Raw genomic sequence first — 576,716 nt, forward strand, 5'->3', positions numbered from 1 at the left:
ATGTAATAAATGAATGAATGAATGTGTCAAAAAAGTACAGAATATAATATAATAATAGGTAACAGTATATAATATTCACATGTACAGGGGTTGGACACCTGTTTTTAGACCACAATAATTTGTCCCGACGGACAGTTCTGGTGGAAACAGGAGAGTTGAGGTGCACATTGAATTCTGCCGTGATTTAGGCAGCCGTGGTTTTATGTTTTTTGGATACAATCCGTGTTAGTACCCGAACATCCCTTTCAGACAGCTTCCTCTTACAGCGTCCACAGTTAATCCTGTTGGATGTGGTTGGTCATTCTTGGTGGTATGCTGACATTACCCTGGATACCGTGGCTCTTGATACATCACAAAGACTTGCTGTCTTGGTCACAGATGCGCCAGCAAGATGTGCATCAACAATTTGTCCTCTTTTGAACTCTGGTATGTCACCCATAATGTTGTGCATTGCAATATTTTCAGCAGAACTGTGCTCTTACACTGCTAATTGAACCTTCACACTCTGCTCTTACTGGTGCAATGTGCAATTAATGAAGATTGGTCACCAGGCTGCTCCAATTTAGCCACAAAACCTCCTACACTAAAATGACAGGTGTTTCCGTTTCATTGTCCAACCCCTATATATATATATATATATATATATATATATATATATATATATATATATATATATATATATACAAACATTTAAAGGACTTAAGTCATATTACTTATTCATTTTTAAGGCACATTTCCTCTGAAAAGATAAAAATAGAATACTAGGCCTAATCTCTGTCTGGGAAATCGACCCATTATCTTTAAGAATTGAAGCCGTTTCTGTTACTGTGCCTTTAAACAGCCTTTGAACCTCATTCAAAATTGTACTTTGGGTGTGGCTAAAGTGTGTTAGGTTAGCGCTTTTGCAGGTTTATTTCCTTAAATGCACTGGGAAATGAACAATTTGAAATGAATAATTTTCCAATTTTCACCCAGTACTTAGGAATTACTTATCTTGCAATACTAACAAGTTATGTAAGAGTAAAACTTAGCATGTGCTTCATATAAGTCACACTAATTCCTATTTCCTAATCGTGCAAAGTAATGGGGTAAAAGGGAGGGGGGCACATTATGGTTCATGCTAATGCTAAATAAAACAGTAAAAAAAAACAAAAACAAGTGAATCTCTTTAGCTCTTACCTGTGATGATCCTGGATGCAGAAGTGCAGACTCCGTTAGCATCGTCGCTAACAGGCTGTGGGGGTGGAGGGACGCTGGGCCTGGGCCGTGGTCTGGGTAAGGGCCGGGGGCGGGGCAGAGAGCCGGAGTGGAAGGAGGAGTGTTGGGTGTTCTGGAGGCTGTCGTGCGGGGGCGTGTCTGGTGGGGTGGGGGTTCTGGGCGGGGACGGATCAGGCTCTGGCGTGCTCTGGGGAGGAGGCTGTGGTGGTGGGTGGTTGGGGGCCTGGATGGGAATCTGGTTGTTGGACTGGCGGCGGGGTATGACTACAGGCTGAGGGGTGCTAGCCATAGGGCTAGGGGCTGGGGCATAGGGGTTAGACACAGATTTAGGGGTCTGGGCTGTGGGGGGAGAGGGGTTGGGGGTTATTTTGGGTGGGGCAGGGGCCTGCTTCTTTGTACCTACAATATGGGGTTAAAACACATTGTTGAACAACAGCAATGGTTACAGTTATTATTACAATCTACTATGAGTACTAGTTGTTGTATTTTTAGTATTATTTATGTGCAAATGCAGGAAAAAATAATGAACTTCTACCTTACATTACCATTAAAACATGGCCTGGTTGTTTTATAAGGACATTTTTATTTCTGCTCTAATATGGATGCACTGAAATATTTTTCTTTTGTCCGAAATCCAAACTGAACAAATTTGGCAAATACTTTCAATATTCTACCCATTTTTTTAACTACTGAGTAAATTAAATGGCCTAAATGTATTTTTGTCTTGCTTTTAAAACACTTTCAACATCCTACCTTGTTGCGCTGTCAGCCCTGACACTGTGCTGACTCTGCACTTGTCACTAAAGACTCCATTACCCAGAATTCACCCACATCTTCCCTCACTCCACAGATCATGTGACTATGGTGTTCCCGCTCTCCAAGATACTGATTGTTTCCACCTGTTCTCCTCTGTATAAATATCCCTCAATTTGCGTTGCTCTTTGCTGAGTATTGAATCTAGTTTTCTTACCTCTTCTACAACATGTTTCTTTGTATTTGCCTTTTTGTTATTGACCTTTTTGTTTTGTTTCACCATTTATCGTATTTTGCCTGGCCCAGTTTATTGATGAAATAGTTACCGACTAATACTATTAGGACTGCAACTAATGATTATTTTGGTATTTGACTCTAAACAAAATAATCTGTCGATTATTTTTCAGACTAGTCAATTAGTTAAGGATTATTTCTTCTGTTCCTAGCATTCTCTATTGCTTCAAAATGATAGAAACAGCAAAACCTGTTATTTAAATGTCATTTAAATGTACAGAAGATATTTAAATGTGAAATGTTTTGACTTTTTAGTGAGTAAATATGATGTCTTTGTTTAAAAATGTGTTTGGGCACTTTTGGTGACCAATCTGAATGTATTTTTCTGTCCCCAGCACTTGTTAAGTGCATTGCAGTTACAAACAAATGATTAGTCAACACTGAAATTGTAGTTGAAATGTTAATACTGGACATATATTTGATTATGCCAACTAATCGTTGCAGCCCTGAATAATTTACTGTTTAATTAAGCTGAACAATTTAAAAGTTAAACAATGGAGAGTGTTGTAACAAAAGTTACAAAGACGTGAGCTGTGAGGAACTTTGAACTCTTACCTCTGCGCACCATATGTGGACTGGGACCCTTGGAAGAAGGGAACGGGCTCTCAACCATCAGCTGTGTAGGTGTTCCAACAGGACCTCTAGGCCCGTTCCTCAGGGACGGGGGTGTGGACGCTGGCTCTCGAGCAACATTACTGCTGGACAAAGCGTTAGATTCGCCATTAAAAACAGAGGAAACTGCATCTGTCAGTGTATTAATGCATGAAACGCAAAGTATGCAATACATTTGGCTTATCATGCTATAAAAGCAAGATGCATTTTAATGTGAGGGATTATATTTTACTATTTAAACAAGAGCCAGGAAAGTGCAGGCAAAAAATCAATGCATCACTGACAAACAAAAACAAATGGACAAAACAACATGCCATGCGTTTCTCGGGTCTTCTGCAAAGAATGTATGTCATTTTTTTGTTAGAATTTAAAGCATTTCAGATGGTTAGAAAAGTCACAGTTAGTCTCCAGACAACAGCGAGGACGGCGAGGTCAGTGATTCAGAGATGACTCAGAGAGGAAACACCAGGAAGAATGGACGGAAGGTGGAAACTGCTGGCTGTGAGGAGCCATGGCGAGAGCGTGATCAGTCTGAGCAGCTGACTAAGAAGCTTCCGGACTCGGGATGGCATCTGAAAGGCATTGATGCTGCTCCATAACATCTAACCTGACAAGCTTCACCTCAGACCTCTGAAGCCGTAAGGTAAATCTTGAGATTCTATAGATTTTACTTACTTGTAGATGTATAGATGATTTATTGATGATTTAGGACAAGGGTCACCAACCCTGCTCCTGGACAGCTTGGTCTATTATGCTTCATTCAACTCCATTGTATTTTATTATGATTTTTTATTATCCTGTATTTTTATCTACAGGAGCAGGGTTGGTAATCGAGACAGATTTAGATTTAAAAACAGCGTATTCAGATTGGATTGCATGTGTTTTTTCCATCATTTGTTTAAGATGGGTGGCTTATTAGATATGAGTCACGAAATGCCACTGTTGGCTATTCACATAGCATAGATTAAATTTAGACAGCTGAAGCCTATTTAGTAACTGTTAAATGTCAGTTTAATGAATGTAAAGCTGATAAAGCGTATAGACGAAAGACTGTATAATTGAAAGGAGGCTTTAGTACACTGTTGGAAGCCTCTAGCTTGCTTCCAAAATGAGATACTATGGTTGGGCATGGAGCTGGAACCCAGCTGGTCCCATAAATACTAATATTAACCCGATTAATATGGTGACTCTGCAAATTTATTTAATTTTAACTGGGAATCTCTTGCTGTGTGTGGTTGAGTATTATGCTGCTGAAAAAAAAAAATAATGCCAGTTGAAAGCCCTGCCATGGAAAGTTAGTCAACATATCTGTCCTTGGGAAATTCTGCACATACCTTTGAGGTGTTAGTGTCCCTCGTATCACAACTAGGGGTCTGCATATGACTGAATGTCATGTGCAATGGCTTGGACTCTGACCATCATAAACAGACCCTAAACAGAACCTGCATTCATCACTAAAGATGATACAGTTCAAGTCCATAGAAGTCTATAGAAGCTGGCTGATGGACGGCCTAGATGGTGGGCAATCTGTCAAAACTTCAAATCTTCCAGCTCATCTAAGTCTAATGATATGCCACCTCTAAAAAAGTTTATCAAGTGGGCAAAATGTCTTTGAGTGCGTAGTAGATGCATGTCTAACAGTCGTTGATCTCTCACCAGGAGGTACACTACCCAAATGTAGCCTCGAAGAGGCTTTTTATAGCTGCATTTTAAATTTTTGCAGCAATCTGGGGTGTGTTATTTTACTTTTTGTATGTAGGTTGTACAGTTATAATGACTGCTTTAGTAAAGGCTTCAGATCAGCTTGCACTAATAATCTCAAGACCTGGCAAGAGTCGTAAAGAGTGCGTTAGCTACTGTAGATGCAGTCGGTAAATTAGAGTACACATCCCTGTCTTAGCTAGTGATGGTGTGTCTTTGGTATCGTGAGGATGCAAAAAGCACACAGAATGCATGTACTAATTCTCTTAATTAATTATGGGTGTGTTCTGGGACCAATCAGTGTGCCGTTTGTCATTTCCTTTAAGAGCCAGGTGAGCTCTGATTTTGGCACGTTCGTATCTTAAGATCTTGGTGCTTTAGCGCGTCCCAGCAGAGGATTCTGACCTGCGTGTTCACTCTGTGAAGAAACACCAGCAGTTCATTTAAGTAAAAAGCAATGTAATTTTATTCCTTATTCTGTAGATGTAAAGGTTGAATTTGCACATGGTGCTCCTTCATGGCTAGTATAGGATTGGGCGGCTGAATTGGGCGGCTGACTGTTGACTGTTGTCAGGGTTTAAATCTGTCAGTGGGTCACCAGTTTCTTTTTCTCGCCACCAACATAAAACAAACACACCAGATATTTACCTGAACACACCTCACTTCCAGACCAACACACCCATCAGTGTAGATATATTCCTAAACTCTGATACTATTTTAATGGTGCGGATTCTAAGGCATAAAAATAGACTGATGACAGGCTGTAAGATAGCAATGAGCATCGCAAATTAATCAGTCTTAAATCAGTTTTAAGAAATAATTCAGAGTGTTTCTGCCTTACAAACAAAAGCTTAGGTCAGGGGAGTCCAAACTACAGCCCACGGGCCATTTTTAAAGTATTTTAGAAATAAAATGAAAGTTGATCTGCTATTAAGCAGGTTTTTTATAAAGCGAGATTCAAAGTTTGAATGCTAGGTGTCGCTCACATAAACCCAATTTAAAACGCTCTTCATCTTTTTCCTTCCTTCACTATGCCTACATTAATGTTCATAAAAAAAATGGACAGCAAATTCAGAAGATTTCAGGCATGAACTGAATTCAGAGGGAAGTGTGTTTAATATGTGTTTAATTTGCAGGAATCAGTTGCCATAATGAAGAAGTATAATTATATTAATATATGTTATGAAACAAAGCATCAATTTGAAAAAAATCTTAGTTTACACAACACTGTCAAAGATAGATAAAGTAAAATGGTGTGTAAATGATAGTAATCAAGAAAATGTACAATTTAGAGAGCCTGTGACTGCACATACAGGGGTTGAACAATGAAACTGAAACACCTGCTTTTAGACCACAATATTTTATTGTCCGACGGACAGTTCTGGTGGAAACGGGAGAGTTGAGGTGCACATTGAATTCTGCCGTGATTTGTTCAGCCGTGGTTTTATGTTTTTTGGATACAATCAGTGTTAGCACCCGAACATCCCTTTCAGACAGCTTCCTCTTACAGAGTCCACAGTTAATCCTGTTGGATGTGGTGTGTCCTTCTTGGTGGTATGATGACATTACCCTGGATACCGTGGCTCTTGATACATCACAAAGACATGCTGTCTCGGTCACAGATTCGCCAGCAAGACGTGCACCAACAATTTGTCCTCTTTTGAACTCTGAACCTTCACACTCTGCTCTTACTGGTGCAATGTGCAATTAATGAAAATTGGCCACCAGGCTGGTCAAATTTAACCATGAAACCTCCCACACTAAAATGACAGGTGTTTCAGTTTCCTTGTCCAACCCCTGTATACCCTGTATTTATTTCTCCTTCTGGCTCACAACAAGAATCGTTTGGACACCCCTGGCCTGGGTGATCATAATCATTGGAGAGAGTTGTGCTAAAAGATTTAACATTAACGTTTCAGTGTGTAATCATCTCACAGCTGAAGGTGGGCGGGGCAGAGCATTGAGAGAATGAGCTCCTGATTGCTGATTGGCAGCTGCAGCATTGCGGTGGAGAAGGGGGAGGGGGTCTTGTTTGATTTGATTACGTTTTTGGAGGCGGTCCTTACCTGCTATCTTCAGCAGATTGCTGCTGGCCTAAAGGCTGCTGGGTCTGAGCCAGTATAGCTCCGGCCAGGCCAGCCTCCGAGCCCCCTACCGGTGACTGAGGGGGGGCCTCCCCCGCCTCCACCGGGGGTAGAGGGGGCTGGAAGGAAGGGGAAGAGTGCTGCTTTCTATATAGAGTGGCGCCTCTACGAGGGGCGAGCTCCGGCTGTTTGCTAGCGGGGCTATGGGGGGGAGAGGGGAGAGAGGGTGAAACACTCACACCTGACAGAGCTCCACCTACGGTGATAGAGCACCATTAGAACCCACAGAATAAAGAGAGAGAGAGAGAGAGACCACCACACACACACTAACACACACACACACAGTCACACACACTCCAACATTTATGCACAGTAACCACACCAGAGTAACCAGAAACGCAATCGAACCCCACATGGAGACGCCATTAGTCATTTCTACAGTGTGTTACCAGGAACTCGCTTAAAGCACCAGGTCTTGGCTCTGCTGTTTTGTCCATCAAACAACCTAATACAGTCCATAATAACACACAAGTGACTTCTTTCATTCACAACTGTTACCAATTAATCCATAGTAGTCGCTAAATATTAAGTCTTAAGATGAATAACTCAATAATAAATGTGCAATAAATGAGGTTAAAAACATATACATGACCAAAGCATAACCAGATGTTCCACCAGAAGTGAATCCAGATGTTATGACTGGCAGGCTCACTTACACACTGTTGGAGGTATCTGCTAGTAACTAGCACCCTGTAAAAGCCTTGAGGAACTGGATGTACACTCTTAATAAAGAAGGTGCCTCAAACAGATTCCACAGAAAATCCACTTTTGCGTCCAAAAAGAACCATGAGTTCATTATTATTTGTTTTTCATAAGTTTACATAACTGGTTGTTATGCACTGAATATTTGGCAACACATTATTAACAAATTATTCAGCTGAAAAACACTTTTAGTGTTCAGACAATTTACTGAAAAGCCAGCTACAGTGCCAGTGCTATGGAACGGAAAGTGCACGATCAGCCGACAATCAACAAATACCTGAGGTAACTTAGCTTTAGCATTTGTTTGTTTACTTAAAGACCAGCTGCCTTTCTCTATGTTAAATTCACTCACAAGATTTGAATAGCACTACAGGAGTAAATGTATGACTATAACTGCACTGCTGAAGTATATCTATAAATATAGATTAGAATAGCATTGCTAAAGTAAACATATGTCTAGAACTGCAATGCTGAGATACATTTATGAGTGGAATAGAACTGGTGAGGTACATGTATGATTAGACTTCAATGCTGAAGTAGATTTATCATTAGAATACCAATTCTGAGGTAAATGTATGACTAAATTGCACTGCTGAGGTGATTCTATGAATAAAACTGCACTGTTGAAGTAATTGCATGATTAGAATGGCACGGCTGAAGTAAATTAATGATTATAACTTTACTGTTGATGTATATTTATGATTAGAATACCAATGCTGAGGTAAATGAAAGACTCAAATTGCATTTCTGAACTAAGCATATTGATTAGAATAGCAATATTTAGGCTATTTTATTTATTTACTGAAAAAATGACTAAAACCTGCAAAAGAAAATGTATTTGATGTTTATGCTTGCGCAGAATGTTTAATTTAATTTAGTTTTGTTTCTTTTTTGGCCTTTTTCGATACATCTCTGAATTACATTTACGATTATATTTACGTTTCACAGTGGGAACCGAAAGCCAGCGAACTACAGTGGACTACAGACACTGGTGAAGGAGATCCATGACTGTTTTTGGAAGCAAAAGTGTTTTTTTTACATCATCACCCAAGAAACCATTTGAGGCAACTTTGTTTTACGAGTATATGGGAACGCAGCTTGTTTTTACTACAATTTATATGAATAAATCACACAAGCTCCTTTTAAACTTCTACCAAAGGGCCACATGACTGAGAGAAGACCTTTCAGCTTTTGAACCTTTGAACTGTCATTCAGTGGACAGGAGATGAGTGGCAGAGGGTGTGGTTTGATGCTAGTCATACCTCACACATTCCTGAGAGTCCTGGCTACAACAAGAGCTTCTCAAACTTGCCCTCGTCTTTACAGTTAATCAATAACTTTACTGAGTTATGTCACACGCAGCAGCTTTATCATATCTATAGGAGATGTAATCAAGTTATTGAAGGGGCATTTGGCCTAGGTAAAGCCCTGGATATGCTATGTGTCTTTTCCCCCGATTTTTTTAGCCCTGACTCTGAGTCAGTCAGAGTGGACAGTTGGAATGAGAATGGAATAATATATGTGAGCGATGGAGCTTCAGTTTCAGACCAGACAGAGCATTTAAAGCATGCTCATCTTTTTTTAAAACTCAACTCTAGTTGAGCGTAATCTGGTAGAGTGTAGTGTATATTGGTAAGTGACTAGTGTCTGAAATGGTCTCATCAATAGCCAATAGAAGCTAAGCACAACAAAATCAAGGAAAATAGTTGTTACTTTATTTACAGTATTTATTTACTGAAGTTGGCTTGTTATTAGGCAGCTTCTTAATTTTATTTTAGGTTCCACCTTAATAAGAAACAGCAGCTACACTCTGGTGCTAGTACACATTTCGTACTGCTGAGCTGTTTAAGGTGAAACGAAAATAATAACAATAATAATAATAATAATAATAGTTGGCTTTTTATTAGGCAGCTTCTTAATTATATATTAGGTTCCACTACGGGTGTGTCATATCTTACCGTACGTGATAATATCGCCAACATCAATACCTTGAAATATCTTGACATATCACTCACCTCTAATTATCAAATCAGGGAACTACTTTTTTGCTGTTTTTAGCAAAAGAAAAGTTTACACAGTTCTGATTTCCCATTATATATCTGCTAGAGAAAAAAAAAAAATTGTGTAGTGTACCCAAGGCTTAAGTCATATCTGAATCTGAACGACTCTGTGACCCATAACAACCATAAACACCACATAATGTCACTCGTTTTACCATTTTAGACCAGGAAAGCAAACAAAAAGTTTATTGATTGAATGAATGAAGCATACACAAAACTGATTACAGGTGGGGGAAGGGATCATGCGGCAGTAACTACACGGCCTCTTGTGGCACAGCTGGACTGTCTGCTTTGACTGTGACAGACTCACTGGCCACTACATAGAGAGCAGACACAGCTGTGGCCTTGGAGTCTTGTCTGTGAAGGCGAGGATGGGTTGGGTACCTGTCTCTACGGGGGCTCTCAGGCTCTAGCCCTCCCTGGCTGCCTGGGCGCCTTCTGTCGATCGTGTGCGGCTCGGGCTCGGGGGTCCCTGGGTAGCTGAGCTGGTGCATAGGGGCGGTCGGCAAGGCGAACATGCCGGACACGTTGAACTCCACATCTGATAAATGAAGCAAAAAGAAAACAGATAGTTTAGATTAATTCAAAGACATTTGCTTTCATTTTATAGAGTTTTACAAATGACTATACTGGGGTAGAGCTGCAATGATTAGTCGACACAATCGACAAGGCCTAATATAAAAATTTCTTGAAACAGAATTTTATTGTCGACCCGTCAATAATGTGTGATGGAGAGGACTATTCCCTGTGGTTCCCTATCTGTCTCTATCTATCTGTAAACACACCAGATAAGGGACAAGACATCACCCATACTGACTGTACATTACCTCATTAGACTTAGATCCAGCTGCAGCCAGGGTTGCCAGGTCCAGCAAAAAAAAAAATCCTGCCCAAAATTATGTCTAAAACCTGCCCATTAGAAGCTTAAACTAGCCCAATATCTAAGGTTGCCACATACATTCACAACATAGTACATATTTGTTTTGAATTCAATTTGTTTTGCAATAAAGTTTTTTTGGTGGCCAAGTTAAAAAAAAAACAAAAAAAAAAGACCAATCATTTTTAGAATTTTTTTTACCAGTGACTATCAAATAAATCCAGTTTGGTGGGAAAACCGTGAACCTGGCAACTCAGGTTACAGAAGCAATTCAAGAGTGCAATTCAAAAGGAAATATTAATACTAAAATTAAAGTAAATACTTAAGCAATAATACAAGAGAGGGAGTGCTATAACAACATGTAAAACACCTCTCTGCCAATCACACTGCAGGATCAGAACTAACAGTGTGATAATAATAATTAATAACAAATAATATAGAAATAATAAGCACATTTAATGGCAATTTACATGAATAAAAAAATATATATTCAGAAAATTGCAGAAAACATAATTGAGCAAATGTTAAAAAATATAATAGAATAATAACAGTTGGCTTTATATTAGGCAGATTCTTAATTAAACTTTATGTTCCATCTTAAAATGGCTGAACAGCTACACTCTAGTGCTAGTACATGTCTCGTACTGCTGAAGTGTTGAAGGTGTAATGAAAATAACAATAATAGTTGGCTTCCTATTAGGCAGCATCTTAATTACATTTTATGCCCCTCCAAATTCATATTGTGTGTCAATATTTACAAGTCAATTGAAGCCATTTAAGTAGAATTTCCTAAAAAAAAAATTACATCACCCTGCATGTGTGAATGTCTCCTATAACATGCTTTATAATTTTATATGAATTTTATATCAACTATCAAAGGTGCAAAATCTGTCTAGGTTTAGCTGTAAATATGCAGTAAACATGCATTGGATTAGAAGCCTCGCTAATAAGAAACACAAATGGGCGGAATGATAAAAAAAATAAAATCGTGATTAATCGACTAATTGAAAAAATTATTGTTGTCGTTGGTTGAGGTGCTATAATGTACACAGCCTTACCATCTGGAAAGAACCAATCTGCGTGCTGGATGATTGGTTCAATGATGGTCACCACATGGACAGAGGTAGCAGCTGCCATTTCAGCAAGGGTTCTAGAAACACAATAAAAACAGCATAATTATTAAATTAGTTAATGTTACAACATCTGAAGTAATTCGCTGCGAGTTAGTACAGTAGGGGTGTTATCGAAATCGATCAAAATTATGTCATGGTCTCGAGCATCGAAGTCAAAAAGATGATCGACGATCCCTGACTGTTCCTGTATTTTTTTTATTTTTTTTTTTATGTTGCACATTGCTGTTTTAATAGTTTAATAATTTAACTGTTGCTACAAAAAAAGCCACTGGATGGCATTACATATATATATTAATTAAATTATTTAAATGTGACCATTAGTGCCTAATGTGGTGTATTACAGATCACTTGTATCACTTTGCATCACTTATATCAAGCCCACCTTTTGAAATAAGATATTGTAAATTTGATGAATCAAACCAATGACTGATCTAAAACTGGCATAGGCCTCTCTGCTGTAAAAAAAAGAAAAAAGAAAATCGAGAATCGAATCAAATTGTCACCCTAAAACCGGAAATAAAATCGAATCGAGGATTTAGAGAATCGTGACACCCCTATAGTACAGTATATTAAACACTGGAACTCACCCTTCAGTCTTGGCCCACAGCAGGTTGGGTCCCAGTACAATGGCGATGTTGCTGGGAGTCATCTTATTCACCTCACTCTCCTGAGCTAGCTTAGCAAGAAACTTTACTAAATACCTGAAAAGAAGAAATTAAATCATCTGCTTAATTCTTTTTTTTTTTTTTTACTGAAAACATGTTCTCTATAAAGAGTAATGAAACTGAATGCGACTTTATGTACCTCAAATTAGCCTTGTTTGCTTTTGGCAAACTGTCACATATCACCCACAGAGCCTGCAGTCGTTTATCTGAGTCAGAAATGCTGCGTAAAGGTGACAGACACAGAAAATAAGAAACTGAAGAACGAGAAGAGCTTTCAGTAACGAAACAAGCGCGTCTAAACATGTCTGAACATGTGCTTTCTATATTTTTTCACCAATGTTTCTCTCCATTTCCGCTAAAACCCTCATTCTTCATTTTCTGTGTGCACAGAGCATTTATTTATACTGCCATGTATCATTTACTTTGAAGCCTGGATCCACTCATCATACAGCTGGAAGGTCATCAGAGGCTCGGGCAGCTCCCGCAGGTAAGACTTCAGGGCTCCTGAGCATGGGAAAAACAATGAAAAACACATCGATGGAACACAGTGAGTGTTTTGACAGGGCAAGACTGAACCACGCTCCAGCGTCGCAGCAATACGGCGAGCATCAGTTACAGGCATGAAATCAGGTTAGGCTGGTTTCGAGAGGAAAATACTGATGTCTGTAAATAATAAATGGACGAACCAAAAATGTGACACTGACAGTTCAGGCTTCACTCCTGAATTCAGCTTTTGCAACATGAAATCATGAAAAGTTGAGACTAGGGATGCACTGAATATTTGCACCGAAAAAAAAAGAAATGCTGATGCTAAAATATATATTATTATTAGTGTTTGGCTAAATTAGTAAAAATAATAATTAATACTGAACAAGTTAGTTTTCTCTAACTTAGGAACAGAGGACTTTTACATGGCAGCCCCAAACCCCACTCCCTCCCCAAGACCCCAGCAGCACTCAGAGCATGGAGTGAATTACATAGCCAACAAAAGCCTGATCCGGATGGGATTAGTTTCTCAAGGGATCCTGGGGTCTGTGATTTTATTCCCATACGGAACAAACATGTAAGTGTTTTTCTTAAACGTTCTCTGAGAAAATTACAAGCTGAATTACCTACTGTTTTTCGCTGAACTCTGTGGTTGTAAGGTAATTTTAGTCTCATCCGGACTCACATTTCCACGGAGATCCATGTAAACACAACAGCGAGTGGAAATGGAGAAGCTACTGAACGCGATGTCATGTGACCGAGAAAGCCAAAAAAAAAAAAAAAAAACAACAAAAAAAAAACCTCACTGGTCCTCTTTTTTTTCCAATTGCAGTCTGGATGCAAGAGTGTTATTACCGAGGTAAAAGTGTGAAATATTTTTCACAGACGCCCCCCTGAGAAACTAATCCCATCTGGATAGTGCTTAAGAGACAAAAAGGGCATGTTTAGACTCTGAAATACTCTAACTTAGACTTAGCATTGGTTTGTTTAACCAAAGACGGTATGCCTTCCTATTTGTGAATTTAACTCACATGACTTGCGTAGCACTTCTGTGCTACATTTATGAGTTGAATATAAAAAATTTGTGAAAAGTAAATTAGTAATAAGTAAATTCCTTCTTCCCCTCCTTTCCTCCTCTATACCGCCATTTCACTTTAGCCTCCTTTAATTTTTATTTATTTTTTTATTTTTTTACCTTGAACTTCAATGTCTTCTATTACAAAATGTACATCATTATTGTAAGTTGCTTTGGACAAAGGCTTCTGCCAAATGTAATGTAAAACGAAATGTAATGTAATGTAATGAAAATTCATCATTAGAATAACACAACTGACGAACATTGTGTCTTGTTTTCTCCTCTATTAATGTACACAAAGAGAAATTGTATAATAAATTAATTTACTGAAAATATTTTAAATAAACCAATTGAAACATTGTCATTTTATGATTTATTACATTGCTAAAAATGTAATATATGAATATTATTTTTTTTCTTTGTTTGTTTAATACTGACAGGTTTCTGACTGTCCCAGTTTTGAGTTCAATGACAAAATCGTGCCCAAAATGTCTTTTTCATCTTTCAATCAATATAAACAAAATACAAACAAAAACAACATTATACTCAAATATATCTGTTTTTGCTTCTGCTTACGGACACAAATGAGGTATTGATTGAAAGCGTAGAATCTGCACTTTTTGTCTGGATTGATTTATACACAAACATTTTAAAAAGCCACAAGTGTGAAATAATACATCTAATATTAAATTATACCATGCTTTTGTTCTCTACAGCAAAGCGACTCAAATTCATGCTCAGATATCAGCAGATAGAGAGAGGTGACCTTGACACTGTAGGAAATGCTGCTTTAACTGTGCAATGCACACACACACACACACACACACTCTCCAGAGCAAAGAGCATGTATAACCCGAGGGCATCACATGCTTCTCTGGTTTCCTCTTTGAGCAGAAGAAGGAGCTCTGGGTGAGTGAAAACGAAACGTACCGGCTACAGCGTGAGGGTCGGAGTAGAACTCCTCCAACTGGGAAGTGGAACAGTCCAGAGCCGCCTTCAGCTTCTTTAGCTTAGAGGCTCCTGCAGCGATACGGAACAACCCCTACAAAACAAACAAACACACAAACACACACACAAAAACACAGGTTAATATCAGTATAACCTGGCTTTTGTGTTTGCAGCACTATTATTTAAACTTCATACAATCACTGTGTAACAATAAAACAATAAAGACCTTAAATAATGCAAAGAAAACAAGTTCAGATTTTCATAGTTTCATAAGTTTTAAGAGTTCAAAAATCAATATTTGGTGGAATAACCCTGTTTTGTAATCACAGTTTTATGCATTTTGGCATGTTTTCCTCCACCAGTCTTTCACACTGCTTTTGGATAACCTTATGCCACTCCTGGTGCAAAAAAAATTGCTTGGACTGATAGCTTGTGATCATCCATCTTCCTTTTGATTATATTCCAGAGGATTTCAGTAAAATAAAAGAAACTCATCATTTTAAGTGGTCTCCAATTCTCCAATACATTTTAATACAAGATTTAGGGCCCTATCTTACACCATGTGCAAGGCATATCATGATGCTCATTGCTATATTACACCTCGCCAACAGTCTATTTTCATGCCTTGCGTCTGGATCGTTAAGCAGCGCTGATGGGCGTTGTGGTCTGGAAGTAAGGTGTATTTATGAAAACACAGATGAGCCACTGACTGATTAGAACCCTGACAACAGTCAGATGTTCATTGCTATCTTGGCTACGCAGGTGCACCATGTGTGCTTAACACTTGTACACCCACCTCTTGTTACATACACACACACAAGGACACATATCGCTACATCGCTAATTAAGTGGTTAAGTAAGGCAATAATAATAATAATAATAATAATAATAATAATAATAAATGCCCCCTTGAATAATGCAATTATTTTCATAATTTGAATACAAGTATTTAAATGGAAAATAAAATTAAACAGTGTGAAATATGAAAATGTGATGAATTTAAACATAGATGGAACATTCACAGTGATAATAAAAGGTCCAGGGAGGAAATAGCTGTCTCGTTTCAGTACTATAATTAGACACAGTGGTCTGGGTGCAAACACAGAAAGGAGAAGTAAACTTTACATTAACATCAATACTGGGAGTCACACTTCCACTGTCTTACAGCCTGGAGCCAAAAAAAAAAAAAAAAGAAGAAAAAAAAAAGCGTTTCTCAGTTCCAGACATGCTTTGATCTACAGCTCTGGGAAAAAAACAAGAGACCACTTCAGTTTCTGAACCAGTTTCTTTGTTTTTGCTGTTTATAGGTATGTGTTTGAGTAAAATTAACTGAATTGTTCAGCTTTATAAGGTAGAGTCACCTGGAATTAATAAGCTTTCAGTTAACAGCTGCGCTGAACTCATCAAGAGTTAATTACTTGAATGTGTTTGAGAGCATCAGTTGTGTGTAAGTGTATACAGGTATACAGTGAATAGCTCTAATTTGAGTAATGCTCTAATCCATATTATTGCAAGAACTATTTAACTAAGCAGAGAAAAAAAATTTTTTAGAAATGAAGGTCAGTCAATTCCTATCAAAAGTTTAGCTGCAAAGACCCTCAAAACGTTATGAATGATGAAACTGGTTCTCATCAGGACTGCTCCAGGAAAGGAAGAGCAGCAGTAACCTTTTTAATACAATGTTTCTATGTGCACCTTCATAGTCTTAATGACTTTATGATGCATTTGCACTGCTCTGACGAATCAACGCACAGAAATTTATCCCATTCCTTCACAATGGGAAGTGTCAGCTCCTTCAGTGCAGTCATGCGGTGCATCGTGGGTCCTGCGCATTGAGTCCGAGGGGATGTGAAGCAATGAAAAGTTGAGCTGAGGTAAAATTATGGAAATGAGTACATCTAACGTGATGCGTCTATCCAATTTTAGTTCCGTTTTCAAGTGTTCCAAAAAAGCATGGAAGAAAAGCTAATCATTGCTAACCAATCCCTGCCGATTTACAAGGACTGGAGAAAGCCTGGAGAAAGGCTGCCGAGATTGTCAGGGTCTCTGGTGGGTTTTAAAATATTAATATATCATTCAACTGAAAAAGTTTGCTTTTGTTAGCCTATATGCTGCTCACTAGACAGTGTTATGAAGCTCAATCAAACATTTACATTTATAAATATATATATTCAATTACAGGAAATAGAGCTTGTATAAAACCCTTTCCCATTTATTAAAACAATCTAATTGGACAACACAGGCAACGCCTTTATAATGTCCACATGCAACCGGTTGGAGGGGGCAATGTGTTCATGTGCATTAATGCTTCAGTGCAGTGTGAATGCAGCGCTAGTATTAAATTGCAATGTAGGAAAAATGTATCCGACTGTATGTTTTAAGAGTGTACCTCCTCTTTCATGCCAGTCTCCAGCAGCATCATCACACACGCCTCTATGGGCAGAGCGATTTCTCTGTTAGTGCGTTTCAAATGCTCCTCTAAAGCTGTGCCAAACGCCGGCTTCTCCGTCCACGTATCTGTACAACACAGAGAGAGAGAGAGAGAGAGAAAGAGAGAGAAAGAGAGAGAGAATGTGAGTGAGTTCAAACCACCCTTTATTAACAATATTAGTAAAAACAGACCATCAGATAGAAAATAAGGCAGGTTGTTTTATGCTAAAAGGTCATTAAAACGAGTTTGCCGTTCAAAAATCCCTCCATAATCACACATTTTCATAACCAACATGATTATTCATTGAATCATAAAACATAAAATCAACCCTTACTCTGGCCTGTTTTAACCGTTTAAAAAGTAAAAGAACATCAGCCTTGGCCTGAGTCAATCTCTTTTTTTCTGCTAAAATACAGAAGGAGAGAGAGAGAGTCAATTAATTTAAATTTAAATTATTATATAACAGTGTATTTGCACTTTCTGTATGGCTGACATCAATTATACTCACTTTATGCACATCAACTGGTGTTCACTCTCTATTGTTTAACTGCACTACCTCCATTCTACATTACACACACACTAAAGACTGTACTTATACACTTTACATTCATTTTTTTTATTGTATTTATATGTATCGTTATATTTTATCCTTTTGTAACTTTGTGTATTATACATATCTGCTGCTGGATGTGTAGAACGTGTAGAAAGGTAGAACGAAAGAAAGAAAGAAAGAAAGAAGGAAGGAAAGAAAGTAAGTAAGTAAGTAAGCATCTATCTATCTATCTATCTATCTATCTATCCATCCATCCATCCATCCATCCATCTATCCATCCATCCATCCATCCATCCATCCATCCATCCATCCATCCATCCATCCATCCATCCATCCATCCATCCATCCATCCATCACAATGATAATTAATGTCTAAATAACCTTAGCCAATTAATGCTTTGGCAATACAGTAATTAACTATGGTCATGTCAATAAAGCTTCTTTGAACTGAATTGAATTGCGAAAGACAGAGAAACAGAGAGAGAGAGAGAGAGAGAGAGAGAGAGAGAGAGAGAGAGAGAGAGAGAGAGAGAGAGAGAGAGAGAGAGAGAGAGAGAGAGAGAGAGAGATACAGAGAGAGACAGAGGGAGAACATGGTTAGGGTGTGTTTTACAGTCTACCAGCTCAGGTTGTTGTAGGATTTGAATTATGACAGGAAGCTGTCAGAAATCATAAGCAGACCTCTGTATCCATAAAGATACACCAGGCTTCCCAGCGCGAGCTGATTTATGCTCAGTATCGGACACACATACCACACAGAGCACATCTGAGCAGAACCCGATCGGCCGGCCGTTCAGCAGGTCTGGAGTGATTGACGACGGTGACTAATCCTGCTGGCACTGATCCTGCAGCTCTCTCCACTGTTTAACTCTCACTCATAGTAACTCAAGCTGAACTGAGCTTCAGGAGCAGATGGGCCAGCAGTGCTTCTGCTTTACAGCAGGAGAGAGAGCTGCCAAGATACCCACCAACTCTTCCCAAACCACATCACTGATCATTAACCTTTTAATCATCACAGTTAACAGAACTGGCACACGCTGGATTTTCCTCGTGGGAATGAAAACTATAGTAAATAAATGTATTTTCTTTTAAAGCTACACATTTAAGCACTGGGAGACAGATTAAAGAATAAAACAATTGATTGAAGGACCAATATGTATAATATTTTCTGTGCCAACTCATAAAATGATCAGGACATTCACTAGATATTAAGAAATCAGCTGGGTGGGTATCAAGAAAGTATTTGAGATAAAGTAAAGTGTAAAGTGATAGAATTACAAGCAAATTTTCTATGGCAATTTAAATGATGATGCATATTTTAAACTTCTAAGACCCATTTGGAATTAGTAAGACCTAAGTAAAAAAAACTAAACTTTGTCTTTGTACAGGAAGTCAGTTTTGCAAGAAACAATGTTGTCATATTGTCACAGTAGTTTATTTTAACATTTAAAAATGTATAAAAATATTCTTGCCATATTCTTGTTAAAAAGGACCCAATTACTCCAAAAACAATATTTTAGCTTTCCACAGTAAAACAAAATAAATGTATTTCAAACACAAAATTCAAGAACAATTTTTATCTGGCCCATGTTTCTGTCTGGACTGGCTGTAGAAACGTTTGACTGGAATTCTGGCCATTTTATTTTAAAGGAGGGGAAATTAATTGCATTTTTCATATACCGCCATACCACTAGAGGCACTTCAGAGCCCTGTGTAGAAAAGCTCTGCCCAAGAAGCAGAGACAATTCGCTAACTAATGCTAGCCATTTAGCATAACAAGCTAACACACTGGAGTAATGGTAGCTCAGCTTTGTGAATAAAATAAAAAAATATATATATCGTGATATACCATAAAACCATCAGAATCATAAAAAAAATACTATAAAGCGCACTAAGAATCCTTTAATTTCCTCATAAATCGTCAGTGTGCCTTATAATCTGGTGCGCCTTATGTATGAATGTAGCAGAATTAACATAAGCTAACCATGCTAAGTGCTAGCCTTTTCGCTGTTCAGAGGTGAGTATTATAGGCCTGTAGCCTGCTGCTAACCTAGGGTAGCACTGCTGGAGATGTATTAGCTAGCACTGCTGGAGATGTATTAGCATTGGCTGCGTGTTACAGCATTAAAACAAGCTACGTGGGACGAACCGCTAGCTAATATCACCCTGGCTTAACAACGCACTTAGCATTCTTCTGTGTAACGCTCTTGACCAGAATTTACTAGCGCTAACTGTGGCTTGTGCTATCGGTTAGCCGCTAATGCTAATGCTGCTGCACCCAGCCTTAGTAGAAATCTGGAAATCTAAGCTTACTGTTAATAAATGGAAGGGCTCTACTCACCCAAACAAACAGTTTTCAGAAGAGATATCTGAATAGATTAATATCCAGCACATTTAAAAAGATTTTTTTACAGTTTAGTTTACTTAGCTTAGCTTTACTTAACAGTTATCCCCACACTACCTGCTAAATTAGAAGAGAAACATGGCGACACCCCTGTTCCTTATAAGTATCACATAATGTGCCTTTTGTGCAAAAATAGACCAGAAAATAGACGGTCATTTATAGTGCACATTATAATATTTATAGTGTGAAAAATACAGTAAATGTTTAAACAACAAAAAAAAAAGTATCATGGTGCAGAGAAGCAGAAATGTAACGTCCCCATATCAGGATGCAGGATCTCAAGAGGTTAATTTCTTCTACTACTATGATTTACATCAAAATCAAGAGCCTGACTGACTCTTGACTGAAAAAGACAGTACATGTCTTACCTTGCTTTGATCTGATGCTGGGCAGAAGACTTTCAATGGAAGCCAGAGATCTTTTGTGGTATTCAGCTTGAGCCTCTAACAACTGACAACAGGTAAAAGAAATAAACAAAAAAACATATAAAAGATCAGCAGACTAACAATTAACACAAGCAAATTCTCACATAGCTCATGTTTTACATGGGAAATGTTTGTGTTCAAGCTCCATTAAACCTTTGGATCTGTAGAGAGTGGAGGAAGAACTCACCACGACATAATAACAAGCATACTCTCCTTCCTTGGAGGAGAAAGCGTACATGTCAGCAGCCAGCTGATCCTGAGGAGAACAGATGATTTTACACTTAGCAGGACATTAGGCAAGGCAAGGCAAGGCAACTTTATTTATATAGCACCTTTCATACACTGTGGCAATTCAAAGTGCTTTACAATTAACATTTCTAAAAATTAAAAAACAAATTAAAAATAAAGGGCAAAAAATAAGCAATTAATAACAAAAAATAAAATAAAATCAAATTAGGTTATAAAATAAAAATGAAATAAATTGCTTTAATTAAAAGCACGAGAAAAAAGTAGAGTTTTTAACCTGGATTTGAACAGTTCTACATTTGGGGTATTTCTAAGACTTTCTGGAAGTCTGTTCCAGTTATATGCAGCATAATAACTAAAAGCAGCTTCTCCATGTTTAGACTGGACTCTGGGTTCAACTAAGTGACCCTTGGCCATAGATCTAAGAGATCTAGTGGGTCTATATTCTCTAAACAGATCTGTAATGTATTCGGGGCAAGAGCTGTTCAGTGATTTATAGACTATCAGCAGCACTTTAAAATCTATTCTGTAAATAACTGGAAGCCAGTGTAGAGATTTTAGGACTGGAGTGATGTGCTCTGTTCTCTTAGTCCTAGTTAAAATTCTAGCAGCAGCATTCTGAATGTGCTGTAGCTGTTTAATACACTTTTTAGGAAGTCCAGTTAAAAGGCCATTACAATAATCCACTCTACTTGAAATAAACGCATGCATCAGCTTCTCTAGATCCTGCTGAGACACCAAACACCTGACTCTAGCTATATTTTTAAGATGATAAAAATATATTATGTTATATATTAAATATATTATGGTGTATAATTATAAATTATACACCATAATACTCCAGCTGTAACATGCATCAACACAACAAAATCCAGCATTTCAGAATGCAGGCCATTTAGGTTAGGAAATTAGTGTACTCTATTTATAGATCGATAGATTAAATATTGAAGTACGGGCTCTGAGTAGTACCAAACAACTGTCCCTTGCTTACAGTCAAGCATGGTGGTGGTAGCACCATGGTCTCAGATTGTATAAGTGCTTCTGGCACTGAGGAGGTGAATTCTGAAGCAAAGAATGATCCCCTACATTCAGCAAAAGCACCACATTGCACTTTTCTGACCCTAAACACACCTCCAAGATGACATCCTACTTACAGATGAAGCTAAAGGTAGAGGAGATGCACTGGCCAAGCATGTCTCCAGACCTAATCCCTATTGAGCATCCTCATATGGAAGGTGAAGGAGAGCGTGGTCTCTAACATTCAACAGCTCTTTGATTTCATTATGGAGGAGTGTAAGAAGATTCCAGTGGCTACTGACTCTTGCGCTGTCTCTCCCTCTTTCTCATTCGCACGGTCTCTAATTCTCTCTCACTTGCTCTCACTCACTCACTCGCGCTGTCCCTTCCTCTCTCTTCCTCGCTCTCTCTCTCTCGCCAACATGCTATCTCACTCATGCTGTCTTTCTCTCACTCGCGCTGTCTTTCTCTCACTCGCGCTGTCTTTCTCTCACTCTCTCACAGTCTCTCCATCTCTCTCACTTGCACTGTCTCTTCCTCTCTCTCTCACTTACTCTCGTGCTGCCTCTTGCTAACTCATGCTGTCTCTCGCTCTCTCTCACTCGCTTTCTCTCGCCAACACGCTATCTCCTCCTCTCTCTCTCACTCGCTCAATCTTTCTCTCACGCCCGCTGTCTTTCTCTCACTTGCTTTCACATTGTCTCTGTCTCTCTCGCAGTCTCTCAATCTCTCTCCCTCGCTTTCTCACTCACTAATTTGCACTGTCTCTTCCTCTCTCTGACTCACACTCGCGCTGCCTCTACCTAACTCATGCTGTCTCTCCCCCTCTCTCACTCGCTCTTTCTCGCTAACACGCTATCTCCTTTCTCTCTCACTTGCTTGGTCTTTCACTCACTCGTGCTGTCTTTCTCTCACTTGCTTTCACTTTGTCTTTCTCTCTCTCACGCAGTCTCTCCATCTTTCTCTCTCTTGCACGCGATCTCTCTCTCTCTTACCTCTCACTCACTAACTCATGCTGTCTCTCCCTCTCTCTCCCTCTCTCTCACTCGCTAACACGCTATCTCCTCCTCTCTCTCACTCACTTGCACTGTCTTTCTCTCACTCACGCTGTCTTTCTCTCACTCACTCTGTCTTTCTCCCACTTGCTTTCACTTTGTCTCTCTCTTTCTCGCGCAGTCTCTCCATCTCTTTCCCTTTCCCTTTCGCGCACGGTCTCTCCATCGGTCTCTCCATCTCTTTTTCTCTCTCTCTCTCTCTCTCTCTCTCTCTCACCGTCTCTCTCTCTCACACTGTCATTCTCTCAATCACTCACAATAGCTATTAGGTCTCTCATGGTGACAGTATGAAAAGGAGCATGAGAATTACTTATGTCGGCTGTTAAATAAATTTGTTGTGTAAGAATAATTAATGTTTTCTGTATTTTTTGGTCACAATTAAGAAAAAGGTACCGTTATTGTATTGTAAAGTATTGTATCGGTACCGGTATCAAACATTTTAAGACGATACACAGCCCTACACATCGATCACGTTCCCAATATTATTTTTTAAGCATACATTTCTGAACAAGCTCATTAACCAGCTTTATAATATAATAACACAGTAGTCTCACAGTATTGAATCACACTGCACTGCTAATACACAGTATATGTTCTGTATATGTTCTCGTTCTATGGAAAAATTACAATAACATCTCTGTCCACTCCAGACCTGTACCTGCTTCCCTGATTATCAGTAATCCCAAGAATGTGCAGCTCCTAAAGCTTATGGTCATCAGGAGGTCCTGGAGCGAGACCCTCCCTCACACATGAGATAAATGAAGAGCACCAGCACCACATACCTTACATATCTCTACTTTATTATGGGCTTCATCCATCTCCTCCTTCAGCGAGTCGGCTTTAGCAGACATTGCCGGGTTGTTAGTGGCAGTGAGGATCGCTTTGGTGGCCTGAAGGTATCTGGATCAGATACAGGGATAGATAAGATTAGAAAAATGATGTATATACACATGATGTAATACATCATAATATAATATAACGTAATGTTACATAAATTAAAGTAGAAGCATTTTTAGGTCCATACACTGCAAGAGACAACATTTTAGCAGGTAAAAAATATTTTTGTCTCACTAAGCATTGTGTAAGATTATGCTTATTTTAGGAATAATTATCTTATTTATTCTTACTTAGACCTTATTGACTGTAAATAAGCACCTAAATTCCAAATTTTGTCCAAATTTAAGATATTAAATCAAGTATTTTCACTTGATTCTTCTATTTGAATGATCATTAATAATAATTATAAGTGTTAATCCTGTAAATAATCATTTCTGTTGGTGTAATTGTATATATGTAATCTAATATGTAATCTTTCTTTTAATTATTTGTTATTAATTATTATTATTATTGTTTGTTTTCTGTTTTATGCTTTGGCAATAGTGTTGACTTTTACATTCATGCCAATAAAGCACTGTTGAATTGAAAAATTGATTCAAGTCTTACTTTAAGGATTTTTTATTGCTTATTTTAATCAAGGTAAGATTACAGAGTTAAATCTTTTTCATTACCACCCACTTGCACTGTCCACTTTAGTGGTAAACTCTAATAAGGGTGTACGCCGACCAGTGTTCAATCTCACTCACAAGATAACACCTCAGGTGTGGGCATAGCCCTGCTGTTACGACTTCTGGAGTATCAGTAAATTTAGCACAAAACTGCAAATATCTGTCTGTGCACCCACCTTGCTCTTGCAGAATCATAATCCAGCACAAGCTTAGCTAGCTGCTTCCTCTGCTTCAAGATATTAGGAATATCCACCTGTTAACAGAAATATATATTAGACACATACAAGACAGCTGTGGTGGTGTGTCAATCGATTAACAGATTAATCACAACAATATTCTGTGAATAACTGTGATTAAACACACTCGTTCTTCTTAATCTTAATCTAAAGTTTTTACAGTGGATATTTAAATGTATATAAAATAATGAATGTAAGAAATGTAAAATGCAGTTATATTATTATTATTATTATTATTATTATTATTATATTATTATTATAAATACTAGTATATACTTTTATGTTTGAGGGGAGATAAAGCCAACATAGGGCACTGGAACAAAGAATGCATGATAAATTAGATAGAGGAAACTGTTTTTACTTTATTGTAAAGTGTTTTTATGGTCCGATCAGTTGACGAGTTTGTTTACTGGTTTGGATTCACACAGGCACAAACCTAAACGCAACAAAATGCGAACCAATATTCCACGCAAGCACACTGTCTCCTCTGATTGGTCAGAGCTGTCAGGCGCTTCAGCGCGTATATCTGTGCAGTGTGATGCTGCTTTAATACAGAACGCTGAACATTTGCAAATGCACTTTGTTAAACACAGTTTTTTTAACAGGATATGCAGCTCATATGTGAGCAGTGAACACTGCACATTACAACAGGTGAAAACAGCATGGAGCAGCAGAGACAGCGTTTGTTCATAGATTAAACTGTGTCTATCAGCTTAGCTTAATTAAAAAGAAGTATATTTGATAGCAGATGCGAACCGCTCCAGAAAAAAATCAACACGTTGGCCGCCGGGGGCAGGGCAACACTTTAACGTTGACAGTCCTAATACATATGGTATGTAGAAATGTGAGGCTAATATGGTATTCATAGTGTTTCTAGCTTTCTTTAAAACTTTAAAACCATAGAAACAGCTGAAATGGGATTTAAATGCACTTTAAATTCCCTGCAGACATTTAAATATGTAATGTTCTGATATTTAGTGAGTGAATTGGTAATCTGTTGTCGAGTGACCGAGTTGAGTGTGAACTGAGTTAGTGAACAGCCCTTACTCCTCCCATATTGCATTTCTGTCACTGAAATTTTTGATTATGTTAGCTAATTGTTGCAGCCCTACTGCCCTTACACTGAATATGATGCAACTAATGATTATTTTGGTAGTCGACTAATCTGATGATTATGTTTTCGATTAGTTGATTAGTCAGCGATTATTTCCACTATGTCCTCCATCTTTAAAAACAATAAAAATCTGTTGTGTTTGAGCACGAACAGTAATCGGTTGTGTTTGTGCACTTTTGGAATTCAGTTCACACTGTGTGAGTGAGCCATTTACCCAGCTCCCATTGTGTTTCTGTCCCCAGCACTTTGTGTAATGCAGAACTGTTACACATTAACAATTAATCGAAAATGAAATTTGTACTCTACAAATTTAAATAATCAACATTGTCGATTATATCGACTAATTGTTGCAGCCCTAAATATGATATAAGCATAATACATTTTATACTAAATTTTAATTTTTCTTTGCAGGAAGAAACAAACTCTTGAACGCAAGTGCGGAAGAATAAAGTTAATAAAGTTAGACAAGTTAGATAAGTTCAAAAACAAGAAATCCAGTCCCGCTCTCTGTGATACAGTGTTAGTCCAGCAGTTTGAAGCTGCTGTTGGCTGTGCTCACCTCTGCTAGTTGATTGATTGGATCCAGGATGTCTCTCTCCAGCTGGACCTCGTGTTGGCTCTGTTCATACGCAAGCTTATTTTCAGCTTCTCCACAAACCTCCATTATCTTCCTGCACACACATACATACATACAAATACACTGCTGATTAGACTACAGATAAAATGCCTTTAGAATGTGGAACATTTCTGGTTTCCACTCCCTTCAAATACAGGAAAATCCCACTCAGCCCAAGAATTCCCATCCCCGCTCATCTGGAACACTCCTTCCTACAGAGAGTATTTATTATAGAGAATAGGTTTACTTATCCTAAACCCAGTGCAAAGTGCATTGTGGTGCTTATTGCTATCTTATACCCCACCAACAGTCCATTTTCACTCCAACCTGCATCGCATTAATAGCAACGGTGCTCGTGAATATATCTACGCCGATAGGTGTGGAGTGTTCAGGTAAATTTCTGGGGTATTGCTATCTTGGCAATGGAAAACAGGTGCACTACTGACTGAATACATCCTAGACAACAGCAATACTAAAGTCATCAAAAATTGATTCAAATGGTCTTATCAATATATTGTATAATAAATTGATAACTTAATTATCGTAATTCAAACCGACATCCGAGAATGGATTTGCTGCATTCTGCAAGTGTTCGTTAAGACAAAGCTAGACTACTTCCTACTAAAATATATGTATTTTATTGATATTATTAACACTCTAAATATGTGTTTAGTATTTCTTCATAATCCTAATCTACGGAGATTTAATCACAAATGTTACATTTATTACAAAAATACTTATCTATTGTCAACTGTATCAACATTTCCAGAAAATAAATAAATACAACAACAACAAAAAAAAAAAAATCAGGACTTTCTCAGAATTTCTTCCCTACTGATAAAATAAAACTTTTTTTTAAATATATATTTTATTAAAAACATATTTTTTGGATAGGGTCAAAAATGTCACTGCCATCTATAAACATTCTTTACTGTCTGTCATACACCCTCATTCCTCTTCTGAATCCACCAACATCATTTCCCATAATCCATCTCCACCAACTGCCAACAGCCCACCAATCGAGAAGAGTTTCCCCATTCCTCCTCACCAGAGTACTATTTACAGTCACCTGTTTACAGTCACTTGTGTTTTGACAAATACTGTTTTAGGTTCACGGTTTGCAAAATTTGCAAACTTTGCAAAGTATTGCCAACCATTTCCTGTCTCAGACTGAGCTTGTGTCTGTGCTAACTTGTGTATGATCTCTCCTTTGTTGTCTTGCTTCATTAGAGCAATGCTCAAAAATCTGGTAGAAAGTCTTCCCTGAATAGTTTAGACCAGTGTTTCTCGGGTGCCGTCTGGCTTCATCGGGGGTGCTGTCAAAATATTGCGCCTCACGTGCATATTTCCTTTCCAGAGTCAGCTCGTGTCGGGGTGTGTCCCAATTCACAGGCAGCATACTCTGGAGGATGCGACCCACAGAGGCGGTGTATTACTGCGCAGCTGTGACGCAATCTGTCTTCGAATACAACCTCTGAAGGATGCCCCTAAATTGGGACACACTGTAAAGTTTTTGTCCCCCACGCGATGCACGCGCTATTTTATTTCATATTCCGCCAGCAACACCCCTCGTTCTCACCTGAGGTACTGCGCCAGCAACCCCCCACCACCCCCCACCGGTTCTCACCTGAAGTACTGCGCCAGGTCCCCCCCCCCCGTTCTCACCTGAAGTACTGCGCCAGGACCCCACCCCCCCCACCCCGTTCTCACCTGAAGTACTACACCAGCACACCCCCCCCCCCCCCTTGGGGTGCCTTGACATCTCGCATATATTTAAAGGGTGCCGTGATAGAAAAAAGGTTGAGAAACGCTGGTTTAGACCATATTAATGCTTTTTTGAAGATTCCAGATTATGTATTGCACTTCTCTTCTGTTTCTTCACTACAGCTACTAATGTTTGCAGAAGTTTAATGACTCTGCGTTCTGTTTTGAGTGTTTCTGTTTTCAGCCTTTTCCACACTGTAAAGCAATACACTGCCTGTCTACACAGGTGAGCTCACAGCAGTCGAGCTGATTATGTGGGTATCTGATTATAACAGCTGTATGAAAATAAAAAGCATATTGAGCTGTTGCAATAGCTGTTATATAATCTAATAATCTGTGATGGAAATAAATGAGACAGGCAATGGTTTAATCAGGTCTGGTAAGTAAAACAAACTGCATTAGTGTTGGCATGTTTGTAACTGTGATGTTAGGCTATGTTCCCTCTTCTAGACGGAACTGTAGAACTGCCAGACACTTCAGTTTCTCACTTTCCTCTCAAAGTGCTACCCAGCAGTTCCTGAAACTCATTACCACAGTCTGAATTATAGAGGTGAAGTGTAAACCTGTCTTTATTTGGATTAGAAGAGTGTATTCCTCATCTAATCCACATTGTATGAGTATATTCCTGCATTTATTTGACCAAAAAAAGTAATCTAAACTAGATAAGGAGAACTAAAAAAATGTGACAAAAATATTAGAATTTCTCACTTATTTATGGAAGAAAATATACTGCATATCTGGGAGCTTTTAATCAAAAGGATGATAATCCTTGAAATCCTTGTAAGGAGCAGTAAAGGCAGCATTATAAAGGAGTTTCAGTTTAGTTCTCCAGCAGTATTAGCATTAGCTGCTAACCCTGCAAAGTGCTTACTCTTTGGGCGTCCAGAGGTTAGTATTATCAGTCTGTACCCTACTGCTAACCTTGGCTAGCACTGCTGTAGCAGCATTGGCATTAGTCGTTAACCACAGTGCTAGCTCTTTTGCTGTTCAGAGGTGAGCATATTAGACTGTTGTCTGCGTGTTTACTGTACTAAAACCAGCTACATGGGACGGACCGCAAGGTAATATCCCCCTGGCATAAAGTCAGCAAAATCGTAAAACAAATGTCAGGACATCTGTCTGTGAGCTAAATCTCAAAAGAATGTGGGTCATGCAGCAAGACAACGACCCAAAGCACAAAAGTTGTTCTAACAAAGAACAGTTAAAATGAATTACACAATCTCCTGTAGTGAAGAAGGACTGAGTGAGTGGTAAACTCACCCTATCATAGACTCTTCTCCTAACTGGTTCCATCCTTCCAGCATGGCCTGAGAGAGGCCTGACAGAGGCATCTTTTTCTGAAAGAAAACAGAAACAAACGTAAACCATTTCGTTTTTGAATCAGGTTTATCTGATTTTGCTATTTATAGGTAACGTGTAAAGTAAAATTAACATTGTTGTTTTATTCTATAAACTACGGACAACATTTGTCCCATAATCCAAATAAAAATATTTTTAGAGCATTTATTTGCAGAAAATGAGAAATGGTTGAAATAACAAAAAGACGCAGAGCTTTCAGACCTCAAATAATGCAAAAGTTTGCAATATTTAGTGGAATAACCCTGGTTTTTAATCACAGTTTTTATACATCTTGGCATGTTCTCTCCCACCAGTCTTGCACATTGCTTTTGGATAACTTTATGCCACTGCTGGTGCAAAAATTCAAGCAGTTCAGCTTGGTTTGATGGCTTGTGATCATCTATCTCCTTCTTGATTATATTCCAGAGGTTTTCAATTTGGTAAAATCAAAGAAACTCATAATTTTTTTCCAGAGCTGTGCATAAATGGTTTAAACTAGATCAGAAAAATTAGATCAAAACCAAAAGAAGTAAACTACAGTAAACATTACAGAAAATGAAATAATTTTATTTAGCTAATTAGCTAATTTATTTATGTATTTGATTATTTTTTTTTACTTTTCTACTTTGTTAGAATACTATAGAATACTAGTATACTTTTTTCTTTTTTAATTTTTCTTCTAATATTAAAATATTATTTTTATTATTTTGTTTCTTCTTTTTCTTCTTCTTCTTCTTATTATTACTATTATTATAATTATTATTATTTTCACCCATTTGTGTTTAGAACATTTTCATTTGAATAATTTAAATTAACTTTAGTTTTCAGAGATAAAATTAAGTTCTTTTGATCAATTAATTGACTGCTAAAATAAAAAAACAGAATTTAGAGTTTAGAGTGTGTATATATCTTTAAATTAAGTGATTTCACTGCAGCGTTTTAAATTAAACTGGGATCAGCAGCACATCGTACCTGTGTCCAATAAGAGTCTTACTAGATTATTTATATAAAACACAAAGATTAGATCTGATCCACACTATAGTATTCTTATCTAAGTGTAAATATGTTTATCTGTATATTTATTGTAATTAATTTAACTTAAAAATGTAATTACTATTAATAAATAATATGCTATTTAAGCTTGAGCTAGTTCAGATTTTATTATTCTTTTTTTCTTATCCTTGTATATCTTTTCTTCAGACACATGCTTTTATAAGGGTGTAAATATGAGTGTGTGGCTGTTACACAGCTGTGTGTGTGTTTTCTGTTGGTTTTTGTTTATGCAGAAAACCCTGTGTGGGAACTACCCAACTGCCACTTCCTCCAGTCTGGAACAGGGCTGGTTAAAAGTGAAACTACCCTGGAATTGCTCTGTTTAACTGACTGCAGATAGCAGTTAAACAGCACATTCAAATGTGTGCGAGCTTTTGAGATACTGACAAAAACTGAAGATTGTTCAGTCTGATAATGTGATGTGGGTTTTTATACACCATCATACACCATTTCTGATATATTAAGTTCCCTGTTGTTCTGAAGCACACTTCTCTATTTATCTTTATTATTTTTATTTATTTATTTATTTTTAATAATTTTATTTTTAATTGTTCCCATTTTCTTCCCAATTTAGCACCGCCAATTACCCAACCCACTCATTAGGACTCCCCCTATTACTAGTAACGCCCCAGCACACCAAGAGGGTGAAGACTAACACATGCCTCCTCCGATACACATGAAGTCAGTCACCGCTTCTTTTCGAGCTGCTGTGGATGCAGCATTGCCAAGCAGCCAGCGCGCTTGGAGGAAAGCGCAGCGACTCGCCTCTGACACATCAGCTCACAGACGCCCTGTGCTGCAGACACCACCCTAGGAGTGATGTGGGGAGAGAGCGCCATCTACCCACCCGGAGGGAGCAGAGCCAATTTTGCTCCCTCTAAGCACCGGCAGCTTGATGACAAAGCTGCATGAGCGGGAGTTCGAACCTTGTCTTTTTATTTTAATCCCTTATTACTCTCATTCACTCCCATTAATTTCTATACATGCCCAAGCCATAGAGTTTCTGTGTCCTGACAGCCACCATACTTCTTGTAGTCTATCAGGGCCAGCAATTTAGATCTAAACCAGAGCCATACTGAGCCACACTCATCTATTATATTTTTTTTATTCCTTTGATTTTTCTTTTTATCTCTTATTTATATGCATTATGGCCAAGATGAATACAATACTAAGAAGACTGGAACTCGCTGCAAAAAAAACATTAAAATTGGATCATTTTTATTTCTAAGTCAGCTTTTACAAAATTTTTCAATGAGAAATCTTGTTGTCGTCATGGTCAATTGCACTTGTGTTTTAGTATTTTTTATGTATTTTATTTTATTTGTATTAAGTCTTTTTGCCTCTTGACAAGCTGCCATTGTAAATAAGAAGGATAAGAAGAATTTTAAAGATAGCTAAGTCTTCACTAATCCCATGTAAAATGACTCCATTTGGAACAACCCATATGAAAAAAAAAAAACAGTACTTAATTTTTTTTCAGAATGGCAAGAGAAATGAGCAGATTTCTTGAATTTCAGCCACTGAGGTCCATCATACAGGCAAGATTTAATTCAAATAATCTAAAATTAGAAATCCCTGTATTGATAAAAAGAAGGTGTTATTAATGACTTGCCTGTTTAAATAAAGAATAAATAAATAAATAAAAAATATGCGTTGCTTACTTATGTAATCTTGCCAGGGCTCTTATATTTCCTTAAATTCCTGAGAATTTCTTAATTTTGATCAAGCTTTAATTTTTTTTGTGGGTATTATTTGTCTTTATATCTGAAATTTTATATATTTCAAGCCTCTATTTCATGATTTTGTCCATGTTTACCGCATTGAAAAACAAAAATCATATGGTCCTACATTGCATGTAACTATGATGTAACATTGCAATGGCAATGCTCAAACCAAACATTGTGCAGCCCTAATGCATGTTGTGCAACCAGCCAGCAAAGGTGCTAGACCTGTGGTTATCTTACCTTAAAGAGACACTGCACTGTCTACGCTTACCAGAGGTGGAAAAAGTACTGATAAATTGTAATTAAGTAAAAGTATCTTTACTTTGCTAAAATTCAAAGTAAAAAAAAAAAAACTCAAGTAAAAGTAAAAGTACCCATCTAAAAATCTACTCGAGTAAAAGTAAAAAAGTACTCAATTTAAAATTTACTTTGAGTAAAAGTTACAAAGTAAAAGTATTGTTTTTTAAAAACAAGTGGCCTAGGTTTCTATGATCCATTTTTTTTCTTTACTGTTAAAAGAGTTATGGTCATATAGGTGACAATAAACTGTATTTTTATAGTTTTACAGTTCATTATTATTTTGAAACTTTTTCTTTGCTTTAACTGCTATTTACATGTTTTTTTAACATTCAAGCAGACTGTTTAATGTTCCCAATAAAAACTTAAGGAACTATAATCAAAAACATGAAAGCATACAAAAAGAATGTTGGTAATAAACACTGCATGGAAAAGTTCAGCTGCGCTGCCATGGAGAAAAAAACAATTTTTTTTATTCAAACAATTTGGTTTTTTTTCCCCAGCATTTCTTGTTTTACTCAGTAACGGGGAGTTTTTCAAAGTAGCGAAGTAAATTACTTGTGTCAAAATGAACTTGAGTAAAAGTAAAATTACCTAATTTAAAAACTACTTTTTTTAAATGACAAAATTACTCATAAAATCTACTCAGTTAAAGTAAATTTGAGTAAATGTAATTCGTTATTTTCCACCTCTGACGCTTACATACAGTCACTGGTACCAATCAATCCTAAGATTTACTCTGACTGGATTATTAGCTATTAACTACTATGTAACTGTTCAATCTACGTGAAAGATGTCATGTGACTTATGTTTACTCACATGTCTCTTGTCCACTTCTGTCCCCACATGACCCTGCAGACAGGAGATCATCTTCTTGTGCACATTATGTGAGATCAACCGCACCGTTTCCAAGCGGCGCTCAATCTGTAAAAGAGAACATGCAGTTTAACTGTTATAAAGCCCTGCTAACGGCTAGCATAGCGACAGAAGACACACTACCGGCATACAAAATATACAGTCCCAAAATTTTGTCACAAAAAGGGAATATCAATTTCATGTCAGAGTGACAATCTGACATGAAATTTTTGTTGCATTCCCATGATTCAGATGGATATCCAATCCACGATATAAACAATTTAAGTAAAGTAAAATATAGTAATTTTACAAAATTTACAAAACGATAAATTAGTTTTATTTTTTTCAGAGAAATATAAAATCTAAACCTATAGATGCAGAAAAAGGGCCACCTGCATCAGGAAGGACCCCACTCACCCAGCAAACCCACTTTTTGTCCCGCTCCCCTTAAGCAGGAGGCTGCGGAGCATCAAGTGCTAAACAACCAGACTGAGAAAAAAAAATAAATACACTCAATAAACACACTCCTAAACCTTGTGGAAAGCCTTTTCAGAAGAGTTGAAGCAGTCATAGCTGCAAGGGGAGAACTGATATTATATTAAACCCTATGAATTCAGAATGTGATGTCACTCAAGTTCATATGTGTGCATATAGGCAGAAAAATTAATACTTTTTGGCAATATCGTATAGTGATTTTTTTTTATTTCTTACACAACCTATCTAGTAATTCTGTGGTAATTACAGTTTCACACAAAAAAGTTGGCTATGTTAGACTTAGTACGTTAGATCCAGTAGAAAACCAATAAAGTAAACTTCAGACTCTAAGCACGTCTTGGTTCACTGATTGAGAAAAGGGGAAAATGTGTCATTTTGATTTGTAGCCACACTTTTGCTCATACTCTCAGATGTCTCTGAGCTCACAGTGGTCCCAGACTGGCCTCAGGCCTTCCCCCTCTGCCAAGTGGGCTGCTGATGGAGCTGATCTCTAGAGCACACAGCTGCCAGGAGGCTTCAGTCATGGTCCTGCTCCTGCTGTATGTGTCTGAACCTGAAGCTGCTGCAGCAGCAGCAGCAGCGAGTAGCCGGCAGTAAGACTGGTGCACACATACATACGCTTGGAACAGGAAGAAGGAAATGCTTGCCAAGATTATGCATGCACACATAAGAAAATCTCATACACCCATATGCTCAGTATCGGCTGTACAGTTCCAGGCAGCACACAGTGGAACTGAAACTGAAGAATCAGGCCATTCTTTTAGTTCTGCTTTCAGTTAAGAATCTGCTGCTGCTGCTGCTGTTGAGGGACAGAAAATTACCAGATTTTTATACAAGAAAGAGAAAGAAGATAATAATGCAAATGCCCAGCTGGGGGGGAGGGGCTTTCAGTTCTATAGTGGTCTATAACAAAGCTAAAGAACAGAAAACCACAGAAGTGTTTCAATCTGTCCAAGTGTGCCAAACATTAATAATCTTTGTTAAAACCAAAAAATACAACCCGAATCCAAAAAAAGTTGGGATGCTGTATAAAATAAACACAGAATAACTTGCAATTAATGACAAGTAATCATAAGCAATGACAAATAAGTGAAATTTATATCTTTTATTTTAATGTATTTTGTTCCTGTTAACCATTGCATGAACTGTAAAGCCTAAATGTATTCTTGTCTTAGATTTGAACTAAAAACACACAAAACATCACAAAAACTACTATTTTTAATATTCTTTGGACACTGAACACCAAACAGTGTTGCGGCTACAAATAAATCCAGCTGGCACACAACTGATCTTCAATGTTGAAACAACACTGAAACAACATTTAATGGTAAATGGTTGTGCAAAGGTTGACATTTTGACTTCGAATGTCCTCAACCTTCTGCCTTTTGAATTAGCAGTTTACATTTTATCACCATACAAGTTCAAAAAACGCTTGGATGGAGGGATAAAAAAGTGGTTTTACTTCCATGTGCAGTAATTGCTTTTTAATTTAACACTAATTCCTCACCATACCTGGGGGAACGTTCATGTTCTATTTGTTTTACTGTTCTGTATTTGATCTCAGATTGGTAGTGTTGGGTAACATTCTTTGTCTGTCTGTCTGTCTGTATGTCTATTTTTCTTTATACTCAGCTTTACTACAGTGATGTAAGTTTATTGTTAACATTCTGTTAAATACAGGGTTTTCTAGTTTTAGCTACCTGTAGTAATAAAAGCTTTTTGTTTGTTGTTGTACAGTTCCTACTAATCAGAGATGTGTATTCAGAGAGAGAGAGAGAGAGAATAAAAAAATCTTAATTTTACACCATGGCATACAGTTTTTTTTCTCTCTTCTTTACAATTTCGAGCATCTCGAATATGAACTATGGTATATTAAAGGTGGAACGTACAATGTTAAAACAATGTTGCCTTATCAACTTTAATTAACTTTTCAAAATCATCTAGTTCATCTTAACATTGGATTAAGTCTCAGTTTCAGCCTTAGACTGTGTATAGCTGGACAGAGCATCGTCCCTCAAAAGTGAAGCCACCGCAGGTCAAGCGCCCCCTGAAGTTCGGTTGCAGAAAGCTGTGTAACCCCACCCATCCCCATAGGTTTCAATGGCAAAACAGACAACTTTCACCCTCCACGTTTTTTTTCTAATATACTGTAATTCTACCTCCTTTATTTAAATGCAACAGCTACAATGCAACATGGAAGAAGATTTTGGCCTCATTTTCATTGAATGAATGGGAACGGCGACACGGCGTCCATCTTTTTTTACAGTCTCTGGTTTTAGCAGTGAAGAGTAGATTTAGAAGTCTAACAGATGAAGTGCAGTAATAATGTCATTCATTCATTCATCGTAAATACCACTTTATCTATCAAGAGTCGCGGGGGGGAACACAGGGAGAACTCCTTACAGAAAGACCCGGGTCACCCCAGTAATAATGTAATTGCTAAAATGACAAAATAAAAAAAGCAGCTTCTCTGTGTCATTCAGTACTGATCCTGGACTCCTAAACAATAGCATGTTCTAAAACTATTGACCAGGAGCATATTCTGCAGTGGTGGTCGATTACCCAAACTAGCGATGCATCGAAATAGAATTATTTGAAAGAAATCAAAAAACAGAATATGTCCTTGTTCAGTATAAATTCTGAAATACATTTCACTTATTCAAGTGAACACAGAACACATTTTCTTGCCATTTTGGGCAGAATATTTTCAGTTGAACTTGAACCAGAGAAAACACTATAATTTCATTTTTACGTGAGAAATGTTACAATACAAGCACTTTCTATAGTTTTAAACCGCCGAACTGATCTTTACAACCGTGAAGACTCGCCCGGCGGTACACTATTCAGAGGACGCGCTAAACCTCCGCCCCACTGTGCAGCTGGAGTTGTCCTGACTGCGTAAGTTTATAGGGCCATTATCGGCCTGTCTTTCTTCTCGGCGCAGCAGCAGTGACTCAGAGCAGAGAGAGAGTGAGCAGGCAGTTAAACTTCGACCCTTGGACACAGAACGCATGAGTGGAGCTGGAGCGCAGTGTACGAGGCTTTGGCTGCGCGGCTGACGCTGGCAGACGCTCTTACTTTCCCTTTTGTTGGGGAAGAAAGGCTGGCAGGGATCTGTTCTTCTCGAGCCACAGCTGACATGTTAGAACCTGAGTGCTATTGAAACCGGTTGGGTTTGGGGTTTGGAGTGATGGACTGATTGCTTGTTTCAGTGTCAGTCTTGCGGTTTGGGTAAATATGCCTGTGGATGACATCACTGCAGGAAGAAAAAGAGGGAATGGTAGAAACATTACAAACTATAGCAGTAATTTTCTCAACAGTTCTTAAGTATTTGGGAAGGTTTTTGGTTCATATAAGGTCATTGTACGGTATAATTCAGTTGGCTTTCAACTGATTCATTTGTTGCCGCTCTACTTTTTATAAAACACGAGTTTGGCGTGTGCAAGTTTGGCACGCCGGCATTCATGGTCATCATGGTTAAAGATCGATATAAACTTTTTATACGTTTTTATAAATGAATATTGATTTTTTTTTACATGAATATTTATTTTAATTGAAAAATCGATTTTTATAAACCAACTCCTACTATATACTAGAGGTGTGCTGAGATCTTGTACCATGAGATCTTGTGAGATTAAAGTGGCATGATCAGGAAACCAAAACCACACGCTTATCAGTGCTAGTTCATGCAGGAATCTCCAATGCTCCTCACTCAGATATTAACAAAACACCAGCCTCCACCTGTTCTTATAAGCCCTCCCCTTACATGCCCTTCTCTGCTTCCAGGGGTTTCATTTCCCGTCCTTCCTCCCCACCACCTCTAGTTTGGTACTGGCACCTGCCCGGCGTTGGCTCCACCCCTGCCTCCTGTTCCCAACACACATTCCACTTTTCCGCGGAGGCAACTCTTAGAGATTCAGTCATAGGTTGCCATGTGCACTAAAAACCCTCAGTTTAATACAGAGCCCTAACTTAGGGATACTGACAACATTTTAAAGGTCTAAAGAGACTCATGTGAGATCATACAGGAGAGAAGTTGTTGTGTTTATAGTAAAACTAGATGCAGTACTTGCATTCTGTTCTGTATGTTACTGCATATGATAAATCACAATTAGAATAAAACTTGATCGATGCAATACAAGATTATTTATAAAATATTTAAAAAATTACCTACAGTTCTACATTTTGAGAGTTTAATTCAAGTAAAATATTTTCAAAACTTTGAAATAAAAAAAATATACATATATACATGGTTAAAATCTTGTCTTGTCTCTTTCTCGTGAACCCAATTTTGTGTCTGGTCTCGTCTTGTCTCAAAAAAAATTGAGTCTCGTCACACAACTACTATATATTAATCCTAATATTACAAGGTTGGCAGGTTAGTACACACCATATTTACAAAACACATACAAATTAGGCAAAATAAGCTGCACAATATCATTTATTCTACTCTTATCTTTGACCCATAGGGTGCACTTTTAATATCACTGCATACTGCATGTATCATTGACTGTTGGTAAAATATGATGGTGAAAATTCCTGCATTTTTTTTAAAATATAGCAAAAAAAAATGTTTGCCAATATTGTGCAGCCCTATTACAAGTCCAATTTTTTATCAACAGGAAGTGATGAAGCATTGCTGTCCCAACATAGGAACTTAGGTCATTCTCTTTCCACAATGTCTTCTGAACACGACCAGCCCTGTAGCCAGAGCATTAACATAAATACACCTACAGTGAAAAACAAGGCTAGAATGAAATTGATCAACCACGCAGACCAGACACACTAAGTACTAGACATTTCCGGCCATGTGGATCTATACAGATCTATTATTGGATATTTTACACTGAGTCATATACACACTCTAGAGGAATGGAGGGGTCATAAAAAAAAACCAAACCAAGAGAGGAGAGATTGCTGAGCAAAGTTCAGCTACAGTGATACTGAGGGATAATGGCCAGCAGTGTTAGTAGTACTGAGAGAGAGAAGGGTGTGGACACTGAGCAGATAAAGGCCTGGACTATTTATTGGTACCAGAGAGAAAAACACCCCAGACTGTGAGCACATAATTATTCATTCATTTAAAAAAAAAAAAAAAAAAAAAAACTGGATGAAACACATCCTTATAACTACATGTGTACCAGTATAAGTAAAAAGTTTGGACACACCTTCTCACCTTCTCATTCAATGTCTTTCTTTAGTTTTTCCTACATTGTAAACGAACATTAAAGTGATCCAGACTATAAAGGAACACATAAGGAATCATGTAGTAACTTAAAAGTGTTAAACAAAGCAAAATACTCTTTGAAGAAGCATTTAGGTGCTCTTATCTGGGGTGCTGTTGCAGAAACTTGCCATTTCTGAGGCTGATAACTCTGATAAACTTGTCCTGTGCAACAGAGGAAACTCTTGCTCTTTCTTTCCTGGGACGATCCTGATGAGTGCCAGTTTCATCATTATGTTTTTGATGGTCTCTGCGACTGCAAATGAAGATACTTCCAAAGTTCTTGAAATTTCTTTCTTTATTTAGTTGACTAAAGTAGTTCTTCCCATATGTGCCCAAACTGTACTGTATATGTGAGAACTGACTTCTGTATTAAATGTGCACCATATTAAAAGATGCATTATGTGACACCAGAAAGGATCAAGGGTGTCGCCATGTTTTCCATCTAATTCAGCAGGTTTCGCCACTGAGTGGTGGTGGGAGGTAATTAACTAAGTTAAGTAAAGCTAAGCTAAGTAAACTAAAAATACAACTGTAATTCTTAAAAAAAGAAAGGTTTTATTCAGGTGGGTAAAGCGCTTCTGTATATTTACAGTAAGGTTAGATTTCAGATTTCAATTAAGGCTGGGTGCAACAGTATTAGCATTAGCTATGATTAGCAAATGCCACTCTCTGATATACAGAGAAAAGCTTACATTTAGTGCGATTAGAGGCTAATGCTAATCTTACTGGAGAACTAAACTGAAACTCCTGTATAAAGCTGTACTTCAGTAGAGTGGTTTTACTGCTCCTTAAAACCTGACCGGTAAAATTCATACATAAGGTGCACTGACAATTTTGGGGAAAATTAAATTATTTTAAGTGCGCTTTATACTGTGAAAAAAGTATGGTATATCTGTTTCTGTGACAGCAAAAAAAAAAAAAAAGTCATACAGACCTAAAGTGGGAAGTGGACAGAACAGAATTTGGCCACCATGCCAACAAATCAATAAACAAAAAAGGGAAGAGAACTCACCTGCAGAAGGTCATCGCTAAGAACTTCTGTTTTTTCCGCTCTGAGAATAGAAAAGAGAATTAACAGTTAGATTAATATGAATATGAAGTACTAATATGGATCATAATGCATTCTAATGAGTCCATTCTTATTTTAAAAAGAAAGATCTGTAAAAATGCTTTTCTGGACACTGTTCAGACCTGCTTGTGTATTCCAAGGTCTCATTCAAACTTAATAACTAACTTTAGTGACCAATAAACCGTGGAAATGCAAAAAACACAAATAACTTTTCCAAAGAAAAACTGTGTTTTAGTGGTGTAACTAGAAATGTAGCAAAATGTACCATAAGCAAACTTTATAGTTAATTCTATTTTATTTACAGCTCAAGTAGCTGATTTTATAACTACATTTACTACAGGCAAAATTACATGGAAAATCCTAAAACAATCACTTTTTGTATTATTATTGGGCAAAGATAAATGAATGAATTTGGCAATAAGAACTAAAAACTAAAGTAATATATGTGTACTTAAATGTGACAAACTGACCAAGAAACCATCTGTCTTTTTAATTTGAATAAAATTAAGTACAATGAATCATGCACATAAATGATGACGTGTTGACTAATGATAGCTTGGAGCCAACAACAGACACAACTGCTGCTGAAAATAAGTTCTGCAAAAACAAGAGTGAGAAAGAGAGAGAGAGAGAGAAAGAGTGAGGGTGAGAAAGAGAATGAGAAAAAGAGAGAGAAATTGAGAATTGGAGAGAGAGAGAGTGAGAGAAAGTGAGCATGAAAAAGAGAGTAAGAGACTGAGAGAGGGTGACTGAGAAAGAGACTAGAAAGTGTGAGAAAGAGTGAGAGACAAAAAGAGAGAGTTTGAGAGTGTAAGAGAGCGAGAGTTATACATACAATATTACCAGTGGTTTTGCCCAAAAACTAGGGGTGGGCAATATTATATCGTATACAATATATAGTGACACAGAAATATCATGATATTAAAAATCCATATCGTGATAATAGGGCTGTTCTGTCTTAAAAGTAGTCAATTATTTACTGTGAAGCTATAAGTGTATTTATTGTATAATTATTTTAGTTTGCAGTTTATATGCATGCACTTAATATTCTGCAATATTATTTGCTGCATGATATTATTTTATGCTATATTATTTATTTTCCCACACTATGATTATACAGTTATACTATAATACTATATTCCTGAAATGAATGAATTATTTTAGTTTTCCTATATCGCCAAGTATATCGTTATCGCAAAAATACCCTTAAATATCGTGATATTATTTTAGAGCCATATCGCCCACCCCTACCAAACACTTAAAAAAAACATTTCAAACCTATACAAATAGAGTACAAAATTTATTGTACTGTACAAGTGTACAATAAGGGCACCTTTAAAAAAAAAAAAGAAACTCTAGATCTCCAGATAAAATCTATTTGCTGGTATAGCAGTTTGAGTGCTCACCTGGGGCAGGTGTGAGACACATCAACCAAAATAAAGGTAATAATTTGGCCCATTGCCAATTCCATGTTCTACCAATACAGCATCATTATTCTTCATGTATTTCAGAATGCACTGTCCTGACTCCTGACGCAATATTCAAATCATACCTCCCACATAATCGCTCCGAACCTCACACAGCACTTCTGTTATATTTATTATGCAAATCGACTGTAAGCGGCCTGACAGACCACAACATTAACACACAACAATTCCCAGATAAACGCTGCAGAAGACGCACTCCTGTCAGGAAAAATGCATTTCCTGCTTCCAGCATTCCACACTGTTTGTTATGGCAACAGGCAGAAAAGGGGTGGGCATCTTCCACTCGCTTCTCATCAGTACGGAGGGATGAACGAGAGGATGAGGCGGAAAACTATCATAAAGCATATCTGAGCTTCGTGTGGAGAAGAATGTGCTGCATCAAAGAGAGAGAGAAAGAGAGAGTAAGAATGAGAGAAAGCGTGAAAGAAAGAGAGTGAGAGACAGAGAGAGAGGGTGAGAGTGAGAGAGAAAAGAGAGCGTGTAAGTAAGAGTGTAAGACAGAGTGTAAGAGAGACTGAAAGACAGAGAAAGAGTGTGTATGAGAGTGAGAGAGTGATAGAAAGAGAGAGAAATTGAGAGTGAGAGAGAGTGAGACAGAGAGAGTGTACATAAGAGTGAGAGAAAGAAAGTGTGAGAAAGAGTGAGAGAGACAGTGAGTGTTAGAAAGAGAAAGTGGGAGAAAGAAAGAGAGTGTGAGACAGAGAGAGAGGGTGAGAGTAAGAGAAAGAAGAGAGTGTGAGAGAAAGAGTGAAAGAGAAAATGTAAGAGAGACTATGAGACAGAGAGAGAAAGAGTGCAAATGAGAGTGAGAGACAAAAAGACAGAGAGAGGGTGAGACAGTGAGAGAGTGTGCGAGAAAGAGAGAGAGAAACAGAAAGAGAGAGAGAGAGAGAGCTTTATTTAGCACCGATAAACAGATTATTTGAATTTCAGCAGCTGAGCTTTTTGATGAGTCAGTCTATTTCCTTCCTTTTAGATAAAGAAATATAAATATAAATAAAAATGATATATTCAGCGAGAAACACACTCTTCTATACTCTAGTCTACAAGTCATGCAGTATTCGGTAGTCCCTGTAATGCCCATATTTGACGTTCCAGATATTGATTTCAGTTCGATTTCAAATGAAAATCAACGCTAACACACTCTACTACTGCTACTGAGTCTGATAGCATTGTGGTTCCAACCCTGCCAAGGCCAGCTGTTAGCATTGCAGCTAATCTGCTCCAACCCTGCAGAGAACAGCTGCTGTTTCTGTTAGCAACGCAGCTTCAACCTTGCTGAACCTTGCTGAATCTGTCTGCAATACATCTCACATTATCTTTTCCTACCAGGCCACCCCTTGCCAATATCAGCCCTAAGAGAAAGTTAGCCAGGCTAAGCTAGCTCTGCTAACATTACTATCCTAGCCCTGTACAGCTAACCCATTCCAACACTGGAAAGCATGGTGGCTACATCCCTCCTGTGTTATAAACACAGCAAATACCACCCAACCTAGCGGAATACACAGCAGAATAATAATCAAACCATTTTAAAGAACCTTTAACTTATTAAGAACATACAGACCTAAAACCACTATTTTAGTAAAAACAATAATGAGCATTTTTACAGGTTAAATCCATATATTGTAGCATAATCCCCGCCTATTTATCTCATATCTCATAGAACTACATGCCCTATACCAGAGGTCAACAATTAAGTTGTGAAGTGTAATGGAATTGTAAAGTGTAATGGGAGTGCTACAGACTAGTAGCTCTCCAGCCCTGAAGGTTGTTAAACCCAATTGAAGAACAGTAGATCTCAACGCAGGTAAACCCAAGAAAAAAGGGAAAAATAAATAAATAATTACACCGCTCTTCACATGGGATCGAACTTGTGTCGTCAGGGTCGCGGTCCAATACACTACCACTGCCCTGGCTAGTGAATTGGGACACAACCGGTAAAAAACGCCCTTATAAGGAGATCGGGAGCCCAAGAACAGGAGAAAAAACGAGAACAGGTGGAAAATAAAGTCATGCCGAGCGCCACAGAAGGAGACAGGGGAGGAATGTAAACAAAAGCTCGCCAGCGAAGCATTTCATTTAACTTTTTTTTTTTTTTAATTATCGTTCATTATAGTTTATATATGTTTGTGTCTTTCTTTTCTGTATGGCCCGTTACATTATAGCGGTTGGTGCACACACTTACTTCACTGCTGCAAGAGCCGTGGCCATTTATATCTGACATCCTCTTCACCACAAGAAAAACACACACAGCGTACAAAGAGCAGATCGTTATTCTGAGCTCCTCCTCAGTGTGAGAAAGCGTGCACGAGTTTAAATCCAGCTCAGTTTTACATCTCCCTCACTACCAATCAATTCACACCATCAGCTCGAGCTCCGCCAGATGCACAGGCTCCCAGTTCCACCAGCTCCTGCTGTGCTGGGTTACTGGAGCTGTGTATCTCGCCCAGCTGTAATGGCCAGCAGTAGATCGTGTGTGTGTGTGATAGTGTGCTGAGCGGTGTAATAATGCTGAGGCAGCAATAATATACAGTTTGAAATACTGTAGTTCAAATGCAGCATGCTAGTCCTGCTTAATCCTTAACTTCTCCATTGGGTCTCTACTTCTGCGCAGGTTCCACTGTAGCCCAGATCAGTGAGGGTAAAAATACTACATACTGCCCTACGAGAAAAATGAAATAAGGCCTGCTTTTGTAAAAAGGAAGTATACTTAAGAGCATTAAAAGTATGTTCAAATTAGGTAAAGAATACCAAAAGTAGATATTCAATTTAATATACTTTGTGAAAACACACATTAAATATACTTTCTCTGTATATTTCTGTATTTTTATCAAACGTATTCGTAAACGATATGCTTTAAAAGAAATTAAATGTGTTGATAAAAATATATGTTTTAAATACTGCTTGAAGTGCACTTTAGTATAGATTTTTTTAGCAGCAACTTTGTGCATCAATATGCAAATTAGTACATTTACAACATGTATATTAAAAATGATCTTAAAAATAACAGAAGTTACATGAAAAAGCACTCAAAAGCACAAACTAATACTTTTATGTTGTATATAAATATAGCTTAATTACAATTAAAATACACTTATTACATTACAAAATATTACATTTAGTATGTATTTAAGCACATATTGATTTAAGATTTTTGAAAGTATGTAATTTTCAGATTTGTAACAGAAGTCAATGACCCAGATTTTCATGATACTAATAATAATGCTCTCCATTTATCCAGAATTGAAGTAAAATAAATGATACTGGACAGATATAATCGCTGGTAGATATATAATTGGAAATGAGAAGTGTGAATTTTTCTTTTGCTAAAAAGAGCAAAAAAACTAGTACCCTGATGTGATAATTAGGGGTGGGTGATATGGCACGATATTTCAGGGTATAACATTGTTTACAATATTTAAAAATGTTGGCGATATTATTGTGCACGATACGATATATATGATATGATATATTTCACACACCTTATTGTGATGCATTAAATCGCAACTCCTGTATTGTAATACAAATTGTCAATAAGAGCTGAAAAAGGTAGTAAACTTACACTAAGCATGATACGCTTGCTGAACTTTTGATTTATGTGAGTAGAGTGTACAAATTAACTTTAAAAACTTTAAAAAAACAGCTAATATGAAACACTGTGTTGTGTGTAAAATACTGACATTTTATTTAAATAACTGCAAAAATTTGAATGCTTGACCACTACAAAAAAAGCACTACTTTTGCTTGAAATGCTGCTCCAGGTACATCGTTATCTTTTTTTTTTTTTTTTTAAATAACCCTGTATTGGCTTTAAAACAATCATAACATATCAATTTATACCTGTGCCACAGTTTTTCCAATCATATTTATTGATGCTGGACTGTAGTGCTTGGCGGTATATCGGTTCATTAGGTATACTGCAGGGGGAAATTGAACCAGTATGTGTTTCTCTCATACCGCCATACCACTAGAGGTGCTGTGGAGCGCTGTGAGGAACGGCACCGTCAAAGAAGAACCCACAGCCGTGTGGAGTTAAACGCTGGTGTAGCTCCGTCCTTCAGAGAAATCAGAGCAGCTCATGCTTCTGTTTCTCACTGTATGAGTGTTTTTATCTCAGTAAAATACAGCAGTAACTACAGCTCTTTTAAATATATTAATACTGTAGCTTGAAGGATGATTTGAATGTATTTTTTGACTGGAGAAAGAAGGGAATTGTAGCTGATTTAAATACTGTAATTCCACTAATGGCTTCAGGAATAACATATAGTAAATGTATATTAAATTTGTATGTCTTGCTTGTGCAATAGAGCTTTTGAGAAAAATCTCTTTGTATACTTAAACATTGAGTATTTTATGTCCATTTATAGTGTTTATGGAACTATTAAAATATTTAAAATATTTTGTAAAGGAAGCCGTTAAAGTTAAAGTTGTTGTCATATCTTATTTTAAGGTCTATTGTTTATATTCTTCAGCTGTTTTTTCTGCTAATGCTCTATACTAATCACAGCCTTAATTTAAAGCCTATTTTTTATATTATATTTACTCCTAACAGTAGAGTAACTCACAAACCCAGTCATGCAAAAAATAAATACAAAAAATACAAATATTATGCATATACCGTGAAACTCCCATTGAATCATTTTTGGCCATACCGCCCAGCACTACTGGACTGTGTTCTGTGCCTATAGCTAAAGCTTCCTGAAGGCAATGATTTCATGTATAGGAATCAAGACACAAACCACAAAGACTGAAATGAAATCGATAGCAGAGCATGTCAACAATATCCTGTTACACAGGCCGACAGCAGCATGGCTTCAGGAGAGAGAGAGGGGTCATTTTTAGATTCCCATCAATATTAAATTAGCATTGATTTGGTGTACAGAAAATGGATGGCAGGCTTTGCGTATAGGCACTCTGAAAAATCCCGAAAGCACAGGCAGCGCATGTTCCTGTTGAACGAGGCTGCTTACATGCGATACATATGAGTATGATTAAGCCCAATCAGTCCAGTCAGATCCATCAGGCCTGAAGTGCTTTCTGCAATACTTTCCCATGACAACATCAGGAGCTTAGCCAGTCCAGGCAAGCCAGACTTAAGAACATGACGATAAATGGACTTAAGAGGACGGATAATGGTTTAGTGGTCTGTATTCGGAATCTTCTATGTACTATATTTTGTGGAGAAGTCATTTTCTTGATTTTGGCCAAAAGTAACCAAAGTAATGTTGATCTAGGATAGATTCCTTTTTTCCAAATCCTGATTTGATTAAGAGCTGGAGAACCTGGAGAGCTGAAGGTCTTCTTGGATAAGCTGTAGCAGCAAAAATACCATATCTACCCTTTAAAAATACCTTAGCAACCACTCGAGAAACCACGTTGATACTAGAGGTGTGTAATATTGTATCATATGTAATATTATCGCAAACATTTTTGAATATGGTGAACAATATTATACCCTGAAATATTGTGCCATATCACCCACCCCTAATTATCACATCAGGGTACTACTTTTTATTGTTTTTTTTTTTTACTTGTTTTTAGCAAAAGATTAATTTACACTGTTCTCATTTCCCACTATATATATATATATATATATATATATATATATATATATATATATATATATATATATATATCTACTAGAGATATATTATATCTGTCTGGTATCATTTTTTTTTTACTTTAATCCTGGATATATGGAGATATTTGGAGTGCATTATTAATATCATGATATCCTGGGTAGGATAATGAGAATCTGGATTCTGTTACAATTCTGATAAAATTCTTGTATTTTTTAATATCTCAGTTAGAGGTGTGCCATATCATATTGTATGTAATAATAAAATTACCTTTTCACTTTGTTGCAGTAGTGTATTGTTTAATTTTTTATCTTATTCAGTATTTGTCATATCGCCAAGAGTATCGTTATCACAAAAATACCATGAAATATTGTGATATTATTTTGGGGCCATTTCGCCCACCCCTACTTGATACCAAGACAAACATCTAAGAACGTCTTAACACCACAACACCTCAGCAACCATGTGAAATCTATTTGCGACTGCCATAGCAACCACATGGTACAATGCATAGAGAAAATATCAATACTGACTTGGTTTTGCAATACTGTATTGATGTCCAATTATTGGTTTAAATGTAAAGATTGGTATTAGTCTTAGACAGTGGTTCATTTAGTGTCATGCTTAAGCCCTGCCCACTCAATACCAGTGTTGTTTTCTGTAATTAGAACCCTTTGTTCTGATTGTATAAAAAGTAAACCTTTCTTTTACTCAGATTTTTATTTGAAATTTGATTTAAAACAACTGCTATATAACGCAATATTATAGCACAGTAAGTTCTGACCAGGCAGTGCGATTGGCTGAGAGGCGTTCTTTGAGTGCCATTATCAGCCTGTAACCGAACTCTTCATGTATTACTCCGCTACATACAGGTAACCTAGCAACGATGCAGCGCTTACAAGCCAAACAGTGCAGCTACAAACAGAGCAGCAATGGAACTATGATCATATTTTTTCATCCTCTTTAACTCAAAATCTTTCAATAAACAGCAATCATGAGACTGTGAGCACCAAGAACACCTCAGCAACCACCTGGTGTACCTTAGTATAATAACCACCGGGCTGGTACAACCTTAGAATCTGACAGAAAATACCTAAGCAACAATTTTAGCATTCATCTGGCACACCGTACCTTGGTATACTTTCCATGAATTTCTTACTATTGATTATTTTGTTATTTTTATTGTTCAATTCAATTAGTCAGTAAGTAAAAACATATCTTTATTATCTTTAAAATTAACAAAACAGCTGAACGTAATCCTTTTTTAAATTCCTTTTGGGCATTAAAATGTGGAAAGTTTTGTAATATTTAGTGAGTAATTATGTATTCTGTTGTGTTTGGGCACTTTTGGAGACACTGACTGAATTGAGTGTAAACTGTGTGACTGAGCCTGTTTGTAAATGAGCCCAAAGTAATCAAAGTAATGCTGATCTAAGTCTTAATTTCCTCAGAGAAAGTGAATCCTGGAGGACTGGTCCTCTTGGATCAGCTGCAGGAGCATGATGGTCAGGGTGAATGGGATGCAGTGCTGCAGCTCTTGCATTCAGTTGGTGGGTTAATTGAGCTCACCAGCGTTCTCCGCCTCTTTTTGTTCTCTGTTTCTGGAAAAGCCTGGCTGATTAATGGGAAGCCGCTGCTAGGAAATGCTGTGGTCATCAGTGTGTTGGAAAAGGGCACAGCCAGCGACACACTCTGCTGCTCTGGATGGATGTGTTGGATTGAGGTACATAACCTTTCTGTCAATACGCCACAACTTCACACTTCTATCACTGCTGTCTAGGCCAGGTTAATGGTTCAGAATTAGACATGTGCTGGTTTGAGGAGGCTCACGCCTTTCAGAGACAGTCCTGCGCTCGTCAGCACTGGATTAACTTTTTAGCTCATGTCTGGAGAACTATGGTCTCATACAATTCAGTTCTAAAATGAAGCATCCTGTATATTCAGGGCTCCCTTGGAGTGTGTTATATTTAAGTTCTGTCTTGCGGTAATTTGGACAAACTGTTTCTTATATTAATCTAAAAACACCTGAATTACCATTAAAATTAGCAACTTGCAACCGCCTCCTTAAAAACCTTGAACTCCTCAGCAAGCATTTGAAATATCTCAGCAACTGCCTTAGCAAGAATCAAGTTTACTATAGCAACTGTCAGAGCAGACACCAAAAATACCTTACCAATCATGCGAAATACCATATTCTTCATACTTAAAATCCTTTAATTATCCCAAAAATCGAAAGTGCACCTTATAATCCAGTGCGCCTTATGTATGAATTCTACTACTACTTGTAAAAAACAGTAAAGCATCTCCGCTGAAGTACAGCATTATACAGGGGTTTCAGTGAAGTGTCCCCAGCACAGAGGCTGGAGCAGCATTAGCATTAGCCGCTAACCGCAGCTCTAGCTCATTTGCCGCTCAGAGGTGAGTATATTGGACTGTAGCCTGCGTGTTTACCATGTTAAAACAAGCTACGTGGGATTAACAGCTAGCTGATAACGCCCTGGGTTAACCGAACACTCAGGGTTTCTCAGTCTAGCACTTTCAGGTGGCATTTATTAGCACTAAACACTACTAACCATGGCCTGTGTTGCTACATGATATTTTTTTTAAGAATTACAGTTTTGTTGGCGCTTCCCCATTAGAAGGGAAACATGGCGACACCCTTGTTCCTTACTATGGTCGCTTACAATGCACCTAATAAGGTACCCTAGAAACCACCATAGTAAGCAGGTGAATACAGAATTCAAAACAGTCAATATGACTAAGTTTATTTGTGACCTCCTGGATGAGTTGTCCATGCCCTTTGGGAATAAATCTGGCCGGCCTCTCCTGGGAAAGATTAGAAGTGTTCCATGTTTTCTCCTCATGTTTTCATTTCATTTTCTCCTCATGTTTTCATTTCATTTTCTCCTCATGTTTTTTTTTATTTGTGAATAATAGCTCTCACTGATGTCCGTTGGAGTCCCAAAGCCTTAGAAATGACTCTAACCTTTTCCAGATTGACAGATGTCAATGATTTTTTTTCTGATCTGTTTCTGAATTTCTCCAGTGTTATTTATTAAATCTTTTAGATGCGTCATGTCATCAGACAGGTTCTAAGTAATTGATTTATTAATTCTACAGGTCTGGTAGAAATCAGGCCTGGTTGTGGTTAGTAGTGAAACTTTTTCATTCCAAAAAGTGTGATAATTTTTTTTTCCTTAATAGATGAATTAATCATAAAAAAAGAGCTTTTTACAATTACTCAGTTTATATTTGTCTAATATTAAAGTTTGTTTAATAATCTGAAAAATGCAAGTATGACAAAATTGCCAAAATTAAAAGAAATCTGGGACAAATGTTTTCACGCCACTGTAACTGCACAAAAACCTTTACAAAACCTAGACAAAATCTTTACACGCAAGTTATTTACTCCAGCCGTCTATTTAAATAAGGGATTTGTGATTTTTGAGCTTTCAGGACTCCCACATTCTCTTTTCTTAAGCGCAGTAAATTCCTGCGCAGCGTTTGCTCTGTAGCATCTCCAAAACTAATTGAAGCCATAACTCATGCGGCTGTATCGAGACGTGGCACAGCACTCCAGCCTGGGAAGCTGCTACAGGAGCTGACCCTGAGCCACGGGGCCTGTGTTCTGCATTACGTTCTCTGATTTACTGTATCAAAGACATGATGAGTCTACCAGCAGCCCCTCCAAAACCACACATATATTAGTGCAGACGTTTTACAGGCGTTCTGCAGGAGGGTAAAAGTCCTCTGTACTGGTTGTTAGAGTGTAGTTACAGCTCTGAACAACAATCACTTAATGAGCTTTTTACACCAGCTATGTTTATTCTGGTCACCGATGTCTTCCCTTTATTTGGGTATGATCTATGTTCTATATCCTAGTCAAGCATTATGACAAACATTATGATCTTGTTTCTACACTCTTGATTTATTAATTGAGCATATACTGTAGGAGCACTTTATAGTTCTATACAGTACCAGCCAAAAAATTATGCACGCTTATCTTTTTAGGATTTTTCCTAAATTGTTTTTTCCTAAATTCCTACATTGTAAATTTATTTTTGAAGACTATATTAAAGCTATAGAGAAACAGATCTAAAATTATTAAAACCAGAATATGTTTTATACTTTAGATTCTTCTAAGCAGCACATTTATCTTTAAGGACAGATCTGCACACTCTTAGTATTTTAATCTCAGTGTTCTCAACGTCTTGAAGGAAGGAGTTCCTGGAGGTGCTGAACAATAGTGGCTGCTTTTCCTTCATGGTCAAATCACCATCTCATCTTTGCTATGTAATTTCCTTAACTGCTTAATTTAATAGTCCACAATGTAGAAAATACATTAAATATAGAAATAAAGAAAAACGCTGAATTAGAAGGTGTGTAATAACTTTTGCCAGTACTGTAGTTAAAGACATTTACAGAACAGTTGCAAGGTAAGTGAGTCCAAATGCAGGCTGCTCTCATTTTCTGGCTGTGTTATATGTTTACAGTGTTTAATAGTGATATAAAGTATCACAAATGACAAGATTCAGGTTCTGAATCTGATAACAGTTTATTTAGTCACAGACTAGATCAAATTCCATATCAGCAAAAACAGAAAAGAGGAGACAAATGTGAGCCTGGGCAAAAAAAGTGGCTACCTGGATTTAAGTAAGTAAATGATGTGGGGTTGATGCTGCAGTTGGTCTGCAGGTCTAGGTTCAGCAACAGTATGTGCTGAAAGAATGAGGTCAGCTGACTACCTGAATATACTGAATATAGACCAGGTTATTCCATCAATGGATTTTTTTCTTCCCTGATGACACGGACATATTCCAAGATGACAATGCCAGGATTCATGGGGCTGTAATTGTAAAAGAGTGATTCAGGGAGCATGAGATCATCATTTTCACATATGAATTGTTCACCACAGAGTCCAGATCTTAACCTCATTGAGAATCTTTGGGATGTGCTGGAGAAGAGCTGCTTTGTGCAGCGGTCAGACTCTACCATCATCAATGCTGCTGCAAGATCTTGGTGAAAAATTTATTAATGCAACACTGGATTGAAAAAAATCATGTGACATTGCAGAAGCTTATTGAAACAATGTTACAGTGAATTTGTGCCGCAATTAAAGCTAAAGCCAGTCTGTTTTTTGTGGTAACTTTTTTTTTGGCCAGGCAGTAGTCCGTTTGTCTGCCCTAACTCCTCGATTTTGTCAGTGTCTTTTATAAGTTTCTACTGATGCTCACCCAAATTACATTTTGTCCCACTTTAACAAGTGTTATATATGTTTTTATTGTTATGAATAAAGAGAAGTATCCCACAAACCCCACTGATCCAATCCCCATCCCCCACAATGCTCCCCCGACCGTGTTTCCTTATTCAGGGAACCACCGCTGTTTATAAAAGGACTATCTTTATTGTATTTTTATGTTCTTCATACTTAATTAACAGTATATAAAAATCGAATCCTGTAGTAAAGCTGCCCTGCAGGATTAATTAAGCTAAACTCAATTAATTATCCTCGTTAACAAAACAGCATGCACACTGTAAACGGTTAAAATTAATATACAGAATGAAAAGGACTCCCCTGTGGTGGAAAAATCAATAACTACAACATTTTACAAGTTTATTACAGCATGTATAAGCTATTAAAGTGTGCATTAATAGAGAGAATAACCAACTGCTTCCTGAGTTGTGGTGTTCTATGCTAAATTGGACTCATTAGTTCATTTCCACTCTTGGTGGAATTTATTTGGGAAGGTGCGAGTACAGTAATCGCACTTGGATGCAGACCAAAACAACTACACTCAGACCCTTGAGAGGATGTGGAACTCTGGAGTGCTTCACTAATGGTGAGAACATGCACTCAGCAGGTAGCCAGGTTTAATCTGGTATATTGTATATTATTGTCCTGACTCCTGACCTTTATGGAAGAGCGACCTTATGAAGTCCAAAGAGTCACAATTTTTCAGGCACTGTTCAAAGTCCCCCAACTGTTATAGCAGAAAACCTTAGTAAAATCACTCTTTTTACAGCATTAACAAGCTCAAAGTAGCTCCACACTTCATTGGTAGAATTCTGAGAGAATTTTGAAAGTGCACAGGTAGTTTATTTAACAAGACTGTTTGACGTCTTGAAATTAAAATCACGCTAAGTCAACTGATGATGAGCACAAATGAATAGGTAGGATTGAGGCACAGATTGCAAAATAAATTCTGTGGAAATTCATAAGTATTATAAAGACATTTCAGCAGCTCAAATTCATGCATTTCCACAGAATTAATTTTGCAATCGTGGGAATATGGGGAATGTTTCTGGAAGAAAACTGTACAACAAAAGCAAGATGAACAACCTCATGAGGGGCAATCTGAGGGGTTGGCATTACCATCATAGTACCTTGACATACAGTAAATATCACTGAGGATCAGTTGAAAACGATTGGCCAAGTATCTTACAGATCTTTGAGAAGTTTGTAAAGAATAATAGTAACAACAGAGCAAACACAAACTAAAATATTAAAAACGTAACATGCTTATTTTCCTTCAGGTCTTTTTACTTTTATGATATTTTTTTAAAACTGTAAATGATGAGAAAAGAAATCTCTTATCATGATCGTTATCTTAACACTAGTGCTGGGAGACTAATTTAATTACTTTAAAAGATTGAGTTACTGTTTTAAAAGCGATTTTCAAAATTGGGATAATGGAAATTGCACACCTTTACATATATGAGCTGCCAGAGGGAATCTCACTGAATAGACATTTGCTTTTGTCAGAAACCTGTAAAAAAGAGTAACTAGGGTAGGGCGATATGGTCCTAAAATAATATCACGATATTCCATGGTATTTTTGTGATAACTATACTTTTGGAGAAATTTTGGACAAATTACTGAATAGTTTATTTTTTCAGGAACACACTACTGCAACAAAATGACCATTAAATTGTATTATTGCATACGATATGATATGACACACCAGAAAGTCATGATACTAATAATAATGCACTCAAAATATATCCATATATCCAGGATTAAAGTAAAATGAATATTGGACAGATATAATCTCTAGAATATAGAGATAGTCTCTAGTCTCAGATATAGTCTCTAGAAGATATATAATGGGAAATTAGAACAGTGTGGATCATTATTTTGCTAAAAACAGCAACAAAAAAAAAAAGTAGTACCCTGATGTGATAATTTGGAGTGGCATGATATTTCAGGGTTTAGTATGGTTCATGATATTCAAAAATGTTGGCGATATTATTGTGTACGATATGACATGGCACACCCCTTGTGAGAATTGTTCATATAATTAACTTTTTTTTTTTTACAATATTGCCTAGCTCTATTATATACCTTCTGAAAATCAGGTCATCACCAGTGGAGCAAAAATTTGTGCATGCTCATATATCATTTTACTTACTGCCCACCCAATATTAATAGATAATGGCCTGTAGGACAAACACCCCCGGCTTTGTACATCCCTTTTCCTTCCTTTTACCACAGGTAAGCATGTGTTTATCAGACCAGCTCTTCAGAAACAGTCGCAAGAGACTTCAGCCATGTTCCTTCATGATATTTATGGTAGTCTGATTCAGGGATTTCCTTAATCCACCCAAACAAGCCTCTGTCGTGGGAAATACCAACCAAACAAATGCGCCGACTCTGCACCGCACACACAGCACTGACCCCGATCACCTCACCTTCCTGTTTATATAGAGCTCTGTTACATAAATGTTGCCTGCATGCTATTCTTCTGCTAATCTATATCCCATAACCAGGACCAGGATGCTTCTAAGAAGATCCCTGGAATGTCAGGAATAGGACAAGTAGGTGCATGAGAACATTTCAACAGCTCCACCAACTTAAAAAAAAAAAAATCCAAACCTGATGGGACTCTTCCAGCAAGTCCAACCTTGCAGGAACCACATGACGTTCCTGTCAAAACCCAAGGCATGCTCTAGACTGCTGTAGGTCCTGACTCATGCGCAAGAGACCAAAGCAGGCTCTTCCACATTTTTCCAAATTATTTACCAAGCCTGCCAAAACGTCCCCGGCTGTTTTAGAGAGCTACACGGCTTCAGCCATGAGTTAAAGTGAAAAAAGGTCCATACCCTAGCCTGGGGAAGCCCCTGTGGAGCACTCGAAAGGGGCCAAAGCGAGGGGCTCGGATAGCATAGCACATAAAGCGTTGAGCTGGGTTAGGGGGCACTCGGTGGCAGGGGAAACAGGAAATACACAGATGATGTTTCCATCTATAAACATCAGGGTGTTGCAGATAAGGCCATTCACATTACAATGTACAACATAACACAGGCTTTGGCTTTGTTATATAAGAGGTGTTTATATAGGAGTGTCTAATATCTCAATATTTTTTTGCTGAATAGCGATTATGATATAGGCTATATCTTAATATTTTTTCATCCCATAAGATAAAAACAGATAGACACCTCTAAGACAAAACTACCAAATTTTATACAGGCAGTTTTATTAACATTCAACTGTAGATGAACATGACATAGTATTCTAGAGATCATCAAAAACATCAATTGGCTTTGTATCTGTATTGGTAGAGAAAGCCGAAATGTATTGATATAAACAATATTGTCTCATCTTATATCTCGTATAAAAATATATCGATAATTCTTAAAAACGATTTTTTAATATATATAATGCCCAGACCATCTTCTTATATATCTACACTATATGTCCACTAAATGATCCTGGACATGAATTTTTATTTTTGTTACAAACTAAACTAAAAGTTGTACCCTGATGAGCCATATGGCCCTAAAATAATAATGATATCATGATATTTCAGGGTATTTTTGCGATAACATTTTTCTTGGCGATGTGACAAAACACTGAATTAAAAAAAAAATAATTTCAAAAATGCACTGCTGTCACAAAACAAATATAAAATCTTAGTTGTTGATATAAAAAAAGTATTATCTATTATTATCACCCCTAATCTAGACATGACAAAAGTCATGGGACAGGAATTAGAGACCCATGACTTCTGTCCTGTTCTATGAAAGCTGCAAAGAATGCTGCACTGACGTGTAGAACATGAATATGGTGCATGTGACTTATGCTAGAGTCACTTGTCTGTTCGCATGGACAACTCTAGCCAGATGCTGCCAGTCACGATTCTTTAGCACCTACTACCCACTGTGGGTGGTTACATCTTCTAGGCATATTATTCTACAGCCTTGCACATTTAGTGTTTTCTCTGACCTTTATTTCTTAAAGTACATTTTTTTTCTTTACTTACTTGAGCAGTTCCTGCCATAATATGGATTAGAACATTACTCAAATAGAGCTATAGAGCTAGAGCTAAACTAGAGTAATTAAACTCAAGACAAGTTCAGCACAGCTGTTAACTAAAAGAAATTTGAGGTGACTACCTGAAAAAGTGCCAAGATCCAAGCAAGAGGTGCTACTTTAAGGAACGTTAAAAAATAAAACATACGCTGGTTTGTTTAACACCATTTTGTTTACTAAATAAGTGTTATTCCTTTATTGTGTTGGTATGTATGCAGATGGTGTAACATACTTACTAGTTACACTGTACAGGTCTGGACTAAAAAAACTTAAAAACGATGATTTTATATTTGATTTTACCAAATTGAAAACCTCTGGAATATAATCAAGAGGAAGATGGATGATCACAAGCAATCAAATCAAGCTGAACGTCTTGAATTGTTTGCACCAGGAGTGGCAAAAGCTATCCAAAAGCAGTGTGCAAGACTGGTGAAGGAGAACATGCCAAGATGCATGAAAACTGTGATTAAAAGGTCAGGGTTATTCCATTAAATATTGATTTCTGAACTCTTAAAACTTTATCAATATGAACTTGTTCATGCGTCTTTTTTGTTACTTCAGACATTTCTCATTATCTGCAAATACATGCTTTAAATGACAATGTTCTTATTTGGAATTTGGGAGAAATGTTGTCTGTAGTCTGTAGAATAAAACAACAATGTTTTTATTAAAACATATACCTATAAACATCAAAATCACAGAAACTGATTCAGAAACTGAAGCGGTCTCTTCATTTTTTTTCCAGAGCTGTATTCAGTAGGCCTGCATTTCAATGCAACTGTAGCTATTTGTATTTGAGACCACACCTCATCTTTTGGCTATATACACTTATTTATTACTCCACATACTTCCACACACACATTCACACACTTCCACACTAAACTACTGACTTTGCTTTACACAACAAAGAGAGATACACAAACTTTACACGGGTTTAAGATACAAAAACACTCATAAACCCAAAACACACACCATACTGACACTCTTTACTTTAACTTCCCTCAGAAGAACATTAATATTACTGTATGTACAGGCCAGCTGGAGCTCCCAGCAGTTCCCCGGCCCCAGCACTCACCTCCCCACCGTCTGGTTGGCGAGCTGTTTCATCCGGTTGAACTGCTTCTTCATCTCGGCGCTTTTTCTCCAGCTGTCCCACTCTGAGAAGTTTCCAGGCCCGCGCAGTAAACTCCCTCATGCCGCTGCCATCGCGGCCCGCCGGCCCGTGTCGAGCTTCCAGTCCCCGCTGCTGCTGCTCTGCAGCTCCGCGCTCATTCCCCGGAGCCGCTCCCGGACCTGAACACGGGGCGGTACAGCGGTTCTGCTTAAGTTGTGCTGTGGTTCTGCTGTGCGGCTGGGCTCACAGCTCCTCCATTCCTCTCCGGACTCAGAACACAGTCAAACTCAGAGCTGGAAGTAGGAAGTGCTGCTGCTGTTTCTGCGGCTGCTGCTCTGGAACAGTGTTACTGGGTGAAGTGGGCAGGGCCTCAACAACACCTACACCTACAGGAACACTGACTCATTAACTTCACACTATATATATTAAAAAGTTACTTTATTTAAGTCAGGGGTGTCCAAACTTTTTTTGTTGGGGGCCAGAAGGAGAAATATATTTGAAGTCACGGGCCAAAACAAATAATAAAATATATAACTTTAATTAATACTTTTTTCCTGATTATTTCATTTACACACCATTTTACTTGACTTACTATCTTTATCTTTGACAGTGTTGTGTAAACTAAGATTTTTCAAATTGATGTTTAATTTCATGATGTCTCTTAATATTAAACTACTTAATTACGGCAACTTTTAGACTCTTTGCCCCGTTTTTTCTGCGCTAAAACTGCGCAACCTCTCCGCTTTTAGACTCTTTTGCCCCGTTTTTCTGCGCTAGAAATGCGCACCCTCTCCGCTTTTAGACTCTTTGGCCCGTTTCTGACACCTAGCGTTCAAACTTTGAATCTCACATTATAGAAACCTGCTTAACAGCCGCAATTGGCCCGCGGGCCGTAGTTTGGACACTGATTCAAGTAATTCAGTTCATAATGTGAAACTCATACATTATCTAAATGTATTACACACAGAGTGATCTATTTTAAGCGTTTATTTCCTTTATTGTTGATGATTATGGCTTCCAGCCAATGAAAACCCAAAAATCAGTGTCTGAAAACTATTTGGCACTTGTGCCAAGTCCTGCTGGGAAATGAAATCCGCATTTCCGTAATAGTTGTCAGCAGAAGGAAGAAAAAAAAAACTGTAAGATTTTTTTTGCTTCTGACTTGATAAAACACAGTGGATCAATACCAGCAGATATCAGACATGTCTCTCCAAACCATCACTGATCATCAGTAAATTTTACATTTCATTTGTAAATCAAGGGAAATACAGAGTCTGGAGGAAGAGTAGAGAGACAAACAGTCCAAACTGCTGCTTGAGGTCTAGTGTGAAGTTTCCACAATCAGTGATGGTTTGGAGAGACATGACATCTATATATATATAACACTGTACAATGCAGGAAATTTACTGTAGCTACTTACCATTTACAACAACATAGTGTGTTCTTTAATTACATTGTATCTGCATTTTGGTCTACTAAGATAATTCTAAAATCTACAGTAAAATACTGGCAGCTGTGGTTGCCATGAAATAAATTAATCTTAAAATTGCACAGTTGCAATGTATAAGACATTACTGTATTATTTTTAGGAACGTAAATTTCATATTCAAACATAAAAGTTATTGTCAGAAATGCCAATAATGGAACAATGTGCCCCACTGTATTAAAAAAATTGTAAATAGACCAGAATTGTGGGATGCCAAAAAAAAAAAACGTTAAAAAGCACAATGATATATTCACAAAAAAAAAGTATTTCATAGGTAAAGCTGTTAAAATACAGGGAATTTTATTTGTGAATTTTTTTTTAAATAAAAAAAATAATAAAATTCTGTAATTTTATGTTTGTTTGTTTTTTCTCCAGAGAACCAAATGTCAGGAAAACACTATAAAAATACTGCAAAATGAACCACCCCAGAATTCGCTGAACTCTTTGCAAAAGTTAAAGCAACTGGGAAACTGTTTGAGATCTATCATGTCAGCTTATACACAGATCATACAGGTATATATAAAATCAGCCCGGTCAGCTTAAGCTGGTCAAGCTAGTTAAGCAAGTTGACCAGTTTAGTTCATTTGTTTGGTTTAGCTGATCTACCATCCTGACAAAGAGGTGGTTGCCCAACATGACTTACCTGACTGCCCTGATAATAAAACCAGTAAAAAAAAAACATTAGCTGGAAGCTGGTCATGGCCGATGGACATGCCGATTGAAAAGTTCCATTCTCAAGCTCTGTGGTTCCAAGGAATGTTAAATACCTGCACAACTTGCATCTGCACAGATAATAATTCATGCCACCTTGCCATGAGCACACTGGCCGGTGTGGTTCAGCCTCACTCACATGATAACACTTCACAACTTCACAACACGAGTTCAAAAAATTCACCCCTAAGGGGAATGCTGCTAATCATCAGCTGAAGCTAAAATAAACCAGACCTACTTTTTCATATTATTTGATGTCATCTGCTACTTGAACCCACTCTAGGCATGCAGGCAATTATGTTTTTCACACCCAAATAATGTGGTGTACGTCCCATCGGGATGCATGAAGGATTCAACCCTTCATGGAACATAATGAGTCACTGTCTGGACTTCATCATGGCCTTTTTTTCTTCTTCAACATGCTTATTCTCACGTCTCTGAACTGTAAACACAAGCCATAACCTTTTTACTTCATTTCATTTTATTTAATTCAACTTTAGCCTCATTAATCTAATTTCTAGTTCAGTAATAGATAAAGGAAATCGTACATCATAAGACATTAGTGCAAAGACAATTGACAAAACACAATAGACATAAGAAAATAAATACGAAAGACAAGATTAAGGCACAGTTTTGTAGCAAATACGTAGTTTTATCATGTGTGTTAATAGAAAACTTCAGCATAGTGAGATGTAGCATGTATTAAAAAATCAGGTTCAGTGTTTGCAACTAGCATCACATAATGTAAACATAGGGAACATGCTGAATAAACGTCCTAGTGGCCAACATATATACTAAAACCGTATTTTACAAACTATAAAGCACACTTAAAATCCTTTATTTTTCTCAGAAATCGACAGTGAGCCTTATAATCTGGTGCGCCTTATGTATGAATTCTACCAGTCAGGCATTAAGGAGCAGTAAAGCCACTGCACTGAAGTACAGCTTTATAAGGGTGAATTTTCAATGAAGTTTCTCCAGCACTAAGGCTGGGTGCAGCAGCATTAGCATTAGTAGCTAACCGCAGCGCTAGTTCTTTCGCCGTTTAGATGTGAGTATATTGGACTGAAGTCCTTGTGTTCGCTGTGTTAAAAAAAAGCTACGTGGGACGAACCGATAGCTGATAGCACACTGGGATACCGAGGTTAGCGACTAATGCTAATGCTGCTGCACCCAGCCTTAGTGCTGGAGAAGCTTCAATGAAAACTCACCCTTAGACAAAATATTGGAAATCTAAGCTTACTGTAAATAAACAGAAGTGATTTTCTCACCCAAATAAATGCTTTTCAGAAGAAAAAATTGTGTAGATTTGCTAGCACTCATTTTAATTTAAAAGAATACGTTTTTTTATAATAGTTACAGTTTTGTTTCCTTAGGTGCTGCCCCATTAGAAGGGAAACGTGGCAACACTCTTGCTTATTTCGATGGAGGCATCCTTACTAGTGTCGCTTAAAATGCACCTTATAATCGGTGAGCCTTATAATCCGGAAAATACAACAATTGTTTTGCAGTTTTTATTCCACATATAGCTGTGAAGTGACCCCGATGACCTTTTCCGAAGTTGAGTGTTGGAACACAGCCGCAGCTGGCTAGAGTTAAGCCCATTATGGCCTAAAATAAAACTGCAGTACAAATGTTTCACATGGTAGGTTGAGTTGTGTCAGAGCCACATGTGGCCCACAGTTCAAATTCCAAAATAAACATTAAATATGGTGGCTACAGCTGGACCAGTTTTGGCCCACAATCCTGCTAAAACACAATGGACCACCAAAAATCTTGTATCAAGCAAAATCACTTTTCACTTCTGTCTTTTGTTTTTTACTTTTTGACAAATTTTAATATGGCAATTGTTCTTTACTTTTCCAAAGTATAGAAAATCAAACCTTTATATCTCTGTAGCTTTTTCTAGACAATAAATAGGTCTGGTGGAAAGACAAAGAAGATTTTAGCATAGGTCTCCTGCTGCTCAGATGTGTCTCCTAAGATAAGTAGCTCAGAAATCTAATCTCACATGTGTCTCCTCTTGAGGTTTTCTATAGATCTCATTGGCAGTGGTGGTTCAGTGGTTATAGCACTAGGCGTTGATAATGAATGAATGATTTTGGCAGCTTTTGTCAGTGGTGATTCTGTGGCTAGAACACTGTGCCACTGACAACAAGGTTGTGGGTTTGATACCCAGGTCTTACATGTGTTTTAAAACAGTTTTTTTTAAAGTTTTGAATCCTTTAACAATAGAAGTATCTTATGTTGCATTTGTGTCTAATGCTATTTCTCATAAGCAATTTTAGGAAAAACATCTGTGACTAAGTTAGTCTTTAAATAAAATCTAAATGAGAATCCCAAATACATCTCCTGAGACGTCAAATATCAACGTTTGAGCAAAATAATTTTCTTATGGGTTACATTGAAAATTAAATGACAAAAAAAAAACAATAGAAATGTTGGAAAATGGCCTGGACTAAACTATTTTTACACTGATTCCACTAAAGGTGTTGAGTTATGTTGTGAAGTGCGTTTTAAAATTTTGAGAATATTAAACATGTCTGAGATTTGTGAGATAGAATAATATACTGTATGTGGAGTTTTAAGAGCTGCTATGCTGGTTGGTAGCAATGCAAACATTGCTGTATTTTAAGCACAGAAGACCAAGTCACAGAGCTGCACAACAGACAGACTCAGAAAATCCTTCATTCCGAGAGCCATCAGACTCTTTAACTCCTCCCATCGGGGACGGGATGCTGCTGGCGACTGAGTTTAATCCAGTCACACCACATGGACATTATTCAACCACTTAATTATTTATATTAACACTTCCCCAACCTCACTTACATTCGATGTCATTGCACATTGCACTTCACTCTGTTAATTATTTAATTATTTATGACCATTAGCAACATCTACTGCACTGCTCCGTTTACAGATAGATCCTTACCTTGTATAGTTAGGTTTTTTATAGCCTTATATATTTTCTATTCTTCTGTGTTTTGATTTGTCTGAGTATGTTTCTTATTATATGTTGTTGCTGCTGGATGCCTAAATTTTCTTTGGGATAAATAAAGTATCTATCTATCTATCTATCTATCTATCTATCTATCTATCTATCTGTCTATCTGTCTATCTGTCTATCTATCTATCTATCTATCTATCTATCTATCTATCTATCTATCTATCTATCTATCTATCTATCTATCTATCTATCTATCTACACGTTGATCTTTTGCAAAATTTTAAAAAGTAATCTGCTTCCACCTGCTGGACACTTTTGTTTCTACAGGCTCTTGGAACAAACTGAAGCAAATCTGGATTACTCATGGTTAATAAATCACTTCAGAAAGTCTTTAGCAGTTCATTTTGTGTGACTCTGCCTGCTGTATAAGTTTCATGACTCTTTATATTACAACTGTACAGTTCTAGACAAAGGCAAAAACACCAATAAAGTGCACACAAGGACACACGTTTTAATATTATGTTTTTTTTTTATCTGTGCTTTTAAGTTAAGTTATTTTAAATTATTTAAATGATTTTAAAGAACTGCGGTCTGCTTGACCGCAGTGATTTCAGAACCTTTGGGTTAAACATCCTCCACTTGTTTATGGAGGAAATGGAGCTCTCTGGACAATAAAAAAGGTTCAGAAGAAAACTATGCCTTTTAAATTATACATTTTTTGGAATGTGTATCAGGTCTGAAATTCAGGGATGGGTGTAGATTAATAAATGAAATGTATTTAAAAAGTTGAGCAGACGGACAAAAGTCAAAGTAAATGTAAGAAACATTGCAGTTTGTACTGTTTAACTGTTCCACACTTCCACATTTTCACTTATTTGGGGTAATAATAAAAAGAGGTAAAGTGATATGTTTGGTCTTATAGATCACTCATTTTTCTGCGTGGCGTGTGTGCCCAAGAAGGGACTCGAATTGTGTCATAAAGACAGAATTTGGCACAACACTTAGAAATGCAAACTTTTTTCTGTTATTACTATTTTTCATACCATTTTGTCTACAGTTTACGAGGCCAGTTACTCAACCAACTCATTAGGACTCCCCTATCACTAGTGATGCCCCAACACAAGGGGGGTGAAGACTAGCACATGCCTTACGGCGTCACATCTATGTCAAAAGTGGATAGAGCAAAAATAACAGGTGAAAAAAAATTAACCAGCGTGTTTTAAAATCGTGAGTGTGTGAATTAACTTCTCGTGAGCCCGAATGAAAAACTAGCGAGCAAAAAAAAAAAGGGAATCGTGTGCGCGCTGAAGAAAATGTTGCTCACGAGCTGCCTTTTTCTCCTCTCGGGTGCTTTTTTTCCCCTCGCGCGCTGTGTGAATTACCTGCAGCAGCAGTTCGTGCACGACTCAGTTTTTTGCGCTGCAGTTTTGAAACGGATGCGTTTTAACAGTTTGGGGGCGGGGTCAGGGTCGCCTCCCTCAGCGAACGCTATTGGCTGATATCTCCCGGGTTCGGGACGGACCACCTACCTCCATGAGCCTGAGGAGGGCGGGAAATAAAAGGACGGCAGGAGAGTAACCAGGCCCCCAGCATTTCCCTTCCAAAACGTGCCACCGGCAGTGTGCTGCTGAGGAATGAGAGGACCATTTGAGCAAAGCTATCCATTCACTTCCATTCATTTCGGGGTGTCTTTGAACCAATAATAAATGTATTTCCAAGCCGTTTTCGATTATGAAACAGCCCATGTTCTTTTCTACAAAGAACGGATTTTCTGCCATTTGATCCATAAGATTAATAATCTGTTCATAGCTTTAGAAAATATTTTTTTATACAACTATGCTAACGATGACGTAAAAAGACAGCGACCCAAAATACCATGCTGTAATGTTTGGAGAAGTTGCTCCTCTTATTTAAAAGTACAGAGCTGACTGAATTAGAGCAGGGTCAAAGTAACCTCTTATTATGCAAATATAATACTACTACTAACAGTTATAATACATTGTAGATAGTAAGATAGTAGTAAATAGAAGTAATATAGACTATGAGAATTATAGATATGTATAGATAGAACTATAATTTATATTACACATTTATTATTATCATTACTGAGTTTCTAAATGCTTGTTATATAGACAAACTATGAATATTCTTCAGTAAATCCGTGGACTAATATTGGCTATCAGTAATTCTAGTTTATATCTGCTGTTTATTCAATAAAAGCCCCATTATGGGACGGAATGAACTTTTCTCACTGTGGAGTAAATAGTTCTGTGCAGCTCCTATAAACAGTACGACTGTTTGCACTGAACGCGGAAGATTCGCGTCATGCTGGCGCCTGCGCAATCTCTCACTTTCCCGGTTAACGCCCCACGAGAAGCCGACCAGGAAGTGACACGATTGGCCTCACCTGGCTCTGTTGAAATCAGCGGGATGGCTTGGTCCAGTTAATATATACTGTCAATGGAGAGTAAGCTAGCTGGCTATGTCTGCCCGGGTTTAGTGCCCAAAGCGACCCGCTCTGTCTGCCTGGTCTCTCGCCTGTAGCTACCGTCTCTCGCTTGGAGCAATCGGCTTGCCGGCTCTGTCTGCCCGGGTTAGCGCCTAGAGCTCTCTGGGTGAACATCACCGGTCGCTCCATACGATAAACGGTCGCTTTAGGTGAGAAACCGGGCAGACAGAGCAGGTCGCTTTGGGCACTAAACCTGGGCAGACAGAGCCGCCGCGCCGGAGAGCGGGCTGTTTGGATTGTAGCACAGCCAATTAGCTAACTCTCCTGCCGTCCTTCTGTCCCAGAGTTTCACATTTGTGCTCACAAGAAGTTAATTTACACACGCAAAATTTTAAAGCACACTGGTTATTTTTTTTCACCTGTTATTTTTGCGCCCCTGACTTGTATTTTTGGGCCCTCGACTTTTGACATTGATGTGACGCCATACTGCGCAGCGACTCAGTTCTGATACTTTAAGTCACAGACGCCTTGTGCTGATGACGCCCTGGTAGTGATAAGGGGAAAGAGCATCATCTACCCACCCAGAGAGAGCAATAGTATGCTAGCATTGCACACTTCATTCCACAGCTCAAAACAACCAGATTATTTAAATAAACAGCAATAAAATCAAATAGAGGACTCAAATAGATGTCCAAACTCAGGTCTGATTGGCCAATATAAGCCTGTAGCTCTATATCCACTGTTTTGTTTGCTCAAAGTTAATACGTAATATGGATTGATAATGCTACAAATGACATATGCAATATTAGAATAAGATAAGAGAAGATAAGTATTATCTGAGTCTAATGATAACAGGAGCCAGTATCCCCTAGAACACATAGTAAATGTTAAAAGAACACACAGAAACTTCTATTATTTCAGAACTATAGGTCATACAAGTGTTTGAACAGTGAAGTGGAGGTGGGGGTTCCTTCAGAGCACATTTAGGGTCATGCTGTTTAAAAAAAATGCTTAAATGCAATGTAACATATGTGTGAATGTATGTAAGTGATTGCTATATTAGAATACAAGGAACAGTTTTTGGGGAAAACTACAATAGAACAATAGAGAGAAGGTTCTATTACCCTGTTTGAGAATCTAAACTGGATGCTTAATGAGAAACTATGTTTTTTATGGACATGGAGGTGTACAGGTTTCATATGGAATCCTGCAGCACATTTACCAACAGATGTTGTAGCAGCTGAGCCTGTAGATCCTGCTCTACTCGTAGAATGCTGAAGCTGGAGTCTCAAATGGTCCCATAAATGCTCCATTGGCTATAAATCTGACCACCATGCACAATAAAGAGGTGTTTAAATGTGGTGGAGACATTCTTGGGAAACCCTTGCTTTGTGTGGATGAGCATTATCCTGCTGAAAAATGCCAGTTAAAAGCCCTGCTGTGAAAGACATCACATGTAACCATGGTATGTCCCGCACATATTGCTGAGTGTCTCTTGTATCACTATTAGGGGTGATTAACTGTTTAATGCACTAGCATTTGGGGCAGCATTTTTCGCTCCATGGCAGGGGCAGAAAGAAAGTGTCTATAGCAAGACTTCAATACTCAAACTCAAACTCAGATCCCAAACTAAACAGTGTATAGCAATCTACAACAAAAAAAGATGATGGTGGTTGATGGACGATGAGCAGCCTAGATGGTGGGCAACCAAAATGACCATTCTACTTCTACAAGACCTATAAAGGGCCTCACTCAGTCTGTCAGCAATCTCTTTAAGGGTACACTATCCAAAAGCAGACTTTGAGAGCCATCACTGGGAACTAGGAGAAATAAAATGCCCTCTTGTGGCAAGACCCAGAGTTTAAAGATTAAATAATGTCTGAAAATTTACTAATGTGGTCTTGTTGATTGGTGCCAGTCCTTGCCTTCCCAGGAAATTAGGCAAAAATTCTCTGAAACTGGGCCAAATGCTGTGTAAATTATATAGTGTACAATCAATGTACCCTACTAGCCATGGGATACCCATAATCCAATGCATTGCTTGGTTTGAGGAAGACCAGCATTGAGATGGTGAGATATGCAATGCTATATGGTCACAATCTTAATGAATTCTGTCTGAATTCCATAATAATCTTCCATATAATAATGTGTATTGTTGTATTTAGACTATGTTCTATATACTCTGGATAAAAGTGTCTGCTAAATGTAATATAATGTAATATAAATGTTCTTGCCTTGAACTTGTAGCCCCTTTCCTTCCCCCTTACCTAAACCACCTCTAAATCCTCTAACCAAAGAAATGTTAATCTTTTGCAAACACCCCATAATTCCCCTTACATTTACCTGCTGTTTACCATGTTAACACAGTAGTAGCACTTATGTTGTATTTACTCACGTGAATAGCTTACTGATTCAAAAATCTTATCTTTAGAATTTACCTTTTCCATATTTTTAGTTTTTGAGAAAACTCACCGTTAACATCATGATTAATGCTTATGACAGTTTGGACAGTCGTCTATACTCTAATAAACAATGGATGTTAGTTAGAAACCTATATTAAAGTTTCTTAAGGGTTTTCTTAGGTTTATTATTAATCTTTGCCCTTGTGTGTGGTTTGGTCATTAATCACATTTTGTGGCATCCCGCAGGGTTCTGTGTTAGGGTTTGTAAAAAAAGTTATGAGAATGAAGCATTGTATTATGTGCCTGAGTACAGGCTTTAATGGTTTGTTTATCTTGCCCACTGCATTACACTACCTTCACCATGCTTTACAGATAAAGAGGTGCTCTGGAGAATTAGCAAAACTGCTACACTGTGGTAAAATATTGTCTTATCTCTTATATTTATATTCCAGAACTGTCTTTAACTGTGTTTAAATGTGATCTTCCTGTTTTCGAGGCTTATCTTGTGGTAAGTCCTCTGCTGATTGTTGATTTGACTTGCAGTGTGTTTTTGATGAACGTTTATTCACTAGGTAATTCATTCTTCTTCTTACTACATTGGTTTACATTTATTCGTTCTTAACTATGGCTTTTTTCAGAGAAGGTTGTAGACATTTTAGTGGGTTCTTGACACTATGATGGATTCTTAACTTAACTGGGCACGACGATTCTGTATCTACAAATCTTTTTAAAATGGCTCTACATGGGACCAAAAAGGGTTTTACTCACTAGAAGAACCATGATTTTTAAAAAGTAGGCATTTTAAGTGTTAAGTGTTATACTTATAGTTTTTTTTTACCAGATTTAATGTTTTTAATGCCAATTTAAGTCAATTGTATAAAAAGCAAGCATGGTCAGCTCAAGCTGGTCAGTCTGATTAAGCTGGTTGATGCTTAAGCTCTACACCAGTGTAGGGTGTGTTGTTTTGTTGGAAATCGATGGTTTTGCTGGTCTACAACCATGATCAACTATGATCAACCAAGGCAATTTCAATTAAGCACAATTTACAAGGATTACAATGCTAAATTTAAGCATGGTCAGCTTAAACTGGTCAAGCTGATTGAGTTGGTTGATGCTTAAGCTCTAAACCAGTGTAGGGTGTGTTGTTTTGTTGGAATTTGATTTGATTGTTGGTCTACAATCATGATCAACCATGATAAACCAAGATTAACCAAGACAACCAGTATAAAGACAATCAATGACCATTTTGGCTATAAAAGAACCATGTTTTTTTTAAAAGTAGACGTTTTAAGTGTTACTTATAGTTTGAATTGTGGCTATTTTAATGGTTTTGAGCCAGATTTAATTTTTTTAAATGCCAATTTAAGATAATTGTACAATTATTACCCTGATAAAAAGCAAGCATGGTCAGCTCAAACTGGTTAGTATTAAGCTGGTTGATGCTTAAGCTCTAAAACAGTGTAGGGTGAGTTGTTTTGTTGGAATTTGATAGCTTTTTTGGTCTACAATCACGATCAACCATGATCAACCAAGACAACCAGTATAATGACCAGGTTTTTCAACTACCAAGACCATCAATGGCCAGCTTGAACCATCCAAAACCAGCTTCCAGCAAAAGAAGGTCTTGAAATTATTTCTTTGTTTGACAGTACATGGAAATTGTGTCATTTCTACATGGTTCACCTTGTTTGGATATTTATATCCTCAGATAAAACTGAACATTGCACTTTTAATTCCTGCAAATATACTGTAGTGGACAGATACCATTATGTTAGTATCAGCTGAGTCCTACTGCATTGAAAAACTCTTATTATTTAAGTCTTGTATTAGAATCTAAAGTCAGGATGTCAGGAAGTTGTGCAATGAAGTTACATAATGTCTTTTTTTAAGTCCAAGGTGAATTACCTGCCTCTGTTTGGCAGCCCCACCAAAAGTCTTAGCTTCAGACCAATCAGCATGAAGTCCAGCACAGAAGACGGTCACTCCCTCTCTCCTCCTCCTCCTCCCTAACGTTTTATCAGGCCTGTACCGGCCTGCTGTTCCACACTGCAACCTCCATCCATCTGCAGCACCATGGACACTCCAGTATCCCCCACATCCATGACCGACCTGTGGAAATCCAGCAGCATTTCCATCACAGAGTCTGAGGAGGAGGAAGAGACCAAGGTCCACAAGGTGGTCAGCATCTTCCAGCGCTACATCCAGCCCTGGCTGGCCGAGGTGGTGGGCTCCATGCTCTTCATCTTCACCGGTTGCATGTCTGTGATAGAGGACCCCCTGGACACGGGCAGCCTGCAGCCTGCCCTGGCACACGGCCTGGCACTGGGCATCGTCATTGCGCTGTTTGGAGAAATCAGGTACGGGTTAGATGTCAGTGATGAGCTGAGAAGAGGGAGTTTTGGAGTTTTAGAGTGTCCTCTTAAAGATGGTATAAACATAAAAGGTTCAAAACCACTGAAGAACCAACCATTCTTTATTTTAAAAAGGTTAAGGTAACATCTTAAAGGATCTTTAATAAAGCTGGTGCTATTTTAATGCTTCTTTGCTAGGTTAAATAGTTATTTGGCATGAGGGAACATATGGTGTATTTGGTTGTTTAAAGAAACTTTGAAATATGTATCTATATTGGACCAAAAGGATTTTGCTTATTTTTTTAAAGTCATTAAAGGGGCCATGTTTAAAAAAAAAAAAAAAACATTTAAAGGGTTTTTAAAGAGCCCCAAAAAGGTTATTTGGTGCAAACTATTGCAGAACCATGCATTTCTTAAAAAGGGAACTTTTTGTAGTTTTTTTTGGGATCTTTTAAATATTTAATGCAAAAAGCATTACATAAAAGTTTTTAAAATGATTTGGGATTATAAAAGGATTAAACTTACTTGTGCCAAATACTTGAAGGTAATGTGTTTTAACATGATGTCAAACCTGCTATGAAAGGTTCTTTAAAGAACCTTTGAAGAAAAGTCCAAAAATGGTAAAGCAAGTGGACATGTTTGGTCCAATATAAAGGTGGTCCCCAAAAATATGTCTTTTAATAATATAAGCTAATATATAAGCTAATATAGTATATTTTAATACATCTGTACTATGGTGAAAAAATCTATCTATCTATCTATCTATCTATCTATCTATCTATCTATCTATCTATCTATCTATCTATCTATCTATCTATCTATCTATCTATCTATCTATCTATCTATCTATCTATCTATCAGTAGAACTTTTTTTTTATTTAAAGGCGGTGCATTTCAATGGTTCTTTAGTACAGATATTTAATGGATATTTAATGGTTTTCGTTCCTAAAACAAAATCACTTTTCAGAATTTATAATTTCTGCAGCACAATAGTTTCTACTAGGGACAAAAAATGACTTCAGTGCCTCAGAATTAGTGCAAGAACCATGCTTTATAAAAAAGAAGGGGGGGGGGGGGGGATTTAGTAACAGTTGTCCAAATTTTATAGGGTTTGTGCCAGAAAAAAATGCTTATTTATGCATTTAATCGAAGATTTGCTGTATATGATTCTTTAAAGGATGCCTTACATTGCATTTCTTTTCTTGGATGACATTTACCAAATTTTACAGTTTATCCTAATTTCAATATGTTTTAAAATCAGCATCTTTAATCTTTGCAAATATCTAAAATGCTTAAATATATGTGTTATATGTACATGTATGCATGTATGTTGGAAGCTGGTGTTTAAAGCCACCAAATATTGTCAACGTTTCCTTTTTTTTAAGAATAAAGAAATTTCCAAAACATTTTTTTTTTATATTTTATCTTCTTGCCCTTCAGTGGAGGTCACTTCAACCCTGCTGTATCCGTGTCCGTCTGCCTGTCCGGGGGTCTCAATGTCATCATGCTTGTGCCTTATATAGGAGCACAGCTCTGTGGAGGAGTTATAGGAGCAGGTCTGGCCAAAGTAGGTACCATTACCCATACTTTTACTTATTTTTCATTTGGCTTTTTTTTATCAATTGATTTTTTTTTGTTGTTGTTGTTTTTTAGTCAAAAAAGCCAATATTATTTTATTTTTCACCAAACTTGGAGCCACATTCAGCAATTTATCTTAGAGAGACTGAGCTTATCTGTGTTTTATTGCGTATTTGTTCGTGATGTGCACACACACACACACACACACACACACACACACACACACACACACACACACTGCTGCATGATATCATGGTACATAGGAAACTGGGGAGATTGGAGAGGTAAAGGTTGTGACTTTATTATGTAAAACAATCAAATAAAAGTGCAGGTGGAAATACTGTAGGGTTTGATGTAACAAGGACTGGGTTACATAATGAATTAATGAATGATATAAATCATTAATAATCTGTATTTATATTATTTTTTAGGCTATTTCTCCACCTCAGGTTTATTATAACACATCTGGAGGAGCGTTTAACACGGTGAAGCACGGGGATCAGATCGGGCCTGCTATAGTAGCTGAGGTGGTGATGACTCTGTTCCTGACCATGTCTGTGTGTATGGGGGCCGTTAACGGCAAGACGCGTTCCTTACTGGCCCCGTTCTGTATTGGGCTGACAGTCACGGCTGACGTCCTGGCAGGGTGAGTTTTTATATATCTGTCTATCTGTATGTCTGTATGTCTGTCTGTCTGTCTGTCTATCTATCTATCTAGTTCTATAGTTCGATTAATAGATAGATAGACAGATAGATGGCTTGGGTTGAAGGAAAGTCATGTGACAGCATTATGTAACTTGATCATGAAGTATTACCTCAGGAGGCAGCTTTGGGAATGCCCACACCGGTATAAGTTATGAGATGTTATCTTGTGAGGCAAGTCGAATGCTGGCCAGTGTGCTCATGGCAAGGTGGCATAAATTATTATAATCGCTGACTCTTCTGGCTGCTCTCCATGTACTTATTTCCTCAACACAGAACTATATCATATGTTTTTATCACTGCAGACATCATTTTTTACAATTTAAACATAATTTTTAAAGCTTTAAAACATGCCCTACCTGTATCTCCAGGACCAGCTCGCCAACCAATCCGCTCACAGTAGCAGTAATGCTAATGCTTTACAGTGTAAAACCTGTAGTTTTTTGTAGATAAACTGAAATACACAGGCAAGCTTTCTTTGCTTTTTTTTTGGTAAAAGACATTATTCTACTTTGTAAAATTTGAGAAATACGCAAGAACAAGTAGTTTTTATTTTTATTTTTAATTTAAAGTTTTAGCTTTTAAGCTCCATTCCATTTCTATTCATAGAGGACTTGGGCTCCCTCTAGAGTTTAACAGTCATTTACTAGAAGTCTGAAGTAAATGTTTAAAATTAACTGTGTAAACTTTACCCATCATTACTGTTCTGTATTTGCTTAGATTGTGTAGTAGTTGTGTATATGACAATCTTGTCAGTGTATTTAAAATTGCACTTAACAATCGAATATGTACGCTCCATAACACTACCTCCACCATGCTTGACAGATTAGGTGGAGTGGTTTAGATCAATGATTTTCAACCACTGGCGTTTAGCCCCCATTGGGCAAGACTGGTACTGCTATTAATCTGATGATCAACATTTTGTGTTCTAAGATGATTTGAAATATGAGATGTACACTGACAAATTTCAAGTAAATTACTTGCAAAAAAATAAATCATCAAGCACATTGATTGGGCTGACCTAGTAAAGTCACGTGACTAATAGATTAGTCATACAAAGGGTAGAAGTCATACATAAGAAGCAGGGTCAATACCAATGAACAGCAGCAAGAGAGAGAAAACCTGAGGGGTTTATATAGGCCAGTGGACAGGTGTTAGTAATTTGGTGATTGACTTCCTGGAGCTGCCCAGTGTCATGTGATCATGAGAGTCAGTGTGTGGAGCATCCTGGGTATCGTAGTCCGGAGATTGGAGATCGTAGGCACAGCTGTGGGAGAGACAGAAGTGCTTTCAGCAGCGGGCGTGACACATGCATATTGTTGTCTACAAAACAATGGCTAAAAAGGCATAGACTTACCAACACTAGTACAACAATGGTGCTGTAGTCTGTAACCACAATAATACATACTGTTAAAAAGGATCAGGCCAACAGTAACTGCCTCACTGTAGGTCTGTTGCTGTTGCTAGATGGTCTGTGGTGTATTTTTTTTTTTTGTTCTCTCCTTCTATGAATGAGCTCCTTCAGCTTTTGTGAAAGAAAACAGAGCAGAGCTCAGGTTCAGGACAAAACCCACTTCACCTTGTCGGATGTTTGTTCAGGCGTCTGTTCCTCCTGGTCACTCTGATATCCCCCTGACCTACACCGACTTGTTGACGGTCCATGACGAGTGTTGTGGTGCTTGAGACCACATGACGATCACATGACTCCAACCAAAAACCAAAGCTAGGTGTAGTGTTGGTGCAGCAGGCCATTATTATGTCCTCTTGTTTCTTGTGTACAGATAGAGGAGCAAACCTGTAGCTGTTATAAATACTTCATTATCTTACTTGAGTAGAAATGTTGATTATCAGACAACTTTTTTACCACTACTTCTTACATTATAAAAATAGCCTCGTTACTACTATTTCATTTCAGCTCCCTTTATCATTCTGGCTTCTCATCGTTCAAAAAAAATCCCTATTCAGATAAATCTCTCCCTCCAGATAGAGTGAAGTATAAACATATACCATTCCGACACCCTATAGGTTTATACTGTGATCCATCACACCAGCACATCACGTCACAACCCCCCCCCACACACACACACTCCAGCAAGAACATAGCAGACGTATGTAGCCTAGTATGAAGATGATCCGTTCAGAGACTCAAGAGAAATCCAGCTCTCAAAATGTCCAAACAAGCTACTTATATAATATATTTGCATTTTACTAAAATAAAATACATTCATTTACAATGAACAGACAGTATATGCAGCTGAAACACTAGAGAGCCTAATGCATCCCAGATTTATCAACATTAACATTTTAATAATAGAACATTATGGTCATTATGGCTTTTAGAAAAATGTGTTTTAGGGGAAGGGGGGTGTAGTGTACTATAGGACTATAGGACTCTGTGGTTCGGTCTAAGCTTTTGTCCTTAATGGCTTTATTTTTTTACCCATACATTACTTTTACTTTTATACTAAAAAAAATATTTTTAATCAGTACTTTTTACACTTTCAATTAAAATGTAAAAAAAAAGCTTGAGTTGAAACTTCTATAACTTTTACAGAGGTATTTTAAAACCCTATTATCTATACTTCTACCTACAGAGTAACGAATGTGAATAATTTTCTAACCTTTGCTTATTATTTTTTTAATTCCTTAATGAGAGTTGTTCTAATGTATAGTAGGTAAAGCATCACAGTTTAATCCACTAGATGACCTTAAAATTAAAAAGCTTACTTTTCAGAAAATGGAAAAAAATATAAATAAAATGATTAAAAAAGCTTAATTTTCCTAACATAATTACATTATATTTAGTACACTTCAGCAATTCAGCTTTTGGCTCTAATATCTACAGTAATATACAATAATTGTTTCAATAATCTATTTTATTGGTCCTATAAAAGAAACATTTAATTCTGGAACTTTAATTATTTAAATTTTCACTACGTAAAGTAATTGTATTATAAAATGATGATTAGATTTTTTTTTTTTTAGATTCTTTATTGATCCCCAAAGGGGAAATTTTGGAAAGAGACGGTGCTACTGGAATACATAGTATTAGTATACATAGTATTATTATATACATGTATTATAATCAGAAACTGTGCTCTGTAGAAGCAGAATTTAGGTCTTACCTAAGATCCATTACTGCTAAATCAGCGGTTCCCCTTTTAACACATAAACAAAGCATAACCATGGATCTATTGTGTGTTGTGTGTATAATAACTAAAACAAATATTTAGTCCACACGCAAATGCTTTTCTAATTTTCACATGGCAGTTATGTAATTAAGTGTGACTCAACACGCATATGACTATACTGTATAAACTCTCAGTCTGTAATGCTGCAGAGCCGATTAGATCAGCAAAAACTTTAATGGGAGGGAAAAAAAAAAGATTTTTAACTGTTTTATGAGAAGAATACACTATTTATTTAAATGTATTTAAAAGTGAAACGTATGAATCAGCTTTTTGATTCATATCTAAGATATCTTTTCACAAAACTAACCATATAATAAGTGTCAGGATACATTTTATATTTTAGATTTTTCACCTCTTGCTTAGATTTATATAGATTAGCTTTGCACATCTTGGCTGGATTTTCTCAGCCAGCTTTATGAGGTAGAGTCACCTGGAATTCAGGCTTTCAGTTAACAGCTGTGCTCAACTCATCAAGAGTTAATTACTTGAATTTATTGCCTCTTAATGTGTTTTAGAGCATCAGTTGTATAGTTGGTAGAGTTACAGGTATACAGTGAATAGATCTATTTGAGCAATGTTCTAATCCAGATTATGAAAAGCAATAACTACTCAACTAAGTAAATAACAAAAAAATGAGTTTATGAAATGAAGGTCAGTCAGTCCTAAATATTGCAAGAACCTAGGATGAAACTGGCTCTTATCAGGAATGCTGCAGGAAAGGAAGATCAAGAGTTACCTTTGTTGCACAGGATAAATTATCAGAGTTACACACAAAGTATGTTGGTTGTTTAACACTTTTAAGGAAAAAATAAATATATAAAATAGAAATTCTCTAAAAAAGAAAATTAATATATTTATATATATATTATTTATTTATTTATTGTCTTTGTTTTTTGTGTTTTTTTCACGATTCTAATATATAATTTAGTTCAATATGTTTAAATATTGCTCAATAATAATAATAGAAAAAATCTTATGAAATTCTATTTTAACCTTTTCAGACCTGAATTATCTCCAGTGTTGGAAAAATGTTTTTTCTGTCTGTAATGCACAGAAAAGAAGACTCGATTATTCTACTATAAAATCTATATAGCAAACAAATCCAACTAACTAAAATATTTAACATTTTTTTAATTTCCATCGCATTGGAAGCCTGTTTGTAATATTTTATGTCATATTGACCATTTATTTTATGAACCATGCCTAAACATTAAACAACATGCTTAAAAAGTTTAATATGTTTAAATATTACTCAACAAAAAAAACTGAGTTATGTTTAAACAACATGCCAGGAGCAAATCGTCCACGGTTGATGGCTGCTTTCCAATTCTGCTTCAGTTACATAATCACAGGTGAATCTTTTTACAAATGACTAAATAGTTGCTCCCTTCCATAATGATTCAACTGGTTCAATCAGCCCAGCGCTGGCCTGTGGAGTTCCACCGTGCAAAATGTTCCTCACAGCCTTTCAATTTGTTGTTTCAATTATGTGCACAGATATTATCAGAAGGTAAAGCTGCAGTTCAACATCAGGACCTCCAGCATCTGCACTGAGCTCAGCAGCACAAAGCCTGGCCTGGTGCTATCAGTGTGCGGTACGGGCTGATAGGGTCAGAGCCCTGGGGTAGAAAGCTATCAGCGGGGTGTAGCTCGCGGCTGATAAGATCAAAGCTCTTTGTGCTAGGTGCTTGTGTGTTTGGATGTAAGTACAAAAGAACATCATGCTCATTTTAACCACTAAGGTCAACAGCCCCTACAATAGTGATGAGGCAACTGTGACACGGCTGTTCTCGACGCACGAAACCGAGCCGCTGCAGAATTACTGGGGCTTTTCCCTTAGAAAACCTTATCTGGCCTGTGGTGGCAGCATTGTTGCAGATGCGTGCTTTCAGTTTAAGATACAACATTTCATTCAGGCAGCTTCAAACCAATGTGTGGAGAACTTTGAGCTGCAGCCAGAAATGTCAAATATTGATTGAATCTGAAAGAAACCTTGTGCTTCTCTTTGCAGAAGTTTCAGATGAATCCCAATACATGTACAGTCTCATATTTAATCTATTATTTAATCCATGAGCCCATAACTTAGTTCCTGCATAAATAAACTGCATTAAAAATGTTCTCACAAAATAATAATAATAATAATAAAAAAAACATTTTGGCATCCAATTTTCATGCAAACACCTTTTTCACACAAAATTCTCACAAAATTCTCTTTTAACAATTTCAGACCTGAATTGTCCCCAGTGATGGAGTGTAAAAAAAAAAAAAAAAAAGGTTTTCTCTCTGTAATGCACAGAGAAGAAGACTCCAATATTCTACTTTAAAATCTACATAGAAAATAAATCCAATTAACTAAAATATTTAATAGTATCTATAGTATATATATATATATATATATATATATATATATATATATATATATATATATATATATATATATATATATGCACCTCTGGAAAAAAATGAAGAGACCACTTCAGTTTCTGAATCAGTTTCTCTGATGTTGTTATTTATAGGTATATGTTTGTGTAAAATGAACATTGTTGATTTTCTTTGATTTTACCAAATTGAAATCCTCTAGAATATAATCAAGAAGAAGATGGATGATCACAAGCCATCAAACCAAACTGAACCTGAGGCATAAAGTTATCCAAAAGCAGTGTGTAAGACTAGTGGAGGAGAACATGCCAAGATGATGCATGAAAACTGTGATTAAAATCCAGGGTTGTTCCACCAAATATTGATTTCTGAACTCTCAAAACATTATAAATATGAACTTGTTTTTTTTTTTTTTTTTGCATTATTTGAGGTCTGAAAGCTCTGTATCTTTTTTTGTAATTTCAGCCATTTCTCATTGTCTGCAAATAAATTCTCTAAATGACAATATTTCTATTGAGAATTTGGGAGAAATGTTGTCTGTAGTTTATAGAATAAAACAATCATGTTCATATTAATTAAACATATACCTATAAATAGCAAAATTAGAGAAACTGATTCAGAAACTGAAGTGGTCTCTTCATTTTTCCAGAGCTGTATGTAGATACATGAGTGTGTAGAATTTTTGAACTGGTAACGCTTGCTTGGATCTGTGTAAAGCCCAAAGTCATTCTTCTATAGCATCATTAAATCACCATCTGGAACAGTTTTATTAGTGTACATTAGATAATAAAGGGACAGTTTGTTAACTACTTAAGAGGCACATAAAGAACAAGCACATACCAGCACACTCCCACACACTCATTCACAACCGTGGTCTAAATTTTCTCTAATCACTTATTAATCTTATCTTATTATATCTACACTGTTTAACATGGTTGCATAACAGAAAATCACCTGTATCAGAGCGGCTCCTCCTGCCTCTCCCATCCCTATCACCGGCTGAGCTGTGCACCACGCGCTGATCTCTGTTTACCTGATACAGCACTTCGCTTTGCACGCAACACATTCAGTCTGAAAACACAAATGATCATTTTCACTATATATCTGAAAAGATGATAGAGGGTGCAGAGATAAAAGATTTAAGAATATATATATATAATTATATATATATATATATATATATATATATATATATATATATATATATATATATATATATATATACAGCAATTGGAAACAATTAAGAGAGCACCTCAGTTTCTGAATCAGTTTCTCTGATTTCGCTATTTATAGGTATATGTTTGATTTGTTATTTTATTCAATAAACTACATATAACATTTCTCCAAATAAATAAGAATATTGTAATTTAGAGTATTTATTTGCAGAATATAAGAAATGACTGAAATAACAAAAAAGATGCAGAGAGAAATCAATATATGGGGTTTTCATGCATCATCTTGGCATGTTCTCCTCCACCAGTCTTACACACTGCTTTTGGATAACTTTATGCCTCTCCTGGTGATATATATATATATATCAGTTTCATATGAATGTTTAATGCATAAATGCAAATTAAAAATTTTTTATACCATTTTGCATACCTTTGCATGTGATACAACCTTTATAATAAATGTATACTGGTGTAGTAGCTAGTGTAGCTAGTTCATACCAATTATTTGCAACAGTTAATCTTCAATACTTCTACATATATATATATATATATATATATATATATATATATATATATATATATATATATATATATATATATATATATAACATTTGTTTTGTTTTGGAACTTAATGTTTTATCCAATTTTATCTAATCAATTTATAATGCAATTATTTTAGTACATAATTATTACATACATAGGTCATTAGTCAAGGTCACCTTGTTGATGACTTGTGTAAAGCATTAACATTAATTTACAAAATTACAGCATCAGTTCATTTCTTTTTTCTAACATTGTTAATTAATACTAAAGTCTTCAAGACTATGAAAGAACACACAAGAATGAATTTATTAAACTTAAAATATTGGTAACTCTGATGAATTCATCCTGTGCAACAAAGGAACTCTTGGTCTTCCTTTCCTGGGGCAGTCCTGATAAGTGCCAGTTTCATCATTTTATGGAGACTGACTCAACGTTCTTGAGATGTTTCAGATCGACTGACCTTTTTTTATCTTTTTTATCTATATGATTTTTATCTTTACTTAGTTCGATACTTCTTACCATAATATGGATTAGAACATTACTCAAATAGGGATATTTACTGTATACCTGTAACTCTGCCTCTTCACAACTTTACAACTGATGCTCTCAAACACATTAAGAGACAAGAAATTCAAGTAATTAACTCTTGATGAGTTCAGCGCAGCTGTTAACTGAAAGCCTAAATTTCGGGTGACTCTACCTTATAAAACCAAATAAGAAAAACATCTATATACTATAATATAAAACATCTTTTGACTTGTTGGTTGAGTTTAGTATTTATCTACAATGCAGACACTTTTTAAATGATGTAAAAAATATATAAAAACATATATATATACATATAAAAGTGTTACGCTGCAATCAATGCAATCAAATCCTTACAGCAGTGCTTGAGCAGAATCTAATAGAAATCATACTCTTAACTTTGTATAAACACAAGCATATATTAGATATGCCTTTATTTTTAATTTATATAGAATAATAGAAAAATGATATAATAGAAATAGAATATGTTTGTATCATGCCTAATGCCAGGCGTGAGCTCTGTGTCTTTAAATGCAATCAAATTCAAACTCAAATGCTCATAAATGTATTGATTATTATTAACACAAATCACAGTTATAACACACAGCGATTATATAACAATGACAAAATAGTGAGCCGTGGTAATAGATGTAATTAAAAATTGTTTATTACCTTTATATTTATCTCTCTATTTACTGTGATAATTAATATAGTAACACAGATTTAGAGCAGTTAACGTTATTGTAATAGCCATTCTATTAAATCGATAAACCACATGAAAGAAGATAACATCTCTATAGTCCTATAATTGAACAGATTATATCATGAGTGATAAGATTAGAGTCGCTCATAAAAAATCCATCTCAAGCTTTTAAAAGAAGCTTAGAATCCATTCATTTACCCTTTAAAATGTACCGACCCGCTGCTGTTTAGTGTTACGCCCGTATTATATACATACACACAAAGCCTGACACACCTGTATAGCCTATATACCTCTTAGTGCACTCTGTACATATACATTTAAATATACAATAGGCTCCATTTACATTGTGTCACTCGTACCTGGCACATCACTGTATTTATTTAACCTGTTTAATTAAATGTCTGTTTATGCAGTTTGAGAAATATGATATTTGTGAATAAAATTGGAACTTTTTCCAATATTTGCACTTTTTGTGCAAAATGGTCAAACATTTATTTTTTTTGAGTTTATGCTGATGCTGATCATTTGATGCAAATTTTACACCATCCCTTTCAATCAACCTTTATTTGAACTCGGAGTACATTGAGGGTGGCCCTCATTTACAATGCAATTGTGTGCAATAGGGAAGGGATTGACAGAAATAACAACAACAACAACAAAAAAGTAGATATAATAAAATAAGTATTAAAAAAGCATAAAAAACAGCATTATAATAAAGTAAAAAAGAGGATAATAATTAAACAAAATATATTAAGATATAAAACAAATAAGGTAAAAATAATAATTTAAGAGTAGGAATTATAAAATCATAGGTAAAAAAGGTAATAGAACGAATAAAAATTCAACTACAGATGAATAAATAAAAAACTAAACACATAAAACAGTAAAATATAAACAAGCAATAACTAATAATAAAAGAAAAAGTAAGAAACTAAAAATAAATAAAACCCACCAACAAACCTAAAAAGTTAACTAAAAAAATAAAAAAAATAAAGAAAAAAAATAAAGAAACTTAAAACATACCAAAGATCATAAAAAAAACCCTAAAATGAGCTAAAACAGTGGCAGGCTGTCTGAAGGTGGTTAGAAACTAGGAGTTTAAAATGATTTAGTGACACCAGCTAGCTGAGCTTTAGAGTTTCCTGTAGTGAACTCCAACAGAAATAAACGCCTGGACATTTGGCAATTCACAAATTGCTACCATTATCACAGCAATGGCAAGCGTCAGCAGGTCACTTCAGAAGCAGTCTGGTCCTCTCATCACCCAGCATCAACCTGGACAAAGAGCAGCAAATCAGTGTTAAAATCAGTGATGTTTTTTTTTTATTCCAACACTTGAAAGTGTTTAATTATATTAAATTCAATTTGTCTATTTTTTTTTCTATGATTTTTTTAGAGGAGCGATTTCTGGAGCCTGCATGAACCCAGCTCGTGCATTTGGCCCTGCAGCAGTGGCTCATTACTGGACCTATCACTGGATCTACTGGGTTGGACCAATGGCTGGAGCTCTGATCACGGGGGTTCTCGTTAGGTATGCATGTGTCAGTATTTTTCTACATATTTTTCCCTTTTTAATTGTATTAATAACTTGTTTTACACATGTAATTCTTTAAAAACTTTGTCCAGGTTGATGCTCGGTGATGAGAGGACCAGACTGCTCCTGAAGTGACCTGCTGACGCTTGCCATTGCTGGAGTGATTGAAGAATGAAGAATTAAATATGTGAATAATGTTGGTAATTTGTGGATTGCCAAATGTTCAGGCGTTCATTTCTGTTGGGGTTTAAAGAGGCTGATAGATGGAGTATCCTTATACTTTCTGTTCTTTGAAAGTCCTACACATTCCCTGCACTCTCCAGCCAGTTCTTAACATTTAACACTGCAGAAGAACACAGAACCACTCAGACAGAAGCCTGCAGTTAAGTTAAATTATTCCATTTATACCACTACGTTTTGTTACTGTACTCCTATAGTCTCTCCATCGCCAAACGTGGCACATGGATCCAAACAGTTTCAAACATATGTTTTATTTATTGGTCCCAGATTTGATTTAAAAGAACGATCAAATCTTTGACCTGTCTCACTTTTTCTATAAAAATGATAAGCACCAATATGATGGTCTTTGTCAGTTTAACTTTAAGCAATACAGTTAGACTTTCCTTCTTTAAAGCAGCAGTCCTTAAGATGTTTCCTTGTAAACTGAAGTTAAGTTGAGTTAAGAAAAGACAAATATATCCTGGTACCACAACTCCTGTAGCGTCTAATATATAATATATTTATTCCAAAAACAGAGTGGTCTGGTAGGTTTGTTGGATGTAATTGCTCTCTACCTTTTGACAGTATTTCATAAATGAACTAAATGAATGATAATTCAGTTTGAAGTATGAAACTCATATATTATATTGATGTATTACACACAAAGTGATCTATTTTAAGCGTTTTTCTCTTTTATTGTTAATAATTATAGCTTACAGCCAATGAAAACCCAAAAATCTGTGTCTCAGAAAATTAAATATATTATATAAGACCAATTGGTACTTTTGGCAGTGTGGGCAGTGTGCCAAGTCCTGCTGTTTATGAGTACTAGTGTGAAGTTTCCACAATCAGTGATGGTTTGGAGAGTCATGTCTTCTGCTGCTGTTGGTCCACTGTGTTTTACCAAGTCTAAAGACAGCGCAGTGTTTTCCCACAAAATCTTACAGCACTTTATGCTTCCCTCTGCTGACAACTTTTATGGAGATGTAGATTTTATTTTCCAGCAGGATTTGGCACACCGCCCACTCTGCCAAAAGTACCAATTGGTCTTATATAATATAAAATTTTTCTGAGATACTGATTAGTTTTTTTGGCTTATAGCCATATTAATCAACAGTAAAAGAAATAAACATGATCTTAGAATAGATCAGTCTGTGTGTAATATATCTATATAATATATGCGTTTCAAATTTTAAACTTAATTACTGAAATAAAGTAACTTTTCAATGATTTTCTATTTTTTTGAGATGCATACAGCAATTCCAATTACATTTTACATTAACCTGCATTTAAAAAAGTGCTCTTCCATATTCTTGGTGCAGTTACACATTCTTACCAGAGAGGTCTCTAAATCACCACATTTCCAAACCCTGTCTTTGCTGAACTCAACACCATTTTCTTTTCTTAGACATTTAAGAATAACCAGCATGTCCGTATGTTATTTTAGATTACATTATGTAGCGTCAACTGACACAGTACTTTTAATTCAATATGATAGTTAAGGTTAACTATATGAACATGAACAGTCCCCATTCACAAAAGACTTACTCAAACTGAAATCTTCTTAATTTAGATGTATGTGAAATTAAGAAAATTATATATTTTATATATATTTAAAGTGATCTTTATATGAACTAAATGATTACTTACCTTGATTAACTGTTTATGTTTATGCATATAAATAAAATTGTAAACAAATATAGACATGTTATTCTCCAAAATATAGATAATAATAAAAAAAACCTGGGATTGAGCTAGCGTACTGATGGCACCTGGGCCAGGTTTGAGTATATAATGCCTCTTATGCTTGCCAAACGTGTAAAGATTATTTCTTACAGTAGTTTAGTTTTTTATTAATTAATATTTGTGTAGATTAAATATCTGCAGTTGCTCTAATGAAGAATGTTAGAAGATGTTTTTTTTTAGTTGGCAATTGTGTTTAAATGTTGATTTTTTTATGTGTGTCATAAAGAGTTTCTTCCTATTGTTTTAGATCTCTGACAATATGTGAATGTGCCTATAGGGGTGAATGACCCGTTTTCTTGGAACTGTAATTTAAAATAATACATGAAATGAATAATAATAAAAGCAAAATGGGACTATGTTCATATTTGGAATTTGGAATTAATTTGGAATGTATGATGTAAATTTCCATTTGAAGAACGTAAACTCAAAACAAATTGAATGAAATTTTTACAATTCATGATTTAACTTTTTACAATGTTCAATATTGAAATAAAAGAAAGTTATTGAAATTAAAGAAAGTTGTGCCATTGTGATTGTCATTATCTTTAGTAAAGTACTGTATATTGTATATACATATTGTATGGTGTAAGGATTTGATGGCATTCAACAATAAGAGCATTAGTCAGGTCAAGATGTTGGAGGATCATCACCCCACTTCATTATCCACAACTCTCAAACTCATAAGTTCATGTTTATCTGCTCTAGTGAGTCTTATTCGATTGGCAGTATTTTTCTATGGGGACTAGATGAGCTGTATGTGTGCATTTGCACATCTTTGGCAGCAAAGACTGCAGCTTTAAGTAACTGAATGCATTCATTGGAAGAGGTGTCCACAAACATTTAGACAAAATATAGAGGCAGTATCACTGACAGAGACCATAGGTCTAGTCTCAATTTTTAATTGAACGGAAATTTACTGTCCTGCAAGTAATGCTATTTTTGGCTTTTTTTGTTCCCTTTTGAAAATTGTTAAAGTTGGTTATTGTTTGCACTAGTTATTTCTTTTAATTGTATCATAATTTTATTAAAAATGTAACCAGTAAAAATGCTCCAAAATATTTTGGAAATGAATCTGTTCACTCATCCCTCATCCCATTATATAGCACCTCTCTAGAAACCCAAGGACGCTTTACAATTTACACGTGAGAAGCGGCATACAATAGCGCACAGAGTACTCTCAACCGGAAACGACTGTGCACCTGGAGGACTGCATCGGGCACTATAGCATTTACCCAGAACAGAGTGCTAATTCATACCTGCGCACAGTCATACATACATTTACACACACACAAACTTACATACATACCACACATTTTAAACATACACACCAGATCAATTTAGAGTATTTAAATTTACCTGGACTCCATGTTTCTGGACTGTAAGAGGAAACTGAAGACCCTGGAGGAAACCAACACAGACACAGGGAGAAAATGGAAACTCCACCCTAATAGGGACTTGAACCCAAGACCCTAGCGCTGGGAGACGAACGTGCTAACCACTTAGCCTCATACAGAGTTCCCCAATGGTGGAACAAACTACCTTCCACTACCAGATCAGGAGAATCTCTCGCTATCTTTAATAAACTCCTGAAGACAGAGCTCTTCAAAGAGCACCTACTCTCCTAACACCCCTAACACACTAACTACTTCTAACCTCATTTCCTTCTTCCCCTCCTTCACTCCTCTATCCCATTATTTCCCTTTGACCTCTTTTAGTCCCTATATAAAGATGTTTTTACCTTTAACTTCTATTACTTTTGTACTTCACTATTGTAAGTCGCTTTGGACAAAAGCGTCTGCCAAATGTAATGTAATGTAATGTAATGTAAGCCACTGTGCTGCCAACTCTTGGGTGTATTTACTGAGCTACGCATTTAGAAGTAGTGTGTAATGATGCAACATGCACACTAAGAAAAAAGAGTACAGATTTGTACTTAAAAGAGGATAAAGCTTGTCGCTGGGACTGTACTCTATATTTAGGTACAAAAAAGTACCTTCCAGTGAAAGTCCTTTTTGGTACCCATGTTTTTTGTAGCAGTAAAGATTGTAAAGATTATAAACATTATCATCAGCTAAATATGTGTCAAGAACTTGATGATGATCCAAAATTGTCTGGCTTGGGTGCCGGTGTTTCAGGGAGCCTTCGTGTCTATGTTACCTTCTGGCTCTCTGCTTTTAGTTAGGCTGTTTTATTCAGATCTGCCGGAGTCATTAGCCACACTCTGATAATATTGTATATTCTCTGTTTTAAATAAATCCAGTCAAAACTAATTCCATCTCTCTGCCTTCCTCTGAATTACTGACTCGATACAGATGGATGTTGAACCCTCAGGCTCTCATGTCTCCTGTCCGGCGAGACTGATGGAAGTTTCTAAAGTCAGCTCTTCTCCATCACCCACCACAGATCAGCTGCGCATCATCCATCTTACTCTCCACTACAGATTACATCCAAGCTTACATAAACTCTAACTGCTTCCATTAGTGGCGCTGCTATACTCCTGAATATATAAAACCTATGTGGATGTATAAAGACTTTTTAAAATTAATTTAAAAGGCATTTGACCAGTGGTAGGATGGTCCCCCCTTAAATGTGAGTCTTGGTCCTCCCAAGGTTTCTTCCTCCTCCTGCAGCTCTGAGGGAGTTTTTCCTTGCCTCCGCACTCACTGGGGGTTCTGTGTTGTGCATTTTCTATATTTAATGTTTTGCCTGATTCTTTGTCCTGTGATCATGTTTCTGTAAAGCTGCTTTGTGACAACACCAGTTGTAAAAAGCGCTATACAAATAAATTTGCTTTGATTTGATTTGACTTTCAAATAAAAAATGTGCAATTAAAATATATATTGTTTATTAGTACAACTGAATACTGAATGTACCTTTTGGCTGGTTAAATGGTACAAATCTGTACTTAAATCGGACCCTGTAAAGACCAATATTATACAATTATGAAGAGTGTACCTTTGAGTACAAAAAAGTACTTATAACATACCTCTGATTTTTAGAGTGTGCCAGACATCTCAGCACGAAGTTGTAGAGGTTCCTAAGGGTGTTACCACAATAATCCATTGCATGCAGCTCCAATATTGTTGATATTTGTTGACTGTTGATATTGAATCAATTCAGATAGAATCTTTCTGGTGATTTTCTGGTGATGCAGATGGGCATGCATCCGTTTTTTTCAAGAATGTGGAAGAGCATTGTCCTGTTGGAAAAATGTTCCATTCTATGTTCAGAAAAGGTAAAGGGCCACTGGTTGCAGGAGCTTTTAGCATCATGTAAAGCTGACTGAGGATGACATGCTGCCATTCTGAGTCACTAAATGATAATCTGGCATGACTGCCCACCATTTCTGTCGGTTGATTTATTTTGGGTGTATTGACTTCCATTGAAATATACTATCCATATATGGGTTGGCATTCTAAAGAAACAATGTTTCTTAAATATTAAATGTGCTAACTCTAAAATATAACAATGCAAACACCTGATTCTCTGCGACATATTTAGGGAGGTCCTCCACACCCTGAATGAACCACAAAGGCCAGGAGTGTCATTTTTTATGCTTATCTCAGAGCTGTCAAGTTTCAAATGATTAACAGGAGCCCAGCCTTGATCTCAGGTCATGACGACATGTTTCTCACCTGTAGTCCCTCAGAATCCTGCTGCAGCTGGAACTGGAACAATGGCAGAAGAAAAGATAGAGATGGACAACATGGAGCCGTTGATGGAGGAACACAGGGAAGAACCTGTGAGAGTTTTTAAAAAGTTTGAGAGAATCTTCCAGCCCTGTATAGCTGAGATCATTGGTACCACTCTGTTCGTGTTTATTGGCTGCGTGTCGGTGATTGAGAACGTGGAGGCGGCTGGCAGGCTGCAGCCCGCTCTGGTACACGGGCTGGCAGTGGCTGTGCTGATCGCATGCCTGGCAGAGATAAGGTAAGAAAAAATAAAAATCGACATAGTCACTGATATTCAGTGCTAGAAATATGTTAGCATAAAAGATATAGCAGATCAAGATCAAGAACGTTCACCTGTAAGTGTTTAAGGGGCAACATCACTTCAGTGTCAGTGTTAATTTTAACATTTTCATAATGTTAGTATATACATCTAGCTGTGAACGTTATTTGAGAAAAAAAAAACATTGCAAACCATTATTATGTTACAAGCTTTCAAAAAGTTCCTGCAACTTTTTAAATTCTTCTTAAAACATTTCTTAACATTCTTAAAATGTTCTTACAATGTTTGCTGGGCTGCAGAATTGATCCAAAAATAATTGCAATGTGAAAATATTTAGATATTAAATATATTTCAGCATTAGAACTGGAATAATAAAAAGTGCATATCCTAAATTAATGAAATATATCTTTTTATACATGTGACACATCAGCTCGTTCACGATAATGGGCTCTCCTTGCTAAGTAAACACCATCATTAAACAATTATTCAATTCCGTTATCGTGACAGGCCTGAAATGAAATGTACTTGCTTTCAGTGCCAGTACTCTACATTGTTTGTTACATGTATGCAATGTTGGCAAAACATAATAATAATAATAATAATAATAATAATAATAATAATAATAATAAGAGTAAACCTAATATTTCCATCACCATTTTTGTCGATTCCTTATTTACTACATACATTTAAACACGCAAACTGTCCCTTACACTGTGTCAAAATTTATTGATGAACGGACCAATAGAAATTCTCCAGAATCACCTGAAATAAACTCTTACTACATTGACTTCTATTGAATTAAGAATTTAAGAATATTTGATCTTTCTCCCATAAAGTAGCTGTTTTGGAGATACATGTTTTTTCATTGGACAGCGCCAAAATACACTATACTAGATAATACATGATATATAAAATATAAATTGTGTGTTTACCTGATTTAATAGATTCTAATGTGCAATATAATTTTTGTGCAAAAGAAAATGATGCATCAGCACAAATATCCTATGTACTGTAGGTATATACTGCTTTTAATTTATAATGTTGAAATGTTTTTGTTTATAGTTCAAATTTGTGTTTTTTGTTTTCTTTGTATGTTTAGTGTATTTGTCATTTGTATGTAGCCTTCTATATTCTTTTTTTTGTATTATTGTTTTTAAAAGTCTCATTCTATCATTTTTAAATTCATTTTAAAATGTCTAGTTGTGGTCTCTAGTATGAATGAATGCCATGCGAGCTGTTTATTGTGAAAAAAGTGCTCCGGTGTTTCTGTTTAGTCCTGCTTCAGTTCACTGAATTAGTGGTCTCTGAAGAAAGACAGGATTTCGGCATTTGCTCATGAATATTCATACATGCAAATAAATATATCACCTCTGATTGGCTAACAGCACTGCAGCAACGTCCGCCTGAGAATCTTGAAAAGCGTTACATTAATAAAATTATTATTATTATTATTATTATTATTATTATTGTTATTATTATTATTATTATTATTATTGTTTATCTTGGTGTCTTACTGCTCTTTCCTGTCTGTTAAAGTGTCTATTCTCTGCTGTATTTACTGTATTTATTGTAGTTTTATTGTTCTATTTTGCACATTTGCACCTTAAGTTGTCTATATTGTATTTTTGTTCCATGTGGCGCTGCGTTGGTTTTGAAGGAATGTAATTTCATTGCACTTTGTACCTGTACTCAGATTTTTTGAAAATAAAAGCTACTAGACTTGACTTAACTAATGTATTGTGGTTTAAAACAGCAAAGCAAATATGCTTTCTTACTTTAACAATGTATTTTTCTCTTTACACACAGCGGTTCCCATTTCAACCCCCCGTTCACCATCGCCATCTACCTGTGCGGAGGAATCGACCTGTTCCTGATCGTGCCGTACTTGGCCTGTCAGCTCACCGGGGGCTTGATTGGTGCTGCTATGGCAAAAGTGAGAGTTTTACAGGCTTATATGACTGCAGTGAGTTCACACTCACAACCAGCGTGTTGTGTCAATACAGCAGTGTCAATACAGCAGTTAAAGCACCTAACACTGCAGTAAAAGAGCAGAGTGCAGCAGATGCAGGCGTGAAGGAGCCTGTAAACAGTGAATGAATGGGCTTGTAAAAAAAAAAACACACACAGCCCCAGCTGATCGTCTAACATTTGATTGACACCTGGTTTTTATGGTCTGTTTGCAGCTGATGACATCCAATGAAAACTATGCCAAAGCTCACGGAGCAGCCTTCACAATCCTGCAGTCGGATGAGCAGCTGCTGCAGGTGCTGTTTCTGGAGATTTCTATGACTGGGATGGTCACCATGGTGGTGCTGTTGGGGGCTGTTAATGGCCAAAGCAAAAGCCCACTAATTCCTTTTCTGGTTGGCAGCGCTGTCATCATTTGCGTGCTGGCAGGGTGAGTCGAGTGTAGAGTAAACACATGCCACATTGGGCTAGTAAGGTGTCCCATGACTTTTGACATGTCCCATGGAAGCTAAAAAATGCCATATACACATGTGGACAAAATAGTTGGTTTGCCTCGATTAATAAAAAAAAACCCACAATGGTCACAGAAGTGACTTGAATCTGACAAAAGTAAAAGCATTTTCTCCCTAATTTACATGGCCAATTACCCAACCCACTTATTAGGACCCCTATTACTAGTAATGCCCCAACACACCAGGAGGGTAAAGACTAACATATGCCTCCTCCGATAAATGTGAAGTTAGCCACCGCTTCTTTTCGAGCTGCTGCTGATGCAGCATTGCCGAGCAGCCAGCGTGCTTGGAGGAAAACACGACTTGGTTTTGATACATCAGCCCACAGACGCCCTGTGCTGCAGACATCACCCTAGGAGTGATGTGGGGAGAGAGCGCCATCTACCCACCCGGAGGGAGCAGGGCCAATTTTGGGGGTTTGTACCTGCGACCTCCCGCTCATAGTGGCAGCGCTTTAGACCACTGGACCATTGCTTTTTAACCATGTCCTGGGCCTGGACAGGAATGATGGTACCTCTAACTTAATATATTGTTGTGCAACCTTTTGTGGCAAACACTGCAATCAAATGATTCCTGTATTTGTCAATAAGACTACTACACCTCCAGCACCAGCAGGTATTTTGGTTCCATTATCACTGTTTATTGACTCCACAAGTTAAAATAGTTTAAAATACGATAGTTTGACAGGTATGCTTCAGAATAGTCCAAAGTTTTCCTCTGTTTCTGCTATTCTTTCATGTTTTTAGCTGTGTGTTTTGGGTCATTATCCTGTTACAAGAACCATAACCTGCGACTGAGACCAAGCTTTCTGACACTGGGCAGCACATTTTTTTCTAGAGTCCCTTGATAGTCTTGAGATTCATTGTACTCTGCACAGATTTAAGACACCCTGTGCCAAATGCAGCAGTAAAGCAGCCTAGAACATAACAGATCCTCCACCATGTTTCACAGTAGAGATATAGTAGTGTTCTTTTCTTGATATGCTTTATTTGTTCGTCTGTATACATAGAGCTGATGTACCTTGGCAAAAAGTTACAATTTTTCATTTATTATTACTTATTGACAATTTCAATTTATTTCTGTGACTATTGTGGGTTTTTTCTTTTATTACCTGAGGAAAAGGTGTGTGGGATCTTCTGAATTGAACGTGGATGTGATTGATTTCTACACAGAGTTGCTTATCTGTTCGCATGGACAATTGTAGCCAGACACCGCCAGTCATGATCATTACCATCCACTGTACTGCGCTGTCCACTGTGGGTGGTAATATTATCCTTCTGTAATGTGTTCCCTATAAACTTAAAAAATATATATTAATTTCTCTGTTGCCTGCTCTGGTTGTAGGGGTGATATATCTGGCACATGTATGAACCCTGCTAGAGCAATGGGGCCGGCTCTGATGACCGGCTACTGGACTTACCATTGGGTCTATTGGGTTGGGCCCATCACTGGATCACTGATTGCAGTTGCAATAGTACGGTAAGTCTTTCAGGGACATATGCTGGAATTATTAAAGTGTTAAATAAACCAGAATATGTTTATACCTTAGATTCTTCTAAGTAGCACATTTATCTTTGAGAACAGATCTGCACACTCTTGGTACTTTAATCTCATTGTTCATGGGGTAGAGTCCAAAGCGTCTTGAAGGAAGGAGTTCCTGGAGGTGCTGAACAATAATTGCTGTTTTTCCTTCATGTTATGAAGCTCATCCCAAATCACCTCAAATCACTATTTCAGTTGAGATCAGTTGAGATCACCATCTCAGAGGAGATTAGGTTTAGAGCAGGGGATTGTGGAGGACAAAGACTTTTTTACAGTTTTTTTACTGTAATCCCATATGTGTTCCTTAATTGTTTTCATGTATTTCACATCAATCTACAATCTTGAAAAAAAATAAAATAAAGAAAAACCTTAAATGTGAAAATGTGAAGGTGTGCCAAACTTCTGAATGGTACTGTGTAACCAGAAAAAAAACATTCATTTAGTTTGTTAATCTTATTACTGTCCTTGCACTTCATGTCGAAACTATGTTTCGTATGTCGGGTAAATGTCATTTTAGGCATTGTAGATGAAATTAGTAAAACAGTAGAACTTTTTCATAGACTAATAATTAGCCACGGTTCCTCAGTATCGGGTTTAAACCAGCTTTAACCAGCTCTTACTATGTTTATGTTCAGCCTTCCTTTCTCTCTATCCCTCTTTATACACCTGTATTATTACAGCCTCCACCTCTTGTAATATCATAATTGTATTGGCATTGTCATAACATGGTAACAAAACACAATAGCAATAGCATAGTAATAACATTTTCATAACATATTAGTGACAACAGGGTAGTAACATAATAGTAATAACATTGTAATGAATACCCCAAAATAATATAGTAATACTATTGTAATAACATAAAATAATACAATTGCAATATGCCAAATGATATAAACATGGGAATAACAACAACATTGTTGTAACAATGTATTATCATGAACAGAATAACAATGAATTAACACAATATTAATTATGACAGTGGTAATAGCATTGTAATAACATTGTAATTATTACTTTTTGCTTTAAAAAAGTACTGGTATGTTCTTTAGGAAATGCATATCTATTTGTTTTATATTTCTGATATTAAATACAGAAGATCTCAGACAGACAGACAGGCCTTCATTTAACTCTTTCTCTTTCATGCTTTCTAGACTTCTTCTTGGCGATCGGAAGATGCGGGTCCTGTGGAAATAATACATTCAACACTGTCCAAAGTTTTAGATAGTTTACTGAAAATACAGATGAAAGTACTGGCACACCTGCTCATTCATTTTTATTCTGAAATCTAGTACATTAAAAAAAGAGATTACCCTGCTTTTATTGGAGTAACGGACTCTACTGCCCAGGGAAGTGTTCTAGCATTGCTGTGATGATTTGATTGCATTCAATGTCAAGAGCATTATTGAGGTGGGGATGTTGGATGATCATCATCCCACCTCATCATCTCCAGCTTCCCAATTCATCCCAAATAATAAAATAAAAATTATTGGAAGGAGCTCCATCATTCCAGAGAACACAGTTAAATTAAACACATCAAATTCCTGGCACAGGCATTAGGTGCCAGTAGGTTCGTGGTTATCTGCTCCAGAGAGTCCTAATCTATTGGCAATACTTTTCTAAAACTGTGTCAGCAATGTGTGTCATTTTGTTCTATTTTCGTCCAATTTAGCTAGGCCAATTGTCCCACCTATTTAGCTGCTAGTCAGCTGTATATCCCCCATCACAAGTGATGCCACAACACAAGGAGCGTGAAGACTAGCACATGCCTCCTCCGATACATGTGAAGTCAGCCACCGCCTCTTTTCAAACTGCTGCTGATGCAGCATTACCGATTAGCATCACAGTGCACCAGAAGGAAAGTGCAGCGACTCGGTTCCGATACATCAGCTCACAGACGCAGCCTTGTGGTGATCGACATCGCCCTAGGAGTGATGAGGGGAAAGAGCGCCATCTACCAACCCAGAGAGAGCAAGACCAATTGTGCTCTCTCAGGGTTCTGGCAGCTGATGACAAGCTGCATGACAGGGATTCGAACCAGTGATTATCCCACAATCATAGTGGCAGTGCATGTACATGTGAAGATACTGAACATTCAGTGTAAGGATTTTGGAGGAGAAACAAGAAAATATAAGTAGATATAAATACACTGTTACATCATTGTTTATCTATGTTAACACAGCATACTACTACTACTGATTTGTATATGTTGAGCTATTTTTCCAGCATTAAGACGCACACACATGTAGCCTCGATTTTCTTCAGTCATAGTCAGTTAAACCACCAGAAAAAAGTTCTTAATTTTGCATTAATTACGCAAGGTATACAGTTGTCCTGCACGATTCAATATTTATTTTCTCCCTCTGATCAATATTAAATATGTCTTGTAATAAAACCTATTTTGTCGTGAAATGTTATATAATGTCATGTTGCTAACTATTCCTGCGTATTATGACGTCAAAACTGATAAATAAAATGTAAAGAAGTTCATCTGATTGTCGCGATTCCTTTCCAGGGCTTAAAATGCAATGTTTTTTTTTTCTCTTACAACTATATACAAGTACATGTTTCTGGAATACTCAAGTAGAGAATACATCGTTCCATGTAATACTCAAATATTACTTTAATTACTTGAATATTTTTCACAATTTTAACTTTTCTTCTCATAATTTTTTTGGACCACCACCACCACCCCTCTTCTGAGGACTATTTGTAAGCCTTTATTTTTTTATTAGTTGTTCATCGAGGAAGGACAGGGAAATAAGCAAACATGAGGAAGAAAAAAAAAGAGAGATAATAAAAGAAAGGGTAAAAACAACAAAATCAAACGGAAATAGTGAAGAATTGATAAGAAGAGAAAGTTTAAATATTGCAACTTAGGCAGCATTTCCTCTTTTTTCTTAGGGGATAAAAAATAAAAAATCAAATTTAAGATTAAAATTTGTTGGCGCTTTTCCACCGATGTGGAATCGCAAACCTGATTTTGAACCATTCGCAGTGTTTCCACCAGAACCAGGAACCTTTGTTTGCAGAGGAAAACACTGGGAACACTGGGTTCTTCAGTGAGAACCGGGAGCACTTCTGTTTATTTATGTAACTAATGGGAGAGAAGGAAAATGAATAAAGAAATAAGTAGTAATAATAAATAATTGATGGAGGAAATAAAAAAACAATACATTTCTAAATAATACCAAGTGTTTCATTGATATGTATTTTTGTAGGTGTTGGAAAGTGTGTGTGTGTGTGTGTGCCCACAAATAGAGGGATATTATTTGTTAAATAGACAGTAGTATGGGGTTGGGTATTGGATCTCAGTTTAGCTGTTTTCATGATTTAGTATATATGTATATCATATATTATATTTATATATATATATATATATATATATATATATATATATATATATATATATATATATATATATATATATATTGTATTCTATACTTTTGTTTATGGAATATGATCTATTAATTAGTTTTTTCTGAAATATTAAAAACATATATAAAATGACGAGAATGATATTCTGTGTGAAAATGTACACAACTATTTTTATGTAATTACTAAAATACCTTTATTTGATTTTTATGCTCTGACTCTGAACAATAATGTAATTATTCAGTTTTTTTTTTTTTTTAATTTCTTTAAAGTTTATGAATCCTCTACACAGATTTAGGTATTTTCTATACACTTTCTATTTATTTGTAAATCCAACAATTTGGGGTTTGAAAGGTGAAGATGCTTTGAAATTTGTGCAGAATACAGCGTATTTTGAGAATTTTAGAAATTTTAAATAAACCCTATAAATCTAATTTTACCATTTTTTTTTTTCAAAAGATAGCATACACCATTATACAATCTATTCTTTGACTCCTACAATGCCAAACACAAACACACAATATGCATATATACATATATAAAGTGGTGTAATTGAGTCTGTAGGCTAATTCAGAGGAACAAAGAGCCACATATTACACAATTCATCTTCTGCTCTTTGTCCTCATTGTGTGGAGTTAAAAGGTTTTAAAGCTGGAGTGTTGTTTTGTGTGTTTTTTGGCAGGGTTTGATCACCAGAGTCTGAACTAGTAAGATAAAGGAGATTAAGCAGAAAGGATGAATTCAGTCGCCGTTATTCTGAGGGATTAAACGTGGTTAGTAAAATAGCATGAGATCTGAAGCCCTGCGCTGAAGACTGAGCCAGGTGTATCCAATGAGGCTGACAATCATTTTGCCGCATGTTTACGGGTGAATTCCGCTCCTCATTTCCTTATGAATTGGAAGAATAAAATTCTTCTACCAAAACTCAATTACAGAAGCGAGGCGGGAGGAGAAAGGAGGCATTTTTCAGCTTTAGGAGAGGAAGGCAATATCAGATTTGGCTTTTGTGCGGCTCTGGCTGATGTGTGGAGCGAGAGTTGGGTATCATGCTGTTCCATATTGTGAGGCGGCACAGCAGTGGCCCACATGGGAAAGCCTGGCAGGCGGTACTTTAAACCAATTACCCGGCCTGCTGGGAGAACTCCCGCCGGCCTTCCGGGCCGGGGGCGCGGCGCTCCCCTGAGATCCCCGGCCCGTTCCCCCCAGTAAAACCACTGCCTCCGATGTGGGAAGTCTGCCAGATGGGGCTGGGGCTGGGGCGAAGTGCCTCGGGCTGGAATCCACAATAGCGGGTGAATGTATGTGAGAACTAAATGAAGTGATCATCCGCTGACATCATCACGCTGACTGGTGCATGCAGATTCTCTCACAAAGGTCTATTTTAAGTTTATTTTAAGTACATTTCTTTCCTTCATAGCCATCCAGACTATGAAGGAACACATAAAAAATCATAGAGCAACTTAAAAGTGTTAAACAAACCAAATGAGGTGCTGTTAACTTGTGGTTTCTGAGGCTGGTAACTCTGGTGATAACCTTATCCTGTGCTCCAGTGTTCCTGATGAGAGCCAGTTTCATCAGACAACACTCGCATAATGTCCGGTATATTTATTTGACTCACAGATAAAACACGAACGTTTCGACGCTGAGGAAGGCCTAAGGGCCGAAACGTTCTTTCCGTGAATCCTATAAACTCCTCCCATTTCACTTCTCAAATATCACTGTGTGTGTCTACAGTATTTAAATGAAATTGCTGATCCGAACAACCAATCATTTATATAGGAAAATCATGACATTTACCAGAGGTGCCCAAACTTTTTCATATCAATGTATATAAGCCATTGATTGTGGATCAATCAAAATCTGGAAAAAAAAAACAAAAGACTACTTAAAAATAATAAGTTTCTTTGATTTTACCAATTTGAAAACCTCTGCAATATAATCAAGAGGAAGATGATCGCAAGCCATCAAACCAAGCTGAAATGCATGGATTTTTGCACCAGGAGTATAAGGCATAAAGTTATCCAAAAGCAGTGTGTAAGACTGGTGGAGGAGAACATGCCAAGATGCATGAAAACTGTGATTAAAAACCAGGATTATTCCAACAAATATTGATTTCTTAACTCTTAAAACTTTACGAATATAAACTAGTTTTCTTTGCATTTTTTAAGGTCTGGAAGCTCTGCGTCTTTTTTGTTATTTCAGCCATTTCTCATTTTCTGCAAATAAATGCTCTAAATGACAATAGTTTTATTTAGAATTTGGGAAAAATGTTGTCTGTAGTTTATAGAATAAAACAACAATGAAGTGGTGTCTTTATTTTTTTTTCAGAGCTGTAATTTTCCTCAAAATGGTCACAATGTTCAATATTAGTTAAATTATTTGAAAGGCCTCTCTGACTTTATCCAAGAGTCAATCTCTTTGTTCGTTTTATAACAGTGGTTATAAAAACAAGCCCCGTGTCTACACACATACACCGTCATATGTTCAGTTGAACGGTTTAAACTGAAGAACAGGGCTGTCGTTGAAACCAAGGATTAACTTTGTGAAACTGATCTCCACTAATCTCCACTGCAGAAAGCAATCACAGGCCAATAGCAGAGAGAGCCACTCTCTCTTTTCCTTCCCTCAATTCACCCTTCTACATTCATGGGCCCCAGAGCCTCCTGGGTAACAGCCGTGATGACAATGATCATTATGTTGGCCGGAGACTTGCGGCGGTGGTGCTATTGTGGGGCGTGCATTCACTCCGGGGTCATTTACACTTTCATTGGCAGCTATTTAGTCGCCATAAAAAAGCCTAAGACAGCAATTTGTGAATCCTGCTCAGCCAAGTAGAAGTGTGCAGCCGGGAGAAAAGAAGTTGTTTTAAAAGTCAATTAATTGTCCCCCTTCTGGGAGGGGCCGGCTGACGGCTCCCTTAGTCTTCAGTCCAGAGTCGCCCACATCTGTTTAGTGAGCCTCCCAAAACCAATGACTTCAGTCCAGCAAGCTCAGAATAATGGAGCAATTCAGCATTCGCTCTGAGCTTTCTCTATCGTAGACACATTTGTATATCATTGCTGTTTCTGATAGGCCTGGTCCATTCACAAAGGAGCCTGCTTAGAAAGGGAAATGGAAATGGACCACAGCAGAAAGGTCTGATTCCTTCTCTTGTTGAGGAAAGACCCATTATGCAGAAGAGCATTTCAGACCAGATCTATCAATACAGACAAAAGACCAGCACTCGCTGCTGCAAGGGTCTTTGGACAGCTATTGAACAGCAGCAATACTCATTGTGTTGTTTATCTGTTGTAAAAACACAGTATACTACCATTTAACTAAATGTTAACTAAATGGTGTTTAAATTGGAACCTATTACATTCTAATCAGTTACGATTGTAAAACCTAACTGCATTTCTTACTGAACTAATTAAGTTACCAAAACTTAAATATTTCAGAAACTTGGCATCACTTATGCTGATGAAGTCAAACTAACTCAAAAATGATAGCTGCTCTTTAAAAATTGTTTGTTTTAGGTGTTTAATTTGAGTTAGTGTAATTTTTTTTTCCTCAAATTTAATACATTGATGCTGTTTGATAGGACGTTTTTAGAACTACAGCCTATTTATTTTACTTTAATAGTTAAAAAATGAGTTAGCTCAACTTGATTTGCTGGAGCTGCTGCTGTAAAAACAGTGAATTTAAGTTGCATTAAGGTGTAATGCATGTATGTTAAGGCAGACACACTTCATTTTATTGAGTTGGCACAACTATTATATACATCCAAATGGAGATCTTTGAGTTAAACCAACTTTTATTATAATCGAGTTTAGTCTGTTGCCATTAACAGCTTCTTTTCCATTGGTTTCTTGCAAAATCGTTTTGCATACTGGTTGTGTCCCCCAGTTTCTGAAACGTGATTCCCCCCAGGCTACCTTAGGTGAACTTGTAGATCATATTTTATGAAAACATCTGTGTTGTTGGCTGTAAGGACAAGCATCATTTTTCTGAGCTGCTATAGTAACTCTCTATTAGCTGTGCTCTCAATACTCTGTTCTCTCTATAGCTCATTTATGTGAACTCCACACAGTACTAAAATTAACTAAAAATAAAAAAAAGTTTTAAAGCATAATTCATTTGAGGCAACCGATAACCTAAAAAAAAAAGTAAAAAAGTAGACTTAGCTTATTAGGGTTTATACAGTGTACATGAGTCCAAAATACTTCAATAAGCTAACAATTACTCTGTGAACATGGTTAGTACAAGTCACTTGATTTACTCAATTCTATATAACAATGATTATGTGCATTATTCACACTCATTTTAAAAAATAAATAAAAAATTAAAATCGGCCTTGTTTTAGTTTTTAGTGATATCATTCAAATCCATGTTTTACGTCTATTTTTTACATTGTACACTGATATACAGTACTGGGCAAAAGTTTTAGGCACCAAAGCAAATTAATCCATTAATCCAATAATCCATTTATCTCAGCAATACGAGTGTTTTTACCTAAAAAAAGCACCACATATGACTTGAACAGATGTGAATAAACATGAATACAGTAAAACATAACAAAGAATTCTCATTTTTAACTATTTTTAAGTATGTTTCCTGTGAGCAAAGATGAAGAACAAAGTGTAGAGATTCCAGATTTCTCCTGCATGCCCTCAGCCAGCATGTGTATATTATGTTCAGTTCCGTCAGCAGCTCACCTGATTTACCACATTTACCAATTTACCAAAACAGGTGTTGATATGATGAGAACTAGAACCAACTCTATTAAACTCAGATGAGATGAGGAGAAGAGATTAGAAGATGTTTTAATCCTGTGAAAACAGGGCTGTAAAAGCTCTGTAACATTGCTGTTTGTATTTATTGTAATGCTTTAATGTGTTTTACTGAGCTAATAAACACTTACTTCACACATAAGAAGCTTTCTCTTTACTGAAATTCCCACAGGTGCCTAAAACTTTTGCACACACTGTACCAAAAGTAATATAATTGCATTTATGTAAAGTGATGTTTGTGAACAATTTGACGAGTTTTTAACTAAAGGGATTGTTTGGGAATACCCACACCTATAGAAGTTGTGAGGTGATATCTTGTGAGTAAGGTAGGAGGCGTTACCATTCGAAATGGACAGTAACATGGGTAGTAATATTAATTTATAGCAATGAGTGGCCGGCAGCATTTGTCTAGAATTGTCCATGCAAGCAGACAAGCAACTCAAGCCCCCACAGGTCATTACATTCAATGTTCAAAACTGACTGAGAATTAAACATTTTACATTGATTTCCATTGAAAGTTTAGAAGCTTCTCCTGTACAGTTAAAATTATACTAAATTTAAATATTGAATATATTGAATATTTCCGTCTATTTCATTATATAAGGCAACAATTATGTAGCAGGCAGGATAGTTCTCCAAAGTGTAACTTGAGTCATATTAGTGCACAATCCTGTAAAATTACTCTACTTGCCCCTCAGCTTGTCCAAAAATGCATGTGTAAGGTGTGTCGTGTAGTGACGGCTAAAGCTAAAAACACTAAATCTTGCATAATGTTGCTTAAATCAATAAATAATGTTGTTTTCACATATCACTGCACGTGCTACAGAAAATGAAGCATAACTTTTAATACAAATTATTATTATAACAAAAGTAAAATTCATGTGACATTCAGTTCCAATTCATTTAACTTGATTCAAAACCATTTAAAAAACATTATAATACCCTGTAACCATTATAAATCAGCTGAGTGAGGAACAAAGCTGATTAAAATTGTATATTAAGACAAAATATAACATTTAAATACCATACCCCCCCACCCCACACACACACACACTCATAAAACTCACAAATCATTATATAAACATTACACAAATCATTAAAGAGATGCTGTGCAGTAGTTAGTAAATTACTGAGACTGTATTTGTTTTTTGTCACTCACAGCAATTTAACAACAGTTGAATTAACAACATCTACAGCGTTTAAACAGGTCCAGTTGGGCCCTGTGGGTTTTAATGCAGGGCTGGAGGTGTTAATTCGTCATTTTCACCCGTCCTTTGAGAAGAGCAGTGGGTGGCGACACAGATAAAAAAAAGCTGGATTTGCAAAGCTCTCACTTGGAAGTAGATTACAATAGAGGAAGAGGACTATTAGCTATCTGTCATGTCATCCCTTTGGTCTGTGTTTGGCGACTCCGGATAGTCACTTCACGCTGACAGGCAGCAGATGGACAAATAGAAAAAATGGTTAAAATGTTTCTTCAGTCTTGTTAGCAAATTATGTTATTATTTGTTAATATTTTACCTGTTTGATGGTGCAATAAAAGGTCTTTTTGACCCTTGTTCGTATGTATGTTCATCAATATTTTAATGGTGGTATATTAACTGTGCTCCCAGCTCCCTTGAGATCATTAACAAGTTGCTCCTTCCTTCCTCTACAGGGCTAGTATGCTCATGCAAACATTCGATGGAAATATTTTCAAAAATGAAAGGAGGGGAGGAAATTTTGCTTTTAAGAATTTGCAGATATGTACAGACTTAGTCTTAGCAAAAATATCCATACCTTGATTTAGAACAAGTCGAAAAAATATGTTAAACATGGAATTATAAGGTAAAAAAAATACATAATATGATCACAAGGGTCATTAACTAAAATTGAATTGAACATTAGAATCACCAGCCTAATATTGCGTAGTTCTTTCTTGTTCAGTGCCACAAAAACAGCGCTGATTCATCGAGGTATGAACTCCACAAGGTCTCCTGTAGTATTTGCCACCAATACGTTAGCAGCAGAAGGTGGTGGTAAGGATCTTGAGCAGGATCTTGAACTTCTGGTTAGAAATGTCTGAAAGTACAGACAAGAAACTCTGGCAGAAATCAATCAATCACATTCATCTTCAATCCAGGAGACCCCACATATCCCACAAGTCAGTGCAGCATTCTTTAGCTTCTATTGGACAGGTCCTGTCCTCTTAACAATTGGAAATTGAGTGTATTTTAACCACTTGGTAGGTACAACTACCAGAACTGACAGTTCACTTGCTGCCTAATATGGAGAGCATATCCTTCCTCTCAATAGACACCAATGCAAAAAGATAATCAATGGAATTAATTTAGTTCACCAGTCTTCTTCAGGTTTTAATGTGACTCAGTGAGGGTCAGTGTATGGAGAAATCACAGGGGATGTTTTGAGATGCTGAGGCTGAATGATACAGCTTTATGAAGTCTCTGAATCTTGGAGCACAGCTGAGCAAGGCCTCTCCGAAGTGCTCGTCTCCGGTGAAGAGGAACTGGCCGGGTCCTGCTTTAACGTGGCACTGCAGGGGGGTGCGGATGTGGCCGTGCCAGTGGCCAGAAACGACCGGCTCTCTCTCGAAGACGCCGCTGCGCTGCCGGTACACCTGAGCCTCTACAACCTCGATGACGGACGTCTGCCGCTCAGGGTGATGGGATACATTCCGTATGGAGCCACGGACCACTGGTAGAACAGAACAGAGTATATGGTGTTAGTGTATTGGTGCATTAGGGTTTCTTACATTTACTTTAAATTTAATTGTATTGCAGACAATATGAAAACAATATTTTTTATGAAACAGATGTAATCCTGAAGGCAGAATTACTTGTTGCTTTAATGAATGTAAGATCATAACCCATGTGGTTCTACCAGCTACAGAAGGCTTACAGTGCAAAATAAGCAAAAACTAGACAAAATACTGCTCTGAAAAAAAACTTCTAGAATAAACTCAAGAGGAAGATGGATGATCACAAGCCATCAAACCACGCTGAACTGCTTGAATTTTTTGCACCAGGAGTGGTGGCATAAAGTTATCCAAAAGCAGTGTGTAAGACTGGTGGAGGAGAACACGACAAAAAAATTATGCCATAAAAACTGTGATTAAAAAACAGGGTTATTCCACCAAATATTGATTTCTGAACTCTTAAAGCTTCAGAATATGAACTTTTTTTTTGTTTTGCCTTATTTGAGGTCTGAAAGCTCTGCATCTTTTTTGTTATTTCAGCCATTTCTCATTTTCTGCAAATAAATGCTCTAAATTACAATATTCTTATTTGGAATTTGGGAGAAATGCTGTAGTTTATAGAATAAAACAACAATGTTCATTTTACTCAAACATAAACCTATAAATAGCAAAATCAGAGAAACTGATTCAGAAACTGAAGTGGTCTTGTAATTTTTACCAGACATTTATATTTAAATTGAGAGGTATATTTGCGTTTTACATTTACATTTGACATTTTATGGTATTTAGCTGACACTCTTTTCCAGAGTGACTTACAAGGTTATTTCTGTTACAGGACTCTTACTGGTGTAGCACAGCATAGTCACTCAGACGGGGAATTGAACCCTAGTCTCCCACATGATAGGGTAGTTCACTGGCAGGGCGTGGTGTTATCCACTGTGCCACACAAACCACATATGATTGTTTCAAGCAAAAACATCTGCCAATGGGGTAAGCAAATGTTTCTTAAGATTTGTTAAAACAACCAACTTAAACCAGAAAATCTCAAAATGAGTGAAATAAGAAATTTTAGGTCTTAAATTTGATTTTGACACAAGAATAAGAATAACTGGATTGGTGATTGTTTGTGCTGATTTTGAGATTAAATTATTTAAAAAAAGGTTAAAATTATAGGCAAGAAATGTTAAGATCATTATTCCTTAAATACACAAAATAATCTGACCCTTGCAAGATTTCTATGTTGTTTGCTATGTAACAGTTTCTATAACCTCTGCCTGATGCTTTATATTTTATGCTTTATATTGTCTATATAATTCTTTACTGATTTAAAAAACTCTTTTAATAATACATAAATAATTCAGTGCATAATCACGGACAGTGCACTGGAAATAAATAAGGGTTCACCCATTGCAGCAGCATGTTTTCTCCAGACATGAGAAAAGAGCATCGTGTCTACAGATCTAACACATTTTTACCACAACAACAACAAGCAAAGATCCAGATTCACAGATCTCGCTTGTTTAACCAGATATTTTTTTTAGAGAACTGAACAGATTCAAAAACAGGAAACTCATAAAAGATTAAAGACAGCAGTGTGATTTAACAGGGCTTCTGGTGCACATAGACTCAGCATTTCAATTTTTAATTGCATGAATAAATGCAAATCAGCCTCTATGGGCCCATACTTAACACAGTTTTTTAGTAAAAAAATAAATAAATAAATAAAAAAAACAGGCCTGCAACTGACAATCTGTTCATCAGTCAAAAAAGGTCTTGGCTCTGAGCGGTTATTTGGACCAAATTAGAAAAATACTTCTATTATCTACTACAAATTACTTTACAGGGTTCCTCACTGTATAATGATTCCATTGTGAATTCACAATAAATAACTGGCAGGTTGCACTCAACAGTGTGCTGCAGCCATGGTAACAGGTGAGCTGGCTAGTTTTTTGCTGAACAGATAATCACTGAGCTTTAGTTAGGTTGCTTACCAATTTTATCACCACCTCTAGTATAGTACAGACAGCATTTTGAACAGTGAAATACATAACAACTTGCCACTGTGTCTCAATCTGGCAACCTATGCGAGCTTCGCTTCTGGGAAGAAGCAGATAGGGTATTGAACTGCTGAAGCCATTTCACACACTCACTTGCATTTCTTACCAACTGTTTCTTTAAAATACTTGAAGAAAGTCTTGAACCCAGTAAAATTCTGATCCTATGTGTTACATTTGACACAGAATCAGAATAACTTGACTTGTGACTTTTTGTGCTTTTTGTGAGTCAAATTAGTTAAAATAAGGAGAAATTTTATTAAAATGTATTATTAAATTTTTAATTTCTTTTATTCAGGATATTTAAACATTTTACAGTACTCTTAATCATAATAAATACTGCTCTTTAGAAGTATTGTGTAAATGCATTATCATACTATTATATTAGCATATCCATAACATAAAATCATCTTTAATTGACAATAATATTGTTTATCACAATAATTCTTTAGGACAGTAAATCATCAAAAAAAACAGGTCTTTGTTACAGACCTAATGAATGCATTGTAAAGGTCTAAAGACTTGTCGCTAATTAGATAATGAGCTAATGCAGGTGCATTAAATCAGACAGGGCAGTAATATGTACAGTTAAGTGGTGCTCAAGATAGAGGACTGGGAACACAAACATAATACAAGCCTCTTTCCTGCTTCTTAAGAAATCTTACTGAGGATAAGAGTCCTATTCTGTCTCTTTCCCTCCAAAACCTCTCCCATCCCCCCAACCCACCACCACCACCAGCGCTGCGTCACAATAAGGCCAGCAGAAGCCTTTTCACTCATCGCCGGCATTTACACTTTCATTAGCCGGCCATTTTCACTCATCAAAAAGTGTCCGATGGCGATTTGTGCGATTAGGCCGCGAGAGTCAGCCTATAAATGGAGTGAGTTCAAAGGAGCCGTTGCTTCTGCTCTGTCACCGGCCTTAAAGCCATGTGCCTCCCATTGTGCTCGCCAGAGCCCCCACATCTGCCAGACCCCTCAGCACAGGCCGAGCAGCAGCTTGCTGGGAACAGATCAGGCCCTCGCCCAGCAAGCAGCAATTCAGCAGATAAATTAACCTCGGCGTCCAAGAGAGACACTGACTGCTCTGATAAATCAGGCCAGGAACCCTCAGTTCCTGTCTTATTATTATTATCCTTCATGATTCATGAACTGACATGAATTGTGCTGTGCTGAGCTGGCAAAACCCATGATTTCACACACACACACACACACACACACACACACACACACACACACACACACACACACACACACACACACACACACACACACACACACACAAGCCTGCTGAGTGATCTGGTGTGATGATATAGGGATCATGATACCTTAATGATACGTTATTACAATAATTCAGTGAAAAATATGAAACTCAAATATTATATAGATGTATTACACACAGAGTGATCTATTTGACGTGTTTATTTATTTTATTGTTGATGATTTTGACTTACAGCCAAAAAAAAAAAATGAATATTATATAAGACCTGATAAAACACAGTGGACCAACACCAGCAGATGACATGTCTCTCCAAACCATCACTGATTGGTGGAAACTTCACACTAGACCTCAAGCAGTTTAGACTGTGTGTTTCTCCACTCTTCCTCCAGACTCTGGTATCTTGATTTCCAAATGAAATGTAAAATTTACTGATGATCAGTGATGGTTAGTAGAGACTTGTCATCTGCTGGTGTTGATCCACTGTGTTTTATCAAGTCCAAAGTCAGTGCAGTGTTTTCACAGAAATTCTTACAGCACTTCATGTGGATTTCGATTTCCAGCAGGACTTGGCACACTGCCCACAATGTCCCCGTTGGTCTTATATAATATTCTAATTTTCTGAGACACTGATTTTTGTTTTTTTTATTGGCTGTAAGCCATAATTATCAACAATTAAAGAAATAAATGTATAAAGTTATGAAGTAACTTTTCAATGATTTTCAAATTCCCTGCCCTATGCTCAATGCTCTGCCCTAACTGTTACAATATTTGCTGTAGTCTAAGATGTTTACCCTAGTAGTGTTCAGTAGGAGCAAACTAAAATGCTGAACCATGTAAAAACCAGACACACTGTTAATAATATGACTAATGACTATTGAAGTGCAGCTGCATCACATAAAACAAGCACACTTACCGAAGTCGCTGCTGCAGATGGCCTGAAGGATCTCAGAGTCGTTGCAGGGTCTGCAGGCAGCTGCGAGAGCCAACAAGGAGCAAGAAATCATTTGAGACAAATTGGAGATGACAGCACAACACCGAACAGAGCACTTACACAAAACACACTTTGTTGGGAGCAGTGGTTATCAGCAGTGAAGAGAGCCCACTAATTAACTTTATTAGAGAATAGTCCGCATCTGCTTCGGAAGAATCCAAGGAGCCCTGAGGGGAATGTGAAGCATGTGGCGTATAATCCCAAATGTCAACCTCGGTCCATCTGGGAAGAAAAGGCGTTAGTCTTGACTTTAGGCTTAACTTCTTTATCTATAAACTTAATTGAATGGTCTCTGAGCGAGAAGTATGTGGGCAAAATACAGATTCTTCTCTATCAGAGCTTGGAGAGAAGAGGGTCAGGCAAACACAGCCTCCTGTCCCGGCTTTTGTCATGAGAAACATACCCTCAAATACACACAATGACTAGGAATCTCTGGAATTTAGAAAGTATTTGACATCTTTATTCAGTTGGGAGATCTCTGACCTAATTTGTCGGCAGGGTAGGGTAGGATAAAACAACAAAACTGTCAATTAAGTCGAGGGAGGGCCATTGTTTCCACTCAGCAAAAAATTTGGCCTAAAGTGTAATTTCTGACACTTTAGCTATGTAATGTAAATACAGCCTTAGACAGATATATAACTAAACAAATATAATTTAATAAAACACACATTTTAAAACATGTTCGATATAACTGCTACACTGCAATGTGCCCGTGTTGACAATTCACTGCCAAGATGAACAGTGAACATCTGATGTCAACAAAACTAGTATTCAGTCATTGGCGCACCTGTGTTTTCTGTTGTCTAGATAGCAATATGCCAAAAAAATCACTAGAACACACCTTATTTTGACACCACCATGCCATTTGGTGTAGATGTATGATGCAAAATTTCTATGATTTGTATGAAAAATAAAGTGGCTATTTGCATTGTAATAGTGAGTTGGTGCACGTCACTAAGTAAATGAATTAGCTGAAAATTAAGGGAATTTAATTGAAACAAATTGAATGTTTTTTCCTGCGCATGGGTGTAGAGTTCTATGGAAGCCCATTCCCACCACCTAAAAAAATCAAAATAATCCAACATTTTTTATTATTATTATTAATTAATATTGCTATCTCAATATTTTGAGATACTAAGTCATTTTATTGAGATACTATCTCATTATTTTGAGATACTAAGTCATTATTTTAAGACACTATCTTAATATTTTGAGATACTAAGTTACACTTGCTATCTCAAAATAATTACTTAGTATCTCAAAATAATGAGATAGTGTCTCGAAATAATAATTACTATCTCAAAATAATGACTTCTCAAAATAATGGCTTACTATCTCAAAAAATTGAGATAGCATTTTACTTGATAATATTAAAAAATGTGCACAACCCCACCATACTGACACCAACCCACAATACTGACACCACCCCACAATACTGACACCACCCCACAGCCCCACCATACTTACATCAACCCACAACGCAACCATACTGACACCACTCCACAACACCACCATACTGACACCACTCCACAACCCCACCATACTGACACCACTCCACAACCCCAGCATACTGACACCACCCCACAACCTCACCATACTACCACCCCACAGATTTCCCCTCACCTCTGCTGGTGGTGCTCTTTTCCTGCAGTAGCTCGTATCGGAAGCCCACAGCTCGCCGCCGGTAGTCGCTCTGCGGGTTGGCCTGGAGGAAGACGGCCGCTCCCTGCGCTCCGTCCGTGCTGATACAGTGCACCTGCTCCGGACGCCCTCCGTCCTCCATCAGCAGCTCCAGCTCTCCCGCGCGCTCCACGTATACGGCCGCTCCGCGAGACGCGCGCGTGGCCTTGATGCAGAGAGCGGCGGGGCGCGAGGAGGCCACGTTTGGATTGAGCAGTAGCCGCAGCGCGAGACACGGGAAGAGCCAGCGGACTGACCCCGCCGAGCATCGCAGCCTGACCTGCTGAACCGGTCCGGAGAGAGGGTCCCGCACTAACCCGCTGCCAAACACACAGCTTACATTTATATAAATCCGATTCACACAAACACAGTTCACACACACCATCAGCAATAAATCCGATTGACCCAAGCACAGTTAACACACACCATCAATAAATCAGATTCACACAAGCACAGTACACACACAACATCAATAAATCCGATTCACTCAAGCATAGTTCACACACACATTATCATCAATAAATCCGATTCACTCAAGCACAGTTCACACACACACCATCAAAATAAATCCGATTCACTCAAACACAGTTCACACACACCATCATCCATAAATCTGATTCACTCAAACACAGTTCACACACACCATCAATAAATCCGATTCTCACACCACCAATAAATCTGATTCACACAAACAGATTTCACACACTCAATCAACAAATCCTATTCAATCCTGATTCTGACTAATGAACAAATGAGTAATTGTAGCCAGTTCCATGAAGAAACAAGTGACTGAATGACAAAAGAGGCATAAATATTTTCTATAATTTCTATAACTGTACGCTACAAATGTCTACTTTTAAACTGAATTACACAGTGGGTGCGTTATTAAGACTCTTTAAGAACAAGACCTGTTTAAGTATTTAATCAAAACAGTTTGAATACGGTTTTCAGATGTTAATTCACCATTATTGTTCTTTCAAATAAAATACACAACTCAAAATGAAAACTCAAAATATCAATTACTTATCCCAGAAACGTTATATTAAGAGAAACGTAAAAGTCTGTTCTGTAGAGTGGCTCAGGCGCAAGTTCTTACCTTCCAGTCCAGCTGCACATGTCTGCTGTACAAAACCACAGGAAACACAGGCTTCCCCAGAACTGCAGTATTCCAATTCCTTTATGCGACATTTCAATCTGAACACGGGTTTTTGAGTAATCGGAGACTAGATTATACATTACTGCTCTTGTGCCAGTGGGATTTGATGCGCTGGACTGCTAGTTCCCTGAGGTTCTCTCCCACTTTCCACAGGGCAACGAGGGGGTCTTAACACTTTCTGCCCCCTCGGGGATAGGGAGTCGACTCCACCCTCCTTCAAACAATGTCATTTATGAGGTTAACACATGGGCCCTATAAAACCTACTGATGCATCTTCAGTCCCACCCCTACCATTACCATTACCCAAAGTACACACACGTTACTGACGTTTTATGGGACAATTACGTTTTCTAATGGGTATGATGATTACTTTGAGGTATTTGTAATGCATTTGTATTAAATTATCTTAAATAGGCTATATGAATTCACGCTTGACACAAACACGGATTTTGGACTGGCAAGCGCCAGGGCCAGCGTTGCTGAGATTTCAAGCCAATTTAATCTTTCTTAAAATGGGGACAATAAGTTTTATGTATTTATGTATTCATTTAAATAGTAGCAATGGCATAGATATACATATAGATATAGATTAGCCGTTAGATTATATAGCTGTATAATCTAACGACACTTATAACATGAATAATCACCAGAAATATTTATCTGAACATGCCTGTGTGGTAGAGTAACACAAAATTACTTTAAAAACTTAAATACAAAATTCCTGTATAGTGGAACCTCTTTCACTCCAGGTGTAAAATAATAATAAAAAAAAGCATCGGTTAAATCAACATAACGTTTAAATAAACGCCAAACAAGAATTTGCGGAACTTTACTTTAAGCACACTAGATGTCTTATTTCCCCAAAAAAGACAACAATAAGTGAAAGCATGGTCGGCTGAAAACCTACACATACAAAGTGCAAATTAACATTTAAAAATTAGCGTCAGATGTTTATTTTAAGCAATGCCATAGAAGCAGCTATAATAATTATTCGAAGTTCCTTCATTTGATGTAAATGATTTATTTATGTTTTTTTTTTTTTTTACCAATTTAAAGATTATTCAGACTCACATATCTCTCTATTTTAAACATGGGTGCTCAAAGAACCATTTGAAGCATATTTATTTTTAGAAGTAATGTAAAACTAGTGCTTGAGTACTCGAGTCCATGTAACTGAAATTTATTTAAAAATAAATGAGTACAAAGTTGTGGAGTTCTTCACATCTTTCTTCACTTACCACCAACCAATCGATCTTTTGGCTCGCGTGTTTTAAGCATGATGTTTTTATTTTCAAACTATTTTCAGTCCTGCAGGAGATACATGAAGGCCTACTCTTTATTTTGGGAGCAGGGTGCTGCTGATAGATTATACTGGAACATGGTCATGGCGACATCTTGTGGATCTCGCTGGTTTTTCAGCACGTGTTTGTAATATTTTTTACAGTTTTAATTATTTTTAGATTTTAAAACTTAAAGGCCTCCTTGCCAACATTTTATTAATTTGCACAAAGCAATTCCTTTCTTTTTTGTATTTTAATTATTTAAATAAAAATGATATAGAATCTTAATATGAATATACTATTTAATTTATATACTATTTAATATGCCTGAATTTAAAGGTCTAATAATTGTTTAGGTAAAGGTTACCTTCTGTACCTGGGTTACGTCATAATCTGATTGAGGCTTCAGCCCTAATCGCTGATCTGCAGTGAATTTACTGAACTTTAGTGAGGCGTTTTCTTCAACACTAAATCGCTTTTCACTCACGAGACGACCTGAACTCCCATTTCTGATCGCAGATTATTAATTGTATAGCTAACATTTAGCTGTAAATAGGGGGAATTACCATAACGTTGGTAATTTATTAACATTTTTAACATATACAGCTCTGGAAAAAAAATAAAGAGACCACTTTAGTTTCTGAATCAGTTTCTCCGATTTTGCTATTTATAGGTATATGTTTGAGTAAAATAAACATTGATGTTTTATTCTATAAACTGTGAAAAACATTTCTCCCAAATAAAAATGAGGGATGGCTAAAATAACAAAAAAGATGCAAAGCTTTCAGACTTCAAATAAGGCAAAAAAAAGTTCATATTCATGAATTTTCAAGAGTTCAGAAATCAGTATTTGGTGGAATAACCCTGGTTTTTAAACACAGTTTTAATGCATCTTGGCATGTTCTCTTTCACCAGTCTTACACACTGTTTTTGGATCATTTTAGGCCACTCCTGGAGCAAAAATTCAGCTTGGTTTGATGGCTTGTGATCATCCAGCTCCCTCTTGATTACATTCCAGAGGTTTTCAATTTGGTAAAATCAAAGAAACTCATCAATTTTAAGGGGTCTCTCATTTTTTTCCAGAGCTGTATATTGTATATTTTGGCAGAATATTCTTCGGCTAATACAATAATTCACAGCAACGACCCTTCCGACAGTGTGTCGTAATTTGAAAATAAGAGAAAATGCAGATATCAAACTCAACAGAAATGGTAGCTATGTTAGTACTATTTGAAACCAGGTTGTCTCAGACAATGAGCATTTGCGGAATATTTCTGTACAAAATATGGGACCCTGAAAGGTCAATGTCACAACGCATATATCACATATTGGTATAGATGCAACATTTAAAACAGACAATAATAGTTTTTACTCATTAAGCCGCTGTCACCCCAAAACCTCGGATCTCCACTTCTGTTGCATCTTCACTATTTTGTCATTGTTTAAATCTGATAGTGGTTCTTTAGACTGGGTTAAATGTTGTGCTGAAAGTGGACCAATAGAAATGCTACAAAAAGACTTGGAATAATATATTTTTTTACACTGACGACAAGTGAAAGTTGAAAGTTCCTTCTTTTGTCACCATGTTGGATATATGAGCTTCTTGTATGACGGCGACGATTTATTACAAAGGATATATATTTTTTCAGTAACATTATAGACAAAACACTCATAATTGCCTTGCAGAGGAAACATAATTAAATGTAAAGCAAATAATGAATTAATAAATATTTCATTTGCTTTACAACAATAAAAAAATCCGTTAAAAACGTCAACCATATTTTAGGAATAACCTTTTAAATTTTCAAAATATTTTCAGGTCTGAATGAGACACATAAAGGCCTACATTTTATGTTAGGAGCAGGGTGCTGATAGAACGTTCTGGAACAGGTATAGTGGTGACATCGTACAACATGTTTAAATGTATGTTTGACAAAAAATATATTTAATTGGAATAATTAGCACGCACCTCTCGCAAAAACATATTTGCACCATTCTATAATATTTTGTATAAAGAAACATATAAAAAACCCACTCTAGAACAGTTCTGATGCTTTGAATAAGTGTAAACCCTTAACATTAATTTTGTTTAAACAATGTGACTAGCCTTTGAGTGGTCTTAACATGGAATTCTTCCTCTTTGAAGGCGGCTACAGCTTTATCTATTATTGGACATTTGGGACGTAATGTGGTTTTAATCACTTCAAAACTTGTGGTAACCCACACTTTTATTTACTTTAATTTATTTGAAAATCATCTACAACAAACAGAGCTCAGATGTCCCACATTAGAACAATTCACAGTACTTTGACCCTATCGGGAATGGTAAGTAATTCATATTAAAATGTCGTTTTTAAAATAAATGTTTTATACGTTAAATAAATGTTATAAATTACTGGACGCGCGATTATTTCTGAAATTATTTTTTTATTCAGTAAATGTCTCTAATGTCTTTGTTTTACAACACGCAACAGTGTTTGTTAATTTAGTTAATTTAACATTTCACTTGAATTATAGGATTTTAGCGCATACAAAATCCTGAATTTTAACTACTGACTGCATACAAAAAAACTCAAACTTCTAAAATATCAACTTTATAGGAAGAGGGAAAGCTTCTTAACTTTAAAGGGAAGTCAATGTAAAAATATTTTATTTCGAGTAACTTTGGAGCATTGTCTTTGGACACAATGTAAAAACAACTACCGGACATTTCAAATAGACAAACATGGGCATTCAAAAAACAGATTTGTTGCCCGACAATAAGTATATGTTTAGGCTACACTGTAAAAATATTTTTCAAACTATCTAACTGGTGGCGTTACTGTTGTAGTGACGGAAAACTATGCACTGCGATACAACACTTTTAATTGTGTTTCAACATTAAAGTGCAACTGTTCCGAGTCGATAACCAACCACAGGCCTACTTTCTTAAAACACAGCACGAGCTGAACCGAATGTAACTGCAAACTAACCGACCTAAATAAAGAAAACTATGGCGCAAGTGCAGCAAGGCCTTCAGTAAATTTCACGACTTGGTAACATCAGCCAAAACATTCTGCCAAATGCAGTTCTCTGCACATTTCCCCTAAATGAAAAACATCACAAGCTATTATTAAAATACATAGGTCATGACACACACACAGTTTGCATTTATATTCTTATTTTTACTCTGTGCTTTAATACAGACAATGTTAGGCCTTCAAATGTACACACAGTACAACAAAGGACAATAGTAAATTAGATGTCGGTAGAGGAACTAGACGTTCACTCTGAATAGAAGGTGCTGGAAACTGAAAAAGTGTTATCAGCAGTTTGTGCCTGTAGTCATTATAGCTCACAGGCGTTTAGAGAGATAAACAATTAAACAATTAATTGCTGCACATTACACAAACTTGGGGAGGTACAAAAATAAATTTCATTTTCATAGAAAATACAGATGAAAATGTATATCCAGACTATTTTTTTGTTACATATATACACATGATTTTGAGACACACTGTACAGTTAGAGACTAAAGAAAGGATAACACCTGTTCAGAGCTGTTCTACATCAGGTCACTGACTTTAACATCCATCATCTTTTTTCCCTGAAGAAGCCTTTATCTGTGGAGCTTTCTTTAATCGTCACAGTCACAGAGTTGCTGGTTATGTCAGTCACTATAACCTTTTCCATGTTTCTCAGACACGGGCTCCAGGACTCCCCACCATCCTCCTTTACACCCAGCGGCTCCGGGGACAGCCGGTCATCATCGATTGGCTCCTCGGATCCGTAAAGACCAGATAAGTGCTGCTGCGTTAATTGCATTAGGCCGTAATGAGACCGCTCGCCCACCGTAGAGCGGCTGTTGAGCGAGAAGTGCTCATCTGCCCTACTGTTAAATGATTTAGAGGATGCAACGTGAACAGGAAAACGCAACTTTGGTTTTGGGCCCCTCTTTTTGGGGGCGCTAAGAAAGTCCACGTGGTCCTGCCCAGGTCGAGCTTTCCTCTCAGGCTCTGGGGGGTGAAGTCGGACACTTTCGCCCCTGTTGACGGTGCTAGGGGGGAAAATGGTGGGAACTACTGTCCGGAGACCTTCGCGAGCTCGAGGAGTGACCACTGGCTCCGTCATGGGAAACGAAACCCGGATCTCTCGCGACATCTCTCTTCTAAATTCATAATTTTTGGTACTGGCTTTAGCTTTTGCCTGAAATAATAATTTAAACAGAACAGCGCATGAGCACAGTTAATCCGATTGATATTTACTTAATTTTAAATTTACAACGAAAACAGTCTCTGCTAAAAAATATATTAAAACATTTTTTTCGTAGCCTCACTTTCTTTAAGTTTAAAACCCTCTACAAGTAAAATAAGCTAAATAAACGTCAGTTTCGTCTTTTCATAAAGATGCAAAAAAAGCCTGACTAAATTATTGTGCTTTCCGTATGCTCACCTTTGAGAGATAAGTCCCCGGTTTCGGTCCTCTCTTTTTCGGCCCGTAGAGTTCTCTCTCACGCTCTCTGTAAGGAAAAGTATTTCGCTTATAAATACGTTAATTAAGTGCACATTTAACAACTGGAACAAATCTTAAAACTCTGGACAGAGAGATAATTATCCAGAACGCTAAATCTAGCGGGATTGTATAATGTTTACCAACCTCTCCTCAAAAGCAGCGAAGAGACGTTCATCAAGAATATTTTCCTCCGGTTCCCAGGTGCTGTATCTGTAACGAAAATCGCACTAACCGAGTGAGCACGGCGACGAAGTAGCGTTTCCAGTGCAACAGTTATGTTATTACAAATCAAGTCAAGTTGTAAAGGAGGCCTGGTGCGACACCCCATTTTATTTATTTATTTATTGTTTGCGATAACGATGTATAACTGTGATTTTAAAACTATTTTATGCCACTAAAATAATTTTAATAATATGGCGTAATAATGCATTTACACATTACTTTCAACTACACTTAAATCGGTAAATAAAAATATCTAAATATCGTCACTAAATGAAAAAAAAAATCAAATAAAAACGCTTTTACATTTTTAAAAACAACGTCGACATACCAACTGATTCGTGTCAACAGGTTTTTCTCGCTGAACATAATCGAAGTTATTTCCACATTTTGTTTGATAGCGATCGCGATAACGTAATTATTGAATTATTGTGACAGGCCTACTGTAAAGTTTCACGCATTAGCTAGCGTTCATGCTAACCTTCCCGCTGGCCTTAAAACTCCGGCTAACGTTGTAGCACCGAGAACCGAAGTCCGTTAGCGTTACGTTACACAGCGCTCGGGCACTGACCTGCTAGTATTCGGCGCGGTAGCAACAAACTAACGTTAGCCCGTGGTAATCAAATATATAAAAGCAGGAGACATCGATTTAGCGGCCCACTTACCTTTGAGACCAGCCTTTCCACTTCACCAGATACTCCATCCGACCCTGCGGGAGAAAGCGTGACAGCTTAAAAAATCATCACCACTACCAGCACCAGGTTAGCACACTAGCCGAGCTAGTCAGCTAGCTAAGTAGCCTACTGCGATTAACTTGCCCAAACCGTCAGAACGCGAACAAATCTCCAAGTTGCATTCTAACGGAGGCGAAACATTTTAACGGAGGACGTAAGTCGTGCACCTACTCTTCTTATGCGTCGTTTGATGATGGATTCGGCCGCGAACACCCTCTCACCAACGGCAGAGAGCTCCATGTTTACTTCTGTCCCACTGCCACAACCTCTGTCTGTACAATCCGCGACAGCCCATAATACCCGCCAGACGTCATCACGTTCTAAATTGTTGCCATGAAACCGGAGTCGGTGGGACTTTGATCGGCGGAGGCCATTGGTTGAGCCGTTGCTACGCGGACGTAGTTGCTAAGGGAGGGGAGGGCGCATGTAGCCTTTTCTAGGAAGTGACGAACCGTGGCTAGGATCCGAGCAGAAAGAAGGCTGATTAGCGAAAATCGTACGATATGTTATTAAGTAAAGTGCGCCTTTACAGCAAACGAGCTCTTATAGATACAAAGTACCACATGCAAACAAAAAAGATTTAAACAGAAGGCATGCGCGCCAAGCGCGCTGACGTTTTAGACTGTCGTCTTTGCCACGTTCAGCCTGGACTACAAAAATGCACATATACCCAAGTTATCGGTTAACTTGATTTACCACAGCGATTTCATTTCGATCCAGATTATTTTACACACACACTCAGTAGTCTGTTCAGTAATAATTGCACAATGATCCGTTTTAACCGTATAATAGTCTAAGCTTCTATGCGTCAAAACCCTCAAAAAGCTCTAGTTTCATTACGGTTTTACGTAACCCCCAAACAGAGACCAAACGTTGCGTTTAGTGTTTTTAAAATAATTAAACGTGTATGTGATTAAATGCTAAATGTTAAATGATACATAAAAACATACATTTAATATTTAGTTGTAGAAAATTGCACTCATGCAATTATATTTTGATTAATCAATATTAATCAAGGGCTGTGATAAGGAGACTCTTGAAAGCAGGAATTGACATAAATAAAAAAATAAATCATTCAGTGGTCTTTATAATTTAAATGTACAGCCAGAACTGCCTTAAACTGCCTCTGTAACCTTTAATTTTTAATCGCAAAAAAGATTTCAAAATAGTTAAAACCAAAACCACTTTTTGCGAGACACATAAGTGCTTAGATGCGATAAGACAAAACTGCTAAAATAAAGGTCATTCACGCTTTAATTACATTGTAGTGAATACAAACCGCTAGAAAGAAAATTGTTCGTTTTATTTTTAAAATAAATAACTATGCATTAACGTAATAAAACTATTTCCAAAAATGAATACAGTGAGATAATAATAATAATAATAATAATAATAATAATAATAATAATTTACTATTTAGTTCTTTTTTTATTCTACGTTTTATTTTATTATTGTAGTAAAAATGCCTCCGACATGATATATAATCTCTGTTAATTTTTTTTGAATACCGTTTATGAAATCTTATATGCTCTTGGTTGAGGTAAGATTTTTTAATGCTTTGAAAATTTACTGGAACATTGTTTTAGGGCTTGTTTATTATAAAAAATATGCATATATATTATTAAATTTCTAAATTGCGCACTAACGTATTCCACATATTTAAATGTATTAATTACAAATACGAACAGCAATAAATAATCCGACTTTACAGAGCCAAAAAAAAAAACGAAATTCCTGATCGGATTAATATACAAATTTATAAATAGATTTTAAAATAACCGCTTGTGTCCGCTGTCTGTGGAATAATACTAAATTTCTATATTATTTTGAAGTTCGTTTCAATCTTCCCCTGTAAATCCATATTTGAAGATAAGACTCCAACACACTTAATAATACTGTTGAACATTAGGAGCTTTATTTAAGGCAAATAGAAGCTTTACCGTTGGTTTCACACAGTCTGACCATACAAGCACGAACAATATAGATACATTTAATATTACCTATGCGCTTAAATAATTTTAAATAATGAATAGTATTTTGCATTTTAAGACAAACGCATATGAGAAAATATAGAAAAAATAATTGACCAACGGGAAATAAAGACCATATATTTCCAAGATACATATTATACATATACTAATATTTAAATAAACCTGACGCGCAAATAGGTAATATAGGTAATAGTACGCGAATATAGGTAATAATACGCGAATAATAAGCCGCCTATATCCACACTGTCGGGTAAAACAGATGAATTAATGTAAATAAGAGAATGCGTGTTACCGATATAAAAACGAACAGAAAATCGACTGAAATGGAAACGCAACCACACATATTTTAGCCACGTGTGTAATCTTTACAGTAAAAAATGTAAATATTAACATATATGATATATTTTACGAAGCTGCTGTGTTAAGCTGTGCTGGTTTTAGGCTGAGAGAACAGACAAAGAACCGCAGTGGACAAAGAGGGAACGCAGCAACCTCCGTAAAATTGGAAACGGAGGGCTGGAGACGTTTCTAGATAAATTATACAAGCTAGATGTGCGCGGCAAATTAATAAAAATTAAACGTGCTACGTGAGCGCGTGTGTGTATGGTGTGCGTGCGTGTGTGAATCGGTGTGAGTGTGTGTGTGGGTTCTCCTTATTTGGCGCGGTCGTTGATTGGCCTGTGCTTGTCTGCAGTGCTGTACAATGGCGCCAGAGCAGTGCGACTCCCGGCGCTCAGACGGTAGACCGGAGAGGGACCGCTGTGTTTCGGGTTTAACCCGTGAGAAAGAAGCACCATCACGGATATCACGGAAGAAACACCGACAACAGACTCGGACCTGTTTACAAAACGGGCTAAATGCCTCAAATGGTGCCTTTAATGTGATCTACGTGAATATCCGCATTTCTGGTGTTCTAAAAGAGAGACGTGGACTATCAGCACACCTGTCAAAAATATCTACAGCTAAATTTAACATATATATTTGTATTGGTTTATTCATTTTGTCGATGTAGTTGAGGTTAATTCTAATTCTATTAATTGCGTATAATAATTTGACTTAAGGACAACAAAAACGTTCCTATTAAATAAACCATCTACCCGCCCGCTTCGGTGATAAGATTTCTAATTATTGTCTTTAAAAAAAACGAAGAAAGGAAATCCGCATAGTAGACGAATGTGACTTCATCAACCCCACCAGGAGATGACAACCAGTGACATATTGCCCACAATAAAAATAGGCACACATAATCCATGGCAAAGGTGAACCATGCGGTCTTCAGGCGCCTTGGTTTTTCTTGATTTTATCATCAACATGTTTCATAATTGCCACATAAATATCTAATTTTAAGCTGCCGACAAACGTTTGAACTAACGGCAGGTTTGGTAGCTGCAGCCCACAGCAGTTTCTGACACGAATACATCGACCCTTAGATGTTAAGCCGTAAGAGTCGTGGCCCTGCAGCCCACAGCAGTTTCTGACACGAATACATCGACCCTTAGATGTTAAGCCGTGAGAGTCGTGGCCCTGCGAGGTCTTCAGCTGCCTGATGTGCATTCCAGGTTAATTTAGTGCCCCAACTCTGGCGTCAGCCCGCCGTGTTATTTATACAGCCTGCGCGCAGTGATCTCAATAAGCGGAGGAGGACAGCCATTTTCTTTCTCCAGCTGCGGGAACATTTTTCAGACGCTTTAAATGGTCGCCGTGATTAACGTTTCGCGCTCACGGCGCACTGTTGAAGGTGTCAGGTTGGGAAAGCACCTCGGGTTGTCCTTGAAAGTGGCGTGTAAAGTAGCTTAGGGACGTTTGTATTTTTCTTAATAAACGCGACAAGCGGGAGTCGCTGAAATGGAGGAAGACTTATGGAAGGAGAGAGAGAGAGAGAGAGAGCGAGAAAGAAAAAGAGTTTTTTTCTTGTCAACCTGATCCGGTTTAAGAAGTCGGAGTGGAAATTAAGTTCGCTCTGATAAATATAGCCTTTTGAAGATAATTTTAGGCGATTCTGGTTTCAGTTCACTAATTTAGACCGAGGAGTCTAAATTTAAACAACTTCACCTTTCAGTCAGTTCATATTTCATTTACTTTCTTATTAAGTTCCCCGATTTAGATTGTACGGCGTTGAATTTTTTTATTCAGTGACCAACTCATGCAGAATAACTAGTTTAATATAGCTGAATTAGGTTAACTCAATTTAAAGCCCACATTCTCATATATCCACGTCACTGTAATTAACACAGAACAGCCTTTAGGGAGTTTCGTTCCGATTTTTATTTCATTAACTCTAAATTCAAAAATTTCGCGGTTTAATTTTGGTTAGTTATTTTTTTTCTTGACAAACATTCACATCAAGGCCTTTCGGCTACTTAAGCCGGTGTCATCAGCTAATAATAGAGAAAAGGAAGGGGTTAATATATGAAGAACATAATTTACGAGGCTTCTCTGTTGTTTTTTCCAGGGAAAGGGTCATTTTAGGATCATTAGCCAGACAAACATTGCAGCTTATCTGACCTTTTCAGTCACAGCTTTCAGGGCAAGACCTGAAGGAGTTAATTTCTGATCATTGTAACCAATTATGTACCTCAAGGGAGTGATTTTTACTGGACACGTTGGTTCTCTTGCATACAATTGTGAGTGTAGATATGGCAACAAAAATATGATCATATTAGAGTAAAGAATAAAGCATATCTATCTTTTTGTCTGAAGTTGTGTCAAAGTTTTAAATTCTTGCAGTCATAGTCCTTCCATTTAAATTAATATCTATTATATAATCGTCTTATTCTATAATTATTTGTTGTTGGTTTGTGAAAACATATTCTATATTTTACAATTAACATAATTACTTACTGCTTCCTAAAAACGACTGAGCTTTTTGTTGTACTGAAGACTATATACATTAACTAAAACATACATTCCATATCTTGCCTCACATAGTATTTTTTGAGCATAAATTCAAATAAGAATTAACAAGTAAGCATATCTTAAAGAGCATGCCCACTTAATAAGTATGTTGTGCATTGAATTGCATTAAAAGCCTAAAGAGCAGGAAAACATACTTCACATCTGTGAAGAGAGGATGGCATCATGTGTAGAAACATCTGTTCACCATTACATAGCAATTAAACATTAATTGCTCTTGTTTTGAATGTACAGTACATTACCACATGTGGATGACATAAAGAGTGTGGCTGCTGAAAATATCACATTACACACTCTGGCTCTAAATGAAGCAGCTCTTTCTAGCTGAAATAAACGTCTGTCCAGCATTCAGAGTATAGTTGAGAATGCTTTAGATCCATGCAGGCTTCAAGCCTTTATTCGGAAAATACCCTTTGGAGGAAAGAAAGCTTTAGAATGGTAAGATAGAGAACAGGAGCAAGGCTGTTAGTGTTGTGAAGAAAGGTGTGATTGTACTTGTTTCTTAAAAGTTCAGAGGAGCCAAACTTAAAATGTCAAGCAACCGTGAAGAATATATTATGCTTGTAGATCAAAGTACCTACAAGGCTAAAGAGGTTACAGCACAGACAATATCCTCTTTCATTTTATGAGGCGGGTCTTTTTTTCTTCTTCTTTTTAAATATTTAGCCCAGATGGCCACAGATAAATAATGGCCTGACACATCCAAGACACCTGTTTAAAAAAAACATCCAACCAGCACAAGTTCTCAAACATAATCCTTTATTTCTATGCCCATATAAAGAGTTTTGTCAAGATTTTCTTTCAATAGCTCCAACATTATTGAGTGCATTGGGGTAATTTCTGAAACAAACAACAGTTCTGATGGTTTACAAGCAGAGAGCAGCCGACCACTCGGTCTACTGTCATCTCGAACCCAGGCACATATATAGGCACCAAGCTAGACCACTGTCTAAATGAACTGAACTGACTACACACTGCCCTCTGAACTGATCTTTGAGCTTTTGCCTTTATTATATCACTAATGATGTGTATAGGCTACTGCATGGATAAGCAAAGCTTTAGTTTTTGGTTTAACCATATATATTGTTACAGAACAAATGGTATTATTTATTTGTGCTTTCAGAAATGTGTCTATAAAGGATATGGGTATGAATCTGTCATGTGTATAAAAGCTGGGATTGTATAGGTTACGATGGACCAAGAGTGGATCACTTGAATATGTTGGTAACAATCAGTGCTGGGGCTGCACAACTTTGAAAAAAAAGTGACTGCAATATTTTCATTTCTGTGATATATATTGCAATTGAGGCCAGACAATAATTTAACATTGACATATATCACAATAGAAAATGTTTTAGCAACAGTAATACGTTTTTTAGACTCATTCCCGATATTTTAATACACATTATTTACAGAATCTGTCCAACAGTTATTACAGGGCACTGTCGTAAGTTCACCTCATACAAGCTGAGAAGAAAGAACAGAGCACATTAGGTTTCTGTAGCCTGCGTAATGAGGGATACCACAGGCTGAAGCTTACATTGTTGTTAATATTGGAAAAATATTGTATTGTTTAAAACATTGAAATTCAAAAAAACATATTACAATGTAAATTTTGGCCATATTGTCCAGCCCTAATTACAATATTAATAAATAATTACAGGAATTGTCACCAGATTTTACCAGAGGTCAATTAATCGACATATGATATATGAATGTTTACTCCCTAAAACAAAGAATGTAGTACAATTACTGATTTTGGGCAAATATAATCTGCCTCTGGTACTGTTTAATTTGCCTTAAGTGACACTGCACATCCTGTAATGTGACAAGTGCTTGTTGCTCATCTAGCATTGCAATGTCTATGCTAAAAAAATGTGCAGCCCTAATTGGTACCGTATCTATTATATTACTCAGCATATTTTACTAATGAAATAAAATGAATTCAATTAATAAAAACAATTTAGCAGCAGTTATACAGCAGCCTGTGCTACAGGATTATGCATTGTCTAAAATAAAGTATATTGACTGGTCATCCCTTGCTATTAACATCATGCCGAACCAGCAAACAGTTAAAAAATGCCCGCATGACAAGAAGCAGTCTAAACAATTAAATATGACGTAACATTAAGACTCAAAACTTCAGGTATGCTGTTCATTTGCATGTCATGATGAATGGATCAAGAAACTCCAATGACATGTCATGTCATGGTATATAACAAGTACGTTAATAAGCATGAAAATCACCACAATAAGAAGCATAAGAGAAGAAAATACACCCTGTTGATCAGCGTAAAACAAGTCTTCTTCCTTTTCTGATGACAAAGCAATCTATCTGATGAAAAGGTGCAGCTTACACATTTAACGGGTATGTAAAGAGTTTACCAAACAAGCAAACTCAGGCTCAAGTTGACTGAGGCTACTTCATCATTGCACAACAAAGACCTTGGAGGCTATAACAATCTGCAGATTGGTGCTATATATCATCTGTTAAAATGGACAATGCCACCAGAACTACTCTCCGTTAAACTCTCTGTCATGTGGCATTAATGTTTAAATAGACAGGCGAACTTCTGCAACACAACCTTCAACACCCAGAAAACCACAACATTAAAATGAGCTCAGATCAGTCTGCCTTAAATGACACAAGATCTGCTTGCATGATGGAACATATTATAATATTGTAAACCATGCATTTGAACTAAAGGAAGTGAAAGAGGAGTTTTAAAATGTGTGTTCATTTTGAACATTTTAAGAGTAAACATATCTTCCATTATTTCCACTGAGGGTGCAAGCAAGGTCTGGGTAAAAAGTAAGTGCTTTTCAGTGAAGCTTTATCAAACTCTTTAGACAAAATCTACTTTACACTGTGCATGTACAGGCCTTCCAATATTCCAAACGAAATTAAAAACTACACTGCAAAGAACAAAATATCTGTTTCATTTCTATACATAAAAAATGATATAGATACATATGTACAGTACTCTCCTCATAATTACATATCTACATATCCATGATGTAATGAAGTTTCAGCAGTAGAACGATGCCAAGCAATTAAATTGAGACATATTCCTTAAAGGTCACAGTCAAACAGTTTGTGGTGACGTCTGTAATAATGATATTTCCGGCAAATGGCTTAAAATAGCTGACTGGTTCTTCTGACTTCTCTGATGTCTGAGGGGTGTCCTCCTCCACTGTGACGGGAGTTTCTGCAGAGTTCCCACAAGTTTCGGCCTGTAGCCTAGTCCGCCCACAGCTCAAGTCAATGGGTTCTTCAGGAATGGTATCAGTAAAGTCGTAACTGTAGCTCCTGTTTGTGTTTGTGTTTTGTCCAGAACAATGAAGATCCATAGGTTCCCTCTGAGGGGATGAGAAGACAGGATTGGGAGCGCTGATACTCCTGGAACTGATGAACCTCTTACAATCAATACCACCATCATGAGGCTCTGACAGATTACGTTTACGATGACCAGGTTGGTAGCGGGCACAGTCCGTCTCACTTGATACACTTGGTACAGGGGAAGAGTTGGCTTTGGTGCTCAGTCGCAGAGGCTGATCGTCTGATAAATCAATTATATCCATTTTTTGATCGGCTTTGTGGTCCACATCTACAGCAGTTTTTGTTCTCGGTAGATCAATTTTTTTGTGAGGCACTTTGTGACCATTTGAACTGGTTGCAGAGGAACTGTAGACACCATTGTCTTTAGCAACACCATTCTCTTGGCCTGGTGTGACTGGTATGCCATTACCTCTATTGCCATTTAAAGATTCCTCAGCTAAGTGCGGTTTCTCCATTCCAGACAAATCCCCATTTTTTACTTTGGACGACTGGACTCCGTTGTCCATGTACTTGCTCATGACAATGACAATTCGTCCATTTTTGTTTTTATTTCTGATTATCTTCATCTTACTGCTGATACCATTGGGAAGTGAAGGCTCCTTTAAGCTGGTCTTCAGTGCCTGCTGCTCTTTGTTAACAGTAGCAGGTAACTGTTTGTGCTCCACAGCCAGATCGTTAACTTTATTTAAGCAGCCATTGTCTTTGTCACGTGCCCATTTCTGTTGCAAGGCTGGAGGGAGGTTCCATCCTTTAATAGATGGGTCATGCCCTTTGACCTCTTTTGGTTTTGTGGGTTGCTGGTCATACATCTTGGGGTCTGGCTGATAGTGATGATGCTTTTTGCTGTTTAGCTGGTAGAAGTGTTTTTTCTTGCCATTAATGTGTGGTTCTGCTGGTATCTCCTTGCTGTTGGGCTGGTACTGGTGGTGTTTCTTGCTGTTGAGCTGGTATTGCTGAGGTTGGGAACGGTGCATCTGGAGACAATCCATTTTGAGCTGGTTCTCATCATCTAGCGATGTCTCCTGAAGACCAGCAAGGATGCTGCTTGACCTCCGTGCAAATGCAGGTAGCTGAAAGGACCAAAGTAAATGTTAGTATCAAAAAGGATCCAGAGAATAAAACCTGAAGATAATTAACCAAATAACTGCCTCTGAATCAGATACAATGGGAGACAAAGACGAGGACTAAGAAAGGTTATCCATCTATCCACCTTTATCTATATTTATTCTGACATCCACTTGAGCGGTGCATTGTTAGTGTTCGCTGTGCTACGGTAGTTATATATTATGTATCCATGACACTATCATTTATCTTCCAGCAGCTCAGGACATTAGGGAAGACCCAGACAGAGAGGAGCCTTGGGCATACAGAATTACCCATTCATTATAAAATACAATACACTGTTTCACAGACAGCATTACAAATCTTGGTAATAAATAAAGAATGCATCTCTGCAAGCCTGACTTACTCAGCAATAAATCTTACTGTGTGAATTTGTAAAATATAACTATAACAATAGTGTATTTACCTGGATAAGGAGGTGTTTGGGCTTAGGCCCCCTTTTGCGATATCCCATTTGCTGCTCTTGTCTCTCTCTGAAATGAAACAGAAAAGACAGGAAAACATTATTTATCACAGAAAAAAACCTTGTGCCTTTAGAAGACCAAATACCAGCACTTACTTTAGGACTAAAACATTTTATAGGCAAATGTCCTTGCCTATGATGTCGAAACTATCATTCCATTATCCTTTTTTCTTGAAGTTAATAAAAACAATAGCAAAACTCAGACTGACTCATTCAATGCATATTACCATGATGAATAACAAATATACTGTAAATGAGCCAAACTCAAGGCCTAACATTCCTATCATCTTCTCTGCATTGCATACAAAATACTTGCCCCTTATCATCATAGCATGTAATGACCCAGTTATGAACCTACATTCCTTAACAGAGCCAAAGCCACAACAAACGTGTTTTGTAATTTTTCATTATGTTTACTTATAACCAACATTCACTCAACCAATGTAATTTTAAACTTTTTTTTTACTTTCCTTTCCACTTTATCACAATATATGTTTGTAAATCTTGTATTTTTAAAAATAACAAAATATCACAATTTCAGTTTGTTTTGCAATATTGTGCAGACCTACTTCTATGTTTCTTACATGTAGTTGGTCAAAGTTGTAAAATAATTTGAAATATCCAAATATAAAAGTGTTCTTGTTAAATGGATTTAGCGCAGTGGAATTAATTTGTGTTCAAGAACACCCAATCATTTTGAATATTTTAACTTGTTAGGTGTCAAAAAACACCTATATAAGTATTCTGATAATACCGGAATGCCACATCATTACTGTCACAAACCTTTAGGTTAGACAATGTTGGGATAATCCACATCTCACTAAGCAATTCATGGCAGTTGTTCACTTGCCCTTAGACATGTAAACAAAAACCAGAATCTGAGATGGGTGCCGGAATGCTGACAGTACGCTTTGCTTATCCAATACTGGCTGTGGCTGTTTAAGGCATCAGCAGGCCTGAGTCGAGTCAATATAATGGAAATAATTGGGGAGAAGATAAGTCCTCTTGTGTAATTTTTTTCTCGATTGGGATTTCCTTTCCCATCTTACTAAATTGCCAAAGCACCCCTAGAGCAAAAGAAAGGATAAGGATAAGAGAAAAACTGACATTAACAGGCTGTTTGTTGTTGCCAGTTCCAAGCTGAAACAATGGTGTTATAATAATCATTCAATTGCTGACCCTACACTAAACGACTTTTCAAGAGATTTCACCATCTCAGACAAATTTCCCATGTTGGAATAAAATAATTTTAGTCTTGTTAACATCGCAATCTATTTCTTGTCTTGGATAATGCAAATTGTGATGTGGACACTGTCAATAACCAGTAGGTGAGCTCTCTACAGTGCCAAACAGGAAACAGCTGTTCCCATTCATTTAACTAAGGTAGTGTCCATATTTGCTGAATTTTCTTTCCCTAAATAAACTACTACACACATAGTAGTGTGCATAGTAGGATAGCCATAGCCAAAAGCTGTTTTTGCTTGATCTTCATTGATCAATGGTTTCTCTTTTTATAAATTCCCACAAGAAGCATGTTGGAATATATTTTTTAAAAGGAATCTAGTTGCAGTATTACAAACTGTTTGCAGAGTTTTAACACACTGTTAATGTAATGTGTTGGTGTGAGAGAATGTCAAACTCAAAGCCTTTTTAATGTCTTCTAGTGTATGGCTCTCATTGAACATGTATACAAATACCAGAATCTGAGATGGGTGCCAGAATGCTAAGACTATGCATTGCTCATACAGTACTGACTGTGCATGTTTGAGGCATCAGCAGGCTTCACTTTGCTAAATATAAAGGGAATAACTTGGTGAAGATCCCTGGGATGCCTGTTGTATACAGTCTTGCCAAATTGCGAAAGTACCCCCAGAGCAATAAGAATAAGGAACAAGATCATCTTTCTCTGTTATTTAAAGACTTTTTGCTGCTGCCATTTTAAAGGTAATACAATGCTATTTTACAGTATAATAATTGACTACATTTTTAATTGTCAAGTAAAACGCTTTCTCACAAAGTCTTAAGCGGCAGTGTGGCACTGCTCTGCATCGTCCAACTCATTTCGCATTGGAATACTACTGTATTAGCCGTGCACTGTTTAGTATATAAACAATGTGAGCGTGCAAGGGACGGCGAGAATCAAGAGAGGCTTTGTAGTCGTTAGGCCTTGCCAACGGGGCTGCAATCAATCTTCAGCTCCACAGCAAGAGCACAAGCAGTGAGAGAGAGGGAGAGAGAGAGAGAGAGAGAGAGAGAGAGAGAGAGAGAACAAGAGTGGGTGAGAGAGGGAGTGAGTGAGTGAGCAGGCGCCCCTCCTCCCAGCACCATATAAGGGCATTAGCTCAAGTTCAGCTATTCAGCCTTCAGCAGGGCTCACCTGTTTTGGAAAGCTACAAGAAGACGAGGGTCGAGGATGTTTTCCTCAGGTTCCCATGTGTTATATCTGTAAAAGGAACAAAAGAAATGATTATATGTTAGATGTAGAGAAGTAAAAAAAATAAATAGGCAAATAATAAAAATCCAAAATGTCCACAATGTGCTCTTACACTGCAGTACACTACACACAGTTGCCTGTACCATAACGAAGAATTGAAAGTTATTAAAGCTATTTCACTAATTTGTTGAGGAGAGGAACATTATTAAAGGAGGGTTCAAGCACACTATTTTGTGTGGTCTACCAAAAACAAGGATAAAAAACAGTCACTGGGGAAGTACCTCTCAAGGGTATGTCATTTGTACTCTTTGCACATTTCTTTGGACTTGTTTTCCCCTACTTTTCCTGGACACAACTGTATCTTAAGGATCATGTTGTGCCTTTAAGATTACATTTCCACTATTCGTACCTTGGTAAACAAAATATTCCTGTACAGTACCATTTTTCTCTGATAGTGTTCACAGCAGTGGTGGTGGCCATTTTAGCAGCACTGTACTAGTACTTTTGAAGTGGATCTGCCAGCTATGCAGAAATAATTAAAATCGGATAACATGGCAGAAAGGCCCCCTCCTCCTTTCTCTCGCATAAATTAGTGATGGAATCCGTGGCTCTATTTGAAACACACACACACACACACACACACACACTCTCATACACTAACAGCCAACAGCTCTAACACACACACACACACACATATCCCTATACTCACAATCGAACGCGCGCGCGCACACACGCTCTCACAGCGCATGCTGCAAGCAAGCTAGATTTTCAAAAAATGACTGGGGCTTGAGCCCGCCTGCAGTCCGTGGCAGTCCATGCAATATCGCTAGCAAACGAAAACGACGACCACTTACTTTGGGGACCACCCTCTCCACTTCACCAGATACTCGATTCTGCCCTGAAAATGAAAGAAGAAAACATTGCAACATTGCAGCACACATCCCCGATGATGAATTTATGGCGGAAAAAATAACCAAACATGCATAACCTATATATATATATATATATATATATATATATATATATATATATATATATATATATATATATATATACAATTGCACTCATATTAAATCTTTTATAATTATTCGTACATGCCATGCATTAGTCATTGGCTAGTTGTAACCTTCCGTACCTTCCGTACGCGCTTCTTCTCGATGCCCTCCACCGCGAAGACGTGCTCTCCAACGGCAGGTAGATCCATGCTCGCTCCTCCGAGGCGCTTCAGTGGCGAAAAGAGGAGCGAATTTTACGCGTTTGAAAGCGAACGGGGGACGACAACGACAGCGTACCGAATTTCGGCGAGTTTCGCAGCTGCCGTTCCAAAGACTCATTCGTTTCCCTTCGTTTCCCCACCCTCTTCTCCCTCTCCGAGCTTTCCCTCTCTCTTGCTCTCGGTCTCTCTGCCTGAGCCTCTCTCGCCCTCTCTCCCTCTGACCCTTGCTCGTATTCCGGTCCTCGTTAGCGGTAAGCAGTGCTGCTGCTGCTTCAGAACAGAGTTCCTGCCATAGCCAGGCAGGCTGGTGACGTCGGCAGCGCGAGGAGGGGTGGGTGGGTGAAGGGAGGGAGGGAGGGCAGGGGAGGCTGAGCAACTAATCCCATGAGTGCAGAAAAGAGAGAGAGACGAGCTTCTGTGGGTTGCATCAATTGCTGGTGCAGTACAATCCCCAAATCTTCAAAATTATGTATTAGGATTTTTTTTTACATCCAACACAGTTACGTCTTGACAACGTTGTAAAAAAACAAAAGTTTCTTTGGTGCCGCTATAACGTTGTCACGTGTTCTATTGCCAGATAATGAGAGATTCTGGAAGGTAGTTCAAAAGTCTTAAAAGTCTTATGACCAATAGTCAATACCCTAACATGGTTACATTGTAAAAACGTTGAGACAACCGATTTGCTTTGGTGCCCATACTGCTTTCATAACATTGAAAGCAGTATTTTAATTGGAGAAATTTAATTGGAATTAAAAATGACAAAAAAAAAAGCAATACCCACTTGAGATAGCCTTTCCTTTTGGTATCGTATGGTTCGCCTCTACAACCTTCTCACACGTGATTCAAACACACGATGTGTTCTATTGACAGAAAATGAGTGATAGTAAGACTTTTGGAAAATAGTTCAAAAGTCTTCAAGCATGGTTATATTGTGACAACATTGTAAAAAACAATTAGATTGGGTCCCCTTACAACGTTCTCCTGCATTCTAAAATACGCCACGTGTTTTTTTTGTCAGATAAAGAGTGATAAAGAGCACATGTCGTGTTCTGTTGTTAAAGAATGATATAATATGGAAGATAATATAAAATATAAGTGGGAAAGTAGTCTTATGACCAAGGAGCAATACCCAACGTTGTGACCATCTATCGTTTTTGGTGCTCTCAACGTTGCCACAACGTTAAAAGCACTAAAATGTGTTTTGCTGTCAGAAAATTAAAAATAGATTATGATTTAAATTTTAAAAAGTTGTCCAGAAGTAGTCTCATGACCACGAGGCAACAGCATGCAACGTTTTGACAGCCTATCCTAATTTGTGCCCATATAATGTGTTTCCTTTTCAGGTAATGGACACTGACACGACCGAATTTTTTGGAAAGTTGCGCAAGAGGCAATGACTAAATATAGGCATTGAGGAATGGTTTGTTTAAATTGTTGATGTATAAAAAGACTTTTCTAGTTAATTCTGGTTTGGAGTAGACATAGGTGGGTGAGTAATTAACAGGCAAATTAACTTACCTCTTGGAAGTCTTAAGTCCACCCACGTAGGAAAAAGTGGCTCAGGTGGGTTTGTTACTGCTTAGCAGATGTCTTTGTGTTATGCATTCTCACAGACTGTGCAAAAATGGGCAAGAATCTAATTTTACAGGCAATTAAAAATAAATTAATAAAGTCTGGCACAATAAAACAGTGTATTGATTAGAATTGACCTTGCACTTTTATACCTTATAAAGGGCAGAAAAGGCTTGCCATAAAATCAGAGAATGGGTGGAGATGGGTCTTCTTTTTACATATTGACGTGACGTTGAGGCAACTCTGTCTGACTGACTGCTTGCCTACGTTCAGGCTCCATTCTCAGCTGCTTATAGCTACAGTCTTACATATCTCTGATATATGTGAGATATTAACGTGAGCCTTCTTCCAGCTTAGCTGATGCATGACACTTCATTTTTCACAGTTGTCTCACTCTTGCAGAGTTACAAAACCTCGTGTTCGTTTTGCCATGTCATGCTTCTAGCATTCTCTTCACGTGCAATTAACGACTTATAGCCTTGCCTTACACGATAAAAATAGTTAATGAACAGAGAATAGACCACAGGTTTTTTAATATAAAGGAAAGAAAGCAAGAGATGGGCTTTTTTTTTTTTTTACCTATTTTTGACGTTAAGGCAACTCTGACAGACGACGTCTTGTTTCTTCTTGCCTACCTTCAGCTGCTTGTTGCCTACGATAGACTGTCCAATCACACATTAAAGAGAGCCTTTACACTTAAAGGGAATCATAGAGTTGGTATCTTACATTTGCAGAGTGGCAAACCCCCTGTGCTTGTGTCATGCTTGTGGTGGTCACTTCACGTGCAATTTAAGACTGATAGCCTCGTCTGATACGATAAGAAAGAGTTAATGAGCAGAGAATAGATCATAGTTTTTTCATAACAAAGGAGAGAAAACAAGAGATGGGCTTTTGTTTTTTTTGTTAACCTATTCTTGACGTTAAGGCAACTCTGACACAAGACTTCTGGTGTCTTATTGCCTTCTTGCTTACCTTCAGCTGCTTATTGCCTACAATGTCCAACACAAATTAAAAGTAGCCTTTAAAGCCATACACTTGTTGTCTTACACTTGCTGAGTGGCAAAACCCTTCTTCCTTTTTTTTGCCAAGTCATGCTTGTAGTGGTCATCCTTTCAAACGTGATCTTTTTCTACTCTGATAACGTACGTGTTATATGTCCTGTAAGGGAAATCATTTTTTGGCTATTTTTTATTTTTGATGTTGAGGTAACGTTAAGTCTGACACTTTATAGTGAGACTGTGACTGCCGACTGCCTTCTTGCCTGCCCACTTTCATCTGCTTATATAGGTTAGATTAGCACACTGTTCGTTAAATTGTGATTGGCGTGGATTGTATGTGTAGCCTATTCTGTAAAGGAGCTTCACCCTCTGAAAGTTCATTTCGGTTTTTGGCAAGGCAGACCCCCATTATTAGAAGCAGTGAAATGTAGGTCAGAGAATTCCTTTAGTGGAGCTATACGGGCTCCACTCCCTCTCTCTAACTCTCTCTCTCTCTCTCTCTCTCTCGATCTTTCTCTTTCTGCAGACTCTCAAATCCGATTTTAACCCAGTCAAAGCGGATTAACGTTAGTTAGATAAGCTAGCTAAATAACCAAGCTAACTACCTCACAGTTGACTGTTAATAAGATAGCCAGCTAGCTAACGTAGTTACAGTATTTGAAAATACAGAGAGACATGGTGGATTTTTTCCCACACAGAGACGAAAATCCGGTCAAAAACCATCAACCAAAGCTGAATTTCCCTTAAATTACACTTAATCTCAGACTCTAACAAGCTTATCCCTCGAATATCGTCGTTTTTGTTCGTTCACGACGTGTAAAATTCGTTTAAACAAACGATTAATTTCGTATCACCACGACGAGCAACGAAAAAAATTTAGCAGCTGAAGGGTTAAAGTGGAGCTCGAGGCGGCAACAGCCAGCCAATAGGAAGGCGAGCGCGCGATAGAGCTACCCTTCCTTATATGGTCATGAAAGAGACCTGGCAAAATTTCACCATTACCGGCGGTTAAAAACAGCAGATTTCTCGCTCAGGACGCGAAATATGTCGAATTAATATCAGATTCGTGCTGTTAGACGGTTCACAAGCGAGACGAGGTGGTCCCGCGCCTTATATTCATTCGCTCTCTCTCGCGTTTGCTTGAGAAGTGAAAACGCCCTGCTGCCATTTCAGGCGAGCAGGGGGAAAAATGAAGCTTCGAGCTTCAAATACAAGCGGAGCTTCGCTTAAACCAGCTAATGATGGGCTTCTAATGTCAAATGAAGCGTGTCGTTTGTGGAGATCAGTCTTCTTGTTGTTTAATAACGTACTGCTTGGGGTGGAGTGCTAGCAAGCAAATACTGAACCACCAAACCAAAAAATTGAAAGAAACAGAGAGAGAAATTTCTCATCTTTCATCCGCTCTGAGATAGGACCAGGAATATATTTCTGGGCTTAGAGACCAGCACACACACACATATACTTACACACAACCTACACACATTGTTATTCAGCTTAGTTTAGCTTGGTAATAGGGAAAAAACTCAACAAACAAACATGGTAATGAAAAATATCCAAAGCCACCAAAAACAAAACCTTAGCTAAACGCCTTCCTTTTGTTTTGACCTTGATGTCTTCTTGCTCAAGGTTATTAAGCTAAGGCTGAAGAATCATTGTCCTCAAACCCTTACATTTCATGGGGGTTGTTTTTCTTCTTCTCAAAACCAAGGATGCTAAGAACATTCTTAATGAGTATCATTTGGTGTTTTATTAGTGATATTAAGTGATAGTAGCCACCGTAGACTATAATGTTAAAAATTCAAGCTATTCAAGATTTACCATCTACATCTATGAGACTCACAAGAATAAAAATGGTCTAGGATTTGACAGCTTTACAATTCGTTTCTCACCTCATTTTTACAAGTAGAACTAGGCACACTAGTTTTATTTAAAATACAAGAATTAAATCTGAAAAAACAGTGGCAAAAAGAGTGAAAAAGAGTGGCAAGTGACATAAAATGCATTCTTGGTTTCAGGGCAGAATAAAAATACATCTGGGAACCTGGTAAAAGCATTCTTGAGTACTGTGTGACTGTAATTTGGGCAGAGAACGATGACATCTGGCAAGAACACAAGGACGCAAAAACACACAAGACTGCATTTTGAGAAACAGCCATATTGTGGTATGCATACAATTGTTTGTGCACAAAGCATCCCAAGGTGGTACACAAGATGAAAATGACTACATCCATTCAATTATTTAAGATTTTTTTTCAGGAATTTGAAATTTATCACATTTTTATATGTACCATTACATTTGTTTTTGTTAAGTGTTTAATGCAAGAAACCAATAAATCAAACAAGCATAATCAAATATATTACCATGCAATCAGTCAAGCTCCACACAACACTTAAATAACCACTGGCAAAAACAATGCTACGTATAATGTGTAAAGGCCACATGTAGCCTGTCCCCCACCTTCCCTTTTGTTTTGACCTTGATGTCTTGGCTCAAGGTTTAGTGGCTGGCATTGAGGGCTAAGGGCTAAGGTTGAGGCTGTGAGGAATTCCTGTTTTTAAACCCTCATGTTTCATGGTGCTTTGGTGTCTTCTTGCATGACCAATCTTTCTTTCCAATTTTACACTTCAAGGTAGAGCTTCTAAAATGAGTCGGTCAGGCTCCATGCCAACCTTATTTTCTGCGCACTCCCTAGGTCTTATTAAAGGTCTTATTAAATTGATCATAAGCCTCTTATTATTACCTTCTCTTACTCCTCATGCCACTGCCATTCTTGTACACAGCCTTGTCACCTCTTGATTAGACTATTGCAACTCTCTTCTCTTTGGTCTCACCAATAAAACTCTCCATAAGCTTCAACTGGTCCAGAATTCAGCTGCCCGTATCATCAGTAGAACCCCCACCTTCCATCATATCACTCCTGTTCTCCAACAGCTCCACTGGCTCCCAGTAAAGTTCCGTATCAATTACAAAATCCTCCTGCTCACCTTTAAGGCCATTCACAATCTTTCTCCACCATATCTCTCTAATCTTCTTCAGGTTGTAATTCCATCTCGTTCCCTCCGATCTTCTTCCTCCATCCACCTTACCGTCCCTACTGCTCGCCTCACCACCATGGGGAGCAGAGCCTTCAGCCGCTCTGCTCCCCAACTCTGGAACTCTTTACCACCTCATATCAGACAAATTAACTCACTCTCACAATTCAAATCCACCCTCAAAACTCACCTGTTTAAAATTGCCTATTCCATCTGATTGTTTTCCCTTTTTAACCTGTTTTTTAAATGTTGTGTAATTTGTATGTTTATTTAATGCTTATTTTGCACTTTGTAAGGTGTCCTTGAGTGACAGAAAGGCTCCTGAAATAAAATGTATTATTATTATTATTATCGTCTTCTGCCATTTCTGGTCCAAGCCAATTTTATCCAGTTCTTTTGAGAATTCCAAATAGAGAGATGATGGAATGAATCCTGGTCTGCAAAAAGAAACATTACCACAACCTCTTAAAATTAACCATCCTGCTTGCTCACTGATATGGGCAGGCAAGTGCTTGGAAAACAAAACCCTGCCCATAAAATCACTGGGTATATATACTTTATATCTATCCCATTCATTTATGAGGATATCCAAGGATGTCACTCACCGGGAGGACAGCGGATTAATAAGAAGCTCACTGTAAACAGTAATCAGGACTTTAATAACAATAATAACCATGCAGGCTTGATACAGACCCCTGATCTTGCATTTCAATAAAGCTGTCCCTGACCATGTCCAACCATGCTCCCTGATCCAAATCACCTCCTTTGGAGGACCTCCAACAGCGGCACCAGCATGCCACCAGTTATTCATAAGACGAACCTGTGTTGACCAAGATTATCTGCTCCTGGTACAAATAGGGCTTTGTATGCCTGTATTGCTGTGCTACTTCTTCCGCTTCTACTCCAAACCTATCCTTAACTAATACTACTACACAGGAATCTGCAAAATTGATCCCCAATTGGCAGCAGACTTTGTCTGACCTCGGGGAAGGGAGCACTCAAGGAGATCTTAAACTGTAACCTTTGCACAGCGTCTCCAAGTACAGACTCTCACAGGCTCTTTCACACAAAACAGGCACAGGACTTTGCTCACTGAGTGCCTGGCACCAAAGTGCCAAGAAAGAAAGAGAGAGTAAGAGAGAGAGAGAGAGAGAGAGAGAGAGGGAGAGAGCAAGAGAAAGAGAGAGAGAGAGAGTGAGGCTTCCATTGCCCAGCCAAGCGTCACATTCATCCTACCATAAAGGGATAAAGAAGAGGATTGGTTGAGAGCTGGAGGGGTATTAGGAGAAAATGTTAAGAGGGGCCTGCAGCGATTCCAACTCAGCATGGTGGGAGGTCATTATGTCCCAGTCACCTAAAAGACAGATTAAAACTGCACATGATGGGAAAGAATCTGTATGTATATTTTATTATTTTAACAGTTGATGTATTAGCTTTGTTAATTGTAATCCAGCTTCTGTAATAATGAGAGACATGTGGTTTAGTTTCTTGATACTATGTGGTGGAGGAATTTACGAATTGGAATTGATGTAAATTAATGGTCAATGATGCTACAACCTAAAATCTTTTCTTGTTTTTTTTTTGTTTTCTTTGTTCTAATTGGCACAGTAAACCATTTTAATCTTATTTACAGAATGTCACTCTCAAACATGAACAAAATGTTCAATTATTGGCACAAATATTGAACCAAAAGATTAATTTTTACTTATCCATGTCAACCATAACCTCCTCAGTTTAAAAGTCAATACAGTATAAGTCCATTCCATTCCTTTTAACCATTGGCTATAGTTAATGAGCTTTCACCCTGGTTGTTATAATCTGTGCAGCTTCCAGCTTCAATCAACTACACCCAAGTATTTTCAGCTGCAATTAAACCTTGAGCTTCTCTCACTGTCAATGTCATTATCAAGCTGGTGAGAGTGGCTGCTCAGAGGAGAGAAGACCACCCTCCAGTACCACCACATGCTGCTCTGCTACCACCCCCCCCACACACACACTTCCCATCCCTCCACCCTCCCACCCACATACCCACCCTCCCTTCCCTAGAGCAGGCAGAAGAGGGGAGGGGGGTTGGGGATGGGGATGGGGATAGTTGAGCAAGGGGGAGGGGGGCTGCTGCCACAGACAGTGCAGCTCCCCGGGGTGCAGTGGGATCCTTCAGGATTGCAGCAGAGAATCCATCAATACAATATCGAGCAGTAGCTCGGGCACTTTCCCAGCCATTTCTTTCTTTCCTTTACCATTATCACTGTATGTGTTGAAAAAACAGCAATACAGCATCACCCCTGCTATGCTCAGGCCTACGACAAAAGCAGAGCGAGGAGAACAATGGTGTTGTGCTTGCGTCGGGACACAGAGGCCTTTGAATGGTGAAACAAAAACAACATCGTCTACCTTTCAATGCCGCGGATTCCAAGAATTGCACAAGATTGAAGGCATCCCATTTCTGGTGCATGCTGTTTTTTTTTTTCCTTTCCGCTCTTCAACTGCTGACTCCAATGTCATGCAAATCGAGAGTGGCACAAGCCCCTCCGCAATCTCTTGTCTTTTCCCCTCCTCAATGGCATCTCTGGGGAGAGCTTATTTGCCTGTTTTAATTGCATTTTAATTCACACTTGCCCATCAGCAGAACAGGGGAGGCCACCCTCCCTCTTTTGCCCAGACGTGACAACAGACTACCAGTTCCTTGCTGCCAAGCGAAGGATTCATAGCGCAACCTTGAGCTGCGAGCTAGCACGGTTTTGGCCCATTCTACCAAGGTTGCCCTCCAATTCACAAACAACAAAGCAGGCGGTGGATGTGCAGGCCAGGGAGGTCGGACGGGCGAGCGAGCAGAATGATACAGATGAAGGGAAGGGAGCACCTCTCAATCAGCAACTAACAGGAGGAAAAAGAGGACACCGCAAATGCGGGCAGACAACTTTAATGTGTCGGTCTATCTATATGGAAATTCAGGAGTGCTGGATTCCTCCCGCTGCTTCTGGGGAATATGTGCGCCACCATTGGCTGGCGAGCACTGTGTGCTTCAAACAGAGATTTAAAAGATAATACAGGGCGTCTTATTTTAGATGAAAGTAGTAGTAGTACACTGGCGACTGGGGGATTGGTATTAGGTTGGGAGGAAAAGGATTTAGGAAAAGGAGTAAGAACAGAATGCTTGCTGTTGTGCTTTTTCTTCTTTTTTTTGGAAGGAAAACAATAACTTAAAACCAATCATCTGCTGTATTTACAGATCAAAAGACAATCTCCTTCTTTTCACGCTGTGTCTCTACTTGATGCCGACACTAATGCACACAATAATGGGGGCACAGGAACAACAGCAGCTCATACATACATACAACATGAAATGTGCAGGCTGTATGGGTAGCAGGCAGGCATTTGTGGGCCGTTAGCTGGCACTAAATCCTGTCACTCATCTCTTGAAGTACCTGCCATGCATGCTGTGACGCATTTAGGCCGCATTAGCTGACGGCATGCTCTTGGTACCGATTTGTCAGCAAGTATCAAAACAGGCTACAGAGAGAATTAGCTACGCGTCAGACTTAAGCATGGGGGCACAACTCTACTTATGGTAGGGATACCAGGGTGGAGCTTTTATGTTTGATGGAAACTCTTAAAATAGTCAGATTTGTGTAGTAAAAAAATGAAAATGAGTTTGATTGAGATTCAGAACTAAGCTTTTTTTGTTTGCATGCATAAAAAAGGAATTGTCCTGAGAGACATAAAGAAAAAACAATGTACTCTGTGCTCCAGCTGGTTCTTAGCTTTGCTGTATGGCTCTAGAAAAAAAACAATAATCACTACAAAATAATTTAGAATAGATTCAAAGTAAGTGGCTAGATATATACAGTCCTTGCTGTTGTTTTACCATGTGTTGTGAAAGTAACAGTTCATATACAGTACTTGCACATACTACAATAAGCTATTGTATGCTTGTTCCTGGAGGCTTCCACTTGCGTCAAAGGAGGAGCTTTATGTTTGCACTGACATGATCTCTGATGAAGTGGAACGGAGCTGAATGGAGTGTTATTTTTGCGAAATTCAAGAGGAAAAAATCACATTAGGTAACCTGTCATGTGTTACACTGAGCATCTAATCTTTATGGCATAATTCCATCCCAGCGTATTGCACATGCCAGTGGCTGATGGTTATTTAAGAGGAAGATTATGGATTTTGAACTTAATGGTAAATCAATAAGGCAGTCTATAGAACACCGGCTCTGAAACCGAGACCAAACACTGAAGGATCTCGAATGAACAAAATGTAACAACCTTAAAAAAAACTCAGACAAATAACAGCAGAGTTTTTTATGTCAGACTGGTACTCCGCAGCGATCAATTGCGTCGGTGCAGAAGTGAATTTCCAGGATCTAAAGCCGCTCGGGGGATCTGGGGGTCCGCAGTCTCACGTAAATCAGTGTGTGACTGATGTAGGGAGCAGACTCACAGCTCCGTCCCGGGACAAATGCCTCCAGTATCTCTGCGAGGCACAGAGTGAAGGTGTTTTGGTTGGCTCTGTGCTTGTGTACGTGCGAGTGCATTTCTTTCCCATGACGAACGCCTCCTGTCAGCAGTCCTTTGACATCAGGTTCCGGTAGCTAGATTTCCACTCCTGTGGGCAGACAGAGAGAACTGATAATCAAGCGTAATTTATGGATTCCGAAGGATGGAGGAAGTGGAGGCAACAGAGTGGGGGAATGGTGCTGGCAGGTTGACATGTGCACACACACATACAGTACATACACAAATACACACACTTACACCCTGTCAGGACATGTGTGTGCACATGTGTCTCATATGCATTATTATATTACAAAGATGTAAAGATCAACTGCCAGATTCACATTGTGTTATTATATATACACTAATATATGCATTATGATGTTAATTATTAAATACAAATTATGTAAATGACAATGTTTTTTTTCCAGTTATATTTGTGTGTCTGTGTAAGTATGTACATATACAGCTCTGGAAAAAATGAAGAGACCACTTCACTTTCTGAATCAGTTTCTCTGATTTTGCTAATTATAGGTACATGTTTGAGTAAAATGAACATTGTTGTATTATTCTATAAACTACAGACAACATTTCTCCCAAATCCCAAATAAAAATATTGTAATTTAGAGCATTTATTTGCAGAAAATGAGAAATAACTGAATTAACAAAAAAGATGCAGAGCTTTCAGACCTCAAATAATGCAAAGAAAACAAGTTCATATTTATAAAGTTTTAAAAGTTCAGAAATCAATATTTGGTGGAATAATCCTGGTTTTTAATCACAGTTTTAATGCATCTTGGCATGTTCTCCTCCACCAGTCTTACACACTGCTTTTGGATAACTTTATGCCACTCCTGGTGCCAAAAATTCAAGCAGTTCAGCTTGGTTTGATGGCTTGTGATCATCCATCTTCCTCTTGATTATATTCCAGAGGTTTTTAATATGGTAAAATCAAAGAAACTCATCATTTTTAAGTGTTCTGTTACTTTTATCCAGAGCTGTATATGTGTGTATGAACAGCCACATCCAAATTATATTATCGCATTGTAATATACATTACAATTATAATTTAATAGTTGTAATATGTGATGTTGTAAAATTATAACCATTGTAAATTGAAATGTATAGCTGTGCACGTGTGAGTATATATTTACTCTCTTTCTCTCTCTCTCTCTCTCTCTTTCTCACACACACACACACACACACACACATATCTGTAAAAACATTGCAGTTTACATAAATTAAACTAATTAAAAAATAACTAAATACAAAAAAATATAAAGCATAATAAAACAATACTTTTATTTTAATTAGATTTTATTTACCTTTTTTGTTTACCTTGTAATTTGAACACACAGACTGTCCCTTACACTGTGTCTTAATGAATGGACCAAGAATATAAATTCTCCAAAATGACCTGAAATATACTATTTTTACAGTGGCTTTCTGTTGACATTAGGAAGGTTTTTTTTCTCTCACGTAAAGTTGCTGTTTTGGAGATACATGTTTTTTTCATTGGACATACGTTATGAAAAGTGAAGTTAATATGATATCACACCACCAATAGTGCACTGTATATACACACACAATAGATAATACATATAAAACACACACACATTTATTTATATTTTGTCATGCAGTCAGTTCATTGTGGTGCTGCTGCTGTCATCTGGTCTGCAGGTAGGTATGTGTGTGTGTGTGTGTGTGTGTGTGTGTGTGTGTGTGTGTGTGTGTGTGATAACCTACATGTAGTAATAATAATAATCCTCCTATCTTCATTTTTTACAGCTGTTTCATCCACATGTTTCATTCTATGCTCAGGCTGAAATCTCTAAAGCAAGAAAGGCTATAGATCTCTCACATTTCTCTCGCAGCATTTTTCCCTCCTCCTGCCTCCCTGCAGATCAGACGACGGCAGCAGCACATTGAACTGATCGACTGCATGACTCAGGTGTGACGCAAAATGCTGCAACATATCTATTGTTCTCCGCTCTGCTTCCACAGAACTCAGTGCCTCCCCTGAGCTACAGCGCGTTCTCTCAAACACCCAGAGCACAGGCCGAGGCCTCTGCGGCTGATTGATTCTACACCACACAATCTCACAACAAAAGAACTGTGCTAGCAGCACAAATGCCTCTGTTTCATTCATGTTACATTACCTTCACATTTACTTCTTTAGATGATGCTTTTATCTCAAATTATCTAAAAAAGGCTTCTTTAAGACTCACTGTGTGGTAGTGTGAGTCTTGCGGTTTGGAGGAACCTCGTTTAAATAGCAGGCTGTAGTGGGAATGATGGAGTTCCGCAACAGACGTGAGATCTCAATGGGTTTAGTTTTATTTTCTTTACAAAAATAATAAACAGTATACTGACATTTACATTTTTTGCTCAGGATTAGCTGGAAGAAGTGGCTAGAGCTACCACTAGCTAGACAGAACAGTAAGACATACGCAGTCCATAGCAGAGTCCCTCGAGCTCATCAGCTCGGTAAGTTAACATTTCTTTTCTTCTTTTTTTACAGGTCAACTGAAACCCCCCTGCACCAGAGATTTCCCCAAGCCCACTCAAGGCTACAAAGCTGGGTGGCCTGCGCGCTGCCACTCCCTAAGGGACACAGGTAAGTATAAGAAGTGTTTACGAGTTTTTGTGTGTGTACAATAAAAATGTCTGTTATGTACTGGTGATGGGTAGGAGTAGCCTACCTTATCACACACTGTATTATACATTGTATCTTTAGGATACAAGAAGGGCAAAGTTAATAAGCTATAATTACAATATTAACTATCCTATTATGTGTGGGGTCAAAGGTTTAACACCTTTTAAATAAGCAGTTAATATCATTTTATTTAATTCATATTTAGTGACTTTTTCTAATTTAATGAGGACAACTGGGTACACATAACATGAATGTGGTTTTCTGTGTCCTGTACACATTTTGTGTACATCAGTGTTGTTTGGGGTCAATTTGACCCCAGGCTGATTTAGCTGCATTAAAGAATATTAGAATTTTACACACATTTGTGTTGAATGATGAAAGGGTCGCAATGAGGTGCAAAAACTTTAGAGCCCTAAAATAACATAATTATAACTGTATTAGTGTAAGAAACACTGATAGTTCACGTGACAGGGGGGCGGGGAAAACACACAAGAACTCTCACAAGAAATTTCCCATTCTGTGGAGCAATATATATTGTTCCTGCAAACATATTGAAGGTTCACACAACATAGTGGTAATGCAGATGTATAAAAGGTTTAAATATAAGCTTTTAAACCAGTTCCCTTGGTGCTCTGTTTGCTCTCTCTTTCTGCTCTCTCTCAGCTAAAAATCACATCTAAGAAAGGTTTTCTCTTAGTGAGGTTTGACTCTGAGGAAGATCCTGATTACATGAGTGGGGGGATCTAGAAACAAACAAATATAGCATGTGACATAAACTTGTTATTATTATATAATCATTTTCTGTATTTTAAATAGCTGGGGTCAAACTGACCCAAAACATATAAAATACAGTAAATTAAAGTTAATAGGAGGGTTAATATGAAAAAGGGTAGAACACCCACAACGGATGCCTTTACATACAAAATTATGAACATTAATTTGAAAAATTCATGTAATGCACCCTGTAATCAAAGTCAGTCAGTAACAGATGCGGTAAATAATGTGATGTTTCTGAGGCTGGTAACTCTCATCAACGTATCCTGTGCAACAGAGGTAACTCTTAGTCTTCCTTTCCTGGGGCGGTCCTGATGAGTGCCAGTTTTATCATCACATTTTTATGGTCTTTTCAGTGATTGCACTTGAGGATACTTTCAAAGTTCTTGACATTTTTTTGATTGACTGACCTTTATTTCTTAAAGTTTTTTTAAACTTTATTTTTTTAATTAGTTGAGTAGTTCTCGCCATAATATGGATTAGAACATTACTCAAATAGAGCTATTCACTGTATACCAACTCTACCTCTACACAACTTTACAACTGAGTTCAGCACAGCTGTTAACTGAAAGTCTAAATTCCAGGAGACTCTACCTCATAAAGCTGTCATCTAAGCAAGAGGTACTTACTTTAAAGAATCTAAAATATGAAACATTGTTTGGGTACCACTTTAAAATAAGGCTCCCTTATAAAGGGTATAAATAATTAAAAAGTTTTAATGATTATAAATTAAGTTGTAAATATTTAAAAAACATTAGTAAGCACTTACAACACATAAATAGAAATAGAAAGAACAGCAGTGAAAATAACTTTTTTTAACATATCTAATAAAATAATATAGAAAGTCAGTTTAGTCATTTATTATGTTATTATAGTTAGATAAATACAGTTATTAACAGATATGTTAATGTTAAATGATGGAAAAGACAAAGTAAGATAAGCTTCTAGTAAAATCTGAGGTTTAACAGCAAATGTGCTGTGTTGTTACTGCTTATTAATGGTTTATAACCTAAATAATAACCATTTATAAAGTCCTTTGTAAACTTTATTAAAGGAGCCCCTTATTTTAAAGCCGTACCCTTTTTGTTTACTAAATAATTCCAAATAATAAATTGCAATGCAGAAAATTAAGGAAATTAAAAAAAAGAATTTAAAGTGTGTTAATTGTAATTATTGGTACTATATATTGATTATTTTTTACTAGCTCTGCTTCAAAATGAACATTTTTCAAATCATTTAAAAATTTAAATCAATTAATTGTGTAAATGTGTGATAGGAATCCTTCCTTTCAAGCTTTAATACTATCAAAGCAATTTACAAATGTCTCCGTTTGTGTTTGATCTCTCTAAATGCTAGCAGATAGTCTGTAAACGTTCCTTTTCTCTCTAAAGCATCAATACCCAACCAAATAAAACAGATCAATTCTGACTGATGATCAAAGTGGATTTTTTTCATTCTTTCTTCTTTTTCTTCTAACAGGCATCTGACTGATAAAGACTGATAGAGAGTCCTCATCTAAATATATGATTAACCCCCCCCCCCCCCCCTCTCCTGCCAGTAGCTAGCAGAGCTGTCACACGCTGCCAAAGCAACACATCAGTCAGAGGCAAGCAGGTCAGCGTGTCTGTGAAAAAGCTTGACATGACAAACTGACCCTGGTCACCTTACCGTATCCTCTCAATCAGCCTCCCCGGCACTCGCTGAGATACTGCGGGAACCCAGCCCACATTCATCTTCCTGAACTCAGAGCCAGAGTGAGTCACTTCAGTAAAATAGATAAAAATATATAGATCTTTATAATGCAGTTTTACTAGTAAAAACTCTCATTTCAGATATCAGCTGTGAAATATTTACTAGTTATAATAATCAGATCTGCATTGACTTACATGGAATTTTAATCTTTATTCTATTCTTTTTATTAACAGATCTACTTTTGTGCTACTAAATGCTCCAGTTATAGATATGTATAATTATTTTATTTCTAATAAAATGATAACTAAAATATCTTAGACAAGTAAGCCTAAAATGACCCCAGTGATACAAACCATAATCAGATTTTACTGGTTAAACTCAAATCACATATCTCTTACATGGAATTTTACTCTGTTATCTATAATTCATATCTATAATTACAATTATTATCTACATATCTACATTTGTAGTACTACTACACACTCCAGTTATAGATATGTATACTTATTTTATTACTAGTAAAAAAGTATTTGCCAATTCATATAATGCACAAGGTAACGAATGCCTGTTCATAACAGATACTGTACATAATCTAAATTGAAATATCAGAAATGTGTTTTTCTAATATGATATATATATATAAATATATTGATATTACAGTTTTTCTCCATTGCTTTGGCTCATTTTTTGAAACTGAGATGACATTCTCAAAATAACATGGACAAATTCCCAAACTAACTTGCAGTTTCTCATAACAGAATGGCATTTCTCATTGCTTTCATCACATTTCAAATGCTTTGTACATGTCTCAAGCACTTAGTACATCTTTGCAAATGGTTTTGTACAAGTAGCCTACACTTAACACAATCATCCTACATTTAGTACATTTTCCAAAAGAATGCATCTTGTTGATCTATCTTAATTGGTTAGTTCTCAGTGTAATGGTTGTTCTCTCCAAAACATGTCAGCACAATTTCATCATATAAGTCATCATCTGCAGAATAGTCTGCTCAATTCTCAAAATGAATTAAGAAATTGTAATACAATACAGAACACATATTTTGGAACATTTCATAAATTCATTACAATCAGGTGAGTAGGTAACAGGTGAAAGCAGGTTTTGACGAAAATGAGTGTCCCACATTACTGGTGACCAATCCATCAGTTTGTTGTCTATTATTTTGAATGCTGGCATTGCTCTATATACAGTGGATATAAAAAGTCTACACACCCCTGTTCAAATGCCAGGTTTTTGTGTTGTAAAAAAATTAAATCAAGACAAATAATTTCATAACTTTTTTCACATTTAATGTGACCTATAACCTGTACAATGCAATTGAAAAACAAACATAAATCTTTACAGCGAAAAAATATAAAACAAAAAACTTAAAATCACCTGGTTAAATACATATAACTAATACTTTGTTGCAACATCTTTTGCATTTATTACAGCACTCAGTCTTTTTGGGTAGGAACCTATCAGCGTGACACATCTTGATGTGGCAAAATTTGCCCACTCTTCTTTGCATAACTGCTCAAAATCTGACAAAATGTGAGGGCATCTCCTGTGCCCAGCCCTCTTCAGATTACCCCACAGATGTTCAATGGGATTCAGGTCTGGATTCAGGCTGGGCCATTCCAAAGCCTTAATCTTATACCGCTGAAGCCATTCTTTTGTTGATTTAGATGTGTCCTTTGTGTCATTGTTGTGCTGAAAGATGAAGTTCCTTTTCATCTTCAGTTTTCTACCGAAGGTTTTTGCCAATACTGACTGGTATTTGGAACTGTTCAAAATTCCGTCCACCCTGAATAAAGCCCCAGTTCCAGCTGAAGAAAAACAGCCCCAAAGTATGATGCTGCCACCACCATGCTTCACTGTAGGTATGCTGTTCTTTTCGTGACGAGCAGTGTTGCTTTTGCGCCTAATATACCTTTTGGAATTATGTCCAAAACGTTTAACCTTGGTTTCATTAAAACATAACACATTTTCCCACATGCGTTTGGTAGATATCAGATGAATTTTTGGAAAATTAAGTAGAGCTTAGATGTTTTCTGGATGTTTGTTTTGCACAGACATATGAAGAAGTCGGCAGATTGTTGTCACATGTACTACACAGCCAGTACTTGCCAGAAATTCTTGCAGCTCCTTCAGTGCTGCTGTCGGCCTCTTGGCAGCCTCCTAGACCAATTTTCCTTTTGTCTTATCATCAATTTTTGTCAAATGTCTTGTTCTTGGTAATGTCTTGTTGTGCCATGTTTTCTCCACTTGATGATGACAGTCTTCAAAGTGTTCCATGGTATATTTAATGACTTTTGTAGCCTTCACTTGACTGATATCTATGAATAATGAGATACCTCTGATGCTCTGGCATCTCTTTGTGGACCATGGCTTGTGCTGAAAGATGTGGCTACAAAAATATCAGGACAAGCCTACTAGAACAGTTAAACTTTATTTGGAGTTGATCAGAGGCACTTTAATTGTTGACAGGTGTGTGCTGACTCCAATTTAAAGTGAGTTTGAAGGTTATTGGTTAAATTTGAACACAGCAACACCCCTAGTTATAAAAGGGTGTGCACACTTATGCAACCTCAATATCTCAGTTGTTTATTTTTACTTCACCTCCCTGAAAGATTTCTGTTTGTTTTTCAATTGCATTGTACAGGTTATAGGTCACATTATAGGTAGAAATTATTTGTCTTATTGTAATTTTTTTCCATCACAAAAACCTACCATTTGAACAGGGGTGTGTAGACTTTTTCTATCCACTGTATACATCTTGGCCTGGTGCTAGTTCTTTGATGCTAGTCCTGTGATTATATAACAATGATATAGTCCTGTGATGATATAATGATTATATAGTCCTGTGGCGATCAGTGTAGAGGATGGCTCAGGCATTCTTCCCACAGTGCATTGCTAAAGAACATATCAGATGCAATGTTGATGAGAATTTATGGCCAAACAGACTGCAGCGGATGGATGGCCAGGAAGGTGATGGAGAGAGGGGAGTGACACAGAGTAGTCAGAATGTTACTGTATTGCATTTGTGATGCTTGACTATTTTTTTACCTACTGTAATGTATTTTGTTTTGTTTTTGCAGGTTTTTGTAATTTGTATACATAGTATATTTGATACATTTTCCTTAGTATTTTCTTTTCTTTCTACCTACAGTAATGTGTAAAAATGTACTTGTAAATAAAAATAGTTACAATTTCCTCAGCAGAAAGAGTGCAGTGTGTGTGGTGTGAACATTGTATTCCTTTAGCTAGACCTCTGCCATAAAGACAAAACATCTAAGCATTTTGACTTGCAGTACTTACACAATGCCAAAGGGACAATGCATTTTGGGGGCACTGATGATTTGTGTGAGAAAGGAAATCAGTTTTGACACATGGGTAAACTGTTTTTGGAGCGATATGAGCAGTGATGAGGATCCATGTAGTTTTGCTGCACCGTCCAGTTTATTTTGACAGATGGACAAAATTAATGAAAATGTGCCAAAGCAATTGAGAAGGATCTATGCCATTTTTATGGTACTGACTATTTATATGGGAGAAAGACTTCATTTTGAAGCAAGAATGAACGTTTTGGGAGACATATGACATTTTGCTGGTTATCTGAAGTGTTGTGAAGAACTGTAAGTCTGTTTGGCCAATTTACCTTATAGTTATAGGAATGTCATCTCAGTTTCAAGAAATGAGCCAAACCAATTGAGAAAAACTGTAAATTACTATCTTCATAAAAAATAAAGACATCACTGTAATATAGACTAGTTAGCGACAATCAGATTTTACAAAATTAAAAAAAATACAGATCTCTGCAATATAGTTGCTAATAATACTCATATTCCCAGGGCCACATATATAATTAATTGTTTACTAGTAAAAATCCAGTTTACAGATATCTATAATTACTTTTTTGGTAAAAGAAATTGTATTTCCAGAAATCTACGCTGAAATTAGGCTTAACTATGATTAGTCATTTTAGATTAAAACAACAAGCCAAAATCCAATTTTACCGATAAAACGCCAATTAAAATCTCTGTAATTCGATTTTACTACCAGAAGTTTCTTATATTACAAGGACCACATATAAATAATGTAATTTTGACTAGTTAAATGTTACCATTGATTTAAATAGAAATTTTACACTCTCTTATCTGTGATTATTTTTATTTTTTTGTAAAAGAAGTAAGCTATGTTGAGCTATGTATAATTACATTTGTATTAGCTTAAATGTTAATTTCTGATATTTACACTGTAAGTCCTTGTCAGCATATCTGTAAATTAACTATACCTATAATGTAGTTTAGAGTAGCTGTAATGTGTGATTTTAGACCCCCCCCAAAACAGTTTGATTAGTAATAATAATAATATTAATTGATATAGTTTTTACCAACCATAATTACAGTGTAGATAGATAACTTGAATCACAATTTCTACTAGTAAAGGTAATTTACTAAAATATATTTTAACCCTTATATTGTGTTAGAAAGCTGTTTACACCTGTGGTGTTTGCGGGTCAATTTTGACCCGTGATTTGAAAATGCTTGAAAATGCTTAAAATCACCAGTTTTCTTCCAATATTGTTTTTCAACTCATTGTTGGCTTAGTATACATTCATATAAATGGAACCAGTGTGGGAAATTTCTTTAGTTGGCTCCACAGACAGTGTTTTAAAAAGTACCACTCGTTTTTGAATGCAAAAACTATTTAAATTCACAAAAAATATTTGTCATACTTATAGACTGAGTAATTAGAAACTGTAAATGTGTTATAGACCTATATTAGAGTACACCTACCAAAGAAAAAAATAATATTATTTAAAATTATTAACAATAGTGACATCTTTGGTGTTTCGGGTCAAAACTGACCCGCATAGATAAATAGTAGGATAAAGACAACAAGTGTTCAAATTTCTTTCCATAAAACCAACTTTTATTTAACCATACCAATTAACCAAGCAATTTAACTTTAACAAATGAACAATGACCAACAACAGTGTGTGTGTGTGTGTGCGCCTGCATTAACCATAAACTGAACATTGAAAAATAATATGATGTTAGTGCAGGTGAGTCACTCTGAATGAACTTATGAACTTATGAACCATGAAACTTAGCATCAGAAACTTTAACTGTGTGTGTGTGTGTGTGTGTGTGTGTGTTCAAATGCATGAATCACAGTATTTGATGGTTACTGTGTGCTCCGCGCAAATGAATTTCTTGCATGTGTGGCAAGTGGTGTTGGACTTCCTGTCCTTGTTGGCGGGGCAGGACTGGCACCTCTTCCTCTTGCTGCTCCTGGAATCTCCTCCCTGGTTTGTATCACAGGATGATGATGTGAGTGTTGGCTGAAGCCCTTTCACCAAACGAACAGACGCTTCGGTTCGGGGCAGCCTCTTTCGTCTTTCGATATAGGGAGAAACCAGAGACTTGCCCAACTCCTCCAGAAAAAGCCTCCTCTTGAAAGGTTTTTCTCCATTCCATCCTGGATCTATTTCAGTCCACACTACATATGCGTTGTATGCCGAAACGTCCAGCATGTTGTAGAACACAACCATTGGCCACCTTTTTGTCCCCCGCTTGCATGTGTATGTGCCGGTGACCTTGTCCAGGTTGTCAACACCACCTTTGTTCTTGTTGTAATCCAGGATCATGTCTGGCTTCTTGTCCTCCCTACTGCTCACACCAGCATCCCTGTGGAGAGTTGACATCAGAATGACATTTTTGTTCTTTTTGGGACAGTAGGAGACAACTGTGGTTCTTTCTGAGAATGCAAACTTGGATGAGAGAGGAGCCCTGTCTTTCGTTCCAAGAAGAGCTAAGGGAAGCTCAGGTTTGTTCTTCCTGACTGTTCCCACCATCGTCAGCTTCCTCTTTAGAAGCTCTTGCGCAAGGTCATAGGAGGTAAAAAAATTATCACAAGTTATGTTGTGCCCCCGAAGACCCTTGGTCATGTCCAGGACGACCCGCTTGCCCTGGTTCTTCTCTGGCACTCCGGTGGCAGATTTTCCGGTATATATTTGCATATTCCATGCATAGGCAGTTTTTGCATCACAAGCTGCCCATATTTTGATCCCATATTTTCCAGGCTTGCTTGGCATGTACTGCCTGAAGGGACAGCGGCCTCTGAAAGGGACTAGCCGTTCATCCACTGTCACCTCTGGCCCAGGATTGTACACAAAGGGTAAATTTTCCACCCATTTGTCCCAAACCTCCCTGATGGGAGCAAGCTTGTCATTCTCACGACGAGCAACTCTGGTCTCCCTGTTGTCAAAACGTAGCACTCTTGATAACACATGAAAGGCTTGAAGGGACATTGTGGCACGAAAAATAGGGCGTCCTGACTCACTATCCCATAAGCTGGCCGTAGCTTCATTACAGGATCTGTACACCCCCGCAAGAAGCAACAGTCCCATGTGCGCATCTAGCTGTGTTTTGTCCATCTCCGTCCAGCTATCACCAAACACTCTTCTCCCTTCCATGTTGGTCATCTCAAGTAGGATACTCTGAATAGGTCGTGGAAAGAACAGTTCAAACGTTGACTTGATGTCTTGGGCGTGTGACACAGCGTATCTAGTAGGCCCTGGAGTCATTCTGAGGATGTTTTCCATCGGTGCCCTGGCTTGGGTTTGAGGAGGGCTTGATAACCATGAAATGTCACCTTTTTTTGACTTGAAGACCTCTCCTTGAGCATCTGTGACATCTGGGTCCTCCTCATCAGATGTTTGGTCTTGTTCAGGGTCATACTGAACATCATCCTCCTCCTCAGACACATCCTCCTCAGCTTCACTTCCCTCTCTCTCCTCAAGATCACCATCATTACCAAAGATATGATCTAGCACCTCATGAACAGAATACCTTTTGCTCATGTTGACTGATACTCCTACAGAATTCAACTAATAATATCCCACCCAAACCCTCTTTATATGTGCCAATGTTTGTTTATAAACAATGTATCAATATGCTGTGAGAAAGTTTTAGTTCACGTGGGGGTTGGTGTTTGTGTGTGTGTGTATGTGGGCCAATGTTTATAAACAATGTATCAATATGCTGTGAGAAAGTCTTAGTTCACGTGGGGGGTGGTGTGTGTGTGTGTGCCTGTATGCATTTTCTATATGTCTCTGTGTCTGTGCATGTGAAAGAAGCCTGTGTGTGTGGGCCATAATTGGGCATATTGGGCCACAATTGATCCTCAGAGCAACCCATAGCTTTAAGGTGATGCATAAAACAGCCAGTAGTCTCTGCCGGGTCATTTTTGACCCGTAACACCACAGATGTAACTTTTTTTTTTTGAGACCTTTAGAATTTACTAAAATGGTAAAAATGTATATTTCTACATTCAATCAGGTGTGTCTGAGGATTAGATGAAGCCTCATTCCAGAACAAAAAAGCAAATGGTAATTTTTACACATTTAAACTTGAAAACGGGTCAATTTTGACCCGAACACAATAGAAGGGTTAAAGAATCTGTAACTGTAAAAGTAAAAATGGAGTTATAGTTAAGAGAGAGTGAAATTTCATGTGAAAATCAATGGTAACATTGGTTGACTAGTCAGAATTTCGTTAAGCATATCTGATCCTCGCAATATGTCTAGTTAGAATACATTTATTACTGAGTAGATCTGATATTATTATTTGTAAAAATTTCACAGTTGATCTCTGAAATAGTGAAATCTGTTTTCCGATTTTACCGATTAAAACTACATATTTGTGTTTAATTTTAGGCTGAAACAGCTTGACATTTAAAACATGAATGACTTCAACAAGGTTCCTGGTTCTAAGATTGGGAAAAAATAAATAAATTGTTGGAGATCTTTAGACTTTCTAGGAAAACCTTTAACAATGTTTTTTCAGCCTCATATAAGTCATTTACAAATTTGGTCCAGAACTGTAATAGTTTTGCTGAAAATTGAGAGTGGAATAATGAGTTTTAAGACTGCAGCTTAGATAGATAGATAGATAGATAGATAGATAGATAGATAGATAGATAGATAGATAGATAGATAGATGGATGGATGGATGGATGGATGGATGGATGGATGGATGGATGGATGGATGGATGGATGGATGGATGGATGGATGGATGGATGGATAGATAGATAGATAGATAGATAGATAGATAGATAGATAGATAGATAGATAGATAGATAGATAGATAGATAGATAGATAGATAGATGATGGCTTGAGGATAAAAAACAGTTTTTAAGGCAGCTTTTCCTGGTTTTCATAGCCCTGTATCTCCTGCCTGATGGTAATAGATGGAAGAGACAATGTCCAGGATGTGATATATCCTGTGTGATGTCTATGGCTTTTTGGCAGCATCGGGAGGTGTATATTTGATCTAGAGTGGGGAGGGTACAGTCAATTGTTTTCCCCGCTGACCTTATGACCCTGTGAGCTTCTATGACCTTTCGAGCTTCATCTTCTTGTTTCTGGATTTTGAATAAAACTAAATGTGAACCATGCAGCGACCTTATTGGCCCGAAAACAGCTTTTAACTATTCTTCTCCTTTTCCCTGTTGGCATAGTTACTGCTCTTCAAAGGTGGGTGGAGTGGTTTAAACCTTTACTTCAGTCCAGCAGTGGAGGAATGAATCAAGTAAAAAAAAGACATTTCCTAGAATCAACTCCCACAAGTCACAAGTCCAACAGCAAAAGCTCAGAAAACCAAAGCTAAATAAGCTAACTTCTTACTACATCCAGCATCTTACAGCACAGACACGGTCTTTAGTCCGATGAAATTGACCTATTTTTAATTCTTAAGTCTTAGGTTAAAATTAAATGATTAACCTCAAAATCTCATCAGAACAGGTGTAACCAATCATAGATTTAATATAGACGGTTTTATCAGTGTGGCACAATTATATTACATAGAGTAAAAAATAAATAAATATAGAATAAATGTCAATAACTAAAATGTAACTGATTAAAATTGTGTTTCACTACTCAGATCTGCACTACATCCATTTCCATATATACTGTAGAAAGAAATATAAAAATAAATGAGCACCCTTTAAATGTATTTTTATCACATAACTAATTATTTAATTATCAGTGGTTTAAGTTAAAAAAAAGTTAAAAAATAAAATAGTTTCTGTCTTTTAGAAATAAAAGTATCCTCAATTGTAGATATGATGAAACTGGCCCTCATCAGGACCTCCCCTTGAAAAGAAGAGCAGGAGTTTACATCCTATAACCCCGGCTTCAGCTCCGTGCACCGCCATTACTATACTGAAAATAACACACACACACACACACACACACACACACATATATATATATATATATATATATATCCTGGTGCAGGCTGCTACACTATGCGTAGTCTATGTATATATATGTCTATGACATTATTAATACAAATATGGCAGCGCACAGAGCTGAAGCTAGCATTATAGGATGTAAACAGAGGTTTTTAATAAGCTTAATAAGCTTACTTTTAAAGTTTTTAATGCCTCGTTTTAAATGTCAGAGCTTTTCGGATTCTAGCAAGGAGGTGTGGAGCTACTTTGAGCTGGATAATGGTGTAAAAAGCTATTTATTGGGGCAAATTATGCCAGTCTGAAGGGTGTTTGGACAAACTGTTGGACAGACTCCTGGATCTCTGAACGCTGTGGGAGAACAGAGGTGTCCTATTCATCAAAGGTAAGTACTATTTATCATATTTTACTACATCAAAAGTCCATTTTACAGTTCTGCTTTAAACCAACACAAACATTTACACTGCCTGGCCAAAAAAAAAAGTAAAGTAAATGATGTGGGGTTGATGCTGCAGTTGGTCTGCAGGTCTAGGTTCAGCAACAGTATGTGCTGAAAGAATGAGGTCAGCTGACTACCTGAATATACTGAATATAGAGCAGGTTATTCCATCAATGGATTTTTTATTCCCTGATGACACGAGCATATTCCAAGATGATAATGCCAGGATCCATGGGTCTGGAATTGTGAAAGAGTGATTCAGGGAGCATGAGATCATCATTTTCACACATGGATTGTTCACCACAGAGTCCAGATCTTAACCTCATTGAGAATCTTTGTGATGTGCTGGATGGAGAAGGCTTTGTGCAGTGGTCAGACTCTACCATCATCAATGCTGCTGCAAGATCTTGGTGAAAAATGAATGCAACACTGGATTTAAATAAATCTTGTGTAAGTATCATAAAAATAATACAAGAAAAGTGTAGGAAATTGGCTTTTTAAAGTCAAGGCATCTCCACTGGCCGACCATCAGAGTAAGACATTATCTCAGACCCTGACGGTTTTAATCTTCTGGGCCTGATTTGATTTGGCTTCAGCATGACCATGACCATGATGTTTCTCACCATGTTCACAAGGGCCCACCATCCACTGTAGCTGATGCTGTTATTTGTGGAATGTTGCAGGCATTCGTGTCATGTGTGCAGACGACGGTTTCGGCTTTCACGTGTGTCTCTCTCGACCTGCACGTGTCCTCGAAGGTGACAGAGAAGAGGAAGAATGGTGTGGAGGAGCGATGATGATGACAATCACGCTCTTCAGATTACAGGGCAGGTTATCATTCCTTCACACTGGCTGACTCGTATATCCTCCAACCCGGGGAACAAGAACATCCTTCATTATATCAGCATCATCAGTATGCTGGTAAAACACACAGCACTGTGTTTATTTGATATGGCTGAAAGATTAGCTGCTTTTATGACTTTAATAAAAAAAAGCCTAGGTTTTAATCAGACCTACGATCAGACAAGCATTATAAGAAATGCTACTGTAGAGGAAACCAACAGTCCAATGCAATGAATACTGTATAGGGTGGCGTGAAAAAATATTTGCCCACCTGGAGGTTTCTTGTGTTTTTGCTTATTTGTCATACTGATATTTTTGGGATTATCAAACAAACTTTAATATCAGACAAAGATAAGCTGAGTAAATATATATATTAAAAAAATTAAAAAACTATTCAAGCCAATCTAACCCTGTGTGAAAAAGTGTTTGCCCCTAAATACAGTGTAATAACTTGTTTGTGCCACTCTTGGCAACAACAACTAACAATCTCTGTGAACAAATTTTATTTCACTCTTCTTTGCAGAATTGTTTTAATTCACCCACATTAGAGGGTTTTTCAGCTCGAACATCCTGTTTAAGATCATGCCCCAATGTCTCAATCAGACTTTGACTAGGCCACTCCTTTTTTAAGCCATTCAGAGGTGGACTTGTTTGTGTGATTTGGATAATTGTCCTGCTGCAGAACCCAAGTACACCTGACGTCAAAAACAAATGGCCAGACATTCTCGTTCAGTATTGTCTGGTAAACAGCAGAATTCTTGGTTCTATCTATTAAGTGAAACCTGCAGTTCTTTTCTGCTCTGGGTTCTTTTGTGACCTCCTGGATGAGTTATCCATGCCCTTTTGGAGTAACTTGTGTTCCATGTTTTCTCCATTTGTGAATGGAGAATGGTCACTGTGGTCCGCATGAGTCCCAAAGGCTTAAAAATGACTTTGTTATTTCATCTGTTTTTGAATTTTCTCAGATTTCAGCATGGTGTGTCGCTTTTTGAGATCTTTTAGCTGCTTCATGTTGTCAGACAGGTTCTATTTAAGGTATTTCTTGATTCTACAAGTCTGAAAGGCCTGGTTGTGGTTAGTAGTGAAATTGAACTCAGCTTTCCAAAAAGTGTGAATAATCACAGTTAATTTATTGGGGGGGCAAACACTTTTTTACAAAGGGCTAGATTGGTTTAAAAAGTTTTTTTTAAACTATTAAAAAGCTTATATTTGTCTTATATTAAAGTTTGTTTAATAATCTGAAAAATGTAAGTATGACATAAATGGAAAAAACTAAGATTTGTACAGATGCAGCTCAGTCGGGGTACTTTGGACACTTAAATCAGATTTCATTATGCCTTTTGTGTCAATAACAACCAGATACACAACAAAAACTTCATCAAATCCAGAGTAATAGAAGTGCAGAGTCTAATAAAAACAATGGAAGTTAGTTACTGACCCCAACGTCCATCCTATAGTTTTCAGATATTACTTATCCTGTGCAACAGAGGTAACCCCTGGTTCTCCTATCGTGGGGCGGTCCTGATGAGTGCCAGTTCCATCATAACATTTTGATGGTCTTTGCAACTGCACTTGTGGATCTTTTAAAGTTCTTTAAAAGTTTTTTTTCTTTACTTAATTGAGTAGTTCTTGCTATTATATGGATAAGAACATTTCTCAGATAGAGCTATTCCCTGTATACCAACAGAAAATCTGATTTCTGTGTAGTCTGAGGTGTTATAAATATGATAATTAGTCATTAAGTCTTAAGATAAAGACCCGCATACAGTAACAGAAACATTAGAAAAAAGAACAGATGTTGGAAATCTAAAGTAAAGGCAGTGAATCTTCCTGAAGTGTTAAGAGGCTCTAAACAATAACAGCATGGCTCTTGAAGTCTTGTGACCTGCAATGAATGCAAATGCGGAGCTAAGTGAAGGTATGAGGGGAACAGAGAGCCGCGGTTACGCTCTAACCTCAAATAGCTTTTTGAGTCATTGTGAAACACGACTGAAATGACAGCGTACAAAGGTGAGTCATAGGTATGACGCACTTGTCATAGGATGCACGGATGAAAATGTTTTCAGTCTCTGTTTAGCGTGCTCTGAATCACTTCTGTTCATACCACAATAACATTCAGCTGTAATGCAGTGATGGCTTTATCAGATTATTCACCAGGATTCTTAAAGCGGCAGTCTTTAAAGCAGCAGTGCGTAATATTTTTTCTTTTAAATTGAACACAGTAGTATTTCTGAGTTGGGGGAGGGAAAGAAAATGTTGCAATTAATAGTATCATTGTCTAATGAGAGTTTAAATGGAAGTAAATATAAAAAAATAATAATTTCTGGTCATTTTGTAAAACTTCTATTGGTCCCTTTATCGAGAATTTTTTACACAGTGAAAGGAACAGTTTGAGTTCAAAATCTGTGAATTGAGTTCAGAATCTGTGCAATCTTTAAATCCCAAAACCTCCAAAACTTAAAATAAACAGACTGTTTATGTTTTTAATTGAAATCAGTAATGTTTCTGAGTTGGGCAAGGAAAAGAAAATATTACAATAAATGGTATCAGAGTCCTGGCATGAACATCCCTTCATCATTTAAAATATCATTGAAAAGTTACCTTATTGGTGGTTTGGAGAGCCATGTCAACTGCGCTTACAACTGCTCATCTGCTTCCTTCTGCTGACAACTTTTATGAAGATGCGGATTTCATTTTCCAGCAGGATTTGGCACACTGCCAAAAGTGCCAAAAATTGGTCTTATATAATATTTATATAATTTTCTGAGACACTCATTTTTGGGTTTTCATTGTCTGTAAGCCATAATCATAAACAATAAAAGAAATAAAAGCTTAAAATAGATCACTCTGTGTATAATACATCTATATAATATACAAGTTTCACATTTAGAACTGAATTACTGAAATAAAGTAGCTTATTAATGATATACTATTTTTTTGAGATGCAGAATAGAGTGGTCTGATAGGTTTGTTGGATGTAACAGCTCTCTACGTTTTGACAGTATTTTAGAAAATAACAACAAAACAAAATATTCATTTAAAATCTCAGATTTTCACACAGCAATTTATTTCCATTAACCTGCATTAAAGGTACTCTTACATATCGTCGCTGGTTAATGAAAACGTGTATCTCCAAAACAGCAACTTTACAGGAAAGAGATCAAGCATTTTGGTTAAGGGACACTTAACCAAAATGGAGATGAAACAGCGACAATATGTAATTCGATGTAGATTATTTTTTGAGGTTGCATCATTATTTGAGGTTGAAAAAAAATCAGCCCATCTGAATGAAAACCATTTTTTAAAAGCTCTAAAGTCCGGAGGGAAGATGTTTTTGAGGAAAATCATTAAACCATTTCTTTAATGATGGATCACGATGTGTAGAAGTGGTTTATGATTGAGCGATACCTTGTGGGAACCATCATCAAAGGAACGTTCATCAGAGCATCACAGCTACAGGCTACAAAGCTGGTTAGGCAGCAGAGTGCGCTGAGTGTTGATGTGCACACAGGCTATTTTCTGTCGCGATTTTAAATTCAAATTTGATTGACTCCCTTATACGTTTCCATAAGTGGCTGCCCTTCATCGGGTCTTTGAAGGCGGCGTTATCGAATGTAAAGGTCAGCAGGGTGTGGATGATGGTTAAAAAGGCGTGAAAACACACTGAGTCACATGGAAGCCGAGGCTGGAGGAGAGCAGCTTCAGTGACGCTGGAGACTTTAGCATCTTGCCTCTGCAATCTTATTAAAATGCACTACAGCAAATGAGATTTTTGCGAGGCCGCTGAAAATGATGCGTATAATCTGTTTTTCTCCATTTCATTTGGGGAGGATTTCCGAGACAGCCGAGCAGCCCCTCTGCCTCCCCCGCCAGCTCATTAATATTCATTGATGATCCATCCTTTGCCGCAAGCACCAGGTATTGTGATGATGAAGAGTGAGGCGCGAGCCCACACAGGGCGAGAGAGAGAGAGAGAAAGAGAGAAAGAGAGAGAGAGAGAGAGAGAGAGAGAGAGAGAGAGGGATGAATGAAAGTGTTCTGACGCTGATGAGGTGCTGCTTACGTACTATTCAAGAGGTGAGTCACACAAGGCTCAAGCTTAAATCACCTGTGTGTGTATAAAATGTGTGTGTGTGCATATTTAGATTTGTACCTTTGTTACGTACATAAGCCAGTGGTAGGGCTGAGCAATTAATCAAAAATGATCAAAACCAACATTCAGAACCTCTAACCAAATTAATATTGCATAATTAAAAAAAAAAACACTGAAATACTAAGTGATACTTTTTGGACATGCATTAAGTTCAGTGTTAAGTTTTTCATTCATTTAAAATGTTAAAATGTGTTTTATATTTTAAATTCTTTAAACTAGCACCTCTTGCTTAGATTAGACAGTTTTGCACATCTTGGCTGGATTTTCTCAGTCAGCTTTATAAGGTAGAGTCACCTGGAATTAATAAGCTTTCAGTTAACAGCTGTGCTGAACTCGTCAAGAGTTAATTACTTGAATTTCTTGCCTCATAATGTGTTTGAGAGCATCAGTTGTAAAGTAGTGAAGAGGTAGAGTTGGTATACAATGAATAACCCTATTTGAGTAATGTTGTAATCCATAGGATTAACTAATTGAAGTTAATCCTAAACATTTTAAGCACTTTGAAAGTATCCTCATCGCAAAGACCATCAAAACAAAAAAAACGTTATGATGAAACTGGCACTCATCAGGACCACCCCAGAAAAAGAAGACTGAGAGTCACCTCTGTTGCACAGGATAAGAAACCGCAAGTTAACAGCCCCCCAGATAAGAGCACCTAAATGCTTCTTCAAAGAGTATTTTGCTTTGTTTAACACTTTTAAGTTACTACATGATTCCTTATGTGTTCCTTTATAGTCTGGATCACTTTAGTATTATTTTACAATGTAGGAAATAAAATATAAAACATTGCATGAGAAGGTTTACAACATGTTTCAACTGGTCAGGAACCATTTAAAGATTTCATTTAGATGGTAAAGGCAATGTAGGATTATAAGTGTGTGTGTGGGTGTGTGTTTTAGTGAAAGAGGAAAGAGAGAGAGAGAGAAAAAGAGAGAGAGAGAGAAAGAGAGAGAGAAAAGCCTGTCACAGTAACAACTGGAGCCCACACAGCCAACTACATACTGCATAAGCCATAATCAAAAGCTATTATAAAACTCTATTCTGAAGGAGGTAATTACAGCACAGTTCCCTACTATAGTTCTGTATCAGTGACCTGCTAAATTACGTCTGTCTAAACAATTCTGCACACACTTCTAACACGCCCAAATAAGGTCATCCATAAAAACAGGGTCCGCATTATGAAAAACAGGGACTGGGTTATTTTCAACTGGCTTTAATTAGAGAGCTGTAAAAATCATGCAAAAACATTTTTCCTTACTTTTTATTTTCTAAAAAACATATATTAAATGCTGCAAAATATAAAAAAGTGTAAAAATACACTTCTCTACAACACAGAGTTACTATATTCACTAATACCACTTACAACTTTACTGTACACAACACAAGCCTTATGTTCACCATGTCCAGAAGCTCCACCCACTTCTCTACTACAATACAGAGTTACTATATTCACTAAAACCACTTACAACTTTACTACTGTACACAACACAAGCCTTATGTTCACCATGATCAGAAGCAGACTAATCAGCATTACAGATGTTTCTAAAGAAATGGACGCAGTGTGAGAGATATAATAGCTGTTTCGTTGTTTAATGCATGTGATAATAACAACAACAACAACAAGGTTTTTACACATCGTCAGTACAACACATCAAAAATACACAGCAGTTGTACACAGAGGATAATACACCTCTATACTGTACAATCTATCAGACGCTTTGTATTCCCACCAAAACCAGTAACACTGACATTTACAGGTGTATACACACACACAAACACACACACAAACACACATAATCAATCCACACACACACACACTTACGCACACACACACACACACACATACACACACTTACGCACACACACACACACAAACACACACATGTGAACCTGGAAACACGTGAAAAAGAGAGCCAGCTGCCAGCGGCTGCATATTCAGAGCCAGCTGTCCACCACACACAGACACACAGACAGAGAGAGAGAGAGAGAGAGAGAGAGAGAGAGAGAGAGAGAGAGAACGAGAGAAGAAGATGAGAAATGGATGGTAAAATGTGGCAGAAACAAAAAGCAAGAGAAAGAAAGAAAAAGACAAGTGTAAGACAGAGAGAGAAAAAAAATTATCTGAGACAGAAAGAAAAGAGATCAAAATTGATAAAAGAAAGATGTATGGTAAATATGGGAAGATAGAGAGATGAGAAATATATGGTATAATTGGGCAGAAAAAGAAAGAAAGAAAGATAGATAGAAAGAAAAAGAAAGAAAGACAAGTGTGAGAGAGATGAAAAATGACATGAGAGAAAAGAAAATAGATAAAATTTAATGAAAAGGGGGATATGGTAGATGCAGAAAAAAAGAGATGAGAAAGATATTGTAAATGTTTCAGAAAAAGAAAAAGAAAGAAAGAGTCAGAAAAAGTGCAGCTGAAAGAAAGAAAAGAGATAAATGCCAATGAAGGAGAGACAGGGGAAAAGACTGTAGCAAAGAATAAAATAGAGAAATGCAAAATAGAGGAAAAAAGAGAGAGAGAGGTTAAACGTAAAGAAAGAGAATGTAGCAGAGATAGAGAAATGAGTGGGATAAAAAGAGAAAACAGAGAGATGAGAGAAGAAAAAATAGAATGTGACAAATGAGAGGAGAGGAAAACAGCAAGAGTCAGAATAATAAAAAGAAAAGAGAAAAAGAAAGGGAGACAGAGAGAGAAATGAGAACAAGAAAGAAAGGGGAAAATGTAAATGTAATAGAAAAAGAGAGAGATGAGATAAAGAAAGAGGGAAAAACTAGAATGAAGAGAAAAAGTGAGAGAGGAAAAGAAAATAATAATATAAAGTAAAATAATATAAAATGTATATTGGCCTATTTGTTTGTTGCTATTTAAAGTATTAAATGGATATTTAATGTCTTATTTAATTTAGTTTATTATTTTTTGTTTATTACTTGCTTATTATTATTATTTTTTTTACATTGGTTTTATCATTGATATACTATTGAAGAGAGAGAGAGAAGAGAGAGAGAGAGAGAGAGAGAGAGAGAGAGAAATGAAACCACATGACCAAATATGATCAGGACAAACTAGCATCACAGAAACACTTCAGACACACAGATCTAAATAATCCAGTCCAATCAGCTGTCCAGTCTCACCACTGATCTCACTAATCGTCCAATCACAGCCCTCCAAACTGTTAAAAAGACCCTTAGAACGTCTTACAGTCACAGTTAATACATTTAACTGTGAGGATAGGGAGGGGTACGCAGCCAATTCCTGCCCTACAGACCACCCTCCCCCTATAACACACACACACACACACACACACACACACACACACGTGCTCTTGCTTTCACATGCAAATCATACTTTAATCTCAGCTCCCTAATAGACCACCATGGCAACAGAGACACAGCCCTAATGAGGCAGAGGCACAGGTTAATGCCAGCCTGTGCATCAGCCACGAGCACACACACACACACACACACACACACACACACTTCAAGCTATGTAAATGTAAATGCAATCATATCCATCGCACATCTAAAGTGTGTTTAAGATTAATTATAGCTTTCCTCCCACTCCTCACATAAGTACCTCTATTTAGAAATAAATATGAGACACACACACACACACACACACACACACACACACATACATGCACGTGCACACGCCCATTAAATGCAGATGGTGACACATGCAGTGGTTGTTAGCGACACACTAAGTGTTAATAGGCCTGTCTGTTTCACCACATTACACACGCTGCCTCCGTACGAGCAGGCCGACTCTGACACGCCAAAGCAGCCTGCCTCCAATTTAGCAGCGTATTAAAACCATTAGCTGACACACTGCAGCCTGAGCGGCTCCTGTCAGGCACCAGCGCTTCCTGAACTCATACACTGACACACACAGATCATAAACTCATAACTCCTCATAATGTTTAGCTCTCCAGGGCAGTGGTGGCTCAGTGCCTGGTTAAATTGTGGGTTATTGATGTGTGAAGTGGGTAGCGATCCGAGTCCAAGTCAAGACCAGGGCTCATCGAGTCAGACAGAGACTTTTAGTACTCAAATCTGAGTCAAAACCCACACTTTTAGGTGTATTAGTCAAGTCTGAGTTAAGATAAAGACAGGAAGGCATTGAGTCTCAGTCATGACCAAGATTTTTAACAGTCGATATTGAGACAATAAGTAGTTGAGTCGAAATTAAGACCCATATTGAGAATGGCCCAAGGGACCAAGTCGAGACTGAGATCTCTAATAGTTGAGTCTGAGTCAAGACCAAGACTTATAGCATTAGACACGTTAAGTAGTTGAGTCAAAATTAAGACCAATATTGAGAATGGCAGAGACTGAGTCAAGACTAAGACATTTAATAGTTGAGTCTGATCCAATAATAAAATGCATTGACTGTGTCAAAACTGAAACCAGGGCAAGACAAAGACCAGGGCACATTGAGTGTGAGTCCAAGACTTTTAACAGTCAAGTTTGAGTCAAGATCAAGATATTTAGTGGTTGGTTCTAAATTAAGACCAAGACCAGGAATGGCAGAGACAGAGTCAGGACCAAGACCAAAATACATCAAGCCAGAGTCAAGACCAAAATATTTTGTAGTTGAGTCTCAGTCAAATCCAAAACCAGGATGCATCGAAGCTGAGTTAAGACCAAGAAAAGGACGTATCCAGTCCTAATCAAGAACAAGACCAAGACCATGATGCATTGAGTCTTTATAAAGATCAAGAAAAGGAAACATCAAGTCCTAATCAAGACAGAGACCAGGATACATTGAGTCCGACTCAAGACCAAAACTGAGGCACTTAGAGTCTAAATAAGGACCAAGATCAGGATACATCAAGTCCTAATTAAACCAAGACCAGGACATATCAAGTCCTAATCAAGACCAATACCAGGAAGGGTAAAGTCCTAATCAAGACCAAGACCAGGATGTATTGAAGACTAATCAAAACCAAGACCAGGAGGCATCAAATCATAATCAAGACCAAAACCAGGATACATTGAGGACTAATCAAGACAAAGACCAGGACGTATCAAGTCCTAATCAAGACCAAAACCAGGATACACTGAGGACTAATCAAGACCAAAACCAGGATTGATCAAGTCCTAATCAAGACCAAGACCAGCACACATCAAGTCCTAATCAAGACCAAAACCAGGACATATCAAGTCCTAACCAAGACCAAGACCAGAATACATCAAGTCCTAATCAAGACCAAAACCAGGACATATCAAGTCCTTATCAAGACCAAGACCAGAATACATCAAGTCCTAATCAAGACCAAAACCAGGATTCATCAAGTCCTAATCAAGACCAAGACCAGCACACATCAAGTCCTAATCAAGACCAAAACCAGGATTCATCAAGTCCTAATCAAGACCAAGACCAGCACACATCAAGTCCTAATCAAGACCAAAACCAGGACATATCAAGTCCTAATCAAGACCAAGACCAGAATACATCAAGTCCTAATCAAGACCAAAACCAGGATTCATCAAGTCCTAATCAAGACCAAACCAGGACATATCAAGTCCTAATCAAGACCAAGACCAGAATACATCAAGTCCTAATCAAGACCAAAACCAGGATTCATCAAGTCCTAATCAAGACCAAAACCAGGATTCATCAAGTCCTAATCAAGACCAAGACCAAGAAGCATCCAGTCCAAATCAAGACCAAAACCAGGACGCATTGAGGACTAATCTAGATTAAGACCAGGATTCATCAAGTCCTAATCAAGACCAAGACCAGGAAGCATCCAGTCCTAATTAAGACCAAGACCAGGACGCATTGAGGACTAATCAAGACCAAGACCAGGATACAAAAAGTCCTAATCAAACCAAGACCAGGACATATTAAGTCCTAATCAAGACCAATACCAGGATACATTGAGGACTAATCAAGACCAAGACCAGGATACATAAAGTCCTAATTATACCAAGACCAGGAAGCATCAAGTCCTAATCAAGACCAATACCAGGACGCATTGAGGACTAATCAAGACCAAAACCAGGATTCATCAAGTCCTAATCAAGACCAATACCAGGATTCATCAAGTCCTAATCAAGACCAAGACCAGGAAGCATCAAGTCCTAATCAAGACCAATACCAGGACGCATTGAGGACTAATCAAGACCAAGACCAGGAAGCATCAAGTCCTAATCAAGACCAAGACCAGGAAGCATCAAGTCCTAATCAAGACCAATACCAGGACGCATTGAGGACTAATCAAGACCAAGACCAGGAAGCATCAAGTCCTAATCAAGACCAATACCAGGACGCATTGAGGACTAATCAAGACCAAAACCAGGAAGCATCAAGTCCTAATCAAGACCAAAACCAGGACGCATTGAGGACTAATCAAGACCAAGACCAGGAAGCATCAAGTCCTAATCAAGACCAATACCAGGACGCATTGAGGACTAATCAAGACCAAAACCAGGATTCATCAAGTCCTAATCAAGACCAAAACCAGGATTCATCAAGTCCTAATCAAGACCAAAACCAGGACGCATTGAGGACTAATCTAGACCAAGACCAGGAAGCATCCAGTCCTAATCAAGACCAAAACCAGGACGCATTGAGGACTAATCTAGATTAAGACCAGGATGCATCCAGTCCTAATCAAGACCAGTGCACGCTAAGAAAAGTAAGTACAGATTTGTACTTAAAAGGGTACAAAGCTTGTCGCTGGGGCTGTACCTTATATTGAGGTACAAAAAAGTACCTTTCAGTGAAAGTCCTTTTTTGTACACATGTTTTTTGTGCCAGTAAAGATTATAAAAATTATAAACATTATCATCAACTAAATATGGTTTAAAAACTTGATGATCCAAAAAATGTGCAATTCAAATATATACTGTTTATTAGTACAGTGATACAAAATATTGAATGTACCCTTTGGCTGGTTAAATGGTACAAATTTGTACTTATTGCTGTTAGGAATGACTTCAGAGGGAACAAATCTGATCCTGTAAAGACCAATATTGTACCTTTGAGGGTACAATTATGAAGAGTGTACCTTTGAGTACAAAAAAGTACTCATATAGTACCTCTGTTTTTTAGAGTGTGGTTTTTAACATCACTCACAAGATGACACATCACAACTTATACTGGAGGCATCCTCAAGCTGTCCACTGAGGTAAAACTTGATGATAAACATGATATAAACATGATTTACATACTGCTATCCCGTGACATTTGGAATGTCAGATTATACATTCTATTTCTATATTTTTCTTTGTCTTGTTTAGTAATTCTTTTTAGAGGCATGGTCTTATTCTGTTATGTAGTTTCATTCAATTAATTTAAATAGGAAATAGAATTAAACGTGTCCACAAATAAAGATATATGAGGAAATATTCCATATAGTGTTTTTATATTGAATTAATGAGGGTTTACTTGTCAAAAGATGTAATTTCTGGCAGTGTTACCTGTTTACAGCCTGCCTGCATTCACAAACACACACCCACACATCCAGTTGCATGCCTGCGCACACACACCACAAACACACACACACACACACACACACACACCACTCTACTCCACTCCACATCTCCTCAGGTTGTTGTACCTCCGTTACGGCCCTTATCAGCATGTCCTTGAGAAGCGTCCGTAAAAGCGTGATGTGTTTTCCCCCTCTAACACCTGCTCTTTAACCCAGGAGCGTGAAGGCCTCCTGTTTACTCAGCGCCTGGAGGAACACAGCTCAGTGGAAACACGGCACCGTGATGGACGTCCTACAAAAACAGGATTTCCAAAATCTTCTTTCAAGCACTAGTGTTTCCCTTGAGGTGAGATGTGTGAATATAAAAGAACCCTTCATAAAAGAAGCTTCTTATGAAACAACACAACTAAAAAGAAATGAAAAGGCCTCTGTACTTCATTTGTTCTTGTTCTTTATTCTTGTATTATATTTAGTTTCCCCTGGAGGTCCACTTATAATTGTAGTGTGGGGTTTATGTACCAAACAAAAAAAGAAGAATAATTCTTTAGCCCTTAGAGGAAAATAGTCTGGTTTTTTTTTTATTTTATTTTGTTTCTGTGGACTGTCTGTTTTTAAAACCACTTCTGTGAAAAGGATACATACTACTATGCCAAAAGTCATGGGATAGCAGTATTTAAATTAATAGTGAAATGTTACTTCAGGGGGCAGCTTGGGAATGCCCACACCTTTATAAGTTCAAGCGATGTCTAATAGGATGGTGCGCATGTGATGCTTTGTACAGCGAAAATAGAAGTAGAAGTCATCATAGACTCATATATCATTGATATACAGCTTCTGGACCATTTAAAAATGATAAGTTTCTTTGATTTTACCAAGTTAAAAAACCTCTGGAATATAATCAAGAGGAAGATGGTTAATGACAAGCCATCAAACCAAACTGAACTGCTTGAATTTTTGCACCAGGAGTAAAGGCATAAAGTTATCCAAAAGCAGTGTGTAAGACTGGTGGAGGAGAAGAACATGCCAAGATGCATGAAAACTGTGATTAAAAAACCAAGGTTATACCACCAAGCATTGATTTTTGGACTCCTAAAACTTTTATGAATATGAACTCGTTTTCTTTGCATTATTTAGGTCTATATAGGTCTGAAAGCTCTGCACCTTTTTTATTATTATTTCAACGATTTTTCTTTTTTTTTTGGCAAATAAATGCTCTAAATGACAATATTTTTATTTGGAATTTGGCAGAAATGTTGTGCGTAGTTTATAGAAAAAAACAACAATGTTCATTTTACTCAAACATATACCTATAAATAGCAAAATCCAAAAAACTGATTCAGAAACTGAAGTGGCCTCTGTATAGCTGTATAGTGGTGGGTTAGAATCATCTCCTGACACTGCACAGACACGTCCAGGAGGCAAATCACCTGAATATTGATTTCACCTGTGCACTTTAGTATAAATACTGTAGATCTTTACTCTACACATTATTATTCCTTACCTGTTATTATCTCAAGTTACGACCTTGTTTTGTTTTATGCCGACTCTGATTTTTGCTTTCTTATGTATGACCCCTGGACTGTTACCTGTTTGCGGTTTGTTGTATCGATCTGGCTGTTGTTTACTGGTATTCACTGTGCTTGATTTAACTGTCCCCTGTGCTTTATTTAATAAATGATTTCTTTAACATCTGCACTTGTCTGAGTCCTGCCCATCCATGGCACTGTGTTCAACTGACCTTTTTTACAGAATGTAGGAGCACTGGGATAGAGCAAAATTAGCTTATTTTAAAAGTGTATTGTTTTGCTTCTGCAGATCTGTTTCAACCATTTTAACAATTCAAATGCCTTAATAAAATGTTCATCATTCCATATAACGAGTTGTGACACAAATTCTGGAACAATATTAAGAGCCATGTGCCCTCTTAATAACAGTAAGAAAAAGAGCAGTTCAATTCATTTGACAGATTTAATTTTAGATTTTATATAAATATTTAGAGCTTAGCTTTATGGGTTAATAGTGTGTGTTGTGCTGGTATGAGTGGATCATTACATTACATTACATTACATTTCATTTGGCAGACGCTTTTGTTCAAAGCGACTTACAATAATGAAGTACAAAAGTAATAGGAATTTAGATAACCCATTTTTAGATAGGGCTTAAAGGAGGTCGAAGGGAAATAAAGGGATAGAGAAGTGAAGGAGGGGAAGAAGGAAATGGGGTTAGAAGTAGTTAGTGTGTTAGAGGTGTTAGGAGAGTAAGTGCTCTTTGAAGAGCTCTGTCTTCAGGAGTCTCTTAAAGATAGCGAGAGATGCTCCTGATCTGGTAGTGGAAGGTAGTTTGTTCCACCATTGGGGAACTCTGTATGAGAAAAGTCTGGATTGCTTTGTGTGAGTGTTTGTTTGGTAAAGCGAGGCGACGTTAATTGGAGGAGCGCAGCGGCTGGGAGGTAGCGTAAGCCTTCATGAGTGAGTGCAGGTGGGAAGGAGCCTGTTCTGTCATCACCTTGTAGGCGATTGTAAGAGTTTTGAATTTGATGCGAGCATCAACTGGTAGCCAGTGGAACTCAATGAGCAGCGGGGTTACATGAGCCCGTTTTGGTTGGTTGAAGACCAGACGTGCTGCTGCATTCTGGATCATTTGGAGTGGTTTTACTACGCAGGCCGGGAGGCCAGTTAGCAGGGCATTGCAGTAGGCGAGGCGTGAGATGACGACTGCTTGTACCAGGAGTTGGGTGGCCTGTTGCGTCAGAAACTGTCTAATTTTCCTGATGTTATAAAGCAACCGAGGCCACATGGTGCGTGAAGGAGAGCTGGTCATCAACCATAACACCCAGGTTCCTAGCAACCTTTGTCGGTGAGAGAGAGAGAGAGTCGATGCTTATAGAGAGGTTGTGTTGAAAGGATGGTTTTGCTGGTATGACCAGAAGTTCAGTCTTTGAGAGATTTAATTGAAGGTGATGCTCCTTCATCCAAGAGGATATGTCAGACACGACGATATCCGTGCAGAGATTGAGTGATCTTCAGGTGAGAATGACAGGTATAGCTGGGTGTCATCAGCAAAGCAATGGTAGGAAAAGCCATGTGAGTGGATAACCTGACCAAGAGAGGCAGTGTATATTGAGAAGAGAAGGGGACCCAGTACCGAACCCTGGGGAACCCCAGTGGATAGGGAGTGGGCTGAGGAAAGCTGTCCTTGCCACGACACCTTGAACGAGCGCCCAGTGAGGTATGATCTGAACCATGACAGCACATTGTCTGAGATGTTTGAAAGTATAGTTAGGAGGAAGTCGTGGTTGATCGTGTCGAAGACGGCCGAGAGGTCCAGCAGAATGAGCACTGAGGACTGGCCTGCAGCTCTAGCAGTTTTCAACGCTTCAGTCACAGACAACAGAGCCGTCTCGGTAGAGTGTCCTTTTTTGAATCCAGATTGGTTCTGGTCCAGGAAGTCATTCTGGGAGAGGAAGCCAGAGACCTGATTTAAAACTGCTCTCTTGAGTGTTTTAGAGAGAAAGGGTAGTAGTGAGACCGGTCTGTAGTTATCAACCTGGGCGGGGTTGAGAGAAGGCTTTTTAAGCAGTGGATCAGACACAGCAGTGCTGCTGGAGTTTTTGAACACCTCAGTGTCACTGCTGGACTGGGTCTATCAACCACTTTACTTGACTTTACTTTATCTACAAGATGAAGCAGCTATAGGTAGGATTGTCTTATCATTTCTAATAGAAAGTAAGTGAACACAGTGTTTAAAAACTCCAGCAGCACTGCTGTGTTTGAACCACTTGTACCCACCACCAGCAAAATAATAGCTAATCTTTGGGGGTCTTGTAGGGTATTGAAGTAGGGTATCTCCTGGTTATTGAAGAACCACAGGGTGAAAGGAGGATAATAATATATGTACGGAGAGAAACAGATATATCAAGATAGATCAATGTATATCAATTACAAAAATGACAAATGACAAAAAAAACAATTTTTTCACCTCTGCTCTTAAAAACCTATAAAAACCTTTATAGCAGCTTTATTTTAAAGATCGTAGACCGCCTGGATCTCCCGCTAGCTAAATGAAGCGCTGTTTGTAAACTGAACTGACCTCAGACAGATGGTAGAGTCGAGGCTCACTAGTCGCTTCCAGCATTTTTTTCCAGTCCGATGTTCGCGCTGAAGTCGGTCACGAAGCTGAACTCGTCTTTCATCTCCATGGATATGGCGTGTAATTGAAACAGCGCATCCAGATGGCATTAGATGTTTCCAAACACCTTAGGGTTACGTTACTCCCAGCATGAGCAAAAAAACAACAAAAAAACAAGTAACCTAGTCTGGTTATGTTTCATCCATTAACTAATAATAACCAGCGCATCTGAGATCAGTCATGTCCAGACTCAAAAAAAGATTTTTTTGAGTGGCTGTTGGTTCTACAGATAGAAAAAATGTTGGTGTGTAAAACAAATAGACCCTAGTGAAAAAAGGTAGATTACAGTATACAAAGCATTATTATGCTGTAGTGCACTAAAGCGTATTATACTTTAATTGTATAAAAATAGTACAAAAGCCTTACTTAAATTGTGCTAAGTGCACTTAACTGTACTAAAACTGAACTATTTTGAATATACTTAAGTAACATTTAAACATTTAAACTACTTCACTACTTCATTTTTAAAAAGTTTGATCAAAGTTTACTTTCCAACATTTGATGAAAGCATAATATTAATGTACTTTTAATATATTTTAAGTAATTACATACATCTGTTAGTATATTTACAGCATACTCAGACATTTCTCAATATGTTTTAAGTACATTAAGTATATATTTTTCACCAGGGGAGCCTTGTCCATTGATTGCATTTTTTAGACTCTCTCCACAACGAAGGTGCATGTACAAAGTTTGCTCATTAAAGCCTTCTGCTTCTTCTACATTGTTGGTCAGATGTCTCATTCTTTTATTCTCTTATTTTGAAGGCAAAGTTTTCCCTCATCTTTTAATCTTTAATGAGCTGTCTATGTTTAGGGAAAAGAAGATAAATTAAACAGAATGAATGGAAAAAAAGATATTCCATGAAGTCTGACTTTTATTTCTGACTATTAAGCATTTAATCTTGTGGATGCCCCCACGTCCTCTTTAAGCCCTAAGACATTAGTCTCCATTAATTTATAACATATCTGATGATGGAAAGAGTTGAACTCGGGTTGTGGCTTTATTTAATGCAAAGTGAATTACTTTTTTTACGTTTTATTGTTATTGTGGTTGTTATTACTATAGTTATTGTAATTTATTAATTATTTTTTTATTCTTTTTTCCCAATAAATGTGTTAGCTTAGCTTATTTGTTATCTGTATGCTCGGGTAGGGTTGTAAGGATGTCAATGTCAAGATTTTTCAATTTGTTGTATGACTTATACTTACTTGTTATAAAGGTTTAATAAACATATATATATATACAGTATAGAAAATGTACGTTTATATAGAAAATATACATTTTGCACCTAAACATGAATACACATTTTTAACCGAATAAATTAGCTTTTATATGGTTTGGCCGTTGCTGTGGTTCTGGTTAAAGGGGGGCGGGTATGGGTTTGGGAGTGGCGATGTACCACACAATGATATCATTACAATTCATGACGAAAGTCAATCATTTACAAATCTTTTACTGCTCAACACTGGATAGGAATAAATGTGTAACATAATAAAATTGTATTTGTACTGTAAAAACAGAAAAACATTTTTTTTTTCAGTTTGTTAAGGCAGACACTTTTAGTATTAAATTAATTAGAACCACATGTATGACATATGATTTGTTGAGAAATAATATGTTGTTCATAATAGAAATAATGTTAAATAAAAATAATTCCTAGAATAAAATCATTGCTAGACACACTGCTGCCCTCCCTGAACAGAGGCTGCACTTCTCATTGGCCGTGAGTCTATTAGTCATGACCAATGAGAAGCGCAGCCTCTGTTTAGAGGTAGTGGCTGTTCTCCAGCTGAGAGGGCAGGGGGCAGCGCCGTGGCACGTCCCTTATCAATTAAATATGGAACAAGTAATTTACTGCCCAAATACGGGATAATTACGTATTTTATGGGACGTTTGGCAACCCTATAAACAGTCCTTGCCTGACCTCATTGTTGAAGGCTGTGAGAGCAAGCTACCACTTACTCTAATGATGAATGTGAATGATGGCTGGTCTATTTCAGTGTGGTTGGATGAACAAGTAAAATGTGTTACTTTGAAGCAGTTTAATTGATTTAGGTGAACATTATGACAGTAATTTATTTGTGTTTTTGTCAAACAAGGGTTTTATGTAGTTGAATGTGTAGTTTTACGTGGAACTAAATGTAGTTAAAAGCATTTTTTTAGAGTCAAAGCTGACACGTAAGGGCAGGCAGTAGGACACATGAATAGATCAATGGCGTGCTGATGGCTAGATGGATGGATGGTTGGTGGATCCCTGAAGGGATGATGTATAAGCAGGCCTCTCCTGCTGACCATTGTCTGCTGCTGACCTCTAAAACCATGTTTACACTTGGCCACTTCATCTTGAGTATCTTGAGTATCAGTACCTAAAAATGTGGTTTACAAGTGTGAACGCAAACCAAATACATTTTTAACCAGACACAGATCCAATCACTCAAACAAATCACTTCAGGAGATAATTTGAGCCACATTTGTGGTGCATGTTTTATATAGCATAGCAATTTTAAATACATTTACTTCTCTCCAGAATATAATCAAAACCCAAATTCTTACCAGTACAACCAAAATATAATCATAATTTGCAATTGTTCATCCCACACAGCACAAAGATTTCATCCTGGCTAACGAAGCTGCTTTTGACTACCAATTGTAATTGTATGCAGCTTGTATCTTATCAGGATACAATCTGATACCAGTCACAGGATGCGGCTAGGTGTGAAATGGGTGTCATATCCTGTGTTAAACTGTGCAACTGGTCCGAAATGACATGAAACTTTTAATCAACAACCTCCTTGTTTCTACACTTGCTGCCCATTTTATCAGCTCCACTGTCTATATAGAAGTTCTATTTAGTTCTATAATTACAGACATCAGTAATACATCTTTTTCTCATCTTTTTCTTTTTTTGCATGCTTTATTATTATCCTCCTTCCACCCTGTTATTCAATGGTCAGGACCCCATTGTGTTAGTAGTGGTGGTGGACCCTCCCGCTATTTGCTGACAGTAGCCAGTCAGCCAGGTTCATCATTCCTGTAGCCGGCAAAATATGAAACTCCATCAATCGCAATCATGAAGCGAATTATCTGTCAGGAAGCCAGAAAAGAAAGAAGAGAAAAGAAGAAAGCAAAAAAAAAAAAAAAAAATAGACAGCAGTAAGTGATAATTTGCATTGGATAAATTAGAACTATATTAGCAGATATTATGTCTTGCACAAATTGGGTAATTTATTGTTGTACACATATAGTATCCAGCCCCCAAAAGCTTTGAAGTAGCCTTGTACATGTATATACATGTATATTATATACATATATATGCATATAAATACAAATTATTGGATGGGCCCTGAGTAGCTTAAGAGAATTAGAGAATAAATAAATATGTAGAAAGTGTGCATAGTGCTGTTTTGTTTGTCCAGTTATTAGAGGGGGTTTGTGTGTGTGTGATTTTTTTATTGGTGTAGTGTTCTGTGTGTGTGTTTTGCAGTTCTTGCAAACATGTAGCTGAATCATTTTTATTCTATAAACTACAGACAACATTTCTCCCAAATTCCAAATAAAAATATTGTCATTTAGAGCATTTATTTGCAGAAAATGAGAAATGACTGAAATAAAAAAAAAGATTCAGAGCTTTCAGACTTCAAATAATGCAAAGAGAACAAGTTCATATTAGTTCAAAAGTTTTAAGAGTTTAGAAATCAGTATTTGGTGGAATAACCCTGGTTTTTAATCACAGTATTCGTGCATCTTGGCATGTTCTCCTCCACCAGTCTTACACACTGCTTTTGGATAACTTTATTCAGATGACTCCTGGTGCAAAAATTCAAGCAATTCAGCTTGGTTTGATGGCTTGTGATCATCCGTCTTCCTCTTGATTATATTCCAGAGGTTTTCAATGTGGTAAAATCAAAGAAACTCATCGTTTTTAAGTGGTCTCTTATTTTTTCCAGAGCTGTATTTCTACTTGGTGGAAGCACACAGTGTTAAAAAACTCCAGCAGCAATTTACTTGTCCCAGAACGACACGCACTCACTAATACACCCCCACCATGTCAACCAACCAGTGCTGAGAATAATGACCCATCATCCAAATATACAGTAGATACCTGCTCTGTGGTGGTCCTGTGGGTTCTTGAACATTGAAGAAACAAATTTCTCCCATTTTCTCCCCAATTTACACGGCCAATTACCCAACCCACTCATTAGGACTCCCCCTATCACTAGTGATGCCCCAACACACCAGGAGAGTGAAGATTAACACATGGCTCCTCCGATACATGTGAAGTCAGCTTGGAGGAAAGTGCAGCGACTTGGTTCTGATACATCAGCTCACAGACGCCCCGTGCTGCGGACATCACCCTAGGAGTGATGTGGGGAGATAGCACCATCTACCCATCCGGAGGGAGCAGGACCAATTGTGCTCCCTCTGAGCGCCGGCAACTTGATGGCAAAGCTGCATGAGCGGGGATTCAAACCTGCAACCTCCCGCTCAGAGTGGCAGTGCTTTAAACCACTGGACCACTCGGTGCCATACTCTTTTTATATTTATAGGAATGTTAAAGTGCACAACCACACCAGAATTCTTCTGGAGTGTCATCATTGGGAAGACACTCTGAACCCAAAGGTTGTCTTGCGACATCGACAAGATACAAAGTCTCACAGATACCACAAAAAAAAAAAAAGAGAATGCACTGGATCAATTTCCCAGCAATGATCAATAGAAAACAGGCCATCAATGCAGGACAGACCACAAAGAACCTAAGAGAGGCAATCTATCCTCATTCCACTCAGCGTCTTACAGGATTCCTCCGTGCTCCGGCAGCATGTAGTGGTATGCCGGCTATGTGCTGAGGTGGCTGGCTGGGGAAACAAATAAGCGTGGTGCGAAGTTGACAAGAATGCAGAGACGTGAGGCAGGAATCAGCCCACAGCAGCAGCTCCAGACCAGTGCGTCGCCATGAACACGTTCCTCTATATACTGCACAGACCAACAGCCACAAACAGCCAAAAATACATCCCAGCATGTGTGGATCTGCTGATACTGCTGATACTGAGCAACACAAGCATTCATACATTGATATATTCTTCACACAGAGTACCAATCAAAAGTTTGTGTTTTCTTTTATTTTCATGATTTTTTTTTGTATATTGTAAATTTAATATTGAAGACTATATTGAAGCTATACATTAACAAATGCAGAATTACAGTATTAAGTTTAGTTTCATGTTTTATACACTTTATATTCTTCTAAGTAGCACATTTATCTTTAAGGACAGATATGCACAGATCTGAATCATATTCCAGAGATGGGGAAATACAAGAATATAAGAATGCTGTTTTTGGACACAAAACAGGACTATAATATTTTAATATAAACTCTATATTTAAAATTAAATCAAAATAGCTAAAATATTTAAATGCTTTTTAATGTCCATTGCATTGTTTGGTATTGTTTGGTATTAGGTTATAGTGTTTTTTTATAGTGAAGTGGGTGGAGGTTAAGCTACTGTTTCATTGGCTGGTAAACTTTCTCATTGGGTGGTTCATGGTCTATTCTGATGGACAACAGGCCTCAATAACCTTTATGTGCAACAATAAAAAAATAAATAAAAAAGAAAATATGTGTCCATTGTAATGGACACAGGGTCTAAAAGAGTTGGAATAGTTTTCTCAGCGTCTTGAAGGAAGGAGTTCCTGGAGGTGCTGAACAATAGTTGCTGCTTTTTCTTCATGCTGTGAAGCTCCAGATCATCCCAATTTAATCACCTTAAATCACCATCTCAGGACAAACACAACCTTTTTTTTTTTACTGTTTGCTATTAAATTCCCTATGTGGCCCTTAATTGTTTTCATGTCTTTAATATTAATCCACAATGTGGTCCTGTAGTTATTAGTTCTTTGGTACAGTGATTTGTTTGCAATCAGCCCTTTTTTATAGTGATCAATAATTCATTGGGTTTTAGGTATATACTGTACATAATATAACCAACAACAACATAGTGATGATGATTAACAATTTATGAGAAAACTAAAAAAAAAGAAGGAAGTGGGGGGCATACTTTATTATTATTATCCTCCTTTCACCCTGTTCTTTTTCAGTTTTTATTCTTTTTTTTTATTTTAATCATGATCAGTCACTGAATATTGTTGTGATTAATAAAATTAATTTTAAAGTGATTGACACAATTGATATAAAATACAAACATAATTTTATTCTGCATTTAATTTAATTAATTAATTTAATTGCATTTAACCCTTTCAGACCTGAATTATGCGCCAGCATTGAAAAAAATATATTATTTATAATAATAATAACAACAACAACAACAACAACAACAATAAAAAAAAATAATAATAATGTTTTTTGTGTGCAATGCACACAAAAGAAAGACACTAAAATATAAAACTATATTAACATTAAATCCAATTACCTAAAATAAGTAAGTTTAAGACAATTGGATTGAAAGCCTGTGCTTAACATTTTTCGATTATTTTGATAATGACCTTTTTATTCCCAGACAAGCCATGCCTACACACTAAATTAAACTTTTTAAAAGTGTTCTAAATTACATACAATACACATAGTAAAAAATGCTCTTTTAATTTGCATTTTCGGCTTTAGTGCTGAGTTTTTTTTTTTTCAGAGCAGTGGGCGGGGCTAAGCTATTGTTTCATTGGCTTTTTTAAGGTTTTTCTTTGGCTTGTTTATAGTCTATTCTGATTAACAACAGGTCTCAATTGGTGTCCATTGTAATGCATTTAGGATCTGAAAGGGTTAATATCCATTATTACAATTATTACTTTCTTAAGAATAAGAAAAGGTCAGATTAATCACAGAATTCTGTTGTGATTAATTGACACCACTTAGAAAACCCTTATTAAACAAAAAATATTGCATTGCTTTTTCCTTATTAAAGATGTTATTAAACAATGTTAAAGATTGCTTTGCTTGTAATAATAGCTGGTAGTAACCAAAATGCAGTAGTAATCCTAAGGGTGTAATAAACGTCATGGAGCAAATAATGGGTTAAAGGGTCTGCCTCAGTATGTAATAATAAATAGGAAAAAAAAAACAGGACACAGTGTGTCGAAAGAGACAAGAGAGGCATGAGCACTCCGAGTGCAGCATCTCCAGAGACTCAGGAAGGTGGAAAACAACGGAACATGAGATGGGGAGGGGAGGCAGGTGCGCTCATCTGTTTCAGGCTGGAATCATTTGATTGCCTTTGCTTCGGTTAACAGGCTTAAGACGATCACAAAGTGTGCTTTGTATTTGCCTGCTTTTTTCCTCTTTTAACAGAGATCCGCTGTCATTTGTCAGCAGATCTATCCGGCGGAGGATTTTAACAAGGCAATATGGCTCTTTTCATCAGCCTGTCAGCACCATCTTTAATGCACAATTCACCCGCAGCGCCGTTCCTCGCCGTGCCTCTTGCCTCAACCTCAAACGAGCATCCGGGAAGGGGAGATGCGCCGATTCCAGGTTTCGCAACACTAGGCTAAGTGTGATAAAGCCGCTAATCCTACAATTGCACTGATGGAAAAGAGGGGATTTCGGAGCAGAAGAAATCAACGCTGCTGTCAGCAGTAAAGCTCCTTGTCCTGCATGCATTATTCCAGAGCGCCGCGCCGCAGAACAACAAGCTGCAGGCTTTTGTCTGCCAGTTTTAGCAACAACACCAGAGCCCCACTGTAGCCTCGGGCTGCCTGTAGGACAAGAGCTTGAACAATGGCCGCGTTAGCTCTCATCATCTATTTAAATGGCCTCCAGCTAGCAGAGCGTTTGCCTCACCTATGTCGGAGGCCACTGGCTGTCACAGGGAAGGCAGGAAGATCTCAAGACACACTTTACAGGAGCGCCCACCTGGAAGCATCAGCATGAGCTCCACAACCACCGGCTCCACACATCCGCAGATCATGCCTTCTGTAAGAGCTGTGGAGAGCAGGGGGGGGGGGGGGGGGCGGAGAAGGGAGCAATATAATGTGATGGATACATAAATAATACATAAATACACACATCATGGCCATACAGAAACAAACACAGAAGAGCTGAGCATCTTAAATTGTTCCCCTTCACCTTCAAGGCCATTGCAGCATTCCACATATTCAAGTATATAATTAGTTTCAATGATGTCCCTAGATGGTTTCATTGGTATCCTATTTTGTTTCTCAATTAAACTCATGGATGGTACTGTGTCTCAGGGCTCTTTGAATCACTGAAATCAATCTCAGACACCTGTGATAATTAGTTTGCCAGTTGAGCCCAATTAAAGCAAAAACTACTTAATAAGGATGTTCCACATTATTAAGCAGGCAGGCCACAGGTTTCAAGCAACATGTGAAAGAACAAGGAGCTCTCTGCAGCCGAAAAGCATCAAATAGTGCAATGCCTTGGACAAGGTATAAAAACATTAGATATTTCACGAAAACTTGAGCGTCATCATCGTACTGTGAAAAGATTTGTGGCTGATTCAGAGCACAGACGGGTTCATGCAGATAACAGGCAAAACGAGGAAGGTTTCTGCCAGGCATGTTCATCCAGTGTTTTACTGCATCCTGGAAGCTAAACTTTAAGGGTCCTAGACTAGATTTTGTAGGGCATTTTAATAGATAAGTAAGTAAGTAAGTAAATAAAAAAATCCAGTTAAATTTTACCTGCAAATAATTCTAAAAAAGTCTAAAAGTTCAGAAAATGTAAAATTGCAATGACTTTATTTAAAATTCCACCATCTACATTACATGATAACAACAATATACAGCTCTGGAATAATTTAGCAGACCACTTTGGTTTCTGAATTAGTTTCTCTTCTTTTTATATTTACAGGTAAATGTTTGAGTAAAATGAACAATTTTGTTTTATTCTATAAACTACGCACAACATTTCTCCCAAATTCCAAACAAAAAATATTGGAGTTTACAGCATTTATTTGCAGAAAATGAGAAATGGCTAAAATAACAAAAAGATGCAGAGCTTTCAGACCTCAAATAATGCAAAGAAAACAAGTTCATATTCATAAAGTTTTAAGAGTTCAGAAATCAATATTTGATGGAATAACCCTGGTTTTTAATCACAGTTTTCATGCATCTTGGCATGTTCCCCTCCACCAGTCTTACACACTGCTTTTGGTCCAGTGGCCAATAATAGATGCTGGTGATCTTTGGGCCCTCAGTTACTGGAAATCACTGCATGGGCCTAGGAACACTTCCAGAAATCATTACTGTCTATAAGTGAACACAGTTCCCTGTGTTGTAATCCACAAATTTGAGTTAAATCTGAAGCATGCAAAGAAGAATCCATATGTTAACACCATCCAGAATTTCACACATCTTCTTTGGGCCAAAGGTAATTTAGTCAAAATCATTCCTCATTTCTTTTTGGAAAAGTAATTGATTAATTAATGAGATGATGTTGATCATAAAATGGTAAAATGTCTCCAACATTAATATATGATATAATATTGAACGTCTGATAGGTGTTTTGTGTTATATTTTAAATAACTTATGGATCTATGAGATATGCAAATCATTGCATTCTGTTATAATTTAAATTTAATTTAATTTTTTTAACAAATTTGTCATTGTACACAATCAATAATAGTTCTGATGGTTTTATTTGATGATAAGTGGGAGATGAGCAAACCAGCTAATAGCTTCTTTGGGATGGACGGCACTAGAGTGGAGTGTGCTGAAATTTCTGATGGTAGGAGGCTGGAGATGCATTAAGTCTCCACAAACCGAACATGCGGTCGCTGACTCCAGCCACACAAAGACGCAGGTTTGGTAATGGCTACAGCTGTTTGTGTGGTTATGGTTTATTGATCACAGAAAATGGAGCACTGTATTAAACTAAAGACCATTTTACTGAGAGTCTCAATTCCTGCTGCCTCATATGTTTGTGCCTCACTCTGTCCTGCAGGAATTTCCCCGTTTACGAACGCACAGCAGACACCGTGTGCCAGGGAACCGCTTGAGATAGCAGCAGTGAGTTGTCACGGAATCCCCCTCCTGGGAATAATGTTTTGGAACATTCGAGCTTCGCCCACTGGGCAGCCTCCCCTTCGTCTTGATCTGTGATCAGCATGTTTGGTTAGCCTTCTCAATAATAAACTGGATAGCCCAGATGTGAGATTTATTCGGTTTTAGCTTGGGTTAGTGAATAAATGAGAAATCCTGTTTTGTGAAATAGCCAAGGGATTTGGGAATCATATGAGCCTTCTAGGCTTTTTAAAAAGGTATGATGTCTAATGACTGAGAACAAGATACAATACAATGTACAGTTGCAAGAAAAAGTATGTGAACCCTTTACTTAAATGATTACTTAAATGTGTTCTGATCTTTATCTTTAAACTAATACCACACAAAAAATGATACGGTTGCATGGTTTTACTAAACACAACATGTTAACATTCACAGTGCAGGGTGGAAAAAGTATGTGAACCCCAAGGCTAATGACTTTTCTACTGCTGTGTATAGTGTACTGAGGTTCTCAACCAAAATGACTGAAATGACTGAAATGTCATGTCTTCAACCGATCTATTGTAGGTGGAGCTCTGGTGGGGGTTGATGGGTGAGGGACAGAGGGGGTGGTTGTACAGAGAGGAGTTTTGGGTGTTTACATTGCAATAACATGGCAGTAGTTTGAGTAATTCGATTTTTGCATAGGTGTGAAATTTGTTTTAGGACCCTAAATGATGCCAAACATGGAAAGGCAGGCGTGACTAGACTGGTAAGAGTGGTGAGGAAGGAGGGAAAAGGTGAAACGGCAGCATCTGCAAGCAGCAAAGTAGGCATGTAAGTAGAGGTCTTGGAAAGACAGGTAGAAGCTGGTGATTGGTCAAGGTAAAGATGGCATAGCCAAAGATTTTTGTTTTTATTTCCCCATTTTCTCCCCAATTTACATGGCCAATTACCCCACCCACTCATTAGGACTCCTCGTTTCACTAGTGATGCCCCAACACTAGAAGGGTGAAGACTAGAATGGGGATGCTCTGTCCATACTTATATACAGTCTATGGTTTTAAAGCCTGAGTCTCCTGGTAGAACTTTTTTTCTGGAGCTTTTTTTTTTCATTTCAGTTTTGTTACTGCCAACTAAACAAAACAAAATCCACCAGCCAATCGATTCTCAGCACTGGAGTCGACTTCAGAAGCAGGCTCCCATTTGCCTACCCACACAGTCCCAGAGGAAAACCAACAGAGTGCTTACGCTTACTCTCTGTTCTCTGTTTGCACCTTATCAGGAAACAGACTCGTACACCAGTGGTCCACCTTACTTTACCCAGCTCCTGGCTCGCCTCCAAAAGCCATGGGAGAGAGAGCAAAGGACAGGGGGCGCTGAGAAAGCGAGACGGGTGAAGCGAGAGAAGAAAGAGGGAGAGAGAGAGCGAGCGGCTGAGAGAACAAGGAGATGCTGTGACCGTACAGTGCAGCGAGGTCTTATCCATGAGTGTTGAAGGTCAGAGGCAGCGGTCACACCCGGCCCTTTGTTGCCACGGCTGAGAGAACACAAAGAGGCTTTTAGCGGTCACACTACTGACAGAGAAAGCGAGACAGACAGACAGACAGACAGACAGACAACAGCAGTAGGCAGACGGAGGGAACATGGAGCCCAGTGGGATAGCGTCACCTGTAGGCAGAAATTTAAAGTAACAGGAAACCTGTGGTATGGTCAGGGTTGCCAAATAGAACCATAATAAACCCAAACAGGTCTACAGCACTATCTGAGAGTTTAGCTTACTTACGTAACTAATCTGTTATATCTGATACAAGAGTGAACAGGATGACTAGGGTTAAAAAAAGTGAAGCCAAAACATCTCTTGCGCCCTTTGGTGACTGGCAGATGAATGTTAAATCGTTAACGCAAGCAAAGTAGTAAATATACTTATTTTTAATTGAGCTAAACTGCAAATAAGGCACCGTTTAATCTGCTATATCAGCCAGATAATATGCTGTACTAGTATGAATATACACTATCTCTGCTGCTCCATGCTGTTTACACAGAGTGCGGTATTGTGCAGCATTCACTGCTCGCAGCCATAGGACATATGCGCTTCACGTTCAATTGAAAACACTGTGTCAAATTTTCAATGCCCAATCCGAGGAGACAGCGCGCTTGCATATTTTATTGGTGTGCATTTTGATGCGTTTAGATTTATGTCTAAACCAAACCAAACGATCCAAGTTAACAAACTCGTCAACTGATCCGGACCATAGAAACCAACTAGAAACCAAGGTGTGAAAACGCTCTTTTACACTCAGCAAATTCAGTTTAAATCCAGAAATCCTTACAATCAAGCTGAGATGTTTACAATAAAGTAAAAGAAGTTATCTACACTTTATACTTTATCTTTATTGTTGGCCCCATGTTGGATTTATCTTTCCTTAAACATACAAGTATATACTAGTATTTCAATTGATACCACTAATATAAAAATAATAGCATTTTACATTTCTCACATTCATTATTTTATTTAAATTTATTATTTTATTTAACAAATAATCTCAGTTAATCACAGAATATTCCTGTGATTAATCTGATTAAATTTCTTAAGCAATTGACATCACTACTTTTAACTACATTCATTCCCATGTAAGTAAATGGAGCACAAAGGAAACTTCAGTTAAAATATGGGGTGATTCAGAAGGGCAGCAGATCATCTTCAAAAGAAACGATCAACCAATCTCATTGTGGATTCGTTGGTCGTACAGTAGTCATACAGAAGACCTGGTGTCATGGTGTGGGGTACAATTTCATTCAATGCCAGATCATCTTTGGTCTTCACTTCAGGGACTTTTACAGCTCAACGTTACATTATGTTAATGAGGTCCTGCAAACAGTAGCCATAGATTTGCTAAACACACACTTATTATACTTTCTGGACTTTATTTACATATCGTTGCTGTCCTATGACAACCACTTATCTCCATCTTGGTCGTTGGAGTTTTAGTTTACTACATATATTGAACAGACAAACTGTCCTTTACACTGTGCCAACATTTCTTGATGAACGGACCAATAGAAACTCTTCAAAATGACCTGAAATAAACTCATTTCACATTGACTTCCATTGAAAGTTTAGAAGGTTTTTTCTCTCAGCTGTAAAGTTGCTGTTTTGGAGAAAAGTGTTTTTCATTGGACAGCGACAATATGCTAAACTTGGTAAACCGTTTTTTGTGTATATTTATGTGTATATATATATATATATATTTACAGTAACAGTCAAACATTAGGACAAGTCTTTGTTTATTATTTATTTTTATTTTTTTCCTATATTGCAAACAAAATCATCCAGACTTTGAAGGAACACACAAGGAATCATGTAGTAACTCAAAAGTTTTAAACAACCAAAATACTCTGTGTGGTGTTTTAGGTGCTCTTATCTAGGATGCTGTTAATTGTGGTTTCTGAGGCTGGTTACCCTGATGAACTTGGTCCTGATGAGTGCCAGTTTCATCATAGCATTTCTGATATTCTTTGCAGTTCTCGAAATGTTTTCTATTGACAATTATATTCAGTCATAATATGGATTAGAACATTACTCAAATAGAGCTATTCGCTGTATAACAACTTCTACCTGTTTACAACTTTACTACTGATGCTCTCAAACACATTAAGAGGCAAGAAACTTAAGTAATTAACTCTTGATGAGTTCAGCACAGCTGTTAACTGAAAGCCTGAATTCCAGGTGACTCTACCTCATAAAGCTGACTGAGAAAATCCAGGCAAGATGTGCAAAAACGAAAGTCATCTAAGCAAGAGGCGCTACTTTAAAGAATGTAAAATATCAAACATAGTCTGGTTTGTTTAATACGTTTTTGTTTACTAAATAATTCCATATATTTTTCGTAATAGTTTTGGGTGACTTTAATATTAATCTATGATTACATTTTTGACAGGTATTGTACATACACACATATACATATAATCATATAGTCAACAGATATGAAATCTGAAATGTAGAAACTGGCATACCTATGGATATATATGAATATATATGTGTGTGTATAACTGGAAAAGGGCATGCTTTAGTAGGCTTACACACTCACACAAACAGAACACACGCATCCATATAAGAGCAGGTTGCTTAAAATGCATGTGCAAACAGACTGTCAGACATGCAGAAACACACACACACACATACACTCACACATACCCATACTTACCCCCCCCCCCCCCCCCACACACACACACACACACACACACACATATTCACAGCCCTGCTACCAGGCGTGCCAGGCTGTCATTTCCAGCTCAGCCAGTGTTACAAATGTCTCGTGTTAGTGCAATTACCTCAGTTTCCCCCCAGCAGCACTCTGTGCCAGCAGAGTCAGAGAGACAGACAGACAGATAGATAGATAGATAGATAGATAGATAGATAGATAGATAGATAGATAGATAGATAGATAGATAGATAGATAGATAGATAGATAGATAGATAGAGGGAGAGACAGACAGACAGACAGACAGAGAGAGGGGAAAAACACTTAGTGACGCACACTTGTTCCCTCTCAAGATTTCTGCACTAATCCTGTTTTCTGCAGAGCGTGACTAAATACACTCGCCACTCAGCTGCAGCTCGGTACAAAAAAAAAATCATTTAGAGCATTTATTTGCAGAAAATGAGAAATGGCTGAAATAACAAAAAAGGATGCAGAGTTCATATTCATAACGTTTTAAGAGTTCAGAAATCAATATTTGTTGGAATAACCCTGGTTTTTAATCACAGTTTTCATGCATCTTGACCTGTTCTCCTCCACCAGTCTTACACACTGTTTTTGGATAGCTTTATGCCTTTACTCCTGGTGCAAATATTCAAGCAGTTCAGTTTGGTTTGATGGCTTGTGTTCATCCATCTTCCTCTTGATTATATTCCAGAGATTTTCAATTCTGTAAAATCAAAGAAACTCATCATTTTTAAGTGGTGTATTTTTCCCCCAGAGCTGTACAATACAGTACAATACAATACAATATGATACGATGAAAACCTTAACATACTGTAGCATAACATTACAGTGTCAGCATTTATCACTATATATAATATACACAGCTTGCTGTATATCTAAACAGTAATTATCTAAATCTAAAACTTCATTATAGTTTATGATAAAAAACATAAGACAGTATAACTGTCAATATAAGAACACCAAAAATAAGTCTACCTATATAAATGGTTTATGAATTAGTTTATTAATGGTTATTAATTCGGTTATGGATGCTTTAATTTTTTAATCTTTTTCTTGATCAGTTAAAACATAGAAAAAAATAGAAAGGGCAACAGTGATCCCACATTTATTTACACTGTAAACCTCAGATCTGTCTATGTACTTAACGTCTTTTAAACCTGAAATAAAAAAAACAGGTTTATTAATTAACAACTAACAGCAATGATAATGATGGAAAACATTCACATATTAAATTAATAGACTGACATTCTGTATTACAGTTTTTCCCAAATGTTTAAACGCATTTCTAAAAACTTGGCTCATTTTCTCAAAACTCTAAACACAAACTGAAAATGATTAACTCCTTTGTTGAAACTCTACAAATCTCCAACAAAACTGATTCCTTCCACCAAAACAAAACACACAGATATTTTATGCTCATCTCTTACAGAGCATCAAATAAACACTGACAAGATCAATTCAAAGCACTGTTATCAGAGGTATTTGGTTATGTTTTTGACTTCATGAGGCCGCTGTACAAGTCCATGGAAATATGTTGGCTTTCTCTTGTTTTTATTTATTTGATGTGGTGTAGGACCCCCCCACCCCATTTACAGTACTTCACAAATATAAGCTATATGTACTGTATGTAAAATGTTGCAAAACTGTAATTTTCACCTATTTTCACAATGAGAAACATGACAAGGAAAATTCACATACAAAGAGGACACAAAAATGTATTTATTGCAAAATGCAAAGAAACAGAGCACAGTTCTTCAGACCCCTGATCTCGATCAGGCAAGAAGACCTCATCTACATCAGCTGCAATATTCTCCCTCGCCAAACAGCGGGGTAAAAACACCTCGCATGGCAAATCCATCTTTGGCAATCAACTGTGTGGATGTCATCACATGCCTCCCCCATTATATGAAGTAGAGCCACACGCTCGTGGGATCTGCGTTTGTACACTTTCCACCTCCATGCAGAAAAGAATTCCTCTATTGGATTGAGAAATGGGGAATATGGTGGGAGATGCAGCACAATAAACTGTGGATGGATTTAGAGAACCAATCATTGACCAGAGCTGCCCAGTGGAAACTTACATTATCCCAGATGACAACATAGGAGGGCTGTATCAGTCACGTGAGGCCTCTTTTATACTCTGACAAATGATTGAAACGTTCTTCTAATTAAGTTTACATAGCTGCAACTTGTGTGAGACTACTTGGTAATTAGAGTTTTGTATTTGAAGGTTAGTGATTCTCAGGTGAGCAAGGTGTACTAAATGATGCAATTTGTGTTTAGTGATTTGCAAAGCTGTGATTTAGAATGATATTTGAGTGAGAACATATGAAATTGTGTTTAGAGTTTAGCAGTTTGGAGTCACAATGTTGACACATGAGCTTCATGTTTTTGGATTTGTGTGCATAGTTTCATATTTTTTGTGTAAACATTTGGGAAAAACTGTATATACCTTGATATTTTCTGTATGCTAGTTGACATTGTCATGAATGTAACAGATAGTAATAGAACAGTAAAGCATTTATAACCAATTTAATTAGCATTAACAAACTCCTTTTTAACCCATTCACAAATCCTTGTTTTGGTAGTCTTATTTTAAAGTGGTACTAAAAATGTTATTAAACCACTTCTGCTAGATTTCTATGTTTAATAAACTGGATACACATATAGTAAACTGTGTAGCAGGTGCAATATTACAATATGGTCATTTTAAATAAAATAGTTTCAAGTATATCAATATTCATAATATATTGCCCAGACCTAGCGCGCACACACATGCACACACACACACACACACACACACACACACACACACACACACACACACACACACACTCCGCGTATTGCAGAGATCAGCACTAGTGTTATCTGTAGCACAATGAGATTCCAGTACACATTCTTATTCAGGAATGTGTGAGGAACCTTCACATTCCCCACCAGGGACAGTCTGCTGGGGTCTACACAAACATAAAGGAGAATATCTGTGGAGGGAGAAAAGAGGAAACCGCAGCAGGGAGGACACAATTGTTTTGATCAGGTAGAGAGAGAAAGAGAGAGAGAGGATGCTAGTGAGAGAGCGAGAGCAAAAGAGAGAGAGCAGGCTAGAGAAAGAGAAAGAGAGAGCAGGCTAGAGAGAGAGATAGAGAGAGAGAGAGAAGGTTAGAGAGAGGGAGAGAGACAGAGATGGAGAAGGTTAGAGAGAGGAGAGAGAGAGAGAGAGAGAGAGAGAGAGAGAGAGAGAGAGAGAGAGAGAGAGAGAGAGAGAGAGAGAGAGAGAGAGAAGGCCAGTGAAAGGCGTTTTTTTTCTCCAACTGAAAGGATTCCCTGTGAGCTGCTCTAATGACTGCAGAAACCCCCTGCTGTGAGCGCTGGCACGGCCCAGTGTAAACTCCGTCACCACATCACCACTGGCACACACACACACACACATACACACTTACCGTCACACACAAACAACACATTCAGTAACATTATCTGACATGTATACAGTACACACTATAATAACCCAACCTGCTGCCTCTGCCTGATACACTCTTACCAGCACACACAAACACACATAAACACACACACATACCCACACACACACATACGTGAGCAAACACACTGACATGACACTTCCTTGCTGAAACCAGAAAACCAGGATGTTCTACCATCCACATAACATATGGTAGTCCCATGACAGTCCCAGTGCAGCTGATGGATTGAAGATATGGTGCAGCAGAATAAGGACTAGCTACAGTTAGTAACTCTAACCCAGCACAGCGCACCTGTACAGCAGGTATGATATACTGATATACTGCAAGCCAGCAGGCCTCTCTGGCATCCATGCGTACTGTAATGTTTCAAATATAGTGGTTCTAACTTTTAGTAAGTTTTACCAAATTGAAAACCTCTGGAATATAATCAAGAGGAAGATGGATGATCACAAGCCATCAAACCAAACTGAACTGCTTGAATTTTTGCACCAGGAGTGGCATAAAGTTATTCAAAAGCAGTGTGTAAGACTGGTGGAGGAGAACATGCCAAGAAACATGCATGAAAACTGTGATTAAAAACCAGGGTTATTCCACCAAATATTGATTTCTGAACTATTAAAACTTTGAATGAACTATGAATATGAACTTGTTTTCTTTGCATTATTCGAGGTCTGTAATCTCTGCATATTACTTTTTTGTTATTTCAGCCATTTCTCATTTTCTGTAAATAAATGCTCTAAATGACAATATTTTTATTTAAAATTTGGGAGAAATGTTGTCTGTAGTTTATAGAATAAAACAACAATGTTCATTTTACATATACCTATAAATAGCAAAATCTGACAAATTGATTCAGAAGCAGTCTCTTATTACTTTCCAGAGCTGTTTTTATATATACTCTTTACATATATTCATTTTACATATGTCATTATTATGATTGCTATAATTATGATGATTTTTCACATGGCTGATATTTTGGTGAATGCTCAGTGCGTGATCTGTGTAGGTCGAGTGCCAACAATGAGCATACGCATACATTACAATATAATTACGATAATTATGTGAAAAATAAGTCATAGGAAAACTGTACTGATGTCTGTACTTAAACATACAAAATGTATTAAAAAAAATAATTTGTGCGTTTATGAAATTATTATGTATTAATAATCACTCTGTGACTTAGATACTGTAAATAAAGTAAATTAAAACAGCAAGAATTTTTTTATGATTTATTTCAAATGTTCTCGAATAGTCCCAATAGTCCCACTTTCAGCTGCTAGTCAGCTGTATATCCAGCTATATATTTTCTATGATTATACTGTATATTAATGCTGAATGACATACACATTAGATCTACTAGAAAAAATGACATGATAGGCTTAAATAAAGCTAGGAGTGCTACAGATGTGTGCCTGAAGGCAGGTGAATAAAGGTAGTAGGTGAATTTATTAAGCCTGCAACTCGGCAGTGTTATTCACACACACACAGACACACACACACACACACTCTCTAAAAGCAGTCTCTTCCCATGCTAAAAAAGCTTTTTACCCAGGCATAAATCAGTTGAGCTCAAAGCCACAGTCTCTCATCACGGCAGCTTTTATTTGGAGGTTAAATGTGAGCAGCGCGACTCCAGCCTTGAGGGCAGCATTAATAAATCATTCAGTAAACACGCTCCCCTCAGCGAGAGCCACTCCGTCCTATTAGCACAGGGAATTAAAAGGCCATGGAAAGCTCCGGACCTATCCGCACGCTCCACGCTCCCACTAACCTGCTCTGTTTCACCAACTGCTCTCTGGAGTTTCATAGCTTTATAGAGTCAACACACATCTTATTAAACCTAATGATGAGAAAGACAAACTTTCAGAGTAGTGACGTCAACATGTGACACTTAGTCTGAAAAATAATGCGTCTGAAAGCTTACTCTGTTACAATCAAGTAATGGAATAATAAAAAATAACCTAGTTTGCAGCATAGTTATTTAAATACAATTCATACAATATATTCCCCCCCCCCATTCTCCCCAGTCTACCCCGCCAGTTTCCCAACCCCCTATCACTAGTGATGCCCCAACACCAGTAGGGTGAAAACATCAGTAGGGCATATGCATTGGGGAGTAGCATCACAGCATCACAGTTCCGATACATCAGCTCACAGACGCATTGTGCTGTCTGACATCACCCTTCGGAGTGATGAGAAAAGAGGAAAGAGCATCAACTAAACAAAGACAGAGAGCAGGGCCAATTGTGCTCTCTCAGGGCTCCAGTAGCCGATGGCAAGCTACATAAGCAGGATTCGAACTGGCGATCTCCTGATGATAGTGGCAGCGCTTAGCCCGCTGCACCACTCGGATCCCCTTAACAATACTGTTTTAATACAAAGTTTAATCATTAATAGTGAATTAACACACTATTACAAATATAGATGATTAAGCTTTACCTTAAAGGAGAAAACTATTGTGAACTTTTGTCAAATAGCCCATCTCCGTTTTCCCCCCCGCATTCCAAAGTACAGCACTTTGAGTTGATGCTCCCAACAGGCTTACAATTTTACTGCATTACCAAGCTTAAAGTAGCTCCACACTTCATTGGTAGAATTTAAAAAGGGTTCTGACATTTAAAACAAGGTACTGAAAGCTTTGAAAGTGCACAGGTAGTTTATTAAAAACACAGTTTATACAGATCTAACCTTTGAATAGTACTCTGGTGCCACCATCCTGAAATTATTTAATGATAATTTGACTTATGAGCATAAATGGTAGGATGTAAGTTAGGTATAAGTTTACATTCAATGGAGAATCTTTTACATTAAACAAATAATAAAGCAATTGTGTTTAATGGACATGCAGTTGAGTGTTAATTGTGCATCTATGATGCATCAAGAATGGACCATCCAAGTAAAGTGTTGCCCAAAAAATCATTTTACACATTCTTCTTATACTGTATATTTCCACATAATGCCTTTCTATTCAGTTCCATTCAACTGGATTCAAATTCAATTAAAGACCGTGTTTTACTACAAATGCTGTCATAAATAAATGAATGAATGAATAAATGATGAGTGAGAGGGTGTGCCCTAGTAAAAAAAAAGTAGATTAAAGTATACTCTGCATTATTATGCTATAGTGCACTAAAGTGTTCTTGTAGCTACATTATTATTAATCAGTATATTTAAATAGTGCTAAAATGGAGCAACTTTTTTTGTACTTATTATACTTACTTATTAATTGTATAAAATAATACAAAAGTCTTCCTGAAATTGTGCACATAAGTGTACTTAACTGTGCTAAAACTGAACTATTTTAAATATACATATGTAAGTAATATTTAAACATTCAAACTACTTCATACATGTAACCCCATATTTTGAATATGCTTACAGTAAAATTAAAATACATTTAATGAGCATTACTTTAACTGTATCCCTATTATACACCAGGTATTTTAGGAATGTATTAAGAACTGATGTTAAATATGTGATCTATTTACATTTGAGTACAAATACGCTTCTTGTTCCTGTCTTTTGTATGTAGCACACTTCTAGTATACTTCGTTGGGTTTAAAATATATTTTTTAATATACTGTAATACAATTTTTAGTGTGTTACAAATGTACTTTTTTGTTTTTGTTTGTTTTTTTGAATTAGTAGTAGTATTTTAATTTACTTTCTAAAAAGTTAAAAGTTACATGATACATTGTAGTTTAACACACTCTGTTAAAAATGTACAAAAGTATATTTGTAAATACAGATTTTAGACGAATATTGAATTACATTAAACTAAAAGTGTGCTTTATAGTAGTTTATTTTTTTAAATACACTATATTATACTTTTTAAAAAAGTATGATCAAATTTTACTTTTAGACATTTGATGAAAGCATAATATTAATGTACTTTTAATATATATTTTTGGTAAGCACATAAATCTGCTAGTATACTACAGCGTACTTAGACAATTCTCAATATGTTTTAAGTGCAATTAAGTATATATTTTTTTCACCAGGGTATATGTTATGGGTGAGAATAGGTGCTGGTGTAGGTTCTGGGTGCCTTCTAAACTCCATTCACACCCCCTGTTTCTTCCCACTCACAGTTCTGATGTAGGCAGGCTAGTAAAAGGCTTCACGTTATGGTATGATATAATATATATATTATATATATTATATATATATTATATCATACCATAACGTGAAGCCTTTATATATATATTTTTTTTTTACTTTATTTATTTATTTATTTTCTTTCAAGTGCAGTAGTACAAAATGTGTACTTACAAGACAATATAGGTATAATACAGGTATAATGTCTTACTCAACAGTCTTACTCACAAAAAAAAGAAAAAAAGGCAGTATGTGTATGCTAGCAGAAAAAAAAAACTGGACACTATTTTGTCAAAAATGTGTCTGTTTTTTAATTGTAGGTTTGCAGTTATTTCGTCCATTAAATACACGTCCTTAACCTTTTCCCTCCATTGTTGTATTGAGTGGGGCTGTTGCTTTAGCCAGGAGATTTTAATCATTGCAATCATTTTCTCTTAGTGATCAAAAGAAGAACTCTTGCTATTAATAGCTGGTTTCTATCTGTTACTTCCTCTGGTAAAATTCCTAAAATAAAGCATGATGGTTCTAATGGCAATTCTATGTTTAGGCATTTGTTTATTTCATTTAGTATATTTTTCCAATATTTCTAATCATTTAGGGCAATCCCAAAATATGTGTGTATGGTTTTCTACCAAACCACAGCCCCTCCAACATTTATCTGATGTGTCTTCCGATTTGGATGAAATGAGGGGAGTCCTAAAATATCTCATCTTAACTTTCCATTCAAATTCCTTCCAGACTTGGCTATTGATAATTTTACGTCCCTTACTACATGATCATTTCCATCTTCATTTTCATCTGAAATAGTAATGATCATCTCTAATTCCAATTTTATTTTAATATCTATACTATTATCCATTGATTCATTTTGTAATATATTAAATATATATATGTGGTATGGTATAATATTGATGCCCAACATGCAGAACTGGCAGAAGTCACTCTGTTGGCTGTGCCCAGAGAAGCAGCGGGCACAGTGACATCAGCACTCAGGCGACTAGCAGGCGCCACCAGATCTTCCCTGCTTTCTGCTGACTTGCCTGAACCCGTAACTGCCTGTGTGAGTGTTTACTTGCTGTCGGACCTGATGTGAGACTTGGCCGGGGACTCGCAGAACCGACTCCCTGGTAACCATTGCCAGGGAAATGGCCCTGCTGGTAGCTGTGCCGAGGGGCCGCTGGGAAATGGCCCAGACTCGCGGGCTTCATTAGCTCATTCTCTCGCTGCGCTTTATTTCAGCTTATTGAAATTCATAAGTTCTGGGAAATCGTCCCTCCACGAGCCGCTTTCTTTTCTGAGGCTGAAAGTGTCCAGTAATGTATTTTTTAATTAAACGTACAGTAGCTCACGATAACCCCGGAGAGCTCCGCCCTCTCAGACAATTACTCTCCACATACGGTCCACTCGGTCCCAGTCTAATCAAAGCGTGATGCAGCGCACAGATACGTCAGATTAATGTCAAAGTTAATTTGAAGGCCGTTCATAGTAATTCCATAATTTCCTGCAAAATGCAAGCTTCCATATATATATATATGGAATATAAAAAAGTGTTGGGACACTGTATGCATTGACTGTATGCATTCATTACTCTACATTACTACATTTATTTCAGGCAGAAATTATAAAATTTCTTGATTAAATGTCTGAACTGTCCAGGGAAGATGATGTTCTATACAGCTCTGGAAAAAAGAAAATAAGAGAGTTTAATCAAGAGGAAGATGGATGATCACACCAAATCTGATCAAACCAAGCTGAACTGCTTACATTTTTGCATCAGTAGTGGAATAAATTTATTTAAAAGCAGTGTGTAAAACTGGTGGAGGAGAACATGCCCAAATGCATGAAAACGAGTGGAATTGAAAACCAGGTTTATTCCACCAAATATTGATTTCTGAACTCTTAAAACTTTATGAATATGAACTTGTTTTCTTTGCATTATTTGAGGTCTGAAAGCTCTGCATCTTTTTTTGTTATTTTGTTATTGCAGCCATTTCTTATTTTCTGCAAATAAATGCTCTAAATGACAATATTTTTATTTGTAATATGGGGAAAAGGTTGTCCGTAGTTTATAGAATAAAACAACAATGTTCATTTTACTCAAGTGTATACCTATAAATAGCAAAATCAGAGAAACTGATTCAGAAACTGAAGTGGTCTCTTAATTTTTTTTCAGAGCTGTATTTAGATTTTAGAGCATTGCATTGCTGTGAGAATGTAACCCATAAGAGCCCAGAGCCATTTCTGAATGTTGATGCCAATTTCAAAATTTATTGAGATACATTCAGTGAGAAGATCATTCATGTTTGTTTCTTATTGTGGGAAAATGACTGTAAATATTTTAAGGTTAAAATCAGGATGTAACATCAATGACACAACAAATAACTAGTAATAATAGTTTGTTTTATGGACCATAAAACATTAATTAAAGCATTAATCGTAAATTCACCGTAAACTATAACAAACTAACTGCCTCAACTAACATTAAAAAACAAATTTCATGTTAAAAAATGCAGTTGAATCCTAGTTGAAGCCAAGCCAACTACTCTGCACATGCTCATTTCAGCTCTTTAGTTAAACGGGCTCTACCCAGAAATTCTGCAGGGGTTTCACCTGATGTTGGACACGCTATTTGCCTATTGGACACGTCCTCCCACCTCTCACCACTCACAATCAGTGTGTAGTTTTTATACATTGAAAAATTAATTATCTGAATGCAAGATTTCTAATTGGTACAACTTTCTTTTTTCTTTCAAAACTTAAACGTGTGAGTTCGAGACTCTAGAAATTCTAGTGCAAAAAGCTGTTTTTTCTTTCATTTTTACAGTGTACATATTATTTCTGTATGTGTAGCTAAATAAATATGACCAAGAGTCACAGATGTATATCAGTGTAAATATTTAATCATTTTTTGTTCCTGGTACACATTTAACATCCTTAATAAAATGATGATGGTAGAGTCTGACCACTGCACAAAGTCTTCTCCATCCAGCACATTCCAAATATTCCCAATGAGGTTAAGCTCTGGACTCTGTGGTGAACAATCCATGTGTGAAAATTATGATCTCATGCTCCCTGAATCACTCTTTCACAATTCCAGCCCCATGAATCCTGGTATAATCATCTTGGAATATGCTCATATCATCAGGAAAGAAGAAAAAATCCATTGATGGAATAACCTGGTCTGTATTCAGTATATTCAGGTAGTCAGCTGACCTCATTCTTTCAGAACATACTGTTGCTGAACCTAGACCTGCAGACCAACTTACTTAAATCCAGGTGGAGACTTTTTTTGGCCAGACTGTGTACATGGCTTCAATATTCTCACACAGTTCCTGCAGATTTCCGCGGTAGGGGAGGATTGTTGATATTGTAGAAGTTCCAATAGCATCCCACACATTTTCAACTAGGGAAAACTCTGGTGATGCAGCCAGCCACTCATCTGTTTCTTCAAGGCAAGCGTTCAAAACTTCAGCAGAATGGGGATGAGCATTGTTCTGTTGGAAGCATGTGTTTTTTTTTATCTGTATGACTAGATACCTTCAAAATAGAAGGTCCTTAGAAGTTCCTTTAGTCATAAAGTGAAAACAAAGTATGGGAACAAGCAATCTGAACTTTTAGATCTGCTGACTCAGGCATGCTCATCTAAAGATGAAGCATTTTATCAAATTATTCTACGATTAATAAATAAGACTTTTATTTATTTGACCAGGCTGTGTACATTGAGTTGCGGAGGCTTTGGTGTAATTTCCCGTTAAATGTATGTTTTTCTGATGCTGACAAATGAAGAAATTATATTTAATGGATGTTTTGGTCAGTGTAATCTCTGACAGCAATGTAGTACGCAGGTCTGTGTTGACACAACAATGAAATGGGAAGCTGATAATGAACAGTGTAAACCATGGAAACCCAGCAAAACAGATCTAGTGGTCTCCTGAAAGAGGCACTTTAGGTGTTCTTGTAACCACTTTATTTTATTAATCAGTATATTTAAAGAGTGCTAAAATGGAACAACTACAACTTTTTTTGTACTTATTATTATACTCTAATTGTATAAAACTACTATAAAAGTCTTTAAGTCTTTAATTAAATTGAGCTAAGTGTACTTAACTGTACTAAAATGAAAATATTTAGAATATACTTAAGTGACATTTAAACATACTACTACTTCATGTATGTAACCCCATATTTAAAATATGCTTACAGTAAAATTAAAATGCATTTTAATGATTATTACAACTGTATCACTATTATACACCCAGTATATTAGAAATGTACTAAGAATTGATGTTAAATATATGTTTATATTATCTATTTACATTAGAGTACAAATATGCTTCTTTTTCTTGTCTTTTGTAAGTAGCACACTTCCAGTATACTTCGTGCATTATAAAAATATATTTTAATGTTTAACTGTAGTACAGTTTTTAGCGTGTTACAAACTAAATTTATATTTTCCGAGTTATTATTACAGAGCATTGAAATACATTTGAACTGCTGAATCTATATTAATGTAATACCTAAATATATTTTAAAACGTTTTACGAATGTAGTAAATTCATTTACTTCCTAAACAGTTACATGACACATTGTACTTTAAGTGAAAAAAAAACAATTAATTAATTAATTAATACACTAAAATGTAAATTGTGGAAATTATTAAGTATTTTAGAAGTTTATTGAATTACAAATTACTACTTTTTAAAAAGTATGATCAAAGTTTACTTTCAAACATTTGATGAAAGCATAATATTAAAGTACTTTTAATATATTTTATTTATAAGTACATAAATCTGCTAGTATATTTCAATATGTTTTAAGTACAATTAAGTATATATATATATATTTTTTTTTCACCAGGGCCCCCTCACACGCCCTCAGTCCTTCATTCCTCTGAGTCACAGTCTGATGTCTGTATATCTGAAAGCTGAATGTGTGTGTGAGTCTCAGCTGGATGTGTGGGCTCCTCCAGGCTGGGGTTTGCTGCTCTAATCTCAGGAGCTAAAGAAAGAGAGCTGAGTGCGCGTTTTCAGCCCGTAATCCAGGCCTGCGAGGCCCAGAATAATCCCGGATAAAGAGCTCCTTTCAGAATGAAGGCCCGCGGTTCCAGCACGCCTGATCTCACACAGCTGCTCCCTGGGACGGCAGTTTGTTTGCTCCGGCTCGCTCCGACTCCGGGCCAACAGCACGTGGCCGGCTCTGATTTAATGAAGTGACACCAAATCTCCTCATCTGGCTCCAGATCAGTCCACGGCCATCTGGGGGGGTTTGGGTTACAGTCAGCGGTGGGCAGAGTGGCCCAAACCCAAAACTCAAGCGCATGAAGTTGATCCTGTAATGAAATGATGACTAATGTGGAAGTCAAACCACACTATCAGAAAAGAACTGAGCTGAGCTGATGTAAGGCCTGTTACGATAATTACAATATATTGATATTACATACAATATATTGTCACTTACTGGTGCTGTTTCCTGTCTGTTCTGTTCTGTCTCTGTGTTTTTACTGCACTCTCTGTGTTTGTTTACCCACGTGAGCCTTGTGTGCTCCTCCAATGTCTCCACCTTAAGCGTTTTCACCTGTGTTTCAGTTGTAGCTCCGCCCCTTCGTTACCTTTGCCCAGGTGTTCTCAGTTTCCTTTCCTGCGTCCTTGTGTCTGTATTTATAGCTCTGTGTTTCCTGTTTCTATTGTCGGTTCTTTTACATCTTCACAGCTGTTAGGTTGTTGGTTTTCTTAGTTTCTTTTCAGTGTATTTTTTGTTTCTTGTATCTTTTGGTTTATTTCTCTGTATTTTTTTTGTTTTTGTTTCTATGTTTATATTTTCAATAAATTACTTGCATTTGCATCCGCTCCCTGCGTCCTCTCCCTGCTACTGTCACGTCCTCCCTATGTTTCCCTGTGTTTTTCCCGTTTCCTAGTGTGTTTCTCCAGTAGTTTTCCGTCACGTGTGTCTAATTTGTAGCTCCGCCCCTTCCCCAGGTGTTCAGTGTTTCATGTTACTATATATATAGTATCCTTTTGTCTATGTTTATCGGTCGGTCTTTGCACCTTCCCGTGTTGTCTGTCTTGCCACGTTTACGTTACTGCGTATTCCTCGTTCCTTGTATTTACTTGCTATTGTTTATTTCTAGTTTGTTATTTGTCACGTTTATTTCTAAGTCACATATTTTTTCTCGTATTTATCCCTGTATATATCCCTAGCCCTGTTTTGTTATTATCTGTTTTATGTTACTCCCTGTTTGTTTGTTTATGTACATATACTTATTCATTATTCCCCTGTTTGTTTGTTTGTTTATCAGTTGTTTATTAAAGTCTGTCTTACCCGCTTATAAGTCCGCCTCCCGTCTGCTCTTCTTACCCGTCTGTTCCCCTCCGTTACAGAAAGACCAACCGATAAACATAGATCCGGAGATCATAGTGCCATCAGCTGCCAGACGCCTAAAGAGGGACAATTTGTCTTGCTCTCTCTGGGTGGGTAGATGGTGCTCTCTCCTCTCATCACTCCTAGGGTAATGTTGATCAGCGCAAGGCTGGAACCAAGTCGCCGCGCTTTCCTCCGAGCGCGCTGTGAAGCTCAAAAATTGTGACATGCGTGGTGTTCGAATTTCTCCCCATTCATTTTTAAGGGGCGTTTTCGATCGAACATTATCAAGGTTTTAAGAAATCCATATTGCAAGTGCATACTGCAATCTAACACTAATTCTTACTAATTATAACTACACACAGCTCCTGTATAATCAGTGAAGCTCAAAAATGGGTAGCTACCTCTGGATATGGTCAAGTGAGACTTGTACATACTGTAGCTCCTGACGTCCTGCATGTACACTGTAAAACATTGCAGCCACATTAAGTTTTGTGAACTCATTTGTTCTTTTCAATTCCAATTGCCATGACAAGTTTAGGACATTGAAGTCCCTTCGTTTTAAATAAAAATAACTTAAAATAACATATTGTCTTAACTTCCTGTGAGTTATTCAAATTTGCCCAAGTTTATTTAACTTACGTTTTGAAGTTATTGATTAAAAAAATGAAAGTGGATAGATTTGAAAATGCAGAGAGGTGGAGTGATAGGCAGCAAGTTAGAAAAGACTGGAGTGCTTTTTACAACTTTAAAACCATGGGCACCCTTACTGACCATCTTTGTGTTGTCTGTTGCCCAAAGCTACCTTATCCTGGGCGTGCAGTATTATAATATATTATAATATATGTGTTGGCCTCAGTGTTGTAGAGCTCTTTACAGAGTTTACCCCTGTATTGCTCCATTATTATACTGTCAGTATTGGCAGTTAAATAATAATATACTAAATATATTGAGAATACCCATGTTAACTTAAAATGATAAGTTATGTTAATATTACTACAGCTTAATTAACTTGAAAGTGTGTGTTTAAATAAAGATGGATTGTTAGTTTATTTGACTAAACAGATCTTTTTTTTTTTTTTTAAAAAGGACAAATTAAACACTTGAGTTGTTTTAACTCAGTGCATCAAGTTGAAACAATAAGTAATGAGCATTTGAACAACTTGTTTAACTTAACATCTTGAGTTGAGACAAAGGTTTTAGAGTTAACTCAGCTTTTTGAGGCAGCAGGGGGACTTATGTTGCTGAGTTTAAACAACTTGAAATGTTTTACAGTGTACAGTAGAATAAATCATACTGTTCTGTTGGAATCAGACCTCAACCTCAGACTCAGAGAGATCAACCGCTGTCCTCGCAGTCGTTTCTCCACCCCAGCGGTTACTCTACAAAACAACGATTCAAGACTGAGTGACAAAACATTCAAACATGAGCTATTTTTCACCACATGCAATGATAACAGGCATCACTGTGCAGGAAATGTGTGGTGTGGTGAAGAGATTCATCACCGGGTCACTGATGCACAATGCCGGTCATGGGCAAAACACGAGGAGACGCCGACACCGCCAACACCACCTCTAAGGATGTAAGAGAATTACAGAGACCCCCGCTGAAACGCAGCCAGTTGTGAGGGGATTAGTAATGTTTTAGCACTGTGAGGCTGTGGTGATTACCACTCACAAGCAGCTGTCTCTAAAATGCCTTCCACTGACTCCTAAACCCATAAACCTGCTTAATCACCAAATGAGCAAAATCTAAAACGCTAGTCTAGCCAATAAAGCTGCCCGAGAAACAATACACCACATTATCTACTTGCAAAATCCTTATTTTTTTACATTTTTAATATACAGCTCTGGAAAAAATTAAGAGACCACTTCAGTTTCTGAATCAGTTTCTCTGATTTTGCTATTTATAGGTATATGTTTGAGTAAAATGAACATTGTTGTTTTATTCTATAAACTACAGACAACATTTCTCCCAAATTCCAAATAAAAATACTGTCATTTAGAGCATTTATTTGCAGAAAAGGAGAAATGGCTAAAATAATAATAATAAAAAAAGATGCAGCGCTTTCAGACCTCAAATAATGCAAAGAAAACAAGTTAATATTCATAAGGTTTTAAGAGTTCAGAAATCAATATTTGGTGGAATAACCCTGGATTTTAATCACAGTTTTCATGCATCATCTTGGCATGTTCTCCTCCACTAGTCTTACACACTGCTTTTGGATAACTTTATGCCACTCCTGGTGCAAAAATTCAAGCAGTTATCCCAGAGGCTTTCAGAAGAAACTTTTTTTAAGTGGTCTCAGATTTTTTTCCAGAGCTGTATATAAACATATACAAATATAATTATTTTTTGTAATTCACAACAATAAAAATGTTAAGGAATGTCGCATCATATGAAATTTTGTAAGGCCTTATTTTCTGAATACTTAATGTAATACTAACATTTTTAATAAAGAAATCACATAAGAAAATAAATCATAAGAAAACAAGGAAAATCACACTTTTTTTTCCTTTTCTGTGTCTACAATATTAATTGCTGATAATGTATGTTTATGTATGTTTGAAAATTTTCAGTTTTTCAGTTTTATGTGATTCACAGGAAAAATAAATGAAGGCATACATATTTCATTTAAATATCAAGTGATGCGACCCATAAATAAGCAGTAACTGTAAAACTATAATACAATTCTAATTAAAATGACGTGTTTAAATGATTCTTTACTGATACATATGTCTGCTTAAGATGTTTTTTTCTAAAACATTAGAAGTTTTTGTATGTGATTTACAGAAAACATAAGTTAAGTACAGTTATGAACTTTTAAGTTATGACATTATAGAACATAAATGTGAGATTATTATTTACATAAATAAACTCCTTGTGTATAAACGCATTACACTACTGAGAATAAAAGAACTCTCAATAAAAAAAATAAAGAAATGTCATTTATTTTAAGATAAATAAGCTAATTAGTCTGGATACTGTCTAATATAATGTAATATTACACAACATTTTTAATGTTTGAACAACTTTACAAGGCTTTATAATTGGTGAAAATCCTTATTTGTCATTAACACAAGTCCTTTATATTATATTTATATTTTAAGCATACATATTACACAAAAAAAATAAGAGACCACTTAAAAATTGAGTTTCTTTGATTTTACCAAATTGAAAACCTCTGGAATATAATCAAGAGGAAGATGAATGATCACAATCCATCAAACCAAACTGAACTGCTTAAATTTGTTCACCAGGAGAAAAGGCATAAAGTTATCCAAAAGCAGTGTGTAAGACTGGTGGAGGGGAACATGCCATGATGCATGAAAACTTTGATTAAAAACTAGGGTTATTCCACCAAATATTAATTTTTTGAACTCTTAAAACTTTATAAATATGAATGTTTTCTTTGCATTATTTGAGGTCTAAAAGCTCTGCATCTTTTTTATTATTATTTCAGTCATTTTTCTTTTTTTGCAAATAAATGCTGTAAATGACAATATTTTTGGGGGAATTTGGGAGAAATGTTGTCTGTAGTTTATAAAATTAAACAACAATATTAATTTTACTCAAACATATACCTATAAATAGCAAAATCAAACTGATTCAGAAACTGAAGTGCTCTCTTAATTTTTTAAAAGCTGTATATTATTTTTTCTATGTTTTTGCACTTTTACCTTACTTTATTTTTTTATTTCATTTTTAGTGCTCTCTGTTCTGTGTGAACAGCATTGAGGCTGGTGTTTAATTGAGTTCTGTCTGTCTGTCTGAACTGAAAGTATAGAGAGTATAGTGTGTGAAAACAGGTTAACACCACTGACAAACAGGCCATTTCCTTATAAACACAGGGCTGTGTTGTTTGTGGTGTTTGTGGGTGAGTGCAGCGCTGTCTCTGTCTCTCTTTCACACACACACACACACACACGCTCCCCCGGCTCTGCTCTGTTTTTTCTCTAAAGGGAGCAACACCTTCACACACCCACTGACACACAGATCCACACACACACACTGCTTATTAACGACATATAACACTCCTCCACTCCACCAGGACACTACAGGACATTACAGTACACCTCCATACCACTATAACATAATAACCTACAGGAAAAACACTCCTTTTCCCTACGCGACAAGATATAGTGCCTCATCTGCCCTCTACTATCGTTAAGTATTGATAGTATACAGGCTTGATTCTCTAAATCCTTGAATTCCACCAAATAAGATTTTCAATTAAAGGAAAACACACATTTTTAAAATCATTTAATAGAACTAAGCGTCAATGTACTATTATGTAAAAACACTTTTTTATTAAATTATTCTTTAAAATATGTTGTATAGCACATGTCCCCACTGACCATCATTACAGTTTACAAAAAAAAAAACACCTGGATTTAACTTAGCAAATAAGGTCTAGTCTAACATTTAGCAGTTTAACTTTCTGACTGTATCAAGCTTAATTTGTAGGTAAAATAAAAGGGTATAATACTTTAAAACTTGATCATTTATTTTTTCCATTTAGTATAGAGACAATTCAATGTTTTTTATTTAGTTTTTCATTTCACAAACAGAATTTCAAGAAAAATTCAAAGTTGAATCTCTCACTTTTCAGATTTGTCCTTTTTCGTGTCTTGCAACACAAATCTGATGTTATAATTCAAATTGCAAAATGCAAAAATGGAAAAATCTGAAAAAAAAAGATACATTTTTTTTATTTTTCCTGAAAGTCCGATTGTGAGGGGCAGAGATGAAAAAAAAAAAAAATTAGAAAAATGGATGAAAACGTATTTAGTGTACACTCCACTACATTAAAAAATGAAAACATGAAAATTTACATTCAGTTTTCTAATTTTGCATTCATCCTCAAACGAATATCAGAAAATTAAATTAATAAACGTTATACTGACCAAATGATCTGGTTGGATCACCATTAGCGTTGATTGCATCATGCATTCACTGTGGCATTGTTTCAACAAGCTTCTGCAATGTCACAAGATTTATTTCAATCCAGTGTCACATACATTAATTTTTCATCAAGATCTTGCAGCAGCATTGATGATGGTAGAGTCTGACCACTGCACAAAGCAGCTCTTCTCCAGCACATCCCAAAGATTCTCAATAGGGCAAGATCTGGACTCTGTGGAGAACTCTTAATCCATGTGTGAAAATGATGATCTCATGCTCCCTGAGCCCTGAACTCTTTTACAATTCCAGCCCAACGAATCCTGACATTGTCATCTTTGAATATGCTTGTGTCATCAGGAAGAAAAAATCCATCAACGGAATAACCTGGTCTATATTCAGTATATTCAGGTAGTCAGCTGACCTCATTCTTTCAGCACATAGTGTTGCTGAACCTAAACCTGCAGACCAACTGCAGCATCAACCCCACATCATTTACTTACTTACACTGTTTATTTCCTTTTTATTGATTTTATCTCATTTAGGCTATTACAACATCTTTTTCTGTCCTTCCACTAGGAACATTTTGTGATATTGTGTTTTTTTAGTCTGAGAATATTCTACCTAGAGTTTTATTTAGGCAGCTGTACCTATAAATACAGGCTTCACTGTGGTGGAACATTTTGACAAGGTAGCACAAATCCACAGCAGCTGTGAGTGACGAGCTAGTTAACATGCTCTCCTCCTTCACTCCCTCAGAAAGCTGCTGCTGTTCTGGGTTGAGAATGTGTTTAAATCAGTGAGATAAAGCTGGAGCTGCAGCTGTTGAAGGAAACGTACCTCCGGAGGTCGTTTCTCGGGGAATAAGGGTCTTTAAAACGCGTGAGAAATAACAAGTGTGGTGAGATTAGCGCTAATTATGTGAGTCTCAAGGCCTGTGCAGCAGTTTTACAACACGTGAAGGTCAGTTAGAAGAGTTATACATTAGAAAATTAGAATATGGACTCATGAATCAATTATGCACAATTTCTAACGCTATTAAATAAAGCCGCTATTGATTCTAAATAGAGACTGTATTAAAGTGCATTTGTTTTGCCTCAAACACTAAAACATTAATACAAAACACAAAGGTTACTTCTGGGTAGTGTACCTCCTGGTGAGAGATCACTGTCTGCTAAACATGCTTCTACGATATACTCAGGTTGTTTGGTTAGTCTACAGCTGAAACTGTACATCTACAAACTTCTCAAGTTACTGCTTTTTCCTACAGATCCTCCCTCTCTCACTCCTGTGACCCGCAAACCGAAAAACGGAGAAGACAAAAGAAGCCGCTTAAAATCATCCTCGAAGCTTCTTCTTCCAGTGGAGGATACACCAGAGTATTCTACTCAGGAAATCTTTTAGGAATATTAGAGGGACATCACACATTTTTATTAATCACTTACTTACTAATGTGTTTATTTATTGCTTTTTCTAATACAGTGTATAGAAAACCAACAACTGTTTAAAATTGTATAATTTGCATGACTGTAAAATATACAGCTCTGGAACAAATTAAGAGACTATTCAGTTTCTGAATCAGTTTCACCGATTTTACTATTTATAGGTATATGTTTGAGTAAAATGAACATTGATGTTTTACTCAATAAACTAAAACCAAAATTTCTCCCAAATTCCAAATACAAATATTACTATTTACAGCTTTTATTTGCAGAAAATGAGACATGGATGAAATAACAAAAAAGATGCAGAACTTTCAGAACTTAAATAATGCAAAGAAAACAAATTATTATATCATATTATAAAGTTTTAAGAGTTCAGAAATCAATATTTGTTGAAATAACCTTGGTTTTCCTCCGCCAGTCTTACACACTGCTTTTGGATATCTTTATGCCTTATACTCCTGGTGCAAAAATTTAAGCAGTTCAGCTTGGTTTGATGGCTTGTGATCATCCCTCTTCTTTCTTGATTATATTCCAGATGTTTCCAATTTGGTGAAGTCAAAGAAACTCATCATTTTTAAGTGGTCTCTCTCTCTCTCTCTTTCTTTTTTTAGAACTGTATCTTACCCCAAATCTGATGCAATGTATGCAGATGAAGATATTATGAAGATATACATATTTTTCACTGACTAAGACCAATAGGATCCACATGAATTTCCACATGGTGGGAAAGGTGATGCGATGACACTTAGTGGTGTAATATAGAGAAGGAGAAAATCCCCCAGGGTTAAGAGGGGCGGGGTTACCCCCGGGGGCTGTTTAACACCACTCTACTCTATAATGGGGTTACGCTTTTTGAAGAACATTAATATGGATCCCAAAACAAGGCAAGGCAATTAATCTACAGGTTAATGAGTTTCAGAAGCTTAGCTGAGAGACAGAGACACGGAGACTTGTATGCATAATTATTATTCATTTTATTTGCAAAATCATAATGAAATTGTACAGGATACGGTTCAAACTAAGGTGAAGAACGGTCGACAATCGTTCGTGGTCGTCATTGAAGCGATGGCTGCAATGACAGTGCTGTAGGCCTCTGTGGAGAGAACGTGGTTGATTAGGCCTGTGGTGTAATAATTATATAAATAATAATAATTATTATTATTATAATAATACAGTACATACAGTTACAGCTATATCGCCATGCATCATTCAATCAAGTGGTCACAGTCAATGTAAACATGAGGGATTGTTTAACATTCTGGATTATGACTGTGGAACCAGACAGAGCAGACCACAGACCACATGGTCAGAATCAAACATGGCATAAAACCATAAATAAAATCATACAGCAGAGAAGAATGGCTGATATCAATCAAATCAAAGACAAAAAAACATCAAAGCAAAATATAATAATAAAAAAAATTCCCGTCATTCAACATTCAACAAAGGATGATTGGTTGAGTGATAAAAATTGTGTTAAATTCTATTCGCATTACGATACATTTTAGAAAAATAAATATATATTATCCTCTTTCCCCCTTAAGTTCCTTCCTAAACTGTGAGATTTGTGCCAGTTCACTTTCACTACTTTTCACTAATAATAACTATATTCATTCAGATTCATAAACTGTGTTAGGTCCAGTGACTAGGTCCAGGTTTCCAGGCAGATATTGTCGCTGTCCAACGAAAAATAAGTATACGTATCTTTGTTTTAGTTGATTTTTAGTTATTAGTAATTAGAACACACAATTAGAACTATCCCTCATGCTGTGTCAAAATCTCTTAAACGAATGGACCAATAGAAAACTTAAAGAAAAAAAAGAAACTAATTTTATATTGACTTCTATTAAAAGTTAAGTAGGGTTTTATCTCTCTCCTGTAAAGTTGCTGTTTTTTCATTGGACAGTGATGATATCCACATTCACATGACATGAGTCAAGGGACAGTACCATGTCAATAGATAGTGAATTGTGAATTAATAAATTGATCCCAAGTGTTGGCCTGGGGAGAGCCATTCATGTGTGTAGTGAGAATGTGTCACAAAAAAAGGCATTATTACCAACAGTGCACAGTAAGGGTGGGACAAAGTATCAATATTGTGATATATTCTATTGTATTGTCTTTGTTTGTGATGCATTATATCGATATGTGGTGTCAAATATCAATATTTTATTGAAACATAGAAGCTTTAAGCTACCTAAGAATTGTCCCTTAGTTTGACTTACTAAAGTTACTAAAGCAGGGATTGACAATAGGCCTGTGAGGTTGTTTAAACTATAATGAAATAAATGTATAAATAAATAAAAAGCTTCTCTGGTGAGCTTTTGTTTACATTCCTCCCCTGTCTCTCAGTCGCACTCGGGGTTCACCCGTTCTCGTTTTTCCACCCGCTCTTGGGCTCCCTATTTTCTTATAAGGGCGTTTTTTCCCCCCCGGGTCCCAATTCACTAGCCGGGGCAGCGGTAGGGTATTGTACCGTGACTCTGAAGACACGGGTTCGATCCGGCGTAAGTAGCGGTGTGTTTACTTATTTATTTTTTATTTTTTTCCTTTCTTCTTGGGTTTTCCTGCTTTAAGATCAGCTGTTCTGCAACTGGGTTCAACAACCCTCTGGGCTGGAGAGCTACTAGTCTGTAGCACTACATCCCATTACACTTCATATTCCAAAACAGATTTTTTTTTTGGAAAATGGCCTTGCTGACCACTTGCTCTAAAGCTTTACTATCTAATGAATATTAGAATGTGAAGAATATTAATTGTGAAATTGTGTAAAACTGGTGCCAATCAATCCTTAATTCCTGGTATTTAATGATTATTAGGAGTATTTTATCCTCTTAAGTGAGTATCGTAGAGTATCGTCTTGTGATATATTGAGTATATTAGTGAAATCATCGCTATCGTGAGATCTAGATGATAATGTTCGTGACTGGCAATGTCTGGCTAGAACTGTCCATGCAATCAAACACGCATTATTCCCATTCAACAGGCCGTACGGGAGGCCAGAGATCAGTGCAGCTATCTATGTTTTTTCATTATAATGTAAGATAACAGATGATCTGTTGTTATTGTGAACATAATGGATGGATGGATAGTGTAAAGGCCTGCTACCCAACCTGAGCAACCCGACAAAGTTCGTATCAGATCGTTTTCACAGATTGTTTTGTCTCTCTCGCAATGTTACACTTCATAGCTGCGTTTGAAGTTGAGGACTCGGTTCGGTTTCAGGTTTCAAAGTAACCAGTACCAGTTGGGCCTAATCAGTGCTGAACTGGAGAGCATGGGTCAAGTTCAGGTTTAATTTCATGCTCATGCAGATCTTCTAGTGCGGAGTTTGTGTCTCAAAGACTCAAAACTCAGGAAACGTCATGTTAAGCTTGACTTCAGGGCAATTGTTGTATTGTTGTATTGTTGTATTGTTGACGTGAATGTTCCACTCTGATTCTCGCCCAAGAACAGGAATGTGCCTGGAAAACTAGACTATAATGCAACAAACAAATGCTTCTCAAGATACTATACAGAAAGGGCTCACTTAAAAATGAAGGTTCCAGCATGGTTCTCTGGTGTATTTCTGAGGAAGAACCACTTACAGTATTATTAGCTCCCTGAAGAAACCTTAAGAATTAACATTTCAACAAAATTACTATACATAAAAAAAAAAACCTCTTACAGCACTTCATGCTTCCCTCTGCTACTGACAACTTTTATAGAGATGCGGATTTCATTTTCCAGCAGGACTTGGCACACTGCCCACACTGCCGAAAGTAGCAATTGATAATATTTTAACCCTTTCAGACCCTGCAGCAATTACAATGGACATCGTGTAGTTTCTTTTAGAAAAATTTTTGTTGCACCAGCCAATGAATCAGTAGTTTTGCCCTGCACTGGACAAAAACAAACAAACAAAATTTTACTCATTCTTTGTGATTTAGAACACTTTTTTTTAAAAATCATGTTTAGGAATACAAAATTGATTTAATTGGATTTATTTTAATATAGATTGTATATAAGGATAGTAGTGTTTTATTTTGTGTCAATGGAACATAATTCAGGTCTGAAAGGGTTAAGCTATGATTATCAACAATAAAATAAGTAAATGCTTAAAATAGATCACTCTGTATAACTTATACATTTTTTACATTTTAAACTGAATTACTAAATTACTAAAATAAAGTAACTTTTTTTAATGATATTCTAATTTTTTGAGATGCACTAGCATTCCAGGTGACTCAACTTCATGAAGACACTAAAATTAAAATACCAAGAGTATTTTTGCCGATCTGTCCTCAAAGATAAATGTGATACTTTAGCTTTTTGATTACGGAAAAAATCAGCATGTGTTCATGTATAGCTTTAATATAGTCTTCAATACTAAAAAAAAAAAAAAATGTAAAAATATAATAAAGAGAAAGAAAAAACGCATTAAATGAGAAGAGTTGTTTTCTCTTCCTTTTAACTGGAACTGTATTCGCCCATGTAAAAATGGATTATTTAATATAGGAAATGTTTTATATAAACAGTGTACATTTATTAGAATGCTTAAATGGAACACAGCCATTTCAAGTGTGGTGTCATTCCCAGTTCTGAAATCCCACATCCAACATTCAGGGTAAATGAAATGCAGCATTAAATGATGTGTGGCTAACATCACACAGTCACGTTATAGGCGGGTGGTGCTAATGTTATGGGTGAGTGATTTAGCTCCTTCATTTCAGTCAGGAACCTTCATTTTTTTAGCGTGTAGTGCAGAATTGTGTCCGTACAAGACATTCTCGTCGTGTTTCCCCTATATATATGTATATATATTTTTTTTTATATCTTTATGACATATATATATATATATATATATATATATATATATATATATATATATATATATATATACATTGCATGCACTTTATAAATATTATAATTCCTAGTTAAGCGTCCTGGTGAAGATATGGAGACAATGATAGGATGCTAATTTAAAAAAATGGTTTTCTAGCTATATTTTAAATGGGGTGCATTAAAATCATCATAAACAAAAGGACACTTGAGTGGCCGGTGAGCTCGGCAGTGAAGTGTCTATAACAAACCAGCATATGGACATATAAACATATGAACATATGAAAAGCATCATTCAGAATCCTACAAAATACAGCATTTCCTCACCTATTTTACACACTGATCACGATATTGACGCTGACTGTGGTTCTCCTTCATACCCTGAGGAGGATGAAGCTACATTTCTGTGGTTAAGAGGAGTTATCAAATTCAAAGCTGTGCTTGCAACACACTTAAACACCCACACACACACACACACAAATTCTCACTCACACACACATTCCCCCATATTCCCAAACCCTGATTATCGAGAAGTGTCAGCACGACCTGGAGGACCTTGTAGAAGAAGAGCGAGTTCACACAGTTCGCACAAAGCGCCGCTAATCAAAGCAAAAACTACTGCACTCCTGCAACAGCTAATTATCTTTGTTGAGTCTAAATACAGGCAATCTCCATTCCCATAACTGTTTGCTCAGATAAAGAAAGGGGCGTGGCTGAAGGAGGCTTGGTTTTTCTGCTGTGTTGTTTTTTCTTAACCGCCCCCTTAAACCCTCAATCCCCCAACCCTGCCTCCATTCTAGCAAGTTGTCACGAGCTGGGAATGATATCCAGGGCAATTAATGTGGCTGGAGAGGAATGCAGTGTGGTGGAGAATCAGGTCTCTGATTGGATTACACCAGCTCCCAAACCTGCACCCAGAATCAGAACAGCTGGGAAACATAGCATGGGTTTTCAAGGCCTCTATAAAAGAGATATAATAATAAAAAAAAAAAAATTGTATTTTATGGACATTAATGTCAATACAGCTATTTCTTCAGTGATTCCTTCATATACATGATACCTATTACAGTTATATATATTTTTTACTACTATTAAATAATAACTAGGGGTCCGCAACCAGATTCAAGTCCAAGATCCTAAGGTTTCCATGTAGCTCTTTTTTTTAGATAATGATTTTATCTTTTAATGTTTTTTTAATATTAAATTTTATTTTATTTTACTGTGATTTTATGTTGCGGCCGTTCACTCAGGCCACACAAAATGAGAATCTGGTAATTTTGAGGGTGAAAAAAGTCCAAAAATCTTAAATAAAAACCTCCCAAAAAGCATAATAAGAATGTTTTAATTGCCATAAAAAATATAAAGAAATAACTGAGGGCCCCTAGAATTAAGAAGTTTATAATTTATATATGAATACTGACATATATCCTGAATTAATGATCTATTTATGGCTATTAAACAGAAATAATCTGTAAAAAAAAAATGACATAACTACATTTAAACTACATTTTCTCTGCAAATGGAAAATAATACTAAATTATTCATCGTACATAACTGAAATTCTGCGTATTTCTCTGGAACCAAATGATAATATAATGAGTTTTTTTTTTTATGTCAGGACAGACTTAAAGCAGCGTTATGAAACATTTTCACTTTAAAATAAGAAAATTATTGTGATATAAGAAAATATTGTGAGGTGTCATTACTAATCCAGGCTCAGCGTGCTGTTAAATGCTTTATGCAAACACTTGTAGCATTAGCGTATAGCTAACTAACGTTTTTACACAGCCGCATCTGTGTAAATTCTGTCCACATTTTTCTTTCTCATTCAGTAACTGTTCTTTATCTCTCAGCTTGTCAAGAAATACGTGTCCTTTAGCAGTGGCTTAAAAGCAAGATATACACATCCAAACTGTAGAGGGAGGCACCCAGGGGAAAAAGAAATATCAATTCCTACAGAATGCTGCTTTAATCAATAGCTTTTAAACATTCTATATAGTGTACGCCAAATTCTGGCCAAAACTGTATGGAGATTCTAACGTGTAAATCAGCCACATTTAAATGTAAATATGTAAATGAGAAGGGGTGGGTCCTAAATGCTTTGAATAACTAACTACAGAGTCATGATCCATCATACTGGATCAGTGGCAGGTCAGATATTTACATACACAGCAGCCAATAAGTCAATATGTGAGCTTTAAAGTTGCCAGAGTGAGAAATCTATGAGGAGCGCTGCCCTATATGCAGGGGTTAAAATAAGCCTGAAATTAGAACAATTGAAATATACAGCTCTGGAAAAAAATTATAAGAGACCACTTAAAAATGATGAGTTTCTTTGATTTTACCAAATTGAAAAACTCTGGAATACAATCTAGCTGAACTGCTTGAATTTGTGCACCAGGAGTGACATAAAAAGTTATCCAAAAGCAGTGTGTAAGACTGGTGGAGGAGAACATGCCAAGATGCATAAAAACTGTGATTAAAAACCAGGGTAATTCCACCAAATATTGATTTCTGAACTCTTAAAACTTTATGAATATTTATAGCGTAGCGGTGGATGCGATCTGACCGGCGGGGGGTCCACACAGGCCCCACGCTGCCACTCAAAGAGAGGGAGGAGGCAGGCGGACGGACAGACAGACAGATACATAGATAAAGATGGGGGATAAGATATGGTTTAAGGAGTTTGTACACAGATGGATAAAGAGATGTATGTCCAAATATTGATTTCTGAACTCTTAAAACTTTATGAATATTTATAAAACTTATTTTCTTCGCATTATTTGAGGTCTGAAAGCTCTGCATCTTTTTTGTTATTTCAGCCATTTCTCATTTTCTGCAAATAAATGCTCTAAATTACAACATTTTTATTTGGAATTTGGAAGAAATGGTTGTCGGTAGTTTATAGAATAACTACCATGGTTAATTTATTCAAGCATATACCTATAAATAGCAAAATCAGATAAATTGATACAGAAACTAAAGTGGTCTCTTCATTTTTCCAGAGCAGTATGAGTATGTGTCCCAACGCTTATGTCCACATAGCAATAGTATCGCGTCCCATGACTTTTGACATGTCCTACGGGAGATAAGGGACGCTGTGCAGATCAAAATGATGTGTATAAAGCCTCTTCTGTACTGAATGTGGATTTAACATATTTATGCTACAGTCACTTCTCAGTTCACGTTCACATGGGCAATTTTAGCCAGACACCGCCGGTCATGATCATTACCACCGGGAGCGAAAACACGACACCATGTTTCTGAATAGCTTTACCAGAAGCCTCCAGTCTCTCTGACTGGAGTCTAATGAGCCAGTTTGCGCTTTACTTGTTACTCGCCCCTCCTCCTCCTCCTCCTCCACCACCACCCTTCCCAACACCACCACCACCACCACGTTTTACACACAGAGAAACCCTAACAAAACATAATGATGGACTACGGCAGTGTAACAGAGCGGGAGGTGGAGAGGAGGCTGCAAATGAGGAAGGCATGGCCTCTCCCAGCTCTGAGTGATTACAGCCTCTGACTGTGACAGCGTAGGATCCATTAGCAGCTCAGCGGAGAGGCCCGTCCAGTCCTGCTGACACGCACCGCGGGGCCGGTCCAAATGGCCCGGGCTCATTAGCACCTTGGCCAGCTCCAGGTGGGGCCGTCTGGCCCCCCGTAATTGATAATTAGGGCCAATAGCGCAGCGGTGGATGCGATCTGGCCGGCGGGGGGTCCACACAGGCCCCATGCTGCCACTCAAAGAGAGGGAGGAGGCAGGCGGACGGACAGACAGACAGACAGATAGATAGATAAAGATGGGGGATGAGATGAGATACATAAGGAGTTTGTACACAGATGAATAAAAAGGAATGTTAAAAAACAGACGTGGTGTGTAAACATTAGCATTAAATAGGAATATGGTATTTGAAGACATCGAAGAAAAGCATCAGACGTCTGCACACACACACACAATCCTTACAAGTGCACATACACACTCAATACACTGGTTTTTTTTTTTTACGACGTCAGATGTTTTTGACAGATGTACACACACACACACACACACACACACACACACACACACGTGGTGTTTATTCCAGCTTGTAAGGGATGTATGCAGACAGAGGGAGCACTATTTAAATTGTCTCAGAAAATCATATTTAAAAACACACTCATCTGGAAAATAGAAAAATTTGAGACCGCTTCAGTTTCTAAATCAGTTTCTCTGATTTTGCTATTTATAGGTACATGTTTGAGTAAAATGTACATGGTTGTTTTATTCTATAACCTACAGACAACATTTCTCGCAAATTCCAAATAAAAATATTGTCATTTAGAGCATTTAATTGCAGAAAATGAGAAATGGCTGAAATAAGATGCAGAGAATCTTGACATGTTCTCCTCCACCAGTCTTACACACTGCTTTTGGATAACATTATGCCGTCACTCCTGGTGCAAAAATACAAGCAGTTCAGCTTGGTTTGAAGGCTTGTGTTCATCCATCTTCCTCTTGATTATATTCCAGAGGTTTTCAATGTGGTAAAATCAGAGAAACTCCTCATTTTTAAGTAGTTTCTTTTTTTTTTTCCTGAGCTGTATACAGTAACTAGTATTGTGTCCCATGCCTTTTGACACATACTATGCTTTTATGCTATTATGTATTTAATTAATTTCTAGGAACGTTAAATGCCAGCACAACTTAAGCACAACAGCTCATTTCTGAGCTAGTTTTGGGATTTTATTTAATTTGCATTTAATATATGCATTTTTTAACATTTGTATTGCCCAGATGAAAGTTTTAAAAAATATATAAACAGAGTAGATGACATCTGTATAGTACTGAGACTTCTCGAGTGACTGTTTTGAACCTCTATCTGCAACCCAGATCTTGCAGTTGAACCACATATTTAATCAACACAGGAACGTTCACACAATCCTGTACAAGCCTACACCACACACACACACATACACCCCTACAAACCAGCTACCCTCCTGTTCACCACGTCTATTTGTACAGCCTTTAAAAGGAAGAACCCATTTATCAGTCTTAGCCTTCGTGCAGGAGATAAAGGGAGGTAATATTCTCAGGAATAACAGCCTGGGTGGATCTGAAGTGGCCTGTTATTCTCTTCCATCATTACATTCTTTTCAGCGTTTAGCAGCTAGCACCATTCACTCTTGTGGAACTCTATCATGCCTGAAACAGGAAATCGATCAGATGACTGAAGCTTGATCTGCCATTCCTGTCACATACAGGCAGCCTGAGGATGTTTTCACAGGCCGTGTTTCTGGTACGGTCCAGCTACTCTCTTAAAATGTATAACTGAAAGCTCCAGAATGAAGCTTTGTAAAGATGCCATAGATATACATAAAAAAAAAAACACACACACACACATTTAGGGTGTGATCACACACATTTGGCCTGTTCTAATCCTTGCAGTTTATTTGGGTAAGTATAAAGTGCATTAGGGCTGCACGATAGGGGTGGGCGATATGGCTCTAAAATAATATCACGATATTTCAGGGTATTTTTGCAATAACGATATACTTGGCGATATAGGAAAACTAAAAGAATTATTCATTTCAGGATGATAGTATAATAGTATAACAGAATAATCATAATGTGGGAGAATAAATAATATAGCATAAAATAATATAATGCAGCAAATAATATTGCAGAATATTTAGTGCATGCATATAAACTGCAAACTAAAACAATTATACAATAAATACACCTAAAGCTTCACAGTAAATAATAGACTACTTTTAAGACAGAACAGCCCTATTATCACGATATGGATTTTTTATATCATGATATTACTGTGTCACGATATATTGTATACGATATAATATTGCCCACCCCTACTGCACGATATTGAAAAAAAAATTACACTGCAAATGTTCTTTTTTTAAACTATATATATACCGTGATATTAAACAACGCAGGTCCATGACGTCACCAGCCCGGCACCCACCCACACGCTGTCTCGTGTCAAGAGCTGAGTCAGCGCCGAGCACTCAAAACCAGAGGAAAACAAACTGCAAAACAACAGCAATCGGCCCTTTAATCAGATTTTTTTTTATTTAATTGGCTTTTTAAAAGGTACACTCTAAAAATGATTCTGTGTTTTAGTCTGTGGAAACTAATATTATTAAGTTGAGTGACTTACCGGCCAGTATAACTCAATAAAATGAGTTCAGAGAACTTTAACCTGAAAACTTAAAAATGTTTGTTGAACCAATGAAAAAATGTGATTTGAACCAACTTTTAGTTACTACACGTGTCAATGCTCTTTCTACAGTGTTGGTTCATGCAGCTTTCCTATAGGCTCCTGGCACCATATATTTGCATATTGGGTGTGGCCTCTCCCCTTCTTACCATCTTTGTGTTGTCTGTTGCCCAAAGCTACCTTATCCTAGTAGTGCAGCAATTATAATATACATGTTGATTGCCAGGCCTCAGTGTTGTGGGCTGTAAGAGCACATTAACTTTATTCTGTGTTTCTACTGATCATAGTATGCTGACTTTGAGCTACAGAGTTCACTCTTTGCTGAGTTTACTCTTATGCTGCACCAGTATTATACTGTCAGTATTGGCAGTTAAATAATAATATACCAAATATGTTGAGAATACCACATTGAGGTAACTCAGCCTTGTAAGACAGCAAAAGAACTTATGTTGCTGAGTTTAAACAACTTGAAATGTTTTACAGTGTACTTTTAAATTGTGAAGCACGTAATTAAGTTAATTTGCCTTAAATTTAAGTTGAGATAATGAAAACTGTCAACTTGAAAGTAATTTAGTAACTTAAAGGAATTGTTTATCTAACTTGTTTACTTAATTTGTAAAAACTTAATTTATTTATGTGTTACCAATTGAAGTAATTTTTTTAAGTTGGTCCAACAATTCTCTTTTTTCAGTGTAAGAGAGTTTTTTTTATTAAAAGCATGAAATTCAGCTGTTCCTGGAAATATCTTCGCAGAACTGTGCTGGACTGAGGTGCACAGCTTTCAAAACGTGCCTTTACGAGCTCCCCCTCCACCTCGCGCCTCTCAGGCAGCAGCAGCCTGTCACTCGCACAGACACAGAGACAGCGATGTGTATCTACTTTTTGTGTAAATAATCAAAAAATTGCAACACAACATTTTTAAATTTAATTGCCTTAAGTGACATTGAATGTCCTGCGATGTGACTATTGCGCATGCGCACATCGCGATGACGATGCTTAAATTATATATTGTGCAGCCCTAAAGTGCATAGAGTAATTTTGACCAAAATAATCCTACTAAGACCCTCAAGAGCGTAAAAGGTGGTGGTCTAGGTCTAGTCTCAAACTAACTCTGAAGTGGTTCCTTTGTGGAGATGCTGTCTTGTGCCCAATAATTGCCAGGAGGATCTGGACACACTGCGACCCTGACCATGAAGAAGTGGATGTGAAGATGGTAGTTAGAATGGTAGTTACTATTCAGAATCTATTGTATTGTACCGGCAAAACAATGGAAACTGGCTTAGGTATTCCTAAGGGACCTGGAAGCTCCAATTGCTTCACATATTTAATATACTAAGTAAAAAGTTAATGCTGTTTTGGAGCCTGGTAGCGGCCCAAAGCACCGATCTCCTGTACTTCTGAAATTGGTAGTGTGGGATTTGCTTTAAACAAACTTGTGTGGTCTCTATCTGCTCTAGGTGCAGTGTGTAGGGTTGCGTGTTTGGTTCTTTTTGTAGCGTGCCACTTCCAATTCCATAAACATAGTACTTCCTTTTCCATCAGTTTATCATACTGTGACTGGAGCGAGGGTACTGTAATAATTTTAGCCTTGTGACCAGTCCTCAAGGCATCTCAAAAGCATTGTTTCTTACTGTGTGAGTGTTCGTATCCAAGCAAAATTATGAAACGCAGACAGCAGACAGCTGAAGTTTTTGTGAAGCTACATGCAGAAAACTGATGCATGGGATTGCGTAATCAGAAATGTGGATAGAAAGCAAACTAAACATCATGAGCTCCTCCTTCAAATAAGCCCAGAATCAGTCCTGGGTGTGGACGCACTTGTTTGATACAAGTGTGAAAACGCCCTACATTACACCAGTGAATAGTTTGTAGTTCAGAAAGGGTTTAAAAGGGTTCAGGTTTGAAGTTTAGAGTGTAGGAGGGAAAAAACAAGCAGTTACTGGATGGTATGAGGATTAAAGAGCCCTGAGGTTTGGTGGGTAACAGGTGGCCACGTATCTAGATGACATTTCACCAGCCAGCAGATGTGCAGGCCTGGCACAGCTTCAGAGCGCTGGGTGGGTGTGGCCGTAGGCGTGGATTGGATAATGCGTAAACTCTGAAGGTAAAGTTCACCGAAGGTTTACTAAATAACTCCTACAGCTTGTTTAATGGGAAACACAGGGGATCGGTCTGGTTTGACAACAAACAGTAAACATATTATGGGGACGGCCACATTCCTCCCTGTTCCTCGCCACCACAGGCCAAACACTGCGGTTAACCTCGCAGCTTGTTTGAAGCATATCTGACAACGTTTCCATTGTATGCGGCAAACCAGCTGGCAAAGTTGCAAATCTGGCTGAACTGGACTGCTCTGATTAAACATCTAACCCTCAATCAGCACGGGGACCGCCACCTGATAAGAATCTAGCCATTGTTGGGTTGGTTGGATGAGGTGAGCTAGAATCCTGTCTGTTGAAAGATCAAAATAGAAGGCATTAAACTGCTGCTTGGATAATTCAATATATGGACAAAAGTATTGGGACACCTACAGGAGCTTGTATGACATCCCATTCCCATGGCGGACTGACTGATATAAATATATACATATACTGTATTTATTTGTAGGCTAAAAATGCCACATTCTCATCAAAATCGATGATTATTATTTAATTTTAATGGACTTTTATAGAGATGCTGATTTCATTTTTCAGCAGGACTTTGCACACTGCCCACACACTTACTGCCCAAAGTACTGATTGGTCTTATATTATATTCTCATTTTCTGAGACACTGATTTTTGGGTTTTCAGTAGCTGTAAGCCATAATCATCAACAGTACCAGAAATGAGAGTCACTTATTGAAGTGAATTACTAAAAAAAAAAGTAACTTTTCAATGATATTATGTTTTTTTTTTTTAGATGCACCAGTAAATCCCTGCTTTGCCATGACCTTAAATAAGTCAGTAATTAAGAGCCCATTATCTGTGACATTTCCCAGGATATCGATGAAACAGCAGGCCATCGATAAAAGCTGATATTTTTTCAGCGAATCAATATATATATATATGTGTATATATATATATATTGGTCAGAGTCTGCCTAACGTTGCTTCTTTTTCCTCCTCCTATAAAAATTACCATTTCAGAGATCCATGGATTTGTTATGCCAGCGATGATATGTGCCCTCGTTGCTCATCTTCCAATTATGTCAACATCTTTTAGGCTCTCTGCGAGCGCTCGCCTGTGCCCCGCTGCTCGCTGGATATTGGAGATAGCCGGGCCGATGGCTAATGGTTAAGAAAGGGGCTGTAATGCATGTCATTCGCAGAGGCCGCATGTGGAGAGTCCCGCAGACTAATGTTACCTTTTAACGGCAATTTGCGGAGAGCTGCTCTCTCGGCCATTCTCAAATGGGCTCTGGGGAACCTTTGAGACACGGGTCGTCTTCAGCCCGCTCTATAAGTCTCTATAACCCTGTCTTTCTCTTCCTTTTTCTTCCTTTTCTCTCTCTATCTCTCTGTCTACCTCCGTCTCTCTAGGCCAAAGCTTCCCATTCGCTGGCTGAATCCTCGCGCTCCTCTGACGGCTGGCCCCAGATTAACTAATTACAGGCAAACTCCCTCTAGGGTTTGGATTAGAGCTCTTTTCTCCCCTGCGGAGTGAAGAGGCATTACGAGGAGGATTAAGACCTTCTGCCGCAAATTTAGTCATGATTTTAGCGCTTCTACCACATACAAATCATAATATCTGTGTATACCTTCAGCTGCTGATCTCCCTTTCTCCCTTTTTCCCTTTTATAGGCTTATGAAAATATGATTAGCAGTGATTAGTTTGATTGGTTCAATTGGTGTGAAATATAGTGAACGGAAAGAAAAGCATGCAATAGCATCAATGAGCAAAAAGGTATTGCTCTGTCTAGGTGTACAATTATTAAAAAAAAAAAAAAAAAAAAAAAGTTTTATATATTTTATCTATATATATGTATATATTCACGTATATATTGCTTCTATTGCCTCCAGCTTCATTCAGTATACATGACCTACTGTCTTATTTCCATTATATTCCAATATACTGTATAAGAAGATCCAGCTGGATAAAAGAATGAAATCAACAAATCATCCTGAATAAGGACTGACTGATATAAATATATATACTGTATTTGTTTATAGGCTACTTTCACACAGCAAGTACAAGTGGCCCAAAATGGCACGTTCTCACCAAATCCGACGATTATCTTTGTCATGTGTCCTACAGTTTGTCTGAACAGTTAATGCTCCTAAACTGACGGCACACAATGCTGGACGATATGGTAAAAAAAAATTGCAATCGCGATATATTTCTTATATTCCTTTCGCTACAATATAACTTCGATATCGATATGAACAAAAGAAAAGGTATAGGTATGTAGACTTCTATCAAATTAAACTGCCAATATAAATTAACAAACTGAATATCATGTATTGACTATCAATATTGCAATTTCAGAAACAGAATAATTGCACCAATCATAAAACATTTTCTATCATGATAAGTATTGGTATTGAATTACTCTCAAGTCTTGCTGATGCTCACGCACAGAACAGTGCTTCGTGTGAAGTTTCCGTTTCATCTTTCTCAGCTTCACACAGGAGCTCCTAACGAGAAATCCCAGAGAATTTACTTGATATAAAAGAGTCATGCAATTCAACCACACACACTTTCTTAGTTTGTTTCTTTAAAGGAGAACTCTGGTGTAAAACTGACTTTGGGTGTAGTAGTAAAACATGATAAAAAGTACAAACCTTCCCAGCCCTCTGTACAGCATAGCCTGCTACAGCAGGAGGCAGGCTATGCAGAGTCTATGTATATATACGTCTATGCTGAAGCTAGCATTATAGGATGTAAACACCGTTTTTTAATAAGCTTCTTGTGTAAATTTTAAGTTATGAATTCCTCGTTTTAAATGTCAGGGCTCTTCGGATTCTAGCAAGGAGGTGTGGAGCAACTTTGAGCCTGGATAACGGTGGAAAAGAGTTTTTTATCAGGGCAAAATACGCCCCGATACGGCCGTTGTACAAAGTAGTGGGTAAAAAGCTCAAAATTACTGTATCTCAGAAAAATGTAGGAAAGCAGAGGTGGGCTATTCAACAAAGGTAAGTCATTTTTATCATGTTTTACTATACCTAAAGTATTCTTTAATTTCTTTAATTATAGCTCCATTATAAGCTATTTAGAAAGCACTCCACAAAATTTTGTATAGTAGTATAGTAGTGATCTGTTTAGTAGATGAAGTTGTTTTCCCACCACTGAACCTCTTACGCAATGCTGTCACACATTTTGCCTTTATACTCATACAGTGGTTGGACAATGAAACTGAAACACCTGTCATTTTAGTGTGGGAGGTTTCATGGCTAAATTGGAGCAGCCTGGTGGTTAATCTTCATTAATTGCACATTGCACCAGTAAGAGCAGAGTGCGAAAGTTCAATTAGCAGGGTAAGAGCACAGTTCTGCTCAAAATATTGCAATGCACACAACATTATGGGTGACATACCAGAGTTCAAAAGAGGACAAATTGTTGGTGCACGTCTTGCTGATGCATCTGTGACCAAGACAGCAAGTCTTTGTGACCAACCACATCCAACAGGATTAACTGTGGATGCAAGAGGAAGCTGTCTGAAAGGGATGTTCGGGTGCTAACCCGGATTGTATCCAAAAAAAATTAAACCACGGCAGAATTCAATGTGCACCTCAACTCTCCTGTTTCCACCAGAACTGTCCGTCACCACAATAAATTATTGTGGTCTAAAACCAGGTGTTTCAGTTTCATTGTCCAACCCCTGTAGTTTTTTTTTTTTTTTTTTACTTCACCTCGACATGATCTAGTTCATCAGATATGTATTGTATTTTTTGCCACATCTGTGTCAAAATCTAACGGATTTGGGCCATTTTTACCTGCTGTGGAAATGATCGCAGCCTATAAACTACAGTGCAATAAGAGCTTCCTCACGAAGAAGCTTCATAACTGAGATAGCCTAACGTTTCAGCCCATTACTGAAGGCAGATTTCTTCATATGCAGCAGTTTAACTCAAGCATAACTCGCACTCATGTACTCAGGACACGTATACACGCTTACACACATGCGTACTGTCTTGGATACAAAACAAAAGGAGAAAAATAGTATTAAAGAGTATCAATATATTGGATTTGTTAAAAATAAAGAAGGAGGAGATTGTAATCCTTTGTTGTTTGTATGCGAGGATACTGCTCGTGTATTATTGATGACATTCTGTAATCCAATCCTTCTGTGCCTCCATATGGGATGGGATCCCATTCCGTAAGAATCCTTCTATTATGTTTGACGGGAATTTGAGCACCAATGCTCATCCCATTCCCTTCATTCGATAAAGAAAGAGAAAGTTTTCCTTCCGTTCAAACACTGATATGTCAGTTTAAAGTGTCATTTTAAACTGAAATGTGGTGTATTTGTTTTTTTTTTATTATTATTTTATTATTAGGCAGTGTTCCATATCTTACTCGACTGCAAATCAGTAATCTCCTAATCAGTAATCAATAACCACGCTGAGGTCTCCCGGAGTCTCCCAGCATTCACCTGTGTGTACCTGGCGAATGGTTCCCCTTGGGGCTAGGCCTTGTGGGTAGTGTAGTCCTGAAGCCCGGCTGCAGTCCCGCAGTCAGGACTGCTTGCGGAAGTTGAAGATGTCCCGGGTCTTGGAGCCGCGCTTGCTCTCGACGGGCTGGCTGGGGGACGGGGGCGGCTGGGGGGTGGCTGTGCCTCCATAGGGGCAGCTCTGAGAGTCCGGGTGCTCTCCTGAACATTCGACTGCGGGGATGTAGCGGCTGTCCCACATGCCCGGCCCACACAGCTTACACAGGTCATGCAGACTGCAGGGGATTCTGGGAAGCAGTCGGAACTGATAGAGGAGACTCCGGGCCTACAAATGAATAAATCACAAAAAAATGTATGTTAATAAATGCTATTTACCTGCTGATAATATTCAGCTCTGGAAGAAATTAAAAGACCACTTCAGTTCCTAAATCAGTTTCTGAATCAGTTTCTTTGATTTTGCTATTTATAGGTAAATGTTTGAGAGATGTATCAGAACTGATGCTACTTAATTGTGCCTGTGCTGACAATTCACTGCCAAGATAGCAATGGACGTCTGACTGTAGATGTCTGTCTAGGTTGTTTTCAGTCAGTGTCACAACTGCTTTTTACATTGCCAAGATAGTAATAGATAATTACCATTTAGACACAGCTCTGGAAAAAATGAAGAGACCACTTCAGTTTCTGAATCAGTTTCTCTGATTTTGATATTTATAGGTATATGTTTGATTAAAATGAGTATTGTTCATAGTTTATTCTATAAACTACAGACATTTTTCCCAAATTTCAAATAAAAATATAGTCATTTACAGCATTTATTTGCAAAAAAATGAGAAATGTCTGAAATAACAAAAAAAAGATGCAGAGCTTTCAGACCTCAAATAATGCAAAGAGAAAAAGTTCATATTCATAAAGTTTCAAGAGTTCAGAAATATTTATGTTACATATTTGGTGGAGTCACCCTGGTTTTTAATCGCAGTTTTTATGCATTTTGGAATGTTCTCCTCCACCTGTCTTACACACTGCTTTTGGATAACTTTATGCCACTCCTGGTGCAAAATTCAAGCAGTTCCTCTTGATTATTTTCCAGATGTTTTCAATTCAGCAAAATCTGGTTAAAAAGCGGCCTCTTTTTTTCAGAGCTGTATATTCAGAAGCACTGTTACTATTTAAACGATGCAGGCAGAAGGGGTGAAAATGGAAAACTGTTGGCTGAGGTTTAAGACAGCAATGAGCAGAAATGTTGCCTTTGAAATTTGGAATCGTCAACTTGCCTGCTCAACACTAAGGGTTCTGTGCAGAGGTGAAAATTCTAAGTCAAGTAAGATTGGGTGCAGTATAAAAAATATGAAGACAGAAATACACTGAGAGAAAAAAAAAATCTATATTTAATTTCTTAATACTTCACAATGTATAAAACTTGTGTGTGATATGGTGGTGAAATAAACTGAATACAAATCTTCATTTTTAATCAGAAAGGTCAAATCACTGAGAAAACCCCTTAAGGGCTTCAGATATCTCTCAGTTTTCTCAGTGCACCAATTAAAAGAGCACCAGTTAAATCATTCCCATCACTAGACATAGCTGTAGATTAAAACCTTGGTAACCCAGCGCTAATGATCTGGATGCATTGGAAAAGCATGATCAATAACCCTTTCCGGTCACCTCTATGGTGTGTGTGTGCGTGTGTGTATGGTGGAATGCCTGCTACATATTCATATTTATGATGTATTTTGTGAAATGTGTAGTTTACTGATTTAAAGTGAAATTCTGTGATTTCTAATCTTTACATTTCCATTCTATTTTGGTTCCAAAATGGTTATGTTGTGTAACTAAATAGGTACAATCATTGTGTCAATGATATGTATTTAATAACAAAATACATTATATTTCTATATCAGGGGTATTTAATTAGAATTCAGTACGGTCCAGTTAGAGAAAATTTTGACAGGCCAAGGTCCGGACCGATTGTTAACTTGTGTTATGATTAAGTGCTATATCCTGTAAGGTTGCTTGAACTGAACGCTGAAAAAAAATATATAATAATAATAATAATAATAATAATAATAATAATAATAATAAATGCCTCTCTGGCCAGATTTTGTATACATTCCTCGCCTGTCTCTCTCTGTCGCGCTCGGCGTGACTTTAGTTTTGCCCTTTCTCATTTTTCCGCCCGTTCTTGGGCTCCATATCTCCTTATAAATGCGTTTTTTTCACGGCCGCGTCCCAATTCAACAGCCGGAGCAGCGGGACCGCAGATCTGATTGACTGCAGAGAGCGTTTGGTGATCTTACCCCACACGTGATTGGTCTGTGAGTTTACTGAGCCGCAAAATAAAATCCTTCTCAGCAGTTTTGGGTCCGCATTGGACAACGTTTGGGTCCGGACCCGGACCGCGGTCCGCCTATTAGTGACCTCTGTTCTATATAATAATAACAACATAGTACTGCATGTAGATATCGTAGGTTGTGTGAGTTTTACAGTACCTTCCTCAGCACCAGTTCTCCGTTCATGTGCATTGAGAGATTGCTAAAATGCAGCAGCATCTGATCGGTTGCTAGCTGTTGCTCTGTGACATCATCACCGTACAGCATAATGATGGCCACACACAGGAAGAGGTGGAAGTAGTCCGTCTGGAACAGACACACACACACACACACACAAACAAACAAACAAATAAATACATACAACCATTTACTTATGCTGTGGTCATTTCTGTCATTTAATCTGCTCTTCCCTCTTAAAACGTACTAATATTTCTTCATCTGTGACCTTATTTAGAGTCTATTTCATTATTTTATTATTTATCATTTTGTTCAATTGTATATGTGACATGCCTGTCCCCTGATTGGGCTACAAAACCTACTCAGTATATGCACCTGTGTAGCTGTGTTGGTATTATGCTTTTTTATGTTTTTTGTTGATCCTTAAATTTTTTTTGGCCACCTTTTGACCATTTTTTATAAAATGTCTGGGCATGTACTTTTTTCTATTTTTCTTTTTATTAAATGTATATTTTTTGCTATTTAAACACTGTGCGTCCTCCATTTATTTGTCACGATTTAGAGCCAGCCGTAACATACTTTAGACTACTATCGATTTAGTCTTAGTTTTTTGTTTTTTGGTTGTTTTTTTTTGGTTGTTGTAACTTTGGGAGGAGAAGTAATGCAATTTCAATTACTACATTCAGGCTACATTATTTTATTAATGAAGTGATGAAGCCAAAATGGTGGAATTCCTGAAAATCTGCTAAAAACATGTTTGGTAGGGGTGTGACGAGACTCTAATATCACGAGACGAGACGAGACACGATACTGGGTTCACGAGAACGAGACGAGACGAGATTTAAAAACAAAATTTTTAAGAAAACGCCAAAAATGAAAAATGGCTTGAAAACTAGAATTTTATTTGACAAAATCATATAACTCACACTTAACAGACTGCTTTCTCTCACACATTGATTCTATAAGAAATAGAAATGAGTAAGAATAAAAAATAAAAATAAAACTTTTCTAGGGTCTTATATAGTGCAAACAATAAGTGCAAACCACAACCAGTCATATTAAGACTATAGTTTGTGTATTTTTTGTCTCCTAAATATCTTGTAATTTAACTATGCAGAAACATAACCAGTCATATTAAGACTATGCTTGAAGTGCAAACAGAGACAGAATATTTTTTTAATACAGTACAGAGCTAAGGGATTAGTACAACTGCCTATGAAACGGTCATGTGTAGGATTTACTTACAGTATTTACATATGCTTTGTGTCTTGTTGGTCACTCTGTTACCGTTTATTGTTTCCACTGGAGCCAAAATGCAGCCGGACATACAACTTACAACTTAAAAGTAGCAGAAGCATCTTCTATACAAATGCCTGAATTTTCCTCTTCTGCTGAGAGCTGCTCTCACTGCTCAGCCACCACACTCGCTGCTATCGCTACTGGGTTGCCAGATCCCTCTTAAAAAGTCCACACTGAACATTTTTTTTCCCTGCGAGACAGGTTTAAGCTTGACGTGAAATATCGTCACGTTTTAATCTTGTGAGATCTCGTGCCCCGAGATCTCGTCACACCCCTTATGTTTGGTATTCCGCATTCAGCTTTTAGCCAAATGTTTTATTTTGTTTGGTTTTAATTTCACCCCCTGAAAAAAAAATAAAAAATCAGTGAGTGAGGATCTACAGACAAAGATGTTGAGAGAGATGTTTCAGACTGAGAAAAGGCACTATGTAAATGAACTGAGCGCTCTCCGGTGTCAGCTGATTATTACTATGTCAATACACACTAATGCCATTCAGCACCAACTCGACAATTAGCATCTAATCTTCATTACAGGCTCAGCTGAGACAGCAGCTCAGCCATAGTGATGCGCCTGAGCACCAGCCTCTAAAGCCCAGGGGTCAAACACAAGGCCTGCCAAACTATTTTGGTATTCTATATAACCTCTTCAATTCATTTGGTCATTTTGTAGTAGGCGCCATGTTTTTTATGCCCATATGCAGCTCTGGAAAAAAATAAGAGACCACTTTTGATCTTTGATTTTACCAAATTGAAAACCTCTGCAATATAATCAAGAGGAAGACGGATGATCACAAGCCATCAAACCAAACTGAACTGCTTGAATTTGTGCACCAGGAGTATAAGGCATAAAGTTTTCCAAAAGCAGTGTGTAAGACTGTTGGAGGAGAACATGCCAAGATGCATGAAAACTGTGATTAAAAAACCAGGGTTACTCCACCAAATATTGTTTTTTTTTTTTGCATTTTTTTAGCTCCGAAAGCTCTGCATCTTTTTTATTATTTCAGCCATTTCTCATTTTCTGCAAATAAATGCTTTACATAACAATATTTTTATTTGGGATTTGGGAGAAATGTTGTCAGTAGTTTATAGAATAAAACAACAATGTTCATTTTACTCAAACATATATACCTATAAATAACAAAATCTGAGAAACTGATTCAGAAATTGAAGTGGTCTCTTATTTTTTTCCAGAGCTGTATTTATTTAACACAGAATGTGATAGAAGTGAGTTCTAAAACAAACAAACAAAAAAAACATTCATTTTGTCATAGACAAATGCAGCTTAGAAACGGAACCCCAAATATGGGCATACGAGGACTACAAAATGAAACGTGTCTGCATCTATTAATAATCACCCATTTCACAAAATCCGCTACACTACAATTCCCAGCATGCACTGAAACAATACATGTGCATTGACACCCCTTCCATCCCCAACAATGGCAGTTACACAAAGGGCCCTATTTTTAAGCAATCCATAGGCAAGCCGTCATGAGTGCACCCCGACACTTGATTCAGGGAATGTCAGCGTGTCTTTGCTATTGTAACAACAGGAAAAGTACACCTTGGGCAGATCAAAACACGCAAAGGGCATGTACTAATTAATCTCTTAATTAATCATAGGTGGCACTACCTTTAAGCCCTGGATGTGCTCTGACTTTGCTATTTTGCTGGCATTGCTATTTTAACAATGCAACTACCTGGACGCCTGTGTTTTTTTAACCATTTACTGCCAAGTTAGCAATGAACGTGTGACCGTTGACATCTGCCTAGATAGATTCACAAGCACTGTTGCTATTTAAGCGTCGCAGGCACAAGGTGTGAAAATGAAATTGACAGTTGCTGGGTGGAAGATATTAATAAGCATCTTAACTTGCCTCGCAAAGGGTGATTGATAAAGATAGCGCCTTCACTGTTGCTAACCTAGTGGTTTTGCTGTTGGATTTAACCACAATTATTTTCAATAATTCTACAGCTACATTCAACAAAGGAGAATCAGCCCAGCACTCTCTCTCTCTCTCTCTCTCCCATATATAAGTATTATTGAAGTTAATAACTATAAATGAAATATTTAAAGGCTATTTCAAATGCTTTTGTTTTGCTATTGCAGTTTTTAGCCTATTTTTGAACAAACAATAGATTTTTTGTTTGGCTTGTATAATAATAATAATAATAATCTTTATTTATATAGCACCTTTCATAGATAAAAATGCAGCTCAAAGTGCTTCACAATAAAATTAAATAAATCAGCAAAATGTAAAAGTAATATAAAACAAAAAAAATAAATAATAAAAAGTAACAATTTCATAAAATAGTAGGAAATAAGACATTTATGTTAGAATAAAATATAAAATAAAATAGGTTTAAACAAAAATTATAATATAAGGATAAAAACAGCACAAACATTAAACACAAAAAATTTAAAAGTATAAGGGGAACAGAACTAGTAAAAAGCTAAACTAAAAAGGAACGTTTTTAGCTGCCTTTTAAAGCTAGTAACACTCGATGCCTGACGAATATTAATTAGTAAGGAGTTCCATATTTTTGGGGCATAAAAACAGAAAGCTGCTTCACCAGTCTTTTTGTGATTCATTCTGGGAATGTTTAATAGAGCAGCTCCTGATGATCTTAACATAGCAAAATGTTACTAAAAATGAATAATAAAACATACACATCCTTAGGCCCCTGGCTTTGTTGAGATTTATTATAATATTTTTAATACAATAATATTTATATAACCCATCATATAATAGCAAGAGTTTGACACCTCTCATCTAAAGGGCTACTCTGGGCATTCCTGAGTATTTAAAACAAAAAACTAACGAAACACAAGACTGTTTAATTTACTGTATAACCAAGCCTGGGAGTTTACCACATTTACCGGCAGGACTCTTTAGAGATGTGAAGTTCCCCGAAAAACACTAAACACTAGCTGCACATTATCGTTTGACACTTCACTCAGTTCATCTCGATGTTCCAGTAAATTATAGTATATTTAATTAAACAGTGAAACTAGAATAGAGGAAGTTGAAATAGATGTGTCTGTGTGCTCAGGGTGGGCTTCTCCTATAAGTAGAAGGGGAAGTATATGCACCCTATTCCTAAAACTGATGCAGTATTCAAATTCAGCTGGGTCTAAAGTATTCGGACAGTGACACAATTTTGTGAACTTTTGTGAAGTCTCTGGACATCACCCCCTGTGGGTTTAAAATCAAAGAAATCAACACGTTATTAGGTGCTGTTAAAGAATATTTAATTTAGTTGTAAAGTTGTGAAGAGGTAGAGTTGGTGTACAGTAAATAGCTGTATTTAAGTAATGTTTAAATTCATATTATGGGAACAAATACTTAAAAAGAAAGGAAGGTAGGGTCCCCACAATATTTATCGTCATATTGATCCCTATCATTTCTACAGTAATTTCATCAATTATTCATGCAAATATATAAAGTAGGCTTAGATGAAATGTGTTGGCTGCACTAAAAGGTAGTATTTCTCATTTGTGAAAAGTTTGGTTTAATGGCACTTTGAAATAAAGTTTGAAAAAAGTAAGCAAGGATATTACTTTGTCTTATTTTTCGAAGAATAACTGCAAACACACTTAAATGTGGTTTGTCATGATATAAATCGTTATCGTGATTTTAAAAACTTCCATATCGTGATATATGATTTTTCCCAAATCGCCCAGCACTACATCTGCCTAGATAGATTCACTGCAATTAGGAACTAAAACACTAGAAGTCTCTAAAGCTGTACCTGGTAATGAGCCCAGCAGGCTTCCCACATTCGCAGGGCCTCCATGTCGGGGAACTCGCGCTTGAAACAGAGCAGAACCCAGCGGTGGCAGAACAGCAGCTGCAGCCCGTCCTCTCCCAAACGCATCAGGTGCTGGTGGAATCGAGGGAGCATGAGCCTCAGGAGCTCCCTCAGATACATCTGAAACATAGAGAGAGAAAGAGTCAGTTTTACTTTAAGTGATTTAACTATACCCTAAAACTTAGGTTTAAGGTTTAAGTTACTCAGTAATTCAGTTCAAAACGTGAAACTCCTTTATTATATAGATGCATTAAACACAGACTGATCTATTTTATTGTTTATTGTCTAATTTATTGTTGATGATTATGGCTTACAGCAAATGAAAACCCAAAAATCAGGGTATGAGAATATAAGAATATTTTATATAAGACCAATTGGTGCTCTTAGCAGTGTGGGCAGTGTGCCAAGTCCTGCTGGAAAATGAAATCTGCATCTCTATAAAAGTTGTCCGCAGAGGGAAGCATGAAGTGCAGTAACATTTTCCGGAAAAAAAAACTGTACTGACTTTGAACTTGATAATTGATAGAACACAGTGGATCAACACCAGCAGATGACATGTCTCTCCAAACCATCACTGATTGGAACTTCACACTAGACCTCAAGCAGTTTGGACTGTGTGTCTCTCCACTCTTCCTCCAGACTCTGGTCTCAAACTTCACACTAGTGCCTATAGATTTAGAATGGGATGTCTCAAAAACCTCTGTATGTTTAATATGAAGGTGTCCTAATACTTCGGACAAGAAACAGTAGTATGCAACAGCTTTGTGTGGACAGGGTGTATGGAATATGGTTATAGGTCCTTTTTGATGTTTTTGAGAATCTTGCTTGAACACTGCTATTAGTTGACATTGCAATATAAAAAAAAAATATTATGATATGTTAAAGCTGATGTCTGTAAGTTTTAAAGATATGGGGGATTTAGTTCCTTCTTTGATGAGAATGGGTAATTGCACCGAGCATGCGGAAGAATCATTTTAAACTGGGCGGGTGTGATGCGGTCTCCTTTCAGAGTGGATGAATCCGATTCCAGGTTATGTTCAATCAGAGAGAGACAGAGAGAGAGATAGCGCACTCAGTAAAAACAAAGAAACAAAGAAGCTACTGAGCACCGAGTTTCCTCTTCTGAAGTCGCCAATGCTCCACCAGCCACTCGCGTTCAGTAAAACTGAGCCGGATCCTCTTTTAGAGGCTGTACGTGTGACGTAAGTACGTATACACGTGTGACGTGGCCAGAAGAAGAACTCGAAGTGACCAGACAACCCAGTTTTTAGAATGAATATTCAGTATTAGTCTTAGCAGGGATGGTCATTCCAGCACACTGGTACCAATAAACACAATATTTTATCCATATTCTTTTCCACTCAGAAATGCTTCTGCTTTCAGTTTAGAAACAAAATAATACGGATTGCCGCTTTAAAGGACAGGTATTTTCACCAGAAATGCATGAAGTATGTCTCGGAAAATGAGAACAGTGCAAATATTTATTTTTCACGAAAAAAAAACAAAAACAAAACAGGATTTTATTTAATTTGCCTGCTTTCATAAGATAACAGGTGAACACTAAGCTCCAGGTCTCACCAGTTGTCTCTCCATGTCCTCGTCCCTCGGGGAGCTGATGAAGATGGTGTTCTCCATCAAGCCCACGAAGCACCAGAACGTATCACTCTCATCCTGGATCTCAGTCAGCAGAGGAGCCACCAGGTCGGACATGCCCTGACAGTAGCCCATCTCCGGATTAAACACTGCATAGTTCAACAAGATACGCCTGCAGGAACATTAACATCAGGCAAGCAGAACGTTACATTTAAAAAAATATATAATGATTTACTGATGTTTAAAATGTTTGTAAATGCTTGATATGATAAATACAGTGTACACCGAAGTATGATGGTATGTGGGTGTGGAGGGAGGGAGGGAAGGAGGGAGGGCTGAATAAAGAGTTCAGAGGAAGAGATGGTTCAGAGGGAATGCAGTGTTCTGACCTCATGATCTCCACGTTAGGGTTGTTCTCTCCTCTGAAGAACATGTTGCTCCTATCAGTCCTCACCACGTCCTTATCTACTGTAAACTGCACCTTCCTCCAGAACTCACTGTGCTCCTCAGGACTCATCGACAACCTGAGAGAGAGATAACAAACAAACACAGATAGAGAGAGAGAGAGAGAGATTTTTTTTTTATCAACAGCTCCCCAGTGTATTTAACCCTGATTACAACTTACAACTTGTCCCTTCATGTGACTTGAGTACCAGGATTCTTATCATATCAGATAAGAGATCTATTATGATCTATAAGGCCAAGCTACATACATACAAAAAAAAAATCATTTATAACACTTAGAGGTGCATCTAAAAAAAAAAAAAAATAGAACATAATTTAAAAAGATACCTTATTTTAGTAATTCAGTTCAAAATGTGAAACTCATATATAATATAGATGTATTACACACACAGAGTGATCTATTTTAAGCGCTTATTTCTTTTATTGTTGATCATTATTATGGCTTACAGCCAATGAAAACCCAAAAATCAGTGTCTCAGAAAACTCTATAAGAATATTATATACAGTAACACCAATTGGTGCTTTTGGCAGTGTGGGCAGTGTGCCAAGTCCTGCTGGAAAATGAAATCTGCATCTTCATTAACGTTGTCAGCAGAGGGAAGCATTAAGTGCTCTAAGATCAATCCAAACCATCACTGATTGGTGGAAACTTCACACTAGACCTCAAGCAGTTTGGACTGTGTCTCTCTCCACTCTTCCTCCAGACTCTGCTTTCTTGATTTACAAATGAAATGTAAAATTTTTAATGATGATCAGTGATGGTTTGGAGAGACATGTCTGATATCTGCTGGTGTTGATCCACTGTGTTTTATCAAGTCTTATATAATATTCTAGCTTTCTGAAATACTGTTTTTTTGGGTTTTCATTAGCTGTAAGCCATAATCATCAATAATAAAATAAATAAACACTTAAAATAGATCATTCTGTGTGGGATACATCTACATAATATATGAGTTTCACATTTTGCACTGAAATAAAATAACTTTTCTCAGATATTATAATTTTTTGAGATGCATAAGTATGTATTTCTGTATAAGCACTGCACAGATCTACACACGGGATCAATTAATATTGTTTTTTTGTTCTCTAATTGATCAAATTTTGCACACAGACAGATTAAGCGATCCTTGAGTTAGGAGTCCGTCCACGGCGGAGCTTCGGGATGCTTTCGACTGCAGACCTGAGCTGTGCTTTACGAAGCAGGTGGGATTTAATTAACACTGTTTGTTCTGCATGAAGCAATAGCAGACCTGATGCAACTTCACACAACTGTTTCAGAGCCGCTGTTTGTGTAAACCATTCCCCCGGCAGCTCCCCCACCCTACCCTACCCTACCCCTCCCTTTCTTTCTCTCTCTCTCTCTCTCTCTCACTCTTACACACTCTCTCTATTTCTCTCTCTCTCTCTCTCTCTCTCTGAGGGTTTGCACTGCAAAACACTGATCACAATTACACACATCAGCGTTACAGTAGAGCGTGTTAAACTACGCAACGGAACCCAGAGCGCTGCTTGTAATCAGTGATATAAAGGCGCAGCTGCTGCATATGGAGGTCGACTGTATTGAAGACCCTTATTGATTTAAATTGAATGGCGTAACACGACAACAGCAGTCCCGGGAGGAGCCGGGAGCAGAGCGCAGATCACTGAGTGGAGCTACAAATTCCAGGAACAGGCAAACAGAATTACAGAATGTCTCCAAATACAGAACTAACCTCCCCCCTCCTTATCTCGCCCAAAGCTCAGGACATGCTGTATATATCACACCCTGTTCCATTCCAGATCACACATTCATAGCTGCAGGATTTTCGACAGGTTCAGTGATTTACTGATTTAAGGTCAGATTTTGTCAGACAGTGCGTTCAAATGAGAGCAATGCAAAAGAAAAGGCAAGCTTACTGGTATTTGGGAATTAAATGGGTAGCATTATTGTATTAACTCAGGTTAAATTAAAATTTAAATATAATTATATTGAGTGTTTTTTTCCCTTTTTTAATATCCTGCATTGTAGAGTTATACTAAAGTCATTTAATCTATGAAGAAAAAACATATGGAATTATTTAGTAAAAGTAAAAAAAAAAAAGTTTTGCACATCTTGGCTGGATTTTTTTCAGTCAGCTTTATGAGGTATAGAGTCACCTAGAATTAATAAGCTTTCAGTTAACAGCTGTGCTGAACTCTTCAAGAGTTAATTACTCAAATTTCTTCTCTCATAATGTGTTTGAGAGCATCAGTTGTAAAGTTGTGAAGAGGTAAAGTTACAGGTATACAGTGAATAGCTCTATTTGAGTAATGTTCTAATCCATATTATGAAAAGCAAGTAAAAAAACAAAATACTTTAAGAAATGAAGGTCAGTCGATCCTAAAAATTTCAAGAACTTTGAAATTATCTCCAAGTGCAGTCACCGCAAAGCCAATTAAAAGTGATGAAATGATGAAACTGGCTCTCATCAGGACTGCCCCAGGAAAGGAAGATCGTTTGTGCGTCTATGTCTACTGAACAAAGGACACTCAGAGCATTAACTAATTAACTAATCTAACCATGGAATGACTTTAAATAACTTGACCAAATTTGGTTATATAAATATGGCATTACTACTGAGAATGAAAATGTAGTTACTTTGTATTTATGTTATAATATGGTTTAAATGTTGTAACTACAGTCAAATACAAACAAATATAGTGAGAAGATTCTGTGTTGCAGCAGGTATATCTGTATTTATAGCAGTCTGAAGCTGCTTTAACACAGAATGCTGAAAATTTGCCGCTGTGTTTTCAATAGGAGTGCGATGGCTGCGAGCAGTAAACGCTGCACATACTACGCTAAACAGCATGGAGCAGCAGAGACAGCGTTTGTTCATAGCAGTGTATTATCTGGCTAATATATCAGATTAAACGGCGCCTTATTAGCGGTTTAGCTCAATTAAAAAGAAGAAAAAGAAGAAAAAAAAAATCTGTGTTGGGCGGGGGCGAGGTAGATTACTGCAGAAGTTGGGGTCAAACTTGGTGGCGTATTTAATTGCATTAACATTTTTAAACTTACTAATTCTAAATTAATTGTGTGCCTTAATTAGGGGTGGGCGATATGGTCCTAAAATAATATCACGATATTTCATGGTATTTCTGCGATAACAATACTCTTGGCGATATGACAAAATACTGAATTACAAAAATGATTTCAAGAATACAAAACTGCAACAAAATTTAAATTTAATTTTATTATTGCATATGATATGATATGGCACACCCCTAACTAAGATGTTAAATACAAAAAATACAAGAATTTGATCAGATTTGTAACAGAATGATCAATGACAATGATCCAGAATGTTATGATTCTAATAATGCACTCCAAATATCTCCATATATCCAGGATTAAAGTAAAATAAATGATACTGTACAGATATAATCTGTCTCTAGTAGATATATAATGGGAAATGAGAACAGTGTAAATTTTTCTTTTTTCCAAAAACAGCAAAAAAAATAAAAAAATAAAGTAGTACCCTGATAATTAGGGGTGGGTGATATGGCACGATATTTCAGGGTATAATATCGTTATTCAAAAATCTTGGCGATATTATTGCTTACGATATGATATGGCACACCCCTAGCCTTAATGCTTTAAGGTTGACAGTCCTAGTTTTAACTAATTATACATTACATTATAACACTGCAGCAATACTCAGCCTAACCTCTATCTGTCTCTGCATGCTGAGGATCCTGTTCAGCGGCTGCTGCTGCGACTGTGTTTTCAGCTAATGGGTTTAGTGTTCAGGGAAACGTGTCAAAACTGTTGCCCACAGTAATCAACCACACAAACACTGGAGTAGAGGTCTGCACTCCTGTGGGATTTCCACAGCACTTCTTTAAACACCCACCCCAAACAACATCTCGTGGCATGGGACTAATTTTCATGTTACGCGTTCGAGCGGACGATTAACTAGTCCAGCGCAGAAGTGGAGAAATCCCGCAAATTAATGAACAGCCTCAAGAAAATGATGATAATCACTTACAAATTAGCATATACATGATAAATCAAAGGAGAACAGAGAAACTAAAATGAATACACTCTAAATTATAAATAGTAGTAAAGGCAAAACACAAGAAAACACAATTTGCATTCGTGGCTGTGTCATACATTTTTTTTTTTGAGAAAACAACTACAACAGTGTTGAATTCAGTGTTTTTTTTTTTAATTATTTAAAAATGTTCTGCATTTTAGATTAATTATAAAATCACTACTAAACTACTTAACTACTCAACTATGTAGAGATGAAAATTTTAAGAACTTAGATCCTTAGAAATTATCCTCAAGTGCAAGTGCAAAGACCATCAAAAACGTAATGATGAAACTTGGTCTCATCAGGACCCTCCCAGGAAAGGAAGAGCAAGAGTTCTTCTGTTGCACAGGATAAATTAAGCAGAGTTACCAGCCTTTTAAGTTACTACATGATTCCTCAACATAGTCTGGATGACTTCAGTATTCATTTACAATGTAAAAAACACTAAATCTACATGAATGAGATGATGTTTTGTTATTTACAGTATTTACTTTTCATTGTTTATTTGTTTGCAGTTTATATGCATGGACTAAAAATGCAGAATTTTAGTTTTGTGGTACATTTTTGTTACCTTATTATTATTTTATACAAAATCAGTTAATCAGTTAATATTTATAAAATAGACAAACATTTGTAGATGTTATTGTTTCTACGGAATGCATGAAACATTTTTATTTAAACTACATTAAACTTAAAAAAGAATATTTATTTTGTTGCAGTACAAAACTTTTATTAAAAATATATATTTTTTAAATGTAAAGTTTTGTCATGTCGCCAAGAATATAGTTATCCCAAATAATACTCTAAAACCATTTTTTTTAAATATATTTTACACTGAAACACAAGGAGGTTATTACTGCACTGTGTTTAAGATAAAAGCTGCATGTACGGTTAAAGGGGTCTGCTTACTATCCCCCCCAAAAAATGTAGAAATTCAATATAAAGGAAACAATAAAGCACAAACACTAGTGTAGCTGTGTATATCATATATCAGGAAATGTCATTTACACACTGCTGTTGGATAACTTTATGCCAAGTTTGGTGTAAAAATTCAAGCAGTTCAGCTTGATTTGATGGCTTGTGATCATTAATCAATCTTCCTCTTAACACAAACATGAAGTAACATGATATAAATTTAAATCAAGCACAGCACTATATCCAGCACTCCCGCTGCCTCTAATGTCTGCTGTATCGATGGGCAGACGATGCTTTAATCAGTTATGACACGCTCGTTTCCTCAGGGACACATTAATTCACAGCGTTCTCGTATCTGCACACATGTTTATTGATTGGTAGGGGCTTGCTGCTCACTGTCTGGGCTTGGTGGTCCGCCGAGACTCTCAGCGGGTGTTAAGTCAGCATGTGAAACGCTTCTGTAAGGCACGTCTTTAACACATGCAGCAGTAATGATTGATCAAAGCGCTGTCAAACTGCTGCCGGCCTGACGATCGCTGTACATTCCAGCAGCGGCTTTTACACACTAATAACACAATCAGCAGCAGAGGAGGGAAATATTAGGAATATCTATCTCTCTCTCTCTCTCTCTCTCTCTCTCTCTCGATCTATCTACCTACCTGTCTATCTGTCTGTCTATCCGTCCGTCTGTCTATCCATCCATCCATCCATCCATCCATCCGTCTATCTATCTAGCCGTCTGTCTATCTATCTATCCGTCTGTCTATCCGTCTGCCTATCCTTCTATCTATCTGTCTGTCTGTCCGTCCGTCCGTCTATCTATCTACCTACCTGTCTATCTACCTGTCTATCTACCTACCTGTCTATCTACCTACCTATCTGTCTGTCTATCCGTCCGTCTGTCTATCCATCCATCCATCCATCCATCCGTCTATCTATCTAGCCATCCGTCTATCTATCTATCTATCTATCTATCTATCTATCTATCTATCTATCTATCTATCTATCTATCCGTCCGTCTACCTATCTATCCGTCTGTCTATCCGTCTGCCTATCTATCTATCTATCTATCTATCTATCTATCTATCTATCTATCTATCTATCCGCCCATCCATCCATCCATCCATCCATCTATCTACCTACCTACCTGTCTATCTACCTGTCTATCTATCTACCTGTCTATCTATCTACCTGTCTATCTACCTACCTGTCTATCTACCTACCTGTCTATCTACCTACCTATCTGTCTGTCTATCCATCCATCCATCCATCCATCCATCCGTCCGTCCATCCATCCATCCATCCGTCCGTCTATCCATCTATCTAGCCGTCCGTCTATCTATCTATCTAGCCGTCCGTCTATCTATCTATCTATCTATCTATCTATCTATCTATCTATCTATCCATCCATCCATCCATCCATCCATCCATCCATCCATCCATCCATCCATCCATCCATCCATCCATCTATCTATCTATCTACCTGTCTATCTACCTATCTGTCTATCTGTCTGTCTATCTGTCTGTCTATCCGTCCGTCTGTCTATCCATCCATCCATCCATCCGTCTATCTATCTAGCCGTCTGTCTATCTATCTATCTATCTATCTATCTATCTATCTATCTATCTATCTATCTATCTATCTATCTATCTATCTATCTATCTGTCCGTCTATCCATCCATCCATCCATCCTTCTATCTATCTATCTATCTATCTATCTATCTATCTACCTGTCTGTCTATCTGTCTGTCTATCCGTCCGTCTGTCTATCCATCCATCCATCCATCCGTCTATCTATCTAGCCGTCTGTCTATCTATCTAGCCGTCTGTCTATCTATCTAGCCGTCTGTCTATCTATCTAGCCGTCTGTCTATCTATCTATCTATCTATCTATCTATCTATCTATCTATCTATCTATCCGTCCGTCTACCTACCTATCCGTCTGTCTATCCGTCTGTCTATCCGTCTGCCTATCTATCTATCTATCTATCTATCTATCTATCTATCTATCTATCTATCTATCTATCTATCTATCTATCTATCTATCTATCTATCTATCTATCTGTCTACCTGTCTACCTGTCTGTCTATCTGTCTGTCTATCCGTCCGTCTGTCTATCCATCCATCCATCCATCCATCCGTCTATCTATCTAGCCGTCTGTCTATCTATCTAGCCGTCTGTCTATCTATCTATCTATCTATCTATCTATCTATCTATCTATCTATCTATCTATCTATCTATCTATCTATCCGTCTGTCTATCTATCTATCCGTCCATCTACCTATCTATCCGTCTGTCTATCCGTCTGCCTATCCTTCTATCTATCTATCTATCTATCTATCTATCTATCTATCTATCTATCCGTCCGTCTATCCATCCATCCATCCATCCATCCATCCTTCTATCTATCTAGCCGTCTGTCTATCTATCTATCTATCTATCTATCTATCTATCTATATATCTATGTATCCGTCTGTCTATCTATCTATCCGTCCGTCTACCTATCTATCCGTCTGTCTATCCGTCTGCCTATCCTTCTATCTATCTATCTATCCGTCCGTCCGTCTATCCATCCATCCATCCATCCATCCATCCATCCATCCATCCATCCTTCTATCTATCTATCTATCTATCTATCTATCTATCTATCTATCTATCTATCTATCTATCTATCCATCTACCTATCCATCTATCCATCCATCCATCCATCCATCCATCTATCTTTCCATCTATCTATCCGTCTACCAATCCATCCATCCATCCATCACAGATGTTTTTGAGTGAGAGTCATTTGATTTTGAGTATCTGCACAGTCCCAATCCGATACTTTGGCAATGCAGTAAAATAATAATAATAATAATAATAATAATAATCCATATGTCTGTTAAGTTTTGTTTTAGGTCCTTTTTTTAAACTATTATTGAAACAACCGTGTCAAAACAACCAATTTTAATCATGAAATAAACAGGTACTAAATAGCCATATTAATTATTTTGATTTATATGGCTAAAATAAACAAAATAAACATTATCAACAACAACATGATTAATGCTGGTATTTTGCTGTATGTTCAAGAGAAAGACAGTATTATAAAATAATTATAAAATCTTAGCTCTTTTAAACTCAGTTATAACAGCCAATTTTTGTATTAAAAAACAACAATTCTGTGATTAATCATAGTTAAGATCATGATTTGTTTTTTAATGTTATCTTTTTTTTTTACTGTATTATAATATCTCAGTAGTTTTGCTGCTTTAACATTATGAACATTTTAACACATTTCTCAGTTGCTGAGATACTGAGTTTAACAAAACTTTAAAGAAGCACATAAACACAGACAGTGTAGTGTAGCTGCATATAAATATTTTTTGTAAATTTTTGGGAACCTGGAATGTGTTTTGCCCTACAGAATATTATGCAGAAGAATTAGTGGTAATTTTATTGATATGGCTGATCAGTGTAAGTGCTCTATTAATTACACAGTTTTTAGTGCATACTGTATGTTAGTGATCTGATTATCAGTTACTGTAAGTTTCATCAGGAACTTTCTCCTAGATAAGCGGAACAGGAATATGCTGGTTTTACTTGTTGCCTGACTTACACAGAAAAATGCAGACAATGACCATTAAGGCTCTGGATTTCTGAAATTCTCTTTACTCCACGCTGAAGAGACAGAAATTACCACAATAAAAGTGTTTTTTAAGATTAGGAAATGTTTATAATAGTTTAATAGCAGGACTGGTACGTTTTATTACTTCAAAGAAACACATTTCAGCTATTAATAATTAGGGTTTAGTGGTTGTGAGATGTGCTCAAACTGTAATCTCTTTTTTTATAGAAAAAGCTGTAAACACATCTGTTTAGCTGCGCTTCCCACACTGATTAACTTGCTCTGCATTTTACATTATTAGTATTTTATTTTTTTATATTGTTTTTAGTTTTCATTAGTTGAATTTTCTTTTAATTATAAATGTCTTGCACTTTCTTTCAACGTTGTTCTTAAATGTTTTTGTTATATTACAATTTTATTACTTTTAATGCTGTTAGAAATGCCTTTTTCTAGCTGTAACAGCACTTTTATTTTAATTAATTTGGCTAATTTTCCTTCTTTTTTATATATTGTTTTAATCATGTTTGAATCATGTTCTATTCATGCTTTATCCTTATTTTATTTTTATTTCCATTTTTATTGTTATTTTCTTTCATGTTTATGTGATTTTCTTTGTATTTTCTAATTTTGAAGCACTCTGAATGACCATATGTATGTGTATGGTATGAAAGGTGCTATATAAATAAACTTGCCTTGCCTCTTAAAACTGTTTTGCAGTTTTTTGGGTTTAGTATAGTTTCCTCCCACAATTCAAAAACAAGGAGATTTATTCTAAATTGATATGTGTATATATATATATATATATATATATATATATATATATATATATATATATATATATATATATATATATATATATATATATATCTGATAGGTTAATCTGGTGTATGTGTGTGTGTGTTTGTACAGTATGTGCGTATGTATAAATGAGTGTATGACTGTAAGCCAAGATATAGATTGGCACACTGTTGTGCTGTTGTTTCCGGTTAAGAGTATGCTTTGTGCAAATGTTGTTTTAAAAAGTGTCAAAGGGTCATTTCAATAACTCTAAACACACATATTAAAAACATGTTTTTCCACCCACAGTCTGATGAGGTTTTTTTAGAGAAGCCCATGTTAGGAAATGGTTCAGACGCTGCACCTTAGCTTGTTGCTTTTGGAGGAAGTGTGCAGAGAAAATTATAAACATATTATTGGGTGTTTATGTCCTATAGAAAGCGAGGTCAAGGTTCTGGTGTTTAACACAGACGCTGATTCATGCATTCTCATGCGGACGAACGCAGACGCCTCACCTCCTCTGCTGGATCTCCTGGTACTCGCTGCGTTTCTGCAGCCTCCAGGCCTCGCGCTCCTCGGAGGTGGAGTCGTAGCTGTAGTAGTGCAGCAGGAAGGGCCACACCTCCCCCCGGATGGACGGGTCAATTCCTCCGAAAAAGATCGCCTGAGAGAACAAACACATCCTGCTCTGTAATTCTGAGATACACTACATGGACACAAGTACTGGGACACCTGCTCATTCACTGTTTCTTCTGAAATCAAAGGTAGAAATGGGTCATAGAAGGCAATAAATGTGGCTAAAGTCATGGGACACAAAATTAGTTCCTCTTTATTGATAAAAGGACAGTCTCTTTTGAACTCATGGGTATTACAATAGTGGTAATCCTGTATTTGTTGGAGTATCTGTAGAACTGTAGAACTGTATCTACTAAATGAGAAAGAGTTTATACTAGATTTTAGAGCATTTCAGTAAGAATTTGGTTGCATTCAGTGAAAAATAAAAAGCATATATGTATAATCAGCACCTAACCTCATCTCCAAATCTTCAACTCATCCTTTCCAGAAGTACTGGAAGGAGCTCCATCATGTCAGAGAACACAGTTCCACTGCTCTACAGCTCTACAATGATGGGGGGGCTTTACATCCCTCTATCCCACAAAAAACACAGGTTTGGAGAAATTAAAAACATTTAAGTCACTCATTAAAAGCAAGACTAAGGTGCCATATTTGAAACAGACTAAAAAGTTAGTAAGATTTCCATACTTTTGGGTACTAACAGGTTCATTCTATACAAATTATATACATTTTAATATTCAATTACTGATTCTTTGCTTAATTTGACATACAGTACCAGTCAAACATAGGGGCACACCTTCTCAAGTAATGTTTTTCTTCATTTAATTTATTTTCGACATTGTAGATTAATTATAAAGACATGAAAACAATTAAGGGACACATATGGAATTACATAGTAACCAGTAAAAAAGTGTTTGTCCTCCACATTAATCCCCTGATCTTAACCTGATGAACTGAGATGATGATTTGAGGTGATTTATTTGGGATTAGCTGGAGCTTCACTACGTGAAGGAAAAGCAGCAGCTATTGTTCAGCACCTCCAGGAACTCCTTTCTTCAAGACACTGAGAAGACTATTCCAGGTGACTCAAAGCTAAATCTTAAGTATGAAACAGATTCTGTTTTCTGTTTGTTTAACACTTTTTGTTTAAAAAAGCAATTCCACATGTGTTCCCATATAGATTTAATATAGTCTTCAATACTAAATTTACAATGTAAAAAAAAAAAAAAAACATTGAATGAGAAGAGGTGTGTCCAAAAGCATGTCTAAACTTTTGCATTTGTCTAATTATTACCCGACACACACTGAAGCTATTCCACCAGTGAAGAATATTATAAATTTATATCACATGTTTATATTAACTGCTTGGTTTGCTGAGATTGAGTAACTAGTATCAATTGCTATTTTATTTTTATACTTTCACACTATAAAATTACACACACATGCTATTTACTGCAACAGGTTGCAACCTTGCAAGTGCAACCTATTAAACCTGCTAAAGGAAGAGGAAAACCAATAAGTCACATGATCAACAGGAACCTTCTAAAGACCCTTTCTAAAAACACAGCCAGCGAAAACAGACATTTCAATAACAGAGCTGCACACACTCACTGTGGGAAATGATCATGCATATGAACATTGTGCATGTAAAATGAGCTGTATTAAATATGTTGCATATTAAATATGGTATGTTTTATTTGTAATTTTGAGATGTAATGTTTTTTGCCAGACAGCGATGATATGACTCTGGAGGCGGAAGACAGACAGACAAAAAGACATATAGAGACATACAGACACAGACAGAGACAGACAGCAGGTTCTCTGACCTTCCTGAGCTTGTACTCCTCCTCCACCTGGCCGCTGTGGTTGAGGTGCCGGAGCCAGGAGCTGACGTCCAGCCTGCGGTACAGCCGCTCCTCCGGGTGGGTCTCGGTCGAGGGCAGGGTGGGTCTGCGTATAGAGAACTGCATGCAGGACTTCTCATCCGCCACCTGAGACAAACAAATCAACAGCAACAGCAGAGAAGCATAGACTGCAGTGAATATACAGCTCTTGAAAAAAAAAGAGCACTTACAAATTATGAGTTTCTTTGATTTTATCAAATTAAAAAACCTCTGGAATATAATCATAAGAAAGATGGATGATCACAAGCCATCAAACCAAGCTGAACTGCTTGAATTTTTGCACCAGGAGTATAAGGCATAAATTTATCCAAAAGCAGTGTGTAAGACTGGTGGAGGAGAACATGCCAAGATGCATGAAAACTGTGATTAGAAACAGGGTTATTCCACCAAATATTGATTTCTGAACTCTTAAACTTTATGAATATGAACTTGTTTTCTTTGCATTATTTAAGTTCTGAAAGCTCTGCATCTTTTTTGCTATTTCAGCCATTTCTCAGTTTCTGTAAATCATTTTTTTATTTAGAATTTGGGAGAAATGTCTGTAAAATCAGAGAAACTGACTCAGAAACTAAAGTTTTTTTTTTTTTTTTTTTGGAGCTGTATATATACAAATAGAGTACAGCACATACTAGCAATTGTTCTTTGTACAGACTAAAATATATAGGCTAATAAAACACACATTTAGGAACATGAAAATAATCTTATTATGATTACTATTATGGAAAATTGAAAATACGTTATATTTACAAATATATTTCAGCACTCCTAGACCAAAGAACATGGACATTTAAATGTACAAATATTTATTTTTGGATTTTAAAGGCATGAAGGTCATTGGTCGTATTCCTGACCCTCACCTGGTCTTTGAGCTGCGTCTCTCTGCAGCATTTCCACTGCTGGAAGACTTCAGCCAGCTTGTCCAGGCCGGCGTGGTGGAAGTGCAGGATCTTATACTGACTCTCTCTGCTGGCGATGACCAGCTGACCACAGGTACACGCCTCATCACTGGAGATACATCACACACAACACTGATCAGCTCTCTACATCTCTATCTATATTTACATCTATCCATCTTTATCAATCTCTCTATTCATCTATTCATCTCTCCATCTATCTATCTCTCTCTACTCTTTATCTTTTTCAGTCTCTCCATCTATCCATCTCCCCGTCTGTATCAATCCCTCCATCTATCTCTAGATCTTTATCAATATGTCCATCTATCTCTTTATCTTTATCAATCTCTCTAGCTGTTCAACTCTCCATCTATCTCTACTCTTTATCAGTTTCTCCATCTATCCATCTCCCCATCTGTATCAATCCCTCCATCTATCTCTAAATCTTTATCAATTTGTTCATCTATCTCTCATCCATCCACCTCTATCTATCTATCTATCTATCTATCTATCTATCTATCTATCTATCTATCTATCTATCTATCTATCTATCTATCCCCATCTTTATCAGTCTCTCCATCTATCTTTCCATCCATCCATCTCTATATCTCCATCTATCTCTCTATCTCTCTATCTCTCTATCTATCCATCTCTCCATCTATTCATCTATTCATCTCTCTACTTTTTATCTTTATCAGTATCTCCATCTATCCATCTCCCCATCTGTATCAATCCCTCCATCTATCTCTAAATCTTTATCAATTTGTTCATCTATCTCTCATCCATCCACCTCTATCTATCTATCTATCTATCTATCTATCTATCTATCTATCTATCTATCTATCTATCTATCTATCTATCTATCTATCTATCTATCTATCTATCCCCATCTTTATCAGTCTCTCCATCTATCTTTCCATCCATCCATCTCTATATCTCCATCTATCTCTCTATCTCTCTATCTCTCTATCTATCCATCTCTCCATCTATTCATCTATTCATCTCTCTACTTTTTATCTTTATCAGTATCTCCATCTATCCATCTCCCCATCTGTATCAATCCCCCATCTATCTCTAGATCTTTATCAATTTGTTCATCTATCTCTCATCCATCCACCTCTATCTATCTATCTATCTATCTATCTATCTATCTATCTATCTATCTATCTATCTATCTATCTATCTATCTATCTATCTATCTATACTCTTCATCTTAATCAGTTTCTTCATTCATCCTCCTGTCTCTCTCTACTGTTCATTTTTATTAATCCATCTATCTTTCTTCATCTCTCCATCTCTCCATCCATCCATCCATCCATCTCTCTCTCTCTCTCTCTCTCTCTCTCACAAATCACAAATATCTGCACATTTTGAACTGATAGAGAACATTTTGCAGGTGACTGACGTAAGAGCGATTCTACAGTAGATGTGGTCGATATGCACCTAAAATTATAGTAGCACCATTTTTCAGGGTATTTTTGTGATAGTTATATTATTGGTGATATAAAAAGACTGTTTTTTTTTGTTTTATTAATTTCAATAACATACTGCTAGATTTTATTTAGTATAATTATAAGAGCTCCACACATTCAGTAGAAACAAAAACAAATCTATAAATGTCTGTCTATTTTATAAACTTCACAAGATTTGTAGTGTAACAAAATAAAGTAATAAAGTATTTATTGCATGCATATAATCTGCAAACAATGAATTAAAGGTAAATACAATGAAAATCAACAAACACAGAACTGCTTTCAAGAATATCACTAATATCACAATATGGATTTTTTTTTTATTGTGTCAAATGTTTGGGTATGATGTAATATGTTACAACCGTTTTCTAGAGCTGTGAAAAAATAGGAAAACCTAAAAGTAAAGGTTAGAACACTATGACATTTATTACTGAGTGAGCAGCATTTTAGATCGAGCATGGTTTCTGTATACATGCATCTCTATATTATAATATAGTTTTATAACGACAGATCACATTCCATCATCTTATATGCATACTTTAAGTCCCTCCTTTCGCCTTGTTGTGTGTGATCTACTTGTATCACCACGAGAAAGGTGTGCATTTGATTTTTATTGGACATTCTAATACTCTAAAAAGCAATTTAGCAAGGCTTACTTACAAATTACCTGTTACAAATGACTTATTGGAAAAATGTCTCTACAACTTCCACTGTAGGGATTATACAGCAGTAATAAATAATTTCTTTTTGACTGTATCTCTACTCCCTTTGCAGTCTGAAACTTCCCTTCTAGCTAAACACCTTCACTCCCTATTCTCTAGTGGGATCTCCCATAAATTACCAAAATCCCCTGTGTGGTCCAGCATGCAGGGAACTGTTGTATAACTGGAATGCACCTAGCTAAGGGACTGTTATCAAAGAAAAATAAAACGTCATTTGTTGAAACATGGGTTGTTGGAAATGAGAAAATGTACTAATTGTTGTCTATGCTACCTTCTGGCTCTCTTCTTTTAGTAAAGCTGTTATAGACCTTATCAGACCTCTCTATCTTTCTCTTTTTCCTCAGTTTCACTGAAGAAAGATTGACGAACACCCTAGCCCCAATCCCCCCAGCCAGACTTACAGTAACGATGGGCTCTAATTACTGCTATTACTGCCACCTTTGACTATTATCATTAATTTCTTTTCTTTTTTGCTAGCAATCCTGTGATTATACAGGCACTCTTTAGCACAGGGGTCGACAATTAAGTTTGTGCCGCGGGCCAGATATTTTCCATTTTTCGGCTTTTACATTCTCCAAGCCATTACGTGGCGGGCCATGAAAAAAAATGTGTTTTGGAAAATGAAGTGTAATGGGATATATGTAATAAGTGCTACAGACTAGTAGCTCTCCAGCCCAGAGGGTTGTTGAACCCAACTGCAGAACAGTAAAGCCAAGAAAAAAGGAAAAAAATAAATAAATAAACACACCGGTCTAATATACTATGGCTGCTCCGGCTAGTGAATTTGGACAAAAAAACGACCTTATAAGGAGATAGGGAGCTTAAAAACGGGCAGAAAAATGAGAAAGGGTGGAAACTAAAGTCACGCTGAGCACTACAGAGAGAGACAGGGGAGGGATGTAAACAAAAGCTCACCAGAGAAGCATTTATTATTATTTTTTTTTCATTATAGTTCATAAAAGTTCAAACAACTTTACAGGCCAGATGTTTCACGCCTATTGCCGACCTCTGCTTTAGCAGAATAATAATAATAATATTATTATTTTTTTTTTTTTAGTTTGTTTGTTTAATAGTTTTGTATTATTGCTTTTTAACTTATTTAGATTTTCTTTTATTGTTATTATTATTATTTTAATTATTCTTATTGCTTTTATTTTTTTTTACTTCCTTTATTTATTTGTATTTTTATTGTATTATGTAAAAGTTAGTTTTAGCTAATTTTAACTCATTTTTGTTGTATTAGTCTCATTTTCTTTTGATCTTAATTTTTTATCAACTAAACCATACTTTATTATAATCATTAATGTTATTTTTTTTCTATTTTATTCTTATTTCTGTCATGTCAATTCCTGTTTTTGTAAATGCTCGGCTACATTGAAAATGAGGGTTGCCCTCAATGTACATCCGAGTCAAAATAAAGGTTGATTGATTGAACAGATAGTGTATGTGGTACAAAGAATAACCAAGGACCAAAGGAGGATGGGTCCTCCCAGTGAGTCATTGTTCCTCCCAAAGTTTCCCCAGGAAGTTTTTTTCACTTGGGTTTTTTTGTTAATGTTTTAGGCACTGTTGATTTGTGAGTTGAGTACTGTTGAGTTGTTTTGTGATCTATTAAATTGAATTAAATGATTTAAGATAAGCTATGGCTAAATATACTGAAGCAGTCATGAGGTTTTCTGGCACTCTTCATCATGACCACTGGCACGGCAGAGCTGTGACCGCCGGTTGAGTTATCACACCAGCTGCACACTGAGGGGACAGTACCTGAGAGCAAAGGACCAGAGTGATAGCTTTCACAGCAAATATTTATGCCTGGTGTGGCCACATGTGTGAAGCCACAGCGAGTCACTTACTAAAGAAAAAAAAAGAAAAGTCCTTGGTGTGAGAGTCCCTGAGAGAAACTTGTGAAATGAAGATCAAAATATTCTGACCAAAAAAAAGTCTACACCCAGATTTAAGTAAGTAAATGATGTTGGGTTGAAGCTGAAGTTGGTCTACAGGTCTAGGTTCAGCAACAGTATGTGCTGAAAGAATGAGGTCAGCTGACTACCTGAATATACTGAATATAGACCAGGTTATTCCATCAATGGATGTTTTCTTCCCTGACGGCGCGAACATATTCCAAGATGACAATGTCAGGATTCATGGGGCTGGAATTTTGAAAGAGTGATTCAGGGAGCATGAGATCATCATTTTCACACATGGATTGAGAGAGTTCACCACAGAGTCCAGATCTTAACCTCATTGAGAATCTTTGGGATGTGCTGGATGGAGGAGACTTTGTGCAGTGGTCAGACTCTACCATCATCAATGCTGCTGCAAGATCTTGGTGAAAAAAATAAATGCAACACTGGATTGAAATAAATCTTGTGACATTGCAGAACAGTGAATGTGTGCTGCAATCCAAGCTAAAGGCGGTCCAACCAAATATTAGAGTGTTTGACCTTTTCTTTTTTTTTTTCTTTGGCCAGGCAGTGTAGTTTGAAAACACTCACCAGCTAAATAGATTGGAAGGATGCAATGCTTTAAACACTGCATTGAAGAAAAATGCTGTAAATGCATTCAATTACAATGTTAACTACAGAGAAACTGCAGCTCAGCAGGCATCGCAGGTTATGAAGGTGTTGCTATATGGTGGAATTCAATTCTTTAATTAAGGCTTTTAGGACAAATGCTATAAACGCATTAAATTGCAATGTAAACTAAACTAGAGACTAGAGAATACAGTTCCTGCAGATACTGTGAATGTGATTGCAATAGGTGAAATAGGTGTTGGTTGCTAAGGTGTCGCTAGGTGGATGCAAAGGTGTTGCTATGTGGTGAAACAGAGCTGTTGGGATTCACATACTTCAAAAGCTTCAACACTGCATTAGGACAAAAGCTGTAGATGCATTCAGTTACGGCGTAAACTAGATTAGACACTAGAAAGTCTAGGTCCTGCAGAAACTGCGAGTGTGAATGCAGCTTAAAAGAGCTGCTGTGGTTGCTAAGGTGTCGCTAGGTGGTTGCAAAGGTGTTGCTAGAGACTAGAGAGTGCAGTTCCTGCAGATACTTACGTTAATAGAGGCTAATACGTTAATAGAGGCTAATAGAGCTGTGTCCACAAACTTTTGGTAAAATGTTGGAATCTAAAAACTTTGGGCTATATGGTGGAATGCTAATACACTTAACAGGGTTGCACTGTACATATTATTACTAATATCAGAAATATTAGTGATTAAGCGAAAGGACCGAATGATTTATAAGATTTTATTTTATGTTAATTTATTGTAAACTATACTGTGCTTATACTTTTAAAACCTGGTGTTTAGTCTTTTGTCGTTTTTTTTTTTAGCTAAAACCAAAAAAAAATTAAAATAAAAAATAAATTCTGTCCATATAAATCAGCTGAATCTCAAATTACATTTCTATGATCTAAACTGCGCAAACTATTGGAAATAGGGGGCCGTCGACATTTTTTTTTTATTAAAATCACATGTAAATATTTGACTATATTTGTATATACATAGCTTTTGTAGTAAGTGTTGCTAGGAGACCATACCTGAAGAAGAGTCGTAGTGACCTCATGTGGCCGAGGTCCACTCTGAACACACCGCACAGCTGCTCTAGGGCCAGGACCTTCTGCTGCTCCTCCCACCGGACGCCCTGCGATTGGCTGCTCTCCGAGGGGGCGTGGCTGTCCAAGCTGGAGGCGGAGCTTGCAGAGTGAGTCATGGACTCATCACACATCTCCCTGGACAAAAAAAGGTATAAATTTCAGAAATGAATGATGCACTGTGTGAGAATGCTCGTGGATATCCTGATGCTGATGTAGATCAATATCAGATCCTAAATCGAAGATTTCTCTGCACTTATTTTTCCCTGAATAAGAAGTAGTTTGGTGTGAGTGTTCACTACGGACCTCTGCCTCACTCTGCCTCTAGCTTAGTTAGGTGATCATGTGATCACAATCTGCAGTGTAAAGAGCTACTTCAGCTGCAGCACACGGGTAATGCAGTTTAAGTTAGCTGTTATTTATGATGTTATCACAGCTCTTTTTATGTGTCTATCAAGAAAACTCATGATATCTCGATGCATCGGCAGCAGCTCGGAAAAAACCTCGGCAGCACCCTTCTAGGGTCGCAGGCACCACTGGTGATGGGGACACACAAAGGGGTGGGACAATTGGAAAATGTAAATTTTTTTTTATTTTTTTTTATCTGTTACAGTACAGAAAATACTGATTTCATGAAATTATAATTAGAAAATCTAAACAGCGAGATTTAACGACGGGAGTACAACACTGCTATCTAGTGTATAAACGTATACCATTCCGACACCCTATTGGTTTATACTGTGATCCATCACATCTGCACACGTCACGCCCCCACACCCCCACCCCCCCACACACTCCAGCAAGAACATAGCAGACTTATGCAGCCTAGTATGAAGATGATCCGAGACTCAAGAGAACTCCAGACAAACTCCAGTCCAACTAAGCCTCTTTAATATATTTACATTCTACTAAAATACATTCATTACAATGAACATATATGCAGCTGAAACAGATACAAATCTAGTGCATCCCAAATGTATCAACATTACGAGGGGTAGTGCACTATAAGACTCTGTGGCTCGCTCTAAGCTTTTGTACTTAATGGCTTTATTTTTTTCCACATACATTACTTTTACTATTATACTTTCAGTAGTTTTAAAACTGAAACAGTACTTTTACACTTTTACTTTAAGAGTAAAAAGCTTGAGTTGATTTTAAACACTAGTGTCTATACTTCTACCTCTGCACCTGATGCTGTGCTAATATACTGCGAGGCTAATCCAAAAATAACTGTTCTCTCACCGTAATTCCCAGTGAGTTCATATCTCAATACAGGATAACTGGGCAGAGATTAATCTGTTCCACAGCTGGGTCCAGTGTGTGGAGTTTGAGGAGGCAGAGGGGTGGGCTAGAGGGTGGGGGGTGTGTGTGAGGGGGGCTGTTTCTTTGTGTGTGTAAGTGTATGTGACTGAGGGGACAGAGAATGAGAAGAATGTGGGAAAGTTACTGTGTTGGCAGGAGCAAAGCGGAGACACAAATCAGACACACTGCCAGCGAGTTTCCCCCGTCATGCCCATCTCTCTCTCCCTCCCTCTTTTTCCTTTTCCCTCTCTCTCTCTCTCTCTCTCGCTCTCGCTCTGCTTGTTTTTCCCAGAGCCGTAACCTGAGCCGCGGCCTCCCGCTCTCTCTAACTGAGCGTAGCTAACAGGCCTGCTGCACCTCCAGACACATCCGTGTCAGAACGGCGCACCGGCAAGCCTGTGGCTGTGTGGTATTTGAGAGGACGTTCCGAGAGCAAAACCAAAACAAGATCGCATTCAGAGCCATATGGCGCGGCCTGTGGAGTACGGGGTAGAGCGGCTTTAGCTTTCCCGCTGTCCTAGTAATAATATATCTATTATAATAATAAGTCAATCGATTATAAAAAATTATCAGATTAATCACAACAATATTCTGTGATTAACTTGCGATTATAATAAATATTTAAATGTAAATAAAATAATTAATGTAAGAAATGTAAAATGCAATTATATCTATCTTAGTGGTGTAAGTTAAAATACTAGTATATACTTGTTCGTTAGAGAGGAGATAAAAAAAATACTTTTATTACAAACATCAGCTTGGTTGTGAGGATTTCTGAATGAATTTAAACTTTAATTTCTGAACTTAATTTGCTAAGTATAAAAGGGCGTTTTCACACCTGTAGTTTTTAGGTTTCTATGGTCCAGATCAGATCAGTTGATGAGTACGTTTACTTGGAGCGTTTCTCCCTCTGTTTGGTTTGTTTTCACACAGTCACAAACCTAAACGCACCAAAACGCGCACCAATTAGACCTGTCACGATAAAAACATTTTCAGGACGATATATTGTCCCAGAAATTATTGCGATAAACGATAATATTGTAATTTTAAAGGAGCACTATAGAAAATGCTTTTTTCTGCTTCTGTGCTCCCGAAGGAGCTTTGAAACAGTGTGCCACATAATAAAATACCAGCATAATAATACTATTACACCATTTTACAGTTAAACTAACTTTTTATTATTGAGAGCAGACATTGGGCTTTTAATATTGTATATATGTTTTAATGTCTAAATAACTAAAACAAATTAAGTAAAGCCATCCTGGGAATCTGTGAGGTCTGAGAAAACTGCATTAAATATTAAATAACAGAAAGCAGCAACATATCGATTAATTAACTCTGGACACAGAGGCACCTGCAGATTCCTTTTTCTGATGATATATGTATAATATGCTGTAAAACACACATTAGCGTCCAAAGACACAAGTGTCCATATGATCACACAGATGACTCAGCAGACCAGAGCTCTTGCTATAAATGTAATTTTTAATGTAACTGTCAGACAAATTCAGAGCAAGGAACACCAACATGTTTACTGTGTGGAGTTTGAGGCAGGATCTCTCTGGGGGAACAATATTCATATTCAATATTCAGCTCGGAAAGTTGGGCTGGATGGTTGTGCTTAAAATGAGATCTCAGCTTCGTTTCCCCTGTTTTGAAATAAAGTAAAAACACCGGCTCATTTGCGCTGATGGTTCTCCTTGCTCATTTGGCTCAAAGCCAAAATACTCCCACACCGGAGCCATAAGTCCATCCGGAATTCTAAAAAACCTACTAAACCTTCTCTAAAGCGGTGTAGTTTAGAGAAAGTCCTATTTGCCTCGAATATGTTCGCAAGCTAATGCTGGCTAATGCTCAAAAAAATGATCATACGATAAGCCGATAACATAGTTATCGCGACAGGCCTAGCACCAATATACCACTTGAGCACATTCTCTCCTCTGATTGGTTTAGAGCTGTCTGGTGCAGGAGCTAGAAAGTAAATATAGAAGATTCTGTGTTCCAGCACGTATATATGTATCTGTAGCAGTGTGAAGCTGCTTTCATACAGAATGCTGACAATTTGACAAGTGTTTTTTTTTTTTTGCAGCGCGTATGTGTTAAAAAAGTCACACTACTGCTGAATGAAGCACTGACTGCACTCTTAGTGTGTAAACAGCATGGAGCAGCAGAGACAGCGTTTGTTCATAGCAGTGTATTATTTGGCTAATTAAGCTGATTTCGCTGCGCCTTATCAGCTGTTTACATACATTTTAATTGTCAGGGCTTTCCAGATTCTACCAATGAAGTGTGGAGCTACTTTTAGCATGGATAACGGTGTAAAAAGCGGTTTATCTGCAGGGGCAAAATATGCCCCCTAACACCCTGTTTGGAGAAACTGTACAAAATTGCTGGATCTTGGAAAGCTGCAAGAGAGCAGAGGTGGGCTATTCAACAAAGGTAAGTATCCTTTATCATGTTTTACTACACCAAAATCAATTTTACTCCAGAGTTCACCTTTAAACAACAGAATTTCATAATAACAGAGAATCTAATTATGCTCAGCTCTGTTCTGTGGGATGTAGGGGTGGGCAATATTATATCGTATACAGTATATCATGACACAGAAATATCATGATATTAAAAATCCATATTGTGATAATAGGGCTGTTCTGTCTTAAAAGTAGTCTATTATTTACTGTGAAGCTTTAGGTGTATTTATTGTATAATTGTTTTAGTTTGCAGTTTATATGCATGCACTAAATATTCTGCAATATTATTTGCTGCATTATATTATTTTATGCTATATTATTTATTTTGCCACATTATGATTATGCTGTTATACTATTATACAATATTCCTGAAATGAATGAATTATTTTAGTTTTCTTATATCGCCAAGTATATCGTTATCGCAAAAATACCCTGAAATATCGTGATATTATTTTAGAGCCATATCGCCCACCCCTAGTGGGATGTGTCTGTGGGGACTGATGCACTAAATGTGGATATGAGGGGATGACTCTGTCAGACACAGTCAATCAAAATTCGCTTCAAAGATGTATTTATAACTGTGTAAATCTGTGTATATGGCACACATTATCCCACTACCACAGATTAGTTCATACAAAAGGTAACACCTCAATATTAATTTACATTCCAATATGTCAGGACTTTTGGCAAACTTAATATTAGTGCTGGACAATATTGTGGAAAAAAATAATCTCAATATTCTTTAAATATATGAGCGATTCTCAATTTAGATTTGTAGTTCTTACACATCTACATTAAAGTGATGAAAAAGCTATTGTTTCCTTTAAAACAATCATTGAAATTAAATGTACCAGTTAAAGAATAGGAAGAAGCCTCCTTTAACATCACATTCAGCTTTTTATATTAAACACCATGCAAATATATCCTCCTGGTATTTCATTTTATGAAAAAGGTACAATATAAAAATTACTTCAATATAAATAATTCTTTACAGGTTTCTGACAGAAGCAAATATATCTACTAAAATTCACTCTGCAGCTTCTATATGTAAAGATGTTCAGTCTCTATTGTTCCATTTTTAAAAAACATATTAAAACAGTAAATCGATTAATCAAGCAAATTTGATTAACATCCCAGCCCTACTTAATATTAAAATGAATGCAGAAAGATTTTATTCCAAGTAATTTTAAAGAATTCCTCACAAATTATTTTACTAGGAAATTATGACACAATGTAAAGAAAAATAACTAAAACAACCAAATAGTTTCCTGTAAAGATGCAGAAATATCAATATCAATTAATCCTCATAAAAAACATCAATATCAAGAATATGCACTTTCACCATATCCATAGTTTATATCTAGAATACAATACAGCTTTGGTGTCCTGCCAAAAGAAGACATTTTCCCTATGATTTCACCATAAAATTAACAATTAAATAACAAAGACATCTATAGGATTTTACCAACATTCCAATTTAATTTTCTTTAGAAATAGTTTTATTTTCTAGGATTTTTTAGGGCAGGTGAGAATAAGTGGTGTCAGATTCCTCATTAAAACCAAGTGAGTTTTAAGAATAATTGTATTCTTAAGAACAGCTGATTAATGAGGTTATTTTAATGCAATGTAATTGGAACTCAATATATGATTTAAAAAAATAAATGAATAAATTGAATAAATAAATAAATAAATAAATAAGAAAATAGGACACACAATTAGTGCCACAAGACTGATATGCAAAACAATGATTTCTCTCTCTCTCTCTCTCTCTCTCTCTCTCTCTCTCTCGTTCTCTCTCAGTAGAGGAGTGGGAGCTCCGCTGGGATGAGGGCTCTGTGGGAGTGTTTCCGTCTCGTCTGCTGTACACAGCTCTAAATATGAACGGCCTCCAGAGATTTACAGTACAGTACACCCCACACACACACACACACACACACACACACTTTAATTAACAGAGAACACACACCTCTACTGACGGAAAGTGAGAGAGACTGTTTTTTCACCTCCACAATCAGTCTCAATGTTCACACACTCTCATACTCACATTACATACACTCCCCCCCCTCAACCACACACACACACTCCCACACATTCCCAGTGACATGTTTGCAGCTCCTTTAATGCCATCAATTAAATGTGACGCAGCTCCAGAGAGAGCAGAGAGTTCATACAGCCCAAACACTCCCAGTCACTGACAACGGCCACACACACACCCACACCCACACACACCCACTAATACAATCTCTAACACAATCTAATATTAAAAGAAAAAAAAAAGAAAGAAAGAAAGAAAGAAAGATCAGGCAGAAAGAAAACACTTTATTTAGAAAGAGAGAAAGAAAGAAAGATCAGGCAGAAAGAAAGAAAGAAATATTAGACAGAAGAAAGAAAGAAAGAAAGATCGATCAAGCAGAAAAAAGAAAGAAAGATCAAGCAGAAGAAAAAAAGAAAGAAAAAATGATTACTCTTTTTTCTTCTGCTTAATCTTTCTTTCTTCAAGATCAAGCAGAAAAAAAGAAAGATCACACAGAAGAAAGAAAGAAAGAAAGAATAAAGAAAGAAAGAAAGAAACAGAAATTATGTACGCAAGCAAACAAGAAAGAAAGAAAAATGAGAAAGAAAGAAAGATCAGAAAGAAAGAAAGAAAGATCAGGCAGAAAAAAGAAGGAAAGATCAGAAAGAAAGAAAGAGAGAAAGATCATGCAGAAAAAAGAAGGAAAGATCTGAAAGAAAGAAAGAAAGAAAGATCAGAAAGAAAGAAAGAAAGGTCAGGCAGAAAAAAGAAGGAAAGATCAGAAAGAAAGAAAGAAAGAAAGAAAGAAAGAAAGAAATAGACCGGCAATCAATAAATAGCATGAATGAAAGAAAAAAAAAAATATATATATATATATATATATATAAAGAAATCCAAAAAAAGAAAGACAGCAAGAAAAAGCATAAAATAAAGATACAATACATCTATGAGACAGTGATGAAAATAAAAAGAAAGAAAGAAATCTACAACTAGTAAAGAGTAAAGATGACGAAGGAGAAAGATGCTGATGGCTGGTTAAAGACGCTGAGGAAACTATTTCAGGTGAATCTCCCTCATGAAGACACTGAGATTAAAATACCAAGAGTGTGCAGATCTGCCCTCAAAGATAAATGTGCTAGTTAGAAGAATCTAAAGTATAAAACATATGCATGCATTCATGTATAGCTTTAATATAATCTCCAATAATAATTTAACAATGTAGAAAAACATAAAAAAGGGAAAAACACACTGAAAGAGAAGAGAAGTGTCCATTCTTTTGTCCGGTATTGTATGTATAAATAAATACAGTAGAGATGATTCAGAGAGTGAACTCTACTCGCTGGATCACATTAAAACATCTGAAGAACAGCAGTGCTGAAGAAAGCCTGCAGCCCCCCCCCCCTTCCCCCTCAGGAAAATCATCTCCCCCTCTGTGGCTCCCTCATGTGGCCTCTCATTAGCATTACACACCATATACATAAAGCTCTGGAAAAAAATAAGAGACCATGTCAGTTTCTGAATCAGTGTATCTGATTTTGCTAAGTATAGGTATATGTTTGAGTAAAATGAACATTGTTGTTTTATTCTATAAACTACAGACAACATTTCTCCCAAATTCTAAATACAAATATTGTCATTTAGAGCATTTATTTGCAGAAAATGGGAAATGGCTGAAATAACAAAAAAGATACAGAGCTTTCAGACCTCAAATAATGCAAAGAAAACAAGTTCATAATCATAAAGTTTTAGGAGTTCAGAATTCAATATCTGGTGAAATAACCCTGGTTTTTAATCACAGTTTAAAAAAAACAAACATGCATCTTGGCATGCTCTCCTCCACCAGTCTTACACACTGCTTTTGGGTAATTTTATGTCACTCCTGGTGCAAAAAATCAAGCAGTTCAGCTTGGTTTGATATTTGTGATTATCAGGGCTCCAGCAGTTGATGGCAAGCTGCATGACCGGTATTCGAACCAGTGATCTCCCGATCATGGTGGCAGTGCTTAAGGCCACTGGATCACCTGGCACCCAGCATTACAAGTTTAATATTGAAGAAATTAAGTGTACTTAGGCCTGGACAATAATTCGATATCGGTATTTATCGCGATAAGAAATGTTTCAATAACGGTGATATCACTTTTGTGGTATATCGATATGTATTATGTACAGAATCTGTCACGGACAGGCGTTTTTTACTGGCGTCAGCTCGCCGCAGAGCCAAACACATTCAGCCCCCATAGCTGTGCTACCTCAGTGCGTGATGACGCAATCACACAGGCACGTAGCCAGATAGGCTAGGCTAGGCTAGGTTAAAATGGCTAGGCTAGGCTAGGCTAGGTTAGGTTCAGGTCCGCTCCGCTACGCATCTAAAATGTCTCGAAACGGAGCCGGGACGAGCGGATCCAAGGCTAGGGTAGACTCGGTTCGGTCATCCGCTGTTTCGCTCGCCCATTCGCGCGTCCGCTCGCCCATTCGCGCGTCCGCTCGCTCATCCGCGGCTCCGCTCGCTCGTCCGCTCGCTCATCCGCGGCTCCGCTGGCCCAGCCGCGGCTCCGCTGGCCCAGTCGCGGGTCCGCTCGCTCATCCGCGCCTCCGCTCGCTCATCCGCGGGTCCGCTCGCTCATCCGCGGGTCCGCTCGCTCATCCGCGCCTCCGCTCGCTCATCCGCGGAGTGGAGCCGACAAGCAGCGTAACGTTAATACATCTAATCTGTTCCACCACCTCAAGCATCTTCACTACATACAATATTTTCCTTATACTGACTGAAGCACTTTAATAGATTATGTTGAAACTAAGTTATTTAAAGTTTATGAATCCTTTAGGTTTGTTTATTTGACGTGGATATCATGTTGAATACCTCTTGTATTCTGACTAAAGCACTTTAATAGATTATGTTGAAACTAAGTTATTTAAAGTTTATGAATCCTTTAGGTTTGTTTATTTGACGTGGATATCATGTTGAATACCTCTTGTATTCTGACTAAAGCACTTTAATAGATTATGTTGAAACTAAGTTATTTAAAGTTTATGAATCCTTTAGGTTTGTTTATTTGCCGTTGATATCATGTTGAATACCTCTTGTATTCTGGCTGAAGCACTTTAATAGATTATGTTGTCACTAAGTTATTTATAGTTGAAAAATCCTATAGGTTTGTTTATTTGACGGGAAAATCTTGTTGCTTTTATGTATATAAAGGCTTCTTGTATTATATATCCTAGTTAAAACACTTTTGTTTTAATCTGTTAAATTTGTTTACAATGAATAAGAAGCTCTGCCTCTGTTGTCATTTAAAGTTATTTTTATTTGTAATAGTTATATAGGCTTATGTTTGACAGGGATGTCATGTTATTATTTTGCTATATGCAAATAAAATTGAGCATTGATTTATTTTGACTACTTTTATTTCTAAAGTATTAAAGTTTTTGTGAAAGGAGGTTTCAAAGACTTAAAAAACATTTTCATACAGTAGTAGGTACAGATTTCCATTAGATAGATTGACACAAAAAGTGCAAATACACAGTTAAATAATAATTTAAATTTGCAGTGCAAGCTGCAGAGATTGCAGGGATTCTTTTTCTGAGGCCTTCAAAGTATTTATCGATATCAAAATTATATCGTATCGACCGAAATTTAAGGAATATATCGTGATATAAATTTTGGCCATATCGTCCAGCACTAAGTGTACTGCACTAACAGGGACGTGATTTCTGCCACAGCCAGCTGCTTTGGACAATTCTAGCCAGAGTCCACCAGTCACAATCATTATATTTAACATTATGCTTAACATAACTGCCATTAGCAAACTGTTTAACCTCACTGACAACATACCACCTCACCACTTATACCGGTGTGGGTATTATCAAGCTATTTTCGCTATTATCAATACTTTTTACGTACTATCCTATGACTTTTGGCATTCGGTCAGAGTATTCTAAAACAGTTTTCATCTTAACAAACTGGAAATCAAGGGGAAACATTACAATCAATCAATGGGAAAACTCACTCAAAGAAAATATAGAAATGGAACATCAGTGACTCCATCAGCATTTACACACAGATCACTCATACAGCACTAACTCAACAATTTTAATAATAACCATCCTATAAAGATAGGGCAGATACCTACCTTTACTATCTCTCTCTTTACCTCTTTTCTCTCTTCTCTCTCTATCTATTCCCACTCAAAATCAAACAAGGGAAAAATACTTGCTTATTTATTTCTCCATTCTTTTTCTGTAAATGTTCAGATCTATTTGTTGTTGTTTCCTAATATTTATCTTCTTTTTGCTATAATCTGTTTTTTTTTCTTTTTCCCTTCTCTTTTTCTCTTGTTGTTTACAAATGGTTTTGTTTGCTTCAATTATTTGTATTGTTATTATTATTTTTTTTCTATTCATTTATTTTTTTCTCTTCTTACCCTTTTTTTGTTTTTCACTATCCCCCACCTTTTTTCTGTTATACTTTATTTTTTTTATTCTATTATATTTGTTGTCTTCTTCTCACAATGCCCACAGTACCTAAAACTCTGTATAAACACTAAACATCAATATAATAATAATAATAATAATAATAATAATAATAATAATAATAATAATAATACCAATAATAATAATAATAATAATAATAATAATAAAAAAAAACACACACACAAAAAAAAAAAACAGTTTTAAGTACCAAGTCATAGTGTAGCATACTGTGCTTGCCTGGTGATGTTAGCCACTACGCTACATACAAAAAAAAAATAATGTTTCTATTTTTTAAAGTACAAAAATTTTAACAGACTTTTTTTTTTTAAATGATTTATCCAATAATATCCAGTTTATGCTGATTAACAATTATTCCTCCAGTTCTGCAGCTCCAAACCTGTCTTGTGCGCCCCCAAGTGGTGGAAATTTTAGTTGTGTTATGTGTTTTACTCAGATGATGTTGGAATAATATGGATTTTCCCTACAACAATCCCCATAATGAGAGCAAGCATCCACCACTCACACCTGTAACAAAGAGTAAACCCAGTCTGAGTGCTGGAACTGTGGGCGTATAGAGTCTGTCTATACTTCATATTTATTGGTTTGTAGAAAGTTATCAATCTTGAAAGGCTGGTTTGAGCTCAGTTTATCTTTATTACACCTGTGGCACAGAAATTTTTTTTTTGGACATTCTCATTTTGCAGTGGGTAACAGCTAGATTTCACGGTGCTAGGGCGACAACGGTTCATTTTTGGACTGATGTCATTAATTATGATGAGACTTTATGTTTCAGATTTTGTACGCTCTCTGTTTTCTCAAACGTTTACGTGTGATTGACCCCTCATGTTCTCATTTTTAATTCCAATGTTCTGTTGTAAGGTAGAGATTTCTAATTGTAAAATAACTAAACAAAAAGATGTCAACAAAATGAATTGGTTTGTAGAATGTTAGTTCGGTAAGTTGGTTTGCCAGGTCTATACTCAAATCTGATTTGAAAAAATCTGATTTGGCACATTCACACAGCCAGGAAAAAATCATATCTGAGCAACATTGAGCAAAAAAATCTGATTTGAGTCACTTTAGCCTGGTAATGTGAACGTATCCTAAAAAGCAGTGGCGTGCAGTGAATATAGTGAGTACCCCTTCTGCAACCTCCCCCCACCCCCGGTAAAGCAACACAGATAAAAATGATAATGACTACACATTCTCTGTCATGCCTGAGTTATATGAACTTAATACAATTTAAAAAAACGCCCACAAATACAACAGCTACAAACTAGAAAAGTGTACTATAGACCCAACAATAAATGCTTCATTTTCCTACAAGTACAGGCGTTCAACAAATATCATTCATTTGTATGACGACGGTACGCCAGAGCAGCCAAAACATTAAGTACACACAAAAACTCACCAGGCAGGCAGCCTATTATTGTGAATTAGTTTCACATTGAAGAACAGCCTTTAAAAAGGGTTTTAAATATGATGTGACACAATATCTGTTTCATAGTTTCATTTGCAGCCGCAATTCCATGATAGTTAGCTAACTACTGAATTAATCCAGCATGAGCTCCGTTTATGACTAAGCAACTCGTAACACCTCCAGCACAGCGCTAAGAAGGGGTTAGACAGTCATATATATATATATATCCTGATTAAATATTATGTAATTATTTACATGCATTTATTGTCACCCCTTCTCTGAAGGGTTAGAAGGGCCTCACTGCACACCACTGCTAAAAAGTCAGAAAGTTCGGACCAAACAAGGCAGGTGTGAAAACATCCTTAAAGTCATATTGCTCAACACATGCTATAACATTCCCACTGGTGGCAACAGCTAATATTAATCAGTGAAATAATAAATGAACAGTGCAAACTCCCCATTCTTACCTCCACTCTAGATCAAAAGGCTCACTCTAAACAATCACAATCACGTCACCTCACTTCAGCTAAACCGCTGTTCAAAGCCAGTCTGCACTTTCCTGTGGTAGAAACAGTGCCTTCAGGCCAGGCCAGCCTCTAAATGCTCGAAAGAGCAAATTAGTAAGCACCTCAACAAACCTCAACTTGAGCTACAGCCAAAAGGTAAAAAGGTTGAGTCGAAACAACTGGAAGATCAATCATCTCTCTTACAAGAACAAACGTGTGGGACTTAAATAAACTTACATTTCAGACTAAAAATCAAATTAAAAATCATTTCTATCCACTTTATCTACTTATTAAACATCGTTTTTCAACTCCAAGTAACTAGTCAATTGGTTATTGTATAAATTAAGCCCAATTCTGACTGGATTTTTTTTTTCTCTTTTTTTTAGGGGGGTCCTCTGTGATTTTATTTCCATCCGGAACGACCATGTATGTGTTTTTCTCAGACGTCCTCTGAAAAAATTATAGGCTGATTTACCTGCTATTTTTCCGCCAAACTCTGTGGTCCTCTGGTAATTTTATTCCTGTCTGGATTCACATCTCTGATTAGTCTCCTCACGTTTAGTAAAATAGCTTTTTGTCCTCTGCCACACACCGTAATTACACTTTGGGCGTGCATTTCCACGAAGATCCACTTAAAACACAACAGTGAGTGGAAATGGAGGAGCTACTGAACGTGATGTCATGTGACCGAGAAAGCCTAAAAAAAAAAATTACTGGTCCTACTGTTTTTTCAATTGCAGTCCAGATGCAAGAGTTTTATCACTGAGTAGAAGTGTAAAATATTTTTCACAGTTAACCCTACTGAGAAACTAATCCCGCCAAGATAGGTATTTAGTTTTAATTTTGAGTTTATTAAAGAAATTAAAAAATCTAGTCAAGGCACTTTTCTCCCCAATTTACACAGCCATTTACCCAACCAACTCATTAGTACTCACCCTATCACTAGTAATGCCCCAACATCACATGGGTAAAGACCAGCACATGCCTCCTCCGATACATTTGAAGTCAGACTCTGCGTCTTTTTAAACTGCTGCTGATGCAGCATTGCCGAGTACCATCACAGCGCACTCTGAGGAAAGCGCAGCGACTCGGTTCTGATACATCAGCTCACAGATGCCCTGTGCTGATCCACATCACCCTAGGAGTGATGAGGGAAAAGAAAGAGTGCCATCTACCCACCCAGAGAGAATAAGGCTAATTGTGCTTCCTTAGGGCTCCAGTTGCTGATGGCAAGCTGCATGACCAGGATTTGAACCAGCAGTTTCCTGATCATTAATGGCAGCGCCTTAGTCCGCTGGACCACTCGGAGCCCCATATATGAATTCACCATGAAGTGTTAGCTCGGGGGATGGCTTGGCAATGCTCCCACCTGTATAAGTTGTTAGGTGATATCTTGTGAGTGAGGTTAAACACTTGCCAGCGTGTTCATGGTTCACAGTGATAGCATAGTTTTATGATTCGCAGTGACTGGTTGCATCTGGCAAAATCACATAGATGCATCCACATTCAGGGCAAGAGACCCACCACACATATGCCACAGCTCAGTGCAGCGTTCTTCAGCTTCCATGGGACATGGCAAAAGTCATGGAATACGACCTACTACAGCAGGAAGCATTTAATATATACAGCTCTGGAACAAAATAAGAGATTACTTAAATTATGATGAGTTTCTTTAATTTTATTAAATTAAAAACCTCTGGAATATAATCAAGAGGAAGATGGATGATCACAAGCCATCAACCCAAACTGAACTGCTTGGATTTTACACCAGGAGTATAAGGCATAAATTCATCCAAAAGCAGTGTGTAAGACTGGTGGAGGAGAACATGCCTAGATACATGAAAACTGTGATTAAAAACCAGGGTTATTCAACCAAATATTGATTTCTGAACTCTGAAAACTTAATGAATATGAACTTGTTTTCTTTGCATTATTTGAGGTCTGAAAGCTCTGAATCTTTTTAGTTATTTTAGACATTTCTCAATTTCTGCAAATAAATGCTCTAAATGACAATATTTTAATTGGAATTTAGGAGAAATGTTGTCTGTAGTTTATAGAATAACACAATAATGTTCATTTTACTCAGAAATATACCTATAAATAGCAAAATCAGAGAAACTGATTCAGACTGATATCAGTGCTCTCTCAGCTAGAGAGTGTATGATGATTTTTTTATTACAGTGTGTAATATATACAGTTTATGCACCACAATAATGGAATATTCACCAAACCCTTCCGAGATCACCACAGCATCATGTGTAGCACATGAAGGAAATGTAATATATGAGATAGTATCCTGCTGAGGAACATAACCCTGCTAAGCTAGCATGAATTATGGATAAGCTGTGTGCTGCTAGAGTTACTGCATGCACTGCTGACCTGACCTGCTCCAGCACACCGCTTCAAACGCACCAGCACACCACAGACGCAGGAGCTTCACGCTCAGCCTTAAAATTCCAACCACAAATGTTTTGGCATTCTTTGCGTTTTCAATGGAAATGAATGCGCAATACTTGAACCATAGTCTGACACTTAGACCTTAAAAGGTCTTCAGGAAAGCTTTCAAAGAGAACGCATGGTTAATGTTTCACATTCCCGTTTAAAATGCAGGAGAGAAGAGTGAAAAAGGATACAGGGCCTTCCAATGTTGCTGCTTGTAAGTCAGAGGCAGAACCAATCAAACTATGCATTTCACCTGGGGGCGGAGCATTTCCAGAACAACAAAACCTGCATAATTAATCAGAGATACTGATGATCCTCGTTAGCGTGGTAAATGTTTTATTACAGTGTTGAACTAATGAGCTTGATCACCATATTTTTATGATACTATTTCATATTCGTTGCTGGAATTATATCAGTCAGGCATAATATTATTGTTTCTCCACCCATTGTCCTTTTTTTTTACCTCCACTGAGCATACAGGACACTTTGTAGTTCTACAATTACATACTGTAGTTCTGTATCTGTTTCACTGCATACTTATCTGCATATTTATCTACAATGGTCAGGACCCTACAGGACGAGTGTGTACAAGTGGATCAGACGCAGCAGTGCTGCTGAAGTTTTTAATCACTCACTGTGTTTCATCACTCACTGAATTAGACTCTATTAGACATTTCTACTGAGAATTAGGTATGAATTATGTTATATCGCAATTATATCAGTTTTGGCTAATTCTGCCAATATTTCACACCGATACTTGCTGACGTATTTATTGTATGTCGGAAAATGAGCGAGCAATGCTGGCCGCACTATTACAATTTGCCAACAATGGCTGCACTACACTACTAGTCTCTCTATAAAGTAGGTCTGTCATGATAACTAAACAATTCTCAGGATGCTATATGGTCCCAGAAATTATTCTTTAAAGGGGCACGACATAATTAGCTTTTTTCCTGCTTCTGGGCTCCCAAAGGAGCTTTAAAGGGGACATGAAACACTTCAAGCATTAAGTATAATTCACAAGATGTATTTTCACTCTAACAAATCTGATAAGTTTAACAGTTGTCAGTGAAGCGGAATTTAAATAATGAGCAATCTAAATGTCATTTTTTTAAGTAAGGGCAGCGCCATCTTGTCCCAGCGCTGAAAGTGACGTCACGAGGTTGGTTCCCGAACGCCTCACTACTATAATCTAGGAGTCTACCGTAAATTAATTCCTCAATAGATAATAAAATCCAAACCAAAACTCAATGCAGAGCGGGGGAGCACTTTTGTATTGCCCCTGTGTGTAGTAATACTGGGAGTAGTGAAATTTAATAGGGTGAGGAATGAGAAATATTTACTTTCACTTTCATACCTCGCCCTCGGTCAGCTAGTTATTCTTCAGCGGGGGCTCGCAGCGCTGATGCGCGAGAATCCTCCGGTTAGCTGCAATGCTAGGGGTTAGTGGCGAGCACTTTCTAGACCAGGACTATATGAAGGAGATGGGTTTGAGTCAGGAGCATTAGCGCTGGATAAATAAGCTGCAGTCCGAGGCTTTTTTCCTCCGTTTTTTATTTGTCCTCTGATCAGCTGGGATGTACAGACCGCCCGACTGAGGATAACGTTACTATGAGAGTAGCAGCTGTAGCCGCACGGAACGAGAACAACGCGCTCACCCAGCAGAGCACCGAGAGGTACCGTTACGGAAAGTCTAGATAAACTGACAATTTAAAGATAACATAGCTAGCGTTAGCTACTTTTCTTGATAACTTACCATAGCTAGCCAACGCTAGCTAACTAACTAACGCTAACTAGATGAAGCTACCCAGAAAGCCTTCTAACTTCTAAACTGAACGATTTATCAACCAAACCGCGCCTGGGTGTTTAAATATCCACTTAAATCATGTACGTTTCATTCAGTCTTAATGAACTCTGGACTTTACATGTTAAATAGCTGTGTATATAAACTAGTTGGGTTACTGGATGGCAGTAGGTTACCTGCTGTGGACGGGCTGCAGGGGTTCTGCACGGCTCCACGTAGAGAGAGAATAAACACTCCCAAAACGTCTCGCTCTCAGAAAAGCATCTGAAAAGTCCTGCTCAGGTTTATACAGGAAAGATCTCTGAGTAAATGCTCCATGTTAGCCTTAATACCAGGCCACCACGTTGGTAGGTGTAGATATATTCTTAAGCTCTATTGCTATTTTAATGGCGCAGGTGCAAGGCGTGAAAATAGACTGTTGGCGGGATGTAAGATAGCAATGAGCATCACGATGAGCCTTATTCAGGGTGTAATTAAGGGTCTCCGCTCACCTGCTCTCGTTGTCGAGGAAGACGGAGCTGGTGCTCTCTCCGAGCGCCTCGCTGACGGGGGACAGGCAGAAGGGCGAGGAGAACGTGTCCGAGTCGGACCCCAGCGTGCTGTCCCGGCTCACCTCGTCCGCAGAGAGCTCGCACGAGCCCTCGTCCCCGTCCTCCAGCTGCAGCTGCCCCAGGTTGGGCTCCCCTCCCGCCTCCTCGTCATCCTCTTCCTCCGGGGCAGGTGGTGGGCGGGGCTGTGGTGGGTGGGTGCGGCGGCGAGGGTTACGGCGTACCGGAGAGCTCTCGGGGGTGATGTAGCGCAGAGCCTCCTCGTCCTGCCGCTGGATGCGAGAGTTGGGCACCCAGGTGAGGATGAGGGTGGAGCCCAGGGTCTCGTCCTTCTCCAGGTGCACACACAGGTAACCTGAGGAAAATTAATAAAGATGCTTCAGTTACTTAAAAAAATTAATCACTAAAAATGATGATAAAATAGGTATTATTTTATCAAATCACTATTTTCACACCATGAACCATTTAAGTGCTTGCTCTTCCTTTCCTGGAGCGGTCCTGATGAGGACGTTTTCCTCATTATAGCGTTTTTGATGGTCTTTGCGACTGCACTTGAGTTTTTTTTCCAGATTAACTGACCTTTATTTCCTAAAGTATTCTTTAGTATTCATATTTAGTTGAGTAGTTCTTGTCATAATATGGATTAGAACAGTACACAAATATGGCTATTCACTGTATACCAACTCTACCTCTTCACAACTTTACAACTGATGCTCTCAAACACATTAAGAGACAAGAAATTCAAGTAATTAACTCTTCACGAGTTCAGCACAGCTGTTTACTGAAAGTCTGAATTCCAAGTGAGTCTACCTCATGAAGCTGACTGAGAAAATCCAGCCAAGATGTGCAAAACTAAAGTCATCTAAGCAAGAGGTGCTACTTTGAAGAATCTAAAATATAAAACATATTCTGGTTTGTTTAACACTTTTTTGTATTAATCTACAAGACAGAAAACTTTGGGTAACCTTGGGTAAAAATGTTAATTTCGCTGCATCTCAGTCCCAGCAGTACCTGGATGGTGTTCCGGAAGGCCAGGCAGGGGCTCGGCCGGGTGCACGCACACATTGTTCTTGGAGAAGATGATCTCTCCGTCCAGCACGGGCCGCGATCCCGCATTAAAAGTCAGGAGGTCAGAGGCTTTGGAGGAAGCGCGTCGCAGGAGTCGACCAAATGACATCTCCAGCTCCAGGGTCCTGCTCCCATCCTCTGAGAGAGAGAGAGAGAGAGAGAGAGAACAAGTAAGAAGAAGTAAGAAGTCATTTTCCTGTTTTGAGAAGAGATAAAGACTGTCACCAGCACCACAGCTGACAAGCAGCACAGCTTATTAACAGTAAGAACATCACTGAAGACACAGAAAGGAGAACTTTCTTTACTGTAAGTGTAAATGCTGTATAACTAATACACTGATCCATTAATAAAGTAAACTAGATTGTGTCGTAATAGTAAAAAACAAACCAAAAAAAAAAAAACAACGCCTTACACCTTACAGCCACAAACGTAAATGTATTTGATAGTGATAAACAAACACAAATTATACCACAGTTCCGACCGTGCAATGTGATTGGCTGAGAGGCGTTCTAGAGAGGAGTGCCATTATAAATCGGTAATGCACTGTAACCGAAGCGCTCCATATATTACTCCTCCACAAACAGGTAACATAGCAACGATGCAGCGCTTACAAACCAAATACAAACCAAATGCGATGTCATTATACACCACTGGGAGTCGCTGGAACCCATAAGCACCATGAAGAAACTCCATGTCTCCAATAGGCGGTGCAGGCAAAGTCGCGGTCCCACAAATCCTTATTATTACACACATTATCAGTCACCGATATCAGGTTAAGAGTTGTTATTATTAAAATAAAAGCTTTAGTGTATATATTTTTTACAGTTAATACGGGGTATTTAAAGCTGAATGTAAGGTGGCCGAAATAGGGGACACTTGTAGTTCTACAGGTTTTACCGCATGTGGGGGGGCGCCGAAGTAAACAAACGTTAGTTCTGACCCTGCAGTGTGCTTGGCTGAGAGGCATTCTATGAGTGCAGCTATCAGCAGGTAATGCACTGTAACCAAAGCTCTCCATGTATTACTCCGCTACATAGAGTTAGCACCAATGCAGCACTTACAAGACAAACAGCGCAGCTACAAACAGAGCAACAATGGAACTATTTTAACTTGTTTAAAACCAAACAGATCATATTGTCTTGTCCTCTTTAACTCAAAATAAACAAACCTTAAATAAACAGTGATAATGGAACTGTGGTATAATCGCAATAATACACTTGAGGGGTTCGTGCTATAGAGTGTAATATTGGCACTGCTGTGCTAAGCACAAGGCCACAGGCTGTTATATAGCACTCCCTCTCATGTATTATTGCTTAAGTAGCACATAATTGTGAAGTGGAACAAACATGATACATGGGTTTCAAAATCAAGTAAAAATCTAAAACCCCCAAAATAAAATTCACTGCAGTCAAAGGAGATTTATCTTCCAGCAAGGTAATCAACAATGACCCTAAACATAAAGCCAGGGCTACAGTGGAATGGTTTACATTAAAGAAGCCCAGTCAAAGTCCTGACCTAAATACCACTGAGCTTCTGTGGAAAGGCAAGAAAATTGCTGTTCACAAACGCTCTCCATCCAACCTGGCTGAGCTTGAGCTGTTATAAAGAAGAAAGAGTCAAAAATCTCAGTCTCTAGATGCGCAAAGCTGGTAGAGACAAACCCCAAAAAGGTGGCTCTACCAATTATTGAAATAGGGGGACTGAACATTTATTTGATTAAAATTTTGAAAACCATGCATCATTTTCTGTACACTTCACAATTATGAGCTATTTTCACTGATCTATCAGTTTAAATCACAATAAAATACATTTAGGTAGGGCGCAGAGTGGTCCAGCGGTCTAAAGTGCAGGAGGTCGCAGGTTCGAACCCCCGCTCATGCAGCTTTGCCATCAAGCTGCCGGCGCTCAGAGGGAGCACTATTGGCCCTGCTCCCTCTGGGTGGGTAGATGGCGCTCTCTCCCGACATCACTCCTAGGGTGATGTCTGCAGCACAGGGCATCTGTGAGCTGATGTATCAGAACCGAGTCACTGTGCTGTCCTCCAAGTGCGCTGTGATATTACTCGGCAATGCTGCATCAGCAGCAGTTTGAAAAGAAGGGGTGGCTGGCTTCACATGTATCGGAGGAAGCATGTGTTAGTCTTCACCCTCCTGGTGTGTTGGGGCATTGCTAGTGATAGGGGGAGTCCTAATGAGTGGGTTGGGTAATTGGCCGTGTAAATTGGGGAATAAAAGGGAAAAATTAGAAATAAAATTATAAAAAAAAATAAATAAATAAAAAATACATTTGGGTTTATTATTTTACTATCGCCAACCCATTGTGGAGAAGGATTTCTTCAGCACGGCTACAACAATTTCATAAGAACAGTAGAACAGTGCACCACCACTCCAGACTCTGCTAAATGTTCCTTAAGGTCTACTGAAGTCTGACAAAGGTTCTGATCTGCTTTTAGCTACAGCATTTCTACAATCCAACCAGCAGTTTCCCGACTTCAACTCACTCAGCTGCTGAACGTGTGCCACGTCTCCCTGCTGCCTCAACAGCCGCCTTATCACAGTCTAATCTACAGTCACACCTTCAACAAACACATCCTTCACATGTGAACACACACTCACACACATACTGACACAACTGTGTGGGAAAACCACAACTGGCAGCACTGAAACACAGTCATATAATGCAATAAGAACCTTTTTATTTGTGTGCAGACTGTTTAAAACACTTAAACATCACGTTTTCCACTAAAAAAAACTCAAAGAATGTGTCTAACTGGGTCTCAGCTTCCCAAAAACGCCAGTTTACTTGGTCAAGGAAATGATGCAACGTGCTAGTTCTGGTACATGTGAGGAACTTCTGCTTATCAGGAGGTTGTGGTGGTGTTGTTGAGCAGGTCCTGCTTCAGGCAAAGTCATGCTTCTCTTTAATCAAGGCCTGGTTTTCAACTCTTTTCTATTGAAAGCTCTCGCTCTCCTTCTCCTCCTCCTCAGTTTTGTTTACCTCTCCTGATTAACCCTGGCCTTCTGTTTCCTGCTCTCAGATAACCTCACCTACAGTACACACACACACACAACACTTCTCACACTGATCTCAGTCCAGTTCACCAAACCTGTCTCTAACCCAATCTGAAAACTGGCTTTTCTTACAATTTTTTTCCAATTGCTAACAGACTAAAATGACATGTATTACAATTATTTAAATGGACACACACACAGTATAACTAGGGCTGCAACTGATGATTATTTTGGTAGTCGACTAACCTGCTGATTTAGTGCTGGGCGATATGGGAAAAATCAAATATCACGATATGGAATTTTTTATATGACGATTTTATTATATAACGATATATATCATGATATACCACATTTGAGTCTGTTTTCAGTTATTCTTCGAAAAAAAAAAATGACAATACTTTTTTCCAACTTTATTTCAAAGTGACATTAAACCAAACTTACACAAATGAGAATTACTACCTTTTAATGCAGCAATATATATGTCAAGTCAACTAGTTTTATTGTCAATACTGCATATGTACAGGACATACAGAGAATTGAAATTACGTTACTCTCCTTCCCAATTTTACAGCAGGTACAGATAATAGATATAATAAAGGAGAATGGGAGACACTATGTGTACAATACAGCAGGGACACAAATAGACATACATGAGACAAAAACAAGGTGCAGTAGTGGTGGGAGAGAAATAGATATATAAATATAAGTAAAAAGAAATTGATATATAATCTAAAAGAGTGGGAGACACTATATGTACAAAACAAAAAGACACAATAAACAGTCTGGTGAACCTTCTCAGGAGTGACCGGCCAAACAAAATTATTCCAAAAGGGCATGGACAACTCATCCAAAAGGTGCAAAACTTAGCTACTGCATCTACCTTATCTGTTTTTATTTGATACATATATATTGCTGCACTAAAAGGTAGAAAAAAGTGGGGTGAAAGTTGGGTTTAATGTCACTTTGAAATAAAGTTGGAAAAAAGTAAGGGGAATATGGGAAAAAATCAAGTATCACGATATGGAATTTTTTTATATTACGATTTTATTATATAACGATATATATCATGATATACCACATTTGAGTCTGTTTTCAGTTATTCTTTGAAAAAAAACGACAATACTTTTTTCCAACTTTATTTCAAAGTAACATTAAACCAAACTTACACAAATGAGAATTACTACCTTTTAGTGCAGCAATATATATGTGAAGTCAAGTCAAGTAGTTTTAAAGTACAGGACATACAGAGAATTGAAATTACGTTACTTTCCTTCCCAAATTTTACAGCAAGTACAGATAATAGATATAATAAAAGAAAGAATGGGAGACACTGTGGGTACAATACAGCAGGGACACAAATAGACATACATGAGACAAAAACAATGCAGTGCAGTAGTGGTGGGGGGGAAATAGGTATATAAATATAAGTAAAAAGAAATAAGATATATAATCTAAAAGAGTGGGAGACACTATATGTACAAAACAAAAAGACACAATAAACATACGTAAGACGGAAGACAATAGTGTAATATTGATGGTGATTGAGATGGGATGACAGTATAATAGTATATAACAGTAGTGCAAATATGGTATATAGCTTAAGGCTGGTAAAGTGAATGAGTGTGTAAAAAAAATGTATCAAATGAAAACAGATGAGGTAGATGCAGTAGCTAATTTTTTCTTTATTATACAGGTATTTAAATTGAGTTTAATTGAATAAACTTGATTAACAAAGTGTCCGTCAAATAGCGTAAAGCAGCGTCATGTCGCAAAACCACATCATGAAGCTTTTTTTGCGAAGATTACTTTATTATCACTTATATAAACGGAGTTTATGCAAAGTAAACATACACAAATACATTTCATCGTAGCCTACTTTATATGTTTGCATTAATAATTGATGAAATTACTGTAGAAACGATAAGGACGATAGAAGGTAAGTAGCACTTTTCTATCGCTCCCACGATATTTATCGTCATATCGCACAGCACTATGTTGATTATTTTTTTCTGATATTTATTTCTGCCATGTCCTCCATCTTTAAAAATGATAGAAATAGCTGAACATGAGATTTAAAAGATTTTAAAGCTTTTAAATATCTGGATATTGTTTTGGAGAAGCAGACTAAGTTGAGCGTAAGCTCTATAATGAGTTTACAATGAAATTTGTTGTCGACAAATGTAAATAATCGACATTATCGAATATATCAACTAATCATTGCAGCCCTAAGTATAACCTCTTCTCAAGTTTCCAAAACTCCAAAACACATTTTCTACACTACACACATTTTAAAACAGAACATTTTAGCTGTACAGAAAATGTTTCTCTGCATGAAACTCAACGATCTGATATAAAGTCCCGTTCCCATACCTGACATAAGGTGAGCTTTAGGAATAAAGCACTATAAAAAGAGCACAGATGAGCACCTTTTTACAATAACAGTGGAAGAAGCTGCAGAGAGAGGAAGAGTGAGAGGAAGATGAAGAAAATGAGACAGGGGGAAGAGAGAGTAAGAGTGAGAGGGAGAGGAGGAATTAGAGTGAGAGGGAGAGAACGAGTGAGAGGGGGGGTATAGCTGGTAGAGAAGTTCATTAGAAGTTTATAAAACTTTCGAATGAAATCAGAAGAACCTTGGTCATGAATGCGAGATGGTGGACAGAGAGTGCAGCTCAACTTCAGCCTTTTTTACTGTCTCTGCCTCTGTCAACCAGAATTCAGACGAAAATAAATATATCTGCTGTAATCTTTCGTTTGGTAAAAAAATTAACTATATTAGTAGTAGGGGTGTCACGATTTCGATATTTTATCAAAATCGATCGAAATTATGGCATGGTCTCGAGCCTCAAAGGGATCGACGATCCCTCCCTCTAAGCCACGGACATTGTGACTGCTCAAAGAGCAGCCCTGTCTCCAAAGAATGTGGACATTCTCATCTTCTTAAAGAAAAACTTGAAAATATAAAGTTTAAGTTTATAATATATCTTTGTTAAAGAAAACAACTTGTCATTCTTAGGGACCGAGTTTTATTTTTCATGTTTAACTGTTATAGTAGGATAGAGTTCAGTTTGTTAAGGCTCTAATTGTTCTATTATTTTTTACATGACTCTTCCTGCATTTTTATTATTTATTTTAACAGTGCACACTGCTGCTACCAAAAAAAATCCACTAGATGGCATTACATATATATCTTAATTAAATTATTTAAATTTGACCATTAGTGCCTAATGGGGTGTATTACAGATCACGTTGCATCACTTATATCAAGCCCACCTTTTGAAATAAGATATTGTAAATTTGATGAATCAAACCAATGACTGACCATAGACTAATCTAAAACTGGCACAGGCCTCTCTGCTGTAACAAAAAGAAAAAAGAAAATTGAGAATCGAATCGGATCGTGACCCTAAAATAAATAAAATCGAATCGAGGATTTAGAGAATTGTGACACCCCTAATTAGTATAATGGTATTAGTGTGTGTTTTTGGTGTAAAAGTTTGATGTTGATAATAATATATGTAGTTTTGGATAAAGTGCTTTATTTTGCAGGATATATGAGGTGTTTTGCAGTCTAAATGACAAAACTTTGTTTTAGCAACTAAACAAAATGTAATATAAAGCTTTTGACCTTTTTTTGAAGTTATAATGTGATATAAAGCTAGTCATGCTGAACAGGAGAAGTTGCAGAGGCGCTAGTGTCTGCTGATCATGATCAGCTGCGGCCTACTGACCTTTGCTCTGAGAAAACAACCTTATCAGGATGTAATCTGCTCTGTGTGTGTGTGTGTGTGTGTGTGTGTAAGAGAGTGTGTGTTTTGTGAGATCAGCAATAATGCTGTATAGGCACACCATAAGAGCTCTGATTAAATTAATTCTCATTTTCTGCGGAAGGCTGGATCTATCACCTTGGCCAAACGTCAAAAGTTTAGGAGACAAAGAGAAACATCCAGCAGCACCTGCAGATAAACTGCTGCGGTCAGCAGTGGAGCCTCACCTGAGGACAGGGACTGGAGTCACAGTGACCTGAACAAAAACACTGGAAACTACGGGTGAACGATATGGACGTAAAATAATATCACAATATTTCATGGTATTTTTTTTTCAATACTCTTGGTGATATGACAACACACTGAATTAAAAAATATATATATTTCAAGAATACACTCCTGCAACAAAGTAAAAAAAAAAAATATTATCGGTTATGTTATGATATGACACACCCCTAACTGAGATATTAAAAATATACAAGAATTTTATCAGATTTGTAACATAAGTTAATGATCCAGAATGTCATGATACTACTAATAATAATGCACTACATATGTCTAAATTGATACAACTTCATAGAATTTTACAAACTGCTTTAGGCAAAGATTAACAGTCATAATAACAAAAACAAAACCACTGAAAACACCAGATCTGTCTGACAGAGAGAGACCTCAATACCATCCATCAATCAGCTCCAGCTCCACAGACTCCCTGAGATCTTTCAAACAAGCTTCTAAGTAGGGTTGCAGCGGTAACCGGTTTCACGGTATACCGTGGTATTAAAATGCACGGTTATCATACCGTGTGTGTTTGCTTATTACCGGTAAAACGCAAGCCAGCGGAGAAAGTCACCCGCGCATGCGCAACTCTGCTCCGCTTCAGCTACTCAGCACACAGCGGTGAGAATGGCAGAAAGTGCATCAGACTAGAGCTTAGATTCTCTGCCCGAACCAGACCTGACCCGAGGACCGACCCGAAATCGGGTCCGTTCGGGCCGAGATTTCCCACCACATTCCTCAGGCCGGGTCGGGTTGGGCTCCAGAAAATAGTCTGAGATGTAGGCATCTGTTTTTTAATTATATATTTTATTTTTAAATAAAGCTCTGGTGTGATAATCACAATGTTAATGCTAAGTAACCAATTATTATTGTTAATGAAAACGAACCAAATAACGAAAACTGAAAGTGAAACTTAACTAACTTATTTATAAGCGCTGTTTTCACTCCCGCAGTTCTACAGCGGGAGGTGTTGTGCCGATTCTGTCCGCGAAGCGGGAGTCGGATTGAGCAGGGAGTCGGATTCGGCATAACAGCGTAGAGTTGCACGGTGTACCGAAGGTTCGATTCTTTTTCGATACTACGTCATCACAAACGATTCGGTTCTTTAGCGTTCGATGCTTTCGATACTGTATTATAGCCCAGTCACTAGCTTCAAATGAGTCAAATTAGTAGGCGCGATTTGATTCAGTTCATAAGAAAACTGATTCACACCGCAGCAGTCGGTGTGGCAGGATTCAGATAAACTTAGTGTTCTGAACAAATGAATCGATTCACGCGCAAGCCAGCAGAGCAGCAGCGAGTGTAGAATGGCGACGGCTAAAATAACAGATGTCTCTCGTCCGCGACTTGTGGACAAAACGGGCGCCAGGAGTGAAGTGTGGGAAAATAGTCTGAGATGTAGGCATCTGTTTTTTATTGATATTTTTATTTTTAAATAAAATAACGAAAACTGAAAGTGAAACTAAACTACTTTATTAGCGCTGTTTTCACTCCCGCAGTTGTACAGCGGGGGTGTTGTGCCGATTCTGTCCGCGAAGCGGGAGTCGGATTCAGTAGCGGATTCGGCACCTCGCGCTCCGCGGTGTTAGTTGTAAGCGCTCGCGCTAACCGCAAAATACGACAGAAAACACTGAGGGAGCTGCAGACTTATGTGTGGGACTAGAATATGAGCACGAGGAGATCAAAGAGAACCTTTACCTGTGAGTAGCTCTCATCAGAACACGCAAATCTCTCTCTCTCTCACTCTCTCACTCTTTCTCTGTGTCTCTCTCTCTCGCACGTGAACGCCTCCGCGTTTGACCTGCAGCACTGTGTTTAGCTGTTCTTAAAAATCATTTAAATTAAATAATAGTTCTCTGCTTCTATGTTACAGTGTTATTTAACATAATTCTGATCATATTTCGCTCATTCATTTAGCAGACAAGCACCCTGATCTCTACAAAGAGCTGAGAAGTCGACAGGTTTGTGGAGTTAGTCAAGATACACTCTGTCTGTAGCTTTACTAAGATTTACTAACGACTGCTAGTAAATCACGTTAACACGGAGAGGAGTGTGCAGGAGTTTTGTTTTGGACCCGTGGTTCGCAAATCTGTGGTCAGGCACGTAGCCTGCTTGATCGTTACACTGAACATGGGCTTATTAAAAACGGTAAACGGTTGATTAATAAAACGGAGCAGTGAGTGTTAAAATGAACATAACATTGTAATGTTCTTCTGTCTCTTTATTTTCCTTATTCAGAACTTAACTTCTGCCCGCCCGTCAGGTTCACATAGTCAGGCTACCATTACCTCTGGTTTTAGTTTTAGTTTTTAGGAAGTGTTTAGATAATTATGTTATAGTTAAGGTTATAATAACGAAACTTGTTTTTTGTACAAATGTTTCATTTTAGAATAAAAACGTTTGCACCGATTGTTCAGTGTTCAATCCAGTTCAGTCAAAAATAAACATTTTATGTTCAGATATTTTTATTGTTTTTTTTTCTTCCAAGTATCGTTTTGGTATCGAGAATCGTGATACTACAGTTGGTATCGGTATCGAAGTCAAAATTTTGGTATCGTGACAACCCTATAACAGCGGCAGCGCGGCTGCACCTCGCGGTCCGCGGTGTTAGTTGTAAGCGCTCGCGCTAGCCGCAAAATACGACAGAAAACACTGAGAAACTGCAGAATTATGAATTGGACTAAAATGAGCACGAGGAGATAAAAGAGAACCTTTACCTGTGAGTAGCTCACATCAGAACACGCAAATCTCTCTCTCTCGCACGTGAACTTCTCCGCACTGTGTTTAGCTGTTCTTAAAAATCATTTTTATTAAATAATAGTTCTATGCTTCTATGTTAGTGTTAATTAACATAATTCTGATCATATTTCGCTCATTCAAACAGCCTGAAAACAGACTTGTAATCTTGTAATCAACAAGCTTGTAATCAATGTGGCCGTAGTCACAGCTAAAGGAGGAAATACATCAAACCTGTTCTCCCATCTCCGAGAACACCACCCCGCTGTGCAGCGCAAAGTATGTGTTCAGTTTATAATTTTAATCTGAACCTAAATAAAACTTCTTTGTAGTCGTGCACAACCCATGCGGTAAGCGCCCGCAAAAGCGCTGAGTTATCCGAAATTTGGGCACGCAGGTACAGGCGTGAAGTGCGTGCTACGATGGATTCACGTGTCCGTGTAAAGGACTGGATGTGAAAGACGCCATTCATTTACATGCGTTCATTTTCAAATTCTGACGTGCCTGTTTTTCATATGTTGAAGGTTTTAAGGTGTGAAAGCCTTAAAATAGAAATCTCTATTGTGAGGATCATGTCAGAAATAAATCCCCTCTTTCTGCAGTATCTGGTTATATACCAACTTTTTTTATATATATATATACACTCTTAATGCCCTTAAGAGTAGTGGAAAAACATGGTTTCCTTCACCTGATGGTGTAGTTTCTACAATAAATAGTTAATTGAACAAAAAACTTTGTTGTAATTTCTTTAAGGGTCAGTTTAATAATATATGTAACAAACTGTGATACCGTGATAACCGTGATACCGCGGTATTTTCCGAGACGGTTATCATACCGTGAAAATCTCATACCGTTGCAACCCTACTTCTAAGTATCACTACACAAGTTCTTGTAACTTGTTACAAACAAGGGCTACACAATATAATATATAAGCATCGTCATCGCGATGTGCGCATGCGCAATAGTCACATCGAGGGAGGATTGATGCAATATCACTTAAGGCAATTAAATCAAACATGTCATGTTGCAATGTTTTGATTCTTGACACAAGAAGTCGATACACAGTGCTGTCTCTGTATCTGTGTGAGTGACAGGCTGCTGCTGCCTGAGAAGCACAAGGGGAAAGAATGTGGACATGAGTAAACACGGGGTAACTGTGTGGCCTCCATCCACATGGTTGGGCACGTGCTTGTAAACACACGTGTCGAAAGCTGTGCACCTCAGTCCAGCACAGTATTGCGCAGATATTTCCAGTTACAGCTGAATTCACAAAACACTCTTATTTACCTTTTAAAAAGCCATTTAAATGCCTGATTAAAGGGTTGATTACAGTTGTTTTGCTGTTTTTTTCGGGTTTTAAGTGCTCGGCGCTGATTCAGCTCTTGATTGGTCTTGCGCGTGCGGGTGGGGGTGGGGCTGGTGGCATTGTTTAATATCGCAATATATACCGCCGAAAAAACATGCAGCCCTCTTACAAACTGTTATAGCTTTACAAATTTTTACAAACTGAAGAAGCTTTAGAAATTGTTACAAACTGAAGAAGCTTTACAAATTGTTACAAACTGGAGCAGCTTAGCAAGTTGTATAATCAGAGCAGCTTTGCTAAATGTTACATAATGAAGCAACTTTGCAAACTGTAATGAACAGGAGCAGTTTGTAACATGTTACAAATTGATTTCCAAACTGTTACAGGTTTGCAAATTGGGACAAACTGTATATATTTTTTTTACATATATGAGTTGATTTGTAAATTGTTACAAATAGGAGCCACATTGTATATTGTTAGAAACTGGAACAAGTGGCGGTTTTGTAATTTGTTAAAAAAATGCTATAGCTTTTTACATTAAGTTACACTTATAAAGTGCCTATCTAGAAACCAATGGATGCTTTACAATTTACACATTTTACACACAACCATTAACACTCATCCACATCCACTGGTAAGAAGAAGTGGCCAATAGCGCAAAGCGTACTCTCAACCGGAAACCACCGTCCACCTGGAGGACTGAATCGGGCACTACAGCATTAACCCAGGCCAGAGTGCCAATCCATATCTGGGCACAGTCATATATACATTTACACACCAATTTACGTACATAACTGACACATAGACACCAGATCAATTTAGAGTATTACACACTGTCGCAACTTGATCCAAATTGTTGCACCTTAGTAAATTGTTACAAATTTCAGCTGCTTTGTAGATCATTACAAACTGCGGTTTCTTTGCAATTTGCTGACAGATTTTCAAACCATTTTAACTTGTAACAACAATCAAAATTACAACATGGAGAATACAACTTTGCTGACCGTTACAAACTTGCAAATTGTTACGTCATAGAATTTTACAAATGGCTTTAGAGAGAACAATACAAAACTGCTTTAAGCTAAGATTAACAGTCATAATAAGACTAGAATAGTCCAACATTCATCACTCTATTTAAAACAGACAGAAAACAGAAAAGTCATTTTTTTCCAGTGTTGAAATGAAACACTGCAGCAATGTTGTGGTATGCTGAAATGAGTGCACGGTTCCTACTGGGCCTCTGTAGCTCTACAGGAAGCGGGCCTAGAGGTTAAGTATGTGGCCTTTCTCCTGTCTGCTGTCAGCACCTCTGGGACAGCATTCTGACACGGCCAGACTTCTCCACACAGCCCTGTAAGCTCTTCTGGGACTGGCACACTTCCCCAGCATGTGTCAGAAATACAGGCCTGGCATCTAAATGAGGGTCTGGACAAACAGTGTGATGTGCTTATTTTAAGTTCGAGCTCCACAGAGTCTGAATGAGGTTATAAGCTTTAGGGAGTGGAACCAAATATCCTTAATGTAATTGTAACTAGTTGTCTGTTATCAATGATTTACAAAACGTTTAACTCTCTTTTATCTACAATTATACATTTAAATAGTAAAAAACAAGTTATATGCATCTATAATTATGTTTTTTGTACAATTCACAAGTGCCAATGTCTCTATAGTAAAAAGTCTAGTTGATATTAATAACATTGTCAAAATAGTACATTAGAATTGGGTAGAATGTAGAATTGTAGATACCTAGATGTACATTATAATGACCTAATATCCTAAAACCTAAAGTCAAAACTACATTAGATATATTCTTAATTATCATTTGGACATTTTGTAAGTCATAATTATAGTGGAGATATCAGGAATTACACTGTTAGGTGGATATATCCAATGCTAAAATTCTAACATGATGTTCAATTTTACAATAATGGACTTGAAATGTCCTTGAAATGCTGCACAAATGAACTTTAACAAGTAGGCATTTTCTTGCTACTGGGCTCTCCTTCGAATTAGAATTCAATACAACAATATGCAACAATTTCTATTAGTAAAAAGTACTTATAAGTAGCTGTAACTTGAGTGAAATTCTATGTAAGTCAATGGTAACATTAGGGCTGCAGCAATTAGTCGATATAATTGACAAAGTCAAGTATTTAAATTTGTCAACTACAAATTTCATTGTTGACTAATCTTTATGTTGTAACCGTCCTACATTACACAAAGTGCTGGGGACAGAAGCGCAATGGGAGATGGGTAAATGTGTCACTTACACAGGTAAAACTCAAATTACTCTCAACTTACCCTCAGGCTGGGGCTCAAAAAGTGCCCAAACACAACAGATTACACATTAACTTCCTAAATAGCAGTACTTTCCACAAACAACAACTTTAAACAACAATATGTACACATTTAAACACCGTTTAAATGTCATGTTCAGCTTTTTCTAGCGGTTTTAGAGATGGAGGACATTGTAGAAATAATTGTTGACTAATCGACTAATCGAAAAAAATCATCTGCAAATTAGTCGATTCTAGACTGTAATTTTAAAACATGCATTGTAATCCAGAATCTATTCAGAGTGTATGAATCTGGACATTTTAGTGAGGTTTCCTTTTGTTTATCTAGTCATCTCTCTTTAGTTCTAAATGTTCATTTGTTTGGTTTAATGATGCCTTCTGATATCCCTGTGTTCGCAGTAGCTCTTGCATCAGCACCACTGGCTGTCTCAGGTAACTGGTAATATGACTAATCAGAATGGTTATATAGATCTGTATATCTGATATTATTGTCATTAGAGTGGCTACTAGTGAAAAAAGTGCATTGTACAGATCTGGAATTTGAGTTTTTACCAGTATAAAAAATTAGTCAGGAAAGTCTTTAAAGTCTTTAAGACTGTTCAACTCTTCTCAGCACAGCTACTACAACTAAAGACTCTGTGACACATTTTTTTTTTTTTTTTGCCACTCTGGTCACCCAATGAACACACCCTCAGAGATGTCCTATTATATATTATGTATTATATATTATACTTCAACCAGCCAAAACGGGCTCATGTCACCCCGCTGCTCATTGAGCTCCACTGGCTACCAGTTGATGCTCGTATCAAATTCAAAGCTCTTACAATCGCCTACAAGGTGACGACAGAACAGCTCCTTCCTCACTACCTGCACTGATCACTCCTAAAGGCTTATGCTACCTCCTGGCCGCTGCGCTCCTCCAATGAACGTCACCTCGCTTTACCAAACAAACACTCACACAAAGCAATCCAGACTGTTCTCATACAGAGTTCCCCAATGGTGGAACAAACTACCCTCCACTACCAGATCAGGAGAATCTCTCACTATCTTTAAGAAACTCCTGAAGACAGAGCTCTTCAAAGAGCACCTACTCTCTTAACACCTCTAACAAACTAACTAACTCTAACCTCATTTCCTTCTTCCCCTCCTTCACTTCTCTATCCCCTTATTTCCCTTCGACCTCCTTAAATCCCTATCTAAAAATGTTTCTACCTTTAACTTCTATTACTTTTGTACTTGACTATTGTAAGTCGCTTTGGACAAAAGCGTCTGTCAAATGTAATGTAATTGTAAAATGCATATAGTTTAACCCTATTCTGAACTACTAGTCTATTTATTGTCCACTGTTTACATATTTTTACACACATTTGCACTTCTTGCACTTTCTGTATGGCTGACATCAGTTATCCTCACAATATGCACAACAACTGGTGTTGATTATTGTTTTACTGTGTTTAACTACATTACCTCCAGTACACACACACACTAAAAAAAGACTCTACTTTTATATACTTTATATTTTATTGTATCTTTATCTGTAACATTCTATTTTATCCTTCTTTTGTAATGTCTGTGTACTATGTATACTGTATACCTGCTACTGGATGATTGGATGTGCAGAATTTCTCTCTGGAATCAATAAAGTATGTATGTATGTATCTTAGGCTAAAAAGCTACATCTATCTATCACACTGCAGGCTAGAGGCTGAGAGGGATGGAGGTCGTCCCTGTTTGGGCCTCTCTCTCTATTTCTATCTATCTGACAAGATAACATCTCTTCTCCACTGACTTTTAAGATAATTATACAGCTATAGTTCAGAATATAAACATTTCCCCTAATTATACACATCAAATCCCAGCCAAACTCTTCTCATAACCAAGCACAAAGCTCACAGACAGCCAAGAACTTCCACAGACATTCACCACCACCACCATCATCGCCCTGCTTTATCCAGGACAGCCTTCAGCCTTCCATCAATAGCGGTAGCATCAGTGTGGGATACAGGCTCTTAGCCTAAGCATCAGCATCAGCATCAGCACCAGCCTCAGCTCCTGCCCTTATACCCGCCTTTAAACCAGCTAAACCCACCACAAACACACACACACTTACCTTCAGCTCCTGAGGGAATTACACAGCCTGCCGCTCGTCCATATTAACGCTAATTCTCTCCAGTAAAACTAGTGTTACCGTAGAGGAACAGCCCGCACTCTGAGCTCCTCTATGTGTGTGTTTATGTGTGTGTGCACCTTCGCCTGGACACGCCGCTGCTGCTCCTGCCGCCTCAACGTTAACGTTACTACCCCGAAGCCCCGCCCACCACATATCCGCCGCTTGTGAAAAAAATTAAAATAAAATAAAATAAAAACATTTCGCTGCTTGAAAAAAATCTGTTTCTATTTTTAAAAAAGACTAAAATTATAACAACAATTTTGGACGTAAAATAAACAAATAAAAAATGTATATATTTATATATATTTCCTAACAGTTCGTTCCTGACGTCACGTCCCTTTCACAAACGTGATTGGTTGAGAGAACTGTATGCGTCAGACGGCGTCAACAGCGTCTTTGCTGCGATCACGTGACCCCAAGCATCATCAGTCAATGAATGTAGGGAGAAAAGAACGGATAATAATAATAATAATAATAATAATAATAATAATAATAATAATAATAATAATAATAATAATAATAATAATAATAATAGACGAATACCCAGAAAAAATAGAACATTTATTTTTTGAATATTCTTATTCTAAATATTTTTGGAAAGCCCTAGCTAAATATTTTTCTAATAAAGCCAATTACAGGCTGAATATAAAATGTAAAATTTGTGATTATCTTCCTTGGGGAAACACTGTTAATCTGCACAAATTAAAAACTGGATTTTTTTAATGTATTTCTTGTTGAACTTAATTTGTTTACAGAGTCTCTTAACTGCCTTAGCAACAACAAAAAGCTGTGTCCACTAAAGTACAGCTCTGAAAAAAAAAAAGACCACTAACAAATGATGAGTTTCTTTAATTTTACCAAATTGAAAACCTCTGGAATATAAGCAAGAGGAAGATGGATGATCACAAGCCATCAAACCAAGACGAATATAAAAAAAAATACTTTATTCAAATAACAATCCAAACACAGGAATTGAAACATTTACTGAGAATGTTGTTGATGTGTGTTGTGTAATTGAAATGCTGATATATGATGAAGTATTTTAAACAGCAAAGTTAGGCTCATGTTGTCATGAACTCCACTGCACTTTAAACGTCTCTGACATTAGCAGGCTGAGACTGGACACCGTAAGAACCTGAAACAAACAATGGAAAACATGCAAAATAAATGAAGGTATGATGATCAATTAATTAACAAAACTTTACAAATAAATGAACCTTCTTATGATGTAGAGTTTTTTTTTTAACAATCTAAAAGGTTCTTTACACTCTGAATGGTTCCTTTCGGAAAACTGTATTCATTATGTGGGTAATCTACCAGCTCAACATCTGTCTGTGAGAGCTGTTCAGTTTAAATTTGCAGAGGACCCCTAATATATGGGTCTGAGATCAGATCATGTTTGACACACACAAATAAACTACTCCAGGAGGTCATTTGGGATGGTATCAAGACCACCGTTTCTTAAGGACCTGCCTAAAAATATCACACCAAGAGTGAAATGAACCAGTCCAAGCACAATTTGACCAGACCGATTTGAGTGTAATATCTGCACACTTATTTGCACAAAAACAAAAGTGGGTATTTTACAGAATCTGTGTTCTTACAAGTACTGTAAATATAATATACGTCAATTGTATTGCTGTTGGACTGTTTTAACATTTGCCAATATGACTAAATGTTAAACCTTATTGCATTAATACAAATACCACTTATGCCTGCTTACCTTGGTGCCAGTGCAGTATGAGTAATCCTGCACTTCCTTGCCGTTAGCCCACACACCTGAAGGTGGGGTTAGAACCCCAAACACTCTTATCTCTCCCAAAACTAAACCATCCAGAGCTCCATTCACTTTTCCTGGCTCACTCACCAGCTGAGACTACAGGCAGAAAGAAGTCATTTGTTTATGATTATTATTATTGCACAAAAAATAAAAACAACCATAAACATCATGTTGTTTCTTCAGTTCTTAAAAATATATTAAGGAAGTCCACAGCAACAAAGCTAGAACCACAACAAAGGCAGGTTTCATTTCCTTTTGTTTGGCTGCTTTCCTCTGTTGCTCTATGTCCATGTCTTAAGTTTCCTTGCTGATCTCACCTGTGGACATGTGGACATGTGATACCAAGGAATATATGGGGAAAACCCCTTTACTGGTTATCACCTTCTGTTCATAAAGGATACTAGTATTTGCAGAGACAACTGTTTAAATGTGCAGGTTTAGTAACAGTAAGGAAAATAAGTATTTGAACACCCTGTGACTTTCTCCCACTTAGAAATCATGGAGGGGTCTGAAATTTTCATCTTAGGTGCATGTCCACTGTGAGTGACATAATGTAAAAAAAAAAAAAAAAAAAAAACAGTAATCACAATGTATTATTATTATTTTTTTATATAATTTATTTGTGAATCACTGCTGCAAAGAAGGATTTGAACACCTGTGAAAATCAATGTTAATATTTGGTACAGTAGCCTTTGTTTGCAATTACAGAGGTCAAATGTTTCCAGTAGTTTTCCACCAGGTTTCCACACACTGCAGCAGGGATTTTGGCCCATTCCTCCACACAGATATTCTTCAGATCAGCAGAGTTTGAGATCCTTCCAAAGATTTTCTATAGGGTTAAGGTCTGGAGACTGGCTAAGCCACTCCAGAACCTTGATATGCTTCTTACGGAGCCACTTCTTGGTTATCCTAGCTGTGTGCTTTGGGTCATTGTCATGTTGGAAGACCCAGCCACGACCGATCTTCAATGCTCTAACTCAGAGAAGGAGGTTGATCCCCAAAATCTTGCAATACATGGCCGCGGTCTTCTTGTCCTTAATACGGTGCAGTCGTCCAACACCCCCAAAGCATGATGCTTCCACCCCCATGCTTCACAGTAGGGATGGTGTTTCTGGGATGGTACTCATCATTCTTCGTCCTCCCAACACAGTGAGTGGAATTAAGACCAATGAGTTTTATTTTGGTCTTATCTGACCACAGAACTTTCTCCCATGACTCCACTGGATCATACAAAAGGTTATGGGCAAAGTTAAGACGGGCTGGACGTGTGCTGATTTAAGGGGAACCTTCCATGCCATGCATGACTATAAAAACTGTGACGTTTTAGTGTATTTTACCCACAGTAACCTTGGAAACAGTGGTGCCAGCTCTTATTAGGTCATTGACCAGCTCTTCCTGTGTAGTTCTGGGCTGATTCCTCACCTTTCTTAGGATCATTGATACGCCACAAGGTGAGATCTTGCATGGAGCCCCAGTCTGAGGGAGATTGACAGTCATGTTTAGCTTCTTCCATTTTCTAATATATGCTTCAACAGTTGATCTTTTTTCACCAAGCTGCTTGGCAATTGCCTCATAGCCCCTTTCCAGCCTTGTGGAGGTCTACAGTTTTGTCTCTGGTGTCTTTGGACAGCTCTTTGGTCTTATAGCCATGTTAGTAGTCAGAGTTTTACTGACTGTTTGGGGAGAACAGGTGTCTTAATGCAGGTAACAACCTCGAACAGGTGCTTCTAATTTAGAATAAAAAATGGAGCGAGGTAAGACTTTTTAGAGGCGGATTAACAGGTCTTTGAGTGTCAGAATTTGTGCTGATTGGCAGGTGTTCAAATACTTATTTGCAGCAGATACACACTAATAAATTATATAAAAAAAATCATACATTGTGATTTACGGATTTTATTTATTTTTTTTTTTTTTTATAGATTATGTCTCTCACAGTGGACATGCACCTAAGATGAAAGTTTCAGATCCCTCCATTTTTTTTAAGAAATCCACTTAACAATGTTACCTGTTCTGCAGTGAAGATAATAAAGGAGTAATCTCCACGCTCAAAAGTGCCCAGACTCTCTCCATCATCCCAGAACAGCTCCCCTACTGCCCAGCCGTCTGAGGACAGCGCCACCGTCAGGAGGAAAGGGTTACTGCGTGAGGCTGTGGTTGTTAAAGCAGGCATCTAAATAAACCATCAAAATTTATAAACACATTTATAATAACACATAATAATTGCTGGTACAGTATGTCCTTTGCTCATGGTTGTAGTGTACCTGCTGTGGAATAATGCGCCCCCCTCTCACATGGACGTTGATGGTATCTAGTGGGGCAGAAAGCAGCAGGTACTGCCCCCTGCTGTTGTAAGGCTGTCCCTAAAATAAGACATATACACAATATTCAAAGGATGAGACCGTAACAAGTGAAGCCATACAATTGTATATGAGTATAATGAGTGTATGAGTATATGAGTATAATTATGAGTATAAATAAGTATAATGAGAGGGATATTTACATCATACAGACTGTACCACATCCCTGGGGGGAGGTAAGCTGTCAGCTCCACTGCTCCCTGCTCCAGAACAGGACTGATGAGGAGAGAACTCCCCCATAGGAACTGCTGGTCTATGGTCTGGCAGTTTGGATCAAATGGAAATCTGAAAGGAATTTAGAGATGCAGATATATATATATAAATCAATATGGATACTAAAGTCATCCAGACTATGAAGGAACACATAAGGAATCATGTAGTAACTTATAAAAGTGTTAAACAAACCAAAAAATACTCTGATTAACTTTTGGTCTTTCTTTCTTGGGGAGGTCCTGATGAGTACCAGTTTCATCATAACATTTTAGATGGTCTTAGCGCTTGCACTTCAGGATACTTTTTTTTCTTAACATTCGTAAAATGTTTCAGATTGACTGACCTTCTTTTCTTAAAAAATATATTTTTTTCTTTAATTAGTTGAGCAGTTCTTGCTTCTCATAATATGGATTAAAACATTACTCAAATAGAGCTATTCACTGTATACCTGTAACTCTACATCTTCACTACTTTACAACTTATGCTCTCAAACACATTAGGAGACAAGAAATTCAAGTAATTAACTCTTGATAAGTTCAGCACAGCTGTTAACTGAAAGGCTGAATTTCAGGTGAGTCTACCTCATAAAGCTGACTGAGAAAATCCAGCCAAGATAAAGAATCTAAAATATAAAACTTTAAATATAAAAATTTCATATTCCATATGTTTTTTTAAATCTTCATAGTTTGGATGATTTCAGTAATAATCTATCATTAAAGAAAATAATAAAAAAAAAAAAACACTAAATATAAGGTGTGTCCTAACTTATGACAGGTACTGTAAAACTTTTGTCTATTATGTCAATTACTGTGTTTATATGCACTTTATAATTCGATTACTGATGAACATTTAAGTTTGAACATGTCAACATGTTTATATGAACTTGGGTAATCAGATATTAGGACATGTTTTTGGAAGTTTCTTATAAGAAGGACATTAATCAGATTTTATTTTCAACAAGACAATGCACAAGCATAAGCTGCATACCTTTACAGAGGCATTACTGGAGAAGAAGAGCGTACAGGGACTGAAATGTATTGCTTAATAAAAAGATCTTTGAATCCAGCCAATAAACTCACAGAATAAAAAGCAAAACCCCAAACTTTACAATGCATTAATGTCTTTTTTAATTGGTTATTTATTTATTAAGCTTCTGTTTGGCTGGAATAAAAACATACAGTCACACCAGTTCAATGTGGACACCCTTATGTTATACACAAACAGATATAGTGAAGTAGGGGATTATAAATTGTGCAGCAATAGACCTGCAAAAGACATGGCATGTGCACCTGATACCCTCCCGGCTCGGTTTATTATTTTTTTTTTTTACAGAAAGTGAAAAATCTTCCTACTCTAGAAACAGGGGTCTGGCCACAGTGCTGGCTGAGGTTTGAGCCTGGTGGAACAGAGTGTAGAGGAAGGGCAGCAGAGAGTATCTGAGCATCATCACACTCCTCATAGCTGCCTGGGCCTGCTGTCCGAACACATACGGCTCTTGGGGCTAGATAAACACACAAACACACACAAACGCACATATTTATGTTACCAAAAACTGTGACTGAAAACCAGGGTTATTCTACCTAAAACTTAAAAGTTTATAAATATGTTTTCTTTGTTTTCTTTGCATTTTTTGAGGTCTGAAAGCTCTGCTTTTTTATGTCAGCCATTTCTCATTTTCTCCAAATAAATTCTCTAAATGACAATATTTTTTCTGGAATATGGGAGAAATGTACTTGGGCTGTCCGCAGTTAATAGAATAAAACAACAAAGTTCATTTTATGCAAACATACACCTATAAATAGCAAAATCAGAGAAACTGATTCAAAAACTGAGGTGGTCTCTTAAATTTACTAATACTCAGCTGTATATCCCCCATAACACAAAGAGGGTGAAGACACATGTGAAGTCAGTCACCACCTCTTTTTGAACTGCTGCTCGGAAGAAAAGAGCAGCGACTCGGTTCCGATACATCAGCTCACAGACGCCATGTGCTGATCGACATCACCCTAGGAGTGATGAGGGGAAAGAGCGCCATCTACCTACCTAGAGACAGCAAGGCCAATTGTGCTCTCTCAGGCCTTCAGCAGCTGATGGCAAGCTGCATGACTGGGATTCGAACCAGCGATCTCCTGATCATAATGGCAGCGCATTTAGATCCCTGGACTACTCAGAGTCCCACAGTGTGTAGTTTAATAAACTCTATCTTACAGCATTGGATCGGTCATTGTGGTTCCTCATGAACGGGTAGAAAGCTCCTAGCTGGGTCCAGCGCACGCACAGCTCCTCACTGGTGTCTCCTTCAAAACCACAAATATCCGCCCCCACCAGAGGAACCCCATACAGACCGAACAGCAGCACAGCTGAAACACACATATACTGTACATTAAAGCTCTAAGGGGTTAATTACCTTTATTACTGGCTTGACCAAGTGTAACCAGGAATTAATATGTAGTAATGTTAGATATGAATTGTGAGGAATTCAAGCTCTCGGTCAGAATCTGACTCCCCTTTATGTACGTAGAAGATTCTCCTCAGATTCCTTTCATTTCTGTTTATAGATAAGGGTTGATCTACTGTTACAGTAAATAAATTATTCTCAATCTAAGCGTTTGTGTTCATACTGCTGCGTGACACGTCTGCACACCAAGGGGAGTCTGATTTCAGCACAACACCAGTTCTTTTATCCTCTGGTTTGTTTAAAGACTGACTCAACTTCCTGTAAGTGGTTTGAACCAAGTCTGAACCATCTAGAAAAATGCTTTTACACTGCAAACTAACTAAATCATGGTTTAATAGATTCAGTAGATCTAGTTCTTTAGTCTGGATCATGGCTCACACTCCTTTCTCACCTGCTACATTGGTTTTACCCAAACTGAAAAGTCTGAGGGCCTTATTTTAGCAATCTATAGAGCACCCATCAATTGTGTATCACACAGCTGGATTAAGGGCATGTTGGTGTGTCTTTGGTATCGTGAGGGCGCAAAAAACACACCTTGTGCAGCTCGAAATGCGCAAAAAGCATGTACTAATTCTCTTAATTAATCATGGGTGTGTTTTAGGCGTGAAGTGAAACAAACCAATCAGTGTGTCAGTCATCATTCCCTTTAAGAAGCAGGTGAGCTCTGACTTTGGCACGTTTGCATGTCAACAGGGCAGCGCTTTTGTGCCTCTCAGCAGAGAATACTGACCTGCGTGTTCACACTGTGAAGATACACGAGCAGCTCATTTGAGGGAACAGCAATGTTATTTTATTCTTTATTCTGTTTATTGTTATTGTTGAGGTAAAAGTCAGCTGACTGTTGACTGTTGTCATGGTTTTAATCAGTCAGTCGTGCACCTGTGTTTTCCGCCACCATGATAAAACCTTTACCTGAACACACCTCACTTCCAGACCACCACACCCATCAGTGTAGATTTATTACTAAACTCTGATGATATTTAAGAGAGCGAGCACAAGGTGTGAAAACAGACTGTTGATGTGGTGTAAGATAGTGATGAGCATCGCAATGCACCTTCGCAGGGTGTATGATCAGGACCAAACAAGTGTGTAACTGAGAGACCTTAAATGAAGTTCTCACCAGGTATGGAGTATCGCAGCTGCTCCCAGTCACTGTGCACATCACCAGTCCAGTGACCTGAGTAGCGACCCAGTCCAGGGAAGGAGGACCGGGACAACACAAAGGGACGGGAACCCCTCGCTTTCAGCAAAGCACTGGAAAAACAGAACAGAAAAATAGACAGAAATCACTGATTAAAGGCAAATAATCCAATTCATTGATATCTTAAATATACCATATTTTTTCCGGACTATAAGATGCACCGGATTATAAGGCGCACTATTAATATATGTCTATTTTCTGGTCTATTTTCATACATAAGGCGCACTGAATTATAAGGCACATTATGTGACACTTGTAAGGAACAGGGGTGTCTTAAGTAAAGCTAAGCTAAGTTAAGTGAACTAAACTGTAGTTCTTAAAAAAAAAAAAAAACATTTTCTACTGAAAACTGTTTATTCAGTAGAGGGTGAGTAAAGTGCTTCTGTTTATTTACAGTAAGCTTATATTTCCAGATTTCCACTAAGGCTGGGTGCAGCAGCATTAGCAGCTAACCGCTAACACTAGCTGCAGCTTCTTACAACTTGACTGGTAAAATTTATACATAATTCATACATACATATTTTAAAGTATTTAAAGTGCACCTTATAGTGCAAAAAATAGAGAATCTATTCACATTGATTTTCCACTGAAAGTAAAGCCATTTTTAAAGCCATTTTGGAGATTCTAATGTGTGAATAAACACATTCTTATTCAAAGCAAGAAATTCTGTGCTTATTCTTTATTCAAATTCTCATTCAAATGGGCAACAGTCATCCAGCAGGCATGTAAAAATATGATAGCCCAGCTGACCTGTGGGTGGCCATGGCCTCAGTTAGCCCGTACAGGTTGTGCAGGTTGTAGTGAGCAGACAGGGACTGCTGGCTGGACATGCACAGGGTACCTGCATTTAACTGACCTCCGATCATATCTGTGGAACCATATACAGTACATACATAGAATGTACATCAGCTCATTGACACTTTATGATAAAACAATTATGTATTATTAGTGAATTACTGACTGTATTAGGCTCTGTTTACACCTGATATTAACATGTGTCCTGGGTAATCTAGTAACAAATAATTATTGAAAATATTTTTCTCACCTTTTTATCTACTATTTATTTGATATTTACTCACTGTTACTCTTTTCGCAATAATACTGGTCACCCCCTACCATAATCATATCTCTATGCACTAGATGTATATATTTTTTTAGGTATCTTTATATATTTCCTGTAATTTTTTTGTACACATAGTTTTTATTATTATTATTTGTTTATATATATTCTTTTCTCTGTTTTTTCCTCTGTACTGCTGTAACAATGTAAATGTAGCTATTGTGGGATTAATAAAGGATTATCTTTTCTTATCTTATCTTATCTTGTCAAAATGCAAACTTTTCACAATTAGCAATGTTTTCTGACCATTAAAGTAGTGTTGCACTGTATACTGATACTAGAAAAGTATCTCAATAATACTTCTTATTCAAAAACGCTACAATGTCTTATTTATTTAGTACTGGTACTTTCAACCAATTGGCTACAGACACTTCGCACCTTCCAAAAAACTGTAGGATCATCACTCTCCGGTGAGGATCCGTGGTCAATAATAAATTCTTCTTCAAAGTTTCTTTCATAGTAACTTTCTGTGACTTATACATGAGGTCAGAGCACGATATCATCGCATGGGCTTGTACACAATATATTTTGAATCATTGATGTGAATTTACACTTGAGTTCCAAACTGCCGAAATAGCACGAAATATCAGCAGATTTTAAAGGTTAAAGCATAACTAGGTAGGATTCCTTGATTTTTGATCTTTTTAAAGAAGTAAACTTACAGCTTGAAACTCACTGCAGCGCTGCATTGAGGTGTAATAGGAGGAATAGCCGTGCTCTGTGTCTGTGCCGAAGCTCCTCTGAGCTCAAACCAGACTCTGTAAGTTTTCCGAGGCGGCCGCGAGCATCACTCGCGAGAACTGCAACCTGCTTTCCGACCTTTAGTTCTAACAGTTCTACAAGAACTACTGGTTCATTCTTTACAAACTAACATACAGACACTCTGGCAGGAGCTGGAAAGAGACCGAATATGTCTGCGAAAGCCAGAAAACGAGAAAGAGAAACTAATCCGTCATTTATTACACTTTACAAATGTAGGGGGAGCCCACGAGCACAAAATCTCAATCCTACCTAGTGGAGCTTTAAATCTTTCCCAGCTTTAAAAATGCCTTATGTTCTATTTTTCTCTGCTTTGCAGCGATTGAGTGAATTAAAACACCAAACAATGACTCAATGACATGACTGACATTTTTTTAAGAGAGATTTTCTGGTTAAGAGGGGCTTTCTACTCACAGATAAAGATATCTATCAAAGAAATTCCATAAACTTGTGTGCTCTTACTTGAAATGAAAAATACATCAAAATCACATTGCTGTGAATGTTTGGGTAATGTTGCTTTAACATAATTTGTGGCTCATTTTTTTCCCGTTCAAACCTTTACTTTGTGCTGGACACTTACAATCTGATTACCCAGTAGGAACAATAACGCCAGGTGTGAACAGATTCTCAGTGTACTTTACAGACCTGGAACATAAAAAGGGTTCTCCAGGTCAGTGTCTGGGCATCCGAGCAGCGAGCCTTGAACAAAATTAGCAGGCTCATTCATATCCTGCAAACACAACGTCATTTACTACACCAAATATCGTTAAAATAAGAGGAACAGATGTAACGACAGATGCACTGCAGTCCTGACAAACCCTCACATTAAACTCTACTCAGACCAGAGGAACACGCAGGACACTCAGGGTAATGAGATTATGGGTTGGACTCACAATCCACAGGCCGTCCACTGGCACCTTGGCATAAAAGTCAGCAATGCACTCCTCCCACCAGCTCACTGCGTCTGGGTTAGTGAAGTCTGGGAATGCGGTTGGACCCGGCCACACCTAAAACACAAATGCAGGAACACAAACATCACAAAACATCAAATAGGCAGATAATATATTTCAATTCCATTGTCTAAATATTCTTAAGTAATAGTAATATTACTCTTTAAAAGGGTGTAACTGCATTAATATGCTATTTTATTATTATACAGTACCAGTCAAAAGTTTGGACACATCTTAAATTCAGCATATTTATCATAATTCTAAATCTGCATTGTAGATGAACACTAAAGTCCTTCAAACCATGAATAAAAAACATATTTCTTAAACTGTATTTAGGAAACAAAACAAAAAAACAGAATATGTTTTATATTTTAGAGTCTTAAAAGTAGCACCTCTTTCTTAGAGGACTTTAGTTTTGCACATCTTAGCTGGATTTTCTCAGTCATCTTTATGAGGTAGAATCACCTGGAATTCTGGCTTTCAGGCGTTAATTACTTGAATTTACTGCCCATTGTCTGGTCTGAGCAGAGTTGAAATACAATTTAATTCATATTTCTTTTTTTCCTTTTTTACTAACTCAATGAAGAAGGTCTGAGACTCTTGTTTTAGAAGATGGGGTGAGCCTAACAAAAATAAGTAAGTCTGACTCCACCTCTCATCTCTACTGTGCAGACTGCCAGTAATATTTAACAATATTATACCAACAAATCCATCATACTCTCAAAACAAAAACGGCCCTGAAATCAGGATGTTTAGAGAAATAAAAAAAAAAAGAGCCCACCTTCCCGATGAGAGTCTGTCCTGTGAGGTTTCTGATGAACACCCCCCTCCGCTCTCCCTCGTCAAAGGGTTTGTATGAACCTGGGGGGCTTGTGCTGCTGATGCCTGGGTCCTTAATCAAGAAAACATTCTGGTTAACAGAATCCTAATACCATAATAAAAATGGTTTGATGCAGCAAATATCATACTTATTGATGTAAATGATGTCAAATGTCGTGGCCACTAGAGGAGCAAATACAGATTTCAATCCATTTCTTGAAAACCTGTTTACACCTGGTCTTTTCATGTGACAAGTGTGCCAAGTCCTGCTGGAAAATGAAATCTGCATCTTCATAAAAGTTGTCAGCAGAGGGAAGCATGAAGTGCTGTAAGATTTTGTGGGGAAAAAACTGCACTGACTTTGGGCTTGAAAAACACAGTGGATCAACACCAGCAGATAACATGTCTCTCCAAACCATCACTGATCATCAGTAAATTTTACATTTCATTTGTAAATCAAGGGATCACAGTCTAGGGGAAGAGTGGAGAGACACACAGTTCAAACTGCTTGAGGTCTAGTTTGAAGTTTCTACAATCAGTGATGGTTTGGAGAGACATGTCATCTGCTGGTGTTGATCCACTGTTTTATATCAAGTCTAAAGTCAGTGCAGTTTTGTTTTCCCGGAAAATCTTACAGCACTTCATGCTTCCCTCTGCTGACAACTTTATGGAGATGCAGATTTCATTTTCCAGCAGGACTTGGCACACTGCCCACACTGCCACAAGTAACTATTGGTTCTATATAATATATTTAATTTTCTGAGACACTGATTTTAAATGAAAACCCTGTAATAAGTGTTGCACCGTGATTCACACATAAATCTAATTTCCATTTGATTAACTGGAGAGCTCAGAGCTCAGTTTAGACCAGTTTAGACTAAAACTCACCAAAATGAGCACATACTTCATTCCCTCACTGTGGAACTCTTTCACCATCTCAGGCAGGTCTCCAAACCTCTGCGGGTCAAAGGTGAACACTCTCCTCTTGTCAGCGTAATCAAGATCGTTCCACTGCACATCCTGGTGGCAGACATGCAGCACAAAAAACTAATTTAACTTAATACAAGCACAGTAAGCAGTGGTGCTTTGAGAATATCAACGGTTCTGTGCAAAGCTTCTAAAAAGCATTTTTTTATACAGTACACTGATCAGCCATAATATTAGAACCACCCCTCTGAGGGTGTTTTCACACCTGTCTTCAGTGTTATTAACGTTATGGCTGAAGGGGATGTAAATTAACGTGTGTTACCCACTAGAGGAAAGTTGGCCTGGTGCATGTGCTGCACTACAGCTCTGGTAGCGTTGGTGGAGGTGTAGCCCCAGCGGCAGAGATGGAATCCCAACGACCAATAGGGCGGCATCATTGGATATCCTAGAACACAAATGAGGAATCAAAAATTTAAATCCTAAACTGGATTTGGGAAGCTAACCTTATCTAACACAGCATTATAATGGGAGTGATGTGAGCTTTGGCAAAGCAGGCCAAATAAAGATTAAGAGAACTAAATAATGCTGTGTTATCATATGTGTGATATTTTTGATTAAGTCCACATGCTTTTTTCACTTAAGATGCAGATTCAATATCTCTCAGTTTGTTTAAAAATGCATGTGAAAAGCGTGTCTTTAGCGGTGGCTCAAAGCACAAGTTCCTCTTCCCAAATATAGGGGGAGCCCATAAGTATGAAATGTCCATTTTTACATTATGCCGCTTCAATTGTGTCAGTTGTTTAGATAAGGTAGATTTACACTTTAGTTTCTGAATCAGTTTATCTGATTTTGCTATTTGAAGGTTTATGTTTGAGTAAAATCAACATTATTGTTTTATTCTATAAACTACGGACAACATTTCTCCCAAATTCCAAATAAAAATATTGTCATTTAGAGCATTTATTTGCAGAAAATGAGAAATGGCTGAAATAACAAAAAAAAAGATGCCGAGCTTTCAGACCTCAAATAATGCAAATGAAACAAGTTCATATTCATACAGTTTTAAGAGTCCAGAAATCAATATTTGGTGGAATAACCCTGGTTTTTAATCACTTTTAATCAGTTTTCATGCATCTTGGCATTATGTTCTCCTCCAACAGTCTTACACACTGCTTTTGGATAACTTTATGCCTTATACTACCGGTGCAAACATTCAAGCAGTTCAGCTTGGTGGTTTGATGGCTTGTGATCATCCATCTTCCTCTTGATTATATTCCAGAGATTTTAAAATTTGTAAAATCAAAGAAAATCATCATTTTTAAGTAGTCTCTTAATTTTTCCAGAGATGTATGTCATAGGAGCTGGGTCCTTATTTTGGGTACACAACTGATGTGCTCTTTTCAATTCTCTGTGCATGAACAAATTAATGGAAAAAAGTCACAAAGATCATGAAAAATAGATGAAAATGGTGGTTTATTTAAAACTTGTATTATTATTATTATTTATTTCTGCAAAGATATAATTGACTTTGACCAATAGGCTTTTGAGAAGGAGTCTTTATACAACAGTCCTGCCAAGGACCCATTCTACCTCGGCTGCCTAGGCTTTGGAAAGTAGCTATGGTCTCACTAGTCATCTACACAAACAGTTTGAAACAGTTTACGTGTAAACTTTTTAACACTAACTAGTAGCTATATACTAGAGGTGTGCCAAAAAATCGATTCACATAAGAATCTTGATTCTCATTTACTACGATTCAGAATCGATTTAAAATGTCCCAAAATCGATTCTGAGGGGCGGGTTTTAGACTGATTTTGGGCTGGGTATTTTTGTTGGACCTGGCAACCCTGGGGATAGCGCTTGTCCCTTTGGAGATCTTCCAGACACACACAGAGCGTAGGTGTTTGAGAATCACCGGTAAGATGGCAGAACAAGCACTATATTACATTAGATTAACGTGTAGTTTCAATGTTTTATGGCAGAATGCTTCATAACAAGCATAAAAAAGATCGCTAGTAGTTAGTTTCAGTAACTGTTAGCTAGCTAACTAGCTAACTTTCCAGTTCCACCTTAAATAACGCTACAGGTGGCAGCGGGCTGCAGCATTTAAGGCGGAACGGAAAAATACAATAAGCTAATCAGAGCTAATTTCAGCTCCTCATCACAGAGGAATTAAGGAATGGACCATATGAATTAATTTCTCCACCTCCTGCCCCCTTTCTGAAGAAATACAACGACCTTAAAGTTAACTAGTTAATCAGCAGCTGCTCCTGAACTTTAGCGCTCCACTGCTATCATCACATCAGCCCAGCAGCGTCACCTACACACCACCGCTAGTAGCCTGGTAATAAAGCAGTGTTATTTATTATTTATTTATTGTTCATTAACGTCATTGTGATATCCCAGTGATTCCTCTGTCACTGAGGACCCACATTCCTGCACATTTTATTGTTTTTGTAACACATTACCTGCTCCAGGACCAGTGTATATTATGGAGGGTTTTTTTTCAATAAGATTCATAAGCCAGAAGCAGAAATTTTTATAATTCAAATCGTTTTGAATCAAAAATCGATTTTGAATCGAATCGTGGCCCCCAAAATCGGAATCGAATCGAATCGTGAGATAGTAAACGATTCCCACCCCTACTATATACCAGTAAGCTTTTATTAATAATCCAATGTTGGACACACAGCATGTCTTGGCTAAATTATTAATATTATATTATTATATATTATTATTTTGTTACTTGAACTATTACTATTAAACAAAACAAAACATGCCGCACCAATAACCTGATGGTACTGCTGGGCGACACTCTGTGGATCAGGGCCTAAGAAGATGTAGAAGTCCATAATCCCTCCAGTGGTCACCCAGGTTAGTGCAGGAGCAGGCTGTGATACCACTTCTGCACAAAAAAAAAACATGCCAAATCATATACAAACACACACACATATACATATATTAGGCATTTAAACACACACTGAAGACACTTACAAGAAAGATCCCTCACCCATAGCATTGCTGTTGAGGAGGAAGATCCCATACGCCTGACCATCACCTTCCTGAACCAAGCAAAATGGATGGGATCCATATAGATTTGTATCTCTCTGCACATTAAAAAAACATATAAAAAGGAAAACATAGTGGTGCCAATTTAATATTTATCAGAATGGAATATGAGGATATATTGGTGTTGTACCCACGTGTGGAGCCATGTCTCTGTTCCACAGAGTGACAGAGGTCCAGTTAAGGTCCAGTGTGAGTCCAGTGTAGTGCTCCCCAAATCCAGACACGAGAGAGGAGGCCAGAGTGGTGGAGAGCTGCAGGTACTGGTCTGCAAACAGTAGGGGGGCTACTGTGGTATTCAGCCTACGAGACACAGAAGCAAAATCAGAATAAAAGGTTCATAATTATAGGTCCATATGCACCGACTGCCCCTAAAATGTCTCCACCTGGATTTAAGTAAGTGAATGATGTGGGGTTGATGCTGCAGTTGGTCTGCAGGTTTAGGTTCAGCAACAGTATGTGCTGAAAGAATGAGGTCAGCTGACTACCTGAATATACTGAATATAGACCAGGTTATTCCATCAATGGATTTTTGATAGAATCTTCCCTGATGACACAGGCATATTCAAAGATGATAATGCCAGGATTCATGGGTCTGAAATTGTGAAAGGGTGATTCAGGGAGCATGAGAGAATTTTCACCGCAGAGTCCAGATCTTAACCTCATTGAGAATCTTTGGGATGTGCTGGATGGAGAAGGCTTTGTGCAGTGGTCAGACTCTACCATCATCAATGCTTCTGCAAGATCTTGGTCAAAATTAATTAATGCAACACTGGATTGAAATACATAAATCTTGTGACATTGTAGAAAATTATTGAAACAATGCCACAATGAAAGTGTGCAGCAATCAAAGCTAAAAGGCGGTCCAACCAAATATTAAGGTGTGTGACATTTTTTTTGGTGGCAACTCACAACTCATAACTCAGAGCATTAAAGCAGCATTATGCAGGAACTGCTATTTTTGGTCTTGGGCGCCATCTACTAGAGGTGTAACCATACAGAAAATTCACAGATAGGTTCACACCTTGGTATAACCCCCACTGCCTTAATTAGCTACTAATATTTTTTTTCCTAAACATATTAAGAGATAAGGAGAAAGAGGGTGTGCGAGAGAGAGGGAGAGAAAGAGAGAGAGAGAGAGAGAAAGAGAGAGAGAGAGAGAGAGAGAGAGAGAGCTTAGTCCATTGGACCACTCAGAGCCCTGGAGTGTTGTTCACTTGTTGACACTCACAGTACTCGGCCATTGGATGCACGTCGCACAACAAAGCCAAAAGGGTCTGGCTGGAACTCCACATCATAGAGGAAGCTCTGAGTGTCTGTGGGAGTGGTGGGAGGCACTGCGACGAAGGGAACCTCATAACGATCCTGAGATGGATCCTTCAGCTGCGCAAGGACACATTAAAAAAGATTATTTATCAATATATATTCATTATTAATGAATCTACTTACTGAAGGGATTTCCTTCATTCATTTCTACACTCAGCAATACAATATCCCAAGCATCAATCATCAGTGTTTAACCTGTATTTTAGAGGAGAGGTGAGAAACTGAAGCTGCAGGTCCTCAGTCTAACATATGATAAATTCTTGGTAGAACAGGACAATATATTGAATTTTATACTGTTCATATCGATAGAATAAAAAATATATATATTTATTCATTTATTATTATATATTTTTGCTATGTCGTCCAGCACTAGTATTCTCAAATGCCTTAAAAAAAACATTGTCGATACAATATGATAAAATATATTGTTACAGTTCTATTAGAAACCATGAAAGTAACAGTAGTCTTACCTTGTCTCGTCTATAAACACATCTTACTCAAATATACTTAAATATAATTCAGCTGGGTTGATTTAACCTTTAATAATTTATTCTTTATAATTTAACACAACACTATTATGTAGGGCAGAGATATATTGTATAAACAAAAATAACATAAATAAATAAATATATAAAATTCTTGCTGTTCTTTAATTATATGAGTGATTTTTGATTGACATTTTTGGTTCCTTCATAACAAGTTCAGTTGTTTTATTTGTTAAAAAAAAAATATTTAAATTCACCATTTAAATCTATTATTTCCTTTGTGTTTTTTTTTTTTAAGAACAGTAAGCAGACCTTTTCAACCTTACATGCTACTCTTATAGGCACGGTGCTAAAATAACCTCCTTATATCACAGTTAGGAAGAAGTGTACAATATGAAAATCACTGCAACATAAAAGAGTTCTTTACGGGCTTCTGATAGATCAACGGTTTACATACTCAGATTCACTCTGGATCTAAAATCTTGACCATTCCAACTTGTAAATTGCAATTAAAACAGTAATTTAATATTTGATATTAAAATCCTTTCTCCAACCAGTAGTCCAGCCGTAAACACATCATCAATAATCCTCATAAAGGTGAACGCATAAATCCAGAGGACTAAAAGCTACTCACTGCGATGTGCAGGCGGCCTGCCTCCTCTGCCATCACCTCCAGTGTCAGTGTTGGGACGTCCCGGGGAAGGTAAGAACTGGTGGAGCGGGTAAGGTTGGCCTCCTGGCCCCTTGAAGTTGGAACAAGTGGTCCCATTCTGTAGCCAGGATAAGAAACAGGGTAGAAACACCAGGGCGGACCACTGAATACAGACTTGGGCAGGGGAACATAGCAGCAGCCCCTCTGCTCACACTGTGACTGAGTGAGGGCTCGGTCCCGAGCACAGTCAAACCTCCTCTCCACAGCAATACCACAGTCCTTTCCAGCATGAACATCAACATTACTGAAGTTTACTTTAGGCTTGTTCTGGGTGTAAACTCTCACATTTGGGACAGATACAGAGACACTGTACTTATTAACTAATTGTGTTAATGGTGGAAGTCTTATTGTGGGTGCTTGATGAAAATACAGCAGACTGATGTACAAAGTACATGATGCTGCAATAATTAAAATAACAGGAGTTAAAAGGTGATGTGGAAACCCATACAGATTCATGATTCATGCTTATTCCAGGAGCTTTTTGTTCCAGACGTTTTTTAAAGTCATGATCCTGGCAGGTTTATGGGAGCTTTTATGAATCTGAGGACAGTCCATATCAGATCAGCAGGAGAAACCCTAAAAAAATACAGAAAAAAACATACAGAAGATAAAAGCTGTCAGCTTAGTATATCTTAGTAATTCTCAGACAGCAAATGTTTTTTGAAATACAGTTAAATTATTTAGTATTTATTTTAAATTTAAGAATTATTTTGTCATTTTATTTTACACTATTCAATATTGATTAAATGTTATAGTTTTATATCTATAGTTTGTATAACATTTTAGATTAAATATATATATATATATATATATATATATATATATATATATATATATATATATATATATATATATATATATATATATATATATATATATATGACCTGTATATGTAATATATATTACATATACAGGTCAAAAACTTTAAAACACATTAATTTTTCCCCTTTAATTTTGCCATGTAAGCTTTTTCGAAAATCCGGTGTACATACATTTTGCACAAAACTGTCAGGGCCTTTTAGTAAAACCGATTAACTACAACTAAGAAAAATGTATACTATAAAAAAAAAAATAAAAAAAAAAAAATATATATATATATATATATATATATACACACATGTATATATATATATATATACATATATATATATATATATATATATATATATATACATATATATATATATATATATATATACATACATATATATATACATACATATATATATATATATATATATATATATATATATATATATATATATATATATATTTTTTTTTTTTTTTTTTTTTTTTATAGTATACATTGCAGATTGTGTTACTGCTGTTACTCTCTACTGCAGCATTTGCACATTTACACACAGAACATTCACAGTTTCATCATGATAACTAGAAAAATACACAGAAACACAGAGAAATCTGTAACTATTAAAAAAATAAGTCTTTAAAATGGAGCGGCGTTGTACTGTTTCATACTCTCTGGGTCTGGCTGACCCACATGGCAAAGCCTTAAACTCAGCTTAACATGATTGGACTCAGTTTTAGCAGTGAAGAGAAGAGTTAGAGGTCTAACAGTGAAGTGCAGAAATAAAGTCATGCATAAGATAAGAAAATAAAAAATCAGCTTGTCTAAGTCATACAAGTCTGCTACTGGACTACTAAAATAAGGGTGTTCTAAAATTTTTGACCGGTAGTGGGTTAGTTAGTTAACCTAGATAGATATATAGTTACTTAGATAGCTAGGTTAGTTCCCTCCTCAGCTAAACTACAACAAGCAGCTGTTCCTTACTTACGAGTCAGTCAATTTCCATAACTGTAGAAATAAGCGCCAATTTAAACAGTAACCCAAACAGAAGATAAATAAATATTAATAACTGATACAAGGCTGCTGTTTCAGGTTTGTTGTCGCTTATTTTTGGAAGAGAATTCCAAAGCAGGGGAAACTCGGAAGCGGGGACTTTTGTTACAAATTAGATAATAAGAGTATCTCGATTCTTTGAGAAAACAGTGCGAAACACATAAATATATATATATATATACAAAAATATTTAAACAATAGAAATATCAGAAACAACGCTTACTTTTTATGATTTATAATAAAACCAATTTGTTAAGAATAAAATACTTTACTTTAAAATAAATAATTTACATAAAGTAATTGTGTAAGTAAGTAAATAAATCAATTCTAACTTCATGTTGCTGCATGTTAATATTTTATTATATTATTATACTACATACCTTCATTTGAAATATACATTATATTATATTATATTATATTATATTATATTATATTATATTATATTATATTTTTCAGGAGGTCTGTAAACAGTTCTATTGTTTAGCAAAGACTTTGCTAAAGCTCCTGGCAGATGTGGATCTATGAAACTGAGGCTTAGGGTTGCTAAGTAGAGGAACTATTCTTTTCTATTCTGTCCTAATACTTCAGGAGGTCTTGGACTGTTACTTTGCTAAAGCTCCTGATAAGTTAGATGTGGAACTATTAAACTATTTTAGTCTCTATTAAACTAAGATTAAAGATGGCTAAGTAGATGAACTATTTAGCTATTATATTATATTATATTATATTATATTATATTATATCATATTATATTATCCTAATACTTTAGAAGGTCTGTTACTTTGCTAAATCTCCTGGTAGATGGCGACTGTTTGACTGTCGGAAGCTTCACGTAGCTCCGGCTCTCGGAAGCTGCAGGTCACACCCAGAACCGTCTCTGACCCTATCAGCGCCCTCCTCCTCAGCCCGCAGCTTCACACAGAGCGCCGGCAGGCGGGCGGCGGATTCATACGGTCCACACACTGGTGCATGCGTCCCTTCTGGGTCTACAGGCCTCCACACACAGGCTTTGTAAGTAGCGAACAGAGAATACCACTGAGAGACGCTTTATATTGTTTAGCTAGAATATCAACATGTTAGTTATCTAAAGCTAGTTAGTTACTTAGACCGCGGGTACGGAGTGTGAATGAGACCGGATTAACTGGCTATCTGTCGGGGTCCGTGCTGGAAGTTTGGCCGGCGCTTTGAAATCGAAGCCTGTTGGCTCGATTGATTAGCGTATTTTAGCTTAGCATAGTTTAGCTTAGCTTAGTTTTGCTTGGATCACGTTGGCTGAGCGGTAGCTGCAGCTCCCCAAGGTCCGAAGCTAACTAGCTAATTAACTATATAGCTACAGCAGGCTGTGCGGGAATTGACTGCGGGGTTTAACGGTTGATTCGACGCGTTAATATAAACGAGTTAAGCGCAGTTTTGTGATTCTGTTCTGCGGCTCTTTCGGATAGTTTTGGCCTAATGCTAGTGCTAAGTAGCTAGCATTAGCTTAGTTTAACACATGGTCCCGGCTCAGAGCAAGAGGCCGCTAACCGAGATAATCTGGCTAGTTAAGATATTTAGGTAGTTAGCTAACATGCTAACAAACTAACATTTTATGTAGGAAACATTAATGGCCTGCTGTTAGCTCTAGTGTTAATTAGTTGCTAAGTAAGATTAAGGATGGTTAGCAAAGCAAGCTAACGTTATCTGGCTAGTGGAATATTAGCTAGCTAGTTAGCTTAGTAACTAGGTTAAGCTTGTAACTAGCAAACAATAGGACTTGGTATATATAGCTAATTTAGTAAGTTAATGAATCACTGATGCTCTTAATCCACGTAATTAAATAGTTAACTGCCAAACAATAAAACTAAGCTAGCTAGCTATCTGTGTAGGTAATTAGCTATACTATCACTAATATTCTTAATCCACTTTATCCACTTACAAAAGTTATTTTACTGGCTAATTAGCGTGGATGTTTACTAGCTAAGTAAGCTTGCTAATGCAGGCATCAATACTTGCTTGTATTGCTAGCTATAATTATTGTAGTTAGCTAAGTTACTTTAGCTAACTTTAAATTACATTAAAAATTGCAACACGCACATAGGTTTGCTACATAACTTAGTTTTATCCAACTGAGGCATTCTACATATTGCGTTTGTATATATACAAGGGTAAAAAGGAGCCAGAAAGAGAAAACAAATGTTCACAAAAAAAACTCTAAAAATTGTATTAAACAAAGTAGCTACGTATGTCCATTGTTTTAACAGCTTTTTTAAAGTGGATAATAGTTTTTTAATGTAACTGATATTGTTTAGCTTTTTGTTATTTAATATTTTATTGGTTATAAAATAATTACAGTTTACAGGAAGTAGCACATTAATTTATCTCAACAAAGATTTACTTCCCAGCACACCAAAGAGAATAAGCACCAATAAAGCAATCGATCAGAAGTACAAGAATTGCTATATAGCAATAAGTCAAATCAGATTTAAATATTCTACTTCCTTATCCCACATTTCAAAGTATACTATATTTTGGGTTCCAAGAATAGGACACTCTTTCCATTAAAACTTTTTCTATTATATGTTCCATACATTTAAAGAAGGCAACTTGCCAATTAATTCAAAAGATAAAATCATTTTGTGAATGTAAAATAGAAGGTTGTATCTTTTAATGCATTATGAGCCAGAACTAGGTTGGTGAACTAGGTTAAAATTAGCTACAACATGCACATACATAGCTAGCTAGCATATAGAGAGTTGTACACACGTGACCTATTTTACATATTGACACTGTACTAAAATAATCACATTTCATTAAAGCAATTTTTTTCAATTTTTTCTGGAAACAACAAAAAAAAAACAATTGTCATGGCTTTTTGAAAAGTCAAACAGTAAAACCAACCAAAAACCTTAATGCTAATTTAAAAGGTTAATAAATACTGATTGTAAGGACAGAAAACATTTTAACAGCCACAAATTTGGCCTTCATCCTAAAGGGGTAGAATCAAATGATCTGATCAACTGGGGGTGTAGGAGATTTTACCACAAATGGTAACATCAACATCACATGCAATATCACAAGATTATTTAGGTGACGATTTTACGCTTAGACAGAAAAAAAAGTAGTAGTAGTAGTAGTAATAATATGAATAGGGTAAAAAGGGCCTAGAGCGAATAAAACATTTGCAAAATAAACCTACATAAATTTAAAGTAATGCATGGCATCTTGCGGTAAAATAAAAGCCAAAACTCAAGCTTCTCTTTTTGTAGATTATATAGCTAAATTGCTAGGCACAACCCAGACACAGGCAAGCCCTTTGAGGTTGGAAACTAGGCTGGATTAGATAGGTTAGATAGCTGCCTGTGACCACGAAGCAGGTGGCACAGGTTTATTTGGGGATTAATGACAGTGCCCGGGACACTGAGCTCTTTGTTTGGCCCCCGTAAGCCGCCAGCACTGGGGGGGAAAAAAAGTAACGCACAAAACAAAAGGGTACACCGACACACGCACACCAAAACTCATCTCATAGCTAGAGGACATAACATTGCAGCTATGGAGCAGAAAGACAAAGCCTCGAGAGCCATTCACCACCCTCTGTTTTTATGGCTTATTTAGCTAAATATCCAGCTCAGGTTACTTTAAGCAATCTGCCTTTTTCTTTCTGTGTGGTGTGCAACAAGTACCTTACTGCAAAGCTGTTATTTATATATCTTAATGTTCCATTGTTGCTTCTTCATGCTTATTTCTCATTCTGTCGCTGTTTTCCTTTGTAGGATGGAGTGGCAGCCAGATGAACAGGGACTCCAGCAGGTCCTTCAGCTCCTGAAAGACTCTCAGTCCCCAAACACAGCCACACAGAGAGCTGTGCAGCAAGTATCCTTCACAGTTTAAAAATGGCTTTGGAATGTTAGATGCTTTACTCTATGGTGCTTTCACACATTAAAGATATTTCAGTTTGGTGCAAACCAAAATAGCAGGTGTGAAATGTGCAACAGACCAAGATCTAGGAAAAAAAATGACCAAAATTAGTTTAAATCAAAAGGGATTGTTTGAGTCCGGGTTTTCTGAACCATGGTCTGGTTTGTCTGCAGTCCGAAAGCACCTTTCTAAATAATTTGGCTTTTCAGTCCAACTCCAGTTAAGACAGTCTATTGTCAGCTTTATTATCAATAAAAGAAGAGAGAGTAGGTGTTGTCATGAAATCTGACTCCCCTCCACATGCACGCTTGTTGCACGACAGTGTGGTTTCTAACACTAGTGCTTGTGATTTCTGGATCTACTGTAACTGTAGACTCCCTTATTTATAAACAGACACAAAAGGAATCCAATAGTAAGCTGTTGCTCTAATTGTGCGTGCTGAATGATGCTTTTGGGTCAGTGTAACGTTTATTAGTCAAATTTTCTGACCAAAGCTGAAATTGAAAATAGAAAAATGGGTATAAAAATGTTTTTTCCCCCATTGATTTTAGTGAAGAATTTTTTTATTCATTTTTTTCAATTATCTAGTTTTTGGTTTTGGCCTTTCACAATCAGAATTTTAAGAAATATTTGAAGTTGAATCTTCTCTCGATTTTCAGATTTGTCCATGTTTGTGTCTTGTAACACAAATCTAATGTTATAATCCAACTTGCAAAATGCAAAAATTCAAATCAGAAAATAAAGAAAAGATTTGTGTTTTTTTCCCAGAAATTCCAATCGTGAGAGGCAGAGATAAGAAAACTAAAATTGGAAAAATGAGTAAAAAACCTTTCTTGTACTCTGCACTGCATAAAAAATACGAAAGTTTTTACATAATTTTTTTTTTTTTTTTTTTTTACATTTTGCCTAAAAGTCAGAAAAAGTAATAATCGTTACACTGACCCATTTACACACTTCAACATACATACACACAAAGCTGGTGTCCAAGCTGGTCCTATAAATGCTTGATTGGTGACAGTGCAGGCCAAGAAAGCGGTTCAATCTGGTGGAGACTTACTTACTGTGCATGGGCATGCATTATCCTGCTGAAAAATGGCAGTTGAAAGCGGTGTGGAAAGAATTTTTTACGCCTTCATGTGGCAAGGTCCCGTGTCTCAGACCACAGCTGTAATCATTTATGTATCTGCGTTCTGAATTTTGCTGAAATCTGGGTGCATTAATTATTGTTTGAGTGACTTCTTATAAGGAAAGTGCTTGCAATCCTGCTGTTCGTGTACTAATGTGTGTTTGTCCTCGCCAGACAGACAGGCAGACAGACAGGGACTGAGGGGGATGGGAGGAGATGCTGTGATTTTAACAGTTGTGGCAGCTTAGTACCGCCAAGAGTCTCAAATGTTCGCACTGTGAATTACGGGTTTTCACAATCAGTTACTATCATTATTGCAGCTGGTGGAGCGTGCGTGTTGAAGGAGGTTTGATATGTTTGACTCATGAGTGCTTCTGCACAGTGTTCCCCCACCACCCTTAACCGTGCCTTCAGAAACTAGAGCAACTGAACCAGTTTCCTGACTTCAACAACTATCTCATCTTCGTCTTGACGAGACTAAAATCAGAGGGTAAGTCAGTCTTCTAAGATGTGCTTTGATATAAAGAGAGTCTCAAGCCAGAACCTTGCAAACCAGAGTAAGCCAGTGATCATCTACTAGTATGTTGCCATAATTATATATGTACTGGAAGGACTATTTTTAGCTCAAACTGGCCAAAATGAGACATTTGCCTGAATACCAAATACTTTGTAATAAATGTTTTTTTGCCCCTGATAAAATGACGTAGCATAACATTGAAAAAAAAAAAAACATCCCAGCATACTACAATACTTTTTACGCAGCTACTTTTTACACACATTCCCTTGGCACGCAAACTTTAGTCTTAATTTACCTTAACAGTTCTATTTTAGTCCGAAATTTACCTCAGTAGAGCTTTTCTAATTATAAATCTACCACAGCAGTGCTGCTCAAGTTATGTGAGTAACATTTACACAGAGAACTGCAAACAGCCTTGCTAACATCCATAGCTAACATTACCACATTCTGGCTCTGTATAGCTCATGTCTTTCAGATGGAAATCATCCAGCTTGTAAAGACTTATTAAACAGAATATTTTTAGAAGATTTAGATTTAAAAGCTTTATTTTTGGTTGCCACGTGTTTTGTGCATTTATAGTTTTGTCATTAAGTCACTGTGTGGCTGCAAAATTGAATTCACCGATACTGTGTGTTTTATTAAATTTAAAAACAATGAAGCAATGTCTTGAGGTTTGTCTGTGGTTAATTCTGGGCAGCACCTGGTGCATGCTTAATCGTTTCCTTGCCCTTGTATGCCTCCTTTTCCTGTTCCTGCTCTGTACCCATTCCCCTCCTTTACCTCAGGAGTACACTTAACCAGTGCGCTTCGTGTTCACGGCTTTCTCACGTGGAGACTTCCTGTTGAAACCACTTGATGATGACCTGTTTCTCTCCTCTTCTCTTCACAGATGAGCCCACACGTTCACTCAGCGGGTTAATTCTGAAAAACAATGTGAAGGCTCACTACCAGAACTTCCCCCCAGCGGTGGCAGACTTCATCAAGCAGGAATGTCTGAGCAACATCGGGGACCCATCCCCCCTCATTCGTGCCACCATCGGTGAGTGTGTGCTGTATATTGTGATAAAATCTTAGGGCCACATCGACCACCTCTAATTACACTGGACTAATGTCCACTCTGGGTAGTAATATTAGCTCTACTTAGTACCTAGTACACGCTTGAATCTGTGTATCGACAAATGTCCAGCGCTTGATAGTTCACATCCTTTTGCCATGAACATGCTGACTTTTTTTGAGCCCCACCCATAAGAAAACACCTCACAACTTACACGTTACTGTTCCCATTATGTCCCCTGATATCACACTTCATTCTTAATTTTATATACTGCTGTGCTATTACTTGGCATGGCTTATGTGGGTGTATATGTGTACACACCTAAAGCTTGTTGAATATATGGGTTATATTTATATATATAATATATATATTATATACACATAAACGCACTTCATGGCTCAAACCCACTGAGATGCTTGCTGAGATCTCTCTATGTATACTAAATAAAGCCTCGCCTGTCGTTGGTATTGTATTTCGTACGTATGCTAAATGCGGCGTGTGCTGATTAATGATTTATTCCTGCTCTGAGAAGTTTAATGGAAGGCTATTCTTATGTGTTCTTTAGACTTGCCAAAAGTATCTCGCTCCTCATAGAAGGCATCTAATGTTTCTCACCCAGGTATCCTGATCACAACCATCGCTTCAAAAGGGGAGCTGCAGACCTGGCCTGAGCTGCTCCCACAACTCTGCAACTTGCTCAACTCTGAGGATTATAACACCTGCGAGGTCAGGACCTCCATCTTCCCCTCCATTTTTATAATCTGTCTTTAGAGATCGTATAGTAATGTCATTTTATATTTAAAGAATGACTTGCATTTATTTTACACACATTTTCAAGATGTCAAGATGGTTTTTGTCCAAATTGTGCTTTTGTATTTTTCTGCACTGGAGCTACAAAGCTAATGTCACCTCTCTCCCACAGTTTAATTTACTGTGGTCAGGTCTTAATGACCTTAATTAACCCCTAATGAGGAGAATTTATCCATCATGCTTACTGAAATGATTTAGGTGTTTCAGTATTTATTAGAATAGTTAGCCTCATAGAGCCTAAAACAATTTAATTGGTTATAGAGTTTGTCAGCAAACATTGTAATTATATCACATATCAAGTTTTAAATGATTGCTCTTCTAAAAATAGATATTTCAGTTTTTCTGCTAAATATTTTCTTAAAAACATTTTTTAAGGTTGAGAACAGCTATAAGGAGCACTGAATTTTAATGAGCACTATGAATGAATGTTTATTTTCATACGTAAGGGGCACCAGACTATTAACAGTAAGCTTAGGTTTCCAGATTTCCACTAAGGCTCGGTGCAGCAACATTAGCATTAGCAGCTAAACGAGGATATTGGCTATTGTTAATGCCGCCCAACAGCACTACACTGAAGCACTCTGAGTGTTCTGGTAAGAAAGAGAGATGGTTTGTCAGAGGATTGTCCCACGTAGCTTGTTTTAACACGGTAAAAACGCAGAATACAGTCTGATATATCTAAACTTGCCCCTGAATGGCAAGAGATAATGCTTAGCGTGGTTAGCAGCTAATGCTAATGGTGCTCCAGCATTGCTGGCCGGAGTTAGCAGCAGGCTACAGGCTGAGAACTTCACTAAAACTCCTTTGTAATGCTGTACTTAAGCAAAGGTGAATTTACTGCTACTTACAACCTGACTGGTAAAATTCATATATAAAGCACAATGGGTTACAAAGAGCACTGACTATGTTTGGAGAAAATTAAAGGATTTTTTTTGTGCCTTATGGCATTGATTATCATTGATGATTTTAGGAAGAATGTGCCAGTAAAACATAATAAAACTTCTTCACAAATTGAAATTAACTTGTGTTATGTTGGCCTTTTTTAAACAAATGAGACTTCTAACCTATTTCTAATTGGGTTATGGTGCATAGGCATCTGGTTATACATCACATCATCGTTCTAAATGTCATTTAAAGTCATTCTTTTTGTTGTTAAAATATGATTCCAGTGTATATATCTGATTATTTTGATTCTGCTTTAACGGATTGTACGTTGCACAATTTTAACTTGCTCTGTTTGTTTTCCTGGTTTCTGTGTTCAGGGCTCATTTGGAGCTCTGCAGAAGATCTGTGAGGACTCCTCAGAGCTGCTAGACAGTGATGCGCTGAACCGGCCACTAAACATCATGATCCCCAAGTTCCTGCAGTTCTTCAAGCACTGTAGTCCCAAGATCAGGTGAGTTTGTCTTGTTTACTCTTGTGGTGGTGTAGCTTCAGTGTGTCTGACCACACTTTTTCTTCTGTGGTTCAGTCTGAGATTTATGGTGCTTTCTTTGTCTTTCTCATTAGATCTCATGCCATCGCTTGTGTGAACCAGTTCATCATTGGTAGAGCACAGGCGCTGATGGACAATATCGATACCTTTATTGAGGTAACGGCTGACCAGTTAGAAAGTTCTCTTTTCTTTTCTTACCCTGCTGTTTTTTCTCATGTCTTGACTTGTTTTTTTTTTCTTGCATAATTTCAGAGTCTGTTTGCGCTGGCTGCAGACGAGGACTCTGAGGTGAGGAAGAACGTGTGCCGGGCGCTGGTCATGCTGCTGGAAGTCCGTATCGACCGGCTCATCCCACACATGCACAGCATTGTTCAGGTGAGCCTTTCTCACTCTTTCTAAGAGGTGACAGGCTTGTTCATTAAAGGTCTTTGGAATTTATGAAGAATGTATTTATTGCTTTAAGTGTTTTCCTTTAGGGTTCCAAAGAATGTCGTTTAATGTTGTTGATTTAAATTGTTTGGGTCCTTGATGCTAAGATACAGAAGCCAGCCCTGGCAGTATTAGAGCGGGCTAGCTAAAAAAAAAAAAAAAAAGTTGGCCCACCTGGTTTAAATCCGCAATGATGAATGATGCAGTAGTCAGCCTCGATAAGTCAAAGCAGGTTAGTCGCAATACTGACTGTTAATTACATATTAGTTGATTACAAATCAGTTGCACTGTACTGGTAACGTTATTTGCACTGTATGGTGCACCGTATTATAAGGCATTATAAGACATATATCAGTAAATGTCTATTCTTTTGGTCTATTTTAATAAATGTATTATGCGATACTAGTAAGGGACAGGGGTTTCGCCATGTTTTCCTTCTAATTCAAGAGGTGTCGTCGCTTTAAGTTTAGTAAAGCTAAGCAGAGTAAACAAAAAATAAAAAATAAACTTTTCTTCTAGTCATACGAGTGCTGGATGTTAATCTACACAGATTTCTCTCCTAAAAAACGTGGGTATTTGGGTGAGAAAAGCACTTCCGTTTATTTACAGTAAGCCTAGATATCCAGATTTCCACTAAGGCTGGGTGTAGCAACATTAGCGACTACCCACTATTTCTAGCTTGGTTAGTGCTAGTAAATGCTGCCCAACAGCGCTACACTGAGGAACTCTAGGTATTCCACTAAGCCAGGGAGGAATTTAGTTAGCGGTTCGTCACACGTAGCTTGTTTTAACAGAGTAAATTTGCAAACTACAGTCAGATATAGATACAGATATATACTCTCATCTGAACGGCAAGAGCTAGCCCTTAGCATGCTATGCTGCTCTAGCCAGGCAATGCTAATGCAGTGCTGGTCGGAGTTAGGAGCAGGCTAAATAGGTCGATTAATACGGAATTCTGAACTGTGAATGAGCTATTGCTTAGAGTGGTTAGCGGATAATGCTAATGCTGCTCCAGCCTTGGTGCTGGAGAACTAAACTGAAGCTTCTGTATAACACTATATTCAGCGGGGTGGCTTTACTGCTGCTCACAAGCTAAGTGCAACTTATAGAATGAAGAATACGGTAGATACGGCATGTTTTGTTGTTTGTCTAATAATCTGCTAATGAGTCATGTAAGTTTGGGGGTTTTGGAATTTGCACAATTTCTAGTCCTGTTCCAGTTAGTCAGTCCAAAAAATGATTCCAGTGTTTGAGGCTCACAGAACTATGCATTTTTCTTAGAATAAAATGAATTTCACATTCTAGGGTGCCTCTAAGATCAGTGGTATCTTATTCATCCTGTGCATTTTGATTTGATGGCACCTTTTTAACAGCTTTTAAAAATGTATTCCTCTCTTTCTTCGTGTTTCAGTACATGCTGCAGCGCACGCAGGACCCAGACGAGAACGTGGCTCTAGAAGCCTGCGAGTTCTGGCTCACACTGGCTGAGCAGCCCATCTGCAAGGAGGTGCTGTCCGGACACCTGGTTCAGTAAGTCCGCTCTACAGCTGCAGGTCATCTGATCTCCTGTTGCTTGTAGTTTTAAGCAGTACCAGCAGTAGTTGTTGGTTATTAGAAATACATTCATTGGCTGCTTGCCCTGCTGGGTGGAGATGGGTTGTGTAGTGCATCTGCTGCACCTCCAGCCTGTCTCCATGGAAATGATGACATCAGAGTTTGTGACTGTCGGTGATGCTTTGAGTATTCATACTGTCTGATCCACTGCAGCCCAGTTCCGCACCCATTAGCACCCTCTGTATCGTGTGACACGGCTAATTTTGGCCTTTCTTCCAGTGTTCACCAGGAGCTCTGAGAGAGATGGTGTGAACTGAGGCAGCATCTTCAAACAATGCTGTTAAAAATGGGTTCAGTCACTGTATAGTGAACAATGTGAAAGAATTTAAACACCCTGTGAGAACCTTTTTGCGTTTAACATACAGTATCAAACATTTAATCTATCAGCACTATAGAAATTAAACTTTGTGCCAATTTGGAGTTGTCAGTGTACAGCTTGTATAGCAGTATAGATTTTCTGTCTTCTAAAATTAACTCAACACACAGCCATTAATGTCTAAATTGCTGGCAACACAAGTAAGTCCAAATTTTGCCCAATTGTGGTCGCTCTCTGGTGTCATGTGAAATAACAGGGTTCCAGGTGTGAATGTGGAATAAGACTGTTAAATTTGGTGTTTTAGGTACAACTCTCTCATACTGGCCACTGGATATTCAGTATGGCACCTCATGGCAAAGAACTCTCTGAGGATGTGAGAAACCCAATTTTGTCTCAACAAAGACCAAGGTCATACAGTGGTTTAGTTATTTAGTTGTTTTCAGTTATTAAAAATGTAAACAGCTCGTTTTGACAGATTTTTGACACTCATGCTCGTCCTACAATTAGTATTGTTTAGAAAAGAGATAAAATGTCCACATGGTTTAAGTAGGTTAGACACAAGTTTTCATGAGGTATCCTGTTTTCTACTCATGATTGTATGATGGTGTCTGCAATGATATTCAAAGTAAGGTTTATTAATTTTTTTTATAGCTACAACACAATGCACTCATCATATTCAAAATCTGACCCTTTTAGGCTGATTCCTATTCTGGTGAATGGAATGAAGTACTCTGAAATCGACATCATCTTGCTGAAGGTGAGTACATTTCTGCTGATCTGACTAACTGACCTGTTAATGGCATGGCAGTGGGGGTGACGATATTTTTTTTAACCTTGAGGATCTTCTATGATGTTTCAAGTATTCATACTGTCTGACCCAAAGGCCTTGGATCTGTCTGTTGGACTTCATTGCATCTGATGTCAAGTAGCTACACCAAAGTGAAAATCTTTAAATGAAACCTACCAAAATGATACATTTGGACATATTTAGCTGAAGTATGTAATGCAGAAGGTCCTTCTGGACTGGAGAGGTTTTGCTGTGATGCTAGCTAGGTTCATGTGCTTCTCTGTGGCTTTTTTGTTTTTAGCTAACTGACATATTTTTTAACGCTGTTCTGTGTCTTGGAATCCAGTAAGTGCTGTCACTGCTGCTGCTCTGCAAGATGACCTAAAATAAGTTGGAAAAGTCATGGAATTTGAAAATAGCAAATTCCAGGCCTGGAGAACTTTTGGAAAAATAAAAAAAAAACAGAAACCTTTTGGAAAATTCATGGAAATTTGCAGTCTACAAATGTGTTTCTATTTTGAGCTAAAAAAAAAATCAGCTCAGGTTTAGTTCAGTAATTTAGCTCTAAACAATGGAGCTCTCAAGATCTGACTCATTTTATTATTTTTATATATATTTATTATTTGTTCTTCACTGCAGTTTTACCCTGTTTGTTTGATGGTTGGAACTTTTAGTCAAATTGAGGGACAAGTATTAGGGATGTTATGTTTCAAAAGAAATATTTGATTCCTCATATTGATACAATATATCAATGTATTGTTCCACCCCAATTTAGTCATTAGTCATTGATTGGTATAAAGTTCTCTGGCTTTTCACTTATGCAGATAAGTATTGATATGTGCGCACAGCTTATGTCAAGAAAAGATAGCGTTTCGGGGACAAAAAGCCATTGCTGTTCTGCAGAATGGCGACAGAGCTGCTAACTACTCCAGCTAATGTGTTCTGCTCTAAAGTGTGAGGGTGGTGGGAGGTGTGATTTTTCTCTTAACATGATGTCTCTTTGACATGTTGGCGTAGTCGGCAGGTTTGCTGAGGAGAAGGTTAAAATTAGAGTTTATACTTAACACATTTAGATCCATCACTTCAGCCCAGCTTCTAGTTTCACCAGTCTATAAAACTCTACAGTGACGCTAAGCTTTCTGGTGATATCCAGCTTTTAAATTACAGCTAGCTTCTGCAATTATTTTGATGGAGCCTCTTGACCCCCTCTTCTCTTTTTATAATAGTTTTAAAATTAGCGTAATGTTCTCAGACTGCTGAGCACAGATCTCTCTTTAGCTGTTGTGGCTAGAACAAAAGAAAAATAAGCATGTCTGATTTCTAACCCGTATTTTGTGTTGGACATTGTGTAATCCTGCTTTAGGGTGATGTGGAGGAAGATGAGGCCGTTCCAGACAGCGAGCAGGACATCAAACCCCGCTTCCACAAGTCACGCACAGTCACGCTGCAGCACGAGGGGGGCGAGGGAGAAGAGGGGGAGAATATTGACGAAGATGACGACGATGATGACGACACTCTGTCTGACTGGAATTTACGTAAGTGGATGCTTGTTGAGGCACACGCCTTGACTCAATCAATAGTAATGTTTTTAACCACACTGGCAGCTTATATCCTCATATATGTCTAGTATGTGTCCTTTCGGACTCTAATGTGTCTGTTTTACAGAATGAAAATGTACATTTATATGCTACTTAGCCAAACACACGATTTTGTGGTCCACACACAATTTTAGCTGACCGTTTGAACTCTAAACAACAATATGATGGTTTTTGGATCAGTGCAGGGTCTTTATTTGTTAATTGATATATTTTTTCTTTTTTTTTTCATATTATTCATTTATTGCTGGCCCATAGGTTAAAAAACACTTTTGATAGATTTTTTATGCATGGAATAGTGCAAATTGTCTGCAAATAGTCTGGTCACTGGTTTCAATGGAGGTGATGACAATTAAAACTTGATTGTCTGTGATGTTCAAGTATTCATACTGTCTGATCCACTGAGGCCAGAGCAATAGATTTGGTTCAGATAAAGACAGATCTTTTAGTATACTATAAGTGCAATTCACTTTTATGAACTATAATACACACCGGATTATAGTGCTGGGCGATATGAGGAAAAATCATATATCTCAATATGGATTTTTTTTTATCATGATAACAATATATATATATCTAGATGTATTACATTTAAGTATGTTTTTTTTTTTAGTTATTCTTTGCAAAATATAACAATCATTGCTTACTTTTTCCCAAACTTTGTTTCAAAGTGACATTAAACCAAACTTTCACAAATGAAAACTACTACCTTTTAGTGCAGCAATATATATGTATCAAATAAAAAAATGAGCTAGATGCAGTAGCTATTTTTTTTTTTTTTCAAAAAAACAATGTGTCTCCATTGTTCAGCTCTCATGAGTTTAATAACGTAAAGCATGACGCAAACCGGCGTGTCCGCCAAATAACGTAAAGCAGCATCATGTCGCAAAACCACATTATCAAGCTTTTTTTGCAAAGATTACTTTATTATAACATATATAAACTGAGTTTATGCAAAGTGACCACGCCAATACATTTAATCGTTGCCTATTTATATATTTACATGAATAATTTATTAAATTACTGTAGAAACGATAGGGACGATAAAAGGTAAGTAGCACGATAGACACTTTCCTGTCGTCCCCAAAATATTTATTGTTATATCACACAGCGCTACTGGATTATAAGATGCACTGAATCAATGAACATCTGTTTTCTGGTCTATTTGCATACATAAGGTATTGCACCAAATAAAAAATATTTCCCTTCAAATTTTGCAGGTCTTTCTGCTAGGGTGCCGAAGTAAACAATACTAATTCTTAAAAAAATAAAAAAAATAAAAAAAATAAAATTTCATAAACGAACAAGCACTAGATGTTAATCTACAGTTTTCTCACCTGACAACTTTTCGGGTGAGTGAAGTGCTTCAGTTTTTTCCAGTAAGTTTTCCAGTATTTTAGCACCGTTACAAGCAGAGCTAGCCAGCTAGGTTAGCAGCGTTTGCGCTAGTAAATGCTGCCCCGCAGCGTGTTCTGGTAACCCTATCAGCTAGTGGTTTATTCCATATAGCTTGTTTTAACACGGTAAATCACGCAGGCTACAGTCAGATATACTCGCCTCTGAAGAGCGAAAAAGCTAGCGCTGCAGTTAGCAGCTAATGCCAATACTGCTTCAGCCTTGGTGCTGGAGAAACTTCACTGAAACTCCTGTACAAAGCTGTACTTAAGCAGAGAGGCTTTATTGCTCCTTACAACCTAAATTCATACATCAGGTGTAAAATTCATACATCAGGTGTACTGAATTACTAGGCACACTGCTTATTTTTGAGAATATTAAAGAATCTTAAAAGTGGCTTATAGTGAGGGGAAAAATACGGTAGTTAAGTTTCCTAAACCCTCTTTAGAACATGCACGTGTTTGGTTATCATTATTGTGACACTGACCTTCACAACACTGATACTGCAGGAAGCTGTAATGTGTTGTTCAAAGGGTGTAATGATGTATAGTCCCAAACAAAAAAACAGCAAGACTAACTCAAATGTCTCTTTGCTTAATTTTGACACTTGTGCATGTCAGTTTGTTCTATGTAGTGCTCTAGATTCCATTTAAATCCAGTTTCTTGCATCTTCAGATTATTATTTTTAAGACCAAAATATGACCATGTTTCATGGTTTAAAACAAATTACATTACATTACATTTGGCCGACGCTTTTGTCCAAAGCGACTTACAATAATGAAGTACAGAAGTTAACAGAAAAACATCTTTAGACAGGGCCTAAAGGAGGTCAAAGGGAAATAATAGGATAGAGGAGTGAAGGAGGGGAAGAAGGAAATGAGGTTAGAAGTAGTTAGTGTGTTAGAGGTGTTAAGAGAGTAAGTGTGCTTTTAAGAGCTCTGTCTTAAGGAGATGCATGTTTAGATCACTATATATATGTCATATGTTCAAATTTAGTCCTGTCTCAATCCAAATATTCCAGTATTAGTTCATTTTAGTAGTTATTGCTGTTTGTAGTGCTGAGTACATTTTCAAAGAGAAATGAGTAGTAAGAGCTAACCCTTTTTCTTCTGCTGCAGGTAAATGTTCAGCTGCAGCTCTGGACGTGTTGGCTAATGTATTCCGGGATGATCTACTGCCTCACCTTCTCCCACTGCTCAAGGATCTGCTGTTCCACCCAGACTGGGTCGTAAAGGAGTCTGGCATTCTGGTGCTCGGGGCTATCGCTGAGGGTAAGCTGAAGCTGAGACAGTGATTGTTTAAACATTTTTTAAAAATGTATTTCTCTTTATTGCCTTTGCATTCGAATGAAAATATAAAGCTAATGTGACTGAGTACTGGAAGCTAATGCCACACTTATTAGTAGCGTAGATCGTGCCCACGCCTTACTGGTTTCAATGGAGGTGATGACAAGTTTAATCTTGATTGTCCGTGATGTTCAAGTATTCATACTGTCTGATCCACTGTGACCAGAGTGACAGATGTCTTGTAGTGTGATTTAAGAACTGTAAATAGTAGGAGTGCTGAAATGGACCTACTTCTTGTTTTCTAAACATGCTTTATTACTGCAGAGCGTGTTTGTTCATCATTATTGTGAAATTGACCCTCACAATGCTTCACACTGACAATCAGCTGCCCCCTTTTTTTTTTTATTTATTTTTTTTTTTTTTAATTTATTTAATGAAAGTAGTGGGCTGATGTTTTTTCCCCACTTCAATGCTAATATGATTATCAAGTAAAAGCAATTTAGTTTGGAACAAATGCGCCCTAATAGACTTTATTTAGTTTCTGACACACTGTGATGCACAGCTGTCTATATATATATATATATATATATATATATATATATATATTTTTTTTTGTATTTCATGTTCTGTTTATAAAATGTTATGTAGTTGCTTTGTTTGAACATAATCCCGCTAGTGCAGGCCAAAGAGCCATTGGGCGTAAGCAAAAGGCAAAGGACATGTCAGTCATTTTTGATTGAAGCCAATCACACAAGCACTTTTTTATTTTTTGTAGGGGGGCTCTGCAAAAGTTTTGGCTCTTCAGATGTTTTTTTTGTTTACCCCCAGATGTTTAATTAAAGTAAAAAGTCACCAATAAACACAAATACTTTAGTAACGATACACCCAAACCTATTTAAGTACATTAATTCATTCTATTTCATTTGTTGCTGTCCACTTAGACAATGATTTCATTTTAGATTATGTAAATAAACAAGTAATTGAGAGATAAAACCACACCCCTATAAGCTACACATGCAAACGTCTTTACCAATATTCTCAAGTTCTTGGTGTAATTCTCAAATTGTTGCAATGTGGTGCGTTTGCCTGGTGACATTAGCCATTAGCTTAGCCACTAAAAACTGCAAAAAAAAAGCAATTGCCTCAAACATGAATTCTGATTGTAGTTTGGTGTTTTTTCGCCATTTATCTTTGGCCTCTGGCTTAAACATCTGGTTTCTTAACCGTCTTAAAAGTTGAGTTAGAACAACCTTACAGAACATTTAAGTTGTGGGCTTGCTCTCTTCCTCTCTGTAGGTTGTGTTCAGGGCATGGTTCCTTACCTGCCCGAGTTGATTCCTCACCTGATCCAGTGTCTGTGTGATAAGAAAGCTCTGGTTCGCTCCATCGCCTGCTGGACGCTGAGCCGCTACGCTCACTGGGTGGTCAGCCAGCCGCCTGACGCCTACCTCAAACCCCTCATGACTGAGCTGCTCAAACGAATCCTTGACGGCAACAAAAGGGTGCAGGAGGCCGCCTGCAGGTGTGTTCTTGTCAGCAAAATATTTTTTGCGCAGAATGTTTAGTTACAAAGTAGCTGCTATCGTGTAATGTCTTTCAATACATCAAAAGCAACTGAATCAAGCCTTCAATACAAGATCTACAAAACACTGGTTGATCTCTAAAAGCTTTGTTGCCTTTTTCCTATCTGTTTTATTCCTGCAGTGCATTTGCAACTCTGGAGGAGGAGGCCTGTACTGAGCTGGTCCCCTACCTGGGCTTTATTCTGGACACACTGGTCTTTGCTTTTGGGAAATACCAGCACAAAAACCTGCTCATCTTGTATGACGCTATTGGAACGCTGGCCGACTCTGTGGGCCACCATCTCAACCAGCCTGTGAGTATAGTGGAATATAGTGGAGGGTTTTTCACAAGTCAAGCTTTCAGGGTTGCACCGATGTGAAAATTTGAGGCCGGTATTTGATAATACGCGTATTTATTTGCTGATGTTGATATACATATTTAGAACTACACACCCCTGTTATAACTTTATTTATTTATTTATTTATTTTAACTAATTCTAAGCTCTTTTATTAGTTTTAAAGGAGCACAGCCAGTGTTGGCCAGTTTTAGCAGCGTGGCCAGCGTCGGGTCAGATTGGCAGCCATTATAGGCCGATACCAATATAATACTGATGTGATGTGTAGCTATGCCCCTCCTCATATATGTTACAATGACCCTCCTATGAACAGTTTTCCATTTCCGAATGTTAGTTTTTCTTGTGCCAATTTATTTTCCCCTGGAAATTTAAAAACCTTATTCTGTTATGTTGTCAGAAGGTGATTAACTGACTGACAGCCTGGGAATTGAGGGATTTAAATAAATTAATTTGGGATAGAAAATCTATTTCTGGGTTAAACTGGATCATAGTAGTTTCAGTACTTCTCTAGTAAACAGCTGAAATCTGGTACTGTAATTTGATGGAAATGTAGATTACTTTAATAAAAATAAAATAATAAAATACCTGATCTGGATTTATACTACTATAGATTTTGCTTCTGGTCAATTAGGCTGTGCTGTAAGCTAAATGAAGGCAGTCTGAGAGACTTGGTCTTAAAGAATGGTGCGGGTGTACCAAATGAGTAGGCATGTCTAACTCTGTCTCTAGTTTTTACTGCACAAATTATGGTAGGAAATATTAACATGCCGGCCTTTTTTTTTTTTTTAGAATGTAAAGGAATAGGACCACCATGTCCATGTTGTCTACGGTCCTTTTAGAATGTGAATTTGAGAACACTATATATTTAATTGCATTATATATTCTACTCACTCTCTTATAGGAGTATATCCAGAAGCTTATGCCTCCTCTGATCCAGAAATGGAATGAGCTGAAAGATGAGGACAAGGATCTGTTTCCTCTGTTGGAGGTAAGAGGGGAATTTGATTCGTTTGAATGCCGGGAGTGAAGCAGTGAGTCATCAAATAACCAGTATAATGTAGTGAAGTGGGAGGATTTTCATGGAGACTCTCTGATTATCTGTCTAGTGTTTGTCATCAGTGGCCACGGCTCTGCAGAGTGGTTTCCTGCCGTATTGTGAGCCAGTATATCAGCGCTGCGTCACCCTGGTGCAGAAAACTCTTGCTCAGGCGATGGTGAGTATACACAGCCGTCACAACCCACACAGTCACCCACAAATAAGCAAGTCATAACTGCTCTTTTCAGCGTTCATTAAATGACTGTTTATAGCTCTTAGTCCAAGGCTACAATGAAGATGAGGTTAAAATTACTTTGTCATTTGTACTTTACACATACATTTATACCTTTTTTTTTTTTTTTTTAGAGCTATAATTTGAGGTTACAAGATATATATTGTAGCTTTGTTTCAGACTACAGACAAATCAGATCGGATGACTTGCTGCACGTTATCAGATCAGATTTGCTGCATTTGGCGCTCTTCTTGGATTCCTGCACTTTCGCCTCTTTAGATTTAAGTGATGCAAAAAGTGCATTACAATCCGATTTGAGCATTTAGACTGGGTATAGTCTAGATATTCCAAAATCAGATTTGGGCATGCAATCTCAACGTAGACTAATTGCACTTGAAGGTGCATCAAAAGAACCGCAAGAGGAGGTGGTGGTGGTCTCGTTCTAGTCACAAGACCTCAAGACCTGCCTGTTTTGTATATAACCCCTCGGTTTGGCCTAACAAAAATATATCTGAAGAAATACAAATTTGATATAATGTTATATACAATGGTACAACAAAAGAAGCAATAAAGTAGTAGTTTGAGCTAATCTTAATCTTAATTAATACTTGTGTTCAATTAGATCTGCAGAATTCTAGGTATTTTAAATAGTTTAGGTGTAAAGATTAAATACAAGGTATCTCAATCTCAATATATCTCCTTTCTTACTGTATTGCGATATACTGCAGTATATTGAATCATAACCCCTGTATTGTAATGCATCCCATATCACAGCCCTAGTGATTTCTGAGCTGCTTCTTTTGTTTTCCTTGTTTAGATGTATAACCAGCACCCAGAGCAGTACGAGGCTCCTGATAAGGACTTCATGATCGTGGCTCTGGACCTGCTGAGTGGGCTGGCGGAGGGTTTGGGTGGCCACGTGGAGCAGCTGGTTGCCCGCAGCAACATCATGACCCTGCTTTTCCAGTGCATGCAGGTACCCAGTGGTTATGTAACTTGTTAGAGGGTTGTATGGGGACGTGTTCAGTGTGTGTGTTGGAGACAGACTCTGACTGTGTATATTTGTCTGTAGGACACCATGCCGGAGGTGAGGCAGAGCTCTTTCGCTCTGCTGGGGGATCTGACCAAAGCCTGCTTCCTCCATGTGAAGCCCTGCATTGGTGAGGACTGCTCTTGCCCCTGCCCTTGTTTACATATCATCGTAATCAGGGTCTCATAAAACTGTTTTTTGTTCAAAATGGCAACCAAACAGGAGAAGAAGAAATTGCCTTAGGAATCTTCTTTCGTTACTGATTTTACCATTTCTCTTGGTCAGTTCATCCTAAAATTTGGGACAGCTTAAAGAACTGTCAGATATTAATTTACTTTTCACTTATTTTAAGTATTTCTCTTTTTGATTAAATTTGATGCTGGGGTTTGTTCATGTTGGCAATATGTTTATTGCCAATTAACATGCCAATAGAAATGCTCCTGTGGGATATGCATGCATTTAATGTGGACAGGATTCCTTTCTTCCTTCCTTTCTGATCCTTCTTTCTTTCTTTCCGATCCTTCTTTCTTTACGATCCTCCCTTCCTTCTTTTTTTACGATCCTTCCTTTATTCCGATCCTTCCTTCCTTTCGATCCTTCCTTCTTTCCGATCCTTGTTTCTTTTTTTTCCGATCCTTCTTTCTCTAGTGGCTGATTTAAGGGCATTTCCCACCACTCGTGCTTTCCATGAATTCCATTCCCAAAAAGAATCCTGAAGAATTTGCTTCCGTTTATTTAGAGGAAGCATAGAATTCCAAAATTTTGTCTAAGGGTAAGTTTTTATGAAGTTTCTCCAGCACTAAGGCTGGATGCAGCAGCATTAGCATAAGGCACTAACTGCAGAGCTAGCGGGACGTAAATGGTGCCCGATAGCACTAGACTAAGGAAACCTAAGCGAGTGGTTAGCTCTGCTTAGTGGTCAGTAGCATAAATCCCTGGCAGCATCGACTTGAGTCGCTTCTGAGCGACAAGAGTTCAAATGACATCCTGCCACTCGGGCACCTGCTTTTAAAGGGGGTGCCTCCCCCGCAGAAGTCAGACATGGCCGGCCAGTCAGAGTGCTTCTGAGGAATATGTGAGAGGGGGCGTATCCCAGAGTGAGATACCGAATGAATGCTTGAAAGAGAACTGAGTGTTCTGGTATCCCAGGGCGCTATCAGCTAACGGTTCATCCCACAAAGCTTGTTTTAACATGGCAAACACGCAGACTAGAGTCCTGTATACTTATATCTCTGAACGGTAAGAGAGCTAGCACTGTGGTTAGCGGCTAATGCTGCTGTACCCAGCCTTTGTGCTGGAAAAACTTCACTGAAAACTCCCCCTTATAACATGATACTTCATTGGAGTGGCTTTGCTGCTCCTTAATACCTGACGGGTAGAATTCATACACATAAGGCACACAGGATTATAAGGAACACTGTCGAATTTTGGGAAAATTGTTATTTGGTTAAATTAGTCAACCGATCCCACACCTAGCCTTAAAACCGGGGTTTTGTATGGTGATGCTTGAACCGACTGCTTATTGTAAGGGCTGTCAAGTTTTACAAATGTATATTTGTGTGTTTCTGTGTCTGTCTTTGCAGCGGAGTTCATGCCCATCCTGGGACTCAACTTAAACCCAGAGTTCATTTCTGTCTGCAACAACGCCACCTGGGCCATCGGAGAGATCTCCATACAGATGGGTGAGTATAATATAATATCCTGCGTAGTTTCTGATCCTGTGGTGGTGAGATGCATGTATTATTTTTGTATGTGTTTAAACACAGGCTGTAGGTATGTATGGTATGTATAGTTAGCTGTGTTGGTGTTTGTGAAGCTGTATGATGGGATGGACTGCATTGTGATTGAACAGCAGACTGTTTACCTGTGATGTTCCAGCTTAATGATGTGTGCCGGTTAGATTTGGCAGAGCTGTTGTGAGGGAGTTTGTGTGTGCGTATGTTTGTGTTTGCCTGCGTTTGTGTGTGTGCTTGTGCGTATGTCCTCCTAATCCTGCAGCTGGGACTTGGAGTTTGAGCCTCTTAGAGTGTGTGCTTTGGCATGGTAGGCTGCAGGCAGGCTAGTGACAGTGTTTGGTGTCTCTACAGGCTCAGGTGACAGCAAGCAGGGAGCAGGTGATTGTACAGGTGAGATAGGAAGGAAGCTCGGAGAGTTTACTGCAAGGATGTACCACATAGTGGGCAATAATAATTATTCAGCCAGAAATGGCAAATGGGGAGAAAAAAACACTTTTGGTGTTTTGTCTGCATAAGTAAAAAGACCAAATCATTTTAAACAGAACAATTTCACTTTGAAAAACGAGACGAAACTACATATAGAATATTTGAATTAATAAATAATTACAAAATAATTTACACCAAACAGTTTCTCTTTGAAAGGTAAGACAAAATGCATTTAGTATATTTGAATTAAGAAATAAATGTAAAGATCAGATAATTCCATACAAGTTTTCATTAATTGCGCCACTTGGATCAATAATGCACATATATAAAAAAAAAAAAAAAGATAAATTAACTAATTTACATGAATTTGTATCAAGTAGGGCTGCAACTATCAAACTTTTTCTTAAAGAATATTTAATTAAATACTTAAACATTCTCAGGACCAGATTACTAGATTAGTTTCAGATTATTATTCATTACTTATTTACATTAAATTAATAGTACACTGCTCTTGTTTCACATAAGTATTGATTTTTGATTTTCAGTTCTGTATACTGAATATATATTTCTGTGGTTACAGTCAACACATTACAGTTCCGATATTAATATAAACAGTATAAAAACTATCACCCTTAGTGGGCATAATCACATTAATTGATCTGGGTGATATGTAAAAATATTGGATTAATATTTTACATTTTCACAATACACAGTATTTATTATAATTTGACAGCAGTGTCAGATTCTACTATTCAAATACTCTTTAATAAATAATGAGTATTTTATTTCTGCTGCACATCATTCCGTTTTCTGTAATGAACAGTTAGGTCAGTGTTCTTTAAGTACTGATGATACCCTCAATGTGCTAATTGTCAATGCGATAAACTTTATTACAATACAACAAATTATCAATATATGTTGACCAGCTCTAGGACCACCTCACTAATATAGGATATGTGGGCCGTCCCACACATGGGATTGAATAAAAATCTGAGGAGTTTGGAGGCCAGGTCAACACCTTCAACTACTCCTCAAACTTTTTACATTAATGTTTGTATCCAAGGTTGAAATACACTTGGCAAATATTCATGTGATGTCAAAGAAAAACAGAAGCTTTGTTTTAGGCAACATTGTGACATTTCTCTGAAGTAAAGTTCTGAGTTCTTATCAATATTAAGTCCAAAGTAGCCTAGACTTTTGACAGGGTTTAGTAAAGGTACTCTAAATATTCTGTGGCTCCACAGCAGTGTGAGATGCACTGTTTGTTGATGCGTTCCTCCTGTAACGGTCATTAAAAATTGCTGTGACTTGTGCTACAGTAGCTCTTCTGTTGGTTTCGGATCGGATAGGATGGCCGCCTTTGCCCTTGCACATTGGTAACCTATCAGTACCCAACACCCTGTTGGTAGTGTTTTTTTTTTATTTCTGTTGGACAGTGCTTCCCAATTCTAAAACTTATATCTAAAACAAGTTTAAAAGTTGTTTTTGGCAACAAAAATCTTTAGATTGCACCCAATACATGTTAAGCACATCTTATAGTTTAAGGTAACAAAAACAGGGCCGTGTTTATGGAACATTTTATTATCTTTCTGTAAATTGCTAATTTACAGGTTAATTTTCACGTTTTACTTTAATTAAAAATATTTTAGAATGCAGGGCAAACTAGTGGACTAAATTAGTTCTTAGCAGTCAGAACATTCCCATGAACATAGTCACTATTGTTTTCTCTCGTGTCCTTTTTTCTGTAGGTGTAGAGATGGAGCCGTATGTGGGGCTGGTACTGAACAACCTGGTGGAGATTATAAACAGACCCAATACCCCCAAAACCCTGCTGGAGAACACAGGTACTGCAGTTACATTTTATTAATCACTTAATTTAATTAGTTAATTTTGTACCACATTCATATCTGTGATGAACTAAAAGACATTCGAATCTGACACCCCGTGTGGATGTTTAACATTTCTGACTGAATAAATGTGGCAGAAGCTGCACTGTGGATTGTTGTGCTTTTATGCTGTAGTGCAGTTGTTTATAATGTTATTTATTTATATTTATTTATTTTTCTGGAACAGCCATTACCATTGGTCGACTGGGATATGTCTGTCCTCAGGAGGTGGCACCCATGCTGCCACAGTTTATCAGACCTTGGTGAGTCTTTATCTACTTCTTTTACCTGGTTGTTTGCTGTACTTATTGATATTTGCATTGTTTAATGGTTTTGGACGACTTTTTAAAAAGTACTTTAAAATGCACCCATTGCTGACTAAAGGTGTCGAAAGTATTGACATTAATTTCTCTGTAGGTAGAAGTATTATAAATACTAGGCTTTAAAATACTTTTGTATCAGTTAAAGTATCAACTCAAGCTAAAACTGTAAAAGTAATGATTTCAAAACTACTTGAAGTATAAAAGTAAAAGTACTGTAAGGGGGGAAATGCCATTAAGGACAGAAGCTTGGGTGATGCCCAAGTTCACTAATATTAGTGCTGGGCTTTAATTTTAACTGCCGGTATGCATTTTCACACACTGCCATGCTGGTAGAGGTGCCACAGAATGCAACGCAACGTAGAACAGCACTGCTAAAGAAGCATAATGTACATGCTCATGGTACAGCTCAATAGCTAGCCAGTCAGCATTAAAAAAAGCTAACACACTGGAGTGACCGTAAGCTTAGCTCTGTGGAGTCAAACTCGCGTCTTGCTCTGTCGTATCTGTAGAAACTTTGATATGAGAACAGCACTTTATCTAAGGAGCTCCTTCTGCTGTTCCTTACTATGTACGTGTTTTTATCCGAGTAAAATGGAAACGACCAAATCTTTGGCTCTTAATTCTGTTCCATTCATGTTTATAAGAACTGTGGTGCTTTTCAGTGAACCAGCTTGCGTTTCCATCAGTTTTAGATAAATTATAATAGTAAAAATACCGAGATATGCCTTGAAACTGTTACATACGTTTTTAATCATACCGCCCAGCACTAAAATGTGTGTACATGCAGTATAGTGTATGTAATTCCAGTTTAAGATGTTAAGCTCTTTTTATTGAGGGTCTTGTCAGCTTATAGTTCTTTCTGCTTTCAGGTGCCAATCACTGAGAAACATCAGGGACAACGAGGAGAAGGATTCTGCCTTTAGAGGCATCTGTTTAATGATTGGCGTCAATCCTGGAGGCGTAGTGCAGGTGAAGCTCAGTTTTACTGCAGCTTGTTTTATACAATCATAAAATACAGTATACATACTTTCATATATTCATAGCTTTTAAAGCTTTGTCACATCACTGATCTTTTAACTACAATTACATTACATTTAATCTTTGGATGTGTGCGTTTGTCTGTAGGACTTTATCTTCTTCTGTGATGCCGTGGCCTCCTGGGTGAACCCAAAAGAAGATCTGAGGGATATGTTCTACAAGGTATTTATATTACATATCAAATAGTTTGTGGCAGAATATTGCTAAACTCTTTGTAAACTGAGGAAAATCTGAGTAATCTGAGTAATCACTGGTGGTGTTGTGCTTTTGTTGCAGATCCTGCATGGCTTTAAGGACCAGGTGGGCGAGGAGAACTGGCAGCAGTTCTCTGAGCAGTTCCCCCCGCAGCTGAAGGAGCGGCTCTCGGCCTGCTATGGCGTTTAGATGCGCCCCCCCAATTGACACAGGACACGCCTGTTAGGTATGCAATATAGTTCACCAGCAATATATACTAATACACTAACTGATTCAATCGATTAAAATCAATTATTAAAATAATTGGCCACTAATTTAACAATTGATTAGTTCAGTCAATGTTGTTAGACAAATAAGTACAATTGTACTACTATTGTTGGGCAGAAAGCCAGCCAAAGCCATGGCAGTAAAGTACCATTAAGCTGGATTCGTGTTGGAGTCAGCCAGTATTACTAGAGCCTGCTAGAGTAGTTAAACAAGACGCATCTCATTTTTAGTAGATTTTTATCTCACTTGCTTTTAACAAGTTTTCCGTTCCACCTTAAACACAGCAGAAGTTACAAGGCTATTACAGTATATGCAGTACATACACTGTTGTGTTTAAAAAAAAATTATAAAATAAAAACCCTGTATAACACAACATTCCTTTACTTAAAAGTATGACTGTTACATTAGTACAAAGACAATTTGGTTTAATAAATAAAATACTAGAAATAAAATGACCCACATTTGGCTATGAAGAGTGCATTTATGTTTTTATAAGACGCTAATATTTAGTAATAGTAATTGCTGTTTTTTTTTTTTTTTTGGGTCTTTTAATTTTCCCAAAATTTGTCAGTGCGCATTATATATGAATTTTAACTGTCAGGTTGTTATACAGGAGTTTCAGTTTAGTTCTTCAGCACCGATGCTGAAGCAGTGTTAGCGTTAGCCGCTAATCTCGCAAAGCACTAGTTTTTTCACAGTTCAGAGGTTAGTAATATCGGCCTGTAGCCTGCTACTAACCCAGACTAGCACTGCTGGAATAGCATTAGCCGCTACCCGCGCTAAGCACTCTTTTGCCTTTCAGAAGCAACTATATCAGACTATAACCTGCGTGTTTACTGTGTTAAAACAAGCTACATAGTATGAACCGCTAGCTTATATCGCCCTGGCTTACCGAAACACTCAGGGTTCCTCAGTGTAGCGCAAAATAGTGCATTTACTAGCGTTAACCGCTGACTGTGGTAAATAAAGGCTGCACCCAGCCTTTACTTACCCAAAGTGCTTTACTCACCAAAATAAACAGTTTTTAGAAGAGAACTCTGTGTAGATTACTACAGTTTTGTTTACTTAGCTTAGCTTTACTTAACTTAGTTACCCACCACCACCCAGCCGGTGACACCTGCTGAATTTGAAGGAAAACATGGCGACACCCTTGTTCCTTACTAGTGTCGCTTGACGCGCCTTATAATCCAGTGCACCTTGTATATGAAAATAGACCAGAAAATAGACGTTCAGTGATCGTGCGCTTTATAAAGCGAAAAATATGGTAGTCCAGTTATTTAGCTGAGTGGTTAATGTTGTGTTCTCTGTGCTCTCTCTCCTCAGGTCTAATCTACGGGAGGGTTACTGGGGAACTCATCCATGTCTGTGTATTGCACTGCCCTGCTGTTGGAGGGGGGAAAAGGACGGCGCGACGGTCTGTGTGTCGGGGCGGCCCCGCACCCTGTGTCTCTGTGAGGGAGGGTGGGAAGAGGGTGGGGAGGGGGTTAGGGGGAGCCAACCTCTGCAACAAACGCCGCGATTTAGCGTCCCACGCGGTCGGAGTAGGAATTTTAAACACGAGTAAATAATAAAAAAAAAATAACTAACGGAAGCAAAAAGGGATCTAGGCTGGGATAGATGGGGGAGAGGGAGGGAGATGGGTAGGATCGCCTCGCCAGCTGATAACTCCACTGCTCTCCTCGGTGCTGGAGGAGAGTGCTAACGGGAGGGGGGAGGGCTGGGTAGCACGGAAAGCACCCACCATTAGTAAGTACGCAAGTAAGAGTACAGTCTAGTCAAGCCCTGGCACCTCAGCTAGACGCCTATAGCACACAATGCGCGTTACGTAGACCCGCACACCTTTTTTTAGACGAGCTTAAGGCAAGTCTCTTGTTTTTTGCCTGGGCAACCTTTTTGTGTACCCTAACGCATAAAACACATGGGCGAACTTCTTCTACAAGTGAATTCAATATCTTTAAGAGCTATTGGTTGAACACATCAACAGGGATTAATGGCTAGAGGTGAATCACCAGATAATACAGCTTACAGTTCTCGGGAGATGAGTCGATTTCACCACCTTTTTAATAAATAAATAAATGAAAATACGCGATCATTTCCTGTTCGTAAGTACAGTGCATATAGTCTTTACCGCTTTCATGCCGTGTATCGCATCTTTCCAAGGCTGTTCATCGTCGTTTAATGCTCTGTACCTGGGCCGGACCTTTTTAAACTTTAAAAGTTTCAGTTCATTCATTTTTTTTTTTTTCTCTCATTTGGGGGGAAAAAGTAAAAAAAAACAAAGTGCTCCACCGTGTGTCGGCCCCCTTAGCTTCGTCATAACCAGAACAACCTTCAGGAACTGTAATTAACTGTAGTAGTGCTGAGAGTTTTTACTTTCCTCCTGCTTGCTCAGATAAGGGAATGAGAAAAAATGGTTTGCATGAACTCCAGACCCTTGGAGAAATCAGTGCAATGTGCAGGTATCGGCTTAATTTTTTAAATTTTGTTTCATTTTATTTAATTTTTTTTATTTCTATTTTTTCTTTTTAGGATCAGCATGTATTGCAACAGTGTTAGCAGCCTTAGCTTTAATGAGGTCTCATTTTCTCCCTCTTCTCTGCCTGTTTAGGACAATTAGATCCTGTTTACACCTGTTTTCTTAATGCTCTCTTAATACTTACGTAAAGGAGGGTGGCTCAAACGTCTGATTTAAAACAGATACAAATCAGATCGATCAGTCTTGAGCAAGTTCACACTTGCATTTGTTGCATCTAGTTTTGCCTTACCAGATATAATCCTAATTCTCAACACAGATGAAGTGACCAGGTGTAAACAGGGCTTTTGGATCTTGCAGCTGTAGTACACATTAAGCAATGTTTCTTTTACACATCTAGCTTTAAAAGATTAAAATCAATATAGCAAGAAATCGCAACCCTTTTCTGTAGAGCGAAACAACAACGTGCTGCTAGTGCTTAAACAAAGTATGTTTTAATGAAATTAAGGTAAGTCAGTAAGAAACCAAGTGGGTGGTTTTAATGCACTTTCTTTTACAGAATGTCACACTTGGACAGCAGTCCGGCAGACTTATAAATATAGACTATATTTGTTAAGGTTCTTGGTTAAAGGCATGTTTCACAACAAGACACTATTATTATAAACAGTAATAAACACAATTATTATCATTAATATTATAATTTTTCACCTGGTTCTAGTCGGTTTAGCTGGTAGTCCTTTATTTCAGCGCTCGTTTGTTTTTTTTTTTGTTTTTTTTCTTCGTAATGTAACAAAGCCAACAGATTTGTATGTCCGATATGCCACGTATTTGTGTGTAGGTATGCACATTAAACTTGATATGTAATTAACTTCTGTTCAAATTTAAGAGAACAATTTAATAATAAGGCTAGGATCAGCGCTTACAGTGGTAAATTCATGTGTTTTACCAAGTGCATTACAAAATATGGCATTTTGATCTTAAAATAAGAGTAAATAAGAGTAAATAAATGGGGTAAGAAAAGGTACAGCCTACATTGTTGGTCTCCTTGTGAAGCTGTGGTAGACTTGTGTAATTGGAAGTGTTGATACTAATGTTAGAATGTAATTCAGCCTCTTTAGGCACAAGATGCATGCTTGAAAAATGTAGAGGAAAATTCGGGTCCAGAAAGTAAAAATGTAACTTAGAATTTTGTTGCAAATGTTGTTTAGACAGTTGGAGCAAAGTCCCAGGGTCTGTTTTTGTTGTCTGGACCTTGATTACCCATTTCTAGAGAAATGTACACATATAAAGTATTGCACTGAATTTCTCCCCTAATGATTTAATTTTATTAAACAAAAAATGTAAAAGGTATAATGTAAAATCCCACAGTCAACACTTGCAGTTCATTTACCAACCATATCTTTTTTCTTGTCTGTCTAAATAACCTTAAAAGAGGCCTTGTATATAATAGTAAATGCACAAAGTTAATTCCGCACACAAAGTAATTCTGTAGCAAATTACTCGTACCAAATATTACAAATTAATTACGTACAAAAGTAAACAAATGTGGTGATAATGTTTAAATCCCCTCTCAGCTCTGTTAAAATGGTTTTGCCCAGTGCACCGCAAAATATCTGGCATAGCTTAAAATAAGAATAAATAAATGGAATAAGAATAGGAACTGCCTACATTTTTGGTCTCCCTGTGAAGCTGTGGTAAACTTGTGAACTTTTTGGATGCGCAAGTGTTTATGGGTCTTTAGGCACAAAATACATGCTTAAAAATTGTACAGGTGGATAATCCGGGTCCAGAAAGTCAAAATTCATCTCAAAATCCTGGAGTGAATTTTTGTTTTCTGGACCTGGATTACCAATTTATTTCTGGAGAAATTTAAAGTATTGCATCGTCAAATTCCCCAATTTTTTATTTTTATTAAAAACAAAAAATTTGAAAAGGACAAAGCCCACTGTTGACATTTTGTTTAGTTTCTAATAAAATTACTTTTCCAGAGGCCTTATAAAAGTATCTACACACACAAACAATTTGGCTAGTTACCAAAATTCTGAAATGTAACCTAGTTAAATGTTAAATTCTTCCATTTTACCCAATGCTCTCCCAAATCTGCCGGATCGTAAACACGAGTAAATAAAAGTTAAGGGTTAAGAATAGGAACTGCCTAAATTGTTGGTCTCCTTGTGAAGCTGTGGTAGACTTGTGTAATTTTTGGAAGTATTGATCATAATGTTTGAATGTAAATTAGCCTGTTTAGGCCTGAAGTACATGCTTAAAAAAAATGTAGTGGTAGGTAATTTGATTATCAATTTCCAGAGAAAAATATAAATAAAGTATTGCGCTAGTTTTCTTTAACAGGTCAGATTTCCCCAGCTTTTCTTTTTTTATTAAACAAAAATTTAAAGTACAAAGCCCAACGTCAACACTTGCAGCTCATTTACCAACTAACTTAACTAAATAATCTTAACAGAGGCCTTAACAATAGTAACTACACAATCAAATTAGCTCTGCACAAAATCGTAACTGTGGCTAATTTTCTGTACCAAAAAAATGAATAAATCAATAAATAAAATAATTAAATATACATAAATGCAGAGGCTATCATTGTTAATAGCCATAAATAAGCAATAGCCGTGTCTCTGCTAGCATAGGTGTTCGTATGTCTTTTTAAGGTACACTGTTGTGCTTTTGACTTTTTTCATTTCCAACTTGGAAGTAAAATTGGAGGCGGAGACTCACTGTGGTCCTTCAAAATAAAAGCCTTGGTGTACCTTTTGAGATTTGTCATTTTGCTCTTTCAATAATAATAATAATATTAGCCTTGACAATCTTAACTTTAGCTACTAGTTTCTACACTTTTGTAAATCGCTCCATCCTCAGGACTCGAGCTCTGTAAGTAATATAGGTAAATGACTGTGCAAGTGTTGCTCCATAGGCATTTAATAAAAATAAATGAAAGTGACAGGGTGGTACACAAATTAACATTAACATTAATTCCAACATGGAGATGTGCAGCCTTTTGTTTATTTGCTTCACCTGTATGAGCAGATATTTCTATTCCCATCTATTATTATTATTATTAAGTTATTTACATAATTCATTCAGACAAGAACATTTACGTTTTAGTTTAATTTTTTTTTTTTTATGTGAAGGCTGGCCAAATTAATGGATTTAAATTTTTCAATTGTTAAATTGTTTAAGCTCTCAAAGTTCAGGAAGTGCTGTAAACCACTAGGTGTGGAGCCAGTTTATTAATGTTATTACCAAGATTTTTTTTTTTTTTTTTTTTTTAGTAAACACTCGTTCTCCTGCAAACTATGATCATTTGTCCTCATGTTAATATTTTTTGGTTTGTTGTTTTTTTATTTTAATTTTGATAATGTTATTTATTTTTATTCGTTTTCTTTTTGTATTGTTTTGCGCTTTCAAGCGCAAAGATTTTTAGACTTTAAAAGTTTATTATTTTCTTTTTGTTTTAAAGAATTTTATTTTGTTGTTTTATATCAACCAATTTTGACTTATTTTTATTTTATTTTTGTTTTGTTATTTTTGTTTGTTTTAATTTTTTTTAATCAACCAATTCCAGCAAATGATTAGGATGGAAGGTGGGAAATGCATTTGAACCTGTACTGTGTACTTAGGAGAATATCTGCTGAATAGTTTTTTTTTCCTCTTCCACACTGTGGTGCAAACTCATTTATCTCATCACTTTCTATTTTAATTCTGTGAATCGGGGAAATAAATTCTTTTCTACCAACCGGGAAACAAAAGCTACAGTGTGGTCTGTTTTTTAAGTGCTTGTTTCATGTGTTTCTCTCAATCCCAGAGATTTTTGCTTTATTAATCTCTCCACATGGTCTGTTAAACTTTTGCATCCTTTTTAAAACGTGTGTTAACTGGAGAGATTCAGTACATTCATAATTTATTTATTAGTTTAATTGTGGTTTATTAATACTTGATCATGTCATTTTTGTAAAATCTTTAAAATTAGAAAAAAATAAAGCCAGAAAAAGAATTTGTGAGCAATAATTTACTCAAAATTTAATCTTGCGTCTGCGCCTTTTTTTTTCCGGCATCGACATGAGTGGTTGACTGTTCAAGTAGTTCAGTCTGTGTAGTGTTTTTATTTTTTATTTATTTATTTTTTGGTTCTATGCTACTACATATGTCTTGGGTGCATCTTATTTATATCCTAAGGATATTCTTATTGTAATTCTAGAATTTCCTCTTGTGATTAGTAAAGTATCTATTTATTTAATTTCACATCATTTCTGGCTGATGTTCTGGTCACTTTTGCAAGTGTGTGTTAATATTTATTTACGTATTTATTTATAAGGATGTGGTAAGAGCACAGGGTTTAAAAGGTGTATAAGCTTGAGTTTAACCGTTTTAACATTTTTAGCGGTGCTGGAACCTGTTAATGTTTTGTGTTGAGAAAATGAGTAAGTTTCAGTATAAAAAAAGTTATTTTAAAATGTATAAATATTGAGCAAAACTGATTTTACTCAATAGCTCCATAGGAACCCATTTGTTTGAGGCCGACTCGGGGGCGCCCCATGGTGGTCAAACAAACCCTGACCCGACCACCTGTTGCAGTCTGTCCTTCAGCTCCACAAAGACTGCAGAGAAACTAGTGGGTGTAGCTAGAATGGATAAAACTGATTTATATTATGTATTTTATTATTTATTAATGTTATTCGGGCCCGTAAATAGTCTTGTGTGTGGGCTCTGTTAGTTAGCGATAGATAGCTGAATAACACAGCTAGCTTACGCTAACTGAAGAGCAGGAACTGTTCGTTGGGACTGAAGTGGAGTTTGAGCGGTGAGTGGCTGGTTCTCTCAGTATTAACTAGCTAACTAACATATTTAAGTTATTTTTATAGCTAAATTTGCCTCGCAGCTTCAGAAATACAGTGAATACTGCAGCTTAAATAACACAAGCTAACTAAGCTAAAGCGAAATCATTATTTTGGTATATTCTATCTAGCATTACTTCTGGAAACGAGCTGAAGGTTTAACTGACTTAAGTGTGAATAAACTCAGTAATTTCAGTGATATTCTGTCACAATAACCGAATACTAAATCAACCTAGCTAACTCACCCATTCATTCATTAATGTCCAGTTAAATTAACTGACTTTTCTCCCCTCAGCTTCTCCGCTGTGTTGAATCAAACTACACTATCAGCATGGCTAAAGACAAAGTCTACAGCGGAGAGCAATTTAATAGTCTTAATTTTCGAGATCAATAAAGTATATATCTGTTTCTTTACAATACCAGTCAAAAGTTCCATGTGCTTTCTTTCTTTTTATATATATATTTTACATTGGTCTACTTTTTTCCTGCAACAGCCATCAACATTATTTGACCTTGGCGAGTTTATAACCTCCCTCCCCTTTTCAGATTCTATCACGAGGACACCCCTTCTTATAAATGCATTCAACTACTTTAAATTACAGCTGTTTACACAGATGTGCAAATACATACATAGCTTGATACTGTATTAATTCTCAAAATCAGTATCAATATCTGGATTATAAGCTAATATTACAGGTAATAATTCTAGAATCATACCATAGGATCTGCATAGCTTACTGACATGACTGTTGCAAGTTGACTAATACAAAAAGTTTCACTCAGACTGGAAACATGTTAACTGAACACACACAGAGCTCACTAATTCATTCATTCATTAATGTCTAGGTAACTGACTTTTCTCCCCTCAGCTTCTCAACTGTGTAGGATCTAACCACATAAGTATGGCTGAAGACAGTGTCTACAGCGAAGAGCCATTCTCACATGCTCACAAATATATGAAAAAAATACATAAATTGAATGGAATTTTTTTTCATCCGTCTTCCTGAGGTAGAGTCACCTGGAATAGTTTTTTCAGCAGCTTGATTGAGTTCCTGGAGGTGCTGATGAGCAGTTGCTGCAAGCTCAAGCTCATCCTAAATCACAATCACAGTTTATCAGGTTTAGAACAGGGGATTGTGGAGGACAAACACTTCTGCTGTTTAGGACAATTCCATGCGTGTCCCATAATTGTTTTATTTTAATGTCTTTAATATTAATCCACAATGTAGAAAATATATTAAAGAAAAAATTTGAAATTGTTGAGGAGTCTCCAAGCTTTTGACTGGTACTGTATTTGTTTTCTCTGATTAAATGTATCCCTGCACTTACAATGCTGTTGTGCAAGTGTGTTAATTTGCACGATGGGTGTCATTGAAATGTCAGTGGCATATTTTTTTCAAAAATTAAAAAAAATTAAGTTGAGAGGATATTGCCCATCCTGACTGTTGTTTTTTTATTCTTGGCCTCTCTAGGTATAGACAGAGCTGTATATGGGTCTGTACTGAACAACCTGATGGAGCTAAGGAATACACCAAACCCCCCAACCCAGAAAAAACACAAGTATTGTAGGTAAACATAAAAGTCAGTAATATATATTTCCTGGCTTTCTTTTTCTACTGCATTCATATCCATGATTAACTACATAAGACATTCGAATCCTGAATCCTATGTGGAACTTTTAATTCTGATTGAATGTGGCAGCAGGTGCTTGGTGGTTATAATGCTTTTATACTAGAGCACAACTGTTTTAATACCTTGCCTCCTTCTTTCCTGCAACAGCGAAGACCTTCAGCTATTAACATTTGACCATGGTGAGTTTGTAACCTCCCCCTCTCATTTTCAAATAGCTATTTATATTGATATTTACCATCTTAAAATAAGGACACCCCTTCTAATACATGCATTCCACTACTTTAAATTGCAGCTCTTGTTCACACAGATGTGCAAAGACATATAGCTTGGAATCTAAGAACACTTGAAACAGTACATTTGTTGCAATACTGTAGCCCAATACTGAAGTCTCAAAAACCACGATCAACATATTATTAACACTTTAAAGGCTGCAGGTTATACTCCTAATATTACAGGTCATAAGTCTAGATTTTTACCTTAGGATCAGAATAGCCTACTGACTTAAATGTTACAAGTTGACCAAGGGTAGCAGTAGCAGACATTTCACTCAGACATTCAAGATGCAATATACATCACAGCATTTATTTAACTTTTGTTCACAAATATTTGCAGTGCATATAAAAAAAAAAAAATAAAAAAAAAACACAAAATAGAAAATTGTCTGCTAGAAAGCAATTACATATTACCTTACCAAAGACTCCACCAGTATGTCTTGCTTCAACAAACTCCTAAGGTAAATGAGGCCCTAATAGTTGTGTGCCTCCTCTTCATAAAGCCTTAGCTCCTCCTCTAGGCCAATCCAACTAATGTAACTCCAATTAACTAAAATTTCAAACATATTAATGAACTTAAAGCCTATGATCCCAACCAATATGAACATTAAATCATTGTATAAACACTTAAACATAGACAAAACATGTCAGAAACACACAAGAAGACACTATAACACCCCTGCCCCAGCTCCAAGAATAGTATATCCCACTTCTAAAGATGGGAAACTCCCTTAAACGTAGTACAATTGCTTCAGTTTGAGGTGTTTTAATGCTGAACCAAAGTTTTTAATAGGCAAGTCAGTTCACTCAGTGGCCATCTTTGCAATGTTGCAATGCCACTGGGCAGTTAAATCCACTCATAGAAGACTATATCTGTATCTGTTTGAAAGGGGGAAGACAAATACTATGAGCTAGTGGTTTTCTGCTACTGCACTTATCTCCACATAACATGCCCAGACCCATTCATATCCAAGTATAGCACGGCCCTGATTTTGGTGGGAAATGAATTTGTATATGATATATAATTAGGAGAGTTTGTTAAATGAGCTTCTTCATTTTCTATTTTAATTCCATGGTCTTTTACAAATTGAATCATGAATTAAACATTAGAAATTATTTTTTAAAAACTAAATGGATTAAATGTGCTCAGTAATGACAGGATGTTCCATATTCTGATTGTTGGTTCACCTCTTGGCCTCTTTAGGTGTAGCGAGAGAGGGTATTGAACAACCTGTTGGAGATCATAAACACCAAGCACCCCCTAGACTCTCCTGGAGAACACAGGTACTGTGCTTAAACATAATACACATCAGTAATATACTGCTTGGTTTTTATTTATACAACATCCACATCCATGATGAACTACATAAGACATTCGAATCCTGAATCCTATGTGGAACATTAAGTTCTGATTGACTGTGGCAACAGGTGCATTGTGGGTTATGTTTCTATGATAGAGCACAATTGTTAATACCCTGTCTCCTCCATTCCTGCAACAGCCAAGACCATCGGCCGTTAACATTATTTGACCTTGGTGAGTTTGTACCCTCCTCTTTCCCTTCTAATAAATATTTTAAATTGCACCCATTGTTAGCAGACTTGCAAGATGCAGTATGCACAACAGCATTCATTTTATTCATCATATCAGCAAACAAACTAACTTCTACAAAACAGAAAAGAAAATTCCCTTCTAGAAGGAACAAGCTACTGTACATTACCTGGTCAAATATTCCACCAGTACATCTTGTTTTAACCAACTCCTAGGGAAAATTAGCCCCTACTAGACCACACTAACTCCTCCTGCCCCTTATACAATAATGGTAGTATTCAGACAAGCACGAGAGTGCATTTTTATTTTCTTGTGATATCTATATATCATATATATGAATGGACCAATTTTCTGAGCAATTTTTTTAACTGATTTGTAACATTTGTTATTTGCTCTCTTTGTTCTTCAGGTCCCATCTAGATGAGAGTTACTGGGGAACTGTGGAGGAGGGGGAATAGTGTGATTGTGTCTGTGACTGTGTATCTCTGACTAATTAATTGGTCAACCCTTTGTTACTTTTTTAAATTGTCTTTAAGCCTGTACTGTTTACATATCTGCTGAATAAACATTTTTTTTTATCATTTACACTTTTAATTGTGACATATGGAATTTTTTTTTTTTCTGCCAACTCGGAAACAAATGGTACAGTGAATGTTTGTTTGTGTGTTTATTTTTCTTTGCGTTTTGTATCTGCCCACATGATGTCCTAAACTTTATGTCTGTAGAATGTGTGTTGAGAACTGGAATGAATCAGTTTGATTGTGGTTGATTTAGCTATAAAAAAGAAGTGTGCAAAAAAGAAGACTTGTCATCTGAGATCTAACTACAGACAACGTTTCTCCCAAATTCCAGATCAAAATATAGTCATTTAGTGCAGTTATTTGCAGAAAATGAGAAATTAGAAATGGCCGAAATAAAAAAAAGACAAAAAAAGAGCTTTTAAACGTCAAATAATGCAAAGAAAACAAGTTCATATTTAAGTTTTAAGAATTCAGAAATCAATATTTGTTGGAATAACCATGGTTTTTAATCACAGTTTTCATCTTGGCATGTTCTCCTCCACCAGTCTTACACACTGCTTTTGGATAACTTTATGCCATTCCTGGTGCAAAAATTCAAGCAATTCAGTTTGGTTTGATGGCTTGTGATCATCCATCTTCCTCTTGATTATATTCCAGAGGTTTGATTTAAAATGAGACAAACTCATTATTTTTAAATGGTCTAATTTTTTTCCAGAGTACAATATTGATAAAAATTGAGTTACAATTTGTGTATGATGTATGGATTTATAAATTATTGTAAATGCCAATTTAATATATAGATATGTATGTATGGTATCTTCAGTGTTACACCAAAAATGTTTTTATGTATATATATATATATATATATATATATATATATATATATATATATATATATATATATATATATATATATATATATGCTTTTATTCATATTTCTGACATAATTTAAATCAGGTATTTTTTATATTGTGTAAAAAACAAAATAAAACATTCATAGTCGATGGACCAACAGATTTTTTTTTTTTTTTTATCAATTATTGTTTTCCCCATTTTTTCTACACGTTTTAAACAGTTTTAAGAATTTGTTGCTGGGGTTGGTGGTGCTGGATGGATACCGGGGGGTCTTGTGTAAGTCATGCCCGCTGTGCGGCTGCGCTGGGCGGGTTTGAGCGGCCAGCCTGAACGCTGCTGCCTCCAGTCTCTGCACTAGCTCCAGAAGAGACTCTGCAGGAGGAACTAGCGGGCTAGCTAACTAGCTAGCTTAGCTTATCTAGCTAATGCCTGTATAATGGAAACGCTAGCTAGCTAAGTTATACAGTGTATTTTATTATTTAGTAATATGACAAGCGTCTGCAAACTTGCTGATTGATAGTGTGGACATTTTACTGCCCTGGAGACTTTATGAAATGATCTGTTATATTATTTTAGGGGTTATTTATGTTGGTTAGCCAGCTAACGTTAGCTAGCTAGCCTAGGTTGCTTAAGTAACCTAGCAACGTAGCTTTGGCTAGCTAACGCTAGCTAACTGGCTAAGCTAGGCTAAGTATTTGACGTGGAGTCTATAAAGGAAGCGGTTAGCTAGCTAGGACAGCAGTGCAGTAGGACGGGTGAGTGATTGATTTTTCTTAATATTTCCTTAGTTTTTTTTTTAAATTATTACATTTAAGGTGTTTTTGCCACGTAGTTTTAGTTTTAGGGATAAACAAGTGAATATTATAGCTGCTAGCTGAGCTAACGTGGCTAATGTTAAATCAAATATGAGCCCCTATATTGTGTGTGTTAGCTGAATAACTAAAACAACTAGGGTTAAAACTGATTTATATTTTATTTATACTGCTTTAATTCACGTTAATCCTCCTCTTTTAACTTATTTCGCTTGCTAACTACGTTTTGTGTTTACATTCTGTCAAAGTAGTTAACTCTTGAACTCACAGCTGCTGGAGCTGCAGTTGAACTACCCATTTATTGGTTTATATTAAGTTATTTATGCTAGTTAATCTAACTAAACTCATTTAACCTACTGGTTCTGGTCTCTCTTCAGTTTCTCCACGTTTTCTCCACGCATTGTGTTGGATTTAACCTCTCTTTATCACCATGGCTGGAGGCATAACCGACACAGGAGAGCCATACTCACCTTTTGTAAGTGTTTTTATTTTCCATTTTCAACCTAGCTGTATATAAACATATTCAGTGTTTAAATGAAAGCAAAAGCTGTGCTGGTACCCACATTATTCACATGTTAGTGTGTTTAGTAGTGTGTTGTGTCAGCACATTAACTGTAACTAAAGATACTAGAAGTTATTGCTTATGTTCACAACAACACTTAAAACTTAGTTTATTGAAAGGGAAACCACTTGTAAAGCTATTAAATTTTGTCCACATCATATGTCACAAATCACTGTCGCATAAATCTAGTACTGGATAATTACATTTAAAAATATATATTTAACATAGAAAAGTACATATTTCAGCATACGTTCATTTCAAAATACTTACTTAAAACAGTATTACATGTACTATTATGGAAATATGTATGGTATTTTATTAATGCAACGTTTAATTCAAAGCGTATTGCTTAAAAATACATTTTATGGAAATACAGATATATACAGAGAAAGTAATTGTATTTAAAATGTATTTTTATATAGTATTTAATTGAAAATGTACTTTTAGTATTCTTTACCTAATTTTAACATACTTGTATACTTACAATGGTTACCTCAATTATATTTGATAACCCTGATATTGTCTATTGGTTTATTTTGTTAATTTGTGTTTGTTCACGTATATTTCTATCTAATTGTTTTACTAGTATTATTAGTATTATTATTATTATTAGTAGTAGTAGTAGTTGTAGTAGTAGTTTTTTTTTATATATAATTTCTTGGACGATATATCATCCAAAAAATTTTTTTATCGTGACATGCCTATGTGGTAGGTTAACTGAATTAATTTGATTCATCGAATTAGCTACCGTTAATATTGTGATCTTCACATATAAAAGCTGCCATAGTGAATGTCAATAGATAGACATTTGCTTCTGTCAGACACCTGTAAAGAACTGTTTTATGTGACAGTGATTTTCATGTTTTACATATTTACTTTACTGAAATACAAGACTGTTATATTTACACTGTGCTTAATACAAAAGCTGCATTTGTTAAAATGTAAATAAATATAAAGGAAACAACAGCTTGTGTAACACTTTAAATGGTATGTTATGTTGAGAATCGGTCATATATTTTAAGAATATTGAGATTATTTATTTATTTATACATTACACCCTTGCATCTACATCAGAAACTTAATAGGAGGAGATAAAGTCTTTTTTACATTGACTTTACATTGACTCTAGGCCTGCCACAGTAATTACATTATGGTCAATGCAAAAGTGAAAGTGAATATTTTTATTGAGGATGTGCATTAATAAAGCATGCACGTGATGTACTGTAAAAAATAAGCCTAATGCTCTACCCCCTTGGTAATGCAGTTTAAAGAGCTGTGTCATTATGAATGGGCCGGAAGATGAATTTGTTGAGAGCAGAAAAGAGAACCAGCAGCTTGTGAAAAGTGCAAATATAGAACAGAATATCACAGCAAGAGACATCTGCAACCACATACATGCATTTAAACTAGGCAGACAAATGCATCACTGGGTAGTCAGACTTTAAATATGCAAATCTGCTTGCTGCATGGCAGTTATTACTAATGATTTGGCTTTTGGTTGTTGAATGTTTCCTGGAGACATGGATGGATGTGTTAAACGTCTATAATGTGGCTTGAATGTGTCTGAAACCATCTCCTAATGTGGTTTGTTTGAGTTGATTGGATTTATGTTGGTTTTAAATGTGCATTGGGTGTGTTTAAACTTACATTCTTATGTAGTGTGTCCTAATCCCAATATAATTCTTATTAATTTTAACAGTCTCAATGATGTTTTAATAGTCTATAAAGAATAATTTAAGCATTTGTATAATACAGTGTGTTGCGTTGACCCTGTATGGCACCATTGGACTTACTAAAAAACTCTTTAAGAACCTGTTTTGTGGTTGTAATCCCAAAAGCCATTGGTCAAAAAAGTGGGTAAACTGTTTATCAGTAGAAGAATTTTGGACCACATCAGTGTGTTTAATCAGAGTCAGGCTCTCGGTTAATGATCAAGATACGATTCCCTTCATTAGCTGGAAATGAGTGACTGACAGGAGATAGTAAGGATGCGGCTGATCACATGAGAGGTTGATCTGAGGGATCAGGTGATGGCATGTGATCTTAAACGCAAAGAGAAAAGAGAAGTGACAAGGTTTGAATGTGAAGAATGTGCTTGCTCCTACAGAAAGAAAAGTAAACCACCAGTTGAATGTGTTGCGAAAGAACTGGATCCTATAGTAAACGCCTTTTAGTGGCTGATGTCAGCAGAAGACTGTGTTTTTGCAAGACTGTAGTCATCTTTCTGTTTCTCTGCATATTTATTATCATTCTCCTTTCACCCTGTTCTTTAATAGTCAGGACCACACAGGAGAGACCACCACAGATGATGATGCCTTATTTGGGTAATGGGTCATTCTGCACTGCAGTGACACTGATTGGCATGGTGGTGGTGTATGAGTGAGTTGATCAGATACAGTAGTACTGCTGTAGTTTTTAAACATTGTTCACTTACTGTACTCCACTCTATTACACACTCCTACCTACAGTTGCTCTAGCTTGTAGATAAAGTAAAATCAGAGAAGCGCTAAAACTTTTGCTGTTGAGTTTGTGTTGGTCATCCTCTAGTCCTTCATCATTGCAGAACGCTGCATACAGAATTTTGCCCATATTTGGGCTGCAGGATGTATTATTTAAGCATAGTCACATCGCAGAATGTGTGACGTCACTTAATGCAATAAAATCAAATGTGTCACGTTGCAATGTTTTGATTCTTGACATAATAAGTAAATACACAGCGCTGTCTCTGTGTCTGTGTAAGTGAAAGGCTGCTGCTGCCTGAGAAGCGCGAGTGGGGCGGGGGGGGGGGAGTGGTCATCAGTGTTTTGATGTAATTTCTTGTAACTATTGCTGTTGTGTATTGACAAGAGCTTGGTGAAATGATGTATATCATGATATAGGGTTTACAATTTTTTTACTCTTTAAAAGTTTACTCTTTTTAGTGTGTCTTTAAAAATTGACAGTGTTGCAAGACAAAATATTGAGATACAACACTATCTATATTTTCTCACACCCCTACTAATAACCCTATTTTTGCCCATGTATCCCTAACACGAAATAGGATTGGGCAGGAGTAAACGCGAGGTAACCGCATGGCCTCCATCCATGTGGTTGGGCACTTGCTTGTAAACGCACGTGTCGATAGCTGTGCACCTCAGTCTGGCACAGTTTTGTGCAGATATTTCCAGTTACAGCTGAATTCATGTTTTAAATCCCCAGAAAAAACTCTCTTATTCATCTTTTAAAAAGCCATTTAAATGCCTGATTAAAGGGCCGATTGTTTAACACAGAGGTGTTTAAAAACTCCAGCAGCACTGCTGTGTCTGATCCATTCGTACCATCAGCACAACACACACTAACACATCATACACCACCTTTAGGTCAGTACAGTCACTGCAGTGCTAAGAATAATAACCCACCACCCAAATAATAATAATAGCTGCTCTGTGGTGGTCCTGTGGGGTCCCGAGTGCTCATATATGCTCAGTGAAACTGATAAAATGGACAGTGACTGTTAAAACAACCAGGAAGTTTCATCCTGATTTAATGTACATTTTAAAGTTCACATTTATTATGAAATAAGCTGCAATTTGGCTGTTTGCTTGTCAAGAAGAAAAGAGACATAATACATTGAAACAATATTAACATTTTTTGTTTTGTATGCAATGGTTATTGTCATTTGTAACAAAGAAAGTGCTGCATTTTTAGGTTTCATTGGTTGCTCGTGCCACTTGATGTATTGAAGTAATTTCTTATAACTAGGGCTTAGTATTGACAAGAGCTTTGTGAAACAACATATATCACGATACAGAGTTTACAATTTTTTGTAAATGTCACAGTAAAAAAAAAACGAACAAAAAAAAATCTGAGTAAAAGTAAAGTTGAATTTTTATCCAGTCGGAATAATGACTAATGATCTAATGACTGCGTACTATCTAGTGGGTGGAGTTTAAAAATGACACTAAATGAACCACTGTCTGACACCAATCTGTACATCTAAACTCATTAAAAATCATAAGTGTATCTATAAAATCGACAGTGTTTCAAAACAAAATATTGAGATACAACACAATATGTGTATTTTCTTACACCCCTACTAATAACCCTATTCTTGGAGTATATCTCTAAAAAAAAAAACATTTAGAGCCCATGTATCCCTAACACGAAGTAGGATTGGACCCAAGTACCATTGTGAGAAAACTAAAGAGATAAAGTCTCTCCTCATCCACTCTTATTGTGATGCTGGCTGGCACAGGCATCTGTTAGCCAGAGTATTGTATCTGGAAATGCAGCACTTTCCTCTGTAGTGATATTGCATTGGCAGCAGTTTACAAAAGGCTATCTTAACCAAAACAAGACAAGACCCTTGCTGTGCATTTATTGACTTTCCAGCAAACCATGGCCCTGTTGCGAAGTCAAAGATCCATTAGAAAAAAAGTAGTTTAGTTTGAAGCTAATCAATTTGTGGGAATTTTATGTGGTGATATGATTAGCTTATTAATCAGTTTTTCAATCATGTTAATGTATTGCATTGTGAACAAACTAACATAATCTTCTGTGTGTGTGTGTGTGTGCAGGTGGGCTTGGTGTACATGTTCAATCTGATTGTGGGGACTGGAGCGCTGACCATGCCTAAAGCCTTTGCTGCAGCTGGTTGGGTGGTCAGTCTGGCGCTCATCTCTTTTTTAGCCTTTATGAGGTAAGCAGTATTGGCCTAAATCTGTTGTTTGGCTTAGGTGCCACTTAGGTGCATGCTGTAGTATTTTTCATTGCTCTTTTCAACACCCTGTTCACTTAATTACAGGAGAACTGACTTTTGGTGTAGTAAAACATGATAAAGAGTACTTACCTTTGTTGAAAAGCCGCAGCTTTCCAAGATCCAGCAATTGTATTCCATTTGTCCAAACATGCTTTAGAAAGGATGATATGGGGTGTATTTTGCCCCTGCAGATAAATCGCTTTTTACACCGCTATCCAGGCTCAAAGTAGCTCCACACCTCATTGGTAGAATCCGGAGATCCCTGGCATTTACAACCCTTAGCATAACCTTAATAAGCTTCCTGTGCACTTTTATAGTTCTTAAGGCCTCGTTTTAACCCCTTAACGCCTGTTGTTGCAAATATGCGACTAACCGTTTGATTCAATCAACCTGCCAAGATAGCGCCTGCATTCCCCCAATGCCTGTTAGTGCATATTCGCCACGGACCTAGGAACCTTTGACAATTTACAATTCAAATGAATCTAGAATTCAAATTAATGAAATGTTTCCTGTAATATTTGTGTATATTGTGTTGGTGACAGTAATTGGTGTTATTTATTATTGAATGCCTGCTGTTGGGTGCATAAATAAAACATTGATTTTTCACTGTTATATTACTCTGTTATTGTTATCTTAGTATGGACCATTATGTCTGCTGTAGCAAATTTGCAACATACCAAATTTACCCCAAATAGACCATATTGCCTGTTGTTGCAAATTTGCAACATACCAAAATTTCTATTTATTTTTGTGCAAAAGTGAAATTAATAATCTCAACAATATTTACTATCTACTTAAAGGTAAAACACACATGAAACATTTTTTCATATACAGCTACATTAATTCAGGCGTTAAGGGGTTAAAAGTCAGGGCTTTTCAGATTCTACCTATGCAAAATATGCCCAATATCATCCATTCTAAAGCATGTTTGGACAAACGGAATACAATTGCCGGATCTCGGAAAGCTGCGGAAGAACAGACGTGGGCTATTCAACAAAGGGTAGTACTCTTTATCATGTTTTACTACACAAAAAATCAACTTTGCACTGAAGTTTTTCTTTAAGCTTGAAACTGATTAAACATTTGGTTGAAAGTTACCAAAACAGGTTTTCCTTAAATTTGCCTCTTTTTTTGTTTGTTTTACCATTGAATAAATTAAATACCCCAAATGTAGTTTTGTTTTGATAAAAAAAAAATACAAAACTGTGATTTTAAGATATCTATTTCAAAATATCACAGCAGACAAAGCAATTATGCTCACATCGGTTACAGCAGTGCTGTTTCTGCAGTGCCGTTCTAGTCACACATTCAGTTAGCTACCTCAGCAGTGCTGATTTAGTCATGAATTTGCCTCAGCAGTACAGTTTTGGTCATAAATGTTCAGTAGTGTTACTCAAATTTCACATTTGAGTGGAATGACACAGAGGAAGGTTTAAGCTAAGTTAGTTTAGCTAATGTTACTATCCTAATTTTAAGTTATGGGAGTAGAGTATTCAAATTAAAAACTTATTAAAATGTATAAACCTGCCATTTGTCGGTAGTTTGCTAGCTGTCTGTTATATGCAGCACTGTCTGTCATCCCTGCTGAAAACAATCCTAATGTTAGAGGAAACACTGCAAAATATATATTTTTGGCAACTGGAAATATTTGTACAAAAATGGCAAACATGTAGAGCATCCTTATTAATTAGTTAATTTCATAGATTTTGGTAGGTATTAAATCTTTTCCTCAAACCACTGTGAGTCCTGAACTGTGACTTTTGTGTACTGTTACACATCTGATCTACATGTTTGTTTAAACACCTGTTAGTAGGCAGAATAACCTAAATCTAAGTCACCTGTTGGTTCTGCTTCTCCTTGTTTCTCCTCAGCTACATGACCACTACTTTCGTGATTGAAGCCATGGCTGCAGCTAATGCACAGCTGCGCTGGAAGAGAAGAGAGCAGGAGGAGGTGAGGGTGGCACCACACACAGCACATGCAGTATGGAGATTTCTAGACATTGTAGATTGGTCAGAGTGGAAATTTGCAGGTGAAAATGTGTCATGAAGCACATTCTGCTCCAGAGGAGCAAAAGAGCTGGTCTCATTACGGATCAACTGAACAAAGATAAGACAGGCTATTGTCATCCGTTAAACAATAGAAGAAGAAAAAGAACATGTGGCTTACACTGGTTGTTCCTGTATCTACTGCGACTGTAGATTAACATTTAGAAACAGATATAAAAAGAAATCTAAATTTGCAGTGTGCAATGCATGGAGACCCAACCCATGTAGATATAAGAAATAACTAGACATAGTTTCTTAGTGCGCTTGCTAAACTGCAAAGGGGCAAAAGGGCAAAGAATGTTACAACCCACAGTGGACAGCGCAGTGCGTGTTAATGATCGTGTCTGGCGGTGTCTATCAAGATTTGTCCGTGTGAAGACAAAGAACTGTGAAAGGAATCAAATTCATAATCAATGCAGGACCCCCGCCCACACACACACACAGTTTAGTGCATTGTTCTTAAGCTTCCATGGAACAAGGCAAAAGTTATGGGACATAACTTTAATATTATATGAATTAATTTGTCTTTATTTGCCTTCTCTGAAAGTGTATTATGTCATGGTTTTGTATATCTTCTCTCTGCAGGTCAGCAATACGGACTCTAGTTCTGAGTATTCAGACGATGAGGTCACTATTCGAGGACGCTCAGAGTCCGTAGAGACTCGACCGATTCTTTCTGTTCGTAAGTATCTCCCTGAATCTCCCTAATCTGACAGTCGCTACGCTTTTGTGCAGCATTGTATACAAATTAGACAATTAATCTAAAATATTTGTCTTTTTCCTCGTTATAAGAGCGCTCAGCGTCTGCGGATCACTTCGACATTGTGGAAAGAGTCGAGATGGGACAGATGGCCTCCATGTTTTTTAATAAAGGTAAGGAATCATCACAGGCTGGCGAAAGCAAAGATTCTTATTTCCATACATTTAACTTTCAAATTATTAAGGGAGGAACACCTTTTGTGCAGTTTGTAGAGTATAAATGCATGCACTTCTTTAAAATTATACTGACATATATTTCCTTTCAGATTACAAGGCCCATAGTCTTTATTTATTTATTTATTTAGTTAGTTAGTTATTAGTTAGTTATTTCCACCTTTTGTTTCAATTTAGAAACGTGTAAAGGAATTGCACACATGTTGGGATGAGTAGATTTGAAAATTGTAGTTATGTCACCCTCTAGTGGTTTTCAGAGAGTAAATGCTCAGCTCTATGGCTTGAATTTTTGCACCAGGAGTGAAATATTAATTTCTTAATTCTTAAAACTTTATGAATATGAACTTGTTTTTTTTTTTTTTTTTGCATTATTTGAGGTCTGAAAGCTCAAATAAGATTTTGTGTTATTTTAGCCATTTCCATTTTCTGCAAATAAATGCTCCAAATGACAATACTTTTATTTGGAATTTGGGAGAAATGTTGTCTGTAGTTTATAGAATAAAACAACAATGTTCATTTTACTCATATAACTATAAATAGTAAAATCAGAGAAACTGATTCAGAGACTGAATTGGTCTCTTAATTTATATTCCATATATTTAATTTTTTAGCAAATACAGCACTTCTGAGAAAGTTTAACTGATATTGGAATCAGTCTGTCTGTTAACAGTGTGAGTGAAACTGAACTATATTATGACTTTGTTATAAAACCACACTCTTGATTATAAGGTTGGCCTGTGTCATTGTGATATTATGTTAGGACTTTTGACCTTTTTTTTTTTCTTCAATTGTTTTTTTTATTTTTTTGCTACAATAATTTTACTGCTGTTGCTGACTATTGTCACTGCAGAATAGTAAAAACCCTTAACGATATTTGTGCTAATGCCCAGTTAATATATGATAAACCAGATGTGTAAGTGCAGGGAAACAATAAAATGTCCTGAGTAAGAACACTCTCAGGTCCAACCTGAATAATGCTGATCTGTTTGTTCGGTATCAGAAACTAAGAAAAAGCAGAAAAAGCAATTCTCACAGAAGTGCACTCAAACAGCAAACAAAGCAAAAAGGGGAAACTCAAGATACTAGATGTTGCACAAGTTCAGTTGAAAAGAAAAGAAAATGTACTTTACGTTCTTTGTGCCCTTTAGATTTTTTAATAAACATGAAAAGACAATATATATGATTTCTGAATTGCCATTTTTTATGCCCATCACCAAACTGCTGAACAGAGTGAAATATGCATCTGTTTTATAAAAGTTTAATTAAACTCAGCTTGCCTTCTGGATATTTTCAAACTGTTCACTTGTAGGGGCAAATCCATCCAAAATTACATTGCACAGCACTTTCCTGGAACTATAATAGGTAGGTTTATTCCAGCATGGCCTCAAAATAAAATGCTTTGTCCTAAAAATGCACAGATTGTATTTGTTTATATTTGAAGGCACACCATATTATGAGGTTTTTTAGATATTTACAATTTTTTAGAGCATTTTAAGTGCCAATAGTAAGGAATAAGGGTGTCGCCATGTTTCCCTTTTTTTAATTTAGCAGATCTCTAAACTAAACTGTAATCTTATAAAATAAATAAATACATTTTCTTTTAATCGAGCGCTGCCTTTTAATCTACACAGGTGTCTCTACTGAAAACTGTTTATTCGGGTCAGTTAAGCTCTTCTGTTTTATTTACAGTAAGCTTAGATTTCCAGTATTTTAGCGCGGTTAGCAGCGCTTAGCGCTAGTAAATGCCATCCGGTAGTGCTAGACTAAGGATCCCTGAGTGCTCCTGTAACCCCCGTAGCTTGTTTTTCCTAATTCACTCATCACTTTCTGTCTCCTTTTTTTTATCAGTCTCACAACTATTGTATATCGACACTGTCCAATGAAAAACAGGTATCTCCATTTTTGTCGATTTTTAGTTTACTACACAAACAGTCCCTTACACAGTGCCAAAATGTCTTGATGAATGGTGTCGTGGAAATCGACAAAGACAGTCAACGAGCCGGGATGCCAAAAAGAGAAGGTTTTTATTTTGAAGTTGCAAAAAGCAAAAATAAAGCGAAAGCAATGGATGAAGAATGAGAGTAGTCAGGAAAGTCGGAAAAAAGCCCCTTTCTGTGTCGACTGGGCATTTTTATACAGTCCCCCCCTGCATACATGAGGCAATCCCCTCGTGATCTGTTTTGGAACAGGTCACTACCAAATATAAAAAGAGGAACAGAAACTGCACGTACCAGAAGATAAGCTTTTTAGGAGAGAATAATTCATGAATCAGAAAACACCATTTGCTATGACCCGCTAGTCTCCAGGCAGACCCCTGCTTTTATAATCTTTGCCCTTAAGTCTGAATGAATGGCCTTATCAGAGAATATAAGTTCACACAACACTCAATGATAAAATACTGATTGAATGATTAACAGGATGAATATTGAATGATTAACAGGAATAATCAGTATAATTGATTATGAATACATGAAGTAAATCAGGAATACATGGAATAAATGTTGATTTTCCCCCACATTTCCCCCCTTTTAATCAAAAATTTTCATTTTGATTAAACAATAAGAAAAAAAAAATAATAATAAGAAATTTTCAACCATAAATGCTGATTACAATGATATATGTCCGTGTGTCCTCCTGTGATGGTCAAATGCACAATGTCCTGCTGTTGTCCTGCTCCCAGAGCAACAAGGAAAAAAATACATGAAAATCATCGTCTATAGTGGTTTGGCTTCCTTTTTCTCGTAGACTACCTCAGTCCCACGTACGAAGAGCTTTATTCTGGCTCTTGATGTCTGCAATATCAGTGAATGAAAAGTATGAGTTGGTGTGTGATAAGACTATGTGTATTCTTTTAATGAGATGTGTTTAAGACTCTCTGTATGTAGTGTACTTTGACGCAAACGAAACGTTGCTCAATCAGTTACTTCCTCACTTCCTCTCCTCGTCACACACTGCTGTGTGCTGTCTGCTGCTGTGGGCAATTTCAGCTGCCCCTCCTTCCTGCTGCGGCCTGCTGAGGGTCAGACTTTTTAGCTGCTGCTCTCTCGTCTCCTCCCGCTTGCTCTGTGAGCGATCTCTGTTGTTGTACAGCTGTAGAACCCTCGCCTATCAGTTGATCTGCGTACGTTGTTCTCTCAGTCACCTGGAAAAGCTCAATCCAGCCATGCTCGTTCCCCTTTCGTGCGCAATGGCGGAGGAGCCCTCACTCTGTGTCTGGACTGGTCCACCTTTGCACCACGTTCTCCTTCTCCCCCTGTGTAAACAGATCTGAAACAAGACTTTTGTATTCGTTATAATCATGTTTAAGGTTCTCTATTCATTTTGGAAGTCTGTTAAGGGGTCCTCCGTGTCTCCTTCCTGCAAGTTAAAATACATGGTTAAAATACATTTATCACACTTAACTTGAGCTCTAATTTCCCCTTGGAAGTTAATTATTTCATATTTAAATTTTGTCTGTGCACAGATTTCAGCCCAATTTTGTTTTCTTACCTTCTTCAGTTGCCCTGATTTTCAGTTATACTCAATCATGATCTTTACTATCAAAAGTGCTTTAAATCCCTAACATTTAGTCATTTTCAAATTTTAAATTGCAACATTTAATTATCATCACCATTAATTACTGGCTTTTATCTTACTCTTGTTCACATCCCTTTCCCTTTTAGTGTAACTGCTTCCCCATGGCTATAACTAATCTCTTATAGCCAAATTAGCTTTTACAAACACCTAGTTTACCACTAGACACACACTATGTCTCATGCACACACACAAACACACACACAAGTACACATAAACAAACTCAAACACTTCTACTTCCACTCTCACAAACACTAACCAAGCTAAAGATCACACACAGAAATTCTGCACCATCATTGTACAGACCATATTTTACTGCTTCACAGCCCAAAGCTGCTGCTTTAAACGCACCTGCTGTTAAACCTCCCACGGAATGCTTCCTGCATATCCTCTTATATTGTATTGATAGTACTACATAGATAATAAATAAGGAACAAACATTTGGAAATATATCTGAATCATGTTTATTATCATTGCTCCATGCAAAGTTTTAATGATCAGCTGCTCTATTCTCCCATTCATCTCCACACTGATTGATATAATATCAGGGCCCAAAGTTTTAAACTCTGCACAAACTACACATAATGTGGCTTTTGTCTCAGGAATGGTTCCATGTTGATGTACTGGGCTTTCTTGGGTTACTTTTGCTTTAACTTTTGCATCACCGCTTGTGGCTATATTATTTTACCTGCCACTTTAATTTTCTGCGGTGTGCTATTTATTAAGAAATTATGATTCTGACCTTATTCAGTTCCCAAGATTTTTATAAAGCCTTGATTTCTATATTTAGTTGATTTTATTTAGTGCTTTAAGAATTTTGATAAGTGGAACGTGATTATTTTTCTCTGTATCAATCGTTCCATTACAGACAATAATATTATCAATATTAATAAACGCAGATGTTATGCTTTGCTTTGTCCACGTTATTATAGCAAGTAAATCCGAACAATGCTTTACATTTACTTTTCAATATTTTCAATATGTATTTATGCATATACAATGCCAAGCAGATTGCTTTTCACAATTATCAACAATACATCTACTTCCTTAAACAATTTATCAAATCCCACTTACTGTTTCCCTTGCTCCAAAAGTGGCTCACATGTTGAATAGTGAAAGTTCAATTTTGTGATTTCTAAGTTTCTGATTTCTTCTTTTTTAAATTAGGATTGGGTGTGTCTTAAAGTTAAGACTGTTACAATATTGCTGAGAGTAATTGCTCATCTGCATAGAGGTTGTTTTAAAACCAAACTTTAAAAGATAAAACAAGCTAAAAGTTTAAAAAAAAATGCTCTATATCTATAAAATAATTATTGGGCAAATAATGGTGGCAATAATGATCATCTATTTACCTCTCCCCCTTTTTTCTGAAACAGAATTTCTGTTTCAGAGAACTTAACACAAAATTGCTTCACCCTCTTTACTGTCCATTGGGCTGGTCTACCCTGCCCAGGCCTCCACTGACCCACACCCCATCACGTCATTCATCCACTCACTCCCCCCTGGGCTGCGCTTCCCTTCCACGATGTTTTCTCCGTTTTCTGTTGAAATGCATGTGGTGGTCAGATCGAGACTGTGCCTGTCTTAGGTTGTCCCTGTGTAATATGTTGGGATCTTACCCGTCTTTGGCTAACCAGCCTAGCCCACTGAGCCACACACAGCGTAGCAGCACTGTTTCATCAACATTCAGTGCTGTAGTGTTTCTGCAGGGAGCACAAACCCAGGTATGTCACACTGTCACAAACTCACACTCTGGTGTTCGCCGTGAAAGCCTGTGCAAGGCACCGAGTACCCATGGTTTATTATTTGTTATTATTGTATACAGATTTTCCTTATTACCATCAGTATCACCCTTTCTCTCCCACTGAATTTAGCTTAAATTATTTGCTTTGATAACACTGCTCTGGAATAGACCCAAAAGAGTGCATGTCAATGAATAATTATTCAGATTTGGCATCTGTATCTCACAGATGTACCACAAGGTTAAAGTTTGGTCCAGTTTTATTTAATATATATATATAAATTATATTACTGGCTCTGCTTCTTCAGATTGCAAACTTTACCATTATGCAGATGAAACAATTTTATATTGCTTAGCTGATTTTGTTCATGCTACAGCCAGAAAATTATGCATTTGTTTTATAGATGGCATTGTATAAGCATGAAAACTAAATCTATGCCGTTTTCCAGATCTCTTTCCAGTCTAATTTAATACTGTAAAGCAAAACAGAGAGCTGCATTTTCAAACACATTTTATTTCCCCTTATTTAAAATGAGAAAGACCCAATTCACTAAAGCTTGTAGTTTCATTTTCAAATAAATAAGGTTTTTTTCTCATTGGTTTCTGAAATCAACTATCCCTCTTATGAGGATCAAAATGTAACATAGAGAAATTAGATATTACATCCGTCTTATATAAGTCTCATTCAGCTAGGACTGAACTGAGATCAGTCTGAATGAGAAACGAATAGTAAGATAATTGACTAAATCACCTGATAAAAAGCTGTGTTTGGAATGGCTCACTCATTAATTCATTCACTATTCACTATGTAGCATTTTCTATTTATTAAACTTATTTATTTAACAATCAAACAAGAAACCATGTTTATTTGTCCTGCTCTGAGGACATCTTACACAGCAGTACTGCATGGCATAGTATATTTTGGAATTTCCAGTTACTTTTATTTTTAATTTGTTTTGCTAACCAACCCCATAATCCCTTTATTAAATTCTATAAATTCTATCCAGTCACATACCTCTCCGACATTATTCAACAACTTAATTATTTATATTAACATTTTTCCCAACCTTGCTTACATTAGAGTACACTGTACTCATGATTGGGTATCCACATTTTCACATTTTTATTTTAGAACTGTCTTATAGCGTATGCATATGTATATTATATTATATTTCTATTTCACATCAGTCACTTTCGTAATCGATGTCATTGCACTTTACTCTGTTAATTATTTAATTATTTATGACCATTAGTAACATCTACCGCACTGCTCCGTTTACAGATAGATCTTCACCTTGTATAGTTAGGGTTTTTTATATCCTTATATTTTCTTATATGTATATATATATATATATCTACCCATACAAAAGCCTTTTTCCCCTGTTTTCACTGTGTATTATTCTATTTCCCTACTGAACTTATGTTCTATTTTCTATGATATCTCACAAGCGTTAATTCACAAATAACCAACCTCTCAGTCTAAAACCAATGGGCTGGACCAACTCCACCTACTTCACCTTGGACTCCTCCCCTGCAGTGGGACTCATCCATTTCCTATTTCGTTGTCACTCACGACTTCGTACACACACTCTTTAATTCGCTGCCATACACTTTCTCACTCACTGCCACACACACATTCTTTCTCTCCGCCAACACAAGATACACATTTTCTGTTTCTCTTTCAGGAAAACTGGACCCGCACACTTTCACACTCACAGGTACACTTTTAATCCCTTTAACAGACACTCGTACACCCTTTTCTTTTCCTCTCTGTCAGTCGCACTGTCGCACACACTTCTGTTTCACTCACTCTAAACAGGAAAAGACGAGAGGATAAAACCCAGACAGAAAAATTTAGAAGTGGGAAAAAAAAGGAAGCGGAGCGGAGCGAAGCCAAAAAAGAAAAAAATTAGATATCAAAAAAAATTTTGGTAAGACACTAGTCTTTCAGCATCCCCGTTCATTTCCCCTTAGAAAAATGTACTTTAACAAAGTTTCCCCTCTGGCCCGAAACCCCCCGATCTCAACACACAGATGAGGGATCGATCCATTTTTCTTTACCAGCAGGTTCGCGACTCTATCGCTGTGCCTATGTGCTCACAGCCCCGTCAGACTGTGCCCTCCGTTTTCTCACAAAAAACCAGGGGAAAAAATCTTTAACCTTTAAATATCGTCATACAAAGGCGGGTTATCCGGCCCCAGGAACCAGTTTTTTCTGGGCTATGCCCCAAATCTTGGATTGAGGCAAACACACAGCACCAAAAAAAAATTACAGGTTCCTCCTTTTGCCTCTAACCTCTTCACATCAACTCAGACTGTGTGCCAGGGGGCTCAAACCAGACGAAGAAAGATATAAAAATATACTCACACGTGGTGCGGCTGCAGCGGCCCCGGGCACCCCCCGACCCCCAGAGAAAAACGCCTTTTCCTCTAAAAAACAGTTGAGGTTCTAAGGTTGGGTTTCTTTTTTTTTTAACCCAAGAGCGTCCTCCGCTTTTCCTGCAGGGTCTAGAGGTCCCGGTGCACGAGCAGCCCACCCAGGGACGCCAATTTGTCGTGGAAATCGACAAAGACAGTCAACGAGCCGGGATGCCAAAAAGAGAAGGTTTTTATTTTGAAGTTGCAAAAAGCAAAAATAAAGCGAAAGCAATGGATGAAGAATGAGAGTAGTCAGGAAAGTCGGAAAAAAGCCCCTTTCTGTGTCGACTGGGCATTTTTATACAGTCCCCCCCTGCATACATGAGGCAATCCCCTCGTGATCTGTTTTGGAACAGGTCACTACCAAATATAAAAAGAGGAACAGAAACTGCACGTACCAGAAGATAAGCTTTTTAGGAGAGAATAATTCATGAATCAGAAAACACCATTTGCTATGACCCGCTAGTCTCCAGGCAGACCCCTGCTTTTATAATCTTTGCCCTTAAGTCTGAATGAATGGCCTTATCAGAGAATATAAGTTCACACAACACTCAATGATAAAATACTGATTGAATGATTAACAGGATGAATATTGAATGATTAACAGGAATAATCAGTATAATTGATTATGAATACATGAAGTAAATCAGGAATACATGGAATAAATGTTGATTTTCCCCCACAATGGATAAATAGAAATACTTCTAAATGACCTGAAATATATTTTTTATATTTACAATAAATGAAGTTCAACTTATATAGCGCCTTTTTAGAAACCCAAGGACGCTTTACAATTTACACGTTTTACACACAAGCACATTACACATCAAAACTCATCCACACACTGGTGAGAAGCAGCAGCCAATAGCGCACAGTGTACTCTCAACCGGAAACCACCGTCCACCTGCAGGACTGCATTGGGCACTATAGCATTTACCCAGAACAGAGTGCAAATCCATATCTTGGCACAGTCATATGTATACATTAACACACCCATAAACTTACATACATACCACACACTTTACACACAAACACCATATCAATTTAAAGTATCCAGTTTACCAGATCAATTTAGAGTATTTCATTTTTCTGGGCAATTTTAGTTTTCAATTTACCAGATCAATTTAGAGCATTTAATTTTTATGAGCGATTTAGAGTATTTAATTTACCAGATCAATTTAGAGTATTCAATTTCCAGATCAATTTAGAGTATTTAATTTACCAGATCAATTTAGAGTATTCAATTTCCAGATCAATTTAGAGTATTTAATTTTTCTGGGCAATTTAGAGTATTCAATTTGCCAGAACAATTTTGAATTTTGAATTTTTTTTTTTGGGCAATTTAGAGTATCCAATTTACCTGATCTCCATGTTTTTGAACATTGACTTTCATTTAAAGTTTAGAAGGTTTTTTCTTTCTCCTGTGAGCTGTATTGGAGATGCCTGTTTTTCATTGGACAGTGACGATATGCATGCTATTGTGATCTATTATATTTCAAAAATAGCAAGTTTTAAACGTTTTCTAACGAAATTACACCTTTTAATAGGCTTCTGATGAGTCTTCTAAGAGTAAAGTTAGAAGTCATTACACCTATTGTTTGAAGGTCATGTTCAGGTCACTCTGGGATTCTTCTTCTCTGTTTTCAGTGGCAATAAGCAGGGTTATTGGCTGTTAATGGGATGTAATTAGGAATGGTTAAATTGCCTTGGGTTGTAATCACCTACTCAGGCACCATCGCTGCGGAGTTTAATCTCCTGTCCACACACCGCGGCAGCCAGGGAGCGAAGCATGCAGGGACCGCGAGCCCAGATAATGAAAACCTTACTGAGGCAAATTGAAAGGAGAATGGTGTTCACCTTGAACTACAGATAGAGGCAATTTTCTCATCTGGTGAATCTTCTTTTCTCTTTTTTCTATTCTCACTTTCTTCCGTGGTGATATCAAAACGGAGGACCTCTTTTACCTCGTTTTGCTGGCTATGCTAAGCAACGGCTGACTCAACAGTCTGCGTTACACAGCTCACGGCGATGTAATACCTCAACAGCATTGCTTTTGGCATCTTCTCAAAATGTGGAGGAAAAAACAAGCAGGCTCTCGAAACCAGCCTCTGTCCCGCCATGCCCTCACCGCTCACTGCTGTTTCTGCTGGGTCTTCTCGAGTGTGAGGCTCATCCACTAGGTGCTGCACTTGTTACACACTCGCATGCTCTCATGTGCGCACACACACACACACACACACACACACACACTTACACAAACACACATCCTTGCGCTTTCAGCAGGGGGGCTAAGCTCTCTCTCTGAGAGGCAGTCTCTCGCTCTGCCGCCTCTCTGGATTATTCTATTAAACCCTGAAGTGTTAAAATAGCCCCCTGCGCTCTAACCTTTTCCCCCGCGCTGGATGGGGCGGCCCGGCCGTCCGTCCGCCTCGCCCTCTCATCCAGGTGCTGGAGTGGGAAGGTATCGATTGGCTGAGGAGATAAAACCTCTCCCAGTGTAGCATGGCAGCCAAGCCCAACTCCTCTAATCATAAATGAATTAGATGGGCACAAAGCCTGCTGAAAAGCAGAAGATTCGGGAGGAAGGAAGCGAGTTAGAGAGTGTGTACGGTCTTCCTTTGTGCTTCGCAGTAACGGAAGAGATTAGGTCTGACCCGTTCATGCTCCGCCCACAAAATAATGAAAAATAAAAAAATTGAGTGGAAGCAGCTGTTGGATGAACTTTTACAGAATGTTGGTAAATGTTTTAATAAAAAACATCATTATAAACAACAAAAAGTATGATTACACTATGGAAAACAGTGGAAGTTATAGGGTAGAATATGGACACCACTGGCCACAATCATTACCACCAGCTCTGCTTCTATCTAATGATTGTGGGTATAAGAGCCTTCTATAGATACATTAAATATATTAAAATATATTCAATTTCTTTAGTATTGGAAAGTATTTGAATAGAGTCAATTAAAGGTGTTTCGCTAGACAGCGCTTATTACTGTATTTTTCGGACTATATGGTGCACTATTAATGATGTCTTCTTTTTTTTTTGGTCTATTTTCATACATAAGGCCCACCAGATTATAAGGCGCATTATGCGACACTAGTAAGGAACAGGCGTGTCGCCATGTTACACTTCTAATTCAGCGCGAGACATGTAAAGCTAAGCTAAGTTAAGTAAACAAAACTGTAATCCTTGAAAAATACATTTTCTTATCTACACAATCTACACAGATTTCTCTTCTGAAAAGCGCTTCTGTTTCTATTTACAGTAAACTTTTGAACCCTAAGTGTTCAGGTAAGCCAAGGTGGTGCTAGCTAGCGGTTCGTTCCACGTAGCTTGTTTTAACACGATAAACATGCAGACTACAGGCAGATAATACTCACCTCTGAACGACGAATGAGCTGGCGCTTAGCACGGTTAGTGGGCAATGCTAATAATGCTCCAGCAATGCTAGCCGGGGTTAGTAGCCGGTTACAGGTCGATAATACTCACCTCTGTACAGCAAAAGAGCTAGCACTAATGCTACTCCTGCTGAAAAACGAGTAAATCAGGAAAAGCTTCCTGGACTGACACCAACCTGTGGAAGGAGCATCTCGGTGCTGTTAGCCAGTCAGAGGTGATACGTTTGCATAGTATGAATATTCATGAGTAAGAGCCAAATTTTTTACTTCCCCAACGCTCGTCCATTGAACTAAAACAGTCTGAAACAAGAGCACCGGACCGGTCCCCCCCCCCAACACCCCCCCCCCAACACCCCAGCACAAAGTCCTTCTATTCAAACTAGAGACGACCAATTGAATTATTATTATTATTTTTTTTTTAATAAAACAAAAATGTGTCAGGATTAAGATCATGTATAGAGAAAGTCTTATATACAGTGTTATATGTTTACTAAATTGCCCAGCCCTGTATATCTGTAAGAGTATGGTGTTTTAATAATATTGGAGGTAAGGGACTCTCCGCTTTAGCACAACAACAGGAGAATTTATCTTAGAGCCAGGCATCGTGGGTAGAATTAAACAGGTAATTTCACAGCACTGGTGGGCTGCATCAGCACCAGCCCTTTATATCAGAGGAATGCTGGCCAGATAAGTATGGCTCACACTCCCTTATTTCAGTAGGCTAGCTTCCCGATTACTGTGTTGTGAGAATTAATGGGCCCTTTTTTATTTGGAATGTTTTTTTAAGCAAAGGCTGCCCGGGCGTGCAGCAGCCTGGCCTTTAGGGACCGAGCGCAGAAAGCCAATCAGATGGACACTTGATCCTTGACGGCCTCTGCCTGCAGGAGTTAATGATGTGATGTTAGGATCGCTGCAGGCCTCGGACTCAGGATTGTTGCTCATACACACAGAGGAGAGCGTCTCTCCCACACGCATGTGCTCAAACCCCATTTTCCTTCCTCACTTCTACTTCATTCTCTTTTTTTTCTGTGACATTTAAACAGGATATTGCCTCGTATGTCTCGTAAGAGATCGCCACCTGCTAGACCTGTATATACACTGATGTCCTGTTTAGAGTCTGAAGGGGGAAAGAAAAAGGTGAGAAATGAAACACAGAAGGCAGTTATACTATGTATATCAGGCACTGGTCACTGGTCTCCACCAATAGCTGTGTATATATATGGATTCTGTGATTCCATTTTCTTCCATTCTATAGAAACGAAGCCAAAATTGTCAATAAAAACATATCCAAATTTTGGCAATTTTGCAATTAATGTCTGCAAAGTACAGAGCGAGACATGCATACTCATTTGGTTGGTTTTCCAAAGGGGTCTTAGCACTAAGATGATTCTTAGAAGGTCGAGCAAGCTTTACACTGAGCTCTATCTCTTTTTCTCTGTCCCTCCCTCCCTCCCTCCATGTTCTTAATGCTAGAATACTTTTGGGAAATTGGGCCCAGAGCAGTGTGATGCAGTTAGGGTAATGTTTTAACAGTAAAACAACACTTATGTTTATATTATATTTTATTTAATTATTCATTTGATCAGTAATAGTATGGTTAACTAACTACTCCATGTAATTTAGATGGTCTTTTCCAGCCATGGCTCTTAATTACTTATTAATGCCTTATGATGTTTCAGAATAATGTTTAATAAATTGACTTCTGGGGGGGGGGGGGGGATTATTAAATTTTTTACTTTTACTGCAGGGACCGTTAACTGTTGAAATTGGACATTGGAAATGGAAAGACTTTAGAGGAGTTTAGAAGAGAAAGATGAGATAGGAAAATGGGTGGTGCTGTTTCGCATTTAAATCATAGGGTTTTGGTCGGAGCTACACATCATATTGCAACCAGCCAGCAGAGGCGCTAGAGTTGTGGTGGCTTCAAGAAATCCGTTGTTAAAAGAAACATATGACTTGTTGTTTGCAGTTGCAGCAAACATGCGGAAGAAGGTGCTGTCAGTCAGATGAGACCAAATTTTAAAAAGACATGAAAATGGCTGTTCAAAGACGCTCTCCATGCAACCTGGCTGAGCTTGAGCTGTTTTATAAAGAAGAGTGGGCAAAAATCTCAGTCTCTAGATACACAAAGCTGGTAGAGACAAACCCTGAAGCACTTTTGAAGCACAGTTGTAATTGTCGCGAATGGTGGCTCTACGAAGTAGAATTGATATACTGGGGATGAATACTTTTGCATGTCACAATTTTCAGATTTTTATTTTCACTCCACTCCACACTTATGTAATACTTTGTGTTTGTCTATCACTTAAAATCGCAATGAAATAAATTTAAGTTTGTGGTTGTAAGGTGACAAAATGTGGAAAAGTTCAAGGGGTATGAATCATTTTGCACTTACTGGAAAATACCCTCAATTGCTGGGACAGACATGCTTAACAAATATAATTAATTGTAAAAAAACTAGTGTTGTATTTACAGAGAGTTTTAAACATGATTTAGGGAGCTACTTAAAGGCCTGTAAAATACTGTTCAGGTCAGCCTGTTTCTTGAATGTACCTTATAACGAGGCCCTTCTGCATAAAGGACATTCAGATCTTGTTGAGCTGTGCCTGACAGGGAGAGAGAAACAGAGGGAGAGAGAGTGGGTGCAGGAGAAAAAGAGAGAGAAAAAGAACAAGAAGGCTTGGATGACGGCCATGGACGTATGCCCAGTGGACTGACAGGAATTTTGATGGGCGCAGGTTTATCAGTGTTGGTCCGCAGTGTGAATGTAACCTTCCCGCCGACAACGATTTGCTCGTTGATTAGAATGCGACTTTGGCTAAAGTCACAGAGGAGATACGACCGCGGACACTGCAATGTTTATCGCCATGTGTGAGCTGCTGTTTCAATGTCCACCCAACTTGGAAAAAAGTGGGGAAAAAATGGAGTGGAATGTAAATGGACTTCTTAGTAAAGTTATCTTCGCATTTTCACGTATAGAGATGTGAACCACATGGATAAGTTGATACAGACTGAGCAGTTATGATCAAATAAGTCAATAATGGTGGATTTTTTTTTTTTAAAGATGTTTGGCTTGGTTGTGTAATTTGTGTAACCAAACAGCTCACAACACGAACATCTAAAGTAGGGCTGCATTATATATTGTTTAAGCATTTTCATTGTTATGTGCGCATACGCAATAGTCAAATCGCAGGCTGTGCAATGTCACTTAAGGCAATTAAATCAAACATGTCATGTTGCAATGTTTTGATTCTTGACACAAGAAGTCGATACACAGTGCTGTCTCTGTGTCTGTGTAAGTGACAGGCTGCTGCTGCCTGAGAAGGACGAGGGGAGGGGGGGCAGAAGTAAACATGAGGTTTGGCATGTTCTTGTGAACGCTTGTGTCGAAAGCTGTGCACCTCTGTCACAGTTTTGCACAGATATTTCCAGTCACATCTGAACTCACGCTTATTTATTTCCCTAAAAAACGCTCTTATTTACCTTTAAGCAAAAACATTTAAATGCCTGATTAAAGGGGCGATTACTGTTGTTTTGCTGTTTTCCTGTTTTGAGAGTTCAGCGCTGACTCAGCTCTTGATTGGCCTGGACATGAGACAGTGTGCGGCTTGGGGCGGGGCCGGTGACGTCAAGGGCTCTGCATTGTTTAGTATTGCGATATATATTGATGAAAAATTAACATTTGCAATGTAAAATTTCTCCAATATTGTGCAGCCCTAATTTAAAGTATTGTAAGCATTTTAACACTTAAGTCCTCTTCTATGGCACCTCAGATCTTGACAGCAGAGCTTCAACCAGTGTTTTCTTCTTAGAATTTTTTGTTGCTTAGCAGAAAGCGGTTACTGATTTAGCCTCTCTGATTTGGACTCCACCCACTGCCATGCCTATTCCACAATCCTATTTCCACACCTTGGTTTGCCAGGTATGCAACACATGAGAAGAATGCAGATTAAGCTGCTATTGAACAATTTAAAAAAGAACACGCTAAGAGCTTAAGCTGTCAGTGCTTAACCCTGTATGTCTTTCTAATATCTGAACATACATATTGCTCTTTTTAAACAATGATATTTGTAATTTGTAATACTTTTATATTAAACAAACAATTCACACTGTACAAAGTGCAAGAACCATAGAAAAGAGCATGATATCTGACTTGGCGTTTAACATCATTTCATTTTCCACATTTTCCTCTTCTGGAAGCGATTGACAGGAGGCATGCGGCAGCCGTTGCCCTTTTTTCCTCTTGCAAAAGATACATCAATCAGGGCCCTTAAAGGAGTATAGCCTTAGCTTTTTCATTTAGCTTTAATAGACTGTAAGCTCTAATTTGCCTGGCAGTAATAAATGGGCTGATAGGGCCGGCGGGGCTGTTGGAGATTCACGCTAGAAGTGGAGCGTGTGATGGATGTGTGACGCAGTGTGCCGCTCTGTTTCTCCTCTCTAAAGCTCCCCATCTCGTCGCAGATTGGTGCGCTCACTGCGATGGATGGAGACGGTAGGGAGCGGTGGGGCGAGCAGAGGAGAAGATGAGCGAGAGTTTATCATGGAGCGATTACTTTCTTAATTAGTGTGATTAATATTCCCAGCGGTGAGAGAAGGGTGCAGTATGAATGCAGGAGCTGAAGGGGGGCTGTGCACTAGTGCTAAGCTGATGCATTGGATAGGGAATAAATTTGTTTAGTGCTGAAGTTCTAAAGTCTGCATCTGTGAAAGTTCTGCTGATAAAGACCTTATATTTAGGGGCTTTAGAGATATTTAGAGATAGATTAATACTGTTACTGATTTTGGAAACTTCACACCTTAGACCTCCAGCAGTTTGGACTGTGTGTCTCTCCACTTTTTCTCCAGACTCTGGCTCTTTGATTTACAAATGAAATGTAAAATTTACTGATGATCAGTGATGGTTTGGAGAGACATGTCATCTGTTGGTGTTGATCCACTGTGTTTTATTATCAAGTCTAAAGTCAGTGCAGTTTTGTTTTCCTGGAAAATCTTACAGCACTTCACGCTTCCCTCTGCTGACTCTAACTTTTATGGAGATGTGGATTTCATTTTCCAGCAGGACTTGGCACACTGCCCACACTGCCAAAAGTACCAATTTTTCTTATGTAATATTACAATTTTCTGAGACACTGATTTTTGGGTTTTCATAGGCTGTAAGCCATAAATAACAACAATAGAATAAACAAACAGTTAAAATTGATCACTCTGTGTGTAACACATCTATAAAATATGAGTTTCACATTTTAAACTGAATTGCTGAAATAAAGTAACTTTTCAGTTACCTAAGTAAAACTTGTTTGAAAATGCTGCTTGACTTCTTCCAATTGGCTGATGTGGTCCTGGCGTAACTTAATCTTGCGATCTATAAAGTATCAGAGAATCATAGTATCATGATTATATCGTTATTGTGGGCAATGTATCATAATAGTAATGTATTGTAAGATGCCCTGTGATTCCCATCCTACTCAGCACCATAATGCTGAAATTATTAGTAGAAAGCGTCTGGATATTTTTGCACTTTATTAAAAAGATTTGTTTTTTTGTATTGTTGTTAAATGTCTGTTTTAACTGCAACTTGTTTATTAGTTGCATGAGAGAACAGTCTGTTCAATTTAATGTAATTTTTTTAAAGATGAAAATGTGTAAATCCAGTTAAAACAAATTGTCACATGGGGAAAACATTTTGCTAGGACCAAACGATATTGGAACAAAAAACTGACTGTACAGTATAATGTCTTACTTATTTGGATTAAATAAATCTGCACATTGCGATGACATTGCTGAATTGTTTTTTTGTTCAGACTGTCAAGTAGGGCTGTGCCATATTGTATCGTACGCGATAATATCACCAACATTTTTGAATATCGTGAACGATATTATACCCTAAAAATATTGTGCCGTATCACCCACCCCTAATTATCATATCAGGGTTAAATTTTTTTTACTGTTTTTAGCAAAAGAAAAATTCACACTGTCCAAGTTTCCCATTATATATATCTACTAGAGACAGATTATATATGTCCAGTATTGTTTATTTTATTTTAGTTCTGGATATATAGAGATCTTTGGAGTGCATTATAAGTATCATGACATTCTGGATCATTGACTTCATTGAATTCTTGTATTTTTTTGTTAATATCTCAGGTAGGGGTAGGGCTGAACGATTTTGGAAAATAATCTAATTGCAATTTTTTATCTATAAATTGCGATTGCGTTTTAAAATGCGATTTTTTTTTTGTCTTCTCAAGTATTTTTCAACAACAGAAGCAATAAATCAATCTGTTTAATAATAAACAATGTCAGATTTATTTAAAGCACAGATAACAATAAAGCAAAAAAATCTATGCTTTTCCTTTTCATCATTTGTTTTTTTTATAGAAAAATAAATGGATAAATAGCTTTTCCTTTTCACCATTTTTTTTTAATTAGGAAAAACAATAGATATACAAAATTTAACTTACTGCTCTTCAGCTAGTAACATCATGAAAAATTAAAGTGCAAAAAACATAAAGATAATCTGCTTTAACCAACTCGTTATTTTCTGTATTTGAAGATGCAGCACTGGTCGTTGGCATTTTAGCCTTGCAAATACCACACAAGGCTTTGTGGTGTTTTTTTAAATGCTGAAAAAGGTTTGTAGTGTTACCCCGCGTCGTAGCAACAGTAGCAAGGCACGTTTAGCACAGTACCTGACGTTGAACAGCATCTTCTTTTTTAAAGCCAAAGTAATTCTACACAACTGATGTGTTCTGTCGAGCCTGTAGCCATTGTGCAACAAGGGCGTTTTCACACCTGTAGTTCGTTTCTAATGAGTTCGTTTACTTGGAGCGTTTTCTCGCTCTGTTCGGTCTGGTTTCCCACAGGCATAAATGTAAACGCACCAAAATGCGCATCAATAAACCACGCGAGCAGCCTGTGTCCTCTGATTGGTCAGAGCTGTCTGACACGGGAGGACATTAAATATAAATATACGAAAAAAGTAAATACAGCGAGAAGATTTTGTGTTCCAGCGCTAATATCTGTGCTTTAACACTGAACGCTGAAACACTGCACTTTCAAACACAGTGTTTCTGCATGCAGCGCAGATTTAAACATAATAAACAGAGCAGTGAATGCAGCGTGTGCATGGACACAGTGTTTGTTCACAGCTGTGGTAATTAGCGTTATCTGGCTAATATATTAGTTTAAACTATGCTTGCTTTATCAGCAGTTTAGCTCAAATAAATGGCTTATATTTAATAGGTGGATCGAGACCGGATCACGTTCTCACCACAAGCGAACCGCTCCAGAGTTCGTTTGGTCCATAGAGGAGGTGGTCTCGGTCCGGTTCTTTTGATCCGCACCAGAGTGCGATTACTGTTTTTACACCTGCTCAATCGAACCGCACTAAAGTTACAAACGGACCAGAGTTCATTTTAACCGGACCAAATAGTGCTGGTGTGAAACCGCCCTAAAGTGCACTGTGTTGACTTCACTTCTCCACCTCCCTGCCTTCTGCTCGGGTATGCTCCGCTCGTCCTCGGCTTGGCTCGCTCCCAAGTCACGTGACCAGTCAAATCGCAGCCAGTGCGGTTAGAGAATCGCGTTTTAAAGTATCGCGAGATTATCGCAAATGCAATTAATCGTTCAGCCCTAGGTAGGGGTGTGATGTAAATAGTATGCAATAATCAAATAAAATGTTAGTTTTGTTGCAGTAGTGTATTCTTAAAATAAAACATCATTAATTTATATCGCCAAGAGTATCGTTATCACGAAAATACCATGAAATATCGTGATATTATTTTAAGGGCCATATCGCCCACCCCTACTGTCAAGCAATCCTGGCATCATCATCTTGGAATATGGCCGTGCCATCAGGGAAGAAAAAAATACATTGATGGAATAACCTGGTCTATATTCAGTATATTCAGGTAGTCAGCTGACCTCATTCTTTCAGCACATACTGCTGCTGAACCTAAACCTGCAGACCAACTGCAGCATCAACCCCACATCATTTACTTACTTAAATCCAGGTGGCAACTTTTATTTTTATTTATATTTTTGGCCAGGCTGTGTATTGCATAAATGATCATTAGTGTAATTTGCTGAGAACTCTGCTTGTTCTTTGTTGTTTTACAGTTGGCGTCAACATGTTCTACATCTGCATCATCGTTTACCTGTACGGAGACTTGGCCATCTACGCTGCAGCCGTGCCCATGTCTCTGATGGAGGTGGCATGGTGAGTTCAGCCAAACTCTTACAGCCTTGTCTCCTGCTCTGAGCTCGATCCACCGTCCCGCTTTGGCATTTTGGAAGGCTGTGATCTTTATTCGCTCTGATATGTAATACTGTGTGTGTTATTTATCACATCACCCGGAGAGCTTAAACTCAGTGTTGGCAGAAGTGTGTGGTTCAGTTCCTCAGGCACTTCAGATGGCTCCGGCTCTGCTGTTTCTCTTCTTCTTCTCTCTATGTGTCTGAATTGGCCTTTAGCCTCTGTGACTTCTCCCGTGGCTTTTTGGCATTTGGCCCTTGTTGTTTGGCTCGCAGACATCTTTTTATTGCACTGGAACTCTTGGTGTCATTAGAAATCCCATATAAGCCAGGCAGAGTCGGCCAGACTTGTACTCAGCCTAAGGTGGGGCTTTTCGAGACGTCTTATTACAGGGTGACCACCATTGCCCCTCAACTCATATATGAGGTGTGCGGGTGCGAAGACCTGTTTTAAACTTTAACTTACTTCGGTATTAAAGGGGTGTCCATTTTTTTTTTTTTTTTTTTGCACAATGTAAGGCACAGGAAAAATCCCCCAAATTGTCCACAGAGGCTGGAGCAGTATTAGCATTAGCCACTAACCTTGCTAAGCTCTAGCTCTTTCGCTATCCAGAGGTGAGTTTTATCGGTTTGTAGCCTGCTGCTAACCCCAGCTAGCACTGCTGGAGCAGCATTAGCATTAGCCACTAACCGCTCTAAGTGCTAGCAGAGGCAAGTATATCGGACTGCAGCCTGCACGTTTACCCTGTTAAAACAAGCTACATGAGATGAATTGAATTAGTCTGTAGTTTTCTTTACAGTTAGTTCTAGTATCAATATTGTGGCATCACTGGGGGTAGAGTAACAAGTTGTAACAAGGCCTTACCCCTGCTGAGAAACTGTTTTAAAAAGAGGGAACGTACAAAATAACTGCCAACTAAGAGTAATACCCTCTAAAAATGTCAGCTCCACTGGCCGAAACTCTTAACCACCATCCAACCCAAATTCTGAAGAGGGTAAATAAGGTTCCACCAGTGGAACTGCCATTTTACGAGGAAATTAGTCCTTGTTGGCAGTTGTTTTGTACTCTCATTCTGTTTAAAACAGTTGTTCAGTGGGAGTACTTCCCTCTTAAAATGTTGTGCAGTTGTGCTGGTGGAGACTCTTATCCACCCTTCACCCCAAACTCTGCACGGTAAAAAGCGCACCATACATAATTAAACCCACACATAAAACCTTAAATTGCTCCAACAAATGAAAAAGGCGACCATTAAACATGCTGGGAGTGCCTAAGCCATCCCGTAATCAGCATCAACACAATATTGTGGTTTTGATCTTTTACGTTACAACACGCATTTTTATTAGTATTGCCAATACCCTAATCAGAACACTGACCAACTGTGTGTTTCACTACTCTTGTTTTTCAAAACCTCTAAACGGGCAAAACACCAATCATTTTGATGTTAAGCATGGTGTAAGTCCTTTAGATACCTGTAGAGAAGTGTATAATCTTATTAGTATTGAACTTCCCATGACTTCTAGTTTGGAGGGACAGAATAGATCAACATGGCCTTGTTTACTGTGGCTGAAGCTGTGGAACACTTCAGTCTCCTCCACCTGTTCACCTGTCTCAGGTGGGGAAAGTGACATCTTGGAGATTGACATCTCGCTCCAGGTAGTCGTGAAACCTGCTTCAGCCAGAGCTGAAGACCACTGCAGAACACTTCAGGAATTTACTGATAGGTTCTGTACTTTCACACAAAATAAATGACTGACTTTTTCCTACACTGATATATCAGTTATTTTATTATATGCTCTTTTTAAACGCACAATTCTACCATTATTCAGTAATTACCATTGCCACTTTTGAAGCTCCCCAGTTGACTGGCTGAAATACTAATGGAATGGAAATGTCTATTAAATTTAAAAAAAGAGATGATTAAGGATTACACAGTAAGATAACATAAGAATGGTAATTAATGTTGTGTGTTACAGTGGGAATCACTCGTGCAGTGCTGGTAGTATGAAGTATAACGACACTGATCCATGCTGGGGGTCCATCAAACGCAAAGATTCCTACAGGGTCTTTCTGGTGAGTACAGAAATCTCTCTCTGTGTCTCACTCCTTTTTTCTCTCACTCTTTCTCTTTCATTCTTGTCTTGCTTTCTTACAACTTCTAACATACTCTATATATATATATATATATATATATATATATATAAATATATATTGTTTATCCTCTCTCACTCTCTCTCTCTCTCTCTCTCTCTCTCTCTCTCTCTCCCTCCTCCTCCTCTTTCCCTCTTCTATCCTCACTTCTCTCACTTCTTCTCTCACTTCTAAATCTTCTTTATTCGTCTATCTCTTTCTCCCTCCCTCTTCTTCTGTTGCTCCTTCATTCATTCATCCCCTCCACCTTATTATTCCTTTCTTATATTTCTCTCCTTTTTTTCTCTCAGTTTTCTCTTTCATTCTTGTCTTGCTTTCTTACAACTTCTTACATACACTTTTTTTATATATGTATTTTTTTTATCCTCTCTCTCTTTCTCTCTCCTCCTCTTTCCTTCTGTCCTCACTCCTCTCACTTCTACTCCATCCCTTACTCTTCCTTATTCGCCTCTTCCTCTGTTGCTCTCTGTCATTCATCCCCTCCACCTTACTATTAATTTCTGTTATTTTGTTTCTTCATCATTTCTTTCCACTTCCTCTTTTTCCCCATCCATCCTTTTTTCTACATACCTTTCTTTTACTTATTTTTTTTAACCTCTTCCTGCCCCTTTTGTCTCTATCCCTCCATTACTGTATCTCTTTCTCTCTCCCTCTAACTTTGTGAATCTTGTCATCTCGTCTCATCTGTCTTAATTTCTTCTGTCTTTCTTTCTTATACTTTTTTAAAAATCTTTTTATCCCCCCTCTCTCCAGCTCTCCTTTTTTACCTTACTTACTTTTTTCCTCTCTATCTCTCCCTTTATTTCTCTCCTCTAATTTCCCTGTCTCTCTAACATTTTCCTTCTTTCCTTCCTTTTTCTTCCTTCCTTCCTTTCTCCCTCCACCTTTTTTACACTCCTCTCGCTCTATCTATATCTCTCTGGCCTGTTGATACACACACACACAGTAAAAGTTAAACTAAGAGAGCACGTGGAGAGGGAAAGGTGTTAGAGGAGTGAGATGGACAAGCGAGGGACATCACTGCATAATCTGTTCAGACTTCTCTCACACCTTCTACGCTGCAGTGTCACTGTGTGTGTGTGTGTGTGTGTGTGTGTGTGCGCGCGCGTGTGTGTGCACACAAACACACGTGTCCTTGAAGTGTGTGTGGAGCGGTGCAGCAGCAGCAGCAGAGGCCGGTGTGATTTCGTGCTCTGCTTTAACTCTGTTGGTCGACAGTGATGGATGTGTTGATCTCTTTACTCCGATTGTTGCCCCCCCTCCTCCCACCGGTTCCTGGAAATGGAAGAAGGCAGGCGCTCAATTTCCACATAAAATGCATTGTTTCAGCTTTTTTAAAAACATTTTTTTATCTCTTCACTCAGATAAGCCTCTTAGCACATGTAAACCCAAAATAAATCATGCCGATTTTATAATCTCCCGGAAATTTGTTTACCTTGCGGACGCGTGGTACGATGCTATGTTTGTCCTTTGCGTTCGACTCGTCTGTGTTTTCACAAACAGAGAAAGGCAAAGCTGAGGTTACAGCAAGTTTCCATATGTCTTTTTTCTGCTGTTTAAGTCTCTGTTTTAGGCCTGTCATGATATTCACATCATCGCCTAAAAGTACAATGTGTTTACATGATCTGAATCATTTTTGTTGATCTCAGTATTGCTTATTATATAGCACAGTATAGCCAACATTTTTTTTATTTGGTTAACTATTTTTAAATACAATTTTTTTGTTATATTTAATTTATTTGCTGTATTTTTAAAAAAAAAGTGGTAGAGATGCATCTTTCTGGTGTTAATTGCATTATATTAGTGGCATAAAATATGATTTATTTTGATGATTACTGGGAACATACAGTCATATGAAAACGTTTGGGCACCCCTATTAATCTTAATAATTTTTACTTCTAAATATTTGGGTGTTTGCAACAGCCATTTCAGTTTGATATATCTAATAACTGATGGACACAGTAATATTTCAGGATTGAAATGAGGTTTATTGTACTAACAGAAAATGTGCAATATGCATTAAACCAAAATTTGACTGCTGCAAAAGTATGGGCACCCTTATCATTTTATTGATTTGAAGACTCCTAACTACTTTTTACTGACTAGAATTGTGAGAACAGTAAAGGACAATCCACAGACCACCTCCAAAGAGCTGCGAAAGAAGCCATTTCTGCAAGCACGCCACAAACAGAGTCGCTTGAGGTGTGCTTTTGTGCTTTTGCGTACCTCAGGCGACTCTGTTTGTGGCGTGCTTGCAGAAATGGCTTTTTTCGCATCACTCTCCCATACTGCTTCTCCTTGTGCAAAGTGCGCTGTATTGTTGACAGATGCACAGTGACACCATCTGCAGCAAGATGATGCTGCAGCTCTTTGGAGGTGGTCTGTGGATTGTCCTTGACTGTTCTCACCATTCTTCTTCTCTGCCTTTCTGATATTTTTCTTGGCCTGCCACTTCTGGGCTTAACAAGAACTGTCCCTGTGGTCTTCCATGTTCCTCACAGTGAAAACTGACAAGTTAAATCTCTGAGACAACTTTTTGTATCCTTCCCCTGAACAACTATGTTGAACAATCTTTGTTTTTAGATCATTTGAGAGTTGTTTTGATGAGCCCATGATGCCACTGTCAAAATGCATATATCATATGTTTTTAGGGCATTTTTTGCCTTTAATCAGGAAACTAACACATTTAAGGCATGAAAGAGTCACACACAGGCTTTAATAACCCATTTGAATAAATGTGTGCTGCTCAGAGTCTTCCTCAGTTACTCAGCTCAGCTTTAATCAGATACATGCACAATCTCACCCAGACAATCATTAGAATTCCTGACAGTGAAACGTGCAGGTTCTTTATTATTCAGCTTTGTTATTCAAAAGGAAAAAAAAATCTGAACCAAGTTTGTAAAATTTATTGTCTTTATTTCCCCCCTAAAGAAAACAAATGACAAAATAACGAAACATAATTGGAGTTTGTAATTACCTCTTTTTTATGATTATGCTATTAGTTTGATATAGGAGAGCGCTAAAGACTGGAAGGCCGTGCAATTACTGCAGCCGCTCCGATTCACTTTTGCATTGGTTTTCTGCAAACCCCCATCACACACATCCATAAACAGGGGTATTGAGCAGTAAATTATATTCATGGTTTTCTTTTATGAAAACAGTAGCTCCTTGTTCCTGAGAGGCGGCCGCTGTAAGCTTTCTTTCCTTCCTCTTTTTTGTTTGAGAAGATTTGTAAAGCTTTTATTTCTTCAATTAATTGTCAGTTTTTTTTTACTTGTTGAGATGGGGAAGTGGGAGGAGAGCTTTAAAAAAATAAATAAATAAATAAAAAATGAGATCAGTTCAGAGGTAAACAAGGGAGAGAAGGAGGGATGGAGAAGATGAAAAGACCATTAGTATTATTAGAGTTAGAAGTATTTTGCTAATATCTTTTTAAAAGTAAGTAGCATAATTGCGTTATTATTTATATAACAGACAAAAAACAAGCTGTTTTTGCTAGGTGGTTGCTATGGGTATTCCAGGTGGTTGCTATGCATGTGCTTGATGTGCTTGTCTCTTGGTGCAAGCAAAAACAAGAGAGAGAGCACTGTTTAAAGAATGATGTAATGTAATTAATCTGTTTCTCTAAATTTTTTATATGACAGGCTTTTTTCTGTTGTAGTATTCATTCTAGCAAAATAAAACCACATTTTTTTTTTTTTTGCAAGTTTCAAATGTTGAAAAGAAAAGTTTACTAAAGTAAAAGAACATTTTATTAAAAGAACATGAGTCCCAGCACACTCGCACTCATTCTAAATTGTCTTCCTGTAGGGTAGTAGTCACAGTGGCTGTCTTTTGTTTTAGTGGTGCAACAGATGATGGGCTATTTTTAGGCTGGGTTCACCAGCTGTCCCTGAGCAGGACTATTTTTAATTTTTGACCCTAAACCCGGGCAGCGCGGCGCTTCGGGAAATACGAGAGCAGAACAGATTCAGCGACAGAGAGAGAAAGGGTAATAAAAATAGATAAAGATGAAAGGTCTTAGTGAGATAAGGGTCGTTTTTGTTTTTTTTTCTTCACTGAGAATAAAGGTTTAAAAGCCCTGACAGTAAATGGCATTGTATTATCTGAAGCAGGTGACAGGAGTGGCTGAATCCTTTTTTTTCTTTTCTTTTTTTTTTTGCAGTTTGTGAGGTTGACCTGTCTGATTTGAGAGTTTGAGTGTTGGCTGCTGGTGTGACTTCCAGCACCTTACAGAAGCATTAGCTAGACTGAGAAACAGTCAATACATCTGTACAGTGCACTTTCTTCAGTGGCCTCCGCGGACCCTTAAATTCTCTCGCTCTCCGACACCATCGGTTCTCTCAGAGAGCAGCCGTCCAGCCTTTTATTGTGGCAAAGAGAAAAGGCTAATTCCAGCATAATAGGGACGTCTAAACAGCACAGAAGGTGGCCTGTCTGTCCGGTTCGAGCCGTCCTTTGATCAATTCTACAGTTTCGCGCCGTGGAGCACGCCTGCCATTTTATTCATCCCGGTCGCCGAAAGCTCTTAAGATCAATGGGCTGAGATTTCATCTACTGTTGATTGATTCTGGTGTCCAGTTCAAAGACTTTCCTCTGCTTCTCAAAAGCACTGGGTTATCTGCTAAGTCCTGGATGGCATTTAAATGCTAGCGGCACTCTCGCATCGATCATTCTTCGCAGCAAACTCTTGCATTTGTGAAGAGAGAGAATGAAAACTTTGAAATTTCTCTGTAGAAAATGTTCTTTAAAACACTTTTAGGGATAATTATTAATAACAAACTTTTGAGTATCCAAAAATAAATCAGGGAGATACACTTTGCTTCTTGTAGATCTTTTTTTTATTATATTTATTTCTAAAATTATGTGGCCAATTGTCCCACCCATTCAGCTGCTAGTCAGCTGTATAACCCCCATCACTAGCTCACTCCTTTTTTGACATACAAAGTCAGACTGCCCCTCTTTCTGAACTGCTGCTGATGCTGCATTGCCGACTAGCATCACAGTGCACTCAGTTCCGATACATCAGCTCACAGACGCCTCGTGCTGATCCACATCACCCAAGGAGTGATGAGGGGAAAGAGTGCCATCTACTCACCCAGAGAGAGCAAGGCCAATTGTGCTCTCACAGGGTTCTGGCAGCTGATGGCAAGCTGCATGACTGGGATTCAAACCAGCGATCTCCCTATCATAGTGCCAATGCTTTAGTCCACTGAATCCATCAATCATAACATTTCTATGAGCTTATTTCTACATTGTCCATTTTTTTAGCTCCACCAAATGTTGTAGTTTCATAATTACAGACTGTAGTCCTGTTTCAGCATACTTTATTGACCCCCTTCCACTTTATTGTTGTTCACCCTTAAATTCCACCTTAAATGTGGCCACCTTAAGTGTCATCAGTAGGCTAGATCCAAATCAAGCTGTAGTTTTAGTCAAACTAACTTTAGTTGCAAGTTCTATTTTTTCCTCTTACTCAATGTTACTAGAGCCGCCAAGAGTGTATATTTTTGTCTCTGTTTCACCTTAAATGTGGCAGCAGTTAGAGTAAAAGAAAAGCAGTCCAATTTATTTTTATAATAAATTTAAAGACCTTTAAAGGCCTTTTTTAACTGACATTGTGTGAAAGTGTTTGAGAATCATGGATAAGTGTATATTTACATTACATACACTGTTTTTGTTATTCAATAATTGTTTGATTCATCGAAAAAATTGCAAAATAATCAACGTACAAGGTCTAGGTTGGAGTGTCTAATGAGTTTAATACAGTGAGTAAATACAGTGTTTAAAACCTCAAGCAGCACTGCTGCGTAGTCTAATCCACTAGTACAAACACAGCACAAATTAACGCCTCATACACCATCACCGTTCCAATTGCTGTCACTGCAGATCTTAGAAGAACGACCCACTGGTTCTAGTTTTAGTTTGTTTTAACCAGAGAGTTTGTAAAAGTCCAGTTATTTTGTTCTTCCTCCAGTGTTCTGCTCTTCCCTGTTTGTTTAGCAATGTGGATGAAAGTACAGCTTTGGGGAAAAGAGCAGGATAATTCACTTTCTGTATGAACATGCAGTTTGTTTACTCAAATTGTTTTTCTTCAATGCCTCAATTTCCCCATTGACAAAACCAGACAAATTCTTTCTGCATTTTCTAACAAACAAACCTACAGCGAATTCTAATGAGAAGTAGTAATGATTACATGGAAAGGCATTGCTTGAGATACGGTGAATTTCAGGCCACTGTTTTGATCATTAAACTTGTGTGGACGGGCGCAGAGTGTTCAAGTGGTTGATGAAATACTTGGCAACCTGCCTACATCTTTTAAAAGATATTGAGACTCGTTTCTTTTTTTTTTCTGTATGTTCCTGTAATGAGTTGTGTAATTTCAGTTGTTCAGTAGATGTGTGCGGAATAAAGTGGAGGAATGTGTCCAGTGAATTGAAAGACACTCACTAGGCACCTCAAAAAAAAAGAGGCCACCCTTTCAGTAACCATCTGTTTCTACACAAACACACACACACACACACACACACACACACGCACACGCGCGCGCACACACTCGTACACCTGAGTTGAGTCTCTCCTTTGATGTAAGGATCTGCTCGATGTCAGTGTACCTGCAAAAGCTCATGTAAATCTATGTGATCTATCAGACCTACACCAGTATCAGTTTAATTGGGTGGTAATTGTATTTCAGCACACCAGACATTCCAGAAGCTGCTGTTTGCTGTTTACTTTTTGTTGGGCACTAGGGATGGGCGATATGACTCCTAAAAAAATATCACAATATTTCATGGTACTTTTGCAATAACGATACTCTTGCCAATATGACAAAACACTGAATTAAAAAAAAAATACTTCAAGAATACACTACTGTAACAAAATGAAATTTTAATGTTATTATTGCATACAATATAATATGGCAAACCACTAACTAAGATTTAAAAAATACAAGAGTTTTATCAGATTTATAACAGAAATCAATGATCCAGAATGTCATGATACTAATAATGCACTCCAAATATCTCCATATATCCAGGTCTGAAGTAGAATAAATGATACTGTACAAATACAGCACTGGAAAAAATTAAGAGACCACTTCAGTTTCTAAATCAGTTTCTGTGATTTTGCTATTTATAAGTTTATGTTTGAATAAAATTAACATGGCTGTTTTATTCTATAAAATACAGACAACATTACTCCTAAATTCCAAATAAAAATATTGTCTTTTACAGCATAAGAATGAGAAATCACTGAAATAACAAAAAAAAAAGATGCAGAGCTTTCAGACCTTAAATAATGCAAAGAAAGCAAGTTCATATTCATAAAGTTTTAAGAGATCAGAAATCAATATTTTGTGCAATAACCCTAGTTTTCATCAAAGTTTTCATGCATCTCGGCATGTTCTCCTCCACCAGTCTTACACACTGCTTTTGGATAACTTTATGCCACTCCTGGTGCAAAAATTCAAGCAGTTCAGCTTGATTTGATGGCTTGTGATCATCCATCTTCCTCTTCCTTTTTTGCATACATTTTTCTGTGTGATGGTTTTGGTTTTTCAGCTTCAGAGTGTGATGTAGCTGTAGGTGCTCTGAGCCTCAGCAGCTCCGCGGTGGGCAGCGCTGCAGGAAGATGACAGTGCAGATGGTTTAGTGGAGATTATCTCTGCAGGAAGGAGTGTTTGTGCAGTGGTCCACAAGAGGAGAGCCCTCTCCAGACCACAGCCAGACACTTAGCCCACTGCAAACACTGTCTGATAACCTGCACATATAAAACAGAGTACAGTCAGGGTGTAGAACAAAGAGCAGGTGATCTGGAAATGTGTTTGGAAAGTGAGAAAGTGCCGTACAATGTCATATCTGTTGCAGGAATTTGGACTTCTCAGTTTGGTCTGAAATAGAAGTGCAAGAAGCTGCAAAACCATGGTCCTGACCAAAGGAGCAGATCTGTTGAACCATTGTACTGGTACTGGTTTTGTGCTACATTCTTCAAACAGATTTCCTCTTTATGTTGAGTATGAGCTGGTAATTCCTGTATCTACTGTAACTGTAGATTAATCCTTAAATAAACAAGAAAACGAAAGGAATCTAAGGGGAATCTGTTACTGTGAAGAGGAGTCGGAATTTGGCAGGGTGGCAGAATACGACACAACACCTGCAAAGAGAGTTTGTCCAACTGACAACTATCTACAAACCAATCAGAGTCGAGTATACGGGGATATAGCTTACATAGGTGATAACGACAAGAAGCAGCAAAGTTTTTTAGTGCTATTTAGTTGCAAAACTGCAGTTCAAAACCAAAACTAACCAGACCAAGGGCCCAATTTTACAGATTTATAGTGCACCGGTCAATTGCGGATGACGCAGCTGGATTTAGGGCGTGTCTGTGTGTCAAAAAAGTACGCCTTGCGCAGATCGAAGCGCGCAAAAGGCATGAACTAATTCTCTTAATTAATCATGGGTGTATTTTGGGCGTAACGTGAAATATACCAGTCTATGTGTCACTTGCGCACTTTGGCGCATTGTATTTTAACAGTGTGTCACTTTGCATGTCTCAGCGGAGGATAATGACCTGTGTGTTTATGCCATGGCTGGATTACTGACCGGGCCAGTGGGGCCAGCACCCAGGGGCCCTTGAGGTCAGGGGGCCCCGGTCCAAAACATTTTGCGATGCCTGTCAACGTTTATGATGCCATATATATATATATATATTTTTTAAGGATACTCTGACTATTAGGGACTTTGATCCCAGGGCCTCTTGGGGGCCCTAGCCATGCTTTTGTGGGCCCTAGTTTTTTTTGGGGGGGGCCCCTTATGATGGATGAGGCTTTGTGGCAGTCTGACTTCGACGTCTGGCTATTAGGCGTCCTAGGGAAGAGAGGGCATATTTTAAGAGGGCCCTGGTTATGAGAGCCCCTACCAGGGGGCCCTAAAGAATAGCAGGGCATACCATTATTTTTATGGGGCCCTTGACTTCTATAGAAGTTGTTTACTATGGCTCCTTGACTTTCTAGGGACCTCTTTGCGCTCATTTAAGGGGACAGCAATGTTATTTTAGTCTTTATTCTCTTTATTCTTGAGTTAAAAGTCAGGTTTGGGATGTGCAGTGTGTCCGTGTGTGTTTAACAAGTGGAGGTTTATGCGCACTGAGAGCACCTATAGGAATGTGTAGGTTTATTTCAGTCAGTGGAGCTACTTTGTTTCCTGCCGCCAAAATAGAAACATTTAGAAAAATGTACCTGAACACACCTCACTTCCAGAGCACCGCACCCATCAGTGTATATTTATTACTTAACTCGGACGCTATTTTAACAGTACGGGTATAAGGCATGAAAATAGACTGTTGATTGGGTATAAGATAGCAAAGAGCATTACCCCAAGTGTTCTAAGTGTAACAAACACATCAACCTTGTACTGGACTCTCGAAAAACGTGGTAAAGCAAGCAGATCTGCTTTAGCTGGTCTCTGTGGGACATGCATAGTTGACACTCTCCGTAGCGTTTTTATCCAAACAACAGTTAGCGCACTGACAGACACTGCCTTAATCAGTGCTTTAAAGTGCAAAGACTCAACTCGCTTCACAGAGTAAGTAAGGGCAATTATATATGAATGTGAAACCGATTAGGGAGTAAGTGTGTGAGTGAATGTTCCGTCTTGTTGAATTAAGAAGACTAACTAACAGATCAATAAGTAAACAAAAATAAATGTAGAAATTAGCTCTTTGTTTTTTTTCTTTTAGGAAGGTGAATGGAGTCTGTTAGGGTTGTTACAATGACAGGATTTAACAACTAGTTCCAGTTTTTATTCAAGTGCTTGCCTCAATTTCTCTAAATACGTTAAATAAAGAATAATTGCCCCTTTATTTTTACACTCACGGAAAGTCAGTCACTTCATATAGTCCTGGTACCAAACTTGCAGAAGACATGACCTTATTAGCCATTATTAAAGTAAACAAATAAAAAAGTAAACATCTGACTTTAAGCTTTACTTTTCTGAACTGTAACAACTGAAAAATACCATTTAGAAAAGAAATGTATCAGAGGAGGAAATGTATCAAATGTATCATGTGCTTGTCCTGACCTTCCTCATGTTGGGAGTAAAGCTTGGCAATATGATTATCTTTTATTGTATCAACAATGTGGTGCATATTGAGGAAATCATCAATGCTTAATGAACACTGATCAAATTGTTAAAAAAAAATTAATTTGCTGGTGTTGGTCAGTGCAGTGTTTTCCCGGAAAATCTAACAGCACTTCGTGCTTCCCTCTGCTTCCTTTAATTTCCAGCAGGACTTGGCACACTGCCCACACTGCCAAAAGTACCTATTGGTCTTATATAATATTCTAATTTTCTGAAACACTGATTTTTGAGGTTTCATTGGCTGTAAATTGCAATAGAAATAGTATATCATAAATTTATCCTTATTATTATTAATTAAAATTATTTTTTATAAGATTGATTATTTTATAGCACCTTTCATACATTAGGCATGCATCTAAAAGTGTTTTACAGTGCAGAGTTTAAAATAAATAGAAAGTGAAATAGGGAATGTATGTACATAATACAGCAATTAAACACAAACACAATTAAACACAAAAAATATATATATTTTTAAAATATATATATATTTTTTAAAGGTTTAAGATCAGTAATAAAAGACAAAGGTTACTTAATTTAAGAATACGAGCAGGTAAATGATAAAAGTAAGAAAATAAGAGAGTCATAAATGGAAATAATTTGGAGTAAGGTAAATACTATATGTATTTCACCTAAACAAAAAATGTCAAAAATAAAAAAATTTATGTAAAAGTTTTATTGTAAAGTTAAATATTATGATATATATATATATATATATATATATATATATATATATATATATATATATATATATATATATATATATATATATATATATAAAGTATATATATATAAAGTACATATTTTTTATATTGCTCAACTCTATTTAGGAGCTTTACAAGGGACTAGGGGAGTCCTAGTGAGTGAGTGTGGTAATTTGCTAAATTGGGGGAAAAATAAATTAATTTAAAAGGCTTGGAATGGAAAGTTCAAGATATCAGAATTTCCTCCCATGCCGCCCCGAGTCATTCGTGTGTTTTTCTTTTCAGAAAAGTCTTAAAAAAGGCTTGAAATGACTGAAGTCTTGCTTGTTGTTGTCAGCGGTGCTCGGCTCGGCTTCATGCAAATGAAGTGTAATGAAGTCCAGGCCCTGCGCATGTTGAGGGGAAGCTTCCTGCTGGGTACAATATTGTTCTCCGCTCAGAGAAGGTGGTTATCTGGTCCAAGGACATCGCAGAGTGATGTAATGGTCTTGCTCGTTGGGTGGCCGGCCGGAGCTGGACGTGACGCTCATGAAAAGATCCTGCTGCCTCACGATAAAGCCGCGCGCTCCCAACATCCTTTGTCATGAGGATGCGCCGCAGTGGTCCGCATTAGGAATCCGCGTGACCTTGATGTTTGTACTCGCGTCATGTCTGTGTTTGTTTTGGGCTCGGGTTTTGCCTCGTCTGCTTGGGCGTCTGTGTTTGGGTTCTGAATGCAGAGCTTGTGTTTGATGACGGGGAGAGGATGTCTGTTAAGCCCTTGGGACGGAGACTCTATGAATGTCCAGAGCTCCCAGTGGGACAATGAAAAGGGGAGAAAAATGGGACGAGGCAGGATGTAATAAAGAACATGTCTTTTTCGATTATATCTCCATGCGAGACGTATCCCTGAAAGGTTCCTTTTGTTGATTTATCATTTTATATTTCATAAGGCCTGTCATCATCACAGTGTAGAGGGTCCGTGTCGAGATGACAAGATGATGTCAGGCCTACGTCCGGACCGGCAGCTGTAATGATGTCGGACAGGCCATTAAATATGAAGCAAGTTATTGTCTCTGAATTGTTATTCACCCTCTCTCTCTTTCTCTCTTTTCTCTCTCTTCTCTCTCTCTCTCTCTCTCTCTCTCACACACACACATACTCTCACTCAGCCAGTCTCTCTTCAGGTCACACTCATCTGTGATTTTGATTGAGGACACCACGGTGTTTGAGGCTCAGAGTATGTCGGTTCCATGTATCAAAGTCTCATTATTCAACTGTGCCAAGTTAAATACAGGTTTTAGTTCTAGGGCACCTTTTATAAACTTCATAAACAAGCACTTTCTCTACTTTCTCTTTTTGTTGCAATGCTAATTATGTTTTGGAAGCTAAGTTTTGTTTTGGAAGTACTGTTTCTAACAGTTAATTTAACTTTTTTTTTATTTCATTTCAGACAAAAAGAACCCAAGGTACAGGTGCATTTCAAAAAAGTAAAATATAATTGAAAAGTTACTTGCTTTCAGTAATTCAGTTCAAAATGTGAAACTCATATATTATATAGATGTATTACACAAAGAGTTTTTTTTATTTTATTGTTGATGATTATGGCTTAAAGCCAATAAATAAACATGATTGCTACGTTAGGCAGTGTGGGTGGTGTGCCAAAACCTGCTGAAAAAGGAAATCCAAATCTCAGCTGGTTTTAGACCACAATAAATTATTGTCCTGACGGACAGTTTTGGTGGAAACAGGAGAGTTGAGGTGCACATTGAATTCTGTCGTGATTTGGGCAGCCGTGGTTTTATGTTTTTTGGATACAATCCGGGTTAGCACCCGAACATCCACTTCAGACAGCTTCCTCTTGCATCCACAGTTAATCCTTTTGGATGTGGTTGGTCCTTCTTGGTGGTATGCTGACATTACCCTGGATACCGTGGCTCTTGATACATCACAAAGACTTGCTCTCTTGGTCACAGATGCGCCTAATGAAGATTGGCCACCAGGCTGGTCCAATTTAGCGATTAAAACCTCCCACACTGAAATGACAGGTGTTTCAGATTCATTGTCCAACCCCTGTAGTGCCAATATCACACGTTATAGCACTTGTATTACTGCTTAAATATATTGGGTTCATACTTTCTTCAGTAAAATTAAAGTCAAAGTAAATGTAAGAAATACTGTGTTTCTTTATTATTACTGATTTTGATTTTGTTGAATTTTATACTGTCCTAACTTTTTGATTTGGAATACATTAATTAAATTTACCTTATTTTTTTCAATCCTGGTATTTGAACAAGTTGAACATCTGTAGATAATCTGTAGGGGGCTGTAGTGTACTGTCCTAATAAAAGAGCTTTAAATATCTAAATCCATCCGTTTCCCCCTCTGCCTCTACCACCTTCAGTTATATTTAACACTGTTAATGAAGTATGAGGTGATGTTGGTATTTCAGACGGTCACACGTTTGCTGACAGCGACAGATCACATTTCAGCTGTTCATATGAGAGAGAGAAAGTCTCCGTGAGGAAAAACCGCAGGAATCGTTACAGTGTGGCCTCCTGAAGAGACTCTATAAAGCTGTTTTAGAAAGAACCGTCGATCCCACTCTGATTGACTGTGCAGTTACTGGTGTAACCATGCAGTAAATGACTCCTAATAGAAGAAGAACTCTTCTTAAAAAGTTATAGATTAGATGTTTTATGGGGGGACTGTAAGGGAACGCAGCTGACCCGTGAATGGTGTTCTAATGCAGCACCATAAGGAGCTGATTTCTCAGGTGGTTCATTGGTTCTGCTACAGTTATAAATAGAGGAGAGGTATGTATACGTAAGCTTTAGTTTCAGGTGATTTAGAACTCCAGCAGCGTGCATGAGTCACTTACTCCTAGTGACCGGCTGTGCTGTACTGCTAATGCTGACCCATGGTTTGCTTATGTTGCTGTGTCACAGTATCAACTTATCAACCGAGTCAGTGCTGGTTTACATAATGATGATGAATAAGCTGGATGTAGATCAATAAAACACAAATATCAGTAAAACATTAAAAAATAGTATTAAACAAGCTTCATATATTTAATAAAAATTCAAATTCAGAATTGCCCAAAAATAATTTTATATATTTAAGTTTTAATTGCTTAGTTGCTTGTGTGGGATGCTTAAAATATGCCATATTTTACGGACTATAAGGCGCACCATATTATAAGGCACGTTTTAATCGACAATAGTAAGGAACAGGGGTGTCGCCATGTTTCCCTTTTAATGGGGAAGATGGGGGAAGCGCCCAAGTAAACAAAACTGTAATTCTTAAAAAAAAAAAAACATTTTCTTTTAAAGTTAAATGAGCGCTGGATGTTAATCTACACCGATTTCTCTCCTGAAAAATGTTAATTTGGGTGAATAAAACGCTTCCGTTCCTCTACAGAAAGCGTAGATTTCCAGTATGTTTTCACCACTTAGCACTATTAAATGCTGCCCGACAGGGCTACACTGGCGCACCCCTAGTGTTCTGGTTACCCAGGGTTCTATTAGCTAGGAGTTTGTCCCACATAACTTGTTTTAACACGGTAAACACGCAGAGTACAGTCCGATATACTCACCTCTGAGCGGTGAAAGAGCTAGCGCTGCGGTTAGCAGCTAATGCTAATACTGTTCCAGTCTCAGTGCTGGAGAAACGTCACTAAAACTCCTGTATAACGCTGTACTTCAGCAAAGTGGCTTAACTGCGCCTTACAACCTGACTGGTAGAATTCATTCATAAAGTGCACCAGATTATAAGGGGCACTGACGATTTTGGGGAAAATTAAAGTATTTTAAGTGTGCCTTATAGTGCGTAAAACACTGTAAGTGAATGTAATTAAAAACAGAATGCAAATCTCATAGACCCATATATTATTCACAATAGAACAGACCTTAGAACACACATCAAATGATTGCAAGTAGTAGTATTTTAGCGTGGTTAGCAGCGCTTAGCGCGCTAGTAAATGCTGTCTCATAGCGCTAAACTGAGGTATTGAGTTTTCCAGTAATCCAGGGCACTATCAGCTAGCAGTTCCTCCCATGTAACTTGTTTTAACACGGTAAACACGCAGAGTACAGTCCGATATACTCACCTCTGATTGGTGAAAGAGCTAGTGCTGCGGTTAGCAGCTAATGCTAATACTGCTCCAGCCTCTGTGCTGGAGAAACTACACTGAAACTCCTGTATAAGCTGTACTTCAGCAAAGTGGCTTTACTGCTCCTTAATACCTGATTGGTATAATTCATACATAAAGTGCACCAGATTATAAGGGGCACTGACGATTTTGGGGAAAATTAAAGTATTTTAAGTGTGCCTTATAGTGTGAAAAATACGTTTTACCTTTTATGTTTAATTGAAATAGTTTTTTAGAGCTCAATAACAGCAACACGTCTCAAAAGAAAATTCTGACATAGTTACAAAAGGCTGGAAAATGAGTCTTTTGGATGCTGGTGATCTTCGGGCCCTCAGACAGCACTGTGTAAAATCAGGCTATACTGATTCTGTACTGGAAATCACTGCATGGACTCAAACACTTCCAGTAACCACTGTTTGTCACTCAGTTTCTGATGCTCTTTTAGAGCGACTTACATGGGTTGAGAGTCTTGCCCAAGGACTCTTATTGGTTTAGCACAGCATAGTCAACCAGACCATGAATCTCTTACATAATGTGGGAACTCACTGGCAGGAAGTGGTGTTATCCACTGCACCACACCAACCACTTTAAATGCAAGATAAAGTTAAAGCTGCATCATGCAAAGAAACAGTCAATCTTTTCCTGGTCAAAGCTCATTTACATGTTTTAAATTATAAACAGTTTTTCAGTTTGCCTCAGTCCATTTTAATCAAGCTTTGGCCCAAATAAAATTACAGTGTTTCTAGATTGCTTTCTAGCAGTTTTCATTTATGTAAGGAAAATAGCATTAGGGGCATGTATTTTTCCTACATAATCACACACTGCTTTAGGGTTGGGTTATAAAATCCATATGTAATTAGCTTTTGGATTATTTGTTATAACAAATATTGCTGTAATTAAGTAGAAAATTTCAAAATTACATTTGGTAAAAAAAGGTGGAAATAAATGAAACCCCACATTTTACCCCTATAAACCCATTATCCTTGAGAAGAGGCTAGAGGTTATTTAACAGCTCATAGGCTTCCATTTCTCACTTCTGTCAATTACGCTGCAGACATTTATGCAGTTACTAGTGAGGAAATTGTAATTGTACTTCAGCATTGTGTCTATGTAATGATCCGTTTGTTTGATGTGCTCAGCACGTTTAAGTAAATGTGATTTTGCAGGGAAGGTAATGGAATAAGTGAATGTTGCCCACCAGCCTTCCTTCATCCAGTTTTAGCTTTAATTGAGCTGAGAGATGACGGTCTCCAGGGTCATATTGCTAATTAACGGTAAAAGCCTGTGTAAAAATGTGCCTCCGAGAGACAAAGGTCACTAAATTACCATCCGCCTCCCGAGTCAGAGTGCTGCTCAGACTCTCGGCAAATTTCATTACTTTTTCTGTGATTAAGAAACATGATTTTCCAAAAGAAAAAAAATTAAACCAAGATAAAGAAAGACAAGTTATTGCAAGTTAAATACAAAAAAAGCACATACTTTTCCTCACTTTTCTTTTATTACAGAAACATTTAATGCAGTATACAAAAACTGTTGCTTAAGTAAATAAACACACTCAAACAACCTCCTTCTAGTGTAATTATGGAAACTTAGTGCTGTGTTCCATTTACCTCAGAATCTGGGAATGTTTACCAGAGCAGGAGCATCCCTTGCTACCTTAAAGAAAGTCCTGTAAACAGAGCTCTTTAAAAAGCACTTACTCTCCTAACACCTCTAACAAACTAACTACAGTGGTGTGAAAAATGTTTGCCCCCTTCCTGATTTCCTGATTTTTTGCATGTTTGTCACACTTAAATGTTTTGAAACATCAAACCAATTTAAATATTAGTCAAAGACAACACCGGTAAACACAAAATGCTATTTTTAAATAAAGGTGTTTATTATTAAGGGAGAAAAAAATCCTGTGTAAAAAAGTGATTGCCCTCTTGTTAAAACATACCGTCACTGTGGTTTCTGACACCTAAGTACACTGTCTAGGCCTGATTATTGCCACACCTGTTCTCAATCAAGACATTACTTAAATAGGACCTGCCTGACAAAGTGAAGTCCACCAAAAGCTGTAGGTTCTAGGCCCTCTATTGCTAATGTATCTTATTATTGTAAGTTAAATGCAACATAATGTAATGTAATTTAATGTGATGTAATAACATCGGAGCCCAGACACCTGAGTTTACCATGACCTTTTCAAGTTTTATGTGCAAATCCAGGTTATCATTGTTTTAATGTATGTATTAGTGTAATCTGGTCTCAGGGCTTTTATTCTGAGATTTAGACATTATGTACGCAGTAGTAGCTAGCCACTTATTTATTTCTGTTACTGGGCTTCTACAATTCTCCATGATACTCCAAAGCATCTGTGATACTGATACTGTGATGCCTAATACTCATAAGTAAGTAAATACCAGGAATTTCACAACCAATATTTTTGCAACTACAAATTACAACATGTCGATACTCAAATTCAGAGAAATTCAACATTTTGTTTATAATTTATGTTGTTTGACTATGTTGACTTCTCTTTGCAGTTTTATTATTTATTGTAAAGAAACTCAAATTTCACTTTTCAACACGGTTGTTACCAAGGGTTGCAATGTCTGCAGTACAAAATTACCGTTGGACATACACATTTTGTCTTAATATAAGTTATTATATGTAATGATGATAGGGAAAATAGTGACAATTTGGGCATAATGTTTAGTTTTGTGGTATTGAAACTGTTGTTAAGCAGAGTTTTAGCTATTTCAGAGCATGAGTGTGATTAGAGACATCTCTGCTCCTGACCATTGGCCTTATTTTCCCTTCTGTTTGCTTTACATTGCATCATCCAATCATCCAGCCAATGTAAATGTGCAGGCATTTAACGTTCCACTCAAGCCACTGTGTCACTTCAGTGCACTACATTGAACTAAAGCCGAAAGAACGAAAGAAAAGAGAAAGGTGGCTGACATTACATGTGCTGGAGGAGACATTTAAAAATAAAAATTTGAAATAAATGTATAATAAATAAAAAAAGAATGCAGAAAGCCATAGCAGATCACGAGTGAAATTTAAGCAAAGAAAGGCAGCTAGTCTTTTAGTAAAGAAATCAATGCCTAATGCTAAGTTAGCTGAGCTAACATTATTCTAGCCCTGTAGAGCTGTTATTCTGTACACGATATCCTGTATCGTGTACATATTTAACATTTCAGATTACCCCTGAGATGCAATATCAGCAATAACATGAAAAATCACAATGTAATATGTAACAGAAATTCAAAAATAGTTTCAAATTTGGAAAAAAATATAGTTTTGTTTTGTTTTGTTATTAAACACTGTTGTTAAGTCAAGTTTCAGCCATTACAGAGCATAAGCGTTATAAGCGACATCTCTGGCAGTGACCACTGGGCTTATTTTCCCTTCTGTTGGCTTTACGTTGCATCATCCACATCATCATCACACCTTATCTTCACCCATGTCCTAAGCCGGAGTAACTACCAGAGAAAAAGAAAGAAGCTTCGCCTTTTCTCTCTGATATTCCAGTTTCTCTACATGCTATCACCTCCAGGTCCTGCGGGAGAGGCCGTGCCAGTCAACGTACACAGGAAGTTGCTGCCAGACTGACTCACACACTGACAGAACCAGTGACCTGTCCAGCGTCTGGTCCACATCACTGACTTTCTGGAGCATCTTCCCTTAAAAATGCAGCGAAAAACTCTCCCCCAGATGTTGTCCATGTTGGGAACAGGCGCTTTGGTGTGGTGGTTGTGCAGAATCTGACCGCTGTCCTCTGAGGACTGGGCAGGGCTGTGGTTTTCAGATACACGGATATGTGTATGTATGTTAGTGTTTGTTTTTCAGCCTGATACATAGAGGACAGTGTTGTTATCCACTATGCTTGTGCTTTTTATATTTTATGTGAATTAGCAGTTTTAAAGCAGCGTTTCTTGAAGAAAATACAGAATATTTGTGCTAAACCAGGCAGTTGCTAGTCTGTTGCTGAATGGTTGTTATGGTATTACAGGTGGATTTCAAGGTGTCTTCTTCTTGATTTATTCTGTTGTGTCACTGCTGTGGTGTCCTAGAGGATTGTTTTGGTGTCACAGAATGGTGACTGTGTGGTTCCCCGAGTGGTTGCTAAGGTTCAACCAAGTGGTTGCTGTGATACCCAATATTGATGGTTAGGTGTTTTAAATGTATATCGTCATTGTCCAATGAAAAACATGTATGTCCATTTTTGTCAATTTACTGCATAATTTGAACAAACTTTCCCTTAAACTGTTACAATTTCTTGATGAATGGTCCAAAATAAATTCTCCAAAATAACTTGAAATAAACTAATTTTATGTTGACCTCTATTGAAAGTTAGAAAGATTTTATCTCCCCTGTAAAGTTGCTGTTTTGGACAATATGTATCATTACATTTTAAAAGGTGCCAAAAACATTGCCTTTTTCACACAATCAGACTGAACTGCTTGATCTAAAATAATAAAATACAACAGACAAGAGTATCGTCCAATGAAAAACACTTATCTCCAAAACAGCAACTTTACAGGAGAGAGAAAATCCCTTGTGAACCTTCAATGGAAATCATTGTAAAAACTATTTATTTCAGGTAATTTTGAAGAGTTTCTATTGGTCGGTTCATCAAAAACTTTTGGCACAGTGTAAGGGACAGTTTGTCTGTTCAAAATATGTCGTAAACTAAAAATCAACAAAAATGGAGATGTGTTTTTTATAGGACAGCAACGATATGCTAAACTATAATTCAGGCCAAAGAAGCAGCATTTCTTTCTTTCTTTTTTTTATAAAGTTGCCAATGATTTTTTTTTTGTGTGGTACAGTGACAAATCTAATTTTGATTATAAAAAAATAGTGGAAAATCTGCCTTATTACATACATTTCTGAATTTCATTCCAAATGTCATTTGGCTTTTGGGCTTTTCATAAGTTCTAAAGAACACTATATATTTTACTCAATTAAAACTGACTTGGCAAAAATCACAGGACAGGAATTGACATAATGTCTTATGACTTTTGCCATATTCCAAGTAATCTAAAAAAAAAAAAAAAAAAAAAAAAAAAAAACACTGATTGTCTGTTCACACAGACAATTTATAGCCAGTCCCCTGAGGTAACAATTCATGATTTATGATAATATTTACTCCTAGCCTATGACCTTTGACATGTTAGTGTGTATTTCACATTGAAACACACTGAAGAATTTTTAAACAATTGAAATTAAGATTATGTGCTGTTTTTTATTATTTTTTATTATTATTAATAGCACTCACAGATATCTTTTTGCTGGAATATTAAAATGCTGTTCATTGAAAATTCTGATTTCTTTGGTAAAAACTCTTATTAGCGATGCTCTCTCTCTCTCTCTCTGAGGTCCACTGAGTGCAGAGAGTAATGTCTTTTTATTAACATTCTGCTCTCGGGGTTAAATGGGGTTATGGACCTAAGTGACACTGACCACAAGGCTCGAGGCTGGGAGTGAGAGAAAGTCTCCAATCAGTTCCGTCACACTAATGATGGAGAGGCTTCTGCCTTCAGAAGATAAGCGCTCACTACTTCTACGTCTCTAGAGATAGAAAGGTTTTGACTAATCATTTAAGCAGCAGTTTAGTCTTTTTAGTCTTTTACTTAGTTGGATTTCTTACTTGATAGTGATGTGCTACCTCAGGAAAAGGCTTGGGGATGCTTACACCACTATAAGTTGTGAGGTGTTATCTTGTGAGTGAGGTTAACAACTGAGTGAGGCCGATGTACTTAAGGCAAGGAGACAACACGTCCACAATTAAAGCAGGAGGCCCCACACATACTGGTGCATCAAAGGTTAGTTTATTTCAGTAATTTAGTTTAAAATGTGAAGCTTATATTATATAGATATATTACACACAGAGTAATCTATTTTAAGCATTTATTTATTTTATTATTGATGGTCTAATATTTTATAAGACCAATTGATACTTACAGCAGTGTGGGCAGTTTGCCAAGTCCTGCTGGAAAATGAAATCCATTTAAATTTAGACTTGATATAAAACAGTGGATCAACACCAGCAGATGACATGTCTCTCTAAACCATCACTGATTGTAGAAACTTCACACTAGACCTCAAGCAGTTTAGACTGTGTGTCTCTCCACTCTTCCTCCAGACTCTGGTCTCTTGATTTACAAAGGAAATGTAAAATTTACTGATGATCAGTGATGGTTTGTAGAGACATGTCATCTGCTGGTGTTGATCCACTGTGTTCTATCAAGTCTAAAGAAAATATCTTTCTAAAGGAAAATATGTTTCCCTCTGCTGACAACTTTCATGGAGATGTGGATTTCATTTTTCAGCAGGACTTTGCACACTGCCCACACTGCCAAAAGTCCCAATTGGCCTTATATAATATTCAGATTTTCTGAGACACTGATTTTTGGGTTTTCAGCGTTCTTAAGCTTCAATGGAATATGGCAAAAGTCATAGGACTCAGTACTTATTCCTGTCCCAGTGGGATTTACCTTCTCCTGCATTTTAAGCTGCTTGTTTTTTTGTTTTTTCATCTGAATGGTTTAATTTGTGTCAAACTGACCCAAAATCTATCCTTTATCGCTTTCATGTCTTTTTGAAGTCTTGTTAAAATTCATCGGGAGACTATTTCCTTTTGTATCGCATCACTTTAATTGTTCATTTGTATTTTTAATTATGTCCACAGACAGCGGCGTGTTGTGGAGGTTAATGACGCTTTAGGCAGACCTGCTTTCATCTTACCACGCCAGCCGAGCGACAGACTGTGCAGCGCTGCCCTCAGGCTGCAGCCCTCCCCTCTGCCTCGTCTCCCCGTCTCATATTTTAGGTTCTATTACTCTTTCTTTACTCCCGTACCTACCTGTGGCTTTGTCATCGTGGCCGAGCTCGGCGGAGGATTTCTGCTTTGATGATAGCGATCAAACAACGGTAATCTGATCTGCTGTTATTGGACTGAAGTACTGGTCTGTTGTGGAGGACTTCGGTATTGATGGCTCCTGCCTGTTGCAGGTCTGTTGTCCACTAATATGTGATATGATGACATTTGTCATCAGCAGTGTCACATGAAGTTACTATTCTGCCTCGTCAAATCTGGACTGGCCCCGGGCTGACTTTTCCTTTATTTATTTATTTATTTTTCTTCTCTCTTTCACTCTCCTTTGCCACATGCCACACTCTAGCTGTCACTCTCCAACCAGTAGCTGTGGTCTTCAACACTTCTGTTGACACCTCATGACTCACTCTGCTGTTGACTGTTATAACAGAGCCTAACCAACTTCTGCGGTTTTAGTGGCCTACAAACTTCACACCAGTCCTGCTCAGACATTAGAAGGGTGGCTGTGGTGTTGCTTGGTGTGGTTGCTATGGTATCCCAGGTGGTTGCTGTGGTGTTAATAAGTGGTTACTTGATGTTTGCTATGGTGTTGTTGGGTAGTTGATATGGTGTTGCTACTATGTGGTTTGTATTAGTGGTGTGCAGTAAGGCCCTTCTAACCCTTCAGAGGTTAGGTGCATGTAAATCATTACATAATATTTAACCTGGAAATATATATTATAGGTATATTGTAATTTGTAAACATATATTTCATAAATAAACTAAAATTAAAAATTAAAAAACAGCAACTAATTCAAAGCACTAGTCTGCATTTTTCTTTTGCTACAGGACTCTTATCTGACTGACAGCAGTTCTAACCAATCAAAGCTTTTTAAAATGGCTTCTGCACGGTGTCTGCGTGCAGTGATTTTGTGAAGGGTGTAGTAATGAGACTGTTGTAGGAAACAGTAGCAAAGTTGTAGGACAATCTAACCAATCAGATTCATGATTTTCAGCTACAGGAGCGGGGCCATAGCTGACTTAGTTCGATGGTTAGCTAACTATCATGGAATTGTGACTGCAAATGAGACAGATATTGTGAACTAAAATGCTTCTCTGGTGAGCTTTTGTTTATATTTCTCCCCTGTCTCTCTCTCGTGCTCGGCGTGACTTTAGTTTCTGCCTTTTTTCATTTTTCACCCGTTCTTGGCTCCCTAACTCCTTATAAGAGCGTTTTTCCCGGTCGTGTACCAATTCACTAGCCGGGGTAGCGGTAGTGTATTGTACCACGACCCCGATGACATGAATTTGGGGCCTGTAATGGTAAAAAGCAAACAGGACCATCCAAACTGTTTTTTGTTAAGCAACAAGTCTAGTACTGCAAAATTCTGTGATGGCAGCATTATTATGGAAAAGTACATCATAACTTTTTAACATGGGGTAGCATGGGGCTTGTAGCATGAGGCAGTACCTTCAGACCTTTAAGGTTGCAGAGATCTTCCAGCACATCAAATCATGCTGTCTCAAGATGATTTGGTGTCTCCAGATCATAGAAACAGGACATTGGTACCATATCTAATCCTATTTGATTTAAAAGCAAATATCTTAGGGACTGCTGCTTTAAACTAAAGACACATGTAAGCAGCAGTAACACTCCCACTCTCTGTTTAACTTTATTAACGATGCCTCTTTGTCCTTTAGCCCTATTAAATGATAGGGTTGCAGCTCCTCATGGGCATGGTGTTTAAAATCTGTTCCCAGCGAAGATTAGACAAATGGTTTGGGATTGTGGGACTGAGTGGATTGAGAATATAATCCCTCTTTTTTCAGCATTCTGTGCCACCACATGGACAGTAGGCAGAAACTTCGCCAAGCTCTGTCTCTCTCTATCTTTCTCATTGGTGGAGGGAAATTTGGGCTTGCATCTGTTAATCTGTCAGTCCTTTTGGAACTTTTGGTTTTAATGGCTTTATCACTTTCTCCCAACTGCTGCTATCTCTTTAACAGTTCAGACTGAGCCAAAGGATAAAGCCCAGCAAATCTTAAACCTGAGAGATTTGGATTCTGGATCATGTTGAATTTAAGCTAATAGTTTAACTAATACAAAAATCTGGAAGCAGCCTGTAGTGTTGTTACAGATGAATAGTCAAAATCCAATCCAGTCACTTTGGCTTTTTTTTTAGGGATGCACATTTCATTTAATACGTTTATTTTTTTTTTTTGTTAAACATCTCTACAACCCAAAATTCTTATGAAATATTGATTAATGTGATTGTCATAAGTAGGTCTAAGCAGTTGTGGTTAGTGCTGTGCGATAAAACGATAACGATTGTTATCGAGGACAATATATATCGCGATAACTATGATAAGCCGGACGATAGGATTCGATAAACTTTATTTTCTATTTCCAATTTAAGTAGCTCTGCAAACAGGCGCAGCACGCGATTAGGCAGTGTGCTGAACTGCCTCTGCTCAGCCCAGAACATTTTTATACTTTGTGTTTTTAGTTTTTAACAGATAGAAAGTCTGTTGTGCTGGATATTTTACTAAATACAGAAGATTATGTAATATGTTTAGCTGTATTTAAAAAGAGCTAAACATTGCTGTTTCTGAACTGGATGAGTTTTAAATACACTTGTTAAGTAATGTAAGTCTAGTCTACTGAAAGCAAGAAATATTAGTATAAATCTGTACTGCAGTAGAAGTGGATCATATCAGAAACTTGACTTTATTCGTCCCACCTCCATTACAGGTCACTTGCTTTAAAATATTTAAATGTTAGCATAATTTAAATGCAACAAAACTTAAAGGCTATTATTTTAATAGACAATAGCAGTAAATAATCTTAAAATAACAAATAGAAAATAGAAAAACAGTAAAACATATGTAATACGTACTTTTTATATGACCAAAATTTATTAGACTAAAACTAGACTAAAATGTGACTGAAACTAATAATATCCGATAGACTAAAATGTACACTGTAAAAAAAAAAACTGTCGTTTTTACAGGAAAACGCTGGCAGCTGTGGTTACCAGAGTTTTCCTGTTAAAATTACAGACGATAAGTAAATAACTCTACTGAAAAAAACTGTAAATTAATTTACAGTGATTGAAATCACTGCTAAATTACAATAATAATCTGTCAAGTTTACACAAATTAAATGTTAATTTTGCATAGCAGTGTTCTACATAAAAATACCCTTTCCTGTATTTTTTACCTCTAACAAATGTCTTTACTAACTAAAACTATTATACATTTTAGTCAAAAGACTTAGACTAAATCAAAATAACCTGTCAAAAAGTATTTTGCTTTATGTAATTACCTGTGTGGATGTGTAATGACTTTTTTAAATTAATTTAATAGCTTATATCCTAGTGTCTGTCCACAAGGCTCTGAGCCTGCTAGTGATTTTGGCCATAACTCCCTTATTCTCTCACTTCTGAGTAAAAAGAAACCTTTAAGTGTAACAGAAAGTGATTTGATTTATATGGTGATACATATCGATATCGGCTGATATGAAAAACTGTATCGTGATAAGATTTTTTTTCCATATCGCCCAGCCCTAGTTGTGGTTGAGTAATGCTTTGTGTTGGGTAGTTTTGGCCTCACTAAGACTGAATGGCAGAAAATAAATGAAAGAATGCACAGCTTTTAATTAATCACCTCACACTTTAAAAAAAAATGTGTATCAGCAAGAAAGCTTCAGCAAGTTCACCCCACCCGCAGTGCCATGTAGAGCGCCTTGCTTTGCTGGTACTACAACACTTCACCCTCATCACCCATCAATATCAGGTCATGGGTTAGGAAGGTTTGAAAAGCCCTGATGTAGCTTTTTTCTAGCTCACAGACCAGGGGCTGGATTCACACAAGAGATTTGTCTTAAGATAAACTCAAAATTAGTTGGGAAATAACTTAATTTTGACTTTGACCCCAAGATATATCTAATGTTTTATCTGGTTAAACTTTGTTTTATTTATTAATATTCTTTTTATTCTTTTGCATTTCAGACCTGTAACACATTTCACAAAAAAGTTTAGATCTAGTAATAGTAAAAGGTAAATGGGACCAATCAAACAGTTCTTAGTTTCCACTATAGATCTCTAAAATAGACCCCTCCAATACTTCACTACATGTTGGTACACATTTTTTTTGTGTTGTGTTGTGAGAAGGAATGGCTGCATCACAAAGTGGAAAGTGCATTACAATCACTTTATTAATTCAAAGTCATGTACTAGTGGATCTAAATAAATATCATTGAAAAGTAATTTAATTTCAGTATTTTAGTTAAAAATGTGAAACTCATATATTATATAGATGCATTATAGTATATTTCTTTCTTCTGCTGACAACTTTTATGGAGTTGTGGATTTCATTTTCCAGCAGGACTTGACACACTGCCCACACTAATAAATTACCTATTCAAATTTTCTGAGATACTGTCTTTTGGGTTTTCATTGGCTGTAAGCCATAATCATCAACAATAAAGGAAAAAAAAGCTTAAAATAGATCACTCTGTTTCATATTTTGAACTGAATTACTGAAATAAAGTTACTTTTCAATGATATTCTAATTTTTTGAGATGTACCAGTATATTAATACATTTTCAATAAATTAAGTTTTTCAGACAATAAAATCCAATAAAAGACAAAGTAAATGTGATATATTTCCTATTATTTGCATTTTTCTGTACTGTCCCGACCTCTTCTCATTTGAAGCTGGTTTGCTCATTGCTACTGAAGTTTATAAGAATCTTCTGAAATGTGAAGAATGCTTTTAGAAGTTTTAAAATCATCTCTTAAAAAGAAGACGAGCCAGATGACCAGAGCGGAGACTGTCAGTCAGTGTTCAGAGCAGCTGTGGCTGCAGTCTCTGTCGCTGAGAGCTTGCAGAGTGTTTTGGGATCTCATTAGGAATGAGCCTTCTGGAAGAGGAGGGTCACATGTAGATAGACCATACTGATTCTGCAGCTCCAGAGACTCGGCAGCTCCTCACCAACCCGGGACGGACCGTGAGAGAGATTATAGAGTCGGGGCACTTTCTAGGTGATGCTGTGTTTGTGGTGGCTGGAGTGGAGTGAAGGATGCTGTGACCAAGCGTCAGTTTCCATTAGAGCTAGTGCTGTGCGATATGACGATAAATATCGTGTTTCTACAGTAATTTCATCAATTATTCATGCAAATATATAAAGTAGGCTGCGATAAAATGTATTGGCGTTAGGGTTGGGTTTCTATCATGGTTTTCTATTTTTGGTGAGGATCTTGGACTGATTTTATGTGGTACACGGCGCTCTGTTGTGTATTTTTACATTTTAATTATTTCACTAGAACAGTCACGCTGCCGCTGATCCTTCGTTCTATAGGTGTTGCGTCTCATAGCGCTGGTAAAGCTTTATATTCTGTCTTTAAGCTACTACTTTGAGTGTTTATATTCATTTTGGTCTTTAAGAATTCGTTAGATTATATTTCTTTTAGCATTTTGAGCTTAGTTTAGTTGGTTATTTTCCTATTTTATATAGAATTTTCTGTTTTAATTAAATGTTGTTATTAGCTTATTAGCTTCTAGCCTTATTTGTTACTTAGCGTACAGAACATCTCTCTGGTCTTTTAAATACATGTTGATTTATTAATTTAATAGCTGTATCTAACTATTTTAAGCCAGACAGACACTGTGTGATTTTTTTTTTAATCGGGTGCAGAGAGCTCATCTGCATGTTTGAATGGTTTGTCCTGTAGGACAACGCACGCGATGTATATGCTGACACTGTTGTCTGACTGGCAGGCTGAGAGACTGCACGTCATGCAGCCTGTAAGCAGTAGAAGAAGCACCAAATCCACGCGAGCTGCGCACTCATTAATCCACCCGCAGAGCTTTAAACGCGCAAATGAGAGCGTCACTTACCTCGGGCCGGGTCAGGCTCCAGGAAATAGTCTGTGATGTAGTCATCTGTTTTTTAATACTATATTTATTTTATATAAAGCTATAGTATGATAGTCAACATATAGCTAAGTAACCAAGTCTTATTGTTAACGAAAACGAAGGAAATAACAAAAACTGAAAGTGAAAGTTCTCCTGAACTGAAACTAATAAAAACGGTCATTAAAAGAAAAAACTAAAACAAACTGAAATTGAACAGATTGAATACCCTCATTTCGTATTTATATAAATGTGGTATATCATGATATATATCGTTATCGTGATATAAAAAACTCCATATCGTGATCTATGATTTTTCCCATATCGCCCAGCACTAACTAGAGCTGTATGCACTGCTATAGCTTTATCTGTATCGGGTGTTTAAAAAGTTGTCCCAATGCTTAGAAGGAGAATTTCATCCTTTCCACTTGTAACTCTGTTCTGAAAGGAAGGGTTATTTGAATACTGTACCTGTTAGAGAAAAGGAGGGTAGTGTGGATTAACGTTTAAAAAAAAATGTATACTGACATTTCTCAAGCTATTGCACGCTCTGCATTGTGACCATTGCATACATACACATTGTAATAACGATGCTGAAGCAATATATTGTGCAGCTCTTTGAATCTTTCTTTGATTTGATTCAGTATGCTGCCTCCTTTCTCCTGTAATGGAGTCCTCCAGTTCTCCAGCATTGCTTTTAGATTCAGTAAATAAGCTCAATAAAGAGTCCGGCCCAGTTCCCTCATCAGACGGGTCACCTTTACAGCTCCTCAGCTCTCGCTGGCCTCTTACAGTGGTCCGTTCAGCTGTGCAGTTGTGATGGCCTCAGCGTTCCCGGGCCTGTGGAATGACCTGCAGTTTGTATTAAATGAATAAATGCATGTGAAATGTGAGCTGGTCGTAATGAAAAGGTGAACTCGGAGTCACTCAGGTGTTTATTGTTCTTCCTTAAACCAGAGCCTAAAGATTTACTGACCACCTCACTGCCCTATATAAAAATCTCCATCTCTTTCTTATCTTCTCTCACTTTCATTTTCTTCGTTCTGTATTCGTTTCTTTATTTAATGTTCTACTTTTGTTCTGTCTAGTATTGTGTCTTGTGCTCTCCATTTTTGATTATCTTGTTATTTGACTTGTTCAATATTGGCTATTCCTCTTGTTCTTTATCTTAATCTTTCATTTTCTCATTCCTTCTTCTATCTCTTATTCTCTGTATTTCATTCTGTCTCTCTGTTGTCTCTCATCCTTTTGTTCTTTGGCTTTCTTGTGGTCTGTCCCTTCTCTTCCCATCCCTTGTTCTTTCTTTCTTTCTTTCTCTGTATGCTGTATACAGTATCATGCTCTCTTTCTTATTTTCTCAGTCTCTGTTTTCTGGTTTTCTGTTTTACACACTCTTGTTCTGTCACTTGTTCTCGTCTTTCTCTCTCTCTCTCTGTCTCTCTCTCTTATGTTCTGTCTCTCATATTCTCTTCTTCTCCCTTGCATCTTTGTCTTATCTTGTTTTCTCATGTTCACTTTTGCACCCTCTTTTATGTTTCTCATTTTCTATATTTTCTGCTTCTTCAATTTTTCCTGTCTTAATTTGCTTAATCTATTTTGCTCTCTCTCACTATCACACTGTGTGTGTTGCTGGATTCTCTTATTTCTTTATTTCCTTGTCTCACTCATTCTCTTGTTCTCTCTTGTGTTCTCGATCTCATCTCATCCTCTGTCTCTCTCTCTGTCTCTCTCTCTGTCTCTCTCTCTCTCTCTCGCTCTGTCTCACCTTCCTTCACATTCTTTGTGTTGCTGGTTCTCTTAATCTTTTTTATCTTTGTCTCTTATTTTCCTTGTCTCACTCACTCTCTTGTTCTCTCTTGTGTTCTCGATCTCATCTCATCCCCTGTCTCTCTCTCTCTCTTTCTCTCTCTCTTACCCACCTTCCTTCACATTTTTTGTGTTGCTTGTTCTCTTTATCTTTGTCTCTTAGTTTCCTTGTCTCACTCACTCTCTTGTTCTCTCTTGTGTTCTCTCTCTCTCACCTTCCTTCACATTCTTTGTGTTGCTGGTTCTCTTTATCTTTGTCTTTTATTTTCCTTGTCTCACTCACTCTCTTGTTCTCTCTTGTGTTCTCAATCTCATCTCTCTCTCTCTCTCTCTCTCTCTCTCACCTTCACATTCTTTGTGTTGCTGGTTCTCTTTATCTTTGTCTTTTATTTTCCTTGTCTCACTCACTCTCTTGTTCTCTCTTGTGTTCTCAATCTCATCTCTCTCTCTCTCTCTCTCTCTCTCTCTCTATCCCTCTCTCTCTCTTTGCGCCAGATCTGAGTCACCCGTCCCCGCATGGCTCTGAGCCTCCCCTGTCCCTCCTGCCCTCTATGTCTGGCCCTTTCGCTCCGCCCTCCTCTCCCTGTCCTCCACGCCAGCCTTCCTTCCTGTCCCGCTTCCCTGGCACAGGTGTTATGCCATGGGTGCCAGTGTCACGCCATCCCTGCCTCCCTCACTACCAGCCTAGCACCACATGCTCCTAGTCCGCTTGTTGTATTCCCATCTCTCGCTCTCTCTCATACTCTCTCTCTCTCTCTCTTTCTCATTCTCATTCTGCTCCCTCCACCTGGCAGGCCTGAAACAGCTTTTGTCAAGTTTCCGGAATTTTGTGCCAGGCCTGGTTTTAAATCGGAAAATGCGACATATGTGATAAGCCATGCTGTTGATAAAACGCCATAGCACGTTTACCTGTTGGAGGAAATGGAGCACTAGATGGGGGGATGGTGTGAGGGGTGTTTGCTCCTGTTAAAGAGCAGCAGATTATTATTGTATTTTTTTACAAAACGTCAATTTACAAAACTTCTTTTTTTTTTTTTTTTTTTACACTAATTTTCCCAAAAATAGTTGCTCCCGGAAGGAAGTGTGGCATTGTGGTATTCGGATGGAAAGAAAGAAATATGGAATGATTAGCAAACATGGCCGATGTTCCGACTTGGTGTTGTAGGGGTTCCTAATGGTGTCCTGAGATAATCCATCCTATGCAGCTCCGGTATTCAGGTTTTGAGGTTGGAGGTCAGAGATAGGTCTGGTGATAAAGATTTATTCATCTCATTGATTTGATTGATGATCAGATGTAGTCCATCTAGAAAGGTCTGCCTTGACAGCTGGAAAAAATGAACAATGGATAGATTGATGAACAGGGAGCTTGTGTTGATTGGTGGTCCTGATTGGAGGCTTAGTTGGGATGTGAGGCAATCAGCAGACTTCAGACTTTTATGAGTATGCTTGAGATCTTGGCCGCAGGGGTCAGGGTCACGTGTGGGAGGTGTATGACCACTGCGTTTAACCAGGCTGGTGAAAAGCTGGTGGTATTGCATTGCTTAGTCTGTTGGATTTAGAATATTTGTGAGTTTTTCTGGGATCTAATCAGGTAAATTTACTGGCTTGTGAAAAGTATAACAGTGCTGATATGGTACTACTGCTGATGCATTACTAGTTACATGTGTGTTGATTTTTTCCACAAATCGCCAGTAATAAAGTGTTTATTTGTAATCTAGGTGGAAACCATTGTTTCCAGCAAATTGACCTATGGTGACAATCATGTCATCATGCCAATGTCTTTTGAATTTCAGTAATATTTAGAGCTGAAATATGGCAGCATTCCTTCTAAAACACTCTTATTGCCATCTTTGTCCAATTCTATCCACACAGCTCTGCCTACATTTATGTATTGTATTCATGTGTTTGTGCTTTTAATTTAGCACAACACACTGAAGATCTACATATGACTAAAAAGATCAATAAGCTATAGCTTCAGTGTTACATTCTTCTCATTACAGGCGATCTTCACGCTGCTGTTAGGACCTTTTGTGTTCTTCAACGCACAGAAGACCAAATATCTTCAGATCCTCACCTCACTCATGAGATGGATTGGTAAGTTTACTGTCCAGTCCACTGACAGCACTTTTCAACCAAAAGAACTCCATAAAAATAGTGATAGAACACAGTGGACCAAGACCAGCAGATGACATGTATCTCCAAACCATCACTGATTGTAGAAACGTCACACTAGACCTCAAGCAGTTTGGACTGTGTGTCTCTCCACTCTTCCTCCAGACTCTGCTCCCTTGATTTACAAATGAAATGTAAAATTTACTGATGATCAGTGATGGTTTGTTTGGAGAGACATGTCATCTGCTGGTGTTGATCCACTGTGTTTTATTATCAAGTCTAAAGTCAGTGCAGTGTTTTCCCGGAAAATCTTACAGCACTTCATGCTTCTCTCCGCTGACAACTTTTATGGAGATGCAGATTTCATTTTCCAGCAGAACTTGGCACACTGCCCACACTGCCAAAAATGTACCAATTGGTTTTATATAATATTCAAATTTTCTGAGACACTGATTTTTGGGTTTGCATTGGCCGTAAGCCGTCGTCATCAACGATCAAAGAAATAAACACTAAAAATAGATCTCTCTGTGTTTAATACATCTATATAATTTATGAGTTTCACATTTTGAAGTAAATTACTGAAATAAAATATCTTTTTCAATTATATTATTTTTTTTTTTAGATGCACTAGTATCAGTATGGTAAGGTTATTGCTTGATTATTGTTTCTGGTTAATACACAAGAGTGCCAAGCATATCTTGTGGCGTTCCACAGGGTTTTACTCTAGCGCCAATGAAGTTTATGTTATAAATTATAAAACTGTGGTGCCTGTACCACAATTTGAGAATCACTGATTGTACTGCACTGTCCTGTCTCTTAAATTGTCTAAGTGTTGTATCTATTGTTTTTATTGCGCGTTTGCACTTTATTTTATCTGTTGTATTGTTGTTGTTCTATATTGCACCATATTGGTTCCAGAGGACCTGAATATCAAATTTCAAATTTCACTTCCTGACTCTGGGGGGAGCCCAGGAGCAAGAAATACCAGTTGTCATATAATACTGCATTTATGGTCAGGTGTATGTTATTCCTTTTTTTTTAACATAACCTACCAGTTGAACCAGTATGAATTCAGCTACTGTTATCCTGACCTCCTGCTTCATAAGAAGGTTCTGTGGTGCCGTCCTGGTCCGAGGCATCACTCTCGTGTTCCCAGCATGTGTCTCTGCCTCCATCTCCTCTCATCCTTCAGCCTGTCGTCCTTGACAGCCCATCTCAGGCCTGATTGGACCGTCACTCACGGGGCGTCGCTGCCAAAATAAACGGCCGTCTTTAGCCGCCGCTCAAAGCGCGGGCGCACTAAATCATGGCTCCCGTGTGTGCACATGTAAATGTAAATGTAAACATGGAACATGCAAGAGAAAATTGAACCTGATGTAAAAACGGCTTGTGCGTCATTCCCCGGCTCCGCGGCTCGTCCCCGTATCCGTCCGCCTCCTGGCTTCCCCTCCGCGCTCTCGCCTCGTCCCTTGATTGATTCTCCGTGTCACGACGGCAGCCCTTAGTGCCGCGCAGGCTAATGATTCAAAATGGCTGCTGTTTCGCGGCCGCAGCGCTGACACGGGCTGAGCAGCTGCCTCGGATGAATTGCCAGCCTTTTGACCTCTCGGGGAATAAGAACCAGCGGGATAAAGTGGCTGTCGTTGGCGTACGGGTTCAGACAACAGTTAAGCCCAGGTCTCACAGGAGTGCAGCCCTCATGCAGCATTAATGAGTAATCAAATATTTATCTTGTGTATGCATGTGCAGGAATGTAAAGACCAATTAGAGATATCTACAGCTCATCTAATTAGCATGTGCAGCCTTATGGCTAGCTGCTGATGTAAAAAGTTGATTTGTGCTCTGATTTGTTACTGTGAGGTTACAATAACCTTGAGGGGGCGGAGCTCTTGTGAGATACATTTTTCACCTTTTTTTTCCACTGGAGTGTCAAGAAGATTCATTTTTCTGAGTTTAAGAGCGCATAAGAGCATTCTTAAGAAAAGTTCTGTAAGATGAGCTTAATTATATGTCTCATGTTTCAACACAAAAAAGATACAAGCAGAGTGGGGCTGGGTACCAACCACAAAATATATTCAAAATTGACGTTTAAAAAATCTTTAATTGACGTAATATTGTTCATGTTGATTCTGTTAAAGCTCCAATGAGTGCTCAAGTACTGCAACCTTTAAAAACTGAAAAACTGTTACTGCTACATGCAATTTCTTCTTTAACAGCTAGATGGAAAATAAGAGTCCAGCTCAGTTTTGGCTGGTGGAGCAATAGAGACTTCAGAATAGCTCATTCACTCATAGTAAAACCAGTGTGTAGTTAAAGTGAAGTTTCTGACTGAGCGTTCTCCCTCTCTCTCTGACCATACATAACCTGGAATGGGATTCATCCGCTCTCAAAGGAGACCGCATCACACCCGCCCAGTTTAAAACATTTTTTTAAGCATGCTCAATTACCCATTCTCACCAGAGAGGATGAGATCTCCCAAATCCCACAACTTACAGATAAAATCATGTATTTATAGAACGTGAAAGAGAATATAACCTTATAACATTTCTATCATTACTTAGCACAGTTGAGTAAATATCAGAACACTAACTGGATTCCCCTTTCAAATGTACATCATTCAGCTCAGTACAAAACAGTCTCAACTGTACACAACTAATTTAGCATCAGATTACTAACCAGATACCTCTCTCGAAAGTATATCTGTCAACCCATACAGTAAATAGTAGTAGTAATCCTGTTCAAATTAATATAAAACAGGAAAAAAAGCTTTTAGCATTGAATAAGCAGCAAATTTGGTTTGCTTGTGTTTTGACTGTGAGCTCCACAGTGCAGTTCTGCACATGAATTCACGGCTCTCTCAGCAGGTGCAGAGTTTCACATTTCACAGTTTTTATCATGGCTTATTCTAAAAAAAAAGTAAATTACATTTTAATCTTAAGAGACACTGCATAGCACATTACATGCAGGTTGGCTTTTTTTTGTTTGCTTCTGACTTATTTGTAGAATGTGTAAGACTAGCGTGCCTCATGGAAGGATAAGAGCAAAGATTTATAACACCACTAACTGGCTACCCCTATCAAGAGTGCTTTCAGTTTTCAGCCCATACAGTTATTAACCTCACAGAACAGCAAATGGTGCAGACCACTTTTACTCACGACTGACTACTATTTTCTAAAAGTTGATAGTAAATTAATTACAAAAACTTTAGATTATGTTTGGAAGAGAATCGTGTAAACGTAAACACATGGTTTTAAGTGTTGTAATGATTGGATTACAGTGGAATGCAAGGTTAAGAGTACAGAAAAGTGTATACTATAGTGGGACTTAGTCATATTTTCTTCTATTATCTCTCTATCTTGTTCGTATGAAGTTCAGGTGTGGCCATATATTGCCGTTTTCCTCCAGCAGCAGTGAACTGTCTCATGTTTCTTAAGTCCAACATTACCATTGACCTGGGGGCTTTTCAGGTTATGTATGTTCCCACTCAGAGTGATTTTGAAAGACGCTTTAGTGCAGAGCGGTTGTGCGGAGTAGAATTTTCTCATTCTGTTCGGATAGGTCGTTCCTGTTCAACAGCGAGATAATAGAGTCTGGATTGCTTTTCACAAAGCCAGCCCAGCTTCTTTCTCATTATCTACTGTTCCTGTTTGTACATTGTTTGTTCTCTATGTTTTAGAATCAATTAAGGCTGGTTTTGCAGGTTCATTGATTTAGAAAATAAGCACTATAACACTGTTTCACCAATGCTAATTAAATATTACATTAGCAAAACTTTGTTTTACACTGGAGGTCTCCGCCAGAGGAATCCCAATGAGCTTATGTACAGCATATGTACAGTATTTTTTTAGAAGATTAATAGGAGTTTTATGCTGTCTCCCAACTATTCATATTTATATATGTTAATTTTGTTGTTGTTATTAGTGGTGTCTATTGATTAAAAAATGTAAAATTTAATACGGTTACCTAGCAAAGCACGGCTCATTTGACTAGAGTGGTCACACTGAAGAGGTGGGGCACAGCACGTTCCACTTGGATTTAAGCACGGTACGTATGCAGTGTGAGCGCTATCTGTGCCCGAGCATGGAACAAGATGATGTCAGTGATACGATGTTCCTGTAAACAAACATGGTGGTGTTGTGCCGAATTCAGCACCCCTGTCAAGAGCAGCACCCCTCTCTTGGGAGAATACACTATGTATGCAACTGTGGCTGATATAACCGTGACTTTTGACACCTATTTCTAAGTAAATTAAATACTAAATAGTTAGATAATCTGGGCTTTTATTAAAAATACGGTGCGTACATTTTCCAGAGAAAGAGTGCTTTTCGTGGCGGGGGTGCTGAATTCAGCTCAACACCAGCAAACCCACTGAGCAGTGAGTGAGGTAAGTGTGCTCGGGCACGGATTATTTAAACGTAGTGTGAGTGCAGGCCAGCAGGGACATGGGCAGGGGGCAGAACCGTGCTCTAGCATGTTTCAACCAAACCGTGCCGAGTGTGAGTACACCCTTAAGTTAATTAATATGTGCAAACAAAACATAAAATATCTTGAGTTTATGCTGTCTGTGCATTTTCCTATTGTGCTAATATATTTCTGATTTAGAATTTGGTCGCTGTAAAGACTGTCCACTTTGGCAACACGCTATAATTGGAAAAAATAAAATTTTAGTAAATAAAACAGGGTTCCTACTGGTCCTAGCACATGCTAACTTTAGCGGTGAGTTAGCTAACATTACTGGAAAGTGAACTAAGGTTAACAGAGAGCTAGCTAAGATCGTAACATTTGCAGCGAGCTAGCTACATTAATGGGGAGAGAACTAAGGTTAGTGGAGAGCTAGCTAACATAGTAATGTTAGTAGTGAGTTGGCTATGTTACTGGGGAGATAACTAAGGTTAGCAGAGAGCTAGCTAACATAATAACATTAGCAACAAGTTAATCAGGAGAGAACTAAGGTTATCAGAAAGCTAGCTAACATAGTAATGTTAGTAGTGAGTTAGCTACGTTTCTGGGGAGAAAACTAAGGCTAGCAGAGAGCTAGCTAACATATTAACATTAGAAGCAAGTTACCGGGGAGAGAACTAAGGTTAGCAGAGAGCTAGCTAACATTAGCGCTGAGCTAGATAACATAGTAACGTTTGCGGCAAGTTAGCTACATTACTTGGGAGAGGACTAAGGTTAGCGTAAAGCTAGCTAACATTAGCGCTGAGCTAGATAACATAGTAACGTTAGGGGCAAGTTATGTACGTTAAGTTTTGATTTCCAATACAACAAATTATTTCCTTCCAAAGAGAAAGTATGACCACATTTTTTAGGTTTTAATTTATATTTTTATGGTCTAAAAAAGGACTTAAAAACATTAAATTTGAATTTTAAAACGGTGCAAGAACCCTGTAAAAGGCAGGTTGGTTGTGAAAAGGTGTAGATTTGTGTAGATGTAGACGTGCTCGTGCTTTGTGATGCTTCTGGCTTCGCTTTTCCGGGCAGGCTCTTTGGTGCTTGGGTTTTACTGCCCTATGGGAGCTGGCAGATGTTGAATGTCGAGTACCTTTTACTTTCCCTTTTCCCCTTTTTATGTGCCTTTGGCAGACAGGCTCTTTTCTCATATGATGCTCGGCAGTCTTGGTCATTACTCACCGCCGACAGCAGGACGGGCTGGAACCCCCTCGTGTGCATCTCCAGTCACCCGTAATACTCTGTGGAGACCGTGGCCGAGTGCGAGTCGGAGGAGAAGCGCTAAGTAGGGTGCAGCTCATCAGAGGAAGCTACCTTGAATTTTAGCCTTTGTGACCTCTTGCTGTTGACTTGGCTATTCCACTGTGACCTCTGTAGCCATGCCTCAGAACTGATGACTCTCTCAGCCCACCAAAGAGCAGCACGCTGCAGTTAAAGAGAGAGGCCATGCTCTACATTTTTCTTGTATTTTTATATATATATATATATATATATATATATATATATATATATATATATATACATATTATTTATTTATTTTTCCCCCCCAGGTCCCACTTTATCCTTACAACACTGTCTGGGCTGTTGGATCAAAAACATTTTCTAAGCTTTAGGAATTACTTGGTCATTACACACAGCAGTGTCACAGTTGAGTAGAGGTCGGCGATATGGCCCTAAAATTGTATCACAATATTTTAGGGTAACGATATTGTTGCCGATACGTATATACAAAACATTACATGGGAAAATGGGGAAAAAAAAAAAATTTATTTGGTTATATTATTGCATACGATATGATACTGCACACCACTAATTAAGATTTTCACCAGATTGTAAGAGAATACTTCACTTCATTTATCCAGGATTAAAGTAAAATAAATTATACTGGACAGATACTGCACTCTTAATGTGTTTGAGAGCATCAGCTGTAAAGTTGTGAAGAGGTGGAGTTGGTATACAGTGAATAGCTCTAATCCAAGTTCTAATCCATATTATGAGAAGCAAGAACTTTATTAAAAAAAATTACTTTAAGAAATGAAAGTCAGCCAATTTGAAAAATTTCAAGAACTTTGAAAATTTTCCTCAAGTTCAGTTACAGAATCCATCAAAAGCGTTATGATGAAACTGGCACTCATCAGGAAAGCAGGAAAGGATGAGCAAGAGTTACCTCTTTGTACAGGATGAGTTCATCAGAGCTCAACCTCAGAATCCACGAGTTAACAGCTCCCCAAAGTAACACTTTTAGGTTCACTACATAGTCTAGATGACTTTAGTATTTATTTAGAATATAGGAAAAAAATGAAAACATTGAATCAGAAGGTGTGTCCAATAGGGTTTAGCCATATCGTATCGTACGCAATAATATCGCCAACATTTTTGAATATTGTGAACGATACTACACCCTGAAACATGGTGCCATGTCAACATATTTAATTTTGTTGCAGTAGTGTATTCTTAAAATATATTTTTTTAATTCATTGTTTGGTCATATCGCCAAAAGTATCAGTATCAGAAAAATACCATGAAATATAGTGATATTATTTTAGAGCGATATCGCCCACCCCTAAATTTGATTCAGCCTTTCAGGTGTAGAAAACATTAGTAGTGCTCAATGCAACTATTAATCCATATCGAGCAAAATCTATAGGCTTTAATTTTCTTCTTCTTCTTCTTCTTCTTCTTCTTCTTCTTCTTCTTCTTCAGAGAGTGTGCTCTGGGCAGTTTTAAATCTAAATGCTATTTCACACCTCTGGCCTTCGTTACAGTGTGTGCAGCAGCTTGTTTACTCAGCAGAAATGCAGATTTGTGCATGTTTTATTTAACGTGCCTCTACATTGGTCAGATACGCTAACCTCCTCCCTCCTTGCTTCGTAAAGAGAAGGGCCGGTTCTGGATTATAGCGCTGGAATAACGAGTGTGGAGGGGGGGAGTGAGTAGAGACATGCAGTTTTAATTGATATTGAGTGGTGTGAGTGGAGAGGGACAGGTGAAGGGCTCTTGATTGCTAGAAGGGAATTAATCATTGCTGCTTCCCTGGAGAAAAGGCGCAGGGCATCGCGAAGGCCATTTATAACCGTTACGGCATTGGCATGTTGATGCCCATGGCTCGGAAAACAGAGGCTTCAGGAATCAAACCTGCAGTTCAGGCCTATAAATCTGCATGTCCTGAGTTTGTAATGGTAGATTGGTGGGGAGAATTTGGTTATAATTTATTTTATAATTTATTTAATTGTGAAGAAAAACACTATTGAATGAATAGTAATGTGGGGTAAGGTTAGAGAATTGGATATGAATATGTAATTATATATTAAAATGTCCTATTCAATTAAGAGAAGCACTAAAACCCCTAAATTTTTGCTGACTCCTCCCTCAGCTCAAATTTGAAAAAGGGTAAAAAAAAAAATGGGAGTGGTTGTATGGGAGGGGCACTGTGTGATGTATGGGTTTAGAGGCAGGGCATATTGATGGACTGATCTGCATATATAGATATTGTAATCTACATACTAAAGTACAAGGACACATAATCCACGCCTATAACTCAGTTGAACCCTGGGAGGGCACTGCAGAGGCCAATCAGTTTGTGTCAATCATATCTGCTCCAGAAATGCTGTATAAAGAGTTGTGTGAGTATCACTTCCCAGTTTCCTCACACTGATACCTCAGTATTGACAAAAAAAAAAACTTGTATCGTTGTATCGCGTTATTCTTAAGATTTCTGGTTCAAATCCCGGTCATGCAGCTTGAACACTTATCAGCTGCTGGAGCCCTGAGAGAGCACAATTGGTCTTTCTCTCTCTGTGTGTGATGGCTCATCACTAATGATGGGGGGATGGGGGGGAAATCAGCCTAGCTATATTTTGAAGAAAAAATCGGAGAAAAAAAAAAAAAAAAAATATATATATATATATATATATATATATATATATATATATATATATATATATATATATAATTATCGTAAAAATACCCTGAAATATTGTGATATTATTTTAGCGCCATCATATTGCATATATCTTAATAGATTCAGGTGAGGACCATTTGAGAGAACCATTAGACGTGCCTTAAAAAAAGGCATGCTATAATAAAAATCCTGTATCATGAAAACCACATTTTCTAACTTATACTACTTAATTTGCATCTTATTTTACACTGCTTTAAGCAAAAAAAAAAAAAACGTATCTGTACCAGGTGCAATAATGGAAAATGAGGGGAAACAATTAATCAACGGTTCCAACAGCAAATAAAACAAATATTGCTTAATTAACAGGAATAAAACTTAGGATTTTAGATTAGGATATGGGAATATAAAATAAAAAAACTATATATATGTTTTTGTTTTCTTAAATGCAAATGCAAAATGGGACTAAATGCCATTTAAGACAAATGTAAAGTATGGTGAGACCTGTTTTTATTGTTATGGTCAGTCTACAATTGGTCAGTTATCAGGGTGGTCTGAAATATAGCCATGCCCTAATGAACACTTAGAGAACAGGATCGCTTAAATCCATCCCCTGAAAGTCATAAAAATGTCACAGACACGGAAAATACAATTTGTTTATTCTCAAGTTCCGATATGCAAGTTGGTTTAATGTCAGATTTAATTAGGCAAAACTTATGACCTTATTAATGGCTCAAAGGTGCTATTCTCAGGTTTGTAATTGCTTGTTTTTCAGGTAGCATGAATGAAAAAATCTAAATCTTATCAAGTGAAATTATCTCATGTTAAGGCAAGTTTTTTCTTTTTCTGATAATGTTTCTATAAGCATTAAAAGTGTAGCATTATTCTACTTATTTGTGATAATTAGATCTTAAATGATCTATAGCATAGAGTTGCCCTCAGGTATCAAACCAATTTTTTGGTTATTACATACCATCATTTTATTTTTTTTATCTTTAATATAATATAACATGTAAAGTCCCGTACATATGAAGTGAACAAGTAGGTCATAAATAAAAACATGCATATGTGCAAGAATATGTAAAGTAAGACTTTTAGATTTTTTTCTGCCTTGTGCAGTTTACTTTTGTTTGATTATTCTTTTAAAAGAATGCATGTTTTGGGTGCTTCCTTCCTCGAAAACACCTAATTCAAATGATTAGATTGTTATTAAAAGTCAGAATCTAAATTTATGTTCAATATTTATATCCATAGTGACTTCTCAAATTTTCACCTTATTATCAAATTAAGTTAAATTTTAGATTCTGCATACCCTATTGGCGTATTGTTTTGCTTAATATTAGCATAAACATATTTTGTCTAGTTTTTGCCAATGTTTTTTGCAGTGTACTGTAGTCATAGGGAAGTAATCAAACACCAGTTGGATATCTATTTGCATTGGACCCTGTTTTAAATGTATGTTAGTTTATGTTTGGTTAAAATATTGGTTCATGGGGAAATCTGGGAATTACTAGCTTGCTGTGTAAAGTCTATAAACATAATAATATTCTTGTGTGCTTTTTGTTGTTGTGAAAGTGGTCTCAAGTTTCTTTTTTTTTTTTACTCTTAAAGAAATCAGATTGCCCAGAGCCTCGTTCAGTCGAGCAGTGTTTTCTGGACACAGGAGGAACCTGTGTTTGCTCAACACACTTCAAAACCTTTACCTCCATTACCGCAGCGCTCAGAATAACAGAATAACTCTGAGGAATGGATTGTATGGATTGTGCTGTAGAAGAGAAGCTTTGTGAGTCAGTGCGTAGATGCTCAGAAAGAGCAGTCTTCAATCTTCCACCTCTCTGTTCTTCTCAGTATTGACGCCCGCTTTCCCTCCTTAATGAGTTCCCCTCTAAACCCTGATTTCTTTCAGACGATAAATTGCGGGCTGATTAAAGGAGAATGTCCACGCTGCTCTACAGCTCCACCAGCTGCAGCTCAATACATGGTAACTAAGCCTTTAATCATGGCTGCTGGTGCTGATTTCACTGCTGTCCTGTTTGCTAATCTATATCTCCCAGCTTCCCTTGAACCCTGGAATGAAGGAGGTGTGAAGGAAGTGGAAGGCCTGGAATTAAAATGTTAAGACCATTTTGACCTGTCAGCTGCTCTTCCAGGCAGTTAGTCAGCTGTAAACTTGTACTTCACTTATTTTATCTTCTAAAGATAATTACGCTGATAGATTTTATCTTCTCGTTTGTGCATTGTACGGTCGTTGGGTAGACATGGACTAATTCGCTCCACTAATGGATGGAATTACTTCAGCGCTCCCCCCGGGCCAGTCAAATTTAAATACTTATTAAATGGATTTTTTCCAGAAAAGTGCAGCAGCTCACTGGGGGAAAGTTAGATCTTCCAATAGCTGATGATCTTGCTTTGGCTGAATCACACTGTTTTTGACTGTTTCTAACAGTAGAACTATCAAAAAAAGGCAGTGTCTGTCTTAAAGGCACGGTTTGAAATGTTATAAAAACAGCGGTTTTATTTGTAAGTAAGAGTTTTATGTTGTCACTGGCTTCAGATCTTGTTATATGATAAGAAATGTTCTAAAAGTGTGATTTAACCATCATAGATGGATATATGGAGATATTTTATCTCAGTTAGGGGTGTGTCAAATCATATCGGATGCAATCGTATTCTTGAATTTTTTTTTTTTCTCAGTGTTTTGTCATATCACCAAAAGTACTGTTATAATACCATTAAATATCATGATATTATTTTAGGGCCATATTGCCCACCCCTAGTTGCCACTCATCACATGTCCAGAAAACACTGTTTCATGGTGTGGTGTCCAATTTCCTACAATGCCAGATCTCCTTTAGTCTTTATTACAGGCACTTGGACAACATTTTAACGTTAATATGGTCTTGGGGCGCCAATGGTCTAAAGCGCTGCTGCTATGATCAGGAAATCACTGGTTTGAATCCCAGTCATGCAGCTTGCCCTCAGCTGAGAAGGCGTGTGCTAGTCTTTACTCTCCTTGTGTTGTTGTATCACTAGTGATTGTGGGATATACAGCTAAGTAGCAGCTGAATGAGTGAGACAATTGGCCTATAGCAAAATTGGGAGAAAATGGGAAAAATTACAAGAAAAATAAAAACCTGACTTGTCGCTGCAGATACTATTCAGTGACCAGACGCATTTTACGACCTATCCTCAGTTGAAAATGTGTGGGATGCAATTGGACGTGCAGGAACTGTGTGAGAATATTGGAGCTGCATGGAAAGGGTTGTTGCAGGACATCATTAGGAACCTCTACAACTCCATGTTGAGACATCTGGCATGTTCTCAAACATTATTAAACACTAATTTTCTATGTGTAGCTCAATAAATATGACCAAGAGTTGCAGTACCCATATCAGTCTAAATTTCTAAGCATATGTTGTTCCTGGTCACTTTTAGCTTTCTTTCATTAGCATCACAATCCCACACTTCCTTCCAGGTGCAACTATGTCTTTGATGATGAGTGTATAATTACGAATTCTGCCAAAACTATAAACCAATGGAAAACAAGGCTTTTCTACAGAATATTGCATGGCACACGAAAATGCATGCAGTTTCATAAATAGCAAATAAAAAAATGGTGAATCCTGTGTAGTCATCATGAAAAATATGAGCATACCAATAAAGTCTCAGACCTTCTCTCCATTCCCACAGTATTTATTGCTTGTCAGAGAATTCACTTGCCCCATCACAAAGTGAATGGCCCCATATGACTCCATACGGAAGTTTATTGGCCTTTGGAGCTTTGGGAGCACCGTTAGCCTCAGCTTAACGGGAGACTCTTTGTTTGCAAGCGCAGGAAATATAGCCGTACTCTCACCAGGGGGGTTGTTAAGGCATTCTTCACAAGGTCTTTGCAATTTTCTGTTTGCGGTCCATAAATTAGCTGCATGTAGATGGACCGAGAGCAGCTCTGTGGACATGATATGTAGCTGTTTGACATGCACTCAGCACTTACTGCTCTCTGCCCAGGCCTGAGCTGCTTAAATAAATGTTGAACCTGCTGTTAAAGAACAGTTCATCATGCTAACCTGATTGAGTGATGCTTGGGTTGCTGGTGATTGTTTGACTGGAAAGGTAAAGGCTTTGTCCTTCAGAAAACATCCTTCATCCTATCAGCTGCTGGACTAAGGCGCATTGGGGTACTCACATACCTTATTTGGTCTGCACCTTTTAACTTTTTTTTTTCTTCCATTTGGTCTGTACCAAAATAGCACCATGCCTCAGCGTTGGCCTGAGTTTGGGTAATCTGAGTCATGGTTTAGTACTTTTTGGAGCAATTTGGGACCAGTTACAGAAAGTTGAGGCAGGCTAGTGTAAACCCTAAACAAAAGAAAAGTAATAATTGTTGTGATGTTAACACTAAATCAGAAGTATGGGTACAACTTGTGCTAATGATTCCTGCACCTACTGTAAATGTAGATTATGCTTGTTTTTAGACATGAACCAAACTGAACATTTTTGGCCAGAACCAATTTAAAAAATGTTTTTTTGCTAGTTTTTCATTTTGTTGAGTTAAACTAGCAAAAAACATAACTGTTTATCATAAATAGTTCACTCTTTTCAATTGGCCAAAACACAAATAACAAAACTTTTTATTTTTATTTTTTTAGCCAATCGAATAATTCAGATTTTTCCAGATTTTCTATACATTCCTACCTATTTATAAACAGACATGAATGAATCCATACGTAACTGTTAAACCCATTATGAGTGAGTGCTGAGTGACTAGGCTGTGTTTTGGCAAGAACCTGGCAATTCAATATATTACAATATATTGCAATACTGTAAGTGATGATATCTGCCTTTAATATTTGCATGAAAACTGTTAAGTAAGAAATGTACATAGTGCTTTTGAGAATTGATACCATCGATATCACAAAACATACAATCATGATACTTTGATATATCAGTGTTTTCATATATCCCTAGGAGTGACGTGGATGGAAGGCAGAGTTTGGCACAACACCTGGAAAGTTCTTTACTGCGCTCAGTTACTAAACAGCAGTGTAAACAACAACTAACTGTAACTTTCCTGCGTTATATTTATCTCTGGTGTCGGACGTCAGAGATGGGAATGAAGTCACATCTGAGTTAACTGCATTTCAGTTAAACTGTAAGATATCAACTGTTGTTGTTAGCATTGGCCCAGGTTAGCATTGCTAGCGATTTCAGTTGATAACAATGTATTAAGCAGTATTTGGTGCATCTAAACCAAATAAAACATATTCACAGATAGAGGTACTGTGCCATCTATTTAGGTAGGAGTGTTTTATTCAGAGCTAGGTAATTCTGCTACGAATGTGCAGTAAACAGTAGGGCTGTAACGATTAGTTGATATAATGTCGATTATAAAAATTTGTCGTCTCCAAATGTTTATTATCGACTAATCGTTAATTCGCAACGCTACACAAAGTACTGGGTAACTCACACAGTTTACACTCAACTTGGCCTACGTCTCCAAAAGTGCCCAAACACAACATATTACACATTTCCTCACTAAATATCGGCACTTTCCACATATAAAAGTCAATGTTCTGGACATTTGAAGGGGATTTAAATCCTTTGTTCAGCTGTTTCTATCAATAGAAAGCAAAGACAGAAATCTAGGGACAGCAGCCATACCCACATCAAGCAGAGATGGAGGGCATGGCAGAAATAATCATTGAATTAACCGAATAATCAGAAAAATAATATGCCGATTAGTCAACTGTCAAAATAATCATTAGTTACAGTCCTAGTCTACAGTGTAGCAAACACATGAAACTTGGTTTTGAACTGTGGTCTGAACTTTCAGGTTGGTATGAAAAAAAAATACCTCCCTTAATAAATCAGCCTAAAGATAGAACCACTTAGAAAGTGTATCATATCCAGATGACACTTGGTTGCACCTGTAGGTACCTGTAGGACCAACTTGATCATCAATGTATGCAATGTTTTTATGGTCATTTAATGCGCTATTACACCCCTTATTATCTCAACGTGTGAGCTGATATCAGGCTCACCGTCAGTTCTTTAATTAGTTGTATATAGCTGTGGAAGTTCAACTAACCTAACCCTTACTTTTTACAAATTTGGGAGTTGCAGTGTCTTTTCTTAATCTCCTCTCGTGATCCCAGCAGAGCTCCCCTGCACTGCTCATTAAGATAGAGGAAGTACCTAAGCACAGAACAGCTACCAGAATAATCCCTTTAGCTCAGTCCTGCCTCCCTGACCTGCTGACAGTCCTACAGGTCACCTGTTTTTCCCCCAGTCTCCCCACGGCTTCCCTTTTCTTTCTAGTGGAACCTAGACAATGTGATTCGCTCCACCCAAAGACTGTAAAAAAAGATGGACGTCGTGTCGCCGTTCCTGTTCATTCAATGAAAATGAAGCCAAAATCTTCCTCCATGTTGGCGATCCTGAAATCCGAGTCTGCGCAGTAGAGACCAGAGGAGGGAGAAAGACTGTGGAGAGACAGCCTACTCATTTAAATAACCCCGCCCCTGAGGGATGCCTCCACAGAGCTCTCACAGTCTATGGTCCCACCTATACAGTCATTACAGTCATTGCTCCCACCCCGGCTAAGTGTAACCCAGTCCTTTTACAATAACCACACCTTTTTGAATAGAGCTGAATAACGTTTTAAAAGACGAGTTCTGTGGGGATATAAAAATTTGACAATATAAGCAGAGGTTACACTAGCTGTTGCATTTAAGTAATGGAGGTAGAATTACAGTATATTGGAGAAAAAAAAAAACATGATTGAAAGTTGTCTGTTTTGTCATTGAAACCTATGGGGATGGGTGGGGTTACACAGCTTTCTGCAACCGAACAGCAGGGGGCGCCCGACTTGTGGTGGCTTTAGTTTTGAGAGACGATGCTTTGTCCAGCTATACACAGTCTATGGCTCCACCAGTATCACACCAGGTGAGTTTTACACCAGAAACAGTGCTCTCTGTGTGTGTGTGCGGTCCCACTGCGCTGCCCTTCGCATTGTGTCCGTTGATGCCCGGAGGGTTCTGATGATTCTGACGATGCCGTGCCCTCGGTACTGGTGCGGCCACAGTGCGCCGGTCCTTTACTCTCACTTTTACTTTTAGCTTTCACTCCACCGACAGTGGCGGAATCGTTCTCCAGCTTTCGTGTCTTGCTGTCTGACCCAAAGTGAAGGGATTTTACGGCCCCCGAGGTTAACAGTTCAGACCTGGCCGGCAACGCTGGTGTCAGACACCAACATATCAAGATGAATAAGATTAAAAGACATAAATACCAGTGGCGTTTTCTCCTCTCGTCAACAAGCTCGCAAAGGGGATTTTAGGCTGCGTGATGAATCACTTGACCATGTGGGCCGAGACAGAATCACATTTCAACCCTAAACAATGGAGCTCTCCGCGCTGAAGGTTAAGCATCCATACAGGGTACTTGTGCAGTGGGTGCCATGTCAAGTGTATTTGGATTAAATGTGCCCTTGATTTTGCAATTCACTTTTTTTTACTGCCTGGGTTGGTTAATACAGCAGTAATAAGTCTCAGGTTTGTCTGTGCTGTGTGCAAAGTGTCCTGAATGTTCCCGGAGTAGTGTTTTACTGCGATTATCTATATTCTGTACGATGTTTGACCTGTGAGACATATATCTGACTTTTGCTTCGTAAACATAGATATACTAGATATACTAGTGCACCTCAAAAAAATTTAATATTATTGAAAAGTTACTTTATTTCAGTAATTCAGTTCAAAATGTGAAACTCATATATTATAGAGATGGATCACACACAGAGTGATCTATTTTAAACTTTTTTTTATTTATTTTATTGTTGACGATTATGGCTTACAGCCAATGAAAACCCAAAAATCAGTGTCTCAGTGTGGGCAGTGTGCCAAGTCCTGCTGGAAAATGAAATCTGCATCTCCATAAAAGTTGTCAGCAGAGGGAAGCATGAAGTGCAGTTAGATTTTGTGTGAAAACAAAACTGCACTGACTTTAGACTTGATAAAACACAGTGGATCAACACCAGCAGATGAAATGTCTCTCCAAACCATCACTGATTGGTGGAAATTTCACACTAGACCTCAAGCAGTTTGGATTGTGTGTCTCTCCACTCTTCCTCCAGACTCTGGTCTCTTGATTTACAAATAAAATGCAAAATTTACTGATGATCAGTGACGGTTTGGAGAGTCATTTGCTGGTGTTAGGTAATATCAGATTACACTTTTCTTTCTTTCAATACTTAGTCCAGTGGTTTTTACTATTATCAGACCAGTGCTAAGAGTTGAATCGGCACAACCCTAATATTTACAGTACATAGATCCAGCACTTCTGGCTTTGGCACATGGCTGCGATACATCATTGCATGCTCCATATTGGTCCAGGCAAGGTTTTTTTTTGTTTTGTTTTTTTTTTTATTTAAAAAACAAACAAACAAAAAAAAAAATATATATAATATATAAACTTTAAATAAGTTGATTTTAATTCCAAGGGTCTTTAATCTACGTCCAATTACTGCGTATTATAAACTATAACGTAGCTTGTTTTAACACAGTAAACACGCAGGCTACAGTCCGATATGCTCACCGAATGGAGAAGGAGCTAGCGTTGTGGTTAGCGGCTAATGCTGTGCAGCTCCAGCCTGGAAAAACTTTACTGAAACTCCTGTATAACTCCTTTCAACCTGTTTTTATACATTCATACCTAAGGCGCACCGTCGTTTTTTTTTTGTTGTTGTTTTTTTTGAGGGAATAAAAGTACTTTAAGTGCACCTTATAGTGCAAAAAATATGATGCTTTAAATTTTGATAGAGAGGAGTATGTATTTGAATTAGGATTAGGCTTGAGCTACATGGCCAATACACAGGCAGCATTATCTGATAAGCCTACCACATCATCTGTCAAACATGGTGGAGGCAGGGTTATGGAATCGCCATATATGAATTTTAATATGTGCATAGAGTATAACCTGTAACCTGTTAGTCACCTGAGCCTACGATAAAATTACAATAAAATAAAAAAAAGCTCTAGTATTATAGTATTATACACAGTATACAGAGTATTCATACAATACATATTTATTTGATGCATTGTAGTGATCAAATTATTTTATAAAAAAAAATGTGGATTTATAATTTAGAATGCCGTTCTTTGTGTTGTGCTGTATTCTTCGCCGATGTTTCCAAAAGGACACAGTCATCACAAAACATGCATCCCTGCTGTCCTGAAGCCTCCGTGTGGGACGCTGTGTTGTATGTCTTAACCAAGTCAGGCAGCAGATAATTACATTCTGTCAATATGACGACATGTCCGGTACGGAATGGAAAGCGCTGCAGCCCTGCGCAGGACGTTTAGAGGTTGGTCCCTCTGCGGATAAAATTGTCAACTGCACTCATTACACTTTCCTCAGCACTGCCATCCTCTGTTATACTGCACAGATGTTCTGAGCACAGGCATTGTAGTGTGTGAGCCCTGGAGTCCTGCAGTGGAAGGGGGGTATAGCAGACAGTGGTGTTTATGCTATTAAGCATTTTACCCTCTGACGTATGTAGTTCTCCAGATTGGAATAGAGAGCTGAAATAACATTCTCCCTCTAGTATTGACCCACACTGTAGGACCTGATCTGAACTGATAGCTATTACTAATTTAATAGTTAAAGATGTTTGCAGGCATATGTGTTTTTTTAACTGTGCATTTAAACTGGTGGAGCTTAAACTGCTTCTGTACAATATGTATTAAATATATAGGCTATATAGTGCCCTCTACCTATCAAAAAACTAAAATAAATATAAAAAATAATTTTAGCTACGTCTTTGCAATTTGCACCAGATGTTGTAAATGAAATTAAATCAAACTTTTCATGCTGAAATTTGCAACCAGAGACAAATTATAGTAGTCCAATGTAATCTATTTTACTACGGTTTTCGATACGCCAAGGGCATTATTGGTATCCTATGGATAACACTGATACAAAAAAACTAGTGGTGGGAATCACGAATTATATAATTATCAATTTATTGGTGTCAGTTTCACAGAATTTCACAACCAATATTCTTCACTGCAGGTTTATATTGTGGCGTGGAATAGGAAGGAAGACCCGTGAGACTCATGCTGAATGCTCAACAGCTTCTTTATTGAACAGGCTTGCCACTCACTTACAGCCTTTAACAAGACTAGGAGAGCTAAAACCATCCACCCAAATAGGCTACCAACAGAACCAAGTGACTAAACTCACTACTCACTTACTTTATGGTGAGTGCCCTAAACAGCACCCATCTGCATGGCCCCTCCCCATACCCTAGGTTACGGGGGAGGTACCAACTACGTAGTCTAGAGCAACACAGCACACATAGCACAACAGAACACATAAGGCCACACACACAGAAGAACAGAAACATGCCTATAGGCAGCCACACACACAACCCAGAGCCGCCACAATATTGTTATATTGATACAATCAAAACTGTCATGTATTGCGATATATTGCTCCACTCCTCAGCGAAACCACTTATATCATCATCATATAATTTGCAATCACCTAGCAACCACCTGGGATACCTTAGAAACCAGGGGAAACCACGTTAGCTTACAACCGTCCTGCATTCGCTTAAGGAAATGGAAACTTTTATAGTTAATATCATGATGTTGGATTATTGACTTCTGGAAAAATTTAATAAAAAAAATAATTTCGAACTGCAGAACAACAAAATATTGGAATCTTTTTTTTTTTCTTTTTTTTTTAGGATGTCTTCATACCTGAAAGTCTGAACCAAGAAAATGAGAAATGGCTGAAATAAAAAAAAAGGGCAGAGCTTTCAGACCTCAAATAATGCAAAGAAAACAAATTCATATTCATAAAGTTTTAAGAGTTCAGAAATCAATATTTGGTGGAATAACCCTGGTTTTTAATCACAGTTTTCATGCATCTTGGCATGTTCTCCTCCACCAGTCTTACACACTGCTTTTGGATAACTTTATGCCACTCCTGGTGCAAAAATTCAAGCAGTTCAGTTTGGTTTGATGGCTTGTGATCCTCCATATTCCTCTTGATTATATTCCAGAGGTTTTCATCACTTAAGTGGTCTCATTTTTTTCAGAGCTGTATATCCTATACATATTTATTTGATTATTTGAGTGGATAGATCATTAATATTAGTGTTAGACCTAAATTAAAAATTACATAACTGCAGCCAAAGCAACCAAAAATACATTCAATATGAATTCATTCTGATTTTCTTTTTTTTTTTTTTTTCAAAATTTGTCCCCTGTGAATGAAATCGTGACACAAACAAAATGCTGCTTCTGCTTAGTTATGATCATGATGTTTATATAAACACAGCATATTTTTTCTCTCTCTCTTTTAGTATTTTAGGCTTTAGATTAATCCTAAATGGGCTAGTGATTCATGTAATTCAAATGAGGGCATTGGCATTTGCATGTTTCTCAGCGAGGAGGAGATGGAGTGCTCCTCATCTATTTCTACAGCTCCTCGCCCGGGAGACTCACCCCTCGTGCTGTAACACCATTCACACCATTACACACATTTCTTTCCAGGGTACATTTTGTCCTTGTAATTGGAGTGAATCATTTTATTCCCTTGACATATATTAAAGTGCTACCACTCCTGATTAATAGACACAGTCCTGTGTTCTGTAGCTCCCATATACTAACCCCTCCACCCCGCTTTTCTTTTCATTCTGAAACCTAAACCTTAAAAACATTTGACGTGCACAGGACTGTACCTGGACAGTCTGTACGCTAATGAGGGGCCCTCTGGTCTGAGCTCGTGTTGTGGGAACACCTACATGGCATATTCCCTCAAATTAATGACTCATTAGCTGCCTCTAGTGTTATAGTTGAGACCAGGACACACAGAACAAGTCCAAGTCAGCACTAAGACTATTAGTAGTCGAGTCAGAGTCAAGACCAAGGCAAGCTGAGTCCGAGACATGACCGAGACCAGGGCAAGGTTGGGTCAAGACCAAGACAAAACAAGTCAAAGTCAAGACCCAGACTTTTCGTAGTTGACACCAACTCAAAGTACAGACAAGGACATATTGAGTCCAAGGCAGGACCACCACACTTCGAGTCTCGAGTTAAAACTAAGAATTTTAGTACTCAAGTCCAAGTCATGGTGTAGACGAGTACAAATTGAGTCAGAATCAAGACTAAGAATTTTAGCATTTGAGTCCAAGTCACGGTAGAAACTAGGACACATCAAGGTCATTATCATGACGGGACTGAGACTGGTCTCAAGACAGGTCTCAATTCCAAAGAGGAGTTGATATCAAGACAAGATCAAAACTGGTTTCAAGACTGAGACAACACTGAGTTCGAATGAGGTTGAGACCAAAATAAGACGGAGACTGGTGTCAAGACCTAGACAAGACTTAGTCCAAAATGAGGTCGATACCAAGACTAGACTTACTCAGAGTCTGCTCTTTATGGTCTCAAGACCATCCTAAAGACAGAGACCGGACACAAGTACAACACTTCTATTTCCCTTACTTTCAAAAGATGTTCGTTTTTTAAACTATGCATTAAAACTGGTGGTGATTGACGTGCTTCTGAAAGATATACAATTTTAGCTTCTTCATTGCAATTTGTACATGTGCAATAGATGTCAAGTAAAGCAAAGCAAATCATGCGAAAACAACTTAAAACGCAGACAAGGACACACTGAGTCGAAGTCGAGAACAAGACCAGGACGCATCAAATTTAGTACTCAAGTCCAAGTCAAGGTGTAGATGAGTACAAGTTGAGTCAGAATCAAGACTTAGTATTTTAGCATTTGAGTCCAAGTCACGGTAGAGACTAGGACACATCAAGGTCAAGACCGAGACTGGTCTCAGGACAGGTCTCAATTCCAAAGGAGAGTTGATACCAAGACAAGATCAAGACCGGTTTCAAGACTGAGTTCAAATGAGGTCGAGACCAAAATGAGACCGAAACTGGTGTCAAGACCTAGACAAGACTAAGTCCAAATGAGGCTAAGACCAAGATGAGACAGAGACAAGAAATATTCCAAATGAGATTGAGACCAAGACCGGTTTCAAGTCTAAGACGAGACCAATTCTAAATGAGATTGAGACGAAGACACAACTGAGTCCAAATGAGATTGAGATCAAGATGAGACACTCTCATAGACCACTCTTTATGGTCTCGAGACTATTCTGATAACAGAGACCGGACTCGAGTACAACACTTCTGTTTGCCTCATCCTCAAACCCACCATAAGGAGCCCAATCTATTTTCCCTGTTGACAGTGATGGCTTGCCTCTCCTGCTGATTGGACCCAGATGCGTCGTGAGATATCTCCTGCAAGGACAACAAGGCTTTCCCGGAAAGACTGAGGACGCGCCGTGCATCCTAAAGCAGTCAGGGTGCGGGAGCAGGAGGAGGAGGGCTGTGACTAATTCCCCCTGTAATGATGTGATTGAGCAGGGAGAGGTGAGCAGACAGCCTGGACCCAACACTCCGTAACAGGAATGCCACGCCTGCTTTGGCATCCCTTAGATATCCAGCCACCCCGGCAGTCACGAATGATGCATTCACGCCTATCGATTGGAAATGCTCGCTGCTGGAGGCTGAGGTGCTGCTTGCTTTAGCAGTTCACTTCTGTTAGGCTTGACTGCCTGATGGGGTTGGACCCCTTGCTGAGCAGCAGAAGTGTTTGGAAGCAAATATACAGCTGTGTGGTTGTGTGATAGATTCACAGTGCTCACGGTACTCTAACTGACCCCCAGTCACATAGCATAGACAGACAGAGGTTGAGTGTTTTCACAGCCCAGGAGCTGTGAGTGTCCTCATACCTGATTGTCCATGCAGATTTTTTTTATCAGGCCGTTTCCGCTTTCTTCCCCAAGCAGCATATCAGGACCTAAACAGCCTTGACTTGACAAGCCAACTTTAATCTACCTCCACTAAGAAATGGAGAATGGAATTTCTATTTCTTTTGTTCTTGGCTTTGCTTTGAAGTGTGGACAATACGAAGAAGATAATTCAAGGGACTTTGAATCCGACCCATGTTGTCTTGTCAGCTTATTATTTAAGTTGAACTTAAAAAAGCTTGAAGCTTTTGATGTCCCTTGTTGGGTTGGGCAATATGCACCAAATCAATTTTTTAAATTCATACTGTCTCAGAAAACGCCACCTGGCCAAGAAAAAGAAGTCTCTACCTGGATTTAAGTAAGTAAATGATGTGGGGTTGATGCTGCAGTTGGTCTGCAGGTCTAGGTTCAGCAACAGTATGTGCTGAAAGAATGAGGTCAGAATGCCAGAATTCATGGGTCTGGAATTGTGAAAGAGTGATTCAGGGAGCATGAGATCATCATTTTTAGACATGGATTGTTCACCACAGAGTCCAGATCTTAACATCATTGAGAATCTTTGGGATGTGCTGGATGGAGAAGGCTTTGTGCAGTGGTCAGACTCTACCAGCATCAATGCTGCTGCAAGATCTTGGTGAAAAATTAATGCTACACTGGATTGATATGAATCTTGTAACATTACTTAACACAACTTATTGAAACAATGTCACAGTGAATGCGTGCCACAAATAAAGCTAAAGCGGTCCAACCAAATATTAGTGTGACCTTTTTTTTTTTGCCCAGGCTGTGTAATACGTATTAAAATATGGTATTACTTGGGTGGTGTTTTGTGTAAGCTGCACAATTTATGCGAATGGTTCTACAATTGCTGTATTTTTCGCACTGTAAGGCGCACCAGATTATCAATAATCGTCTGATGAATGTCTGTTTTTCTGGTCTATTTTCATACATAAGGGGGGTGGGGGGGGGGAGGAGGTGGGACAACTAAGTTAAGTAAAGCTAAGCAAAGTAGAAAAAAGTGTAAAAAAAAAAAAGATTTACAATTTTTTTTACAGATATGAGCGCTGGATGTAAATCTACACAGATTTCTCTACTGAAAACTGTTTATTTGGTTATATAAAGCACTTTTGTTTTTTTTTCCAGTAAGCTTAGATTCCCGAATTTCTCCAGCACTAAGGCTGGAGCATTAGTATTAGCGGCTAACCATTTTTGCAGCTCTAGCAGGGGTTAGAAGCATGCTACAGGCTGATGATACTCACCTCAGAACGGGGAAATAGCAGTTAGCAGCTAATGCTAATGCTACTCCAGCCCCGGTCAGTGCTGGAAAACTAAACTAAAACTCCTGAATAACACTGCATTTTGGCGGAGTGGCTTCACTGCTTTTTACAACCTGACTTGTAAAATGCATACAGACTGCACAGTGGATTATAAGGCACCAGTGTTGGGCACGTTACTTTGAAAAAGTAATTAGTTATAGTTACTCGTTACTTCTCCAAAAAAGTAACTGAGTTACTAACGGAGTTACTCCACTATAAAAGTAATTAGTTACCAGTAAAAGTAACTATTGCGTTGCTTTTATTATTTGCCCGTCAAAAAAAGGAAATCAATTATGCATTTACTATTATTATTAGAAAAATAACAAACGAAAATAAACCCAAAATGTTGACAAAAATATAATCTAATGAATTTAAAAAAAACAAAACGAAATTCTCCACACAACCAAAGAAAATTACTAAAACTTGTAATACTGAAAAAAACGGAAAAACGCGAAATTAAACAAACCAAGCCACACTCAAAGGAAATATGTATATATTAAACAAAATAATGGACAAAAACAACAATCTAATGACCGTTAAAATGGTATTAATATAACAGCTTCACCAAAAGAGAATAGAGCTTAGATCGTGCCCAAAAAATCCGACCCAAGCCCGACCCAATCCGAACCATAAACTGTCTGTTTTCGGGCTGATTGAATGAGCGAAATATGATCAGAATTATGTCAATTTACACTGTAACATAGAAGCATAGAACTATTATTTAATTAAAATTATTTTTAAAAACAGCTACACACAGCGCTGCAAGTCAAACGCGGAGACGTTCACGTGTGCCCAGAGCTACGTGATCACATTTTTCATTTTTATTATAGTTTAATTTTATTTAGTTTTTTTCTGTTCAGTAAGTTTTAATTTGTTTTTAGGATGGGCTTGCTAGTTTTTATTATTCACACATCTCATCAGAGAGATCAATCTAAAAAACGAGAGAGAGTGAGAGAGATTTCTGGTATGAGTTACTCACAGGTAAATGTTCTCACACACTGTATCTCCTGTTTCTCTTTCAATCAGACTCCGCTTTGCAAACAGAATCGGCACAACACCGCCCGCTGTACAACTTCAAGAGTGAAAACAGCGCTTATAAATAAATTAAACACGAAAATGAGGGTATTCTATCAGTAATTTCAGTTCGTTTCAGTTAGTTTTATAAACAGAAAATACAGTTCCAGATGTTATGTTTTTTCCTTTTAATTACAGTTTTTATTAGATTCAGTTAACACAAATGTTTTTTTCACTTTTAAGTTTTTGTTATTTCGTTCGCTACAGTGAAAAATAATAATTGGTTACTTAGCAACATTGTGATTATCACACCAGAGCTTTATATAAAATAAAAATAGGAGCCCGATATCGGGTCGGTCCTCGGGTCAGGTCGGGTTCGGGCAGAGAAGCTAAGCTCTAAAAGAGAAAGCAGCAGCACCACAAAAACCGGAGCAGCTAAAAAGAGTTTAACGTCCTTAAATCGGAAATCACTGAATTGATTTGAGCACGCAAATCGTCACAATTGTGCCTCACTTCACCACGCCAAACCACTTAAACCTACAGGCACAGCAGCCAGAAGCTCAAGTTCACCGGAAAGAGGAGGGGTTAACCAGGGCAAAGCGAAGTTAAAAAAAAAAAAAAAAAAAAGTTCGTAGAGCGGCTAAAGTAACGTGCAGTAACGGGGTGTTGGAAATGGTAACAGCGTTATAGTTACAGTCAGAGTAATTAGTTAGATTACTCGTTACTGAAAAAAAGTAACGGCGTTAGTAACGGCCGTTACTCCCAACACTGTAAGGCGCACTGTCGATTTTTGGAAAAATGTAAAGGTTTTAAGTGCGCCTTATAGTGCAAAAAATAAGGTATGTGACTTCTCTTTAATCTCTCTCTCTCTCTTTCTTTCCAGCTTTCACCATGATGATAATTCTGGCACTGATCCGCATTGGGAAAGGACATGGCGAGGGCCACCCCAAAGCGGCGCAGCTCACGGGAGTGCCTAATCTCTTCGGCGTGTGCGTCTACTCCTTCATGTGCCAGCACTCGTTGCCCTCTCTGGTGACGCCCATCTCGGACAAGCGGCGGGTGGGGGCGTTGGTGCTTGCCGACTACGTGCTCATCCTGGGTTTCTACAGCCTGCTGTCCTTCACGGCCATCTTCTGCTTCGACAGCTCTCTGCTGCGAGACATGTACACGCTAAACTTCACCGATAACTGTGACGTGCTGGGCGTGGCGGTGCTTCGCTACTTCCTGGGTCTCTTCCCGGTCTTCACCATCAGCACCAACTTCCCCATTATAGCGGTCACGCTACGCAACAACTGGAAGACGCTCTTCCACAGAGACGGAGGTACCTACCCCTGGGTGGTGGACCGAATCGTGTTCCCCCTCATTACTCTGGTGCCGCCTATAATCGTGGCGTTTTTGACCCACGACCTGGAGTCGCTGGTGGGCATCACTGGAGCCTACGCTGGCACCGGGATTCAGTACATCATTCCCGCTTTCCTGGTGTACTTTAGCCGGCGCCACCTAGAGCCTGTATACGGACGGGATGTGGAGAACAAGCACAGATCTCCGTTCCGCCACACGTTCTGGGTGGTGTTCGTGGTGGTTTGGGCCACTTTCTGCCTCATGTTCGTCACGGCTAATATCATCCTGACGGAGGAAAACAAGAACTGAGCATGCGTTTTACGTTTCGCTTTCTTTTTAAAAATGACTTGAATCGAAGCCTTACAGGTTTAGCACAGGCTACGCTGGTGTTTTTACACAGTAAGGGCCATTGGGATCAGTTGAACCTGGTTTAATGTTAAAAGGGACCAAAATTTGATTAGATTAGATTTTGATTGTGCTTACGAATGAGTACTTCTGTATTAGTTGACTTCTCTATTGGAGGAGCCTGTTTTTTTAAGCGTTGATACACAGATTATACAACCCCAAATTTAGAAAACGTTGGGAAATGAATGGAAATGCAAAACAAATTCAGTGTTTCTTTTACATTTACATTGACCTCAATTTAATTGATCTCAATTGGGGGAAAAAAGGTCAGGACTGCAGGCAGACTAGTCTAGTACATGTATTCTCATCTTCAATGGCAGCCATGCCTTTGTTTTTGCATTGTCTTTTTGAAAAATGCCCAGGCCAAAAAATCTGATGCCACCTTTTTGGAATGTGTGGCAGGGCCCAAATGCAGGAATAGATGTAAAGTAATAAATTAAATGAAGACCAAATACGACATATAAGACATAAATTATCATATATCTTTGGTTCATACAACAAGTCTGCAATGATAAAAAAGGCAAAGTAAATTTAAAAAACACAGCAATTGTTTTTTTTTTTTCCACCCGTACTGTTTCAACTTCTTCAGATTTGGGGATTAGCAGATTTTTGCTTGGAATGGTCATCTAGTAGCAGCTTAACGTGCATTACACTTGCTGCGCTGCTTCTGAGCTTTTTTTTAATGTATAAACAGCAGTCAGATTTATTACTGGCTGATCCAAACATTTATTTTAAGAAAAGAAAGAATATCTATATATAAATATAAGCATAAATATAATGTTTTGCCTTTTCCTCTTTTTTTTCCCATCTTTTCTCCGTGAGATTTTCTGTCTTCTGAGGCCTGTTAAGACGGTAAGATCAGGTGGAGCGAGTGAACTGGCCTCTCTGTGCATTCTTTTTTTTTTTTTTTTTTTACGAGGACAAAAAGTCCCAGCAAGTATCGAGAATACATTTATGAGAAAAATATGCTAATACTATTCAAGGGTTAAACAAGGACGACTGAGAAGTCCAACTATAAAAAGGAATGTTTTTCTTTTTTTTTCCTTTTCTTTTCTTTTAACCAAAGCTAAATGTCCACACCGGTGATCGGTGTGGGCCGAGAGTCGAGGAAAAGGCAAAGCAAATCAGGGATAATCAGTCTTTCGTGGCTGGCATTTTCAACATTCCTAACCGACTCGCTCCTCGCGTCCCCTCACCTGTGAGTGATGGAGACAGGTGCTCTGCGGCGTTACTAACACATGCGCTCAGAGCTGGAGCGCAGTCTAAGCTTCTCAGATGACTGCTGGCGGTGTTAAAAAGCCTCCTGAATGGATCCAGTTTGAGCGAATGTGGAATCGTCCAGGCTGGAGACGAGTAGTCGAGCCTGTTTACTGAGACGGCCTGTTTGTGTCCATGTTACCGCACCTTATTCTGGTTAATCAGTGCACACTTTCTTTTTTTTTTTTTCTCTTTTTCTTTTTTTTGTGTTTGTGCTCATCAATTCGGTCAGTGTAGAAGGTCTGAAGAATGTCTTCATTGATTGCTTTAAGGCTGTTTTGCTTTATCTTTTGTTTTATGATGTTCCTAATGGCTCTGAACTCACACTTTACCTTTGGGATGTTCCGATTCAATCCAGTCACAGGTAATCAGAGATGCAAGCACGTTTTTTATGGATCTGCTATTGTCTTGTTTAATCTTAAAACATTTTCAAACCCTTGTTTTAACCTCAGTTTGCTCAAAGCACCATTATCAAACTTTATTATGGTTTGTATTGTTCAGCTGCAGAACAAACAAGGAGAGGAAAGTTCTCAGAAGGCAAATAGAAGAGTTTTGTTAAAGTCTGCAATGTAGAACTATTTGGTCCGACTTATACTTTATAATAGTCTCTAATGACTTTGTAGTTGCATGTGAACAGTCATGTAATAACTGTCGTTTTAACTACCGATGAATTACACATTGTTACAAACTATATGATTATTATACATGAATATCAGGGTCAATTAGACATAGCAGAATATATTCTCCATCTTCCTATGATAAAATCTGAATCATTATTTTTTTTTAGTATTAAAAATTAATCACAGGGCTCCCAATGGATCAGCAGGGTAAGGTGCTGCCACTATGATCGGTAGATCTGGTCTGATTAGAATCCCGGTCATGCAGCTTGCCATCAGCTGCCGGAGCCCTGGGAGAGCACAATTGGCCTTGCTCTCTCTGAGTAGGTAGATGACCCTTTTTCTCCTTATCACTCACAGGGTGATGTCGATCAGCATAAGGCGTCGTCTGTGAGCTGATGTATCAGAACCAAGCCGCTGCGCTTCCCTCCGAGCAGCAATTGGAAAAGAGGCGGCGTCTGACTTCACATGTGTCGGAGGAGGCGTGTGCTAGACTTCACCCTTCTGGTGATGGGGTATCACTAGTGATAGGGCATATACAGCTGAGGAGCAGCTGATCGGGTGGGACAATTGGCCAGATAAAATTACGGGAAATAAACAGGAGAAAATTAGAATGAATAAATAAAAAATCACAGCCATAATTCATACTCATCCTGTTACAAACAGTCAAATTTGATGATAACACAAGAGAGTAATCTACAACTTTTAATACATCTGTAACAATGTGTACTTCAGTAGTAGTTACAATGTTATTACATGCATTGTTACAGACACGTATGTAGTTAAAAAAGGGGGACCAATTTTTTTTTTATATTGAAGCATAAAAACATTACCTAATACCTACATAAACCATACATGGGCTAACGATACTGCTAATACACTACTGCACAAGCTATAGATGCCCAATCACAGCACATTCACCTCACTATAAAACTGATAACTCACATCAATAGTCGTCAGACATCAACACAATTTGATATTAACTGACATGACTGCAGTGTTTTGAAGGAACTGGGAGCTGGATGGTCAGAAAGGCCAGTTAAAACTGGATTATAGGATGTTTAACACACTATAAAATAGTAATTTTTGGAGAAAAAAAAAACAAAATAACTAAATAAATCCCTTCAGAATGTCTAATGTTTTGTAAAGTGTTAGTAAAAATAAAAAGTAAAATTACTTACAGTATTACAGCATTAATCAATAATTAGGAGATTCTGAATCGGACTCGGATTGAATCTGGACATCCCTGCTTTACATAAACATGATCACATGACAGCTGAATCCAATCCTGCCTTGACCTTTTGTGCTGTAGTTTTTTTTTGTGTATGTTTCTCAGCTTTATTGTCAGTGTTTCTTTTTGATTTGTCATTGTCTCTATATTTTGTTGCTGTGTTTTTTCTCGTCAGGTTTCAGCCATACAATCGGTACCTCAGAAAGATTCTGATCCACCGTGAATCGATTACCTAAGCTGTCCGGGCATTTGCGTCAGCGCCGTTCGCTGTTCGCTGTTCACACTTTGCCGTCTCATTAGTTTGATGTCACCGCTCTCTTCGTGTTTCTTTCATGTGTTTGATCAGCGGCGACGTGTTTGATACTGTAAATTGATGATGCTCTCTGTGAGAGTGCATTCTCTGTCCTGATCAAAGCGAAGGGAAAGCAGCCTCATCGCCGTGACTGCTGTCACCTGCGGCATTGCACCAGTGCTCCATTTTTTTTTTGTCCTGCCTCGGGGCTCGGATTTAACCTGCTGAAAATGTGTGTTGTGTTTTGTTTTGTTTTGTTTCTATGGAATCCTGATTTTACCTTTTGCAGTGTTTGCGAGACAAAGGCCTCGTTCATACCTGGAATTAACATGCATCATTGGTGATCCATTAAAAAATCAGATGGATCAGGGATGCTTGCCAGTAAGTTACAATGTGGGAGGTTGGGGTTCAATTCCTGGTCTGGGTGACTGAATGCTGTGCTACACTAGTAAGAGTCCTTGGGCAAGACTCCTAACACTACATTGGCCAAACTCTACGCCAACTAAATGCCGTAAATGTAAAATGCAACTAGTAATTATTTTGGTAGACTACAGCTCTGGAAAAAAATAAGAAACCACTTCAGTTTCTGAATCAGTTTATCTGATTTTGCTATTTATAGGTATATATTTGAGTAAAAAGAACATTGTGGTTTTATTCAATAAGTTACAAGCACATTTTCTCAAATTCCAAAGCATTTATTTGCAGAAAATGAGAAATAGTTGAAATAAAAAAGAGTCACAAAGCTTTCATATTCATAAAGTTTTAAGAGTTCAAAAATCAGAAATATTTAGTGGAATAACCCTGGTTTTTAATCTCAGTTTTTATGCATCTTGGCATGTTCTCCTCCACCAGTCTTACACACTGCTTTTGGATAACTTTATGCCACTCCTGGTGCAAACATTCAAGCAGTTCAGTTTGGTTTGATGGCTTGTGATCATCCATCTTCCTTTTGATTACATTCCAGAGGTTTTCACAATTAAAAGTAAAATCAAAGAAACTCATCATTTTTAAGTGGTCTAGGATAAAAAGCCTCAGTGTACTTTTTGCAGAGATGATGTTCGCTTGGCTTGGGAAACAGTGTGACGTAATTGCACAGTTTTCGCTTGCAATGTTATGCTCATGGTAGCTGGGTGAACTCTGAGACCAAAGACACTACGCAACAAGACCTGTGATTGGTCAGGAGCAAATAGACAACAAGCAAATTAAACTGCAGAAATTATGCCAGCTCGTAAAAGTTTCATGCAATGCTCGCAAATCTCATTTCGCAGGAAGAATGTGAAGTCCTCAGCCCAAATCGAAATGAGTCACCTAGCTTCGTTTGCACTCATTTGCTAAAAGTATTATTTTTTTCTTAGTGAATGATGCCATGCTCAGCTAACACTGTCAGACAGTGGACGGTGTGTTGTGGCGGTAATTATGTATGTAGCGGTTATTATGCACTACAATAAGGTGTTGGATACTCATGATCAGATCACCCAGGACGCATGTTAATGCCAGGTAAGATGGGTTCAGAGATTAGCATGCTGGAGATTAGGTGTTTTAATGTAATGTTTCTCATATGTTCGTACATCCTGAAGGAGAAATGTAGCATTAACTGTCATTTTTTCAGGTCATCCTTTGAAGTGCAATGTATTATATGGTTAAAAAGTCAATATATATGTTCCCAGTAAAATATGTTATCAAAAGCATTATCATTTCCTGATAATAATAGTGTGTTTAGAATCTGATTATAACTGAATATGAAAACAATATGAATATGTAAGGTTTTATCAGTGTGATCTTCTGATTTATTGAGTCTAAATTTGGAAATTGGGCCTAAAACTTCATTCATATTTTAATTTCTGCCCCTCAATCTGAATTTCAGGGAAAATTTACAAAATTATATTTTTTACTTAATTCTTTAATTTTCTATTTATGTAAAAATGATGTAAATTGCATTGTACCATCAGATTTTTGTCACAAAAATTATGCAAAAATAATAACATCTGAAAATCTCTGAAATTCTATATGTTAAAAGCAGAAATTAAAAACTAAAACTAGAAAAAAGATTAAAACAAGAATTTCTTCTTCACTCTATAAATAATAATAATAATAAAAAAATAATAATAATAATAATAATGATGAAGCCTTACACAAACTTTTCTTTTTTAGAAATTAAAATGGTCAGAAAAGTTTATATTATGCTTGTTTTTTTTTTGTTGTTTTTTTAAGTTCGGGTTTTATCTGATGTTTAAGTCTTATTCTGAGATTTTTGACTGAAAGCCCAACATCTGATTTTTATTTCGACTTGTAAACTGATTATCTAAATTCATTTAAATGAGTTGGTCAGATAACAAATAGTAATCAGATTCTGAAGTGCATCTAAACATGCTCAATATCTTCAAACTTTCTTCTGTTTTATTTTAAGCCACATCTGTTCCTTCAGTTCTTCATGGTTTAATTGCAGAAGGTTGGTAGTCATGAGCAGATGTGTGTTACTGTACAATATCCACTGATAACGAATGATAAAACTAAACGAAAGAAAAATGTGCCTTCCTCCCAGAGTTCATCCTGTCCGTATATAAGGGTGATGTGTGTCTTTGTGTTTTTTAAAGCCTGTCAGATAATCTCTGCATGCAAAGCTGTTCGTTTAATTGACAATCAGTGTCTCTTCACAATAAACATGGGAATACTTCTTTTGAAATGTGTATGAATTACTGTGTTTCTTTTTATCCATCACTGTCCAGCTGATGCTGTTTCCTAAACACTTATAGAGGATAATTGATGTTGATGTTATTTTTTTGGTGTGTGTATGTGTTTGTAATTTGGTCATAAGAGGTCACTTTATTGCTGCATTATAAATTAGAGGAGCTTAAATTTAGGGATGCAACATATTTTATGAAAAACTTATACATAAAATTAGGTGATTAGCCATATGAAGGATTAGGGGTGGGCAATATTATATCGTGACACAGAAATATCATGATATTAAAAATCCATATCGTGATAATAGGGCTGTTCTGTCTTAAAAGTAGTCTATTATTTACTGTGAAGCTTTAGGTGTATTTATTGTATAATTGTTTTAGTTTGCAGTTTATATGCATGCACTAAATATTCTGCAGTATTATTTGCTGCATTATATTATTTTATGCTATATTATTTATTTTCCCACATTATGATTATACTGTTATACTATTATACTATATTCCTGAAATGAATTAATTATTTTAGTTTTCCTCTATCGCCAAGTTTATCGTTATCGCAAAAAAAAACTGAAATATCGTGATATTATTTCAGAGCCATATCGCTCACCCCTACTCTAGATATATTTAATGGATCAGCTGTCAATCCAGATCCAGGTCTTTTTGTTAATCTTAGTGTTGTTAAAGGAGAACTCCGGTGTGAAATGCACTTTGGGTTCAGGCTTTTAGTGAGATGAGGCATATTTTGCCCCTGCAGATAAATTGCTTTTTCGACTGATACCCAGGGTCAGAGTAGCTCCACACTTCATTGGTAGAATCCAGAGAGCCCTGACATTTAAAACGAGGCATTAAGAACTTTAAAACTGCACAAGAAGCTTATTACAAGCCACTATTTGCATCCCATAGCGTTGGTAAAAGTCCCATCTGCCGTCATCTTAAATTTAAGCCACAATAAGTCAACAGTTGAGTACGAACGAATAGGTACGATTTTTAAGCAGATTGGAAAATAAATTTCTTTGGAAATGCATGAATTCCAGCTGTTGCTGAAAATATCTGGTTACTGTCGATATTAGAATGCAAAGAACCAACAACAAATTACAAAAACATTTCTCAAAAAGTTTTACTATTCGTGCTCAATGGTTGACTTATTGTGACTTGAACTTCTTGTGCATAAGTTCAAAATGCCTTGTTTTAAATGTCAGGGTTCTCTGGATTCTACCAATGAAAACCTTAAAAACGGTGAAAAAAGCAATATATCTGCAGAGGCAAAATATGCCCCATATCATCCATTCTAAAGCCTGTTTGGGCAAAGTGCACAAGATACCGGATCTTAGAAAGCTGCAGGAGAGCGGAGGTAAGTATTTTTTTTATCACTTTTTAATACACTCAAATTAAATTTAAGATGGCGGCACCCAGAGATTTACCAACGCTATGGGATGTAAATAGTGGCTTTTAACAAACTTCTTGTGCGGTTTTAAAGTTCTTAATGCCTCATTTTAAATGTCAGGGCTCTCCAGATTCTACCAACGAAGTTTGGAGCTACTTTGAGCATGGTTAACAGTCGAAAAAGCAATTTATCTTCAGGGGCAAAATATGCCCCATCTCACTCATTCTAAAAGCCTGAACCCAAAGTCCATTTCACACTGGAGTTCTCCTTTAAGGCACCATTAACAGACATTATTTCCCAGCCGGCAGCTCTGAGGAGAGTTCTCAGAAGGTTTTTTTTTATTTATTCAGTTTCTTCCAAATACTGTATGTTCATATAACTCTAAAAACATCAGTCAACAAATGTCTTTCACTTGCACTTTTCTTTGAGTGCAGTCCTGTATTTTTCAGGTTGTCCAGAAATGCGTGACCTACACGGCAGGTAGGACCTTGAGGGGGATCCCTGGAGCAAGAACAATGCATCATAATGCTGCTTTAAAGAGGTACTAAACCCCCTGATTTTTGCTTTGATTTAATTCCACCCTCAGCTCAAATTTGAAAAAGACTGAAAAAATAGGAGGGTTAGTTCAAGAGGGGCAGTGGGTGATGTATGGGTTTAGAGGCAGGGCAGGAGTGAGAGCTTGATTGGCTGAGCTGCAGCAGTGTTCCTCTGATAGCAGTGAGACGTGGATGGTTAAGCGTCAGCAGGGGGGCGCTGATTGTCTGATTTGCATATTGTGATGTGTCTGCGTATAACGAAAAGTACACAAAAAATATGGTTTAGGGTTTAGTGGCTTGTTGAGATTCACTTAATAGTGTTTTCAACTTTTAACAGTTGTGAGTTTATTTTAATATCATTTTTAAATGATGAGCTTCTGTCTAACGTGGCGTTTTATCTCAAAACAGTTTAGTTTTCCCTGTTGTTTCCTGTTAACCTGCTTGGAAGCTCAAGTGCAGTCGTTTCTCGGCTTTGCAGATCTGCCTGTTTATTATAATCGTAAAAGTCCCAGTGGAATTTGATTTCTGGCATTTCAGCGACAGCGTAATTTAATTCGCCCTCTGCCCGTTTGGGCATGTGGGTGTGTATGGTGGAGGTTGTAATTGGAAATTAAAACTTTGCGCTGCGTAATTTATTCACAGCTTATTTAATTTGCTGTGATTTATACCGCGTTTTGATTGAGGGGCGAGTGAGGAGGCCGCGCTGCGGAGCTGGATTTGGCTGGACTGCTTTAATTGTATGAAACGAGAAGGTTTTATGGGCCCTGTTACTCGGTGTAGTACTCCGTCAGACCAGCTGCAGAGAAATGAAGCTGGACTGGAAACGGGGCGGCCGCTGATTGTGCCTCCATCATTGCGTTTTAGCTTTCTGATGGGACTCGAGTGAGCAATTTGTCTCAATTACCAACCCAAGCACTACAAGGACAGAACCTGAGGCCTGTTCCAGTGCTCACTTATTTTTGTGCTCTAATAAAGAAACAGAGTAATTGTACATCTAAAAATGTACACGGAGGCAGAGAGAGAGAGGCAGTTGGGGAAACAAAAAACTTTAGTTTAATCTCTGTAGAACTGCATAAAATCTTCAAACTGCCAGGAAAAAAAGCCACTAACCGTCAACGCTAAAGCGTTAGCGCATGCTATTTATTTTTAATCACAAATGAATTACGTCACCAAGTTTGACCCTAACTTTCACCATAAACTGGCGTGCCCAAACCCAACACATAGATTTTTTCTGGGGCGGTTTATTTGTAATCTACTGTAGCTACGGTATCCAATATACTACTTTTGAATTGAGCTAAACTGCTGATAATGTGTAGTTTAATCTAAAATATTAACCAGATAATATACTGCTATGATCAAACGCTGTCTCTGCTGCTGCTCCATTCTGTTTATACACTTAGAGCACGGTCTGTGCTGCGTTCACTGCTCACATCATCTGCGCTGCACATCCCATTAAAAAAAACTGTGTTTAAAAGCACAGCTCTTACCAATCAGAGGAGACGATGTGCTTGTGTGGTTTATTGGTGCGCATTTTGGTGCATTCAGGTTTATATGCCTGTGTGAAACCAAACCAAACAAAGGGAGAAACACTCCAAATAAACAAACTTAACAACTGATCCAGACCATAGAAACCTAAAAACTACAGGTGTGAAAATGCCCTTTTATATACTCAGCAAATCAAGTTCTAATTCAAAAATCCTTACAACCAAGCTGAGAAATTTTTTGCTCTATCCAATTCATCATGCATTTTTATTTCAGCGCCCCACATGGGTTTTATCTCCTCTTAAGCATACCTATAAGTACAGTACAGGCCAAAAGTTTGGACACACCTTCTCATTCAAATGCTATTTACATTGTAGATTCTCACTGAAGGCATCAAAACCATGAATGAACACATGAGGAGTTTTATGTACTTAACAAAAAATGAGCTGACCTCCACAGTCACCGGACCTGAACCCAATCCAGATGGTTTGGGGTGAGCTGGACCACAGAGTGAAGAAGGCAAAGGGGCCAAAAAGTGCTAAACACCTCTGGGAACTCCTTCCTTCAAGACTGTTGGAAAACCATTTCAGGTGACCACCTCTTGAAGCTCATTGAGAGAATGATGCCAAGAGTGTGCAAAGCAGTAATCAGAGCAAAGGGTGGCTATTTTGAAGAAACTAGAATATATAAAAAAAAAAACATTTTGTTAAGTACATAAAACTCCACGTGTTCATTCATAGTTTTGATGCCTTCAGTGAGAATCTATAATGTAAATAGTCATGAAAATAAAGAAAACGCATTTAAAAAGAGAAGGTGTGTCCAAACTTTTTTGCCTGTACTGTATATACTAGTATTTTAATTGACTCCACTAATATTAATATAATTGCATTTTACATTCATTACATTCATTCTTTTATTTACATTTAAATATCCACTATAAAAACTTACGTCTTAAGATGAACAAGTTCGATTAATCGCTGTTAGTCACAGAATATTGTTGTCATCAATCAATTGAATTTTCTAGCGATTTACACCACTTAAAAAAAACTTAAATTGCAAAGGAAGTCAGTAGGGAAAAATATTTTATTCGAAATAACTTTGGACCATTTCTATTGGTTCATTCATCATACATAGCTGTGGAAACTCTTCATTCCATAAAGCTCTACTCAACTATTCTTTGTTCTTGAGCTAAAATTGAAGATCACATGAAGTTTGGAGATCTGTAGTAATTGACTCTATGGAAAGTTGGTGAACTCTGCTATGGATTGTATAGAAAACAGTCCTATGAAAAAAGTTTGGGCACCGAAACTTCAACTTAATGTGCATCAACTCTTCCCTGTGAGAGCGAAGTTAATTAAAACTACATCTGCTTCTTACTGTGACATTTACTGTCACAATCACTCATCCAGGCCGCCAGACTTCATAAGCCGTGTAGCTTATGAATCATTAATAGCACACGCTCGTGCAGGAACCGTGCAACATCACCGACAGATTAACACACAAGTAACCCTTATTTACCACTGTTTCCCCCTGCTGTGTCTTCTTAATGGAACAATGTGGACTAAATGACAGCAAGCGTGTTAAACACTGGAGAGAGAGCTGTCTGTCTGCCCCGCCCCCTGCTCCCTAGACACGAAGCTCACATGGGTTGCCAGGTTGAGGAGCTTGAGACCACGTGAATACGTCGTACTCTGCAATTTGATCAGCTGACCTGTATTTACCAGTATTAAATGATCACTATACTATGATATCATTATACTGTGATTCTGCAGTACTTGATGCAGTATATCGCAAGACTCTTCTCTACTCTACTTCACATCATCTGTGTTATCGAAGAGAATAAAATGCTCCTAAATAAGCAAATAGTAGGAATTATGAATTTATTGGCGTCAGTTTTGACTGAATTAAACCACCAACATTCTTTATCGCAGGTTTACCCTATTTCTTTGATTAGCCCCACCACGTGGAGTAATGATACAATAACTTAGTCAAATGGTAAATCGATATACTATAGGTTGTTATATCGTATCAATACGATCAAAATAGTGCAATCAGTGCTTAATGTTACCTGTTTAGAAGAAAATTACATTTAACTCTACACCCGTCTTGTAGTCCTTCTGGGCTCTAAGCTCTACGTGAGTCTCCCTCTATCAAACACATTGCCCATATTCTCTCATTATGTATTTTAAAAAGGATGCCGAGTCTTTACTGCACTCGTGTTTGTCTGCCGAAGTGTTCCGTACCTGGCAGCTCAGAGTGAGGAAATGGGGGACTAGGGAATGAGCAGTGGGCAGGATCAGAGGCTAAAATACAAAGAGATTTCCGCTTAGCATGTTTCCTTGAAGGAGAACTACAATGTAAAATGGACTTTTTGTGTAGTAAAACATGATAAAATGTACTTACCTTTGATGAATAGCTTACTTACGTTCTCCCACAGCGTTCCAAGATACAGGAATTTTAACAGTTTGTCCAAACAGCTATCAGACTTCAGCCTTTTTCATCGTTATCCAAGATGGCGGTGTCCGACGATTAGCTAACTCTGGGATGTAAACAGATGTTTTTTAATAAGCTTTTTGTGCACTTTTTAAGTTATTAATGTTCCGTTTTAAATGTCAGGGCTCTCTGGATTCTAGCAAGGAGGTGTGGAGCTACTTTGAGCTACTGGATAACGGTGGAAAAAGCGATTTTTCTGCATTTTTTATGCCCTGTGTCACCCAGTTTGAAGGGTGTTTGGACAAACTGTCTGGATCTCAGAGTTCTCCTTTAACATATCATGATACATCCACATTGTTTTGTGAGTTAGTACAGAAAATATAAAACATATTGCAGATTGCAGCTCTTTGTTCTGTACCGTGCACCTACGCCTGACATCACGTATGACTTTATTCCAGGCCGCGTGCAGATCGATCATAAGGGGAAGGAATATTGATTTCTATACCTGCTGCACAGACCGGGTTTAATAGAGTACAGCGCACACCCGCAACTCTCTTAACCCCACTAATATTTGAGTTTATAGTTAAATGCAGAGCTTGGTGGAGAGTGTTTGTTGACTGTAGAGTTGTCAGTGTGTGTAAGAGCATCAGAGGTCTCTGTTTAAAGATCTCTAGAAGCTTCTGGTGTGTTTGACTTGGTCAGCATCAGAGCTCTGAATTATTAGCTGCTGAATATTCATGAGCTCATCAAAAAGCAGCTTTATTGACAGTTGAGGAGCTTCACCAGTGAGGAGCACTGTTGAGCATGTTGGAAGATTTTAGCAGTGCACAAAAGGGGTTAAATGTGTGAATCTGAAGTGTTATATGTTGCTACATGGTTGCTAGAGTGATGCGAAATAAGCCATTTCTGCATTTCTGTGCTTTTGCATACCTCAGGCGACTCTGTTTGTGGCGTGCTTGTGGCTTTTTCCTCATCACTCTCCCATACAGCTTCTCCTTGTGCAAAGTATGCTGTATTGTTGACCGATGCACAGTGACACCATCTGCAGCAAGATGATGCTGCAGCTCTTTGGAGGTGGTCTGTGGATTGTCCTTGACTGTTCTCACCATTCTTCTTCTCTGCCGTTCTGATATTTTTCTTGGCCTGCCACTTCTGGGCTTAACAAGAACTGTCCCTGTGGTCTTCCATTTCCTTACTATGTTCCTCACCGTGAAAACTGACCGGTTAAATCTCTGAGACAACTTTTTGTATCCTTCCCCTGAACAACTATGTTGAACAATCTTTGTTTTTAGATCATTTGAGAGTTGTTTTGATGAGCCCATGATGCCACTCTTCAGAGGAGATTCAAATAGGAGAACAACTTGCAATTGGCCACCTTAAATACCTTTTCTCATGATTGGATACACCTGGCTATGAAGTTCAAAGCTCAATGAGGTTACCAAACCAATTTTGTGCTTCAGTAAGTCAGTAAAAAGTAGTTAGGAGTATTCAAATCAATAAAATGATAAGGGTGCCCATACTTTTGCACCGGTCAAATTTTGGTTTAATGCATATTGCACATTTTCTGTTAGTACAATAAACCTCATTTCAATCCTGAAATATTACTGTGTCCATCAGTTATTAGATATATCAAACTGAAATGGCTGTTGCAAACACCCAAATATTTACAACTAAAAATGATTAAGATTAATAGGGGTGCCCAAACTTTTTCATATGACTGTAGCTGATATAGCTGTATCTATTCAATTGCACGTGTGCGTATGTTGATTACTTTGGTATTGTAGTTGGACACTATGATGTTGCAAAGTGATTTTTAAGTGATTACTATGGTTACAATATGGTTGCTTTGGTGTTGTTATGTGATTGTTATGGTGTTGCTAAGCTGTTGTGTTGTTAAGTGGTTACTAGATGGTTGATTTACCATTTTTGGATAATTATTATATTCTTGGTGATTGGTATAGTGTTACTAAATGGTCCCTAAATTGCTATGGTATCACAGGTGGTTGCTTTGTTATTGGTAAATTGTGCCTGGTGGCTGATATGGTGCTTCTAATTGTAACCAGGTGTTTTTTTTTAGTGTTGACTGTTGTATTATCCATGGTGGTTGCTATGGTGTTGCTAGGTGGTCACTAGACAGACAGACAGACAGACAGACACTCACCTACTCACTTTATTGATCCCATAACATCAACTAAGTGGATGCTAAGGTAATCCCTGTGGTTGCCAAGTAATTGCTAGATGGTTACTATATATGGTATACCTAGTGGCTGCTTTTGTGTTGCTAAGATATTACAAGGTGGTTGTTTTGATGCTGTTAAATGAATGATATTGTGATTATGATTATTTTTCCTGGTTATTGCCATGGTGTTGCTAAGTGATTGCTATGCTTGTCCACTGGATTCTATGGTATTCCAGGTGGCTGCTGTAGTGTTGCTATCTGGTTATTACATGGTTGCTCTGGGCTGGCCACATGGTTGCTATGGTGATGTGTTGTTGCTATGGTATCTCACGTGGCTGAGTGGTTACTAGGTGGTTGATTTAGTGTTTCTCTGTTGTGATGTGATGATAGCCTTACTGATTGTTGTTTCGAAGTGATAGGCCTGGTGTGGTTGCTATGGCGTCCCACGTGGTTGAGTGGTTACTATAGGTGGTTGATTTGGTGTTTCTCTGTTGTGATGTGATGATAGCCTTACTGATTGTTGTTTCGAAGTGATAGGCCTGGTGTGGTTGCTATGGCGTCCCACGTGGTTGAGTGGTTACTATAGGTGGTTGATTTGGTGTTTCTCTGTTGTGATGTGATGATAGCCTTACTGATTGTTGTTTCGAAGTGATAGGCCTGGTGTGGTTGCTATGGCGTCCCACGTGGTTGAGTGGTTACTAGGTGGTTGATTTAGTGTTTATCTGTGTGATGTGATGATAGCCTTACCGATTGTTGTTTTGAAGTGATAGGCCTGGTGTGGTTGCTATGGCATTCCACGTGGTTGCTGTGGTGTTGTTGAGTGGTTACTAGTTGGTTCATACAGTTATTTTAATTATAATTATCTGGATTATAATAATCCAGGAGTGCTCTTCACTACTGTAAAATGTTAAAATAGAATGTAGACTAAAACAGTGAACGTGGGATAGCTGTATAATAGAGTCATCACTGTGGAATGAAGCCTGTGGAACGTTCTGGATTCAGCTGTCCATCCTCGTGCTGTATTGTTCTAGCTGTGATGGTGAAAGCAGGAGGTTTCACATGCGGGACTCTGTGGCTCGTCCCGCGGAGGCCGGCGAGTCTGCGGCGTCTGATAACAGCTCTGTTGAGGCCTGTAATCTCTACCTGCTGAGGTGTCTGTGTAAACCGCCCGCTTAAATTCCCCCTGCCGACGGCCACCGGCGGCTCCGCTAAGGATGATTTACGCCGCTCTGATGGATCAGGACCACTAAGGTCTGTCCCGTGGGTATCCGTGTGGGAGAATGCTAATAGAGGCAGAGCCTGCCCTGGGAGGATGCTGCCTTTTTTCTGTTAGACTGGGAACAGCTTTACCTATCTAAATCTCAACCGTAACTGCATTAAAACTGCGCTCCGTTCAGCAGAAGGGGTTTTCCTTCTTTTCTGTATTTTGTGTTGATTCTATATGAACAGTACTCAGTTAAAGAAGACGGGAGTGCTCTTCAAAGTTTGCTTTGTTAAAAAAGTTTGTAATTTTCTAATCCTATGTCTTTGCTATCGTAACGACGGGAAAAGTGCATCTTGCATGACTCGAAACGCGCAAAAAGGCATGCACTAATTCTCTAAATGTATCATATATATGTTTTGGATGTAATGTGAATAAACCAGTTTCAACCAATCAGCATGTTTGCCATTTTTTAAGTGCCAGGTGTGCTCTGACTTTGGCAGGTTGGTATTTTAACAGTGCAGTGCTTTTTTGCTTCTTAGCAATGTTATTTTATGTAGTGTTCTGTTTATTGTTGATGTAAACGTTGGGTTTTTGCACTGCTGCCTGTCCAAGATAGCAATGAACGTCTGATGTTTTGAGCATTGCCCTGTTGAAAAAAAGCAAACCAGGGAGTGTGTGTTTAGAAAAGGTAGGGCCACTGGTTGCAGGACCTCATTAACACATTGTTCGATTAACAAAATGCCTGTAATGAAGTCAGTCTCGCATGACTACACACCAAGTTTCATTCCTGTTAGTTGATTCCTTCTGTATGCAACTACAGTATATGTTTGTATCGATAAGTGTGTATGAGGTGCATAGGTGAACTTCGTAAAGTGTCCACTGTAAAGAAACTCATGATAAGTGTTTGTAATAAAGTATAAGGTGAGTTATAGTTATATCTGATCTCTCTATTGATCGGCTGTTCGGAACAGCTGTTGGTTGAATATTCTGACATTTGGCTGACAAACATCAATGCTTGATTTATGCCCCATCATTAACTCCGTGCCAGAAGATTAAAACTAGCTCTGCTAAGTTTTATGCTGTTTAATATTGTGTACCATCTGAGAAATGTTACAGAGATCTTAATAATGACCTGTAGGGACGTAGGAATTCATTTTTCAAACGGCAGCATCACATCTGCTGCACTTAAACTATATGACAAGCAAGTTTTTAAAAAGGTCACCTCATAAGCTGTGTTGTAAGGAGTGGAAACTTTTTGTAGTTTTTATTATTTATTGTTCCTACATTGTAAATTAATACCAAAGTCGTTCAGATAAAGAAGGAACACATAAGGAACTTATGTAGTAACAAACTTATGTAGTTAAACAAACCAAAATACTCTGTGGTTTCTAAATGGCTGGAAACTCTGATGAACTTATCCTGCGCAACAGAGGGAACTCTTGCCCTGTTTTTTCCTGAGACATGCCTGATGAGAGCCAGTTTCATCATAACAATCTTGATAGTGCACATTGAATTCTGCCGTGATTTGGGTAGCCGCGGTTTTATGTTTTTTAGACAGCTTCCTCTTACAGTGTCCACAGTTAATCCTGTTGAATGTGGTTCGTCCTTCTTGGCGGTATGCTGACATTACCCTGGATACCGTGGCTCTAGATACATCACAAAGACTTGCTGTCTTGGTCACAGATGCGACAGCAAGATGTGCACCGACAATTTGTCCTCTTTTGAACTCTGGTATGTCACCCATAATGTTGTGTGCATTGCAATATTTTGAGAAGGGTATAGCTGCAGCCTGGAGCACCTCCAAAGGGGAGGAACATACCTCCAAACAGGCGGAGCCTACCTCCAAGTAGGATGGTGCTTGATGGGGCTTGGTGTTACGCGGTATGGTGTTTTTCACAACGTTTTGTGCTTGTAAATAACCCGAAAGATTAATCAATTCATCTATTTCGTTTATTAAATGATTATTTATTTTAAAATGCATTTTCTAAGAGTCTAAAAGCATGTTGTGCACATTGCAACCACATTTTATTTATTTAAAACATTTAAACATTTGCCATGCTGTGAATATTTCAAATCATAAAATAGTAAAGATCTAAATAATAAAGGCAGTTGTTTATTCATAGCCAATAATATTATAAATACATACACACTACACGTATTTTATTATATTGACATTTAAGAAATATAAATAATCAATAACTGTTGACTAATATATTTATTGACATCCATGAGCTTTTTAATCACGGAGGACTTTTTTGTGGCATTCGGCAGAGAAATGGAGCTGTGTTGAGTGAGGTCTCCCTGCCTTACGATGTAGAGTTTTATATAATATAATATAATATAATATAATATAATGTGATAGTACATTCTATGTAACATTAAATTTGATGTAATAGAATAAAAGTATTAATAATAATCACGGAAGACTTTTATTATGACATTCGCCGGAGCCGTGGTGAGAGAGGTCTCGAGCCGTATACTGTTGGTGGACTTCCCACTTGGATGTAAGCCCCTCCCCTTTGGAGCTGTGGACTTCCCATTTGGAGGTAAGCCCCTCCCCTTTGGAGGTGCTCCAGTCTGCAGCAATACATACTTGAATATTTTGAGCATAACTGTGTTCTTACCCTGCTAATTAAACCTTCACACTCTGCTCTTACTGGTGCAATGTGCAATTAATGAAGATTGGCCACCAGGCTGCTCCAATTTAGACATGAAACCTCCCACACTAAAATGACAGGTGTTTCAGTTTCATTGTCCAACCCCTGTATCTCCAGAACAGCAACTTTACAGGAGAGAGAAAAAACCTTGTAAACTTTTAATGGAAGTCAATGGAAGAAGAGTTTGTTCCAGATCATTTTGAAGAGTTTCTAATGGTCTGTTCATCAAGAAATTCTGACACAGTGTAAAGAAAAGTTTGTCTGTTTAAATTATGTACTAAACTAAAAATTGGACAGCGACTATATACATAAAAAACATACAAGTATTTCCAGAAGTTATCGTAGATGCCTGTCATTCAATGATTCAATGATTACCCTAACACAAAATCCTGTTTAGTTTTCTCTGAAGCATGTTTGTCTCTAAGGATACGCTTGTTAAGAGTGTAGATTTTGAATTATATCTGTTATATCTTTAGTTTGCTCTTTTTTTTTTTGGATGAGCTCTGGACAGAACATTCAAATTTAAGTCAACAGGCTTTCTGTTCTTTTCTAAAGCACAGAGTAATTTGTAAAAATGATCATCTATGGTAACTGATATGGGAGATTAGGTTGAAAAACGCTGCAGTGCTCCTTTAAAAGGGTGTCGACCTTCACAGTCCAGCTTCTCCTCATCACTTTGTGTATCACGATTGTGCTGAGCAGGTCTTGGCTGGGCGCTGGACTGAAGGTGCGGAGGTGTGTGAATCGAACTTCTGAGTCAGTGAGTCACTTCCATAATTAATCACGTCAACTTTACTCTTACAACCTCTACAGTACTCTATATATAGCTCTGGAAAAAAAAAATAGAGAACACTTAAAAATGATGAGTTTCTTTGATTTTACCAAATTGAAAACCTCATATGGTTTTCCAAAAGCAGTGTGTAAGACTGGTGGAGGAGAACATGGCAAGATGCATGAAAACTGTGATTAAAAAACAGGGTAATTCCACCATACTTAAAGCTAAAGACCAACCAAATATTAGAGTGTGTGACTTTTTTTTGTTGTTGTTGGCCAGGCAGTGTACCTTCGCATTGTGTTTTTTCAGTTTGTATGCATTGTTCTGAGGCTGGATTGTGGGACTGAAGCTGTGGAGATGGAAGGAGGGAGCTGAATTTGATGGCAGTGATAAGACTCCCTGTCCAAACCCCAATCCCTCATCCATCACTGAATGCTGCAGCTCAGCAGCTACCTACGTATGCGTGTGTCCTGCAAAGCTGATGGACTAACACTGCTGCAGCTGAGCTGTGGGTCTCATATAGTGAAAAAATGACTTGTAGTAGTACAGAAAAAAATATTAATTTGCTTGTTTACCTGCCATTGCTAATTTATCACTGTTTATAATACCTGTTCATTTATCTTAACTCTTAAATTAAGTTTTGTGATTTTAAATATAGAGTATAAGAGTTGTCAGCTTTTTAGCTCAGGTTATTATGTTTGTCTACTGAAGTGGAAATTTGGAATGAATTTAAAATTGTGACGTATTGCTCCTGCAACTATTTATTTGCGTATTGGGTCTGTCTCCCTCTTCCCTTCACTCACCATCAGTGTGTAGTTGTTCCCCTCTACAACTACCTTCCCTTGTGTATTGTGTTTGTTTTATGCAACGGTTGACTAGCCAGCCTTAAAATGTCACTGGCAAAAGTAAAGCTAAGCTAAGTAAACAAAACTGTAACAATAAAAAAAAAAACATTATTTTAAAATCAGACGAGCGCTAGATGTTAATCTACACAGATTTCCTTTCTGAAAACAGTTTTTGGGTGCGTAAAGCTCTTCCATTTATTCACAGTAAGCTTAGATTTCCAAATTTCTCCAGCACTAAAGCTGGAGCATTTGCATTAGCTGCTAACGGCTAACACTACACCAATTAACCTGAGTGCTCCAGTAAACCAGGGGGATATTAGCTAGCGGTTTGTCCCATGTAGCTTCTTCTAACATGGTAAATGCGCAGGCTAGAGTCTGATATACTCACCTCTGAATGATAAAAGGGCTAGCTCGATTAGTGACTAATGCTAATGCTGCTCCAGCAGTGCTAGCTGGGGTTAGCAGCACAATACTCACCTCTGAATGGCTAAAGAGCTAGCATGGTTAGCGACTAATGGCAATGCTTCTCTAGCAGTGCTAGCTGGGGTTAGCAGCAGGCTATAGTCCGAAATACTCCTCTCTGAACGATAAAAGAACAAGCTCGGTTAGTGGCTAATGCTAATACTGCTCTAGCAGTGCTAGCCAGGGTTAGCAGCAGGCTGCAGTCCAATATACTTCTCTCTGAATGGCAAAAGAGCTAGCACGGTTAGCAACTAATGCCAATGCTGCTCCAGCAGTGCTAGCTGGGGTTAGCAGCATAATACTTATCTCTGAATGGCTAAAGAGCTAGCATGGTTAGCAGCTAATGCTAACACTGCTCCAGCAGTGTTGCTGGGGTTAGCAGCATCATACTCCCCTCTGAATGGCTAAAAAGCTAGCATGGTTAGTGAGTAATGCTAATACTGCTCCAGCAGTGCTAGCTGGGTTTAGCAGCTGCCTACAGTCCGATAATACTCCCCTCTGAATGGGAAAATAATGGTTAGCAGGTAATGCTAATGCTACTGAATGAGAATTAAACTGATGCCTTTTGATCTTTTCTCAGACAGCCACCAGCTTAACAACACTAGGCAACCAAAGCGCTCAGAGAAACCTGCTGAATTCCCAGCTCTTTTCCTTTGCTCCTAATGGCTAGTAATGATCGTGACCGGCAGCATCTGGCTAGAATTGTCCATGCAAACAGGTAAGTGGCATCAAAATTCAATTTAAGAGATTTCACACACACATCACATCCCACAGATCAGTACAGCGTTCTTTAGCTTCCGTTAGTTCCTGATGTGTCAGTGTATTTACTGGCATGTCAGTGTATGCTGCTTCTGTAAGCTCCCCACAGTGCTGTAAACCAGCCAATAAAAACAGAGCTTTTTTTTCATGAGTCCACAGTAAAAGGTAAATCAGCGTGTTTTATTCTGAGAGAAAATAACAGGGTTGTTAATGGGTTTGTAAAATTGTGTTAACAGCTAAAAATGCTCAATAAATCTTTTTTGACACCTTTAAAGAGGCTTTTAAATTACGGGATTCTACCTTTCTTGTGGAAAAAATGGAGAGATATTACACAAAAAAGGAGAAAAGGAACGTTCCATTCACGCGGCACCAACTATCAAGCTTCTCTCACACTCTGATCACTCTGATGTTTGATGGAATAAAATCACATCCAAAAAAATCTCAGTTGCAGAAAATGTTTGATGTTTTCAGCTCGATTTTGGCCAGAATCTGGAAGTGTAAACTCTTCACCAACTCGGGTCTGAATGAACTCCTTCAGCAGCAAATGAAAACCGACACTAAAAAGTAAGAATACAAACAATTTCCCTTAAAAACTCTTCTGCCAATATTAGCACAAAATAATTGACACAAAAAACCATCACATCATAAACACAAAGATGTGAAAAGTATGCACATTCTTTACTCAGTACAGATAATAAAAAATAGTACTACTTCTGTAGTAGTTGAAGTATCAACTCAAGCTTTTTACTCTTAAAGTAAAAGTGTAAAAGTACTGCTTTTAAAACTACATAAATTATAAAAGTAAAAGTAATGTAACAAGAAAAAAATAAAGCCATTAAGAACCAAAGCTTAGACCAAACCACAAAGTCCCATAGTGCACTAACCCCTCTAAAAACCGTCTAATCATAAACACATATAAATCATAAACCGTCTCATCATAAACATGTGAAAAGTATGCACAATCTTTACTCAGTATAGAGTTTAAAATACTTCTGTAGTAGAGGAAGTATCAACTCAAGCTTTTTACTCTTTAAAATAAAAGTGTAAAAGTACTTAAAACTCAAAAGTACTTAAAGTATAAAATTTAAAGTGATGTAAGGAGGAAAAAATAAAGCTATTAAGAACAAAAGCTTAGACCAAACCACAAACTCCCATAGTGCACTACTCGTTGATAAATTTGGGATGCACTAGTGTCAGCTACATATATACCCAAAGAAATTGAATATATTTTACTACAATGCAAATATATTAAAATTAAAACTTAGTCGGAGGTTTGTCTGGAGTTCTCTTGAGTCTCTGCACGGATCATTTTCATACTAGGCTACATACGTCTGCTATGTTCTTGCTGGAGTGTGTGTGTGGGGGGTACGTGTGCAGGTGTGTTGGATCACAGTATAAACCAGAAACTGTAAAAAAAGATGGACGCTGTGTCACCGTTCCAGTTCATTTTAATAAAAATGAAGCCAAAATCTTCCGCCATGTTGGCGATCCTGAAACCCAAGTCCCCGGTCCCGGTCCCACCCATACAGTCATTGCCTTTTACAATAACCACATCTTTTTGAATAGAGCTGAATTACGTTTAAAAAAAAATAATTTTGTGGGAATATAAAAATTTACAATATAAGAAGAGGTTACACTAGCTGTTGCATTTACATAATGGTAGTAGAATTACAGTATATTGGAGAAAAAAAAAACGTGATTGAAATTTTTCTGTTTTGCCATTGAAACCTGTGGGGATGGGTGGGGTTACACAGCTTTCTGCAACCGAACAGCAGGGGGCGCCCGACCTGTGGTGGCTTCACTTTTGAGAGACGATGCTCTGTCCAGCTATACACAATATATGGTATAAACCAACAGGGTGTCAGAATGGTATATGTTTATACGTCTCTACATCCAATCACAATCAGATTCACTCTATCTGGATGGAGAGATTTATCTGGATAGGGGTTTTATTACTTTGAACGATGAGAAGGCGGAATAAAAACGAGCTGAAATGAAATAGGAGTAACGAGGCTGTTTTTAAAATGTAAGGAGAAAATTAATTACTCTAGTAAAGTATAGATAACCAACGTTTCTACTTAAGTAAGATAATAAATTATTTTTTTATTGTAACTTGACACCTCTGGTATGTATTATCATTAGAATATTAATAACCAGGAACTACCACTTACTTTATTGGTCAGTGTGCCTTTGTATTCTAATATGCAGGGTAGTTACAGGTAATGGGACTACAAGAGGAAAGGGACTACAGAAACACACACACACACACACACACACATATACGCGACCTATTCTTCTCAGGGACCATCTCATCATCATCTTTAATGCCAGCTCATAAAACAAGCTATAACCTACCAACTTAGCAGACTCTGAATGCGTCTAGGTGTGTGTGAGTGTGTCACCCTCCCCCCCGAGGGGTTCCCATCTGGGCGTGTGTGTTGCGTGGGCAGGCAGGCGGGGATTAGGAGGGAAAGTTTGGATTGATATGGTCTGACTGAAGGGGTCATCCAGCGACCTCACGCTCCTCATTATCACACGCCGGCTGAATGAGAAGCAGGAGACGGAGCTGAGCTGCAGCTTAATACCCCCCTAATGGCACTGTTCACCCCTTAAACACACTCACACACACCACGGGGGGCATGTTAATGCCCTAGGCTTTAGCTCCCACTATCTGGGTGCCATGTTTAATAATCCCGAGTGGGACAGTGTCCTGTTTTGTAAGAGATATTGCTGGTATTGTGTTGCATTAAGTGCGGTTCTCTACACTGTCAGTTTGGCCTGTCATGATCTCCACTAAGAAGGACTTAGAGAACAGAAACCACCAGACACGATCATTTAGAAAGTAACAAGCCAGGATTTTTGTCAATTGTCTGTCTGATATTACACCACTAAATCTCAGGGATTTCTATTCAAGTGATTGGATGGATGGATGGATGGATGGATACTTAGATAGATAGATGGATGGATGGATGGATGGATGGATGGATGGATGGATGGATAGATAACATTTCTCCCAGATTCCAAATAAATATATTGTCATTTAGAGCATTTATTTGCAGGAAATGAGAAACGGCTGAAATAAAAAATAAAAAACGTTGCAGAGCTTTCAGACCTCAAATAATGCAAAGAGAACAAGTTCATATTCATAAAGTTTTAAGAGTTCAGAAATCAATATTTGGTGGAATAACCCTGGTTTTTAATCACAGTTTTTGTGTACCTTGGCATGTTTTCCTCCTCCACCAGTCTTACACACTGCTTTTGGGTAACTTTATGCCGCCACTCCTGGTGCAAGAATTCAAGCAGTTCAGCTTGGTTTGATGGCTAGTGATCATCCGTCTTCCTCTTGATTATATTCCAGAGGTTTTCAGTTTGGTAAAATGAACTTCTTTGTTATGTTAAAAGTGCACATTTTGTTATATATTTTTTGGTGTGTGTGTGGTTTTGCATGTTTAATTTTGAAGCCTTGACCCGGAGGTCACTGTGAAGCTCGTTATAGATGAGATCAGAGTGCAGTGAAAGTATCTGTGACTGCATCTGCTGCATACTATTACACTGCTGTAACTCTGCTGTCTGATAAACAAATATCTGAGCGAGGAAGATCTGGACAGATCAGTCAACATCGATATTGTGCTTAATTGTTTTCTTCTGTAATCTCATACACAATCCCGCATTGTGCTGCTGAACCTGCTGACTTGACTTCTATCGATCGGAATGTTTTCTCTGACAAGGGCATTTAACCCCCCACTTTTAATCTCTCTTTGTTTTGCTAATGTATTTAATTACCTGCACATTTCTGCGACTTTTTGCTGAGCTAGCTTTACGTTATCCTGTACTCTAGAGACTGTGAAGATACTGATGGGTAAGGCTGTTTCTGAATTTTCCCAGTAAATAGAGATAGATTTGGCTGCCAGCTGTCCCATTTATCTGGATCATTAGCATATGGGAAATATTGCATTATTATACAGGCTTTTAAACTAAATTAAAAACTCAGAGTTTTTATCTACTTTTCATTAGAGTATTAAAAATGTATTTCATCGCCAAACTGCATTGATTAGTTAACATTATGTCAAAAAGAGAAATATTCATACATTTATGTGCTTCCACTGGATTGTGCTGTCAGAAAAATATATATATAAAAAAATACATATTTAAAAATGTGATGAAGCCTCTATTCTACTGTTCTACTAAGTTGAGGAGACCAATAGTATAACTCTTAAAACTAAATACTTAAAAAAACGATCACGATACTTAAAAAAAGTCAAAAATAAGTAAAAAAAGAATAAACTTCGCATTTCATGTCTTTGAACTCAAGTCAAAACAAGATGCCCCAACACCAGGAGGGTGAAGACTAGCACATGCCTCCTCTGATACATGTAAAGTCCATGTGACACCAGCATTGCCGAGTAGCATCAAAGCGCACTCGGAGGAAAGCGCAGTGACTCGGTTCCGATACATCAGCTCACAGACGCCTCGTGCTGATCGACATCACCCTTTGAAATGATGAGGGGAAAGAAAGAGAGCCATCTACCCACCCAGAGAAAGAGAGAGCAAGGCCAATGGTGCTCTCTCGGCGCTCTGGCAGCTGATGTCAAGCTGCTTGAACAGGATTCGAACTCTGAGTTCTCCATTTTCAGAGGAACAAGGTTAAAGAACAGTTTGCATCTTGTGAAAGAGAAAATTACACGAAGAGCCCTTAATACACATAAGCCGTCAAAAGTTTGGACACATCCTAAATTCAGTGTTGTTTTATTATTTTAAAAGTTTCTGCATTGTAGATTAATGCTTAGCTTTATGAGGTAGAGTCACCTGGAATTCAGGCTTTCAGTTAACAGCTGTGCTGAACTCGCCAAGAATGAATTACTTGAACTTCTTTCTCCCCTTAATGTGTTTGAGAGCATCAGTTGTAAAGTTGTGAAGAGGTAAAGTTGGTATACAGTGATTAGCTCTGTTTAATTAATGTTCTAATCCACCATATTATTTATTTAATTAAGTAAAGAAAAGAAAAATACCTTTCTGCAGTCACAAAGACCATCAAGAAGGTTATGATGAAACTGGCTCTCTCTATTTTGGTTTAATTAACACTTTAAAGTTACTATATGATTCCTTATGTGTTCCTTCAATGTAGGAAAAATGTCTTCAATGTCTTTAAAAAAACAAACAAAAAAAAATCCGCCCACCAGAAATTCAGCTTAGACCTAGTCTTCCTAATAAGGTCATGAAATCTTATTGGCTGCTCAGGATCTGAGCTGTATTTCTGAAGGGCGGTATTTAAGAGTGCTGCACATCCTAAAAGCTCTATTTACTGCTGGAGTGCCTCTTTTAAAACAGTATTGATCCTTCAGGTTTAGTTATACACTGAACAGATTGCTCTGGCTCTGATACACAAAAGTGTCACAGCAGCCATTTAATCAATTAAGCTCCAACAACTGAGAGCAATAGAATTTTTATTTGTATCTTTCAGAAAAGGATCAGTCATTCAGGATGTAGTGAAACATGATAACGACTACAAACTTTTGTCGAATAGCCCACCTTCATACACCCCAAGCATTACAAAATATAGGGCTTTTAGCCGATGCTCCCAACAGGCTTACAATACTAGTGATAGGGGCATAGTGTTTCCCATGCCAAAAAATATATTATTTTTTATACTATTTTTACACCATTAACAACCATCTCAAAGTAGCTCCACGTTTTATTGGTAGAATTCTGAGGTTGTTGACATTTAAAATGAGTCACTGATAACTTTTAAACTGCACAGATATTAGTCTATTTAAAAAAACTATTTATACACACAGTACCTTCTGTTAGTTCTCCTGGTGCTACAATCTGAAATTAAGTCACGATAAGTCAACTGATGAGCACGAATGAATAGGTAGGATAGGGGAACAGATTGAACTCCTTGCAATATTTGCTAACTTTTCACGATTATTCATGTGACTTATCAACTGTAGTTTCATTCATGCTTCTTAATCGACTTAGCGTGAGTTAATTTCAAAGATAGTGGCTCCTCTGAGAATTAACTGAAGGTACTGTGTGTTTAAAAACAGTCTTTTTAATAATTGATCTATTTTTACCGGTGTAAAAATAGAGACATATTTGCATGTGTAAAGTTATGCCCCTATCACTAGAATTGTAAGCCTGTTGGGAGCATCGGCTAAAAGTGCTATATTTGAGAATGCTATAGGGTAAATGGAGATGAGTCACTCAACAAAAGTTTGTATTCAATATTATGTTTCACTCAACTCAAGTCCTTTTCACACCAAATTTCTCCTTTAAAGAGAGTCACTAAACCCTAAACCAGGGGTCGGCAATTAAGTTTGCTATGGGCCAGATATTTTCAAAGCCATTACATGGCGAAGCCACAAATAAAAAAAAAAATCTGTTTTGGAAAATGAAGTGTAATGGGATGGAGTGCTACAGACTAGTAGCTCTCCAGCCCAGAGGGTTGTTGAACCCAATTGCAGAACAGTAGATCTCAAAGCAGGTAAACCCAAGAAGAAAGGAAAAAAAAAAAGTAAAAACACACCTCTCCTCACGCAGGATTGAACCTGTGTCGTCAGGGTTAGGTTCGCTGCCTCAGCTAGTGAATTGGGACATGGCCGGGAAAAAATGCCCTTATGCGGAGATAGGGAGCCCAAGAACGGGTGGAAAAACGAAAATGGGTGGAAACTAAAGTCACGCTGAGCGCCACAGAGAGACAGGTGAGGAATGTAAACAAAGGCTCACCAGATAAGAATTTTATTCTTTTTTTTTTTTTTTTTTTTTTTTCATTATCGTTCACTATAGTTCAAACAACCTCACGGGCCAGATGTTTTTAATGCCACATCTGGCCTGTGGGCCGCCTATTGCCAAGCTTTGCCCTAAACTATATATTTTTGTTATTAATTGCTGAAATGTGTTACTTTGAAGTAATGAAACATACCAGTGCTGCTTAAAATTTTGCTACAAAATTCTTAAACTTTAAAAAAACACTTTTATTGTGGTAATTTCCACCTCAGCAGCGCCCCCTCAGGTTCAACTGTGCTATAGACGTGGATGATGTTTCTGTGTACTTTGGTATGCTCCTGCTGACGTCCAGCTCAGCCAATCAGCTCTTCCTCCTCCCCCGCCTCTAAACCCATACATCACCCAATGGTTCTCCCAAATTACCCCTCCCATTTTTTAGCCTTTTCCAAATTTAACCTGAGGATTGAGTCAGCAAAAATAAAGGGGTTTATTTCCTCTTTAATGCTGCACACAGATGCAAAAAAAAAAAAAAAAAAAAAGGACTTATTTCAAAGGTTTTTTTTTTATACATTTTTGATACCACCCACATTATTAATAATAGCGGACCTTCTGCTCATTGTCTAATCAGCATGTGTCATGTTCCTATAGCTCAGAGAGCATCACAGTTGCTTCCCATTAAACCTGTACCTCAGCCTCGCCTCTCAGGCCCCATCACCAATCTGTTCACAGCTCTCTGAAAGTTTTATGGAGGCGTGATTGGAGGTTTGGGGCTTTCCAGTGTAGATGATTAGACACCTGAATACTGTATTAAAGAGCCCCCTACACACACACTCACACACACACACACACACATACCCACGCCCAGCTATAGCCATCTGTCCCTCTCTAGTCTCTGCCCACCACACCCCTCCTCTGTGCACAGCTGGCTCTGACATAGTTCTAGCGGCTGTGCAGCTGTGCTGTGGCCCTGTGGTACACAGTCACAGACACATCCACAGCTATAGATAGAATAGGGTGCGTAATATAGAACTCACATTAATACATCATTCACATGCTAAAAAAAAGTCACAAGACAATAGCTTGGACTGTAAATTGATCCTGTAAAATTGTTACCTCACACTGTACAACCATACAGTACTATAGAAGGCTCATAATAACACCTACAGTGAACAGTGAGAGCAGCAGTTGGTAATGGTATGATCATGACTGGCAGCATCTGGCTAGAATTGTCCATGTGAACAGACAAACCACTCTGTCAGAAATCAATCACATCCACATTCAATGCAGGAGACCCCCCACACACGTATATCCCATAGTTCAATTCAGCATTCTTTTTCAGAACGTGGCAAAAAACAAGCCAGAAGTAATGAACTGACAGGAATTTAATATGGCGCACATTACCAGACCTTAGTATCTCAAAATAATGACTTACTACCTCAAAATGACGATTTATAATCTAATTTGTACCTCAACATAATAAGAATGGCTCTCAAAATTAGAAAATAGCATCTCAAAATGACAACTTTGTACCTCAAAATAACGATTTAGTACCTTAAAACAATTTTATATCTCAAAATAATGACTTAGTACTTCAAATTAATTACTTTGTACTTTAAAATAATGACTTAGTACCTCGAAATAATTACTTTGTACTTTGAAATAATGACTTAGTACCTCAAAATAATTACTTTGTACCTCAAAATAATTACATTATTACCTCAAAATAATTACTTAGCATCTTAAAATGACAACTTAGTACCTAAAAATAACGATTTATCATCTCAAAAAAATGACTTTTTACCTCAGAATAATGTCTTAGTACTTAAAAATGATATTTCCTCAAAATATTACCTTAAAATTACAATATTTGTGCCACAAAATAATGCCTTCTTATCTCAAAATAATAGCTTTGTACCTCAAAATAATGACTAAGTACCTCAAAATAAGTACTTAGTACCTCAAAATAATAGCTTTTTACCTTAGAATAATAACTTACCACCTCAAAATAATGATTTAATACCTCAAAATGACAACTATGTATCCAGCATAATGGCTAAGTTTCTCAAAATAACAACTTACTACCTCAAAATAATGACTTAGTACCTCAAAGTAATTTCTTAGTATCTCAACATAACTAGAGATGCTCTCAAAATAATAAAATTGCATCTCAAAATTACATATTGCACCTCAAAATAATGATTTAGTACCTCAAAATGAAGATTACTCATGTAATCTGCTGCATCCTTTAAATATACCTCTAAGTGTAATTACTAGACTTTTACAAGAGTGCAGCAATGGAATAGTGGGTGGTAGACTACCTCTACTCGCAGTACCTCAACTTTTTACCTCAAAATAACTTCTAGGTACCTCAAAATAATTACATTCTTACCTCAAAATAATTACCTAGTATCTCAAAATGACAACTTTGCACCTCAAAATAATCACTTAGTATCTTAAAATGACAACTTTGTTCCTCAAAATAATGACTTATTACCTCAAAATGACATCTTTTTACCTCAAAATAATGACTTTGAACCTCAAAATGACTTTGTACCTCAAAATAATGACTTATTACCTCAAAATAATGACTTAGTACCTCAAAATAATTTCTTAGTAGCTCAAAATAATGAAATAGCATCTACAAATTACAACTTTGTCCCTCAAAATAATGAGTTAGTACCTTAAAATAATGACTTTTAGTATTTTGAAATGATTAATTCATTGTCTAAGCGGCTGCATTAACCGAGTATGCTCCTGAGTGTTATTATTATTATTATTTTATTAGATATCAGCTCTATACTGTGCAGATTGAACTGAACTCACCTCTATAGACTACTGTATATAAACTACCTGTACTTGCAGGCGAACACACAGGCCAGCCAACAGATCGCACTGCTGCTTTATCACTTTGACACACTACCACAGTGAGGAGAACACGACGGTGTGTGTTTATGTGTGTGTATGTGTATTTGTGTGTGTGTGTGTGTCCCAAGGAACTGTCCTAGGTCATTATCTTAATCTTCCTCTGGTCTGGTTTGGAAGTGGTGGTGTTCTGTACACACTGATGAGGAGAGACGGTAAAGATCAGGGCTGGATTAATACCTGTGCTGTACAGGTGTAAAGGTGCGGGTTCAGACTGCAGGCTGCTGTTAATTGAGAGGACAGTTTGCTGCAGGGTTATCTGGTTTTTAGAGCTGTGGTCTGAGTGTGTGAGTGTGCTGAGTGCTCCTGGAATCAATTATATATTGAATTAAGGAGAGGAGGCACTTTATAAGGGCGCTTTTACATTAGCCCCGGCTCCCAATATCAACACCCCCCCCCCACCAGACCGTCGCCCTCACGCATCGACAGGCGGGTGAATTATGCTTCAAATACTCATCCTGCCGTTCGCCCGGTGGGTCAACCCCCCACTTCAGGTCATGTGGGAGAACATTGGTTATGATTATTACTCATAAACCAGTGCTCTTCATCTCTGGTGGAATGGTGCAGCACTCCAGCGCTGCTCACTATGCTGCGTTTAATTGCACGGTGGAGTGTTCATCACCAGGGTCCTCTTAGCTGAAATCGTTCTGACCCTCTCTGAGCATGACTGCTCACTTTCAATACCTCTGCAGTTCCTCCATTACTGAACATCTTTCTGAAGCTCTCTGTAGATCTTACTCAGTCCAGCAGAAGAAGAGTGTGTTCATAGCGTCTGTAACTCTAATCCAATGTAAAGTACAGATCTTTCTTCAGGTTAGTCTACCCTAATCTACACTAAGCTGCTCTGACTCAAATCTGTGAAAGCCTATTCCTGACATCTAAAATAATAATAATAATAATAATAATAATAATAATAATAATCATACAAAAATACAGCATGTAATTGATATGCTTATATAAATGCTAAATCTTTACTTTAAAACGTCAAAAAATGCTGTAAATAACAAAATAGCATCTCAAAATGACAGTATATCAAAATGATGATTAAATGTCTCAAAATAATGACTTTGTACCGCCTTAGTAGCTCAAAATGACTTAGTATCTCTAAATGATGAGTTATCATCTCAAAAGAATGACTTTTTACCTCAGAAAGATGCCTTAGTATCTCAAAATAATGACTTATTCTGCAAAATAATGAATTAGTATCTTAATATGACAATTTAGCATCTCAAAATATTTGTACCACAAAATAATGCCTTCGTATCTCAAAATAATAGCTTTGTACCTCAAAATAATGATTTAGTACCTCAAAATAATAACATTGCACCTCAAAATAATGACTTTGTACCTCAAAATAATACCTTACTTCCTCAAAATAATGACTTTGTACCTCAAAATAATACCTTACTTCCTCAAAATAATGACTTTGTACCTCAAAATAATACCTTACTTCCTCAAATTAATGACTTTCTTCCTCAAAATTAGAACTTTGAACCACAAAATTACAACTTAGTAACGACTTAGAAATAAGATAGCAATTCACCCAATATGCTTTAAGTTGCAGTAATGGGCTTTTTCTCACAAGAAAAACCAGTGCAAGCTCACCAAAATGTGTCACAACAGACCAGGTAAGAATGTTCTCTCCCGAGTATTGGTTGTAAATATATAGTAAATATAAAGTAAATATATCAGTTTAAACAACAACTAAACAGACAATTATCTCAAGCCGAAAGAGTAATGTATCATGTATCATTACTGCTCATCCTGTTTTAATGTTCTCCTTAACAACAACAAAACTCAGAAAGTGAAATACACTGCAGTCAACTAAGGTTTTATAAACTTTCAATATAGCTCAAAAATTTAATTAATCAGTATCTCAAAATTAATTAATATCTCAAAATAGTGACTTTTTTCTGCAAAATAATGCCTTAGTACCTCAAAATTACGATTTATCACCTCAAAATAATGACTTTTTACGTCAGAATGATGCCTTAGTATCTCAAAATGACTTAGTATCTCAAAATAATGACTTTCTTTCCTCAAAATAATGAACTAGTATCTTAAAATGACAATTTAGCATCTCAAAATACTTGTACCTCAAAATAATAGCTTTGTACCTCAAATTAATGATTTAGTTCCTCAAAATAATAGCTCATCCTGTATTAATGTTCTCCTTAACAACACCACCAAAAAACACTCAGAAAGTGAAATACACTGCAGTCAACTACTGTTTTATTAACTTTCAATATATCTCTAAAATTTAATTCATCAGTGCTGTCATATGACATCAGCAGATATAGATATAATAATATTGTATTAGCATGACTACTACACTCCTCCCCCTCACACTGATAGCGTCACCTTCCTGTAGGTCAGAGCAGCGCTGCCCATAGCAAGTAATAAATTGATAACAGGCGTTCAATGTCATAAATAATCAGTCTTTGTAAGCCTTTGTGTGCCGGGTATCTCCCAGACCCCGCCCCCTTCCCCCAAGTGACATTGTGTTATTAACACCGGCACAGGAGCTGAAATATGTTTAACCTGAATGACTTATCAATATTGCCACTAGGCTCAGTCCCATCTGGCACAGATAGACTGGCAGCAAATGAGTGGCTGATGGGTCACCCATACCATCCATACCATCCCCGAGCTTCTGCAGCTCTCGCCAGAGGCCTTATTAATGAGGACACCAGCCACTGACTGCAGTGTCTCTTCAAGGATAAAGTCCCGCCCTTCAACAAAATGAGCCAATCAGCTTGCAACTTGTGCCGAGAGCAGCGGAGGGTCAATATGCTAGTGGGGATGCCCTCCTCACTGTGGAGATCTGCACAACCGCAGCAGCCAGAAACAAGCCGATTGAGTCAAAAGTTACAGATTGTTCACAAGAGCTTTTATCAGTGGTGTAAAATATGATTCTGAAATGGAAACTACCCAACTAACAGAGAACGTTATGAGAATGTTTAGCAACATTTTGAAAAGATTTGCATTAAAATGTTATAAGAATGTTTTTTTACATAACGTTGAATGAAAATGCTAAACGTAACATTCCCAAAACTAAAAATAAAGTGATGTTGCAGCAACGTTACCAGAACATTACAAACATTAAATAAAACATTCAAAGAACATTGAGAAAACTTGACCGATCGAATGTTACAAGAATGTTTAGCAACAGTTTGATAGGTTCCAGAATGGTGAGCCTCTAATGTTACAGAAATAATGTTCCAGGAATGTTCTGAGAACACTACGTTATTAGAAAGTTTCTTACATAATGTTCTCAGCTAGACGGATAATAACATTATGAAAACATATAGTAAAGTATCATTCCTAAAACTACAAGTAAAACACTGACACAAGTGATGTTGAAGCGACTTTACCAGGACTTTTAAAAACATTAAATAAAAACATTTTTAAAAAATTCAGAAAACTTGACAGACTGGATGTTACAAGAATGTTTTTGCAACAGTTTGAAAAGATTGCAGGAAGGTGAGCCTGTAATGTTACAGAAATAATGTTCCAGGAATGTTCTGAAAACATGTGAGATTTTTAGACGTTATTAGAACGTTTCTTACATAACTTTCCCAGCTAAACATTATGGAAATGTATAAAGTATCATTTTCAAAACTAAAAGTAAAACACTGACACTGACAAGTGACATTGCAGCAATGTTAGCAGAACTTTTAAAAACATTAAATAAAAACATTTAAAAACAGTCAGAAAACTTGACAGACTAAATGTTACAAGAATGTTTTGCAACAGTTTGAAAAGGTTGCAGGAAGGTGAGCCTGCAATGTTACAGAAATAATGTTACAGGAATGTTCTGAAGACACAACATTTCACCACGTTATTAGAACGTTTCTTACGTAACATTCCCAGCTAAACGAAACCTAACATTATGGATACATAAAGTAAGGTATCATTCTTAAAACTTTTACAAAAGTAAAACACTGACACAAGTGATGTTGCAGCAACGTTACCAGAACATTAAAAAAAACATTAAATAAAAACATTCAAAGAACATTAAAAACACTTGACAGATGGAATACTAGGAATACTAAAGTTATGGAAACATTAAAACTATTGTTAACAGGGTCCAAGCACCGAGTGGTCCAGCGGTCTAAAGCTCTGCCACTATAATCGGGAGATCGCTGGTTTGAATCCCGGTCATGCAGCTTGCCATCAACTACTGGAGCCCTGAAAGAGCACAGATGGCCTTGCTCTCTTTGGGTGGGTAGATGAGGTGCGCTCTTTCCTCTCATCATTCCAAAGGGTTATGTTGATCAGAACAAGGCTGCGTCTGTGAGCTGATGTATCAGAACCGAGTCGCTGCACTTTCCTCCAAGTGCGCTGTGATGCTACTCAGTAATACTGCATCAGCAGAAGTTAGAAAAGAGGCAGAGTCTGACTTCACATGTATCGGAGGAGGCATGTATGTGCTAGTCTCCACCCTCCTTGTGTTGGGATATACAGCTGAGTAGCAGCTAATGGGTGGAACAATTGGCGAGAAAATTACGAGAATATTACCTGTAACCTTTCGAAAATGTTCTACTAACCAAAAATTGCGAGCTGAGCTTAGGTTTCCTTTATTTTGGCCTCTCACCATTCAAACAGATTGCAAATATGGACGCAGAGTGAACTGATGTGTCTATAAAGACTTTGTCCTTGTTCTCCTCAAGGTTAAGGGGAATCTCCCGAGATCACTTCTGTTTAAAGATCATTACTCCTATAGTTCTTATTAATAAAGCTGTTGATTAAGCTGATGTTTAGGGGAGCCTCTCACAGCGCTCATCGTGTGATAGAGCTCCAGGAGACTTGCCAAGGCCATTCTTTTGGCTGGCAGCGTGAGGGATACCCTTGAGACAAATATTAGTTTAGCCGCAGCTCGATACACTGACGTACTTTATAAACAAAATGGGGTTTTTTTCCCATTTCCCTCGACTCTTCTGAAGCACACCATGTCAAAAGAGCTAAGATGTGTAAAGATCTGAGATGCTTTATTACTCTTATAGCAAGAGACACGTACATAGACTACTGCAGAATAGGTACTGCATTATTGGTTGGTAAATCACTTTCACTTTGAGTTATATTTAAATTTTTTAAGGTGTGCCAAATGTTTATTATACAAAACACAAAACATACAGAACAGCCCTAAATCAGAAAACGGTATGTAAAATAGAACTTATATTTAATTCCAGAGAGTATTAACACAAACTATACATATATTGTACATTTAGTATAGTATTAAGGCAATAGTAATAAGATTGTAACAACACAGTAATTACAAAATAGTGATGTTATAAACACAGTAATTAAATAAAAGGTAGTGACTCAGAACTAGCACCAGTGTAATAACATTGTCACAACAGCATTAGCGGCATAGTAATAGAATAATAATAACATGGTAATAATACAATTGTAATAATATGGTAATAACATAATTGTAATAACAGTCATATCATCATCAATAATAACAACAGTTTAATAATGTAGAAATGTCAAAACAATGTTAACATATAACAAACAATTGCAATAACTATCTATCTATCTATCTATCTATCTATCTATCTATCTATCTATCTATCTATCTATCTATCTATCTATCTATCTATCTATCTAATAGTAGTAATAACACAATAATAATAATAACACTTTGATAAGTCTATACTACTAACATTGCAATAATACAGTAATAACAAAGTAGTAATAACATAGTAATAACACTATAATATGTCGATAATAACATTACACTAACACAGTCATTAGTAGTAATAACGTGGTAGTAACTAAAGTAGAAAAAAGTAATTACTAAATAATAATAAATCAGCCATGACAAAATCTTTAACAGATTGAAATAACGCAATCATAACGTAATAATAATAATAATAATAATAATAATAATAACATGGTAATAACAATAGTTTAAACACAACAATCGATCTATAATAATAATAATAATAATAATAATATTAATAATAATTATTATTAATATAAAAGTAGTAACTCAGCACTAGCACAGTCTAATAACATTATAATAACAGTTATTTAATTAATAACATTGTGTTAACAGTAATCAATAGTAAAAACACAATAATAATAATAATAACACTATAATAAGTCTATACTACTAACATTGCAATGACATGGTGATAACATGGTGATAACAATAGTAAAAACAAAGTAGAATATCAGCATAGTAATATCTATCTATCTATCTATCTATCTATCTATCTATCTATCTATCTCTATATACTAATAACACCATAGTAATAACACTATAATAAACAAAAAATGTGCTTAATTTGATAAAAGTTGGATTAATAACAGCTGCACGGATCATATTGCGCAACTGGAAGAGTACAAAGGTCCCCAAAATGAAAGAGTGGACTGACAAAATGACTGAAATTGCATCTTATGAGGCGATGCTGGGGAGACTTAATGGCGAGAGGAAAGCGAAAAGCCTCTGGGACAGCTTTTGGAACCACATTCAGTTGACTTGATCTGTGTATGCAAACCTTAACCTTGTATTATTGTATTCTTATATTGGTTTCATATTATAATCCTATACTGTATTTATATATGTAAAAGTGTGCTGAGCTATGTTTGTACCTGTAATGTATCACTAATAAAAATCTGAATTACAAAAAAAAACCTATCCTGCTAAATTTGTAATAATGCAGTAATAACATGGTAAGAACAAAGCAGCATTCTTTGTGTGACTGATGTATTGTTAGACCGAGTTTGTATGAGCTGTAAACAGCTATGCTGCATGAACTAAATGCAGGGCATGTTGATATTGACCCTTCAGGTACTGATTTTCACTTCCTCTCCAGCAGAAGCTCAACAGTGGCCTACAGGTTTATGTGTGTGGACACACGGCGCCCTTGCAGCCTCTGTAATCTGGTTTGATTTGCTGAGAGCTTGCTCGGGTGTGGTTTTACTGTCACTATTTACAGCCGTAATGTGTGAGTTTGTCTGCCAAAGCTGCTCTTCTGCCTCTTCGTTTTGCTTCTCCCGCCCTCGCCGCTGTGGCTAAGCGCCGCTGATTTACGCCCGCCCTTCTCTCCTGCTCTCGCCAGCCTCCGACGCTGGTTCAGAGCGCCGCTCTGTTTTGGAGTCCAGGGCCACTGGTGGACGTTTGGGCTAAATCACTTCTAAAGCGGCCTGGTACTGCTTAGATAGTTTTCTGTCAGTATTTGTGGATGTGGAACAGCTTTATTTTAGCAGAGTGAACTCCTCAGAAACTTTAGTTGCAGACTTAACCAAGACTGCTTAACTTGTTTTCTAATTAGTGCACGTTTTCTTGCAAATTTGTACATTAAGTTAGGAAAAAGAGCCTCTTGAGGGTATTAAAAAGAATGCTAAAGTGTTTTCATTGTTTTAAAGTGACAGTTTGTAAGTTTTGGGAACTTGATAATTTGGAGACCTCTCTGGTGAGAATGTGTAATTACACAGAGCATATAGAAGAGTACTTTTAAAACGTGCATTGTGGTGCGGTGTCCTTTAAAAGTGGATTAATCTGAGTATTTCAGCAAGTACTCTTTAAGTTCACCAGGTCTCTTCATTTCTACTTCTGTTTCTCTTGGTTTAACAATGTGCGAACAAGCAGTTGAAGACTTGATGAAGAGTTTGCCATATTTTTTTCCACCATGTTTGCAGTAGCTCTTGTTGCAGCATCATTAGCAGTGCTGTGGTTTCTTGAGTAACAAGCAAATGTTGTCAGAACAGGGTACCAGAAATACATCATAAAAATCATATCCGTATTCAATGCCAGAAAAACCACAAGCATATACTACAGGTCAGTGCAATGTTCTTTAGCTTCCGTGAGACAATGGTCATTGTTTCTGTAACTTGAACCCTATATGGGCAGAAGTAGTGGTACACCTGTTTATTCATTGTTTCCTTTGAAATCGAAGGTGTGAGATGACCACTGCTTGTACCAAGAGTTGGATGGCCTGTTTCATTAGACAACAGTCAAATTTGTCTGATGTTTTAAAGTGCAAAATGGCAAGACCGAACAACTGAGGCAACATGGTGTGTAAAGGATAGCTGGTCATCAACCATAACCAGTGTTGGGAGTAACGGCGTTAAAACTAACGGCGTTACTAACGCCGTTACTTTTTTTCAGTAACGAGTAATCTAACTAATTACTCTGACTGTAACTATAACGCCGTTACCATTTCCGACACCCCGTTACTGCACGTTACTTTAGCAGCTCTATGAACTTTTTTTTTTTATTTCGCTTTGCCCTGGTTAACCCCTCCTCTGTCCGGTGAACTTGAGCTTCTGGCCGCTGTGCCTGTGGTTTGGCGTGGTGAAGTGAGGCACAATTGTGACGATTTGCGTGCTCTAATCAATTCAGTGATTGCCGTGGACAACCCAAGTTCCGAATTAAGGACGTTAAGCTCTTTTTAGCTGCTCCGGTTTTTGTGGTGCTGCTGCTTTCTATTTTAGAGCTTAGATTCTCTGCCCGAATCCCACCTGACCTGAGGACCGACCCGAAATCAGGCTCCTATTTTTATTTTATATAAAGCTCTGGTGTGATAATCACAATGTTGCTAAGTAACCAATTATTATTGTTCACTAAAGCGAACGAAATAGCGAAAACTGAAAGTGAAAAACATTTGTGTTAACTGAATCTAATAAAAACGGTAATTAAAAGGAAAAACATAACTATCTCGAACTGTATTTTGTGTTTATAAAACTAACTAAAACGAACTGAAATTACTGATAGAATACCCTCATTTTTGTGTTTAATTTATTTATAAGCGCTGTTGTACAGCGGGAGTTGTTGTGCCGAGCGCGCGGCACTCGTGGTCCGTTAGTTCTTGTGTAAAGCGCTCGCGCTAGCAAGCCCACCCTAAAATGAACAGAAAAAATAAAAACAAAATAAAATTAAACTATAATAAAAATGAAAACTGTAATCACGTAGCTCTGGGCGCACGTGAACGCCTCCGCGTTTGACTTGCAACATTGTGTGTAGCTGTTCTTAAAAATCATTTAAATTAAATAATAGTTCTATGCTTCTATGTTACAGTGTTAATTAACATAATTCTGATTATATTTCGCTCATTCAATCAGCCCGAAAACAGACAGTTTATGGGGCGGATCGGGTCAGGCTCATAATGACAGTTTATGGTTCGGGCTTGGGCAGAATGTGCACGGGCTCCGGCTGGGTCGGATTTTTTTGGGCACGATCTAAGCTCTATTCTCTTTTGGTGAAGCTGTTATATTAATACCATTTTAACGGGCATTAAATTGTTGTTTTTGTCCATTATTTTGTTTTATATATACATATTTCTTTTGAGTGTGGCTTGGTTTGTTAAATTTCATCCCCAGACGCGTTTTTCCGCTTTTTTCAGTATTACAAGTTTTAGTAATTTTCTTTGGTTGTGTGGAGAATTTCGTTTTATTTTTTTGAAATTCGTTAGATTATATTTTTGTCAACATTTTGGGTTTATTTTCGTTTGTTATTTTTTGTTATTTTTCTAATAATAATAGTAAATGCATAATTGATTTCCTTTTTTTGACGGGCGAATAATAAAAAGTAACGTGATAGTTACTTTTACTGGTAACTAATTACTTTTATAGTGGAGTAACTCCGTTAGTAACTCAGTTACTTTTTTGGAGAAGTAACGAGTAACTATAACTAATTACTTTTTCAAAGTAACGTGCCCAACACTGACCATAACACCCATGGTCCTAGCAACCTTTTATCTGGAAGAGTGAGAGAGTTGATCGTAGTGGTAAAGTTGTGTTGGGTGAATAATTTTGCTGTAAGAACCAGTAGTTCAGTCTTGGATAGGTTGAGTTGAAGGTGGTGTTCCTTCATCCATGAGGATATACTAGTGCATCCAAAAGTCAGTGTCTCAGAAATTAGAAGAATATTAAATAAGCGCAATTGGTACTTTTGACAATGTAGGCAGTGTGCCAAGTCCTGCTGGAAAATGAAATCTGCATCTCACTGGGAAAACTGACTTTGGACTTGATAAAACACAGTGGATCAACCCCAGCAGATGAGATGTCTAACCATCACTGACCATCAGTAAATTTTACATTTCATTTGTAAATCAAGGGATCAGAGTCTGGAGGAAGAGTGGAGAGACACACAGTCCAAACTTGAGGTCTAGTGTGAAGTTTCCACCAATCAGTGATGGTTTGGAGAGACATGTCATCTGCTGGTGTTGATCCACTGTGTTTTATCAAGTATAAAGTCAGTGCAGTTTTGTTTTACCACAAAATCTTACAGCACTTCATGCTTTCCTTTGCTGACAACTTTTATGGAGATTTCATTTTTTCAGCAGGACTTGGCACACTGCCCACACTGCCAAAAAAAGTACCAATTGGTCTTATACAGTATATAATATTCGAATTACAAATTAATGGATGTTATGAGCAAAGCAATGGTAGGAAACGCCACGTGAGCCATTTAAGTTCATTAAGATTTTGAACCATTTCAGGTTATTTACCAGACCTAAAAAGCTTAAATAGCAAAAATACATTGAAAGCAACCAGGGTTTTGTATAATTTCTGACAGGCAGTCTACACACCGCATCTGCGATCTTCTTCCCCCCACCACTCCTCCTCCACCAGTCTCCTAACACTTCTTTCTCTCTCTCTCTGGTGTAACTCTATGGAACTCGTCGCTCAAACACATCTCCGCCTCCCCCCCTGACACCTCCCTCGGGGAAACACTAATCCATAACATGTCTTTTACAGCGTGAGCGGCAGTCACGCGCTCACGCTCATAAATCCGCTGCCTTATTCCTCTAATAGCCTGCCGAGCACAGTTGTTAGGCCACGGGGAACGGCTCATCGCTCTACTAAGTGACCAAAGTCACTCTGGAAAGAATGGAGGAAAGAAGAATTAAAGCCTTTTCTCCGTTCGCCTTCCCCAAGTGATCCGGAGTGAAAAATTCCCTCACTCCGCCTCGTATTTATGTCCGAACTAATGAATTTTGAAGCAGACCTTAAAGTGCCTTTCAAGGTCTTTGTTCTTGTCCAGCAGTTTTCAAGTGGACGTTTAAAGTTAATGCCAAGTAGCCACTGCAGTGTGTTCTGCATTCTGTATTACTATCCAGCATTGTTCCAACGTTCACGAGCGACAGAGGTGAATGTGAGCTCCTTCTATAGACCAAAAACCTTCTATTCTATAGTTTTTAATCATAACATTTTTTTTATTTTAAATTGGATTTATTTTATTTAATTTTTATTTTTGTCCCATTTTCTCCCCAATTTACAAGGCCAATTACCCAACCCACTCATTAGGACTCCTCCTATCACTAGTGATGACCCAACACAAGGAGGATGAAGACTAGCACATGCCTCCTCTGATACATGTGAATGCATCCACCACTTCCTTTCGGGTATCCAGTGTTCTCGGAGGAAAGCGCAGCGACTCGGATCTGATACAACAGCTCACAGACAAACGCCTTGATCTGATCGACATCACCCTAGGAGTGATGAGGGGAAAGAGCACCATCTACCCACCCAGAGAGAGCAAGGCCAATTGTGCTCTCTCAGGGCTCCGGCAGCTGATGGGCAAGCTGCATAAACAGGATTGGAACACGCAATCTCCTGATCATAGTGCCAGCACTTAGCATGCTGGACTACTCGGAGCCCTTGGATATACAAAGTTAATGAAACCATTTCTTCCACATTGGTAACTCATCTCAAATACACTAATTAGTATTATAACGACTGGTATTGTGTCCTATAAGACTTTTGGCACGTCCCATGGAAGGTAGAAACACTGCACTGACCTGTGGGATAGATGTGTAAGGAGTCTCCTTCAATGAATGTGGATGTTATTTCTGCCAGAGTTGCTTGTCTGATCACTTGAAAAATTCCTAGCAAGACATCACCGGTCATGATAATTACTATTATTAAGGTACTGTACATGTATAAACAGTGTTTTTAATAAATCTATCAATAAATCTGTGCACTTTAAAAGTTCTCAGTGCCTCATTTTAGATGTCAGGGCTCTTAGAATTCTAGCAATAAAGTTTAAAGCTACTTTGAGCTTGTTGTTAATGGTGTAAAATTAGTAATTTCTTTGCATGGGTAGCTCTATGCTCTTATCAAAAGTGTTGTTAGTTTGTTGGAAGCATTGGCTAAAAGTGCTGTATTTCAGAGTGCTGGGGAAGAGACTGGGGAAGGTAGGCTATTCGAATAAAAAAAGTTAGTACTCGTTATTATGTTTCACCATCACCCAAGTTAATTTCACACCAGATTTCTCCTTTAAAATCCAAGTAATCGGATAACGTTTAACAGCACAACTAAACAAAACCTGTCAACAATAATGGGTTAAGACCTCAAAATTGATTATTTCTGATTCATCAGGCCACCCAACTCTTGGTACAAGCAGTGGTCATCTCACGCCTTGACTCTTTATAAAACTCCTTCAGATGATCCAGAAGGCAGCAGCATGTCTGGTTTTCAATCGGCCAAAACGGGCTCATGTCACCCCGCTGCTCATTGAGCTCCATTGGCTACCAGTTGATGCTCGTATCAAATTCAAAGCTCTTACAATCGCCTACAAGGTGATGACAGAACAGCTCCTTCCTACCTGCACTCACTCCTGAAAGCTTACGCTACCTACCGGCCGCTGCGCTCCTCCAATGAACGTCGCCTCGCTTTACCAAACAAACATTCACACAAAGCACAAATCCAGACTGTTCTCATACAGAGTTCCCCAATGGTGGAACAAACTACCTTACACTACCAGTTCAGGAGAATCTCTCACTATCTTTAATAAACTCCTGAAGACCGAGCTCTTCAAAGAGCACTTACTCTCCTAACACCTCTTACTAACTACCTTCTACTACCAGATCAGGAGAATCTCTCGCTATCTTTAAGAAACTCCTGAAGACAGAGCTCTTCAAAGAGCACTTACTCTCCTAAAACATTTAACAAACTAACAACTTCTAACCTCTTTTCCATCATCCACTCCTTTTCCCCTCTATCTCACTATTTCCCTGACCTCATTTAGGCTATGTCTTAAATTTAACTTCCATGTCCCCTTTAATAAATGTACATCAGTATTGTAAGTCACTTTGGATGTAATGTAATGTAATGTAATGTAAAGACATTTTATTTTAAATAGGAACACTCAGACCCATGTCTATGCTCCCTCCTTTCCTTCTTCAGTCTCGGCCTTTCTTTCCTCTTTCCCTCTCAGTTATTAGTATGTGGAGTTTGAAAGAACTTTCCGTCTCTCGGTGTGTTCTTTCAGCCGCAGAACTCTTTGACAAACTCGCAGTGCTTTAATCCACTGACCTTTCCTTCTCCTCAGCCGTCTGCATCCCGCAGTCCTCCAGAGGTCTGGAGTCTTAAACGCTTGCCCTATGTGCCACTCTTATTCACCCCATTAGCCTTCAGCCCCGTCCCTACCAGCCTAATCTCTGACCCAATTAAAATCATTCGTCTGTCTTTGTCCACAGACGGTTAAGAAAACAAGGTGAGAGCGAGAGATGATGAGAAGGAGGAGGAGAGAACGAGGAGTCGGAGTTTATAGTTTATAATTTACAGCGTATCACAAAAGTGAGTACACCCCTCACATTTCTGCAGATATTTAAGTATATCTTTTTTATGAGACAACACTGACAAAATGACACTTTGACACAATAAACTATAAACCATCTATCTAATTTGTTGACATTTCTTCAGCAAACTGCTTGCGGGCTTTCTTGTGTACACACTTCAGAAGAGGCTGCCTTCTTGGGTGACAGCCACGCAGACCAATTTGATGTACTGTGCGGCGTATGTTCTGAGCACAGAAGGGCTGATCCCCCACCTGTTTAATCTCTACAGCAATGCTGACAGCACTCCTTTCGAAGACATCAAAGCATCTGGACGTGACGCTGAACACGTGCTCTCAGCTTCTTTGGACGACCAACGCGAGGTCAGTTCTGAGTGGACCCTGCTCTTTTTTTTTAAATGCTGGATGATCTCAGCCACGGGGCTGCAGCTCAGTTTCAGGATGGTGGCAATCTTCTTGTAGCGCAAACAATTCATCTTTTAAGATCCTTAGAGAGTTATTTGCCGTGAGGTGCCATGTAGGAACTTTCAGTGACCAGTATGAAAGAGTGTGAAAGCTGTACTACAAAACTAAACACACCTGATCCCTATGCGAACACCTGAGACCTAGTAACACTAAGGAGTTACATGACATTTTGGAGGGAAAATGACAAGCAGTGCTCAATTCGGATATTTTTAAGGTGTTATATAAGCTGCACACAGACTACTTTTCATTGTGTCAAAGCTAAAAAAAAAGCTATACTTAAATATACAGAAATAGTATAGAGGGGTGTACTCATTTTGTGATACACTGTATAAAGTGAACAGAGGAACGAGTGAGGAGTAAGAAGTGTGAACTGCTCTCAGTGTGCCGCCTCTCTCCTGCAGGGTAAGCTTGTTAGAACGTACTATTACCGCACTGGACTGGAAAACGTCCAGTCAGACAGACAGTAGTGACACTACTAAACGGGAGGATGAGCAGCTGACTGGGTTTTTCTGAGTATCTTGTCACAGCATTTAAAACAGTGACAGAATTATACAGTGCAGAAGCTTTGGCTGCTTTTGGCTAACTTTAGCTGGTAATTCTACCTTGTGGAACCAGTCGACGGAGAGCGTTAGAAACCTTCATGTTTGATCAGGCCTTCAGCTCAGTTTGAAACTCTGCAGCTCTGCGCACATTTATTCTGTAACGGCACTTTTATATAAATTCATTTTGTATTTTTTTCTCTTTTAAATATACATGTTTGATTCATGTTTTGTTCATGCTTTATTCAATTTTTTATTTCCAATCAAATTGTTATTCTTTTACGTGTTTTTAATGACTTCTTTTTGGTTTAGTCATGTTTGAATCATTCATGCTTTATTCTTATTTTATTTTATTGTAATGTATGTTCTAATTTGTAAAGCACTTTGTGTCACGTCTTAGCCTTGTCTCATGTCTCTCTGCGTTTTCCCCACGTGACCTGTACTCCTCTGTGTCTCCTGTCTCAGTAGATTTCCACCAAGTGTCTCATATGTAGCTCCGCCCCTTCCCCAGGTGTTTCCAATTCTAGAGTGTTTCCTGTTTGTTAAATAGGTCCCCTGTGCCACTTGTCCTCCGTCGGTCTTTGTACCTTCAACTGTTGTCTGTCTCGCCGCGTTTCTGTGTTGCTAAAGCCCTAGTTCTGTGTTTATTCCTAGTTTGTTTCCCTTGCTCCTTATTCTGTGTTTTTCTGTTTATTTCTAGTTTCCTGTTTTTATCTATTGTTTTTCCTCCCTTGCCCTGCTTAGTTTAGTTTTCCCTTGTGTAGTTTAGCTTCTTGTTTATTTCCTTGTTTATTTCTAGTCCTTCTCTTGTATATTGTTATTTAAAAAATAAATAATTTATTAAATAAATAAAGGTAAACAAAAGAAACAAGTAAACAAGAAATAAAGAAATAAACAAGAAACGGAGGTGAGAATACTAACAAACAAACAGGGAGGCTAATAAACGAGAAACTAAACAGAGCTAATAACAAACAAACTAACTGGAGAATATAATAATAAACAGGGAATATATACAAGAGAAGGACTAGAAATAAACAGAAAAACACAGAATAAGGAGCAAGGGAAACAATTTAGGAATAAACACGGAACTAGGGCTTTAGCAACACAGAAACGCGGCGAGACAGACAACAGTGGAAGGTGCAAAGACCGACGGAGGACAAGTGGCACAGGGGACCTATTTAACAAACAGGAAACACTCTAGAATTGGAAACACCTGGGGAAGGGGCGGAGCTACATATGAGACACTTGGTGGAAATCTACTGAGACAGGAGACACAGAGGAGTACAGGTCATGTGGGGAAAACACAAAGAGACATGAGACAGGGCTAAGACATGACACTTTGAATGACTGTTGTGTATGAAAGGCGCTGTTTAAACAAACTTGCCTTGCCTTGTTACTGATATGTTTGGATTTTTTTTTTTTAGATTTTGGATTTTGGTCTATTCTAGTGATGGGAGAAATGGCCCTAAATAATACTGTGCTATTTTAGAGGGTTAACTAAACCCCCTGATTTCAGCTGACTCAACAATACAGCTTATAATATATAATGAGTTTAGTCTGTTGCCATTGGCAGCTTCTTTTCCATTGGCTTCTGGCACAATCTACAGTATTTGCATACTTGGTGTATCCATTTATAGCTCTGTAATTTATGTGACTTTTAAGAAATGACTACTAATGTAAGCTTGTTTTGTCTACTGTATCCCGTTAAGAGTCTATATGAACACAACTTTGATGTCATTGTTTTTTTTTAATTATTGGTGCCCCTTAAATTTTGAACTTTTGACTATAAAAAACAAGTACAATATGCATATGTTAAGAAAAAACAACTTAAACAAGTAGGATAGAGAGGTTTGGCAATAGTTATTTTAACTTAAAAAGTTATGTTTCAGCTGCACCACATTTTGAGTGTCAAGTACTTGTGAAAGTACTTGTTTGTTGAACTTAAAGATGACTGTTTGTACAACTCCATACAATATTATAAATTACAAAAACCATAATTCATTTGAGGCAACAAATGATTTAAGTAGACTTAACTTATTAGGGTTTACAGTACACACTGGAGTTTACTTACCCATTTCTCTCACTAATGTTTGTAAAAGCAGTCTGCATGAATATGTGATTGATTTTATACACATGTAGACATGAAAGCGATTGAAACTGAAGTGAAAGAATTCTTCTGAAGAAACTGAAGAAATACTGTATTATTCTAATTAAATTGTGTAAATGAGCAGCATTTTATTGCAGAGCAATCCACTGATTAGAAGATACAGCTTTAGAACAAAATAAAAGAGCACTTAAAAATGATGAGTTTCTTTGATTTTACCAAATTAAAAACCTCTGGAATATAAATCCAGAGGAAAATGAATGATCACAAGCCATCAAACCAAGCTTAACTGTTTGAATTTTTGCACCAGTAGTATACAGCATAAATTTATCCAAAAGCAGTGTGTAAGACTGGTGGAGGAGAACATACCAAGCTGCAAGTTTAAAATTGTGATTAAAAAACAGGGTTATTTCACCAAATATTGATTTCTGAACTCTTAAAACTTTATGAATATGAACTTGAAATGGTCTCTTATTTTTTTACAGAGCTGTATTATACAGTACCAGGATATTTCTCAGATTTTCACACTTGAGCTATGGTTCTGAAAACACTGCTTCACATATTCTACAGGCATGCTAATGGCGAAAAATAGCCCTGTTCCACAACCTCGTTTAATAAAGTCATGGACCAAGGCCGTGCGGTACCTGACTGGTTACTGGCTGAGCGTGTTAAGTGAGCTGCAGTTTCCGTGCTCTGATGGTTCAGATAATCGAGGCATTCCTTATGCAGCTCACCTCACACTCCTAAACGAGCTGACGGCGGAGTTCAGGCCTGCGGTTCAGCCGGCTCTTCGCAGGTGTTCGCCGTGCTCCTCCATGCTGAGTGGATATTTCATCTTTGTGAGCTCTGCAAGGATGAGCAGATTGGCTCCATAAATAGACAAGTTTAGATAGGCTCCATAAATAGGGAGCAAATCGAGTGGATTTTAAAGGGCTCTTAAGTGCGAGTGGGTCGAGTTTTCCTGTATCAGGCTGTGCAGCAGATGGACCCAAAGTTACAGTAGATGTTGAAAAGTCTAGTTGTTCGAGAGTTTCTTCTGTCTGAGGTGAAGCAATAGTAGCATCTGCTCTTCTGGGAAGACTCTTGTTATACTGTATGTCGGAACATTAATTTGAGGATTTGATTGCGTTCAGCCACAGGAGCAATGGTGAGAAGATGAGTAATTAGGCTACGTTTACATTACAAGCCACATTGCTCAAATCCAATGTTTTGCTCAGATCTTGACGGTTTACATTCACAAATATACCCAGCTGGCAACTTTGAAATGTGGTTGAAATATGAATAAAGTAATGTATGGTGTTGTTTCAACATTGAAACAACGCTGAATCAACGTTTAATGTTCAATGGTTGTGCTAACGTTGACATTTTTACGATAAATCAACATAATGTCCTCAACCTTCTGCCTTTTGAATCAGCATTTTACATTTAATCACCATATAATTTTTTAAAAACAGTTGAATGGAGGAATGACACAGTACTTCACTTCTATTTGCAGTAACTGCTTTTTAATTCAACACCATGTTCATGTTCTAATAGTTTTACCGTTTTAGTGTTCTTGAGATCAGATGTTGAATTAGATTGGTAGTGTTGGGTAACTTTCTTTATACTCCGATTTACTACAGAGATGAAAGTTTATTGTTAACACTTTGGTAATCATAGGATTTTTTTAATTTTAGTGAGTTATAGTTTATTGAAGGTTGAACACATGACGTTGAAACAACGCTGCTATATCAACGTTAATTCACTTTTTAAAATCAATGTTGATTCACCCATAACATCTACGTTGATTCAACGTTGATATGCCAGCTGGGTAAGTGATCTGTATCTGTGTGTAATGTGAATGAATTTGTCCCTGAAACGCCTCACATGCACACATTGATACCTGTATAAATGTTGCCTTCTTCACAAACAACAAAAAAACGTATATTTGAGAGACGAGAGACTCGTAGCTTTATAAAGTGAATGGATGTGTTTGTTAGCAGCTCTTGTATGGATCGTCTTTTGCTGAAGAGGAGAAACAGCAAACATCTGGTCTGAAGTTCATGCTCATGAGGTTAAAAAAGACCAGGCTTTTGCTGTTTTTTGCAGCTATAGTTTCACAGCTGCACCATGAGATGTGTCTGTGGGTACGAGAGAGAAGCGCTTATGTGTAAAAAGCAAAAAGATGCATGAATTCCCTTCACATTCATGTAGCATGTCCATGGATTGGATACGTTTCTGATTTAGGACCACATATGAAAGTGACTCAAATCTGATTTGAAAAAATTGATTTGAAAAATTGAGATCTGAGTCATTTGTCTGATAATGTGAACGTAGCCTTAGTTCTGGATCCTACTCATCTTAAAAGTGTGCCTAACATGGGATCTATGGAAAAAAAAATGTTTCTAGTTCCCAGTTTTGCCCAGCATGGGCATGGTTTTTGGGTATATGCATATGTAGCACATAGACACTAAGATTTTTAGGGTAAAATTCATAAAAACGGACCCCAGAGGTTTATTGCATTAGACTTGCATTAGTATTTGCTGTGTGTTCACATTTATGTCGTATATCTGTGGATTGGATACGTATCCAGTTTAGGACTACATATGAAAAAGACTCAAATCTATTTTGAAAAAATCTATTTTTTCAGCCATTAAAAATCAGATCTGAGCCACATTATGCAAAAAAAAAAAACTTTTTTGGCACGTTCACACAGCCAAGAAAAAATCAGATTTGAGCCACAATAAGCAAAAAATCAGATTTGAGTCACTTCAGCCTAGTAATGTATACTAGGCTTAATACTGGATCAGAAACCACTCCTATTGATCCTAAAAGTGTTTAAGGTTCTTAGTCACTCCAGAAAAAGCAAGTAGCAGTTGGACACAAAGATTTTTTTTAGGGTGATGGACCCCAGAGGTTTAATGCAGTGTATCACGTTAAGAGTCTATATAAACTCAACTTTTTTTTTATTGGTGCCCCTTTAATTTAGAATTTTTGACTATAAAAAACAAGTACAATATGCATATGTTAATCAAAAACAACTTAAAAAAGTAACAAGTGGTTTGGCAATAGTTATTTTAACTTAAAAAGTTATGTTTCAGCTGCACCACATTTTGAGTGTCAAGTACTTGTGAAATGAACGAGATGACTGTTTGTACAACTCCATACAGTATTAAAAATGACAAAACTGAAAACTTAATTCATTTGAGGCAACAAATTACCTCAGATGATTTAAGTAGACTTAACCTATTAGGGTTTAGTGACCCATTTCTCTCACTAATGTTTGTAAAAACAGTCTAAATGGATATGTGATTGATTTAATACACATGTAAAGATGAAAGTGATTGAAACTGAAGTGAAAGAATACTTTTGAAGAAACTGAAGAAATACTGTATTATTCTAATTAAATTGTGTAAATTCACACTTCAGCCTGATAATTCACACTTCAGCCTGATAATGTGATTGTAGCCTTAGTTCTGGATCAGAAACCACTCCTACACATCCAAAAAGTGTTTAATGGTTCTCAATCACTCCAGAAAAAGCGAGTAGCACTTGGACAAAAATATTTTTTAGGGTGACATTTGTTAAAATGGACCCCAGAGGTTTAATGCATTAGACTCAGGTAATTGTTGTGTGTTCACATTTATGTATGAAAAAGACTCATGTGATTTGAACAAATTAGATTTGGCACGTTTACACAGTCGTGAAATAATCAGATCTGAGCCACATTGAGCAAAAAATCGGATTTGGCACGTTTACACAGCCATGGAAAAATCAGATCTGAGCCACATTAATCAAAAAATTGGATTTGGCACGTTCACATAGCCATGAAAAAATCAGATCTGAGCCACATTGAGCAAAACATCGGATTTGAGTCCCTTCAGCCTGGTAATGTGATTGTAGCCTTAGTTCTGGATCAGAAACTATTCCTATTCATCCTAAAAGTATTTAAGGTTCTCAATCACTCCAGAAAACGCGAGTAGCACTTGTACACAAAGATTTTTTTTAGGGTGAAATTCTTAAAAATGGACCCCAGATGGTTAATGTATTAGACTCCACTATTTGCTGTGTGTTCACATTCATTTTGTATGAAAAAGACTCAAATCTGATTGAAAAAAAAAAAAACAGATTTGGCACGTTCACACAGCCATGAAAAAATCAGATCTGAGCCACAATGAGCAAAAATCAGATTTGAGTCACTTCAGCCTGGTAATGTAAACATAGCCAAACTTTTGGCTAAACACTAAAAGTATTTAAGGTTCTTATTCACTCCCAAAAAAAGCAAGTAGCACTTGAACACAAAGATTTTTAGGGTGAAATTTGTAAAAATGGACCCCAAAGAGTTAATGCATTAGACTCCAGTATATGCTGTTTGTGTGTGTGTGTGTGTGTGTGTATGTGTGTGTGATTTGGCTGGCTGTAAAGCAGTGTACTAGCAGAGACAGCAGGCCACTTTGTTCTCCTGATGCATCTCTTCCAGCCACTCCAAGCTGAACAACAGGAAGCAGAAGATGAGGTCAGTGAGCCGGACGGTCTGTTTGTTAACCTGAGCGCACTCTTGATTACACACATGCATCTGCCTATTGTTCTCTGTTTTGTTTATTCTCAGCAGCATGCTGTAGTGCTGAAGAACACTTATTCGCAGATAAATCCTGCGCTTCGAGAACAAAGAGGATTTCCCACTAGGCCTGGCATCCTCACGCCACTTTATATCTGCCAATAAAGTGCCATTCAAATCACTTCAGCTCATTATTTCATTTATACGCCTTTTAATTCACTGGTTGAGTAGCCTCATGATAACGGTCTATCTCTCAGTCACTCATAAAATAGAGTTAATCATCTGTTTATCTGAAATTTATACAGTATACAACATAAAAGAAAATATACAGTATAAGAGGGAATTAAACTCAAATGCCTTCAAATTCACTGAAGAATGTATTGGAATGAAATGTATTAAGCAATGAGCTAGGTGATAGAGAGTATGTGATATTAACTATCAGAAAAAAAACAAAAAAAAACCCATCAAGGCTGGAATATGCAAAATTACGTATTTAATTCATAGTATAAATAACATTACAAAAAAGTCACATTTAATCATGATATAAAGTGTTTTACTCTAGGATTTCTATTATCAGCAGTGGCAGCAGATCCAGTACTGTGTGTGTACGGAGGAACTGCTGGATAAACCAGCTTTAGGATAACGGCTCTCTTACCCATATTTAACCACAAGCTTTTGGACTCAGCTCTATCATCCAAATGTATTGGTATGTCACAATTTAGCCAAAAAAACTTCAGCATTTTATCAAAAGATTTTAAACACAGCTCTATCAGCCAATGTACTGGCATTCCACTATTTAGTCAAATGTTTTTGGACTTGAGCATTTTTCCAAAAGTTTTTAAATGCTGTTCTATCAGACAAAGTTTAGCCAAACGTTTTTAGACTTCAGTATTTAGCCAAAAGTATTTGGACTTCAGAATTTAGCCAAATGATTTTGAATTTTAGCAATTAACCAAAAGATTTTGAACTTTACATTTAGCCAAACATTTTTGGATTTTAGCATTTAGCCAAAAGTTTTTGAACTTTAGCGTTTAGGCAAATGTTTTTGCACACTTCTTTATCAGGCAAAGTCTAGCCAAAAGTTTTTGGTCTTCAGCATTTAGCCAAACATTTTTGGACTTCAGCATTTAGCCAAAAGTTTTTGAACTTTAGCATTTAGCCAAAAGTTTGTGGACATTAGCACTTAGCCAAAAGTTTTTGAGCTTTAGCATTTAGCCAAACGTTTTTGGATTTTAGCATTTATCCAAAAGTTTTTGGATTTTAGCATTTATCCAAAAGTTTTTGGACATTAGCATTTATCCAAAAGTTTTTGAGCTTTAGCGTTTAGCCAAACGTTTTTTTTAACATTAGCACTTAGCCAAAAGTTTTTGGACTTTAGCATTTAGCCAAAAGTTTTTGGACTTTAGCATTTAGCCAAAAGTTTTTGGATTTTAGCATTTATCCAAAAGTTTTTGGACATTAGCATTTATCCAAAAGTTTTTGCACACTGCTTTATCAGGGAAGGTTTAGCCAAAAGTTTTTGAACTTTAGCATTTAGGCAAAAGTTTTTGGACACTGCTTTATCAGGCAAAGTTTAGCCAAAAGTTTTTGAATTTTAGCATTTAGCCAAATGTTTTTGGACTTTAGCATTTAGCATTTGGGCACTGTTCTATTAGCCAAAGTTTAGCAAAATGTTTTTGGGTGTAAGTGATTCGTTAAACGTTTTTGGACTTTAGTCAAAAGTTTTAACTTTAACATTATCGTTAACAGCATAGGAACCACTCTTCACAGTTTTACACAGGAACAGCAACCATTTACAATTTTTTTTTTATTTTATTAGCACATTCTTCCAAGCTAACTTAAAGGTCATTCACAAACTTCCCTTTTCTAGTTTAATGCACAATTTTACATTTTATACTATATTATATACTATATTTAAGTAATTTGTAGCCTTTTTTTTCATGGTTATCAAATTTGAGTTGATTCAAGTTGGAAGATTTTTGACCTCAAAACTTGGTGTTGTGGTTCAGTTGGGGTGTCATATTTCGTACAGTACTCAGACACTCGCAGATACAGATCAAATAGTTGTTTATTTCAGGATTGGATGATACAGGAGTAGTCGTAAACAAAAACAGTAGAGGACCGGCAAACAGTAGCCACATAGACAAAACCATACCATAAACGGGAGACAGTCCAGAGTTCATACACGAAAGAAGCCAGCAGTAGAGATAATCCAAAAAGGCAGAAATGATAAACAGTCCAGGTCAAACACGGTAAATCCACAGTCAGAGGTACAGGCAAAAATCGGCATCGGAAAAACAAAAGGCAAGGTCATACACGAGAAATACAGTAACAGAGATAGTAACGTTTTGTAAATGGATAAACTAAACAATACTCGGCACAGGTGTGTGCGTGGGAAGCTCTTAAATAGTGCAGGTAATCAGTACTCGGGACTTCCCGGAGGAAGTAGATGATGTGTCACATGATCGGGTGTGTGCGTGATGTCAGTGGGTGGTGCGTTCTGGGTAGTGTAGTTGTTTAACTGAGAACCTCTGTTAGAGCTTTCAGCACCAGATGTAACAGTGGGCTCTTGCACTTTAAGCTATATGCCAATAATTCCAACCAAAACCAAACCATTTTTGGTTTGAAATACAATGGCAAACCTCAAGTACATCAATAAATCAGTCACAAAGCAGTATAGATACTGTCCCTATTACTTCGTCAAAGTAATTTCATTAGAAAATATTTAGAAAAGTGAAGATTTTTCAGTGTTTTACTCGAGTACGTATATTTTGTCACTACCCTCCCTGCATCACCCTGAGCTAAATTTCACAGATTTTGTCTCCATTGTTGGCACACAGCAGCAGATATTTATTCTACTGGCTTGTGTTCTGGCTTCGGAGCCCCCTCTATGAATGTTAAAGAGGCTGAAGGCTCCCAGTCTATCACTTTTTTTGTTTATTTTGAAACAGGCCTGTCAGAGCATTGTGCTGAATTATCTGATTGTTCCTCTAATATACACACTGCTGTTTGTTTGCCTGTAGCGACTGGCAAAAACAAGGAAATCTCCTTTTGAAACATGTAGGTTTTTTCACATCTTTTTCTTCTGATGCCATCAAGGTTTACTTTGCATCAGCTGTGCAAAAATTATTTTTATTATATAATATATATTATATAATTTTAATATAATTTTTTTTATTATATTATTCAGAGGTGTCCGTAAGTAGTAATGTTGGTTAGCTACAGGGGTTGGACAATGAAACTGAAACACCTGGTTTTAGACCACAATAATTTTGTGTGACAGACAGTTCTGGTGGAAACAGGAGAGTTGAGGTGCACATTGAATTCTGCCGTGATTTGGGCAGCCGTGGTTTTATGTTTTTTGGATACAAACCCGAACATTTTCCTCTTACAGCGTCCACAGTTAATCCTGTTGGATGTGGTTCGTGCTTCTTGGTGGTATGCTGACATTACCCTGGATACCGTGGCTCTTGATGCATCACAAAGACTTGCTGTCTTGGTCACAGATGCGCCAGCAAGACGTGCACCAACAATTTGTCCTCTTTTGAACTCTGGTATGTCACCTATAATGTTTTGTGCATTGCAATATGTTGAGCAAAACTTGCTCTTACCCTACTAATTGAACCTTCACACTCTGCTCTTACTGGTGCAATGTGCAATTAATGAAGATTAACCACCAGGCTGCTGCAATTTAGCCATGAATCCTCCCACACTAAAATGACAGGTGTTTCAGTTTCATTGTTCAGCTCCTATATACTTTACTGGAGTAACAGACGACTTTTTACTACTTTACATTTTCACACAATTATCTGAACTTTCTTCTCCTTACATTTTAAAAATAGTCTTGTTACTCCTATTTCATTTCAGCTTGTTTTCATTCACTAAAAAAACCCTATCCAGTTAAATCTCTCTCTCCAGACAGAGTGAATCTGATTGTGATAAATATATACCATTCCATCACCCTATTGGTTTATACTGTGATCCATCACACCTGCACATGTCATGCCCCGCCCACACTCCAGCAAGAACATAGCAGATGTATGTAGCTTAGTATGAAGATGATCCGTTCAGAGACTCAAGAGAACTCCAGTTTACCAAACGTCCAACTGAAGCTTCTTTTTAATATATTTACATTAAACACTAAAATACATTCATTTACAATGAACACATATGCAGCTGAAACAGATAGGAATCTAGTGCATCCCAGATTTATCAACATTATCATTTTAATATAACACCCTATAGCCAAAAAAGTAGATTACGTAAAGTAGATTAAAGTATACTAAGCATTATTATGCTATAGTGCACTAAAGTGTTCTTGTAGCTACATTATTATTAATCAGTATATTTAAAGAGTGCTAAAATGGAACATTTTTTGTACTTATTATTATACTTTAATTGTATAAAAATAGTACAAACGCCTTACTTAAATTGTGCTAAGTGTACTTAACTGTACTAAAATGAAATTATTTTAAATATACTTAAGTGACATTTAAACATTTATAGTACTTCATGTAGTAACCCTATATTTTAAATATGTGCACAGTAAAATTATAATACATTTAATGAGCATTACTTTAACTGTATCACTATTATACACCAGGTATATTAGAAATGTACTAAGGATTGATGTTAAATATGTGATCTATTTACATTAGAGTACAAATACGCTTCTTGTTCCTGTTGTCTTTTGTAAGTAGCACACTTCTAGTATACTTTGTTGGGTATAAAAAATATATTTTAATATACTGTACTACAATTTTTAGCGTGAAACACATTGACTTTACATTGTTTATTTGACATTTAAACGTGTTATTTAACACTGTATTCTATAATTTACTTATTTAATTATATTTTCCTAATTATAATGACAGGTCATTAAAATATATTTTAACTGTTATATTAATGTAAAACCTAAATGTATGTTTTCAAATTTACCAATGTAGTAATTTAATTTAATAACTTTCTAAAAAGTTCATTATAAATTGCACTTTAAGTGAACTGCTGAAACTGTTGTTTTTAACACACCTTGCTAAAAATGTACAAAAGTATATTTGCAAATAAGTATTTTAGAAGTATATTGAATTACATTAAACTAAAAGTGTACTTAATAGTAGTCTATTCATTTAAAATACACTATATTATACTTTTTAATTTTACTTACAAACATTTGATGAAAGCTTAATATTAATGTACTTTTAATATAATTTAAGTACATAAATCTTACATACTTAGATATTTCTCAATATGATACAATTAAGTGTATATTTTTTTCCACCAGGGATTATCGTCATTATGGCTTTTAGAAAAATGTGGCCAAAGCTTTTGTTCTTAATGGCTTTATTTTTTCTCCTTACTTTACTTTTACTTTTATACTTTAAGTAGTTTTGAAAGCAGTATTTTTACATTTTTACTTAAAGAGTAAAAAGCTTGAAAAGTTGATACAATTTCTACAAAAGTATTTTAAACCCTAGTATCTATTTTTCTACCTACAGAGTAATCAATGGATTATTTTAGGACTCCATTAGGAACCTCTACAACTCTAGGTTGCTGAGGTGTCTAGTATGCACAGTTTGCATTACACATAATTTACAAATGCATGAATGTGTAGATTAATAAATATGACCAAGACTTGCTCATATTAATTTTACACTATATTCCTTCTGAATATAACATTGCAATCCTATACTTTTCTTTCTGGATGCAATTTTTTATTTTTTTTGCTAACGTCAACCTATTTCTTTGATATAGTAATAAGTGCAAATTACCTCCAGTTTGGAATAGATTGTTATTCATAATCATGGTTATAAGCATTCTGTTGAGATATGGTACTCTAAGTCATGAGGACACTCCTTTATGACTTTCAACATGTAATTACCCGCCATTGCTGATGAATGAAAACTGCTGTGCTTTTGACTGTTATGTGACAGCATCATTATAAATATTGAGGCTGGTACAATCTGGAATGCTCCTGGGGGGTTTTGTCACACTGCTTGTACACACCATTTATTTTATTATAGCAATATTTCATTTGTAATGGGAAAAACGCAGTGGGTTTTATAGGCATGCATGATGTGGACAAAAGAATTTTATGCTTGTAATTACAATATTGTTCGTATATGATTCCATTATGATACTGTATATATACAGCTATGGAAAAAGCTAAGCATCATGAACCATAAGGCATAGGGGTACAGTGAAAAATGAAATCAGCTATGAAGGCTAGAGAAGAAAGCACTGACCTATATATATATACATATATATATATATATATATATATATATATATATATATATATATATATATATATATATATATATATATACACACAGTTAAATCTAATCTTAAAAAAAATGAATATCATTGAAAAGTTACTTTATTTCAGTAAATCATATATTATATAGATGTATTGCACACAGAGTGATCTATTTAAATCATTTATTTCTTTTACTGTTGATGATTATGGCTTACAACCAATAATAAAAAAAAAAATCTGTGTCTCAGAAAAGTAGAATGTTATATAAGCCAATTGGTACTTTTTTTGGCAGTGTGGGTAGTGTACCAAGTCCTGCTGGAAAATGAAATCCACATCTCCATAAAAGTTGTCAGCAGAGGGAAGCATGAAGTGTTGTAAGATTTTCCGGGAAAACTTTTCTGCACTGACTTTAGACTTGATAATATAACACAGTGGATCAACACCAGCAGATGACATGTCTCTCCAAACCATTACTGATTGGTGGAAACTTCACACTAGACCTCAAGCAGCTTGGACTGTGTGTCTCTCCACTCTTCCTCCAGACTCTGGTTCCTTGATTTGTAAATGAAATGTAAAATTTACTGATGATCAGTGATGGTTTGGAGCCCTGCCCACTCAAAGAGGGCATGGTAAATTGTGCTGTCTCCATCTTAAACTACACGTTGAGTTGAGGGGAACTCTTTGGTGGTGTAGAGTTTATTTCAAAGTTTATTCCAAGGTGTTGAGGAGCGTGACTGAACTCTCTAATGGGCGTGTCCCCCAATCCTAGCTCACCATGGGTGTGAAGACTTGCCCACCAGGGCTCCTTCCATGGGGTATTTCATTGTATTTTATATAATGTTTGTTTTTGCCCAGCTGATGTGTTGTTGGCTATGAGAGCAAGTTACCATCTTCTGCACTGTTGAGTGTGGCAAAGTGCTGGCAATGCACTAAAAAACACTGTGAAAGAGTTTTTGGTAAAATTAAGTCCAGCTGAGAGCTGTATTTTACATTACATTACATTACATTTGGCAAACGCTTTTGTCCAAAGCGACTTACAATAGTGAAGTACAAAAGTAATAGAAGTTAAAGGTAAAAACATTTTTAGATAGGGCCTAAAGGAGGTCAAAGGGAAATAATGGGTTAGAGAAGGGAAGGAGGGGAAGAAGGAAATGGGGTTAGAAGTAGTTAGTGTGTTAGAGGTGTTAAGAGAGTAAGTGCTCTTTGAAGAGCTCTGTCTTCAGGAGTTTCTTAAAGATAGAGGGAGAGATTCTCCTGATCTGGCAGTGGAAGGAAGTTTGTTCCACCATTGTTCCACTGGATTGCTTTGTGTGAATGTTTGTTTGGTAAAGCGAGGCGACGTTCATTGGAGGAGCGCAGCGGTCGGGAGGTAGCGTAAGCCTTCAGGAGTGATCAGTGCAGGTAGGAAGGAGCCTGTTCTTTCATCACCTTGTAGGCGATTGTAAGAGCTTTGAATTTGATGCGAGCATTAACTGGAAGCCAATGGAGCTCAATGAGCAGCGGGGTGACATGTGCCCATTTGGCTGGTTGAAGACCAGACGTGCTGCTGCATTCTGGATCATTTGGAGTGGTTTTACTACACAGGCTGGGAGGCCAGTTAGCAGGACATTGCAGTAGTCGAAGCGTGAGATGACGACTGCTTGTACCAGGAGTTGGGTGGCCCGTTGCGTCAGAAACGGTAAATTTTTTCTGATGTTATAAAGCGCGAAACAACAGGATTGAGCAACTGAGGCCACATGGTGCGTGAAGGAGAGCTGGTCATCAACCATAACACCCAGGTTCCTAGCAACCTTTGTCGGTGAGAGAGAGAGTCGATGTTTTTTTACTCTATATGGGATAAATATTTTAACTCCCACAACAGTTCAGATTTAACTCCTGAACAGAGTTACTTTAACTCTGTCATAGTGTGTGTTCAATGGAGAATTTTCTGTGTGCAGCTGATGCTAGAATCAGCAGCATAAGGTGGGATTTGAACCAACAGTCCTCTGGCCATAGCTATCATCGATTTAGTGCAATGGACAACTCAGAGCCTGTTAGTCACTCTAAAAAACTTTCCTGTAGTCTGTAAGCTTCCACTCATTTTATACTGCACTGCATTGAAGTATAGAGTCTACAGCTCTCAGTAGAAGCAGTGTTCAGCAAATTGCTGAGGTTGTGTATCCGCCCAGATAAATTGAACTCTCTCAAATCCAGAATGAACAAATAGTCGATGTCCTCTGTTATGTCAGGAGGAGTAGCGGGCTGCTGGAGCGTTGGAGGAGAGAGAGAGAGAGAGAGAGAGAGAGAGAGAGAGCGGGCTTAAAGGGGTCTCATTTCCAGCAGATTAAATATCCATTTCTGCTTTGGCGACAGCGGCGTCTTGTTTATTGTGTTCTATAAAAAGTTGAGAAAAGGTATTTCAAGCAAAGCAGAGCGAAAGTTACTTTTTTATAGCCTATCACATTTCCCTCCAGTCGGCTCCAGAGGTAATTTCCCCGGCACCCAACAAACACGCATCCCTCACCTCTACACACACTCTCTCTCACTCCATCTACCCCCCAACCCCCCCTCCCGTCTCGCCACCCTCCCCAGCCCAAAGTCGCTCTTGGAATTACGCCGGATCAATATTTTGTTATTTATCTGTCTCGGCCTCTCCTGGTGCGAAATGAAATCTGGCTGCTACCGCGGGGAAAATGAAAACACTCGACCCTCCTCTCGCCGTCACACTCACAACAATCCAATTTACACGTGCCGCTTTAAAGAATGCAAATAAAATACAGGCGGAAAAAAATGGAACTTGATGGTTCGTAGATTTGTCAGCTGAGAAATGTAGATGCTTTTATTTACCCTTAATAATCTGAGTTCGGCTCTTTTTTCACGCTGTGACATTGAACCAGCCGCCGCAGCATCAGCGGCAGCAGACAGTCCCTAAGGTAAGTGTTTCATACTGATCTTAAATATTTTCTGTATTATAAATTAATATTCCTTATACAAACACCATTACGGTACAAATGAACACTTAACCTGACTGTGAGCCATGCCAGAATATCTTGAACGACTAACATAATTCATTAAAGAACATCAGTAACTACACTTATTGACTGCAAAAAAAACATAAAACACCTTGAAGTTCATTTTTGAAATGGAATTAAATGTTACGGGCCCTTTCATACATCCTCCGCTCAAGGCATGTTTTGATGCTTATTGCTAACTTACACCCCGCAAACATTCAATTTAATTTTCAGTCTATAATTTCCATGCCTTGCGCCTGCATCGCTTACATACCTAAAATTAACCATCAGACTCTCTCAAAGAAAAATGCTCTTATGCTGGTAAGAAAGGCAAATCCAAACCAACGAAATGTCTTCACAGAACCTGCAATAAGGTTAAACCCATGTTTTTTGGCATGCTGGGATTGGAGTAAATGGATTCCACAAAATATTAAGGAAATTAATTGAAAAGTCCCATTCTTATGTTTTACAATGTGTTTTTCCGTTGTCGCTGTTAGTAGATATCGCTGTTGTCCAATGAAAAACACTTATCTCCATTTTTGTTCATTTTTAGTGGTACCACTTTAAAATAAGACTACCTTTATAGAGGGTTTATAAATGGATTACAACTTAGTTTATTTATGGTTACTAATTAGGTGGTAAATGCCTTAAAAATAATTAAAAATCATTAATAATCATATATATAACACATACGTAGAAAAAGCAAAAATAACCTGTTATTTGCCGAATAGTGAACCCACAGCCGTCTATATTGTTGCCCTTTCTACGTATGTGCTATAACTGATTATTAATGATTTATAAGGCATTTACAACCTAATTCGTAACCATTAATAAACTAATTGTAAACCATTTATAAACCCTTTATAAAGGTAGACTTATTTTAAAGTGGTACCTTTTTAGTTTACTACATAATTTGATCAGACAAACTGTCCCAAATTTCTTGATGAACGGACCAATAGAAACTCTTCAAAATGACCTGACATAAACTCTTTTTACATTGACTTCTATTGAAAGTTTACAAGGCTTTTTCTCTCTCCTGTAAAGTTGCGATAAGTGATAGAGATAAGTGTTTTTCATTGGACAGCGACAATATGTATGAGTTTGAGCATATTTATAAGCATAATTGTAATCATTACAAGGTATTATGAATGCCATATCTAGATGATAGGACCTGGGGCTAATTAGCATGGCTCTTAAAAGCACATGACTACAGTAGAAGGGTTTTGTACCTGTGTAGTAGAAATACAAATGCGTATTGTGCTTTAAGGGTAGATGAAATTTAGATTTACCTTCTGTTATATTATCTTTTTTTGTGTGTCTTCTCATTAGTGCATCATCTACGCTCCACTGGGAGACCTAAAATGAGTCGTGTCAACCGTAGCCAGTGTAGATCTCTGTTGGCCGGGCCCATTTCCTTTAAGCTAATCAAGTGTTTAACAGAAATTAGCCTTCATTGGAGTGTGAGGATCTAATCTGCGGATGTCGATAGTAGACAACGAACTCAAACAACTTCCTGTCTTGGTCTATTATTTCCTTATTTGTTTCTCTTGAGGAAATTTGAGTGCTAGGAAGTTAATTAATTCTGCTAAATCAATAAAGGCCTTGGGTGAAGCTGTAGAACTGTGAGATGTTTGGATGCTTCTCTAAACAGAGCGATATTGTGCAGTATGGGCTAATGTAATGTAATGTTTGTATTGAGGGAACTGCAAATGCAATCTTAGGAGCCATTTTTGGCAAAGGCCAGCCGGGTGGATTATGAGCGCAAGCCGAATAAACATATCGTCTTTTAATTACCACAAAATTCGAGTCAAGAGATTAGATCAGGTTGTAGAAATATTATTTCCTCTGGTACTTGATGTTATTCCAAGGTTTAGATAGCTTACAGACCCACTAAGCTTCAGTTTCTTTATGAAATATGATGAAATATTGGATTTGTTTGGCCTGTATGGTTGTAAAAAGAGCAGAATCACACTGAAACACAAGCTGGGGGAAATCTCTCCAAAGCGACCCAGGGGTGACACTGGAGTTACTTCAGGTTTAGATATTGTGACAAGCCATATGGCCCGCCATATGAGCAGAACACAGCCAGTACAATGTAAATTATGGTTTTACAGTAGGAGGGGGAGCAAGGCCAAGTAGGTAGAGGCATTAATAGCATAGCACAGGCTGATCCAAAAAAAGCTCCAGCATATTTCAGTTTATTACAATGATGTTTTACATTTCTTTAGCTGAACTTTTAAGACTCAATTATACATTCCAAGTCCACAACTACATAAAAACTGTGTTTGTTTGTACAGACAACTGAGCAGATTTCTAAGCTTTCCAATATAGTCCAATATAAGTCTAAGTCTAAAATTATGAACTACAGCTGTATACAAGTTTACATAGATGAGACAGGATAATATATATACAGTGGTATGAAAAAAAGTTTGGGCTCCCCTGATAATTTTCATGATTTTCCTTAATGAATCATTGGTTGTTCAGATCAGCAATTTCAGTTAAATATATCATATAGCCAAAGAACACAGTGAAAGTTAAGCAGTGAAATAAAGTTTATAGGATTTACAGAAAGTGTGCAATAATTCTTTAAACACAATTAGTCAGGTACATATATTTGGGCACCCCAAAAGAAAAATTACATCTATATTTAGTACATCATTTTATTTGCAGTAATAACAGCCTCTAAACGCTTCCTGTAGGATCCAATAAGAGTCTGGCTTCTGGTCTAAGGAGAGACATCCTGCCATAACTAATTCACTGTATTTGGAATACAATTCAACTCACTTGTATTTCTATAGCCCTTTTTACAACAAAAGTTGTCTTAAAACAGCTTTACAGAGAAAAACAGGTCCACGCCACTTATGAGCAGAACCACAGAGATGCTAATTTTTATGGTGAAACAGTGGCAAAGAAAAACTCCCTTTAGGAGGAAGAAACCTTGAAAGGGAACCAAGACTTAGTCAGAGGAACCCATCCTACTCGGGTTGACCCGCTCACAAATCAAATAACAAACAAATAACACAACAAAACCACAAGGCGCCGAGTGGTCCAGCGGTCTAAAGCGCTGCCACTATGAGCGGGAGGTCGCAGGTTCGAACCCCCGCTCATGCAGCTTTGCCATCAAGTTGCTGGCGCTCAGTGGGAGCACTATTGGCCCTGCTCCCTCCAGGTGGGTAGATGGGTAGATGGCGCTTTCTCCTCACATCACTCCTAGGGTGATGTCCGCAGCACAGGACGTCTGTGAGCTGATGTATCGGAACTGAGTCGCTGCCCCTTTCCTCTGAGTGTGCTGGCTACTCAGCAACTCAGCAGCTCGAAAAGAAGCGGTGGCTGGCTTCACATGTATCCGAGAAAGCATGTGCCAGTCTTTACCCTCCTGGTGTGTTGGGGCATCACTAGTGATAGGGGGAGTAATTGAGTAATTGACTGTGTAAAGTGGGGAGAAAATATGAAAAAAAAAACACAATACAAAGAGATAATGTGGAGCTATAGCTTAAGCTAATGTAACAGGTAATTATTTATGAATATAAAAATGTGATGGGCACAAACTATAGAGCTATGGCTAACATAGAAACAGATTCTGAGAGTGATAATGTTGATCAGTGCAGGGTTGCAAAGCCAGAGTTCAGGAACAGGAACAGGGCAACTCCTGGAATACAAGTCAACTTCTCTTCTAGACTCTTGGCCGTCTGTCCCTCTCCCTTTTTCTCGCTCTCCAAAAACTCCAGTTATCCCTTTTTGTCTTCCTCATTATCCTCATCACGTTCTTCTTTGCCTTCGCTTTTCTCCTTCTTGTCTTCCTCTCTTTCCTCCTCCTTCCTGGCCTCGTCCGCAGGAGCCCGTGTCCCAGCGTGGCCGGGGACTGGGGGGACAGGGCTTGTTCGTCTCTTAATCAAAGCAACAGATGCGATTAGTGAGGAGCGGGTGGCGCAGCCTGGCCTACCCCTGGGTAATCAATTTGCAATGGCAGATGCTCAGAGGGGGAAAAACTTGCAGGCTGCAGAACAGCTGCTCCCGAATAAATATCAAGGAGTTGTTGCTCGCTGTTTCTCCTCTTCCTTTAGCCCCATCATTCTCTCTCTTCCTCTTTCTTTCTCTCTCTCTCTCTCTCTTTCTCTCTCTCTCTTTGAACCTGACTGAAGTGGCCTGGACTCTTTGCTTTACCTGTTAGAAGTCAAGCAAGCACCCTAAGGCAGAGTGGCGCTCTGAGCTGCAGTACTCAGTTCCCGTTCTTCCCATGCTTTGCGTTCTTGTGCTCCATCATCAGGAGCGTCCACTGCCTCTTTGTGCTCATGCTAATTGGCTAATGTGGCACTGCCAGCTCTAACAGGAGTATTTAGGCTCTTGCTTGACTTTTACTTCTAATGCTATGTTCACATTACCAGGCTGAAGTGACTCAAATCAGATTTCTTTTGCTCAATGTGGCTCATATCTGATTTTTTCATGGATGTGTGAATGTGCCAAATTCGATTTTTTCAAATCAGATTTGAGTCACTGTCAAATTTGGTCCTAAATCGTATACGTATCCAATCCATGGACATGAATGTGAACGGTCAAATCGGAGTTCATGCATCTTTTTGCTTTTATGCATGCATCAGAGATGCTCACAAGTCTTTGGGCACGAGTCCGAGTCAAGTCTTAAGTCTCTTCTGGTGAAATAAAAGTATTACTCCATAAGACAAATAAGACCTGCTCTTTAAAATAATTGAAAAATTAATAACAAAATTGAATAACAACAGAAAAATAAATATGAAATCGCAAAAAAAAACTAAACTAAGCCCAATAATATCTAATCTAACAAATTTCAAAAGCTACAAACTAAAAACTTAGCAGAAGAGTAGAACAATAAAGTAATATTACAAAAAAAATGCAAATATCCCAAAGTAAATAACCGATAGAACAGAATGAACAGAAAAAATAGATATCAAATTGGAAAATAACCAACTAGTCTAATCAGAAAGTCAAATCAAAATGCTAAAGGAAATATAATCTAACAAATTCCAAAATTCCAAAACATAAAATCGAAATATTGAACACAGCAGTAAAAAAACAGATAAATAATATTACCAAAAAAACCTGCAAATATCCCAAAGTAAATAAACTGCATCTGGGCGACTAAACCAAACAAAGAAATAACAACAAAAAAACAAAAACAAAGAAATGAACAAAAACAATAATTTAGCAGCCACTAAAGTGGTACTAATCTCAAAGCAGCTGCTTAACAGCCAGAATATGCAGCAAAGATCAGCTCTATGAGTCTTTTGGGCACGAGTCTGAGTTGCAAACTCAAGTCCCCATCTCTGGCATACACTACGTATTTCTCTCTCATATCCACAAACACATCTCTTGGTGCAGCTTTGCAGCTACAGCGGCAAAAACAGCAAAAGCAAACCGCCTGGCCTTTTTTCTCCTTCTTGACCTGAGCATGAAATTCAGACCAGCTGTTTACTGTTTCTCCACTCCAGCAAAAGATTCTCCACATATAAGCTGCTAACATATCTATTTACCTTTATAAATCTACGAGTCTCTCATCTCTAATATGTTTTTTTTGTTGTTGGTGAAGAAGACAACTTCAGAAATTTCAGAAACAGATTTGTTCACATTACACACAGATACAGCTTACTTACTATTACATTTATGAATGTGAACCGTAAAGATAATCAAATTCAATCTGAGCAATGAATCGTATTTATGCAATGAGGCTTGTAATGTAAATGTAGCCTTAGTTTTAGGGCATTTTCACACCTGGAAGTTTGTACCAGAGTGTGTCTCAATGATTGCGTCATTGTTAAATTGTATACTATAAATTTGGTACAGTTAGTTTTGGTTTCACACTGAAGTTTAGTCACAGAGTGGACTGAAGGACTACATCCTGTTGTCATCAACATTATGGCAGAGTCTCTCTTCACTTGATATATACTTAATAACTGGTTTGTAATATGCTAGTTATGAGTTCTGAGGCTTTGAGTTGCTTTGCTTTCAGGTGTCGAGCCAAATTTTAGCTCTCTGTCAGAATCTGACTCCCCTTTGTGAACAGATCCTTAAATTCCTTTTATTTCTGTTCATAAATAAGGATTCATCTACTGTTCCAGCTAATAAATTCATTCTCAGTCCAAGCATTTGTGTTTATACTGCTGCGTAACGAGCCTGCACGCCAAGGGAAGCGGGATTTCGACACAACACCAGTTCTTTTTTCCTCTGGTTTGTTTAAAGACTGACTCAACTTCCTGTAATTGGTCCAAAATTTTCTTAAACCGTCTAGAAAAGTGTTCTCACACTGCAGACGAAACGGATCATGGTTTAGTAGATCCTTATAACAAAAAAAGAGGTGGACTTAGTCCAGATCAACTGAATCATGGGCCAGTTTATTTGCATTTTGAAAACACTTTTCTAGGTGGTTTGGTTTTATAAATCAATTACAGGAAGTTGTGGAAGGCTATTGTTCCCATTACACAACAGAAAAACAAAAAAAAAAACGAGTGTTGTGCCAAAATCCGACTGCCTTTTAGGTGTACAGAAGACGATAGAAGCGCAACAGATTACACTGGTGATTACTGTATCTTCTGTAACTGTAGATTAACCCTTCCTAGGAGAATTTGTTACACTCATTCTTCTGCGTGAGTTAAATTCTGACAGGGAGGAACATCCAGGAAGGGCATCTCTTTAAACTGACAACCTTCTGCAAATCAATCGGTGTCAAAACAATCAAGTACAGGGAGAGACAGGACTTTGAAAAGTTCTTGTTTGTTGTTCTCAGTTGCTAAACCTAGTATGAAACAAAAACTAACCGGAATAAATCTGCAATGTACACCATGTAACAACCTAATGAAGCTTGGATCAGACTCTAAGTGGTGTAAAAAAAACTTTTCTTCCCTTCTTCACCTACCTGTGTGCCTCCCCTCTCTTTGGCCTTGGCACATGCCTGGCATGCGGTAGATGGATATTGTGTTCCGTGGCACCAGCAGTGGTCCAGCGAAGACAGATGGCCCTGGTTTTGGCAGCCGGACAGAGAAAGTTTTCTGCAACAAGAATGTGATGAATGGTAATTAAACCACTTGTGACTTCTCAGATAAATGGAGAGTGGAGAGGGGCAAAAGCACAGAAAGGTGCTGATTGGACAATCGTAAGAACATAATATGGTAATCTACGATACATTTGTTGGGCGGGAATATGATGGATGGTACGGAGTTGATATCCCGGCCTTCGCTGTGCGTTCGGCCCTCGAGCAGCTGCAGTTTTGGCTGGTGGTGCCAGCCACATTTTGTTCTGACCCATATACAGCACTGAGGTCCTCAGCAACCTGGCCACCCACACCTCCAACACTGCCTACCTCCTATCCCAGCAAACCTCTGATTACGTAGGAAGGGAAGACGATTATTTCCATTTTGCTTGTCAAAGCGCAGAGCGAGACGCTGACAAATGAAGGCGGGTGGCTTGCAGCCGTGCCCATCCATTCTGATTAGATAGCCGGGCTCCTGGAGTGACCATTCAGTTGGACAGAAGGGCAGGAAACTGCTTCCCAGGGAACAAAGGGAGATTTCTCTGGGCAGAAGTTGGAATGGGCTTTGGCTTTGGATTTTTCTTTTCCTTATCTCCTGCTTCTCCATGTCTCTTCAGGGTATTCTCTGTAATTCTGGAGTTCTTTGCAATTGTGCACCTTGGATTCACCTCCTTCTATGCTGTCATGTGATTATTGATGATGGATGACAATTTAAGGAGTCAAATGAGGAGAAGAACATTGCAGAATCCAAACTGAAGGAATATTCAATATCATGAAAATAATGAGAACCAGAAATGAAAGATAAAAAAAAAAGATGGACAAACATTGACTCGATGTTAAATGTGTAGAAGTGGTAAGGCAGATGTGGGAACAAGTCACAAGGTCTTGACAAGTCCTCAGTCAATTTCTAACTCTTTACAATAAAGTCTTTAGACATGTCCCAAGTCTTGACACTTAAGTCCAGAGTCAATTCTCCAGTCTTGCCCCTTTAAGTCCTGAGTCAATTCCAAAGTCTGTACACTCAAGTCCTGAGTCAATTCCAAAGTCTGTACACTCAAGTCCTGAGTCAATTCCAAAGTCTGTACACTCAAGTCCTGAGTCAATTTCCAAGTCTTGACACTCAAGTCCCAAGTCAAGTTCCAAATCATGACACTCAAGTCCTGAATCAATTCCCAGGTCTTGACACCTAAATCCAAAGTATTTACAGTTTAGTGCAGAGTCAAATCCCAAGTCTTGACATTAAGGTCCAAAGTCAAGTCCCACATCTTGACACTCAAGTCCTGAGTCAAATTCCAAGTCTTGACACTAAAGTCCAGAGTCAAGTCACCAAATGTAATGTCATTTTAATATTTTTCACCAGTGAAGTGGTGTTATAGTCCAGTTACATTAATCTTTGTGAAATTTGTATTTTTTGTATTATCACCATGCACACAATACAGAATACTTAATTTATGTGATTTATGATTATTCACTTAAAACTTTTTCATTCAATGAACATATTTTGTTAAAATAGGGTCTTTTTTAGCCTTGAAGCCCAAAATCAAATAGCGTCACAAGTCCTTTTTTGATTTTGTTGTGTCAATTTACAAGTCATCAAATTCGTGACTCATATCCACAGGTCTGGGTAAAGATTTGTATTAAATTCTGCAGAACGACTGTCGATATTTGAACTCAACAGCAGAGCAAACCTACCCCTCCCTCCATTTCTCCTTTTTAGAGGGGTTCCTGTTGAGCAGGAATTAGAGAAAACACCTTGCTATAGTATCAGAACTCACAATGTCCGCTTCTACCAAATAAGTTCTGGAAAACTGAATTGTCCGAACACAACACGTGTCTACACTAAGTGATGGTCCATCCCAGATGCCTCTAAGCTGCTCAAAGAAGCCAACACCACCTCTGGACATGGTTAAAAAGGCTTCTGTTTTGCACATTGAAGTGGTTTTAAGTGGTATTTGTGAATTTAACTATGTTTTGAAGAGCTTAAAGAGGTTTGTAAAGTAATCTCTTGCTCAATTAAAAAAATCAGGGTTTACAGAGAGAGATGAATCGGAGAACTGTAGGATCCAAGGACTAAAACAAAACACTCGGTCAGTGGTGTCTTCTGTTCATATCAAGCTCATCTCCTTCCAAGGGAATTCAGAGAAGAGCTGTTCGGGCGAACCGGCGCAAGAGGTGCTAACCGTAAGCCGTGAATCTAAATTTAGAGCCTGTGCAGACTTACGAAGCTGACATCAGAAAGACAACAGCCCTGTGTTGTTAATCTAAAGTGGGAGAGCAGCTGGCAAGGGTAGTGGAAGTGGATGGAGGGGGAAGGTCTTAAAGCCTGATGAAGGTCATGGATGAAGTGGCTGGATTGAGAGGTGTGAGGGGAGATTTGAATCGGATCATTTCTGGACGGTAGGGAGGGAAGAACACTCTAATGGATCTCTCCCTTTAAAAAATATGCTGGGGTGGGAACTATCTCTCATTTGCTCTCCTTTACCCCCCAACCATACCTCCACCCATCACCAATTCCCATGTTACGCTTTTATTAGCCCATTTTCAGCTGAAAAAAGGGAAACTAGTAGATCCCACAAAGGAAATAATAAGACTCTTTTACCGAGCCTGGAGATTAGCGCGTGTCTGTGGACTAGAGTAAACCCCTTCCTGAAGATTCCCTAAAGGATATAGAATGGCATAATTGAGTTGTTTTCACTCTCTGCGTAAATTTGGCCCAATTACTGTATCTAGTTGCCGTCTCCTTTTGGAGATTGCCGACAAAAGCCTTGAATAAAATCTGTGAAAACTTGACACTGGTTTAGTCTCTTTATATGAAACGTCATAGATGTGATTGTCAAAGACTCACAAAACACTAAGAATATCTAATAGGTAGGGGAGCAGAGTAGTCCAGTCGCTTAAAGTGCTGACACTATGTTTGAGAGATCATAGTTCATGGTTCGAATCCCAATCATGCAGCTTGCCATCAGCTGCCAAAGCCCTGAGAGAGCACAATTTACTTCTGCCTTGCTCTCTCTGGGTGGGTAGATGGCACTATTTCCCGTCATCACTCCAAAGGGGGATGTCAATCAGCACAAGGCATCTGTGAGCTGATGTATCAGAATCGAGTCGCTGTGCTTTCCTCTGATGCTGCATCAGTAGCAGTTCATAAAGAGGTGGAGTCGGACTTCACATCTGTCAGAGGAGGCATGTTCTAGTCTTCACCCTCCTTGTGTTGGCCTAGCTAAATTGGGAGAAAATGGGAAAAAATGCCTAGCAGGTTTAATATTTTGATTAGTCAAGAATCTTACGACTCCAGTAGTGGGAAAAAATGTTGTGACTAGAAGTTAGTGTCTTATTTTTGTGTATTTATTTTCTCGTCCCCATTCTTTTCTTTCTCTTCTGTATGTTTTCGCTGCGAATTGGCAAACAAACTGCTTGTATCACTCGTTTCTATGAACATTCATTTTGAAAGAAAACTCACATGTCTTGTGCATGCGTTTTCATGTCAAAACATGTTTTTAGAGAGCAGTACGGCTTGTCGTGTGTTCCTCCTGGTGAAAGAAAGGTAATCTTTGACTAATTGTGTACCGTGCCTCTTCAAAAGTCTTGTAGAGTGAACCTGGCATTAGAGACAACCTGCTTTTCCAGAGCTCTTAAGAAAAGAACAGCAGACTGGGACTGTTGGTTCTCGTTAGGCTGGAAAAGGCTTGACAGGTTCTTCCATTCACTGTACAAAGCAGAGTGAAAGAGAAATGAAACTGAATGGCAGTGCTGAGTTACTGTTTGGGATTATGTTTGTCTGTATCAGGGATGTCATCTTCAGACATCCTCAGATATTCAAGGACCGTCTGAAGTACAGCACTGTCCATAGATGAGAGACTTTAACCTAATTTCCAGTCAAAATACCCATCAAGTACAAGCTGTTCCACTATCTGTCAAGCTGTGGCTGTCTGGATGCTCTTGCTGAGGAAAGGAGGAAAAAGACCAAAATAAAAAATATTTGGTTGCCCTTAACAACTGGCTGACCTCACAAGAGTCTGTGCCTCAACATTACAGTAATTCTGTTCAACATAGATACTTCCAAATACAAACAGCAGTTTAGATCTTTGGCACATTCCCCGTCATCACTCTAGGTCTCATCATATCTATCTTGGTCTCAAGATCCTCCCATGTGTAGAAGGCAGGGGAGCAGCCAAACTTCCAGCAACTGGATGGGATCAACATGGTGCCGGTAGGGACGATGGATGAAAAACTATGAATCAGCTTCTTCTGAAAGCAGGAAGACAGGTATGATTGGTGATTGGTCAAGGTAAGGGGTCTCCTGGCAGAATTATATTGGGTTTCAGACATGATTTCCCACACACTGATGCTTTTTTAAACAACCTAAAGCCCTATCTGAATGGTATTAGTTTCTCAATGGGGTCCTTGGGTAATTTTCTCTTTTATGCGGGGTCCTTTGTGATCTTATTTATTCTTAACTTTTATTTTAGTTCTTCTTTTAGTTTTATTATTTCCTTTTTTTATTTTGTTTCCGTATTTTATTTTCATTTTATTTATTTTTTTATTATTATTATTCTTATAGTTATTATATTATTATTTGTTATTATTTTTAGAGTTTTGTATTATTGCTTTTTATCCTATTTTGATTTTCTTTTATTGTTATTACTATTTTTATTATTATTATTGCTTTTATTTTTGTTAGTTCATTTTTTTATTAGAATTTTTATTGTATTATGTACAAGTTAGTTTTAGCTAGTTTTAACCCATTTTTGTTGTATTAGTCTTACGTTCTTTTGATCTTAATTTTTTTCAATTAAACCATACTTAATTATAAGCATAAATTTTTTTTTCTATTTTATTCTAATTCTACTATTTTTATATTTTGTTTACTGCTATTTTACAATAATTAAATTTAGCTTTTATTTTCTATGTCACGTCAATCCCTGTTTCTGTAAATGCTCGGCTACTTTGAAAATGAGGGCTGCCCTCAATGTACATCCGAGTTAAAATAAATAAAATAAATAAATGTTGATTTTATTCCCATCCAGAACGACCATATATGTGTTTTTCCCAAAAATCCTCTGAGAAAATTACAGGCTGAATTACCTACTGTTTTTCGCTGAACTCTGTAGTCCTCCAGTAATTTTAGTCCCATCCGGACACACATATTTGAGTTTTTTCACCTCGCGTTTAATCTAATAGCTATTTGCCCACTGCCACATACCGTAATTATAAGCACAACAGTGAGTGGAAATAGAGGAGCTACTGAACGTGATGTCATGTGACTGAGAAAGCCTAAAAATCACTGCTCCTCCTGTTTTTTCTTTTTTTTTTTTTTTTTATTTATTTATTTATTATTTTTTTTTTTTTGTTTTTTTTTTTTTGTTTTTTTTTTTTTTTTCAACTGCAGTCCGGATGCAAGAGTTTTATCAATGAGTAGAAGTGTGAAATATTTTTCACAGACGTCGCCCTGAGTAACGAATCCCCTTCTGAATAGGGCTTAACTCATCTTTAAACCTAATGTTGATTGATTTTAGTACTTGTAATGCACTTTCAACTGTGCACTGTTGTTCTGTATTCGAAATTCTACAAATTTCAGCTCTTCCACTGTATTGGCGCCAGACACTCAATGTTCAATGGCTCGGATCGGACAAAGAACCCCCAACAAACTCCGCTGTGTCACCCATGGTATATGCAGGCCTGTCACGTTGGAGTAGTGACAGATTGATGGTGTATTATGACGGTAATGGCTCAGGAGGCATGTTTTCAGAAACAGTGCATTGGCATCAGTTGCATTTTTCACTCCAAAATCACACTGGAAACCTCGCGAGCATTTGTCCCGGTGAGCGAATGCACGGGGTGAGCTTTATGGAGCAGAACCAGGGCTGTATGTATCGAGCTAGATTAATACGGCCATTTCTCCTGGGTGTGTCAGCGGCTGGATTTGGCCTTGTGCGAGAAATCGATGGTGAAAATGATCAGGAGTCAACCATCTGTGGTGTGTGGGGACAGAGAGGGAGGTGATGTGCTGTGACCAGAGAGCAGCCTCATTAACTGTAGTGTGAAAAACAATACATGTATCAACAGTCGGGAGGGGGGGGGGGGGGGGTGTAGAAAAAGAACCTGTGAGTTTGTGCATGTGGATGACTCTTATGTATGGCATTTATATTACATACTGTCGTTTTAGTACGTCTCTGGTCATCAAGCTTTTAGTTTTTAGCCTGCTGGTGTGTTCTGTACCTGGCAGCCCGGGGTGTGGAATGAGGACTGGGGAATGGGCAGTGGGTGGGATCAGAGGACAATGAGAAATCTGTCTATCTGTATGTCTGGTTGGCTGGCTGTCTGTCTGGCCATCCATCGGAACCTTTATTCCTCAGTATTATGCTACAGATGAGAAGCTGACAAGTGATTAAGAGAGTGATTAATTTATATTACAGTTAAAAACAATTAGTGCTGAATCATAACTCACAATCAGCCATCATCTTATCTCTGCCAGTCATGATAATAATTAGCTGGGTATAGAGGGTAAAGACTGAAGTTTGAGAGTGTGTGTATGCTCATCACTTTATCAGTGGCTTTGCTGTTGTCTCCATCCCTGCTCATCTTCATATCTTGTCTGTTGTCATACTGCTGGAACCACCACTATCTACATGCCATACAGCATCTGCTGAGGTGGAGGATGAGCAAGATTATTCTGGATGCTGCAGGTTTTCCTTAAAAGAATGATGCTCGGGATCAGGATGTCCTTTAGAAGCTTCTGTAGAAGTAACTCAGGACTTCTTCAGTCTTCTCATAATCTAGAACTCCTGATTAGCCTTCTTCACTGAAGAATAGGGGTCCAGCAAGCAGAAAAGAGTTGATTTTGATGAGGGTCCGAGTGGAGGGTGGAGAATATGGCAACATCAGTGGTGCAGTTTTTTTTGTAGATGTGTTGATGAGTCTAACTGTTGACAAATCCAGCTCAATGCAAGTTTTTGGACGTTTCTGAGCATCTTGAAGGAGTTCCTAGAGGTGCTGAACAGTAGTTGCTGCTTTTATTTCATGCTGTGAAGCTCCAGCTCATTCTAAATCATCTCAGTTCATCTCAGGTTTAGATCAGGGGATTAATGTGTAGAATAAACACTTTTTTTTTTTTTTACACTTTTTACTGTTTGCTATGTAACACCACGTGTGTCCCTTAATAGTTTTCATGCCTTTAATATAAATCTACAATGTAGTAAATAAACCAAATAAAGAAATAAAGAAAAAAACACTGAATGAGAAGAGGTGTTGCGAACTGCAGCAGTGGCAAACAGAAAGAGGGTTTTTTTTTTTTTTTTCGGAAACTCTCGGAGGTGAAATGATCGTGAAGCTTGCTGACAGCAAAGGTGCCATTCGTACAAAAAGCTCTCGGGCTCTGGATAAAACGCAATCGTACGTTCACCATTGTTTTCTAAATTCAGCACATGTGCAGAGCCGCTCCTCACCCAATCTAGCACCCACCAGGAGGGAGGGAATCTGGGTCTCGCCGTTCTTTGACCTTGAAACTGGTCCACTTAATGAGACTGGAAACAGCTCTCAGTAATGATCAAACCCTGTGTGTGTGTGTGTGTGTGTGTGTGTGTGTGTGTGGCAGTGGCAGTCCTGGAAGTAAGTGGATTGAAGTGCTGAGGGACGGAGGTTTCTGTCATTAAACTCCACCCAACCATCACACACACACATGCGCACACACACACACACACACACACACTTGTCCCTGAATCAACCTGCCCACACACCCAGATTCACACTGACCTTTCATGCTGCTGGTCAGTCCCCCCCCCCCGTGTGTGTGGATTAGGCCACAGTGGGCTGTGAAGCAGCTGGGAATCAGGCTGCTTTAGGCTTCTTCCACAGGCTACTGAAACAGTTGGTGGCCTCAGACAGCAGTGCCGCTAAGAACATTACTGCTGCCCATGAATGTGATGACTGTTGCAGGGATGTAAGCAATGAAACATCTAAGCAATATTTTTTTAAAAGCCTAATTTCTATCTTGATTACATAACAGCTTGATGAAAAATAAAAATGCTGATGCTCCACTGACATGTAAAAGCAAGAAAAAGCTTCTCTGTCATCTCTGTTTCAGTACAGTTCTATCTACAGCTCTGAAAAAAAAGAGATCACTTCAGTTTCTGTATCAGTAATCAGTTTCTCTGAATTTGCTATTTGTAGGTATATGTTTTAAAAAAAGAAATGAACATTGTTGTTTTATTCTATAAACTACGGACAATGTTTCTCCCAAATTCCAAAGAGAAATATTCTCATTTAGAGCATTTATTTACAGAAAATGAGAAATAACAAAAAATAAAATAAAATAAATGCAGAGCTTTCAGACCTATACCCATATCCATACAGTTTTCAGAATTCAGAAATCAATATTTGGTAGAATAACCAAATAACCAATAACCAACCACCAGTCTTACACACTGCTTTTGGAAGTTCAGTTCAGAAATCAATATTTGCAGGAATAACCCTGTTTTTTAATCACAGTTTCTTGGTATGTTCTGGAAACAATGCAAACTGATTCAAATTCAGGTTCAAGAAACCAAATTGGTGCCGGTTTCACTTCGGTGGAAAAACGCTATCAGTGATTTTTCAGTCATTTCACTATTTTTTTCCCCTGTTTCCCAGTAGCTCAGTGCTCTGTCTGTGCAGACAAGTGTTTTTCTGTCTGAGAGAGAAGGGGCGGCAGTAAACACAACCGTAACCAAGTGTTGCCAAGTGAATTATTGTGGACGCTTGGCATGAGAAATGAAGGTGATTGGATTTGGAACAGGCCTCAGTGTGCAGAAGTCTCTCCAGCATCATGAATCACAGGCCCCATTAGATGTGTAGCTACATTGGCCCCACACTTCAATCATTTTAATGGCTTTAATGTAATGGCAATTCGTTAAAGGTAAGTAATGGGGGAATTTGTAGATTTTAATGTCCATATATTTAGCTCAGGCCTCTATCTAAAAACATGGTTTCTGGCTTCTGGTGCTACAGCTGTGTTATACTCCCTGTAAAGTGAACTACATAAGTTATTAAACTAAATGCTCATATGGGAAAATATATATATTTTGTAACCAGGCAGTCCAAGGAAGTGTTAGAAAACCTTGCTGTATGTGGACGAGCATTATCCTGCTGAAAAATGCCACTTGAATGTGCACTAAACCCTATGAATTTTGCTGTCTCAAATTTTAAAAAGGCTAAAAAATGGAAGGGGTAGTTTGGGAGGGGCCCCCTGATTTTTCTGACTCCACGCTGAGCTGAAATAAAAAAAAAAATGCTAAAAGTGGTAAGAGTAGTTTGGAAAGGGCACTGGGTGATGTATGGGTTTAGAGGCAGGGCTGGAGGGAGAGCTGATTGGCTGAGCCTCTGAGAGCAGTGAGATGCAGAAGGTTAGCAGGGGGCGGTCCTATTGATTGTCTGATCTGCATATTGTAATGTGTCTTTGAACCAAAGTACACGGAAACATCATCCACACTTATAGCACAGTTGAACCTGTGAGGGCGCTGCAGAGGTGTAAAAAAGGTTCCACAATAAAGGTGTTTTTTAAAGGTTAGGAAAAGTTTTTTTGTTTTTTTTTGCGTGTCTCTGTCCATCTCTGTATTCTATTTTTTCTCATTTTGTTTTTCTCTTCTTCCCCTCCCCATCTCATCCCTCCTTCTCCTCAGCGATGGGACCCGTAGCTCCACTCTCAAGGTGACTCATAACATCTGGGAGAATTTATGGAGTGTGAGGTAATTTATTCAGCACAGGAATGTGCGGAGAATGCTGTTTCATAGTTCTGTGGTAGATAGTATCAAACAATGTTTGTGTGTGTGTATATGTGTATATATGTGTGTGTGTAGGTGTGTGTGTAAATATATATAAGAGTGCGCTCAGTGGTCCTTGGCATAAGCATTTTCAGTAGAAGATGACATTATCTAGGGTCCTCTTAGATCAAGCACATTAAGATGACGACTTGAAGCCACCGCGCAGGTTAATTGATGAAACGGCTGTTAATTGATAGCGCGCCCGTTTCAGGGAAGGGTAAGCGCTGGCCGATTCATCAGGTTGAAAAGTCAATCACTGTAAATCATCCGGCTCCTCAGCGCGACCCATCGGCACTGCTAACTGGCACTTTAGCATTCTTAGAAGTCCATTTAGCCCCCTCGCTCCTGCCTGCGTGCCCTTGACTGCCCGCGCTCGGCTACAGCCTAAGCGGGCGACAGAAAGGGCCAGTCGAGAGGGTCTTCCCAAGGGAAGCCGGGCCCATCTGCGGCCCACAGATAATGGATGAGGAGAGTCAGATGCCATCATGGTCCGCAATCTGCTGCCACCGCGAACCCTCTCACCTCCCTGGCTTTAATACCCATGTGCCACCCAGTGTGCCACAAGCTGATGGCTTGCCCCAGATGTCAGGGCATCTGCCCGCAAAGCCAGAGCCAGGACAGTGCCCAGGAAAAGGCCAAAGGCTTCGTTCTAGGTGGCCTTTAGAGCCTGGGTCAGTGCCAGGTACTGCAAAGGACTTCAGCTGCTCTGGTACACAGTCTTCACTTATCTCCTCCATCAGAGACCAATGTGGTGAAGAGGGGTGGAGTTATCAAATTGGACTGTAAAGAAATTATGTTTCCATTTAATAAGCTTTACATTTTGTTTGTAGTGCTAAAATTAGACAGATTAATAAGAATATTTATATTATTTGTATTTGTTTCAATGTAAGGTTGACTTGGATCAAACCATCACTGATCATCAGTAAAGTTTACATTTCATTTGGAAATCAAGGAACCAGAGTCTGGAGGAAGAGTGGAGAGACACACAGTCCAAACTGCTTGAGGTCTAGTGTGAAGTTTCCACAATCAGTGATGGTTTGGAGAGACATTTTATCTGATGGTGTTGATCCACTGTGTTTTATCAAGTCCAAAGAAAAAAAATCTTACAGCACTTCATGCTTCCCACTGCTGACAACTTTTATGGAGATGCGGATTTCATTTTCCAGCAGGATCTGGCACACTGCCCACACTGCCAAAAGTACCAATCGGTCTTATATAATATTCTAATTTTCTGAGACACTGACTTTTGGCTTTTTATTGGCTGTAAGCCATAATCATCAACAAAAAAAGAAATAAACTCTTAAAAGTGGGGCATTATTATAATTATAGCAATTATTTCCAGAAAATGAGAAATGGCGGCAATAACAAAAAAAGATGCAGAGCTTTCAGACCTCAAATAATGAAAAGAAAACAAGTTTATCTTAATAAAGTTTTAAGCGTTCAGAAATCAATATTTGGTGGAATACACCTGGTTTTTAATCACAGCTTTATTGTATCTTGGCATGTTCTCCTCCACCAGTCTTACACACTGCTTTTGGATAACCTTATGCCACTCCTGGTGAAAGAATTCAAGCAGTTCAGCTTGGTTTGATGGCTTGTGATCATCCATCTTCCTCTTGATTATATTCCAGAGGTTTTCAATTTGGTAAAATCAAAGAAACTCATAGTTTTTAAGTGGTCTCTTATTTGTATCTATTAACAGATCACTTTACCAACCACACTGAAAGGCTTAGAGTATTCAGGCTTCCAAAACACCCCTACTCCCCTACCCTCACACTCATTTTTTTTTTTTTTTCAGATTCCGATCCAGACTAATGCTTGGTAATGCTGTGCAAGCCTTGTTAATGCCTGCCATGCTGTTGTCACCAGACTTAAATTAACAGACGCCCCTGTTGGAGGATGGATTAGCGAATGTAGCAACAACTGACTGTAATTGAATGCAGCCTTCATTTGTCACATCCTTTAGCCTTGTTGCGAAACACTTTGTCAAAAATGCCAAGCGAAGCCGTTACGCATTTCTAAAGCAGGATGTGCGTCAGAGGCGCCCGTAACAAATGATAATTGATCTAGATTTATGTGTTGATCATCTGCTGTCAGGAGCATTTGTCTGTCATATCTCAAGAGTAAATCAATCTAATCTTAGCCACCATCCTCCATTCGTTCCTCACACTTTACACCTCAGGTGCGGGATTCTGGCCCGAAAGTTGCTCTGAAAGTGGTCCTGAAAGTGGTTCAATTCCCAAACAGCGCAATAATTAATCTCATCTTCCGCTTCTCGACCTTCAGCCACACCCACTCTGTCCTGAGACGCCGCCCATCAGAACAAAGACTGATGAAACGGATCCATCATGGCCTAGTTATCATACTCCCATGCTGTCCCTCTCGCTCTGATTACCTAAACTCCTTTAATTCTTAATGCCAGCGCCCACATTCGTCTGCCACTATCCGATTATGTATGTTGTGTCTCTGAAAGCTGTCACCGGAGAACATATATCAGAGCATGGAGATAAGCGAGAGGTGTGGGAGGATGGATTATCACAGGAGCCTCCAACTTCTTGCTCTCCCTGGTTTTGCTGATAGAATTTTCTCTTTGAGGTGGGACAATAAATCAAGAAGTGGTGTAGTCAGGGGGAGCTGAGGGTGAAGCTTGGTCTAGTAATAAGCCCATACTGTTGGAAATGAATTGCACAAATCCCAGCAAAACTCCTGTATAGCAGATTCCGTACCACTTTAAAATACGACTACCATTTTAAAGTGTTTACACTTTAACACAAGTGTTCTTTTCATCAAAGGTCGGGGCTTTATCCTTAATTGGACGCCATGATAAGCATTATGAGAACTTGTTTTTATTCATATTGCAGTCAATGGCTGGTCTCCTCACTAAAAACATCTCTGAATCCACCCAGATTGGGACTTGAACCCAAGAAACCAGTGCTAGAAGGAGAATGTTTTAGCATCCAAGCCACAGTGCCACTCACCCAACTGTAAAACGGTTGTAAATATCTTAAAATTCACTTATGCTGTTAAACTTTGGTACTTTCTGGAAATATATTGTACTTTGACTTCACCATCAGTCAACATCAAACTTATACGAGTGATTTACATATTTGTTTACATGTTTATAGCTACTAATATTAATTATTTAACCAACACAATGTATTTATTAATTTATTAATGATAATGTGGTTTTACGGCATGTTTCATGACATCTCCATGATTTTATTTTATTTTAATGTCAGAAATGGAGCAGGAAAAGGACACAAATGCGGGTACATTTATTCAAAATGCAAAAGCGAACATACAAAGAACTAAATAAATAAAGAAACACAGAATAGCTAGGAACTGGGAAAACAAACAGAACACAGAACACATAATCTGATTGGTGCAAGCACATACAAGAACTGAGACTGACACTGGAACAAAGGGACTACTATTTATATACATGGACGAAACAGAAAACAGGAAACACCTGGGAGCAGGTAACGAAGGGGCGGAGCTAAAGATGAACACCCGTGAGTACACTGAAGACAAGGAGAACACAGAGAGAGGGACCATGTGCTAAGGAAAGAATGAGAACGTAACATTTAATGCACACTTTGATTCAGCATTTTAATGAGTTCTGGTATTTCCAAGGTACAGTATTAATCTCATTTTATACCATTTATAAACAATTCAAAAGGTTAGTCTTGTTTTCAAGTGATTCTTTGCTGTCAGTGTAGTAGCTGCACACTGTTTCATAGTGTTGAGATTAAGAGATGAGGTTGATTGACAGGGTGGGTTTTGAAATGGATAGAGTATTCACTAATTCAGTGCTCTCCAGCCTCAGCAAGGTCTATGAGGACCAAATCCTTGAACTCTCCTCCTACAAGTCAAGGTGATGGATGGAGGGAGGGATTAACTTAATTTGAGCAGTAGTTCTTGACCCTGAGGTTGGAGGAAGGGTTGTCAAGATATCTGATTTTTTTTTATTTAAATCTTTCCTTCTTTTCCAACAAATTAGCTGAGCCAGTGAACCCATTTACTCTCTAAAACTCCCAACTCCTCCATCACTTACTCCTATTGCTCCCAACACTAGGAGGATAAGTAAAGCACATGCCTCCTGAGGGCCCCTGTAAAAAAATGTTGTCTCGAAAGCAGCTTATGATGTTGTAAGACATCTAAATACTTTTTGGTGTACTGAAAGAACCCTCGCTTTTGAACTTTTTCGACTGATAACAGTCTGGATGCACCTTTTCATCTTTGTTGCAGAGCATCAAATAGGAGAGCTTCTCCTATCATTTGCAATGCTCCTAACACTAGGAGAATATTGACCAGTGCGTGTCTCCACCATTACATATGAAGTCATGTGACATCAGTCTTTTAAAGCTGCTGCCAACAGTCTTGGAGGAAAGTGCAGCGCCCCAGCTTTAAGCCAACAGATGCCTGTACTGGGAGAGTATGGTTTTTGGTAATCTCTCAGAGTCTGGCTGCTGATGGTGAAGCAACATGACCTGGGATTCAAACACAATACCTCTTACCAAGTATACAATGTTAAAAAAAACCCTCATTAACCACCATTAACCCTCATTTATAATAAAATAATACTCAATAATACTCAATACTCAAAACTACTGTATGTTTATATGCACTACATTGCCAACATTGCTATCACACAGCATGCAAAATTGCTTAAATCTGATATTTTATATAGTTTTCCAGTGTTTTCTTAATTCTTCTTTGAGTGCAGGAAACACAGGTTGTCTATGTTTGGCAAAGCAGCTCCACCAATGGATGGGAGCCCCTAGTAAACAATAATAATGTACGCTCCTTGTCCAACAAATTAAGGCACCAAGCAGTTCATTGTTGATACATACTGAAGCTTTAAAAGAGTAAATGTATTGATGACACAATTTAATTGGGTAAAAAATGCTTAAAAGGGCTCTATAGTACTTTGTTGCACTGCCCCAATAAATAGCTTGGATGGAATATAGAATATAGAGATACTACAATTGAACATGAAGGTTTACAGGTTTTTTGGGCCATCCTATAGAACCTTTAACTCACAGATGTTGTTGCAGCTGGGCCTGTAGATCCTGCACACTTGTAGGTTGCCAAAGCTGGCATCCTAGTTGGTCCCTTAAATGTTTGAGTGGCAATTAACCTAGTGATCGGACAGGCCAAAAAAGTGTTCAATATTTTGAATATATTCCTGTGCAGTCTTGCTGTGTTTCCTGCTGAAAAATGCCATTTAGAAGCCCGGTTATGGTAGGAGACCATTTGTGTCTTTTTTGAGCCCACCAAAAATGTAAGGTACCACTTTAAAATAAGGCTTCTTTAAAAAGGGTTTATAAAAAATTTATTAATCATTTTTCAGTGGTTTAAAATTAGGTTGTAAATGGCAAAAAAAACATTAACAAGCACTTACAATGCATTAATAGAAAGAACTACAGTGACAAACCGTGACAGTTTAGTTGTTTAATATGTTATTATATTTAAATTAATAACAGTTATTAACAGAAATGTTAATGATGACTGATGGAAAAGACAAAGTAAAATAAGCATCTAGTAGGATCTGAGGTTTAACAGAATAAATTAATGTTGGATCACTATTTGAAACACAGCAGGCTTTCTATGTATGTGTTGTAACGGCATATTAATGCTTTATAACCTAAGTAATAACCACTAAGGAACTCCTTTAAAAACTCTTCATAAAGAAGGCTTTTTTTATTTTTATTTTTGCTTTTTCTTGACCTTCAGCCCCACCTATCAGAACTGGTGAAAGAAAGACTGATGAAATGGATCCATCATGGCCTAGTTGCCAACATTTATGAACACATTTATTAATCATTTCTGGAAACTAGTTGATGTAGCCACATGTGTGCATAGATATCTTTGCCAAACCTTCTCCACCCACCAGAAAGATACCTACCTACCGTTATCTGTGTATTGCTTTGTGTTTTTGGCTCTCTGCCCACCACAAACATTGCATTTTGGCAGAACCAGTGCAGGACCACCGTTGGGAGCTGCCCTAATTGAATTGTTGTTTTTTTTTCGTCTCTCCATCCATCAATGCGGCTGCAGAAGGAGAGTACAAGGATTTGGCCCTTGAAGACCGTGCTGAGTCTGGACTTTGTGACAACCCCACGCCCACTGTTCTTTCGCTCCTTCCGTCCATCCTGGAATGCTGAACGATCAGGGCCACTGCGGGTCGGGGCTGCCGATTGGCTGGCTCCCCTGTCGCGCATCATCCTGAGAGGCCGTGATTAAACAGGCCATCCCTGTGGAGGTTAATCAGGCCGTTCAGCTGTCCTTCAGCAGGCTGACTTCCTCATCCTTCGCCCATTACTCTGTGCAGCATTATGGGAGCAGAGCTGGAACCCGTCCAGACCTCCAGCAGGGTCTGAGGAAGGGATGAGCCCACCACAGTGAGAGAGAGAGAGAAAGATAGATAGAGAGAGCGAGAGAGAGAGAGATAGAGGAATGGATGTTAGCATGTTAGCCCACCACATCACGTCTTAACACACAGTAGGGCGAGGGAGATAAGCGTACAGCCTCCACGCTCCATCAGTATCTAAACTCATTCGCCATGCCGTTGCTCCACCCGTGGGCTGCTGCTTCAAAGCAGAGGGTCAACGCTTGTTTGTTTTCTCAGTTCTTCAGTTCTGAAGGATGGTACTGTTCTTCAAAAGGACAGTCTTAGATTTTCTAGAGCACTGAAAACTTTCCCAGAGAATGTATTTCATTTACTTGCCACTGGAATTACTTCAGCAAACCTTTGTCAAGGACTACAATACAGAGTAAAACTGTCCAGAAGCCTTATTTCAACCATACCCAGTAGTGGTGTCAAATTTTCAAGGATTGAAGAAATCTGTGGTGGACCATCCCATAGTGGAAACTGTGTGATTGTTTTATGGTCAGAAGAATCAGGATTCCTAAAGTGTTTTTGAAAAAGGACCATTCAGATTGTTATCAGCAAGATGTAAAAGACATGGTCTTTTATTGGTATTGGGTTGTGTTAGTGTTAGTGCACTTCTTGAATGCAACGTTAATGCAGAGAAGTACACTGAGACAATATGCTGCAGACATGACAAAGGTATGACTGTGAACAAGAGGGTATGGGTATTGGATTGGTCTGCCTGCAGTTTCGACATTTCCCCAACAGAGAATAAGGCAACAACCTGGAATATTTCATTACATGTGGATATACAGTAGCAACCTAAAGTTTGGATATAGCTCCTTTCATTCAATATACAACTATTCTTTTAACAAAAAAGTGTTAAACAAACCAGAATATGTTTTAAACTTTAGATTCTTCTAAGTAGCACATTTATCTTTGAAGATAGATCTGCACACTCTTGGTATTTTAATCTCAGTTTCTTTATGAGGGTGAGTCACTTGGAATAGTTTTCTCAGGAGTTTCTGGAGGTGCTGAACGATAGTTGCTACTCATCCCAAATCACCAGGGATTAGGGAATTGTGAAGGACAGACACTGTTACTGTTTACTACGTAATTCCATATCTGTCCTTTAAATGTTTGGTAACACTTTACTTGGATGGTCCATTTGATGGCCTCTTTGATGCTCAACTGACGTTCAACTAACATTCAACTACATGTCTATTAAATACAAATGAACTAAAAGGTGAAAGTAAACAATTCTCTATTAAATATAGCCCTACATTAAACTCTAACCCAAACTCTAATCTTAACATTTTAGGATTGGGTTTATGTTTAGATTTTAAGCTTAGGTTAAGGTTAGAATAAGGGTTAGGTGTAGGGTTAGATTTTATGGTTGATTAAGGGTTAAGGTTAGGGTTAGGTGTAGGGTTAGATTTTAGGGTTGATTAAGGGTTAAGGTTTGGGTTAGGTGTAAGGTTAGGTTCTATTTTGAATTATTTACATTCAACATAGGGTTAAGTTCAATTTAATGGACATTCAATTCAGTGTCAGTGAATGTCAGTTAAGCATCAACAAGGCCATAAAATGGACCATCCAAGTAAACTGTTACCAAATGTTTTTATGTCTTTAATATTAATCTACAATGTAGAAAATAAATTAAACGAGGAAATGTTAAACATATTGAATGAGAAGATGTGTCCAAACCTTTGACTGGTACTGGATATTGACAAATAAAATTATCAAAAGTTTAGCAGATCATGTGTGAAATATCTGGGGTTCATACAGTCTGAAATTAAAAAACAACTCCCATTTTTGTCCTATCTTTGGGCCAACATTTTTCAGAGGTACCTTTTCCATCATATATTGCATCACTGTACAGCTCTGAAAAAAATAAGAGACCACTTAAAATTGACAAGTTTATTTGATTTTACTAAATTGAACAATTTGAACCTCTGGAATATAATCAAGAGGAAGATGGATGATCACAAGCCATCAAACCAAACTGAACTGCTTGATTTTTGCAACAGGAGTGACGGCATAATGTTATCCAAAAGCAGTGTGTAAGACTAGTGGAGGAGAACATGCCAAGATGCATGAAAACTGTGATAAAAACCAGGGTTATTTCACCAAATATTGATTTCTGAACTCCTAAAACTTTATGAATATGAACTTGCTTTCTTTGCATTATTTGAGGTCTGTAAACTCTACATCTTTTTTGTTATTTCGGCCATTTCTCATTTTCTGCAAATAAATGCTCTAAATGACGATATTTTTATTTGAAATTTGGAAGAAAGATTGTCTGTAGTTTATAGAATAAAACAACAATGTTCATTTTACTCAAACGTACACCTATAAATAGCAAAATCAGAGAAGTAACATTAAATGAGCCGTCTATTTTTTGTGTATATATTGAGTATATGATGTAGCAGGTTGGTACACATGTCTACATATTTCCTCTAGGCTGGGTTTGACTTACGGTGTTCTCCCTATAACTGATACATAACTGCAGTTCAACAGCAGCAGCAGCAGCAGATCTGCAAATGTAATCATTTTTTTTTTTTGCTCTGGGTGGGTGTGAATAGTAATGCGTGGAGCGCTATGCAGAAGGAATCAAGAGTGAAATTGTATTCATAAAATATTTCCCCCAGGTCATATATAATCTCCGCCGGTATTTCACTTAGAATAGTGGGGTTGGGTTCTGCAGGTACTGGGTTTCTGTGTGAATCAGCTTTCTCAAAAACTCAAGAATGATGGAGCAAAAGCTGTTAATTAAAAAGCGAAATGAATGAAATCGGTCAGGGAGTTAGCCTTTTTTATTTTAAGGTTTGATTTCTGGGATTTGATCAGCTGTGAAATATTTCTCACACTTATTAGAGTGCCAGAGCATTAATCTCTCTTTGTTCAGCTGAAAATCGGTTTCAGAGACGGCTGCCCAGTCGCAGTTTCACCCATTTCTCAGGGATGGCGGGGTACAGCTGACAACATACTGCGCCGCAGATAAGATGGCACCTTTCTCTGTGTATCCATCAACCCATAAAGGCCTTCTGAAACATTGGCCTGGGTTTTATATTAGGTTCTTCTGGTCCACTGCAGAATGTTCAGCATGACTTTGCTTGAGCACAGCTTTAACTGAAAAATGCAACACTCTCATACTGTAGCTGATTCATTGAAAACATTGAAAGAAGTTTGCCACCTGGATTTAAGTAAGTAAATAATGTGGTGTTGATGCTGCAGTTGGTCTGCAGGTCTAGGTTCAGCAACAGTATGTGCTGAAAGAATGAGATCAGCTGACTACCTGAATATACTGAATATAGAGCAGGTTATTCCATCAATGGATTTTTTCTTCCCTGATGAACACGGACATATTCCAAGATGACGATGTCAGGATTCATGGGTCTGGAATTGTGAAAGAGTGGTTCGAGAAGCATGAGATCATCATTGGATTTCACACATGGATTGAGAGAGTTCACCACAGGGTCCAGACCTTAACTTTATTGAGAATCTTTGGGATGTGCTGGATGGAGAAGCGCTGCTTTGTGCAGTGGTCAGACTCTACCATCATCAATGCTGCTGCAAGATCTTGGTGAAAAATTAATCCAGCAACACTGGATTGAAGTAAACCTTGTGACACTGCAGAAGCTAATTGAAACAATGTTACAGGGAATGTGTGCTGCAATCAAAGCTAAAGGTGGTCCAACAAAATATTAGAGTGTTTGACCTATTTTTGGTGTAGACTTTTTTTTTTTTACAAGCAGCATATATGTTCATATATGTTCATGAAGTTCTTTGCACAAAGTCTCTCACATTAAGATATTTTACCAACTTTATTCCTCTTTTATGCTCTGTCATTTTATGCATATGAGCTGTTGCTGGCCATGCCGTGGTTACGCTGAGCATTTACCACACGTTAGTGTTAGCTTGTGCTATATGGAAAAAACATGAACAAGATAGTTCATACTTAACTGCAGTAGAAACACAAAACTGACTATTTGAAAGTACTTACCTCTAACTCATATGCATAGTAGGTTACAGATCCCTCCGTCAGTCAGAGTCTGCTGGCTAATCCTGCTGTGTACTGGATCTGGTTGAGGTTCTTAACCAAAAAGACTGAAAAGGCATTTCTTCAACTGATCTAGTGGGTGAGGCTTTGGTGGGGGTTGTCTGCCAGGGGGGGGGGGGGGGGGGGGGTTCTATGCAGGTTTCCCTTATTGTCACGTCATCCAAACAGTTCATAAAAGCCTATGATGATTCCTGACACCAAACTCTTTTAGCTGATTGACAAAAAAAGAATGGATGGATTTTTTTCCAGCTTGAAGTGTTCAATGACCTTAAAATAATAGCACGATATTTAAGCAGTAATACACTCAAGGTTCGTGCTATAACGTGTAATATTGGCACTGCTATTACACGTTATACTCATTCTGAATATTGGCACTACCAATAGCAGTGCCAATATTACACATTATAGTCATTCTGAATATTGGCACTACCAAAAGCTGTGCCAATATTACACGTTATACTCATTCTGAATATTGGCACTACCAAAAGCAGTGCCAATATTACACGTTATACTCATTCTGAATATTGGCACTACTCTTTATAGTAGTATAGTATTACACATTATAGTCATTCTGAATATTGGCACTACCAATAGCAGTGCCAATATTACACATTATAGTCATTCTGAATATTGGCACTACCAATAGCAGTGCCAATATTACACATTATAGTCATTCTGAATATTGGCACTACTAATAGCAGTGCCAATATTACACGTTATAGCACGAACCTCGAGTGTATTACTGCTTAAATATCATGCTATTATTTTAAGGCCTTATCGCCCACCCCTAGTGTACAGTATAACATTAGTCATAAAGTTATGTAGGGAATCTTGTGTCTGCCACAAAAGCCAGGAATGAGTTAATAAAACTATACCTTATCTCAGCAACAACCTCATGTCCCCTACATCAGTATGTAGCGGTAACCTTGACGCTATAGATAATGTAAACAGTAATCACAGCCAGGCTGAATGTCAAAGTTTGAGTCCACATCACCCCCGTTTGACTTTTAAATGGCGGTGCACACTCTACTGTCTCTATTTGGGGCTTGATGGATGGCTGTTGATATCATCCTGTGCTAGTTGCCCTCGCGCTGTGATATTATATCTGCATGCATTGAATCATTCATCAGGGAGAAAGATCTCCTGCTTCCCCATCAATCCTGCTGCAGCGACAGAGAGAACACACCAACGCTGATCACATGACTCGCCTTCCAACGTTTCTTCAGCCACACTCGCTCGCCTTAGTAAATACAGCCTTGAGAAGTGTGTAGTTTAACCCTCTATGGCAGCGATTCTTAATTGGTGGGTTGGGACAAGCTTGTAAAAAAGAAATAAATAAAAAAACATAAAAAATAATTAATGCTGAATATGAATTTGTACTCATCTTTCATAATGGGTAAAAAAAAAGGTCCAGCGGTCTAAAGCGCTGCCACTATGAGCGGGAGGTCGCAGGTTCGAACCTCCGCTCATGCAGCTTTGCCATCAAGCTGTCGGCACTCAGAGGGAGCACAATTGGCCCTGCTCCCTCCGGGTGAGTAGATGGCGCTCTCTCTCCCCACATCACTCCTAGGGTGATGTCTGCAGGACAGGACGTCTGTGAGCTGATGTATCAGAACCGAGTTGCTGTGCTTTTCTCCGAGCACGCTGTGATGCTGCTCGGTAATGCTGCATCAGCAGCAGCTTGAAAAGAATCGGTGGCTGGCTTCACATGAATCGGAGAAGCGTTGTGTTAGTCTTCACCCTCCTGGTGTGTTGGGGCATCACTAGTGATAAGGGGGGAGTCCTAATGAGTGGGTTGGGTAATTGGCTGTGTAAATTGAGGAGAAAATAAAGTTTGAAATAAAATTATAAAGAAAAAAAAAAAGAGACAGAAAGAGTTTGTTACTAATGTACTCTGAATGCAGAGATGTTCAGAGAATTGAATGTCTAATATCAAATTTCTAATTTTGTGGCCTTATTTATTTTGTGCAGTTTTGCTATTTAATTAAATTTTTTATTTAGTTATGTAGTTGTCATGTTCCTTCTATTTTTGTCTTTTAAGAGAAAAAAGCTCTTAAATTTTCTCTTTGCATCCATATGTGTTTAAATTATTTTTTCCAAAATACATGTTCTTAGTTTGTATTCTATAAAAGTGGGTCCCCATAAGAAAATGTGGGTCCCAGGCTAGGGAAGACCCATTGAGGACCCCTATAAGGTCTATGGCGTGAATTACAGTATATGTTTTGTAAGGAAAATTTTAGAAAACCTTTAGGGTCCCTACAGTACATACTGGATAGTAGTTAACTTAAGTTCAGATTTTGACCTATGATAACAAGCTGATAATCTCAATCAGGTGTTTCAGAGCAAGGAGACCCCCAAAACGTGCAGGTTACACATCTGGATTAAAATATCATATATCTTTCACTATTAATATATTTTCATGATGGAAATATCTATCACTTTACTTGCCGTGTACGTTAATATAATATATAATAATCTCTAATATAAGTATAACATGGAGCATAATTGACCTTACTCTCTTTGACCCCATTAATTAGTATTATGCTAGCCAATGAACAGATAGCATTCTCAAGTGAACAAGTGGTCAGCTGTCCAATGCCGTTATGTTAGCAGCAACACTGTTAACTGTGTGTAAAAAAAAAGGCGACAGTAAGTGAGAATTAGCCATTTTATAAATAATAATAATAATATTTAATTTTATTATGTAATTACTATATTACTATTTGACCATACATACCTTTTGTACCTTTGAGGGTACATTACCTGTACACTGTTTGTACCATGGGGAACCTTCTGACATACAACTGGATAAATAAACAATTGGACAGAAAACGCAACAGAACCCATTCCAAAAGGCTCGTCAAGCCACTGGTTTGTTTATTAAACAGTGAAATTTTTGTGGAAATACAGATGACGGAATCAGTTGAAGTGTTAGAATCTGCAGTCTCAAAATCCACATCACATCATCGGAGCGAGTAAAAAGCCTCAAACGGACGGATCTCGCAAAATCCTGGGCTTACAAAATTTTGGAAGACATTTTTTTCTGAGTGGTTGATTTTTATAAAATTCTGCGGTGCTTTTGTTCGGTTACGACTTCAAAATTTGCAGAATGAATGAATGAATGAATGAATTTAAACCTTGAAGTCTAGAGCTGCCTCGCTACCTGCTCCTTCTGTTCGTCTGTGGAGAGTAACTGTAATCGTGTGATCGTGGCCTTTAAAAACCTGTTTAAATAATTTATAAGCTCCATTTCTTTATATATTAAGAATGATTCGATATTGTTTACTTCTTTAGCATTTAAAGTATACTGATGTCCCAGCAGTAATCACATAGTCATGCCCTCTCCCCCATTCCCTGCTGCCCCCTAAAGATTATTGCACTGAGAATATCACGTCTAGTCCACCTTCGTTCAGTACTGCTTAGATTTTTGCTTTAGATTGGAAGGCTGTTTGGCTGTTCCAGGCAATTCCCCCTGTAAGTTCTTAGGGAGACAGGTCTCTGAGGGTTGACGCACCTATACAAGGAGCCTCAGACCTCAGACTCCAGACTAGACACTCTGCCCCAGGGCTTTGGCACATAGGGACTATTCACCCGTCGCGCCACCAAAACCTGCCTGCGGTCCCTGTTCCCGGAGGAAGCCGGTAACGTGTGCATTGGCTGCAGCGGTGGCTCGTCACGTGAGCGTCCAGCACCCTCGTAGCCTACGAAAGCATTGTTTTGGTACATTACAGGCCTGCTACCTAACCGGGGTACCAGGGCGACGTTATCCGGGCAGTGGTTGACGCAAGGGAACAGGTGGCACATGTCTTTGGAGGGATCGTAGAAGTGTGTGGGTCCTTGTGCCACTGGACCCACATATACTGGAAGGTCAGTATAAGAGTTCAGGTAGGTGGAGTAATGTCTGTGCACTACGGTTGAAGATGACCGTCGTAGAGCCGCTGCATTCTGGAGGATCGCCTCCCGGTACGAGGGAAGGCGAGTGGACTGGGAGTGCTTGAGCTTGTGGGGTTTGTACGGGTAAGAACCCATGTGGGCTGGGTCCAGGTAGGCCGGTTCCACCGCCATGTTGTAGCAGAGGTTGTTGCCAGTGCTGCCGTACATCTTCGATGGCTTGGGATTGGCTACAACGACGCGAGGAAACAAGTCGGGCATGGTGATGCGAGTTGAGGACGATGCAGAAGTGGAGGGCTTTTCGTCGATATGGCGAATCCTGTCGCCGCCCCATGTGGCTCTGAGGAAAGAGGCGCGACGGTTCAACTTCTCCTTGCCCAGCAGAGGAACGTCATCCATGTCTGGCTCCAGGTACGGCTTCATGCAGGAGTTGCAGCTAGCAGCTGCAGCTGGCCTCTGGTAGTGGCTGCCCATGCAAGGGGTGGTATGCGCATGGTTTTCCAAGAGGTGATTGGCTCTAAGTTCGGCTAGGCAAGACGTCGGTTCATCGTAGTCGTTCCTGCGACGGGTTTCTGGGGATGGAGCCACATAGCTGTGGGACCTCTTCTTGCGGCCAAGACCTTCGCCGTACAGTTTCTGGCTCTCGGGAGGTTCCTGGTGTTCTACGTAGATGTCAGGGACGTGGAATGTGCGATAGGGGAAAAAAGGGGATGTTGTTTGATGGCACGCCTGGTTGTCCATGTACAGCCTGTTGCTGTGGTGGGGTTTGGGAGCTGTTGGGGGCGGTGGGTCCCTCATAGCAATGTGTGGACTGCTTAGACTGGAAATAGGGAGTGTGCGTTCATATATATGATGGTGACTGGTCCTTGCAGGTAGAGTATAGCGTAGAGGGGTCGGTCTTGTCACGACCCGGGGCTTCTCGAGCAAGGGCTGGGTGGTGCTGTCTCCGTAATGCAGGGGGAAAGTGGCAGTCAGGGCCCTCTGGGCATATGGTATGTGGTTGTCTGTGACACTGGAGATGTAGGGCAAGCGGCCATGACTGGCATCAGTGCTTATCAAGCGGGTCGGAAGACAAGGCTTAGTAGGATCTGGACCTCGGCGGCTCCAGTGCTCGATGGTCTTTGTGGCGTTGTCCAGGGAGTTCTCCACTCTGGCAGAGGATACGATGTCCTTGGCTGTCTTGAGCATCTTCAGCATGTTGGCCTGGGTGTAATTGGTGGTGATGTCTGGGCTCTGCATGCTTCCATTGTGGTCGGTTTCCTCCACGCCGTTGAAGCAGCTGTAGATTCCCTGCAGAGGAGCAAGAAAAGAAAAATTGGAATCTTGTGTCTATAAGACTCTACGGTCACATTCATACCATGCGTCATAAGAAGTGTTTATAACATATGCAATCTCATTCATAAAAAAGTGTTACTAAAAGGACAGGATCCCAATGTACCAATGCCTTCAAATATGCATTACCATTACTTCCACTGCGGCTGTATTGAATCATATGAATCAAATCCACTATGGTGATTTATTCACTTTGATCATATCACATCATCAACATTCTCCCTGCCTGTTCATTTGACAAATGGTAAAAGCATGGACTTATCTGGGGAACTATCAGAGGTAAACTACGTCCCGTATAGAAGAGCATGGAGGTGTTTATTGGCATTCTGACTTTTTTTGCTTCTGAAAATCAGCATTTATTAAAACAAGCAAATCGAAGCAAATCTAAAAAAGCTGACCCTGCAGTTTCATCTGTTTTCTGTTTAACAGATTTCACTCTTACATTCAATCTTACGCTGGAATGCCTAATCTAATCTCACCTTATCTTAGTCAGTGTTTTCAGGTGATGGTCTTAATGAGGCTATTAGTATTCCATTTTGAAAATACAACATCTAACAGAAATGGAAATATTTTCATCCTCTTTCTTTAATTACGTCTAATCATACTTTCGGCCTTATCTTACACCCTGAGCAAGGTGTCTGTGTTTATCTAGTATCTAGTGGGCTAGTTTGAAGGAAAAGCACTCATCTTCTGATGTATACAGCATATCTGTATCTGGGAGCCCATTTATTTAAACATTATTATTCTGTAATTAAATATTAATACCATAAATAGTGGTTTTAAGTCAAAGCACTTATTAAAATATTTCCCTTATATAAATCATTACTGATAAAAGTCTGATATCTGGTAGATCTATTATTCAACGCATCATTTGGTAAATCAGGGCATAATGATGGTTAATCAGGTTCAACCATGTTCAATAATAGTAATACTAGAAATTGCTTTCCATGTTGACCGCACGTATATGGCTACCAGTGATGTTATGGGACCACAAGGGGTTATGTGACACTGACTCTAGACTTGATAAAACACAGTGGATCAACACCAGCAGATGACATGTTTCTCCAAACCATCACTGATTGTAGAAACTTCACACTAGACCTCAAGCAGTTTGGACTGTGTGTCTCTTCACTCTTCCTCCAGACTCTGGTTCCTTGATTTCCAAATGAAATGTAAAATTTACTGATGGTCAGTGATGGATTGGAGAGATATGTCATCTGTTGGTGTTGATCCACTGTGTTTTCTTATCAAGTCTAAAGTCAGTGCAGTTTTCTTTTCCCGGAAATTCTTACAGCAGCACTTCATGATTCCCTCTGCTGACAACTTTTATGGAGATGGGGATTTCATTTTCCAGCAGGACTTGGCACACTGCCCACACTGACAAAATACCAATTAGTGTTATATAATATTCTCATTTGGGTTTTAATTGGCTGTAACCCATTATTATCAACAATAAAAGAAATAAACGCTTAAAATAGATCATGCTTTGTTTAATACATCTATATAATATATGAGTTTCACATTTTGAACTGAATTACTGAAATAAAGTAACTTTTCAATGATATTCTATTTTTTTTTAATGTACTAGTATATTGGGATGGATGATTTTCAGTGGACAGAAAGAAAGCTGGCAAGCCAGAGCACAGAGTGATTTTTTTTTACATATAAATTATTGTTTTTGTGTTCAGGTTCAATTTGAGTTAAATGATAAATTGTTTAAGACCAATAAAAACAGTCTAATTAAAATGAGTGGAACTGCAGAAAGCACTCACTCTGCTGATGGCCAGTAGGAAGTCCAGGCGTTCGGATCTGCGTACAGAGTGGCGGAGCTTCCAGTAGAGCAGGTGCTCCCAGGCGAAGACCAGCAGGCTGAGGCCCATGGCCACTAGCAGCATGTAGAACACTCCTGCCATGTTGTCTATATCCAGCTTGGAGCTCATCACTTCCTTCTTCTCGTTTCGGCAAATCCCTGTCAACCACACCGTCTGCAGCTTCTGAGTGTCGCCTGCAACACATATAACACTCATATATTATATATAATAATGTATATATTAATATCCACACACACTGGAAACATGAGAAACATGAGGAAACATGCATTACTATCCATTTAATTGTAAAGGTATTTATTTAATTTGAATGATGATGCAATGAAAACAAAGCTGAACTGCTTGAAAATTTACACCAGGAGTGGCATAAGCTTCCCAAAAGCAGTGTGTAAGACTGGTGGAGGAGAGCATGCATGCCAAGATGCATGAAAGCTGTGATTAAAAATCAGGGTTGATTTCTGAACCCTTAAAACATTAGTATTTTTGTTTCCAAATAAATATCAACTTGTTTTCTTTGCATTATAATGATGATGATGATTATATGAACACATTTCCCATATTTCAATAAATATTATTAATAGTATCTATCATGCCCACACAACCTCGGAAATGGAAACTCCTTTCATCAGGCTTCCACTATCACACTATCTGGCTTCACTCATATTCCCATAATTCATATTTCCTTACCACAAGCACACATTTTTCTGCTTTAGTTGGCTTTAAAGGTTCAGTAACAAAAATGGCAAATTATTTTTTGCTTTGTTGGTACTGTAAACTGTAAAAGTATGAAATAAATTTTATTAAGTACAACAAAAGACATACAGGGGTTTGACAATGAAACTGAAACACCTGGTTTTAGACCACAATAATTTATTGTCCCGACGGACAGTTCTGGTTGTTTTATGTTTTTTGGATACAATCCAGGTTAGCACCCGAACATCCCTTTCAGACAGCTTCCTCTTACAGAGTCCACAGTTAATCCTGTTGGATGTGGTTGGTCCTTTTTGGTGGTGTGCTGACATTACCCTGGATACCGTGGCTCTTGATACATCACAAAGACTTGCTGTCTTGGTCACAGATGCTCCAGCAAGACGTGCACCAACAATTTGTCCTCTTTTGAACTCTGGTATGTCACCCATAATGTTGTGTGCATTGCAATATTTTGAGCAAAACTGTGCTCTTACCCTGCTAATTGAACCTTTACACTCTTTACGCTCTTACTGGTGCAATGTGCAATTAATGAAGAATGGCCACCAGGCTGCTCCAATTTAGCCATGAAACCTCCCACACTAAAATGACAGGTGTTTTAGTGTCATTGTCCAACCCCTGAATTTAAAACTATACATAGAGCTCTTTAAGCAGAGAACTGCAGTGACCTGTATCATCTTGCTTACCGTCTGCAAGGAACTGAAGGAGGGCGAGGTCAATGGGCCGTTTCCAGCGGGACCCTTTTTGTAAGGCAATGCCGTAGCCAGTAGTGGCGAAAACCTTGCCACTGCCGATAGTTACCAGTTTACAGCCCTCATCTTTACCAGCCATGTAGTTCAGCACAGCTGCGTCGTAAATGAAGGCATCAAGTTTCCTGTATAGAAAAAATAAGATATTATCATTCTATACAATTTATATAAATTAAACAATATGTGAAACATAAAGTATCAGTAAAAGCTTGGATACACCTTAAATGCAGTACTTTTTATTTATTTGAAAAAAAAAAAAAAAAATCAGCATTGAGGATTAATATTAATGTCATCCAAACGTGAAATGCAGAATATACAGTACCACTCTAAAATAAAACTTTAATGAAGGTTTATAAATTGTTTATGAATCAGATTAATTATGATTATTGATTATGTTGTAAATTATTAAAAAAAACATTGATAAGCAGTTACAACACATTATTTGAAAAGGCCACAGTGATCTGTTGTTAAGTAATTTAATTCAATTTAATTTAGTAAATAGTTTATAGTTTTAATTTATTTATAGTAAATAGTTAAACATACACATAAATTAATGACATGCTTTAATGCTGATTCATTTCTTTATGGAAAACCCAAAGAAAGATCAGTATCTGGAAAGATCTGAGGTTTGACAGTATAAATGAGTGTGGAATTAATATTTTGCAAATTTTCAACTCACTGCCATTTCTATTCATGTGTTGTTATATAATTATTAACTGTTTGATAAAGGGTTTAGTTTATTAATAAATTAGTAAAGTTTTTCATAAACCATTTATAAACCTTTATAAAGGTAGTCTTATTTTAAAGTGGTACCGAATATCCTGTGAAGCATTTAGGTGCTCTTATCTGGGGTGCTGTTAGCTTGCGGCTTCTGAGGCTGGTAACTCTGATAAACTTGTCCTGTACAGCAGAGGAAACTCTTGGTCTTCCTTTCCTGGGGCAGTCCTGATGAGAGCCAGTTTCATCATAACATTTTTGATCATCTTTTTGAAATGCGACTGGGTTTGAGGATACTTGTCCTTCAAAGTTCTTGAAATGTTTTAGATTGACTGACCTTCATTTCTTAATAAGTATTTTTTTTTTAGTTAAGTAGTTCTTGCTTCTCATAGTACGAATAAGAACATTACACAAATATATCTATTTACTGAGTGCCTGTAACTCTACCTCTTCACAACTTTACAACTGATGCTCTCAAACACATTAAGAGACAAGAAATTCAAGTAAATAACTCTTGACAAGTTCAGCACAGCTGTTAACTGAAAGCTTATTAATTACAAGTGTCTGTAGGTCATAAAGCTGACTGAGAAAACGCAGCTAAGATGTGCAAATCTGTCTAATCTAAGCAAGAGTACCTACTTTTATTTTTATTTCTATTTATTTCCCATTTACTCCCCATTTAATTAGGCCAATTGTCCCACCCATTCAGCTGCTGCTACTCAGCTGTATATTCCCAATCACTAGTGATGCCAAAACACAAAATACTGCCTCTTTTTGAACTGTTGCTGATGCAGCATTACCGAGTAGCGTCACAGCGAGCTCAGAGGAAAGCGCAGCAACTCGGTTCTGATACATCAGCTCACAGATGCCTTGTGCTGATCCACATCACCCTAGAAGTAATGAGGGGAAAGAGCGAGAGATAAAAACCCAGAGAGAGCAAGGCCAATTGTGCTCTGTCAGGGCTCCAGCAGCTGATGGCAAGCTACATGACCAGGATTCAAACCAGTGATCGCTGGATCATAGTGGCAGTGCCTTAGTCTGGTGGACCAGAGGTGCTATAGTTTGGATGACTTTAGTATTAATCTACAATGCAGAAAAAATGGTATTAATGAAAAAACACTAAATTTAAGCTGTATCCAAACATTTAACTGGTACTGTATGTCTAGTATTTCAGATCAGGATTACATACCCAGTCTTGAGGCTGTTCAGAGCGTCCTCCACACCCTTCTGATTATATTTGACCATGTGGGAATGCATCTCGGGGTAGTTACTGCGTATATTTCTCTCCGTGCTGCCGTTAGGAACTGTACCAAACCGAAAGGGTGGATACTGCTCCTGCGGTTTCTGAAACTGAGGTAGACAAGATACAAACTACACGTTAGAGAGACAAACATGACGTGGGATTTTACAGGAAAAAAAGCGAATTGACCTTGTTTAAACCTGGAGAATCCCGCCTGGCTTTGGTTTGAAAACACTGCGCTGTTGGAGAAAGATTGATTTTACACTCCAAGCTGCATTTCTGCACATGGATTTACTTTAAATTTACTTTTGCATTCACTCTTTCATCGAAGGATTCTCAGGATTCTGTATCTCTGAACTTCGTACGTGACCCGCCAATCTAAATCCTGCCAGTGGTGAGAATTTAACCAGGCTTAATCCTTAGAGCAGAAACAAATCTAATATAGAGATAAAAATCAGGCTGAAGAGAGCCGGACATTATATCTTTAGTCTCTCTGCCCCCGAGAGCTGCTCAGTCAATTAACTGGTCAGCTAAGGTTACGCTCTCAATAATTTCTCTCCTTGTTAATTCCAACAGCCGTATCTGCGATTGGGCCACACAATGAACAGAAATGAGCTCTGCTGCAAGGCCTACAGCTCCGAGACTTTTCAATATTGCTTTCTTTTGCTTTTGTCGCTACTTAAAATGAGCTCATTTTGAGCCCTTGTTCTTCATTTGCTTGCATTGCTGATGTACCCAGAGAAAGTACCCATAGACTGTTGCTTGTAAGGGTATATAATACTACAACAGCGATAGATAGAAAAGCAAAATGACCTCCTTAATTAAAATGCATACGTTATCAAACAGGGTATTATATATGTTTATAGCACTTTTATAACACTTGTCGTGGAAATCGACAAAGACAGTCAACGAGCCGGGATGCCAAAAAGAGAAGGTTTTTATTTTGAAGTTGCAAAAGGAAAAGCAAAGCAATGAATGAAAATGAAAAAAGTCAGGAAAGATCGGAAAAAAGCCCCTTTCTGTGTCGACTGGGCATTTTTATACAGTCCTCGTTCATACATGAGGTAATGTCCACGTGATCTGTTTGGAACAGGTCCCTACCAGATATAAAAAGAGGAACAGAAAACTGCACGTACAACAGAAGATAAGCTTTTTTAGGAGAGAATAATTCACAAATCAGAAAACTCTTTTTTACTCTGACAAGACAGTTTCCAGGCAAACTTAATTTTCCATTCCTTGAGGAGAGAATAATTCATAAATCAGAAAACACCATTTGCTATGACCCGCTAGTCTCCAGGCAGAACTCAATTTTCATCTCTTTAGGCCTCAAATCTGAGCCTGTATGTCCCAGGAGCAGAGAATACACAGTTCACATAAAATCAATGATAACATACTGATTGAATGATTAACAGGATGAATATTGAATGATTAACAGTAATAATCAGTATAATTGATTATGAATACATGAAGTAAATCAGGAATACATGGAATAAATGTTGATTTTCCCCCACATTTCCCCCCTTTTAATCAAAAATTTTCATTTTGATTAAACAATAAGAAAAAAATAATAATAATAATAATAATAATTTTCAACACATAAATGCTGATTACAATGATATCTGTGATGGTCAAATGCACAATGTCCTGCTGTTGTCCTGCTCCCAGAGCAACAAGGAAAAAAATACATGAAAATCATCGTCTATAGTGGTTTGGCTTCCTTTTTCTCGTAGACTACCTCAGCCCCACGTACGAAGAGCTTTATTCTGGTTCTTGATGTTTGCAATATCAGTGAATGAAAAGTATGAGTTGGTGTGTGATAAGACTATGTGTGTTTTTAATGAGATGTGTTTAAGAGTCTCTGTATGTAGTGTACTTTGACGCAAACGAAACGTTGCTGAATGAGTTACTTCCTCAATTTCGCTCCTCGGTCACAGCCAGGCACTGACGCCCCTGCTGTGTGCTGTCTGCTGCTGTGGGCAATTTCAGCTGCCCCTCCTTCCTGCTGCGGCCTTCGTCTGAGTCAGACGATTCAGCTTCTGCTCTCTCGTCTCCTCCTGATTTCAGTTAGCGACCTCTGCGCTGCGTTGTTCTCTCAGTCACCTGGAAAGGCTCAATCCCGCTATGCTCGTTCCCCTTTCGTGCGCAATGGCGGAGTAACCCTCACTCTGTGTCTGGACTGGTCCACCTTTGCACCACGTTCTCCTTCTCCCCCTGTGTAAACAGATCTGAAACGAGACTTTTGTATTCATTATAATCATGTTTAAGGTTCTCTATTCATTTTGGAAGTCTGTTAAGGGGTCCTCCATGTCTCCTTCCTGCAAGTTAAAATACATGGTTAAAATACATTTATCACACTTAACTTGAGCTCTAATTTCCCCTTGGAAGTTAATTATTTCATATTTAAATTTTGTCTGTGCACAGATTTCAGCCCAATTTTGTTTTCTTACCTTCTTCGGTTGTCCTTATTTTCAGTTATACTCGATCATGATCTTTTACTGTCAAAAGTGCTTTAAATCCCTAACATTTAGTCATTTTCAAATTTTAAATTGCAACATTTAATTATCATCACCATTAATTACTGGCTTTTACCTTACTTTTGTTCACATCCCTTTCCCTTTCAGTGTAACTGCTTCCCCATGGCTATAACTAATCTCTTATAGCCAAATTAGCTTTTACAAACACCTAGTTTACCACTAGACACACACTATGTCTCATGCACACACACAAACACACACACACAACTTCACCCACACAAGTACACATAAACAAACTCAAACACTTCTACTTCCACTCTCACAAACACTACCAAAGTTAAAGATCACACACCTCAATTCTGCACCATCATTGTACAGACCATATTTTACTGCTTCACAGCCCAAAGCTGCTGCTTTAAACGCACCTGCTGTTAAACCTACCACTGAATGCTTCCTGCATATCTTCTTATATTGTATTGATAATACTACATAGATAATAAATAAGGAACAAACATATGGAAATATATCTGAATCATGTTTATTATCATTGCTCCATGCAAACTTTTGATGATCAGCTGCTCTATTCTCCCATTCATCTCCACACTGATTGATAGAATATCAGGGCCCAAAGTTTTACACTCTGCACAAACTACACATAATGTAGCTTCTGTGTCAGGAATGGGTCCATGTTGATGTACTGGGCTTTCTTGGGTTACTCTTGCTTTAACTTTTGCCTCACCGCTTGTGGCTATATTATTTTACCTGCCACTTTAATTTTCTGCGGTGTGCTATTTATTAAGAAAATATGTTTCTGACCTTATTCAGTTCCCAAGATTTTTATAAAGCCTTGATTTCTATATTTAGTTGATTTTATTTAGTGCTTTAAGAATTTTGATAAGTGGAACGTGATTATTTTTCTCTGTATCAATCGCTCCATTACAGACAATAATATTATCAATATTAATAAACACAGATGTTATGCTTTGCTTTGTCCACGTTATTATAGCAAGTAAATCCGAGCAATGCTTTACATTTACTTTTCAATATTTTCAATATGTATTTATGCATATACAATGCCAAGCAGATTGCTTTTCACAATTATCAACAATACATATATTTCCTTAAACAATTTATCAAATCCCACTTACTGTTTCCCTTGCTCCAAAAGTGTCTCACATGTTGAATAGTGAAAGTTCAATTTTGTGATTTCTAAGTTTCTTATTTCTTCCTTTTAAATTAGGACTGAGTGCGTCTTAAAGTTAAGACTGTTACAATATTGCTGAAAGTAATTGCTCATCTGCATAGAGGTTGTTTTAAAACCAAACTTTAAAAAGATAAACAAGCTAAAAGTTTAAAAAAATGCTCTATATCTATAAAATAATTATTGGGCAAATAATGGTGGCAATAATGATCATCTATTTACCTCCCCCCTTTTTCTGAAACAGAATTTCTGTTTCAGAGAACTTAACACAAAATTGCTTCACCCTCTTTACTGTCCATTTGGGCTGGTCTACCCTGCCCAGGCCTCCACTGAACACACACCCCATCACGTCATTCATCCACTCACTCCCCCCTGGGCTGCGCTTCCCTTCCACGATGTTTTCTCCGTTTTCTGTTAACATGCATGTGGTGGTCAGATCGAGACTGTGCCTGTCTTAGGTTGTCCCTGTGTAATATGTTGGGATCTTACCCGTCTTTGGCTAACCAGCCTAGCCCACTGAACCACACACAGCGTAGCAGCACTGTTTCATCAACATTCAGTGCTGTAGTGTTTCTGCAGGGAGCACAAACCCAGGTATGTCACGCTGTCACAAACTCACACTCTGGTGTTCGCCGTGAAAGCCTGTGCAAGGCACCGAGTACCCATGGTTTATTATTTGTTATTATTGTATACAGATTTTCCTTATTACCATCAGTATCACCCTTTCTCTCCCACTGAATTTAGCTTAAATTATTTGCTTTGATGCCACTGCTCTGGAATAGACCCAAAAGAGTGCATGTCAATGAATAATTATTCAGATTTGGCATCTGTATCTCACAGATGTACCACAAGGTTAAAGTTTGGTCCAGTTTTATTTAATATATATATATATTATAGTGCTGGCTCTGCTTCTCAGATTGCAAACTTTACCATTATGCAGATGAAACAATTTTATATTGCTTAGCTGATTTTGTTCATGCTACAGCCAGAAAATTATGCATTTGTTTTATAGGTGGCATTGTATAAGCATGAAAACTAAATCTATGCCGTTTTCCAGATCTCTTTCTAGTCTAATTTAATACTGTAAAGCAAAACAGAGAGCTGCATTTTCAAACTCATTGTATTTCCCCTTATTTAAAATGAGAAAGACCCAATTCACTAAAGCTTGTAGTTTCATTTTCAAATAAATAAGGTTTTTTCTCATTGGGTTCTGAAATCAACTATCCCTCTTATGAGGATCAAAATGTAACATAGAGAAATTAGATATTACATCCGTCTTATATAAGTCTCATTCAGCTAGGACTGAACTGAGATCAGTCTGAATGAGAAACGAATAGTAAGATAATTGACTAAATCACCTGATAAAAAGCTGTGTTTGGAATGGCTCACTCATTAATTCATTCACTATTCACTATGTAGCATTTTCTATTTATTAAACTTATTTATTTAACAATCAAACAAGAAACCATGTTTATTTGTCCTGCTCTGAGGACATCTTACACAGCAGTACTGCATGGCATAGTATATTTTGGAATTTCCAGTTACTTTTATTTTTAATTTGTTTTGCTAACCAACCCCATAATCCCTTTATTAAATTCTATAAATTCTATCCAGTCACATACCTCTCCGACATTATTCAACAACTTAATTATTTATATTAACATTTTTCCCAACCTTGCTTACATTAAAGTACACTGTACTCATGATTGGGTATTCACATTTTCACATTTTTATTTTAGAACTGTCTTATAACGTATGCATATGTATATTATATTATATTTCTATTTCACATTAGTCACTGTCATAATAGATGTCATTGCACTTTACTCTGTTAATTATTTAATTATTTATGACCATTAGTAACATCTACTGCACTGCTCCGTTTACAGATAGATCTTTACCTTGTATATTTAGGTTTTTTATATCCTTATATTTTCTTATATATATATATATATATATATATATATACCCATACAAAAGCCTTTTTCCTTTTCTGTTCGCCTCTGTGTATTATTCTATTTCCCTACTGAACTTATGTTCTATTTTCTATGATATCTCACAAGCGTTAATTCACAAATAACCAACCTCTCAGTCTAAAACCCAATGGGCTGGACCAACTCCACCTATTCCACCTTGGACTCCTCCCCTGCAGTGGGACTCATCCATTTCCTATTTCGTTGTCACTCACGACTTCGTACACTCAATCACTCCAACACATACGCACACACTTCTGTTTCACTCACCCTGCCTTACACACACTCTTTAATTCGCTGCCATACACTTTCTCACTCACTGCCACACACACATTCTTTCTCTCCGCCAACACAAGATACACATTTTCTGTTTCTCTCTCAGGAAAACTGGACCCGCACACTTTCACACTCACAGGTACACTTTTAATCCCTTTAACAGACACTCGTACACCCTTTTCTTTTCCTCTCTGTCAGTCGCACTGTCGCACACACTTCTGTTTCACTCACTCTAAACAGGAAAAGACGAGAGGATAAAACCCAGACAGAAAAATTTAGAAGTGAGAAAAGAACGGAAGCGGTGCGGAGCAAAGCCAAAAAAAAATTTAGATAGCAAAAAAATTTATAAGACACTTGTCTTTCGGCATCCCCGTTCATTTCCCCTTAGAAAAATGTACTTTAACAAAGTTTCCCCTCTGGCCCGAAACCCCCCGCTCTCAACACACAGATGAGGGATCGATCCATTTTTCTTTACCAGCAGGTTCGCGACTCTATCGCTGTGCCTATGTGCTCACAGCCCCGTCAGACTGTGCCCTCCGTTTTCTCACAAAAAACCAGGGGAAAAAATCTTTAACCTTTAAATATCGTCATACAAAGGCGGGTTATCCGGCCCCAGGAACCAGTTTTTCTGGGCTATGCCCCAAATCTTGGATTGAGGCAAACACACAGCACCAAAAAAAATTACAGGTTCCTCTTTTTGCCTCTAACCTCTTCACAACAACTCAGACTGTGTGCCAGGGGGCTCAAACCAGACGAAGAAAGATATAAAAATATACTCACACGTGGTGCGGCTGCAGCGGCCCCGGACACCCCTCGACCCCCAGAGAAAACGCCTTTTCCTCTAAAAAACAGTTGAGGTTCTAAGGTTGGGTTTCTTTTTTTAACCCAAGAGCGTCCTCCGCTTTTCTTGCAGGGTCTAGAGGTCCCGGTGCACGAGCAGCCCACCCAGGGACGCCAATTTGTCGTGGAAATCGACAAAGACAGTCAACGAGCCGGGATGCCAAAAAGAGAAGGTTTTTATTTTGAAGTTGCAAAAGGAAAAGCAAAGCAATGAATGAAAATGAAAAAAGTCAGGAAAGATCGGAAAAAAGCCCCTTTCTGTGTCGACTGGGCATTTTTATACAGTCCTCGTTCATACATGAGGTAATGTCCACGTGATCTGTTTGGAACAGGTCCCTACCAGATATAAAAAGAGGAACAGAAAACTGCACGTACAACAGAAGATAAGCTTTTTTAGGAGAGAATAATTCACAAATCAGAAAACTCTTTTTTACTCTGACAAGACAGTTTCCAGGCAAACTTAATTTTCCATTCCTTGAGGAGAGAATAATTCATAAATCAGAAAACACCATTTGCTATGACCCGCTAGTCTCCAGGCAGAACTCAATTTTCATCTCTTTAGGCCTCAAATCTGAGCCTGTATGTCCCAGGAGCAGAGAATACACAGTTCACATAAAATCAATGATAACATACTGATTGAATGATTAACAGGATGAATATTGAATGATTAACAGTAATAATCAGTATAATTGATTATGAATACATGAAGTAAATCAGGAATACATGGAATAAATGTTGATTTTCCCCCACACACTGAAGATACAGTATGACACTGGCAACAAAAGTGAGTACACTTCTAGAACTACATTCACATTACCAGAGTAAAGTGAGTCAAATTAGATTTTTTGCTCAATGTGGCTCAGATCTGATTTTTTTTATAACTGTGTGAATGTGGCAAATCCAATTATTTCAAATAAGATTTGAGTCACTTTTATATATGGTCCTAAATTGGACACGCATCCAATCCATGGACACAGACAGGGTCTGAACCGCCTGTTCTCGGTTTTTTTTGCCTGTTCTTGGGCTCCCTATCTCCTTATAACCGTGCGTTCACACTGGAACGCAACGAGTCGCTTGTGTCGCCCCGCGCTTGTCGCTTGTGGGTGTGTCAAGCTCAACGCACGCATCTATCATGGTCCAGCCTCCGACAAGAAAAAATGCACAAAAAAGGAATCGCTTGGCCACTTTAATCTACAGCTATAACTCCCAAACTTGCTGGACTCTTGGCCGTTTCTGCGATTTACCTGCGCTGGAAACGCAGCTGTTCCTGCAGATCAACGTGAGTCCACCCCATTCAACAGAATGAACAAGGAAAAAAATAGAAATTGCTTGAAAAGCTTGAAAACATCGGACCGCATTGTATGTGATTGGTCCAAAGAAAAGCTAGAAGCCAATCAGGTTAGAATGTCGCTTCACCGCGTCATAATTAATTTGCATTAGGTTGAGAAAAATTCAGCTCTGTGTCGCTCTGCCGCTTTGTCGCCTCTCGCGTGTCGCGGTGGCAAATCGCGCCCTGCCATAGGAAATGAATGGTCGCCTGTCGCTTTGTCGCTTTGCCGCTTTCCAATGTGAACGCATGGTAAGGCCGTTTTTTCCAGCCTTGTCCCAATTCAATAGCCGGGGAAGCGGTAGTGTATTGGACCGTGACCCTGATGACACGGGTTCAATCCCCCATGAGGAGTGGTGTATTTATTTATTTATTTTTTTTACCTGTTTTGAGATCAACTGTTCTGCAATTGGGTTCAACAACCCTCTGGGCTGGAGATCTACTAGTCTGATTACAGATTTTTTTTTTTTGTGGCCCGCCACGTAATGGCTTGGCCCCTGGTCTAACGTATGCCATATTTATCATATGCTAATATTATTTATTAGCATAGTTCTAGTTTGTTATAATGGCTTAATGTATTATCAGTAAAGATCTGTTCACTTAACCCTCCTATTATGTTCATTTGTCAGGAACAGCAATGGTGTTCCAGCGTAATTTTGAACTGGTGCATGTTTAATGATTCAAAAGATGTCTGAAACCCCCCCCCCAAAAATCCTAACAAGCCGTGTGAATATTTAATTACTCCATTTATAACTTCATTACTAATTATTCTATCAGTATTTAGTGCAATGGTGTTTCTTACCTCTAACAGGTAATTCACTCGTTTTTCATAAAAAAACTTTTTTAATGTTTCACTACTTTATTACTTTTTAAAAGACCAACATATAAAACACAAGTTTTACTTAACATTAAAACAAAACATTACAATTTTGTTTTAGATTATTATTAGTAGTTTTTGCAGTGGGTGCATTACATTACATTACATTACATTACATTACATTACATTACATTTGGCAGACGCTTTTGTCCAAAGCGACTTACAATAGTCAAGTACAAAAGTAACAGAAGTTCAAGGTAAAACATTTTTTAGATAGGGCTTAAAGGAGGTCGAAGGGAAATAATGGGATAGAGGAGTGAAGGAGGGGAAGAAGGAAATGAGGTTAGAAGTAGTTAGTGTGTTAGAGGTGTTAAGAGAGTAAGTGCTCTTTGAAGAGCTCTGTTTCACACTGAAAAAATACTTCTAACTATTTTTCCTAGACCTTTAAACTTTAAAACGGGTTAAATTGACCTGGAACATACCAGAAAGGGTTAAGTAAGCTTTTGTCACAAAAAAAATTGCTCAGCTACTAAAACTGTTAGATATTAAATAATATGAAAATCAGAAATATGAAATGTTACACTTTTGTCACTCAGCCAAAGTTTCTGCCTAAAGGCTACATGCTCATCCTTCAGCCATTTGTTTCAATGTTGCGCCCCCAGGCTTCCCTCAGGCCCAAATAAACCCCAAAATAATCAATCAGCTGCTTGAGCTGATCACTCTGTACCCTCAGGGGGACGACTGCTGTCAAGTGCAGCGCGAGATTCAAGCGCAACTCATTTGGTTTGACCTCTTTGATTGTGCTCCGAGGTCTGAAACACTCAGATACTGTTTTTAATATTCCGCCACTGTACTGCTGCTGATAACGTTCCCGTCTGTACGTCCGTATAACTGGAGGTTATACATGCTCTGTGTGAGAATGTAGTGATTTAATTTATTGTTGGATTAGCTGTGTTTTAATTTAAACCCGCTTTATTGAGAATGAAGATCCTTCAGGGCACTTAAACACTCTTTTGTATGTAAGCCTTTGCACATTTAATAACTTAATCACCCCTCTGTCTGGCAAATATTATTTTTTCACTGAGGAAAGAAAGACTCTCTCTCTGTCTCTCTGGATAAAGGGAATTTTAATTCAGTATGGAGCGCAGAGGGACTCTGTAATGAGTTTGCAGGGATTCTAATGAAGGATGGACAGGTTGGACCTTTTGTATGTAATGTTCTTAATCCTGGCATGTCTAGAGCAAAACGCCGAGAAGTCAAGGCTTACAAACAGCACAAAAAAATTACAAGAAGAACTAATATACAACTCTGAAAAAAAAATAAGAAACCACTTAAAATTTAAAAAACCTCTAGAATAAGATCAAGAGGAAGATGGATGATCACAAGCCAAGCTGGACTGTTTGAATTGTTGCACCAGGAGTAAAGGCATAAAGTTATCCAAAAGCAGTGTGTAAGACTGGTGGAGGTGAACATGCCAAGATGCATGAAAACTGTGATTTTAAGAGTTTTAAGAGATAACAAGTTCAAATCCCAGAGCTCAACAGTCCATCACCAAAAGCATCCTAATCTGGGAAGATCATGCCATAAGGGAACTTTTCTTGGAATAAACAGTAAACAACCCATAATGTGGGTTAAATAAATTAACTCAAATTACAGTTATCTTTTAGTTAGGAGAACATTTGACCAAACTAAGTAAACTCAAAAGACACTGTATAAGCGGTTATATTTGAGTTAGCAAAACGTTTGAATAAAATAAGTTAACACAAAATACACTGTGTAAACAATTATCTTTGAGTTAAGAGAAATGTTGGCCAAACTATGTTAACTCAAAAACACTCTAAAAACAGTTATTTTTTGAGTTATTAAAAGTTTCAAAAATGTATCCAAATAATTGTGTTCAAAATAATGAACCAAAATCAAGGACTATGTAAAGTTTAATATTAAAGACGCTCTGTCCAGCCCTAATCAGGTTTGTAAGTTATTTAGAAATAATGCACATTTTAATTAAATCTATCAGAATTTTATTGAAATCAATTTAGATCAAATATAAAAAAGCAGTTTGTGAGAATCTCTGTTTACTGTTTACCGCTGTCTAAATTCCCCCCTGCCCTGCCATCCATGATTTATACACAAACATAAATATTTAATTTTCAATCATGCAGTGATTTTATAGCTGGTGACAGTCTGTTGATGTTCTGAAAATGATGTGCAATTAATTATGATCTTATTAAAACGCTACTCCAGTCTGCAGATCGGAGTTAATGTGAGTTAATGTGGACAGAAACAGACAGAGAGAATCCTCCAGCTCTAAACGCTCCATACCTTTTTATCGCTGAGTCCGGAGACGGTGTCGATGTACTGCTCCTGGATCATGAACGCTGCCAGGTTGGCGGTGTAACTGGCCAGAAAGATCACAGCGAAGAAAGCCCACACCAGCACCATGATCTTACTGGTGGTGCCTTTGGGGTTCTCGATGGGGACGGAGTTGTTGAAGACAATACCCCAGAGCAGCCACACGGACTTCCCAATGGTGAAGGTCGGCCCACCGGGATCTTAAAGCAAGGAAAGGATTTTAATTCTCATTAATATGAGATATCATGAACACGCTGTCACACCCTAGCCTGTGTCTGTCTTGTATTTTTCCTTTTTTGGTCCCATGTGTTCCTAGCCATGTGCTCGTTGAGTCTCCGCCCTGTCATTAGAGTTCCCTCCTGTCTCATTTGTAACCCCGCCCCCTAGTTACTTCTCCAGGTGTCTCTTGTCTGTGCTTGTTTCTTTTTTCTATGCTGCTTTAATAATGTCTTAACTGATTATTAATTAAAACTAGTTAATACATGATTAAACATTATTACATTTTTATGCTTAGGAATGTTGTAACCATGAACTGCAGCATTAGTTAGAAAAGAGAAATAATGTATTAATTAGTGACAATTAATAATTAGTTGATACATTCTCACTCTCATACTATTCTAAGTACTGTTAAACAGTTAAAAACATCCTTAGGCCCATGCCCAGAATACGCTTTTCTATTATGGAAATATTGAAATAATTTATGAGCAATTCATTAAAAAAACAATTGAAATATCTTTAAATAAACAGACTTTTGGATCTATTTGAACGATCTATTTGAACATCGGTTAATTTAAAGGAAAAAATTAAGGAAACATCAATGTTATTTTATTCTTTATTCTGTTTATTGTTGAGTTAAAAGTTGGGTTTGCGCTCTGCAGTACTGAAGACAGCTGATTGTTGACTGTTGTCAGGGTTTTAATCAGTCAGTCGTGCACCAGTTGTGCGCCAAAATATAAACACGCCAGATATTTCCGTGAACACACCTCACTTCCAGACCACCACACCCATAAGTGTAAATATGTTTTCAAACTTGATGCTATTTTAACAGTGCGGACGCAAGGCGTCACAATAGACTGTTGATGGGGTGTAAGATAGCAACGAGCATCACAACTTACGATAAGTGCGATATGGCCCTTTTTGTTATGAATGTGAATATATAAGACAAAAAAAAATCATCATTCATCAAGTTTAATCATCACGTTGATTAAAATGTAAATAAAGGTAAATAAAAACAGAATGCAATGATTTGCAAATCTCATATACCCATATTTAATTCAAAACAGAAAATAGAACCAATATTGTTTTAGATCTGATGTATGAAGTTAGTTATTTTGCCATTTCATGACGAACACTTTTATAACTTAATGACAGCAACACATCTCCAAAAAGTATATGGTACTAATAAAAATAGCAATTTGCAACTAACTTACAGTACCAGTTTAACAGTACCACTCAAAAGTTTGGACACACCTTAAATTCTTTGTTTTTTCATTATTATAAAAGATTCTGAGATGTAGATTAATACTAAAATCATCTGAACTAGGAAGAAAAACATATGGAATTTTTTAGTAAACAAAAAAAGTGTTAAACAAGCCAGAATATGTTTTAATATTTTATATTCTTAGAAAGTAGCACCTCTTGACTGTAGCTTTGAAGGGGTAGTATGAGCTCACCTTTGGCACTGACCAGGCTGCGGTTGTACCCAACAGGACTGCAATACTCAAACACAAACACGGTCACTGCCACCACTGTCAGACACATCACAAACATCATCACCCACACGGCTGGACTGTAGGGCTCTGAGAGAGAGAGAGAGAGAGAGAGAGAGAGAGAGAGAGAGAGGACAAGCAGAGTCTTGTAATTGGACCTACTGTCATCCCCTAATCCTTCATCAGTACAGACATGATGCTGTAGGCTGGATATTTCTGGTTGGTGGAATGTTCTCAGTCCAGCAGTAACACTGACGTGTTTAAGAACTCAAGCAGCACTGCTGCTATATCAGATCTACTCATACCACATATACAACATAAACTAAAATCTCATACACTTCATTCACTGCAGGAAACTCTAAAACTCAGCTCACTGGTGTCACTAAATCATTTAAAACTTTTAATATCTAACCACCTTCAGACAGCCTGTAGCTGTTTTACTTAATCTTATTTATTCTGAACTTTTATTTTTTTATTTCAGTTCTTCTCTTAGTTTTTTATTTCTTTTTCTTATTATTATTGCTATTATTTTTATTATTGTCATTATTTTTTTCAGTTCATTTATTTATGTGCATTTTTATTGTATTGTCATGGTCAGAACAGAATAGCAGACAAGCGCAGATACTGATAAAAAAAAAGTATGTTTATTATAATAATAAACAGATGTAATCAGGGTCGATACAGAAATAAGGGTAATCACCAGTAGACAGAGCAATGAAGACAAAACCATACCATAAACGAGAGACAGTCCAGAGTTCATACACAAACAATCCAGTATCAGAGATAATCCAAGAGGCGGTGGTGAAAGTACAGTTAAGGTCAAACACAAACAATCCAATATCAAAGGCAGAGGCAAGAATCGGCGTCGAGAAACAAGAGATATAGAAACGCTTTGTACGAGGATAACCTACAATACGCGGCGTGGTAGTCTGTTTGGCGTGCACCTTTATAGTGCCAGTGATCAGTATTCGGGACTTCCAGGAGGAAGCAGGTGAGGTGTCACGTGATCAGGTGAGTGCGTGATGTCAGCGGGTGGTGCATTCTGGGTAGTGTAGTTGTTAACCTGAGAACCTCCATTAGAGCTTGGTGTGGAAGGGACAGAGGAGCTAACAGCACCAGACGTGACATGTATTATGTAAAAGTTGGTTTTAGCTTAATTTTAACAGTTTTCTTGTTGTATTAATCTTATTTTCTTGTGACCTTAATTTCTTATCAATTAAACCAAGTTTTATTTTTTTACTTTTAATTTTTTATGTTTTTATGTATTTTTTTTTTTGTCTAATTATACTTTTTATTTTCATCAATTTTTATCTTTCATATACTGCTATTTATTAAATTGATTAAATTTGGTTATTATTTTCCTTGTCATGTCACTCCTTGAATTAGACTACATCTAAGATGAGGGTTGCCCTTAATGTACTTCCGAGTCAAAATAAAAGTTTGATTGATTGATTGATTGATTGATTAATTGATACACCACCACCATGCTAATCAGTGCTAATCACTGCAGCGCTGAGAATAATGACCCACCATCCAAATAATAAAAGTATCTACTCTGTGGTGGTCTACAATGTGTGACACAATAAGAAACACTTTTTTTGATGAGCCGCCAATCATGCACTGCGCTTCTTGATTTAGGGCGTGTCGGTGTGTCTTTGCTATCGTAACGACAGGAAAAGTATCCCTTGCACGCTTCAAAATGCACAAAAGGCGGCATGTACTAATTCTCTTAATTAATCATAAGTGTGTTTTGGGCGGAGAGCAAGGGTGTCACTTGCCATTCTCTTTAAGAGCCAGATGCCCTCTGACTTTGTGGATTGCTATTGCAACGGTGCAGCTACCTGGACATTTCAAAAGCTTCTCAGGACCTAATTTCCAGACCAATGCGACCATCAGCGTAAATATATTCACAAGCACATCGTTGATATTTATGCATATGGAAGACATAAAAACAGACTATTGGCAAGGTGTAAGATAGCAATGAGCATCACGACGCACCTTCCGCATGGTGTAAGATAGTGCCCTAAGAGGTGTTCATAATATTGAGACTCAACTGTGCAAATTTAACCCTTTTAAACCTGAATTATCTCTAATGATTAAAAATAAATGTGAATGTTTTTTTGTTTGTAATGCACAAAAAGAAGACTTTAACATTTTATTATCAAATTGCATTGGAAGCCTTTTTATTTTATAAATCATTCCTAAAAAGTAAAAACATGATTAAAAGTGTTCTAAATGAAATTCAATTCGTAAGAAATAGCTGGTTATTAGTACTATTAGTACTGGTTTTTTTTCAGTGAAGTGGGCGGGGTTTCATTAGTTTATAAACTTGTTCATTGGCTGGTTCAGGGTCTATTATTTTGGACAACAGCTCTTAAATAGAGATAATAGTGTTATAATGTGCAATAAAACATTTTAAAATAAATAAAATACATGATGTCCATTGTAATGGATGCAGGGTCTGAAAGGTTTAACACCAAAATACATAGAAGACTTGTCTTATAAAGTAAAAGCATGTGTATTAGTTTTAAATGAAAAATAAGGCTTCATACCCAGAAAGGCAGAGGGCGAGACTGTCCCGTTGCTCCGAGCGACCATCACACTGATCCCCGTCTCCACGAACGGCACCGAGAAATCAATGATCTCAGAACGCTCCTCGTTTATCGTCAGAGATCCAATGGCCATGTCTGCTCTCTTGTAGACCACCTTAATAAAAGAGACACAAGACGTACTGTCAAGGAAGCCAGACAGGGAGACGTGGAGGCGGACGTATGTGCAGGTAAGGGAAAATAATTTGTTAAATAAATAACAAATAAACAAAGAAACGAGGAACAAGGAAATAAAACAAAACAAACACGAGGTAATAAGAATAAACGAAGAGGGAGGCTAACAAATGAATAAATAAAACAAGACAATAACCTAAATGGGGCTGGTAACAAAAACAACAAACAAGTGGGCAAACGAAAGGAAATAACTAATAACTAAAACTAGAAAAACAAAACAAAACAGAAGAAGAAATAAACAAGAAGATATACAAAGAACAAAGGACTAGGGTTACGGCTATGAAAAACAGAGAAACGCTAAGAGACAAACCACAGGAGAAGGAGCAAAGACCGACCGCGAACACTGACACAGAAGGACTATTCAACACACACGGGAAGTGGAAACACCTGGGGCTAGGGGGGCGGAGCTACAAATTAGACACAGGAGGACAGGTCACATGGGGAATGCACAGGCACAAGGACAGACAGGAAACAGGGCCAGGAAGTGACACGTATTAGCAGTTGCTAAGCTTAATCAGCATTTATACTCAATATTCTAGAAAATACAGACTTAAGTGTGCAACAGATAGAACTGGACTAAATGCTGAGACAGAATTGCATAGCATATGGGTCTATAGAAATGCTCTTTTATTCAAACTAATAACAATTTTACATTGACTTCCAGTGAAATTAATGATTGGTGTGATGACGCAAGAGAGCACCATCTACTTTACCCACCCAGAGAGAGCAAGGCCAATTGCGCTCTCTCAGGGCTCCGGCAGCTGATGGCAAGCTGCATGACCAGGATTCAAACCAGCGTTCTCCTGATCATAGTGGCAGCGCTTTATATCGCTGGACCACACGGCGTACAAATATAATACAAATACTCAGAATCGTGGTCTTACCTCTCCAATCATGCCGTTCCAGACGCCTCGGACCAGCTTGCCGTGTTTCCCATTGGTTACCAGGTAGAGGTCGTAGGAGAACTTGATGTTGCGGGAGAGTTTCTTCAGGATGTCGATGCAGAATCCTTTACAGCACAGTTTGGTGTATGGCTCAGTATGTCCAATGATCCTGCAGAAAAAAGTAATGGCTTATATTACTGCTGTTTAACAAAACTACACACACTTCGGAGTAGCAGTAGAAGCAGTAGAACACTACACTGATTGGTTGCCAGACGCCCACCGTACACTTCGTTCCCTGTGACATTTTTTAACGACACAAACGTGACACTGTAGATTGAGGAATGTTAAAAGGCTGTACAATATAAGAAATGTTCATCTGGCTTCAACTTTAAATATAATAATTCAAATTGCCTTGCCATGAGCACACTGGTCAGTGTTCTACTTCACTTATCACAAGATATCCCCTCATAACTTATACAGTCCTCAGTCTCCTGAGGTAACACTTCATGATTAATCTACATACTGCTATTGCATGACTTTTTCCATGTCAGGGTAAAAATAGCTGAATCTCCATTGACTATTTACCATAATCATAAGAAATTGTATATTTCATATTTCATATTTTTTGTCATTCCTGATGTTCTCTTGAGCAGGACTTGTTTGGTTTATGACGAAAATGAGAAGTCTCATTATACGAGCTCAGCTGTGAACAATGCTTTACGTAAAAAAATATTGTAAATTGTAAATCTGATCCTTATTCTTTAAGCTTTTCATGCAGCGCTAGCTTAAATCCTCATTTTCCACATTCTACATGCTGATAGTCTGTTCTGTCATTTAGTCTTATTGCCTGATTTCTGTAGAGAGCAGGTATAACTAAGGCCGTTTTGTGTGTAAAATGTAAGAAAAGCCATCAGCCATCACGCACTGGCTGTGCCTCATTAACGACACACTGTTTACTAGGCTGGACTCGTGTTACGTTGATTATGAATCGGCAGTGCGTGACTGACAGTTGAAATGAATCAAACACAGCCTGAGAAAGAAACTGGGCCTGGAGAACTGAACCACAGAACCAGCCAGAATTAGAATTTCCATTCACGAGGGTGCCGAAAGAGATCGCTGGTTCGAATCCCGGTCATGCAGCTTGCCATCAGCTGCCAGAGCTCTGAGAGAGCACAATCGGCCTTGCTCTTTCTGGGTGGGTAGATGGCGCTAGTTCCCCTCATCACTCCTAGGGTGATGTCGATCAGCACAAGGCTGCGTCTGTGAGCTGATGTATCAAAACCAAATCTCTGCGCTATTCGGCAATGCTGCAACCATGTTGTGTCAGAGGAGGTATGTGCTAGTCTTCACTCTCCTGGTGTTGTGGCATCACTAGTGATGGGGGATATACAAATAGTTTTTTTTTTTTTTTTTTTTTTTTTTGCAGAGGAACGGGAAACAGCATTATGTTCCAAAGCTGTTTTATTGGACAACATATTGTCTCAATAAAATAAGTGTGATAAATTACATTACTGCCATTTTAACACCAATTCATGCTACTGATCTAATGATAATATTATAGCTATATAATGCAGTTAAACCTAGACGTATCGCTAATTACATTAGTGACCTACCATACAATATACCAATATATTCTAAATAATGTTCTCAATATTGACCTTTATGTTTTTCTTAGCAAGGAAAGCCCATTAAAGGGAATTAATCAATACGCTGAATTTTTATTGATTTATGTTTCATTAATTTGGGATATTTTAAAATGTTTATCTGTAACATTCCTAATAATTAAATGCTCCTTGCTCTTTAAAAGAATGTATTGCATTATTTATTTTATTATTATAATATCTTTACATCAGAGCAATAAAAAGGTTGTAATAATTATAATAATTTTTAAAATCAATAAAAAGAAAATAAATCAATAAAAATAGGCTTTCTGACTGCATATTTGTGATATTATATAATTTATCATTAAAACAGTGAGAAAAAAGGTCATAAAATGATGAATATATTATTGATCGCAATTATTTCTAGTACAATATATCAAACAATAAAAATCAGTATTGTGCTATTATTTTACTTGTATCGTTATAACAGTGTAATAAAACGGTCATAAATTGTCAATATCATGGTATGTAAAGGGAAGAAAATGCAGATAATATTGTTTATCGCAATTATTCTAGGATAATATATCAACCAATAAAATGAGTTATTGTAACAGGTCTACTGTTTATATCAATGGCATAACATGGTCATAAAATTATGATTATATCGTTTATCGCAATTATTTCTAGTACCATATATCAAACAATAAAAACAGCCATTTAATTATATCACTTATCATTATAATAGCAAAATAAAATGATCATAAATTGTCAGTCATTGTATAAAAAGTAAATAAAATGCAAATAATGGGGTTTATCACAATTATTTCTAGGACAATGTATCAACCAATAAAAATGAGTTATCGTGAAAGGCATAGTAATTATATCAGCCGCGTAACCTGGTCATAAAATGATGACTATATCGTTAATCACAAATCATTAGTGGAATAAAATGGTCATGATTTGTCAATATTATGGTATGAAAAGTTAATAAAATGAACTTAATATTGGTTAAATGCATATAATTATTTATTTTAAAATAATAAATAAAATTAGTTATCGTGACAGACCTACTAATTATATCAGTGGCGTAACATGCCTAGAAATAAACATTATATCGTTAATCGCAATAATTTCTAGTGCAATATATCAAACAATAAAAAGTAAGCTATCAGTATTGCGGTCTTATATTACTTATATTATGTCATTATAACAGTGGAATAAAACAGTCATGAATTGTCAATATTATGGTGTAAAAAGTTAATAAAATGCAGACAATATTGGTTAAACGCAGATAATAATTATTATTATTAGTACAATATATCAACCAATAAAATGAGTTATTGTGACAGACCTACTTATTATATCAGTGGCGTAACATGGCCATAAAATAAAGATTATATCGTTAACCGCAATTATTTCTAGTGTAATATATCAAACAAAAAAAACAGTTATCAGTATTGTGCTCTTATATAATATCATTATAACAGTGGAATAAAATAAAAAATATAGTCATGAATTGTCAATATCAGGGTATGAAAAGGAAATGCAGATAATATTGGTTAAACGCAGATAATAATTATTTTTAGGACAATATATCAACCGATAAAATGAGTTATCGTGACAGGCTTAGTCATTATATGGTCATAAAATATATATAGAGACAAGCCTAATTACAAATAAGCAATAAACTATTAATTATTATTTTAAAAAATAACCTGAATAAAACAAATAAAAACGGCATAAACAAAGCACTGTTTTTTTTTTTATAAAATCAACATACGGGCTCTTTAAAAATCATTGGGCTTTCCTTACTATAAAAAAAAAATAATGGCAGATATGATATTGAGGTCAGAGAAAAGTTGAGGTTGAGGTTATGTCCATATATTGTATGATAAATCGATAATGTAATTATCATTACAGACCTACATTATAGAGTACCTTCACCATAGTTATAGCCCGGCTTTGACTGCCTATACCTCTCTTAACCTTCAAGTGCACGCTCTCTCACACACACACACACACACACACACACACACTCTCTCTCTCTCTGAGTGCCAGAAGCCCAGTCAGTAGCGTAGAGGACGGGGAAGAGGAACCTGAACGAGTGGAAAGAAGCAGAGATGGACGGATAGAAGCAGAGCGCGAGAGGATGGGTGACGTCAGCAGTGGGCGGGTGGGTACCGGGCCATCGCGGCAGGTCCTCGTGTTATGTCACAGCTACAACAGATGGAAGGACAGCCGGGCCTGGCCAAAACAAATCCGACGCAAATTAATCACCAGCAAACAAAGGCAGGAGAGCTCTGGATTACTGCACTGGCTGATGGAGGGCTAACTCACGCCGGATACAAGCTGCAGCAGCCAAGAAACTGAACCCTAATGTCCATCCACTGTACTCTCACACACTCTAATATTATGTTGGACCACCTTTTTTTAGCTTTGATTGCGAAAAGCTTCTGCAACATCACAAGATTTATTACAATTCAGTGTTGCTGGATTAATTTTTCACCAAGATCTTGCAGCAGCATTGTTGATGGTAGAGTCTGACCACTGCACAAAGCAGCTCTTCTCCATCCAGCACATCCCAAAGATTCTCAATGATGTTAAGGTCTGGACTCTGTGGTGAACTCTCTCAATCCATGTGTAAAATGTGCTAAATTCGTCAAGAGTTAATTACTAATTAATTTGTTGTCTCTTAATGCGTTTGAGAGCATCAGTTGTAAAGTTGTGAAGAGGTAGAGTTAGTATACAATGAATAGAAAGTATCCTCAAGTGCAGTCCCAAAGATCATTGAAAATGTGATGATAAAACTGGCACTCATCAGGACCGACCAGGAAAGGAAGATTAAGAGTTACCTCTGTTGTATAGGATTAGTTCATCAGAGTTACCAGCCTCAGAAACTGCAAGTTAACAGAACCCCAGATAAGAGGACCTATATGCTTCTTCACAACCAGTACAAACTTCTGGTTTGTTTAACATTTTCAAGTTTCTACATGATTCCTTATGTGTTCCTCCGTATTCATTTACAATGTAGGGAAAAAAAATGAGAAGGTTTGTCCAAACTTTTGATTGGTACAGGCCTGTCGCAACAAGGCAAGCAAACCAACCAATTGCCTAGGGCCTTGAGACAGACCAGATCAGGAGTGTCCCTCGCTATCTTTAAGAAAGTCCTGTAGACACAGCTTTTCAAAGAGCACTTACTCTCCTAACACCTCTAACAAACTACTACTAACATACTTCTAACCTCATTTCCTTCTTCCTTTCCTTCACTCCTCTATCTCACTATTTCCCTTTGACCTCCTTTAGGCCATATATAAAGATGCTTTTTTACCTTTAACTTCTATTACTTTTTGTACTTCGCTATTGTGAATTTTATTTTTTTTTTTTCAATTTTCTCCCCAATTTACAATTACCCAACCCACTCCCCCTATCACTAGTGATGCTCCAACACACCAGGAGGGTGAAGACTAACACATGCTTCCTCCGATACATGTGAAGCCAGCAACCGCTTCTTTTCGAGCTGCTGCTGATACAGCATTGCCAAATAGCATCACAGCACATATGGAGGAAAGCGCAGTGACTCGGTTTTGATACATCAGCTCACAGATGCCCCGTGCTGATCGACATCACCCTAGGAGTGATGTGGAGAAATAGCGCCATCTACCCACCCGGAGGGAGCAAGGCCAATTGTGCTCCCTCTGAGCGCCGGCAGCTTCATGGCAGTTTTTCTTCCTTTTTTCCGCTTTCTGATTTAGTACTAAGTCTCTCTTTAGAGTCTTCTAACTTCTAACTTCCATTAGCAGGAATGTTTGATCAGACGAAGAACAAATGTTCATGCAGACGCACACTTTATATGCAGTGGACTTTAGAGGGGAAGCGGCGAGTGAGCAGCCTGGGCTTTGTGTTAGAGTTAGAGAGAGCTGCGGTGGGATAAGAATCAATTCTAGAGCTTTATCGTATGGATTACGGGGACGTGGTGAGTGAAATGTCCTCCTGTTTCACAGTAACAGGATTACGGGAGTTGCAGCAGTGACACCAAACGCTGCTTAGACGCAGTGAAGCTTAAAAAAAATAACGTGCAGCAGAACCAGAACTAGAACCAGTAGGAATAAATTATTCCATCATGGAACTTAATCCAGTTTTACATATGACTCTATTACAGATCTAATAGCAGGGACGGTGTGTGGCAGCTTTGTGGCTCTCTGATACATGCTTTTTCCATGACATATACGGCAATACTGTGTGTGAGGAATCTCTTTTTTAACATTATTCTCTTACTCATTGATTCCCTTTGTCCCATTCCTCACATGCTTTATTTAACCTTGCCGGCAGTGGAGCTGCTGGAGAGGTTCTGCCCCTGTGCTGCAGGTTAATTGGCCATCATAGATTACTGCAGCAGGGTTTCCAACTGGCACGAAGATAATCAAGAGAGCATGAAGGTGTGTGTGTGTATGTATGTGTGTGTGGGCATGTGTGTATGTGTGTGTTATTAGTGAGTAAAAAAGTTATAATATGAACGAGAATGGATCATAAAACCAGTCACCAAAATGAATTGTGTTTTTGGGTCATTTTGTGACACAAAACCCTTTAAAAAGTAAAAAAATATATTTTTTAAATTAGTTAATATCATAAATTAAGCCATAAAAATAAGAAAATTATGCTAATTCAGCTGGAGTTTTTAAACGCTGTGTTCATCCACTCTCTTCTCTACTAGAATCTCCAACCTACACTTTTAGATAAAATAAAGTCAGAGACAGAAGCTCTGAATCTGCAGCTGCCCTTTTTTAAGGGGGATCAAGCTTCCCTAAAAGTGAAAGCATAGAAATGTCAAATCCAAGAAAATACACTATTCACAGAATATTTAGAATCAAAATACAGCAGTCTACTCTACTTTCTCTCCGCATGCTTTATGCTGTTACAACCTTATAAAGCTCCCCAACTCTATACCATAGCAACACTTTAGCAACCACCTAGCAACCCCTTAGCAACCACCACAGTCACCATAGCAACCACTTAGCAACCGCCACAGACACAATAGCAACACCTCAGCAACCTTCTAGCAACACCTTAGCCACCACTTAGCAACCACCTAGCAACTGCTCAGCAACACCATAGCAACTGCCACGGATGCCATGGCAACCACCTAGCAACTGCTAAGCAACACCTTAGCAACCACCACAGACACCATAGCAACCACCATGCAACTGCTAAGTAACACCTTAGCAACCACCACAGACACCATAGCAACACCTAAGCAAACACCTAGCAGCACCTAAGCAACACCTTAGCATCCACCACAGACACCATAGCAACCACTTAGCAACCGCCACAGACACAAAAAGCAACACCTCAGCAACCTTCTTGCAACACCTTAGCAACACCTTAACAACCACCTAGCAACAGCTTAGCAACATCATAGCAACCACCACGGATGCCATAGCAACCACCTAGCAACTGCTTAGCAAAACCTTAGCAAAAACCTAGGAACACCTTAGCAACCCCTTAGCAACCACCTAGTAACTGCTTAGCAACATCATAGCAACCACCATGGACACCTTAGCAAAACTTTAGCAACCACATTGCAACTGCTTAACAACATCATAGCAATCACCACAGACACCATAGCAACACCTTAGCAACCACCTAGCAACACCTTAGCAGCCACCTAGCAACTGCTTAGCGACACCAAAGCAACCACTATGGATACCATAGCAACACTTTAGCAACCACCTAGCAACCCCTTAGCAACCACCACAGTCACCATAGAAACCACTTAGCAACCACCACAGACACCAAAGCAACACCTTAGCAACTGCTCAGCAACACCATAGCAACCGCCACGGATGCCGTAGCAACCACTTAGCAACTGCTTAGCAAAAACCTTTGCAACAACCTAGGAACACCTTAACAACCACCATGCAACTGCTTAGCAACACCTTAGCAACCACCACAGACACCATAGTAACAACCTAGCAACTGCTTAGCAAAACCTTAGCAAAAACCTAGGAACACCATAGCAACCACCGAGCAACAGCTTAGCAACATCCTAGCAACCAATGCGGACACCTTAGCAACACCATAGCAACCACCTAGCAACTGCTTAGCAACGCCATAGCAACCACCATGGATACCATTGTAACACTTTAGCAAGCACCTAGCAACACCTCAGCAACCACCTAACAACAGCTCAGCAACACCATAGCAAATGGTGGGAGCCACTTTTTAAGTTAATCAAATAAAACATTTCAAACCAATTAACACCACTAGTTAAAATATAAAGTTTCAATCTGTGCATCTCATTCAGTCCTTGAAAAGGTTGAAGAAAATGTGTCTTCTTCAGGAGACAGTAGTGAGTGTGAGTAGATAGTGATGTGTAGGCAGAAGCAAAGTGCTCTAATGACACATCACCTTGTAACCACCCCCAGACCTCCAGGCTAATGAACTGCGGCATCATGCTTAAGCTTAATGAGTCGCATTAAACATACAAACACACGAGTCCCAGTCAATGGAAAAGAAAACAAGCAAAGAAAACAAATGAACTGCGGGGCGTAAATGAGCGCCTCCCTCTGACCGACTCGGTAAACAGACTTTTCCCCCGCCGCTACCGGACCACCTGCCAGAGATCAGCCACCACGGTTAACTCCGGCTCTGAAGGCATCTTAATGTGGCAGCACACAATGTGTGAGAGCTTCTGCTTCCAAGACTCGTCACCACGCAGCTGGAGGAGGTCTCGCACGAGGCCATTCAGTCCTGGCACGCCGCCCTGAGAGATCCACTCCTCTGTAATAGAGTTAATTGGCTTATGTGTGCGTTTGTCTGGGTGTGTTTGCAGGCAGACTGAGAGAATCCTCAGAGAGCTTTGAGGGTTTTTTATTTATTTCTCTTTCACTGAAGACTGACGCTCCACTTTAATCAAGTCTGCTAATTATCACCCTGCTCTCATCAGGCAGCGTCGCAGGGCTGCGGGGGGAGTTTTATCTCTGATTGTAGCTCAGAGCCGGCGAGCACCTGAGGAGCTTTCTACTGAGCAGGTGTTCAGAGCTTCTGAGCAGACTGTTCTAGCAGCAGCAGAGTGGAGGATGAGTATGGTGCAGATTCATGACTCAACATAAGTGAGAGGTAGTGTTGGAATCAGGTTTAAGTCATTACCAATACCGTACCGGACATATCAACTCCCAAGAGTCTGAGTCAAGATCAAGACCAGGACTCATCGAGTCTAAGTGAAGACAAAAACTTTTAGTATTTGAGTCTGAGACTTTTATTAATTGAGTCTGAGTCAATACCAAGACAAGAACACATTGAGTCTGAGTCAACATAAAGACTTTAAGTAGTTAAATCTGAGTACAGAACAGGACTCATTGAGCTCGAGTGAAGACAAAGACTTTTATGAGTTGAGTCTGAGTCAAGACCAAGACCAGGACTCATTGAGTCCAAGTCAAGACCAAGACCAGGACACACTGAGTCAAAATTAAGACCAAGACCAGGACACATTGAGTCAGAATTAAGACCAAGACCAGGACACATTGAGTCAGAGTCAAGACCAAGACTTTTAGGAGCTGAGTCTGTGTTAAGACCAAGACCAGGACTCATCAAGTCCAAGTCAAGACCAAGAACAGGACACATTGGGTTAGAGTCAAGACTAAGACAGAACACATTGAGTCCAAGTCAAGACCAAGGCCAGGACACATTGAGTCAGAGTCAAGACCAAGACTTTTATTTGTTAAGTCTGAGTCAAGACCAAACCAAGACTCATCAAGTCCAATTCAAGACCAAGACAGAACACTTTGAGTCAGAGTCAAGACCAACCCTTTTAGTAGCTGAGTCTGTGTTAAGACCAAGAACAGGACACATTGAAGCAGAATTAAGACCAAGACCAGGACGCATTGAGTCAGAATTAAGACCAAGACCAGGACACATTGAGTCTGAGTCAAGACCAAGACTTTTAGTAGTTGAGTCTGTGTTAAGACCAAACCAGGACTCATCAAGTCCAAGTCAAGACCAAGACCAGAACACATTGAGTCTGAGTCAAGACCAAGACCAGGACACATTGAGTCTAAATTATGACCAAACCAGGATTTACCAAGTCCAAGTCAAGACCAAGACAGGACACATTGAGTCTGAGTCAAGACCAAGATTTTTAGTAGCTGAGTCTGTGTTAAGACCAAGACCAGGACTCACCAAGTCAGAGTCAAGACCAAGACCAGGACACATTGAGTCTGAGTCAAGACCAAGACTGTTAGTAGCTGAGTCTGTGTTAAGACCAAGACCAGGACTCATCAAGTCCGAGTCAAGACCAAAACCAGGACACATTGAGACTAAATTAAGACCAAGACCAGGACTCATCAAGTCCGAGTCAAGACCATGACCAGGACACAGTGAGTCTGAGTCAAGACAAAGACATTTGGTAGTTGAGTCTGAGTCAAGACAAAGACTTTAAGTAGTTGAGTCAAAGGCAAAGCTAACCACACAGCAATATACATAAAAAAACATTGAGGTAAAAATAATTGCCAAATATTTCTTTACCATAAAACCTCCAAATTTTAAATCGGTTTCAGACATCACATCATCTAACAATATGCTCATACTATACACTGTTTGTAATCGCTGAGATGCCAACAGCCAGGCCCAGCAAAGGTTAGAATTCGTTAGCCACAATGCTAACAATCAGGACCAGCGGTGTTGGAGTGGGTTAGCAGCGATGCTTACTGCTGGGCTTATCATGCATAAGGATTTATTGGGAAATACAGTGAGGTATATTGTATAGTGTATTTTGTACATAAACTGCAGGGAAAAACACAGTGCATCCAACAAGAATGTAAGCGCTGTGTATCTTGCAGACAGCAATAAATACATGGTACATAGAAAGCATATATTTTACATGTGGAGATGTATTACCTCAATCTAATGAAGCAAATGCAGCTTCGGTATCTGCTAAAATCATGGAGACCAAAAGCAAAACATTGGTACAACAGTGGTACCTGTTCTAAAAGAGCTCTTTACCTTGGCATTCTGAATGAACTGGGATGTATAAGTAAGCGGACATCCACTTATCTATTACTGTCACGTTCCACTGACTGTGTCTTCCTGCTCTCACAACTAATTACCAGTGCAGCTCACTCAGCGATAACACCTCCCAGTGGAGCCCATGCTTAGGGAGCTCAAGCCCAGTGATGTCATGAAGATGTCTTTCTAAGCTTTTCAGAGCGCCTTTAAGAGTTTAGGTAACTGCTTGATTCAGCATGGGATTATCAGTATAGGTAATGTATGTGCTGAGATTAATAATCAACCAAATTATCCAACATTCAGAAATAGATATTTTTTTTTTGTTTAAGCCAAGGCTGAATTATATTACAATAAAGTGGATTAAACATAATTTACAAAAGAAAAAAATCCATCTGTCTTGTGTGTTCTTTCCCCATGTGCTCCCCTACACGCAGCCCTGTGTGTTCCTATCATGTCTTCACCTCAGTCTTTAGTGTTTCCAGGTGTTTCCTGTTTTCTGTTCCTGTTTCTGGGTTGTATTTGTAGCCCCCCTGTTTCAGTGTCCCTTGTCAGATCTTGTATTGGTGTAACATCTGTTAGGTTGATTCGTTTTTATTGTTTATGGGTTTTCTGTCTAAAGTTTATTCTGTGTTTATTCTAGTAGTCCTGTCTGTTCACGTTCTCGTCCTGTTCTGGTTCTCTCCTGTCTGTCGCTGTGTTTTTCCTGCTGTCCTGTGTGTTCCTACCATGTCTTCCCCTCAGTCTTAAGTGTTTTCACCTGTGTTCATTTTGTAACTCCGCCCTCCTGTTACCTATCCCCAAGTGCTTCTTGTTTTCTGTTTCCTGCATGTATTTATAGCCTCTTTGTTTCTGTGTCCCTTGTCAGATCTTGTATGTGTTTCGTCATAAATATCAGCTTGATGTTTATATATTTTCGCTGTCGTCAAAAAAAACTGAACATTCAGATCATTTTGAAGCATTTGTATTGATGCATGAGTCATAAAATTTGTCAATCAGTATTTTATAGTACTGCAGTGGAAGCTTTTACTACACATAGCAGCTATCCACACAGAAACTGATCCATCACACTCATAAAGCACCAGTCTTGGATTACTCACGTCTCAGTCTTGTTGGACTGGCGTCTGCAGGGCACAGTGTTGCTGAGGCAGGTTCCTGTCACGGGGTCGACAGCCTCTACTATCACAAAAGGTCTCTCTTCCAGTGTGGCCACTGTCAGGTGACGGTTGTCAGATACTGGCTCCAGGTACGTTCCATAACGTGGCCAAACTGGGTAGCGCATCTGTAAAATCCCTGATTCGTAACGTCCCACCTGTGGAATAAGAGGAAGAAAAAGATTTAGTTTAGAGACAGCAGCATGTTTTTAGTTTTTACTTCATACAGTTTTTATGGTTCATAAGTTATAAACATATATTTAACAGAAACTTCAAAAATCCATCCATTACCATTGGTATAACATCTTCATATCTTTAAAGTTCATTTTTAAAAGTTAACCACTAAGGGTGTGGAGAGCACTTTTTGGTCCGGTTAAAATGGACTCAATCACACTTGGGTGGTGAGGTGGAGGTGGTCTCACTCTGGCTCTCAGCAAACTTTAAAATTGGTCAGTTTGTGGTGAGAATGCGATCCAGTCTCGGTCTGAGCCAACTATCAAATCTACAGTAATACTCATATTTGAGATAAAAAGCTGTTCAGGTGCAGTTTAACCTGATATATTACCCAGATAATTACCTACAATTGCTAAGAACAAACACTGTCTCTGTTGCTTCTTTATGATAAACTTTTTTTCACATGAAACACACAACAAATCTGCTGAGCAGAACAACTACGTGGATGCCCATTGAAAAAAACTGTGTTTGAAAGAGCAGCAGCAAATTTTCTGCATTCAGTGTGAAAAAAGCTTCACACTGCACAACTATATATATACAGAATTTCTTGCTTCCTCACCAGACAGCTCTGACCAATCAGAGGAGACATGAGCTCATGCGGTTTGTTGGCGTGTATTTTGGTGCATTTTTGTTTGCGACTGTGTGAAAACAAGCCAAACCAAAAGGGAAAACGCTAAGTAAAGGAACTAAACTGAGACAATAGAAACCAACTACAGGGGTGAAAAATGTCCAAATATAAACTCAAGCACATTTAATGATACGGAGGTCTGGATACTTTGCAGCAGTTCAGCAGTTCAGATCAGCTCCACCTCCTTTTAGGTCTACAGTGCTGAGCTATCTTTTCACAGTGAAAGAAGCAAAAGAAGGCAGTAAGAGACATACAGCTCTGGAAAAAAATGAAAAGACCACTTCAGTTTCTGAGTCAGTTTCTCTGATTTTGCTATTTATAGGTATATGTTTGAGTAAAATGTTATTTTATTTCTTTTTTCTTTAAACCTTTATTTTACCAGGCAAATCATTAAAAACAACTTCTTATTTACAATAAGATAAACATTTCTGTTTTATTCTATAAACTACAGACAACATTTGTCCCACAAATAGTGTCTTGTAGAGCATTTATTTGCAGAAAATGAGAAATGGCTGAAATAACAAATAAAGATGCAGAGCTTTATTGCAGAGGACCAGCAGACTGCGAGACAGCCCCATCCATCAGGCTGTGAGGATGCTGAACTCTCTTCCTGCTCTACCCCCCATCCCAATCCTGCCCCCAGCACACACTCCCTCAGCATCCTGACCCCCCACCCCCCCACCAATACAGTACTGAACTCTGCACTACAATACACAAAGTACTGGACCCTTTCCAACGGACTCGCACTAAACAACACTGTCAATACTCACTTTAATTCCCCAAAAACTGTGAACTTTAAGAACTTTACGCACTCATTCACTTTACCAGCCTTAAGCTATATACCATATTTGCACTACTGTTATATACTATTTATACTGTCATTCCATCTGAATCACCATCAATATTACACTATTGTCTTCCGTCTTACGTATGTTTATCGTGTCTTGTTGTTTTGTACATATAGTGTCTCACACTCTTTTATATTATATATCAATTTCTTTTTTTTTACTTATTTCTCCCCCACCACTACTGCACCTTGTTTTTGTCTCATGTATGTCTATTGTGTCCCTGCTGTATTGTACTCATAGTGTCTCCCATTCTTTCTTTTATTATATCTATTATCTGTACCTGCTGTAAAATTGGGAAGGAGAGTAACGTAATTTCAATTCTCTGTATGTCCTGTACATATGCAGTATTGACAATAAAACTACTTGACTTGACTTGACTTTCAGACCTCAAATAATGCAAAGTTCATATTCATAAAGTTTTAAGAGTTCAGAAATCAATATTTGGTGGAATAACCCTATTGTTTAATTACAGTTTGTTAATTCATGCATCTTGGCATGTTCTCCTCCACCAGTCTTACACACTGCTTTTGGCTAAACTTCATGCCTTATACTCCTGGTGCTAAAAAAGCAAGCAGTTCAGCTGGGACACAAGAATCTATTCTACTCTACTCCTACCCATGATATCTGGCTTATCAGTGTCAATGTCACTCTTCTATAATCAGTTTAACAGTATCAGAGACGCCCTGACGCACCTTATTGCTATGAGTAAACACAAGCTGGCGGTTGTTAAAAGTGCAGATCACACCACCTGCACCATCCCTGCAGGCTCCCACTTTCAGACGTATATTTCCTCTATTGAATCCTAATTAAAGATCTGATTTTTTATGTAGTGGAGCCGAGCGCGGGCTGCATAAGACCCATCTCTTTGTCTCCATCTGCTTCAATTAGCGACTGTTTACCCTTTAGCCATTCCATACGCATCACGTGGAATTAAACCTCCTCGCCTAATTTCCTTTCAGTTGTGATGACACGGCAAACGAATGGATCTGTTATTATTTCAGTACATCCCTGTCAGAACAAAGAGCAGTGAGATAAACGCTGATGTGCTGCTGCTGCTGTTTCACAACGTTCAATATAAACATAATAATGATGCCGCATCTTCTTAAGCAGTGATTAAAGCAAACACTACACTGGCATCATTAACTTCTTTTCTTTTTTTTTTTCTAAAAATGATTCAGAAACTTAGATTAAGATTATAATACTGTAAATAGTGTAATAAATCATGAATAATGAGAGACTCTTCTGTTCATTTAATCCAAGAAACTAATTGACACAGAAGAACATTAAAGAAAAACCCTGTACATCACTTTTTTTAGCGCATGCCTGCAGATTACTTTGAGGCTAATGAAGCAATATTTTCTGCATAATTGTATTCATTACGTTTCCCCATTACAAATACATTACAATACACATTACAATAGCGCACATCGATTGGCACAATGTTTTAACCCTTGTGTGGTGTTCAGGTCTGTGGGACCCGTTTTCATTTTTCATCAAATGATACTAAAAAAAATATTTTTTCTAACTCAAACTCATTGGCATTGGCTCATTTTTTGTGAGAAACATATATCAAAACACATTTTCGATAAACACACACTGTACACCCCCCCCCCCCCCCACACACACACATACACACATTTATATTACATACAGTATGTTTGGCCAAGGGCTAATAAACATTGCTTCATTTGTAAATTTGAAACTAAACACATTTTCTACTCATCATCTTGAGTTTAATTCATTTTCTTTTACATTTTATTAAAAAACTAATAAAAAAAAGAGTAGCACTTTTTAAAAGAAATGTAACATAAGAAAGGTAAAGAGCAAATATTAACCATGTAAGCTGTTTATATTGCTTGCAATTTAGGTGAAGCAAGCATGTGTAAAGCATTTTAATGTAAAATTGCTTAATTTTGCTGAATTAAACACAAGTAACAAAGTAAACGAGTAACAAAAATATGAACACCACACAAGGGTTAATCAATATGTAAAGCACTAACCAGGGTAAACATGCAACAAACACCCAGAGAATGGAACTAATTAGACAGAAAGGATAATTCAAATCAATTATACTGTATCTGTATTTTTAAATTAAAATCCTTTGAAAATTTGAGTTCAACAACAGTTTTTTGATTGTGTGTGTGTGTACATACAGCATAGGTTTATAGGTAGGCCTGACACAATCATTATTTTTGTTTGGACACTATATGACTATATCACTATATCACACTATATTATCCCAGAAAATATGGCAATGAAGTCATTATTGACATTTTTGTAGAGCATTTCATTGCATGCCAGTGTGTGAATATATAAAAAAATTACGTAAAAGAAAAAAACATGATGAAAAAAACAAAAAAAATCTTTACACCAGTGCATAAAAAAATAGAATATCATTGAACAGTTACTTTATTTCAGTAATTCAATTCAAAATGTGAAACTGATATATTATTATTATTTATTTATTTTATTTTATGTTGTTAATTTTGGCCTACAGCCAATTAAAACCCAAAAATCAGTGTCTCAGAAAATTTTTATATTATATAAGCCTATATTTTTGGCAGTGTGGGCAGTGCGCCAAGTCCTGCTGGAAAATTAAATCTGCATCTCCATAAAAGTTGTCAGCAAAGGGAAGTATGAAGTGCTGTGAGATTTTGCGGGAAAACACTGCACTGATTTTGAAGTTAATATAACACAGTGGACCAAACCAACACCAGCAGATGACATGGCTCTGACAACTTTTATGGAGATGCAGATTTCATTTTCCAGCAGGACTTGGCACACTGCCCACACTGCCAAAAGTACCAATTCGTCTTATGAAATATTCTAATTTTCTGAGACACTGATTTTTGGGTGATTTCTTTTATCAACAATAAAAGAAATAAATGCTTAAAATAGATCACTCTGTGTAATACATCTATATAATATATGAGTTTTACATTTCAAACTGAATTACTGAAATAAAGTAACTTTTTAATGATATTCTGATATTTTTTAAATGCACCTGCATGTATATGCACCATACAAATACTGAAAAATATATACAAATTTCGAAGATCATTTTGGAAGATTAAAATTTCAAGATAAAAAATAGAGATTTTCAGGGATTCCTCAAAAAACACACACTTGATTTGATGGTTCAGAGTTTAATGGGTTAGTATTTTACTCGGACCTTGGACCTGCATGTGTTATGAATGGAGCAGTGGATAGAGAACCTGGGTACTGATCACACGGTTGTGGGGTCAATACCCATGGTTTTAGAAATTGAAACTTGAGCCGAGTAAAATGGACTTTTGGTGTAGTAACACTTAATAAAATTTATTTACATTTAATGAATAGCACACTTCCGTTCTCCCACAGCATTCTGAGATCCATACATTTTAACAGTTTGTCCGAACACCCTTCAGACTGGGTGACACGGGGCATAATTTGCCCTGATAAATCGCTTTTTCCACCGTTATCCAGCTCAAAGTTGCTCCACACCTCCTTGCTAGAATAATAACATAAACATATGTATACATAGACTCTGCATAGCGTAGCAGCTGGTGCCAGGAGGCAGGCTATGCGGGTTCTATGTATTTATATATGTCTATGTCATTATCAGTACAGTTATGATGGCGCTCAGAGCTGAAGCTAGCATTAGCAAGGAGGTGTGGTGCTACTTTGAGCTTGATAACCGTGTAAAAAACAATTTATCAGGGCAAATTATGCCCCGTGTCACCCAGTCTGAAGGGTTTATGACAAACTGTTGAAATTTCTGAATCTCGGAACGCTGTGGGAGAACGGAGGTGTGCTATTCATCAAATGTAAGTACTTTTTATCATGTTTTACTACACCAAAAGTCCATTTTACATCAGAGTTCTTCTTTAACCCCAATTCTGGGCATGTGTACTCACCATATTTATCACTGTGTCTGTGTGTGTGTTCACTGCATGAGTTAAATGGATCAGTTTTAAAATGTTGAACCTGTCAATCACCTGTCAAACAGGAAACAGCCCAAACATCACTTCCTGCACTACACTAAAAGATCTATCCAGCCTGAGATTTCTTGTGTATTGATTTATCTGCTTGTTTAGCTCAGAGCAGCTTATGGGTCTTGTCTCAGAGCTCAGGAGCCCAAATCTCATCCGAATGCGCTCAGATGAAACAGATCTGCGCCCTGTGGCTTGTTAGCGTCCGCACTGCCGGCAGAATTAAGCTGCTAAGGTCGCCTGCAGGGCAGCGCTATCAAAAAGCCCTCAGCAGCAACACGCACTGCTTATCTGCACCACGCTTAGCCAGCGTCATCTTTAAAAATAGCAGAATAAGTTTGTTTGTTTCGTTTTGTCTCAAAATAGGTTTCTGCTGTGGGGAATTTTTTTTTAATCAACAGACACAGAAGATTCAGGCGGCTCCTGTAGAGCGGGCTGGTGTTTCTCGCTTGACAACAGTCACAAAAATGGATATTTGAAAGTTGAAAGCAATGTTTTCTCACAAAGGCAGTGGGATTTGTCATGTTGGAGAAAACCGTAATTGAGTTTCTCGCCTTCAGAGAATGTATCAGAAAACGGATATTGGACAAATCTTTTGTCTGCACAGTTTTTTCTCCTTCTTGAAACTAAACTCTCCGTCCATCTGTCAGTGATTAAAGCCCCACATGAAATGCTGGTGCTTTATACAAACCCCGAAAAAAAAAAAATATATATATATACAGCTCTGAAAAAAATGAAGAGACCACTTCCGTTTCTAAATCAGTTTCTCTAAATTTACTATTTATAGATATATGTTTGAGTAAAATGAACATTGATGTTTTGTTCTATAAACTAATAAAATATTGCTCTAAATATATTAAGAGCATTTATTTGCAGAAAATGAGAAATTACTGAAAATAACAAAAACTATGCAGAGCTTTTAAACCTCAAATAACGCAAAGAAAGAGTTTTAAGAATTTTATGAATACATTTGTATAGTTTAGAATGTCTTTTAAATGCATTATAAGGTGTAATAAGTATGCATAAGCATGAGTCAAGCCCTATCCTGGATGTACATGTTTTTCTCAGTTATCTTTTGAGAAAATTACAGGCAAAATTTCCTACTGTTTTTCACCAATCTTCGTGGTTGTTCGGTAATTTTAATTCTGTCTGGGTCCGAATCTCTGAGTGTAGTCTCCTCGTGTTTAATAAAATAGCTATTTGTCCACTGCCACGCACCATAATTACAATTACACTTTGGGCACGCGTTTCCACGGAGATCCATGTAAAACACAACAACGAGTGAAAATGCAGGAGCTACTAAACGCACCAATAAGTCAGAGTGTGAAGGTTCAATTAGCAGGGTAAGAGCTCAAAAGAGGACAAATTGTTGGTACACGTCTTGCTGGCGCATCTGTGACCAAGACAGCAAGTCTTTATGATGTATAAAGAGCCACAGTATCCAGGGTAATGTCAGCACATCATCAAAAAGAACGAACCACAACAGGATTAACTGTGGACGCTGTAAGAGGAAGCTTTCTGAAAGGATGTTCGGGTGCTAACCCAGATTATATCCAAAAAACATAAAACCACGGCTGCTCAAATCACGTCAGAATTCAATGTGCACCTCAACTCTCCTGTTTCCACCAGAACTGTCTGTCACCACAATAAATTATTGTGGTCTAAAACCAGGTGTTTCAGTTTCATTGTCCAACCCCTGTATATTAATAAATTAAACGAATTTAACCAGACAAAACATGAAACACGTTGTCTCCATGCTGTCTGCAATCAAATAAAAGTCACAGTAAAAGTAAGAAACACTGCGGTTTAGGATCGTAGATTGTCGGTTCACAACTACTCCACTGTTTCATAAATCAAAGGCTCCCTTCTGTCCAGTCCGTGCTCCAGTTCTCTGAAAGAGAGGCAGAAATGCAGATTAAGACGTGCTGCTTTTTACAGCTTTAAATCAAAACGGAAAGCGTGAAATGGGAGCAGCCTTCCAGTCTTACGCTCGTTCTCCCTCTGCCGCTCTCATCTGTCTGTCTGTCTCTGTTTAATATTCGCTCCGTGTGCCCGAGGTTGCTTCGCCGTCTTTTTGGAAAAGAGGTGTCATTGAGCGACGCTGCTGACGCAGTTATGAAAAACGAGTCATCGTCAGCTGTCAGCCACACCGCTTTTGAAAAGAGTTATCCGGTGATTTACCTGCCTAATAAATTCCCTCTGCAGCGGGAGGAGAGTGCGGAGCGAGGCGACGTTGGGAAGGCCGGCGCACCGGGAGATAGATGTTCCACAGAGATACAGAGAGCTGTACATCTCCCAAAAGAGTCTGAGACAATGAGTCCAGAGACCGGACTCTGCCCCCAGCGACACGGCAGGAATGAAGACTGAGAAAGTCATGGATCTGCCAGAGAGCCATCGCTCGCCTCGACTCGACTCGAGTCCATTTTTCTAAAGTCTAAACTGGTACCAAGTGGTAAGACCACATAAAAAAATACTTTAGAGCTTTTCATTTTGATCCAAACCAAAATAAAAGGTGTGAAACCAGCCGTAAACCACAGTCCAGACCAAAGAACCAAGATTTGGTTTGACCTTAAGAGATTGTCTCAAGTTTGCATCAACTGAATGTAACGAAAAAGCAGTAGGTAGGATGTCACCTCCAGTATACCACAAAAAAGCCTGCATGACAGGGTTTGAATCCCTGTCATGCAGCTTGCCGTCAGCTGCCAGAGCCCTGAGAGAGCACAATTGGTCTTGGTCTCTCTGGGTGGGTAGATGACGCTCTTTCCCTTCATCACTCTTAGGGTGATGGCACCCCTGTTTCTCCCACACTCAGCTCTACCTGCGATCTCCAGCCTCCCGGACTACAATACCCAGAAAACACCTTACACTGACATCATTCCATCACGCGATCACATGATCCTGCACACGGCACCTCCAGGAAGTCAATCACCTGAATTCATCTGTTCACCGCACTATATATGCACCCTTACTCTACACACACCTTGCTGAATGTTGTTTGGTTTATCCACTTTTTTATAAAGCGTTATCCATTACTTGTGTTGACTTTCATTTTCCGACCTCGTTTCTGTATTTTTTCAACCTGACATATGCGTACCTCCAGATTACTTTGTCATGCACTCAGCTCAACAAAAATGCTTCAAACCCGAAACGAGAGATGCTGAACATCCAACAGCCAAATTTATTTAGCCAAAAAATGTAGTTGTTCAGCAGAAATAAGTAGAAAGGTTTATACAATACCTAAAGAACAAACATTGTGCTAATCATATTGTGTTTTGCTAAGATGAACACATTTCTAGTGTTCAATAATTTTTTATAGTAGTTCTGTAATTGCCTTTTCTTCGAAAAGAAAAACAAAAAAATACATTTACTTGTACATCTAATTTATTTAATTAATGGAATGGTGAAATGGCAAAATAATATAATAATAAGCATTTGAATAAAGCTGGAAACGTATTCTCATGGAACACAGGAAAAGTGACAGATGTATTGTATTCAGTAATCAGCTGCACAGATTAGCACGGCTCTGGAGTTTTGCTTTAAAGAGTTACGCAGAGATTGATGGAGTGCTGGGGGTTGTCACTGATTGTCAGCGGGAGTCAGTCTTCAGAGGTGACAGGAAAAGTAGCCTGGGCCAGAGTTATCAATGACAGACTGACAGCAAACAACTTGATGGCTGTTTGAGGCGGTTGAAAGATGTGACTCCAAACCAAAAATAATAGATTTTGTTGGATAGATTTGCCCACGGTGAATAAATCACGGCCGAAACGCCTTCACTTTTATCAGGGACTTGGTGAGAGGAACGGTCTGGAGGTGTTTACTTGTAATAAAAGAATGTTTTACTGCTGAAAAATTACTAAATCATACCAGCGACAGACTGATATCTTTAAAAAAAACAGCCAGGGCAAAATAATAAAATGAAGAGAACATTACATACAGAAATAGAAACTTCCAGATTTGAGATGCCAGCTTTTCGCTTGACAGTGACAATGTGTTCTTGTGCACCTTTAAAGGAAGGTCATTCCCTAATCAATCACACTCACGTTGGGTTCATATGAGAGTAATATGGGTTTGTATCATATTTTACATATAAGGAGCACTTAAAATACTTTAATTTTCCCAAAAAATCGATTGTCAGAGCGCCTTATAATCCTGTGCACCTTATGTATGAATTCTACCAGTCAAGAAATAAAGAGCAGTAAAGCCACTCTGCTGAAGTACAGCGTTATTAGGGTGAGTTTTCAGTCAAGTTTCTCCAGCACTAAGGCTAGGTGCAGCAGCATTAGCAACATTAGCTGCTAACCTCAGCGCAGCGCTAGCTCTTTCGCCATTCAGAGGTGAGTATATTAGACTGTAGTCTGCGAGTTTGCCATGTTAAAACAAGCTACGTGGGACGAACCGCTAGCTGATAGGGTTCCTCAGTCTAGGGCTATCAGGCGGCATTTATGCCCAGATATCGCTGCGGTTATGGGCTAATGCTAATGCTGTTGCTGCTGCACCCAGCCTTAGTGCTGGAGAAAGGAACTTCACTGAAAACTCACACTCAGAAAAATATTGAAAATCTAAGCTCACTGTAAATAAACGGAAGCGGTTTATTCACCCAAATGAACAGTTTTCAGGAGAGAAATCTGTGTAGATTAACATCCAGCCCTTGTTTAACTTTGAAATAAAATCTTTTTTTTTTTAAGAATGAAAGTTTTGTTAATGCTTGTTCATGCTATGCTGTCATAAAAAAATAAGGTCAATATATACGTTGCTTTAAGTTGTTTTAAAATACCATTAAGGATTATATTTTCTAGCTCTTGTCAGCAAAGCTTTAGTTAGTATTTTCTTATTGGAATTGTGTGGTACGTCACTGTACTCTGTTTGGGTTTTAGCCTCAGAATCTGCCCGACTATCTGCCATTTCCCCAGTTGCATTTCCACTCTCAGGGTTGCCAGCTATAGACATAGTGCTGCAGCCATGGAAATGGGTGAGCTGGCTATTTTTCTGCTGAACAGGTAATCACTGAGCTTCAGTAAGGTTCATTAACCATAGCTGGGTAATTTACTCCCACCAATAGGACAGTAGATACAGACATTTGAATACATTTTTAAATGTATACATATAGATATATACACTGATCAGCTACAGAGTAAGACTCGTTGTCGTTTGCCACTGTGTGTCAATCTGTCACACCCAATGCCCACACTCAGCTCTACCTGCGATCTCCAGTTTCCATACTACAGTAGCCAGAATGCACTACACACTGACATCACTCCCATTCATGATCATATGACAATGCACATGGCACTACCCAAAGGCCAATCACCTGAATATTGATTTCACCTGTTACACACACTATATATACCCACTCAGTTCAAACTGAAGTGACTCACCACTGAGTATTGATGGTTTATCCTCTTACATTGCATTTTCCCTGCCTGTATTAACTCTCTCTTGTGCCTGACATTATTTTTGTATTTATAGACATTATTTTTGTATTTTTGCCTGCCCTCTGATAATGCCTTTCTGTGTATGAGCCCTGGACTGTATTATGACTCTGATATGTTTACTCTCTTCTGCTGCTGTTTACCGGTGTTAACATTGCTTGCTCATTTTGACTACCCCTTTTGTCGAATATTTGATTCAATTAAAAATATATTTTGATTTGCATCTGCCCAGCCATAACTGGCAACCCAAGTGAGCCTCGTTTCTGGGGAGGAGCGGGTGGGGCAGTGCTCTAGTCATTTCACACAGTCGTTTTCATTTATTACTATTTTTTTATTGTAAGTATTGTTAAATTAATAAATTGTCAGTTTATTAAAATTGAAAAATAAAATGGGAACAGAATCCAAACAGCTCCCAAAGCTATAATTTCCGAAGTACACAACCATGCAGAAATCTGATAATCTGCTCACACTGTCTGGGTGGTAATAATAATCATTTGTTGTGTGAGTGAGACTCGGGCTGACCTGTGTGTCAGGTTCTGTATTCAGTCCATGTATCGAAATCATTACGACACATTTCTCATCTGAGGGCTTTGTTCCATTTTTCATGGCGCCCTCCCTCCCCCACTTCACAGCAACGAGGAGGCTGTCCTGCATATCGACACCTCACAGACTGAGCCCTGATTTAACCTGCTCCACATCCACCACCCAACAATTACACAAGCCCAACCTTCAGATAGAATACCCAACATCTACAATAGCTTAATAATTGCTCACATACTGAAAGAGACTGTGTTGCTAAAAAGCTCGATCTGAGCCATGAGTACATGAACTCATCATATAAGCCTTCATGGTTTTGACAACACACTAGTATACATCAGTGGTGTGCAGTTAATATAGTGGGTACCACTTCTGCAACATCCACTCTCGCCTAGAAGGGCCTAACTGCACACCACTGGTATACATATACAATCAATCAATCAATTAACCTTTATTTTGACTCAGAAGTACATTGAGGGCAACCCTTATTTTCAATGTAGCCGAGCATTTACAAAAACAGGGATTGACATGACAAATAAAATAATAACTAAATGTAACTATTTTAAAATAACAGTGAATAAAAGATAAAAGTATAAAAAATATAATAATAATAATAACAATAATAATAAATAAATATAATAATAGTAACAATAATAAAAGAACATCTAAATAGTTTTAAAAAGCAACAGTACAAAACTATTTAAAAAATAGGAAAAGTTTCCTGTAGTGAATTCCAGCTCACTGCTGCTCTGTAACTAAAAGCAGATAGTATAGATAGTATAGTATACAATATGCTACAGTACATAATAATAAATAAAGTACAGTATATTCAGTATTTGAAAGTATTCTAAAGCTCACCTTGTCCCACTGCCTCTCCCGGTCCAGTGTGATGATGATCATGGCCGGGTTCACCAGATATCCATCACTGTTGAAGGAGAAGTCTGTGTGCTCCCATGTCACGTTCAACATGTGTCTGTGGAGAGAAAACATGGACATTTCTTTTTTAACTACATTGTAAATTCAATCAATAAATCGATTAAGCTTCATTTTTACTTGGTAATACATTCAAGGCTATTTTTTTTATGCAGCGAAGCATTTATAACTTGAAGGGAATTAAAAAGTTAAATTCAATTAAATCAAAGAGCCACTAAACACTAAACCATATTTCAGATATCTATTAATATCTGAATATCTGTGTTCTTTTAATGTAATGAAACATACCAGTCCTGCTTAAAATTTTTATGAACATTTCCTAATCTTTGAAAAGGCTTTTATTTTGGTCATTTCCACCTCTGTAGCGCCCTCTCCGGTTCAACTGTGCTATAGGCGTGAATGCAAAACCAGTCCTGATTTAAGCTGACTCCATTCTCAGCTCAAATTTGAGAAAGACTAATAATGTGTTAGGGTAGTTTGGGAGGGGCACTGGATGATGTATGGGTTTAGGGGAGGGACAGGAGGGAGAGCTGATTGGCTGAGCTGCAGCATCAGCAGTGTGCCTCTGATAGCGGTGAGGTAAGATGCAAATGGTTGGATGTCGTCAGCAGGAGGGCGGTATTATTAACTAATGACTGATTTGCATATTGTGATGTGGTGTCTGTGTACTCAGACATATTATCCTCACCTATATATATATATCCTTACAGTTTGACCTGAGATGGCGCTGCAGAGGCAAAAAAAATTACCACAATAAAAGCGTTTTATAATTTTTTAAGAAGGACTGGTATGTTTTATTACTTCAAAAAATACATTTCAGATATTAATAGAACAAAATATGGTTTGAAACTATCAGAATATGTTGATTTTTTTGATGATGTAATTCAGATATGAATCAAAAAAAGAGTTGATAACATTGTAAAGCATAGCAAAGGTTTAATTTGTATGAAATATGAGAAAGTAACCTGTGAGAAATCTGTTGGCAAAAAAAAAACAGACAAACCATAGAAAACAAGGGAAGTAAAAGAAATGTAATATAAAATTGGAAAGACTGTGAAAAATAGCATTTTAAATCATAGAGGAGCATTTATTATTTATAGTTTTTATATAGTTTGCATGACATGAAAAATATAGATTATGCAAATTGTAAATTGTGAAATTGTAACTGAAAACTGTTTAAATAAAATTCTGAATGATAGTAAATGCAAAGCACTATAAACTTGCAAGTAATCGCCCCTCTAACATAACCACTGCCCCCCAGTGTCCTCTGGTGACTTTCCACCCCAGTATACACACATTTACACTGATCCCAGCAGCACCGAGAGCCCCCAGGGTAATGTGGATATGGCTGTGTGTCATCTGTATGTAAAGCCTGTGTAATCTGATAATCTGCTGTAATCTCATTAACAGGTGAAATGATTAAATCAGCAACTCATTAATACCAGGCTTAATTACACGCCATTCAGAACACTGCATGGTGGTGAGGGTGACAGTGACGGGATTATCTCCACAAGACCATTTATAATGCAGCACGACGCTTCAGTATTAGATAATCTTCAGTATTAGATACTGTCTACAGAAACGAATAGCTCAGTATTAATAGCCTACTTATCACTGCAGACAATAAACATGTAATTAGGTTTGAATATCTATTGTTTATAATATTATTATTTTAATCTCAAAATGCCTGTGTGATTAATTAGACAATTATATGTGTAATTACGTAATTACATTTGTATATATCGGCATAGCCTATATAGAGAGAGATTCTGTGTTAATTTTCACCTCATAAATTACTTAAAAAATGAGAAATGGCTAAACTAACAAAAAAAAGTTGCAGAGCTTTCAGACCTCAAATAATGCAAAGAAAACAAGTTCATATTTATAAAGTTTTAAGAGTTCAGAAATCAGTATTTGGTGGAATAACCCTGGTTTTTAATCACAGTTTCCATGCGTCCTGGCATGTTCTCCTCCACCAGTCTTACACGCTGCTTTTGGATAGATTTATGCCACTCCTGGTGCAAAAGTTCAAGCAGTTCAGCTTGGTTTGATGGCTAGTTGTGAGGTGTTATCTTGTTGTAAGAGAGGTTGGACACTGGACAGCTTGCTCATGGCCAGGCTTTAATTTAACATTCCTTCATCCACAGTGTCACATGTGTACTGAATATATACATCATAAAGGGCATTATCACCCAGAGTGGACAGTGCAGTGGGTAATAATGATTGTTCCTGGTGGTATCTGGCTAGAACTGTCCTCAATCAGTGCAATAGGTCCTATAGGTCAGCGCAGTGTTCTTTAGCTTCCATGGGACAGGACAAAAGTCATGGGACACTCTACTAGTAGTTCCATGTGCCATGTGGTGTTTGGCATGCCGTTGAATGGTTCGTTTACAAATGTGCAAAATATCAAAAGCAATTCTTTTTAATGTTAAAATGCCCACCTCTACTTATGTACGTACACACACCTACACACCCACACACACACAGTAGTGACTGTTTCAGTGTGCCTGTGACCTTGACTTGTGCCAGATCCTGCCTTTCTGTTCTCCGCTTCCCTTTGGCTGATTAAAAAATTTCAGACCAAATAGGATTTGCTCGGTGTTCCCTGCTACAGATGGCTCCAGATTGCTGGTCCAGGCTGCGTTGGCATGACAGGGCACATCTTATCATTCTATATTTCTGCCTCTGATCCCTGCGCCTAAAGCAGGGTGTGATACACACAGCATGGCGGCTCTCAGAACTGAGCGCGTGCCACAACCTGGCAGCCTGTAGCGGCAGCTCTGTCCCATTAGTTTAGACGCTCTACTGCTCTGTTCTGTATCAGTTCTACTGCTCTTTTCTGTTCTATATCAGTTCTACTGCTCTGTTCTGTATCAGTTCTACTGCTCTGTTCTGTACTGTATCTGTTCTACTGTTCTGTTCCGTATCAGTTCTACTGCTCTGTATCAGTTCTACTGCTCTGTTCTGTACTGTATCTGTTCTTCTGTTCTGTATCAGTTCTACTGCTCTGTATCAGTTATACTGCTCTGTGTCAGTTCTACTGCTCTGTTCTGTACTGTATCTGTTCTACTGCTCTGTTCTGTATCTGTTCTACTGCTCTGTTCTGTACTGTATCTGTTCTACTGCTCTGTTCTGTATCAGTTTTACTGCTCTGTATCAGTTCTATTGCTCTGTTCTCTACTCTCTCTGTATCAGTTCTACTGCTCTGTTCTGTATCAGTTCTACTGCTCTGTTCTGTACTGTATCAGTTCTACTGCTCTGTTCTGTACTGTATCAGTTCTACTGTTCTGTTCTGTACTGTATCTGTTCTACTGTTCTGTATCAGTTCTACTGCTCTGTTCTGTACTGTATCTGTTCTACTGTTCTGTACTGTATCTGTTCTACTGCTCTGTTCTGTACTGTATCAGTTCTACTGTTCTGTTCTGTACTGTATCAGTTCTACTGTTCTGTTCTGTACTGTATCTGTTCTACTGTTCTGTATCAGTTCTACTGCTCTGTTCTGTACTGTATCTGTTCTACTGTTCTGTACTGTATCTGTTCTACTGCTCTGTTCTGTACTGTATCTGTTCTACTGTTCTGTATCAGTTCTACTGCTCTTTTCTGTTCTGTATCAGTTCTACTGTTCTGTATCAGTTCTACTGCTCTGTTCTGTACTGTATCTGTTCTACTGTTCTGTACTGTATCTGTTCTACTGCTCTGTTCTGTACTGTATCTGTTCTACTGTTCTGTATCAGTTCTACTGCTCTTTTCTGTTCTGTATCAGTTCTACTGTTCTGTATCAGTTCTACTGCTCTTTTCTGTTCTGTATCAGTTCTACTGTTCTGTATCAGTTCTACTGCTCTTTTCTGTTCTGTATCAGTTCTACTGCTCTGTATCGGTTCTACCGCTCTGTATCTGTTCTACTGCTCTGTTCTGTATCAGTTCTACTGCTCTGTATCGGTTCTATTGCTCTGTTCTCTACTCTTTCTGTTCTACCCTTCTGTTCTGTACTGTTTCCAGGTTCTGTGCCGGTTCTGAGGATGCAGAAACTGATGCCTGATTCTGAACAGTATTAGTAAATTCCCATATAGAGTCCAGAGAAAAGATCTGAACTACCTGGAGGAAAGATAATTCATAGCCCAGAGTGTATAGCCTCTTTCTATCTTCTCTCTCCATCCCTCCCTCTCTCTCGTTTTGTCTATTTCTCTTATTTTGTCCTCTCTTTTCTCTGTCTTTCTTTCACTTTCATCCTCTTTCTCCTTTTCTCTTTATCCTTCTAGATTTCCTTGTGTTTGTCTCAATTTCTCTCTCTGTTCCTTCAGTCCTTACTCTTTTTGTCTCCGTCTCTCACTCTCTCTTTCCCATTCTACCCCTTCTCTCTCTGTCACTCT

At 37.8% G+C, this 576,716-nt stretch overlaps 12 protein-coding genes and 4 non-coding genes across 59 annotated transcripts in view; 8 read left to right on the plus strand and 8 right to left on the minus strand.

Moving 5' to 3' along the window:
* Positions 1–57,936, minus strand: part of arhgap17b (Rho GTPase activating protein 17b) — a 70,289-nt gene extending 12,353 nt beyond the window's left edge. For 30 of the 34 annotated variants that reach the window (XM_049467844.1, XM_049467837.1, XM_049467833.1 and 27 more), the window contains exons 1-19: positions 57,544–57,935; positions 40,036–40,075; positions 33,266–33,370; positions 29,295–29,371; positions 26,214–26,325; positions 24,481–24,557; positions 23,582–23,699; positions 20,669–20,737; positions 20,425–20,506; positions 17,058–17,185; positions 14,651–14,762; positions 12,582–12,663; positions 12,299–12,379; positions 12,082–12,195; positions 11,420–11,511; positions 9,869–10,025; positions 6,645–6,863; positions 2,821–2,963; positions 1,180–1,617 (exon numbers count right to left, since the gene is read on the minus strand). In XM_049467844.1, coding sequence (XP_049323801.1) covers positions 1,180–1,617; positions 2,821–2,963; positions 6,645–6,863; positions 9,869–10,025; positions 11,420–11,511; positions 12,082–12,195; positions 12,299–12,379; positions 12,582–12,663; positions 14,651–14,762; positions 17,058–17,185; positions 20,425–20,506; positions 20,669–20,737; positions 23,582–23,699; positions 24,481–24,557; positions 26,214–26,325; positions 29,295–29,371; positions 33,266–33,370; positions 40,036–40,075; positions 57,544–57,596 — 2,299 coding nt within the window. In that variant the 5' untranslated portion in view covers positions 57,597–57,935. Of the gene's footprint in view, positions 1–1,179; positions 1,618–2,820; positions 2,964–6,644; positions 6,864–9,868; positions 10,026–11,419; positions 11,512–12,081; positions 12,196–12,298; positions 12,380–12,581; positions 12,664–14,650; positions 14,763–17,057; positions 17,186–20,424; positions 20,507–20,668; positions 20,738–23,581; positions 23,700–24,480; positions 24,558–26,213; positions 26,326–29,294; positions 29,372–33,265; positions 33,371–40,035; positions 40,076–57,543 lie in introns of all 34 variants that reach the window. The other 4 variants (XM_022673793.2, XM_022673796.2, XM_022673808.2 and 1 more) reach the window with 4 other exon arrangements.
* Positions 57,937–69,542: 11,606 nt separating this feature from the next.
* Positions 69,543–84,748, plus strand: LOC103031371 (aquaporin-8-like). The gene is made up of 5 exons (XM_007240522.3): positions 69,543–69,934; positions 71,369–71,495; positions 71,938–72,152; positions 82,118–82,252; positions 82,348–84,748. The coding sequence occupies exons 1-5, from the start codon at positions 69,651–69,653 to the stop codon at positions 82,388–82,390; spliced, it is 804 nt and encodes a 267-aa protein (XP_007240584.1). The 5' UTR covers positions 69,543–69,650; the 3' UTR covers positions 82,391–84,748.
* Positions 84,749–87,860: 3,112 nt separating this feature from the next.
* Positions 87,861–94,683, plus strand: aqp8b (aquaporin 8b). Its single transcript, XM_022677643.2, has 5 exons — positions 87,861–88,150; positions 89,978–90,104; positions 90,355–90,569; positions 91,996–92,130; positions 93,348–94,683. Exons 1-5 carry the CDS (start codon positions 87,897–87,899, stop codon positions 93,388–93,390), a joined length of 774 nt encoding a protein of 257 aa, XP_022533364.2. The 5' UTR covers positions 87,861–87,896; the 3' UTR covers positions 93,391–94,683.
* Positions 94,684–101,158: 6,475 nt separating this feature from the next.
* Positions 101,159–111,241, minus strand: LOC111188181 (meteorin-like protein). 2 transcript variants are annotated; one of them, XM_007240519.4, is made up of 4 exons: positions 110,076–111,241; positions 108,923–109,314; positions 107,222–107,281; positions 101,159–103,031 (listed from the first exon to the last, which is right to left on the minus strand). In XM_007240519.4, the coding sequence occupies exons 1-4, from the start codon at positions 110,213–110,215 to the stop codon at positions 102,712–102,714; spliced, it is 912 nt and encodes a 303-aa protein (XP_007240581.4). In that variant the 5' UTR covers positions 110,216–111,241; the 3' UTR covers positions 101,159–102,711. The 2 variants fall into 2 exon arrangements, with proteins under 2 accessions (XP_007240581.4, XP_015458912.3); XM_015603426.3 differs by having other exon boundaries at positions 108,923–109,299; positions 110,076–111,239.
* Positions 111,242–114,558: 3,317 nt separating this feature from the next.
* On the minus strand, positions 114,559–117,163 carry cbx8a (chromobox homolog 8a (Pc class homolog, Drosophila)). The gene is made up of 5 exons (XM_007240517.3): positions 117,031–117,163; positions 116,791–116,834; positions 116,051–116,116; positions 115,847–115,913; positions 114,559–115,600 (listed from the first exon to the last, which is right to left on the minus strand). The coding sequence occupies exons 1-5, from the start codon at positions 117,097–117,099 to the stop codon at positions 114,989–114,991; spliced, it is 858 nt and encodes a 285-aa protein (XP_007240579.2). The 5' UTR covers positions 117,100–117,163; the 3' UTR covers positions 114,559–114,988.
* Positions 117,164–122,505: 5,342 nt separating this feature from the next.
* On the minus strand, positions 122,506–130,650 carry cbx4 (chromobox homolog 4 (Pc class homolog, Drosophila)). Its single transcript, XM_049468008.1, has 5 exons — positions 130,258–130,650; positions 129,977–130,020; positions 129,066–129,131; positions 126,632–126,698; positions 122,506–126,173 (listed from the first exon to the last, which is right to left on the minus strand). Exons 1-5 carry the CDS (start codon positions 130,324–130,326, stop codon positions 124,818–124,820), a joined length of 1,602 nt encoding a protein of 533 aa, XP_049323965.1. The 5' UTR covers positions 130,327–130,650; the 3' UTR covers positions 122,506–124,817.
* Positions 130,651–150,555: 19,905 nt separating this feature from the next.
* Positions 150,556–152,541, minus strand: LOC125784331 (piggyBac transposable element-derived protein 4-like). Its single transcript, XM_049467588.1, has one exon. It carries the CDS (start codon positions 152,429–152,431, stop codon positions 150,725–150,727), a length of 1,707 nt encoding a protein of 568 aa, XP_049323545.1. The 5' UTR covers positions 152,432–152,541; the 3' UTR covers positions 150,556–150,724.
* Positions 152,542–207,302: 54,761 nt separating this feature from the next.
* tbc1d16 (TBC1 domain family, member 16) lies at positions 207,303–285,891 on the minus strand. 3 transcript variants are annotated; one of them, XR_002650463.2, is made up of 13 exons: positions 285,728–285,891; positions 270,168–270,362; positions 269,100–269,511; positions 252,129–252,320; positions 246,358–246,505; positions 245,423–245,587; positions 243,536–243,684; positions 233,583–233,717; positions 233,179–233,365; positions 231,541–231,720; positions 226,471–226,617; positions 223,977–224,309; positions 207,303–207,445 (listed from the first exon to the last, which is right to left on the minus strand). XR_002650463.2 is itself a non-coding variant. In XM_022673758.2 (12 exons), the coding sequence occupies exons 2-12, from the start codon at positions 270,331–270,333 to the stop codon at positions 224,049–224,051; spliced, it is 2,142 nt and encodes a 713-aa protein (XP_022529479.2). In that variant the 5' UTR covers positions 270,334–270,362; positions 285,728–285,891; the 3' UTR covers positions 222,627–224,048. The 3 variants fall into 3 exon arrangements, 1 of the variants encoding a protein (XP_022529479.2); XR_002650462.2 differs by having other exon boundaries at positions 223,967–224,309; XM_022673758.2 differs by lacking the exon at positions 207,303–207,445 and having other exon boundaries at positions 222,627–224,309.
* Positions 285,892–286,715: 824 nt separating this feature from the next.
* gaa (alpha glucosidase) lies at positions 286,716–305,918 on the minus strand. The gene is made up of 20 exons (XM_022673742.2): positions 305,754–305,918; positions 303,883–304,536; positions 302,669–302,820; positions 301,575–301,740; positions 301,382–301,478; positions 301,157–301,276; positions 298,698–298,816; positions 298,333–298,464; positions 297,407–297,517; positions 296,569–296,682; positions 296,321–296,405; positions 294,547–294,664; positions 293,716–293,849; positions 292,346–292,497; positions 291,490–291,638; positions 290,068–290,209; positions 289,829–289,927; positions 289,573–289,737; positions 287,511–287,663; positions 286,716–286,922 (listed from the first exon to the last, which is right to left on the minus strand). Exons 2-20 carry the CDS (start codon positions 304,414–304,416, stop codon positions 286,857–286,859), a joined length of 2,808 nt encoding a protein of 935 aa, XP_022529463.2. The 5' UTR covers positions 304,417–304,536; positions 305,754–305,918; the 3' UTR covers positions 286,716–286,856.
* A 758-nt stretch (positions 305,919–306,676) lies between these two features.
* On the plus strand, positions 306,677–343,530 carry tnpo2a (transportin 2a). Of its 8 annotated transcripts, none has more exons than XM_049467887.1 (31): positions 306,677–306,829; positions 309,568–309,667; positions 311,253–311,328; positions 312,245–312,394; positions 313,029–313,135; positions 314,482–314,615; positions 314,729–314,810; positions 314,907–315,029; positions 316,495–316,613; positions 317,710–317,770; positions 319,164–319,335; positions 321,909–322,061; positions 323,373–323,598; positions 323,781–323,952; positions 324,896–324,982; positions 325,101–325,208; positions 326,080–326,238; positions 326,335–326,422; positions 327,876–327,974; positions 328,380–328,418; positions 330,203–330,298; positions 330,528–330,603; positions 331,533–331,632; positions 331,789–331,863; positions 331,978–332,122; positions 333,487–339,449; positions 340,956–341,064; positions 341,263–341,294; positions 342,592–342,671; positions 342,887–342,921; positions 343,346–343,530. In XM_049467887.1, the coding sequence occupies exons 2-25, from the start codon at positions 309,569–309,571 to the stop codon at positions 332,083–332,085; spliced, it is 2,709 nt and encodes a 902-aa protein (XP_049323844.1). In that variant the 5' UTR covers positions 306,677–306,829; position 309,568; the 3' UTR covers positions 332,086–332,122; positions 333,487–339,449; positions 340,956–341,064; positions 341,263–341,294; positions 342,592–342,671; positions 342,887–342,921; positions 343,346–343,530. The 8 variants fall into 8 exon arrangements, with proteins under 8 accessions (XP_049323844.1, XP_049323843.1, XP_049323845.1 ...); XM_049467886.1 differs by having other exon boundaries at positions 340,956–341,052; XM_049467888.1 differs by having other exon boundaries at positions 340,956–341,048.
* Positions 316,778–316,845, plus strand: LOC125784539 (small nucleolar RNA SNORD41). The gene has a single exon (XR_007427321.1). It is a non-coding gene; the product is annotated as a small nucleolar RNA SNORD41 (small nucleolar RNA).
* On the plus strand, positions 317,821–317,894 carry LOC125784540 (small nucleolar RNA SNORD41). Its single transcript, XR_007427322.1, has one exon. It is a non-coding gene; the product is annotated as a small nucleolar RNA SNORD41 (small nucleolar RNA).
* On the plus strand, positions 319,732–319,797 carry LOC125784538 (small nucleolar RNA SNORD41). The gene has a single exon (XR_007427320.1). It is a non-coding gene; the product is annotated as a small nucleolar RNA SNORD41 (small nucleolar RNA).
* Positions 322,227–322,293, plus strand: LOC125784537 (small nucleolar RNA SNORD41). Its single transcript, XR_007427319.1, has one exon. It is a non-coding gene; the product is annotated as a small nucleolar RNA SNORD41 (small nucleolar RNA).
* A 1,040-nt stretch (positions 343,531–344,570) lies between the features above and the next one.
* tmem104 (transmembrane protein 104) lies at positions 344,571–438,889 on the plus strand. The gene is made up of 10 exons (XM_022673739.2): positions 344,571–345,067; positions 345,502–345,599; positions 350,243–350,364; positions 352,296–352,377; positions 353,058–353,154; positions 353,265–353,345; positions 372,661–372,760; positions 374,770–374,866; positions 406,441–406,534; positions 431,947–438,889. Exons 2-10 carry the CDS (start codon positions 345,555–345,557, stop codon positions 432,711–432,713), a joined length of 1,485 nt encoding a protein of 494 aa, XP_022529460.1. The 5' UTR covers positions 344,571–345,067; positions 345,502–345,554; the 3' UTR covers positions 432,714–438,889.
* Positions 438,890–523,758: 84,869 nt separating this feature from the next.
* grin2ca (glutamate receptor, ionotropic, N-methyl D-aspartate 2Ca) overlaps positions 523,759–576,716 on the minus strand; it is a 136,795-nt gene continuing 83,837 nt past the window's right edge. Inside the window, exons 5-14 of the mRNA XM_022673735.2 lie at positions 572,272–572,386; positions 559,713–559,924; positions 548,015–548,183; positions 546,900–547,053; positions 544,312–544,437; positions 542,609–542,838; positions 531,328–531,488; positions 529,359–529,546; positions 527,908–528,140; positions 523,759–526,093 (exon numbers count right to left, since the gene is read on the minus strand). Of these exons, the coding sequence (XP_022529456.2) occupies positions 524,441–526,093; positions 527,908–528,140; positions 529,359–529,546; positions 531,328–531,488; positions 542,609–542,838; positions 544,312–544,437; positions 546,900–547,053; positions 548,015–548,183; positions 559,713–559,924; positions 572,272–572,386 (3,241 nt within the window). The 3' untranslated portion in view covers positions 523,759–524,440. The remainder of the gene's footprint in view (positions 526,094–527,907; positions 528,141–529,358; positions 529,547–531,327; positions 531,489–542,608; positions 542,839–544,311; positions 544,438–546,899; positions 547,054–548,014; positions 548,184–559,712; positions 559,925–572,271; positions 572,387–576,716) is intronic.

The sequence above is a fragment of the Astyanax mexicanus genome, chromosome 19 (assembly GCF_023375975.1).
Source record: "Astyanax mexicanus isolate ESR-SI-001 chromosome 19, AstMex3_surface, whole genome shotgun sequence".
Classification (NCBI taxonomy): Eukaryota; Metazoa; Chordata; class Actinopteri; order Characiformes; family Acestrorhamphidae; genus Astyanax; species Astyanax mexicanus.

What these genes read in the sequence shown, in the direction of transcription:
- LOC103031371 (XM_007240522.3), top strand. Translation starts at nt 69,651, where the DNA reads ATGGACACTCCAGTATCCCCCACATCCATGACCGACCTGTGGAAATCC. An exon ending in GCGCTGTTTGGAGAAATCAG is followed by an intron (nt 69,935 to 71,368) that starts GTACGGGTTAGA and finishes CTTGCCCTTCAG; the next exon opens with TGGAGGTCACTTCAACCCTG. An exon ending in TAGGAGCAGGTCTGGCCAAA is followed by an intron (nt 71,496 to 71,937) that starts GTAGGTACCATT and finishes ATTATTTTTTAG; the next exon opens with GCTATTTCTCCACCTCAGGT.
- aqp8b (XM_022677643.2), top strand. Translation starts at nt 87,897, where the DNA reads ATGGCAGAAGAAAAGATAGAGATGGACAACATGGAGCCGTTGATGGAG. An exon ending in GCATGCCTGGCAGAGATAAG is followed by an intron (nt 88,151 to 89,977) that starts GTAAGAAAAAAT and finishes CTTTACACACAG; the next exon opens with CGGTTCCCATTTCAACCCCC. An exon ending in TTGGTGCTGCTATGGCAAAA is followed by an intron (nt 90,105 to 90,354) that starts GTGAGAGTTTTA and finishes GTCTGTTTGCAG; the next exon opens with CTGATGACATCCAATGAAAA.
- LOC111188181 (XM_007240519.4), bottom strand. Translation starts at nt 110,215, where the DNA reads ATGTATAATCTAGTCTCCGATTACTCAAAAACCCGTGTTCAGATTGAA. An exon ending in ATGTGCAGCTGGACTGGAAG is followed by an intron (nt 109,315 to 110,075) that starts GTAAGAACTTGC and finishes TATAAATGTAAG; the next exon opens with CTGTGTGTTTGGCAGCGGGT. An exon ending in CATCTGCAGCAGCGACTTCG is followed by an intron (nt 103,032 to 107,221) that starts GTAAGTGTGCTT and finishes CTGTTCTACCAG; the next exon opens with TGGTCCGTGGCTCCATACGG.
- cbx8a (XM_007240517.3), bottom strand. Translation starts at nt 117,099, where the DNA reads ATGGAGCTCTCTGCCGTTGGTGAGAGGGTGTTCGCGGCCGAATCCATC. An exon ending in TGGAAAGGCTGGTCTCAAAG is followed by an intron (nt 116,117 to 116,790) that starts GTAAGTGGGCCG and finishes TTTTCGTTACAG; the next exon opens with ATACAGCACCTGGGAACCGG. An exon ending in TTCGCTGCTTTTGAGGAGAG is followed by an intron (nt 115,914 to 116,050) that starts GTTGGTAAACAT and finishes TTTTCCTTACAG; the next exon opens with AGAGCGTGAGAGAGAACTCT.
- cbx4 (XM_049468008.1), bottom strand. Translation starts at nt 130,326, where the DNA reads ATGGATCTACCTGCCGTTGGAGAGCACGTCTTCGCGGTGGAGGGCATC. An exon ending in AGAAGAAGCGCGTACGGAAG is followed by an intron (nt 130,021 to 130,257) that starts GTACGGAAGGTT and finishes TTTCATTTTCAG; the next exon opens with GGCAGAATCGAGTATCTGGT. An exon ending in CCAAACACCTCCTTATCCAG is followed by an intron (nt 126,174 to 126,631) that starts GTAAATACACTA and finishes TGGTCCTTTCAG; the next exon opens with CTACCTGCATTTGCACGGAG.
- LOC125784331 (XM_049467588.1), bottom strand. Translation starts at nt 152,431, where the DNA reads ATGAGCAAAAGGTATTCTGTTCATGAGGTGCTAGATCATATCTTTGGT.
- tbc1d16 (XM_022673758.2), bottom strand. Translation starts at nt 270,333, where the DNA reads ATGTCATTTGGTCGACTCCTGCGACGCGCTTCCTCCAAAGCCTCTGAC. An exon ending in TTCCTCGACAACGAGAGCAG is followed by an intron (nt 252,321 to 269,099) that starts GTGAGCGGAGAC and finishes TTTTTTGTCCAG; the next exon opens with GGAGATGTGTGATGAGTCCA. An exon ending in AGACGCAGCTCAAAGACCAG is followed by an intron (nt 245,588 to 246,357) that starts GTGAGGGTCAGG and finishes TGTTTGTCTCAG; the next exon opens with GTGGCGGATGAGAAGTCCTG.
- gaa (XM_022673742.2), bottom strand. Translation starts at nt 304,416, where the DNA reads ATGAATCTGTATGGGTTTCCACATCACCTTTTAACTCCTGTTATTTTA. An exon ending in ACAGAGACATGGCTCCACAC is followed by an intron (nt 301,479 to 301,574) that starts GTGGGTACAACA and finishes TTTAATGTGCAG; the next exon opens with AGAGATACAAATCTATATGG. An exon ending in CCTCAACAGCAATGCTATGG is followed by an intron (nt 301,277 to 301,381) that starts GTGAGGGATCTT and finishes TTTTTTGTGCAG; the next exon opens with AAGTGGTATCACAGCCTGCT.
- tnpo2a (XM_049467887.1), top strand. Translation starts at nt 309,569, where the DNA reads ATGGAGTGGCAGCCAGATGAACAGGGACTCCAGCAGGTCCTTCAGCTC. An exon ending in AGAGATCTCCATACAGATGG is followed by an intron (nt 327,975 to 328,379) that starts GTGAGTATAATA and finishes GTGTCTCTACAG; the next exon opens with GCTCAGGTGACAGCAAGCAG. An exon ending in CCACAGTTTATCAGACCTTG is followed by an intron (nt 330,604 to 331,532) that starts GTGAGTCTTTAT and finishes TTCTGCTTTCAG; the next exon opens with GTGCCAATCACTGAGAAACA.
- tmem104 (XM_022673739.2), top strand. Translation starts at nt 345,555, where the DNA reads ATGGCTGGAGGCATAACCGACACAGGAGAGCCATACTCACCTTTT. An exon ending in AGAGAAGAGAGCAGGAGGAG is followed by an intron (nt 352,378 to 353,057) that starts GTGAGGGTGGCA and finishes TTCTCTCTGCAG; the next exon opens with GTCAGCAATACGGACTCTAG. An exon ending in CTCCATGTTTTTTAATAAAG is followed by an intron (nt 353,346 to 372,660) that starts GTAAGGAATCAT and finishes GTTGTTTTACAG; the next exon opens with TTGGCGTCAACATGTTCTAC.